General features: G+C 39.2%; 17 protein-coding genes and 1 long non-coding RNA gene across 49 annotated transcripts; 5 read left to right on the top strand and 13 right to left on the bottom strand.

The window, feature by feature from the left end:
• Positions 1 to 41,079: 41,079 nt before the first annotated feature.
• GATM (glycine amidinotransferase) lies at positions 41,080 to 53,712 on the bottom strand. The gene is made up of 9 exons (XM_062000004.1): positions 53,644 to 53,712; positions 52,967 to 53,182; positions 47,527 to 47,722; positions 46,171 to 46,361; positions 44,774 to 44,911; positions 44,333 to 44,497; positions 42,356 to 42,419; positions 42,142 to 42,258; positions 41,080 to 41,192 (listed from the first exon to the last, which is right to left on the bottom strand). The coding sequence occupies exons 1-9, from the start codon at positions 53,710 to 53,712 to the stop codon at positions 41,080 to 41,082; spliced, it is 1,269 nt and encodes a 422-aa protein (XP_061855988.1).
• A 13,183-nt stretch (positions 53,713 to 66,895) lies between these two features.
• On the top strand, positions 66,896 to 82,424 carry SLC27A2 (solute carrier family 27 member 2). 2 transcript variants are annotated; one of them, XM_061999838.1, is made up of 10 exons: positions 66,896 to 67,373; positions 70,288 to 70,497; positions 71,687 to 71,845; positions 72,339 to 72,463; positions 75,267 to 75,461; positions 75,803 to 75,893; positions 77,442 to 77,640; positions 78,245 to 78,342; positions 81,034 to 81,164; positions 82,235 to 82,424. In XM_061999838.1, exons 1-10 carry the CDS (start codon positions 66,896 to 66,898, stop codon positions 82,409 to 82,411), a joined length of 1,863 nt encoding a protein of 620 aa, XP_061855822.1. In that variant the 3' UTR covers positions 82,412 to 82,424. The 2 variants fall into 2 exon arrangements, with proteins under 2 accessions (XP_061855822.1, XP_061855823.1); XM_061999839.1 differs by lacking the exon at positions 71,687 to 71,845.
• Positions 82,425 to 84,041: 1,617 nt separating this feature from the next.
• HDC (histidine decarboxylase) lies at positions 84,042 to 94,270 on the bottom strand. The gene is made up of 11 exons (XM_062000437.1): positions 94,022 to 94,270; positions 92,877 to 92,990; positions 91,397 to 91,519; positions 90,440 to 90,574; positions 89,343 to 89,486; positions 89,023 to 89,089; positions 87,375 to 87,537; positions 87,180 to 87,270; positions 85,905 to 86,003; positions 85,117 to 85,218; positions 84,042 to 84,937 (listed from the first exon to the last, which is right to left on the bottom strand). Exons 1-11 carry the CDS (start codon positions 94,268 to 94,270, stop codon positions 84,173 to 84,175), a joined length of 2,052 nt encoding a protein of 683 aa, XP_061856421.1. The 3' UTR covers positions 84,042 to 84,172.
• Positions 94,271 to 97,803: 3,533 nt separating this feature from the next.
• On the bottom strand, positions 97,804 to 120,435 carry GABPB1 (GA binding protein transcription factor subunit beta 1). 6 transcript variants are annotated; one of them, XM_061999937.1, is made up of 11 exons: positions 120,011 to 120,435; positions 119,813 to 119,920; positions 118,277 to 118,445; positions 110,022 to 110,129; positions 109,105 to 109,272; positions 108,457 to 108,651; positions 108,028 to 108,139; positions 107,536 to 107,649; positions 105,514 to 105,699; positions 104,099 to 104,214; positions 97,804 to 99,611 (listed from the first exon to the last, which is right to left on the bottom strand). In XM_061999937.1, the coding sequence occupies exons 3-11, from the start codon at positions 118,292 to 118,294 to the stop codon at positions 99,459 to 99,461; spliced, it is 1,170 nt and encodes a 389-aa protein (XP_061855921.1). In that variant the 5' UTR covers positions 118,295 to 118,445; positions 119,813 to 119,920; positions 120,011 to 120,435; the 3' UTR covers positions 97,804 to 99,458. The 6 variants fall into 6 exon arrangements, with proteins under 6 accessions (XP_061855921.1, XP_061855922.1, XP_061855923.1 ...); XM_061999938.1 differs by adding an exon at positions 118,860 to 119,185 and having other exon boundaries at positions 119,813 to 120,435; XM_061999939.1 differs by lacking the exons at positions 118,277 to 118,445; positions 119,813 to 119,920; positions 120,011 to 120,435 and adding an exon at positions 117,063 to 117,103.
• Positions 120,436 to 120,527: 92 nt separating this feature from the next.
• USP8 (ubiquitin specific peptidase 8) lies at positions 120,528 to 141,993 on the top strand. Of its 3 annotated transcripts, none has more exons than XM_061999933.1 (20): positions 120,528 to 120,617; positions 125,187 to 125,357; positions 126,008 to 126,152; positions 126,625 to 126,710; positions 129,202 to 129,346; positions 129,945 to 130,002; positions 130,712 to 130,871; positions 131,151 to 131,313; positions 132,546 to 132,690; positions 132,877 to 133,097; positions 134,200 to 134,778; positions 136,009 to 136,098; positions 136,706 to 136,786; positions 137,186 to 137,448; positions 138,001 to 138,213; positions 138,933 to 139,143; positions 139,442 to 139,678; positions 140,197 to 140,339; positions 140,733 to 140,865; positions 141,041 to 141,993. In XM_061999933.1, the coding sequence occupies exons 2-20, from the start codon at positions 125,254 to 125,256 to the stop codon at positions 141,224 to 141,226; spliced, it is 3,363 nt and encodes a 1,120-aa protein (XP_061855917.1). In that variant the 5' UTR covers positions 120,528 to 120,617; positions 125,187 to 125,253; the 3' UTR covers positions 141,227 to 141,993. The 3 variants fall into 3 exon arrangements, with proteins under 3 accessions (XP_061855917.1, XP_061855918.1, XP_061855920.1); XM_061999934.1 differs by having other exon boundaries at positions 130,727 to 130,871; XM_061999936.1 differs by lacking the exon at positions 136,009 to 136,098.
• Positions 141,994 to 143,795: 1,802 nt separating this feature from the next.
• USP50 (ubiquitin specific peptidase 50) lies at positions 143,796 to 149,057 on the bottom strand. The gene is given in 8 exon segments (XM_062000438.1): positions 143,796 to 143,954; positions 144,408 to 144,499; positions 144,502 to 144,659; positions 145,786 to 145,928; positions 146,414 to 146,605; positions 147,186 to 147,381; positions 147,795 to 147,998; positions 149,020 to 149,057. Coding segments are annotated over 8 exon segments (1,182 nt in total).
• Positions 149,058 to 156,411: 7,354 nt separating this feature from the next.
• Positions 156,412 to 213,369, bottom strand: TRPM7 (transient receptor potential cation channel subfamily M member 7). Of its 3 annotated transcripts, XM_061999034.1 has the most exons (40): positions 213,292 to 213,369; positions 192,601 to 192,680; positions 190,062 to 190,100; positions 189,417 to 189,615; positions 187,541 to 187,754; positions 186,869 to 186,993; positions 186,152 to 186,323; positions 185,162 to 185,336; positions 183,251 to 183,374; positions 182,641 to 182,713; positions 182,279 to 182,379; positions 181,254 to 181,388; positions 179,888 to 179,941; positions 179,282 to 179,422; positions 178,741 to 178,875; positions 177,850 to 178,130; positions 177,139 to 177,367; positions 175,785 to 175,940; positions 175,498 to 175,641; positions 174,713 to 174,841; positions 173,472 to 173,756; positions 172,195 to 172,369; positions 171,523 to 171,655; positions 170,536 to 170,720; positions 169,750 to 169,882; positions 168,568 to 169,283; positions 166,431 to 166,507; positions 165,463 to 165,522; positions 164,004 to 164,085; positions 163,563 to 163,633; positions 163,044 to 163,081; positions 162,342 to 162,367; positions 161,943 to 161,993; positions 161,789 to 161,854; positions 160,944 to 161,227; positions 160,602 to 160,684; positions 160,097 to 160,302; positions 158,997 to 159,048; positions 158,799 to 158,905; positions 156,412 to 157,961 (listed from the first exon to the last, which is right to left on the bottom strand). In XM_061999034.1, the coding sequence occupies exons 1-40, from the start codon at positions 213,292 to 213,294 to the stop codon at positions 157,831 to 157,833; spliced, it is 5,670 nt and encodes a 1,889-aa protein (XP_061855018.1). In that variant the 5' UTR covers positions 213,295 to 213,369; the 3' UTR covers positions 156,412 to 157,830. The 3 variants fall into 3 exon arrangements, with proteins under 3 accessions (XP_061855018.1, XP_061855019.1, XP_061855020.1); XM_061999035.1 differs by lacking the exon at positions 174,713 to 174,841; XM_061999036.1 differs by lacking the exons at positions 156,412 to 157,961; positions 158,799 to 158,905; positions 158,997 to 159,048; ... (9 more) ...; positions 165,463 to 165,522; positions 166,431 to 166,507 and adding an exon at positions 168,237 to 168,398.
• A 10,227-nt stretch (positions 213,370 to 223,596) lies between these two features.
• On the bottom strand, positions 223,597 to 249,721 carry SPPL2A (signal peptide peptidase like 2A). 3 transcript variants are annotated; one of them, XM_061999509.1, is made up of 17 exons: positions 249,382 to 249,721; positions 245,717 to 245,836; positions 244,347 to 244,529; positions 243,482 to 243,571; positions 240,203 to 240,336; positions 237,966 to 238,117; positions 235,796 to 235,892; positions 234,365 to 234,466; positions 233,638 to 233,719; positions 233,283 to 233,357; positions 232,584 to 232,640; positions 232,373 to 232,426; positions 231,868 to 231,967; positions 230,982 to 231,059; positions 230,467 to 230,627; positions 228,379 to 228,412; positions 223,597 to 223,922 (listed from the first exon to the last, which is right to left on the bottom strand). In XM_061999509.1, the coding sequence occupies exons 1-17, from the start codon at positions 249,433 to 249,435 to the stop codon at positions 223,891 to 223,893; spliced, it is 1,605 nt and encodes a 534-aa protein (XP_061855493.1). In that variant the 5' UTR covers positions 249,436 to 249,721; the 3' UTR covers positions 223,597 to 223,890. The 3 variants fall into 3 exon arrangements, with proteins under 3 accessions (XP_061855493.1, XP_061855492.1, XP_061855494.1); XM_061999508.1 differs by lacking the exon at positions 228,379 to 228,412 and having other exon boundaries at positions 249,382 to 249,719; XM_061999510.1 differs by lacking the exons at positions 228,379 to 228,412; positions 232,373 to 232,426 and having other exon boundaries at positions 249,382 to 249,718.
• Positions 249,383 to 254,356, top strand: LOC133625722 (uncharacterized). The gene is made up of 5 exons (XR_009819034.1): positions 249,383 to 249,948; positions 250,680 to 250,840; positions 252,578 to 252,709; positions 253,286 to 253,355; positions 254,009 to 254,356. It is a non-coding gene; the product is annotated as an uncharacterized LOC133625722 (long non-coding RNA).
• A 3,463-nt stretch (positions 254,357 to 257,819) lies between these two features.
• On the bottom strand, positions 257,820 to 263,440 carry LOC104562330 (CDC42 small effector protein 2-B-like). 3 transcript variants are annotated; one of them, XM_061999583.1, is made up of 6 exons: positions 263,364 to 263,426; positions 263,056 to 263,295; positions 261,941 to 262,011; positions 261,348 to 261,543; positions 260,836 to 260,937; positions 257,820 to 260,328 (listed from the first exon to the last, which is right to left on the bottom strand). In XM_061999583.1, the coding sequence occupies exons 4-6, from the start codon at positions 261,399 to 261,401 to the stop codon at positions 260,254 to 260,256; spliced, it is 231 nt and encodes a 76-aa protein (XP_061855567.1). In that variant the 5' UTR covers positions 261,402 to 261,543; positions 261,941 to 262,011; positions 263,056 to 263,295; positions 263,364 to 263,426; the 3' UTR covers positions 257,820 to 260,253. The 3 variants fall into 3 exon arrangements, with proteins under 3 accessions (XP_061855567.1, XP_061855566.1, XP_010206680.1); XM_061999582.1 differs by having other exon boundaries at positions 263,056 to 263,440; XM_010208378.2 differs by lacking the exon at positions 261,941 to 262,011 and having other exon boundaries at positions 261,348 to 261,474; positions 263,056 to 263,440.
• Positions 263,441 to 266,205: 2,765 nt separating this feature from the next.
• LOC104560875 (nicotinamide riboside kinase 2-like) lies at positions 266,206 to 269,248 on the top strand. The gene is made up of 8 exons (XM_062000361.1): positions 266,206 to 266,524; positions 266,744 to 266,834; positions 267,303 to 267,348; positions 267,493 to 267,679; positions 267,894 to 267,965; positions 268,575 to 268,681; positions 268,887 to 268,978; positions 269,089 to 269,248. Exons 1-8 carry the CDS (start codon positions 266,499 to 266,501, stop codon positions 269,092 to 269,094), a joined length of 627 nt encoding a protein of 208 aa, XP_061856345.1. The 5' UTR covers positions 266,206 to 266,498; the 3' UTR covers positions 269,095 to 269,248.
• Positions 269,249 to 269,541: 293 nt separating this feature from the next.
• SQOR (sulfide quinone oxidoreductase) lies at positions 269,542 to 288,747 on the bottom strand. 5 transcript variants are annotated; one of them, XM_062000360.1, is made up of 10 exons: positions 288,662 to 288,747; positions 277,289 to 277,537; positions 276,584 to 276,754; positions 276,048 to 276,101; positions 274,032 to 274,226; positions 272,910 to 273,119; positions 272,248 to 272,431; positions 271,362 to 271,429; positions 270,352 to 270,530; positions 269,542 to 269,991 (listed from the first exon to the last, which is right to left on the bottom strand). In XM_062000360.1, the coding sequence occupies exons 2-10, from the start codon at positions 277,517 to 277,519 to the stop codon at positions 269,934 to 269,936; spliced, it is 1,350 nt and encodes a 449-aa protein (XP_061856344.1). In that variant the 5' UTR covers positions 277,520 to 277,537; positions 288,662 to 288,747; the 3' UTR covers positions 269,542 to 269,933. The 5 variants fall into 5 exon arrangements, with proteins under 5 accessions (XP_061856344.1, XP_061856339.1, XP_061856340.1 ...); XM_062000355.1 differs by lacking the exon at positions 288,662 to 288,747 and adding an exon at positions 283,683 to 284,199; XM_062000356.1 differs by lacking the exon at positions 288,662 to 288,747 and adding an exon at positions 281,564 to 281,695.
• On the bottom strand, positions 285,041 to 291,685 carry BLOC1S6 (biogenesis of lysosomal organelles complex 1 subunit 6). Its single transcript, XM_062000362.1, has 5 exons — positions 291,358 to 291,685; positions 290,457 to 290,601; positions 289,339 to 289,426; positions 288,662 to 288,748; positions 285,041 to 287,949 (listed from the first exon to the last, which is right to left on the bottom strand). Exons 1-5 carry the CDS (start codon positions 291,413 to 291,415, stop codon positions 287,830 to 287,832), a joined length of 498 nt encoding a protein of 165 aa, XP_061856346.1. The 5' UTR covers positions 291,416 to 291,685; the 3' UTR covers positions 285,041 to 287,829.
• Positions 291,686 to 297,160: 5,475 nt separating this feature from the next.
• SLC30A4 (solute carrier family 30 member 4) lies at positions 297,161 to 312,547 on the top strand. Of its 2 annotated transcripts, XM_010195556.2 has the most exons (7): positions 297,161 to 297,754; positions 302,486 to 302,632; positions 308,257 to 308,410; positions 308,667 to 308,880; positions 309,131 to 309,236; positions 311,530 to 311,664; positions 312,307 to 312,547. In XM_010195556.2, exons 1-7 carry the CDS (start codon positions 297,364 to 297,366, stop codon positions 312,459 to 312,461), a joined length of 1,302 nt encoding a protein of 433 aa, XP_010193858.2. In that variant the 5' UTR covers positions 297,161 to 297,363; the 3' UTR covers positions 312,462 to 312,547. The 2 variants fall into 2 exon arrangements, with proteins under 2 accessions (XP_010193858.2, XP_061855461.1); XM_061999477.1 differs by lacking the exon at positions 302,486 to 302,632.
• Positions 299,311 to 329,904, bottom strand: C7H15orf48 (chromosome 7 C15orf48 homolog). 6 transcript variants are annotated; one of them, XR_009819033.1, is made up of 7 exons: positions 329,790 to 329,904; positions 329,639 to 329,699; positions 329,255 to 329,343; positions 328,425 to 328,485; positions 327,711 to 327,802; positions 326,506 to 326,583; positions 299,311 to 303,060 (listed from the first exon to the last, which is right to left on the bottom strand). XR_009819033.1 is itself a non-coding variant. In XM_061999484.1 (6 exons), the coding sequence occupies exons 2-5, from the start codon at positions 329,678 to 329,680 to the stop codon at positions 327,734 to 327,736; spliced, it is 261 nt and encodes an 86-aa protein (XP_061855468.1). In that variant the 5' UTR covers positions 329,681 to 329,699; positions 329,790 to 329,904; the 3' UTR covers positions 299,311 to 303,060; positions 327,711 to 327,733. The 6 variants fall into 6 exon arrangements, 5 of the variants coding, with proteins under 5 accessions (XP_061855468.1, XP_061855467.1, XP_061855466.1 ...); XM_061999484.1 differs by lacking the exon at positions 326,506 to 326,583; XM_061999483.1 differs by lacking the exons at positions 299,311 to 303,060; positions 326,506 to 326,583 and adding an exon at positions 324,768 to 326,384.
• Positions 329,905 to 331,441: 1,537 nt separating this feature from the next.
• Positions 331,442 to 341,248, bottom strand: AFG2B (AFG2 AAA ATPase homolog B). Of its 2 annotated transcripts, XM_062000271.1 has the most exons (8): positions 339,877 to 341,248; positions 338,648 to 338,833; positions 337,263 to 337,421; positions 335,469 to 335,678; positions 334,842 to 335,069; positions 333,990 to 334,124; positions 332,538 to 332,663; positions 331,442 to 331,914 (listed from the first exon to the last, which is right to left on the bottom strand). In XM_062000271.1, exons 1-8 carry the CDS (start codon positions 340,969 to 340,971, stop codon positions 331,762 to 331,764), a joined length of 2,292 nt encoding a protein of 763 aa, XP_061856255.1. In that variant the 5' UTR covers positions 340,972 to 341,248; the 3' UTR covers positions 331,442 to 331,761. The 2 variants fall into 2 exon arrangements, with proteins under 2 accessions (XP_061856255.1, XP_061856256.1); XM_062000272.1 differs by lacking the exons at positions 331,442 to 331,914; positions 332,538 to 332,663 and having other exon boundaries at positions 334,009 to 334,120.
• Positions 341,249 to 441,508: 100,260 nt separating this feature from the next.
• DTWD1 (DTW domain containing 1) lies at positions 441,509 to 456,980 on the bottom strand. Of its 5 annotated transcripts, none has more exons than XM_062000223.1 (7): positions 456,903 to 456,980; positions 456,376 to 456,464; positions 454,449 to 454,730; positions 453,233 to 453,376; positions 451,792 to 452,068; positions 446,713 to 446,957; positions 441,509 to 444,203 (listed from the first exon to the last, which is right to left on the bottom strand). In XM_062000223.1, the coding sequence occupies exons 3-6, from the start codon at positions 454,722 to 454,724 to the stop codon at positions 446,728 to 446,730; spliced, it is 927 nt and encodes a 308-aa protein (XP_061856207.1). In that variant the 5' UTR covers positions 454,725 to 454,730; positions 456,376 to 456,464; positions 456,903 to 456,980; the 3' UTR covers positions 441,509 to 444,203; positions 446,713 to 446,727. The 5 variants fall into 5 exon arrangements, with proteins under 5 accessions (XP_061856207.1, XP_061856206.1, XP_061856208.1 ...); XM_062000222.1 differs by having other exon boundaries at positions 456,376 to 456,590; XM_062000224.1 differs by lacking the exon at positions 456,376 to 456,464.
• A 19,887-nt stretch (positions 456,981 to 476,867) lies between these two features.
• FGF7 (fibroblast growth factor 7) lies at positions 476,868 to 505,701 on the bottom strand. 3 transcript variants are annotated; one of them, XM_062000073.1, is made up of 4 exons: positions 505,528 to 505,701; positions 504,445 to 504,639; positions 477,642 to 477,745; positions 476,868 to 477,304 (listed from the first exon to the last, which is right to left on the bottom strand). In XM_062000073.1, the coding sequence occupies exons 1-4, from the start codon at positions 505,565 to 505,567 to the stop codon at positions 477,110 to 477,112; spliced, it is 534 nt and encodes a 177-aa protein (XP_061856057.1). In that variant the 5' UTR covers positions 505,568 to 505,701; the 3' UTR covers positions 476,868 to 477,109. The 3 variants fall into 3 exon arrangements, with proteins under 3 accessions (XP_061856057.1, XP_061856056.1, XP_061856055.1); XM_062000072.1 differs by having other exon boundaries at positions 504,445 to 505,014; XM_062000071.1 differs by having other exon boundaries at positions 504,445 to 505,029.
• Between the last annotated feature and the right edge of the window lie 22,356 nt (positions 505,702 to 528,057).

Consider the following 528,057-nt stretch of genomic DNA (forward strand, 5'->3'; position numbering starts at 1 on the left):
GTGCAAAAGAGCAGAGGAAGAATAGGAGTGTAGACACTGGCAGATTAGGGCTGTGGGGGAAGTGCAAGGTCAGCACAGAGTCAGTGAGTGAGAGGTCAGAAAAGAACTAGCTCTAGGAGACAGCTGGGGAATGAGAAAGGTTATTTATGGAGAATAAGGTTGAATTTCACGCAGGACTGCAGGATAAGGAAGGAAGGCTAGGAAAAAGCTTGGAATTATTATCAGCTTGGTCTGTAGACAAGTGGGTGCTGTGGAAGATCAAAGTATTTAGAGAACAAATACATCTGCTTAAAATTTCAAAAAGACTGAAAATGACAGTATTCAGCCACTTCCCCGTTCATTTCATTGACAAATCACATCAGATCCTGCAGTTTTTGACAAAAGACTGAACAACACGCTGACTCTCAGATCTCCCCCACTCCTGCCCATGTCTGCTATCTCCCCCTAAATTTCTATAAGCAAAAGCACTTCCTCTTGATGTTTTGGCAGTATGCATCCATTTCATACAGCCGTCAACCATTTCCTATTGCACATTATAAGAGTTAATGCATGAGCACTGGGACAATTCACCCCTGTCCAGTTACACAGAAATGCATATGAAGGCCCCAAGAAAAAGCTTGGTGCCAAAATCCAATTCTGATAATATTTCAGTGCCCAAGACACTGACATGCAGACTTATGCAAAAGAAATAATGGACTAACACCTGCATGAATAACAGATACAAGTGGGTTTTGAAAACAATTTTGTTCAGTGATGGCAGAGCAAGCGCGCCTGCAGTCCGGTGAGCATAAGGCAGCAATCTTGATGTGAGATCACTGTATGTGGTTTTATTCAAAAGACATATAGATGAAGTACTGAGGGATATGGTTTAGTTTAGTGATGGGCTTGGCAGCATGAGGTTAGTGGTTGGACTTGATGATCTTAGAGGTCTTTTACAACCGTAATGATTCTATGATTTGCTTCCCCCCACAAGTCAGCCGTATGTTCCAACTGTGTCTTTTGGCCTTCTAAAAAGTTAGGCAATCCTGCTGGTGTCTAGGCCAGCAAAGGAAGCAGTGGGGAGGAGGAGGTGAAACTGTGGAGAATGTGCCAGCACACACACAGCTGAATGGACACTACTATCTACTGAAACACAAGCTGCGACAGAGCTTGTCTTTTCTGCCCCAAGGTATTCCATGGGAGAAAACAGGGACCATATTCTGCCTTAGCCAGAAGTTAGAATCAGCATTACACCAATGAGCAGGCCAGGGTCCATCTGCTTGTTTGTTTGTGTGTAAGCGACAGGTATCCTGGAACCAGGCAATTTCAGGTGACACGAGTGTAAAATTTGTCATGAGACAGACCATTCCCAGCTCCTGGAAGTACAGAAGTTCAACGGGTTTGTTTTCTGCATCACTTTCCTGATGTCCTGAAAAACCCCAAAGCAATCGACAAAAGCAGGGCTCCAAAGGCCTGGCAGGCTGTCTGGCTTGCTGTTGTTGCATAATTGCAATTGCAGAACACAGACAATTGTGTGTACCACTTGGAAATCAGGGCCTCCAAGACAGTTTAAGTCAGCAACTTTTTCAACCCTAGCACCAAAACCATTTGAGTCTAAAGCTCAGATACTTCATGTATGTACAAACTTCATCATCATAACTGGTGCCAAAATGTTTATTATAGCTGTAGTTTACACTTCATACTCACTGCAGCTTATCAGGATAGACACACTGTTTCTGGGAGAAACACACAGACCCGCTTCTCTGCTGTAGCTCTTTTACACTTTGCCCTCTTTGCTGTCTCACAATATGGAAATCTCTATCTGATATTTCTTAATCCTTTTCTGGTGTTTCCTAGTTTCTCCTGCTTCTTTCTACCTTTTCCTCAGATGCTTCTGTTTCCTCCTCCAAGTACCCCATTTGTCATATGCTTTTTCCTGCCATTTCCTCTATCAGATCAAAATCCTCCTCCCAGCCCCAAAGCCATTCTCACGTCTATGAGCTTAGTCAGTCTCCTTAAATCTCCCGTAAAAGCCCCCCCATTTTTTCTGGTTGCATAATTGTCTATCTGTCCAACACTTCTCAAGTGTCCTCCAGCATTATACTGTCACTACTTTGGTTTTGATAGGCTCTCCCCAGATTGTCCAGGAGCTGCACCTGCTTGCATAGCAAATGCAGAGTGAAGGTGACCAGATCTCTCTGCCACACAACTTTAACAACTGGGCATGGGGCTTCTGGCACTGCTGGCTTACAGCAGGCTTAGCTGAAGCCTGACTTCAGTGGAACAAGGCATACACAGGGAAAATGGGTGAGAGTATAGTCTTCCCGAATCTCATTCTGGCCCAGAGGAATCTGACTGTGGGTCTGGGGGCAGCTGAGACTGATGCCTACAGCATTGCTGATCTCTCTAGGCACCATCGGTACAGATCCTTGGACTGATCCAAGGCCAAGGCAGATTACAGAGACCTCACCACTATCTTAAATTCTCACAGGTTTTCCACTCCCTCCCTAATCCTCACTTCCCAAGCACCTAAGCCCCCACCACCAAGAGGACACCACAACCTAAGCCTTGTCTTCCAGGCTCTGAACGTGGGAGCCCTGTGCACGCTGGGGAAATGGAGCGCCCATGGGCTGCACTGTAACATCCCCCTGCTCCAGCAGTGCCAGCCCCAGAGCTCAGCGAGAAGGAAGAGTGCTCTGGGAGCTGCTGCTGCCAAAGCAGCCTCCAACAGCTCCCACCGCCTGGCCTTGCCCCGAGTCAGCCAAAAATTTGCGGGGAAGGGAGGAACAAAGCACTGTCGTCTCCACCCACTCCCCTATAATTATCCTGTGCTACACAAGCAGGATTATCTATCTGGATACACAGAGCCATGCCGCCAGCTGTGACCATAGGGAATTAGCTGTTCCCCTCTCAGAGAACTTTCCTTTCTCTCTTCCTAAGTATTTTTAAGCTAACTTACATTCATTTAGTATGCAACTCTTGCAGTTTGTGGTTTACTAAACCAAGGATGAGAACTGATCCTCCTGCTAGAAAATTTATCCCACTTAGATGAAGTGGTATAACCCAATTCTAACACCCTGCAGGCCTTGATGCTTACTGTCTCTCTGCTTCCCAGGGGTATTGGATCCCTCCTCTTAGCAAGCCAGACTCTGGTCCAGCCCAAGCATGACCCCAGCCTCAGGACCCTTCAGACTCATAAATTAGTTCCTGATGTCATAACCTCTATATCACACTGTGGTCTGCCTGTATCCAGTAAGAGAAAGCAAAAGAAAATCAGTAACAGAAACAAGCAACCCAGCTCTTCCATCAGTAGGCCAGTTTTCATTGGTTATCAAAGCCAGGATGATAAGGTCTTAGTCTTTGTCAGCCTACCTCAGCAGCTGAAAGATCAGTTCAGGCTTATGAGGGAAGGCTTAGTCAAGACAGCCTTTCAAAGTCACAGACTTTCTCTCCCTGACTCTTTCTTCATCTCCTCTCCCAGATTCCCACTGCCTCCTGCCCACCAGCCACTTTCTTACTTGCTCCTGGTTAAATTAACCAGCAATGCTAGCGGTACTCCCTTCCTGGGCCAGCATTCTTACCCCTTCTCAGAGACAGACAAAGTAAGAGCAGCAAAGAGAACAACAAAATATAGAGTTAGAAACTCATCCCTGCAGTATGGCAGCAATACGAGCTGAAAAACTCTCTAAAATGAGTTTTTAAGACAGGCTGTCTACCTGCAAAATAGACGACTTTCACGGCTGCTGAATTTATTATTTAAGAAGCAGATCCTTCATCCACGGTCGTACTGAGCAGTAATTTATTATATATGCACAATAGCAATAAATCCCAGGTACTGGCTGGGAGATTTATGTTCCAAGATCACTCAAACGTCTGAAAAATTCATTGTACAAACATATCTGAATATAAGGCAGGGAACTGTACCTCATCTGAATACTTAACAACTGTTAACTGTATTCTTAAGCACATTTCCGTTCCTTGGGCCAAACCAACACTTTTAAATACACTCAGTCATATCCAGCTACGTACAATCCTTCCCTGGGGTTAGGTCTCTCTGTGGAGCAAGGCAGTATCCTTTCATACACAAGAAGCTGAAATCTTAACCAAGACATGCATACCCTACCATCAAACAGATAACCCACAGACAGTTGTGCAATTTATTACTCTCTCCAAATGTACCCCTTTTTCCAGGAATGCTTCACAGTGAGTTCTTACGTTGCAATCGGGCTCTGTGAGTAATGTTTCATTCACAATTCACGCTATTTTTCCAACTATATTCTTGTTTCTGTAAGCTCCCACCAGGAAAGTTGCCTTCCCTGCTACTTGCCTGCCTACAGCTCTGCATGCAGACAGCTGTAAGGAGGAATGTACAAGAATCCGACCTCTGCAGTGCCATGGCCCAGTGCTCATAGATCATGAGCCCTGTAAACTCCATTTTACAGCTGTCTGCACATGCAACTGAGCAGCAGGAAAAGCAACACCACAAGAACTGCAGAAGGAGATGACAACTTGGGGGAGCGATAAGGAGAAACCACACTGAGGGCAGGTGGAGAAATCAGACCATGTGAGTTTTCTGGGGACAGCTATTTAAAAGAGACTGAGGATGTGTCAAGGAGATAAATCTTCAGAGTTTTTGAAAAGGGGAAGGCAGCTCTTGCTGGCTCGCTCACCGCAGCCCTAACAAACATAAATCTTACCCACATGGGCACCATCCTTCCCAAGACGCTCACCAGGGCTGGCTGTAGCACCGCTCTCACGGAAGGATCTGTCATATTAAGCAGAACAGCACTTGGCAGTTCCTGTGACTTACGGTTCCAGCCAGCACAGCTGGGTGCTGCAGGAGTTGACAGGCTCTGTAACACAGTCACAATAGCAAGCGCTATGAAAAGAAAATCACCAAAATGGTTATGAAATGGAGCTGAAAGATAGTTTGAAAACATGTCCTTTAAACTCCTGAGAGACTTCCAAACAGATGAGGCTGGGGGTGATCTGATGAACTGGGGGAGGTTGATCTCATGGTTTATTTTCACCTTGGCAACACCTCCTTCGTCTGCACTTACTCTGCCCACATTGGTGGGCTCTTCATGCTTCAATACAGCGGCTTTTTAATCTCGTCTCGCTTGAAATAAGCTGTGGTGCCATCTCTTCATCTACCTTATATACTTCCAGGGCAAAGTTCTCTACTTCCTATCCCTTTGCAGAAATGAGACCTCACACTTTGGTGTCCACAGATAACCAAGAACCATGTCACTCTTTCCCTTATCTCTCACATGCCCCAAGTGCTAAAAACACCTTTTCCCACAGCCCTAATCTGGTTTCCACTTCTGGTTTGGGGGAGTTTCGAGGGAAACCAGTACACACATTGGCCTTACAAAGAATTAAAATAACCAAGCCAGAACAACCAGTCTTAAATTCACTGCCACAGCAAGTACATCAAACTGGACAACTCAGTTACACATTTGTTTATCGCCTTGCTTGCTCAGGAGTTCATTAGGCAAGCATCAGTGTCATTTGAGAAGGTCAGGGTCATCCCATGCACATGACATCTCTTCAGACCCCTGTGCAGACCCCATCTCTCTCACTTAGCTAGTGTAAACACTCAAAATTCACAACCTTGGGCACCAAAAGAAATAACTAATTTTTCAAGAAAAGCTCTGAGTTCTGAGGACTTCAGAATCTAATTTAAAGCAATTATCCTTTTAAAAGGAAACTCAAGTAGTAACTGTCCATTTCACAGATTCATATGGGAATGTCTTTTGAGAGAGAGAGGTAAAGTGAGAAGGAAAAAAATCATGTTTACTGAAATGCTTGAAAGAACCGCACTACAAAAGCTTTCTCCAAACACAGCCATGGTTGTGTTCAACAGGAACAGCAAATCCCAGCAAAATCAGTTTTCCACTGGCGAGAAACACAGGTATTTAAGAAAAACACTACAAGAGATAACAATCTAAATTTAGCCTACTCTCAGCAGGTTGAGAGTGCACACAGAATTGTGCTGCACAGAGGCAGGCAGTGAATGCAGCTGTGTGGCACTCAGAGCTCCAGCTGTTACTGGTCATCCAGAGACTCATGACCATCATGGGTGTTATTCCCCACTTACTGCACCCAGAGTTGCTGTCTTCCTTGCTGACTTTTCCTTCGGTGTCTTGACTAGCCCACACATCAGGCATAAGGGCCTTAACTCATAGCTGGTATTGACTAAGCAAGGCACCTTTCAGATCCTACCAAATTCCCCATGGAGATGGAGAGAGGAGAGCCATAACAGGTCTCCTACAGCCACAATTAATTCAGTATCTAGGCAGGAGCCCAGGCCTGCTTTTCTTTCTACCTTGGATCTGCAGCAATGAGAAGATGCAGGACTAGGCTCCATTCCCAAACAGTATTTCACTTTGGATTTTTAGAACACTTGTTCATTTACCAAAAAAAGCTGGAGGCATGTCACAGCTGAAGCTATGCATCCAGCTGAGAGGTATTTTTCTGATTATGTAACAGATGATAGAAAAGAAAAAAACAAAGTAAAGAAGAAAAAAGCATTCTAGTAAATTTGATCAGTCCTAGCCTTTCCATTCAAGTTTTCATTAATATTATAAACCAAATAACAGGAAAAAAAAGTTAGTATTAAGTTCTGTGCTTGGAGAGAGTCTGTAGGTGTACGTGTTAAGTGTAACACAGCAATTTCTTTCACGTAGATGCTGTTTTTACAAAACAAACCACAGAAAGGCAATCTTTTCCCAACTGGCAGTGCAAGTTGTTGCACATTAAAGACTCTAAAAAAGGCACTAACCTATAGTGATAGTTAGAGATATCCATCACAGTACAAATTACCTGCAACATTAGACACTCAGAAATCTCTGACACACAGGCTCAGAGAAGAGGGAGCAGATCCTTTGATTGTATGTGCTTTGTAAAACACTTCATTTTTTCCTTTCCTGGCTGTGTTGGCTGTTCCTTACAGTGTGGAAGAGAGAAATGAAGTATCACCAAAAGGTTACTCTGGGACTGAAAAGCTCCTGAGAAATGACAGGCTCTGTGCTGCAGCAGGGCAAGGGCTCCCAGGGCACCCTGGGCATAGTGGGCAGCTACACTGGGAGTAACTCACTGCTTCTCCTGATAGCACCATGGCATGACCTCACTGCAGCCCCTAATAGCTTGTTGATTCAAGCTTCAGTCATAGGCTTTTCCTTCAGGTCAAACAGGAGATATTTTTTCACCACAAGATTGTTTTTCGATAAAATCCAGACTTTTACATCCCTGCTGATTTCATGTGTCCAATGCAGTGAGGTTAGTACTCAGGATGCCTCTTAAAGGTCTCTTTCACAGTCAGAACATGGCAAACTGAGAATTTTTAATCAGCTTTGCCTTTCTTTATTTGGCTATTTATTGTAGTGTTGCATTTTCATTAGTACAGAGGACTCCATTAGACCATCCGCCTGCACTTTTGCTCACTGCCTTTAGTTTCAGTTTCTTGTACATTAGCACAATGCTGAAACACTCAACACAGCATTAGCCACATTTTTAAAAGCTTCCTGTTAGTCCTAAAAATTTACCTATTAGAGGAAGAGATGGATGTGCTAAGTGTCCCAAAACCATTTAGGACAATCTGCTAGGGATATAGTCTTGGAAATTATACTTCAGTGTCATTGCTGACGGTAACGTAGTTTAGCTATTTCTACGCAACCAAGCTGCCTGTAGATCTTGCTCTTGACATCATTACAACCTCCAGCCTGCAGCAGAAGCATTCTTTGAATTCCTCTTCTTCTCTGTCACACCTTAATTTTTGTCAATGCCACTAATTCATGTTCAAGGGTCGATCACAGCAAGACCCTGTTGGATTGCACGGCTGTACCGCTCCAGTACCAAGCAGAATAGACTGTGTGCTCTCACAGCAACTCCTAGGGAAGCCTCAACACACTCAGCCATCCCAAAGCATGCCAAGTAACTCCTCAAGCTCACGTCTCAGAAGTATTAAGCTATTTATAAGAAATATTTTGTAAGCACTTTCCCACATGTACCTGTGAGGAGTATATAAACATGCAACCATGAGGGCTGCTGACTTTCTCTCTTTTTAGGATTTTTACTTTCATCTTCTTTTTTTTTTTAACCTTTTCTCACCATTTTGCCACATGGCAATATTTTTATTATCTTAATATAGTAACCTGTTGATAACATCAACATATTAAGAATTACAGTTATCTTTTCCCGAGGCATTTATCTAACACCGCTATTCGAGCTGCCCTAATTAGGACAGACTGATCCCACATTTATCCCAGCACAGCATTTTGTTTGATCCTTGTACTTGCAGAGAGTTGTGCTGGCAGTGCCTGGGCTTCCCCAGCCTGCCCAGAGACTCTGGGGACAAAGTATAGCAACTTTTCCCTTTGGATCTTCTGAATTTGCTGTGCCTGGTCCCATGCAATGAACTTCACAAAGAAATGAAGCAGACATGAAGACTGTGAAAATTTTAAGAGGGAAAGAAAGTAAATTTAAAGCAAGGACTGTACAAACAGAGGCTGAAGCAGGGATAAAAATTCTTTGTAGTTCTGTAGATGTCAGACAAAACCTAAATACCCAAACCAGCTTCCTGTCAGAGTATAAACTGCACGTACTTTGGCCATTTTCTCCTCAGTTTAAAGCCAGCATCATATTTGTTACAATGACAGCATATTTACTAATGAAAGCACTCTCAAAGAGATTTTGGGAACAGAAACACAATTTCATCCAGCTAAATTCACATTGCACAGACACTGGTCTTTAAATACAGATGTTTGCGTCCCCTGTATCATTGAAATAGATCTGAGGTAGCTCCCATACCACATCCTTAAAAAAGGCAGGAATTACCCAACTCATCCTCCACTTGAGGGGAATGTGAACTTCTGATAAAAAGTTTACTTTTGTTGCTCTGCCAAGTGCTAGGCCCAGAACTTGGGAGGATTAATACCAGGAATGGGCTGGAGACATGTGATCTAGCTAGCCTTGTTTGCAGTTCGGCTCCTTTGCAAGGTACAGTCTGACCTTAGGTGACTGTGGCTAAAAGGAACAATTATGGAGCTCGGCAGTGGAAAAAAAAATTAAAACAAAAACAGACAGACAGGAGCCACATAACTGGAAGAATTTGAAGTGTTCAGCTAAATTATGCACATTAGAATACACTACATACAAGCTTTGTTAACCACTTCAGTGAAACAAGAACTTCAGAAGAGATTACAGAAACCTCAGATTGCTTCTCGAACGGTTGCTACACTGCTTTCTTTTATCTCTTGAGCAGTTAAGTAAAAGTCAGCTTTCATTTATCTGAAGCTATATGCCCTATCACAGACATATTGGAACAAATCATTAATATTGGTTGATGTATGATTCTGATTCCTTACAGATGGGAAAACATAAATTGAATGACTTGCCCCGAGTCACTTAGGAAGTATTTGTCATTGCCTGGAAGTAAGGCTGTAATCTGACCCCTTTGCCACAGTATCCACCTTTTGAAACTTTGGTGGTTTCTGCAAAATCATATAGTCAAGATAGTTAATATAGCCAAGTAAAATTCTATATTTTTAAATTACTTCTATCATAACTTATGATTCTGCAGTAAAGCTCTGCCTCTCCTAAAGTTAGCACATCTTGGTCAGCACCAGCAAAAATTGCTTGATGTCAACAATGCACTTGAACTGTCTAATGACCATCTAAAAGGCTTTAAACACAAACCCTTCCTGATGGGTCATTATGTCATGAAAATGCTAGTAGTGGTAGTAGTGAGATGGGATTTAGTGTAGCAGGTTTACCCCAGCTTTCTCAGGAATGGGAACCACTGCAGAAGAAGAAGCTGGGACACTGGAGACGTGCAGTGAGTTTACTCAGTTTCTAACTTGTACGTGGAGAATAACGTGACACTTTGGAGGAAGCTCAGAAACCCACAGAGAACCTCTCTGGAGTTCCCATCTCTATTTTCTTAACTCTGCCGGTTGAAAAGACTTCCTAACTCTCGATGGAGCACGGAACTGCTGGCATTTTCTGTGAACAGCTGGATTCCTGTTCACAAAGGACTTGGAGAGCAGCATTTCTGGCGAGAGGAGCAGCAGGCACGGAGGTGTGCTGGCATGCTCCTTCCCAGGCTGCTTATGGCTCTCTGAAGCCAAATTGCCTGGAGTGCTTGGGTGCTGGTACCCAGACAAGGAGCTCTAGGATCAGAAGCAACTCCTCTGAAGCCACTCGGAATTATTTTGGTCCCCTATGCGATACCTTTTAAATGTTGTTTGTGGGCACAGAAAAACGCCAGAGGCATGTCTTTGGGATATAGTCATCAAAACACAGGCATCTCGGGTCGCTCACAAATGCCTGCTGCAAGCCACAGAACACAGGCCTGCTGCCTGCTGATTTGACTTGGAGAAAATTGCTAGGGCTGAGGGAATTCATTCTGTGCTGTACTTCAAGGGCCTCCTGTGGCCAGACAGATGGGACGGGTGCAGCTGGAGCACTCCCTCCCCTTCCTGGGATGGCTTGTTGCCTTTCAGGGGGACAATTCCCAACTCTTCCACATCCCTGCCAGCCAGTCAGGGAACTGGTATCTGACATCCACAGCCATTACACTCCTCTTGCTACTCCTTTTTAGACCTCTCTTAAAGTGTGTTTTCCGGGTATTCAGTTGTATGAGTTTACAACTGGGCTTAACTAGCCATAGTGGATGGACCCTGACAAAGAGCTTGGAAGCCTCCTCTGTGTAAACACCTGGTATTTTAGGGGAGCATGTTAGAACATGACAATAGCTCCTTGCACTAGTACAACAGGTTACTGACTGTAATTCTCAACAAAGACAATAGATTCATGTAACCACAAAATTTAACACATTTATAAGAAGATTTAGTGCTACCTGCAAAGACAAGGCAATGCTGTGTATTAACTGGGATCCTGATTTCGCTGGTACATGGCTCCCTCCTCACATAACCGGCTGTGGTGGAGGTCAGCTCATCCTCTTGGACATCCATGCTGTCCCAGCCAGACAAGCGAGTACCGTGACCTGATCAGCCCACCAAGCACTGACGCCAAACAGGAGATACGAGGCAAAGGGCTTCCATATAAGGGGAGAAAAGAGCCAGGAGAATTTAGAAGAAAAAGAAGGATCAAAAGGAAAGTTTGTAGTGCTATTCAACTTTCATCAACACAGCCTGCACAGTGCTGCTTTTGGCCCGTTATCCCATACTACAAGGACAAAACTAGATCCAAAAAGACAATTAAAAGGAATCCATACTATCTGGATAAGACATCTCTTCTTATGACCAACCTTTAGAAACAACAACAATTTATCATTGAAGTAAAAAGTACAGTGAAACCCCAAGAACAGATGAAACAGGAGCGGCCTCTGGCAGATGTACTGGCTGCAGAAAAGCATTCAAGCCATGTACAGTAGATGGTCAGTGTCTGGACACATTTTTTTTTAATATAGGTAGTATTTTCAACAAAAAACGAAAACCCTGTGAGATGATGCTTGAGTGGCCATTGAAGTGTGCCCTGAGACAGCTCTGTGAACCATGCAAAGCAGGAATCACCACAGTTTTAGGGAATCCGTTAGTAAATTGGAACAAGCAAGGTTATGGAGCAGAATAGTCTATGAGCTCAGGATCTTTTCATAGGAAACGAGCTCTTTTTTACTGTGAATAGTGTGATGCTTGTCTGAGCAGTGGCTTACTGCAGAGCGCTGTCTCGTTAGCTCACCTCTGGACATAACAGGTAGTTGTCACTTGCATGGAAACGAAAACAGAAGTTAATGAACTAATTAATTCACTCAGTGTTTAAAAAGCCCTCCTTCCTATCCTCCCTTGCCCATGACTCCTAAGTAAACTATGTAGAACGCAGTCTGATTCCCCTGTGTCTCTGACTTTGAGTATATACACAGTGCTGCTTCTTCATACGGTTATCTTTGATGCAAAGCCACTGTGTGCTGGCTACTAACTCTACCTAAAGCCATTATAGGCATCCTTTGTATAATATGCACCTTGCTTTAGCATGCAAAACATTTGGTTCCCAAAAACATGATAGGATGGCTAGAGTAACCACTAACCAGACATACTGGAATGCCTGAAAGTGTCCAAGATTAGTCATTTGGCAGCAGTCCTGGGGAAATGGAGCCTTACATATCCCACTCTGGACAGAAAGGCTTAGTGCTTGGGGCCTTCTGGCAGGTCTGAACTTGACTCCTTCCCTTGCAGTGTGCAGCGTAGCTTATATCAGCCATGACTATGACAGGTAGTGCTGGGATATAATTGCCATGAAAACCCAGATCATTCACTTTGTCAAATCTGTCTCCAGCATATTCTTTTCTTCACTAGAAAAAGAAACCCAAACCAAACCAACACTTTCTTATACTTGTCCTTGATATTTATTCTTTTTGGATAATTTCAACTTCTGTGTTTGTCAACTGAAAGGAAAATGCAAATGTTGCATAGCTATTGATCAGAAATCTGGTGGGTGTTTGTATGTTATACAAGAGGTCAAAGGTTGGAGAAATTTGATACTAATTTGAGGCCAATGAAACAAGGTCACTGAAGAGCAGCACACGTGCTTGTCAGCTATACCATTCAAGGCAAAAGTAAGATCACATTTAGGTGCTACAGAACTGACAGGACTGAGAAGTAGTAACACTTCCTTGGTTACTGAAGCTTGATGTGGGACTTGCATGGATACATAAGAAGTGCACCTCACTGCACTTTTAACAAGAGATCCAGTCACCTACATGTAACAACCTATTGCTTACGCCACATACACCCCCGACTCTAAGATGTACACAGCCTGGGCTATCACCATTGCTTTGAGCAAGCTAGCACATCCAAACCAGCAGCTGAGTGCTGAACACAGATAGCTCAGGAAGCAGCATAGCTGGAGCAGTGTGGCCTGGCTCCTGACCCTCAAAAGGACCAGTTTGCTTGAACTTAGTGCTGAACTGAGGTGGAATTAGTTACAGTGATTCAGTAGCTGGCATGCTCACCATGAGACTATGGACCTGGTCACCACACTGTTGTGTGGGGCTGCTGAGCCTCAGCATTTCTGCTCAGAGCTGCAGAAAAGAAACTAGTTAAAACATGCAGAAGCTGGCAGCTGTCTTCATGTTTTTCACATATTAAGCTGCAGAACTGGTGCCAAGTACTCCCGCACTCAGGGCTGCACAGATGATATTGCTCCTTCAGTGTATGACATTCATGTAGCATTCCAACGGCGAAAGAAACAAGCACAACCAAATGGATGAATGGAAAAACAAATTGCTTCAAGTTGATTTAAAGGAGATATTTAGTCATGCATGGGAAGGAAAAAAGAGAATAGGTGACCAAAATAGAATGAAGCAATTGGAAATAGCTGACGTTTGATGAAAAGAAAGATATTTTCTGGGGTGAGAAATTTAAAAGCCTTGAGTATTTCGAAAGGGCAAATTATGCATCGCTTTTTAATCCTTTAAATGGTGCCAAGTTATCCAGAAGCCACTCCAGAAAGGTTTCCAAATCAGTTTATTCTAGAACTAAGCCAAAACCTTCAGCCAACTCTGGAAAATCTTATTTAGAGTAAGACTAACATTTTGTGAGCTTATGTCAATGTTGGAAACTTGCTCCAGCTGAAAGCACAAGGGAATAATTTTGCAAAGGAACCCCTAAGTTTTTGACTGATTTTATGATTTGCAATAAAGAAGAAAAAGGAAATTAAAATCCTTGACAGAAGAAAAAAAAATAGAAGAACTGAGTTACATTTTTTGACAGAGCTGTTGTTGTCTTTCCACTTCACAAAGGGGGGGACAAGTTTCATGGTGTACTGGAGGCACAGGGCTTTCCTTTACATGAGCTTTACATTAGCACAGTTATACAGAGGTGGACAACGTTTCACAGAATCACAGAATCTTCAGGGTTGAAGGGACCTCGAAACATCATCTAGTCCAAACCCCCTGCCAGAGCAGGACCACCTAGAGTAGGTCACACAGGAACTCGTCTAGAGGGGTTTTGAATGTCTCCAAGAGGGAGACCCAAGAACCCATCTGTGCAGCCGATTCCAGTGTTCTCTCACAGGGAAGAAGTTTTTCCTTATGTTTCTTTGGAATCTCTTTTGTTCCAGCTTGTACTCACTGCTCCTTGTCCTATTACTGAACATCATTGAAAAGAGCCTGGCTCCATCCTCTTGACACCTGCCCTTTATGTATTTGTAAACATTAATGAGATCACCCCTCAGTCTCTTCTTCTCCAAGCTAAAGGGCCTCAGCTCCCTCAGCCTTTCATCATAAGGGAGATGCTCCACTCCTTTCATTGTCTTTGTGGCCCTGTGCTGAACTCTCTCCAGCTGCTCCCTGTCCTTCTTGAGCTGAGGGGCCCAGAACTTGACACAATATTCCAGATGTGGTCTCACAAGGGCAGAGTAGATGAGGAGGAGAACCTCTCTCAATGTACTGCCCACAGCCCTTCTAATACACCCCAGGATGCCATTGGCCACCTTGGTCACGAGGGCATGTTGCTGGCTCATGCTCATCCTGCTGTCTACCAAGATCCCCAGGTCCCTTTCCCCTTTATTACTCTCTAAGAGTTCATTCCCAACCTGGACTGGTACATGGGGTGATTCTTTCCCAGATGCAAGACTTTACAATTGCCCTTGTTGAATTTCATTAGATTTCTCGCCACTCAACTCTCCAGCCTGTCCAGGTCTCGTTGAATGGCAGCACAGCCTTCTGGTGTGTCAGCCACTCCCCCCAGTTTAGTATCATAAGCAAACTTGCTGACAGTGCCTCTGTTCCCTCATCAAGGTCATTAATGAATATATTGAACAGTACCGGTCCCAGCACCGACCCCTGAGGGACTCCACTAGACACAGGCCTCCAACTACACCTTGCCCCATTGATCACAATTCTCTGACTTCTTCCCTTCAACCAGTTAACAATCCACCTCACTACCTGATCATCCAGCCCACACTTCCTCAGTTTTGCTGCAAAGATGCTGGGGGAGACAGTGTCAAATGCTTTACTGAAATTGAGATAAATCACATCCACTGCATTACCACCATGTATCCACCTGGTCATGTCTTCACAGAAGGCTATCAGGTTGGTCAAACATGACTTCCCTCTGATAAAACCATATTGACTGCTCCCAGTGACAGTCTTGTCCTTTAAATGCCTGAAGACAGTGCCCAAGATAAGTTGTTCCATCACTTGCACAGGGATGGAGGTGAGGCTGACCAGTTTGTAGTTACCCAGCTCTTCCTTCTTGCCCTTTTTGAAGACTGGAGTGACATTTGCTCTCCTCCAGTCCTCAGGCACCTCTCCTGTTCTCCATGACTTACTGAAGATGATGGAGAGTGGTTTAGCAATGACTTCCACCAGCTCTCTCAGCTGGGCCCATGGATTTATGTACATCCAGATTGCTCAACCAATCCCAGTCCTCATCAACCAAACAAAACTCCTGCCCACAACACCTCATGACTATAAATGTGACAAACTCAGTTTTATTGCTCCAGCCTGCATCTAAATGAGCATTAAAAATCTCTGACAAAATACTCAGACAGTGCAGTCACCCCCAACCAGTAGGAATTCAGGTGTCAGCTGAGTGACACTGTTGTGAGCACCAACAAATTACTTTCCCAACATAACCTATTTTTAGGCTTTGTGTAAACTGTTGGGCACATTCAAGTCTGAGGCATCCTAGTTGATGTTTCTCTTTATATGCTATCAGGCTTTTTTTTAAACCTTTCTCCTTTTGTTTTTTTAACCTGGCCAAAAAAGTTAGTGGGCAAATGACAGATACTACCTTGTACCCTTAATAAATCACTGGCAGACATGGATCAGCATTTTGAGTTGTAGGGACATAAGCAGGAAGCCAACCGGATAATATATTACTACTCTTCATTACTAGTACTGATGTTTTGCTTCCATGAGTGTCCACACCTTTAAGTCACAAATAAGAAGTGTGCAGTAATAAGCAAATACAAAGTCAGACACTTGTGGTTATATAAAGCTATATGGAAGAAGAAAAGAGGAGCTATGTGGAATCCATGACATCTGGGAAACACTTTGTATATGCAGTCTGAAGACAGTATACATTGCCAGCCTGGCAGAGAGGACATAGATATCCCAAACAGAACCCTAAGAAAATAGAAAATCAATAAGTCTTAAGTTAAATAGAGTTAAATTAATTAAATGCAGTTTGTGGGGGACCAGATCTATTTGAGATGTCAAGCCAGATTTGGAAAATTATTGTGAACACAGACAAAACTTCAAGACATAAATGTATAGCATATTCAAATATGCTTTGAGCAGAGGGGTTGGACTAGATGATCTCCAGAGCTCCCTTCCAACCTCAACTATTCTGTGATTCTGTGAAATGTTTTGCTTTGGTATTTTCTAAATGAAATGGTTTGGGCTTGATTTTTTCTTTTCCAAAATGAAAGGGGACAAAAATAAACAGCTTATAAAGCAACACCAGGCATTCTGTTTGGGATTGAATAAAAACATTTTGCAAAATGTAAGACTCTTCTTCCTAAACCCCCTCAATTTTCTCTAAAGGTATCTCTGCTTTTAGTTTCATTAGATCTGTGTTTATTTGAGGGGAAGGGATCAGATAACAAAGTGAAAAACTCACCATTCATCCAGCTCTGCTCCCAAACCTTATTTTCTTATTTCACAGGGGGAAAACTGCAAAAATGATAAACCCTTTCAGATGTACCCCAGCTTCTTCAGGGACGAAGGTGCAGAGCAGGCGCCTCTGAAGCCAACAATAATAAACACTAACACCAACTTTATGCGTTTCCATGGCCATGGTACCCGAGAGACCTCCTCTTTCATCTACATGCTCCTCCCCTCCAAGGCCACCTTGTCACCGTCTCTCTGAAGTTGGAGGAGAGACAGTTCTGATACACCCATTTCCCAAGGGATTTTCTTCCAAGGGGGAAGAAGAGTGGAGGGGAAGTGTTCCTGCTCTTTCATTCTTTCCCCACCTTTCTTTTTTCCTCAGGTCTATTTACCCATCCCATGTGGTTACTGGTAGAAAAGAAACTACTGGGTTAGAGAGCAGAGAGAAGTAGCACAGGGAGCACAGTTGCACAATCAGCAACCACCAGGATCAAGCTAGTGTCCCCAGGGCTGCACGGGCAAAGCAGAGCAATATTTTCCTATAAACACTAAAACCACTTGCAGTTAAGCCTTGTGCTTGGGCTGGCGTGGGAGTACATGACACTGGCAGATCACCTACACCACAGACCAACTCAAGTCCATTTAGGGTCAATGACAGCTTCAGCCAAATACATGCTCGTGGTCAGCCCAGAAAAAGGTGCTACAGAGGTTGGTGGGACTGACAGGATGAGGAAGGGACGTCCCCAGGAACATCCTAGGAGCAGAGGAAGAGGGGTCTGAGCACCTGCAGCCTTCCTGGCAGCTGGGTGTTCTCTCCATGCCACATGCCCACCTATATTCGCTGGTACACAGTCCCCTAACTGTGCCTGGGGTCCCAGCAAGATGAACCCCACAATGCACAGTAGACCTGCTCCACTATAGAACAGTTCTTGCCAAGGTAGGCAGGGCCCAGGAGACCATTTTCCTCTTTTACTACTAAGGGTCTTAGATTTATCAGCTAAACCTCTGTCTCCTTGTAATATTTCAGTCTGTAATAGAGCTGGTCAAAACATTTCCATCCAGCAAATTTTTCTGAAGAAAAATAGTATTATTAGGGCTTTTACTACTCTTATTAAGAAAATGACTGTCCTGTCAATCCTGTCCAACGATTCAGAACAAGTAAACTTCAAAATACCAAATTCTGGTTTGCTTTTGGTTGGTTGGTTATTTATTTTTCACCTCTTAGCTCCATTATCCCACTCTCTTCACCTTTCCTTTGCTACTGTCAGGAAAGAAAAGGAAAAGCAAGTGTGTGGAGGAGGGAATAGAGCCCACAAAGTCACCTTCTGTTCCTTCGACAAGCTGTTCCTGGCACTGCAGCATGTTACTGCACCACTGTGCATTCTTCCAAAGGTCCTTATTGTAGTCATGCAAGAATTAGCCCATTCACCTCTGAGGCTATGATCACTAGTTTCCTAGTGCCCATTTAGTCTACAAATAAAAGCAAGCCAGGTTCTGGCGATGTGCCCTGAGAAAAGGTATATCTGGAGAATTGCTTTCACTTCACCATGATGTGGTCAACTCAAATCCTCCACATACTCTATTTGTTTTAAGGAATACATGGTTAGGCCTGTGATCAGTGCCTGCTACAAGCTATGGGAGTCAATTTGCAGCACGATTCTCAGGACGTGGGCTCGTGCATGCATCAGCGTAAAACATCAAACCCCCATCACACTCAGATCCGTGCTGCTGGTAAATACCAGGGCCATCCGTTTGCGCAATACCACTGCTTCACCTCTTCTGTTAAATCCAAAACATCTCTGACCTCTGCTGCAAACGTGAAGGAGCTTCATCACATCTAGGAGGGAGGTTGTGACTGGTACAAATGGCAGAAGCAGCCAGGAGTGAGAAAAATGCCAGCCGTAGGGAGGGGAGGCAGTGGAACCCACCTCACCCTATTAGCACTTGTTTGCTCACACAGCAACACTTCAGCACAAAGAAAACCAAATCTCCATTATAACTTCCCATTTTTGGACTAGGCTCCTGCATATTGATTGACAAGTGGAACAGCACACTTTGATCATCTCGTTAATCAGGTATTCTTGCAGCAACACGGAGTGCAGTTTAAATAAGCCAGGTTAAGTCCTTGTGTACACAAGGAAGCTATTATAAGGAAAGGCAATGATGAAACTACTTTTTGAAAGACGTAAGCAGAGATTGAATGCCTTATATGCCTTGGAAAATTTCACTTCATTTACATCACTTTTCATGACCTTCTGTTTAGTGTGACATGGCATTGTGCCCCCATCCACAACCAGTCTGGCTTGAAAGCTCTAAGCTTGCAGGGACCTTGGTACCTTCATTTTGAGAGGGCATCTCCTTTGTATAGTATGCGTTGGTCATTCAAAATACCAAATAGTCTTGAGGCTATTGCTTAGATGCACAGCAGTTCTTAGCAGACAGGATTGCTGAGCTACCATGGCCCTGTAGCACGCTTCTGAGAAAAAGGTCTTTCCTCCCTGAGGTACCAAAGAAGCAAATCCCTGCACTGCCACAGAGGAAGAGCACCGGTACCAAAGGCTCAGCCCCAGACAGGCACCCCTCTGTGTGACTGGCCCCATTGTTCCACATCTTAACAGAAGTACCTTTGCAAAAGCATCTGATTTGCAGAAATACCTATCAGCCCCAGCTCCTACTGATACCAGTAAAAACTATGAACACCAGCAAACTAAAAAAATCAAAGCAGTATCACCAGCCCATGCCTTTCTCTCCCCCATTTATGAGTATGGCTCAGCCTCTTAGGGACCATAACTGAGTCTTTATGAAGTCCTTGGATGGCTTTTACTGCAAAACAAACCTATGAATGAACATGGACGATTACACCAGGACAATAGCCTAAACTTAACAATCCTTTCCTGTAATTGTCTGAGGCATCTCATGATAAATCTTCGTTGGTCATTTACCATCATTAATCTACATTGTCAGAATGAATTAGGCGCAGAGGAGCATGTTAATTAATTACAATGTGGATGACACTCTATCTTTAATTACCTTGACTTCAAAGTAAACGGTGTCAGTTAATCAACCTCAATCACCACAAATATTTGTTGGAGGAAAGCACTGTTCAGCTGCCCCTACTGATGCCCACCTTGCAGGGTTTGCAGTTACAAGGCTGGCATTATACCATTACTTTTCCAAATTGTGCTCTATTTCTATCCACATTAGTCAGGTCTATGGGATGCTTTTTCCACTGCCTATGACGTGCCTTAAATTAGGGGTGACCGATTTTGTCAATATGTAACAACCTAGCTTTATTTATAGAACACTTCAGATTAAACAGCAAAAGCTCCCACTGTCCTTCTATGCCTTTTCACTTTGCATTTAACAGCTACTTATTCATTTTACTTACCAACTAAGGCTATGTTTTTATAGCTTGTGGTTCCCATTTCAATATTATGTTATGCCATTTTCTGGAGGGCTGGGATTATGGAGTAAACCTAAACACCTGGACACTTTGTAAGGCACTGGGAGAGCAGCTAGCAGCCTTGCAAAAGGCCCCAAATGCCATCAGACAAATGTAGCTCTTTTTGTTCTTTTAGGACCCAAGATAAAAACTCTCAAACCCTTTCAGATGCCTCCTGAGATTCTCCATGTGAACCACAGCAGGCAGGCTGACCGGTCTCTCTGGCTGTTATCAGCATTAGGTTCCTGCAGAAGAGAACAGATAAAGTTGTTCTCAATGTCTCCTGCAGGACAAGAAGAGGTGGGCTCCCATAGCATGGAGACAGCATGGCAGGAAGAAACACTCTGATGCTAAAGCTAGAAAAGCAAGGGAGTGAGCTGCCCAGCGAGGCTGTGGGGTCTCCAGTAGCAGAGGCTTTAAGAAGCCAAAGTATCAGGGCCCAGGGCTCACAGAGTGCGGGGCCTCACTCCAGGGCATTTCTTCTTCCTTGATCCACCTTGTGGGAAAAAAAACACAAAGCAATTTTTCCCAAAACTGGTGTTCAAAATGCAAAAGCCTGAGCATATACAAGTAGCCTGTGAAATGTCCTCCTTTGCCCTCTCAAGGAGAGCAAACCAAGGGAATAAATAGAATAAAGTAAAATTAAGGTGGGGAATTTAATCACTCGGGAGACAGGAAATTCAAGGCTATGGTACCCATGGCAACTACTGTTTGTCCACAGTGTATGGAAGGTTAACCTTAACTCCATCAGCAGAAACAACTATGGGACATATCAGATACAAATGCATATTTCATGCAGAGGGTACCCTGCGAGGGCTGCTGGGGAAATAATCATTCCATTTCCCGACTGCAAAGCAGGTATGTTCATGCACAAGCAGCTCTTCCGAGACACGAGCTAATGTCCCCAGACAGAGCTTCCAGTTCAGGCAGGGAAGATTCAAGGTCTCAGATTGGTCATAGTAACTTGTCCTGCCTTAGACGCTTCTGGCTGCTGTTCAGAGTTTGTTTTGAAAATTGCCATCTGTTGATTTGGGGAATGTTGTGATGTTTCTTTCAGTTGTTGGGTCAACAAGAATTTTGCATTTTTTGTATGTTTGCCTTTTAAGCAACTGCAGCAACATTCACCATTCAACAAGGCAGAAGTCCAGTTCCTGCTGGGTGATCAGTTTATTTGAATGTGAGAACCAGATTATTGCTGAGTTAGACAACAAACAAGTTATCAAAACCTGAGAGTGCTTTGCGCTTGGCTTGAGCTGAATTTTAACCCCAGGCTGTGTGCTGAGGAGTCAGATTACTTACAGAAAGAGCCAAAACCAAAGCCAGTCGGATAGACAGTAATCTGTGGATGGAATTGTTGTCCTTAAAGTTTCAGTTTTTACATGATCTTGGACAATTGCTGACTGATACGTCTATTTTTGCTAAAATTTGGCAGAGAACCACAATGACTATAGAAACTCATTGCAGACATATTACAGCTGAGAAGACTAATTGCAGTTGGAGGGGTGACAGCTACTTAAACAAAGAATTGGTTTGATAAAAATTACTTCTATCTTTTGGCACTGCCATGGGACACAGAAGCAGGCACTCTGCTTGGTTATGACCCCTCCCCAGGCTGACTTTGGAGGTACCCTGGGCCGGAGGCAAGTTGAGGGGAGGCAGAGACCCCTCAGGAAGCCTGCAAGGAAAGGAGGTGTCTGTCAGCCATAGCTTCACTGCTCCCTAACTCAGCCCTGCCACACACCTTGCTGGGTGAAACACGTGGCTTTAGGCAGAAATGGGCATGAGCAGGGATTTGAGCATGCCTTAGGAGAAACTCATGTCAAAGGCAGCACACGGAGTACCCGTGGTTGCAGGCAGCCAAACCCAACGCCCAGCACCCACCACATCAAATTTTTCAGCAGGAGTGGGGCCAGACTCTAACCCAGCCCATCACTCTTAATAACGTGATTTAACACATCCATGGCACCAACCAGTGCAGCTCAGCTCTGACCTCTGTCACCATCTCATAGGTTGATAGGACAAGGCCAAAATCCAGCCATGCGCTGAGAGGGGCTGATGGAGACAATGGAGCAGCAGCTTGCTCCTGGGCAGGCCTTGACACTGCGTGTGTGGGGTGGTGGGTGCCTGTGCTGATTCCCTGTCCCCTTCAGTCCCATACCACATGGGAGGTTTGGGCAGCTCTACGTGACCGCAGCCGGTGGGCTGTTTGCTCAGATGGGGCTCCCTGCAGAGGCAAGGAGGGGAGCAGCATGAAACACAATAAAACTCTTCTCCAGGAGCAGCAGCATCCTTGTGCAGTACTGTGCCAGAGGGCTTCCATCCAGTAGTTTTGGACATATTTTACCCAGTCAAGGCCACATTTATCTAGCAGCAATTCAAAACGAAGAGATTTCCCACTGCGGAGAAGGTTGCTGTTTCTTTCACCTGCACTTCAAATTAAGAGTGCTCATATGAAATCCCTCTGCCAAAAAAACATCCCAGGGCTGTCTTAGCCTGTGGTCAACAGGCAAAGCCACGCTGAAGGTACAGCTGAGCTAGGCAGTCCAAGCAGATCCTGCGCAACCTGGTTTACACATGTAACCTGGAGATGAGGTCAGAAGAAAACAGTGATGCTTCTCCATGGCTGACTTACAGGTCAGACTTGCCTCAGAGGCCCGCACCGTGCCCTTTGGGCCACGCACCACTCAGACATGTGCTAGTCCTCATTCTTCCCAACCTCCTCTTCCTTGCTGAAGCCTCTGAAAACCTCAAAGTCAGCTCCAAAACTGATGGCCCCTCACCGGTAATAGCCAGCTCACAGGCTTGAAACTCCCCACAGAACCATAAAAGCCAGAAATATATCATTTTACTTGAATGAAAAACCCATGACGCAGGCTTCTTGCAAACATCCACTGAGGGAGACACGAGAGAGGCGCTGGGGTCATACCAGGTGATTAAGAGCTATGTCGTAACACCAGCACCCTTCACATGACATCCAACTGCAGGGAAGGGGAGGGACCCCAACAGCAGTGCTGCCCTTTGCTCCCTGAGACACTGGCATTCTCCTCCAGCAGTTTGCCATCTCTAGTGCAAATCCCAGGCCAGGCTCACAAGGGCCAGGCTGAAAATGACCGACCTCATTTCCAAAGAGCTGTTACTAACCTTGGACGCTTCTCACTGTAAGCGTCTTAAATATGAGCTATTCCTCATCAGGGAGAAATCAGGATTTGATATTGCACAGCAATGAACAGCTGAACAAGCCAAATCTTAAAAATGTCTCTGCATATGTTTTCAGAGAAGCCATGGCAGATTCAGGAATTAATCTGGCCAGCCACCACCGCAATATCTATGTTACCCTGAGTTAAGGCAGGTTTGAACACTGCTGAAAAATCCCAGCCTTCAAATTATTTCCATTTCTGAGTCTCTGACCTGATGTTTATGGAAAGAGAAAGAAGTGCAGTGATGAGGTAAATGTGTTTATGAATACATTACTGTTACCTTTCTACTCTAACAGCTTACGGTAATGACTTTACTACCCATATTTATTGCTAATCAAAACCAGCACTGGGGGAGGAAGAGGAATTGCTTCTTCTTAGTTTGTGCTAAGTCAGGACACCTGACTGACTGACTTTTTATCACCTGAAACACATAGCCCAGACGGTCTTATTTGCAGCCTAAAAGTATCCCTTTAATAGGAATTTGCTCTTACTTCTTACAAGTGCTCACATTTTACCTGCCACCTCTTCTGCAGGGCAGCAAAGGCAAAGCATTCAAGCAAGCTCCACTGAACTGGAGTTGGAAGAGTTTCCTCAAAAGCAGCACCAGCACCTTTGCCAGCTAATCTTTCCAGCCTGCAGCTACAGAGCAAAGCGTAGCTGTGGACCTGTGTCAAAGGTACATTTGTTAACACACCTTCCCCGGAGTGCTAATTAACATTTACATCAAGTACTAGGAGGGTGAAAAAGCTTCAACACGAACACAGTGCAGGGAAATGCAAGGAGCACGCTCTCTCTCTCTCCCCCCATATGCAGTGTACTGTTTGCCCTTCAGGACCTGGTGAAAATCCAGTTTGTTTTGTAATCTTGTGTTCTCTAAAATCAGATATTTCTGCAAGTTAATAACTAACCAGCTTCTTTTTATTTAAAAACCTGCAAGTGCATTTAAAATTCTCTGAAAGCGAGGCCCTGCTGGCAGCAGCGCCAGGCAGCCCGTGTGCGACTCCCCGCCACGGCTCCGCTGGCACTCCCCAGGCTAAGGACACAAACCAACAAGACTTTATGATTTTGTAATAAACATAAATAAAAGAACATCAACACACTTTCACTTGCATCTTGAAACAAGATTGAACCCTCTCTAACTAAACACAACGATAGGGAACACAAGCACAAGTATTTGTAGCCTGGCTCTTCAATTGCCACAATTTGGGATGCAGACAAGGAGGTTCTAATGGGTAACACTTGTACCAACATTTGTACACAATAAGATGCAGACAAAGTTACTTGAAAACACAAATTTGCACTTGAAAAAAATGCAAAGGCTGTTGCTGAATGGCTGGTTAATGAGCTATTCTCAATTTTTATCGAGAAAAAAAATGTGCTACCACTTTGAAGCCAAATTTTAAAGACTGCAATCACTATGACTAACATATGGCTGAACAAATCTAGATTTTTCCTGGGGGGTTAAAAAATGTTTTATCCTGTGTTTAAACAAAAAAAAAAACCCTTCTGTAAACGCAGGTTTACACAAGGAAAATCATATTCTCTAAGTCATGAAACAGTAGTATGTAAAACTTCATCCATTCTGTGAACCATTAGGCCATGAGAGAGTGCTTAATATTATTCAATATATTCTCTCCTGCCACAGTCACATATCGTGTCCCGGCTCCCACAAACACAAATCTCAGGGTCTAAATATTCTTGAAACAAGGCATGCTTGCAGATGTAGAAAAAGTGGACCAAGCAAAGGGTACAGCTGCATGCTACTTCCAGAAATCAGTTTCTAACTCTCCCCCTCCACAGAAATCAGGATCGGAGATGAGTAACATATACTAAGAAAACACAGACGTTTTGATTGCAAACCGGTCTAGAGTTCTGTGAACATATTTTGTTATTGTTGCCTACTTGCCAAATATTTGGAGTGAATAATTTTCAGCCTCAGTGTTTACAAACTGCTGTCATTGTTTTGTCTTTTCTTTTTTGTCTTTTTTCTTCGAGCATTGCTTGCTTCTGCCCTTTAACTGGATATCCAACTGTGTAAACAAGAAAACAAAAATAGCAAACAGCAAATGCAACAGTGCTGCATGTTTTTGTTGGAGATACTCAAGTGAAGGACAATAATGAGAACGACTGGCTGGGCAGTACCATGGGAGATGCACCAAGCAATCAATGCTGAGCAGATGTTCCAACAGGACAAGGTGATTGTGTTTCTTTCGCTTGACCAACTCTTGAGACCAAACATGTTTTTATTAGATACACACATTTCTGTATTCATCATAATGTTCCTTAACAAGTAGCAAACACTTGGATATTTTTAGAATGCCAGTTTCCTAAGTTATCTCTCTTAATTTCCAGTAACTCCTAACAAGAAAAGGCAATTCTGAGCTAAAATCTAAACTGGCACGTTCCTGACTCATCTCTCGGAAAGTCTTTGCCCAAAGTATGAATGTCTGGACTGAAATCCTGGCCTCAGCACATGCAATAGCAAAACTTCCACCAGTCCTCTCCAAAACTTGTAAAGACAAAACCCGGTATTTTTGGAGAACCCAAAATGGAGATAAAATGTCCAGCTCCCTAAATACTAATCTTTTAATTTGATGTAACAGGATGAGATTAATATAAACATGCTAACCTGTCCAAATTGGAAATCTTTCAAATTTCAAGCACGGGAAACAACAAGGGTTTTTTTTTCAGACAGGATGTCAGAGTTACCCCTGTGGTTATATGTGAGCTGAGGACAATGTTGTTACATGAGATCAAATTACAAACACAAGCAAACAGAAAACAATCTCTGAACGTCACTGTTTGGGGTTTGACAAGAAGCACAGTTGACCCATTAGTGAGGTTAAACGCTCTCGAGTGAGCTCTGGAAGAATACAAGTAGTTTGCTGCTGGACATTGAGTTCCATGCAGTTAAATCATCGATTTGTTTGCCCAAGTTAATGCTTATCTTACCCTACACTTGCTGTGGTTTTACTAAACACGTTTGACCAGCAAATCTTAAAGCTGTGGCTTTGCTAAAATTGTAAGAAGTTTCTGGATTTTCCAGGCACCTAAGAAAACTATTTTGGTAGTTTCCACAGCACAGAAACCTGTAGTTACTCAGATATTTGAAACTTCCAGTGAGGTGGATGACAGTTGCTTAAACCACACACATTACCATTTCATTTCTATTTCCAATGTTTAGCACAACCTTGCTCTAAGGAATTGCTGAAGTTGTTTACAAAGGCTGATGCAGAGGTTGTGTTCAGTCTGGTCCAAGGGCAATGGTTTAGTGAAGTCACTTGTAAACAGCAGAAAAAGATTATATTGTCTGTAATTAGGGAAAAAATGAAATTAAAAATCCTCACCTTGCACCAAGGGCCATTAGAGACAGGGCTGGTTTCCAAAATATCTGCTCCTTCATTTTCTTCCATGTCTGATTAGTTGCAAAACTTTGGTTTCAAATGAAACACATTAAATCAGCCTCTGACGAAAACCAAACCAAACCATGCAGGCTCTGGTATCCCAGTTTGCGAAACCCCTGCAGCGAGCCACACGTCAGTTTTACAGGTCTAATCCAAGCTTGCAGATCCCTGTTCCTCGATGGATTTCACAGAGCCTGGCCTTTCTTTTAAGTCTTGATAGCTCCTCTTGACAGGCATTTATCTCCCTCAAACCTTCTTTCGAGATTTCCACATAACAAGTGACAAATGTTTACAGCTTCCCAGGAAAACTGAGAACCTCCGATCATCTCAGAAGAAGCCTAACAACGTAACGTGCAATATGTGGCCACACCTCTCTGCTGCCAGAGCTGGCCTAGACCATAAAATCAGAAGCAAGGTCACCCAGCAACCAACCATTCCACGTCACTACAGTAATAAAGCCAACTTACATTCAACTTACTGCTTGAGTAGATAAATATTTTTATTAGATGAAAGGAAACCAGAAAAGATGGCAGAGAGATGAGTGTTCTGAGCTCAGATACATTCATTTTGGTTGATGCAAAGCTCTCAGCAAACATGTGTAGGTCACATACAAAACCACAAAGCTCTGTTTGTAAATCCCATTGGGGTCAAACTTCTAAGCACATCTCTCTAAGAACGAGCAGATCGATGAGCCCCAGCAGGCTGGGTGGGTGAACTCCCATTCAGGTGCCAGCAAGACTTCCATCTGCTACATGCTCAGCTTTAGAGTTCCATTCTCAAAAGTCAGCATGGAACAGGGAAGAACTTAGAAAATAGCTCTCAGTTCCCTGTCAGTCTGTAAAAATCAAGCTATACCAGAAAGCTGTCTAAGGAAGTTTTCTCGAGCAAAAGCACTCTTTCTCAGGGTGCAGAGTAACCATGTCCCTAAGGGAGCATGCTCAGTTTAGAAAGTGGTATTTCTCTCCAAACACACTGTATATGTTAGAGGGGAGCTGCAATAGATACAAATAAAAGCAGGTAACAAAAGAGCGATCCTCTTTGTTCTGTTTACACTGCATATCAGGCAGCGCCACTGCAGATAACTCGGGCTCCAAGATTTCAAAACCATCAGTGATCCAGGCATCTGTTTCAAAACACATGGATTCATCTTCACTGCAGATCCTTGCCCCACTTGGGAAAGGCCTCTCTTTAAGAATCCCCAAAAGAGAGGAGTCCAGTGTAACTGTCTTCTCTGGAAAAGCAAGGCCCCTTTTTTCCTCTCTGTAATCCGCAGCCCTCCTTGCTGCACAATTCCTCAGAAATATCTCTGTGGTGGGAGACTTTTTTTCCCCAGTATCAATTATGCAGAAATAGTCAAGTTAATTCTGTCAAAATATGCAATATTTTAATCAAATGTTCATAATGGCAGCATCATTAAAAAATTACCAATACAGGGATCTGATTCTTAGACCTCTTTCTGTCACTGAAGCACAAAGTGCAGGAGTGATTTGCTCAAGACTACGTGCTCAGTTACATACTCTTCACTAATCAAATTGGATTTCATGAGATTTTTCTCAGCAGTGTAATTAAAATTGCTCTTTAGGAGTTTGAGATTACATTACAAAATCATCAGTTACTACAAGTATCTATCTAGGCTATGATATGAATAGTTACAGGCTCTCAGTGTCAGCAGCATATGTCTGTGAGCCAGGTGTATGCATTGCTGATTACATATTTATTTCCAAGAAGTGAAGTAAAATGTGACAAATGAAATAAGCAAGAAGTGTTAGGGTACAGATGTTTCTTTATGGAGTGACAGCAAAGTGAAGGATAAAAGTGTGGATTTGAAAACCAGAAACCTAGTCTGGTTTTGCCATTGATTCTGTAATTTTAAGAGGAAAATCAAAAGTTCAGTGCCTCAGTTTCCCTATCCGGGGTACCAGCCTAGCAATACTCTGTGTTACTATCTCACAAAAACAGTTGGCTATGCACTGAAGGTATTCAAGGTCTTCACCAAACTTGCGTCTCTGTCCACTGACACATAGACTCCTATGATTGGCCTACACAAGTCCAAGGAAAAGCAAAGCTGACTTATCTCTGCAGAGTTTGGGCACAAGTCTGACACCATCCCAGCCTTCACCCAGCACAAGCCCATGGTCCTGAAGGTCCTGGGCACATCCTCATTCCACTGTGGCAGCATCTTTAAGCAAGTTTTGCCTACTTTGAAATAATCTGAGGCTCCCATGAACACACTATCCAAACCAGTGGGTAACCAGCCAAGGTACTTCCTTCCCAGCTGGAAGATTCTGCTACACACAGGCTGCTTCTACAAATATTTACCAGGTTTAAATCTCGCTTACTGTGATTTCATATGCCTGGGTCATTTTCCAAGAGCCAAGGTGCTTTCACAGAGCTTTCACTGAGTCTGACCCTGGCTCAATGTTGCAGCCCTCGCGGCGCTGCCCAGCCAGGAGCCAGCGCAGCACAGGCAGGCTGGAAGGCAGAGAACAGAAGGGAGAACTGTGCCAATCTTTGCCCCAGTTATTCACATGGGATGTTTATTACAGCATCTTCGAGGACTCTGTTTTCCACCATTCCTTTTACTCTCTTGGGCAAAAATCTCTGATCACTCTTTGCCTGATGAATTTTAAGAGAGGAGGCAAGAGGCCTGCCTGAAATATCAAGTTGCTTTGCATTTTGTTTTTTCTCTGGTTTCTCTTTACAGGTCACCCATTTAGTGACACATTAGCTATGTCCCAGAGCAGGCAAAGGCAGCCTTTTGAAGTTTGCTTGCATTAAATACCAAGCAAAAGTGCTGTATCTCATTATCCACGTAGGTGTCCGTGCTGTCTTCTCCTTTGATGGCATTCTGTGGTAGTGACTTTCATAATGTTTTTGGGTTTGAATTGACCATTTCCTAATTTAAGCCAGAGCAATCAAACGAAACACTTTCCTCAGACACAGCATAACATAAGATAAACTTTCCTATGGCTGCTGTGGAGAAAGCAAACTCATATGGTTTTCGGTTTTAACCTTTAGTGTAAACCAGACATCTGTTCCGAGTTGTGTCAGATCACAGGAAGGATAGCCCACAGCTTGGTTTACTCTAGACTAATTTAGGAAATCAGGACTCTCCCCATGGATTAGTCACTAACTTGGGCAATGACAGGCCTGATACATTCGTTTCTGCAGCTCAGTGGTTTTCCCCTGTAAAACAAGGGTGACGGCTCTTCCCCATGTCAGAGGTGACTTGTGGCTGGAGGATCTATCTCCAATATCAAGCCAGAAACTAAACATTTCAACCCATTTGTACATCTGCAGTCCTGATGTCAAAGTCCACCAGGAAAGGAAAGAAGAGGAAAAAGAAAAGGGAAAGTGCAGACGGATCTAAAGATGGCTTTGAAGTACAGCCCAGAAGTGGAGATCAGGAAGTGAAAGCTGTAATTGCAGCTGGGTATCAGTTTACTTTTTTATTTCAGGAGAGCCCACAGCATGGTGCAGCTTCTCTCCCTCAGAAAGCAGGCAGGAACAACAGTGACTTCTGCAGAACAGAAGGAGCACTTAGAATGGAAGTGGCCATAGAAACAAAATAACTCTTTGCATTCCTAATGCAGAGGCAAAGAAAAAGCATCATGAACATGTCTAAAATGACTGTTATTTCTTCTGGAGCAGCAGGGAAAGAGGAAAACTATTTCTCATTTTGTTTCCTAAGAAAATTGCACTGCATTACTTGCAGTCTTTGCCTGAGATCCTTGTGATAGGGCCAGATTTAAGCAAACTAAAGAGGTTCATGAAAAGAGGTCTTGCAAATACCACGCAGAGAGAAAGGCTCCCAGCCGAGCTCACGCCATCAAGAAAACCTACATGAGAAGGCACACCAGAGGGAAGCTGCCAGTGCTACAGAGATGGCACATTTGACTGCAGGCTGGGAGTAACTCAGACCTCAGATCCTCCAGGCCTTTGCCCTGAGCACTGATAAGGCTGCCCGTTACGGAGGCTGCTCTGGCCTGTCGGTTACAAGCTGCTGCCACAAGCAAACGCGTCACAACAGGTTATTTGACATCCCACTGTAACTTCAATGCTATTAGTCAACACTAAATAAAGGTTTAAGGTTTTTTTTCCTTCTTGAGATAAGCTGCAAGACAGGGATCAGGACTGCTGGGAGAAAACATGGACTCTTGTCCAAATAAACCTGTTTGTTCCAGTTAGAAAAGGTCTGTGAGCTGAACTCAGGGGCCAAGTTATCACAGAAATCACCATCTTGAAGACCACTGCAAAGGGTTTAAGTGTTGGTATTTGCTAGGCATACCTCAAATGTTTGGCCATTATAAATCTTGCCATGTTTAGGAAAGAAACTCATTTTGCATCATACTGTGCTTATCTTTTAGTAAAAGCGGGGGCAGGATCTGAATATGCCAGTGTTTGCAGACAGCAGTGGTGCAGTACAGCCTGTCTCTTAGCTTCACAATGAAGAAAATGAGCTACAATTGTGAAATCATTGCTTAACAATTGATAAGGACAACAACTGCAATCCTCTTCCCTGCCTCTTCTTGGCCTGTGTCCCATTTATCACACATTACTGGATATGTAGAAAAGAGAACAGCAATGTGATTAAGGTACAAGCCACGCATATTTATACCCACCTCTTGTCTGATTTCCTCCTTCACCGTGGCCAAGTAACTCAGTCTTTGCAAATCATTTTTTCTCCTTTTGTGATTGCATTTGCCATCCTTCTGACTGCCCTTGAGTTCTCCCAAGGAACAGAGCTTTGTAAATAGGGTTGGGGGGGAAGGAGCTAGAGAGACTGATCTTTCAAAACAAAGCTACCCCAGGTACATGGAACAAGGTGCTGCAGGAGACTCTTTTAGCAGGCCTTTGCTTTGCAGAAGAAGGAGGTTTCTCCTTGCTTTGTTTCAAATCAAGACACCTCCATTTCACCTTTTCAGGAACTCTCTATGGCACCACAAATGCTTTGCACCATTACATGCCAGCTCCTAATGTCAGCCATCCCAAGAAAAGCCCAGGCCACTACAAGACCAAAGAAATTTGTTTCAGACTTTCTCGCGCAGAGGGGTAGGGTGGAGGTATCATAGAATGGTAGGGGTTGGAAGGGACCTTTAGAGATCATCTAGTCCAACCCCCCTGCAGAAGCAGGGTCACTCAGATCAGGTCACATAGGAACATGTCCAGGCAGGTCTTGAAGACCTCCAAGGAAGGAGACTCCACAACCCCTCTGGGCAGCCTGTGCCAGGGCTCCCTCACCTGAACAGTGAAAGAGTTTTTTCTTATGTTTAAATGGAACTTTTGTGCTCCAGCCTCATCCCATTACCCCTTGTCCTGTTACTGTCTACTATAGAAAAAAAGGATGTCCCAGCCTCCTGACATTCACCCTTTAGATATTGATAAATGTTAATAAGATCTCCCCTCAATCTCCTCTTCCCCAGACTAAACAGCCCCAGCTCCCGCAGCCTTTCCTTGTATGAAAGATGTTCCATTCCTCTGATCATCTTGGTGGCCCTGCACTGGACTCTCTCCAGCAGTTCCCTGTCCTTCTTGAGCTGAGGAGCCCAGAACTGGACACAGGACTCCAGATGAGGCCTCACCAGGGCAGAGTAGAGGGGGAGAAGAACCTCCCTCAACGTACATAGAACCTCCCTTGATGTATATAGTTCCTTAGTCTTCAAAATGTGTTACTCTTGGGAACAGCAACTCCATACACCCCAGAAAAGCCACTGTTGCTACTACCATTCTGAAGGATGCAATGACCATTTTTCCCCATGTGAGAAAAGCCTGCAGTAAACCAAACACTTGATTGTTTTAAGTGTTAGATAAATATTGATATCACAAAGTGTTAAGTAATGGTAGTTTTAACATTTTTTTTAAACATGTTATTACTTCCTATTCTACATGGATGTCACACACTCAGGAGCAATCATATTGCTGACTAGTCAACTGTAGGAAAAAACCTAACAGTTGTGATATAATTTTTACGAGCTGTGTAACAGAACCTGGGTCACTGAACTGTAGCTCCCTTGAACACAGTTCAGTATTACAGCTAGCTAGGGCCAAACTCTACCCAACAGCCCTTTAAACATCGAGCAAGTTGCCTAACAGTTATTTCAGTGCCTTGCTGACTCAGAAGGAATATAGAGAAAAGAGTAAAGAGGGTAGATTGTGTTTGAACTTAAATTTGCTGTTCCAATGTACATCAGTGATGTACTACCAAGATGAGATTTCAATTTGCAGAAGAAATAATGTGCAATTCATAAGCAATTGCTGCTTCTGGAGAAACTTAAATTGTATTTTGTCCTAATGACTTGGAATTCCTTATGGGTAATTTGAATAAATTCAAGATCATCTTAACTTCTGGTTCTTCCAAATACATTTTATATCTCTAAGAGCAAGCAGTATGTTTTTATTAACAGAAGGAAATATTCTGAACAGTGGTAACCTGAGGGAACAGGAACTGCTGAAATAAATCACATCACCCACAGAAATCTCACCTATATCACAGCTCAACAAAAAGCCAGCATTTGGTCTCAATTCCTGTAGAGAGAGAGGCATAACTGATCCCCAAGGAAGGATTTAAGAGAATAGGGAATGACTCTATAAATGTGTGGCTTTTGGGGCAGAGTATTAAAATTACAATACATTTTTTTTGTGGTGCTCAGAACATGAGGGAGGTTTCAAAAAGCAGAGATCAATCCTCGTTTGTCCCTAATGCAATTTCTGACACTCTATGCAAGCCTAAACAATACAGAAGGCCCTTAAGGAAATGGCTGACTGTGTCCTTGCACTCCATGGCAATTGCTTTCACATATATACATACACACTTTTTTAAGATGAGATATAGTACTTTATGTATGATAAAACGAATGATTCCCATAGGTGAAGAACATTTTTAAGTGTTTTCACTGGCTCTGACCGAAACATCAACAGGAAAAAGATGAATAAACACGGACTGTTGTGAAACATCCCTTCGGGTAGACTGGAGGAAAGCTACTGGCATCGCATCAGCACCCTCTAGTGCTGCTGTCGTCGGGATTTGCCACCACTTCCTAGGTAAAATTCGACATTTGGTGTCAGGATGCAACTTCTCTTGTTCTACAGTGGTCAACGCCTCAGGTCTCCACTGGCCAACATCTGGCATCCAGGGTGCTGACTGTTGAGAGTCTTGCACTCATCACATGCCAAAGAGGTCCAGGCCTTGGCTGGGTGGAATCCACCATGGATTGACAAGTGAGCATTAGTCCCCTTTACTCTGTGCACACTGCCAAACTCATTGGAGGACTGTGGTTCTGGGAAGGGGTTTCAACAAGGCATTCCCTGTCCTACACCTCCCTTACTTCATGGGAACAAGGCTTACTCTATGAGTAAGTGCTAAAAGTTATCTAACAGCAAGTGCTTTTTAGGGTATGTGCCTCCACAAAGGTTTTGATGACACAGCTCACAATAAAGGCAGAATGTCAATGTCACCTTGTGGACAAAATGAGATACGTATGATTAAGAAAACAAATCCATCCAACAAATGTTAGGAATAAAGAGCATTGGAAAGACAGAGATTGTTTTCTGATTGTTCAGTGGAAAATAAATGAGATTGCTCCCACAGATTTCAAACAATGTCGAGATGCAACCCCAAAAGTAACTACTGTCAGTCACAACACAGTAAGTGCAGCTAAAAATTCATCTGCCACAGTGGTGAACATACAATCAAAAGAGGGAGGCAAGACAGAGTACATAAAACAGGGTGGGTGAGATACTGTACTTTAGAAGGGGAAAGTTAGGTATGACTTTTTAAAAAAATCACATTTACTGCTCTCCTGAAGTCATGGAGCAGCTGGCTCAGGAGGAATTAATGTTACTTTAAGTGCTATAAACAGATCCACTCATCTGAAGCCAGTAAGAACCCAGCCATCACCCTCTCACATTGCTATGAATTATTCTTTTGCCTGGGAAGGACAGAGGAAAGATCCTACTAGATCAGACAGAAAGAAGTACCAGGCAATGGTGAAACATCTGCATCTGAGCTCAGTCATGCTCAGAACCAACTGGATCTTATGGTCAGAGCTGTAGCAGGAGTAGAGCAAGACATCACCACATCCACTACACTGTTTCTGCCATGCTGTCCAAGATGTGAGTGCACAGAAGTCCCCTAAGACGCTTCTGTCTTTAACTACAGCTCTATCTTTTGATACAGGTATAGTACACATCAGGAAACAACACAAATGAGTTCTACATGAGAACCCTCAGAAGCACAGTTCAGTTTATCAAGTCCTTAAGCTGTTGTCCATATATAGAAAACATATAGATCAACATACCTGAGGGGGTTGCTTTAGTCTCTGACAGTTTCTGCTCTTCCCTCTTAGCCCTGCTGGCTGGAATCACCTTCATGCTATCCTGTCTGGGTCTCAGCCAAATAGCTTGTCCCTCAGTCTTGTCCTTCAAGACACAGAGGGAGCAAGGAGATGGTGTAAAATGTTACAGAGCATGCGTTGGATTTGTTGATCTAATTTTTGTTGTGGGGCTGCTCACTTCATCACACTACCAAGCTTATGAAAATAACATAGTGGTAAGAAACTGTCTGGAAGGTTCTGTGTCTCATTCACACACCTGACTTCATAAGTTGTGACAATTTGCTGTAGACTAATGAATGAACCAACAACTTGGGACGTGGTTCACTATCATAAAGCTAATTTCCTGCCTGCTTAATTAAGCTCTGGGAACATGCTAGCAGAAGGAAAGCAGAAGCAGACCCTCTTGGGAAGTGGTAAATGCCAGAGGCTGAGGGGCATCCTGATGGTTTCCACAGAGCTAAACACAGTGAGTTCTTTCCCTAGCAGGAATTAAGAACCTTGGCCAGCCTAGGAGGCTGGAACAGCGAACTCAACTCTAGTAACATCTTTGACTAGCAGAACTATAAATGGATCCAACAATCTAATTTCCACCAGCACTGCATAAAACCAGAGGATTTTTTTTTCTGCAATAGGCCTAATTTTTTATCTAAAAGCCAAGAATAATTTTAAACACAGGTACATATTCACCTACCCTTCTTAAGCACTAACATAGCAGTTGCAAAACTGTCCACCAAGCTTTGCAGTTTGAGTTATGAACCACATGGATGTCAAAAAATGAAGCCAAAACAGAGAATTTTAAACTAGACAGCAGAAACATTCAAGAGAATGTCTGCTAGCACAGACATAGTCCAAAGCAACTGACTAGAGAAAACCATTCTTTCTTTTCTGCTCACTAAGTAGGGGAAAAAGTGCCTTCCTCTTCCCCTACTATGCATCACATCAGCACTTAGTGTTCCCAACCACAAACTACAGATATACAGCAGGAGACTATCCCCGCCTCAGAGACTTTACCTTCTTTCCAGATCCACTCCAGTTTGGTGTTGGTACTTAAGAATTGTGTCTTATCAAAAAACCAGACATGAAGAATCTTCACTATAGCCATCTTTGCAATTGCACATTCCTTTTCATAACCAGTGAGCTTACTACAGCCAAGTCTCGGGAGCAAAATGGAAGGTAAATCCCATCTCCCCAGAGCCTTGCTAAGGAGTGGCTACCTAATTCCCTGCAGCTGAGATGAACCTGCCCTGAAAACCTTCTGTAGAGGAGGAAACTGATTTATCACCTTTGCTCACTGCCCTAGCTGATGCAGTGTTTCAGGTTTCCTAGTCAGGTCTGTGTTTCTGCTTCTTCTTTTGATGGTGCTATTTTGAAAGCTGGAGCTGACCTTCTGCCAAGCAATAGTAAGTATCTCAGGCCTTTTCATAGAATCATAGAATGGTAGGGATTGGAAGGGACCTTTAGAGATCATCTAGTCCAACCCCCCTGCAGAAGCAGGGTCACCTAGATCAGGTTGCATAGGAACATGTCCAGGTGGGTCTTGAAGACCTCCAAGGAAGGAGACTCCACAACCCCTCTGGGCAGCCTGTGCCAGGGCTCCCTCACCTCAACAGGGAAATAGTTTTTTCTTGTATTTAAATGGATCTTTTTGTGTTCCAGCTTCATCCCATCACCCCTTGTCCTGTTGCTAGCTACTATAGAAAAAGGGGATGTCCCAACCTCCTGACACCCACCATTTAGGTATTTGTAAATGTTAATAAGATCTCCCCTCAATCTCCCCTTCTCTAGACTAAACAGCCTCAATTCCCACAGCCTTTCCTCATATGAAAGATGTTCCAGTCTCAGTCTTCTCAGCCAGTGAAAAACAAATTATAGGGAATTCATGTCCAGCCCACTTTTAATTTGCTTTATTTACACAAAACACAGCAGGCTGCAACAGCAGGCATGGTCAAACGCCACCACTCCTGCTTCCTCTGGCCAATAGTATCCTGTTGCCCGCATGTAATTTGGTCTCAAAAATTTGCTTATAATTAGATATCAAAGCAGAAACCAAGCCCTTCTGTTTCTCACTGTAGATTCCTATTTTCATGGTCTTGTCTAACCAAAGCAACTGTGACACAGGCTGACCTCCCTCTCCACAAGAATAAAAATAACTCAGAAGATTCTATGTATCAGTACTACGTGGTGGCATCCACCATAACAATATTATGTATGATGCTCCCTTCATCATTCCTATAAAGGTTTTGCTGTTTCAGTATTACTCCCTCTTGAATGGGTAACTGGGGAAAATGTTACTTATCAGCAGTTTTCAAGTCTTTCCACTATAAACAAAGCCCACTAGAGCTTGAAAATTTACCTTTGAACTTTATCATTGCATTGTCCTCTTTTATAGATTCTCTCCTTTAGCAGCACAATCAAAGCTCCAAATAACACTGATAGGACAGAAGAAATTGTAAGACATGGTTATTTTACATTTGATGATACAGATATGCATATCCACCCCAAGGACATTAGTAAACATATCTGTGAATAAACTCTCATATTCCTTGCACTGCTAGGAAAATATTGTAGTTGTAGGAGAGGTACAAACTTCGTCCTCCTTGGTCCTATGCTTGAGGATACTTAAACAGGATCCCACAGGGTCCCCAAATAGTCTTCAGTGCTTTAGTAGGCTGGAGCAGTTTCCAGGCACTTATGGTTTAACCATCACTTTACCTCATGGAGTACCCAAGTGTAGTTCCTTTCTCAGTGGAAAGAGATTGGCTAACTGAGCAATTTAAGGTCAGTGGAGGAGTCAGGTCTGAAAAGGTCTTAAAATATTCACCCCATCAGATCCTGTCCCAAAACATTAGTATGAATGCTTCCTCATGTCAGTGCATTTCTGCTAGTCTGTCTCTCCAACCTGTATCCTGATGCTACTACTGAAGTTGAATAGAAAGCTTCTGCTCATTCTGCCTTCTCTGGTGAAGGAAAGCTGACTTGAGAGACTAGTCTATTCTCAAACCAGTGGAAACCTCCATGGATTAGATAACATAACATATTAGTGGCAGAAAGAAAAAACCCAAACAACTTCAGAAGCATATTGCTGGTTTCCAGGCTGAAAGGCTGGTACTGTGTCCACAGTTTAAGATTAAAAAAGAGCATTTGATAAGGAACAAGTAAAAAAGGTGGGGAAAGGCTTAAATGTTTCTAAAGCCAGAGTGAGACAGACCTGCTGTAAAGGCAGCTTTGTGCTATCATTAGAGCTTATGTATTTGTCATCAAAGTAATAACTACTGCTTTTTCTTTAAAACCCTAGAAAACCACATAAGTGTTGAAGACATTCAAAGAGTACATGATTCCATGCAAGTGCATCACGTGCCTAAAAAGAAACAGCCCCCAAGAGACAAAGCCTGAGAATCACAGAGGTGAAAGAAAAGGCTAAAAAAGCATCCTTGTATTCCTCCTCTCAAACTGAAAACAAAAGAATTTAACACTAAGGGTGAATTACAGTCCTTGCTGGATGTTTTGCCATTGGCTGCTTGCATTTCTCCAAGATTAGTATAAACAACTACCCAAAGGTTCTTTAAAACCTTTCAGTCATGTTCTGCATTGGCTACCCAAGCCTCCCAAGCCTCAGTCCAACGCTACAAATGAGAATAGTGTGTGAATGGCTTGAGCATTTGCTGAGAAATAAACTCTAATGCCAAAGCTGAATGCATCTTGAATGTTTCCCTGTGATGTCAAAATCTCCATTTTATGCTATTTTGAAAGACTACAATGCCATTACCAGAATAAACATGGAGACATCCCCACCAATATTTTCTCTCCTCCTGCTCAGAGGAACAAGAAAGAAATAATGGATCACATTAGAGCAGGCGGCAGAATGTTTTCCAGATAAAAGGAACAGTAAGGTCATAGCACATGCAGCACTTTCACTACCAGGGGTCAAACATATTCATTTAAGAGGAAAAAGTGTGATGGTTTTATACCACAATCACTTCACAGAATCATAGAAGGGTAGGAGTTGGAAGGGATGTTAATAAGATCCCCCCTCAGCCTCCTCTAGACTAAACAGCCCCACTTTCCACAGCCTTTCTTTGTATGAAAGATGTTCCAGTCCCCTGATGATCTTGGTGGCCCTGTGCTGGCCTCTCTCAGAAGAGTACATGAAGATGAAGTCAGAGCATCTCTTCTCTATAGTGATGAATGATAAGACACAAGGAAATGGGCTTAAGTTGTGCCAAGGGAGGTTTAGATTACACATTAGGAAGAACTTTTTTACCCTTGGGATTGTTAAGCATTGGAATGGGCTGCTCAGGCAGGTTGTGGAGTCGCCATCTCTGGAGCTATTCAAAAGATGAACAGATGAAGTATCAAGGGACATGGTTTAGTTTAGTGATGGCCATGGCAGTGTGAGGTTAGTGGTTGGACTTGATGATCTTAAAGGTGTTTTCCAACCATAACAACTCTGTGATTAATTTGTAATGTTCATATAAAGTACCACTGCCCTGACAAGGTGGGGTGTCATCTATAACACGATGTGAAAACATAGTCTTCTTAATCCTGGAGGTATCAGGAGGTGTACATGTCCTGCTGCTGATCTACCTTTGGCCCAAGTTTTTAGCAGTTTTAGTAGCTTGGAATGCCTCACGCCAAGTACAGAGACAGCATGCAGAACAACAGGAACAAGGACCTGCTTGTGCATACTCATCTCTGCACTTGTCCAGCTCACTATTGCAAAGCAAAGCTTGGTTACAGGAAGACTGATAAATGTCCATTGTCTGAAGAGCCTTGGTTTTAAAGGAAAAAGAAGCACCATTTTTATGTAGTCAAATGGTGGCAACTCTCTCATCAGCTCTTCCAGTCTGGCATATCTTAAAGCATTCTAGATTGTTGACACAGAACCTGTTGAGTCCTAACTTTGCGTAAGTTGTGGCTAGAGATCAGGCATAACATACTCATAGAGAAGCTGTCTTTTCTGTCAAGGTGCATTGCCTTGTCTGAATCTGCAGAATCCTCCACACTCCAATAAGAAACACCATGTTTTCCCCCACCGGTCACACTTTTGTGCAGAACAAAACCAGAATCTTACTATATGAATATAGTACAAAGGGTTTCTGCATTGTACAAGTGCCTAAGATATAAACAGTTTTACAGAAAAATATCTATGTCTATTTTGTACTTCCACCTGTATTCTACAAACTTGTACCCATGAACAGATGTTTCATGCTTACTCATTTTCAGAAGGGCAACAAATTGAGGATGCAAAAAACTTTATTAGCATAAAGTACATATTCTGTAATCAATACTCAAATTCCTTCAAAGCATCTAGCATGTTTGATGCATCTTTCTGTACTTGCTCCAGTTGGAGGAAGAAGACATTTTAAGATGTCAGAGAAGGCTTGTTGGTAGGATTTGTTTTGTGCTTTAAGTTATGTAAACAGTTGAGAGTGAAACCTGCACAAGTAGAATATTAGCTATCATTTGTACATTTAGAAGTTAAATATAAACCAATTTCAGCAATACAAAAAGCAATATAAAAAACCCCTATCTATATGCATGACACATCAGAAGAAAATGTAGAAGGACATGGCAAGTAACTGAACATGCCTTAAAAGTTAGAGCATACTGGAAATTCTCTGTAAATACCTGTATGGTTCAACATGAAAAACATTCTAAAGTTACTTGGTTCCATAAGAGATCTGTACAGTCACATCTACTTTAACTTCATTAAACACAAATATATTAGAATAGACTCATTAAAAGGAATAAGAAAAGTTTACTCAAGTTCAACATTTCAAGCTGCCTATTTGACAGTGTAACTAGCCAGAGGTAGATGTCCAATATTAGTGGCCAAGCTATTCTAGCAAGACCTTTTAGCTATTTTGTCAGTTTTCTACATTCAAGGCCAACGTGAAAAGGCTTCACAAATGAAGCATGTCTTTCAGGAAGACAGCCAGAATACCGGTGTTGCTGATGGAAGTAGTTTCAAATACACTGCTGAAAGCAAAGAGTAAGTAAGAACAAATCATTTACCAGACCACTGAAAGGACACCACTGATCAAGCACTAGAGCTCATGCTGTTGTTGTTTTAACAAAAGTGAAATTAATTTGTTTGTTTCCTATGCTTACTTTAGAAACTGAACCATTGCAATCTGGCTCAAAACTACTCAAAATAAGATTGCAGGGTACCACGGCGGCGAACATCACATGTCCAGCAATGGAAACCACCTCCCAAGGAATTGGCGTGGCGAATATTCACTTTAATTGTAGAAATGCCTGCAAGAAACACATTGCATACTTTAAAATGAAAATAAAGTCACGTGATAAGCTTTGATCAGAACATTAGACAATGCTTTACCAGACCATATGCCTAGATGCAAGTACAGAAATTGGAGCCCAGGCAGTATTTGATGTGTTAGGACATGCCAGTAACAAGGGAAAATTCAGTTTTTGCACTATATGAAGACTTAGCTGAAATTGTGCTACAGTATATGACCAGGGCACTCTTACATAAACCTTTGTAAGTATTTATGTCTCAGACACCAAATGTGCTCTTCCAAGTGCCTTTCAAGAAAAGTAGCATTTAAAGTACCGAGCCTCTCTTTCTCTGAAAGGGGAAAGACGATGTTATACTTACTACCTAGATTAAGCTTCCTCCCACTTCTTTTCAGCTCTGATAGCTCAGCTTATACAAAGTCCTGACAGATGGACTAGGATCAGAAGACTTCTCTGTTACAAAGTTTGCCTTTTTGCTTTTTGGTACTTTCAGGAGCTCAGCAGCAGCTCAGTAGAGTCCATCATCTAGGTCAGCAATAGCTTTCCTTCCAGTAGGCCCATCTCAGTCCTAGGAACTTATTGACTACAGGAGTCTATTTAGAACTCACATAGACTGTGAGGTTCAAGTGTGAAAGGTGTCATATGCCATTTTGGCCTTCAAACTGAACACTTTTACAGTAAAAAAGAAAAAAGCTCAAAGTCATGCTAGCAGTAGCTTTAATTGCTATTCATACCTTCGTTTGCAGCAAGCTGTAGGGGGCACGAGGTAAGAAGCTTATAGTCAAGCATTCTGGAGAGAAATTACTGAATAATTCTTACTTGCTAATCCAATTGTTTGCATGCCTTTGAGTGCTGGCTGCTTTGATTAGTTTGAGACCTTTGTTCATCCAGATGTGCATTGCTGGTATCACAATCATTTTGGTTTATGTTGAAATATGTTAGGACATACCCAAGTTTTCGAACATCTTCTGAATTGATGTCTCATTGGCATCCACCATCACACGTTTCTCATCCAGCATTAGGACATTCATGGACAGCCATTTAGAAGACATCCATAGTGGGTGATCTAAACACATGAGAATGAACTTTCTACTGTACCCATGTTGCCTCATATTAATACCCTTAAGAATACTCTTGGAATTCTTAGAAAAGAGTGAATATACCATCTGGGATGAGTGGCACTGGGGGGCGAACCACGGTCCAGCCTGCTTTCTTGAAGAGCTCAATCTGAAAGAGTAATTTAATTCAATTCTAAACCGAGTTCTTAAGTATGACACTATTTCTTCCACCCTATGCCACATTTGCTCAGGCTATTTCAATATACATGACATCCCCTTCCATGTGTTCACTACTCTTGCCCTCACTCAAGTTCCATCTACAAACCCAGTTTTCATAGAAGCACTTTAAAATCCTTTTCAGATCTTGCATACCACTAGTATTTGTTTCTACTGGGGGGTGTTTATGTGCAAGGTATACTAAGATATGATAAAGACAAAAGATAACACAAACAGTGTGGAGTCCGTGAATTAAAGATAATCATAACAGCACAAAAGTCTTAAGTTAGATTTGGTATTATTTCTTCCCATGACTGTAAAAGCCATTCATACAAATTACACTGATATTTTCAGAAACAAAACCACCAAAAATAGCACATTAAGTTACTTTTGTGTCACGCTTCATGAGAAACTTCATATGCAGTTTATTTAACAAAGGGAATAGAATAAAGACATCTTAGGGAATAACTTGTCTTTAAGAATGATACAATTAAGTTTAAAATAAGAGGAAGGTAAATTGGCTAGGTTGACCTGTTTCTGCAGGGGGGTTGGACTAGATGATCTCTAAAGGTCCCTTCCAACCCTATCATTCTATGATTCTAAGGAGAATTGACTTTCAACTTCACGGTGTGAATACGTGGAAGAGCTCTCTCAGCAAGTGCTACCACGAGGTGGAGCTCCAGTATTGAACACTCAACCACCAGCCTGGCCTGGCCTGCCCCCTTTCCACTCACCCAGATCTGTCAAATCAGTTTTTACAAAACAAAACTTCAGCTAACTTTTCTATCTACACACACAGCAGTTTTCCATGGAAAAAAAAAAAAAAAAGAGCCTCAGAACATGGTTCTAACACATGGAGACCAAGAGCCTCCTCTTGCAAGTAAGAGTATGAAAAACAGAGGAATGGAAAGGGTGAGAAAAACTGTATAAAATTACATTCTCAGAACTAATATTACAATAGGCAGTAATTCAACAGGACCATTTGCACTGACGACACTTGCTGAGAAGAGATTAATACTGCTGCTAAGAGCTATGCTGTATATATGGTTCCGTAATCTCTGTGGCACACAGCTCTCCCATTCATTCAGTATTGGCTCTTCTATTCCCATGATGTTTTACAGCTGCTGCAATCATGGGGATCCTCACAAAAATCCTCAAATGCTGACAGTACTGGTAATATGTCTATAGTAAAGATGAGTTCTTACTTTCTGGAAGGCTTTCTGATCCGATTGCACTGTCAGACAATATTAGGGGTTTTGTCAGAGTGAAATAACAGGTTTTACATTCTGAACCATCTCTCTCCTCTTTCCTGCTCTTCAAAAAACTCTCTTAGTTGTTCAAAACTGAATGCCTGAGTAGGCAGCAGCCTCCTCTCATTGGCAGAGTTCGCAATACCATGGGAGAGGCTTCCAAAATAGGAATAAGAAGGGAGATTACTGATCTGAGCACGACAAAACCCTCAATCTCTCCTTGGAGACAATAAATATATGTAAGTAGTGGAACTGTTCAGAGAAACTCTATATTGTGTGTCCTTGCTTGGATACTATATTATCATGAAGTAGTTTGCTTCCACCATGTTTAAATCACGTGCACAGGAAGAAACACATATCTGTCTAGTCTCACAATAAGCACAAACAGGAGTAGCAGAAAACTAGGGGAGAACAATGGTCATTGCACTGTGAGAAAGTTCCAGAGTCAGGATACAAAAACATCTGTAAATTCCTGGAGTGCTGTTTCAAATCAATAATTTAATATTATTCAAGTGTGTACAAAATGAATGTGTAGACTAGCAATTCTTCATCAGGGACCTAATCTAGATGGGTCATTTCTAAACACAAAATGCTTTCTCTTCTTCTACGCTCTCACCTGATGGCAGGGACGGTCTGGGTTAGAGAGTACAAGACCAGGTCCAATGATATTAAAAGTGGCATCAATGTGCATAGGGTTGGGATCCTTAAAGGATATTATATGCACTCTATAGTCTGGTGCAAGATGTCGCCTCATCCATTCAATGCCCATGTAGTTTGTAACCTGTAAACAGGACAAAGTAAGTTTCACTAGGTTAGAATATAAACTGCATCCAAGCTTAGTTTGCGTAAGTTTTTATTTAAATAAATACCTAAACACAAAGTAATAGGAGTTTGTGTCTTTAGTTAACTTCTTAGCTGTAGAACAGTCTCATCCTGTATATCAGACATTCTACAAACAGCAATTTCTTTTGTCAACACTCTAAATTTAAGGAGACATAATTACAAGTATTAATCATTAGCACAGATACCAAAGCCATTGGACGGAGCCTTTGTTTACCTGGCTCCTTTGCACAAAGATATCTCTTCCAGCTCTAATGAAGTCAGCAGCATCAAAGCAGGGCTCAAATTCAGTAGTTACAAATTTTCCCTGAGCAGCCAGTTTATGCCTGTCTTCCACAGAACGGATTGGATAATCCTAGTTAGAGAAAATAAGAGTAACAACTTTAGGTTGGAGATGGTAAGGGAAAGCTTTCAAGCTATCTGCTACTGAGGAGTATTTTGTAATTAAGAAAATACATTTATATCAACAGCTAGGATATTCCTTGGAGGTGCTTTTATTTACTTGTTACTAGAATGAAAAAAAAGAAGACATAAATGTGGAAGTTTAAGTGGAAGGTTTTAAGTATATTCAAATATAGGTGATAAGAGATGATAGTTAAAACAAGAAGTTGATTGCTCTTTAGAATCACTGTCTATAATATTCTGGCTCCTGGACTGAAAGTACTCATTATCAGTAGAATTCGACTATTAGTTCAACAAACCACTGCACAGTGAGAGAAATACTGGTATGCAAACTGTTTCCTAAGAAAGGTAGACTCCCTTTTTCCACATTTTAGAATGGAGAAGAACTCCAAACTTGAAGACAGACCTTCAGGAATTTAAGTAAGATTTTAGAGTGAAACAATGCAATTAAGAACAAATGAAACACGCAAAACAGCACAAACAAAAACTACAGGATGAGTTGTTTCTATGCTTTAGAACAGGCTCTGATTTTTTTTTAATACTGACAGATTAAGATAATTTTGTTTAAGAGACTTCTTTGCATTGTTGATATCATTGTTCCCAGAAAGTTATAATCATTCTACAGATTTTACTGCACTTGTATATGCCTTTAGCAAGGTCTTAATGAATTTTGGGGGCCTATGGGAGACTACCAAAATTGTCTCAAGTTATTACAAAAGAAAAAAAATCACTTAATTGGAAGGAATCACAGCTTAGATCCTCCACTATTTAATTTATGTAACTTTCAAAATACTACTCATGATACAAAACAAGGATTATATGTATTTTTGCTACACAAACCTCATTCTTTCCCACTTTCCTGATGTACTCAGGTCAGAGGGACATTTTCAAGGAAACTTAATTCTTCAAAGTAATCTTTGTGATGTCTTTCTAGCATTCCTTCCTCTTTAGTAATGCAAAGTTACAACCAGTAATCAAAAAAGTTCAAAGCAGACTTGAATTCAATAGACACAACTTCTTGTCTCTTATTTCCCAATTGCACACACTCAGTTTCAGCTAGAAAGGTTGCAGAACATTTGCCCTCACTAGAAATAGAACACATTTCCAGAATTGTTTTGTGTGTGTGTCCTAGTTTTATGAAACCCAGGTATTGGGTTGAAACTATCGAAAATTCTGGATAACTAAAGTTCTGAAGCAAAATGAGACTAGTACCTGATCATAGAGTTCATCTGCCATTGTGGGTTTGGGGGCAGTTGTCCACTTAGCACCAGAGTTGAAATAATCTTTGATTATTCGTCTGTAGGCTCTGTACTCGAAGAACCGAGCACGCCAAGCCATAGGCGCTTCGATAATTTCATTTCCCACCACCAGCAGGATATCTCTTGGCATGGCACCATACATACCTGAAAGGAAAAAAAAGTCATTAATTTATGAGACAAATATGCTTTTCTCAGCTCTTTCAGCTTATTCTCTTCTCACTCTCCTTTTTAGCACTACACCTATCCAAAAGAATGGTAAAGATATCTTGAGCAAAGTCCAGAGACCAGTGCATAATTTGAGGTCCTTTTCTTCAGTGAGTTTTCAAAGTGACATTTTTTGTTCCAAATACATGCAACTTCTGCTACAAAGCCTCATTCACAATATGTTCATGGCTAGGTGAAAGCCATCCACTTCATAATTTGGCTGATGGAAATTAACTAGACAAATGCTGATGACATTAAAAGGTGATGATGGGTAGCAAGTTTTCCAAGAACCTCATTTCTTCACATGCCACCCTCTTAAAAATTAGTAGCACAGAAAAATAATTTTGATGCAACATAGAACTACTGCAGGGAGTAGTCCCATTAGACTTTTCATTACTATTATCTGTTCCCTAATGAATTTAAATTCCATTGTAAGTTAAGAACACATTTAATATTAAAGGAGCCTGGAGGCTATGCTCAATGCGAAGCTAAGTATCAGACAGTGTGCTCTGACTGCAAATACAAGGAGCAATGTGACCACTAGTTCGACACACATTCCCACTTCCTTGATACTAGTGAGTATCCTCCTGGAAAACTGTTTCCAGTTTTGGCCTCCGTGGTTGAAGATGGATCCAACTCTAGAATTCAACTAAGGGCTGTCAAGACAGTCAGGGAGGCCTTACAGCACATGATCTGGAAGAAGAAGTGGAGAGACCTCAGCTTATTTCATGTGGCAAGTGGGAACAAAGCAATAACAGACTACAGCTACTTTCAGGATCATTAAACAAGACAGTTGAACACTTCAGTGGTGGCACTGACAATACAGAAAGGGAATCTGGCAACAGCTGCTGTTGCGGGAAGTTCAGGTTAAGTATTAGGAAAACACCTTTCATGAGGGAATCCATTCAGCACTGGAACAGGTCAGCAAACCAGGTGGTAGAATCTCCATCCCTGGAGATTTTCCAAGTCATACCTACATAAAGCCATCACTGACCTCATCCAGCACTGGCAATAATCCTGCTCCAAGTAAGAAAGTAAACTAGATGACATCAAAATGTCTTGGATAAGAGCTAAACAAAGTCTTCAATAATTAAATAATATTTACCTGTAGACTCAAAATCAGGCGTTTTATACTTCACAGACCAGTCAATTGGATCAGGCCTCTTGACAATCACACCTTCTCTTTTCAAGATATTGCACATCTCTTCAATTTCAGCAATAGCTTTTTTTAAATGGTCTTTGGGGAAGCTCTGGCCTCCAAATTTCTGATAAAATCCCCAATACTTTTCATATGTGTTGGCCTAAAACAGAAGGACAGGTAAGTGACAAAGAATAAGAATCAGTTATGATGCTGGTACAGTGAAACAGATGCAGAAGACAATTCTTAATGTTCAAAGTTCCTTGTTCTTCTTTTACTGACTTCCCATTGTTTTGTATGTGTTATGATCCTAACAGGTCATAGTGTACCTTATATTTGATTCCTGCAATATTTTGAAGAGTTGTTAAGAATTGTTAATGTACAGCTGATTCTTCTAAAATTAAAGCTGTTAGAGAGGAGGGAGGAAAAAAGGAAGAGAAAAGCATTAATGCACATGTCCATTGAATGAACTTGCATCCATGCAGGTGTTAGACTAGTAATGAATGGCTGATATATATTCACAAATACATATGGCAACAAAGTTAAGTTTCAGCTCCATATGCTAAGTAGGATCATTGGACTAGCAGATAGCTTCAGTATTGATTGTACATGTGGCACAATGCATAAAAAGTCTTCTAAGAAGCAGGAGGGAAAAACAGAAAGCCATTCTGGAGTGTGGAGAAGTGCACATTTCATTCCCACTTGCAAGTTTAGTTTGACTTTTAGATGGAATTTTCAGGACATTTCATTTCCCTGTATTTTTGGATGTAGATTGAGCAGTAGTTTACACTATTTGTTTCTATTGCACGAAATACCATTATAAATAATGTAATAAATATTTCTAGGACTTTCTTCCCCTATTTAGCCATAGACCTATAGAAAGTCTTATTATTGTCAAATCACAGATGAAAACCAAAAGACTACATTACACTTCAGTTAGTATTTAGTAGCTAGTATTTCCAAGTGGCCATAAAAGATTTGGTCCTTCTTAAGCTTGACTTGTACAAACACACCAAACACAGGCAACGCTATAGACTCTGTTAACTAATAAGGCTTGCAGACATGTTTGTAAATTAAAACCATCTTGAGCTCATCTCCAAAAGGCATACATCTGCAGTCATCTTGCTAAAAATCTCACTTTGGTACTGTCACAGTGGTGGCACCACGAATTTTAAAGCCATCCCAAGTACAGGTAACACATCCTGTTGGCTAGAAGGAGCTACACTTCAGGTACAGCAGCAGTCTAGAAAATGCAAGATACTAAATTCACCTGTCAGGGATGGATTAAAGCAAGTACAGCATTTACAGGCCTAAATCCCCTGGTACTGAAATCCTGTGATAATCTGCTCAAATAAAAAGCTAATTCAAAATACCGTCTTAGTTCTTATGGTTAAGAAAATCCAAAGCAACTGATGTTGCTTTAGTTCAATGTATCTTTGAAAGTACTTTATTCAGATCTATAAGCTGCAAAACCAGCAGTTTTGTTGTGTCTCTGCTAAAGCTGACATGACAGAGGAACAAGTGTATATGAAGTCCTTCTGAAATAACAGCAGAAGGGATCAGGGATGGGTGAGAAAATGATCAGGCCTTCCTTCTACTAAACAGAGTCCTGCTCACTCAGGCAGCATGAGTGACAGCATGGGATGCAGAAAAACCTGGTCATCCAAACATGAGGTTATCTCCTGACAGTGACTCCTGATTGCCTTCCAGAAAGCAACGTTCTGGATGAAACGAACACAATAATGCTCCCTCCCTCTGTGCTAGTACTGTTAGTGAGCCCAATGCAGGCAAGGTCACTCATCTGAAGGCATACCTGATCTCCTTTAACAACTCAGGCTATACACTCTATTCTCTACTATTTCAAATTAGAGAGGCAGGACAGAAGGAAAAGAATATTCAACCTTTTAGACATCCTTAATATTTACACAGAGCCCACGCCAAGGTCTCAGCATGGCCATCTTGCTCCTCCAGTACTGAACCTTCTTTAGGAACTTACTCTTTTTCTCTAGATGAGGTCTTGGGTAATTTGATCACCTCAGACTTGCCAGCTGTTCAGAAGTCACATGCAGATCACATGAAGTGCATTCCTATGGAAACCTGTTCCGCTAATGAGACAAATTTGTCCTATGGAGAAAGCTAGTTATTTTCAGTCACCCATGATGTATCTGAATATCATTAATCCCCAAGAGGTGCAGCTCTACTCTTCACCAGGTGTCCTCTGGTACTGCTCCTTTCAAAAATGAGAAACACCACTTGTGTTGCCCTAATATGATGTCAGAATCTTAAAGTAATGACAGAGCTAACACTATAACACCAATCATATTCCATGCTTTTTGAATAACTGGGAAAAGGGTATTGGAGATCTATTTCATGCCAATTTGGCATTGAGATTTCAGAGCCTTTTGATCATATACAACAACTCATTTCAGACTACTCAAAAAAGTACCATGGTCAGGACACAGAGAAGAGCTTTAAATAATCTCCTCAATGCACCTTATAACCTTCTGTCTAAGATTACCTGAGAAACTGTATCAGCATTTAAGCAAAACTTTATTTTCAGAAGAAAAAAAACATTAAGAGCATGTTGTAAGGAAAAGATTGTTTTTAAGAAACAGCAGAATTACTCCTTATAGTTGCTACATATTTAGAACATCTGTTGTGGAAAAGAATTATTATTATCAATGTTAATGTTCTTGAGAGGTACCTTACAGTAAGTAATGACAGTTACTATATTTAGTACATCAAGACAGAAATTCAGATCAAACGCTTTTTGCCTGCTTCAGTAGTAAACACACACACTTTTCAGCTTCTCACTCAAGATATAATAATCTCCACAAAAAAAGTATTATTATTATTATTATATACTGAAAAACATTGCACAGTACAAAGCAGTAAAGCTCATTGGACTGTCAATTATTAACAATGTAGTTAATCTCCTACTTAAGATTTCCTATGATTCCCAATAGTGTATTTAGCCCATCTGAAGCTCCCCAAAGGATATGCACTAAAGTGTTAGCTCATTACTATTCCTCAGATATTTAGGGCTCACTATTCAATTCATTCCTTATTCCTTCTTATGCCAAGCATATCATTCCCACATCATGGCAAAAGACTTGTGTATACCAAAACCCTATCTGAAAGCACAAGAGAGTGCTGAATGCAGCCATACTTCTTGCATTTAGTTTATAAGTAAACGTGCATACAATCACAGAATCCCAGCTTTGTATTAGTTGTATTTCACAACTAATTTGTAATTATTATCATTTGAGATCGGTTTAGAGTCTCAGATCCAAAGCCTCAATTCTTCCTTATACAACACAAATTTGCTAGTTCTAAACTAAAGTTTTTACAACCATTGGCCCTCATTCATACTTAGCAGATGATATGATACATATCAACCCTAGTACTGCTACTTACAGGGACAGTAACAGGGATTTGTGGCTATTGTATTACACTGAAGCAACACACACATGCATGCCTTACCTTTCAGCCACATAGGGATTTGTACAACAATTGAATCTAATATCTTTCAGTATTGGGAAGGCAAGACTTGGGCTACTTTTTGGATTATTTAGCAACACCCCTAGGTAAAGTTACTGTTGTAGTACTTACAGCAAAATTTAAGACAAAAGCAGAGGAAACTAGATGAGCTGGCACACTCTGTTACTATTACCTCTTGCTGCTAATATATCCTTTAGACTTGGAAGTTTACATAAATCAAAGCTAAAGCTTGCTTTAACCTTAAATTGTAAGTATTTGAATTGCAGAGGTAATCCTACGCTTTGACATTCCTCACTGAGCTTTTGATACTGCATGTAACAAAGTGAAGTTCTGACTTCATATGATTAGTTATTGCTTAGTAGGCAGTAGAACCAGGCTAGCTGTATAGCATGACACTCTTCAGCAAGTTATACATTTGAAAAAGTATTTTCTCCAACATTAAAGCTAGTCCTTGGACACTACTTGAGAACAGAATTTGGCCTCATTTAATGTTACTATGTAAAAAAAAAGAGACACATGTTTTTTTCCTTATTCTTTCTGTACATTTTTTTATGGCAGTTTTAAATACATAAATGCACATATATACACTTATATATTAGTTACCAATCCTCATTTGCTTCTTTCTGAAGCTGCTAGAATATCTTTGGAGTATCTGAAACAAGATTCCAGAGGTTGGTAATTTAGCTTCAGCTTTCAAGGAGCAAACATGAGTCGTAAAGAGGTCATTGGTAAAGGTTTCATTGCATTCACTGGGGCCAAGATATCATCTTAAATATCCCAATCTAAGTCAAACAATTACTCATCTGTCTGGGGATTTGAACTACCAAGCTACAATAATTCATTCACAGTCCTCCAAACACTTGCCCAGAATCATAGCCCAAATTCTAAAGAAAAATATGCAAACATAAAAGGGACTATGGGAAGAGAGTTTTCTCCACAAGTACATCCCAAACTGCCTCTAAACTACCATTTCCAACACTTTAAATATATTTTCTGTATCTTTGCCATTCCTTCAATGACAGATCTGAAGAATTCCTCTTTTTTTTTAAATGAGGTCTCATGGTCTACTTTGTCAGAAATACCCTTTAAAATTTTACTACGGTCTCCTCAGTAGCAGCAATGTGGCAGCTCATTTTGCTGTGATAGCCATGGATAGTTCTGCCTCTATGCTGCCTTGGAGGCAGAACTGTACTGTGACACTGTAAGAGAAAATTCAGGATCATCCTCATGAATGCAGGTAACAACATACACTTAGCAACTTTAAGTCCAGGTAAAGTACACACTAAAAACCTGGAGCAAGCCCATTGGCTGGGTGTTCCTGTTCTAAAACACAACATTTCATTAAAAAAAAAGAAGTGTGAAATTACTTAGGTTGCTGTTTTAGTTTTAGGCACAAAAAAACCCCTGAAAAACAGAGGATTATATTTTCATACAACGCTTACTGTAGCACATAAAAGTCACAGCAAACTACTTAAGAGCTACTTAAACAGAATGGTCCTGCTAGTCTATAGCTCTAGGACTCAATCTTTCTCAGACTATTAAGTAGAGAACGACACTTTTTCGTGTGGAAATCTTACTTAGTTTTGAGCCTAATTAAACCTTCATCAGTCCTATTGACTGCCTCAAAGCTAGAGCATGTACTTTGAGAGCATCAGGTCAATATTACTAAAGCAGACTCTATCACTGACTTCCATTAAAACAGCTTTCAGTTGAAAGTGGAAAGAAAAAGCATTATCTACCATCAACGTGGCTATGCTGTAAAATTTCACAGATGTAAACAACTACTTTGAAAGAAGAAAGAAGAAACTACACCTTGTGCACGGTAAAGCTTAAACAAATTGTACACATAAATACTGCATTATTTCCTGTTGAAGCTGTTTTGAGTTTGCTTATTTTTTTGATTTACCTTAACCTCCACAGAAAAAGGTGGGACACAAGCATTTTCAGCTCTTCCCACAATGACCTCTTCCAGTGGGTCCCATTCATTGTATGAGCAAACAGGACAGTCCTTAGGCACGGGGCTAGCGGCCTTGTCATCAGCAGCACAGTTGTTCTGGGAGGCTGTAGCTGCCTGGGTGCTCTGGAAAGATTGCTGCACCCATCCTGTAAAGACTGTTCCAAGCTTAAAATAAAAAGAAGAAGAAAAATTATGTTTCCTTTACAAAAGGCACACATACTCAAAAAAAATCCATTCACAAGTGCTCTGCACTGTAACCCCAAAGCAATGCCCATTATTTGGAGCATTAAAAGAAACACGGTCTCACAGCCATACAAATTTATTCACAGCCTACTACGTGCTTAAAAGACAGTCTGTTGAAATACACTCGGTTTAGTAAAGACTTGGGAGCACCGCACTGACAGAGGTGACGGGAGTCACTGAACTCCGCGCTGCTGAACTGAAAGGATGTATCAGCAAGTGTGAGAGGTCTGTAGCCGTCCCGCACCTGCTCACCAGCGGAGCACCCCCGCACGTCTGCCCCCGCCGGCGCGGAGGGGCCGCGCAGGACTACCTCCTCCTCCCAACGGAGCATCCTCAACCCCAGCCCATCCCCGAGCCCGGCGGCGGATCTGCGCGGCACCAACCCGCGAGCCGATGTAATGCGCCGCTTCGGCTCCGCGGCTCCCTCCGCGCAAGCACCGCACTCGCAGCATCCCTGCCAGCAGGACAGCGCAAGACGGCTCCGCGCCGCTCCGCGCCCGCCGCCTTTATAGCGGCCCGCCACGCCCCCGCCCCGGCCCCCGCCAACTGCCCCCGCCCCGGCAGCGCGGGGAGCGCGGCACGCGGCGGGAAGGCCGGCGGGATGGGAAGGGCCGGGCTCCGGCGGGGAAAGACCCTCCCGTCGGGGAAGGACCCCCCCCTAATCCACGAGATGCGGGGAGAACTGGGTGCTGCACGTCAGTCGGGGCGAGCGAGCAGCTGGAGCGACTGAGCCCCAGCGCCAGGCCCCGGGAGTCACAGTCCGGCTGAGTGAAGCAATCCCCGATGCTGACCGACGGCTCTTGCAACATATTTGGATTCCATTTCCACAAATGGATCTTTAGCAGCGATTGCACTTAGAAGATTTCCAGTCGGGTTTAAAATTTTTCTCTAGAAAGTAAACTGAAGTTCATCATTATTTACAGTCATCAAATATGCACTTTCTTCATTAAGCACGTAGCAGACAAATTCCATTTTACCCAAAATTCCAATAAGTGATATGTTAGGAATTCAGGTTTTTAGACTACAACCTCAAGATTTTGTGTTTAAGCTAAATATACTTTAATTATTTAATTCCTGAAGAGGCGTTTCAAGAATATCTGGCTTCTCCAAATGTATAATGTGATATGATGAAAAGTCATCTTCAAATGAAAAGTCAACTCGGTTCCCTCCTAATAGACATAAATACATTATTTTCCCACGTAGCATCTCTCCATGACAAAATCAACAGATCTTCAAAAATACTTCTATCTCAACAGAACTGCAGCCTACAAGAAACGTTTGCTACCAACATTGTAAGATCACAGGTAGTGCTAGTGAACTCAGCAGATAGGTCTGTAGCAGAAAGAAGGCAAACATCAGTAGCAGTAACATATGTTAAAACATAAGCTATGGTTTTACTGCAAATCAGCTGCAGTTTTAACACACCTTACACACGACCAAGTTTTATTCTACCGGGTAATTAATCATTCATCAGTTGGCTTTTTGGCACAGGTAAACACTACAGCTTGCCAGGAGAAACTGGGTGGTGTGAGTTCTTTCCTCATTAATTTATATGCTTCTCAGAGAAAAGTTAGCTATTTTAGTTGGTATGATATCCAGCATACTTTACCCTGTTTCATATGACTGCAGAACTTTTTCATAACTCTTTTGAGTTTGTTAGGCCTCAACTGTGACATCGTTGCCTCAAGCACTGTTCTTGTATTGACAAGGATACAAGGACAGGGATTTTTTTGTTTCAAAAGGAATTTTCTCGATGCTACTGAATTCCTAATAACCAATTTTGTCATCTATTTAATGAAAAAAAAACCCAAATCCTAAATTCATGCTAGTTCTGCTCAAATACTTGCTATTTGATTCAGTTGATTTTGCTAAGGTCACTTTACTTACATTGACCTTCTAAAAAAATTAATGATTGGCTTGTGGCTAAATCCAAAGGTCTTGCTTCTTTTTCTGTCCTTTTCAACTTATCAGATAGTTTTGGACCTTTGGATCATTCTTTATCAACTCAGTTTACATAGTTTTTCTGGCTCTGCACAATACTTCTTACTTACTATATATATTTGATGCTTTATAGGATCCCTAAAATTGTCCTCACCATCACTGCAATGAGCTTTGTGTTAAGCACTCTAATATTTTTTTTTTTGCTGGACTGTATTTTTTGCTGCTCGCATTTTTTTCAGTGAAAACATTCTTTCCTGGATCTCAAAGGTCTGTTTCTTCCTTTCTTAGGGATAGTTCCTCCTGGACATAAGCCAATTCATTTAAGCACAATCAGCAGAAATTCTTTCCAATTCCCATCTGTTGCATTTATGGTCTGACCTTGAAACCTCTACTCATGGTAAATTATGAGTAAAATTGGGTAAAATTTCCTTCCAGCATTCATTGAGTACCAGTCACTTGATCCCCAAATTGCCCTAACATGTCTTGATACCTGCAATGGTAACAATGCACTAACCTTCTAAAATGCACTCTAGTGTGTCCCTACGCTTCTTTCATCACTTGCCCATCTTCTGGGTTGCTTGAAAAAAATCTCATTTGTCTCCTTAAAGCAGTCACTTACTTATGTTACTCTATTTACATCTTTTTATTCCTTAATACTCAATACAGACTTCATCCAGTTTGCATTCATGGTGTATGGAAGCGTCATTCTTCACAGTTCCCTCTTTGGAATCAAAATGAGAGTCCTCTTGCTTTTTGTATACTAGGTAGCTCTTTATATCTTCTTTCTCTTCTACAAGAAGGGCTTGATCTACCAATGTGCATTTGAATAGTGTCATAAATCATGGAGCACAACCCCAGTAATGATTATTCAAATATAAATAAAGTCAAGTTCATTCATTCAAATACAAGTTACTTAAACATGTGGTTGATTAAGCAGGTGCTGAGCTCTTTGAGTCAAAAATCTTACAAAGATCACATGACTAACGTTATTACACACAAGTGCTAGAATTATAACACTTGAAAGCTCAGAACTTTACTCAAAACCTTGCCAATTATTTTCAAAATTATGTGCTGCTCTAGTAAAAATATCTTCTTCCACAGCAAACATCACCTCAATATGGAATTGGAATTTGAAACAGAAACAGGAGCTTCCCGTTGTTATTGCTGAGATCTAGCCTATAAAGGTTATCTAGCAATTTGTTTGGGTTTGGGTTTGGTTTTTTTAATGTGGCTCCATGTATTTTTTGTAATATTCTATCCATCATTTGTGAATGACATAAGGTGCCTTGCAGGCTTATATCAAACCTTATTCTGATAACTAGGTAATCCATTTAAAGCAAGGTAGTTCCAGCTAGAAAATAAGATAGTAATTAGTAAAATTCCAGTTTAAAAACACAGAAAAAGTAACAGAAGACATGCAGTAGAGAGAAGTTATCCTCAGCAACAAGACCAATGTCAGTGAAGATCAGAGCTTAAACTCAGCTCTGTTTTAGGACAGTATCTGGTCTCAGCCTCACATATCTTTAACACATACCTATTGGAGAAACAGAAATCTCAAGGGATTATACTACTCTTGGAACGTGAATTTCCATCTGTCCAGGAACTGAGGTCCCACCTTTCAGACCATACACTGTTGTTTGCGCTTGTAGTGTGGTGAAGCAACATGAAACACCTGAGAGATATGATGTTTAAGGCTAAGGGACAGCTTACCCTTTCTTACCAGTATTTCTGCTACACTGTTAACTAAAATGATTTGGTGTAAGATAGTGTAAGCTGGTCTTCATATTTACATATATTCAACAGTTTTTACTTACTTTTACTTTACTCACAGAAATTACAAATGTGAGAGACTTCAGTTCCTTCTAGTGCCTTATCAAGGATACTGCTTGCCAAATTCCAACAGACTACACCCACAAGAAGAGAATTTGGCACAGCAAATCTTATCTGTAGCTATCAGGAACAACACAGAACTCAGTATGCTTCTTAAAAAGCAAGTTTCCAACTTCCTGAAGTTCAGAAGCCTGAACTGTTCCAGTTGGGAAGAATCAATGCACCTCAAAGTACTAAAATAATGTGTGTGGGGGTTCTCCTTTAAGCTCATAATTTTGTAGTCAACTCTGAACTCTTAAAACAATTTAAACAATTTTTTTAAATTTTAAAAAAATCACTTTAACTTGTGACCTATAATAAGAGATGAAAATCAATGCACTATCTTCAAAGTCCTTTGAAAGATACTTCAATTTTAAATATATGTCTTGCTTTATCACTCTTCACACTCAATAGAAAGATATCATTAGATTTAATCCCTTATCCAACCAAACAAGCTACAAAAGTAAAATATGTAAAATTCTTTCTCCTTTATCCAAGCTGCACCAAATCAAACCCTGTCTTGAAACTTGCTAACAAACTCTGCATGCCTTCTGACTATTTTACCTTACAGTTCTTGAAAGACAAATCCTGTACTTTTCCCCAAATCCTAATTCTGGGTACTTCTTGGAGGATTATCTGTTCTTCCTTGTCAGGACATCTTTACTGTGTTATGTGCTGAAGTGACAAATTCTCCATCAAACTAAAAGCAATCTGCTACAATGGAGTTTTGACTACAGAACAGAATGCTTACTCCTATGAGTTCAAGAACTAAGTAAACCTTCTTCTTTTTTATGTAAATTATATGCTAAATGATAAATCAGAACCATAATGGTATCTACCATAATCAGAGATTATACTTTATGAAGAACCTGGATTGTGTGGATACACTGGTATCTAATAGCTCTGCAACCTTTTTACTAGTTGAGGGACCTTAAGGGGTCTTTTTACTCCTATCCAGCTAGCTATTTGCATGAAACTCATAGGAACTGAATACCATTAAGACCTATGACCCTTTCTCAAATTTGTCTGAAAGCAGCCAACAGGTTCAAGTTACAGGGAGGGGAAGGAGAGAACAGTTACAGACATATACACACATACACAGCCCACAGTCATATAACCTTATGTTATTAGGAAGCAAGACTAAAACCTTCCTTGTCTTTCCTTTCCTTGTCTTTAAGAGCTAAAAAGATGAAAAAAATTCTCCTGATTACATAGATGTTTTCTATATGAAACTTAGGTGGCAACAGATCAGAATTTAGGAAGATTGCTGGCACACTGGCATGGCTCAATTCTTAGTGTATTCTTTTATTTACGCAAACATTGTGCTTTATACCTTTCTCTTGAAATATCTTTAACATTTCATTGCAAAATGCAATCAAATCATATAGACAATCATATTTCATTTTAACACATAGAATGCAAAATAACATATCATTATTATGTGCACATTAAATTTCAAGCATGTCTGATAATTTAGGAAATAATTTAACTTCTTTTTTGGCAATCAGGTAACTGGAATACCAAAACATATGTAGAGAAAGTTAGTTATGTATCCCCACCCAAAACAAGGCTCAATAACTAAGCAAAGTGAGTACAAGTAGTAGAGGTGCATATATGTAAGGGCAAGACATTGGCCAGCAAGGAGGTAGAAGCTGCAACTGAAATAGCAAACTCAATGACAGAGCTATGGTGAGATAACAGTTAGATAAAACCTTTGGCTTAAAAGTAGTCAAAAAAACCCTGTTGTAACTTCATGCAAATAAAATAGTCCTTGTTGACTGAATCCATTTGATTTCAGGAAGAAAGGACTTTCCACTGTCCTTCTGGCAACTCACAAATCATGTTACATCATAGAAATGACTGATTCAATAATTAATTTCCTCTCCTAATAGAGCTTGCAGAAATACACATTCTGACTAGTTGTACTAGTGCAGTATGTGCACGTAAACATGAGTATCAACATACATTTAAATAACTGTTCCAATTTTAGATGTCACGTTTCTATTATAGAAAGGTGACAGAGCTGAAGAAAGTTCTATGAAGGCAAAGGATTTGGTGACCATAATCCATGACATTTTACACTCCGTCATTTCCAGAGGCAGTGCAGTGCTGACTACTGAAAAGTGCAGGAGGTTCATGCAGCAAAAGGCACATCACTTGCTGGGATAGATTTCATTCAGCCCAGTATTTCCATGTATATAGTAACATGATCTGCCAACATTTTCTAGGGTCAAGACTGTGACAATACTTTCTATGAGGGCTGCCAAGTGAACTCCATGGCTCTAGGACACGTGAAATCTCTTGAATCTCAAATACATAGTCTTGCAACATAGCCCTGCTGTACGTGAGCATTTAAAATTTGAAAGCTGCTTTGCATCTTTCTTGAAGAATATTTATAGACATTATTAATATAACTTTGCCATGTCCCTGAAATAACAGCTGCATGCAGTTTTGTTCTCACTCCCACTGGAGTAAAAATGGCAGCCATATCACTTTATACATCTGAACAACAGCTTCAAAAAGTCTAGTTCCTTTAGCCATTTTGAGTGGCAATTGCAAGTAAGCTACTGGCCTCCTAGTGTGAAAGGGTTTTGCATAATTTTTGTGGCAATACTTAGCATTTGTTCCACTTGTTTTCTTTCTTGGAATAGACAGGAAGCCTTGGCTCTCCAGTAACGTCTTATCCACTGCAAGCTTCCAGAGGAGGATAGCCCAAAGCATCAGTTATTAGATCTCCATTTACTTTGGGAACAATGCAACAAAAAAGAGCTTTCTTCTGCTTCCCCTTTCTACATTGAACCTCAGAATGCCTTGAAGAGACTCCCCGACAAGAGTAATAAGCTACAGAACCTCAGTCACTCTATGCAGTTTCTTGGGCTTTTGAATATTTGCTTTGACTAACAAGCAATTCATTAGTGTTTTCTAGCACATGCTGTTTATTCAGGTGAAAGAGGTTGGAGTGCCCTTAGTCTAAACTAGATGGCAGATCTTGTCTGTTCAGTTTGCTCAGTAAATAAGGCTGTGAGAATAAAACCCTTTCCCCCTCGCTCCCTTTTTCTGAGAAAACACCGTTCTTTGATAAGCACATTCCATCACTCTCATTGGCAGGGTCTGTGAATGTTGCTTATACTAGAATGCCTCAGAAAATTTTACTGAGTATATGCTTGCCTTGATGGTAGCATAACAACAAATTATATAACTAGTGTTTGATTTGAGTGTCTCAAAAGATTTCATAAAGTCACTGTGAGCTTTATGCTGAATCTGATCCAAGCCTAAAGTTGGTAGTTAAAAAACAATACTGGATTTGGACACATGGATGTCATTGACTCTTCTATCACAAACAAAACAAATGGCAAAGTCAAAATTTGGTGGAGAGGAATACTTTTAAATTCTCTTGAGGTCAAGGCTTAGCTAAATTTTCTGCATAATCCTTGCCCTTTCATCTCCCCTTGACCACTTCAGTTCTTGACAGATAACAAGGACCGAGCAGAAAGGAGAGCACAAGTAGCTTGCTTGCAATGGCTGAGATGCTTGTACTAAGCCAACTATCGGCTGGCAGAGCTCTGGAAGGAGTCTGTTTCATTATCTGTAATGAAACAACAGAATTTTAAATCTGTTTATGGGATGGAAACATTTTCTCAACTCCATGAAAGAGAATTGAGCAAGGCCTTCTTTGGAGTTTCTGTATTAGGTGATGAAATAATTCCTGAGCTTTGACACGACTCTTTCTTGATCGTAAAGAGCACATCTGTTCTGATGAATCCCAACCATGTCCATTCAAGGAAGATGAGGATGGGCTCAGTGCCAAGAATCTAGTTACCATCCAGCACTAGTAATCTCTGACATGTTACTATAGAATACTACAGTTTTATTCTTAGGATTTCATACCAGTTGCTTCTAACACCTCCGGAACAGAAAAATGAGTCTCACTCTAATACACATAGCTTCACCTAGAATTTCTTTAGGCAGTCATAAATGAACAGAGAGCTAAGCTCAATACAAAGTTGTTTTTAACTTCAGTATCTTAGAAACAAAAGTGGTATTGTAAGGAGATCCACTGGGCAATTTTCTAGCAAAACAAGTTCTAAGTTGCAAAACACCGATGTTCCCTTTCCTTCCTCCACTTTCTGCTCCAGTTTTCCCCAGAGGCTGCTGGGAAGACGGGCACAGTCTGCTGTGAGTGCTACATGTATGCTACAAGCCTTCAGGCTTTGCAGTAAAATAAATCTCCAACTAGAGCTACTAGAAGACTTTGAAGATCAGGTTTCCTCTAAAGATACCATATGTGTTTCTAACTGGTGGGTTAAACTGCTACATCATGATATACAGGACGGGGTAGCTAAGATGCATAGTTATTAATTGCATACATAGTATTAGTATTGTCATTTCATGCTACCCTAACACACCTCTCCTCTTCCTGTGGAGTGTAGCAGATCTCCTGTATGTCTACACTATTACACATCTATGTGTGTGGCATAAATCTGGACTATTGGATGGTTTTGTCTCAAGAGCCATGGCATATTTATTCACAACCAGGTTGTACCTTTTCCATCTTTTAAAAGCAATGCATTAAGATAAAGGAACATAAAAGAGCCCGTGGCAACAAAGTAAAGGCAGCCAAAACTTTCTTGGAAATTCCAGGATCACAGGAGCAGTACATTCACTTTGTAGGAGACTTTTTTGGAGGTTGGTGATTGCAAAGTATTTCAGTGAGCAGAGGTGCCAAATCAGTTGCAGACTGGACCAGCAAGTCAACTGACCTAGCTGACCTACTAGAAATCCTGATGCATTACAAATTTGTAAACATAACCTCTCAGAAGTAGGGAAAGATCTGGAAAAATAGCAATAAACTGCTGATGTTAGCACAGTTTAAGTGGTGCCAGAGCATGTATTTCGCTGACCTTCATCTCCTGAATCTCTGCCAGACAGGGAGGACCAAAATGGAATGGCTCAAACTCTGCCTTAAGTCAGTTCAGCAATTTATCTCTCCATAGACTATGAACTCGGCTCTTAGATTTACAAAAACTGTTTTATTTGGTTAACAGACACATTGCACCTCTTCCCCAGTGTGAAGGGAACAGGAGAATTTGAGATGTAGTGTGTGGGGAAGGGAGATCAAGCTGATGCTTATTATCTTCTCATTCCTCCCTTTGCATTAGTCTTAATATTGATACTGACTCCTTGATGAGCCAGTTCTGCTCAGTGAGTCAGCAGAGAACTCACCCTGCAAAATATACAGTTTTCTGCAGGCTTAGTGAGATTGATCCATCATTGATGTGTCACAACAGCACCAAAGCTGGAGCAAGGAAGGCAGTGGAGCTAGGAGGCCACATGGGGAGAGAGAAACAGAACTATCCCTTTTGGCAGCACAGATTAATTAGATCAGGTGAACCTGTTTCACTTGATTCGCAACCATAGAGAAGCATGTGGCAATGGTGCAAATAAACCTTTAATAGCAACTGTGGTAGCTGTGAATTTGAAAATGGGACAGAAAGGCATTTGAAACTAGAAGCTAAAGCTTGAAGACTTTAGTTTAGCAATCCTGAAAAACATCCAGTTGGGGCTTTCCATGAGGAGAGTCAGGTCAAACAGGTAAGAAAATAACAAACCCATATGAACTGTTGTGCAGGTTCACTGCAGCCACAAGACATCCACTCTCAATACCATCACTCTGCCATTCATAAGTAATTAAGTTTTGTTTTGTGATATGATTACTGTCACTTGAGCTAGCTAGAATGGAGGATGTTGCTGTGCACCACTGCAGTGAGGTTTCCAATCAAACCATATAAAGATAGAAAACAGAAAAGAGAGGGCTGTCTGCACAGGAAATGCTGCAGCCTGGGGAGCATCCTACAGATAGCCAGTGTAAGGAGTGCTGGGCTTTCCTGAGCTCCCTGTCCACCTTCCTTCTCCTTAACTAACAGTACAGTGAGCATGAATCCCAATGTAGTACAAACTTCCAGTTACTTGTTACACTCTGGGGACATCTTGTGGATCAGAGCAAGATACCTCTGCCTGCTGGCAAACCCTGCAATACCTCAAGTGTTGAAACCAGAGGAGTGGAAGTCTCTTTCCTGAGTCTAAGGAGCTCTGTAACATCTGATATAGTAGCAGAGCACAGAAACTGGGAAAAGAGTTGAGCAGTGAATAAATTCCATGAACTGTATTTCCTAATAATAAACTAGATTCCAGTGCCTAAAGCTGAGCATAGGCAAATGTTGAGCAAATATGGTTTCATACCTGGAGTCAAGGGGAACCTATGTACTGCTTGCGACAGTGGCAAGTGACAGTCAGCAACATGTAATAATAGCTCATCATACCCTGCAAATATTAAGCAACTAGCCCTTTGCATGATTCACAGGGGCTGGAACTAAAGACTCGTCTCAGATTCAAGCTGCAATAGTAAGAAATGGAAAAGTTAATGGAACTTTCCTAAAAATAGTAATTGATTTTGGAGCCTCCATTTCTAAATACATAGGTGTTTGTTACATAAGTCACAGTTATATGTTTGTTATATAGAACTTAATTACATAAGTTTAAATTATAGCCTCATAATGTAGGGAAAAAAGTACTTCTACATAACAAGAAATTCAGTCCCTTGTGATCTCTGCAGGTGCATTGAAATCTGATCCATTCCCAATGGAGGATATTGATGCAGAGAAAACAAGTTCCATGAACATCAGCTGTCATAGAGCTATGGTAGAAAGCTATCTGGTCTTTGAGTGCTTTCACAAAGCATGAGGAGACTGAAAGCTGGAAATAAGATTACAGAAACAAAGCATACGTGGGAAGTCATAAACTCATTAACTGAACACCCACTTGAAACCACAAGGAGAAGCTGAGAGCAGCATCTTTTTGCTCCACAGCCTATGGCTGTGCTGGCCCTGAAGGGATGCTCGGGCAGCAACAAACACCAGCCAAAAGGCCTTCTGCAAAGCCAGCTCCCATGGGCAACAGCCAGCACAGGACAGCACCACCGACTGCCCATGGTGGGCCAAGCCCTTGAACAGTTTCCAGCAGGTGCTCAAGTACACATGCCTCTTGTAATGCTGAACAAGGGTCAACCTGTCATAGGAAGCTCCATCAGCTCTCTTACAGTACCTAATCAGGGGGAAAAAAATGCAAGAGAAGGTATTAAATACTGTTTACTGAACTATAAAACCTAGCAAAAAAACTATGTCAACAAAAAAGTACTTGTCCCTAGGCTAACAATATTTAAATTGATATTTGGTTCAGCCAAAAATACTGAAACTTACATACTGCAGTTTATAGACAAAGTGACAGCTGTCTGAACAAAATACCAACATGCACTATGGCAGTCCAAAGCATTAGTCAAACACAAAACAAGCTGCCTAGATTAATAATACTGTCAGAAAAATAACTCACAAAATAGGAAAGCACCAGCCAAATTCACAGCAATTGATTACCTAGTACAACTGCTATGGTAATGAGAAATACCTGAACAAACAGAACTGTGGTCATCTTTTCTCCTTAGGATTACTGAAGAGAAACAGACTCATTGTGCAGTGAAGATTAATTCCTAACAGGGCTTTGCTTTGCATAGTTTTAGAGAACAAAACATTTAGTGCTAAACCCAAAGTATGAGGAGGAACACTATAGACAGAGTTGATAGGGCTTGGTAAATTTCAGAGAAAATAACAGGAACTCAAGAATTGTAGTTTGTTCCAAATTTGGAGGCTATCCAAATGCTTACTAATGCTGACACAATTACTGTTTAAACTTTTGAATTCTAGCTGCCATTGCTAGGTTAAGCACCAGTAAATATTGCCTCTGAAATGTACCTGTCCCAGCAAGCTACCTAGCTGATGAATGAAATCTTTGTAGAGCTGAAAACCTTTACAAGAAGGCTGTAATTTGAGGAAAAGTAGAAAAGACTTATCTCAAGGAATAGCATAGAAGAACAATGTATTGTGAAAAACCTGGCCAACAAACCAAGTATTTAAATAGTCCTGAATAAATAAGGCAGATAAAGGTCCTTCAAAATGTCACTGGGGCATATTCATGATAGATGCTGCTGATTACAGTTCCCTACTAAAGTTACAGAACTAATGCCACCACCCATGCAAGAAAGTTAGAGATGTAACTGAAGAAAAGGTTGCACAGGAGAACACTTCTTCAGAAAACCCACTGCAGGACACCAGCACAACTCCAGCAAGAGGCTGGAATTAGTTACAGTAGTTCAGCAACACTTTGGCTGTGAAGCCAGCTAATAGAGTGCACTGATTTCTCGTGCTTCTCCCAGCAGTTACCATCAGATAAAGAAGCTTTCAAAAATATGTAGCTTTTACAGCTGTGAGGTTAACTCTTTAAAAAATACCCGAGGCATCAGTTTGAAACAGTAGCTGTTACAGAAGGACTGTAAAATAGTCCTCTAAGTTAACTGAATACTAAATCCTAATGATACAAAAATTTTAGCCTAGACATAAACCAGTTAATTTTCACCTGTGCTAGCTTCCTGAACCAGCTCCTCACTCAGTCCCTGGAGTTCTAACACTGGCTCGAGGGGAGGAGTATGTGAGCAGGCAAGGCAACATTGGCCGTTGGCCACTTGCAATCCACCGTGTCCAGTTAAAACTGGAGAAGCTGCCTGGGAGGTCTGACCACAGCTAAACAGCTCTGCTCCCTCCCACCCAGCTTGAACATCCAGTGCGTGTGTTGCATTATGGCTAGCTAGAGCTCACCTAACACCAGGGTGAATTTATCTCCCAGGGTAAACAGAGTCTGCAGTGAAGAAAAAAAGTTTCCTGGCAGATCAATGATCTGAATCAATTCCTCTTGTGTCGAGAAGTATCAGATTTGACATAAAAGCAGAGCAGAAAACTGTGAATGAGAGCCCAGAAACTGTCCCCTCGGTGGCACTTAACAAAATACACAAATATTTCTTTAAAAAGAAAGAAAAAGTAGTCCTTATTCACAGTGATGGCTGCTTAAATTTCACCAAGAAAACCGCTGAGTTCTGGTCACTGGGTCCAGCCAAAAGGGTGAAATTCCTGGAGTTTGCTTTAAGGTTGTCTGAGTAACTAATGTGTCTCAGCCACAGACAAGTGCAGACAGACATCAACTGTAAATTCCTTTTGAGCATCCAGAATAACAATAAATGCAGTGGCTCTTAATTGCAAAAACATTAAGTCACACCTCAGATTTTCAGTTGGCTCAGCTACTATTTACCACCCAGTGAGGAACAGCACCAGGGCTGGTGCAAGAGGAGGGTAGGAGCATATTCCCCTGGGTAGCTCACCACTTAATCTGCCAGGAAGCCTCATCCTGAATTTCTCCAGGTGTGAGCCTTGACTAGGCTTGGCTGCCTCTGCCACCGGTGACTGTGGCTTCAGAAGGGGCTGTGCATACGGCCCAGATCCCATGCAGGACGCATTCAGCCTCCGGGAGAGGCACCAGCCCTGACTGCAATGCACGATGCCAACCTTCTGCCCTCCATCCGAGCGCCAATCCTGCTGCACGGGCCTGACACGGTGTGTGGGCAGGGAACCCGCGAGCACCTGCAAGGACGCAGTTTCCCCTTAGCACGTACCACCGGCCGCGCTCCAATTCATCAGGCAGGCCTTCTGATTGCGGCTGGGAGCCACTGCCATCAAACGACACAGCTCTCCTGGGAGCATCGGCGCCTGGGACGAAGGGCAGCTCGCGGGACCCGGGCAGCACCCGACCGGGCGCGGCACGCGGGCGCTGTGAGGGGGCGCGCGCGGGACTCGCGCGGCGCGAGGCGCGGCCGTTGGTCGTTCCGCCTCTCCGGCGCGAGGCACGGAACGGAACGGGGCGGGAAGGAACAGCGGCAGCGGCGGCGTCATGCTGCCCGCCCTGTGCTCCGCGCTGGCGGGGCTGCTGCTCCTGCCGCTGCTGCTCTGCGGCTTTTGCCCCTACTTCTTCCAAGACCTACGTTTCGTCTTCACGATGGCGCGGCTGGTGAGGCGGGCGCGGAGAGCCGGTGCCCGCCGTCCCGTAAGCACGCTCCTGGACGTCTTCGAGCGGCGGGCGCGGCGGACCCCGCACAAGCCGCTGCTGGTGTTCGGCGACGAGGTCTTCACTTACGAGGAGGTGGAGCGGCTGAGTAGCCAGGCGGCGCGGGCCCTGCGCGACGCCGCGGGGCTGCGGGAGGGCGGCTGCCTGGCCCTCTTCATGGGCAACCGTCCTGCCTACGTCTGGGTCTGGCTGGGCTGTGCCAAGCTGGGCTGCGCCGTGGCTTGCCTCAACTCTAACATCAGGGGCGCGTCCTTGCTGCGCAGCTTCCAGAGCAGCGGGGCCACCGTGCTGCTGGCGGCCCCAGGTGAGGAAAGCACCGGCCCTGGCCGGAGGGGAGCGGAGCCGGCGGTACGGAGGGAGCGGGTTTCTCGGTTGCCCCCCGCGCTGAAGGGGCTTCTCGCTGTGCTTGTCGGGGCGCAGGGGCGGCGGGGAGGGAGCGCCGCGTGCGCGCCTCGGGCCTCTCGCGGGGGGCGCCGGGGGTGGGCTGGAGCGGAGGGACACTCTTCTGGTGGCGTCCCGTCCTCTAAAGCTGAGCTCGGGGATTGGGAAAGTTGCTCCGGACCAGATGAAAAGACGACGTTTCCAAGTAGTTTGTACAGTGTTTTCATTTTCAGCTCACGTCCAAGATGTGAACACTGAACTCAGACCTTGTCAGCTGTTTGGTAAGGGTAACGAAGAACTAGAAATAAAATAGCTCTCAATCATGAAATCAGGATGAATTCATAGTTACGTTCACACAACATCCCAATGAATAACACGGTAATGCAGAAGAATCCGTTTGCTGCAGCTGGACAGCGACTTGAGGTGGTTGTGGTCCGTAGAAAAACTTTGTTAGGCTTCAGTTCAAAGAAAAGGCATGAAGCCACATGCACAGACCATATTCCTTTTCTGTAGAAAAGACTTTGACATATTAGTATGCTTTAAATAGATAACTGCATTCAGTTCCATACAGAGCAGAGACCTCATCTCATGTCCAGTCCTTTACATATATTTGTACGTGTATGCACATACACAGTATGAATGACTGACTATAGGGGAAGTCAAAGATACTCTTTATCTGCCTAGAGTTAACTTATACATGAATATATATTCCGTTTCAGCTTAGATAGTTGAACCTATTTGTCTATTGTATGTAACTGGAGTATTTTTTATGTCCCAAAACTATAGTTCAAATTAAAATTTCTCCTTTTGTGACAAATTTCTGCCTGAGAATAAATTCTATGCAATCTCTGAACTTCCGATATCAATTAGTATTTGAGTTACTAGCATGTGTGAAAAAAGCTATTGTGTAGGATAGGGAATGTTTTTTTCTTCCTTCTGTAACACACTTGCCTTAAATTTAGAGCCTTCAGCTCTAAGGAAAAAAAACAAAGTGAAATGAAAAATAGAGCCTTATTAATGAAAAATTACTACATGCTTGGTTCCACTAGTGATTGCTGGACATCAGGTGAGGAAAGAAGTTGAAGCCTTTTCTGTTGGACCTTGATTCTCTCTGTTCTTATTAAGTTTCATGCTTTATTATCTTGCTGCTCCATGCAGAAGACATATTGTCTTACTAGTACTTACCATCACGTGATGGTCTGTCAGTGTATGCTTGCACAAATAGGTGTCTGAAGAGAAATAGGCAGTATTCATAATTATAGTTTATAGGTCATTAAAGTAGCTCACACCTACAATAAACTAAGGATTTCAAAGTTTATTGGAGGGTTATTTATCTTAAGGAAAGTTTATTGAGGGTTATTTATCTTTAAGGTACCAGCTCATTAAATACTTGCATAAAAGGCCTTATTTTATCTCCTTCATGCCTGATAATGTCTAAGGAGCAGAACCCTCCTCCCACTCAGCTTTACTGTTTGTGTTGTCCAGCCTGTGTGCAGTGCTGGAGAGTGTAGGACAAAGGGAGACAGACCAGACTGTGCCAGTGTTTTGAGGTTTCCCTACCTGTTCACTAAAAGAAGCACACATTGGATTTTTCATGAGTAGCTTGGTGGCTAAAGGCCACCCATGGTAGTCCCAGGATGGTTTTTTGGCCAAAGCTACTACAGAAGTACAGAATTGTTTGCTGGGGAATTCCAGAGTCTGCAAAACTTGTAAAGGTAATGTGTTTACTAAGGTTACTGCTTTTGTGCACTTGAGCCAAACTTTTGATGTGGATCTTGCCTTTATCTAGTCAATTAGTGTGGAGATATAATTTCTAGTAGCAAATTTAGTTTTCAGTATTAAATTGTCTCAGAGATTTGTTGATTTAATAATATTTAATTTATTCTTTGCTTTGAAATAAACTAAAAGTGGTAAAAAATTATGGAAAGTTTTATATTATGGTTTCAGTGAAATTGGTGTTGAGGATTCATTTTAAGTTTTGTGGGATTATCTAGTCAAGTGAAAGTGCCTGTGAGTTGGAAGGCTTTTAGCCTGGATTCCTAAAGACACAAGGTATATACAATTGCAGTAGCTGTCTGGTCATCTTCATTTCATTCCATTATCCAGTTTCTTGAGGGAATAAAAATCTCAGGGATGACTACATTCTTCCCAACTTGGTTGAAACTGGTAGTGGGTAGAGGAGAGAGACCTGCATTACTGCTTCAATAAGAGAAAGGCAGACAGAATTTGATCATGCAAGGAGTTAGCCTAGTCATTGCACGTAAATTAAATAATGTGTTCTTGGCTGGGGATACCAGGGGGAACATGAGGAGAACTGGGGATTAATCAAGATGTGTAGGAGATGGGCATAGGGAGAGACAGAACACAACTATCTAGGAGTCCAGTCTTCAGTGGTACCACTACTTACTAAGTCACTCTTCATTCTGGGTGGGTTTTTTTGCATTGAGGTATTTTAAAGATGAGACTCCTCTGTGGATCACAGTGGTGATTTAAACAACACCTAACTCTGTGTAGGCACTTGCAAGGTGAGGCATTTCCCCACAGTGGACAGGGAAGGGAGCAACCTGGAGCTGGTGGTGCCAGGTGTATGTAGAGTCTCACAGAGTGGAAGCATGCTTGGGTTCCTCCTCTGCAATTCTGTTCTTGCTGCAGAAAATAAGATAAAATCAAATCACTCCATTCCTGTTCAGTCATTTTGCTGTATTCTCAAGTGACTTAAACATTAATTTCTCCAACAGCAGCTAAACATGAAAGCAGCCAAGCTGAAGTTGATGCACCAATAATATAGTTCACAGAAAAATACTGAATTTTCTTGTAATACTTTTCTTCTCTTTAAGAACTGAAGGAAGCTGTTGAAGAAATACTGCCATTGTTGAAGGAAGAAAATGTTCAAGTTTATTATTTAAGCAAGACATCTGCTACAGAAGGAGTTGAGAGCTTTCTTGATAAAGTAGATGCTGCATCAGATGAGCCTACTCCCTTGTCTTGGAGATCAAATATAACTTTTAAAACTCCTGCCATTTACATTTATACTTCTGGTACTACAGGTAATGTAAATTCACAAAAACAGGTCACATATTCCTGCTGACATTGTGACTTTTTTAGTAAGGAAAGAGAATCTGTAACTTCACTTTAATTCCTCTTGTAATTCATTCCCCCTCAGGAAACTGGGGGTTTGATATATATATTTAAAAATGAAAAGCATGTGGAATATAGGCTGACTTTAAGCACTAAACCTGGGAGGAGAGAGTGAAGTACAAGCCAATGAAACATACAGGTTTTATGCCACTAAGGTCATTAGACATCTGCTATCTGCTGTCCCTGGAGACACTCTGGCCTAGCTATGTGTCATGGCACCCACCTTATTACCTCTAGATCAGGAACTCTAAATGCTAGACGTTAAATTTTTGGGTGTCAGAATACCAAAAATAGTGAGGGCAGCACAAAATAGGTCTACTCATGGCCACTGTGTAGAACTGCAGCTGTATAGGAGCTACAACCTGCTGTACATAAAGGCATCTAGCACTGAGAGCAGTTAGCCACAGCAGAACTGGGTGACAAAGATGAAACAATGCCTGAAGGTCCTCAAACCTATAGCTCCACACTAGCTCAGTCTTTGATCTTCTTAGGGCAGAAGCTCCCCTGAAAGGGAGTGTAAATTTGAATCCTCTTTGGGCTGCAGAGGGCAATTAACTCAGATGTCTTTAATCTTTGTTAATGGCTCTGACATCCTGTTCTTATAGAATAGACAAGTGCTACCATAATTTTGTCTTTAGCATCTGTTTCAGCAAGTAACCAGTTCAACTGTTCCTGATGGGAAACCACCAAGAAATTTTGCAGTATGAATTCCAGTTTTCATCAAGGCTCATTCAGAGCTGCAAGCAGATATCTAATTCCAGGACAGATACAAGATCTGAGTTTAACTTCTGTTATAGCATATCCATTCCCTTGGCTAGCATGCTAGATTCTGCAAATTCCCTTTCCTCATTGTCTGTGTTCTTGTTATTCCTAGGTACAATAGCACTGGGAATTTGGTCAGTTAACTGGGTAATCACCTAAAAGCTGCATATGGGAAGACAGGCTAAATGCTGGTGTGTTTTGGAGACACAAGCTGCATACTTCCCTGAACTTGCATCAGTGCATGAAAGAAAATCTTAAGCCCTTGTGAAACCAACTGGTCTTAACTGTGCTATTGCTCAAGTGAAGTTACACACCTTTTGGCTTGACTTCAAACAGGTCTTCCCAAAGCTGCGGTGATTAACCATGAACGCATACTGCTAGCCTGTGGTTTGTTTGATGCTGGCAATGTTACCTCAGAAGATGTTGTGTATACTGCTCTGCCACTCTATCATAGCTCTGCCCTCCTCGTTGGAGTCCATGGATGTATCATGAGAGGTACCGTGCACTCAACTGATAGGAATGAACGTTACTGTGCAGAAGCCATGTGCAGATATGAGCACAGATACAGTAAGCCTTTCCCTAGCTAACAAACTTTTGAGGTGAAGTATTTTGAAGTACCATTATTACCAAAAACCCTAAGTCAAGTGACATTCTTTTTTCTCTGACTTGCACAGATCTTCACCCTGTACAAATTGTATTTCATCTCCTGGACAAACAGGGTATATCCCGTCTTACATGACAGCTCTTTGCAGTTATAGGGTAAATTAGTGTGGAGTTTCATCCACAACAATAGCCTTTCACTTCTGATGAAAGGAAACACAGATTAAAGAAATTATTCAGCATGGATTCAATACATTTTAGGAAGAGTTCTTCTAAAAGCTATATAACCCTAGTTCTACAATTTTTCTACAATGTTGTGCTATGAAATTCTGTACGTCTTTATAATGGGAATTGCTCTCAAGTTTTTGTTTTACTTCTTTCTACACAGGTGCAACTATTGTTTTATGTGCCAGATTTTCAGCAAGCCAGTTCTGGGATGATTGCAGAAAATACGACGTGACAGTGATACAGTATATTGGGGAAGTGCTTCGGTATCTATGCAACACACCAGAGGTAACAGGAACTGCCTTTCTTTTTTGGCTGAATAAATTACTGGGAATATTTGTTACATTATGCTTAAAATCAAACTGTAACGGGAGGTGGAAGAAAAGCCCAACAAAAAACCTTCACCTAGCAAGGTCTGCAATCCCATTGCATACTAACATTAACTTTTTTAAAGATAAAAATAAAAGAGCTTTTGTCATGAATGAATCCTTTTCTGTTATGAACAATGGTAATCCGTTAACTGACATTGTTAAAATAGATAGAGAAAACACCTTATATGAGCACTCCAGCTATAAACCAAAAATGGGAGGTTCTGTAGGAACCAGTGGACCTATGTTTTGGGCAACATGAGTTTTGAGGGTTTTGTAGGTAAGATGTCCTAAGCCCGGACAGTCAGGTGATCCCCAGGTAAAAGTGTTAATGTAATTATTTAAAGAGTGCCCCCTCTGAAGATGCACTTAATGTACTGTCTTCGTAGGCACTTTACCACTGAGATCCCTGCGATCATGTTAGTTAATCCTTCATTTCAAAAATGTATTTGTATAAAATGACTTTCACAAAGGCAGGCTAAGTGAACTGCCCTTAGAATATAATAAGAACAAAGGTGATAACAATCAAGTCTTCCTTGCACCACTTGGTAATTGTAAGCCAGAACGCTGTTTAGGAAAACAAGTTTAAAGAATGAGCTAATATACTAGTTTTTTATAGAGTTGTGCTTCTTGAGAGTCTACATACATGCACAAATACATCTGAGTCATGAGCACACTCTGTAAATTCATAAATTCAACTGGTATCTCAAAGAAGTGTACAGCTGCCAGCCAAGTTTAAATTAGTTCCCAAATGGGGTGAGTTTGTTAATAGCCACACAGAGACATTTAGCTTAACCATTAAAGTGACCTGTTAATCAAAAATGACATGAATGACTGAACCAAAAGCCTACTAAATGATACAGCTGAGTAGCAGTTGAGGTTGTCTTACAGATCACACTCATTACTGGTGGCTGCTTACCTGCAAAGATCACATTGTAAGACAGACACAGATTACTTAGCTCTCATTATGTAATTTCTTACTCAATATGTAGAATTCAATACCAATGGTGAAAACACATGGAAAACACCTTTACATAAGCAAGGTTAATCGGCTTAATGTCTGATCCTAGGTACTCATATGCATGTTATTTTGAGTGCACAAGACTCCCTGAAAGATGGAATTAACATGTTAAGAATGCAACAACTTGACAGAATAGATATTATTACTTAAACTGTCATGGTGCCAAGAGCCTGTTCTTGCAGAAGTAACAGAGAGACAGACTTTTCCATGAGGAACTTGCAGAATGAGCAAGACCCACATTGATGTATGGTGTCATGTCTTAACTAATGCCAGTTCATTATTGAACTTATTATGCTAGTAACTTTTATCTATACTATAATTTCTTTCCTTTACATACCCACAGAAGAAAAAAACTCAGTATGTGCCACAGTTTTATTTCTGATTGTATTTCCAGCTAACTTATGTAGTCATCTCATAACAAATAATTTAACAGTCCAAGTAAGATAGAAATCATTAAGTCTCTCCTTCCTCCTTTCATTAACTGTGGTTAATTAATGGCTAGATAATAAATTTTCTCCATCTGACAAAGCAAATGGGGAAAAAAGACTGAAAATACAGACTTAAGAACAACAAAAGATGAGGCACAACATGGGTACAAGCAGCATCCTTTGAATCCAGTGAATCATTTAAAAATAAAGTGTAAAGCCCAAGTGTATAAATGCCCAATTATTGTAATTTCATTGAGCTTTTTGTTTGTTTGGTTGTTTCTGGGAATAGGACACTAGAAGGCCAATCCATGTTTGTCTTAATGGCCAGATTTCTTTCTTCAATCACCCCTTGAAAGAGCATTTTGCAATTCAAGTTCCATGCTCATGTTCTACCATCTACTGCATTGCCCTCTGCACTGTATTTCCTGAAAGACATAAACCTACTTATTCTGCAAATACACATTCCAGTGTGGTGCTGATAGAATAGTCTTATTCTTTCAACAAAGTAGTACATGTTAAGAAGCAAAAAAAAGAGTATTCATGCTTTAAAATACTGTTAAAATATGTAATAAAAGAAACGGTTGGAGAAAAAGGCAGGAAGTGGAACAAAGGAACCTCTTCATATTTTGCTACAGTTCTATCAGACTGTTGTTACTCATTAGCACATTAAATACGTTTATGAATTAAAGTGTCTGACCCAGCTCAGTACTTCCTATTGTTGAAGATAAACATCTAAGAGAAGACATAAATGGACTGTCATCCTCACTATGTGTTTATCACTTTCCTGTATAAACAGAAAGGTCTAATAGCATTGTTAAAAGTGATGTGAAATGTGGTAATACAATTTTTAGCAGGCTCAGTACTGCATTTAGAATGGCAAAAGGTGTTTCTTTTTCACCCAAGCACCTTTTGAAATCCTGCAGACATTTTGCAGCATTCAGGGTAAATTACTGTCTTCTGCAGATAGCCACCACAAGGTTTACAAACAAAATAGTTCAGCGTGGTGCCTGAGTTTCATTCTGTCTTTCAGCATAATTATTTGTTCCTGTCTTCATGCAAATAATTTAGTAGCTACAGTTAGATCTGTAGCCTAACTTGCTCAGTAATTTCTCTTCCTTTTTCACATCAAAATCGTGAGCTTAACTGTAGTGATGTTTGCACATGTTTTGCTTCAGATTTCAAAAATTTAACAGTTTCCTTCAGAGTTTTCCAGAAGTAGAAGTTCTGCTTTCACTCAGCAGAAATGGGAATTCATGACTTTTTCTTGTTTGTAGAGACACAATGATAAGAATCACAGAGTCAGACTGGCCATAGGAAATGGAATAAGGGCTGATGTTTGGAGCGAGTTCATCCGAAGATTTGGAAATATTAACATTTTGGAGTTTTACGCATCGACTGAAGGAAACATTTCTTTTGTTAATTACACTGGAAGAATTGGCGCAGTGGGAAGAGTAAACTTCCTGCACAAGGTAAGAATAACAGCAAAACCTGGCGATTTGTCCTTCTTGGTGAAGTTTGGTGTATTGCCAGGGGTGTATACCAGGCCACTTGTATAACAAGTTGGGAAGAACCCAAGGCTCAGTTACCAATTTGTTTAGAGAGCAGATTCTCCCCAAGTACAGTCTATAGCTGCCCACGCTAGGTGTCACAGATATCTCTTGCCAGTTCAGGTAAAAGAAACATTTAGATTCAACACATCCAGATGAAATGTAATGAATTTGGCTGTTAAATAGAAAGTTGACTATGTTATGAAAGTCTTTTTCAAAGAGTGCATATTCATGTGTGTATACATTTTGCAAATTTTCACTAGAAAATCTTACGCTATGAACTGATTAAATATGACGTAGAGAAAGATGAACCAGTCCGAGATGAAAATGGATACTGCATTAAAGTTCCCAAAGGTAAAAACTCCTTTAAAAATTACAGAAAGGTATTTACTTCTTCAAATTACATCTCTTTGCATCACTTCTGTCTGGAAAGATACTGAGAATTGCCAATGAGTAAGCCAGGTTTTTTAATACAAGTTAGAATATATGTAACAAATCACATACTGTTACAGCAAAGCTTAACAGAAAGGTAAAGGGAGTGCAGCATCTGTACACTTATATTCTGATAACTTGTCTAGTTTGAGTAATGGACATGCTAACATTTTTGAGTATAGGTCTTGACTTTCAACAGGAGCTATTTAATTCTTCTCAGACTTTGTACTTAACGTGCCACTAAAGAAATATTTGCAAAATAGAAAGTTTTCTTTTCCAGCAGTGGCTGAAACTTTTTGCCATTGGCAACAGAGAAAGTATACATGAAAATACATTTTAATAGTATATCTTAATATCAGTTTTCATAGGAAAGGTTTACACATATTGGCCCAGGCAAACTTCTGTTTAACCCAGATACTTGTGACATTTTTTTATTTGGTTGCACTGTTACATATATTATCATCACTGTGAGTGAGAACAGAAATGCTTACCTTCTCTGTGCAAGGGAACAGCTGGACAGGTTACCATCTGTGTTAGACTCTCACTGCTGAGGAATATACTAGTTGTGCTAAGAGTGCCTGCCCCATTGGCATGCTCTCCTATGACAACTCTCCCCATGCAGACTCTTGGGTTGGGATGAGGAGGGATGTGCACACATAGATTCCATATTTTTATTTAAATGCACACGTTTAAGTTGCTGAACTGCAGAAGTATCAAAAATACTTACAATGTAAGAGAGAAACCATAAAAAATGTAAAATGCCAGGCTTGATGGGGACAGTCTGTGATTGATTTTGTATAGAGACAAAGTTCACTCCAGTGTGTGACATCCAAGCAAAGCTCTACATAGTGTGAAGCTGACTTCCAATTTGCAAAACTTACAGGTTTTCCTCCTCCCTTCATAAATCCCTCCAGCTGTAGCACTTGAAAGACTAAAGAACATACTAAGCAGCATTTTGGTCTATTTTGCATTCAAAGTAAGCAAGCTGAACCCCAATATTTGGTTCCTGAATCCAACTGAATCTTTTGGTTGAGTGGTAAGGCTGCCCCACACCGAGTCATGTGCAAGTAACCCATCCCAACGGTCACCTTCTGGAGACTTGCCTTATGTCATGTGCCTGATGTCATGTGTAAGTCCCATTTGTAGACACAGCTCCTGTTGAGTTAGGTGTTTTAAACTGAGGTTTATGAAGCTGTCTAGAAAAACCGAGCAACTGTTTTCCACTTGCTAGATGAGACATTTGAGATTCTGTTCTGCAGCACTGCAGGTGACAAATTGTATCATCTGTTGGCATTTTTGAGGACGAGCAAATTGAGAGGACAAGGTGAAACTCATTCTGTACCTCTGATGATGATCATATAAAATGCTCAAATGAATCCATAACATCTGCAGGCTCCACTGATGTAATGAAAATTAGTTATTTTTTGGCAACTTACACTGTGTTTTTTAGGCAAATTTTTTTCTTTATAGGCAAACCTGGACTACTGATCTGCAAAATCACCCAATATGCACCATTTAGTGGCTATGCAGGAGCACAACAGCAAACAGAGAAGAAGCAATTAAGAAATGTCTTTGAAAAAGGAGATTTGTATTTTAACAGCGGTGACCTTTTAGTGATGGACAACGACAACTTCATTTATTTCCACGATCGAACTGGAGACACATTCCGGTCAGTTTATTTATTTAAGTGCTTGTCACAAGAAAAAATTCTGGCTCATTCTCAGATTTGAATTCATAGCCAGTGTTTCCTACTGACTGATGGAGAGGAATTTCTCTGACTTCAGCCAGAAGGACTCCAAATCACCTGTACTGCTGTGTTTTACCAGTTGTATTCATAGTTACATATAGAGCCTGCAAGAGACTCAGCTTAGGGTGGTGAATGAATGTATTTGGAACAGTCTGAAACCAATCATTTATATAACAAAACCATTGTGGTTTCACATGCACTATATTTTTAAAACTAAGAAAACATACAGTCTAGGATGGAATCTAAGGTAAAGTCATATTTTTGGATTTTGTGTGATTAGAGCTCTTTTAAGCACCATTAAACCAAGTGTATGAAATTCTTCTGAGATTTGAATAATGTGGAATGCATTGCTGAATTTTGTGAGGTGTTTTACTCTACTTTTGATAAAAGGTCCTTGTTCCTTGCAAAAGTGTGTCCTGATGTCAAGCTCAGGGCTCAACCTATTATATAGTCAGACATGAAAACACTGGAGATCACTGTGTTCAGTACACATAGAAATCATGACTATTGACTGCTTATTTTCCAGGTGGAAAGGGGAAAATGTTTCTACAACAGAAGTTGCAGATATTTTAGGACTGCTTGACTGCATTCAAGAAGCTGTTGTATATGGAGTATCTGTCCCAGGTATGAATTAAATACTTGAAGCAGTTCAACAAAGTGATTTTTTAGTATGTTAACAAGATATGCATATGTTGAACTGTAGAGTAAGGTAACTCTACTTTAGCTTCTTTTGTGTAAGCTACATTTGAGAAATTCCATCATTTAAATGTATGCAATATTAATTCCCTAAAAAACATAGCAAAAGCTTATATTAACATAGTATGGACATACTAACATAGTATGACAGGAGCAGGAGAATGTAGGAACATTTGTGATTATGTGTCCTAGATATAGACATAGTTGCATGTTCTACAGGAATATAGCTTCATTTCTAGAACAAGAACATCACTAATAAAATTGATTATTTCTCCCTTTGTTCAGCTTTCTTTATAAATTCTGACACATTTCCAGCCTTTTTTCTCCTGCTCTAAAATCTGTGAAACCTTTAAGTGCTTATGGCAGCTTTTTTTTTTAAAGACTTGAGACACACTGCTGCTAAAGTAAAGGCAGATTCCCAGTGATGCTGGAAGGCAAAAGAGCTTTATTCTACTTACTTGTCCCCTATATTTTGGAGATACCTTCTTGTCCATGTTTCTAACTTACCCAAGATCTACAGGAGTCCCATCAGGCTCCTCGTTGCATTTGGGTTGTGATGGACAGTTCAGATTCTTACAGTGTAATGCAGGGATCTGAAATCAAACAAACAAGTTTGGATTTAATTGAAATCCCAAGTATTGCATAGTACAAGGGATGTGGATTAGGTGGCACAATATGGTGCATGCCCTTAGAGTAGGTTAAGAAGCCCCTATTAAATAAGTTAACAGGTTAATTATTAATTCATTAACACTATTAATTAACAGGTGTCACCCTTTTCCAGAAAGGCTTCCAGACTCTTGTAAACCATAATGTAGCTCACATGAATGACAATTTAGTATTTTTCAATTGAAATTGTGTTACTCTTCCTACATCTACCATTTCCTTCCATCATATATTCAACATGTGATAGATTCTCAATTAACATCACTCAGATTGGATCACAGAATCTCAAGGGCTTGAAGGGACCTCAAAAGATAATCTGGTGCCAGAACAGGACCACCTAGGTCAAGACTCAACAGCCCATCTGAGCCGCCTGTTCCAGGGCTCCCTCACCCTCACACTGAAGAAATTCTTCCTTATGTGTTTCTTTGGAACCTCTTATGTTCCAGCCTTTGGACCTTTTGCCCATTGTCCTATCATTGGACATCATGGAGAAGAGTCTGGCTCCATCCTCCTGAGACTCACCCTTTATGTATTTGTAAACATTCATGAGATCATCCCTGAGTCTTTCCAATTGCTGTTTCCTCTACTAAAACTGGAAAACATGAGAGTAGAAATGCACAGTGTTTCTGAGGCTAGAATAACATGGCCGTTTATAAACTGAGAGGATATATTAGAGCAGTGAATTTAATTCAAATAAATAAACTTTTTATTAATCACGTATGTCTCCAATACACCTACTGACCTAAAATTAAAGCCCCTCTCTTTAAATCACTCTTGTTTTCAGCTGCTTTGTGATAAACACACAGCTGCCACAGGAGACATTTCAAAAGAAAGCTCACAAATGGAGGTTTTTATATGTTTCTTAGATTACACTCCAAGTGACAAAGGAAGATATCACTCTCATATTCAATGCTTTTGTCAAACCATGTAGAGGAGGTGTTAACACCTAATTATGGAACAACTTTATGGACAAAAAGTATTGTTCAAACCAGTTCTCACCTTACATTTGTGTAAGAACTGGGTGAATTGTTTGGGCTGTTCTTCTGTTTTACATGGCACAGAAATATTTGTACTTTTATAATGTAGCTGGGGGTCACAGTATACATCACCCAAGAACTTATTAATTCAACAGGCTAGATTTTGAATAAACAAATTGGAATGCCAGCTGTCAGCACAACATGGTGTTAAACAGAAACAAGACTCAAAACTAAAGCACAACTCAAATAAGCATATGCTTGCGCTCTACTTTTTATTTTAAGCGTTAATGCTGTTTTTTGCTTTCATTTTCTACTTTACACAACTCTGTAAAGCATGCATGTGGTTCTAACATGAAACTTTGTATAAGAATATTGCCTCCTTCTTCTTGCATTACCTGTAATCCCAGAAAACAGAGGGAATACCAAAAGGTTTGTGTTTAAATTGTGTCCATGAGCCACCAAAAGGTGAGGCAGGAAGCCATCACGGTACATAGTTAAAACAGTAAATAATCTGAAGTGCTTGATTTTTGCAGCACTTGATGAATCATTAAACAATGTTAAACTGGATTTTATTCCTTTCTGTCCTCTTTCTGCATGGATGAGCTTGTCAGCACAAGTTACAGGCCTATTTACCATGATTTATTGTAAAGTAAATTAACCCTCATAATTAAAAATGCTGCTGCAGGCAGAGCTGCTTCAGAGTACTGAGCTGATTTTCCAAAGTCCCTCTAAAGACCTTTGAAAGAAGGATGATTTTGAAAATGTCTGCCATCTCTCATTCTGATGCTAGGTCTTCAAAAGAGTTTGGCATGTAGCCTGCTGAAGCCTTAGGAAAATCTAATCACTTAGACATCTAAAAGGAAATATGTTAGTTTTAAAGTGGCTTAGAAGGAAGAGTACACTTAAAGGAGAGAAAAAAGTCAGCATGAAGTTTGAATTATAGAGAAGCTACAGGTATTTTCTGTCATTATCCCTTCAGGTTATGAGGGCAGAACAGGAATGGCATGTATTCGACTAAAGGAGACCTCTGAATTTAATGGAGAAAGTGTCTACAGGCACGTTAACACTCAACTTCCAAACTATGCAAGACCTCGTTTTATAAGGATTAAGGTAAATCAGTGTTCCTAAGTGGCTTTTGTGATCTGTGTTGTGCATTCTCTCTTTTCTGTGAGGACTATGGACTTACTAGTTAGACTAGCAATTCTCAGAAAGGCTGCTTTTGTCTCTCACTTGCTCTTGTCATTTACCCATATGAAAGTAGAACGTGTGCCCACGTGTTTCAGTTCAGCCTGCAAAAAAACAAGTTGCAGGAGCAGTTGCAGGATATCTGGCACATTTGAACACAATAAAAAAAATCAAGATTTCTCGATGGAAAACGCATCAGCACAGTAACACAGCTGTATTCTCAGTTAGTGTAGCTCCCTCTACAGACTGTTCTGTGCAAAATAAAGATCCCCACACAAACAGAAGCTTGGAAGAGCAGACATAGACTTTTATCTCACTTGTGGTGAATAAATAGCCAAATTCTAAACTAAAGTTTAACTTGTACTATAAATGGTGCAAGAATGTGACTCTTACCGTACTTTTCAAGTTATTTAAAATAAACATGGCTTCTTTGAGAAGGGTTGTGTATGCACTGAAATGATTCAATAGGACTAACACAGAGATAACTGCAATGCCTAATTATTTAATCAATCTTTAAGCTTTTGAGTTATACAAACAAAAGAGGTGACCAGTCAAGGTACTGGTTTGTCTTACCCTCCCCAGTAAAGTACAATGAGTCTTTCCCAGGCTCCAACGGCCATTTTCATTGCTCTTCTGAGAAAAATCCTGCTGGTTTTTGATCCAAAACCACAAATAATTTTCTGGATTAAACTCTTGATTCTTTCTAAAATCTGAAAGCCCGTGTTTTCCTGCATCACTTAAACAGTAAGGTAAAGTTTTCAATAATGTTTCTGTGGCCCCAGCACTTCTGACATTCAGTGTAATAACTGGCTTCCATACTCTGCAGTCCGGTTATGATCTGATGAATGTGGGTACTTTAGGCCTCTGTTGGTAAGCTTTTGACTTCTGTGCTGTATGGATTTACTTTTTTTCAACTATAATACCAAATTTAAGAAATCTAATTCTCACAGTTAGATGCTGAGACTGATAAGTAAATATGTACTGTTGTTTTCTAGAGTGACATTGAACTTACAGCAACTTTTAAGTATCGTAAAGTACAGCTAGTGGAGGAGGGTTTCAATCCAGCAGTCATCAAAGATCCTCTGTATTTCCTGGATGATAAAGAAAACCGATATGTACCAATGACCCAGGACATTTATAACTCCATAAAAACACGTGACTTCAAGTTGTGAGCTTGTCAAAAAAAATCTGTGTTTTGTAATACTCATTTTTCAAAGCATGTTCCTCTAACCTGGCTAGGAAAACCTATTTATTAATATTAGCAAATATGGTTCTCTGAAACAAATTGTGAACGTGAGTTTGTTTTAATAAAGCAGAACCTTTCCAACTCTTACTTTTATCTTAGCCTGATTTCTCCATACTTTGAATCATATCTCCCTTCCTGCTGTGTATGGGCATGTGATTAATGCTGGGATGTTAATAATGTGCACCTAAGCATGTGAAAGTGGGTACAATGTAAAACTTTTTGCAGATGTATTTATATTCATATTAAAGGATGATCCACTGCATTAATAAAAAACACATCCCTGAGTCAAAATGCAAAACTCATTAAAAAGACCATTAAAATTACGGTTGTCTCAAGTTAACTAAACAAAAAAGTCTATATTAAATGCTTACATTAACTTTTATCCATTACAGCAGAGATGTCCTCTTACTTTTCATGCACCAAATAAGATATACACAGAATGAAAGCAATTTATAAGAACTAAGATGTATTTTCCTTCAGGTACAAATAGAATAATGGCAGGCCAGACACTTCATAATGAAGTGTGGTTTAGATTTCCTCAGGATTTAAAGAAGAGGTAAATAGTATGACAGAATGGAATAAATCTGTTCTCACTAGAAAGCGTTAGCAGGCCAGATTTTCCTGCTCTTTGTAATACATGCCTCAACATATATCCCACTGTGAGTTTAGCTGGAGCATGTTCTGATTAACCAGACTCATTGCTTGTATAACTTGAGAATCAGTGTACTGGGCCAGACTGAAGATCAACCAGGGTGAGTACGCTGCTTTCAAGGTGGATCACAGCATAGAACTTTGCATGCATACAGCAGTGTTTTCCCAGAAAACCTCCTAGCAATCATCATCCTGACTCAGCAGTATCTCTGAATTTAAAGCTGCCGTCAATACATTCTTCTTCTCCCAAATTTTTAAGTTATTCTTGAAAAATAGGTAATTCATTGGCCTCTTGTGGCAGCAAGTTTACTGCATCAAGACCCTTTCTTCTGTACTGCCTCTGTGTACTTCTGTTACGAGAAAGGGTGAAATATCATTCCTACTCTCTTTCCTCATGCACTAGTGATTTATAGACCTTAGGTAATGCTGGGAAGTGCCACAGGTGCCTAGCAAGGGCAAGTCCCTTACAACACAGTTGCACAAAGCCTCCTGTAACAGCTCAGCACAGAGGGAATGGCAGGGCTGTGGTGTTTTTAAACTCGTGGAGGTTTTGAATTGCCTTAATACAGCAAAATCTCTTGGGTTACACCCATCTTGCACAGTTCAGAATTGATGTTGCCACTGTCTGCACATGCAGATCCTCAGGCAATCCAGAGGGCTTAAGTCAAGGTATTAAAAATCAATAGTGCAAATAAAGGGCTATTTTTTTTCCCACTCACTGAGGCCAGCATTTTGTGAAGATGGTTCTAGGCCACCATCTAGAAACTGTCCATTACCAGGACCAATAAGGCAGATGCAGGCATTTTCTTTACCACAGTCTACAAACCAGAGAGTTTCATGTTATATGTCTGCAAGATTTATTTGACATTTTAAGCTATAAATACACAAGGTTTTCACCAGTAGAAGCACAGGAGTTCTCTCAGTGGTCATTGCCACTGCTTACATATTGAACAAAATAACATGTAGTATTGCATATGAATAAGCAAACTTTGGTTCTCTACCTGGAGTGGTCTTAAGGACCAATCTCTTTTACTTGTTAAACAATGGCTTGCAGAGGACAACAAGGCAGCTGAAGGCCACACTGAATGCTACACTCTGGAAAGCTTGGGACACTGTAGAACTTAATTAGTTTTTTGAAGGCACTTTTTTTGAACATCATCATCTCTTCAGGGAGCCTGGAAAGAATTCTGGCATTTGTGTGTGACTCCTTCTTGTCAGTGGCTGCAGCTTTGGGGTTGCATTGCTCAAGACTTCCAGTCATTGGCACACTGTTGCAGCTAAGGGAACGTGCTGTCTTTTTCTTGCCTTGGACAGATAAGTAACTGAATAAAAAAGAAGTTAACTTGTGTTTGGTAACATCTTGGACATCTTCTGGAAAACAGTCATCTAGAGGATCCACCTGACCCTTCTTCACTTGATGACTAATCACACACATACTGGCACTTGCTGCTAACTTTTGAGGCTGAACTACTATTTTTCTTGAAGGTGTTTTGTATTTTTCCCCATCTAGACAAGGCTGAGAAGCATTACCAATGGCATCAGAACTAGGCTGAACTATCATCTCAGGGATCCTTGCCTCATCACCAGAATTGCTGCAGTGCAGCCCATAATTCTGGCTAACAATTTGGGCTGCAGTGTGTTGAATGATGTTCCAGTCTTGCAGAATATCTTCCCTGGTTGTGAACTGAGACGTTACAGTAAAGCGAATGATGAACTGGTCACGAATGGTTGCTGGAATAAGGAAGAGCCTGCCAGAACTGCTTAGTTCTTTGAGGAGTTTTTCTGTCAGCCAGTTGGGACCCTGTTTTAAATAGGAATTTAAAAAAATAAATTACTATAGTTAAGAGTTTCCAGTGACATCCAAACGTCTCTGTAAGAATTCCAGCAACGGGAAAGTTTATTCACAGTTCCTGATGTCTGGTGAGAGACCAGCTCTGGTCAGTTCATTCTAATGAGACACACACAAAGCCCAAACTTTACCTTTAGACGAAATACAACCAGTCCGAGATGTCTCTTGGCAGGAATTTCAAAGAGTGGATCACTTTTAACCAAGGATTCAAAGAACTTGGCTGTTTCAGTACCCTATAGTTAAGGGAAAAGCAGTTATGTATTGATTTGTCACAAACCTTCTGTAAGACACTGAATTAAGTAGCTAGAAATAATTTCTTTCCTTACTAAAACACATAATCCCAATGGATGAATGGTGGCAAACAGAAGAATGACAACAAAGCTAAGAGTTTTTAAATCTGCCTCTGTTTGCCCAGACCCTTGATGATGAACAAGAATAACTGACTATATCTAGGAACTTTCTAGAGAAAGTCTGAAAACAGAATGTTCCTTGTCAGATAAGAGCCCTTTTGAGGCAACCATTGATCTACAATTTGATCCCTTGTGTTTATACTGCATCAAAGACTTAAGCCTGTAAATTTTCATAGCAATGGGTTCAGCCATCCATCACAAGTCTGCCTCCCAAACAGCTGCCACTTTGGCCTCAAAGAAAGCTTCTACAGATTAGCAGTCAGTAATGTGCAAGAAGGCACTGACATATCGAGTTGCCTTCCATTGCCTGTTGCTTCCAAGAAGGGTACAGGAAATGTTTTGTCTACACAGGCAATCTTTACAGATTACTTCAGAGTAAAATGGGCACGCACTTAGGGTTCACATGCAAGAGGATTTCTGGAACTCCTCTTTGCTTCACTGAATGTATTGAACTCAGCTACCAATAAATGAACACAATGCATTTCTGCTTGCACTGTTAATTCACATACATGTCGGACGTGAGCTTGAAGCTTTTTCACCCCAAAGGAACGAATCACAAACCACAGCTTCAAAGAACGGAATCGACGACTCAGTGGAATTTGCCAGTGCTGTGAAAACACAACAGTGTTATCAGTGACTGCCAAAATGACAGAAAGGAGTGTCCCCTTTCACCACTACCTCTGTTGCTTCAGTCTCTGGTCAGAAATCTCCATTGACACAAATAATTTCGTGTTACTGAAAATCTGCTGAGCCCAGGAGACAACCACCAAGGAAACACTATGTCTACATATTTCGCACTTATTTGCAAAAGTAAGATTTTGGCTGTTTCCCTTAACCTATGGCCTAGATATGCTTAGACTTCTTAAATTACCAGCTAATAACAGCACTTTTTTTGCACTGAAACAGCATTATCAATTTAAGATTTGTCCCTTTATAGCTTTAGGACTGCGAGGGCTCACTTCAAGTTCCTGTGATTTGCAGATCTAAATGCCATCCTGAACATCGTTCCAGATCAACTTTGGAACTTACACAGGGGTAGACCCTTCGAGAAGAAGTAACACTTACTGCATAGGAAAGGGACAGAGTGACAAACCTGTGAAGGAATACTGGCAGGGAGCTACACAGTCACGCGCAGGATGCTACTTAACCACAAGAGGGACTCATTGATGTGTTCTTCCCGCCCCTCTCTACACTCACACTAGTGAAAAGCACTATTGATTTCAGGAAAACAATTATCTTTTCAGTACTGGGGTGAGATCACAGCAGAAACAATTGGCAGTGAGTATTCTTTTGTTTTACTGTACCAAAATCTGCTGTAAGATGGGTCTAAAGTGAAATGCCTCTTAGCTCTGCTATGAATACCGTTATCTGATGGGAACAATCATTTGTTCTACTGCTGTTTCAGAGCATCATGTTTAATTGCTTACTCCTCTCTCTCTTTTATTACATATCAAAGAAAACCAGATAAAATGCTATCAGTAGGAATTACTTCAGCAAAACAATGCACAGAAATGACCTAACTAAAAAGGCAAGGCTGGATCCCTGTCTGTGTAAAAATCTGAAGTACTTCAATCTCTTTACCTGAATGCAATTTTGTATTTGCATAACCAAGGCTTACTTCAAAGTTTTATTATTTAATCTGCATTAGTATCTCTGAATAACTGCATTTATGCTTTTATGTATTAAGGCCAGCTGTAAGATAAGTATGCTCCAGAGAGTGAAGAATTTTGCAGTCTGTTTGAACATTTCATAGGCAATTTAAAACTCCAACTCGGATAACTTACCATGAAATCAACAGCAGCTCCTGAATTGGGATGTCTGAGGTAGATAGGGTTAACACTGAAGGTCTGATGTAACTTGTGTTTATCCTTAACCCTATAAATTGTAGAATTAACTGTATTTAGCAAAAAAAATGTGCAGAGAAAGACTTTGCAGTTTCCATGATATCCTTTTGGTGTTTGTGTTTTACCTTTACTCACCAAAATCCAGTGCAGTCAAAATGAACCATCATCCATTTAGAAGGGTTAAAAGTAAATGAATCTGCATATTCAATTCCATCCAAGAACAATCGAAATTCAGGACATACAAATGCTGTTCCTGCATATGCAGCATCAATATGAAGCCAGAGTCCCTCAGCATCACCTGTTGGAATTGAAATTGTTGTTATAAGGGACATAAGCAATCAAAGTACATGTTTAATCTCTCCTCTTTGAAAACCAGGTGCGTGTTTTGGCAGGAGGTGGACAGGCTGACAACAAAATAGCAAGCAAGATAAACAATTGACAATCTAGTTTTATTCTAAAGCCCTGGATAAAGAACCTCAAAATATAGAATATTGCTGAAATTAGATGGAATAGTAATGGTTTCTATAGGGTCCATATTTCATATAAGTGAGGCTTTTTAATGTTTGATTTCTCTCACCTGCTGTTTTTACTCAGTGAAATCCCCCAATACAATTCAGTTGCACAAAGCCAGAATAGAGACACGGTAGCAAGCAAAAAGGGACCCAGAGATAGAAGCCACACTCTGACTGATAGGGGAATGCTGCAGTTCTTTATCAGCTACATGTCAGAATTGATGCTGGAATAGAATCTGCAACCGTATCAAATTTACCTATTTAACTGTTGGCTACTAAAGATGTCCTACCAAACATTACCTTGAAAACTCCTTTGGTAAGTTAAATATTTATGTACCCATCCTGCAACAGTACTGTAATCTGTCCTGTACAGTCTGCAGTCCTGAATAACCACATTAAAGATTTATCAGTTGGAAAATTTCATCCATCTTGAATAGAATGGTTTTTAGCATCCTAATCTAAATCATGGAATCACAAAATGGTCTGGGTTGGAAGGGACTTTAAAGATCATCTTCCACTTCCCCTGCCATGGGCAGGGACACCTCCCACTAGACCAGGTTGCTCAAAGCACCATCCAACCTGCTCCTGAACACTGCCAGGGATGGGGCATCCACAGCCTCTTCTGGGCAACCTGTACCAGTGCCTCACTGCTCTCACACTAAAGAACTTCTTCCTAATATCTAATCTAGGTCTCCTCGATTTCAATCTTAACTCTGATTCTCTCAGCCTGTTTTCACAGCAAAGGTGCTCCAGCCCTCTCATCATCTTCAGGGCCTCTGCACTGATACCCCCTGACAGATGCATGTCCTTGTTATGTTGGGGGCCCCAGAGCTGGACACAGCACTATAGGGGGGTCTCACTAGAGCAGAACAGAGAGGAGAATCCCCTCCCTCTACCTGCTGCCCACACTCCTTTGGATGCAGCACAGGATACAGTTGGCTTTCTGGGCTGCCAGCACACATTGATAGGTCATGTGGAGCTTCTCATGAACCAACATCCCCGAGATCTTCTCTGCAGAACTGCTCGCAACCCCTTCATTGCCCAGGCTGTGTCTGTGCTTGGGATTGCCCCCACCCATGTGCAGGACCTTGCACTTGGCCATACAAAAATCACTGCAGTCTTGCACTTACTCTACCAACCTTTGCAATACATCTGAAAATCTCAACTATAACCAATGAGTGTTTATAGTCTCCTTGGCTTTGGCATGGAAAGTTCTCATACTGTATTTTCTGTGCTATTGTGGTTTAAAATCAGGGAAAAAAGACACTTACAGATCGGACCCAGTTCTGAAAGATTGTCAAAAGCACAGACACCAGTTGTACCCAAAGTTGCACAAACCTAGAAGAAAACAAACATGTTAAGTTGGCATTTTTTTAAACAAATGGATGCAGCCCTTTAAAGGTGGAGAGGCTACCATAAACAGTTGAAATTGGATTAAATGTTTTGTTGTTCAGTAAAACAGAAATTCTTGTATACTTTTTAACCCTCAGTTGATATTTCAACACAATAAGAACTAGTTCTGAGGTAGTTTTACATTGACATAAAGAATACAACATTGTATCAATACCCTCAACCAGAAAGTTAAACCTACAAAGACTGGCACTAGGCCTTTCCTTCTGTCTTCTGCAATAGCTTTCTTCAAAGTTTCACCTCTGAGGGAAAAGTTCTCATCCACAGGCAGAAATTTCATCTTCACAAGAGAAATCAAGCCAGCCTTTTCTACAGAGGAATGTGCCTTGAAAAAAAGAAAAGCAGTAAGAAAGCTTTAAGGCTTAACAGCTGTGATAAGTTATGGCCTTATAAAAGACCATGGTTGCAAAAAAGGCAGAGGTAAGATTCTCATTATGATTCATGTCCATATATATATTTCAGGTCTAAAATTTTCTTCTTTGCAAGTAATTAAAAGAAATAATACACTAATTCCAAGGAATGCATATGCTCCATTTATTTGGGTACTGGTCTCTAAAATGTGATAATAGACATCCCCACCTTGTGTTTGGCTGCCCATTTGTCTGAACTCATATTTTAAAGGAGCACCTAGGAATAGATGAGCCTCAGCTTATTCTTTCCTCCTCACCACAAGAAGATAAAAACCCCTCAAGTGTGCCTACTTCTGGGTAGATGAAAACCCCTCACAAGAAAAAGCCCTTCCAGAGACCAAGAGGAGTGTCTCTCCTGTTGCAGCTTTCACAGAGGAAACGGTCGTTCAGCTCAGAAGTCAGAACAGGACAGAACAGGTCTGTGGGCAGAGACACAGGGCTGTGTAGATGCTTCCTCCAAGAACAAGCACAAAGGCCTAGAGTGGAGACCACAACCAGAAGCACCACTGAGATAACTCCCTGAGTGTGCCTGTTTCTGAGCGGAAGGAGGCTGAGAAGGAACAAGAGGCAAAGCAGCATGAGATCAGCACTTAGTTACTGGAGAAAGGCTTTGTGGAAGACAGGAAGGAAGTACAGAAATGAGTCATATGTAACCATCTCTTGAGGACTGCTGGGACCCTACAAAAACCTCATCTCATGCTGATTTTGTTTCCTCATCTGCAGAAAGCAACATCAGAGGGATTCATTCATGCTTGTGAGACATTCATATCTGTGTTTTTCTCTTGGTACAGAAATGCAAGTTCACAGTGTATGGCCTGGGTGAGACCACAGCAGCAAAGTTGTTTTCTTTGTAACTATAAGAACCTACTTGATCAGACGCATAAGCGACGAGGCGAGAATTGAGTGAGGATTCATCGGTGTCTGGCTCAGAAAGCTTCATCTCCAGGATTTTGTTTTTCCTTGCTGCTAGCAGTGCAACCAAAGTTGATTCACTCACGGTGCTCTGCAACGACATTGCTCATGTTCTGCATCATACTGCTACTTCATTGCTATTTTGTCAGGGATTTCTGAAGTCGTTGAAGCTCTCGTCTGCCCACCCCCTCTTCTTTCTGCTACCACTTTTCTGGGATGCACCAAGACATCACTACCTGATGAGCAGCTCTCTAGGCCAGCAACACAAAACAAAGCCTTCTAACTGCTGTATATTTTTAGCATGCAGGACTGAGTTGTCAGGGGTAAATAAATCACATTTTTCTTTTGTTTTTCTACAGTTAAAATGTAGTATCTCCCATAAAAGTTACAAACCTGAGCAAAGCTCCTTCTAACAACACAGCCTCAGCACTGACTCCAGGGAATATTTGCTTAGGCCTTATGAAAGGAGGGAAACATTCAGGCCTTGGTCTTGCAGCTTTCAGAGACACAAAGTAGACAAAAGGAAAAACAATGTCTTGTGTGGCTAAGGACTGCTGGTAGAAGGACAGTGACAAGGATTCCTTCTCCAATCATGTAAGAATCACATTAGTGAATATTTTGGTGATGAGAAACAGACTGAAGAAACCAAATCTGACTCTCATTTATCCTTAGTGAATCCACAAGTATACCTGCTCCTCACCCCTAACAAATTAAAAGCAATAGCAATTCCTGTTCTATAGTCTTCTATGCTTAATACCAAAATTTGGGAAAGTAATGTCAAATTGGGATTTGTCTCTATTCAGTCCCATAGAGCAAATCTTGTTGATTTTGCCTCCAGGAAAATTATCACCCAGAGGGAAATTCACTTGGGTGAAAATAAAATGTTGATAGGGCCCCCTCTGATCTCTCCTACCTGTAACACTCCTCCACCCACACTGTCAGGGTGGTGGTGCAGGAATTTATCCGGGAGGCCCAGCATTTTAGCCAACCAATCCATCACATTCATTTCCAGTTCTGTACAGGCTGGACTGGAGGCCTAGAAAAATAATAATTAAGAAAAAAGAAAGAGAGAGAGTGAGGCTATAATTCACCCTGCAAACACAGTAGGAGTATAACCCTTAAACTACATCTCATGTTTTAACTAATAGCTATCAATACTTTTTAATTGCCTTGGGAGACATCCCACCTAGATGCAACAAAGGCAGATGACAAGCCTTGCAGCTAACTGTAATGCTATGGTCCATACCTAGCAGAACACAATGCTAGTATCATAAAAATCACATTATTTGGCGAGTTCTGTCACATAGACCTCTGCGATGAGACTGCAGGTGAGGGTGAGCTCTGGGTACTTTACTCACAGTTACTCTCTTGGAACACCAAATACAGAGACCGTCACCAACCTTAAATGCTCTCTCCAGATTACATGCATCAACTCAGTGTTCAGGTTCTAAACTAGCAATTATTTCAGAGTCATTAGCAATCACAAAATGATCATCACAATGAGCAATCTGAGAGAACACAGTGGAACCGCAATTCACCACGCAAGTACAAGCCCTTGGTGCCTGAAGGGGAAAGGCAGCGATCCGTCCTACTGAGAGTTAAGGGAGGCTTTTGATGAGTGACAGAAGGAAGGCAAAAGCTGTTCTGCAGTGTTGTCTTTCCACTTAAGAATCAGTTTACATCACAGGCTACCTGAAATCTGTCCAAGCTGGACCAAGGGCATGGAAATAGATGTTTCTGTGTATGCAATGAGCTTATCTGAGAGAACTCTGAGAGACCATAATCAGCAGTTTCCTATAGGTTTATGAACTTCTAGTGCCTTCTTATATGGAGACAGACATCTAAAAATGTGGGCAACCTCAGCACTGGGGAAAACATTGGCTTCAGAAGGCTACTGAGGAATGTAGAATCACAATCAAGCAGGGCTGCTGCAGAAGGACACAGAATACTCAAATATTCCGAAACAAGCCACCAAACAATTATGTTCAGAAAAGGGAAAATAGGAAATGTGTTTTCTCAAAGGAGCAGAAGATCTGGAATGGAGCCCAACCCAGCCTGCAGTCGTGGATGGTGTCTGCTTTATTGCCCAGAGTGCTTGTATAACAGTCTTGGCACTGAGACTAGATGACAGGGAACAATGCTCACAGTGGCATATGTAAAGAATTAGCAAACAGACATTTCTAGCGGTATATTTTCTTCATTCACCTCTCACCACTAAGTAATGTTTACTCTTACATTTTTTTAAGTGATATTTTTCATTTATGAAAACAACATACAATTAGTTGAAGTAAACAATTATACTGACTCACAGAACAAGAAAGAACGACCATGACCTGCTCCAGCATAAGAGACACAGAACATAAGCATCTAAAATAACAACCAAAAAAATTTACCCATGTGAATCCCAAGCAGTTAATTGCATCAGCCAACATATCTCCAAGGAGTGAAGGCCAGGAAGTCAGAGCTGGAAAGTAGGCATGCATGTGTGGACTTTGCCAGTGGACTACCTAGAACAAAATTGTTTAGAAGTTAAGTGTGAAAACATCACAAAATTCTGCATGAGATGTAGTGATTAACATCTGGTTAATAGTGATGGAGAAGGATCACAGCAACATAGTATGTGTAATTATAGATCTCTTAGCAGAAAACTACAGAGATAATATCAACAGGAGTGCAGTACCAGCAAATGATAACACTGTGTCGTTATTAGATAAATCCCAAATTACAGCAAAAGCATTTATCTGAATTCAACAGGCAGACAAAGATTCTGAACAGGAAAGAATGGCCTTTTGAATGTTGCACAAGACAGAAATATTTCTTGAAATATTTCTCTTTCTAAGGGGAATCCTTGCAACAAAGTTGCTCTTGCTCATTTTGTCAAAAACCAGTTTGCCTTCAGCTACACACAGCGATGTGCAATACACCTGAAGGAGCTTGCATGGCACACAGCAGTGTGAGCACATTTAATGTCACTACCTCTCCATCAGAGCAAGTCTCTGCAAACATCTATAAAGACAATTTTTAAACAGACTTTGAAATAGCTTGTGACACATAACTTTTAAATAGGTAATATGAACTCCCTTAGCAGAATTTGCTGTATTTGTGTGCAGAAGGAAGGAGAACTTTTTATCCAAACAGCAGGAGACAAGTCTTACATGCACACGACCTTGGGCAAGAGGTGTTTCACCTTGCTGGGCCCGAGTGTCCACATCTCTGAAACTGAGATGATGCAGTTCAGCAGCTAGAGCTCTTGTGACACTAAAAACACCAGTGTTGAAAAATCATTGCTTTCCTCTAAGCAAACATGAGTTATTCTTAATGTGTCAAATACTTGAAAAATATCTTGTCTGTCCCCTACAGTTGTAGTTAGGAGCACGACAGTAACCTCCCAAATCCTTCTACAGATATAACGTCTACAAGACTTGTTCTACGTACTGATTTAGATAACTGTTCAGCAGAACCCGCGAATTCCCAGGATGTGGTGTTCACCCCAGGTAGAAATGGCTTTTTCCTATCATGATTACACTTTATTTCTTACCCCAGGCATAATAATCTTCTCTATATCTCCAAAGATGTTGTCCCAGCTATCTGGATCCACTGGGGCAGAATCTGGCAACTGGGCTCTCATGTAACCCGGCTGTACATCAGGAGTCACCCGTCTCTCTCTCACATTGCTCAGGTAATGGCAAATGTAATCCACCAACTCTTTCCCTGGAAGAGGAAAACCAGTGCTTTGAGTTTTGATTGGAGGAATACTAATTAGTAGCACTAGTACACTTAGCGCCATCTCTCATTAGAATTGGACAGAGCTTGGAATAATGCTCCCAGGATAACCACAGGAACTAAGCTTCCTCCTACAGCCTATTTGTCTCACCTAATACTGTAAGGACACAGTTTCTACAGCAGACTTCACAGAGACAGAACAGACTGACAGGGCTATTGCAGTATCATCATTGAACAGTTCAGATGTACCTTTAAAACATAATCATGGCACATGTACAGTTGGCTTGACTGAGAAGATATTCTTGCCCACTAATTAACTGAAACTGCATTTTGTGGAAATCAAGTTTTCATAATGGCCCATGTTTCTCTGGCATTACAGTATACTCCCCTGTGCATCCTCTGAGAACAGCTGCACAGCTCCATAACACACCTTCTCGCCACTTTTCAGGCAATCTCCTCCAGCCCTGGCTCCAAAGTTTGCTCCTTGTCTCCAGAATTGTGCCAGAATCCTTAAGTTTCACCCCTTGACTCTAAATCAACTAATTTAAACTCAGCTCTGAGACACATTTTTGTCTCAGCCTCAGCAGATCCAAGTCTCAAGGATGTGTGTGCAAATAGAGATTATAGCCCATGGTAATTTCGGGTACCACTCCCAGCCCTGCACAGGTTGATCTCTATGAGCAAACGTTACCTATTTCCAAGAGCAGAGAATCACTCACCTCTCTGTCTGTACTCCTCAGGCTCCATACTGATTCCTTCTAAAAGCACCTCTTCAAACCCGGGCCAGGACCTTTCAGGAGCTGCAAACAGTTTGGTCTGGTGCCCTGCTAGCTGCTGCTTCACCCTTTATAGCTGCCTTTATCTCTCAGACTCACGCATTCTGGAAAAGGTTTCACGCAGGCAGGTTATTGGTGGGTGTTTATCTAACTCCTCCCAACCAAGGGCTTTTACAGTCAATCCTATGTTCTCATCTGTGCTCTTTTGATGTGTAAGATAGTGTATCTCTAAGAGGAGCTGCCCTGGGCTAACCCTTTCCCATTTCCAAACAGTCTTTCAGAAGTCTCACAGTAATCCCAATCATGAATATAAAACACACTAATATCAGACTTGTGGGAATAAAAACAACTCAGGAGTTTCCAAACCCAAATAAAAGCAGCCATATTACTCTAGCACACTGAAATACTGCACTAGCAGTAGTCATTAAAACTAGGCACCAGCACATAACCTTGACACTGCAGCCAGGCACTTCTTCCTTTTCCTTACAAGGCAGCATTTCCCAAGAAGAGAGTACATCTGCATTTCCACAATGCATTTCCACATTTCCTATACTATCAGTCCCTTGCTGCTAGAAGGCATTAAAAATTGCTAACAGTCCAGAACAGTACAAAGCACCGCTGACCCTCTTTGGGGATTTCCTGCCTTTCCCAATCAGACCAGGTTACACTGTAGGGTGATGTTCCTCCTCCACTGATATCACCCTAGACTGCTGAGCTGGAAAAAATCCCTATTCCCCCACTGCACTTGCTTTTCACACATATGATATGCATAAGCACTGGGATTTGGTCTTGTATCTCCAGAATTCCTCCAAGCCCTCCCCTTAGATTGCTCTCCGCTTGGAATTACAGCCATACAGGTTCTCCCCGTTCCAGTCTTAGGACCTGACAACACATCCTGACCTATCTTTGGCAGCACAACCTTTGAAATTGAACTCAATATTGAGTACTTCTCATCTTCACCAGAAGGAACTCCCTTGCTCTACAGAGATACCCCTGGGAACAGAGAGGTAGGACCTAGGGACTAAGCACCAGAGAAATTATTACATAGTACAACATATGCTTGCTCTAGTTTTGCTATACCCTAGGCTCCTGCTTTGGCCTGGCCTTGTTGGAGACAGGATACCAGATTAGTCAGACCCTTCAGCTGATGCATGACAGCAGTTTTTCTTCTCTCATCATATAAAGAAAATTGCTTGTCAGAGCAACTTTGATTTTCTGTCTCCTGTACTGAAGTGTGGCCTAAATGTTTCCATTATTCTAGAAAGTGATGTCTTTCTCCACATCATACTTTCTACAGAACAGTGTGAAAAACCTTTCCTAGTTTCTGCTGCGATTAGATACTTGAGAAAACTGTGTCACAGATATGACAGGCCGGCTCAGATACACACACATCAGATTAATATGTTGACTTTTTAAATAACTGATAAAAAGGCACTGAAAGAAGTGCATAAAAAAATACTATATGTATAATCATCTGCTTTATCTCACATTTCTCTGGAAACATTAGGAAAAAATTACAAGTTGCCCACACACTTAATATCAATTGACGAACTTCTCCCGGCTTTTCTGTAAATGCTGCCATAAAGTGGAAACAAAGATGGTGAGAAGGGACTAGCATCGAGCACAGGACCAACTCAAAAAGAGCTCAGAGTTCTCAAAAACTGATTACAGTCCACTGCAAGTAACTAATACAGTGATACACGGACTCTTGTTCAAAGAAAAGTGGTAGCTAATTACATTTATGATTTCCATTTGGAACAGCAAATAAGGAGCAATACTTGTAACAATGTTTTCAGAGCTAAAGGATACAATAAATACTCCATGTGACATAGACCCTGCACCTCTGCTCAAAGGTGATAGTTGCATCAGGTTGGTTTCTCATTCTGTGCAGAAGAGAACAAACAGCAGGTCCTGTTTGGAACTGGAATAACAACAGGTGATAATGAACTGCAGGAAGGGTAAATATTGCTGGCGGTAAATAAAGTTTTGCTATAGCTACCCTGCACTTGGAAGGATTTTGTTACAGACAAGGAGGAATAGAATATTTGCTCACAGGAAGCAGAATGAATGGAAAAGGTTCTTTCCATTGTTTGCTACTGAGGTCTGTGCCGTCAAAAGCGTGGGAAATTCTCCATTTGGATGTGAACGTTGCCGCTATCACCCCTCTGAGCAACGCCGAAGCTCTTATCGGCAGTAAGAGCTCGCACAGATTAAACTGTAGTTAAGTCTGTGGGATGGGAGGACACAAATATTATTTTGGTCATAGAACAATTCAATTGGAGCAATGCCTAATCTGCACATTTAACTTGAATAATTGGCTCCTGCATTTGCTAGTGACATAATGGAGAGTTTCTGAAAAAACCTCTAAAATCTAGCAATGGCCGGTTAGTCCCTGCACAAGGCTTGCTTCAAGACCTAGTGCCAGCTGAGCATGACCAGAGCCTTGAAAATAACAAAAGTACAAATAAATGAAATTAAAAAATGAGGAAAAAAACCCCACCACCAGAGATTTTCCATTTGTCTCTTATCTTTTGATTATTTTGCCAACTAGGGATGAATTTGCCAAATTTATATCAATGCTAAAGAAATCTAGCATTTGTCCTAACTTCCAGTAGAAATTCAAGAGTAAGTTTGAAGAAGGAAGATTTTACTTGGTATTGTATAATGTAATTCTTTCCCCACTCCTCCCTCCTACTTTTAAAGGCCATTCTAAGCCTAAAAATGTTTTTTTCATTCTTTTCTCAACGCTTAACACAGCACAGCTGTGACCTTTTAATGCACATACAACACAAGAGAAATGCAATTGATTCTACACTACATATATGTGGAAAAGATATTTAATTGTAAAATAGAAAAAGTAGGCCAGAGTACAGTTTTAAGGGTAATTCTTTTGTGTACAGTATAGGTAAACTAGACTTTTTGCTTACGTTTATATAAACAATTTCATAAAAGCAGTGAAACATGGAACAACAAAGCAAAGCACAGTTTTATCTTACAAAAAAAAAAGAATCTGCACAGTAGTTCAAAATTTAATGTAGCACAGCACTGAACAGTCTTAAGGCAGCTCAGTCTAAGCACAGGACTAGAAGCCAGGAACTCCTGAGATCTATTCCCACGACTACCACAGATTCATGTGGTCTTGGGCCAGTCATTTAACACTCCCTGTGTTGCAGCTATACCAGTTATAAAATTGAGACAACAACACTCACTCACCTGCCTCAGGCAGTACAGTAAGGGTTCTTTAAAAGATTTTACAATGTTCTGAAGATATAATGTGTTATATAAATCCTAAGCATAATAGATCACTGCACAGACGCACACAAACACAGTATCACAGTGAAGAACAATGATGCTAGGTAAGGACAGCATCACTACAACAGAAAAGAAATCTTGTCCAATTGCATAATTAAAATGTGAAAGTCCATTCAGAAAAAAATGTATCACTGAAATAATTTCAAGGCTCTTGGGGAAAAGAGATGAACAGGTATATTCTAAAAGAACTACTGTTTGTGTTCCAGTGGAGACATTCCTTTCTATTCCATTACTGAACTTTAAAATGTTTGTACAGGAAAAGTGTAAGACAAGCATAGTGAAGTTTCAATGCCTCCACTGCCAAATTTTAAATTGCCTCTAGTATGTAAATTAAGCTTTTTTTTTTTCCTTTTTAATTACAAATCACATTCTTCCAAGAAATATACCATCCACAATAAAACTGGCTGCTAGCTTACTTCAAATGACCTAAAGGCTAAACATCTTTGTCATAATTTTCTCATCTTTGCTGAAAAAAAACCCCCAAACTATGCAAGATGTAGGTGTAGAAATTATAAAAACATGCAGCATATGTACAAACTGAAAAGTTTAAAAAATATTAGCTTCATATACATGTAAATCTACTTGGATATATCTGAAATTAAATATAAAAATTTCGCCACCTAAAATAAAAAAAAAAAAATAACCAAAAATGGTTTTCAGAGAATCTGAGACAACTACTTAAAGCTGTACAAAGATTTCCACCTGGAAATGTCTTATTCAGAGAAGTTTTAGTTGTTACCATGTAGAAATAACTGTTAATTCATTTTGTCACGTAATTAATTTTCAAGTTGTCGGCTTAAATCAACAACATCACCCTTAAAACTGTTCTGATTTTCAGAAGTTAGATTCATACTAAAATCAAAAATTTCACAAAAACATTGGCTTCTCATGTTTCTGGATCCCTTCAAAAAGATTTATCAACTCATTTTGAAACTGTAAAAAAACCAACTATTTACAGTATTTAATTTTAAATACTTTTCACAATTTCTTAATTCAGAGTTTTTATGTTACAAGAAATTAATCAGAGCTCACGGCTTAAGTCCAGTTAACTTGAAGCATCTTCTCTATCATGTGATCTTGTGTCTGCACCTATATAGTGTACAGTTCAAGATTGTACTGCAGGTTTTTGAAAGTAACAGGCTTTGCAGTATGTTCATGTTTTTATTAAACAGCTTCTTTATTAGTCTGGAGGCGGTTCATTGCCTCTAACTTCTGCCGATAAGCCTCTGCTTCTTGTTCCTTCTTTAAAAGCTGCTGACGGTATTTTTGTGCTTCTCTGTTTGCCTCATCCAGCTGTTTCTGAAGAGTTTCTCTTTCCTATTAGAAACAAAATCAGCAATGTTTTGTCAAATATGTATCAAATACAAGTTCAAATGACAAATACTTTTCCTTTACATGCAGCTCAAGTGTTAGGCTATGGTGTAGAAACTGTTCAACTCTTACTCTGGCAGACCTCAATGAATGCTGCTGTGTAAGTTAGACACAAACTATCACACCACACAACTCCCCACAATAAAGCCTGAACTATAAATATAGCAAACTAAGCACAGTAAATAGAGTAAAAGTTTCTGTAGCTGCAAAAGCAAGTCTTTATGGAAAAAGTGAAACAAACCAGAAGCTCGGTGATCAACTATTAACACAATACATTAGCGTTTCTCCAATGACTCAATTCCCTTTGCTACTTGTTTTATAACTGAAATCCAATCTAACAGGATTGTCTCTTTCTGTTGTACTTTTAATTAGACACTATAATGAAAAACTGTTATCCAGCAGCAGTTTGCACTATAAAGCAACAGCTGCCCAGTAACTGAAATATATATACAACTGGTTTCTAAATTAAGCAATCTGAAGTGATTGATACTATGCAATCCAGACGTGTAATTACATCCCTAAGGGCACCCTACTGTTAGCTAGCTAAATGCCTGTTAATTCATAAGCTTTTTCAATTCAAAAGGAGTAATTTAAGGCTCCTTGCTGCACACAAGTTTGCTGGGGATGGCTAAAAAATGAATTTGAAAAATGCCACTTCCTATGAAGCTGCCTTAGGAACGAAGGAGAATGCACTTCTATCTCCAGTGACACAGGTACTGACATTTTGTTTGATATTGCACTGAGTCCAATTGAAAAAGCAATTTGCTTGGAAAATAATTTTGTTTTGATCTTTGACCAAAGACTGTTTCATTGAAGTGCATTACACTTTTATGAGTAAGGCAGTATTTGACTTCAAATCATCCTTTCCGCTGCAGTTGTTAAGTTGCTGCAGCATGGAAATTGTCAGAGAAGCAAACTATCTCCCAGAAAAACAAAACTCTTACAAAAAGCTGAGGTCCACTGAAAATAAGTTGTCTTGTCCTTATTCCCATCCCAACAGCTCCATATCACATTCACATTTAATACCTCAAACAGTCGTTAGAAGTTTCTCACCCCACACCCCCGTAACAGCATCCCTACTCCTCATCTCTTTGATGCACTCACATATTTTCATGGTCAGAGCCTGAAAATACAAAATACTCTGCCTCCCTTCTACTTGCTACTGTTTTCAGTACTTGTCACAGTCACATTTAGCAGTCACGTGCTGTGCTGAATGCGCTGAAATATCATGACAGGTGATCAGATCATTGCTAACAGCAGCATCTGTACAGCAATAACAACAGGGGAAGGAGAGAGGTTGTTAACAAGTTATAAACACTAGCTATAAAACAGAAAAAAACTCCATTAAAGTGCAACTTCATTTTACACAGGGCTTTAAAAGCTTAAGGAAGGGCTAGCTAGGGCTTGCTTAATTTGCAGCATATGCTAATAAAATACAAGCTTATCTGATCTTGCTTACTCATTTGAAAAGGAAGTTCAGCTTCCATTACTGAAAATCTGCAGTCTGCTTTTTAAGCAACTTCATGAATGGCCAATCCACGTAGCAACTAAACTGACAAATGTTAAATGAACATTAGAGCCTACATCTCAAAGGATCTGAGATACCCCAGTACGTTTCAACACCAGTCCAACCAAAACACACTGCTACTTCTGTAAGTGATCTATACAGTATAAAGGACGACAACAGCTTAGATAAAACAGCTTCCTGGAGTAGAAAGTCAGTAAAAAGAGCTACAAGACAATTATCAGTGAAACAGCCAAAACAGTTGATGCTGCTACATGTGGAAATCAACCCTTACCTCTTCAGGACACTGAGGTCTGGGATATAGTGAGCTAGACATTACCTGTATCATGAATTTCCCATATAGAACATCAGAAATCTAATATTGGCAAGTAGCAAAGCTGTTTTACCTACTGTGCTGCAGAAGAATAAGAACAACCAGTAGCTCACTAGCCAGCAGTCCTGCAGTGCATTTCGAAAAGCAAGGCACTATCACTACCATAAAATGTGCACAAACTGAAAGCTCTTGAGGGTGGAAAGGTTCTCGGATCCCACCTTACAAGCATTTCTCAGAGAAGAGAGCGAGCCATGTACTCATTAGGTGTATATAGTACATTAAGGACTAACAATTCAAAGCAAGTATATTAGTCCAGCAACTAATAGGTGGAGTTTTTAGACAGTCACAGTCCTACTGCAAGCAGAGTTAATGACCCAAGGCCAAGTACATTGTCTAACCAGGCAGTGAAAAGAAACTGATGCTTCCGAAGAAGCAATGCAGATCTATAGCAGACTGAACAGTGGAAACAGGTTCCTTAACTTTGACATCTAGAATAGGGAGAACTATATCTGGTCTATTAATTTAATCAAATTCAGAAAATGTTCTTTGGACACTCTTTACAAGACAACTGAGAGTGTTCTAATTATCTAAAGTTCTTTTGTGTCAGTGTAAAACTCCACCCACACAAAAAAGGCACTCAGGATCCTCTAATTTGATTAAGAAACCTCCCATTTTATCAGGCAGTTTTCTTCACTACATGCAGCTTCTAAGAAAAGTCTATTGACAATAGAGACACCCATAACTAAATAACCAAACTGTTTCACAACAGAAAAAAAATATGGATAAGAATTCACTAATCTAATTACTTTACAGTTATGATTAGTTTAGTCTAATGAAATGATTGTCCTGGTTCTAATGCATGTTCACTTTTCAAACATGCAAAGAACAGGTAGATTCAAGAATAAAAATTAAAATCACTATATGTTAATGAATTATGCATGAAAAATGAAAAACAGTTTCTTTTGTTGCCATCTTATGCTTAAAACATCAAATTGGTTAGGAAAATTGCTCTCACTCTTGAAAATGAGCTGAAGTGTTTTAACTTAACAGACCCAGAAAAGAAAAAATAAAACACATCCCTACAGCTTTGGCTGTTTGCAACACTTTCACAGAAAAGTTTGTCACCTCACGTGAACAGGAGGATGTTCAATTTACGGACTTTGACAATATAGTTAACTACTCATAAATTTAAGACAGCTAAGAAAGCACTCCAGTGCATTTCTAGTTGTACAGGCAGGGACAGTGTCAGTCATCAAAGCCTGCACTTAAAAATATCAGACAAAGTAACTCATTTAAATCAGCTTCTTCCAATATTTGAGAAATGTGCTTAAAATACATAATCGAAGCTGATTATCCCCTTACAAGAATTATTTGCATTGTTACACCATCTGTAATTAGGAAGAGATCAATTTACTCCTTTTTTCCTTGACTTGAGAGAATTATTAAAGTACTTAAGGAAAAGTAATTTCCTTTATGAATAACTCAGGCAGATGTTTAAAAGTGTGAACGAAAGAAATGTTTTTATTGTAACTGTCATACATTTGAAAAAAATGCAGCAAGAAAACGTCAACTGTCATGATAATTTGTAATGACCACAAAGCTGCAAAGGCCAAAAGTATTTGATGTGACAACTTAAGAGACTGGGAAAGCAACTGATGAAAGGTGGTAATTATTGTTATTAGACATGGGTAACATATAGCACATACTGTACAATAAAAGGTATTAGATTAGGCACAATTCAATCAAATTAACAAAAGTTGGAGAATACAACCTTTGATAAATGTAGTGACACAGAGTTGACAAAAATTAGAACTTACAGCCTGGTCAAGGCAGACTGCAATTTTCATAACCTTTTGACCAAAACTGGTCAGCACAGTTAGAAGTAACAGAAGGAGGAATGAGATAGTTGACCTATTGTGGCTAAGAAAAAACCATACAACTTAAAACTGAACAGCTATGCCTGTCATATATTAAAAACAGAAGCTCAATGTGTTCCACACAGTAATTAAAACCCCTGGATGGTGCAAAGATGTGTAACAGTAAACTGTTCCAGAATTTTAGAAAATAAAATAAATTCTTAAAAAAGGGAGACACACATAGATAAAAAATGACAAACACAGAATCTTACTGTTTCACATTTCCATTAACAGTTATCTAGATATCATGAATGGAAAGGAAATACTGCTAAAAATATGATCTTACAATCAGGACAAGCATGTGGTCATAACAGAAAGATGAGGGTACAGTACTCTCATTCACTCCTCATGGAAAGAGTTACTCAATATGTCAGTACCTAGTTTTAACACTACCTAGTGATCTCAAAGGAAAAACAAAAAAATCAAGTTATCATGTACTTAAACAAGCGTCACTTTTACGTGCACAGTCAGAAGAAGCAAACAGCCCTCCTATGTTCTTTCTGTAATAACTTTGTAAGAGATTAATTACAGTAACAGGGGAGACTGAACAACTTATTGTTTTACCCATTTCATTCTGTGGTAATACAGGCATTAAACTCTAGAACACCACAAAAAACCACAATCAGATACCCAGTGCTGGACACTGTGGTTAACACATATCATGTAACATGCTCCTTACTTCTATGTCTGCAGACTCCACGCGATTTTCAACAATCTCAATGCATTGTCTCTTCACTGGAGGTTCTTCACTTATCACAGTTTCTTCAGCAATGTCTGTCGCTGGAACTGTTAATACTAAAAACATATTTGTACATATAAATAACATTTACTTCAAACAATATTAGCAGTATCTAAAACCTATACAATTAAGTAATTATTATTTGCCAAAAATGGAGAGACTTTCCTTATTGAAAACACAATTATATAATCAAGTGCCTTATAAAGTCGGCATAAAGAAAATGTACTAACAAGTCTGACTGCTTGTATGCTACTAAAGAATTCTTAAATTCTTTGTTCCTTAGGTTTACAACAGTTAGTTGTCACTCTGGAGCATCACTGCCATTTTTCACAGATTAAACAGACACAGAAGTGATTGCAGCAGAGTTAAAAGTTGGTCAATTCTTTGACTTGTAGCAGATCATATTTATCGTGTTTCTTAAGCAAATACTAAACCCAAAATTGGCTTTTGATTTTCATTAATTAGAACACCTTAGGTAATCTGAAAATCTAGTAGTTATTTACCTTGAAGGAAAAATAAACTGGGAATCTAAAGAAACTCATACTGAATTTACTCATGCAACCATCAGGCAAATAAATGTAACTGTCCTTTCAACTACTACCTACACCCATCCATGCTTTCTGATAACTAGCTGTACTTGTTCAGACAGATTGAGAACCAAATAATTTGTCTCCAGTGTACAGCTCCACACTGAGAGCCCTCACAAGGAAAACAGAGAGGGAATCATTTTTGTCTAAATAGTAGTGGCAGAGCATCTTTAAAAGAAACCACCTGAAATACACACATCACAATATAGCACTTACTACGCTAGCACCTTCCACAAAGTACATATGGCCCAACAGGGCGATTTGTGTCACCCTGGCTTCACTGGTTCTGCCATTGCTCCTCCAAAACCTCAAGCACGTATGACTTGGCTCCTGTCCTGTTAAAATACACTCCATAGGACCTGCATAGTTTGCTTTGTGCATGAGATTTCTAAGTCTCACTTCCCCACAACACTTCCAGTAGGGCAACAGAATAAGTACTGGAAGAAGGCTTTTGTTTTATTCCAACTTCGTAAGTTTACAAGAATCAAACTTATTGAAGGTAAGCAATTATTTATCACTTTTCCTTTAAAGGTCTCCTTCCACTTCCACACAGTCTAATAATTCTTCCATTCTTTCTCCTAATCTAGAGACTCAGATGATGTGTTAACTCACTGAACTGCAGTATCTCACATGTCTGAGTCTTTTGCAGTACAAGAATTGAAAGACATATTTAAATCAATAACACAAAATTTTTGCAGGTAACAATTCATTATTATTACTACAACTAAAACAGTTCCTCAACCTTAAAGCATAGAAGTTTCCACTCACCTTGCTGTCCATCTGGCATGGTCACAATGATTGGTTGTCCTATTCCACTGGTTGGAATTGAATGCAGATTACCAAGCTGAATGCCATCTGTAACTATAGTAATAACTTGCTGACCTCCAGAACTGACCACTTGCTGAATAGCACCATCCACAGATTCTGCAGTCACAACTTCTTCTGTGGCCACAACTATCAACAGATTAGTAAAGGAATTAAGTCAGTGTATAAATCAAACTTTACCATTTCAAATGCATTTTGGTACAGCTGAGAAAAAAAATTCTTCCATGTCTTTTAAATTCAATCCCTTACCACCAACCACCCCCCAAATTAATGCATTACTATCTATTATATTGTTGACAGAAGTCTTCCAGTAAGTCAATATAAAGCATTATCACATTGAAATACAAATGTAACTGTCCTAGTTTACTTTTCTTCATAGAGTACTTTTTTTAAGTCTAATATGTTTCCTAATAGATATACCCTGCTCAAAACTGATGTTTCGGGTTCAGTGTTAAGATGGCAGTAAGAACAGGAGCTGTTTTTAAGAACAATAATATAAAAATTAACTTTGGCAGTGTATACAATCTGCACTCTTACACTAACCAGAATTAATTAAAAAAATACCAGCTTGCAAGTATTCTTCAACCAGTGCCTTGCCCAGTGAACCATAGGACCCAGTCCTGATTTGTCTCCTTACCATAATGACCTTCAAGATAGTAACAGACTGAAGGACCTCTGGAGAATCTTAAAATCTTATCTGTACTACATGAGTACTTCAAACACAATCACAAATCTATTTACTGCACAAATTATGAAACAGGACTACAGGAAAAGTTCTGCAAAGCTGACATTTTTACATCTTCGAAGGAGAAATATAAAGCTTAAAAAGAAAATAAACATTATACTTATCTAATTGTATAGGGAAATATAAAAAGATAAAATGCCAGCTCAAGTAAATATTTCAAATGAATGATTCAATAATGAGTATACATTTGTATGAGAGTAAGGAACTCTCACAGTTTTATATTACATCTATAAACCAAAGATAAGGGAAAGACTGCATTCTAGACTACAGGACATAACCACAGCTTGCACTGTAGACACTAACTGGGGTCTCACACCACAACCCTTATTTTTTAAAGCAAGATACTGAGACAAAAAGCAAGATCACTGGTAGCATAATAAAAGAATTTCAAGCACACTAACTCTATATTTTATTTTCAATTTGTCAGGGTAAAAGCAAAGCCTTTGATTCAAGTAACAGATATTGCAGTGCTTTCTATCTACAGAGATGAAATTAAAACCCTATAGACTGTGTTGTGATTCTCAAGATGAGAGAAGGTAGATAAAACCCTGAGGCTTTCATCTTTAAGTTAATTACAATATAATACACAAACCACTCTGTAGTTCAAATAATGACTGCAGTCATTGTTTTCTGAAGAACTTTATGTTCAGAGAGTACTGTCCTATATCACTGCTTAAAGGCTCACAGAGTGTGTATTCAGTAAACCAAAACAGTAAGTCCTATATCAAGTGGTGTTGTATTGAACTTGACTTGGCTTCCAAGTACAGGCTCAGCAGTAAGAAAGACCACTGTCCCAAAGAATTCCAAGTTACTCTTGTGCCTTTTGAGTGAAAGATAAAACCACTGACAAAGTATATGCAAACAACATAAGAGGTCATTTCTCAACATTTAACAGAAAAGCATTCAAAGAAAACATTCTTGCAGCAAATTCAACTAAACTGTACGTAGACACAGATGCAAATACAGTCTCCTGAATTACCCTTGCTTTCAGCAAGATGAATCCTTCTCAAATTAGTCTCAGAAACACCAGTTGGAGTCAGAAATCTTATTAAGAAGAAAAAAAAAAGTATATATGAATCTGACAACTTTCCCAGTCAAAGGAAAGGAACAATTTTGTTCATGCTGGAAAAAGGAAGGAAGACTGTCATCTCATCTCTGTATGAACTCTAGCTCCGAAAGTGCCAGTTAGTACAGTTTGTTAAATGACTTAGCTTTCTAACCTGGTGTTTCTGAAGAATTAGACAGTGGAGCTGATGCTTCTGCTAAAGCTGCCAACGTGGCTAATACTGATGTCGATGAATTTCCAAACTGTACAGCAGACACTCCTGTTTCATCTAGTAGGATGAAAAAAAAAAGCCAGTGACAAAAACCATTAAAGTCCCTTTTCTATTATTATTGAACCAAAGCTTCTAACACACTCTGTTCCCAGCAACATTCTGCTGAACCCAAGTATTATTCTGAAGGCAAGTTTGTGAATCAAATACTACGTCTTCTAATTATCTCTGTGAAGACTCTTGTTTTAAGTATCTAAATATTTACAATACATAAGAAACACTGAAGAAGAACACAGTTACTGTTCTATTCTTATCACTGTTTTTCCTCAAGTCTTTTCACTAAATGGTGAAAATCAATTGAAGTATAAAATCCCAGTAGCTATCCTCTAGGCATGCAGCTATCTGTTCCATTTGATATATCTGCAGAAGATACCAGACCTGTTAAGTTCACCACCCCTCCCGGTCCGATGATGAACTGTGGTGTTGCTGCATGTATCGTCACAGTGTCCGGACTCTCTGGATTTGTATTGATTTGGTTCTGCATTGCAATCTAGGAGACAAAGGTAATAGTATCATCCCAATTGCAGGTATAAAGAAGTTATTTACCTTTTAAGAACTAGAATTATTGAATGTTCCTCTCAAACAGAACCTCCCTCGCTATACTCATGCAATATACACACATCAGTTCACATTTTGTGCTCTGCATAAGCATGAGAATGTTTTTTTGTTGAAATCTAAGGACAAAAAGTCTGTTGAAGTGAAAAAGAATAACATACCTCTACTTCTCCTTACCATTTACTGTGAACAAAGAGGACCAAATCAAGACAAGACCCTTTTGTAGGTATGCAAGCTCACGTATCAAGTTACCTGTAATATTTCTGCAAGGTCTTCACTTCCATTGTCTACCGCAATATCTAATGCCGTTTTGCAAAATTTACTCTGAGCATGAACATCTGCTCCATACTTTATTAGCAGTTCTACAACTTCTTGGTGGTTATGTTCAGTAGCCCAGTGAAGCGCGGTCATTTTGAGCATGTCCTTTGCATTGACGTCAGCACCATGCTGCAAATAAGATCATCACAGAAACTATGTCATGAATTAAATAATGCTGGTCACTGAACAAAGCCCAAAACTGTCTTTCTCCATCAGTAACGTCCTGTTATCTTACATTTACAGATTTAATAAAAGTACTTAAATCTAACCACCAAATAAATTGTTTACCCCAAAGGATTAAAGGCTCCCTAAAACATAACATGTCTTGGTTTTAAAAGCTGTTAGTCACACAATGTCAAATTAGGAAGCTGTCTTACTTCGAAACAGCAATAAATAATTCACCTGAAATCACGATGATTTTAATGCTAAAATAAATTACAGTTTAATAAGAAAGCAAAGACCCCAATGCACACAGTATAAACATTCGTATCATTTCCATGTTGTTTTCATGATGAAAGGGAAATTGCAAATCATAAACCATTGTAATACCCCCACCTCAGATCTTGTTTCAGAGGTTTTTACCTTAAGTAAGACTTCTACTATGCTAGCATGGCCTTCTGATGCTGCCATATGTAATGGAGTTCTATCCACTTTGGTTCTGGCATCCCGACTTACACCTGCTCGCAGCAACACTTCTGTTGTCGAGTAGTGTCCATACTGTGCTGCTAGATGAAGCGGAGATGTTCCCAACTGTAACAGAAAAAGTATAGTTTTAACAATGTCACTATGAGGTTGTGTTGCTTTTTGGTTTGTTCCCCCTACCCCCCATAATCACAACACACTAAAAGCCCACTGGAAGCATCTTTTTCAGGTCTGTGCTTTTTTGCTGGTTTTGAGGTGAAATGTTTTGAGGAGTCTATCCATTTTTTTTGTGTTGGTCAATATGCCATATCAACAGTGGAAGAGATCTCTGGAAGTCACTTAAGTCCAATCTCCCACTCAAAACAAAGTCAACTTGGAAGCTAGGTCACTAAGTAGATTAAGGCTCTTAAGGGCTTGTCAATATCTTAGAATTTTAGATACCTGATTTCCCTATACAAACTATTCAAAAATAGGCACCTCCAAAAGACACCTCAGAGCCCCTATGTCAGGGAACTCTCAGCTGTACATATTAGGTAGTTGGGACTGCTTCCTTAATTCGGACCAATTCGCATAAATACAATAACTGGGAGGGTGATTGCTGCTTTCTCCCATTAACTATTTCAAAGCTCATTTTCAAAGCCACTCAAATGAGCTCATTCAGTCTGTTACTAAAATCAGTAATGTCACATGAAGAAATAATTTTAATCTTCAATTAGACATTAGATGACATGACTGCAGAATTCCAAGAAGAAACTCCCAAGGCCTGCATTACAAATGCTTAATTGTAATAATCCTACTTTCTTCTTCAGGTGAGAGAAGGCAGACAATGTACCGAACATTACATTAAATTTCATTACCCAATCTGTGGTAAAAGGTGCTCCATTTGCCATCAAAATGCGAACTTCATCATCTTGACCTGCTCTAGCAGCTTCTAAAAGTTTCTTCCCCAAATCTACTAGTGACATCTAGTGAAGGACATAAAGGAATATAAAGAAAAAAATATCAACTTTAGTGTTATTTTAAATACACAAATGTCCCTGTTGTTTTTAAAATTATTAACTACTCTGAAAAGTTCAAAAACTGGAGTTGGTATTTTAGCCACGAGAACAGACTTTATTGATTCCAATAAGCAGCTTGCTTTTAGAATTACTTTGACAGCTAAACAGAACTGACACTGAAGTAAAGATTTCAGTATTACAATGCCATAACCATAGCAGCTGTGAAATTATAGCAAACTCAATTTAAATTGAACACACATTTCTTATAGCAGAAAGTGGTTTAGAAGCTCTCACCTGATACTGCAACCTTCTGCAGCTTTGTCCAGCTTTCGAATGATACTACACCACAGTTGCTGTGTCTCACAGGCACCACATTAAGTTATCCAAAATGTTTACACGTATTTAAGAGGTACCACTATGTAAATACATTTAGATAGATCTGAAACACAACACCTTTCTGACACCTTGTCTATCACTATCAATTCATTTTGTTCACCTTAAAATGTAACTTCTGTATCCCTAGCTACAAAATGATGGAATAAGCATAGAAAACCAAACCCTACTACCTGCTTCAACTGTCTAGTTACTGAAAACATGAAGTGCAAAATTTTAATCAAGACATGATGGAGATGCTACCTCAAAAACTTCCACATCATCTTAGATAATCTCCCTTTTACAGCATATAACTGTTCCACATAACACAAAGTGTGCAAATCTGTATGTAGACAAGTGTTTCATTTTGTGTTTCATCAAAGATTTCGTAGTATAACATCTTTTTTTTTAAAATCACTCTATTTTTGTACATGCCATTAAATTTCTTCAGTAAAATGAAAATTTGGAATTTAACTCACACTACTAACCAAAACATATCATTAACATCTTAGTCCCTGTACCTATGTTTTGCACTACCACAATGCTGAGAATGGAATTTCATTGGTGTAGTTTTCAGCCACAAGCAGTTGCAAGGCCACGCAGTCAATTTCCCACTCAAAGTTAGAGTGTATTCGTTCAGAAAGAAAACCCATTAAACACACACTTCTATCACAAAGTCAACACATTGAGAAAGTTCTCTGCACATGGCTCAGCTGGCAAAATCTGTGTGGTATATTGCTCAATAAGATGAAAGCTACCGACTTTGGGAGAAATTAGAAAGATGGAAATACTGCAAAGGCAGAACTCTAACACGCATCAGCAGAGCAGATTGTCTCTTAGGCCACACAACTAAGTGCAGGCAGCAATATCTCCTTCACCAAAATAATACTTCATTTATGCCCACCCTTCTAGTACATGTGGACATGTCAATTTGTCTCCAGCCAGAAGAGGGAAGAGGAGCAGAACAGGAAAAATACTGACATTGGGAAAAGGAAGAAAAAAAGGAGCACGGTCAGATGAAGAAGAACGGACAACAGCTGACTATTGAAAGTGCAAAAGAGAAACAGGAATGAGAGAAAATCTACTATCCCTGTAAAGTAAGATGCTAGTAGTAACGACATAAAACAATAGGACAGAGAGGGCATTTGGTATAGGTAACAGTGAAATGAAGTGATATAACACTCAATCTAAATGGCATCTTGGTTTTTTTTTGGCAGGGAGTGCAATTTAAGAAGAAAAAGAGAACACAGACACACACTTGCAACAGGAAAGCTGGAAGTTCATGGTCCTACTGAAGTTAGGAAATAATTCAGAAAGACAACAATTTGTTTTCCCTGTATTTCTGTTTTAAGTACCAAGCAAAGGAACTAATAAAGTCTCCTTCTGGAATTTGGAGGGCACCTCTCTGGGTCACCTAGTTCAGCCTCCCACTCAGACCTGGCCCCTGGTCAGGCTGTACAGGGAATGTGTCTGTGGATGAACATCCCACCACTTCAGCCTCCCCCTAGTGTCCAGTTTCCCTTATGCTAAGCCCTGCCTTTTGTGTATTACCTGTCTCTCTCAACTAACCAAAAAGAGAGTCTTGATAACAAGCTTATACTTAATGTTGTTGGACAACAAAAACAAGGTGAGTTAAATTACAGTCTGTTTACTTAAAAACTACACCTATTCAGAAGCCACTAAACACATCTATACTGGTGAGATAAATTGCAAAGTTGTTACATTATGCAGCAAAATCAAGCAGCAAAGAAAAACAGTTATGGTGGACAACAAAATGAAAATCTCACTCCCAGGAGATGTTAGGGATAGACTCTGAAAAGCTGTTGATATCAGGCTGAAGTTTATCTGAACCATTGCTGTTGAATACACTATCAGTGACAGTACATGAGTTCTCATCTTGATGCAAAACTTTATACTACACTAAGAAATGTTCTAAGGAAGGAAAAAGAGGGACAAGGTAGATCATACACAACGTAACTGTTACCATATGTATTACTTACAAACACTCTCTTGTGTCTGTATTTTAAACAGGCACAAAGCACCACAGTAGTTGACATGTTTCATGATGCAGAATTTCCACTTCAGTTAAAACAGCGTAAATTTTAGTGATTAAGTTTCAGTTCTCACAGGGTACTTGAAAGCATGCTTGGGCCATCTAGTGGCAGTTAAAAACCCAGCAAAATTACATTGTTGAATTTGAAAGTAAAAATTACATTATATGTCACTAAAGTACTAGAAAGAGCAACTGAAGAGGCCTGTCCAACAAAACTCATGCACGTTTAGTCACTCATAACCAACAAATACTAGTACTCACAAAATTCCAAGAGTAGTCAATCCAAAGATGATTTCTACTCAGCAGATCATTCCAAGGACCAGTACAGTAAGGTCAGGAAACCCTTGAGCAATAACTTACCCCATGTCTCCCCTCAAATTCTTTGACTGCTAGTACTGGGACATACTGAGAAGGGTCCACAGTGTCACAATTTCCCTTTCCTTTCCAGAAATATTTTGAGCTGTTCTCTTGATATCATCTAGTAACACTACAATAAGCCAAGTGATACTATGAAAAGCAAAGTTCGACATATAGTACAATAAAATATATTTTAAATTGCAATGAGATTTGCATTTCAAAGCAGCACCCTTAATTAAGTACTCCTTGCAGTATTGCAAATCAGCTCTACTGAACTGTGTTAGCAGCATCATCTCCTTCAAGCTTGGGTAGCACAACTGGGTAATGCTTTATGAGATGACTCTTTCAGACAATAAAAACATCATTGGCTCTGAAATGAAGTCTTGAGACTGTTACAGCTATTCTTATGGCAATCTGCATAGGTTTTCAGACTTATAATAGCTCCTACACAACTGTGTGAACAGAGGGTTTTGTCTACAAATGGGTAAATAGGGAAGAGCTTCTGATGGGTTTGGACTTCACCGCATTCATTAACCACCCCCTGAACTTCCATATTTCATTACTGCAATGCCTTCTTTACAGTATCATTAGCCAGATGACATCATTAACTTGTAAAGAAAACTTACATCAGATTACTATTGCCATTTTACTTCTGTTCAATAGGAAATCACTGTGCTTTTTTGCATTTAAGTTTTTGTACAGTCTATAAAACTGTGAACATCAGGGTGTTCCGAGATGGGAATACAACTGTACTTCATTACAGTTTTGGTGGAACTGTGAGAAACGGGCTCAGTGTAGAGGGAGAAGAATGGGGAAAATGCAGAGTTTGGGAAGCCTGGGGTACCCTACCACAGTCTACAGACAACAGAGCAGCAGACTGTGCAGTCTAAAGGCAGTGAAGTTAGGCTTAAAATATCACAGCACCTTTCAGACTGGTGTCCTGCCCCAAGAATGCTGTGCCCTGCCTTATTCCCCTACTACCACTGCAGTGATGAACATCAGCTGGTCAAAATCCACAAGCACAAAACAGTTGTCGCAGAACATCTGCTAACACGGAGATCTCACAGCCACTAGTGTTACTTCTACCAAGGCACACTCCTAGGAGAAACATACTTGCACTAGAGGAGTGTGGGCTGCAGCAGCGCTATTTACTGAAAGGCAAACTGAGTCAACATATACCTTATTGATGATCGAGGTTTGCAATCAATCCTAAAAATTCTAATTAAATGAGTTTCCCTACTGAAGTGACAGGCAGAATTGTACTTGGAAGACAGCTTGAGGCTCATCCTCTCTCTCACCATTACACCTGGAAGGAGAATGACCTTTCCAGAACATCTTGTTCTTTCCGCTATTTAAAAATCAAAACAAAACAATGTGCTTCCTTGGCCCCTCTTCAGAAATGCTGTCACCCTACTGCTTCCAACACTGCACACTAGCACTAGAAACTTTGAACAGCAATTTCTGACTAATTTTACACATCTATCCATACCAGGGGCAGATATACTTTGAAGTACAGGTAGTTAGCAGTAACTCCTTAAATCAAGCATTCAGTTTGGATCATGATGATAATTCAAATAATACCATCAGCCTGCCTAATTTATGGTTTTTTGCTATCCTGACATAACAGCACAATACTTCAGTTCAGAACTCTTGAAAAAGTCTTTAATTACCATCTTGTAACTCTGAAAGAACTGGAATGTTTGCTTTAAATCCAGGTGTATTTCCATGTGCTAGCAGCTCTTAACGCAAGCTTTAGTATAATTTTAGCATACATATCACTTCATAGTGGTCATAGCAGCTTACATGGGATAAATTCCAAAAAGTTTCTGTGGTTTCCCAAGGGAATCATAACTTTCTAAATGTACTTGGCAATAATTTCATGTGTCATACTTCAAATCTTACTATAAACATGATAGGCTTAGAGCATCCACACTTTTATGGTGATAATGAAAATTGCACTGATAACATTAATAGCACTCATGTTTCATTCCAGTGCTTTCAGTTTTCCTCCATGACTGTGTTGGGTTTGTAACTAAGTTCTCTGTAGTTTGTTTGAACAGCAACATGACCTTCATGTTGGACTATGTAAGCATCAGATGAAAAATGTCTGATCTAAGAAAAGGGATCAGAAAAGCAAATACATTATTGAACAGTTCAGTGGCTAAGAGAGTCGAGCCTGTGATTATGCAGGTCTTTCCAATTAGGTTCATCTATTAATTTAAATTAGTACCAATCATCAACATAACTCCATTAAAGATGGTAGAAAAGTCTTGTCCTTAAAAAGAACACAGATTTGGCCACTAACTGCAACAAAATGCAACATCTACAAAAATACTATTATGCAATATAGGTGAACCATTGGCAGCAACCAAGATTTGGATTGGCCCTGCCAACAAGCTACAAAGCTTTCAGGGGTTAAGTTTGGCACTAGATACCAAACAGGTTACGTTGTTACAGCAGCTATGACTGACATGAAGAATCTAAGCCTTGTGAACTGTCCTACAGCCTTAAGAGTATGTCTCAGATACACTGAAACTTGTAAATATCCTCAAACAAAAATCACCAGCCACTCTAATTAAAGCATCCATTTTATGAGGAACCTTCCTTGACAGTTTGTCTGACGCAGATCTAAAAAAAAACTAGCGAAAAAACCTGTTTTCACCAAAGAAAGTGGGTAACAAACAAGAGTTCATACCTAGTGTATGCTGATCCGCCACGCATACTCTTAACCTTATTTACAGCACATTTCTGTACCCTTACAAGTAATTTTCTGTGCACACACGCTTCAGCTAAAATGCTTGGTCCTACCAATGCTTCAGAAGTCATAAGTAATTCTAAAAAAAACCCACTAAATGTGTACATTTCTATTTTTTTACATATTTAACTCTATATTAGCAGCATTTGGCACTAATTAAAAGCTACCTTAGGGAGCAGGCTAAAGGACAACATACAACTGCTTTAAGTTAAAAACTCTTGAGCACAATAGACTTCCTATACGGAAGTTCACCAACGTGCTACCAGTGTTCTCACCAACACAAACTACTTTGACCCAACAAAACCAGTCCGAACTAACACACCTTACCCCATGTTTGTGATCCCATCATACGCTTTATTAAGAGCCCAAAGCAAGAGTTACAGATTCTAGGCAAAAGGCACTGCAGAGGACGGACGCCCTCCCCTCCCACCGGAGCTGCCTCTCCTCAGGGCACCTCTGGCGCCAAGCTCCGGCACGCAGCTCAGCCACCCTCGGGGTGCAGTCCGCGAGTGGAACCGGCCAACTCGCTCCACGCGAGTCTCGAGATCGTCTCCACGTGGCCCTCACCGGGCTGCCCGGAGGGGGAAAGACGCGGGACGAGTCGGACCCCGCTCTACCCCTCAGAGCCCGGGCCCCTCGCCGGCCGCGCCGCGCTCGCGCGGGCCTGCGCGGCAGCCGCGGCCACGGGAAGAGGGGCCGCCGCGGGCAGGCGCGGTCACTCGGGCCCCCAGGCGCCCCGTCCCCCAGCCCCGCCAGCCGCGCGGCGGCCCCCGACTCCGGCGCGGCCCCCTGCCCCACAGGGCCGCGCCCGGCGCCCCGTGGGCCGCCCAGGCCGCCGCCGCGGCCCAGGCCGCCATCGCCGCTGCCCGCGCCCCCCGCGCGGCGGGGTCCCCGGAAGGCCGGCCAGAGCGCCCGCTCTCCCCAACAGGAAATCCTGGCTGGGCTGGGCGCTGCGGAGGGAGCCGCGGCGCCGGGTTCCGGGGGAAGTGGAATTATTTTTTACCAGCGAAGAGATCAACTTCCACATCCGGTAACAGGGCCCTATACAAAGGCGCAGACTGACCTGGAAAAGCTTGGCCGGCCCGGGGGGGGTGAGGGAGAGACGGGGCGCGGGGTTGGGGCCTTACCGTGCTGCCGGCCCGGCCGCCGCCGCCGCGACAACAACCAGGGGCGCCGGAGGCCGCCGCTCATCGGCGCCCAAAAGCCCCACACAAAAGTCCCCGCTGCGCCTGGCGGAGGGACACGGCGAACGGAGGGGAGGGGCGCCGTGCCGCGCCGCGCTGTCCCGCCGCCAGCGCGCGCCCGGGCGGGAGGCGGCGCGGGCCGGCCGCGGGCAGCTGCTCGAGGGGCGCCCGGCACTTACCATGGGGCGCAGGTATTATCTTATTACACAAATATCCCCGACAAAAGGGGCTCGGCGGAGGGATACGGCCTCTGCGCCGCCTGGCGCGCATGCGCGGCGGCGCGGGGAAAGGCGGGGAAGCGGGGACTGGAGGGGCCCGCCATGTTCCGTCCCGTTTCCCGCCCGGCGGGGGAGGGGGAGGGCAGGGCAGGGCAGGGCGCTGCCCGTCCGCTGCCCTCATCCGGCCTCCCTACGAAGCAGCGTAAGGAATGAGAGACGGGGTCCTCATCCCGCACGCCGGCCTTCGTGGGGATTCTCTTTGCCACGGGGCGGCGGGGAGTGCTCTTCGCGCCTCGTGGCTGATGGGGCTCTGATTGCCCTCCCAGGCGGGGCTGCCCCGTCAGAGAAAGGACTTTGCTGCCTTGCCTTCCCTAGGTAGGGCTCTAGCTACACCTTGGGATCGCAGAGATAGGATTTTATAAGGATGACAGCTCTGAAAGGATCCCAAGGCCTTGCTGCACTGTCAGAGAGCTCTGGCCATAAGTCCCAAACTGTCATTGGACCTGATGTCTCAGGCCCTGGAGTATGTCTCCTGGTTTCTCTCAACAATGCAAAATTGTCTCACTCAGGTTCCTCTCAAAGCTATTCTAAGTCATAAATCTTCTGATGCCACTGTAAAGCATAAATACCATTAATCTACATCCTTCAGAAAAATGGTATCAGTCAAAAAATTCCACTTTTATTTTGGAAATCGTAATAATACATGCTAATCAATCAGAGTAATACTTGTAACAATATTGTTTCTACAGATTCGTTGCCCTTGATCTGCCTCTAACATAGCTTTGAATACATACAAATAACTGTATTCCAAAGAGCAAACGCTACCTGACGGATACCACGGAGCTGAATCCTCAAGTCACTGCTGAAATAGACCTGCATAGTCCAGGAGAGAAAATTGCATTTTCCACACTTGTCAGAACAGCCCTCCTGGCTGAACGTGGTGACAGGGTTCACACCACCCTGACTGACAGGACTGTCTCCAGTATTTCTTTGAGTTAGGCTGCAGAGAGGAATTCTCCATGGACTTTTTGGAAAGCCTATTAATTTTTCTTTAGATGTTGTCTCCTGGTTTGGGGATCTGTTGGCATTTTTGTAGGAGTGATCAGCCAGAAGGCGGCACTAGAGAACAAGCCCAGACATCTCGAGACTGTCACTTGTCACCAGGGTATACAAACCTTACATTCAGCCTTCATCACATCTCTTTTCTGTTGTTGGTAAGTGTCCGTGTCTTTCAACAGTCATTTAGCTTGCCATATTATGGGTTTTCGTTTACACAATAGAAGTAGATGCAGAAAATGTGCCGGTGTCCTCGTAGGCCTGCGCCTGTGGTGGTTACCTGTAGTGCTACAGAAAATCAAAGCATTCATTACTGAAAGTCTTTTATGGAGGTGAAGAATGCAGTCTGCATCTAGTCCATTAGCAATATATGTGAGTTTTCATTATTAACGATCACAACTGCCATCTTTAAAATAATGATGTCTAATGTTAGGGGTTTTGATGGATTTCACCAGAAATACATTTAAGAGAGCTATTTGATGTCTGATGCAGGCAAGTGAAAGCACATTTCACATCTCTAAAGTACCTGGTTTCTTTTCCTGTATTTTCTCTGCCTTATAAGGTAGCAATTTATAGTTTTTATTAAATATTGGAATGCATTTTATTAAAAAGTACAGTGATTTCTACAGTTTAAATTTCCCTTTATTTATTCAGTACTGCTACACAGTAACATACATGCCAATAGGAAAAATGTAGTTTTACCTAAGGCAACATCACAGCGTGTTATAACACAATCAACATACTAACACGTCTTCACAAGTTCTTGAATATGGTAAAGCTAATTGTACAGCCAGCTCCCTCCTCAACACCTTTCTATGGGTGGAGTTTGTCTGTACAAGTAAGACGAAAAGATATTATGACACAGTTTCTTTATATAAGAGAAACAAAGGGATGCTGTGAGCTCAGTTTGGAGAGCAGCGAGTAATTTTGCACATAGATCCCAAGCTTTGGCATCAGAGGACTTATTCCTTTCATTTCGCCACAACTGTCTAGTATGATTCATCTTGGCTAAAACAAATGGAGCAGTTCTGAAAAAGGCACAAGAGCATCGTGTATTAATATTATTCAGTTTGGTGCAACAATGTTAGAGTATGTCAACATTTATAGAGTATATCAGCATTTATGTCTCTGCTTGCATAATATAAAACACATAGAGCTGTACTCATTTCTCCCAGAACCTTTCACGTATCGGATTACTTATATGCACTGCCAGTTAGGGAGGGGGGATAGTGTTTGAGCCTTTCATGTACCCAAAACCAACCAATGTTCCTTTACCACTAAGTACTGTGATACAATTAAGCTATCTAGGCAATGACTCAGTAGTAGTTTGTATGAAGATAGGCATCCTTCTCATTTTGGCTTCAGGACCTCTCTGTTTCCCAAAGCGGCTGAGGGAAACTACTCCCATTTCCAAGACCATTTCCACTCAGAAAATGGAACAGTAGGTTTAAGTATCATGACTGAATCCCCCACCTTGACACTGTTAGGGAACAGACTGGGACTGTAGCAGGACAGAACATCTTTCCATTTATATGAGGTCTCAATAGCATGACCTGCCTCACCAACTGACTGGAAACAGGCTCAGCACCAACCTCACCCCCCCTCTCCCAGTGTTTTAAATGCCAGCATGACTACACTGGCATGACAGCACATACCTGCCATCCCTGAAGTATGGTGCTTGTAGTAGCACCACAAGCTGCACAGAAAACACAGCCATCAACAAAAAAAGACCCGAACCATGTCCCCAGTCAACACAGTTTTCCCTAGGGAAAAAAAAAAAAAAAGAGATATTTTTGGCTTGCTTTGTGACACCAGACCTCCCAGTGCAGCAGAAGGGCCAGTTTAACATTCACACAAGCGCTCGATGTCCCACAAAACGTGACAGATCTCCGAGCCCGCTTCTTGTGGCGTTGCCTCGGTGACAAAGTACGCAGTAACGAAACGAGGTGCCAGGCCCACGGGGCAGGCCACGGCAGTCTCGGCGCTGCGGCGCGCTCTGGTGTCGGCCGCAGCGGTCCGGGGCTGTGGGTAACGCCACGCTCCCTGCGGCCGCTCTCTAGGCCCGACCCTGAGGAGCCCGCGCGGGCGGCACTGATCCGAGGTGACCTGCCGCTCCCTTCCTCCTTCGCACCGCTCCCAGAGCCGCCCCCGGCTCCGAGGGAGCTTCCCGGCGGGAGCGAGTCCCCGCCCGACCCGGCCGCGCCCCACAGAACCCGCAGGACAGAGGCTCAGCGCCAGGCTCGCACCGCGGCCCGAGCCCGGCCCCGCGGCCCGGATAGGACGGCGGAGAGTCCCCGCCCCCGCGGGGGAGCGGAGGTCCGGGAGGAAGGGAGAGAGGGAGGGAGGAACACCGTCGAGTTCCGCCTCAGCAGCCATGGTAGCGTAGCGTCTTCTCAGGAGCTGCGCTCGGACATGGGCCTCCCTCGGGCCGGCGGGCTGAGGCAGCGAGTCCCCGCCGCGGTGAGTACGCAGCTGGGGCCGCCGCGCCGGCCGGAGGCGCCCGGGCCGGTGAGGGAGCGAGCCCTGCTGGGCAGGCGGACGCGGCTCACGCCCTCCCCTCGGCCGCGGCAGGAGGGGGCGAGCGCCCTTGGAGGGGGAGCCCCGGGCCCGGCCCCGCAGGGCGGGAGGTTGAGGAGTGGCGGAGACGGCCCCCGAGGGGCAGCGGAGGGCGAGAGGAGCCGGGCCGGGCTGTGCGGGGGGAATCGGGCCTGGCCCGGCCCGGCCCAGCGGAGAGCCGGCAGCCGTCCGGCCCGGCGCCGGCGGTGTGACCTTGGGCAGCCCGCAGTCCCCCGCAGCCGCAGCCCGGCTGGAGGTGACGCGTGAGCGGGCTCGGGCGAAGGCAGCCTGGAGCTCGAAAGCGGCCGAAGGTGTCACGGCAGTGGCGCTTCCCAGAGTGCACTCCTGCGGCCGGAGCCGGCGAGCTGCGGTGTCATGGAGACTCCCACCGGCAGCACCGGCTGGCCCAAGGCACCAGGGTCCCGGGCCCGCATCCAGCTGCCGCGGGGTTTTTAACAACCTAGTTTTGAATTTGGAGGAGTTTTCAGCCTCTCTGTCACCTCCTCGGCTTCTTATCACCCGTCCTGTTTGTGTATGCTTTGCAGATTCTCATTTCTTTAAATAAGAGGTGAAACTATTCTTCCTTAAACTGAATCACTTTCAAGCATCCCGTATAAAATCCAACTAAAGCAGCTTAACTTTGTAGTGTCTTCCCTCCCATCACTTTCAGTTAAACTGTTGGATGAGCCAGCTGTCAGGAAGGATATTGTCACTGTGCAAAAAGAGTGATTCCCAAGCTTGATGATGCTGGTGGTTTCAGCATGGTATATGGCCAAAGACAGACCCGCTGTTTGTTACTGCTTTGATGACTGGTGGTACCCAGCAAAATGATAGAAGTTTGGGTACTCTGTGTGAACATAATGACCTTGCTGTAAGAAGCCCCAATGGTTATTATCAGCCTATTCACATAATACTTTATTACATACCTGAATTGATGATGTAGGGTATGTAACACATCAGTTTATTTCAGACTGTGTTAGCGCATGCTGCTTGCAAGGTAACTGCTTCTGTGTGTTGTTCTTGCTATGGTCATTCCACTTAAAGCTTACTCATAGCCTTAGTAGAACAGGCACGATAACCAGATGTTGAAAAACCTGTTACCAACAGGTATGTTTCCCTGTCAGTGTAAAACTATCCACTCTAATTATTTTAAATGCACATCAACATCCAAGCATGACGTCCTTTATATTTTTTTGGACATTGGCCTGGTTTTCATCACTCTTAAGTATGAAAAAGGAGTCTGAGATAATACTTAAGCTGTGGACAGAAAAGATACACAAGTTTGAGCTTAATTTTTAAGAAAAAAGTTGACAAACTTGAAATGCGTTGTTTCCTCTTCCTCACACAATTGACTAATAGTAAATTTAGCTGTTACAGCTTCTTCAGTCCCTTGTATTCATGGCTGTATGATTCAGTTCCCTTTTCTTGCTGGGAGACAAGATGCCTGTCATCCTGAGAGACATGTGAAAGGTCCACATACGCAATTGGAAGGGTTCATTGATCCCTAAGTGTTGCCGTTGTATTGATATGATGATTGTTAAGTGTGGAGGGAAATGGAATGCTTGGCAAAAGTGGACATAAGCCAGTCAACACAGCCTGGAACAGCAAGAGTTTATCCTTATAAAATGGATGTGATTCTGATAAGAATGTACAGTTCATTGCAGCTCCTGCAATGGAAGCAAATACTGACCTTGTACAGAAGTTCAGTAGCTGGTCTGTCTCCATGCATTTCACTGCTGTGCATTAACTACTCCTGAAGGTCTTTATTTGTGCAACTTATTTTGCTGATTCCTCTACCTAGACCAGGCTAGTCAGGAATCAGATATCTGCTAAAACTTGTGTCCAAAATCAGCTAGTTACATATGAAGGAGATCATTTGGATTCTGAAATAATAATCTTCCCAAAGTCTACTCAAAGAACTAAAAAACAAAACCCACAAAAAACCTTGTGCATTTGAACGTAAGGGAAAATCAAGGTACAAGCACACCTTAACATTTAGTGGAAGCTTAAGGAGTTTAAGGGTTCTTATGAGCTAAGACTGAGCAGTCAACTGGCAAGTAATGGTCAGTTTGTAGACCACTACTGACCAAAATCCAGTGAGGGAATTTTTGATGTATGAACATGAAAATGGTAGTTATAGTTCCATAATTAAGGTTCTCTATAAAAGAATGAATTAGAACCTGCAACTGAAATCTCATCTCCACTAACAACATATACACTGTAATTCCATCAAGTAGCTGTTGAGACAGCATTGAACTTGTCTGGGAATTTAAAGACCTGCAGTTACAATTTAGTAACCATAGCAGGAAAGTATGGAAAGCTATTTTTTTTGTTCTGGCCCAAAACTCAACTTTGGCTGTTGTCCACCCATTCTGCCTTTTTTATAGATGAGGTTCCAGAAGAGTTGCCCATACCAAGGTGTGTCACAGCCAGACTTGAGAATTGACTCGCATCTTTTGCCTTCCATTAAATGGTTTATCTTCCACAGAATCTCTTTTTTTCCCCCCTCACACAGACACAGTAATGTTATATTAATGTCTCTTTTAGACTACATATTTAGTTACAATATTCTGTCAGAACACATCCAAATGCTGCCACTTAAGATTAAGAAAATACTGGTTATATAACAGAGCAAACATTGAAGATATATTTGGAAAGGACTTAAAGCTTCAAAGAAAAAGTCTATTTACAGTTCCAAGGCGGGGGGAAGCCAGGTAAAGACATGCTCTGAAGGTAGGATTAGACAAGCAATGCTCAAATCTTCAAGAGTGAAGCCTTTCTTTGTAGTTCTATGAGGTTGTAAAAAGTATGTCTTTCTTTTAGGCAAAAAGGCTTTTTGATTGAAAAGGTCTTTTGCTTTGGGACAGGATGTATGTCTGTTGTTTCTGCTGAATGCAGTTCTTCTAATGAATTTGCTGCCTTGTTTTTAGCACCTTAGTATCTGCCTGAAAGTTAAAGTCGAACAAAAGACATATAGTGAAGACAATGTTTTAAGATAAGTGGAGTATGGGATATATTTTTAATTTCATGTATTAAAATGAATATTTGAGGACTTATTTACTTTCTAGAATTATCTGGTAGGATTTTCTACAAGTTTATCAACTTTGAAAAGTTGCTGTGCAATTGGGAATTAGCAAGTACACCATCTGTATTCAAGCAGTAAGTTACCTGGCTAGATATTGATTAGTCTGATGTTGGCATGCCAGTACCTAAAACAAATGAATCATTAGACACAGATCTTATTTTTGCATTTATTTTCAAGATGGACTTGTCAGAGGTTTGGATTAACTGAGAATGTTTATTTGATAACCAGTTCCTAGATGAAGGACAGTTAACCTAGTGATACTATTTGCAGTGATACTTCAAAGGCTAGAACAAAGACTGCTCTGCTTGCACATGCTGTGTAGCCTTTCTGCCTCCTTTGGCAAGCTGAATTGGCTCAACAAGAGGTTGGATAAGCACTAGACCAGCATGAGAGAGGGAGGGAAATCCAGCTCATTTGAGGGCAGTAAGCTACAGATCCATTCAGTTGGGTGAAACTTCACTCTGAGGTCACTGGCTGTTGGTTTTTTGGTCGCACTTGTCATGCTGATCATCACCTTGAGGGTGGAAGGGAAATGCCCTACCTTCATCTTGTCAAAAGCTGTGTGGGTTTTCACTACTAGGATATTGTTTATTTGAGCATCTTTCTTCTAATTAGTTCTCCTTTATTTTCTCAGTATTGCTAGGACCTTAGTGTCTCACCACTTGATAGGGAGCTCAATTCCTCCCCTGCCACCTCCAAGAGCTAAAACAGCTTACAGGGTATTAGATTGAAAGATTTTTAGTTAGACTATCTGTGTGAGACTTAATGGACTGCTCTATGCAGAATGTCTGATGAGATGATGTAATAGTCCCTTCTGACCAAACTCCGCTTAACTATTTCATGGCTACCTGGAGAATACTTCCAAATGAAAGCAGAAGGACAATGGTACCTAGGAATTTAAGACCCACAGCATGTCCAAGAAGTTTCAAGTTGACTTTAACAGTAGCACTTGTCTTTTTCTCAGCTTATCTCCTACCAGTACATTAGAAATCACCTTTCCAAGGGTGTAGGACGTATTTGCAGAAGCTTGTGCTAAGCTAATGATAAAATAATTCTGCACTACAAATTCAGAGTACAGAGAAGTCAGGTAATATTTTTATAATAAACTACTTGTATTCATAAGTTTTCTGGATGATTTTGAACATTAAGTCAGCATTTCTTGTTTTTGTTAGTAACATATTGCTAACATTCTTGCTAAATTGCCTAGAGTGGTTTAAAATATTTCTGTCACTTGGGGAGTATCGATTTATACTGTTAACTGCTCCCCCAGTCTGTTTTCATCTAGTGCTAGTTCACATAAGGTAAGATAACCCCATACAGGTAACTGTAACTATATTCAAAGTCAGTGGAATATAATTCAACTCTCTCTACCATTTTATCCCCCCCAGAAAAATACTGACAGAGACTTCTGAAAAGCGGTACCATCCTAGAAAGGACATAAGTAACAACATTAACATGCCTGCTGTGGCATCTGTACCTAAGGAGCTATATCTCTGTACTTCATTGAAAGATCTCAACAAGAAGACAGAAATAAAACCTGAAAAGACAAGTACAAAGAGGTATATATATTTTAATTGGGTTTGGATTCATACTAGAAGTGTTAGTGCAACTCTTCTGAGCAGGTTCCAGAACAACTGTGTTGTGGCTCTAATTTCCTCAATTATTTCCGTTAGCTATAGAATCTTTGATAGTTCAGAGATTTATTCATAAGACTGTCACACTGATTATGCTTCCTGCCTACAGAAGTACATGCTGCTAAAACATGACTTGGACAGAGCATAATGCCCATGAAAATTTGCATGCTACATAAATGTAAATTCTTATAAACTACAAAAAAGTTTAGTGAATGTGTGAACAGGAAATATTTTTGCTTGTAACTTTTTTAGATGATCAACCATTTCATTTTGGCTTACTTTGAGTTGTTGTTTTTTTCTCAAAAGCCTTATTTTTAGAAGGGAAATGTATTTTTTCCCATATCTCAAGATGCTATTTAATGATGGAAGATTTTAAATAGGGCTAGTAAACAAGCTAGCAAAGAGAACCATTATTTGGAGTAGCATGACTGTAATTCATATTTAATGAAAGCCTTATATTGAGATGGTAAAACTAAATGCTTAATATATGAGCAGAGGCTGTGAACACTTAAAATGTAATGAAATGATGTTTAGGGGCAAGTCAACAATCACATGCTTTACTCCTTTTATTTCAGTTATGTGCAGAGTGCCCTTAAGATTTTCAAGGCAGCAGAGGAAAGCAGATTGGACCGAGATGAAGAAAAGGCTTACATCCTTTATATGAAATATGTGACCGTTTATAACTTTATTAAAAAGAGGCCTGATTTTAAGCAGCAGCAGGTATAAAAGCTTTCTGACTTTTTCTGCAGTACTAGAGGTATTAGAAGTACAGAAAATTGCACAAATGAACATTCAGAGGATTACACTGGTATGAAGTAAACTGCCTCACTTGTGATAATATTTTTTCCTTCTTATTTTTGACAAGTCTGTTGTTAACTGCTTGTACAGTTTGCCTTTAATATACATCAGGTATATACACTTTCAGATCTGTGAATATTTTTTTTTCAGGGAAAGCTATTCCTATCATCTTTCTCATTCAAACATTTTTGGTGCACTTGCCTAGTCTTTACTTACTAGTGCTATAGAATCATTTTACTTAAAATATCTTTCTCTCAAACATGAATTAGATTGAAAATAGTTCCTTTTTGTTGGCATTAATGTCATAACACCAATTTGCTGTACATTGATATGCACAGAAGTAGGCATTATTAAGCTGTACTGTTAATATGTGGGGTGATGCTTGTAATTTTAGGATTATTTTCATTCAATTCTTGGACCTACAAATTTAAAAAAAGCTATTGAAGAAGCTGAAAGACTGTCAGACAGCCTTAAACTCAGGTAGGTAAACACAGTTAATAGGTAAGATATTGTTAATAATACCTGAAGCCTGTACATGTGCAATTGCAGGTTTGCATGCTATTTCTAGTAAGGGATTGCACTTGAGTAGACTTTAGATACCTGAAACTCTTGAGACCTTAAATTGTTTATCCACACAAGTCAGAGGTAATTTTCATCATCACACACTCCAATAACTTGCCATTTTATATGTTCTCTTTTAATTCTTGGTAACTGATTTGTTGATATTTGTTTCTTGGTTTTATTTAATGACTAAAAAAAGGAAGACACAAGATAAGAAGCGATCAAGATCTATTTCCTCCTTACCCTTTCATCATAAGGTCGTCTGAAACCACAAATACTAGCAAATGTTCCCAGTATTTACAGATGTTGAAAAGTCTTCCTAGTGTGGATTTAGTTTAGAGTAATAAGACACATTTTTTGATTCTTTAACTAGCTGCTCTGTCTTCCCCATATCTTCCCCAAGTTAAGTTACATGACTTTGTGCCATAAACCATGAAATTGTATTGGTAAGAAGTTATAAGGTAAAATCTGTCTTTAGGTGGTATTTAGTGCAGTATGTCTGTATCTGTTTCTTGAATCCCCAGGGACTATCTTTCTTGCCCCTTTCTCACTCTTTTAACTCTTTCCCTTCAGCTAGGCACATTTCCCTCCCTATGCCCTCCTCCCCACCAATAGTATTGCAAAAGCACATTCTATACCCTTCAAAGCGATTGATCCATTAAGTTAGTTTAGGTGAACAAGGAAATCAGAGTGTAGTTACATGTATATGAAAAGAGACTTTCCAAAGACGTCTCATGATACTCTGTACCAAACAATTTCCTAGGTTTTCCTTGGTTTTATTTGAGTCTTAGAATTCAACACAGCTACAAATTCACCATAGAAGCAAACACTGATAGCAAAATTATTCAGAGATTAGCTGTTTGGTAACTTGTGGCTTTTAATGAAGGGAATAGAGTTTTGAAAGTTGGCACAATTAATAACTTTCATCTACTCTGGGGAAAAATGTGTGTGTGTATATATATATATAAAGGGAATACAAATGAAACATGACTCCTGTGTAACTACAGAAGTGGTTTCAGGGATATTATTTGTGTAGTTTCTTCTCCAGGCAGTAGGCCAGCAAATAGTTTGAATGTTAATTGTTAACTAAAAGTGGAACTGCCAAAACATTGTTTGTATAGGAGCAGAAATACCTACATCAATGACCTGCTAAGAGCTTCAAAGGCATAAATGGGAAATTGATGGGTAAATATTCCATATTGACTGAATTAAACTAAAATCTGGAATATGTTTTAGTGCCATTAACTCCAAGTGAGAACAAATTGCTCGGTTCTGACTTAGGATGCCTCTGCCAAATCAAGAAGTGTGTTTAATAAATAGAATTACAGACTTGCAGCCTCCTTCCTATTAGGGGCCTATTAGTGGAGTAGGCTTGGAGGCAGAATTTGATTTAATGATCTAGTTTATTAAGACAGTAATTTTGATATAAAATACAGCTGTATTGTTGGCAATTTAATCGTGGTCAGGCAACATCTGATTAAAATGAGCAATTACTAATAAAGTTCACTCTTCATGTTTGACTGCCTGCTTCAGTCATCAAAATTGTTAGTTCAAAACGTTTTTGGTTTATGGGTCATTAGTAATTTTTAAGCTTCTCAGTTATATTAAAAGAGTGCTATTTAACAGTGATGTGACTATACAAACCTGCAGATACCTGGTGATCTAAAAGCTGTAGATTGGAAGTCACTGGTTTATAATATTGTGATTGCCCTTACAATGGCAAAAGGCTGGGAGTTAATTTTAAAGTGTAAGGCTTCTGAAAAGGACAGCTGGATATAAGACTTAGATCCACCGAAATTGACTTCACTGTAACCCCAGTGTCTGGGAACAAAAAATCCCAAAACAAACAAAACCATCAGGGACACAGGTAAGGACGTAACAGTATTATAAAGTGAACTTACATTCTGAAGGTGACTGCTACCACTTAAGTACTTCTGATACAATTTCTCAGAAAATTTAGATGGCTGAGCTAATTTAATCTGTTGTTATTGTTAGCTCTGTTGCAAAACCAAGATTGTTAAATTAAAGTTTACCTGAAGTCACAAATACTTACTCTTTCCTCTACAAAAGTAAAAGCCTCTTACATTTATTGACACCATAGTTAAACATGACCCCAGGTTCAGAGGAAAAAAGTTAGCCTTAAGAGCAGTAGCTATGACATAGAACCCAAAGCAGGATTTAAGAGAAACAAAACCAACCCAAGAAAAGGAGCAATAATATGCAGTCATGGAGGAAAATGGGATTTACTGGAAAATACAAACACTGACAATACTTTAACTCTTTTTTTTTTCATCTTTATCTACTTTCTTTTTTCTTCCTGAAGACTTGTTGGTTCTGATAGTAGTTATCTAAAGGCAGCCAATAATGGAATACTGAAAAAAAAGGCTGCTTTTTATTTTTCCCCCAATAGATATGAGGAAGCTGAAGTTCGGAAAAAACTTGAAGAGAGGGACAGACAAGAGCTGCAGAAAAAGCAAGAACCAAAAGATGATGGAAAGAATTCAGCCAAAAACTCCACAGAAAGTGCTGTGGATTCCAAAGGAAAAAGCCAAAGGGTAACTGAAGATGTTTACAAACTCTAATTCAGTCTAAACGTGTAGTTTTTATCTAACATTTGATCTTGATTAGTAGCTGTTTCCAGTTCAGAATCATGGTTGGGTTTGGGTTACACTTCCTGTAACCCTTCTCTGACATTTCTTTGGAAGATGTTGAGTCCTGCCAACCTCCAAGTCTTGCATAAGATTGACTAGGGTTTTCTTGTAAAGTCAAATTCTATTTCATAATAGAACTAGCCTAAGGTAATGGTAATAAGCTGATGTTAAGGATAATGTCGTCTCTTAAAGGGAGAGCTGACTTTTCACCTATGGTGTAGAAAGTGATTTCTCCAAAAATACTTCACAAATTCATCTAACAGATGACCCTGTCAAAAGGGGCATTGCCTTTTTAACTGGTTTGTCTAGACAGACCACAACCTTGGTATCTTGCTAGTACATTTGTCAATGCATCTTTAGAAGAAGTTTCCTTTTTCTAGGTTTCTTCCTGTAGCCTGCAGTCTGAGCCCTTTCCTTCAAGCTCTGTGAGTGTCAAATGTCTGTTGGCTGCCTTGGTTCTGATATTAAAAACCAACTTTTTTTTTTTTTTGCTTCAACATAGATTAATGGTGAGAGGAAGCACTCACTGGAAAGAAAGGATCAGTCTGACAGTCTGAGTGGTAAGAGATGCAATGTTCACCCAGATGTGAAAAAGGTCTCTGTATAACCTATCACATAAGTAGCTCCAATTCTTTTAAGGAGTTATTTCCTAGACAGTATTTTGATTAAGTTCTAGCATTCTGCATTTCAGTAACAGCAAGTTAGTAATTAATTAAGCTCTATTATTGCAGTATCCATCATTTCTTTTCAGTTTAGAAAGCTGTATGTAGTTTTGCAACAGTTCAGTAACTAAAGCTGAACTAGACCTAAAGTGGTCAAGTTAGAAAATGTCTCCTCAAATGGTAAGAAATACAGGCAAGGCTGAAATGTGTCAACTTTCTCATTTAAAGAAAAGTTCTCCTTTCTGCTCACAACCTTTGGGTTTTTGTTCCTGTAATTAATATGACAAAATGTCCTCTAGAGTTCTTGACTGAAGAACACCTGCAGCATGTAGTTTACAAGTGCTTGCCCATATTGCTTGATTTAAATGAGACTTTAACAGTTGAACCAGTATATCACTGAAGTGTCCAATAGTCTCTAATGCAGCAAGTCAGGTGCTGGTCACTACAGTAGTGGGAGCAAAAGGTCCAATATGTTTATTCTGTAGTGTCTCACCTCCATGACTTTGTGGGACTTTTCTGTTCTCTTTCGTGTTTGCAGTCTCGATTGCACCAGTCATGTATCGTCACACATAGCTCCATCTATAATGTAGCTTTTTACATCTAATAGCTTCTTTATTTCAAGGGGCAGTCACAGCTGAGAAACTGTTTGCAATGATGTCAGATAAAAACATTGAACTGATTATAATGGATGCTCGAAGACTGAAGGATTATCAGGAATCCTGTATTCCAAGATCTGTCAGTGTCCCCGAAGAAGCTATCACTCCAGGGTATGGAATCATGTTAAATGACAGCAAAATAGTTAACTAATTAATTTTATCAGTTTATAAATTGACTTGGGAAAAAAAGTGCTTTTAAAGCTTGTACATTTGGTTTCAGAAACCCTGATATGTATCAGTGGGTGAGATGTTTTGGACAGCTCTGTTCTCACACGTGCTGATCTCAAGCCAGAGCGTATTTATTTTATCCAAGCACATAAACATATGTGGATTGTGTCTTGTTGGATGTTACTTGTACATTTGTCTTTAATGCATGTTAATACATTTCAGAGTTACTGCTAATTGGATTGAAGCTAGACTCCCAGAGGATTCTAGAGAACCATGGAAGAGGAGAGGACACTTTGACTATGTTATACTGCTAGATTGGTCTAGTTCTGTAGAAGACGTAAAGCTAGGAACAACTCTGCAGAGCCTGAAAGATGCACTTTTTAAGGTTGGCAAGTTTCACATTTTATCTAATTCATCTCAATAAATAAGAAGGTCTTAAAGCACCTATAATTACAAATTATTTGAAAGACTTAGTAACACTTTAGGCAAAGATCTTGGTTCAGTTCTCAAAGACTGCTTATTTTGGTAGCAGAAGTTTAGTCTGAAGTTTCCCATTCCCCTGCATGTGCTGTAGTAGAGGACAGTAGAATCTATTAAACAGGTGAAACACCAGAATGATTCAACTCCCCTTTTCAACAAGTAGCTCAAAGAAACTTAAGAGTTCTTGGCTGACAGGAGTTATTTGGGAAAGTAGTTGGTACTGTTAGCCAGAAACGTTGTCACCCTCTTTCCTGTAGTGGCAACTTTAATTCCTTATTCATGGGAGCTGGCTGCCCACCTGCATAGGCAGGCCAAAGGCAGCTTCTCTGCAGTCCTGTCAGCCAGGCACTTCCTAGAATGGAAGGGGCTTGGTGAAGGAGATCAGAAATATTTTGAGTATGGTTAACCTCTTTGCATCATTGAATATAACTTTTAGAGGAACATTATCTTAAATTTGAGCTTCATCAGTGCAGGGAGCTTATAGACTCAAAATTCAGCAGATGCTCAACTTTTTCAAGTCATATCTCTGGCTCCAGCTGTGTAGTCCTTACCTACTTTTTATCTTGGTGGCTCTTACAAAACAATGCACACCTTTCTGTCACCTAAACATCCAAGACTGGGATTCAGAGACAGTTCAGACAAATCTGTTAATTGCAGAATATTCTCTGAGCCTCTGTACCGAGTTTGTGTTCTGATACCAAGGCCTTCAGGCAGAGAGCAGGCTGCAGCCTGAACAATCAAGGGTGTTTCAGAAAGTCCATGTTCCATTTTCCAAAGCCAATGTCCCTCATGTCCCAAACTTTATCAGATAAGAAACTGAAGCAAATATTAAAATACTTTTCTGGGTGGAGGATTGTAACCTGCAGCAGTAAACAGTGGTTCTTTCTGTATTGAAAAAAATCCAGACTCTGTTTTAGGTAGAGCCAGGAGCCTAACTGCATTGAGTATTTTCCCAGCACAAAAAGGATCTCTGTTCCCCAAAGGGTTTTTGCAGCCTGTTTAAGGTTATCTTTGAGATTTTCAAATAAGAATGTCTCAACGTAAGGTCTAGACAGAGAAATTTCAACTACACTGGGAAGATGCAAAGGTTTCTTTGTGCTTATTAAATCATTTCATTTAAAACCTTTTTTCTTACAGTGGGAAAGCAAAACTATACTGAAGAATGAACCTTTAATTCTAGAAGGAGGTTATGAAAACTGGCTCCTTTGTTTTCCCCAGTACACAACCAATGCTAAAGTAACTCCACCCCAACATAGCAGGAACGAGGCAGTGACTGTTTCTTGTGAGTATAAAGGATTACCCTCCCAGTGTTTAGAATTACTGGACATATCTTTAATTCATACAGATATGTTTGGAAGTCTTGTTCTGGCTAAATCTAAATTTTGGGGGTGGTACATTCAGGTTATTTTGCTTCTGTGGTTTTGCTTTAAGAGCTCTCCTTCATGCTTCCCTCTTCTCTCTCTTCAAGTGAATTTTACATATCCATCTCTGGAAGAGCCAGCTCCTGTTCCACCTGTTGTTGCTATAGAGCCATCTTCAACAGAAGTGGTTGAAAATGAGGAAACAGGAGATAATTTGGAAGAGAGACTAAAATCACTTCACAGACCAAACATACGGGATGCTGCTGTTCCAAAGTCTGACAGTTCACTTGTGGTTAATCCGGTATCAGTTACCAGAACTATCCCTGAGGTAAGCTCTTCACTCTTTTTTTCAGAGTTAGTATGTAGTTCATCTGTTAGAGACCCACCACATGCAGAAGCCCAAATCCACAAGGAAACATGCTATTTGTTTAAGCCTTGCACACAAGTGTATTGGTACAGATACTATTAAAGGTTTGCAAAGCCATGGTAGCTAATGCACAGACTTTATGAAACTGCAGATACTTAACATAATTGCAGAGCTATTCATTAATATTTTCATATGTGCACCTGAGAAATTGAAGGTGAACAATTGATTGGTTCAGAAAGTCTATAAACAAACTTTTTGTACTCCAAACACATCAGGTGAAATAGAGGGAGGGCGGTTAGGCCATGGCTTACCTTGGCTGTTCTGAAGGTCTGGTTTCCAGCAACTGTATCTTCCTTCAAATAATAAAACATGTAGGTGGTTGGTCACTCTTGACCCAATAGTGAAAGTAAAGGGATTTGTAACTTCCTTCCATAGGGATAAAAGTTTGTAAGGATACCTCTTGTAGGGTCTTTACACTAAGATAACCTTTTTCTTCAAAGACAAGGCAGAAGTCAAACTCTTCACTTTCATACTTCTAGATGCTGCCTTTAATACAGATTGCAGCTGGAGAACTGTAAACTGCAACCTCATTTCTGTTTTCCCTGACCAGCTTTTATTTCTTCAGAGCTTCAGCATCAAAACCACCTTGCTCTCCTGGATCTGAGCATGAGCCATTCCTAAATACCCCTTCCCACCCAGCAGAGCTGCCTTAATCGTATGCTCTGTCACATGATTGAGAGAGCCAAGCCCAAATTAGGCTCCCTGATTGCCCTGAAACATTCACATTTGAAAGCTTGAAAATTAAGAGTTGTAGTGATGGGTGCTTAATGCTGCTCTGGTGGGTCTCTAGTGCTTGTTGATTCTTGTCAGGTTTAAGTGAAAACCTGACTTTACAAACAAGCAATTTTAACTACCAGATTTAATGAAACTGAAAGTTCCCTATCTTACTGGCAGAAGTCAACTTTATATCATCTTGATTCTCTCATAAATATCCCTTAGAAAAGCTTAGCTAACAGAGCAGTAATAGCTGTAGTGAATTGCCCTTCTACACTTTGTGTTACAGGTTGATCGTACTAAAAAGCCTTCACTAAAAATCCCTGAGGACAACAGACCAAAATCTCAAAGTACAGTCAGTGACACTCAGACTGTCGAGAATGGACGGATAGTTCCAGACAGGTCCACAAAGCCATTGTGTGAGGCAAAGAGCGTTCTGACAGAAGAGGAAAAAAGTCGGGTACATGCTGAAACTGCTGCTCTGTTAGAGAAAAACAGGCGAGAAAAAGAGCTTCGGGAGAGGCAACAAGAGGAGCAGAGAGAGAGACTCAAGAGAGAAAAAGAAGAACAAAAAGCAAAAGAGGAACAGAAAGAAAAGGAACACAAAGAAAAGCCACAGCAGTCCAAAGAGGACAGAGAACAGGAGAGGGATGAACAAATGAAGAGAGAACAGGAGGAAAAGGAACAAGAAAGAGCACGCAAAGAGGCAATGGAAGCAAAAAAGCAAACCAAAAATGAACTAGAAAGCATTGGTGCAAAAAGGACTGAGATTGACAAAATAGCCGTGGAAGAGAGAGAAAAGGGAACTCGAACACCAGAAATGCAGAGACGGGCACTGGGTGAAGCATCTCAGGGTGTTCCAGGCAAGGTTAGTGAAAAAGAGAAAATGAGTTCAGGATGATTTGTGAGTGAATGCTCTAGTAGCAATCTGGACATTTTAAACACATCTATTTAGGCCAGTTTTACGTAAATGTAGAGAAGAAAGTTAAAGCCAAGACACAAACAGATAACTTTTTTTTTGCAAGACAGCCTCAATTTCTTGCTTGTAGATGGGCAGCATGGAATCCCCAGAGGATAATAAAACTTCCCACAGACAAGGAGCTAGAAGGGAGGGTTCATAGGCTGCAGGCCTCTGTTTTAAAAAGAGAGGCATGATGACATTTTTCTCTTGTACCAGGCCAGTTCTACGTATTGTACTGTTGTGACTCGCATGAGGAACAGAATTGTGCTATCACAGCAAACTCTTTAGTGCCCCCAGCTGCATAAATACTGATATAACAGGGTTTTATTGACTGACACAGAGAGCAAATCTGTACCCTAAGCCAGTATTTTTGCTGAAAACAGTTCTGTTTCCTCTCCAGAGGAGAGCTCACAGTTCCTCCTTCCCTCAGATTCTTGAAAAAAACTGAAATGCGAGAGCATAAAAATCATCTGATCACAGAAGAGGAGCCATTTGTGAAGCTGAGTTGTAACAGACCAGATGTCTTTAAAACCATTTCTCAAGAGATGCATTAGGATATTTTTCTCTTTCTTTGCAGTTGCAATTTTAATTGACCAAACTTAGGTACTTGTGTGATGCAAGTGCACAAGGAAGCCAAAATAAACCTTCCTGGGCAGCTTTAGCACTGCCATTTTTGAGCTTGTAACTGACAGAGCAACTTCATGTAATCCCAGAGTGACTGCCTACCATCAAATAAACTCATAGTGTCAGCTTCACAGTTAGCCTTTCTCATGAAGAGGCTTTGTCAAAGTAAGAAGTAAAAAGGGGAAAAGTCTTTCATTTAAAATCAGACTGTCAAACCCACAGCATTGAGGGGGGGAGAACAGTGTAGGTGGAACTTCTGCAGGTTGTTTCTGAGCTCTTCAAACCGCAGAACAGGCTGTCTTATGTAACACAGCATTCAGCTGCAAAGGCTATTCCAGCAAATCACCTGTAGTGTAGACCAGGAAGAATAACTGTAACCACTTCTTTGTGGCATGTGCATTTAACAACAACAAAAGAGAATATTACTTTGCTTTTTCACAGTTTTGCTTTATCAGCATTCTTTCCTGACATTCCAGATGAAAACTGAAAGCCTTCTCTCAAAATATTTTACAGCAAACTGGGGTTAAAGGACAACCAGAGAGTGGAACTCAAAAGCCAGGACCCATTAGAGAGGATTCTGAACAAGATACTGAAAGACTTAAAGTAAATAACAGTGTGTTGTATGTGGCCAAACCTGATCAAGCTCAGATGCTTTATGGCTGTTACGTTAAATTCCACCACATTTCCATTTTTAAAGTCATCAGCCTTAAAAGAAAACTATGCCATGTTTGCAGCTGTTTGCCTGCTTTTGTCATTTGCCATATTCATCTGAACAAAATACTTGGGGCTTTCCCTAGAAGTCTTTGTGTGTCTCTGATGGCATTAACAAGCATTCCCTGTTCATTCGTCATTTCATGCATAATTCCTTCGCGTGTTGCTTTGAAAGGGAGAAAAGATCATCCCTGAGTGTTTAACACAAGCACCTATCACTAATAAAGTAGCTTCTTTAGGGAAGAAGTTGAGTATTCAGACTTCCTTGAGACTGAATTGTCTTTGTTTCTGAAGTTTGTCAGCAAATGGGGTTTGTTTAGGTTGAGTGATGGAAAACAGTAGTATGTTACCCTTACAAGAACGTGCATTTCCAGCTATAATCAAGAGTTTCTTACTGAACTGTTTTGCACTGAGTCACGTAGCTATAGAGGGAAGGCACAGGCTCTGCTGCTCTGCAGAAGCAACTGTGCCCACCTTACATCTCTTGTTTATTTTTCAGTCTCAGAGGGAGCCATTAATAAGGGCACGAAGTGAAGAAATGGGAAGGATAATACCAGGGCTGCCTGCAGGCTGGGCAAAGGTAACTTTCTGTTCTGTTGTTACAAATTGCCTTGTGCAGTTTTGGAATATACTTCAGTTATGTCTTATGTCCAAGTTTGCTCTTGTTTGATTGGGTTTTTAATTATCTTTTCCTCTTAAACTTGCACATGGTTATTTTCTGAGTTTTGACATTAATTGTAGTGAGACTAGGAGAGGTCACCTGCTGTTTCTGGTACTGAGCAAGCAGTTGCTCTTCAGTATGCATTTTGGTGAAAGTGATGCCTTGCAGTAAATGTAATCCATTAAGTATTGTGGCCAGTCACAACATCTCAGTGTCTGAAAAACTCATGCACTGTTCTTACAGTAATTTAAAAATAGGTAAGTAAGTTAATGGTGGATTTTTACTTGGTTTTGAAACAATTTGTTTTCTTTCCCCAAGTTTCTGGATCCAATCACTGGAACCTTTCGTTACTATCACTCGCCAACAAATACTGTTCATATGTATCCACCAGAAATGGCTCCTTCATCCACTCCTCCATCAACCCCTCCAACTCATAAGCCCAAGCCACAGGTGACTGTTGAACGAGAAAGAGAACACTCCAAACTGAAGCGCTCCTACTCTTCCCCAGATATAACCCAAGCCATTCAGGAGGAAGAGAAGAAAAGAATTCCTGTAACTCCTACAGTCAATCGTGACAACAAGTACGTTTGAGAAGCTGTACCACAACTCATGCAATGTGATAGCATGTTGGGCTGTCTTTGTGTTTAACCAACTCAAGTTCAGTAATAGGAAAGGATGCAAGAGGGATAGACTTAAATTTCATTGCTGAAAGCTCAATGTAGAGGCCAGTTATCTTTTGTGAATTGATGTTATATATTGTCATGAATTTCAGAAGCCACAGTGTAATTAGACAATAGTTGCTTTTTAAGGTGTGGTATTTGAGTTACATTAAATGCCACTCTACTGACAACTTAGGACACGCAGAGTTGTCACTTAAATCACTAGTTAATTCTTCATCTGCAAGTTAAAACAACAAAGCAAAACCGACTGCTGGAGCCTATAACTTGGGCTCATTATAGGCCAGTGTGTGTGGATTGCTCACTGTTGCATTGGCTGGTTTTGAATCCCTGAAATGATGGCATGTGGCATCTTGTGCAAGGGTATTTCATTCCCTGTGAAGGAGGATGGTTCTGTTGGCTTATGCACATGGCCTTGTCAAGTCAGACTCCTAAAAAGGAACTTCTTTCTTCCAGACCAGTCTGCTACACTAAGGCAGAAATTTCCAGACTCTCAGCATCACAGATTCGGAATCTTAACCCTGTGTTTGGGGGGTCAGGACCAGCTCTGACCGGGCTTCGCAACCTGGGGAACACGTGCTACATGAATTCCATACTGCAGTGTCTGTGCAATGCACCTCACCTGGCTGATTATTTTAACAGAAACTTGTATCAAGATGATATTAACAGGTAACAATCACTTATTTTCACTCTTTAATTTACAACTGAAGTGAAAAAACTCTGCTTCTACAATTGTTAATTCAGACTAAGGGTTGAGATAAGAACAGTGTAATAACTAAAATAAAGCAATAATAAAACATAACAATAATTGCAATGAATGGGAATACAACAAAAGGAGAGAAACAAAACCCAAGACAGACAAGTGCTGCACAATGCAGTTGCTCAGCACCCTGAGCAGCGAGCCACACGTCCCCGCCACCTCTCCCACTTTATATCCTGGGCATGACATCCTGTGCTATGGAACGTCCTTTTGGCTAGTTGGGCTCAGCTGTCCTGGCCGTGCTCCCTCCCAGCTCCTTGTGCACCTCCTTGGTGGCAGAGCACGGGAAACTGAAAAGTGCTTTGCTTAGGGATAAGCACTACTTAGCAACAACTAAAACATCCTGTGTTATCAACAATGTTCTCACTCTAAATCCAAACCACAGCACCCCACCAGCTACCAGGGAGAAAATTAACTCTGGCCCAGGACAAGTGCCAAAGACAAAAATTTTAACTCAGTCCAAGAGCCAGTTCTTCTTTCCAGGTCCCTTCCAGCCCTTGAGATTCTGTGATTCTGTAAAGAAATTCCTTTGAAATAATGGGATAAAGTTTTGAACTATTGATAACGTTTTTAAATGTTCCCTGAAGGGCTTACTGTTTTCATATTTTCTGTCTGTTTAATTGTACAGGTCCAATTTCCTGGGGCATAAAGGTGAAGTGGCTGAAGAGTTTGGTGTAATAATGAAAGCTTTATGGACAGGACAGTATAAATATATCAGTCCAAAAGACTTTAAAATTACAATTGGGAAGATCAATGACCAATTTGCAGGATACAGCCAACAAGACTCCCAAGAATTGCTTCTCTTCCTAATGGATGGCTTGCATGAAGACCTAAATAAAGTAAGCAATACGCTTGTAGTAGGTGATGTATCTGTCAGATCATCAGGGGAAACTTTTAAAATAAGATTGTGTGACAGGAGCTTGTATAGAAGGACGTGCCAGCATTCAGAACTAAAGTAGGAATTCCATTTGAAACAGTTTAAGGGGGTAAGGGAAGAAGCCTAATTAGGTAAGCAATGGGTGGCTACACTGACGTGTTGAAACGTCCTTGTGAGTGTTCAGTATTACACTTGCCTATAGATGAGACTCTTTGTATATGTGACTGTGTGGCTGTGGTATTGAACCCTCTGTTATTCAGGCTGACAACAGGAAAAGACACAAGGAAGAAAACAACGATCATCTGGATGACTTCAGAGCAGCAGAACTAGCCTGGTACAAGCACAAACAGCTCAATGAATCCATCATTGTGGCCCTCTTTCAAGGCCAGTTCAAATCTACAGTGCAGTGTCTCACATGTCACAAGAAGTCCCGAACCTTTGAGGCTTTCATGTACTTGTCATTGCCGCTTGCGTCCACGAGTAAATGTACCCTGCAGGTATGGCCACCTACAGAAACTGTTCTTCAAGTAAAGGTTCTTCTCTGTGACTTGATTATAATGTTGCTCCAGCTCAGCCTGTTGTTGAAGGGATCAATGTTAAGCTTGTCAGTATTCCAGCTTAAATTACACTAATCTGAAACATCAACAGATGCAAGTCTTCGTTGTTTTTAATTCTTCTGAAATTTAAAAACCCAGGTGACTCCAGAACAGTTTTAAAATACAAGCAGGATGGAAATATTGAAGCTGTAGTAGCAGAGAAGGGATGTATAGCATTTGCTTTTGTAGGTCACAGTATCAATATTTGATGGCTTTAAACAAAGTATTGTCAGCATAGCTGGAAAAACCAAGGAGTATATGCAGCAATATTTGCTTTCACATCTGGATTTACCTCGCTTCTCCTCATTTTAATGAAGCAAAGCATGCAGATAACTGAGCAACCCAATAGGAAACAAACATTTTTGCTATGTTTTCGTAAACACCTGCCCTTTGCAATGTGTGTTTGTGTTTCGTTCTAGGAATGCCTTAGACTGTTCTCCAAAGAAGAGAAGCTCACTGATAACAATAGGTTTTACTGTAGCCATTGCAAAACTCGAAGGGATTCTTTGAAAAAAATAGAGATTTGGAAATTACCACCTGTACTTCTGGTGCACTTGAAACGGTAAGGGAAAGGGGGATTGCTGAAAAGGCTTGCTCCACCTCGATTCAGGCTTTGGTGGAGATTGATTGGTCCAGTGCAATCGATAACCATTTTTAATTAGAGCAATTTCCACATGTATTTCCGGTAGTAACGGTGCAAGAATTGTGGTTTCATCTGATGCCACTTCTATTAGGCTGTAGTCACAAAGCACTCTTGCAAGTAATCTCTTTCCGTTTGTGCTGAGGATGTGCTGAGGATGTGTGCAAGCATTTGTGCAAGCATTCACAAATTGGGGGCCAAATACTTTAATTGAGGTCACGTCCTGGTTAAGAAGAGAGGAAACAAACATGTTTTCTATTCTTAAATAGCTTGTGAACAGCCTGTAACTTCTGATGATGCTTCTTAATTCTCTAGATTTTCCTATGATGGAAGATGGAAGCAAAAGCTTCAGACCTCTGTAGATTTCCCATTGGAAACTCTTGACCTTTCACAGTATGTTATTGGTCCAAAGAATAACTTGAAGAGATACAATCTGTTCTCAGTATCAGTAAGTAACCAAGTCAGGCTTCAAAGTCCAGCTGATCCCTATGCCTGTGTGATTCATCTGCCTACCTGCTTGCAGATAATTATTGCTAATTAGCAAAAACCTCACCTTCTAGTTTATTCCCCCAGTCAGGAAGCAGCTTTTGAGGCCTTTAATTCTATTCTCCTTGTGTTTGCAGAATCACTATGGTGGGCTGGATGGAGGGCACTACACAGCCTACTGCAAAAACGCCTCCAAGCAGCGCTGGTTTAAGTTTGACGACCATGAGGTGTCTGAGATCTCAGCATCATCTGTGAAATCCTCAGCTGCATATATTCTCTTTTACACTTCTTACGAGCAGCGAGCGGTGGATCTGGCCACATAAAGCAGTATGGGTTAAGAAAACTGGCTTTCTTTTTGTAAGAGCTAAGTAGGTATGGGAATGCATAAATAAATATGCAAAACTGTGCCCAGCAGTCCCTCGTGGATCTGGGAGGGGTTGCAGCAGCTGTTCTGCAAGCAAGTGAGCTCTGCCTGGTCAGTGCTTGAAGTGCAGAAGACTGATTAGCGATGCTTGTGGCAATACTGCCACCCGTGAAACCATTAACGAGCATACTCACCCCACCATTTATTTAAAAAGCTCCTCTATTTTTAGTCTGCTCCAAAATTAAAACCTAGCTTAGTCATCTGAAATCTATTAACAAGTAGTTGAAAATGTCTTAAAATCCCGAGGCATATCTTGATTTTTTGTTTCTTTCACTGTTATGGCCTTTTCACATTTCTAACCTTACGCTTGATTCTACTGTGAATACTCTAGGACGATGTAAACAGTTAGGAATGTAAGTGTACATATGGATTGCATACTTGCACATCAGAACTATGTATATAGTAAAATGTTGTCCTTTTTGTGAGAATCTCTACAACTCAGAGGATTGCGTTTAGTTGCCAGCTCTAAGTAACTGCAACACTACTTACTAAGAAAAGCAGAGCTGTATTTTTGTTGTTAGCTTTTGTCAATATTTGTGCACTTCAGAGTTATTCTAAACAAACCAGATTTTCCTTTTTAATTTTTTAATATAAATTTTCATGTACACAACATGCATTAAAAACCTTAATGAAGAAATGATTTAAAAATATAACCTGTTCAATGTATGTTTGGCTTTGGTGGTTTCATTCTCGACGCGTTGTGTAATGGTCAAGATGCTCCATGGCTGAAGGACATTCACACCTTTTACAGGTTCTTCAGATGAAAAAAATACTACTGGATGTAGAACTGATTAATTTAGAAACTGTTGCAGTTGCATCTTCTGCATTTACCACACACAGGAGTCCTGTGTCCAGTTCTGGGCTCCTCAGCTCAGAGGAGAGAGTCCAGTGCGGGGCCATCAAGATATCAGGGGTATGGAACATCTTTCATAAGAAGAAAGGCTGCGGGAACTGGGACTGTTTAGTCTGGAGAAGAGGAGACTGAGGGGTGATCTTATTTATAAATATCTAAAGGGTGAGTGTCAGGAGTTTGGGACATCCCTCTTTTCTATAGTAGCTAGCAACAGGACAAGGGGTGATGGGATGAAGCTGGAACACAAAAAGTTCCACTTATAAGAAGAAACTCTTTCACTGTTCAGGTGAGGGAGCCCTGGCACAGGCTGCCCAGAGGGATTGTGGAGTCTCCTTCCTTGGAGGTCTTCAAGACCCGCCTGGACATGTTCCTACGCGACCTGATCTAGGTGACCCTGCTTCTGCAGGGGAGTTGGACTGGATGATCTCTAAAGGTCCCTTCCAACCCCACCATTCTATGATACCCCTTCTTCACTTGGGTTATTTTTCCCTCTGATTTGGTGGCATTCAAAAAATCTTAAATCCTACATTGTGAGCTTCTGTCTGTCTCCGTGCTCGTGTCTTGCAGGTGGAATTAAGACCAGGACTGATTCTTTGCCAGAAGCTGACAAGTGGCCCAAGTTAGCAGGGTTAGGGGGACAGAAAGGGCAGTGCTAGAATAACGCCTTTTGCTTTCTGTTCTCTTGGTGGTCACATTGCCTCCTGTCTTCTGGAACACTTGCCCTGTCATAGAATGGTAGGGGTTGGAAGGGACCTTTAGCCCTCCATAGTCTGTTACTATGCTTTCACTTTAGTACCCTGCTGTCAGAGTTTCTGAAAGGCAGCTCAGAAGAGCACGGCTCTGTACTTAACCAACAGAGCGACAGGGCCTGTCTGGTCAGCACAGCTGTACGAGGGACTAGGGCGTTGTGTTTCTCCTGGAAGAAACTTCCCAGCTCCAAGCTGGAACCAATCAGCAACATGGTAGCACCTCTGCAATAATATATTTAAGAAGGAGGGAAAAAAGCTGGAGCAGGGGAGGAGTGGGAGGAGTTCTCCCCCTGAAGGGGAAGGAACAGAGAAGTAACGTGATAAACTGCAACCTCCATTCCCTGTCTCCCTGTGCTGGGGGGTGGGAGAGGAGGTATTCAGGAGCATAGTTAAGCCCTGGAAAAAAGGAGGAGTGGGGAAAGGTGCTTAAAGAACTGGTTTTATTTCTCATCTTATTCTGACAACCCCCACCCCTGAGCTGAGTCTGTCCTGCTCATAACTGTAACTGGCGAGTGATCCCTCCCTGTCCTTGTCTTGATTCTTGAGCCTTTCATTGTATTTTCTCCCCATCCCCACCACAGGAGCAGGCATGTGGTGCTCAGTTGCCAGCTGGGCCTGAACCACAGCTATGTGCTGTTGTGGATGTATGAGGTTTGTCATGGACAGCCCCCGTCAGACCTTGTACACGTGAGGCAGGTGCACGTTCCTCGAAGCTGTAACACCTAGAAATTACTTCCTGAAAGACCACAGCAGGTGATCAGTAATGGAAATGCTCTACTTTATTAATGAAACTAATTAATTCTAATTCCTGGGCTACTCACTGTTGGCTTTCCATGGCTAGCAGATTTGTAATGGGCACAGAGAAGTCACTGCCTGATATAGAAGAGGAGATAAGCTGCGCTCGTCTGCACTGAGGAGGGTGGGATCTCAGTGATCCGTGTGTCATCAAAGTTGTACCAGTTCCTGGTGATGGAGTTCTTGCAGAAGGCCGTGTAGTGGCCATCATCCAGAAACCCAGAGTGGTTCTGCAACAAACACCAGTCTGTTACAACAGAGGTTTCTTCTTTCCCCTGACAGGCAAAGCTAGGAAGTGGCAATCATATTTTGTTTGCATGTGGAGAAGAGGAGAGAGGAGCTTCTAGCCCCACCCCCTCCTTTGGCCTTGTGTTTCTCTTTTGCAGTATTAAATTGACAACCCAGCTCCTGGCTCTGATGTGGGTCACTACAGGCAGGTCCCACTTGCAGTGAGTGATGGAAAACCAGACCATTTAGTCCTCATTTATAAACAACAGGATCCATGCAGGATCAACTTGCAAGGTTATGCTGGAAAGGCTGGGGAGGCTCCAGCCAGGTGTTCTGGGCAGGACCATATGCTTTTTAGAACTGTGGTGAAGGAGGAGAGAGAAGCAGTAACTGCTGTTTCCTTTGGTCACATACTGTTACTGGATGATGTCCCATGGCAGGTAAAACAAACAAACAAAGGTACTAGAAACATATCTATAAAATATATAAATGATGTCTATCAAATCCAAACTAACACAGGCTTCATCTGCTCCCTGAGGAAGGGCATCACAAAAGCAGGAAAGGCAAAACTCACCACTACAGCACACAAACTGTACTCCACATCCTTGGAGCAAAGCTGGGAAGTGTAAGCAGAGAGATCCAGGTTGCTGAGGGGGTAGCAGATGTCAGTTGAGAGTTTGCCTTTGTTTTTGCCTTGCCATTCAAACCTGAAATCAAATTTGGAACCATTTTAAATAACACTTATTTCTGGCATCATGGTGGCTGCTTAACTGACTCTCCTAGGGGAAGGGAAAAACAACAAATGGCTACTCATCATTTTTTGAGAAATATCTGTATTATTACAGCTAAACTGACAGGAAACACACTAAAACCCACAAGAGATGTCCAGCAAGAAATCCAAAGCTCCTGCTTCCTGATCCTTCTGTCTATTAGAAATGGACACAGGTGCCAAGAGCAGCCAGAAGTCGAATCTCTGCATCACTGTCACTGTGTCCTAAACATTTTGGATTGCAGTGGTTTGTCAGCTCTTCTTCCATGCCAGGCTCCATCCCTCTATCCTCTGTAACATTTAGTACAACACCCTACTTTTAAACACTGTAACGTCGCCAAGAGCTGCAGCTGGAGAGCGCCAGTTCCCTTGAGCACGTTCCTTTGAGCGCAGCAGATGCTGAACGGGAAAGTAAATAACTCCATCACATAGGTCTGGGAAGCCACATCATCCTGGAGTGATTTTCTTTGTAGGTGGGAACTTGTTCAGAATAAGTTATTAAGAGTAAATTTAGCATCTGGCCACGTGTAGCTAGTAAAGCCTTCTCATGGGGGAGCTCTTACACTGATGTGCCTTTCTCTCTAGAGGAGTCAGTTGTTCAGACATGCTTTAGTTAAGGGATCAAACAAAAATACAGTGCCTCAGCTGCAGTAGTAACAAGCAAAATGCCCTCTTTCAGTCCTGCACTTAGAACCCAAGTCACAAGCACTCCCACTTGCCACAGCAGCGATGCCTGACCACACCAACTGCTGTACCAATCTGTACTCAGCCACTTCTTGGGTGAGTTTTTCTCCCCCTTGGAGAAGAGATGGCAAATGTAGTGAGTGAAATCTGGTGAGCTACAGTACAGAGAAAGGCAGAACACTTTGTGATTTCAGGAGCCAAGCATGTTTGACAGGAACATTTCTCCAACTGCACATTTAGCTTCCAGATATCAAAAGTACTTTAAAAAGCTCGTTTGTGGTGATGTATTTTCCCCTTTTACACAACTGCAAGTGACTGTCCTTCAGTCTCATCTCACAAATCTCAGGACACGGTCATGTCCTTCTCCATTCAGACTGTACCTTTTCAGGTGAAAAACAATGACCTGTGGTGCCTTGGTTATGGTGGCCTTCACTGCAGCATCTTTTGTTGTTCCACACCGATAGCAGTAGACTTGGTTGTTGGAAGTCAGTGTATCCTGCTGGAAGAAGCAGTTGAGACAGTCCTGTCCAAAGGGAAAAAAAATAAATAGCTAATCAATTATATGTCCACCTTTGAAGATCCTAAGCAAGGTAAAAGAAAGGTCTGCCACATGTTGGAGCTTTCTTCCTAATCCAAGTGTGACGTAGCAAGGCTGACATTGCAAACACACTTGGAACACAAAGCAGCCAACATTGGCTTTCTTTTTCCCTCCCAAATGAGGAAATGCTTGAAGGAGTGAAAGAAACTCTCACAGTTGCTATTGAATGATCTTAATGTCCCCCATCCCAAAGCAGCTCAGCAGCATCAGTCCCATCACCTCACAACAGCCTCTGTGATCCAGAGGCCAGTGCGGATACCCGGCTTCTCTTAGGACCAGGTCACAGACTACCCATTAGTACCCGGGAAACCAAAGTAACTCAAAACCTGCATCTTTTTTATAACAGGTATTCATCTAAGCCACCTATTCACACATGCAGCAGAAAGCAGCAGGAATGTCACAGGTGGTACCTGCAGGGAGCAGGCGTCCTTTGAAGGGATGGGCAGGGACAGAACGGTGAAGCTCTCGGATCTGTCGGTGGTGGTCTCACAGTCCAGACAGACGATACGGTAACGGAGCTGCCCCTCAAATAACTCTGTGATCACAGATGTTTTACTCCCTCCACTTGCTCCTGCATTAATTGCACATCTTCTTTTGCATGACTTAACAGGAGACAAAAATAAATACATTCAAGTGTGGGCAACCAATTGTGGCAGAGGTGCCTTCACTAGGTTTTCACCATTGGTGCCCACTGCCCGTGTAGGCTGGTAGTCTTGGCACAAAATGTGGCTCTAAAATGCTACTTGGTGTTTTATATATGCAGAGTAAGTTAAATGCCTTTTCTGAAAGACATTAAACAAAACTATAACCTTCTAGACATTAGATGGGAGGGATTGAAATGCTAGACAAGCTCTCTGTGGATTTGAAGAGAAAGGTAGACACGGGGGCATGGCAGACACAAAGCTTTCAGGCAGATGAAAAAGGGGAAGAATGTAAAGTGAGGGAGAAGTAAGGGGAGGGAGTTGAGGATAAAGGAGCTGTAGCATTCAGATAGAGACTGCAATTTGATGCAGAAAAGAAGCAAATGAATTATTGTGTGTACATGGGTATGAAACAAAATGACAGGTTTTATCAGTCACATCATGTAGTGTGAGGACAGGCAATTACTGCATCTCATGATTGAGCATTCCATGTAAAGAGGAAATCACTAGAGTCCTCACACCATCACAGCTGGGTTCTTACCTTCTTGAGAGCCTCATGGAGCTCATTCAGCACACAGAGCAGAAACTCCTGTGCGTCCTGCTGAGTCTTTTCACCAAAGGTGGAGTACCGCTTCCGAAAGACTGAGTAAAACAGGTGTGGGGAAACACAGTCGAGCTCTCCAAACCACATATCGTACATCAAACAGCCAAAGGCATTCACAGACTCATCATTCTCCCTTGGGAAAAAAAAAAGACAAACATAGGTTTCAGGTAAATGATGAAAAGATGGTGGCTCCATCTTCAACTGGGGGCACAAGAGGTAAGCTTAGAAAATATACACAGGTACAGTTTGGCTCTGACACCTCTCGTCCGGTTTGAGGGACTCTACTAGAAAGTAATAGAATCTTCATTGAGACAGCAATGACAGTCACTGGTATTACCATCATAACAACCCAAAAAAAGTATCATCCTTAGGTTATCCAGCAAGGAAACCACTCAGAGTCTTGGAGGAAGGAGGGGGAAATGGCTGGTGGCCAATTTGACTGGTGGGCAGCTGGTAGGTGGCTGCCTTGGACATTCACGGGGCAACATGAATCCTTTGGAAGGAAGACAGCAGGGAAATATGCACAGCATGAGTAACTCATCTTACTTGTCTAGGTCTGCTTTGTAATCTTCTGAGAGGAAATAGCCCATAAGTGGTGGCACACTGCAGAGGCACTGCAAAATCGTGTTCATGTAGCAGGTGTTGCCCAGATTCTTCAGGCCGGTGAGCCCTGGGCTGGGGCTCTTCATCTCCTCCATCAGCTCCTTGCAAGAATGCTTATTTTCCAAGCAAATGTACTCATGCTCCCACCTACAGGGAAAAAACCCAACGGTACAAATCTTAAATGCTACAGTGCCTTTTGTATTATGGTTTTTAGAAAGTGGTACTGTCTTCAGTTGTTGTTTCCAGCTACTTCAGGATCTGTATAAGTTACATTCACGTGTACTTTCATCAAGCTAATACGGTGGTAAAGACTCTTATCTCCCACACTAAGCTCTTCCCAGTAGGGTGAGGTACATCATTACAGGCTATTATTTAAAGACCTGAGGTTTTAGAGTTATTCCTAAAATTCCACTCAGTCTCTGACTCCAGACACAATTACTCCAAAACTCTAACCAGCAATCTTTAGCATCTCTCCCTACAGAGTGCATATTTCATTTCATTTCCTCAGCAATCTGGTGCTCACATATTTTCTAAACCCATAGGCTGCAGTCCAGGTGCTACTATAAACAGGTTGCTCTTTAGACTTTTGCCATAAAACTTTAATTCACATTAAGAAGATGTTAGCAGGTTTGTTTTCTTGCTGCACAAATTTGTCTTGGGCCAAACTGTCCCCCCCATCAATTAGGCAGATGAGAGACCTGAACATTGCCCTGCACAATGCAGATGTACTCACTAATCTTGCCATTCTTGAATCTTCTCAAGCCTAGTATTTTATTTGGATGCAGGGAAAGAAAAATTCTGAAACCTCAACAATATTTGTAGAACAAGAAAAGCCATTTCTGTCCTTTCAGCTGAGCAACAGCTGCCCAGGTTCCTGTTTCTGGAGATCTCACAGACCAATGACCACTTTTTAACCTGGTAACTGTTACACAACAACTACAAAACTGTTTCCTTTTTAAATGTCAGTAACAGCACAGCCAACATTTCCAAGTGGTTCTACCTGCAGGCGAGTCTCCTATGGAAACATTTAAGGCTCTTTTTTAAAGCCATCTCCAAGAGACACCAACTCGAAGAAGACAAGTCGAGGCCATCAGCTCTGCCAGCCTTGCAGGGAGCCTGTGTTTATTCCAGCACAGAGAGGAAACTTTGGGTCTTCTTCACCCCTCACCTCCTCTCCCAAGGCACAGCTTGCTGGCCTTGTCCCATTCCCCAGGCAACGCCGGGAGCCCTCACCCAGTGCCTTGTGATGTCACTCTGTGCCCTCGGTTCCCGTGCAGGGGAACATGTCTCTGTCTCCAGCATCCACAGAGGAGGCCAGGAAGCCCTTAAAAAAAAGAAATCCCCAATTATCTTGTTAAGCTTCAAGCAAAGGGTGCCTGCCAGCACTCTGGTTATCTGCTATCACTGCTATCAGCCTCCCAAACCCTGATCTGCAAACTGAGATGTAAAAGGAACACACACACAAACACAGCTCCCCCCACTGCTACTTAAAATCTGAGCTACATTTCTGCCAATGAACTGTAAAACTGGCCTCTCTTTACCAAGGGTTTCAAACAGCTTTCAAACAACCTAAATCACAATCCCACAGGATAAATTTAAGTGTACAAGGTCCTGAATATGTCCCAATGTGTAAGTATACTCACGGGGGGGTCTGCCCTGAAGTATTTGTTTAAACTTCTATTGATGAATCTCAAGTAGTTGGAATTCAATCCTGTCTCTTTCTGCAAGTTTATTCAAATATATAAAACAGGAGATTGTACTGAAATGCATTTTCCCCCATGGGGTGGTGCCTGTTCCTCCATGGAGGTACTTTGCCAGAGGGCTGTAGGGAAAACACAGAGGCAAGAGCATGCTGCAGGTTTATCAAGAGGCCTGTTGCAGAGCAATGGCTGTTGACTTCCTTCACTTTGGATAATTGACATGCACCAGACATTTTCATTACACATGCAGGGTATTTATGCACTCTCTTTTTCTTTGTGTAGGTAAACACTGAAGTCTGTAATACATCTGTAGTTGGTACAGAAGTATGGGACTTGGAAAATACTCTGGAAGCCTGTTTTGATGGATGCTCCCTTCCCATTTCTATGAGAGGATCTCCAACATCTCTGTGATCCCAAGGCCCCTTGCTCACTCCTGCTGCCCTTCAGGGGAAAAAGTATCAACAAACTTCTAATAACATACACTAATACAGAAACAGAACTCCAACACAAATTAGTACAGCTGCAACTTTAGAGAAAGTATCAAGAAAGGACAAGAAGAGTAAGGAATGACAGACACATTGTAGTCAAAGGGATGACTCTCCATATTTTCCTGATTGTACTTTCTTTTTCATAGAATGGTTTGGGTTAGAAGGGACTTTAAAGATCACCTCGTTCCACTTCCCCTGCCATGGGCAGGGACACCTCCCACTAGACCAAGGTGCTCAAAGCACCATCCAACCTGCTCTTGAACACTGCCAGGGATGGGGCATCCACAGCCTCTCTGGGCAACCTGTACCAGTGCCTCACTGCTCTCACACTAAAGAACTTCTTCCTAATGTCTAACCTAGGTCTCCTCAATCTCAATATGAAGTCATCAAACCTGTCCTATCACTACCTGCCCTTGTACAAAATTCCTTCCACAGCTTTCTTGTAGGCCCCTTTAGGCCCTGGAAGGCTCCTACAAGGCCTCTCCAGAGCCTTCACTTCTCCAGGCAGAACAACTCCAATTCTCTCAGCCTGTTTTCACAGCAAAGGTGCTCCAGCCCTCTCATCACCTTCATGGCCTCTGCCCTGACACCCCCTGACAGATGCATGTCCTTGTTATGTTGGGGGCCCCAGAGCTGGACACAGCACTATAGGGGGGTCTCACTAGAGCAGAACAGAGAGGAGAATCCCCTCCCTCTACCTGCTGCCCACACTCCTTTGGATGCAGCACAGGATACAGTTGGCTTTCTGGGCTGCCAGCACACATTGATAGGTCATGTGGAGCTTCTCATGAACCCCCAGGATCTTCTCTGCAGAACTGCTCTCAAGCCCTTCATTGCCCAGGCTGTGTCTGTGCTTGGGATTGCCCCCACCATGTGCAGGACCTTGCACTTGGCCTTCTTAAACTTCATGAGGTTCACATAGGCCTCTCTCAAGCCTGTCAAGGTCCCTCTGGCCAGCTTCCCTTCCCTCCAGTGTGTTCACAACATCTCACAGCTTGGTGTGGTCAGCAAACTTGCTGAGGGTGCACGCTATCCTCTCGAGCCTGGAGGAGCTCATCCTTGAATATTAACCACCTTTCTTGGTCTCTCCTTCCCTCCAGGCTTTTTCCCATGGCACTCTGTACTAGCCAGATCCCTGAAGAGGCCAAAGTCTGCTCTCCTGAAGTCCAAGGTAGGGAGTTTGCTGTGCATCCCTGTTGCTGCTGTGAGATCTTGAACTCCACCATTTCAGGGTCCCTGCAGCCAAGCTTGTCCTGCTCCTCTCTGCCTATAGAGGGCTTCATCTGCTCAGTCTTCCCAGCTGGGTGGCCTGTAATGGTGTCCCATCCCTACTCCCCTCTAATACTGAGCCATAAACTGTTGGTGGCCCCTCATCTGCCCTCAGGCAGAGCTCCCTGTGCTCAGCTGGGAGCTGACAGAGAGGCTGATAACCCCTTTCCTAGAGAGCCTGTGTCCTTCCATTCCAACACTTCAGTCACAGCGATAATCTCACCACATATGACCATGGCCCCGTGCACATCTCCAACTCCTCAGGTTTTTTCCCCATGCTGTGGCATTTGCACAGAGGCCTTCAAGTTGGGCCCCCCACGAAGCTGACTTACAGCTTTGGATTTTGACAACACCAGTCATGGCAAGTATCTGTTCCTAGCTTGGAACACGGTGCAGCACTGCCAGCAGCTCGCCACCTTCTACCAGTTAATGATTTTTTGATGCTTTATATGATTTTTCTCAGTGTCCCCTTTATTTTAGCAGTTCTTTAGGTCTAATAAAAACAACCAGCCAAGAAAAGTCAAAATCAAACCTGTAATGTTTTGATGATGGGATGCAGCTTCACCTTTTGTTAGGGTAACAAGGGGCTAACAAGGCTTTCTGGCTTGGTGTCACTAGCTTACCTGTCATACAGTTATAAGTATCCCTTCAAACAAAGATGACCAATAATTTATTCTTCTGTCTTTTGATGAACAATGTAGGTGTTTCCAACTCCTGTCTGTCCATGTTCCTGGTTGCCCACGGCATCTCCTCCCTACCCCTGCTCTCTCCCAGGACAGGCAGACTTGATTCACTCGCCACATCCCAGTTCCTGCTCTCCCCTGCTGCTCCCTTCCCATTACCTTTTGGGGCTTGGGGGATGTCCCTCCTCAGTCCCCACACATGAGGGGAACAGGAGCCAGATGATGTTAGTTTTTAAGTCTTACTTAGAACAAATACTGTATTTTCTACCATGGACTTAACAGAAGGATGTGTTAACTAGGGGGGATAGAGGGAATCAGATGTTTGATGTGAACTTAGGGACAGGCTGAGCTCATGGCAGAGGTTGAGGAATGGCAAACACTTGACTTGAAACAGAAATCCTAGCAAATGTCTACAACAGCTCTGCTCAGTTGCAGAAAGGGCTTGAAGGATAAGGAAGCTTCCTCCTGCTAGTATCAGCTTCCAAGGGCAGCTTTTGTTCACAGTTAATCACATTTGTGTGGAAACAAGACGAGAGAAGGCTGCTGCTGGCTGCAATGTTCGTTACATCTTCTGAAAAGGGAAAACCTGGTGTTTCCATCTCAGAAAATAATCATCTCACCAGTTTTCTTGGCTTCAAAGCTCCCTGCAACAAAGAGGTTTTTGTGTATCATTCTAAAAACTGTTTGTTCTAATCCTCTTCTTCCTTCTCTGCAATTGCTGGGGTTGTTTCTACCTCTATGGCTATTTATCTCACTAGCTGCATCTTCTACTTAGCACAAAACCAACGATACAGCAGCAAGGCACAAACGTGGAAACCCATTGCCTGGAATGATTGACTTTTTTAATAGCTTCTGGTGCAGTGCAACACCACCTGCTGACATGTCTTCAGCCTTCTACATGGTTAAACAGTACTGAGATACATTTCACTGTTACTACTTAAAAAGTCATTAGCCCCATACCTCCTTAGGCACATCTTACCTTTCACACTCACTACATCTGGAATTTCTACGTCAGGAGCTTGTTCCTGGTTTTTTTGCAAGCTCCTGTTACTGTACTAAATATTCTCATCATCCACTCTAAAAAAGCAAATCACAGAAACTCAAGGGCTGGAAGGGACCTCAAAAGATCTAATCCAAACTTCTGCCAGAGCAGGACCACCTATAGTAGGTCACACAGGAACTCATCCAGGTGGGTTTGAATGTCTCCAGAGAAGGAGACTCCACAGCCCATCTGGGCAGCCCCTTCCAGTGCTCCCTCACCCTCACAGGGAAGAAATTTTTTCTTGTGTTTCTTCGGAACCTCTTTACGTTCCAGCTTGTACCCTCTGCCCCTTTTCCTATCACTAGACATCACTGAGAACAGCCTGGCTCCATCCTCCTCCATTTATAAACATTAATGAGATCACTCCTCAGTCTCCTCCAAGCTAAAGAGCCTCAGCTCCCTCAGCTTTCATCATAAGGGAGATGCTCCACTCCCTGCATCATCTTTGTGGCCCTGCACTGAACTCTCCAGCAGCTCCCTGTCCTTCTTGAACTGAGGGGCCCTGAACTGGACACAATATTCCAGATGCAGTCCCATGAGTGCAGAGTAGAAGGGGAGGAGAACCTCTCTCAACCTACTGCCCACAGCCCTTCTAACACACCCCAGGATGCCATTGGTACAAAAGTAGATTACAACCCCCAAAGTCTCATTAGCAACGAATGATTCACAAGCCTTATGTGATGTGCCAGTGCACACAACCACAATATTTTCAAGAGTAATTTGATATGTTTAAGTTCTGGCCCTACTGTAGCTGATATGAAGGAATTGTACCTTGATTTTACTCCATTAATGACAAGCATGAGCACAAGCATTTATTTACAGTGAGAGCACCAAGTAAAATTGTGGTGTAAAATATAATGAGAACACTAGACAGAAGGAAGGAACTAAGTAATTTTCCTTTCATAGGACAGGGAACAATGACACTGTAAACTATTTAGCAGTTGGCATCATTAACAAGGGCTGTTTCAACTTTCACTAAGTCTTAAAAATGTTCTTACCAACAGTTAAGAGTCCTTGCCTTCCTACAGAGGGGAAGGAACATATTGAAAAGCAAGTATTATGTTCATACATAGGCTCATGGCAACATGAAAAAGCACTTTTTGAAACCATTCTCACAAAACAGTAAGTGAAATTCCACCTACAGTAGTTGTCAGGCAGGAAGAATGAAGTTTGTGTTGAAAAGAAATCACTGAAATCATTAAATACATGGTACTGTTAGAATAGTATAAATCCATATAGCTGCATTTCGCTCTCAGCACTAAAATCAGCAATGACAACATCCATCATTCAAGAAGGCAGAAGCACGTGCTTATTCCTACTCTTTGCAGAATCCAAATCAAGACCTTGATTTGCTGTTTTAGCATCACACGATACACAAATCCACATCAGCTCTACCTACTTCAAGCTCAGGAGCTGAGAATTAACTTACCATGCCTCTCACCACAACATGGATTACTTGCAAGGAAAAGTGTTAATTTGAAAAAGAAAGGTTAAATAATCAGAAGTGTTCTCAGAAGCTCTGTTTTACTTTCCCTCCTCACCCAAAACTGCCACTTTAGCAACATTCAGCGTCAACTCTTACTACCAAGTTTTATCAGTAGTCTTTTATCCTTCCCAATTCCTGCAGCTTTAAGTGTTAAAGGAGATGCAATCACAAAAAATGTAAAGCATAGGAAATCACTGCCACAGTCTTGTAAACCAAGTCCTTCCTCTCCCCAGTCACACGGCTGCTGAGCAGCAGCAAGGAAAACAGCTCCCCAGGAGACTCACCTCAGTGTGTTTTGCCACAATGTTTCTGTCATTGGTTTTCTCTGAAGTGTTTCAGCACCAAAATGCTGCAAGAAAGCAGTCACCAATGCCCACTTTATGGGATTGATTAGAAGACTAAATCAGCACACTCATATATGTGAGGTTTTGGGGTAAAGAAGTACCGACGCTGGAGGTAAAATGGATTTTAAGGCAGAAGTTACACAAGCAACCGACACTAGTCTACAAGTACATAACCTTTGGTTTGATCTCTTTATTCAGTGGTTTTTCCTTTAATGAAAAATCCAGAGGATGGTGGTAGGGAATCAAAATTATCTGCCCAGGAAAAATAATGTGGCTTACCTATTTCCCTATGTGAGAGGCATCCTTTAAATACATTCTTAGTAGGAAAGTCACTGAACCATTTGAGATTTTCACTAAAAATATAGATGATTTGAATTATATTCCTGTATTTTAAACGTAGGTTTTAACAATATATGCTGGAACTTTGGCTTTGGATAGTTAACAGAAGCTCCAGGACTGCTTCTACTTTCCTCCTCTTCAGTAATCAAAAGGACATTTAAAAGCTAACAGAACACAACTCTTCTCTATTCATAGAGCACTTCAAGACTGATGAGATTTCAGCAGCAGAGTGACACTTGATGTTCCCAACCAAACTAAATGACATGGGATAATCTTCACATTCATACAGCCTGACATCAATAGGACATGGTACTTTCCCAAAAGTCAGGCTACTTCTTCAACTTATTTTCTTTGCCATCACACTTTCCCAATGCCTTCCCTGAAGGAGAAGATAATTTGTGAAAGTTGTGAGTCTCTGTCCCCAATTTAGACACACAATGTTCTTACAATTCAAGCTTTAAATCTCACAGGAAGATGTACAGAGATATGTACAGTGATAATTGCTCCAAGTCTTATATTCCCCGATCCTCTTGTCCTTGGAAAGGCTTCAGACTTCAGACACTGCATCAGTGAGCAGAGAGAACTGTCCCAAGTGTCACACACATCCCATCACACAAAAGTCACATCTGTTTATTTTGTTAAGAAATGAGTCAAAACTACTGAAAACAGACATCATCATTGTACAAACTGGCTGTGTGTTGCTAAGTATTTGTCAGGAAACAAGAAGTTCCCTTTTGCTTACAATCTTCTCAAAACGGTTTTCCTATTTCATATACTGACTTGGGTCACACTCAGGTCACACCACCTCAGGCTTCTCTGGAAATACTTCTCAACTTGAAGAGTCAGCCTCACAGATTAACTGTTGCTGCTACTTGGCTAAGAATACAGCATTAAAAAGGTGAATCTTGAGTAACCGCCCACTACCTCACAGCAACAGAAGGGGATGTGGTCAGGCATCCAAGCACCAGTTCCTACTTCAAGACCAACTCTAAAGAGCTTTAAGATACTTGTCTCATTTACTCATTAGCCCCAGCCCTCGTTTGTCTAGTAAGAGTTTTCTTTTTCACCCTCTAGTTTCTGGTGGTAGCCAAAGTTGAAATACCTCAGCGGTGGGCAACTGCTTTGATCCAGCATGGCAAACTGTAACTTTCCACATGAGCTACTTAAATTCACCCAAACAACCTTTCAGAATAAGATGGACAGCAGAAGTCTGTAAACAAGAATAAATTTATTTTAGATTCTTTAAAGATTTAATGATATACAAAATGTATACAGTATTATATCCTTAGAACATTTTACCTTTCCCCCTCTCAAACATAAAACACCATTTAAACAGCTATTGTGTTCGTGCCTTAGGTCTGTATCTATAAGATACACTACTGAATAAAAAATTTATAGAGCTATATACTGCCCTTTGAATTAAAAATTACAAATTAGTACCTATGTAACAAAAAGAAAAACAATAATAAATCGCAGCATGAAACTTCAGTTGGACAATAGGGTTTTTTTTCCTTGCTCAACAATATTTGGGACAGTTAAATTACACTTTATTGGCATGAAGGTGCATTGCAATCTCCCGTACTTTACATTATGCTAATCCAACTCTAGTCTCTCTTAAATAAGTACCACACAAATAACATAACATTAAAGATGTTTTCTACACAATTTTAAATACATGTAAAAGTGATGTGTACATTCGGTTTCGATATACTGGTTTTAGGAGATCTTTGGAAGGCATCAGAACTTCTGAAGCAGTCACTATGTACGAGGAAAAGCACTTCCAACCTGTGTTCTTACAAGGCAACTTATTTGGACCAGCACATACTATTTCTTCTATTAAATATGATTATACCAGTCTATCGTGGCTTCGTTACTATTTGACGGTGACTTGATAAAATTGAAATGTATAAAAGAAGAAATTTCATTATGCACAATTAGGGCTCTAATCCACAAAATAGAAAACCCCACCTCGATAAACCTCACCTTACAGCCATGGAGCTGAATGTTGACTCAGGAGACCCTCTCTCTCTCTCTTTTTTGGAACAGTCCCTACCTTCAACCTCAGTCTACTGGCATCATATATACACCTCGCTTGGCTCTGTCCTCTTCAAAAGGCCAGATTAAAAGACATCTGGTGAGAAAATATTAGTGGAACACTTCCAAAAGCTCTCAAAGAAGACTCTGGCGTTACAGAGGTAGGTGCTTTCTCCTGTCTTTTGCTGACAGCATGACAGCTGCCACACAGACAAATGCTCTGCCTTAAAACGTCAGCTACCAAAATCCTTTTGGTTGAAGGCATATTGCACGCCAGGGGACCACAGAGAGAAAATCCTCCATTAAACAGAAACAAAATTAAAAATAATCTTTCTGCTAAAAAGCCCCTGTAAAAACATCTCCCAAACATTTGTCACTGTTCCACCTTTAAAACGACCAGCCGCCGAGCTGGTCTCTGCAGATGGTTATCACAAGCTGTTAGGTCCTCAGATTACGGACCAGTCAAAATTCCACTTCTAAGACAGCAACCCTCGTTTTGACACATCTTTCTCTTAATTACAGTGAAGGAAAGATAAGTGACAACTTTGTGACATTCCGTGAAGTTTGGATGAAGCCACTGATTTGGTCACATCATTAGAGCATGAGACGAATAGAATTAGCTGAATCAGATTCTTTGGTGCAGCTTCCAGGCTGAATTGTCAATTCAGGGGAATCGTCCTGAGGAAATAGGATCTTGTCAGGTGTGTAATCATTCCTCTTCAGATCTGCACAAACAAAATGAAGACCTGTTGGTTACTATTTCTTCAGCTAGTAGAATTAATGGGGTGTAAGTCCTTCAAAGAATGGGGCATGCACCTGTACTTATAAGGAATTCCTCAATATGCATTGTGTCAAAAAGGATGTTTCGATCACATGTGTAACTAGAAGCCTAAAGTTCTCCTTTAAAGCTACTGAGTCAACCTTCCATGGAAGCTGGATCCTTCCATGATCTATTTTGACGTCACCAGGATTTAAAACTCGAATTTAAAATAAGTGACCCTCCCTTTTATGTGAGAAAACCTGCAAGTGTGAAACAGGCATGTTGCTATGTCATTCTGCTGGAGTACGGCCTGATACAGAGAGACAATTTCAAGGTCTGAGATCAAAGTAGGAATCCATGCAGCAAAGCTTACTTTCTGCAGGCCTAGACGTGTCTTTAAAGACAAACAAAACCAAACATGACAAATGATTAAAAACCCCACAAAAACCTCAAACGAAACACAAACACCATTTTGTTTACAAAGCCTGAAGCTTTGGAATGGACCTGCTTGTTCTACTTTTTCTAGGAAACTTTATCATTCATTTACTGTACCTTCTTAAGTCTTGATCAATCTGGTCTGCCTTCCTCAAGTACTGAGCATACAGACACGGAACAGAAAGATGTTCTTCACTGCTTCATCTGGGACTTTATCTTAAAATGGTCTATCTCTTAAAAGTAACATTTTTTTAACTGCTCTTTTTCACTTATTCCACTTTCACAGCATGATGTAACTGTTGCATTATGCACCACACAATATTTCATGACATGAGCATGGTAAAAAAAGAAATAAAGCAACTCTTACCAGGAAGTTTAAGTTTCCTGCAGCAGGAATTACAGTGATGCTTTGCTCTGAAGTTTTTTATTGCATCCTCTCCCAAATTGGCTGGACCAAACACCATATCGTATGACCTTAGAAACAAAGTGCACAGAAGCATGGGTTGCATGTGTTCTCTGATCAAAAGTTTGAAACACTTCTCTTTAAATCTTATCTTAAGTTTACCTTTTTTCTCCAGCTTTTATCACAGAGGGATCTGTCAAATTTTCACCAACACCTTCAGACAGCACATGAAGAAAAAGTTAAATCTGACACATTACATAAATGTATTAATGTTGAAATACCTTGGCATCCTTAGCTATGACTTCTCAGCTTTGCCAAGAACAAAACCAGAAAAATCCAACATAGTAAACACTCAAATGATATGTGATACTCTACCCTTGCAAAAACTGCTTCTTAGCAAGCACTTGTTACTTCTCAGATTTCTTCCACCTATTTTTACCCCTGACTGCAATTCATGACTTTAGTTTTCACCCACAAGAAAGAAGTTTCCTAATTCTCATAGTCAGAACACCTGACACATAATTCAGGACAAGGGCAGCTTACTATATTGGCACTACACAAGAGTGTCAAGTAATACAATTCTGTAATGGTGCATTTCATTAGGAAAATATGTATATTTGAATAATTCCTCCTGTGTTGCTGTAAGATGAATGTTGTATTAGAGCAATAAAGCTGGCAAAGGCTCTCGAGCACAAGTCTTATGAGAAGCATCTGAGGGAACTGGGGATGTTTAGTTTGGAGAAGAGGAATCTCCAAGGAGATCCTTCTTGTTCTCTGCTGCTGCCTTAAAGGAGGTTGCAGCAAGGTAGGGGTTGGTCTCTTCTCCAAAGTAGCAAGTGACTGGATGAGACAAAATGGCCTCAAGCTGCACCAGGGCAGGTTTAGACTGGATATTAGGAAAAGTTTCTTCACCAAAAGGATTGTCAAGCATTGGAATAGGATGCCCAGGAAGGACAGTAGAGTCGCCATCCCTAGAGGTATTTAAAAGACGTATAGGTGAGTTGCTGAGGGACACAGTTTGTGGTGGGCTTGGCAGCGTGAGGTGAGGGGTTGGACTCAGTGATCTTAAAGGGCCTTTCCAGCCTAAATGAGTCTATGATTAAATGAGACAACTATAGATTCAGATTAACTAAACCAAGATGCCCTAAATAATGCCTGTTATTTATTACAGGCAGATTAATTTCTAATAAAATGTTATCACAAGAGCAAAACCCAATACATCTGTCTTGGCCCCAACCCCAATGCCAAAATGAGGACATTACCTTGCAGATCTAGTACCAACAATTCCCCTCTTGTATACTCATATGTCCAATGGCTGAAAGCTAGCATAACCTCCTCTAGCATGTTAGTTGGAATTATTTCATCACCATTATTGTTGTTGTATTTTCTAAACTCTCCAGTCATGCACTCTTCAACTGCAAACCACTGGCCAGCAGAGTGGCAATATAGCAGGAAAACTTCCAGGAACCTAGTAAAAGGCACACTTAATGAGTATATTTCCAAATCAAACAGCAAAGATATCATTACCACTGGATTTTTTACTTACTAATAATTTAAATAATTTGAAACTATTATACAAAGTCCTTTATATTGTCACACTAGGCTAGAATTGGTGCAAAAAGTATCATACACTGATACACTCATAGTAATGTTTTGAGACATCTATCCACATATCAGGACCTTAACATATTTGATCTGTCTTACAACCCTGTGAGCATTCTTCTGTGTCAAAAGCAGGTAACAGAATGGAAGTTTAAACACACTCACCTTGGAGAGTATGGAATGGATTTGGGCTTCATTTGATTGAAAGCAAAAGTGAGCTTTTGTGCTGCTCTCTGCTGCTGGATCTCCTGCAATTCAAAGCCCATACTTCATTAGCTGCATTATAAGGCAGGGAATGCAAGGGAGCCAAAAAGGCAGCTGGAACAGTAAGTGCCTATTCTCCCAAGATGGTGTAACAAGCCACCTGCTTCAAGTCACGTTCACATACTAAGAGTTTGAGCTCTGATTAAATAAACCACACTGGAGCACAGTGTTTAACCCTTTAGCTCATACAGGACCCCAAACTAATTTCTTTCTTCCTGGTTTTAATAGGCAAATAAAACTTACTCTCAAGCACAAGTGCAACACGGTGTCCTCCTTATAAATGCTTGACCAAGTATTCACAACTTCAGGAAGAAAAGACTTGATGATATAAAGATGTCCTGACTTCAGGATATCATATTCTGACCATGTGCACACTACTTTCAGAGCTCGACGTAACCCTCCTCCCATCTCCTCTTTACTTAAGAATTCAATTTTAGCACAGAGTCCAAGTTGTGACCAAGAAGACATGCTGTTGTTCAAGATGCTGGGAGAACTTTCTTCGAGGCGATACACAGTGACTGGCTCACCTACGTTATAACATAAAAGGCAATTACTGCATTTCACCTTCCAAGTTTAAGATAAAAAGCACTGAAACCCCACAGCTTCTTAGATTTCAACATGCTGCAACACTAACTTGTTACTAACATCCTGACTTAACAAAGAAATTTCAACTATCCAGTGGGAAGACCCCTCTCCAACTTCTTTCCTGCAGCAGTAAAGTTTCGCCCTCCTCCTTAGAACCACCAATGACACTGTTCAAACAGCACTGAGAACACTGAATAAATGTTTGTTTAAACTTTATACAAATCAAGATAACTTAAAAGTAAACTTTCCCACGTAGTTTGTTATAAAAACTGTTAGGACAATACCATCCTCACTGTATCAACATTTCTGAGGACAACTACAATTAAATCTAGATTTCACCCTAGAAAAGGTGTCATACTCATTTACTGCAACACAGACACTAGAATTTTTTTAGTTCACTAAGACTTCAGTTTCATACTTGATCCTTCCAAATTAGGAGGAATCTGTACAGGGTTCACAGTTGTTTTCTTCCCTCGAAGACCACAGTGAAGTACAATTCTTACCTCGTGGAGGCACAGGAGTGAATGGAATGCTCTGTGATAATCTCATCAAGTTATTTCTTTCTACAGCTAGAAGAAATTTACAGCATTTATTAAAGTTTAAGGATCTAATAAGAGCCATTAAAAACAAGAACATTATTTCTTAAGAAGGACTAACCTGAGTAATAGTAATTGATATCCATGATAGGCTTGAAAGGCGAAGCAATGCCTGAAAGAGATTTAAAAAAACAGAAACAAAACCCCACCAAAACATACTACCTGTTACTTGCATTGTATATTAAAATACCACATGCAAAGAACACTTGCCAAGGAACTGGAGTTTGAAGAAGATCTGCTGTGCAGATAATTAAACACTCTCTTTAGCTCTTCTGTGCCCCAGGAAGGAGGAAAAATTGAACTGTTGTGCTCAATGGTAGGCTAGTTGGTTTTTTATTAAAAAGTCACACTATTATGTGTCTATTACATTTTAATTTCTCATTAAATACACTCTTATACAGGCACCAACTGTTTGTTACGTGAAACACTCCCAGCTTGTTTAAAGCAGAAAGAAACTTACCATTCAATGCATCTTCTTCAGACGGCCTGTGAAATGCCACAAAACCAACAGTCACTGCTTGTGAAAAACCTACACATCATCCTAGGTGACCTTGTTAACCTCACAGTACTGCTTTTATCCTACTTTTCAAGGGCAGTCCAGGTTTCTTAATTACAAAACAGTAACGGAAGGCTGTTAAGTAATCTCATGGTTTTAGAGCTACCTTTTAAACACCACCAAGTCACGCACAACATTATGTAAAGTTTGCATCATGAGAGCTTGTTCCCACAGAGGTGCTTTTAATTAAAACTTGTACACAACAGCTTACCCTTCTGTTATCAGATTAATAAGGTAATGGCTTTAACAGTTAACTCAGGGGATAATTGTTAACAAGAGCAATGTCTGCACAATTTCAGAGAAGGTCTACCATTTGAAAGGTTGGGTAAAGTCCTTTCCCAGGAAGCTAGATCCTTAATAAGTGTCAACACAGTCATTTTCATTTAAGGACATGCTTTGCCCTCTGACATGTGACCCCATTAACCTAAATAAAACCTGTCAAAGTATTCCATTGAATACATTCAGTTATTTATAGAAACAAAAAACCCCTTAAACCTTGTTTTTTCATTAAATGCAACTGAATATCACTATAGCCAAAGACAAGAACCAGAAATCAAAATCAAATCAACCGCAGAGTAATTGCTCAGTTGGTAGAACGTTACTTACAATTGACTGCTATTTGATGGTCTACCTTGTAACCAGTCCTTTAAAATGAGAGGAAAAACAAAGAAGGTTTCAGTTTTGTAAGGAAAATGTAGTAGATTTAATTGCAGATAGGGTGGAACGGTATTTTAAGCTCTTGCAGCACAGCCTGTTCATTGGAAATACTTCACCAGGCTTTACTACACTGCCATGGAACAAAGACTCAAATACAACCAATAATAATATATAAGGCTATATAGTCACTACTGGCTTATAGATTATTTGAACAATTCTTTTCCTAAACAAAAAGCTGTGGATTTTTTTCCACAAACAGGAAGGAGCACGTTTTCATAGTGAGAACATGCACAATACATAGTAGAGAATATGCACAACTTCTTCCCTCAGCCGAAACAGGTCATGTTCTGTGCCTCCTTGAACATGAGTCCAGAAAGCAGCATTAATTTTTACACCACCTGTTTCTTCTCCTTTCTCTGTTCAGTTTCTAGTTCTGCTTAACAACAACAAAAAAAGGCAGATACAAACCGTCAGTAAGGCTGCTTTAGAGTCTACTTGCTGAGTGTCTTCACTCGATGCTCTTCTACTCTTGCTGTAGACTATGAATGAAAGAGATTCATAACTGGACAAAGAATGGCATATGTCACTGTCATTCACTTATTTCCCAAGAGAGTGAGCAGCTAAACAGTTTAACGTGGTTCTTGTAAAGAAAGCCTGATTCACAGCTATCTGATCTTTACAAGTTTCCAGCCCACTCCTGGCTTTTCACTTAGCTCTTCCTGACTCTTCGTGACTCCAGCTATCTGTGGCAAACACAAGGTAAAAGAATTAAGCTGGCACGACTGGAACCACAATGAGATACAGGAAGAGATTCAATCAGCACCAATCATTAAAAAAAAAATGTTTTCTTTGTAACTTCTTAGAATATGCATTACCAACACCATTTAGAGATAAAATTAGGTCACTTACGTTGTTCTGAGTGGACGGCTAGAGGGTCAATAAACCCACTGCAAGAGCTAGATTGCCTTAGACCACAGTCAGTTTTAAGGCCCTACAGAAAAAAAACCCCAAACATATAATTAGTCATCATTATCATTGCTTGCAACTACTGCTGTTTGGGCATACAATGTGCTCAGTTTTCTAGGACTATCTAGGATTTAAAAAAAAATAAATCAATTTAAAGGCCTCACTGCACAAAAAAACACAAGTTGTGTGCATAACTCAGTTAAAATGCTCTTCACAGCAACCATCAGCTCTAACATATCCAGGTGCCCAATTTAAGACTACTGACACATACTGAAGGAATTCTTTCAAAGAGAATGTTACAATAGGATACCACTACAGAAAGTTCAGCTATTCTGCTACGTGCCTTCTTAAGCTATCAAATCTCATTTAAGAAAGTGGCTCTGGCAGAAATCAAAATTCAGTTTGAGCCCACTGAAAAGAAGGACTTTCATAGATTCTGTTCCACCACATAAAAACCTACACTTTATGACTGGAATTTCCTCATGGAAGTATTTCTTAGCAATGATGACATACTTTGTGGGTACCTACTGAGGTGGTCAGCTTTTGCTGACGAAATACTTTGCAAAAGAAGAGAAAGTCAGTTTCATCACAAACTAGAACAACCTGTAGACTGGCACAGGGCTGGAACATTCCTCACAACCAGCCTATTAATTCCAGTGGTTACCTGAATAAAATGTAAAAGTTCAAGGTTTTGAAGAAAAAAAATTCTCTAAACTTGGAATGCTATACCCTGCTTTTGATTCCAAGACTTTTAACAGTTAGGAAATTGTTACAACCCTTTTTTACTCTTCTCTCTCAAGTAATACACCCACATGCACCTAAATACATACACACGTGTATCTACACATGTTTGTACATCTACACATAAACATGTGTGTGTAAGTGTGTCTATACACTTGAGGAAGACCACTTAACATTTCTAAGCATAAAGTACTTCACTGGAATGTCACACACAGAGAATGCACCTACTGAAATTGTCTTCTGAAGACCTGTTTTTAGGCTGATATGCGTTTCAGTGTTCAGCATACATCTTCAACATCTTACAAACAATGGCTGTAGCACCTCTGTGGAAGGTAAGGAATCAAACCAATCCCACCAGTTAAGATGGGACAACACTATTACTAAGCATCTACGAACAACAGTACTGTCTGGAAATGCTACTGGAGTTTGCATCCCAATAGTCCCAAACATTAGAACTATCTAGACCTACACCTCAAGAGGACATGGAGTTGTATCTGTACAAAGCTTCAACTGCATTGCTTTTTCTATTTTTAAATCACAACCAGGGCTTGCTTACACATAATGATATAAGAAAACAGAGTTCCCCATCTTCTCTGCAAAACATACACTTGGTATCTGGTGAAAATAACACCTCTAAGAGATTAAAGCCATCTTTACTTACTTGAAATCTGGTTGTCTCTATGCCCTCCAGTATAGCTTTTTTGAAGTCTTCCTGTTGTTCCTATTAAAAAAACAAAAACAACCAAAGCAAATTGCAAATATTGTTACTGAAAAGGTCATGCCAAAAATACACACACAGAAGGCTTTTGGTCACATTTTATACTTATCAAAGTTCCAGGAAGAGAACACTGACACAGCAAACGGAACTGAACTCAGAAACACTGACACAGCAAACACTCAAGACAGTCTCCTCTAAATGAGGGTTAACTGCAAATGGTAACTTACATTTACTAACTTATCTTAATAACTACAGTGAGAAAACTAGCTTTTTTTGCACTTGGAGTTGTTATGATTAATCACTTTCCACTTAGTTATTTTTGTCATTGTTGAAGAAAACAGAAATTATACATCCTTTTAGTTTATTACAAGTGTATAGAAAGGCCTTTGCTTGGAAGGATAATGAACAATTTTTGTCACCTTGTAGAAACATATACACTATCATTTCACTCTATAAAATCTAATGAAATTCACTGAAATCTTCCTAAATGCTGATTTTAAAATTTGTGAGTGTAAAACGTTTCATTAAACACTAATTATGAGATACATCATTTTATCTTAATTCACAGTTATAGTCAGCTTTCATAACCTCAGATCTTGTTTAATATTTCATTAGTATCATATTATGAAGCAACACTACTTGATGAGTAGTTAAAGCTGCATGAATTTTCATTAGATTTTTGTTTTAAATCTTTATAAACAGATGCAAAATGCGGCCTGGAATGAATGAGTTCTTTGATTATATTTGCCCTTAGACTTGTCCAAAACATATTAGCATAGAATGGTAGGGGTTGGAAGGGACCTTTAGAGATCATCTAGTCCAACTCCCCTGCAGAAGCAGGTTCACCGAGATCAGAAGGTAGGAAAAAAATTATCCCCATGAACATGTTTGACAAAGCCTTCCATGCTTACCTCAATATCAGCACTTCTTTCTTTAATCTTGCTTGCTGCCTCTTTAAACCGCTGTAACTCCATGCTGTCTCTGTGACCTTTGACACAGTGAATTCAAAAAGAGTATTCAAAATCAAAGGCAACCTCTGACGTTCTGACCATGCCAATAGTTTGCATCACCACAGCAAAGGGTTACAAACCATCTAAGTTTTGTGTGCCTGTTTGCACTGAAGACTTTCCAAACAAACTAAAGTGAAAATCAGGGTAACAAAGTATTAAGATGAATCTGTTGCTTTTCCCACATTAAGGTGTGGATGACCACAATTCAAAAAGTAACACTAAAAATTAAATGTTGCATTCAAGTAGATGTTCCTGAGGTGAAAGGAACAGGGCAGTTTGAATTACAGTATTTTTGTGTACTTATGGCAAATGAAGGAAAAGCAGACAGTTTTCTTGACATAGCTTTTACAATATACCCTTCATTCTCCCAGCTGCAAGAAATACTTCCCAGAATTTTACATGAATGAAAATCTACTTGGCTTCACAATGGAAAGCTGCACTGTATCACAAGTTCATAACATGTGGACACGAAGAATGAAGAGTATACTCTAAATGCTAGAGACATCAGAGGACCATACACTAAAACTCTGGATCCAGTAAAATAAGTATAGTTAGTATTCAAAGTTATTAGTGGTGAAGCACATTTATAGATTAGCAAAGAGTTATATAAACAAAGCCATTATTTCTGTTTAGCCTTGCTTTACAAATTAAAAAAAAAGGTTTCCTGGTTTTAAACAATAAAGGAATTATGAACAATACCCAGAGAGTGTACAAACGTGTAGATGTTCTTCCTACACATACACAAACCTAGACATGCTAGTGCATGCAGGTAACTTCTTAGAACTCCAAGCTTCACAGCAGCAGAACAAACTCTTGTCTAAAGATATAAATTTTTACATCCTCAACAAGCATTTGGAATACAGAGACAACTCTGAACAACTGGGTCAAGACAACAGCTCTGCAGGCAACCTGACAGCTGCAGATTGTGATCTTCTGCTGTACATTAAGCATACTTCAAGCGTTATCTATTGACAGAAATCAGTTAGTAAACCCACACCTTTGTTTTGTAATGAATCTGCCACTGTTTTACCATTCAAACACGTAGGTAACTAACCAAAAGCATGCAGGCTTTTACTGTTAAGTAAAACTTGAGGTGAGGCATAACGCTGTATTTAATAAAAGGACTTTGGAAGCTTCCAAAACAACTGCCCAAAGATACGTTAATCTAGGCAACAGTGGAAGATCCCAGTTAAACTAGTGTTTAGAAACATAGTATAGGAGGTTCCCTCAGCTTGACACAGACACCACAAAGATATTTGTCCAAGATTCCATCAGCCTAAGAAGTCTTCCATAATTATGTCAAGAAATAGACAATATTTTTGGTTTATGCAACGAGAAGGTAGGAGCTCGATAATGAGTCACCAAAGGTTTGTCTACAAAGTTGCCCGTACAAGGTCGTAGAGCTGCTAATTGCAGTTGCTATGCTCAACAACTGGCTCATGTTTTTCAGAAAAATATTGTCTATGTGACAGGATTAAAAGGAATTAAGTAAAAAAATTCAAGCAACACAGGGAAATTAGAGATGTTAAAAGCAAAAAAGCAGAGCAAAATGGTAGTGTAAAGTCACCTGCAACCGGAATACACCCAAAACACTTATACAATTCTTGATAAGTCAAACCTTGTGGCTTAGATTTGGTCCACAGTTTATGAAGTAGTCCCATAAGGATGTTAGAACATAACTCTTGGTTTTGTAGTTCCATTGCATGGACATGCTTTCTTTTGGAAAGTTCATCTTTAATATTCAATTTTCTATGCGAGCCGCCACGGTTGACTGGTGATGTCAAGTTGCCAGTTGAAAAAGAGAACTTCTTTTGGGGGTTGTTCTTCGATAAGTTGACAGACTGGTGGTCACATTTGTCAACTCTGCAGCTGTAGTTATCATTAGTGTCACTCTCATCATGAATAAAACCACAATTAACGTATCCTCCATTTTCAACACAGGGTTGCGTGAAAGCAAGGCAAGCAGAGCCAGAAGCAAGAGGATAAGAGCAGCTAACAATGACTTCAGGACATTCAGAATCTACTTTGTTATACTTACCCACAAATGCACCAAATTCTACATTATTATCTCCTTCTGTAGCCTTAGAGAAAACAGTCTCTTCATGCTTTGCTGAAGAATCCAGCTGACTTTTGCAACTGGGCCGAGATGGAGTGCTAACAAAAAATTTAGCTGTTGGGGATGTTACATGTGGCATGCTGTTGGATGAATTGCCTAATTTTTTACTTTTACTAATAGATTTTGAGATCTCTGCAGCCTGTATTCGTTGACGGAGTTCTGGAGGGGAAACAGCACTTGAAAATAAGGCACTGCCTGAGGAACCTGCCTCTTGAAAGTTTATTTCTTCTCTTCGGGGAACTGGAGCTAACTCCTGACCAATTGTCTTATGCTGGACTTCTTTTTCATCACGTATAGCAATGTTGCAGAGTAAAGCATTATTATTTTCAAGGCCTCCTTGAGGAAAAGAACCAAAGACATTTCCAATGCTGTGCTTTTTCCACACAGAAGATCTTAGAGTGCCATCCTCAATGAGGTTCTGTGCCAAATGTTTGGAAATGCTCAGCTCCCGTGTGATTTCATTGTGAACCTTGCTAGCTTCTGAAGCTTTCTGTGCAGTCAGTGTTTTCAGGGTATCCACTGTTAAAGCAGACAGGTCCTGTAAGTGGCCAATCTGTGAGTCTAAAGACTGCAATGACCGTTTGATGTAGTTGACACGATCACCAACTTCCTTTATCTGAATGCACATCTGTTCCACCCTGAGAAAGAAACATGAAGCCGTTATGGAAGACGTTTTTCTCAACACGCAAAAGCAACATCTTTGAAATCCTCTCAGTCCCTTCAATAAGGGAAAAAATCCTCTGAAACTTGAAGATGGCATGCACTATAGTATTGGACTGTTATGCAATGCAACATTGGTACACACTTCTGTATCACAGAATTTACATACACGTCAATAGAGGGCCCATGGCACCTTTTACAACTTGTCAGTTTATTGAGACATGAGAAAATAAATAGTAAACTGAGGCAATCACGTCCAGTGCCACTACAGATCAGCAAGCATCAATCATACAATTATGTTTCTTCATAGCACTGGAAAGACGTCATCTAAAGTTTGCATAAATACTTATCTTCTTGAGCAGCATTTTACTCCCCTTAAAGTACACTTTAAAAACCTGCAAAACTTCTTCTCTTTTTTAGGAATTTTGTTTGGAAATGCTCTACCGTTCAAAGGTGACACGAATCCGCTCCTCGCTTCCAGAATGAAATTTATCATCCTTTTCATTGAAATACATCTCAACGCACAGCTCTTCGAAATCATGAAGTTTCTTTTGATCTTCTTCTGTCAGGAAGAGTTCTAAAGAGAGATTCAAAAGTTAAGGAAATGCATACGTTGTGATGTAGCACAGCTGCTGGAAACTAATAGTCACAACTTTATAAAGGTGTTAAAACTAAAACCACAAAACCAATGAAAAACCACAGTGCCACCCAAGACCCTTCCTCTCTCCTTGCTAGAAACAACAGCTCAAAGACTTCTGCTGAAATAAAAGTCAAAATAGCAACTGTGTTTGGATTTGTGCACAATTACGCTCCTATCATCCAAATCCTTTTTCTTTGAGGCAGAAACTAAGACTTCTTAGCTGGATTTTAGCATCTGTGGTACTTTTTTTTCCCCCCACACAGTTTACAATAAGACTGGAAGTTTTCCAGTAAGAAAAAAAAAAGTCTTCCTCCACTAATAGTAACAAGTAATCGAACCTCAGGGATCGTTGTGTTTAGTGCCGTCATAAATTAGTCTGACTAGAGATTTCTGGGAGCTGTGCATTATATCCCTCACAAAAGCATTGGGATTTTGAACAGAATTAGAGTCTTAATATTAAAAACACAGAAAGTTATGACTAACTTTTTTGAGAACATGCATTATAACCAAGAACACAGCACTTTACTGAGTTGACTTTAATCATATCCAAAATGTCACTGCAATTTCTTTTGGAAAATAACTGTTCATACTTGGCCCATCTGAAGTCTTGTCTGTCTTTCTTCTTTTACATATACAACAGAACAGGGAAGCCATGTGGCTAAGAATGATAAGTGGTGGAGGCAGAACTGGTTTTTCGTGGTATGCCATAATGAAATGATAGCGTTGATACTTCCACACAATATTTGAAATTGCCTTGACTTGTAAATACACGTTGCTGAAAGGGAATAGACAAACGTTAACACATCAAGGTGGTTTTTGAGGTGGTGGGAAGGTGGAGGGTTGGTGTTCAGGAGGTTTTTGGTTTTGGCTTTTTCTTAACACTTTGATAGCAATTCTGATGCTTAGGGAGAGAAAAGCACATACTTGTTTTATAGTGCAAAATTATTTTAGTGGAAGTTAGAAACATTCAAGAAAACATCATGATCCAAAGCAAGGAGAAGGTTAAAAAAAATGATGCCATCTGGTAACGTCTTTGCACCTTGGCTCAGAAATACATTACTCTCAGATCAAACATCAAGTTTGCCAAACAAAAATTTAAACACATGTTTTTTCTTCAGACCACATTAATTCTGCAGTCTGACATACTTCAGTGTTAGGGAGCTGCTTACTCCCATAAATCAAGCACTTGCAGTGAACAGGAAAAGACAATTTACTATGGTTCAACTCAATTGACTAGAGAATCTTAAATGAATTTAGGAACAGCAGGCAATAAACAGATGACAATTTGGTTTGTTTTCTGACAGAAAGAAGTTTTAAAATGCTTTCAAATTCTCTTAAGCCTCCAATTCCCCTGGCCTCATAGCTGTGATACATACCAGTCACATAACACACTTCCCTTACTTCTTCACAAGCTTGCAGTGACGAGTACACAAAACCAGCTTTAGAATCTGAAAACACTTCCAGCAAATGGGATTGCTTGGGACTGGCATCAGTTGTTCTTATCCCATCATTTTATTGCAGTGAAATAGAAACTTATCACGTGATTAGCAAGATTTAACAATTACTCATGTACTTACTTGAAAAATGCAATGAGGAGATTAACCATAATTATGTACTGTACAAAGAGGTAGACAGCTTGAAGAAACGGGGTCAACCATGTTCCTGGGCCACAGAGATGAGCAACTTTTTCATCTGAATTATTTGCACACACTGTTGGGAAAAAAAAAAAAGATACATAAAAAAGAAATATAACTTTTAGAACTGCCAGCAGGTATAGGCAGGGTAAAAATGATGACTTAAGTAAAGACTGCAACTAATATGCACTGATTCTGCAATTCAAAATGTCTTCATGCATTTAGGAACATGGCAGAAAAATACAGAAGATAAAGTTTCTGGCTAATGCTATGGTAAATCATAGTATCAGGTTAAAAAAGCATCATACACTACCCTTAGCCAAAATTTTGACATGACAGCTGTGGGGAAAAATTACAAACTGTTACTAGAAATAGGCTTGTGAGAAATTGTGATGAGTTTTCATTCTAAGCCATTCAAGCTTTATAAAAGATAATGAAAAAGTCAAGTCAAGAAGTTAGGTGCAATCTACAAAGAGGAGATAATGCAATAAATGGAATCAATGTCAACAGTGCCAGTCATTTCATATCTTATAATTAAAGAGTTTCATAAGGTCTCGAGAAGATCTTAACAGAATAAGTTTTCTCCTTACATGCTTCAAAATTGCAGTATCTTACCATCAATTTCATAGGCATACACTTCACCAAAAATCATCCAGTATGGATGAAACACAATATCTCTAGCAAGAGTCCAAGATGGTGCCTCGTCAGGATACAGTATTGCCTTCCTGGGAACACCAAAACTAAGTAGTACAAGTGCCATAATCACCACAATGTAAAACATGTTGGCCACCTATTAACACAGAAAGAGTCAGTTAACCCACAAGGTCATAATGACAATTTCACAGCTTTAAGTACTTCTACAGTGACAGTGTAAGCTTGCATAATGTTATGCATTATATAAGGAACATAATTTAGGACACTTGTATTTCAGTCAGAAAACTTTGTTCAATAACTCTGTAAAAAAGTTCTGTTTTTTCCCCTGCATTTTTAGTAAGCTTGGTCAAAAGCAACAGAACATTTCCTTTATCAGCTGCTACTCATCCATGTAGTTTGAGTTACAAGGAGAAACATTTCTTCCTAAACACGCTCAATAGCTGCACAGATCACAGAGGCAGTTCTTCCCATGGGCTGATACACAGAACCTACTCCTCTTGCAAAAAAATCTAAGTCAGAAATAAACAACTTGATGCCATCATTTTTAATGAATTGACAGGATTCAACTTTGTTGGAACCATTTTATAGTCAGATGAAAAACAAAACATCCCTCCCATAGTCATATATACACCGTTCTCAAGCCTTAACATCTTTTTTCCATTGAGTAACTCACTGATGATAAAGCCAAGTTATTTATTTTTAATATTTTTGTATCAGAGAAGATAAGAACAGAGACAAAATCTATTTCCTGGTTTTCATAGTACAAAATGTTGTGTGTCCTAAAGCACCATCATAAGTTAAAGTCTTGCATTACACACCACAAAAGCAAGAAAACCAAGACTATAAATACAGTCTCAGACACAAAAGGGAAGGAATGCTAGATGAATCAAGAAAAAGCCATCATGATATGCGTTCAAATCTCAAGTCTCTGGGACTTGAATCTAAAAACAGAACAAGCCAGAGAAGGAAGATATGCCATCTTAACAATCTCTTCCAACCTAAATGATTCTATATGTGGCAGAGAAGTCCCATAATGAAAGGAAACTTAATCAGTTATTGTTATGAAACACATTAAGTTACATTCCAGCTAGCTAACCCTGTACACCAAATTGTCGACACATTACATGTGGATCAACAACTTTTTTTCTATAGAAAACTTTGAGAAAAGTTGCAAAGGGAGGCAACAAGAAAAACATATTTCTATTGAGAAAAACAGCAGTAACAAAAGTAGTACTTACCATTTTCCCAATCATCATAACATAAGGGCCAGCCTGTTGATTTACAGCTAGAAAATCCAGCAATCGCACATACCAGAAGATTATATTGAGACAGTATGTTATTCTTCCAGCAACAAAGACATAATTTTCTCTGTAGGTATTTTCACCAAAATTCCCCTTTGCTCCAAATCTTAATGCAAATCCAATGAAGAAAGTGACAATGGCAACCGTGTCACTGATATTGAAGTAATCACTGAACCACACTTTAACCTTCTGATTAATCTTCCCAGCCTCTGACATGAAAATCTGCAATAAAAATACAAGTCAAATCTGGTCAGATGAATTGCACACAGACCAACACTGAAATATATTAATCCCATTTTTATACTTGCAAAAATGAAATGTCCGTTCAAATAGGTAAATGTTTTATACTGAGGAATCCAAACCAGTGTTCAACCATGTCAGCTTTAAGGACAAGGAGTATGTATGTTTCCTTCTACCTGAACAACTTAGGAAGGAATTTGGGTTTGGAGTTTGTTTACTGTTAAGATTTCTTCTTTTGAGGTGGTTACTTTTATGGGAACGAGCCCTACTTTCTGCACCTCTGGTTGGGCCTCAACTACTAAGTTATCAAACTAACTTTCCCTCTCTCATTTAAAAATTCTTATAAAAAAGTCTCTTACTGACCAGCATACTTGTAGTTGAGAGCTATTCTGTGTCTCCATAACGCTTTTTTTTGTCATCTCAGTCACAGCACAGTGATAGAGTTTAAATGACACTAATAAATACAAACACATTTCACCCTTCAAAAAAGTAAGGTTGTTTATTTCATAACAACTTGTAGAAAGTGAGTTAGATACTAAAAAAATCCAACCCAAATCACCACACACAAAATACCCAACCCATCAAACAACAAAAATGCAGCCATCACCAGCTCCTGGTGGGGAGAAGTTTAACAAAACCAAACAAACCAAAAGAAATCAGACTAACGTGTCATTGTCAGTTCTTTGACATTCAGAAAAAAAACCCACCTCCTTTTAATAGACAGCCATCTCTTCCCCACTGGAGAAAAGAAAAAAAGCAAGCTAAGACCAAGTCTAGAAGCCCTGGTATTGAAACTAGCAGCCAATACCAAAGTCTAAGATAGAGGTATTACATCGTGTACTCTGATGCATGGAGGTTCTCTTGTTTATAAACACAGTTTAAGGCATACTGTGTTAATTGAGAAAGAAAACCTAAATCCCAGATGGTTACAGGCATACCTCACGAATTTTCTCAACTGCTGATGTGAAAATGTAAGCAATAACAATCCACTCTTGAACGGACGGCAACTCTTCCATTTTTACAAGAACCACAAATGTGTAGAGCATGAGGAATCCTAAGTATGCCAACTAAAAAAAGCAATGAAAATTACACACATAATTACCAAAGGGTTCTTTATAGATGTGCGTGGAATCTTTTGATGTGGTATAGAATGAGAGCTTCAAGTAAGATTACAGTACTATACTTACCCTTTAAGTATACATGTTATTATTTAGAAAGGGATACAAAGATTTTCTTCTTAGAAGAAAAATAGCTGTAATAAGCTATTTATTATTAGCAATGCTTTGTTCTTATTACAGCTATTTTTCCTTTCATACAAATTTCAGAGTTTCTATTACAGTAATTTAAACAAAGCTGTGCAGGAAGACTTTCGGCTAGTAAATGATTGCAGAATTCCTGCTAGCAACTGATGAAATTAATTACTCACACCAGAATAAAAATGATCATTCTAATTACTCACTTGAACAACAACCACCAAAAAAAATCTCAAAGCCAATACCATGAACTTAACAAAAGCCACCCAAACCACAGAGTACTGCATGTACCTATGCAGTTTTTCAAAATCAAGTACCTCTCCTTCCCATTTTGGTTGGTTGGTTGGTTTGTTGGGTTTTTTTAAAGTGATTAAACTTTTATTTGGGTCAGAGCTACACCTTGGGCAAAGAACCCAGAAATTTACATCACATTTCCAAACAAAATACACATTACACAGAGGAAAACTCACCGTGTTAAACCAAAACTTCACAATTGGTGCATGATAAAATGCATAAAACTTTTGTGTGATTGGAAGCCTCTTAGGTTTTGCTGGAGTCTCCATATCATGCTTTTCTAAAGTACTGTCCAAGATCCTTACTTCTTTAAACACCTCCTAAAGTGAAAGGACTGTTAACTTCACATTCAGAAATATATGCTTTTGGACACTCATCTCAACTCTTGCTTTGATTTAACCACGTAGCTGTTTATTTTAAGTTGGAAATACTAGGCTTAATATCTCCCTCTGCCCCATATTACCATAGGTATTTCATCGGCTGCATTCTGGAAGTTGTTTTCACTGTCATCCATTGTCATTTGATGAGCATCTTGGGATTGAGGAATATGGGACATTTCAGCCTTGGTCTTATATTCCAACAGCAGTATAGCAGGAGGGAGTAAAATGCTCAGTATCACCTGGAAAAGATGAAGACTAAGTGCCTACAGTTCACAACTACGTTAAAGTATCAGAATACACCAATATACAGAATGTCTTCTGAAAACATACTATCCAAATTTCACTTGTTTGTTATTAAGCAAAAAAAGGTAGACAATAATTAGTTATTACTTATATAAACACCCAAGAGGCTAAGCTCACATATGTAGAGCATTATTTGACTTGAAGATATAGGAAAGGGGAAGAATCAATAAATTCCCAAACTAAAAGCCACTAGAAAGCACGTACTCCAAGCCTCAAGATCCAGAGAGATTCTGTTCACGCTCTGTTCTTTAATCCACTCCCAGAAACTCTGGCACTGTGTACTGTCATGGTGTATTTCAAAAGTACATACAAGTGGAGGTGGTGGTTTTGTTTTGGGGTGTGTTTTGTTTGTTTGGGTTGGTTGGAGGTTTTTTTTAAGGTAGAAAAATAAGCTAAAGTAAGGATGAAGAGAATAAGTGAAAGCTATTTCTTGTCATTAGCCTGTTACAAAGCAAGCAAGAAAATAGTTAATCGGTTATCAAAGAGGATTTTAGTAGGTCACAAGTTAAAAGAGTCCTGTAGATATTTTGTAGGAAAGTTTTATTTCATTACAGTCCTAGCAACAATTAGGTTTTGGTACATCATCTGAAAGAAATAAGAAACTCCCACTTTGGTTCAACTGATTTGTATCACAAAGGGCACCACTGAAAAATCTATTCCCAATTTGCCTCCCGCTTTGTTTTGCACGGTGCCCTGCTTTTGATGAGTTTCTTCCTCCAAAATAGGTTATACACAAAGCTTTTCTACATCAAGTCTTATGTGCTGCCTGTAAAAAGCCAAAAATGCATGAAACTATATTCTTACAGAGTGTTTTCTGTCTGTTAAGAATTTTTACTACTTTGTTTTTAGTAGTGGATTAGTATTCACATGATCTCTTTAAGCCTCTGATTAAAGGCTACTTGCCTGGTTTTTGCCTTCTATATTTCTGTACCTTATTTGAAAAGATAATAGAGTGTCAGAAGAAGAGTTTACAATAAATGTTTCCAGTTTTGGTTATGTTATTGGAGACTGTTTTACAGGATTTATTAACATAAGTTATAGAAAGCTTTATACTAATAGCATTTGAACACATGCTTCCATTTGTTTAAATTATGTTGCTATTTTTTTACACCAATAAACTGTGACAATGCTTACTTTGTACCATGAATTCTTCCTCATGTTCAGCCTTCCCATCCACATATCCGACAACAACATCTGTGTACAAGTATGTGCCACAAATGGACGAAGCCTTGATGACACTGCTAGCTTCAGACAAGTCGAGTTGCTCCAATTTTTAAGCTCATAGGTTAGTAATTTCATTGCCATAGTTTCATCTTGTCGGAAGGATTGTTCCAACAGCTCAACTGCTAGTTGACCAAACTCACTAGAATGAAGAAAAACCAACAAGCTTCAATTTAGTATCTGTATAGCTCACCTTGAGTTTCAGTTGATATTTCTCATACAATCATATTCCCAGTAGCACAACTCAAAGGGACTATTATGTGTCCCTTCTGTACAGACATACTGTACAGTAGTTTGTAACTACAACATGTGAATCTTTGAATACTATTAAAAACAAAAGCAGGCTACAAACAGTTATTAAAACATGCAAGGTAATTTCATGGAAGTAAATGGCACATTCAGGGTCATTTTAATTTACTTATAAATCACGACTTGTAAAAGCCCTCAAGAGAGAGCAGTCTCTAACATAAAAGTTCTTCTAGAGTGCTACTTAATCCTTTTTTTTGCAAAAAGGAATTGTCTTCAAGGGTGCTGATAGCACAGTTTGGGTTTTGTTCATACACAGCTCACTACTTCTACTGTAAATGTAAAGAAGATATCTTTAATGACATAGAGGTAATTTACTTGGAATACTCTTTCAGTTCTTCTGAAGTGTCATCAACAAGGTCACTTTGCTTTGCTTCATATGCCATCGAACGATACACTTTGCAAGCAACTAAGGCTTTGGCCATGGACTCCTCCCCATGCTGCCAGAAGAAGAGGGCCATCTTCTGCCTCTTCATCAACACTGCCCAGAGTAACAGCTCGTTGAGAGGATAAGCAAAACGTCTCGTTTCAGGATCATCAATGTCTACTATTTCATCTTTGGTTCTTTTCTTTCTTCCCTCTTCTGCACCAGTGTCAATCTTTAAAATAAAAATCAGAAAGTTACATTTTATATCTCTAAACTTGGTCATTACATAACTTGCAACCAAATGCCAAGTCACACAATATAAAATTATATATCATTATAGAAAGAAAAAGGAATTTCTGAAGACTTGAAAAGCAGCTGGAACTTGTGTTCAAAACCTTCACTTGAGTCCAATTCATCACAGCAACCAAGAGACTGAATTAATTTGATTCATAGATCAAAAGAAAAGCAGCAACTAATGTATCTATATCTAAAAGAGGCAACTCATGGAGAGTACTTACAGAAACACATGGTCAAATCTTGTTTGATCTACAAAGTCATGTGAACCCCTCCCCCTCCATTGCTAGAATAGTGCCAAACATAGGCTTGTGTCTCCCTATCATACAAAAGCTTAGCCAGGAGACTACTATACAGAATGATAATCACTCTTTACAGAATCCTGTATGCATGCTAGATAGTCTATAAATAAGTACAAAAGCAAGGCTGAAATCCCAGGTTTTCTAAAGTTAGTAAAACTGCTGCTACTCACACTTGGATTTTAAACAGGTTCTCTGCCCTTAACTACTTCAGATAAATCTCACCATGTTCCCTTCCCCGATCTGTACCTTTGGTTTGTATGGCTGCGCTGTTTTGATGAAGTGATTATGGCGCATCTTTTCCTTCTTGTCTGCTCTGTTACCAAAAGACTCATGGCTTTTACATATCTGAGGAGTAGTATTTGAAGGATTTCGTCCAGATCGCTGTAACAAGAATAAGATGAATGAGGGTTTGGTTTCTTTACTCTTTCCTACTAGGCATTATAAGTAGTTATGCTGTTTTACAACAAGTTACAATATCTGTATCCCAAGTCTTGATGAATCTGCATGTTTAGTGCTCATTCCTTCCCTAGGAGTAGGAAAAAAGACAGTAACAGAGAAGGAATTTAGATGTTCTAGAATGAAGAGGAGGAGAACAAAACCTTTTGTTTATCCTCAGTCAAAAAAATAGCTGCCAGCTACTCTCATAAGCCTTTCTAATGCCTTTAAAATAACCAGTTCACTGACAAGAACAAAGCAATATGGATCCAATTTTTCTCCAAAAGACATAGGAGTCTTTTTAAATGAGAACGTATCAATTGGTGTGTCCTGTTCTCCAGCTGCTACGTACCCGATTGTTCCCGCTCAGACTATTGTATATCGCTCTGAAGCGTTTTCTTGTATAGGTGCATCTATAGGTTCCTCCCATCAGATATTCAATAACCAGCCCCACATCAATCAGGTTGATTTTGTATCCTGGAGGAAGATTTCCCTAGGAATACAAAAAAATAGTCTTTTAGTTTTTTCAAGTGGTAACCTTAATCTTGCTCAGAGTGTTCCTATCACAGCTCATAATATATAACAAATGAAACTTTTAATGATTAACAAAAATATATCAAACAAAACCAACAAAAAATCTACATGGCTTAATATTTATTGATTTTAAAAGACAAGGTTATAGCTTCTTTTATGTATGATCTCCCTAGCAGGGTAGAAGTTCATTCTGTTGGGGAGAGGGGAGGCATTGCTTTTTTGCCTTTTAACAGCCAAAATTATTCCTAGTTGGGAGTATCAGCTTTCAATTCCCCCGAGAAAGAAAACCATCAGATATACTCATCAGGTTTAACATCCTGTCAAACATAGGAATCACAGAATGGTAGGGGTTGGAAAGGACCGTCTATAAGTCATCAACAACCTAACATTACTAGCTTGAGAGATTGTTACATTTAGAACATACCTGCTTGACATCCCGAACAAGATGAAAGAGTGTTGGGTTAGTTGGGCCTTGTTTCTTTATTTAAAGAAAAAGAAAAGGGACGGGGGAGAAATTTGGAGTAAGAAATTAGAGTGCAATGACAACATGAGAAGATAACAGAAGAAGTCAAAGATTTTTTGCATGCTGGCTCACAAGCAAAACAAAAAGCTAGTTTTTAAACAAAATGTAGCCATCAAATAAATGCAAATATTTCAATCTACCACATTAGCTATAGACCATTTCCCTTTTTGTTGCACCCTACTTCTGTTTTCATTCAGGACATAATTAAAACACACAGAATTTGTCTAAAACATGGGTGAAAAAAAAATCAAACAAACTAGAAAGCAAAGAACAGCATTATGGGCTTTTTATATTATTGAAATACAGTATTATTACAGAAACAAGTTTTAACAAATAAACACTTTACAGGAACACAGACTGATATTCACGTTTACAGTATTGCAGGATTCACAGTAAGAACTGCCTTACTTTCTAAATTTTAAGTCTGAACGTGCACTCTTTTTTGCAATGTGGATTTTAATTCTTTCTCTGATTTCCTGTGAGTGCATCTACTATTACACTTTAAGACATATAGTGACCCCAGCTCCCATCCAGAACTGAATCAAAAGTACATCAAGTGTGTAAAAGCAACATCACAAAAGATTTCTAAAAATCCAAACAACACAATCTCATTGTGCTCTTTTACAAAGGCTTACCAGCCTTTTCCTTTAACCTTTTTTTTTTTTGTCAAAGCAGATAATGACAATGTCAATATATGCCTAAGTCATATTTATGTACTGCTCAAATTAGCTACTTTCTGGTGGGAGGTTTTTTGTTTTGTCCTGTTAAGTGTTATACAAAACTACCTAAATCAGCAAATACAACAGTTACAAGTAATATTTATATGCAGGTTCACAAAATAAGCTATTTTTACAACTACAATGTTAATATTAACTGCCACAGTCAAAATTCATCCTATAAAGCCATAAAAATACTTTTGATAAACCTCATAGTTGATGCACGAGTTTCATCCACCTGACTCTCTCTTCCCCACTGTGGTTTACACATTTCCTATGTTTCACAACAAGGCTGCAATTTTCCCTTTAGTATCTATCCCCAACATCAGACAGATGAACACCCTCCTGACAAACTGCTTCTGGAATGATTTCTGGAGAGCCAAAAAGAGTTGTGGAGCTACAAAGCAGTCAGACAGCATGTACTTCTCAACTCTAACCTCATGCAAGGAAGCCCTCCCTACCAGTGTCTTATGGCCTTCACACTTGTGCACATGACCCAGTATACAAACACACTGAGCTAAAAGTAGTTTAAAAAGGAATCATTCACTTACCGTGTTATAAAGTTCTTCCAGCCTAGGAATTGTAAGAAACTTGTGCATGCTTACTCCATTTTCAATCAGAAGTTTCACAAATGCAACTCTATCCATCACAAGGGCATCTAACATAGCCTGTTCCAAAGAGCCAACCTACAACAAGTAACAAGACAGAGCTTGGAGAGAACCCGTAAAATGAGATATCACAAAAGTAAATACCCCTAAGATTACACATCAACATCATTCATGTACAGGGATGAGGAATTCTTATATATCTGCAAATACAAAGATGTCAGGCTTGGTTCAGAAAATCCCCTGAACTTCACACAACTCCAGGAAGCGAGAATATTCTGAAGACTTAATCCTACCAACACACTACATGGCACTAAGTCAACAATTATTTTAACATAGTTCAGCTGCTCTCATAGATTGATATTGGACAAAACAGAGACATAAAACATTTTAAGCACAATTTGCTTCAAAGTCAAATGTTCAGAACCACCACTGCTTTACCACGAACAAGCCTTACAGTAAATACTCGTGACTGCACACTCATGTAAGACTGTGGTTTATTTTTACACTAATATGGGGAAAAGGCAAGATACAAAGTACAATTTTCAAACTAACTTGCAGACTACAAGAAACAGGCCTTTTGTCCTCTTCCTCAAAAAACATTGCAGTGCTGCTAAGAGTGCATTTTACTAGCTGCTTCTTAACAACTTTCAATGATCATGAAACTTTAAGGAAGAATGGGCATCTGACTAATACAAATTCAACTTCCACTTTTGCAATGTCTTCTCTCCCTTAGTTATTTCAGTTATTTCACTTAGCACATTGCTAAAATTTTTGATCCATTTTCAACCACACAATAACAAAACAGCTGTAAGACTATGTGTGCAGTATGCAAAAATTACTGTCCTCAAAATAATGTGTCAGTATTCTACAGTCTCCCTCTACAAAAGTCAAAAGATTCATTCTTTACAGTAAGTTGAGTTGTTCTGTTTCAGAAAAATTAATTCTGCTTAATACAGATCATTACATACCAGCCATTGTTGCCCATAAACAAAAACATGATTTTTGGCTATGTCAACTCTATCCCACGCAAGTGTAAGAACAAGTTGGTCAAATGCAGATGCATTCGTGCCTTAAGAAGCAAAAACAAATGACAAAAAAAGAAAATTAATTAAAGTACACATTCTCACTTCCCAAGAAGCTCAAATCAAATCATGTACACCACAGTTATACAGAATATTTCATCATTTATGATAACGTTATGGTATTACACAATGAGAACACAGAGCAGATAATTATTTGCTTAAAAACTAAAAATGCCTACAAATTATAGTATCTTATAAATAATCCATCATATAAAGACTAAACAACAATAGCTGGGGAAAAGACTCACCTTTTAACAATGCTGTAAGTATTGCAACGTCAATATCCTGATGTTCATCTGACCCAATATGAAAAACTGTAATCTGTCCAAAAGGGTAAAATGGGTAAAACAAATTTTAAAGTTATTTTCAGGCAAAAGTGATTAGCTCCAATGTTTTTTTATGTCAGGAATTGGAATACAATAAAAGTCACCTATCTTAGATGCAATTTAAGACTATGCTTGATTTAAACTCAACTTTAATGTGCACTCACTCTTGTTTGTTTTCCTGAGTGCCACATAAGACAATCCTTTATGAGAAAAATCATGGCAGAAACCCTGGGCACTCTTCAATCAATGTATACACGCTATAACCAAACCAGAATCCTGTCATGTGAAAATAAATAGGTTTGGAAACAACAAACTCTGATTACTAGAAATAAACACAGGAATCAAGTCTCTCTTGGCCATGAGATAAAGCAGACATGAAACCGTATTTGGCTGTCAAAGACCTACTATGACCAGGAAAGATATCTGAATGACTCTTGATCATATGCAACCTTGAGATACAATTTAATATTAGATGCATAATTGCATGCACCTTGCAAAACAAAAACTCACAAGAACCGCAAGATCTACTTACAAGTTCTTTTTTTTTCATGCATTCCAACAGTGTCTGAAACAAATGAACTGCTTCACTTTGACCAAAGTTAAATGTCTTTTTGATGGTTGAAATGATTTCAGGCTCAGCACCCTCAGGAACATTCCTGAGATTGAAACAAACAAACAAAAAAAGACATTGTCATACATGAACAGCAAAAACAACAATGCATTTAATTAGTTTCAACATGTCCATTCAACATCCTGCTATCTATACACTTATTAGTGTTTCAGTGGCAAAATCTTGGGTAACTTTTAGAAAGAAGTTTTGGTTGCTTAATCTACAACTTTCTACTACTACCTCACAAAAGTAACTCAGCTTCTTTTCCTTCTTTCCCATACCCTCCTTCTTTTCTTTCCTATACTCTTAACTAGAAGTTTTTGACACAATATACTAAGGACTCTTTCCTCTGAGTAAGACCTGGTTCTGATTTTACTATGCACAAAACTGTTTGGTTTATTGCTACATTAGGATCCCTGCCTCCTGATTCTGAGGTGGTGCTTGGTTAAAGATTTATGCAAGTCTGACAACTAATTAGATTTCACTAAGCATTGTGGAGCCCAGGCACATCCCTTTTATTATTTGAAACTAACTTAAAACAGAAGTTTCTACACTAAGCATTAGAGTAAAAAGTTCAGGTTTAAAACTGAAGAAACAATATAGAAACTCTATCTGATCCTGTGCTGGCTCTGGCTAGTATTGCATTAATTTTCTTCACAATAGTTAGTATGGGACTAGGTTTGGATTTGTGCTTAACACAGCACAGCTGATAACACAGGGAAGTTTTCATTATTCGTGAGCACTGCTTACACAGTGTCAAGCCCCTTTCTACTCCTCCCACCACCCTACCAGCTGGGGATGCACAAGGAGCTGGGAGGTCACACAGCTAGGACAGCTGATCCCAACTGACCAAGGGGATATTTCATAGCAGATGATGTCATGCTCAGCATATAAAGTTGGGGGAAAGAGGGGTCATGTTCAGAGTGATGGTGTTTGTCTTTCCAAGTAATGATTACACATGATGGAGCCCTGCTTTCCTGGAGATGGCTGAGCAACTGCCTGCTGATGGGAAGTAGGGAATGAACTCCTTGTTTTGCTTTGCTTGTGTGTGTGGCTTTTGCTTTACCTATTAAACTATCATTATCTCAATCCATAAGTTTTCTCACTTTATCTTTCTATTTCACTTCCCCATCCCACTGTGGGCTGAGGGAGCAAGTGGCTGAGTGTGCTAGGGTTAAACCACAACAGATCCCTTTTAAGAAAAGTTACTACTATGCAACAGCTAATGGCATGAAAATATCTTCATTCAGTGGAGTCAAGTGATAATTTTTCAAGCAGATTGGTAATGTACTATTCCCTGTTTTTCTCACACCTCTGGAAGGTCTGGTCAGCTCTGATTTCTGCTGAGCAAAACCCTATTGTGCACACTTCAGAACAGTCACGTGTATCAATTTATGGTGGCTTAATTAAAGCTTGAAGTAAACAGAGCATTTAAACTGAGAGTTGAGTCCTCTAGTTACAATGATGTAACAAGATTCCCACACATAATTGAAATGCCATTCAAGATGTTTCCCCTAGTTTAAAGCACAGGTTTGTACACTTCTCCTATACTTTCTGTAAGTATTGCTAAAGCATGTATACACCACAGAATTTGGTACAACTGGTAAAAGGCATGTAGGAGCAACCTAGGACTAGAAAGAAAGTCTTAATCTTCAACCAGATGTATCATTCCAGCCAATCCAGAAAGCTGCACCACAGACACGATAACATTCTCCTCTTTTAGCCTTTGTCTTTCCACTTGAAAAAAACCCCTCTTGTATAAATTGATTATGGAGTGGTCTCAAAACCCATCAGTGCATGCCTGATAATTTTGCTAGCGTTGCTGGGACTTACCCTCCCTCCTCTGTCTGCTTGTGAACATACGCCAGTATGTCTGCAGCTCTACCAGTTCCTTCACATACCACCACCGGCACAGGAGGACTTTCTTGAAGGAAGTCTAAAACTGTAAGTATGACGTTGGGGCCACCTTCGAATACAAGTGCCACCACAGGCACACCTTGGCCAATTCCTATAATGTTGCAAATAAATAATAAAAACCAGATAATGCTGTGTGGTAGTTTGACCCTGGATGTAAGTCTGTAAGGAATGCCAAGATTGCTTTTACATATTTAACAAATCAACTATGTCCCTTCTGTTGAGTAAACCTAAAAAAGCTGCCTGCCAGATATTTTAACAGCTTCGAGCACTGCTTATAATTTGGGATGAGGGGAAAGCACTGTAAATAAGCTGACAAATTCAATGGAATACAGTCTACAAACCAAAAGAGATTATTCACAGAAATATTTATAAACTAATGCAGATTTTTTTTTCTTCAGGGATTTCACCCAAAATAAGTTTCCCAAGATGACGACACATCCACAATTTGAATATAGTTACGTGAAACCCCTCAACAGACAGAGTATTGCAGAAGCATTCCTAGAAAACACATGCAGGTGTTGCTCCATAATTGGAAAACACCTAAAGAAGTCACGGCTTCTTTTACAAACTCAGTTGCTCCACTGTGAAACTGCAAGTGATCAGTAACATAACCATGACTCAGACTAGTAAGGCCTAACAACACATTAACAACTCGTGACATACATTTGCTTTACCAAAGCAAAACCGACAAATTCAATCGTAAGAACCCACTTCTGTGGTCCCAAAGAAATCCTAACTCTTACAGCAATATCTAGAGCCCAAAACAGCAGCTCAAATTTGCAAAAATGATAATTTAGACTTGAAACATAAAAAAGGACAAGCTTTCTATTTTGTTATTTGTATATTTGGTGGCAGTATCTTTTGTTAAAGCACAGTAACAGTACCTTAGGCATCAGAATTACTTACTTGCATGGATACGTTGCAAATTAATAGTTTTTTCCAGTTCTCGACGCAATTTAACTTCTGCTCCATACTTTCCAACTGTTCCATCATCCACCAGAATGAAATGGGAATGGAGATTATTTAGGACGTTTAGTTTGCTTAATGGGTTTAACAGGGTTTGATATGGAGCAACCACCTAAATATAAGCACACAACGGCATCTTTTACTGGCAAAAATTCACATTTGTTTATAAGAAACTTAACTTTTTGTCTAGACACAAGAATCACTGTCTCAGCAAGAAGCACGGATATATATAAGCATGCCTTGGATCAGAATACCCCAACAGCTGTAGCTCTTAACTTTATGTAGGAAAGCAGATAAGTACATCGCAAAACAAATCTGTTCTTTAGGGAAAACTTGTGACTGCTCTGGCAAACAGCAGCAAAATTTTTCAACTTGTCATCCTTTGTAAATGTGAATTCTCTGCATCACTTGAGCATTTTTGTTACTCAGTTCAGTAAGGGGAAGAAAAAGGATTAAGTAATTGAGCACAAGCTCCTACATTTCCATTTTGCAACTTGTTTACACTAATGATCTTGCACAAGTCACAGGTGTCAATGCCTCTTCACAGTAAAGCAACTATTCCAATGATGCAGAACAACTTAAAAAACATGCTTGAGCAGATTCATCAAAAAAGTAAGTCAAGAAAATCATTCTTTCAATCAGGTCGTTTATCCTTACATCTCTTCCAACAAGGTCATTTCTGTTTTCAATCACTCCCCATGGAGCAATCCCAATAGTGCAAATCTTTCGAGATGATCTGGAGGCATGTTCTCTTAGAGCATCACCAACATGTTTTGCAACACCTGTTTGTGCACAAAAAGATTTCAGTGTATTGAATGCCACACTATGAAATGCAACTGTTAGCTAGCTGGGCCTGAGGATCTGAGAACTTATTTGAAACAACATCAAAGAAAAAGCACTAGAATACATCTAGTAGAGGAAACAAAGTAGCGAATATAGGTAATTCAACAAAGTAAATATTAGCCTAGCAAGAACTAAAGAGTTTCCAGTACATTACTATACTTGTTTTAATCCCATTCATTTTTTCCTCTTGCAGTTTCAAAACTAAAACAAAACAAAGAATCTAAATCCAAATGAAACAAAAAAGAAAGTGTCTCCCAAAACCCCCACTTGTGTGTTGCTTCTCTTTGCCAGGCAAAGCAGCAGCCTGCTTCTAACTACAATCATACATAACTACACACATCAAATAATACACATTATTTTTAATTCACTTGACCAAACTCACTCAAATTTACTTTGCTTTAAGATGAAACTATGCAGCCTTTAAACCTTCTGGCTCTTACAAACCTCAATCCAGTTAACTGTGCACATTCATTGGCATTTCTTTACCTGTGTTGACTCCTCCAGTTATAATCCAGGCTCCTGTTGTTACTGCAGCTTTAATGAGACCTTTGCCAAGCAACTGTTTGATGCGTGGGTGAAGTTCAAATTTCTGCATGCCCCCATGTACAGATATAACAAGCTTCGGCAACTCCATCTGCCATTCTTTAAGCATAAGTTGCAGAATAGCTTCAGGTTTAGTGTCATATGACAATCGCACATACTGCAGGCACAAGGAGAGAGTTGAAAGGCTCTTAAACCATCACAGAATCAATGTGTAAAACAAAGAACCAGGATGTATTTCAGGATATGTTATCCTATTCCTGGCTAATGACAAAACATCATTCACTTTCTGGAAAGACTGTAGATGCAATAATTGAACAAGCTTACGTTATGTTCTCTGTAAGTAGACACAAGATCCCTAACAGTTTTGAAAGCAAATTTTAGAAGGGGAATGACTACAGGAAGATTATGTTATTGCTTTCTCTTGGCACAGTAATCCAGAGAAATGAGTCCTTATGAAAGCATTGGATGATCCCTGAATTAGATGACAGTTATAAAAGTTCTGCCACCTACTGGGGAGAGGTTTGCATGTTCCCTACCCAAAGCTCTACAGAAAGACAATTGGTTGCTTTCTCTTCCTTTCTTTCTGTTCCTGGTGGGACAGAAAGTTACATTCCTTCACAGAAAACTTCAAAACTAGCAGCTTTTTAACTTACTATGTTTGACAGCGTAAGATTAAGTAGATGGCTGACCAGCTACAAATACTGTTGTATCCTTAATATGAGCTATTCAAGAGAGGAGGGAGACATTATGCAGAAACTAAAGCTCTACTTGAATCAAGTTCTAACTAAAAAACACACCACAATTACAATAAACTGGTTTTAGCAACCCTGCTCTAAGTACACACAGAAATAAGCATGGGCAGCTTGCTATTTCTGTACTCCTAGAAAAGGACTTGCAGCAATTTGAAGCATATAAAGGAATGAAATTATAGACCTCTGCTAAAATCCTTTCTCTCCTCATAGATACGTCCTAGAGAGCTGGGCTCTCTTTGAGGGCTCTGCTGGCTGCACAAAGAATACAGCTCCCTCATCCAAGCACTCCAGTTTGGCCAAAGGTGCCACACTGTATCAGCACTACTTGCAGCCCAGCTGCAGAGGCATTACATGATTTATACCACAACTAAAAACTTATACAAAATGGTGGTGGAGAATATGTCAGAATTTCCAGTTTTCTAGCTTTTCCACTACATGTGCACTTGTGAATTAAGAGGTGCTTTCCAAAATTCAGTTTAGTGGTATGCTTGTGTTTAATTAATCCTCTTCCCTCAAAAACTTAATTATTCTTATCGGTACCATTTTGCTTTAATTTACATTTTGAAGAAATCTACTAAAAGAGCACATTCCACATTTGTCCATATTTCTAAATGATTTTTCAGAGTGTGAAAACTATGAATGGAGGGCTCAAACAGCAGATGTTACTGAATAGATCTTATAAAAGTTTAACAGCAGTGAGTAAGCAAGCAGCGTGGATGACTAAGTCTGAAGCACTCACACTGAATTTTGAATATACTGATTTGCTGGAGTGATAATGAATTCTTATCACCAATTGCAATGTGAAGGTAAGCCTATACTTTAATACAACCAATCCTGATAGATCTGAGCAACCTTTGTTATTGAAAATAACTCCAGAAAAAAGGGAAACAGAAATAATTCAGATCACAATAAAAAAACCCAAGCACTACAATAACAGAAGGCACAGCTTTGTCACAATATAGGTGACAAATCGTTTTCAACCTTCAATTTCAAAAGGTATATGAAGCAAGCATCTTCCAGCTCTATCAACATGTTTAGATTGAGAACAAGAAAAATATCATACATGCCTTAGCCCTGTAAGAATGAGAGCCACCTTGAAAATTGATGACACCATAAGCATCAGTAGAGGTCTGTTCGGTATGTTTTTCCACTGACCAGTCTTCTGTTTCCTGATTATAGTTTTCACCCAGCTTCACATCGGAGTATTTCATAGCAAGACTTGCAGTAAAACAAGCATGTTGTCTGACCAAGCGGCCACAACAGCACCTGCACCCAACCATATAATTTAGAATACGTGAGTAAATACTATTATTGGAAGACAAGAGAGAAGAGAGAAATCAGATTTAGAAAGCAAAGACTCTAAATTATGTAAACCTCTTTTCCAGAGCAAGCCATGTTGTTGTAAATACTTCTAGCAAGAATTAATTTCAATGCATAATTGTTATGCAAAATATTGAAGCTTACCGAGATAGCGAGTTGGACACCAGAAGAAACTGATTCTTTGAAGCCAAATAATTGATATAACATTCAGAAATCTGAGATCTATGTATTCCAGCCAATTCTTTACTCATTACTTATATTTGTTTTGTATCTAACCTTTCATCGGCTTGTCATTTGCAATATTGATCAAAACTTTTTAAAACCCTATTATGAAAGTGCTTATTTAATGCAAAAAAATAGTCATAAATATTGTAATTATGAAGAACTCTTACCTGACAAGTTGCTGACAAATCTGACATCCTGGAAGGCATCTATAAGAAATATTTCAAGATACGAGTAAACATCAGCTTCAGTGAGCAAGAGTGGACACTGTCTACTCACACCACTTCATGTGCTTATAGAAAGATTAATGAACAAAAGAAATCTCCAATAAATGCAAAACATGCTGCCCAAATTTGCCCATTTTTAACTTAGTAATTTGTCTCGTCTTTATTTTCTGTGACTGTAGTACACTCGGCAAGTGAAAATGCGTAAACATGCAAAGGCTTCATTGGTGGGTGTCAGGAGGTTGGGGCATCCCTTTTTTCTATAGTAGCTAGCAACAGGACAAGGGGTAATGGGATGAAGCTGGAACACAAAAAGCTCCATTTAAATATAAGAAAAAACTATTTCACTGAGTGGGTGATGGAGCCCTGGCACAGGCTGCCCAGGGGGGCTGTGGAGTCTCCTTCCTTGGAGGTCTTCAAGACCCACCTGGACATGTTCCTATGCGACCTGATCTAGGTTGACCTGCTTCTGCAGGGGTGTTGGACTAGATGATTTCTAAAGGTCCTTTCTAAGCCCTACCATTCTATGATTCTATGATTAAGACTACAGACAGGTTTTCAGGCTCTGAAGCACCAATATCTGAAGTCCAGGAATATTCCAGACTGCAGTACTCAAACAGAAACATTTTGCTAGATGCTGATAAGAAATGCTGACCAGCACTTTCTTGGGCTCATTCTAACTAGATATTGTGGTACCTGTTCTACAAATTAATCCTTCCAATATATATACGAGTTGAACTGCCTGTGTGAGAAGGTTATTTAATCATTTCTGAGTTGGATGTACAGAACAAGATGTATTCAAACAAACTTTATCATACTGTATTGACATAAAGTTTAGATAATGAATATATAATAATTTATATAATAATTTCTACCCTGTCCCATCTTAAATGTCTTCTGTCTTCCTGCTAACAGCTTGCTTAAAATTTAAAATTAGCAAAGCAGATAAATTTATACCGCTGCTTTCCATAATTTTCATAAGCAGCTGTTAACCAATTATGGTTAAGGGCTACTATGTAAAAGCATTCAAATACTGATGCTACTATAGAGTAGTCTTAAATTGCTTCCAGACTTTGAGCATAAGCAATTTAATTTTGTCCTCTGGAAAAGTTACACTGTTATTAATCATCTACATTTTTAATACCAAACTACAGCTTCAGATCTTCTTTAAGTGATTAAATTATAATTATCTATACTAAAAAGTACAGATCAACAAAACATACCAAATACTCCCGTCTACATTTGATTCACTTAGGCAGCCAACAGGACAAAATCCAATGGGAAAGTTTTAAAGTCCATTGTGTATTACAACTGGGTTAAACTAAAAGGGCAAGTGTTGATGATCACTTTGTTCCTTGTGAAATGCTCTGGAAATTTTAACAGCTTCCTAATTACTCTGTTTGCATTTGTAAATTTTCCATGTGCTACAATCACGGCTATAAATTCTAACAGCTTCTCATGTCACATGGTTTCAAGGAATGTGGTGAATTATTTACAATTACTTAAAAATTCTACAGCGTCTGCTTTGATTCTTTTCTAAAAACAAAGCTCTTAAAAGAAAAATAATACTCTGCCCCAGCAGAACAAGAGATATAAAACTGCTTTTTAATGGAAAAGACTGAAAAGTTTTCTGAAGTTCATAAGATAATGTTTCTCAGCTCTTCTCAAATATATGAAGCTGAAAAAAAAGCTGCTCTGAAATCCATAATGATAATAGTGAGCATTATAGGAAGACAAATCTGCCTTAAAATATTGATCTTTAATTTATTTTCAATTTGCCTTGATTTAATCAGTGGCAGAGATGTCATGACTATGCACATCAAATTCCATCACTGTAGGAACTTCATTAGTCTCCTCTCTAGAAATATGTTTTTCAGACTCATTTTTTTCCTTACAAAACTGAAGAATGAAAAATTACTAGATAACATACGAAATCTTTCGATAATCAAACTGTTCTTGTGTTATGTGTCTTCCCTGGAAGCAAATATTTTTCAGTCCTTGCTTTGTAATCTTTTTCCTTGCCTCTATTCTTGTTTTTCTTTACACTTCTATTAATGCTTCATCCCTTTTCCCTGCACTGTCAGGTTTATTTTTACACTTCACCCTACACTCAGACTGCTGTTCTTTAAATTCCAAGAGAACATCTCCATGAGACATTCTGACTTCAGAACTAGGATATAAAAAATAAAAGTAATAAAAATTACAACACAACCTCCACCACTCAGTGTAGATGCACCAACAGACATCAAAAATACCACATACACGAAGCAGAGACTATTTCTGCAATGCCAAAGTGCTTCCAGAAAAAGAAAATCCAAGCTAGATACAAAGAGTGATAATGCCATGTCATAAAAGAGCAAACTAAAGACAGTATTTTACACAGATAAAGTAGTTAGTAAAAAAATCTCATTATATGCTCTCTCTAAAATACTGATTTTTTTACTTTCAAGAGCAGCAATGAGTTCTTGCATCACTTCTCACTTACCTGTGAGGGTCTTTTGAACTCGGTATGATATACACACACTCCCTCTTCGTGAAAGTATTTTCTATCCAGGATTTCTGGGACTGAAAAATAAAATTCGTAACAGTATTATAAAATACAATAGTTTAACTTTGCAATGAAAGGTGTTTTTTGAGGATATGTGAACTAGAATATGGGGGATGTATTTAAAGGTTAAGGAAGGAATTGTCCTACACAAAGAAGTTAAATTGTCATTTAATGTTTCGGTGTCTCTCTCTCAAAAAAATTAAACCATACGTGACTTTATAAAAACATCTCACACTGCTCAAAAGTTGAGATAACCAGAATCATTACAGAACTTGTTTTATACAAAAATCTCTTAAAATCCAAAGTAATCTTTTTCAAAGCTAACATTTAAATAGCAAGAACTTCCTGTAGGTAAATAAAGATTTACCAAACTTCCCAATTTCAAAATATACTGTTTACTTACCTTGCTAAGAAAAAATACCCCATATAATGAGTTAAAATTTTTTAACAAATTAACTACACTACACAGACATAACAGTAATTTCCTCAGTTTTTCTCTAGTAAAGCAAAATTTTCATCTTGAAGTTACAGGTTTTCTAACAACATAGGCCATCTTTTCTAGAAGCAGTAAACAGGTCACAATGTTTTCTCTTCATTAAAAGACTTTTAATTTCAACAAACAAATTTAATTAGTATATCTAAGATGTGTCTTGAGATTAAACTTGAAAAGATGTTCAGAACTATAAAATTAAGGATATTTACCTCTCCAAATGCTTACCTATTCAAATAGCTGGACATAATTTCATTTCATTTGCTTTAAACAGACATGTAACATATCTTACATAATTATCTCAGGATTACACACTAAATAATATTCATAACGTCCATCGTCTACAGCATGTTTCAGTAATACATTGGAAAAGAAACTCAGACAACATATTTTGTCAACTAAAAACAAGAATAAAATATCTTGGGATACAAATTTGCACCTTAGAAAACACAGCTTTAATTACAATTTCACCATTGCTAACAGCAAGCTCCGTTGTTCTTCAAAAAGACTGACGTATATTAGTCACAGGTATCTAAACAGACGTCTGTGGAAGCTATGAAGAACTTGAGAATATTTTTTCAGATTATAAAACAATATCCAGTAAAGATGGAGGGTTTTTCACTCACCACGGTTTCAAGATTAGTTTAAGATAATACAGAGAAATTATTGTAAGAATGTACCAGGCCCCTGGAAAACTGTTCCTCAAATGCCCACCCTCTTTCAAAACATTTCTCAGGCTCAGCAGATCTTTCCCACATTATTCATCATGATCTCCTTCCAATGTTTTGTCTTGAACTATGAATCTGTCAAGACAGCAACAAACTGCTGCTCTAGTTCCTGTCTTCACAGTAAGAAGGCCACTAGTCTGCTCCAGGGAGAATGTGAAGTTGCAGACTACAGGTACTTCCCAAGACAGAAAGAAGGGCAGGAGAAAGGCAGCTGCACAATCCCCAGGGAAGAATCATGATGAGGATGAAGAGCTGTAAGTAACTGAACACTCACACCATTTTTTTTTTAGCATTATTAAGCCTTAGCCTTTGTGATATGAATCCCTGTTCTGGAAGCTGCTTTCTGCTGAGTGTCTCTACAGGTTTGTATAGATCATTACACTAACAGTTCAGTAGTTTAAGCTTACATATGAACCCTGCAGACCCCCCCGAACATAAAAAGATAAAGAAGAGTAATTTAATACTTAAATGTTTTAGCCAGCTGGCTAAAACCACACCTTGACACAAGCCATCACAAGCATAAGGTGCTAGATATTGAAATCTGAAGTACAAAAACCACAAGGAATTACACCAATTGCTCCATGCAGTATTGTTCTAGTATTAAGCCGTGATCAAAGCTAGGGAGCAGGAACACTGGCTCACAACGTGCAGAATCATTTCTCATAATTAGCAGCTCTGATTTATTTTTTTTAAATAGTGATTTTTATCTTATAGAAATGTGGCATTTGAAACAATGACTTCTCTCTGTTCTTCAGTTGTGGAAGTACTTTTTCAGTAAAGCATAGGTACATCTATGCTGTTGACATATGCATATGTGCCTATGCATATAGGGAGGCTCTGTAACGTTATTAAAACACACTTAGAACTTTTTCTTTGCTAAAATTAGACTGTCTCCAGATGCACTCCTGTATGCTGACTAATCTTTATTGCAAGGTATTTTATACACAACTTGCTAATTATAGACCCTTGCTTTCAGTTGAGAAGAGGGGAAAAGAAAAGAAAGCAAACTAACAAGAGAAGAAAGAGACATTTCCCATAAGCAGATAAAGACTGCATTTAAAATGTAGGAAGACTTGACACACAATATTGCCTTCCCTGTAAGTAAGAACTAATATTACATAATGTTCCTCTCATGACCAGAAAAGGGAAGAAGACATGAGGAGAAGGGAAGATAAACCAATTGCAGCAATTACCTCTAAGAAATCATTCCTTATCAGCTAAAGATCAAGTTAAAATAGGTGATCAAGTCACTAGCCAAAAATCAACATGCAAGTTACCAGACTGTTTTAGAAAAACTGCCTACTCTTATTAAAGCTTTTTAATCATCTAACTACACCTCTTTGTAATAGGGTAACTTCTGCTGATTGGAGCGATCTCTTTTGTTAGTGTATTTTAGGAGGTGTACCTTACATGACAGTTATGGCAACATGGGTCAGGACCTTTCAATACAGTGACATCTATTCAAGAAAGAGGAAAAAAAAAAAAGGCAGGCAAAGGAACTATGAATCCTTCCCCAAAAACATATAATCAGATTTTAGCAAAAAGAACAAATAATATCAACACACATTGAAACGCTTTTCAAGTATTTGTTTTCTTTCCTTTCAAACTTGCATCTTGAGGGGAAAAAATGCAGCTTTCCAGATTCTCTTCTGTGCATTTAAAATCTCTGAAATATAAATTAAAAGATTTTCAAGAAAACTGTTAATATAATTAATTTTGCTCCAGTAGTACCTTAACTATCTTTTTGCTAGTTATCCATGACAATTTCACTACAGTAAGAACAATGTTAGCAGGAAGTCATTTGCACTCTGAAAAACCTAACTTACTCTTTGGAAGATACGTTACAGTAACTACTAAATCCTAGTCCTCAAGTAGACAAGGCTCTTGCTCGCTCTTTTTGCAAAATACCTCGTTGCAGTTGTACTGATTTCTGAGCAGACAACCATGTTCACTATGCCTTTCAGTACTTCTGAAAGAACTTCAAGAAAGAAAAAGCACATAAATTCGATGCAATAGGCTAGAAGAAGAGATATACCCACCCTGGGATCGTGATTAAAGGAAATACCTCCAATAAACAAGTCCTTTCTTAATAGTTTCATAAGTGCTGAAGTAATTATAGTTACTATTTGAAACAAAACCTACACAAGTATTTACTGAACTACAAGCTCAAAGAGAATGTGCCCAACCACATTACTTCCAACTTCAAGAAGTATTGAAATGCCAAAATAATCCCAGAGCCTTTTACAACAGGTGGAAGTTTTACCATAGCTGTTTTAGTACTAGCTACTTTTGACTCAGCCATAGCATTAGTATGCCAAAGTACCAACAAAAGAAATTATTTAAGTGAACCTCTTTGCTCATGATGCAAGGAATTCCTTATGTTAACTTCACTGAAATTCATGATGGATATTTTTAGCAAGTCTCCTTGTAGACTTAAACTTTTAACAGAAATTTTACCGTAATTTAAGGTTTTGTATATAGCAGGCTACAAATGAAAAGAAACAAAGTACACTATTACATCAGATCTAAGGAAGAAACAAAACAAAAAGTCTTACCACTCTCTCTCCTTCACACTTCAGTGTTTGTAAGAGCCTCTTATTCAACACACTAAGATAATAAGACAGCTAAGTCACAGCAGCACAGCAATTGATGCACAACACCACTGCAAAGGCATATCAAACTAATGTGAAATTCTCCAAGTTCACCCAAGAAGTTTTTTCAGAATTATTTTCTGTATAAAAAGTAAACCTTCTTGTTTATGTCTCAAAATAACTTGCATGGCTTTCAAGAAATACTAATATGGCAGGTATTAATATACTGTAGAACTGACAGTCACGTATTTAATCATGTACGAAAGGACTCCAGTTTATTCTTTCGATGCTGTGTACTGTTGGAGGTTTGTAATTACACAGAATATTTGTTACAAAACTAAAACTAAATTTATCCTAAATATATGGCTCTCAAACCTGCAATGCCGTGTACCAACCCAGCAGTTCTGCTGACAATTGTTCTACAAAGCTGACCCACTGAATTGGGAAGCTGACTTTGATTTAAAAAAAAAAATATATATTCCCAACTCTGACTTCTGTGGAAGGTTGATGAAAAGATTTAAATCACTGATTGCACACACCTCCATTTCAAATTTAGAAGTCATATCACTTTCCATGGCATCTCATATTTCATCTCGCACATCATTGTTTACACCATATGGCAGTTCAAGCTATGTACCAGATTTTAAAGAAATATATCTTCCAATTGTATTTGTCTTTTATTTAAAGAATTAAAAATAAATAGACTCTCTAGTCTTTCCTCAGTGCCTCCAGTTTTCCAAAAACGTAAGGTTCTATTTGGGGGAAAAAAGAAAACCCAAAAATCCCAAAACACGGAAAGTTCTAGCAAAAAAAGCCTGGAAACAAGAAAATACAGTGAAAACTGCAGCAGAAATACTCATGTTAGCACTGCCATACAGCAGTCCTATCTGTCTAGGTCACTTTTAACCAACATGATAAATTTCAAAACATTTCTAAGAGACACTCTGTACTATGACTGTCCTTTAGCTTGTCTAGTCAAGTTACTGCTTCTTATGTAACTATACATACTGCACACACTCTTTTTATGATTTACAGCAGGATCTCTTATCTAAGAAACCCACTCCATTAGCCAAACACGTGCTATACCATGGGACTGAACTGTGATCCCTGCTCAGTCGACTAACCCCTGAGTACTGGGCTCCTGAGATATAGCTATGAGGCAGAAATTACAAACAAGTCCTCATCTTACTGCTTTTATACTCAATGAGTCAAACAAAACCAAATGGAAACAAGCCACCAGGATGAACATGATATCAAATTAGGTTAATGCATATCAAGTAGTTTAGACTCATAAAAGTTATTGTGAGAAGAGGTGCCATAAAGAAAACGCACACTAGCTCTCCCTGGAAAGACTTCCAGAAGAGGCTTCAAAACCCGTAAGGCAGTAAGAATCTTGCCCTAAGCAAAGTACTTGACTTGTTCTCAAGTTAACTGAATGATGCTGGAAATGTGTATGCCAGGATGAGTTATACCACTGTTTATGGAGAGTTACCTGAAAGGCAGTTACACCTACCTTTCCCAGAGAAAATACCTTACATTCTGTATTAAAAATGCTAGCACAACACAACTCAGTTCCCCAATGGAACATTTATTATTTGAGGAAAGTCTTCAGAATATCAACCAACATTACGTAAATAAGTAGATGGGAGGAAAAAGTTAGGCAGCTTGATGACATACATTTGCTAATGTTTGTTTTAAACTCTTGCGTCTAACAAAGCCCAGACATTTAATTTACTTGCTTTCTTTGCAGTTTAAAATTACATACCTCTGTAATTACTGTTTGGGGGGTTGTGGCTTTTTGTTTGCTTGTTTGTTTTTCTTGTTCTTCTTTGTTCTTGGGGGGGGGGGAACATAGCATTTAGCCAATTAGTATTAGGAACTATATTTAAAATATTCTCTTCTGAGAAATAACAGTGCTGTCTGCCCAGAGAACACACATCACACACAAGAAGTCTACAAAATTAGTTCCTGAATGAGTAACTAGAATAACAGTCAATCCCAACCTTTTTTTTTTAGTAACTTCTACAGAAAGTATGGATGCAATTCTAGATCCTAGCAGGATAAAAAGGCCCAAACATTATCACAATGCCACATGATGTTTCTATAAAGTGCTTCAATGTATCACTGTGAAGTAGGTCACTCTAAATGAGAAGGAATGTGCATTCATTTTAAATCACCGTTTAATCCACTACAAATAAAAACTTTCGCAAGGACATTTTACCTGCAGTCCACATCAGGATTATTTCATTGTTATTCTGAAACAATTACAGCTTCATCTACAGAAAAAGAGTTGTTTCATAAACCCACCGAGGCACCTCTTGTCACAGAACCTGACTGGCTCAAGCACTGATAGACCCTTTGTGCATGAAAGGTGTTTCTGTTATGCTGAAGATCCTGTTCTGAGTACAACAGTTCACCTTGCTTCACTTGACTCCTAAGAAACCCAACAGCTCTAGTTTTCTGGGTTAAAAGACTTCTCTAATAAAAATACTGCTCAGTCCTGAAAATACATTACTCAGCTTCAGAAAAAAAATACCGGTTTTAACTAAAAACTCTTGAGGAAGCAGGGAAGGAAAAAGGGCTTGTCCAAGAAAGCCCTCTCTACTCTCCTGCACACTGCATTCAGAAGCAGAACTCACATGAGTCATCAAGCAAAAGATATGAATCTTCACATCAATGGCTCCCTTAGTGCCGAAAGCAAACCTTCAACAATCCTCTTCTTTATTAAACAGTTCAGGAGATTTACTCTGAACAGTTTCAACGGCAATCCAGGTCTCTAACACAGTAGCTATTGTTTCATCAAGTTGTTCTCTGACGTAATACAGTTGCCACAGGACTCACCAAATCCACATGCAGTTTCAGACGCAAAGAATACTTGGGATTTGTCAAAAGGGATTTTTACAGCTCTCTCAAACTCAACAAATATTATTCTGATGTGCCAGAATAAACTACACAGATCTAATATTTTAGAACATTTTTACTGCATTCAAACTCAATCCATTTAACCTATATTATTGAGAAAGTTAATTTCTAACTGCCATACAGGTCTTTCAGTGGAGAATTCAGAGCAAATCCAGCATATTCTTTTAAATGCTGGTTTGACACCCATGTGAAGGTTCACACTGTTTTTGCATTTTGATCAGTCATAAAATAACTCTTCCTTTTCAGAAAGTATTACATCTTAAAATGCACACACTATCCATACAAGGCATAACTGAAAATAGTAAAATACACCTAGCAACTATTTCACAATTGATTCTACAGTATGGGATATCTCGGGTCACCATGGTGTGATTCTGAAATGGCTTTTTCTCAGCTGAGATAACAATAAACACCTTCAGAGTTAATGGCCATTTATAGCAGATACAGTAATTAAATAAGCTTGCCAAAGCTAGAGACTCTACAAAACTGTGTCAGCACAGCAGATGGTAAGCTGTTCCTGAACATGCTCCAGAAAAGCAAGAGTACTGGGGGCAGGAGTTAGGGGTGAGAAATGTGCTTTGATTTTTATTTTTCAACTTTCTTCAACAGAATTTGGAATGTTGGTAGGAAAAGGGAAACACAGCAGAAAGTAAAGCAGTTTCACTGCTGTAAACTGGAGTCAGTAAATTGATTTCAAAATAGTTTACATTTGCAATCCTCCCAAGTAATAAAATAGCAAGTAAAAAAAATTTGCCTCTTTTAATGAATCTACAAATGACTTTGTGAGCTCCCAGATCGATCACAGTTCAATGTATTTCATAAAGTACTTTAAAACATATACCAAAGCTATGATCTAGAAGCAATGAACCACTCAGTTTTCAAGGGAGATTAAAATAATTCTTTACCCCCTAAAACTTACTTCCTTTTCTTTCATTCGTGGCTATAAAGGGAGCATATGGTAGTAACTGCAAGGAAAATATAGCCACATTTTTTTTTCAGCCAGCATTTTTAACTCCAATACCCACTTTGTTCAAATGATAGATTCCAAAAAAGCACATGGCAACAGCACATAGGAATGTTTTCAAACCTGTCATACAGTGCCTACGTCTTTTTGATCAAGTCCATCCTTCAAAATCCATTTTTGGGTCATCCATGTAAACCAATCCCAAATCTCTTTCATTTTTAAACACAGAGTCTGTTTCTCTTTCCTCATCTCCACTGATATCTTCTTCACCTCTCAACACCAACAATTTAGCTGAAGTCTGAAGTCATTCTAATCTTACCGTTGATGCAGATTGCAAGTCTACACACTCTCTTAAATAAGACCAGGGGGAAGACAGATTCAGTATATCTACTCACCAACACCCAACAAAAACGATGCCAAACTTTTTCAAGTGGGTCATATAATTTCTGTATCAAGGATGGCCACTCTCCCTGGTCCTTCCACAGGGACCAATAGGTCACTGTGCATGGCTGCAAAAACCTCTGCACCTCTTGGCTCACCGGATTTACTCTACATGAAAAAATTAGTTTGGTTCATACTCCACATTTCTGGCAAGCGCTGGGCTTATCTTGCATGTGCCACACAGGATGTATGAACAGACAATCCTATAACCTCTGGGTTTATTTTTGGAAGGAATGAGGCTTGGGCATGCTTTCAGAAGGGAATCAATTCACATAGTCTGGATCCATTGGCTGTCCTCCCCAAGCAACTTCCAGTCCCTTCCTCACCACATAAGTAATACACATCACAAACATGAGAAAGATGTTAGTAGTGGCCACCTCTGGAAATAAAGTAGTAGTGAAAGGGCTCCTGTGACCAGCTGATCCTACCCTCTATTTGCTTTCAATTGAAAAAACCCTCAGCTCTGGCAGTTGCTATTCACAGACAGCAAGACCACTTCACCTAGTGCAAAAGATGTATTGTAGGGTTTTTTTGAGCTGCAGATTTAAAGAAATTCCTTCCTTTCTGGGTCATGAAGTGCACTGAACATCTGATTAGTGCATGTGCTGAAGCACATTACAACTACAAAAGCAAACTGGAAGGGTGGATGTTGTTGGTCTTGCTCTACCACTTTCTTAGCCTTACAGATCTGACATATTTTTTAATGTTGTACAAAGAAAAGTACTTCTCTATCATCACACCAAAGATTTTGGTGCCTGCTCACTTAACTAGGCTATTATTAACTCACTAGAGCAATGGAAACTTGTTATCACTAGGGGATTTTTAACATAGCTAGCCTCAGACAACCCTTTGAATACCTTAAAAAAACCCCACAAAATCAGGATGCCTTATGCCTGTGTTTAAATTATTACAGATCAATAATATTTCTCTGAATAGCATGAGTGAGGGGGAAGAGCAAGAGAACATACCAGTGGGCATGTGAAATAGATGATAGCACCAGACCAATGCTACAGATGACAAAATTTCACATAATTTATTTTCAGACATAGCACAGTATCAGGGAAGACCAATTTATTTTTATAATCAAAAGCAATAACATTAGGAAAGAGGCTCATCAGTAAAGATACAAAGAACTGCCTAAAACAGAAGTACCATTAAAAAACTCAATTAAAATAAAGATCACTCTGTGTAAGTTACACAAGTCACCTCAGAGGCACAGACCTGATGTCTTAGAGACAGATCAGTCATACAATCCCTGAACGGCCTTCACTTCCTTGGTAAGGGCATATGTGCATTACTCATGGACAGGACCATGGAGGTATGATGGAATACACAGTCTTAACTCCTATTCTCTATGTTCACCCTGCCTCTACACACATGCACATCAATGGGCCAGTATTTGCTAGCTACAAAAAGGAGGAAAAGCAAACGTTTTGGCCAGCTCTCTACAGTGACCAGAGTTCTTGGGAGATTAAATAGGATGGAGAAAGTGAGGTGAGTTGGCAGAAAAAAAAACAAGCCAAAACAAGAACTTGCTATAGTATAGTTCACCTACTGGAGAATTACAAAGACTTGTACATTTTTAAATTAATTTCAAAGAAAGCTACTGGATGCAGCACATTGTTGCTGCCTGTCAAGATTGAGAACTAGCGCTCATTACAGAGCTAGCTAGGTCCACAGTTGCTCAAGAGTCCAGGCTAACTACAGCTCTCATTTCAGGGCAGAAGTAGCCTGACAACATTCTAGAGACATCCATGTACCTCAGCTCTTATCAGAAGACAAAGTTCCCCACTAAAACTATTTAAGTAGTTTCTATTTACTCTAGAAAAGTGCAAATAAACTTAACAGGGTTTACTTAGGCAAATGTGAAAGTAGCTAATTACTGTCTGAAATAATCTACAATGCTTACTTGGGCACTTTTAAACATTTCCACCTTCTGTTTTTGAGGGGAACAAATAATTATTTGAGCTACTGTATCTTGAGTTCTTCACTAGGCTAGTCATATAAAAATCTGTCTCTCCATCAGAACCTCATACTGACTGCTTAAATATTCTTTTACACTGATTTTCCTGTTAGCATGCAACCATTTTATTATTAGCAGGTTTTGGAAGTCTCAACCACACTCTTGCATTCCTCTTCATGAACGTTTCTTTAAAGTATTATAGGCAGAAATGTAAAGCCTACACAATGTAATGTATTGCAAAAGAACTGAAAGTCACTCATTTTATATCCAAGTCAATACTTGGGCTGATTAAATGTACCATTTTACTGTATCACTTAAAAAAGCACCACACCATCCTTCACATGCACACAGCATTGTTAATTAAGATACAAGAAAACATATCCTAATGCTCATCTACTGATTTAAAATCTAGGTCTGACTAGGTCTAACGCAGAGGGAAATAGAAGAACAGCATTTGGTGTTTCTCTTATCCTAGTCTTAAAGGGCTGCTTTAGCAAGCTGAGTCCCCAAGCTGAGTATTCAGATGTCAAATCAAAAGCACAAAACTCTTTATCAAACCCCTGTATGGACTTCAAATACTCTGATTCATCAAGTTGGACAGTATAAAAGTAAAAAGCAGTACAATCTGTAGGGACAAAAATCTCCCTTTTTACTCTAGCAGGGAAAACTAAGTCTATTTCATAAAAGGAAGACAACTCAAGGGAAAAAAATGTTATCATTAAAAAACCAGATCTGTTACAAATGACTGTTCACTAACTGAAAGTATAATGAAGCAATGCAGGTAGTTCCTTAGGATGTACAATCTACTGTCTCAATCTTAGCTCTATTTTTTTGTCTATTGCACAGTGATATAGCCATCCTCTACTCAGTACGCTGAAGAAACTACAGTTTCTCAGATCTTTCACCAAATGTTGATGCAAAATTGCAGGTTACCCCTAGAACTGAAAAACCTGCAACATGTGTGTTAAAAACCACACACCTAAATAATCACTCAGAAATCAAACAGAATTCTGAGAAATTAAGCAACTTTGGGGAGGGGGTAATAACTAATTATATGATATTAAGAGACCGCAACACCGCTCGCGCTTTGAAAATGGTTCATGCTTATTGTAATTTCTTCCAGTAAAGCTCACCAAGGCCGAATGGTATGTGGCACAAATGCCTGCCTAAGCTGTCCTGCACTTACAGCTTAGCCTCCTCTCTGGCCTACTGGGGAAAGGAGTGAAGACATTGCGATTCTAGAGAAACAAAAGACAACAGTAAGGTGGTGAAGGTCCTGGCAACAGCAAAGCCAAGGTACATAGGGGAAATAATTGTTTTAGATGCAATTCTTCCAATTATACAGTGAGAGTGCAGAGAAGACGAGCTGAGCAAGTTACTGCCGTGCCCTCCCACCCGTTCTCTTACCATTTCCCTCCCACCCGTTATGCATTAGCCCTCTGGCAAGTTCACTGAGCTCCCGAAACCAGCACAACATTACTTCCAGGAAAAAAAAATGAGCAGGTACCTTTGATGTCAGGATGGATAAATTCAGATGCAAACTGGGCAGAAAACTAAGGCATATGAAAGGATGACTTGGCCACAATCAGGGTGGAAACAAGGGAAGTAGGACATCCACACTTTGGTAGCAGTAAGATACTGCATTACCAAAAAAGCTGAGCTGATCTAAACATACTGTCAAGGCACATCAAAATAATCCCCAAAAGTACATTTACTCTAGGCATCCAGGAAAAGACTACAGCTCTGTCATACAAAAAGGCTTTTTTTTTAGCACCTGTATCCTGATGCTCAGGAAGGAAATGAAGCTAAGACAGTATTTCTTTATTTCTTGGAGAACTGCCAGTGAAACAAGTACGTATTGCCTAAGGTCACATTTTAGGTGAGCAGATACCCTGGGTTTGAGAATAGCACCCGTTCTCATTTGGCACCAAGATGGTTTTTTTCCTAATTCATGGTATAATTAAAACCAACGTAATGCCTAATGCATTAATTACAAAAGGTTTTTCTTGTCCTACATGCAAAGAAACTGAGTAATGACATTCAAGAGGACAGTAAAAAAGACTAACCTTATTTTAGCAGTGCTAACTCTTCTCCATCCTCTCCGCAGAGAGAAAAGGACTGCTCTGGACTTCCTTCAGTCTCCACCGAGCAAGCCCAGGGATTCACTGCCCAATTAGCTTCAGTGAATAATCTTCCCTCTCTCTGCAAAGTCTACCTGTATTCTGCAGATCGTCTATATGCATGTGACCAGAAAACATTTTTCTACAACCCAAACCAGAATTCTTCTGGAAGCAGAAAAGCTTCAGTCTTGCATACTTTCTGCACCAGGAAGAAAGTGCAGCCCAAAGCTTACTGTATGATGTTGTCTGGCAAAGTACTATCATTATACTACTACCAAGTATTTTTCTCATAGGCTACAAAACACCAAGCACAACCAGATGATGTGTTCACACAATGACTCATTTGTTAGCTGCCTTCAACCCTGCAGAACATTCACCTGTAACACTAGCTGTCAGCCCAAACCAGGACAAGGACAATGAGAGTTCTCTGCCCCCTTTCCCTATATAAGTAACACAAAAAGACCACATTGTTTCACCAATGCATTTGAAACAATTACAAATAATTTAACAGTGAAGAGTTTGAGTTCTACATACAGCCGTAGGATTTACACAGAAAACTGCATGTATATCAACTATGTCTTTCCTACAGATGCAAACTTAAAAATAACTTTCTACATATGGTTTTTATAAGCAAAACCAAGACAGATGCATTGCCTAACGAAGCAAAGGCATAAATCCTAATCAAGACTGTCTTTGAAGTTGGCACAAATTAAAAGGACAAAGGTTAGTTAAGGAGATATTTCTGGTTTTCAACGCCTCCGGCTGCAAAGTCAGTTAGTGCCAGTTTAAGAGGTTAATGTCCATCCCAACCCTGACACCTTTGCTTAGTGTCCCTCACACAGGCCAAGGTAAGGGCTCACAAGGCTGCCCCACGGGCTACTCTGCAGTGTAACCCTGTGAACATGCCAAGCAGCACAATTAAGTCAGTAAACTATAGCTTGTGAAACTAGAAGGAAAGAGCCTCCTCCAACTAATTCTGCATCCAGAGGCATCACGACGTTGCCAGATGATTCTAAGTTCCTGGAAAGCTATCTCGGATATTTGTCAGCTATGGTATGCAGGATTCATTACTCTCTACCTAGTGTGAGATTACTACCATGATTAATCCAGATCAGTCACACTCAAACTTCTGGCCAGCACATCACCCTCAGCCATGCACTCTAATGCTTCAGTTGAAGTTCTGTTGAATTTTCCGTTTAACAGAATTGTGTAAACTACAGTTCAACACTACAGCCAACAAATAGAGGAGAAACTAGTAAGACACTGACATTCAAAACAGCATTAACTACACCTACTCTTGTAGATGAACTGATTTTTATAATTGAAGAGAAAGTTGATTAACAGTTCTGTAATTACACAACTAGTATTTTTAGTCTCCAATCATGTGTCACTTAAGAACATGCATAATTGATTCTATCCGAGTGACTGAAGATTTGCCTGACTAAACACTCGTCCAACCGCAGCAGCCATGGGGACAGGCTTTGAAAAGAAGCTGAGCTTTTTCAGCCTGGCTCTAGCCACAAACTAGTGTATAGCATCAAGGGATACATGAAGCCAACACACATGCAATTGTAACAATGCCGAGCAGCAGAGGGACCAGCTTTGAAACTGGCCACTTGGCTGCTGTGCTAAGCTCAATCAGATACATTAGTACAATGTAGCTTCACTCTTGTATCCCAAATTAACAGCTTGAGCTTCTTGAGACAGTTAAATCGAACGGAAATAGCAGTATAAAGCAAATAAGCATCTGGCTAAGAACATGGACTAAAACATCTAGCAATATTTTGTTACACAATACAAATTACCAGCAGTGGATCATCTGCTCACAGAATTAACTTGATGAAAGAGGTCAAACGCATCTTGATGCAGTTCAATTCACAGACTACAGTCCAGCACATGCAGTAAGAAAGTTATCTTGCATCTGGGAGCACACACTCAGGAAAGAAAGTGAAGAAAAACACCCTTTGCAAACAAAAAGTTAGATCCAAAAGTATTCAAGCATAGCTATTATGTGTCTGCAGTACAATTAAGACAAGGTCTGCAATGTAATTTGGTTTATAGTTTGAGGAGGCTACAGACGCTGACTTGTGATGGCACAGCCCTATCCATGCCTGCACACAAGGCTGCTAGACATAGAAAACTCACGTAGACCAAGTGATACACGGACTACCTGAACACTTAGTAATGTGATGGCGTAAGTCAACTCTCCAGCACCTCAGCAATCTTCCAAACCAACTTCACAGCTCACATCAAGTGTTGGGTGCCACAATCCCATCTTCCTAAGCCTCTGCACATGGTCACACCCTATCTCATATCACCACTGGCACTTGTGCAGTCACATGGAGACCAGATTCAGGGAAATAAACAGCAAAGTAATTCATGTTTTTTGAAAAAGTGATTAAGATGTTTATTCAATTCAGATCCCCAAAACGATGACTGAGCAATGGAGGCACGTACAAAGGGACAGGCAGAAGGGTGACAGCCAGGACTTAGATAAGTTTAGACTGGATTACAACCACACCTTCCAAAAGAGTTTTGACAGGCTTGGGAGTGGTTAGTAAAGATGCTATGGACTTCACCATCAGCCCTGCCCTGTATCCGAGATTACTGCCCTGTAATCACAGAATGGTAAGGGTTGGATGGGATCTCTAAAGATCATCTAGTCCAACCCCCCTGCTTAAAGCAGGTCTGCCTAGATCAGGTCACACAAGAATGTGTCCAGGCGGGTTTTGAAAACCTCCAGAGAAGGAGACTCCTCACGCTTCCTGGGCAGCCTGTGCAAGTGCTCCATCATCCTTACTGCAAAACAGTTTTTGCTTATGTTTGAGACTTTTTGTGTTCCAACTTTTGTCCATTACCCCTTGTAATATGCAAATCCACACCCTAAGCACTCTAGGTCAGCCTTGGGAATTATAATGTCAATGAAATGAGTAGCAGTGGGAAGATCCAGACTGCTAAGTAGTACTAGTTCAAAGCGCTCCAGGTCTAGAAATTTTTAGGCTTGTGAAATACAGTATTCCTAACAGAGCACTTAGAAATGCACTTGCAGAAGGCCTTAACGTAAATTTATCTATGTGTTACATTTAAATTTTAAAGGTCACACTTGTCCGCATTTCACAGAAGCCGATTATCACTTCATAGCATCAGGAGAAGAACTTTGCAGCTATTCTGGGAAGAACTGTCAGCCAGGGATATTTGCAAAATTCCAACTAGCACAAGCCAGGGAACTACAAAGTGAAAACATTGTTTCTGTTGTCTCTTAGCAAAGGTGACAAGAATCAAGTAGATAAGATTGAGAAAATAAGTACCTCTCTGGGTACAGGTAAGTGGGAACAATGCACAAAACAAAGGCTGGTATTCAATTGCGATAATCATTGTGCTAAGACTGACTGAACTGTAACAGACACTTTCCCAGGCTTTGAAGACTACAGTTATTTTATAGTGAAAGACTCAACACCTAGATTAAATTAATTTAGAGCTGTAAGCAGGAACACATTAGTGTGCAACAACAAAAATATCCTGTGGTCATCACCCAAAAGGCTGTCAGGAAAAAATAAAAGCAAAAACATTAAAAAAATAAGCAAATCAGAACTCAAGAAAAACGTGCCAATCCTCAGATCTCACAGTTTCATTTTCAAAAATGCCATTTGATTAGTAGCAGTAACAATTAAAAGCAGACTCCAGTAGCACTGAGAGTTATCCATATCAGCCTTCGGGATCCATGAGTAGGAAGCAAAAAGCCTAATCAGGCTGCCACAGACCTTGAAACAGCTCCAAAGCTCTCAAAATCAGAAAGAAGTCTCCCCAAAATGTTGCTATTATAATTAGTATGTTGGTAAGATTCACATATGCATAGTTGTCAGATGCAGACAAACAATATGCATATCTCTACCTCTGTTATTTGAAACTGTGTATTAGCCAGTTGCATGGTCTTTGCAAAACACGGGACTTGCATTTAAACAAAATAAACATTTCACATATCTGAGTGCAAACTAACGATCTCCATGGACAAGTTAGAGTTGGATTAGCAATAAAGCTTCACAGAGGGTTTACAGCAGTCATGTCCTAAAGTTGGATGATTTTCTGAAAAAATTACTTGTGAAACAACACAGGGCAGAGAACTACCCCCCTATTACTGAATCAGTCTCTAAAATTCCAATTTTGCAGTTGTGGGAAATCAACAGATACGCTAACAGAAGAAAGGTTTAATCCAAGTCTACCACCCCAGTAACAATTGAACTTTGCTTTAGTTAAGTTGAAAAAAAATGCAAAAAACCAAGTTCAGCCCACTCTAATGTGCTGTCAGTTTATTGCAATACTTTAAGCTCTCCTTGGCAATCAACCACCACATTTATCTTTCAGACTATTCCTGAAAAATTCTCATACCATATGTCATCAGATCATTTTCCACAGTTAAATTCTAGTCCTTTCACAAGGTGGCTTTTCAGAACTATTAGCATAACATTCAGCACAATTACTTTTCTCCCTATATTTCCCATACATTTAGAACACTTTTCACCCGATTCTTGTGGAGAACAAAAAAAGACAGGTACACTTAAGGATCACAATGTTATTTATTCTAGTTTTTTCTCTTAGGGTTTTTTTTTTTGTATTTTGTTATCCTACCAGAAGTTCACTTGTCTTTCCTTCTTGGAAATAACAGAGGGATAAGAAATTTCTGCTTACCCAACAGTGATTAGACAACCTGCATTGTCCTTAGTTCCACTCTAGAATTATAGCAGCTGCGGAGAAAACCAAACTCCAGCTGTACTGTGCTTCCAGCGCCCCTACTTTAGAACAGCTCACATGCACTTTCCATACTAGGTAAAATACAGGTGTAAAAAAGGCTGAGAAATCTCACTGCTCCTAAGGGAAAAAAAAACCCAACCAAGCAATCTTTCCATTAGTACATAAGCTGTGATGGAGACTGGTCTCCAAAACACTGCTGCTGCTCGGGTCTGTCCTGTTAGAAGGAACGGTGATGCACGCTGGGCGATGTCACTTTTATCACTGGCTCCTACCAAAATGACAAGTCACCTCCTGTGCATCCAATCTCCTCTCTCATGCAGCAGTGCTGATGCTCAGCTAATCCTGTACCAAGCCAAGCTTGCCAACACAAAGGTTTTGGGGGGTTTACTTTTTCTCTTATTTCGTTAGATTACTTGAAATATAAAATCATCTACAATTCAAGCAAAATGAAAGCTACGCTCAAAGTAATGAAAGTAACAGAAATAATTTTCAGTATAGGCTATATCACAATATATAAAAGTAACGTCTCGTTGGGCATTAGTATTATCCCATAACTCAAACCAGCCCTAAAATGTGGCACTGCAAAACCAGGCAGCATCAGGGCGGTGGGAAGCGGGCACACTCGGGGCACCCAAGTAATGAGTGACAGGACATATGGAAATGCACCAGGGAAGGTTTAGCTTGGAGACAGGGAAGAACTTTTTCACTGAGAGAGTTGTTAGACACTGGCACAGGCTGCCCAGGGAGATGGTGGAATCTCCATCCCTGGAGATACTGAAAAGCCATGTAGCTGAGTCGAAAGCCATGTCAAGATTCATTTGAGCTTTTGCTGCTAGTCGTGCTTCAAAGACCTCAAAGACAAAACTTCAGTTCTGGGAAACGGACACATTGATTTTACTGTCTGTTTACCTTTTTAAAAGTGGGGCACACACCAAAAAAAAGTAGAACTAATGTTACTTGTTTCAGCAAATGAACGTGGCACGCGGGTATTGCAGCCAAAGTAGACACAGTTAAAGGAAATGAAAGATTCCAAAAGAAATAAATATCTGTTTTAAAAAAAAGACAAAGGTACATTTTTCAAGTTAAGTATATTGGCATGAAAAGTATCATTTCACAGTCTTGACTTTTCCAAGCATAAGGCACAATTTCAAAATTCAACCTTAAGTCTTTAGAGACAGGTACTTCAAATCTGGGCTTGTTTTGAGCAATATGCTGACAGCATCAAGAAGTCCAGTAAAAGCACCACTGCTAGGAGAGCTACATATTCATATTCAACTCTTAATTAGGCTAATTGGGGACTTTCTTGGGAAGAAAATTAAGTTTACTATGAAAAATCCTGTAAAGCACAAAAATTGTAGACTAAAAGCATCTCCCTTCCTTCATGCAGAGTTTTTGACAAGTCCTCTTTGAGATTTATTTGCAACACTGCTGGTGTAAAATGACAAACCAATATGGCCCAATCGCATTGTGTCAGCATCAATTATTTAAGATCAGAACAATATTGGTTTGTTTATTAAATACTCATCTGTCGTGACACAAAGTGTGAACAGTTAATAGAAACGTAACTCATGAAGGGACATGACAGAAGCAGGAAAAGTTTGGGTGTTGGTACAAAGCTTCCAGGAAAGGGAAGCACAGCAAGTGGTAAAGATAACTATGAGAAAAAGAGAGGAGTTTGGATGCTGCAGTCTATCAGCAGCAGCCCACTGAAAGCAGGGCTGATATGATAAGAGAAAAAGGTATGGCAGCAAGAGTAGAGTTACAAAGAGCCTCAAGGGAAAAGAAGGAAAGTTTAAAACATAATAGAGTACCTCTCTCCAAGATAATTCTCATGGGGAGAGAGAAGATCTGATAGACTATCTTTAAATACAAGGGAGATAACTGTTAAATGCAAGGTAATGTTTCAAGGTACCTTTGTATGACAAGTGAAAATTCCACTTCCACTCCTGAGCTCAAGCAAGCAAACAAAATACCAAAGGAAAACATCAGGAAACTAAGGTACAAAACAGTCCATATTCAGCATCAACAGTTCCACATGCATAAAGGGTTTTTTTTCCCCACTTTAAATAGCAAAGTCAAGAATGGCTTCATACCAGAAGGTAGGAAGGATTATCTAGCAGACAGTTATCTCACCCACACAGACATTAAAAAAAAAACCAAAAAAGACTGAACTATCAGAATTGCCATACTGAATAACTCACCCTTTAGAATAATTTCTGATTTAATGTTGGACACTGTCCAGCACTTATTCAAAATTGCTAAGCAGTCATGGAGCAGCAGAGAAATTTTGTAGCAAAAGGAACTTGAATAAAATGCCCTGTATTCAACTCGGGAAAAACACCTGCTGAACAGCAGTTTCAAAATATTTGATAAACACATAAGCATAAAACATTGCAAGTATATTATATTGCCACAAGAACTGCTAAACCATGATCACCTTACCAATCTAGAATTTATCTAGAAACCAATTTATACATTTCTGGGCTACATCAGCATCAGATAAATACAAAAAACCCCAAAACAACAAAAAAGAATAAAAAAAACAAAACCAAAACAACACTTCAACAAGTACCACACAAGACTCCAAGTTATTCTTTCAAGTCAGAACCGATGGCTGCACTTTCAGCTTCTTCCTAGAAGAGTGCTAGATTTGCAGATTCTAGAAAAAGACACACCACATTTCAACACAGTTCACAGATCTGGTCAGGAATGGAAGATTCGTATGTGTGCATCCCTCTGGTTTTGAACAACATACTGAGAAATAAGCCACCTTTATTAAAAGGAAATATGGTATTCCACTAACAGGTCAATCAGACTCCACACCTGGATTTTCAAAATTATTTGAAAGAACTTGATGGGACGACTTGCTCTCAACTCCTTAAACATCAATTAAAGAATAAACTTCTAGGGATAAAGAATCGATTACCAGAAGAAGAAAGAGCAGGAACTGAAACTGTTTTGGAGAAGCTTATACACCTCTATGTAAGAGTTTATGAACTCCCTCGCATAGGACAACGTGCAGAAACTGCAAACGTTAAATGAGTAGAAGGGAAAATGATTAGAAAGGAAAAACGGCTGCATGCCACAGAATTACACAGTCCACCATCTAAATTCGGGTATTAGACAAAACCATCATGAAGGATTAGGGCAGTACTCCAAGAGCACTGAATGACAAGTCGCGTCTCTGGACACTGAAGCCGCCTCCGCCGTGGGACCCGCTTCCCAGAGGTTGCTGAGGCGCGGAGGAGTGCCAAGGGCAGCGGCCACCGCTCCGCGGGGCCGGCGGCCGCAGGGCTGAGCCCGACGCCCCCGCGGGCACCACGCGAGGAGCCTCCATAAACGCCGGGCGGCGGCGGGAGCCTCGCCCGGGGGGCCCGCGAGCTCCGGCGGGAAGGGCCCGCTGGGACAGCAGGGTCGTGGGCAGGCGGCCCGCGCCGCGAGGGGCCAGCGCACGGCCCGCGGACGGGCCCGGGGCGCCCGCGCCTCCCCTTCCGCCTCGGTGTGACAGCCCGGCGAGGTCCCGCCGCCCGGCCACGGGGCGGCCCGCGGCAGCCGGGACCTGCGGCAGCCGGCCGGGACAGGTCTGATCCGGCGGCCGGCACCCCCGTCCCTTACCATCCCTCCCCACCGGGGCGAGACGGGTCCCGCCGCCGCCCTCACCATTCTCCTCAGGGCCGGGCTGGGTCTCGGCGCCGACTCTGGCTCTCCTCGCGCCGGGCAGCTCCTGCTCGTGGTTCGGCGTCGGCGGTGGCGGGGCCTGTCTCCATCTATCGGGGCTGAGCTCGGCAGCAGCGGAGGGCTGGGTGGGGAAAAGCCGGGCGAGGACAACGCTCCGGGGACGAAGAGAAGAGCGTGGAGGGGGAGACGGCGGTGGTTCGACTCCGCACCGAGACCCAGCGCTGGCGGCGGCCTCGGCCCGGCGGCTCTTTCTCATAATTGTGCGACTCAGCCGGCAGAGAGCCGCGGCGCTGCCGCGTCAGCGCGCACCGCCCCCGGGAGGAGGGGGACGCCGAGGCGCTGCCCGCCCGCCCACCGCCCCCTCAGGGCCGAGGCGGGGAAAGGCCGCACAGCATCACACCGCGCAGTCTGCAGCGTCCCCAGACACCCCAAAAAGGCGTAAATGGCAGCCAGCGGGGAGGCGGCCGTCCGCCCTCTGTGCTGGTGATGAGGTAAAGGGCGAAAAGACGTTAAAGACTGAGCTTTCCGAGACACAAACCGGTGTGACGAGAAGCGCGCGGCTCAGAGGGAAGCTCCGCTCCTCAAACCCCCATCTCCGCTCCTCAAACCCCCATCTCCGCAGTACCCGAGTGCGGGCATCGGCCGTCACGGCCCGCCCTTGGCCGTCCCCTCAGCGCAGGTCGGAGCGCACCCGGCGCTGGTCACGCGAGAACGTAACGGGCCGTTATTCATCGCCGTAACAACGTGATGGGAAACGGCATGAGTCAAGATTTTTTTGGAGCACTTGTCGCCAGTCGTGCTTGTGCGTGCAAATGCCGCCATGACCCTGCATCGAACACATTTTGTATCTCGGTCCGAGGAAAACTGCAGGAAAGTTCATTCCAGAAGGAAAAACTGCATGCTAGAATAAGTGGCATTTATAAGGTATGAGAAAGAGACATTGAGTTTGGGTCAAATTATTTGTGTTCCCTAAATATGAAAAAAGTGTCCTAGAGAGATGCTCGTACCAGCCTGTGCATCACAGGGTAAGCATTCTGCACGTACAGCCGAAACCTAGTGAGCCTCGGCATGATACAAACTGCCTCCCAAGAGTCTGAAGCTCAGTCCGCTACCACATTACAACCACCAAAAAAAAAAGGTGGGGGAGGGAGGAATTGGGAGCTGAAAGTTTAAACTGAAGGGTAGATAAGAGGAAACAAAAGGTCCTCGCATTAACAGCCATTTAGCAGGGCAAGTCCTGTAGTAAATACTGGTAGCAGAACCCATTTGCTGCAAAGAATAGGTGTAAATTTGAGAAGAGGCAGGGGACTGCTGCGGGCATTCAGCTCCACATTTAGGGTGTTGCTATGGGAGTTCCTCAGCTGCAGGGTTGCTCCTAATGCTTGTCTTCAGAAGAATTTGTGCTATCTTACATAGGCATGAAAATTTGGTCCGTAGGACTCTTCATTTGCACAGAAATAAAGGCGTTTCAAGGGAAAACGTAAATTAGTTCTGAGTACAAGGTGTCATAACTAACAGGCAAAATTCATTCACTGCAGGACTCCCCCCAAGCCTGCTGATCCCCAGCTCCTTGTTCTTGCCCGGATTCCCATGTGCTAGTTCTTGGCTTATGGGAACAGAAACAGAAAGAGCTGGAGAAGCCTGGCGTTTTTTTCTGGAGATGGTTCAAGAACTTTCCAGAGGAAAGCAGACAAAATGGGGGATTTCTGAATTCTTCATCTAAGACTATAAAAATTTCTGACAAACTACCACATTCCTGCTTCCTCTCTTCCTCTTTCACTTTCTAATTAATTAATTTAAACCTCCCACATGAAGTTAATGAGTAAGTTCTTCTATGACTAGATCCTTCATCTCCTCTCACAGCAGTATTTGGACTATACTGGCTTGATTCTCATGGTTATCATGTTGACTTCCAGTGTTTGTAAATCCACAAGCTAGAAGAGCAAGGAAATTAGGAAAAAAGTAGCTGGAGCCCAGCCTGGACATGAAAATGGACTTTTGGGGGTTTTTTTTGCTGTTGGTCCTGCAAAACTCTAGAGATTGACGTCAAATTGGGAGTTTAAATGATTGCGATAAGCTTAGCTGGAGAGACAGCACATTGTTTCACTGGAACAGCTTGTGAAGAAAATGAAGGGAAAATGAGTCATCAACATCCTCTGCCTCACTTTCTCTGAGAGAGCATCAGCGTTGGGGGGCGGGGCTTGTCAGGACACAGCACCACCGTGAAACGCATCCCTGTGACTCCGGAGTGATGGCTTATGGCACTAGGAAGTCACTTTACAACCTTCTATTATGTTGATCAGCAGCCTTAGTCATCCAAAGAGTGAATTCAGATGTTAAATCGCAGAACCTCAACCTCTGAGGGCTAAGCTGTAGGATAAATATTTGCTACTTGTCACCCCAAGTGTTACCTTCCAACCACACCAATAGAAAACTCAGAATTCCTCTCGTATCTCCTCCCAAATTGACAAATTAGAAGGAAGTAATGAAGTATCATTTTATACTTTCATGCATTTCAGGACATTTAACCCGAAGCAGGCTTCTGTTACCTAAAATGGAATGTAACTGGTTTAAACAAAACTCCTTTTGCTGTGTGTGTCCCTTTATGCTGAGTTTGTTACATAATCATCACCAGAACTAGTAAAAACTGTGATGTCAACCTTAAGATGTTTTACATCACATAAAACCATCTGCAACTTGATTTACTGCCTTGACTGCTAAAGGACTCCCAGAAACCTCTCTAAGGAAGCCCTTATTTCCGTATTGCAAGATCCAGCAGCCAGGATGAGGGTGGTTGGTTGCTCACACACCCTCATGTAGATGAAATTGTGACTTGTGCACAGAAAGCAAAAAGGAAAATACAGCATTCCTCTGTATGAGAAATGAGTTCATTAAATAAAAGTAATCTGGCTTTTATTTTTTTGTTTATGTCTGTATAAAGTTTTCCCAGAGATATGCTCCATTGTCCTGTATTTGTTCTTCTGAAGTTGTTCAAAATGAGTGCTGGGGTTCATGTGGTTAGATCAGATGCAAATGCCAGCTGATAAGAAGACCTAGTTAATACCCTACTCAAGGTCAGATTCTGTGTAGAAACCATTTTTGTCCCTTACTAAAGTCATCTGTAGCAGAAAAGCAGTATTATTGATTCACTTTTCTTACTCTTTTCATTCTCTTAACAAGGGTGAATTCTCCCAAACCCTTTTTGGGGTTGTTTTTTGGCCACAGGTTTCTCCATTTTGATACATCTATGTTGATCAGCTGTTTAGCTATAGCTAAAGTGCCAGCTGTAGCTGTAAACTGGTGAGTTTACATTTTGACTGCTACTGCTGAGCACTGAAGATACTTATTTTTTCAACATGAAAGTTTAAAATTTGACAGGTGGAGCACAAAGGCACGTGGTGACACAGGTGTAATGGGATCTATAAGTTCCCTCCATTACTTGTAAAGGGTTTTTCTGCTGCTAGAGTTGCCAAGTTCTTATGAAAATCTTTACCTCTTGCTAATTCACCAAATAGCATTGCAAACACACCTATCACAAGGAGGAGGCTTGTTTCCATTGAAGACAGAGAAAATAAAACTCAAAAATTGTGCAACTTCACAGCTGTTTAAACTGATTAGAAATTTTGGTTATTTTGTTGGTGTCTGGTATGCTCCAGAGTGAAACATCTTCTTCTGAAGAGGTCCCAAAGGTTTAGTTGTCTTTTTGCACCATACCAAAGTTCTTCAAAACCCAGAAGTAATTAGTCTGAGCAATATGTTAGCTTTAACAGCTGAGGAGATGCATTCCCTCAAAGGAAACGAGTGCTTTAGCTGTACATTCAAAGGTCATAACATCTAGGGGGAATTCAAGATATATCAGGAGGAAAAGAGTAAGTATGTATTTAAATTAGAGAACTGCTCATGTAGTGGCCGTGGGCAAAACAGCAGCAGCAGCTTCTGTGCAAAGTAGCTTTAAAAGGGGAACGGGGAGGTAACCCGAAGAGATTGCCCGAAGGCCAACAGTGCAGCTCGGCTCCCCTCTGACCCTGAGACACATCACAACAGCATGAGGGTGTTTTTACCACCCTTTAGTGTTATCATTATACAAAGTCAAGCATCTACATTGCAACCCAGATTCAGAGGAAGCTACGTGAAGCTTCTCAGTTTCCCAGAGCTTCTCCTTTTTCTGGGACTGGCCAATTGCCACCACAGCTCAGAAAGGATTGCAGAGTGGTTTTCTGATGGCAGTGCAAAGGGCCCGAGGACCTAACACACCAAGCTCAGAGTACAAAACACATTAACTCAAGTTTGGCTTCACCATATGGCTTGTCACATCCAAATTGGGAAAACAAGAGTGTGGGTTTTCCAGCATTAAAGAGACTCCGTCTTAATTGGAAGCGATCGAGTTAATGAGCCAATTGAACACAGCAGTAGTTCTGAATGTGCTATTTTTCCTTTGACATGCTCGATCAGCGTACAACAGAGATGTTACCCAACCCATCCTCTAAAGTATAACATAAGCATATGCTGTGTTTGGGAATGGGATACATTATTTACTGCTCAGAACCCCGTGTGTGAGAGCATAGCCAAAGCAGGCCGAAGTCTTGCCCAGCGCTGCCAAGGGTGTGCCTCCGCATGGCTCTATTCCCATGTGTAAAGCAGGTAGCTGCCAGGAACAGGATGCAGACATTCACATCGTAATGGTGACCCTTTGCAAGATTTCATCAGTGCCTGTCTTTAAAAATTAACTACAATGACTTGATGTCACTTTTGTTCCTTTTGAACTTTCTCCACTCATAACTTATATAGGATTTTTAAAGCTGCCCTGTGAAATTGTTCCCGCTGCAATCTTTGGGCTTACAAATTACTGAGTTTTTGCTTGTGAAGAGCTGAGGTGGTGCTTGGCAGACAGGCACTGAGGTGGCCTTTGCTCAGGGACACTCCATGTGCAAGAAGCAGAGGGGCAGCACCTCGCTGTGTGAGGGGAGCCAGCAGCACTGCTTCTCCAGTGTCCGCAGAGCACAGGATCCTCAACTGCTTTGCTAAGACAGGTCAAACCAACTGCTTCCCAAATTCTAGAAACCAGAGATGAGTTCATGAATATCTCTACAGGCAGATGTTTCTTGATTTTTTTTTTCCTTTTTCTTTTTTAACCAGAGATAGGTGCCTCACAAGCAAAAGGTACCATTTTAAGTGAGCTGATACAGGACTGTTCTTAATTTACCAACTATGATTTTTTGTTTGACAGTGACTGACAAGTGTCACTTTGTCCTGCAGGGGTCTAGTGTTCTATTTCGTAGAGAAAAGGGGAGAAAAGGGTACCAGTGAGCAAAAATTTGCTCTTTTTTTTCATTGTTCCTATGATGTAAATTACTTCTAAAATGTATTTTTTTACATCGGCTACTACAGAAACACCTACCAGAGAAAAACCTGTTTGATAACTTTCTCCAGTTAGTTGCCTTAAATCTATTTCCCAGAATAGTCTCTGTTACCTTTTGAAAGAAATGCCAATTAAAAAGACCCCACTTTTCCTGTAGCTTTGATAGAGACATGTCACAACAAAGCATGAAATTAAAGTAAAAGTTATATTGAACTTTTAAATGTACCAAGACCCATTGTATTTCCTTGTGTTCCAAGCATATACAAATACACAAGCTGATATATTCCCAGTCACCCTTCTGCAAAAGGCAGGGAGGGCCAGCATGAGCGCATTTCAGCCTCTGATAAATGTCAAGAACTTCCTCTACTCTTTTTGGTTTTCAAATCTAAGCCAGACTGTTGCAGCAACATTAAAGCAACCCTGGAAAATCAGCAGGACCATAACATACAGATGTGCAGAAGACCGTCTGCTTTTACAAGTTACTGTTACTAGTGGGTTGAGTTGGTGGGTTTGACTGCTGCATTTGTTTTAAAGGAGTCCAGAATATTAAATCCTCTCAGTAATGCTGGTTTCTGTACTGGAACAGAGGCAAATATTACTGTCCAAGACAAAATAATGTGCAAAGACACTTTAAAACATGCTGGCATTTCCCCAAATAGAAAAAGAGGGGGAAACAACAATATGCACATGAGCAAGGAGAGGGGACAGAAAACCAGACCACAAAATACCTTTGAGCACACTCTGAGGAAAAGGCTGAAAGGGAACTCTTTGATCTAACTTCTTTCTTGGTTAAAAGGTCTTTCAGCTGCAAGCAAAAAACCTATTCTCAGCTATTTGATGTCCCTTGTGTTCTGGGAAACAGGATCTTGCACATTCTTTAAAAATAAGAGGGATTCCAGAGATACCTGAGTCTCCATCACCAGCCTCTCTCAAGAACAAAACACCTTGAACTTTGATCACTGACTTCTGAGCAAAGGGATAACAGTCTGAGTTGCTCTCCTCCTCCTTTCCTCAAAAAAGAAAAAAAAGATAAATCATTCACACAGTAAAATGTGCCATTAGGCTACTTGAAAACCAAATTGTGCCTTAGCTTCTGAGAGGATTATAAATCCAAATGCACCTTTTAAATATGCTTAACAGTTTAGATTCCAAGTGCATGATTCCAAATTATTCCAAGTGAAAATTAAACCCATGTTGTGGCAATAAAAATTGAGGTTTTCTATGAAGAAAAAAAAACCCCTAACCCAACCATTTGCAGATTATTAAAGCTGGGAAGCAAAAATGCCTTAATAATCTGAGCAGTAGAGCTGGAATACTCCTCTATAGAGTGCCTAGTCCAGATCCATGCTAAGAGCAGGCTCCCAGCCTTGTGTCCACTTCTATTTTCAGCATCAACAAGGATGGAGACTCCACAGCCTTTCTGGACAACCTGCTCCAGTGTTTGAACCCACTCACAATGTAAAAGCTCTTTCCTTTGTCTATATGGAATTTCATTGTAAAGATTGGGCCAATCTAAACAGGCAAGCACCAGTTAACTAATGATGGTAATGCTCTTCCTTAGAATAAAATGCCTTTCTTCTGTTTGCAATTTTGAAGCCTTGGAGATTTGCAGTTTTGTTAAAGTGTCAAATGCACTGACCTTAACAACAGAATGCACGGAGAACAGACAGTGCAAAACAAGTTTGCTGATTGCAGCTGTGTCTGTTCTTCCTAACTTCTCTACTTTTAAAAATAAGTACATTCAAGGAGCCTTTTGGTGACTTTTGTCCCCATTAGGTACTTGTAACTCAGTGCTACTGGAACCTCCAGCATATAAGCAGAAGAGGCTTAAAATAAAACCATGTTAAATACAAACACGCTATCACAAGGTTCTAGAGATGTCTCATGAATCACATACCAGGTGTATTCAGGTTCAGTGTTTTTATGGGTTTTTTCCTTGCCAATATTTCCAAGCCAGGCTGGGTTTCAAGACTGAAGCTTGGCTTTTTCTTGCCCTTTATGTCTAAGGCTAAGTACATTCAGTTGAACAATGCTTCTACAGCACTATTTCCCAGGCCAAGTGCAAATAAACTTGTTACCATCAAGAGGTTTGGACATGTTAAATTTCTAACTCACAGTTTGTCAGGTGTACTTTCAGTGAGCTCCACGATCAACACCTGAACAACCAACATTTACTCAGTTAGACCAGTAAACATGCTGTAGCTCAGCTCCCAGACTTCAGCTCTCCTCTGGCCCTGCAAAGAAGAAAAAACAACAACAAAGAAACCCAACCAACTAACCAACCAACCAACAAACACTTCACAAAAACTACCACATAGATGTTTACAAACAGAATCCTAACTTTGGATAAAGCTGCAACTACACATTTATGGACATGTATCATGAAGTTTTAATTTACTTGGTATTCTGAAGTGTTAAGTGTTTTGCCATGAATGTTTACAGTAAGAAAAAAATGAGTCAGAACAAAGCAATGACTCAACTTTTTTTTTCCAAAGTAACATTTATTAATAACTTTCTTAAAATGATAACTTAAGAGTCACGAGGAAGGGGGCTGTTATCAGTAAACACACAATGGAAAGGTAGTAAGATTTTTATATTAAAGTATGACCCAAAAAGACTTTTAACATAGTGTTTAGCCCAACCAAATTTAATATTACAAACATTCAAAATTGCTAAGAGTTGCAATCAGTTCTATTGAACTTACAAAAAACTAATTTCAGTAGTCAATACTAATCTATTATTGATATAAAATTTTTTAACTCCATTCTTAATTTTTGTAAACAAAGCACCTAAGCATTTGAAAGAAAAAAGTTAGTTTACATCCCATCAAACTGCAGCACATGTGTGTGAAACCTCAGGCATGATCAGGCATGGAGGATAATTAGGCACAGAACAAGACAGTTTCCACAGCCAGCTGCTGAATAACACTTATGTTGCCAAAGCACTTCCTTATTTATATTAATTCCATTATCATTTACAGCTGAAAATTTACTAAATCCTCCATGCAGAAGATTTCAAAGAGAAAAAGGAGTCATATTACATAGATATGTGAAGCTTCAGAGGGCTTTGAGTAGTGCATGACTTCTTTATCTCAGTAATTTTCAGAAACTTCATGACCACTTTGGCAGATACTGGGCTTGTCAAAGAGCACGACAATACATCAGAAGACCAGTTTTCAATCTGCTCTTGGAACACTGAGGTATGCTGTAATTATTAAATGCCAGTAAAATAAAAACTGAAGATGGTGTGCAAAGTCATTGTATTCTGAGGCTGTCAGTTCAAGCTTAGGTCAAGAAAGTCAAGAGGGGTAACTACTAACATATGAAAACTGTTTGCAACTTCCCTAAGAAAACAGAAATTCCAAGGTGGTTACCTTACCCGTATCAACTGGCACTGGCTATGTGACTGGCAACACCTGACACCCAGGCTGTAAGTTTTTCTACCCCCAACTCTTGTGAACAAAGGTTTAAAGTTGATATAAATCATGTATAGCAACAAATTTGCAGTAAGCCTTTTTAAGTGCCAATATACTGTCTCAGTTACATACTTTCAAAGTAAATCTAGCTTTACTACATTAAATCTGGGTGAGTTTTCCTGAACTAACTGTGAATGTCTAGAAGTGACCTTCAGAAAAACACTGAGGCACTTAAGTGAGGCACTGCAGGACAACCTGCATCGTTTTAGCCCAGTAGGTGCTTACTCAGTTGTTTTCTCCAGGGTACCTGAACTTGTACTGACTATAGGAATAACATTCATTTAAAGAATAGGACATTTTTTTTAATGACTACCTGACATTAGCTCTAAGTGAACTCAGTGGTTTCCTGGTGTTGCCTTCTCCAATTTTCTTTGGTGTAAAGTGTTAGCATTACAGCTATACAAATTTTCTATGCCTAATCTCCCTCAATTTGCAGTTTCCAAAAAACAGAAGTGTCAAACAAACTCAAACTTTTATAAACGCAAACTAATGATTCAAACTAGTTCTCCTTTTCCAAGTCTCTGAAAGCTAAAACAAATGAAGATGTTAAACAAGTTAAACACATGCATTGGCCTTAACTAACGTAGGCACTACTAGCACTATTCAAACCTGTGGTTTTGTCTATCAATTGCAAAGAATTTTCAAAAATAGCTTAAAAAAAATACGGTGTAGATCACAGAATCACAGAATCTTAAGGGTTGGAAGGGACCTCGAAAGATCATCCAGTCCAAACCCCCTGCCAGAGCAGGGCCACCTGGGGTAGATGCAAAAGTTAAAAAAAAGAATTAAAAATTCTGTCTTCCACCATCCCTTTCAACTGATCCACAGCCAAATGAGGCCCACAAACATAGGCTTAGTCTCCATGGGTAGGAGAAGAGTCAGACCAGAATTCACATTTCACTCCACCTCCTCAAATAGCACTTTGTGAGCAAAAACTCTCTTGCATTTCACACCATCTTGTTTGTCAGCTATTCCAGGAGCTGCATCTAAGTTTCCAGGACCACTGTAGGTATCTCCCTCTTTAATTTTTTTGAAACAGTAGGAGATGTATATAATCCAAAGACTTGCATCAAGGCTGAACAATTTTTCCAATTAAGGCAAAAGCCAATGATACTACAGGGGATGAAAAATAAAAAAGGAGAGCTCACAACCCCAAGCTAAATTTCCTTTGTTACTTATTTTATGGCTTCCAATGCACACAGACTAACATACACGCTGTTTCTTCAACCACTTGTATTAATGCAACCATCTTTTCCTTCTTCAGTTGCTATAGTTACATTACTAGCAAACTTTGCATACACAATCTGGAAAGAAATCCTATGAAAGGTACTGTACTTCTTTCCAGTGAAACTTGACTGATCTTAATAAAAACCAAGAAAACATTTCATGCATCAAACTGATATGGGCAAAGAACTTTTATAAAAATATACTGTATAGAAACACGTTTGGAAAATTGCATAGAAAATACCTTTTTATTTAAATGGAAATAAGGCACGGTTTTACCAGCTATGGTTTGGCTGTAAAAATGCAAGTCTGATTTGATTACTTTTATGTCATTAACAACATTTTCCATAAAAATATAGGTGTGGGAGTAAAAAACCCTTTTACACAGAGTAGGAAATACTCCATTGTAAAACTTCACCAAGTTGACTGTAATTTATATGTAGAAAATTTGAATACTATTTTGAATCAGGATCCTACATGTTACTGTCCTCCAGGCTGTTCACTGGCTGATGCTATGCTTTCTTCATTTCCTGCATAGTCCAGGTGTTCCATCATCTAAATGTAGAAAGAAAAAAAAAAAGAAGAGGTGGCTTTTTATAAAGAAATACTGCTCTTTCCCCTTTGTTAGCTAAGAGAAACATAACTAAACATGTTAAGAGTGCATTTTAGCAGCATACAGATAGGAAATCCTCTACAGATCAGAAAAGAATTCAAGCCAAATAATCCTCTCCTCTCTTAGCTACCTCTTTCCACTACAAATGCATTTTCCAATGGAGGATTCAAGCTTTCTACAATAAATTAAACTTACGAGTCAAAAGTGTCTCAAATATTAAATACAGAGAACAACGACAAAAAAATCCCTATTGCAGTTAAGCAAATTCTTCAAAGACATGGTTTGCAGAACTGGAAACAGACCCTAAGATCGTATCTATCATTTCCAGGTAGCAAGCAACAGCTGGAATAGAAAAGACTAGTTTTCTCTTTTCATGGCTGTAAAGGCTAGCTAATATGATGTTAGGAAACATTAACTATATTGGCAACATTCCTTGGTAAATTTTCCTTTTATTTTAAAAAGGATAAAAGGAATGTCCTACAACAGAAGAAAATCTAAACCAGATTATATAAAGTGATTATACTTTCCAATTAATGTAACTGATTAGGTCACCTGAGCGAGACAAAAAACATACTTCTGACTAAAAAGCAGCCTGTTCCCTGTCCACTGCTCATTGCTAGAGGACAGCGAAGGCTCTGGTTCCCTGCCTGGGACAAGGCATTGAAGGAACTAGAAGTAATACACACATTTGTTAGTGGGACAAACTGAGACCCATCAGTTTGAGGAGTTCAGAATTAAGCATAATTAACAAGAGGCCAAGGACTGGAGGTTCTGACAGCTGACAGACAGAGACAGAAGATGCGGAAGCAGTAAAACTAACGCTGAAAAAGAACATGTCAAGGAGCTCATATGCCTGGCATGACAGGATTATTAGGACAATGGCATAATGTTTTCAGCATCAAAAGGGAGAAAATACTACATACATTCTTGTGTTGTGGCATATCCTGCTTAGTACTTAAAAAGGCTGCCTGTCCTTCTGTAAGAGCGCTGCTCACTGCATGGGCTCGAAGCTGAGTGGATCTCCACACCACGAGGACACAATGACTTAGTCTTATTAGCACCCACTGGAGGAGCCTTGGCAAGACAAAGCCAAGCTCTGACACTGTTGTGTCATACACACTTTAGCATGGTAAAATTCTATATTGAGGGCAAATAAAGTAGTTCCATTAACTTTTCTTCTCTAGCCATGACCCATTTTTGTGCCAATAGAATTGTTTCACTGTTAGGTACATGAACATACCTTTTTAAAAGCAACAAGCTGTTTCCCAATCCAGACACACCAACATGCTCTGCGTAAGTTGGGAAGACAGTTCAAAGGCAAAATCAAGTCACTGAGACTTGGGTAAGACTTAGGAGAGGCCTAGTGGCCACAGTACCAATCTGACTAAAACCAAAAAAGGTCTTTCACATCCCTCCCTTTGTCGGTCAGAATTTAGACAGTAAGAATTAGGGCAGGCACTAGTGTTTCCAATACACTGAGGCACTGGGTTGTGGCAGTAGCACACACTCCAGCAGTGAATACCTAGCCTTTTTGCTAATGACAGTCTTGCATTCACTTCAGCATGTCTAGCACTTTCATCCTGCACTGTTACCAAAAACCCACATCAAAAGTCACCCAAAGCAAAACACTCCCTACAATTACAGAAGTCAAATCATCAATTTGCATGAGGAAAGAAGTATTTGCTTCCAGGAAAAAACAACAACAAAAAAACCCCACACCATACCACAGCACATCAAGTAATGCCATGTACATCCTTCATCCTCCTAACAGCTGGCACAGAGAAGGTAGTTTTGGCAAGCATTTTGTTAAATGCTTTCCTATTAAGTTAACAAGATCCTTCCAGGAGGAAGAGTTAGCACTATTTGCAACAATTCAGGGTATCCCAAAATCAAAGATTCTTCTTTTAATCCTACAACAAGGTAAATAGCACAAAACATATTTATGCTGGAGATAAAACCTGCATTTACATTTTAAAGTCTCTGCTTAATAAATCAGATTTTAAAGTTAACTTTAAAACCAAAACAGCTAATAGAGCATAAAGGGTGTTTGGGTTTGGTTTTTTAGATACCTAAATGTTACACTAAAATGAAAAAAGCCACCTCATTTCTAATCTCTCCACCATGTAGAAGAAGGAGAACCCACAACCTGGATCACAAACAACAGATACCTTTCTCAAAGCGTGGCTGCATTAAGCAGCTTTTTTCACAAATCTGTCTCAGCTATAGGATCTCTCAGGACAACCCCATCCTCAAAGCCTCAGCAGAATCTGCAGGAATCTTTATGACATCCAGCAGCAAGATAAGGGCACCATGCTAAAATCCTGGACAAAGCTATTGTTTCAAGCCTTGAAAGTGCCAAAGCAACCAGACTGTACATTCTGGAGAGCTGATGAATGTTTTTAAAGTGGAAGTGACTCAGAAGTGTCTCTCCCACCTCTGAATTTCTGACAGTTTTTAAGGGGGGAGTGGTCTCAAGACAGGTTAAATATAAATTTTAGTTACAAAGCCATCACCTTATATGGTGAACTATTAAAAATCTAAAGAAACCAACCAAATCCAAACACAAGATAAATTATAAATGGCAATACAAACTCCTGCCTGTAAAAGAATACATGGTGCCTATGTACCACTGGCCTGCAAGATTCACTGATGTTGCATTCACTTACTTCTTAACAACTTATAGCTATGATTAATTTGCAAGTATCTAAAAATGTGATTTAAAATTACAGTACTAAACAGCAGGTGCAGGCTGTGTAACATGCCAATGACAAATCTGTTGATCATTTCAGAGAGACAAGAAAACTTGCTAAACACTTCAAATTGACAAGCTTTTAAAAGTCCTAAGACTGTCCTATCTAGAAGACTTCTAATCTGCATTAGTCCACTAGATTTGTCATGATATCTCTAAAATGAATTCATACATTGTACTGATATAAATACAAATATCTTTAAACTAAATCACTGCAAAGTATCAAATTAGTGTATCAGGCAGCCATGCATGAAGAATATAATCCAGAAACCCTAGAAAAACCTTTATTATAAACTGCACAGCAGCAACACTGCTCATTCAGTGCTAGAAACATAGGTATGTTACACTCCAAATAAACCACTGCACTTCAGTGAACAGTTAAAATGCTTTCCTGTGCAGTAACTCTTTACAGCTCAAGACTACTCCACAAAAAAGCCACACACAACATAGCTAGAGTTTAAGACTGCATCATTATGCAGAAACAGAAATACTCTCAGCTAAGAATTACAGGACCTCAGAGCTATCTTAGGGAGTTAAGCATTTCACAGATGTATGAAGTAGAAACTGAAAAATTGATTTTAACAGTCCTATCCAAGAACTTGAGGGCTCACAGCAGGACAGAAGAATTTGAAGTTATAAAAATACAGTCTGGCCATCTGATTTTGATTTGCACTCAACCCTTCCCACCTCCTAACCTCTTCTTGGATTCGTATCTAATTTCTTTACTATTAAGGCTTTTTAATGATACTCACATTGTTTAAGTACTCTTTATTGGAGGAGGCTAATGAGAAGAGTACTTAGTTCTGAATTTAAGGCACAGTCAGGCAGAGTTCATAATCTCAAATTGTCTTCAGTGATAGGGCAGACAAGCTACTCTTTATAAACAGATGTTACTGTTACATGGCCATCTAGAATTCAAGATTATATTTAAACATTGAAATTCTGCAAGAAGTTGAAATTTGAAAGCTTGCATTGCCTTCTACATTCTGTGCTTGAGATAGCAGTTAAATACCATCAGCATTAGCAGTCATGAGCTTAACCTAGAGAAAGGTTAAGCCTTGTCATTGCAGTCCAGCAACCAGATCAGAAAGCTGGTCCAGGTCCTTGCTCCCTATCGCTATCCAGGCACTGCAGACAACATGGGATAAAGCATGTTGTTGAGTAATAAGGTGATAGAGGGGTTGCAGACGTGATTACTAAAGAGAAATTATAACATTGAACACTAAAACAGAGGACAACAAAATTTTGCTTAGCACTAAGCAGGTGGCACAGAAAAATTAGGTGAAGGACTTCCATATAGGTAACAGCAGAGGAATGCCAGTTCTATATATTTGAGGGCAGTCCTAGGGACTTGGGAAATTATAGAGGCATACAAAGACTGCCTTCAGGCTTAGGTATTGTGCCTCCATTGGCACTTGATATAAAATTTTCCTATATTCCTTCAAAGAAAGAAAAAAAATCAAATCTAACCTCCTAAGCTTAAAACCAGCTGTATAGCTTGTCTCCACTTCTACCCTCCTCTGTTGAATTACTCAGAAAAATTAAAAAGAAGATAGATGCAAAAAATAATTAAAACAGGAAGCAGAGGGGAAAAAAAGAAACCATAAAATGATTAATACAGTTGCATTAAAAGAAGGCCATAATCACACCTTGTAGCAAAGGCGTCCTGGAGCAGTCCAATACCTAAATAAAATTCATTCCATTATTAAAATCATATACAACAAAAATCAGAAAAACCCAAAACTAAAGAAGAAAGCTACCTAATAGACTATAAACAAACAGCAGCATCCATGAAGTTTAGTCACCTGATACACTGCACATGCTCCTGTACCCTTATTCTTAGGACATGTTGCTCTGGCAAGTCTGTAAGGTTTCTCTGTTCCCACGAGGACAAAGCAAACCTCTACAGAAGTCTAGTCACCCTCATCAGTAGTGCAGATCTGCTCTGGTCCAAAGCATTACTGTGTTAGCAAAAAATAGTCTTATGTCACCTTTCTACATCTTTCCTCCTCAGAATGAGCCCAAAAAGCTGGAGATTTCAGCTCTGAGGTGGTATGGTTTGTTGTCTGGGGTTTTCCCTTGTGTGTGTTTTTTCATAAGTTCAGGAAATGCAGTTCAGAATGTAATTTTATGTGAGGGGGATAACATAAGAGAAAGATCAACACTGTAGCATTCTGAGGCTGCAACTTGAATAATGCCCCCTAGAAAAAAATATAGAAACTTCAGAAAGTGACAGAAAAATAGGAGTTAATAAAGTTACACAGAGGTGTTCCAACAGACACAGGTCTAACTCAAGAGCGGAGTGGGAGTGGAAATCAACATTTTCATTTGTGCCAGAAATGAAATCATCTGACCTCAAAACAAGCTGAAGTTCAGAGCAGTTTTAATCCTTCAAGAAATCAGTTGAAAGGACATGAAAAAAAAACTACTATGGCAACATAATTCTTCAAAGTATGAGTTTTGCTATAGCAGTGCAAGAAATTTTTGTTACTGAAGAGAGCTGCCAGATTTACTTAGGCCAATCTTACTCAGAACTCAGGAAAATAAATTGCAAAGCTTTTATTCCTCCTCAACAGATCCAGAGTTACTGGGCTTCATATATGCAGGACTGTTTTAAAATAGCAAACAGTCACCAATTTATATACAAGTATATGCTAAGCCAAGTTCATTCTGACCTAAAGAGAAACATTTCTTTTCACTGGCCTTCACAGAAAGGAAGAAAGTCATTTTTGTAGACAAAAAAGACAGGATATCTACTTACAGCTGAAGAGCTCCCAAGTAATTTTATACCTAGCCAACCTCCAGCTGAAGCAGGTGTAGAAAATTCATTAGGTCAACAAAAGATAGTGTTTAGCTGATAATACTATAGGAGCTGGATGGCTGCAGTTTTACAAGAATGACCACCCCCTTGACTTCTACTGATCCACTTAAACCTTGAAACCCAGAGTTGAAATAGCAGAAGCTGCTTCTTTCTGCCATCAGCTTCACATCACCCACCCAGCCACCTCCCCCACACAACAGACTATCCGTTCTCTGAGATGAGTTCAACATTTGTATCACCTGGATTCAGGTGATAGTTTCAGAATTCAAACAGTATTGGACTTAAGATCTCAAACAAGACACACCAGTCTTGAGATCACTCTAGATTTTGTGATATACACCAGCTCACAAGTGCTACTGGCACACTTTGTCACTACACGAAGCCACACCAGGGGGAGTGTGTACAGTGTGTGCTGCAGTAGAAAACACTAACATGCCCACCCAGATATTTTGACTCTGAATGCTCCACAGAACTCTGACAATGCAGGATACCAGCAATGCATGAAAAATTTCTGACGTTCTAATTGAGCAACCTTTTTTTTAAACTGTCTTTTAATACAGGACTAGTGCAGATTGCAATCTGGATGCTTATTTCAGTGACTCATGATTTACCACATCAAGATGACAAATGAGGAATGTTAAAACATGAAAAAACATTTCTAAGAAAATAAACCAAAACAAATGATTTTTCCCCCCATGAGTACTGAACTAGCTATTTCATCTCTCTTAAGCTTTGTTCTGACGTGTCAACTGCTAGACCAAGATTTTCTAAGAGTAAAGACTATTTTTCCATATTAGTTCCAGAAGATAACACGAAAACTAGCAATAACTGGATTGTGGGTGATATATTTCTAAGTACTTAGAGATGTATATATTCAAAGGAATTAACAACAAAATCCTCAGGGCATCCAGCCTACCTGGTAATTGCTTCCTTTCCAAAACTTCTTCATCTCTTTGCGCCTCCAAGCAACAAGAGAGCTAGTAATGAGTGTGCATGGTACAAGATAGAGAAGGGCAGGTTGTCCCATCTTTGTTAATGCCAAAACAATGAAAGTCAGCACCATACCGATGGCATAAGCTATAAAAAGACATTGACATGTACAAAATCAACAACAGGTGAATTTTTAAGTTAAGTCACTAATTTTGTAAATCAGATTTTTTTTAAAGTAATATCTTCTTGGATAATAGAATTGAAGATAAGACAGACAGTAGGTTGCTTTATATTTGCCAGCTTTCTCAAAGCAACTGACTACCATGAAGAATATGCACCTTAAATAAAGAGTATGCACCTTAAATACAGGCAGGCACGTTAAGAAGTTGATAGAGAAATTCTTGACAACACTGAACCTTTACCTGAAGAAAACTATCTAGTTCTGCCATTTAAAAACAGGTAACATGAAGATTAACTCTGCTGAAATATCACATAATTTACCTATTGTACAGGAAATGTAGTACACAGAGGATGAACTTGTTTGAACATCAAATCTTCGACAATAGGCAACCAGAAGCCCTTGAAAGAATTAAAAGAAGAGAAACATTTAATCTTTTTTTTTCTTCTCCAATACTCCAAATGAGGAAAAAAAAAGTAACACTTGTCATTATTGTATATTATCTTATTCCCATTTACTTCTGGAAAGCCAAGAACCAGTTTAAGAAATCCTACAGTAATTATTGAAGATCAAATGCATAGTGGAACTATGACCCAAATGAACTTGGTATTAAAAGGGTTTGGTTTGTTTGTTTTGTTTTTTTTAAAGTAAGTTAACTACGTCTGGTATCTTCAATTTTCTAATACAGAAGAGTAATAACCTAGTTTTGATACGTTTATTCAGTAGGATTTTAATGCTTGCTCTTATCAGCAATTTTGTCTGCACGCTGTGCACGAGATGGTGCTTTGTGCCTGAATTAAGTTGCTCAAGACTGCAACTATGGGAAAATTCAGCTCTTTAGAGAAAGGTGGAAAAACCTGATCATACATTTTCCGTTACCTCACCTTTAGTTATGTAGTCTAGGATACGAAAATACTACTAAGGCACGGAATACTTGCTTTCTGTGAGATTTCAATGAGATTTAATTAATACTGACAACTGGATTTATCTGTGGTATTTCTATTTACACAATACAGTGCAATTCAAAAAGCTGTGTGACATACTAAGCTGCCTTATGTTGTGGCTTTTGCTGTATTCTGCCCTGAAGGAGACCAATTGCTGCATTTGATTCAGTAACTACTTTGTAGAATAAACTCTAATATAAGCCAGTTGAGAATTAAGCCCAAAATATTTAATCATAAATTACAATTGCCAAAAACACTTGCTCACCTGGGACAATAATGTCTCCAAAACCCAGCAATGAAAATGGCATGTCACACAGTGTCGATGCAGAGTATTCAAGTCTAGGCACTCTAATAACCACAGGTAACTGTAAAACAGTATTTCAGAAGCCCACATAAATCTAATCTGGTTGTTTGTGGCTTATTTTAATAAACAGTTTAAACATAATTAATTTATTGTTAATGCAGAACTTCAAAATAGGTAGCACCTAAAGTAAAAACCAGAAACCAACATGGAGAATAGATAAACTTTAAGCTACTTCAGGAATAAGGAATTTCAGGTTTACAAGTAATATACACACACACACATACACAAAGTTTAAATAGCAATTATATAATGGGAATAACAAGTCTGGATTATTAACCTAACTATAGAGTACTGATCAATGATATCCAGGCCCTGAAGAAAAATTTGGACAGTCAGATTTTCCCCAAAAGAATAGTCTTTCAGAGGGAATCATTTAAAAATCCAGTATCTGAAATACAATCCTTACTTTCTCATGGGGAGCTGAGCGTTCAGTAGGGACTTCCACCAAGTTTCCATCATTCTAGGATCAAACCCAAGTCAACAGGTATTTAATACTTTAAAGAAAATAGCAGAAGCTGGCTGTATTTTGTGAGAAAGTTATGCCGAAAAGCACACTATGAATTAGCTACGCAGTGTCAGTATTTTTGTGTTGCACGTATTAAATCCACTGTTCATACCTTTTCACTGTTTCCAAAAGGACCAGCTGCAACTTCAACCATTATACTTGCCCCATTCTGAAAGAAAGGTTATTTTTCAAAGGTCAGTGGTTTAATATACCAAAAATCCATACTACACTTACAAAAACTGCTCGTGCCTCATCTCGTAACTCAAGATTGGAGACTAATACTGTAGGGTTTTATACAGTATTGTTTAGCATTAAAAGCATGTAGCCTGGCCTAAAATAACTGTTTTAAAAACAACAAATCTACCAGCTGTAGCTGGAAGTTTAGATAAAAACATGTCAGCTTTTTCTGCCACGAGCTTTCTGTTTTGAAATAAAAGAAGTCACACTTGCATACAGTTGATACTGCACTGCAAATGAGCACTGCAGAAAGTACCAGAGCAGGTTCCAATACACGAGGGCTAACACTAAAGGACAGTAATTTGTCATCATCACGCAGTCACAAAACTGGGAACAGCTTACTTTTGGCCATGTGACTGCTTTTAGCAAAATTTCTGGTCCTTACACAAGCATTACACTCTACAGCCCATATAAGAGAAACATTTAGGCCACTGCTGTCTTAAAAGCAGAAAAACAAAAGGAATTCAGCCCTTCTGCATCAAGAATACTGAAAACATTAATCCCTTTGACAAAAATACTGCCTCAAGGATCAGAAAACACTTTTTGTTTTCTTTTTTTAAATTCACAGACTTACCTTTGTGATAAATGGTGTGATGAAGACAAAAAACACATCGTATAGAAGGAGAAGGCCTAGAAGTATCACACAGGACTGGCAAAAAGAAGAAGAAAATATTATCATAGGTATTCAAGGACTGCATAGCTAGGTTCTGGTACTGTTACTATATCACTAGCTTCAAAAAAAAACCAAAAGAGAAGTCTACATCCCTTTGTTTTTATTGTGGCATAACAGGTAGAATGAGATTAAGTTATTTTAATAGTTATTTTAAATAGATGGTATTTTATTGGAGTGTAGAAAACCTACTTCCTGGCACTACACTTACAGATTCACAGCATTAGAATGCTCTCTTAGGTTAAGCAACTTACAGTACCTTAAAGTTGGGCATTTTCAGTGTTTTAATAAAGTTTAGGCAGAAAGCAACTCCCAAAATATCTTGCAAAATCCAAGCCCACCTAAAAAATAAGAAGACATTTTTACACATTGTTCAAACTACTCCTGGAATCTAAATGCAATGACGATTTTAGATTTGGCTGGAAACAGAAAGATCACAAAATGGATTGGAAAGCATGAAAATTAGTTAGGAAGCATTGCTACCAAAACCACAAAAATACTAGTTTCAAGATGGTCAGTTTACACCAGCCTCTGATCATCAGCCTACTACAGAGAAAATGAGTTAAATGGAGGCTGTAACAGGGTTTGGTGTTCACTTGTATGGTTGTTCTTGACTGGAAGTCTTGCTAAACATCCAGCTCAAGATACTACTTAGGATTCTACTGTAGTATTTGTAGCCCTGTGCTACCAATGGGACACAAGGTCCTATGGTACCTATGTTATTTTTGCACTTTTTTTTCTTGTGAGGCAATCATTAGCAATCAAGCTAGTTCTTCCTCATCTTCAGAATTTGTTGTAACTTCAAATTACGACACAGTTCATTTGTATAGCTTTGTTCTCTATTATTCCCATGCTTGTTAAGCTTCATAAATACTTTCAAGACGGTTTTTAAATCGGGAGTGCTACACTTCAGGATTAGTTATATGATGGGAAGTTCATTAATGGCAATTACTCATTACTCTTTTAAGTCAGAATGCATCACTTACCTATCTTCATTTCGAAACACTGCCCAGACAACAGCTGCTGCTATGCAGAATGCAGCAAGGAAAATAAGCCTCACTTCAATGTTTTTCTTGCAACATGCAATCCTAAAATAAAATAATGAAATTTATAAAGAGTCTTGCAACAGCCAAAGCACATGCTTGTGCTATCACAGGTCGTTAAGCTGTCAAGGTGTTCTCATCCTGTCAGCATCTCTTTTGCCCATTTGTTCTGTCCAGACTCAGGTGGCATTGTTCCTGCAACTGCAGTACCAGTCCTTCTCTGGGATGTATTAGAAACATGCCCACAGACCATAAGCCAAGTTGGGCTTTGATGGTTAGTCCTTGTTTTAGCAAGCACATCTAGGCAAGGTAGCAAGCAGGTGAATTTATTTAATCATCCATTTCTGTCATGTAACAATTATGCCAAGAGGACTATGTCAGTATTCCAGAAAGGATGGGAGGGGGGTGGGAGGATGTGAAAAATCAACTGTAGGACAAATACAAGATTAAAAATTGAAAACTATGTCTTGCAGAATTGTGAGCCAGTATCTGTTTCCTCTACCTACTGAATTATCTGGGATAGTTCTTGAACTGGTGTTAACTGACAGACGGAATACCTGTCCTGCAGCTTACACAAAATCTGCCATCTTTTCTACCTCCTCTTTAACTTTGATGAGCTACTGGGTCATCTGGCACTAATATCCTGTACTAAGTAAAAGGCAAACATAATCTTAAGTCTTCCAAGCTTATGAGCATTGCTCTTTGTGGGGGAAAGAAAATTTGCATTAGGGTTTTTTATAGTGAAAATACAGGGGAGGAAGACAGGGATGGACATTCCCATACTCACAAACACTTGCAGGATATTTAATTCAGAGTAGTAACAGAGGCTACCTGTATAGTGACAGAACACTACCTGAGTTAGGACTATAACTGCTAATTTCTAACTCAGAGGACATGAGTTTCTTGCTCAAGAAAATGTTAAAATTTGGTCTGTCATCAGTACAGTACAGATGAATGAGAGGAAAAAACCCACCTCTATTGCCTACAGTACAGTACTTGCTCAAAATAGGAGTAAATATGCAGGACCCCCCTATTCAGAGCTCCTTGATGAACAAAGTGAGCATCCCCTACAGGCAATCAGAATTTCATAAGAGCAAGCTCACACAGCCAAGCAAAGCCTTTCAGGTTTGATTACAGCAATGCTTTCAAACAAAAGTAACTCAGCAAACCTCCCACAACACTATTTTAACTGTTGATTATGCTTTGGATACCTTTAGTATCTATTCCAGGAGCTTGTAATTTTCTTTAACAATCCCACATACCAAACCACACAGGAAACAATTAGTCACACTCTTCCCATATTTCATGCTACCTGGAGTAGCAGCAAGGAAATACCCAAAAGAAACCTTACAAGTAACTGAAGGTGTACAATACCTGCACTGCCCAAAAGGTATTTCTCCTATCAATGCTGCAAGACAGTTGTACAGACTCATTGCAGATGCCAAGCAGAAGACCGATATTATAACATACACTAGATAATAAGAGTGGAAGATGGGAATCAGTGACAAAATACAATAGAAAATAATAGCAAACAGGAATCAAATATAATGATGTACTTTCCATAGAAACTGTTGACTGTACCAAGCAGTGCTGTAACTGTTATTACAGACTACAGTCAGCTGAATACAGAAAGTGCTGAGTTTTAAGTCCCTGCCACGACAAGAATTCTCATCAAGCACAAAGATGAGGTTTCAAATTTTTTAACTGAAAACTTTCTTTGAAAAAACAAAATATTTTCCCCCCTTTTCTTGAAGAGGAAATGTGTGATCACTTACTGCTTTCACATACTTTTATTTGGTTATGGCTGACTTTTTTTACAACTTTTTTACAACCACCAGCTTTCTCAGTTTCTGGTAATATTCCTCACTTTCAAATTTTCCCTTTAATCACTTTGCTTATGCATAAAAATTTCAGCATCCCCAGGATCTGACTGATAACTGAGGCAGCATTTATGATTCTATGATTCTAAGATACTAAACTCTACCCTTTCCAAAAGTTTATATAGAGTTAGGAACCACCTCATTCAGAATTAACTCTGTATTTCATGTTCTAACTTACAGTATATTGTATATTTTAACTTAAGATAAGCACGTTGAAATGTGGGCAAATAAAACTAGATGCTTGCTAGCTCGGGTTTGGTTTTTGGGTTGGGGCAGGGGTTGGTAGTAAAGGACTGGCTAGGAAGCAATTCTGATACCTATGAGGAGACTACTGAAGAAAAACAGGCAAAAAAGGTGGATTTTATACTTGTAACTAAGACTGGGCACCATTATGATCTGTTAAGCCTCCAATAGGCAAAACAAGAAGTTTTGCACAACAGGTTACTCTGAAGCCAGTAAAAAAAACCAACAAAAAACCAGTTGTTTAAGGAATCTCAAATTTTGAGGCAACAATGCCAAATTAATAATGCCTTAATACTTACAAAAAGAGATGCAGAGGCATTATAGAGATAAGCTTTGCAACGGGCTTTGTTCTACAAACATTCCCTCCCTAGTAGTTTAGTTTTGGAATTGATCTTAACTTCAGGTACTGATATTAGAACTTACATTCACACATTATGGTAGTAACAGCGGTTAACAGCTTCTTTACCTTCAAGAAATTTCATATATGCCTGCTCCAAAGTGCACAGAAATGAGGTTTCTTAGCAAAAAGCTATTGTGTATTTTCTTTGAAGCATTCACATTTCTTCCTCCCCCTAATTAATGTTATTCCTCTCCCTTTTTCTTTTAAGAGGCTTCTTTGCACCTGAAACATCTCAAATGAAAGAGGACATTTTTAACCTAAACCTCTTCATCACATGAAAAGGTTCATCAGTCTTTTAGTGGGGCAAGTTTAGTACAGGTGGCATTGCTTGTAGTCAAGATAATGAAGCTAAACAAAGTCAGGATGGTGACGTTTCTTTTGTGGAAGCAGAAGGTTAACCAGTCACAAATTCTGAGAAAGGGTGAATTTAGGAAGCTTTCAGAAGGAAAGTTACATTGTTCATACTACAAAGTGTGATTTATAACAGCATACATTTTCTGGTTACATGATTTGAGGGCAGAAAAATAAAACATCCAAACAACAGTTTGGAAAGTATATTTTACTGGAATTGCATAATTCATGAGCTTAGCTTAATGTTTGAATTTATTCTACCATGGTTAATGCCATTTCACCTGGTACTTTATTTAGGGCACTGCAACCACAAACTCAAGTGTTAGTGGAGCAATACCAAGCAAAAGCTTTCACTCTGAATACTACTACACTGCCATCCTCCCAAGAATGTCGACATACATCACAGACTTCTTTTTTTACTAGTTGCTAGTCACCTTTCCTCCACATTACTTCATTCAGAAGAAGCACTGTCAAGGCAGCCTCTGAGGAAAGCTTCTCTCTTTTTTTTCCAAGAGGCAACTACATCTTTTTAGCACTCAAATCATAGACAGGGACGACAATTAATAAAAATTACCTTACTTTTAGTTTAGAAACATAGCTTTTCAGACTGTGACACCTAATAAGATCATGAAGAAAAGTAAGCCAAATGAGATTATCCATTGTTTCTTACCTAACCATTTGTAGAAGAAATAAAGTAAGACCAGCATGACACAACAGATGACAACAAACAAGATGACTGTTATAGGGGTGAAAGTAACATTTTCTTCCTTCTTCCGTCTTGTTTCTCTCATCTCAGGACTTGCCACTGCTTTCAAATTCTCACTGTTTTAAGGAAATGACAAACATAGTTACCTCAGAGGACAGACTATTGAAGTGGTTTACTATGACCAGAGTTTTCGTAAAGGTTGTAAAGCATTTAGATAGACAGCATGTCCATCTAATCCTTCATACCATTATTAGACTTAAAAATTCTGAAAAAGAAGTTGCTTACTGTTTAAGTTTCCATTTTTTAACAGAAATATGCACTTCTAGCATAGAGCACAAGGAAAAGATTCTTAACTGCTTTCCTTTCCAATTGTTTGGCAGTTGCCCACTTTAAGGAGTACCTCCACCCAAAACCCTGACCTTCATGAGGAGAAGTAGTCCAATATCAGATTTCTAAAACTCCTTTTTGGGATGCATGAACTCAACTCCATTAGCATGTCACTTCTGACTACAAAATTTCTTGGGCTAAATGCAGTCAATCTGATAAATATGTCTATGATAAGTCAAAATCACGAGTATTATACAGTGTTTAAAAAAATCTCAGCTACAGGTATTGTCTGCAAAATCCATCTATGTTAGCAGAATGAAGCCAGCTAAGCACTAGTTCTTTTACCCTTACACCTGATAATTACAGAGTAAGTGAAAGAGAGGGGATGTTAATGGGGCTTAAGATTTCTGTGCATGTATACTCCATGTTTAGACTTCACTATGCAAAAGAAGGAGACTTAAATTGTGATGTTTGTTGTTTGAGCAGATAGCCCTACTACTGTTTAGTACAGATGCTAGTGCAGCCTGCCCTACTACTGTTTAGTACAGATGCTAGTGCAGCCTGCCCAGATAGCATGTTCCAGACGAATCCTAGCACCTACCTACAAAATGCTGAATTCACCACTGAAACAGCTACCTTCAAAAGACAAAAACCCACAGGAGTAAGGCACTTAGATGAATCACCTTCTCAGAGGACATGCTTTGAATAAGCAGCTTTAAAAAAAAAAAGCTCACCCTAGATTTATGAAGGTGCACTTCAACAAGTTTAATATAATTACATCTAGGTATTTTTCCATGTGAGAGACTGCATCACATTTGTTATTTTAGCATCCAGGGCAGCCACACCCTAGAGTACTGCAGGGTATAAAAGCAGCATAATCAGAACAAACCTTTAAAAAAAGAAATGTCATCCCCTCTCCTTTTACATCTTTAATCTCTTTTAAAATCACTAGATTTGCATAACTACTGGGAAAGAGGAAGCTGTTGTTATCACATACAATCCACTCCCTGTTGTTCTAGGGAGCAAAGCACTAGAAGGCGACTGAGAAGGGGAAGCCTTGGGTAGCAATGCACACTGGCCCGTTCAGCACATGCAGACACCCAAGAAATGCTGCAGAATCAAGCCATGCTCTGAAGGGCCACCTATATCCAGTTTAACCCCAAACTAAAACCAGTTCTGTGCATTGAGTGTGTTTCACTTCACTGAACAAAGCTGCACATTTCTCAATCACAGTGCAAAAAACCCCTACCACTCCCCATTTCCCTGTATTTGCCACATTCTACACTTCCACCCCCTCCCTTTCCCTGCTCAGGGACTGCTGCTGCTTCCTTGCCCTGCCTAGAGCTGCTATTGCCTCTGGCTTTATTTCTACATCAGCTAAAATACAACACTGAAGTAGATAAGCCTGGTTGGACTTTAACTGTCCAGAACCACCCTGACACAACCCTTTGAGCAGACAGCCTTCAGAGTGCAGTGCTCTGGGGGACAGGAGTTTGGAGCAGAGATGTCCCAGAGAGTGCTGCACAGCCAACTGGGATGAGGCAGTTGCACAGACACTACATACAACCACTGGATCACTGGATTGTAACAGTGTCAGTAAAATATCTACTTTCTATCATAGATATTGGAACACTATGATGCTAGTTATAGAATATTTGGCAATTTGTCCAAATGTTAACTCATTCCTCCTCCCAAGAGCTGCATTATCCCTCAGGAACTTTTACTACTACTCAAGGTTCCAAAGACCAATGGTGATTTTTAAAAGGTTGCAGTGTTCAAGCACTAAAAGAAAATAACGTCTCAGTGATTATAGTGTCAGTTTTCACAAAACCTGCAGTCCATGTAATTTAAGCAGTTCCATTGAACAAACTCACAATTCTGCTACTCCGCTCCAATAGCCTCCCAGTGCCACTGTGAACACAGCGATGAAGAAGATGACAACCATACTGCAGTCAAACTCTGGCAAAGGTGGTGAATACAGAGTCACGTTAACTTCATTCCCAAGGGTCTGAAAAATAACATAAAAGTTGGTTCATAAGAACAACAAAGCAACTATATTGCTTATTTTCCAACAAGAGGCACGCCAGGATTTCCTGTTCTTAATCTCCACAATGCCGAGCAAGTTTTCAACTTACTACCTATGTATTTGCCTTGGTCATTGTAAAGAGGCAAATGTTTTCTATGCTACCTTTCAGGATGGTCAGGTTTGAAAACAACTCTACTACTATTACTGCTGTGGAAATGTAAGGATATCACAAGGCAAAATGGTGCTTCTTTGCTTTGTTTCAACACTTCTCAAAAGCTGTGTCTCTAGCCAAAATGCTTTTTATCCCTCAAATATACTAAGTACTACCAAAGATGAGTGCTCTGCAGGAAAGTATATCTGAATCAACCCACTTGAAAGAGAAACTCACAGAGCCACTGAGATATCAGCAGAGGTTCACCTCTAGCTCCTGAAACCACAAAACTCAGCTCGGATGCAGGCATGATGCTTCAGACAGGACACGGTGAAAACTCAAGGTAGAAGAAAGTTAGTAAATAACAACTTTACATAAACGTGATTGGAGATGGATTCAAAAGAAAACAAAGCAATTTCACAGTACTTAAAAAAATAAGATCAAAGTAAAATAAAAAGGGGATGCAGTTGAAAGATAACCTTAAAAGTAAAACCAAGATGCTTCCATCTGACTGAAAGATGATATTTAAGAAACAAAGGATGATAATTTGACAGGAAATGGAAGGTGGTAGGAAAGAAGGTTGTAGTCAAAGTAAGCCAAGGCATATGAAGTAATCCTGTAGTGAAAACAGACTTCAGAGATGCAGCAGAAAAACAGATTTGTTAACAGCCTGCATGTGGGAAAAAAAGCAGCAGAAGATGAACATGCCAGGCAGGTTTGGCTACAGGAAGATCAAACTGGCAGTGAAGAAACTGAATGGGAAGCCAAGTAGTGTAGTGGAATATACTGGCCATATGTGAAGAAAGCAAAATCATTTCAGCATCCAAATTATCCAATTACAGATATTAACCTTACTTCAGGCTATGCAAGTCAGGATCACTCCTTTGCCTGAAGTTATGGAAGTTCAGAAAACAAGAAAGAAAACTGGATTCTAGTGAAACACTGCAGTTGTATGAAGTGAGACATATGATAAAGGCAAGAAAAATCCTACTCAAATTAGATCATCTTGTACATAAAAAAACTGAAACAAACCCCCAAACCAACTGGAACAGAGGCAAAAAAAAAAGTCCAAAACCCCCAAGAAACCTAAAGGCTTATAGACTTTCAGTATTTGATTCCAACACATCATAATCCAGTTTTTAAGTTTCATAAATCTTATGAAGTGTAATTCACATTAGAATCCATAGAGATTGTTTACTTTTGTTCCTATTGTTCTGCACTTCACTAAAAACTTTAAAAGTCTCAGCTTCCATCACAGGGAGCACTAGAATCAAACAGATCTCATCAGATAAAAACTGTGCAAGAGTGCTATCAAGACTCATAATATACCTGACTTGAATGGTGAAAGGTAACAGAGATGAAGCCTTCTAAGACAAAGTCAAAAGAACGCTTATATGAACTAGCTACCTTCAGACTGGTGCTGTCTCTCCTAAATAAAATGGGTAAGTCAGAAGCCTTGAAATGAGTTAAAACAGAAATACAACTGTAGGAGGGAGAGTACAACGGCTGCCAGCTTCTAAGCAGCACACATCATTCAAAGCAACACATGCCAGTAATATGACAGAAATCTTTGGCAAAAACTACATCAGAACTAGGAAAGGTTCACTTGTAGTCTAGGCTGTGCTCCTCACAACTTCTACTAAGTCAGTCTCATTATAACACAAAACTGAATTCTGTGATTCAACAGCAGGATGAGAGATTATCTGGCACACTAATCTACTAGCAAAGTTACTTTGGTGAATTACTACAGCTATATAGAAGTGATTGACATGACACCATCCTAAGCAACACTAGGCAATAAAGTGTTGAGAACAAATCAAGGACTTAACCTTGCCGTACTTCCCTTTCCATGTCAGTAGGGCATATCATAAAACCACACAACTAAGCAAACAACACTTGTCTTGAGGGAAGAAATTTGAAGACAGAGGACAACCTGAACTAAAATACAGTATTCACAAAGACTATGGCTGACTGAAGACAGTAATGATCAGCCTTCAGTCATTTCAGTGCTTGGCAAGAACCAATCTGTAATGGGAACGGACAGTAAACAACCAGTCCTATACATCTAGGTAGGATTTCAGTTTGCGTACTTACCTAAAACAACCTCCCATGACAGCTCTGAAGATTAAGAGCAGAAAGGGTGACATAAGCTTGCAAATTCAGTCCAAGAAGCTAAGACTATACAGGTTTGTGCTAGTCTCTTCTATTCATAGAAAAAACACAAGCAGTGAACTCCTGCCTAGCAACGCTATTTAACACTCAATCAAAACCGAAACAACAGCAAAATAACAAGAGAAAAAGCCTCACTGAAGGAAAGATACTGTTGTGTTTTGGTTTTTTAAAATCCTCTGCAATGCTCTGTATCCTATTATTACATGTCAAGGAAAACAAACTCCAAATACCCTCAAAACAAACTCCTCTGCTAATAAAGCTTAGGAGATACCACAACTGCCACATTTTAATGACATACGCTTGGCATCTCATGGTGAACTCATAGGCAGAAACTCAGACTATACTGCCTAACTGCTCTGTAACAGATGCTGTCATGCTATAGACAGAGATCATCTGGCAAAGCCAAAAAAGCCCTTACACCTTCCTCAAGATCCAACCTGATGAAGTATTGCTTGTCTGAGAGATATCACACTAGTAGATACAAGCTTCCCTGTTCCAGCTTCTGTGCTAAAAGAACAGGCCTCTGAAGCTATAGCTCTTGACATATATCAGGCATCTGCAGTTGTATACAAGTCTATTGGAAAGCTGCTTATCTTGATATGCAGCAAGACTTCTAAGTTTACCCTCCCTCCAGCCAGGTATTATGTTTCCCAGTCTTAGCATTCTAATTAATCATTCTCTCGAATGAACCTGAATGAGGAAGACTAGTGCTTCCATGACTTCATAGCCAATCTGAAATTATTTATTTGTTCAAAAACCTAAGTTCATACAAACCAGAACACATGCTGAAGTTATATTACTTACCAGCTGCATATCTACTATGTCACTATATCTTATAAGAGCAACTGGAAGAGTCACATCTTCAAAATCAGTCTTGTTATCTGAAAAAGGAGACTAAAGGAGACAGTGTCAGTGGTATGTTAAGCCTATTTGCAAAGCTGGTTGGATCCCTAAAAGAGATTATCCTTTTGCATTTCAGTGTATTTGTAGGGAAAAGAAAGTGCGTATTCATCACCTTTTGAAAAAGGTTAGTGAAGACAGATGTACTTAAAACAAAACAGGTGGTAACTACCAACACATCTGGATTCACAAAGTTCTTGTGCTTTCATAATATTACAAGTGACAATCAGAACTCCAGGTTTATTCTCTGTGCTTTTAAAACAAGATTAGGTTTGCTTGATAATCACACAACCACACAAACTGCAAATATTCAGGCAGACATGTTACAGCTGTAACAGAGAACAAAAAATGCAACAGAAGTATCTGCAAAGACCTCAAAACATCTTTATCTAGTTCCAATTTTGGATTATGTTCTCCTAGTTCGTTTTTGTCACATGTCTAAAACTATCACCCAAGGTTACAGGGAGCTCAGAGTACACTAAAGTTATGGAATGATAAGGACAAACCTTTGCATTCAGAAACACAATTAAAGATACAAGGAAGAGATTAAAATACAGTTCGGCTATAGATGTTTTAGCTGAGGTAACACAGTGTTGCACAGAGCTAACTCAGAATGACCCTCTTGGCCTCAGTGAGGAAGGATAGTGATTCATGCTGGAATCCTACACACTGACTGAATCCTCTGGTTTTGGGGCTTCTCTCAGCTAATGCTGTCAGACCAAACAGATCAGATGCTATTTCAGTATGGAAGAAAACAGTTGTAACTTACCAGCCTAGACTTGCTCGCAATCAACAGCATTTTAGCACCCAAACTTTGCGCAATTCTTGCTTTCTCCAAAGAAGTGCAGTTTCCTTTCATCACCACAACTGCTTTGTCTTTAATTGTGCCAGGAGGAACATCAGAAGGACTGCAGAGTACTGTGGAAGTCAGGTTTTCCAGAGTCCTGAAAGTCTGCAGAAAGGGAGAAGAGGAACATAATGAAAGAAGGAAATTTGATACTGCAAACTAATCCAGAAGGCTACATCGCTACACTCCCTAATTTGTGGTTTGCCAGAAAGAGGTGTAACAGAAAGGAGTCATTAATTCAGCAATATAAAACCAGAGCAGCAGATTTTGCAGCTTGCAATATTAAAGGATCTTTAGAGCAGCATATAGGTGAAATCTGGCTGTTTCTACATGTGATTTCACAGCAGCTGCTGTAATTTCAATCTAAAAAAACGATTATGTATTAAAAAACAAAAGATATCACTGCTTGTAGTTCTGAGGAATCCAGTGAACCAACACTCTGGGATATTTCCAGGCTTCACAAGCCCAAAGAGCACTGATATATACAGTATAACCCGAGTTCTGATACATAATACTTGTTTAAAAAACAGCTGGCAAGCAAGATAACATATTGCAAAAGAATTTTTTTAGAAGAAATATCCTTATTTCAACTTTCAGTTTCATATTGACAATCGCTTAAAAGTTACTGTCAGCTTTCTTCAGTTAGTTAAGACATCCCAGAGGCCAAAGTAGGACAGCAAAGATGTCTGGGGCAGACAAATGATTTTTACTCTGTTTTCCACTGAGTTAACCCACTAACAAATGACAGGGGGGATGGAAGAGTGCCTTGATCACTTCCAAACACAAAGCATTTTTTTCTGAAGAAAATTTGGTTTTGCCTCACATCCTAGTTCGGCTCAATGAAATGCACTCAGAAAATACTGTATAATGATACATTCCAGAGAATCTACTATTCCACCACATGTTTTGAAGGCAATTAAACAGATCAAACTGATGAACCAATATAAGAAAGCTGTTTCACAACATGTTTGAAAACAAATAACCAGTGTTACTCCCAAATCTGAAACTTAAAACATACCGATAATACCTGAAAAAAATAACTGTATCAGATGAATATGTAAATATATTTAAAACCTGTTCCAAGCAGAGAGAGTAGGAACTGACATTTTAGAGCACTGAAATGTTCACTACAGATTGGGGAGGGCAAGTAGGGGATGAGAAACACACAACCCAAAAAGGTAAACATTCAGTGCAGCACCTATTTAATCCAAAATTTTCAAGACTGCTTATAGCTGACCCAAATTCATATTGCATTTTACTTTTCTTAGGGAGCATGGTTATAAACTACTTACAGCATTGTCCAGGCTCTTTGGAAGAGATATCCAACTAGAATTGTAAATTGTGCAGTAATCCTTTGTTGCTGGAGGTACACCGCTCCCAGAAGCACGCAGGATCCCCTCATCTGCACTTACCTGCAAGAAAGCAGGGTGTTCTGAATTAAACAAAGTTCAGAGTACCAGCAAACAGGCATTTTTATCCTAAAAAAGCTGTTATGAAGAGGAAGAGCTGATAGGAAAAAAGGAACATATTCAACCGATTATTTTATGTAGCAATTGATTCCATGACAGGTGGGTAGCTTGAGAGCAAGATGGGGAACTGGTAAGAATCTAGCCACTGTATAATGCTGCTTATCCTCATTTCAAATGTAATGTATTTGTTACACATACAGTTCATAGCACCAAGTAGAACACCATCACGAAGCACAGGCAAATCGTTTCAGATTCTGTATCCTGTACTTGCCAAACAGTGTAAAATTCACATAGAAAGCAATGAAAACCACACATGGAAAAGGGGATTAAAGTCTTTCTCTCCTTGCAGGCTCTAGAATTTCCATCACTAATAAAGGTATTATATGACAATTCTTAGGATATTTTTTATCAAATACCTAAACACAGAGAGATCAATTAGGCTACTTTAAGAAGACTTTGTGTGGTTAAGGGAATATTGGTGTCCCTTAAGACTACTCTCAGAGTCCCTCACGTAATACAACTGCTATTATTTGCCAATACACAGGAATTTTAAAGCTTCTGATAAATTCTAGGGATATGTACTTCTCCCCAAGTTAATATACTCATAAAGATCATGCCTCTAAGTGGATAAATGAACAGACTAGGGATTAGGTGTAGCTACAGCTGCAAAGCAGTGAAAACAAGTAAGCACCAGTCCTACCCCAAAGAAGTGTCAGCTTAAGAAAACTGGTTTTTTTGAGTGAGAAACTGACCTCAATATCAGGCAGTATCAATAGATTTAAAAATGTATATAATTAAATCCTGTTATAAATTCCATGTTTGTCTTAAAGAACACAGGTAATAAGCAAGAAGTTGCCACGGATAAGGGGGTAAAGCCCAAATACTTGTCAGATGTACAATGCTGATCATTAACAGTGCTAGAGAGGCATTTCTCTTCAGGCTAGTGTATCAGTATTCTGCAGCAAGGGAGATCTGCAGTGAAAAGACAAACATGTGGTGATACTGTTTCAGAGGTTTACCTCTGCCTGGCTTGAATCACAAAAAATCTACTTTGGAGGAATCCATTCTATTGGCCACAGCGAAGGAACATCTGCTGGGAGAACTGTGTCAAAGAGCTTGAACACATTAACTGTTGAACATACAACAGGTCCTCAGTTGTCAGCTAAAATAAGTTGTTCCATGATTTATGATCAACACAAAACTGATGAAGCTTCCCTCTTAACTGTGCTCACCTACAACTACAAATTAATGGCTAATTAAAAGCAATAAAGTCTTCCAACAGGCGCAAACCCCGGATGTTTCTATCCATTACAAACTCTTTCTGCTTCGTGAAGTAGAAATAAGGGGTTTTTGGGTTCCAGGAAACAAGTATTAATGCCACACAAGCGTGTAGTCTACCTAGAAGGAGCAATTACTTGCTTGATACGCGTTTTGTTTGGCAAGCTTCCCTTCTCTGGGGATCAATCAGGGAACACAATTCTTCCTCATGAGGTGTGGGAGTGAGGCCCAGAGCATGATATTTACCATCACATATTCACTGCTGAGCTCTAAAGACAACATTTAGAAGTTAAAAATTATGAGAAAGGATACATGCTACACCTCTCTTTGGAAAATCACCACTGAAACCCCATTGAATCCAGATGAACTTTTACTGTTTTCTAATTGCTTTATTATCCTTATTTCACATGAGACAAAAATACTAGTTTGGGTTTGTGGCCTTGCAGTCAGCTGTGACACTAAACAGTACAAAATCAATCTTACTTTCAGCATACGTGCAAAGTTAAGATTTCTTACTAAGCACATCTCGAATCCTGTTACATAAGTAGAAGACTTGGTCTTTCCACAAAAAAGATTAACCTGCTTCCATAGGCTGACTTGCTGCAGCATAAAAAGGTTCCCACACGGAGCAGAGGTGCAACAGCTGTCCTTACCTTCAGGTTTAGGCAATTCCCAACAGCCCCTCACCTTCAAACAAATTTCTTCCTATTGTGGACAGCTAGTTCCCTTATCATATTTCCTTTCTTTAGCACCTTTAAACTTTTCCTGCATAATTCTTTATGCAAGAAGACATCTCATGCCATCTCTGAATCCTTATTTTCCCTAACGCATCCCTCTCACTGCAGGGATATAAGCTCAAGCTGACTGTTGAGGTCTGGAGTGCATCAGTAACCTCACCACACAGAATACTGGAACTTATGTGAACTGGTGGTCACAGAGACCAGCCAAGGCTGTATTTACAATACACAATTAGCACCCAGATAAAGCACACCAGAAACTCAACGGTATGGAACAGAGAAAAGGTATTTTGTACGTAGTCAGTAACAACATAAACCTCACAGAAGCATTAAAAAGTTAAGAAAAAAAATAGCCATGAACAGAGGAGGTACCATTTCCCCCTTCTTCCAACAGCCTTGTGATACACAAACTGTCTCTCCTTCCCTTCCTCCAGGTATTGTGACCCAAGGGAACCCGTGCCCATGCTCTGCGAGCAGCAGTGGTCCTTTCCCAAACACCTCCTGCCTTCCCAAGTGCTGACTCCCCATGCTGGCAGTCTCTAGGATGCTGTTCTTGAGGTAGAATGACCCAGTCTAATGCTCACCGCTGCTCCAACTGCGTTTGTAGCGCAAAGGAGGAGGCAGAACACAGGGCCTGCAGTCTTACAGGAGGGCAGAAGCCCCTTCCCTTGTCAGCAGCAGCAAACCACTGGGTCAAGGAGCAAAGCCAGCACGACAAAACCCCAGCACAACTCATGACAGCTACGAGAGACTCACTAACTGCAAGGGAGCACTTCACAGAGGGAGCATTTAAGCAGATTACAGAGGTTTTTGTCTTCCTCATTTCCTACTCCATTAGGCAGAAAGCAATCTGCCACATTTCCATGGCAATGCACCTGCGTGCAGGAAGAAGCTGCAAAGACTGCCCTTACAGGAACTAAAGTGGCACTTGAGATGACCGAGCCAAAAGCCTGGACACACTGACACACCATGAGCTTCACCGCCTTCCCCAGCACCCTAATTTAAACACCTCTAGAAACAACATCAGCTTTTATCTGTGCAGGCATCTGGGAGACGTTGTTCCAACCCACGAACGCGTGGCGGGTGCCCGGGAGAGAGGGCAGGAGCTAGAGGAAGGTGGGAGACACCGAGAAGCCTCGCCGAGGCAGGCCTGAAACCACCCCGGGACACTGCGGGCGCTCGGAGGCGGGAGCACGCACCGGCCCGGCCCGGCCCGACAGATACGCGGACCGGCCGCGCCCGCGGCGCTCGGGGTCCTCCTGGGAACGGGTCCCGACGGAGAAGGCGGATAGAGGCAGCCGCTAGGCAGGCTGAGGGGCAGAAGCGGGGGGCGGCCCGGCCGGCCCCGCCCCCACCCGCGGCCCAACCGCCGCCCCCTCTCGCCCGGGCCGCCCCAAGCGGCGCGGCGCGGCCCAGGCCGGCCCGACAGCCGGGCCCCGCGCGTCCCGCGGTGCGGGAAGCGCAGCCGCTTACCGGCGAGAGCAGCAGCCCCCACAGCGCGGCCCACAGCAGCGCGACGGCACTCATCTTCCTCCGCCGCCGCTCGCCACGGGCCTCGGCTGCGCTCGGGCTCCCCGCGCCGCCGCCGGCTCACGGGCAGGCGCCACTTCCTCTTCCGCCCGACGGGGGCGGTTGCTGCCGCCGCCGCCGCCAGGCCGGGCCCAGCCGAGGGGCGAAGGGGGCTGTGGCGAGGAGGGTCAGGATGGCCTACGCGTGTTCCCGCTGACGGCCGGGGCTGGCACCAGCCCCAAGCCCGCCACAGAGGACACCTTGTTGATGTTCTGGGAGGTCAACAGATGTCGGGCTTCCACCCAGCAGCTCCAGGAGGGGAAATGGTCGGGTTTGCCCCACACACGTCTAAGTGTTTTACGTCTGTTTGTCTTTCCAGGTCATCAGGCGCACACACATAAGCCACGGGAGAGGGGTAGTGGTGAGGGCAGTGCTACGTCTTCAGCGAGAGCAACGAGAAACAGCAAAACGTGATCCGTAACAAAAAGTTGAGGGAGCTGCATTGTTTGCACTTAAAAGAGCATCTCAGAGGTACCTTCTAAGCTTTGAAAGCATTAAAAGGTCTGTGAGGCGCCAGGAATGATTTGTGGGAAGGAGATAGAGTGAAACAGCTGTGTGATTTACCAGCTGAGGAAGTTGTGCAACATCTATTGCTGGAGGTTTTCAAGCACTGGTTTAGCTGTCCCCTCCTGCCTCTTCCTCAGGGGCTGAGGCCTGCCTCAGGGCCAGCAGTGCAGTGAAGCAGATACATAAGGTTATTGGAGAAAGGAGACAATGTGGCCATGAGCAAGATGGCAGAGGCACGAGGGGAAAGGATCAAGCAAGAGGATGAGAGTCGAGCCGCAGCCCAGCGTTAAAAAATCAAAGCCTTAAGTGGGTTTCTCATTTGAGTTGCTCACAAAGCAGTTACTAGTTATTCCTACTGAGGAAGGAGGTTCCTGCATTCATGGTTTTCCCTCTGTATTTTAAGGACAAAACTATGTCAAAAGTCTCCAGAGAACATTCCCCACTGCATTATGGTTGTAGGGTGTTTTTTCAGTAAGCTGTTCTGTTGCTGTAAAAATCTGAATAACTTTTACATACTTGTAAATAAGGTGTGTTTTGAACAATACAGATGTTTTGGTGATAGCAGGCAATTTTTTTTCCCAGTGATAACATGCAATCCATCTTTCTGTCAGCAACAGAACAGGCTTAGGTGTCTCATGGATTTGCTAAGCTGCAAAAGCATGTCTTAACAATTTAATGTGCTTGAACTGTGACAGATAACTGCACACCGTGACATAGCTACTAATTCATATCCCATGGAGAACTGGTATTCAAAAAAAACCCTACTCCTGCATGGTCCATCTGCATTGTTTCTATTTTGGTGCTGTTGTCAGAGTAACCATGACACTTTACGACAACTTCTTCTGAATCTAGCAAGGTTTGTATGACAAATTAAAATAGATTAAACTTCAATAAATCTACAGGTTCTGTGATCAGTAAATAACTAAGGTTATGTCCATGACAGTGTATTTTGGGCACAGAAGTGCTTCATTTGAATTGCCAGTGTGTAGCTGCTCACAGGATCAGATTCCGTGGGGCCCTGTCCTGCCCTACCAAATCCTAATCCCTCTCCTTGCGTTCCCCTGGAAAGCAAAGCAGGTTTTATTCTGTCTGCAGATGAAAAAAAAATGGGTCAAGAATACTAGGAGTGTATTTCATTTTATTTAAAGGAAATTGCTCTCCAAAAAGTGTATGTTGGGTTTGATCTCCCATGCCTTGGTGCATGCTTAAAGATACTTGTGTAAACATCTCTTACATTAAACACATTCCCCCCAGTCCTGTGGGACTGTGCAGGTTAGAAATACCTGCACTGAAGAGCCCTAATGTTAGCTCAGAGCATGGGCAGCTCACATTCAGGACATCAATAAAAACTTATTCACAACTTAAGTAGCCCCTGATTTTTACCTTTAGCTTGAATGTGTAATAAATACTAACCACAGGTGAATTAGTCTCAAATTTCAGCACTATGAGAAAAAGTAGGTTATTTCCAGTCCCAAGCAGAAGAAAACTAGATTATAGAGATCTCCAGAGCCTGAAGGAGGACTTCAAAGCCTTCCTCCTTTTTCTTTTCCCAGTTTTAAACTTAAAATTCTTTATTTGGAATGAACAATATAGCTTCTACCCATAGTCAGTGTAAGATACTAAAAATCTTCACCAAGAATTGCATCCTTTCTGTACCACCATAATTACTTCCATCAGAGAAAAGAAGAGCAACAACACACTCAGAAACATCCCTTTTCCAACCAAAACATCCACGTGAAATAATGTCTGTGACTTAGCTCAGGCATTCCTTGAGTGTTAAGGACCAGAGATGTTTAATGTAGGCTTTGGGCACATTAGTTAGAAAGTGGAAACTGAAGCTAAATAACCATTAGCACAGAAAGTAAACTGCTTGAATAATTTCAAATACTGAAACCCCTTTCAAAGGGATAACAAAATTATCCTTTCCTTCCCCTGCCTGTTTTCTACCACATATGCACACTTCTAAACACAGATAATTTGGCTCATAAGGAAAGACATCCGACACATCTTCCATTCCAAAGTCATTCCCCTGGCTCTCTCATTGCTTTAAATGCTACTTTATGGTTTGGTGTTTTTTTCAAGTTTATCAGCCTCTCAGCTTTTCAATAAACTTACCTCAACCAATCTGCCTTTTGCTGTTCCCTTCCCTGCATTTCCTTATGCAATTAAGTGTGCTCTTCCATTAAACTTTGAATTACTGTCATACTCTGTTAACTTTGCATAGAATACCGTAAGTGGAAAATAGTTGCTGTGTTAGGTAGGCAGATGTGGAAGGGTGGCTGTCAGCATTAGGTATTTAAGAGAATACATATTGCATGATTTTTAAAGAACTAAGATTGTAAAAGGGACTAGATCCTGCTCATTAAACACTCACAGCATACAAAAATCAGTAAAGAGGGAATTCATTAGTCAATACATAAGCTTCAGAGGGATGAAGGAATTGTTAATTTGTTGGATTAATTTCTAAGAACTGACCCAAACATTGCAAGTAAATATATTTCTAAGAAATTTAGTAGATGGTAGAAGAATAGGTCAGGATAAAGCAAGTGACAAAGAAAGAAAGTGGCTTAACCAAATAAACTATCTCTTTCAGTGCTTCATATTTTCATGGCATTTTGGCTGAAGCCTGGACCAAGACAGCACTGTGAAACAAACCTATTGATTAAAGTGATACAGGGAACATTGTTACTGAACCTGCTGTCTCTGCAAGACACACATGGCAAAGGTAAGGACACGTGCAACAGCCTGATGGGACCTCTCTCTGCTGGTGAGAAACGTAGACTGGTGTTTAAGAATAGTTTATTAAAACCAACACATGTCTATCAGCTTTCCTCAAGTACTAACAAGCTTATCTGAACACCAGTAGATACCAATCTATGCCAGCCAGAGAGACCTTAGTGCATGGGGTATTATGCAACAGAGAGAATAACCAATTCAAATGCATTTTCAAAAGTGAAGTTTAAAGTAGTTGAAAGAAACCAGTAAAGGCCTTCCTCATATGCCATTATGCAGCAAGGTCACATTAGCATGCATTAATGAAGGACTGTCAATCTTACTTTTGAATTATATTTTTAAGCTTGTATCACACCTTCAAAAGTCTTGAGTCAGGTTTTAATATTTCCAGGTAGTAAAGGCTGCCAAGGTAAATGTGAGTAACTGCATTTACAAGTATATTACTTTCACCATTAATATGCAGCTTCAGCTCATGTTGGGACTGGACTTTCAGACTTGCATATAAAAATGGATTTCTGTCTCCAGTAAGTGCCATTGTTTTGCCTGATGCACAAATCATTAATTTCAGACAGATCACTGTGAAGAGATTAATTACTGGTTATCAGTGTAGTCTTCATTCATCTTTAGAATCAGCTCAGGTGAGTTATGTAAAATGTACATGTCTGTCTCAAGCACCAGCAAGATCAGATGCATGTAAATACACTATTTTTTATATATAATATAAATAAACCTGTAACCCAACACTTTTTCTAGCTCTTTGATGAAGAAACTGAAATTAGTTAGTCATCCACTTGTTCAGGGCAATGTCAACTTTAAAAGCACACCAAATTCTTTCTCAGTAGTTTAAATGAAGATTTTAAGTCTTTTTTAAACTTACAGTAAGCCAGAGCAATCATACTAATTTCAGCTTAAAAGAATGGATTATTTACTTCTACAGTACTTAAGATGAAGATCTAAATATATACATATATATTAAAACATACATATTAAAACAACAGAGAACATAATTGAATCTTTTTTTGCCCCTGAATTAGGGTGGGCCCTTAGTAATAAAAACCTTGATTTTGTTCATTTGGATTTCTATGCAAATATCAGAGGAAACTTAAAATTTGTTATGAAGAGAACACTCTTTCCATTTTCATTGTTTTAATAACAAGAAACATTTGAAAGGTTCACTGAGTAAGAGTTTCAATATAGATTTGTGGCCTTGATTTCACGAGTAATTTACCGTAGAGCTCTCAACACATACCTTGTAGTTGTTGTTCCTGTCCATCTGTTTTCCTCTATACAGGATTAAAACTGTGTTAAGAGAACTCCCTTCCAATGGAACTACAGTTTTGTGTAGCATTTTAGGATTTTGGTCATGCTAAGGAGATGCACAGAAACACAACGTATGGACAGACAGGCAACAAAGCTGGTGAAGGAATTGGGGCGTAAATCTGGTGAGAAGCAGCTGAGGCACCTGGGGCTGTTTAGCCTGAAGAAGAGCTGGCTGAGAGGAGACATGGTCACTCTCTACAACTACCTGAAAGGAGCTTGTAGTGAGGTGGGAGTTGGTCTCTTTTCCCAGGTAACGAGAGGAAATGGCCTCAAGTTACACCAGAAGAGGTTTAAATTGGGTATTAGGAAGAACTTTGCCATCAAGGGGGTTGTTAGACATGGGCACAGGCTGCCCAGGGAGGTTGTGGAGTCACCCTCTCTGGTCCTTTTTAAAAGCCCTGTAAAGGAGGTGCTGAGGGCCATGGTTTCTTTGTGGGCTGGGCAGTGTGAGGTTAGTGGTTGGACTTGATGACCTTAAAGTTCTTTTCCAACCAAAATGATTATATGATCATATGACAACCACAAGGCATTGGGGAGCCACATTGCAATGCTCGGTGTGCCAGTTTGAGCTAGGTTTAGGTGATGCAGAAGCCAAAGCATATTGTGCCACAGGTGCCCTTGTACACCCTACACTTCCTTGAAAGGACAAAGTTTGTTATAACTGGAGTTTGCTCATCTAAAAGTTCCCAGGTGAAGACAGCAGCCCTAGTTCACTATTATCAAGCACCTCAGTTTGGGAGCTTTTTTGGCACACGAACACACACTGGTAGTGTCTGTGCTTTTTCAAAGTGCTTTAACTATTTTTTTCCCTCACGTTTCCTTTCTCTACATAGCACTGGTAGAAAAAGTCTTGGTGGAAATCAGGTGTAGTTGTGGTGACCTCCTGACATTTCAGGCACAAGGAATTCTCCATGACCTTCTACCTCCAACCCATCCATTCTCTCCCAACACCTAGAAGCTAAATACCGGATGCATGTGGTTCATTTCCCTGAAGTTGTGGCAGCATAGTGGACTGAAGGCAAATATCCTTTTACTACTGCTATTTTGTATTAATTCTAACTTTTTCTCTGCATGTTCTATTGAGAAAAATGCTGCTATTCATTGGTGTGGGGGGTAAAACCCAACAAAAAGTGCTGTCTTGTCTCCCAAACATCTATGTGCCGTCAGTCTGCAACTGCTGAGAGCAAAGCTAGCTGTCTGGGTGGCTCCAGACTTTCTGAACACAGCTTTGTAAGCCACTGCAGGAAGAGCATACTGCCATCCATTAAAGTCACGTTGGCAATCTGTGTCTCAAAGTCCCAGCTTAGTCATACATTTAAGTGCCCAGTTTCCTCCATATACCAATTACACACATATTATGAGTATTTTCCAATTGATAAACAAAGCTGTCCTCTGCATTGCAGATAACAAATGTTGACATGCACATGTTCTGGTCCCTGCTTCTTCCTTTTAAACACATTCCACATTGACTCTTCATGGCTTCTAAACCTGTCTCACTTATGCATCTCGTTTTTCCCTAGCTCTCTGTCAACCCATCAGCCTCTCTGACCACCTTTCCTGGAGTATAAAGAATTAAGCTACAAACAAGGAGACTTTATACTTCCACTTAGCAAGTACAAAGCTCACTCAGAGTTGCTTGTGGTGATAAGTTTCAGCAGCTCCACAGCTCAAGGCTCTGTTCAGGAAACCAACTGTCCAACAGGCCAGGCTCTAGAGAGAACCTGTTTGGTACAGGCAACCTTTTACATACACACTATAACCACATGAATATCAGCAGGAAAACTACTGACATAAGAAACTTGGGCCTTGTGTGCCAGGTAAATAACTGTATATGAAGAAAGAGCAGTTTGTCTGCAGAAGCCCAAGCACCAACCACTTAGAGCATCTCTGCAGGCACACTGGGAATTGAGCTGTAGAGGTAAGCGTCTACAACTTTGAATTTCAAGCATTAACTGCTCCTTTAGGTCTAAACTCTGTTGATCCAGCCCATGTATTAAGACAGAAAGGTACATGGTAAGAGTAGTACTACAATTGCAAGAAGTTAAAAATACAAGTCTCTGGCTTTAAAAAGAAATGAATATTTGTTCTGAGCTTTTAGAAAAAGCAGGCTATTTATGATTAGTTTTTGGGTTTTGTCCTGAAGCCAATCTGAAATCTAATGAACCAGATTATTTATTTGTTTATTTCAGGACTCCACATCTTTGACTTTAACACTTAAGAGTGTTATTCATTGTCTATAGATTTTAGAATTGCAAGTTTACCTTCGGGAGCCATGAACTAGAAGCGTAATCTAGTGAATCAGAGAACTGCAGGTACTCCTTTCAGAAGTGCTATTCTTGTGGAGAATTTGGGCACATTCAAAAAGACTGCACCAAAGTGAAATGCTGTAGGTGTGGTGGAATTGGCCATGTAGCCATCAACTGCAGCAAGACCAGCAAAGTCAACTGCTACTGCTACGGTGAGTCAGGGCACCTTGCACGGGAATGCACAATTGAAGCTACAGCCTCATTATTTTCCTTTGTCACCCCTTTTCTGCTCATCTGCAGAGAGGATACAAAGGGTAGGAAGATGCAGCTTCTACCTCCTATTCCCTGCCTGCCTAACTTTATCTGAATGATTTCACAGTACAGTGCTTTAAACAACTGCCCAAAATTCTTGACTAACCAAGTTTGCAAAACCATGAAGCATCTGGAAGCCTTAGAGGAACCCACTCACCAGAGGAGATCTTTGTGATACCTCTGTAACACAGCACTGTTTTCTTCCTGTAATTCATCTAGTTTATCTCCACAGTGATTGTGAAAGACAGACAAGATCCTTCTTATCTTGAACTGGTGGGCTTTTAGAGCAGTGTTACGGTGTTGATAGCAAAGTAAATCCAAACACAAATCAAGGGCAGCCATGAAATCCTCTTTCACTGCCAGGTTTGATTTTTTTGTTCCACTGTTACTGTATTTTGTCCCATTGAATGAATTTCATAAACATATCCCCATGGAATTTGTGCTTATTCTTGCTGGCACAGTAGGACTAAAGGTACCTGTTAATCTCTCAGACACGGAGGGGGGTTTTGTCTATATGGAATGAAAACTACAGAAGCACGTGATAGTACAATATGACAAGGCTGTACAAAGGAATAGTTCTGCAAATTATTGTATTACAGGCTAACTTGGAACAGAGTATGACAACACAGAATTGTTTTCAAACTGCTCCACAGGAGGTCAAAAGGCATATTAGGTTGTGAAAAAAGAGAAATAACTTTTCTATATAGTGAGGGCAGGTTGATGCAGCATTATGGAACAGTCAGTAAAGCCTAGCAGCAATGTCAGGGGTTATGACAGACAGTATTTTAAATAACAGTTACTCCCACACACCCCAGCTGTTTGGGTTTAAAAAAAAAAATGGAAGCAAACATATACAGTGCTGAGACTCTGCTGAACTACAAATAAAAGACCTGATGTGAGGTCTTCATGGCCTACAACATAGATTATTTGATCCTTTGGTCTTATTTGATGCATTTTATTCCAGTCAAGCTCCAAAGCCACCAACCCACCAAACCCCCTCCACAATGGAGTAACAGTTTGCACGGAGCAGAAAAGACTTGGTGGAAAATTGTGCTCTCTAGTGGAGAAATGTGATTTTATGCAATAGAAGTTCAAGCCGTGCTGATCCATCCAGTTGACCACCAGGTTTTCAGTGCAGAGAAAAGAAAGACTTTCCACACTATGAAAAGAGTGCAAGTGCCTAGTTCAACAGATTTATTATAACCAAGAAAGGTTTATACTGAGTTAGATGGGAGATTACAGCTAGGTAAGGTTGCTAAATAAACAACAAAGTCCCAAGATATGCTTTGATGCTTGTTTAGATTTTAAAAGTAATGTCAGCCTTAATGCAAGAGCAAAACATTTCCTTTTAATGATGTGACACTTTAATATGCTCCTACATAATACTGTATAGTGTCTGATGAAAACTGGTTAATTTTACACCAGATAGTGCTACTTGGTTTGCATAATGAAAAACTGGGATTTATTCTATAAATAAGGGTTTAATAAAAAATTCTCAGGTAATTTAGAGAGAAGAACTGATATTATCACCAGCTCCTTTATTTCTGGTTACACTTACACCACTAATCTTAAACATAGTGAATGAGTCTTCAAGAAACACTAATTTCTGGTCCATTTGTTTTCTTAGTGGTAAGAAAATGCATCCCATTTTCTTCATGGCAGCTCCCTAGCACTAGTCTTTCTGGGCAGGTGGGGAGCAGTGAGTACATGAAGTCAATGTGACAGCAGATGAATTGAAATCTATTCTTTAAAAACTTCTATGATCTGGCCCCTTTATGCTTTCTCAACAGGATTTAGTGTCTTTGACCTCTCCATCTTAACTAGGATGTTGAAATACAACTGGAGTTAGAAGACAGCAACGTGAAAGACTTGAAAAAGTTAAGTGTACAACCAACATACTAATTTCAACATATATTAAAGTTTGGCATGCATTCTAATTAAAGAGTAAGGATTTAGTAAGACATAGATATCAGATTTCTCTTAGGTGGTAGCACAATGTTATGATCAGCTGTTGACCGTTACAAGCAGTAACATTCTCTCTTCCTCTTTAGCCCTTAAAGATGAAGTATGGGGAGGAGGAGGAGTTGGGTTTTCAATGCATAGAGAAACACAAAGCTAACTTTCATGTTTTAAGTCTCCAGGGATACTCAGAAAAGGCAGCCCAACAATCTAGCAAAGGCAAAAATCTGGATTTGAAAAGTATCACAAGCCACAAACAGAATCATACGTTAAAAGATGTGCCAGCTAGGTGGAGGTTTTTGAACTGAGAAAAAACAAGAAGGGTTCCTAATTGATCTCAGGCCTGGGGCAAGAAAAAGAGAGTTCCACTGACTTCCAGCATAACTGGTGCTGATATGGCAGCAATTTCAGTGCTTGTATTTACTTAATCTCATGACAGCAAGCAGACTTCCCGTCTCTGCACTGGCAGTCATTCAGAATTTTGAGCTGGAGGGCAGTTGTCAGTGATTTGGTAAAGGAAAAGTCTAGCTCCACTTCAGCAGCTTTGCCATATCACCTAATAGAAAGGTGCATATGAACTAAAGAAACTGTAGATTGGGTATGGCTAAATATATATGGCTATTTTATTAAGCGCTGGAACTCTGTAAGACATTGTTCTCATTTAATATTCCCCTGAAAGTTTTCACAATCTTCTTTAAGTTTGTGCCCACAGGGCTCTCTGACTTAAGGCACACTTTTTATTTAAACCATATGCATTAAAAAAAATCAGTTAATTTTTAAAAAGACAGCCTCAAAATTAAGGAGCCAGAAAGACAAGTGATACATCCCTTGAAGTCCTGTGTAGTTACTGTTACAGATGGGTAATAGAGTGGTCTTAATTGTTAGTTTAGAATTCAATACTAGCCATGCAAAATTAACACACAGTTGTGAGCATATCATAGCATCACTTAAAATTAACTGGTACATACTATTAGCTCTGTTGCAGTAATGCCTGTCAGTCACACTAGTGCATGTATGGAAGGCAGACAGCCCAGGAACTGAGAGAAATGGCTGTTTTCCCAAGCCTGACTCGAGAGCAGGTATGTTTGCACACCCTCCATTTTTGGCTACAAAAGCATTATCACAGCAAGGCAGAAGTTTCACTGGGTTTTGCAGACTCAGATAACTACACTGTGTTACAGTTCACTCACCATCAAAGGACGTGAAAAAATGCCAAAGCACAGCTCAGCAGTTTCATGCATTACATTGTAAGCCATCTAAAAACCAGGCCCAAAGTTATATTACAAGATATAAGATTATACTTGGCAATTCAGTTTATCCCACATAAAAAGTGCAAACATCTCTCAAATAAAACAAGTTGTGCATTTCTTGAGGGGAGAAAAGACAGACCAGAACCCCTGACAATTCATACTGACATCCAATCCCATCGTACAAGACACCTTTGTGAGGTTTTTGGGACACAGCTAGGACATCATCTAAAGTGGAAAATTACAGATGCTACTACAACACTACCACGACAGACCATTTTAATGATAATGCTCCTTCATAAGCTGTGATGCTAAGACCACGCAAACTTGCACTGATCTATTTATAATTCAAGTCTTCTCTCTATTCCATGATAAAGAGGTCTTAGAGAATGAAAGCACAGTCCAGAGAGTCCTTCTGAGAGCACAGAGCAGATTTCAGCCTTCTCCATTTCCTATATCTCAACAGCTGCAGAAGTGCCATTTGTGTAGCCACCTTTAGACTTCATGTGGTCCTGAATTGTTACAGCCTGGAAAAAAGTTGATTAGAACATGCATCTTATAAAGTCTGGTTGCCAGAGCAATTATTAAAAGCATCAATTTAAAGAGGCAGGTGAGCCTTATGTTTACAATGCTGGGTCCCAATGGTACTAGGGAGAAGTAGTAACTAAACCCAGGATTGTTAAGTGCTGTTTTAAGTCAGCTCATGAGGTGGGTCTTGCCATCCAAAATCCACTTATTTTCACATCCCTCACCCTGGCACAACTTTGATTTCAAAGTGATGTATTATCAGGACCTAGTATCAAGCACATCCACACAGTCCTTATGCAAAAGGTTCCTATTGTATGTAAAGACACTGCTGGCCAAATATATCTGGCCCACTATCTTACATTTACAAGCCAAAGGACGTTTCTGTTCTGATGCTGTTCTATTGATGAAAAATCTCTCTCTCTTAAAATGATCTAGTACTTTATTAGCTACCTGTTCTACGTGTTACTGAGTGGAGATTCCTGCTTATCCAAGAAGTGCACACTTACTGATGAATAGCCACTACTCATCTCTCCTGCCCCAACATGTGCAGTGTGTACAAAGTTCATTGGTTCTCCTATCATGTTCCGGTCCAGTCTCCGACGCCTCTTCTGTAAGAGAGAGGATCTCTTAGCTCTCTATTCAGAAAGCACAAGCAGCTTTCAGACAGAAACAAACAGCCAAAATATATAAACAACCACAGTTGGTACTGACTCAGCCAGTCTAAGTTTCAGACTGTTTTCAGTAAGATAGGGTCAAAGTCACTTTTATTCCTGCTAATTGAATTTTAGCAAAAGGCTTCTTTAATGGTGGAAAGTCAGAGCCTGACGGTTGCAAACAGTCATACAGACAAAGTTACTGTCGAAACACACATAGTTTAAACATTTAAACAGCTCCAGTTTTAGCTTTAGCATTATTTAGCCCAAACTAATCAAAGCAACATGACACAAAAGTGTTTTCCACATAATTGAAAGACAAAGTTTCAAATCTGATAAAGGATGACAGTTGTGCCTCTACCTACCGGCTGGGGCTGTTCACCATTGCACCAGTTAAAGCAAACCAGGAATTCAGTCATTATCTTTTTCAGTAGGTAGTAAGGTCTTGTTAAGTGTAATTATTTCTCCAGTAGGAGGACCAAGATCCAGTTCCTAAATGAAGTTTAGGAAGGAATGATTTGTGCAGATTGACTGGTAAAGATCACAGAAAGTAGCTGATACCTGCAAAGAGATTATTATTTAAATTTGTACCAAAAATCTACCAAAGTCTTGAGCAATAGACATTTCAGAAGATTAAAGACAAAGACTGTAACATTCTAAAACACACCTGGACAGAACAGTAGCATCAATTTCAAATCAACGTGTTTACTTCAGAAATCAGGGTTAAGAACCCTCCATGTTTACTCTAGACAGATAGTTTAAGAGGTTTCTTTACAGAGGCGTAGTAAAAGCAATGCTGGAAGTGAGCCAGGCCTCGTTTAACAGTCTGTGATCTGGTTGTAAGCAGACCTAGCCAATGCTTATGAACTATTTAGTATTTTGAAATAAAATAGCTTTGAGGCTCAACTGATCAAATGCTTAACATTTGCACACCAGTGTGGAAGAGTTTCCTTCTTACCTCTGTTACAGTTACTCTTCTTAGACATAGAAAAGCTGAAAAGAAAGGGTATTCTGCAACTGCAATAACCCCTTGAAAGGAAAAAAAAAAGAAAAAGCTTTGTACACCAGCAATAGAAACTGAACACGAGATCCTGGAGCTTCCCAGAATGTATTGACTATTAATTAAAACCATTATCACAGCACTCCTGAACTGGAGACACAACCAAGAAACTCACTGACCTGTAATAAAAAAGGACTTTTTAGGGGTTACTGACTTTTTTTTTAAAAGTATCTTCATTCAAATCAAAGCCAAGACTACACAGTAACCTTTCAGATAACTTTTTCTCCACTGCCCAAATCATTAAAACAATATTCTAACATGTATATTTGTAAAGAATGGGGTGTTTTAAGACCTTACAGCTTAACAGAAGTTACAGCTTCATCAATTCACTCTTCCCAAACCCCTGCTGAAGTCTTCACAACCACTAAGCTTCTGCCTTCCCAGGCATTTCTTATGTAGTCCCACAATTATGTAATTAACACATCTACTTCTTCCACCTTTGTGGTTTTCTTACACTTCATCACTTTTCACACTTCCAGCAGATTTTTGGAGTTTCTGCCATTTAGGTTTCTAAGCATTTTTTACATGTGCCTTTCAGCTGTAGGTGGCCTGTAGGGTACATTAGCACAGACTGTGTCACATATTATTCCATTTTATCCTATGTGGTTTTAATATAATACATTATCTGGCTCAATTACAATTTTTCACCTCACTTTATCTTCTCACAATGTTTTTTTTTTTGCCACTGATGCCTTATTTGGGTGCAGCAAAGAAAGGACAGTGGCCCACACAACCATAACGAAGTGCAGAAGTTGAAGCTTTAGCCTATACTTCACATTAATTGCAGATTTTGGGGATTGATTGCATATTAAGGAGACTGTATCACAGCTAAGATTTTCTTAAAAATCATAAAGTGTGTCAGTGTACTAACAGCCCATTTTGAAAGCAGACTGAGACAGGCATTGAATGAGATAAACATCCCCACCCCAAAGTAAATGCCTACTCTCCTCCCGCCATACCCCACAGCATTTGGCCACCTCCCCACCTCTGCTTCATGAGTACCTGGCTCTTACCTGCTGCTCCCAGGGAGTCCTGATGGGATGCTATGTCCTCATTCAGGCACTGGCACTCAGCCAGCTCCCGTCTTGGCAACTCAGTACATTTGCAGTTGGTATTCCTGGGTTATAATTAATCTGGGTTGCTAAGAATGCAATGTGATCGTTCCTCCAGTCTGTAAGGTGCTGCAGAAGTCTGTTGAGCAGTTCACACTTACCTACAGGTGTCAGAAAAGAACAGAAACCAAAAACAGTGCCCTAGTTTGGTGTCAGATTTGTGCAGCCCTGCAGTGTTCTCAGCACTACCCATACAGCCCGTGGCTCACTTCCACCCCTGCGGCAGCTCTGCAGGTGTCCCTCTGGCACACAGCAGTACTGGACCTCTTCCTGTTGTGTTTTACAACAGAACTCTTCTTTTCCTCTGCATGAGTCAGAGTGTCATCCTCCAGGACAGGAATGACTGTACCAGGGCATGGGACACCACCTTCCTCCCAGAGGCTCAGGGTTTCCACACTAACTGGAAGAATTTCAAAAACATCTTAATGTGTTCAGGCTCGCCCAGGACTAATAAAATGCCAATAGGAGTCTCCAAACTGAGAAGAAAACATCATTTTGTCACTGCTGGCACACAGACCAGGACTGGACAATATCCTGTTGTTCTTTCGCTCTATTTTTCACCATAGCAGCAGTATCATCGAGGAGAGAGAGACAAAGGGCCAGGGAAATGGCTAGCACACGCAGACACAGACGTCAAATGTGATGGGCAGGATGTACAGCCCTGCTGCAGTTCCCAGCCTTCAAGCTCCTGTGAGCTTCATGAATGTTTAGATACACATTATTGAGCATAGCATTCTGCTTGTTCTACCATTGCTGTACAATAAAAAGTATTCAAAATATTCTTATATTTTACTTACAAAATACTAGTCCTGTAGGAAGGGAAAATGTCTGAAAGGAACCAAAAGAATGCTCCCTTCCCCTAGGCGTGAGTGAGAGGTGGGTCCTAATCTTGATAAATAACATCACTCAACATATCTGTTCCTGACAATGGCCTTAAGACTCAAGGTCAGATGGTGACAAACCCTTGAGCTGCTAGGGAAAAACAATGAGCCTAAAGTTCTCACATCACACATCAGAACCATCACCCCACCCCAATCAAACTGTCAGATTGCAGTAACTGCATCCAGTCCTTGTCGGTTTTTGTTCCAGCTCTTTCAGTACTGGATTGGTGTGAGAAGCATATTTCTGCCCAATTGCCTCTTTAAAAGTCACTGTGCTTCTAATCTGTTCATTGTACTTTGCTCTTTAGATATTTATGTCATGTTTAAATCCTGAAACAGTTGTACATTTACACATGTGCACGGTGAGGCAGGGTAAAAAGCAGTGAAGATTTTATTTCTAGGTCAAAAATTAGTTTTGAGCATGAAACTCGAGAAGCACATCTTGCTTGGTGAAAAGTGAACCCCATAAATTACCAAGACTTTGCAAGAACCTTGGAGCCAAATGGCTGAAATCGTGTGGCAGTGAATTTAACTGCATGGAAAAAGCACTATTAATTCACAGATTAAGTTCAGTTTGAGATGTAGTCCTCAAACTACATTATTATGTAGCATATGGTTATATATTTAGGTTCTGCCATCCTGAAGCTTCATGGAAAGCTGAGATTAGGGTTTTATCTAAGATCTCCATTAGGTGTGTTGGTAATGTTAATCTAAGGAATTTGGGTGTAGTCTGAGGAGATTTGAAAAACAAAACAAAACACAAACCTCAAAACAACACAGAAAGCACCAAGGCAGCTCCTCTATTTCCAAGTGTAAATGGGCTCAGTCACAACACGGGGGAGGGGAAGAAAACCGTAGTTTTAACTGTTTGTCCATTACCCTCATCAATGAACAAAAGCCAAGAGATTATATGTATTCTGTTTGAAGGATAAAAATAACTGAGAAAAATCATGTGAGATTTGGTTGGAGTCTTATCAGAACAAAACTAGCAAAGATGAGGAAGAGATGAGGAACAAGCTGAAAGGTTGGCAACAAGTACTGAGTTACTCGTTTGTCAGTGATGGAATTGAACGTTAACAAAAAGAAACCGATTATTGTTTTAAAGGCTTTGACCATAGGCTTTCTTCATAGAAGAGAAAAAGTCTTTAAAATCAGGGGTGAGGCAGTTTGCTGGGACCAAACAACTGCCAAGGAAATGCAGGAGCGGGGAACTGGCAACTGCAGGACACAAACCCTCCACTCCACATTTCCCACTCCAATTCCTTACACGCCTATGAAAACTCCCTACTTCATATGCCAAAAGACACACATTGACCTCGAAGGCAGGTGTCCGCACAAGGGAACACTGCGGGGGTGCAGTGCCGCCGAGCGGAGCGCATCGCCGCCGGGATTTCGTGCCCCTTCGCTCGCCCCGAGCGGCCCTGCCGAGCTGAGACCCGCCGCAGAGGAGGCGACGTCCCGGTGCCTCTGCTCGTCCCTCCGGGCTGCCGGGGACCGCGGCACACCGGCGGCGTCTGGCTGGGAGCCAGGCCGCTCTCTGCAGCGGGGTGCCGAGGCTCCCTGAGGCCTGTGGGATGGGGTTATTACTAAGGGCTCATAGGCGAGCAGCCGCCGCAGCGAAGCGCAGGCGCCTGCCCGCCGCTGCCGCCGGAGCCCCTACAGCGGCCCCGGGCACAAACAGCAGAACCGACACCCGCTCCGCCCTCCTCGGGGCGCGCAGCGCGGCCCCGCCGCCCTTGGCGCACTCCCGGTCACCGGCCACCGGCCCCTCGCTGCCAGAGCGAAGCAGCGCAGAGGGCGGCGGCTCAGAAGCCAGTCCCGCCGGGGGGCGCCGCGGCGCCGATCGCTGCCGATTGTTGCCGATCGCTGCCGATTGTTGCCGATCGCTGCCGCAGCGCCGGCGCCGCCCGCAACGCGCGGCCTCAAGGAGCCTCACAGCGCGCGCGCCACGGCCCCGCCCCACCACGGGCGCGACGCTCCTGCCATTGGCGCAGCTGCCGCCCCCAGCGCGCCAGCCAATGAGCGCCGCCGAGCGGCCGCGCTGCGAGCCTATCGGGTGTGAGTGAGCGCGCTCTACCCAATAGCGGTACAACGTCCGCGTTGCGCGCTCTCCATTGGCCGCAGCGGCCGCTGCTGCCACCCAATGGGCGCGCAGGAGCGTGAGGGGAAGCCCTATGCAGCGGGTAGCGGCCTCCCTTTGCGGACCGCTCTGGTGCGGCGCGGACCAGCTCTGCTGCTGCTCCCTCTTTCTCCGACCATGGCGTTGTCCAGCAGTTGACGTTGGGTTTCTTCCCCCTTCTACCTTCTCCTCTTTCTCCAGTCCCTTTCTTCCCCCCTTCCCCGAGTCCCGGCTCAGGCACGTAGGCGGCCGGTACCGGAGACGCCGGGTCCCCATCCTCCCGCCCCCCCCCTCCCCTCAGGAGCACGCTGTAGGAGTCGGGCCGGGCAGCTGCCACAGACACCATGAACATCATTATCGGCATCGGCGGGTGAGAGCTGCGGGCCGGCCCGGGGGAGGGGGAGCGGGGCCCGGGCGCGGGGCCCTCCCCCCCGCGGCCCTTCTCCGCGTGCCGCTGCCGCGGTGGCCAGCCCGGAGCGGGGATAGGGGATGGGGGATTGGGGGGGGGGGGGTGATGGAGGGAGAGGGGACGGGGCAGCGCGCGCACGTGCCCCGCGGCGCTTCCCCACGGCCGCGCGCTCCCCCTCAGGGTCACCAATGGCGGCAAGACCACCCTCACCCGCAAGCTGATGCAGGCCCTGCCCAACTGCAGCGTGGTGCACCAGGATGACTTCTTCAAGGTGAGGCGGGCGGCCGCCCTCTCTCCGCAGTGCGAGGGAAGAAGAGGGGTGACCCCCCGCGTGCTTCCGCCCTCCCTTCCTGGCGCCCTGCCCGCCTCATGCGCCGGCCTGCCCGCGCTTCCCAGCTCCCCTGGGTTCCCTGGACCGTCCGCGGCGGCTCCTCGTCACTGCTTGGCTGGGGTGACGGTGCGGCTGCGGGATAGGCCTGCGCTGTAGTATGCCCCAGTGACTTTCCATTTTCTCTGAGTGCCGTACGGTATGCTTGTGCTGGTGGGGTGATAACGGAGCAGGCTACTTTATCTTAGCCTCGTTACTAATGCTTTTTATCTGCATGCAAAGAAACCTGGTGGAGGGTTAAGATTCCTCTTTGTAGCTTCGGGGTTCAGGCCTTGAATGTTGCTTTGAAAGAAATATCAAGCTTTCCAGTAGCTGTGCTGACCAAGCAGTTTTTTCTTACTGCTGTTTCAGCCCCAAGATGAAATAGAAGTTGAAGATGGATTTAAACAGTATGATGGTAAGGCTTTGCTACAGTGTTATCAAAGTCTAACTCATAAGTTTACTTTGTTTTTTCTCTTTTTTATGTTGCTTTTTTTGGTACCAACTCCTAGTAGATAGTACTTAATTCCTGCTTAATGATAGTTGTCTGTTTTATGTTTAGTGATTAGTGCATTGGATATGGAAGCTATGATGAGTACCATAAATGCTTGGATAAAAAACCCAGTCAAGTTTGAACGTTCTCATGGGATCAACAACACACTGGATGCCCAGATCATAGAAGATAAGGAAGGAGGAGATGAAACAATCCATATTCTTATTGTTGAAGGCTTCCTGCTTTACACTTACAGGTAATCAAGTGTGACTTCGATTTTTACACAATTTTACATGCCAGGTAAACCTTTAAGGGAATAAAAAGACCTGTTCTAAACCAAGAGTTAGCAGCTAATATTAATGGTGGTCACAACTCTGAAGATAGCTCTAGATGCAGCAAATGGATGCAGTTTTACCTTTCCGACTACTAATCAAACAGTCTAGCAGTAACCAAACGTGGATCTTTTTCAGGCCACTGATTGATGTATTCCACCATCGATACTTTCTTTCTATTCCATATGAAGAGTGTAAAAGGAGAAGAAGGTATGTTTATAAGTTCTCTTCTTAGCCCAGTAACATCTTGCTCTGTTCAAGACTTTTAGATAAGAAAGGATAGATTTTGGGTTACGCCTCACCAAACCAACCCCAAAGTTTCCTAACAAACTGCTTTGTGTTCGAGACTAATGCTCAGTGCCAGCACAAACCTTTCACTAGGCTTTCTCCTCTTCTGAGTTTTTTTTAATGGCATGGTTCTCAGGTCTTAAACTATCCTGGGCTTTTATATTTGGCTGTATTGTTGTACACATATACACTGTGCTTAATGCAAATGGAAGATGTTAGACTTGAAAAAACTCAGGTTTTAGAGGCATAAGCAGACACTACCTGAGTTCTGCTAAAGCTTTCAGAGAAAGCTATTTATCAATGTTTAAATCTGTTTTAGGAATCATTTTTGCATCTTGAACACTTTAAATGCACACATCAAACTCAGCTTTTAGAGTATGCTTGCAGCTTATGCTCAATACCAACTTTTTGATAATTTCAGAGACTGCATGGGAGACAATGGGCTCAGGCTCGTGTGTATAGGAACTGAATCAACTGTTATTTCCACAGACTAATTAGGCTACTATTGAATAACAATGTCTTAATTTATAGTTCAAGGAATTACACCGTACCAGATCCACCTGGATTGTTTGATGGCCATGTTTGGCCTATGTATGTAAAGCACAGGAAGATAATGGAAGATCTTGGAGTTGATGTGGGTAAGTCTTTACTAACATGAGGCTCTCTGAAAGACTGCTTTATAAGAATGCTTTTCAAACCTGGGATATACATATTGCTCAAGTGCATGAGACAAGTCAAAGAAAGTGGGTGGAGTCTAGTTCTCAGTTCATCCTCACTCTTCAAATGAGGATGACAGGCTTACAGGAACACTCAGTTATAGCTCTCTTACTTTCTTACTTTAAGTGCACTTGAATGGAACAAAATCGAAGGAGGAGCTGTTTAATGATGTGTATGGACAGATCCAGAATAAGATTGAAGAAATACTTAACATGCAGGTACATCTTTATGCCTACAATGGCAACTCAGGACAACCCTTTTAAAGGGCTATGCTGCAAAAGCATGATGCTATCACTTGAAATATGTTCATGTATATCTTTCTGTTTAGAAATAAGCTGCTGCTGATTCTTTTGAGTGAAGAAGACTCCTGTTTGCCCTACGCTGTTTGCCACTAAAAGTTCCAGCTTCTGTGAAGACTCAACTCTTAAATCTGACTTTGTTCATATGGTCATAATTAAAAAGCACTTCTCCCTTGTCTGTCATCTTAATTTGTGCTTCAGCCTAGTGTCTGGCCTCAGATGATCTCAGTTTTCTCCCATCTCCAGTCTATTATGAATTCTCTTCACAAAGCTCTTAGCCTGTGAGAGTAAAACACTAGATCAGAATGGATGTAAACTGTCACAGCTGTTCTGGGAATGTGTGTATATATATATATATATTTACACACCTGTACTTGGAGTAGTGTAGCCTTGCAGTATCCTGCATGAATTTCTACAGTCCATCTAATGAGGCAGCAAGTATGCTTCTTGATGTTTGCTCCTCAAAAAATGAGAACAATCAGTGGTTTTCAGGTCATTTTACTAGCTTTGAATTCTGTTAAATCCAGTGCACACATTGCTCTCCAATGCAGACATTCAGTTTAGAGTCAGGGAGAAAATTTCACATACACAACAGCTTTAGATTTAGTGACTGCTGTGGAAGATTTCAGCAGCACTCTGTAGCTTAATGCAAGTTCCAACTCCAGTGCATGTACCTGAAGTAGCTTAAAGCTTAAAGAAGGAGTGTAGGAAGGCTTAAGCCTGAGAAAGGGTTAAAGTGAAATTAGGATGAAAACTTGATTTAAGGAAAAAAATCAGTCTACAAGGTGGGCCAAGAGGGGAGAGAGGTATTGATCCAGTGAGAGACGACTCCTTTTTTCTTCACGAGAAGTTTGACAACACCAAGAACCAACAGTTACTTCAAGCCCAAATGCATTAGTTTTCTGATAGGAGCTGGTCCTCCCCAGTATCCCCTAGAAATGGAAAAAGGTGTTTTATCAGCTTTTACACCTAGACTACTGAAGTAGGGGTTGAGGGTACAGCTGCTGTTTTACACTGATAAAATGCCACACTTGCTAAGGGGTGGGGGTTGTTTTGGAGAATCATCTTGGCTTTAGTGAGGTTTTTCAGCAGGGCAAGAGCAGTCCTGCATACTTTAACACCCAGTTCATAGTGCAGTGGCCAGAATCCTCAAAGTTGAGGTCTTGGTCATGACTACAGATGCACTTTATTTCCTTCTGCTCATTAAGGAACTAAACCAGAACAGGGGGCTCTGCCTGGCTTTTTTCCAAATGATCTAAGCAGCTGTGCCTGCTCAGAAGTGACATACTTACTTCAGTAGTGCATTCCAATAGAGAAAAGGCATCATATCAGCTTTCATGTGGTACATGGTTACTCTCTCCTTACTCTGGTCAATGGGAAAGGTCTCCAAAGGCTGAGCATCATAGTCAAATTCTGCTAGAATCACCTTGTTGTAGCCTGTTACTAGCGGGCAGGAAGTGTATCCATCGTACTGCAATGAAGAATGCCTCCTTATTGTTAACCCGAGTGAGGTCTAAATGCTGAGGTATTATAAGCCATACAGTAACCCTATTTCCAACTAAGTCACAGATTTCTGCATTTATAGCATTAATACTAAGCCACTGTATTTCCAATGTAGACTTGCTTAATGACAGTGCTTAAAATAGAAAAAAAACCAGAAGAATAGTGCTTTGTGTCACTAATTGCTGGTTATTACTGTAACCAGCACAGGAGAAGAGCTGGTGCTGCCTTTAACAGACAGTACATCAGTGGGTACTTGGGTCACAGTAGTATGGGTGATGACATTCAGGTTAGTACCCCAAGGAATATTAATTGAGAAACCATATGTAATATGAAAGCCAACTCTCAGAAATTTGAATGGAGTTCTAGGCTTAACAGCTGTAGTACAACCCTTATTCTTTAACTCCTTAAATGAACACATTCTGTACAGGGGATGCAATTGCAACAAGATACAGATGTGTCAAGGTTGCAAGGGTTGGCCTGGAGCAGGGAGTATACCAGTCAGCAGGTTTAGTCTACAGTCACTTGTATTGGTGAAGAACTCCAACTAATCAGCCTTTACACTTTCAACTCAGAAGTCAGGACGTTAAATAGATAATATTCTTAACATTAGTATTCAGAATATAAATTGTACAAGTGGATCACTATTATGACATGCAGCATTTAGCCCTTAGCACCCCAACTGCTGCTGCAAAGCCCGCCCTGCCTTCCAGTTCATGCGGCTCAGCCGCTTGCAAGACTTCCTGTGTAAGAACAGAAATAACACTCAAGAACATCTCCCTAACACAAGATCAGTAGGTACCTTTTTAGTTGGCAACTGGTTCTTCATTACCAGGGAAATAGTTTTATCAAGCACTCCAGACTGGGCAGCTACAGAGGAAAGAAAAAAAGCATTCAGGTGTTGCATGCAGCACCTATTCACAGAGCAAGCACTAGTCAGGCATTTCTTTGGACAATTTGGCTGTAATTGAACTAACATATCAAAACAGTTTGGGAAGTTTACAGTCCCAGAAAAAAAACAATCCAACAACCAAAAAGGAATAGTGCTGTGGCTTCACTTTCCAACACACAAAAGCTGAATGAAACTTGAGCTGTATGTTTTTAGCCTACGCATATTCTCCCATGCTAAATTATACCTGCACCCTTCCCAAGTAAACTTAAGATTCTGGCACAGTGAAGGTTTGTTTCCAGTGCTCAAAGGGAAGTATGCTAGACCCATTTACTGGAATAGTTGACTTCAAGTTACATCCTGCAAGTTACACCAATAACATACTGTAGAGCCTGACTTCTTTTTCTGTTGTGAGTCTGTATATCAGAAGTGGTTTTATATTGGACCCCGTGGCTACAAGTACAGAACATGTGATCCTTCAGTGGTGACTTATCAGTTAGCTGACACATGAGCATGAGCTGCTGAGATAGAGCAGCAAGTTTGTTACTGAATAGTGATGAAACACAAGGGTAACACACTCATGTCATTCTGTGAACACTGAAAATAGAGCTATCTGTGAGGTGTTTGGATCAAGAGAACTGAGGTTTAATGGCATCAGCATAGCCTGTAGCTAATAAGTTGGCCCAGGAGACATAGGTCTTTGAAAGCTGGAAACAACTGAAATCACACCTCAGGAGTAACAAACTAAACAGAAAGCTTACTGTCACTCCCATACTTCTCATTACATACACAACTTTACCTACGGCTGCAGCAGTTTTTGATGTTGGAAGGTTGGTGCAGTCTCCAATACCAAATACATTAGGATACTTTTTGTGTTGCAGAGTTTCTTTATCTACATCCACCCAGCCAATTCCATCCGAGACAGGACTGTTGATCAGTACATCAGGTGGCCCCATCGGAGGTGTGACATGAAGCATTTCATACTAGACAGAAAGAAAAGGCACTCAACAGCTAGTTTATCTAAACAAATTATACTTGTGTTGATATAGGCAAAACAAGCCCGGTGTGGAGAGGAGTCTTCTTGGTTGGTGTTTTTTAAAGACACAAGTATATGGAAGGAAAATTCGCTATCAAATTTGAAGTTCAGGCTTCTGCTAACATGAGCCTTATCAGGCAACTCCATTTAGATTGCTGTAACAGGAATTTGTGCTCCTCCATATACCCTGTAAACATTCCCAAGTTACACCAAGACATACAGGGCTCCAGGCATGGTTAATGAAATATTTTTTTCTTCTCTCCACTTTAAACTTTTATATCTCCTGCTAAAGTTGGAGATGGTACTCTCAGGAGGAAACAGCAGTAAACAATCAAGCAGACGTTATGTTATTACAGTGTGGCAGTTATGTTACAGTATACAAGGAAAAGAAATAGAACCAAAGAAGAGGTCTGAGAACTCCTGACCTGGTGAACTTCAGTCACTCCGGGTTTGTCCAAGTTTTCAAACACAGCTTCCTGCTTGTCTGCTCGAACTTCTACGAGGTTGTGTTTGTAGTTAACAGCAATATTCCTCTCCTTTATTATTTCCAGCAATGCATCAGCGTACTTCTTAACACCAAAAATGACACCAAGTGAAGTGTTGAACATTATGTTTGCTTTGGAGCGTTTTCCTGTCTGCACAGAGAGATCAAATTAGCCTTTTCTATTAAGAAACCGTGACAGGCTACCAGAGACAAAAGAACTATGTTGCACTAACAAAGGGCTGATAGAACTATTAATGCAGTTCAATTATTAATGAGATATTATTAGAACTCTTGGGATACAGCTATTTCCCACCATGTCAGAAGCTAGACAGGATAATCTTTGCCCTTTCTGAGTGAGACACTGAAAACATCCCACACACATTAAGAGTGAGACGAGGTGGATTCAACTCCTGGAGGAGCTGCCGTATACAGGTTAAGCACTTGTAGCAGTTTGGCATTATATAGCTATCCAAAACCTTCACTTGTATGCATTTCAGATAACTTGTCAAGTAGATAACTCATGAAACTTAAACACATGTGAAGCCTGGCACTTTCACTTAAATTTATCTTTTGTTTCCACTAAGCTTGCTCTGCCAGTGTGGCTAAGACTCCTGATGCCAAGACAATGTCCCACAAGGAGCAAGCATAGCCACTTTTCAGACTACCAGAAAGACAAATGGGAAGAGGCATTAAGTACTTAAAGTCACAAAAATGACTTTATTCCAGACAGTGTTGTTATAGTGCACCACCTGAAGTTAGAAATTAGGCTGAGCACAGTTGTATCTGTAGCTCACCAAAAGCAGAGTAAGTAGTTATTTCCTTATGGATTCCAAGTTCTACAAGCTTCTCCAGTACTAAGTATATGCTAAATATTTATGTATGATGCAGTTACCTTCTTTATTACACATTAACACCAGATAAAGCAACTCAGTCACTTTAATAATCCCGAGTCACATTCCTCTTGTGTGGTTTTCAGTTGTTTTAAAGAGAATACGAACCCCTTAGAACAAGCCTTCCTTCCAACTGTGGGAACAAGCAATGGCAGAGAGAGTAAAATACTTACTTTCCTCCAGTAGGCCTCTGATAAATACATGATCTTCTGAGGAGCCCCTGCACACTTCACTGGAGTATTTGGAAAAGTGAAGATGGCATTTCCTTCCTTGAAATCTTGTAAAGCTTTCCATGTTTTCTCTACTGTATGAACTGAATAATTTGAACCTATTTTAGGGTGATGAAAACCTTCAGGCAAGCCTTTGATCTAAGAGAATGAAATTAAAGTTTCAAGTACAGATGACAAAAAATTTCACATCATTACCAAGTATTAAAGGCAGACTTGAGAAAAAACATGTAAGAAGTCTCCAGCAAAAAGAAAACACATACATGCTTGTTATTTGTCATAATGAAAGTAAGCCTAGCAATCAAACAGATTATTTCCATTAGCATTTCGTGGATTAATTAGTAGATATACCATTTACTGCAATAACTCTGGTCTGCAACAGCTGTAGCATTCAGTGTTCAGTGCAAACCCAGACTCAAGTGCATGAAATTCAGAGTAAGAATATATAAAGTCATTGCCACCTCAAAGTAAGTACAAATCATGTAAAAGAAAAAAACCCACAGGCAGTATGAGAATTTATAAGCTGAATGAAACTTTTCAGTGGTCAGTTGCAATAATTATTTTCCCACTACTCCTACTATGCCTGAGCATCTGCTTGTGAGAAAGGAAGCTGCTCCCATTTCAACACAATGGATTGCAGAAATTCACTGAGAAAATCAGTCATTTTACATGCACTACAATGTGTTTGGGACAGTACAGTCTATACCAGGAAGTATGCTGCTGTTGGTGAAGGCAAATAAGAGAAACTAACCCTCTTTTTAAACTGTCTTCTTTCATTTTAGAGCCATATAAATCTGTTACTATGGATTTTATTCACTACACAGTAATAGTGAATTAATGTATTACATAGTTTCTACCTAAATACTGAATTTATCTGGTTGTGCTGAAGAGATACATATGAAGACTGAGAGGGTCACTGAACACAATACAGCTCCTTATTCCACTACGCTAATCACCAGAATTCATCAGGCTAGCTCCTGCTTTGTGTATGCCTTGGAAGCTTTTCAAAGAGACACTCAAATACATTCTTAGGTACTACATCATATTCAGATCAGGTTAAACCCACAAGAGTCAAACTGCTCAAACATTTTGCCTTTGTGTTTTCCTCCTCCTTCATATCACTGGTCACCACCTACAGTGGCATTATCACCTTCCTCCAAGTGCCACTGTAGAAAGCCTACAGGAAAGCCAAGGATGAGAAAGCCCCAGGGCCTGTTTAAACATACTTGTGGCAACTCAGTGGGTTCCTTTAGAAGCACATCCTTTAAGAAAGGTGAGGGTGGGTCAAATTAATTCTGCAGGGCAGATTTTACTGACTGTTGTGTGTTCCTTGCTTCTATGTTGTTGTTGTGAAGGCAGTAATCACTCAAAGACGTAGAGGGTCTAAGTAATGCACGTGCAGAGACGTACAGGGGCAACGTAGTACAACCACCAGAGCTGACTTGAAGCCACCCTTCCTTTGCTAGCTACCTCCTTATATGCTGCTTCTGCCCATGAGATCACCCAGGGCCCAATTGATTAACTTGCAGCACCTGTTTCTGAAGTAGCATGCCAGCTGCATTAACTTATCCCTACCATCTTTATTCAAGCTGGCTGGTCCAAGCTATGTCTGTGCCTACACTTCTATGCACATCAAAGATGATTTGGACTACAGTCAGCACACATTATTGCATTATTATAGACTGATGGTAAATTCTACATTTAACTTGCTTCCCCATCTGCTGACATTGCCATGTAATGCAACAAAGCCTTAAAAGACCTTGACAAGGGTAATTGGTGTTATTACGTAGAGATCTGTGGAAGGAGTAGTCATTAGGCTGTCTTCTGTCTCTTTAATTCATATTTAGTGTTCAACATCTTGCAGTAAAAAAAGTGTACTGAAAAGCCATTTACTTTAGTGAATCATATGGGTATGTAGTGCAAATATAACCAGTAAGAACTTGATTAGTGTAAAACAAATACCTTTTCATAATGCAGGCTAATCCCAAGGGCAATTATCAGATATTTATAAGATACCTGTTGCGTAAGAGGGAAAAAAAGTATTTTAGATGAAACCTCAAACATTACCTTCATGCAAACTGAAGTTATCTGACAGCAACACTCATAGATAAAGGAGATATAGGGAGCATTAGTAATGCAAATGTTAAGCTCTAAGGACATTTTCTAGTTAAAATGCTAACTGCATTAGGAGTTATACACAGGGCCTTTGCTATACACAAACCCAAGTGTTTGGAGCAAAATATTCCCTTGTGTTCAATTCACTATAAACTGGGAAAAGACTTATGATAATGACATTTTAAGTTGATGTCACATAGTTATCTATAATGAATTTAACAGAAAAAGATTTTAGGATCAAGTACTTGTCATAAGACCGAGTATGCTGGAGGAAGGTCCTTACTCAATAGGCAGTTCCAAGCAGATGTACAGAAGGTGGACAGACAACCCATGACATAGAATAAGAGACCAATGTATGGAGGGGTTTTTTATTAAATCATGACCTTGGTATCGTTCTCCAGCCAGATGCAGTTCTTCTCTGGATCCAATGCTGTAACTCGAGATTTGATCCACTCGACACCTTTAGGCATTACACTTCCCGTTGGTCGTGCAGATGCTGCCAGCTGCTTTGCACCACCGCCAACCAGGGTCCACAGTGGCTGATAGTAATGAGTCTGAAAGAAATGTTCAAAAGGACATTTTAGAAGTGTTTAAAGGGACTTTCAGATGAAGGCACATCATTCCAAAGAGGAAGCAAGGTGCTCCTAACATTGTGTTATTCTCCACAAAGGAAGCTGTATAAATAACCAAGACTTTTGTGTGAATAAGCTAGAGGGATGCATGCTGTGGAGCAATACATTTCATGCAAAACCTTCTAAAAGACAGACACATGGCTTCCTCTCCACAGGTAAAAACATGAGGTTGTAGAGGGATGAGAACCAGACCAATCTGGTCATATATCACAAAATCACAGAATCATAAGGGCTGGAAGGGACCTTGAAAATCATCCAGTCCAAACCCCCTGCCAGAGCAGGACAACCTAGAGTAGATCACACAGGAACTCATCCAGGTGAGTTTTTAATGTCTCCAAAGAAGGAGATTAAACAACCCATTTGGGCAGCCTGTTCCAGTGCTCCCTCACCCTCACACCGAAGAAGTCATGTTCAAGGCTTACTCTGGTCAATGTTTTAGAGCAGAGGAAGACGTACCGTACTCGGCTCAACAACAGCCACATTTCCTGCTCCCACTTTCCTCTTCATCCGAGCACTCATGGTGATTCCACCAGCGCCTCCACCCAAAACAAGTACTTCATAGTAATCCTTGGCAGCACACCTGGCTGCTGTATGTAAGCCGAAGGAGTTCATTTGCTGCATCCCTGGTTTCAGCCACTTTACACCAGGACGGAGACTGGAACAGGAGACCACTCCAATTGCTGACATTTTTCAGTAAGTGCGGAGCTACAAGATAAGCGAAGGCACCATTAACAATTGCAGAAGGTAGAATTTACATTTACTGATATGCCTGGATGAGTCTTTGAGTCAAGTTCAAAATCATTGTTGCAGCAAAAGGACTGATTTGCAAATGGATTGTAATAAATTTGAGGAAGAAAAAAAGGAAAAATAAAAGGTCAATCATGACCTCTGCCAGGACACCGAAATGTCATACAAGTAAATGAATTCTAACAAAGCCTAAGAACGTGCTCTGGTTCTTGTGTCAGGAAAGCACATCTGATCCTACAGTGCAGGTGATGCATCTGCTGTAACTTCAGCTGTAATGTGGAGTTGTAATGTTACAGTCCCCAAGAGACAAGTGCTGCAAAAAGGAAAGAGAATACTGAAGAAGGTAGCTGTGCAAACATACCAAGTGCCATTCCACCATCAGCCAACCACATCTTTACATTTGTATTTAAATGTTAGGATGTACCAGCATCCACACACCTCAGACGTGCCCCTTCTCACTTCCCTTGAGCAGTGCAAGCCAAGTAAACGTAAACGTGCCAAGTTCCATGGCGCAAGAGCATGTGATTAGTCTGTTCTTGCAGAAGTAGTGAGCCCTAAGCTTGACAGGAAAACAAAGTTCAATGAAACATGAGTTTACTCTTTCCTGGATCTGAGATCATTGAGTACACACACAATACTTCATTCTCCAACCACAGCCACCTCTTAGCTTTTGAATCAGCAAAGCAGCTGGAAAAGAAAGGCTGGATAGCCATCCTTATCCTTGCTATTGCTGCACCCTGTCACCTGAGAAGCGAAAGCCAGAACCTTAAAGCATGATATAGCCTGACAATTGTAGCACTTGGATATGCAATTGCGTTACCTAGAAGACCATCAAGGTTAACCCACATTTCCCTCCCTCTGCTAGACTGAACAAGAGCTTTTGTTCTAAAGCCATTGTTTGCACACGTTGAATATCAGTTTTTAGCTTTTTAGTGATAAAACAGGTATAAAGTCATTTTAATTCAGTTCCTTATTGCCACATTGCCAATAAAGAATGAATAAGCACTGTAATCTGAAAAGCAACTTATGACAAGACTTTCCTGTGTTCTACAGCTGCTCCCTTTTGTTTAGTTTCTTGAGTAACCAGGCAAGAATTCCAGCTTTTTCACTTTAAAAGGGTAGAACTCATTTATGGTATTTAGAGACAGGAGTCTGAAAACTAAACTAGAAACCTCCAGTATTTTAAAGGAAATCTTTCAAGGTCAGCTTCAAAAAAATTTTCCACTATGCTGGATGTAGTTGAGCAACCAATTTTGCACTTTCATGTGCTGTCTTAACATCCCCCATCTCCATGTACCCCGAATCCTTTATGAAATACCATTACTAATCCTTATAGTACAATTAATTAGAGATAAAGGAAAAATCTCAGAGGTTTCCACTGTATTTTAGTCATTTTGTTTTACAGGAAGTTTCCAGCAGAGCTCTTCTTCTCCTTCCCCTCCTCATTCAAAATAAAAACCCGTTAGTTTCACTTTAGAAAGCCCTTTCATCGCCTGTGTAGTGCAGGCACTTACTTAAAGATGTGGACAGAATGTTCAAACAAGGGGAGGAAAATGTTCAGGCCCTAGAAATAAAAGTTACCTGGTGGAGATGTGTTCTACTTTCTCCAAGTCTGAGAGGGATGAATGGTGAAGAGTACATTTTGCAACTTCCGTTTGAGAGAGGGTTTGCAGAGGGACACCCTGCTTCCAGAAGCTCAGAGTGCAGGACTGTGTTTGGGGTTTTATTAAACACACAGTGCCTGCTGGTTAACAACACACAGCATTTCCTAACCGAGAGAACAAGACTTCATTTTTGTCATGGTAACTAATGAATCATCCTCTCTCACCATATAGATTCTGAAGGGTGCTTATGAGCACACACAGGATGTACCTTAACCAATGGCAGCCTCATTGCTGAGAATGCAGTAGTGTGTTGCTTGTAAGTTGTTTCAGAGTAAACAGAAACAATTTGATGTGCCATTTGTAGACAGCTGTTTAAAAACCCAATGAAATCCTTCATATTAAACTCTCAACTTAGCAGCTGTATGATGAAGTCAGCCCTTTACTTTGGACACCAGAGATAAAGCAACAGGAGAACTACAGAACAAAAACCATTGTAAAGGGGAAAATTCGTAGTGAGCCTACTGAACTGGGATGAAATTTTAGGCTTTTGCAAGATCATTTTAACACAGCACACTTATCTGTCATCCTCTAAACCACACACAGCAAAACATGACAGTTGATATTAGCCTTACATAGCATGAAATCACATTCCTAATGAAGATTTGTACGCAAGTCTCACAGCAGTGCCTAGAGAAGTAAGGCCTCCAGTGCACTTCTCTGCCTTAGCAAGGGCTCTGCTTAACTGAGACAGTTCTGCTGTAGAAAACTAGTTCCATCAGCATGAGAGGTAAGGCTGGTCTTGAATGCTTCAAGGTTTGCCACAGCACCAGCTGCTTGTGTAACACTTCTGCAGCACAACTCACCTTGCACCACATAAAAAAATAGGGTGATGTGACTCATAGCCCACAAAAAAAAGCCACTTCTACCAGGACAGAGAGCATGTCAAACGTGGGACTTTTTTTCCCCTTCTTTAAAAACAGATTTATTTTTAAACAGACTTGGCTTGAAGCTACTCGGTGCCTTCACATTTCCAGCCATCACTCTCTTTTCCCTTTACTGTAAGGCTATTTTTGCTTGTGTGGTTTTAGAATAAGTCTGTTTCATATTGAAGAAAATGCACTTTAAATAAATCACAGTTAAGACTGGCCAGAAAAGCTTGGTATTATTTAGCATGTGAATGCCATTAAGCAGATTAAGGTAGTACAAATATAAAACTAGTGAGTTTTCAGTGAAAAAAACAATAGGAACTAGAAAACCTCAGACCCAAGGGACACACGCAGAATACCAAGTGTTACAAATCATTCTTGTGTCAGGTACATAGATTCATATCCATTAAATAAACCTTGACAGACACAAGCAGTGCCTAGACATGTAGAGATACTCATGACAACCACATTTTTTTCCTCTCTGGAATACTTATCATAGGCTTAGCTTCCAATGACTATTTAATTGAGCCAGGTTATTACAGAGAGTGAGAAGAGATGAAGTTAGAAAAGTGTTATTACCGAGAGTAAAGATCATTATGACTGTCCTCCAAATGGTTTGCCACAGATTAACAGTTCAAATATTCCACCCGGGCGCAAATACTCCGCAGCATCAGTGTGCTAGCACGGCAGGCAGCGGGTTTTCACCCCGTGACAAAGCATATCTGCTTTACCAATCAAGTTCACAACAGGGAACCGGTTACCAGTCCCTTCGCTAGCCACCCGGCAGGTCCACCTGCCTCTGCGGCTGCTGCCCGGGTCGGACATCTCGAGGTACCAATAGAAGCAACCACAGCCCTGGCAGGAGCTGCCTTTCGGTAAGCCCATCTCCACACCAAGGTGAGGTGCTGCACAACACAGAGGGTGCTGCTGCCGGGGACTCGACAGTTCTGAACAGCCGTGGCTGTGGGTACTGCAATGGAGGTACAGCCCTCCTTCTCGCCCGGCCCCGAGGCCAGAGGCACCCGGTCCTGCAGGAAGTCCAGAGCAGGGGCAGAGACCGAGGCCCGCAGACTGCCCCGCCGGGCCGGGCCGGGCCGGGCCGTCCTGCTCACGACCGAGGCCCGCCTTCCCCTTCGGCCCGCCCGCCTCGGGCTGTCTCGGCCCTTGCTCGCCACGGCGAACCCAGGACCACCGCTGTCCCTCTCGCCAGGACGGACCCGGAATTCCGCTCCCCAACAGCCCGGCCAGCCACCGCTGCGCCATTCCCCACAGCGCACCGGGACCTCCGTTCCCTGACAGCACGGCCGCCCCCGCTGCCCCTCTCCCCACAGCGCACCCGGACCTCCGTTCCCTGACAGCACGGCCGCCCCCGCTGCCCCTCTCCCCACAGCGCACCCGGACCTCCGTTCCGTGACAGCACGGCCGCCCCCGCTGCCCCTCTCCCCACAGCGCACCGGGAACTCCTCTCCCTCACGGCCAGGCTGAGCCCTCGGCCTCGGCCGCCGGGCCGTGCCCCTGCCGTCTCCCGTCAGGCCAAGGCGGGCGGGACGGCCCCGAGCTGCGGTCCGGCGGCGGCGGTGCCCCGCACTTACCCGCCCGTGCCGGGGAGCGGGGCGGGGGAAGGACTGCGCGCAGGGGGCGGCGGGTGCCGCCAGGAGCGGCGGGGCGGAGCTGGCGGGGCAGAGGCTGCCCGGGCCGCGGGCAAAGGCCGGGTCCGGCCGGGAGCCAGGGGGCCCGGCCTGGGCGGCGGTCGTGCAGGCTGTTGGGCGCTGCGCCTCGGCGACATGCTGTGCCTGTCGGCAGCCCGGACCGCCAACTATCGGTCAGGTAAAGGTCCAAACTCCGTTAGCCGACCTGCCAGCGCTGAAAGTTGAACAGGTTGCAGTGTCACAGCAGCTTTGCCTGTGGGTTTGGGTTAAATCTTTTTTTTCCCCCTGAATGTCATCAAACCAATTGCTCTTCCAGCTCACCATGTCAAAAAACAGACTTCAGCCTGGAATCCCACCATATTAAAAAAATACATGAAAAATTAAGATACAAAACTATGTCAAACTGTTAAGAGCCCTAAGCTGAAATCAGGGTCTAACTCACCTGGATGCACAGAGAAAAAAGATCCTTTCAGCTGAAGTAGGAGCAGAGAGCAGGGCTGCCATCTGTTTCTATTCAGCTAACTGCAATCCTCTGCTGGGACAAGCTTTACAGTATTTTCCAAAAAAACTTTAGAGGGCCTTTGATTTATGGCATGGTAACAGTGTGAAACAATAACTTCTGTTAATCCACTAAGTCATATTTGTCAAGCCAAAAAAAAGTCATGTGAAGATTAGTGCTGAGAGTAACACACACACACACACAGACAACATTACTTATGCCAGCTCCTAGGCATCAAGCAACCGACAGATCCAAATGATGTGTCAGGCCATTTCCTTCTCAGGCTCAACTTTCCCCTCTTCACACAAAGTTTCTGCACAGGTAAAACTGCTCAGCTGCTATAATCAATTGTGGAAAGCTATGAAGATTGTGGGAAAGATGTTAAGGAGTTAGATGGAAAGATACCATGAGGTTGTTCCACTGACCACACGTTGAGAGGGGACTGAGACATTCTGCGGGGTGTCCCTTTGAAAAGGGGTACATGTGTCAGTCCCCAGGTGCATCAGGCACACATTGCCATCATTCTTCCAAACAAGAATGGTTTCTCTGTCCCAGCTCCACAGTTGTCACTTGTTCAGCACAACTGCACTGCCACTCTTGATGGCCAGACAGCAGCAAACTGGCTAACAAATACTCTCAGCTTGCTTGTGCTGCTTGTCTTACACTCTGTGTTATTTTGTGCTTCTATTTGTAGAACAGAAGCTTCAGTTGCTTTTCTCAACTTATGGCTGAAGGCCAGTAGTCATAAAGTCAAGTCTGACAATTCACCTCTGTTCTGGCATACACTCCCTGCCAGGTACAGAGGTTGTTTGAGACGAGGCCACAGCACTGAACACCTGAATAACACCACGTTCTGCCTGCTTGCAAAACCCAGTGCTATCATTCCCCCTGGATGGCTGATCTCACAAAAATACACAAAGCAAGAAGCAGGTTTAGGCAAAATATATCAATCTGACAGGTTCTGTTACCCTTTCAAAGCAACCCTGCAGTATTTAGTAGTTCCATACAGGTATGTCACGTTTCTGTAATGCCTTCCACAGCTATGTAGAAGCAGCTACAGCAGGCTGAAATATGTAAACATAATAAAAGAAAGCCCAAAGTCAAGAGGCCTCTGAAACAAAAAAGAGTATTTTTTTTCCTGTTGCTTGTGTAAGACTTGGCACATCTAACACTAGCTCCATGGAAGACCTGCACGACATTATTCTACTCAAAAGCACTGTCACCTAGATGAACCTTTCCAGTTTTAGTCTAGTGCCTTCCCTTTTCTTAATCCTGAGAGGGTTTGGTTTTCAGATGTAAACACATGTGCTTCTCTAAGTTTTGAAACAAACCTTAACTCCAATGTTAAATCTGGATCCCTGCTGCACATTCAGCTGGCACTGGCCTGTAAGTCCCACCTAGATCTACTTAGCACAGGTCACTCACCTCACAACCACTACAGCAGCTGTAACCTAGTCAGCACTGATATTTCGACATCTGAACTTCATCAGGTTACCTCATAAGCAGCAACCCCAAATCTTAATCTAGCTGTCCTTTTCTGTGGACAGAAAAATGGAAAAATAATTACATTTGCATTAGAAAAAAACCCAAGACACTTACTAGATTAATACTAATAAATGACATTTGATAACAGTGCATTCCCTTGTAGAGGCAAAGGCTCATTTTTGAAAGCTGTTAGACATTTCCATTTCCATGGGCTCTACTAGACTATAAAATGTACCAAGAAAAGACAGTATCCTTAAAATCCCTCTGATCTGAACTCTGACCCTCTGATCAGACTGCAGCCTTTTTTCCACATTTTTTGTTCTAAAAGGTTGATCCTCATTTCTGTCCCTGAAAAAAAAAGTATTTTATGACTTTTTTAATGTGTATCTTTAGGATTGATTCAAAACACTAAAATATCTTCTTTATGCTCTCATGTCCAACTGACTCCTTACAGACATGGCCTGCGGTTTATTAAAGAAATTACTTAAATGAGTACCTTAAAACGCAGAAAGTAAACATCAAAGAAGCACTTAGCAGCAGCACAGAACCCTCCCGCAGCTGGAGGGCTCACTGCCTGACCCTCCTACAAAGCCCAGGTGGGAGGAGAGGGCGGGAGCTGCAGTGGGAGGGCTGGCACACACCTCCTCAGGGCCAGCAGCCCCTGGTGGCTGCAGGAGCAGTCAATGGGTAACACTCCCTGCTCACCAGGCCCTCCTGGGAAGCCCAGAATGCACGTGTCCTTGCCCATTCCTTATCTGGACCCTTCCACCGGACATATCTGTGTGGGCTTACATGGGGATTATTCTTCTGTAGGAAGTGTCTATCTGATAGTGAGCAAAATCTCAAATGAATTCTAGTAACACTGCACAATGCAGAAGAAGAGCAGTAATTTTCTCACATCATGAATGCTTTTTTCTTGGGAGATATTTCTTCTAGTATACCCCTAAATGACAGCATCTGTAAGGCTGACAAAAACCAAGCAACACAAAAAAAAAAGCAGAAGCAAAACAGCGTAAGATAGTTCTGCTCAATTTTGAAGACTGGAAACCTAGCAACTTCAGCTCACAACTAATCCAACAAAGATCAAATAACCAGTTAGACTGAATGAGGTTTATAAAAAAATTGACCCTTGTAAGGTGAGGCATTAAAGTGCCAAGTTCAGAATGAAAATCAAGATCAGCCAGCAGAGATGCAAGCAGGAGGTGGCAGAAAGGGTCTGCTGAAGCATCATTTGGAATAAATCAGCCAGAGAACTCTCTCAGCTGCTAGAACCCCAAAACAACAGCTACAGAAACAACTTTTATGTTATTATTATTCATGCTATGATCACAGCACACAGAATAAAACCAAAGAAAATATTCTGTAGCCATTTTCCAAAAGGCTTATGAACATGGCAGAGCTACCACCATTAGTGACAGAGCCAGATTTCACCAGATTAAAAACTGGCTCACGTAAAACCGTACAGCTATGGGTGGGGGAACCCAAATGAAGCAATCAGGTTAACAACAGCAAAGATGAAAGCACAGGAAACCAAGACTCCTCACTTAGCAGTGGTCATTCCTCAACTTGCAGAACCTTACAGAATAAAAATTCAAAGGGTTACTGCACAGTTAGCTATCTCCTGCTGCCGTGGCTTGACAGCTTAAAAAACAGCAAGGACACAGGGTATGAAACAATGCTGAAAAACCCACCTGTTTTAAAGCTGTCATTTTACCTGTTTCTAAGAAGGATGCAGCCAGCTGCGTCTCCTCATGTGGATGGAACAGTAAGTTAGTAAGGAAATGTCTAATGTGGCATTTACTTTTTACACTTTAAGACACAAGAAGAGCATTTGGAAGAACATCCTCCTATGGAGATAATGCACTGTAGCTCTGATTGAAATAATTTAAGAGCTCATTCATAAAAGAACTTATGTAAACCGACCAAACTTCCTCCTATACACGTTAATTCATATTTCCCCCCTTTATTACAGAAAGGTCATTTAGTAAAATTAGTTCCTTAGTCATACAAAACCCAGATTTTACTACAATTCTATGGGAAAAGTTATTTTTATGTGTGTGTACACGATTCCTCAGGCAAGTCCTGCAAGCTTTTATTCCTTTGTTCAGAAATTAATCCAAAGAGACACTGAAATAAGCAACTGCAAAAGCATCAGTTTCTATGCTTAGGCTTCTATATTTTCACTAACAGTAGCCACGGTTTGTGAAACAAGCACAAAAAATGCCTGCAGTTCTTTGGAAAAAAAACCCACAGTTCTTCAAAGAGTGCAAACACAATTCCAAACTGTAGTTGGATTCTAGATAAGGGAACACAAATCAAGAAACACCACCGGAATTTAACCCCAGTTTGGATAGCGAGGCACCTGGTTTCATGTTATACTTTAATAAGAAAGGTTTAACTTCCCAGCATCTAATTTTGAAATTACAATACAAAATAAAATATTTAATCAGCACTCACTTATGTACATTCTGCTCCAAAAAAGGACTGTGGAAATTCTTTACATTTCTTTTAGAAATTCATACAAAGCACAGCACGGTCAATAATCCACTGGCAATTAATAGACACAATTCAGCTTAAAGGAAAAACACCCATGGAAAGTTTTAATCTATTATGCTTCAGTAACAGTGTTTCAGTGTCTCTTCAGAGTACTTTGAAGTAGTTTGCTCTCCTTGCCACAAAACATGATCTCAGTTTACCTTGCATGTTGGAGGATTACTCGTTAAGAGCATGTCTTTCACAAAAAAGACACATACTACGAACAGGAAACTGGGAGTTCACAAGAGTCCAGGTAGGTGTACACTGAGTAAATCATCTAAAAAGGATAAAAAGGGAAATTTATTGTGCCCCTCTGATACCTCACTGTACGTATTTCATGGAAAACTTTACATAGCTTACCCTTCATCTTAGTGCAAAACACACCACTTATATTACTACCTAAAACCAACACAAATAGAAAGTAACTAGTTTGTTAGACTGTAGGAACAAATAGTTTAAAGCTCTTTTGCCAGTCTAGACAACATGTACATTCATTTGAATGCAAGTTCACACCAAGTGCTGCAAGAAAGCAATTACATTCAGGGAAATGCAGATCAACCTCCATTCCACACATCATCAGCATACACTAATGAGCATCAATTTGGCTGAGGCCAGAATAATAAAATTCTCTTACACAGCCCCAAGATGCAAACAAATACTTTGTTAAGGAAAAAAAAAAGCCTACCTGCAGCAGCTTTTCCTACTGGTAACTGAATTTCACATCAAGTGGAAGTTGTTTAGTTTTGGTTCTGTTTTGTCACACAAAATAGAGATACTACACTTCTAATCACACAAACAATTGCTTAGGCCACATAGTCTTCCTGTTGAACCATTAGGGAAGCAACAGTGCCCTGCTTTGACTCAGAAGTTTGTGGAAGTACAAATTCATTAATCTCTGCATTGTGTACAGATCCATGTTGATAACTTTTAGTGCTCTGCTCCTCACACACAATTCAAATGGGAACTTACTCAGAAGTTATTTTAAAGCTGTTTTTAAGTTACCTGATACCCAAAAGCCTGCTGTAATACAATTAGTTTATAGGCAAAGACAATGGAAGTTTCTTCAGTTTGTTAGAGATGGACCAAACCAAGGCTGCACAAAAAGTCAATATTTATGAACCAGGGAACCAAAGAGTGATCCCAGCTGCTCAAATCAAAGCAGTTTCAGTGAAATAGGCAGTGAGTGAAGTCTGATGATGACAACTGAAATTTAACTAGTATATTGTTTGAAAAACACGTATGCCAGTCACCAAATAACTCTCAGAATTCTACCAGCACAAGAACAAATGAAAAGTATTCAATACTGTGATGCCTAAGTTCTCCTATATACATATATATAAATTAACTTATAATAATATCAAACTGCATAGCATTACAAAGGAAGGCAACTTCAATGGCTGAAATGACAAAATCTGAATGTTACCAAGTCTATTATTACAATTCTGGAATTTATAATATAGACTGTTGCTAGTAACAGCTATAGGCCAGGCTAAGCAAAGTCTGCCTTAATTTCAGAGAATGCAGAAATGATTATTTCAGCAGACAAGTTGTTTCACGTCCTTCTAGCAGGTTTTGCTGTTAACTGCTTCTCTCTTTCAAGTTCCTTCTCACGTTGCTGTTCTCGTTCTAGTTCCTCCTTCTGCCTCTTTTGTTGCAGCTTAAGTGCTCTTTTCTAAAGAGACAATAATTGTAAGTTTTATAGCTGTATTTAAATTGGAGCTACAAACAAAATCCCTCCCCTTCTCTGAACATTGCTTTCTCCAACCCAACCCTGCTTATGACTGAACACTGAATGAATTGATCCTTTTTGCTTCCTCCCTCCCACTTCCATCTGAATGTTCAGAAACGACAAGTCTGTGACCTACACAGGAAAACACAAGCTGGATTTCCTCCAGTCTCACGTGTACTGTGCAATTTGTTGTGTCCAAGAGAAAATCCTCCTGTTGAATACGGAGGACTGAAGGACTAATCTTGCCAGAATGTAACCAGAGACTGTCTATATAGCATGAAGTCAGTGAACTTATGTCACTGTTAGTATTACATTAACTAGAAGGAGAAATTATTACAACAATCAAGTTTTCATTAAAAAAGGCACAGAAATTGAAATAATCAAGAGAACTAGCTGGGATGGAGCAGATTAGGTGACAGAACAAAGCATGATGATGACACTGAGACTGACTGGTAGTTCAGATGCATAAGTTGCTCAAACAGAGGTAGGAGTAAATGAAAGTTTAAAAATATAACTGGTTTGGCAGTACTGAGAACAGCCACTTTACATAACACCTGAAGGTTCTATTAGCATGCACCCAAAATACAAGTTGGAAGTCAATAATACATAATTAAATATCTCTGTGTTGGAAAATGAAAATACATATCCTACTCACTTTTAACTTTGATGTCTTCTCATGGAGCATCATCATTTCATTTCTAATGTTCACTAATTTGTTGTGGTAGTGTTTAGCTTCTGAAAACTTAAAAACCGTAACTGTTAAAAGCAGTGAGTGTTAAGCTGGGATACTTGTTTTATAAAGCTACACAGCAAAACAGCAATTCAAACCACAGTGATTACCAGAACAGTTTGATAATGAATTAAACATGTGCAAGTTTTTATGTAAAGCTTACATATTCCATGTATTAATAGAGAGAACTACCACACGTATACCCAGCTATCCCCTGAAATGAGACTCATTAAACAGAATGAAAATATTGCCATTTTATGCACCATATATCAATGTTTCAGGCACCATGAGCACAGAGCTCGTGTTAGGGCCTCAGTCCTACTGAAAAACAGCACACATTTGTTTCAGCCACTGATTCTGAGCAACTAGACTTACTATCACTGGCTGAGTGAGCCCGCTCTTTCTCCCCAGCACTCTTCCTGTTTAAAGGAAATAGGCTGGTTCCACACTCCCTCCAGCAACAATTTGTCCCAAATATCTGAACTGGTTGGTTCTCTAACTCTAGATCGTTAAGAGGGAGGAAAACACACACTTTTGCTATTGATGCTTCAGCAAGAAAATCTACCCTATCAGAGCTTTAGGAAAGCATTAACAGCACTTACCAAAACGTTGATATCAAGAATGGAGTTACACTCTTTGAATTTGGAGATTTCTTGTTCTAATGTTTCTAGTAATACCACTTGATTCTGCCTGAAATACAAAAAGATGCATAAAACCAAAGTAGCACATTTGATTTTCAATCAGCCCTTTAAATACTTTTGATCATAATGATATAAATACACGCTTCTTGATGTCAGATTCCTCCGATGCATCACTATGTGATTCCAGTTACAAGTATATGGTTTCAAAAAAATGCCAGCTGAGTACAAACAAATTCAGCTGGCATCATACAGCATGGGTATCCAGGATGTACATCCAAAACTCTCAGCAACACTCTGGAGGTTGCAGTGAGCAAACACCCCGGGCTGGATGATGGGAAAAACAATTAGCCCTTGACTTTACAGTCAGGTGTTTCTGCATCATGCTGCAGGACTAAGTTATTTCTGTATAGAACTTAGGTAGATCCTTCATCCCAAACAAATCAGTTAAGGTCTTTCCAGACACTGTCTGTCCTTGGCTGCAGCATGATCACACCATGAAACCTAAACCAATGTGCCCTGCAAAACATGAGATGGGTGGATCTGTGTAAAGCCCTTTCCAGTATCTCTGTGTCCCATGGCAGATCCAGCCTACATTTGAAATAAACTTTTCTCAGTTATCAGTGAGATGTCAACATTAAAAAAAACAATCTTAACAGTTTACCTCCTTAATTTTATTTTCCAAGTGTATCTTTTGCAATACTGGACAAAAAACAATATGCCACACTACAAGCTGTCCTGACTATGAGCTACATCTTTGCAAGTAAAATAAATCCAGGTTTCAGCAGATTTCCCACTACAGGAGTGAACAAGTATTTAAGAAATCTACATGTCTTCTGCCATACCTGGCTTTGGGGATTTTAGTGTTCTAGCATTATACATTCTTCAAAGTTCTGCTAGGTTACACTGCAGCCTATATGTCCTCTGGTACTTCTGCAGATCACTTAATTATTCAGGATGTCATAGTCAGAACATAAAAATTCTACACCAAGCTACATTAGAGTTAAGGGTTGCTAGAACATTACATTGAAAAAAGTGGCACAGTATGCATCTATAAGAAGTTGTTTTAAAAACTTGCTTACGTAAGTTCCTGTAGTGCTGATTTTGATCGCTGAAGATCAGGCAGATAATGAGAAATCAATCCTTCAGTTAGCTGCTCTACAGCTTTCTCATCTATTAAAGGCAGATCTTCTACTACTCCTTCATCTGGAGATGCATCACTAGGACCTACACCAAAGAACAACAAGGTTGAATGTGACAGATCAGCATGCACCTGAAGTTTCACCTAGAGCAATGATATTTTCCTGTTTTGAAATGAAAAGCTTTTAATTACTGAAGTTATAATTATTTGCACTTTATCAACTAAACTGATCTTTTTTTCCTCCCTCTCTTTATCTCTCCCTTATTCCCAGTCCTATATCACGAGCTTCCTGGTGAACAGTTTTATCTGAGGAGCAGCAGAGTTGAAAGAAAATGGGGAAATGTCAGTTCTGGCTACAAACCAACAATAACTCAATTTTTACACATTTCCCCACGCTTTGCTTTCACAGTTAGTGAATAAACCCAGGCCCACCAAATAAAGGTCTTAGCCTGTCACTCAAAATACATAAAGAAAGACTTCATTACAGCACCACACGCTGAACTCCAAAAGTTTGCAGGAAATAGCAAACAATTACTGTATATTTCGTACGGCCAAACTATGAGTTATCGGAATTCTCGGAAGACAAAAAACTTTATAGGGCCACACCTATGGATTTCCCACCACAAGGGAGAGAACGATAACGGCACGAGTTTCATCCCGGAGTGAGCTCGGTCATGAGGCCTTTGACCACCTTCCCCAGGAGCGGCCGATGGAGCCAAAGCCCAGGCTGATGGCGCACGGCCGGCTCCCCGCAGGCGGCCCCGGCCCCGGCCCCGGCCCCGGCCCCAGCCCCTCTGAGGGCCGCCTCGCACCCGCTCCCGGCCCGTCCGCCCCTCACGTACCCAGCGAGCGCCTGCGGCTGGCCGCGGCCGTCTCCTCAGGCCGCTCCGCCACGCTCATGGCTGCCGCGACGTCCGTCTCGCGGGGCAGGAGGCCGCCCGGGCGGAGGCTGCGGCGGAGGGCAGCGGGGGCACGGGGCCCGGCGGGGCCGCGCGGGTCCGTCTGCCCTCACCCAACGCCCGGCGCCTCACCATAGAGTCTGCTCGGGGCGCACCTGGCGGGAGAGGCCGCCGGCCCGCATGCGGAAATGACGTCAAATGACGATCAGCGCCCGGCAGCCGGGGTGGCGGCGGCGGCCCCGCGGCGCCCCTCAGGCAGCGCGGGCGGCGCGACCGGCCGCGTGTTGCTGCGCCGAGCCGCTGCGGGCGGGAGCGCGGCCCGGAGCCGCCGGCGGGCGCTGGCGTCACGCGTACGGGTGTGCTGGGGCGGCAGCGGGCGCTGGTGTCACGCCTATGGGTGTGCTGGGAGGGCAGCGGGCGCTGGTGTCACGCGTACGGGTGTGCTGGGAGGGCAGCGGGCGCTGGTGTCACGCCTATGGGTGTGCTGGGAGGGCAGCGGGCGCTGGTGTCACGCGTACGGGTGTGCTGGGAGGGCAGCGGGCGCTGGTGTCACGCCTATGGGTGTGCTGGGGAGACAGCGGGCGCTGGTGTCACACGTACGGGTGTGCTGGGGCGGCAGCGGGCGCTGGTGTCACACGTACGCGTGTGCTGGGAGGGCAGCAGACGCTAATGTCACACGTACAGGTGTGCTGGGAGGGCAGCAGGCCCCGGTATCAGATGTACAGGTGTGCTGGGGGGACAGCAGACGCTAATGTCACATGTACAGGTGTGCTGGGAGGGCAGCAGGCGATGCACGGAATCTGTTTGTGGAGGCCATGTCGAGTTGGCGGTGTGTCACCCTTAGAACTCCCTGTACCACCGCAGGCATGCTTCTGGGAGTGGCTGTGCCTGCTAGTGATTCCTTACCTTTTAGGAATACAGGCAGTGGGCCTGACAAGGAGGGAAGCGTGAGGTGCCAGAGATGGGCAACAAAGTTAGTGAAGGGTCTGGAGCACAAGTCTGATGAGGAGTGGCTGAGGGAACTGGGGGTGTTTGGCCTGGAGAAGAGGAGGCTGAGGGGAGACATGATCCCCCTCTACAACTACCTGAAAGGAGTTCACAGCAGGGTGAGGGTCGGCCTCATCTCCCAGTAATGAATGACAGGTCAAGTGGAAATGGCCTCAAGATGCACCAGGGGAGGCTTAGATTGGAGATGATGAAGGACTTGTTTATCAAGAGGGGTGTTTGCCATTGGAACATTGCCCAGGGAAGGAGTGGGGTCACCATCCCTGGAGATATTTAAAAGATGCATAGCTGAAGTGCTGAGGGACATGGTTTAGTGTTGGGCTTGGAAGTGTGAGGTGAGTGGTTGGACTTGATCATAATGGCCTTTTCCAACTGAAATGACTCTATGAAAAGTGACAGAGAGTAACTCAGCAGCAGCCAGTGCATTCCCCTGGCTGTGAGCAACTGTGCTCAAGCAGAGTACGCACAGCAGAATGCAGGCAGTTCTGCTTCCAAGGGACTAAACCAACTAAAATCACTGCAAGGTGCCCCTTCTTTGGGGCATACTTTCCCCTGTATTTAATAAATCTGTATTTTATTCTCCAGAAATCACGTAGATTATTCAGCTTTTAGCTTTTGTTTGTTAGGAAATAAGATTCTGAGAGCTGTTCTTTGTGTACGTATCTGTCTCTGCATCTCCCTCAAACAGTCTACAAGAATAAGAATAAGTTGCAAGTTTTTTTGGGTGGTCTTTTTTGAAAAAAACACTTGTATGATTTATATTTGTTTTCTCTTCTATCTATAGAGGTCTTGTCAGGAAAGGCAGGCACAGCTATGGTAAGAAACCAGTGAAGGAACCACTCAGAAAGTGTTGGAATGCCAAATTTCTATAAAATCCCAAACCTTGAAGATAAATTCAGGTAGTTCCATTAATGCTTTTCAGAAATGGAGGCAAAAAAATTGGACTTCTTAGATGATCTGTCACCTCTAAAATGGACATTTTTATAACAAGATTGTTGCAAATTAGTTTATATTTTTCTCCACATATGTATTTTAATTAACTGTTGATCACAATTATGTTACTGTCCTGTCATCAGTTTAAAAACTTTCCTGTTTTTGTTTCTTTTTCTGCCTTTGCTTTAAAAAAGAAGCCTGGTCTGAAGCCAGACTGCAAGAATAGGAACTTGTCAATTAACTTAAACACTTTGAATCAAATTCTCATTTACAACTGGTTAGTAATTTTACTTAAAAGTTTCTTAGAGTGGGAAACATTTTTGGGGGGGAAAGTTTCACTGGGAAAGACTTCTCAGCTTCCAGATGTAATTTCTAGTAAGAACAAGTGAGATAATCGCTCTGAAATAGTCTCACTTGAGATGTGGGAGTTTCAGATTTCTGTTCCTGCTTTGCCTGTTCCAGGCCCTCCCACATCTTGCAGAAATAGACTAAGGACTGGAATATAAAATTGGTATCTGTTTTTCTAGGCAAGTTAAAATTTAACTATTTATCAACTCAAACGCTCAAAAAAAAAGAGATTGATAGGAAGTGTCTCTTGTTCTTTTTTCTCTACAAAATGTTCTTTGTTTCACAGTAGCTATTTCCCAAGTGCATTACCAAGTTAATTATCCTGTGAAGGATTAGGTAAGGTTTTATTCTAAAAGAAAAAAGATGTTTGAAAAGAAAGTTAAGTGAAGGCTGTAATAAGGAACATAAAACATTTTGTTTAACAAAAAGCACAGTTACCTGCTAGTCTAACTAATTTCAAGGATGTGTGCAATATCAGTACTAACATTACTATTGTTCTATAGTAACAAGATACCGTGCAACAACAACCTGTATAACACACGGGGCCATACAATGAAGCAGCTTTAATTAATTGTAAAGAAAGTCATGCTGAGGACACCTCAGTATAATAGCTGAATTGGATTTATAGTCCCTACATGTCAATGGAGCTCTCCAAAGAAGACTGTGAAGAACATAGACTGTTCAGCTGACAGATCTTCTACGCATCCATGGGCAGCAATGTTTCATATGCTCCTACGCTTCCTGCCTTTCCCTCCTGTTCTACAATTTTCGGTTGTATTCCTGCACTTATTTGCTACTCATCTCATAATCCTCCACACTTACTCTCCAAGTGATTGTCCACAGTGTGTACACAACTTTCTAGCTTTCTTGCTGAGGTCTTATACTCCCAGCGAGACTGCAGACTCACGCTGGAAAGTTGTTCATTTTCAAACTCCTGGCAAGACAAATGCCTATGCATGTGACACTAACAGCAAACAATCACATTTCCTTTTGACTTTATATTGCAGCAACGCTGTTTGGAAACTTTCAGTGGCACCTGCACATTCTGGATTTTATTGCTGTAACTGATTTAAGCAGTTGTATACATAGCACCTACCCTGGCCTTAGAAATCTGGGTAAAAATAGAATGTTGGTTTGAATTGTGTAGCAAAAAGTATGTTTTGAACGATCAGCTTTGAACTTGCTGGATGATTTCAAATATGATGTATGAAAAGGAGATATTTCACATTAATAGGTAATTTCTTATAGATTCTGTACTTCTTAAGTAAACACAACTACAGAGAGGGCACACCCTTGGCTGTCATAATAAAGAAATGAACAGGCTGTTTCAAAAGGCTCCGTTCAACAAAGGTTCATCTTGACAATGCATGACTTGGATCTTGACAACACTTCAGAAAATGTGGTCTTAGTTACTCAATAAAAGGCAAGATGGCAAACCTTGGTGTTTGGGGTGTTAGGTCCCCTCAACTTACCATCCCTCCTCAACACTAGAAGCTTCTGTTCCTGTAGAAGGGGCCTCAAGATGGAGCATGAGCCTATTCCTCAATTCACCGGTGCGAAGCCCAACATTTTAAGACAGTTTTATAAGCAGTTGTTTTGCCAGCTCCTACCCTGCCAGTCATTCATGCATGTGTGTCCTCACTGACTTGTACTGGTATAAGTGGTGAAATGGGTGAAATGTGGAGTGAGTTAAATCACCCAGAGAGAACACAAACATTAACAATGGCTGTGCTGGAACACAGCCGAGAATGCTGCTTTATGCAGCAGCACTGCTGTAACAGGGTCCCAGTCCCCACTGCTCATTCTAACTCCCACAGAGTTCACTGCCCCCTCCGTTGTCACATGGGTATCTGTAAGAGTTGTGATCATGGAAGCAATTTCAGTTACACACACAAATATACCCCAACCCTTTCCAATATGTATTTTTTTAACTCTGGCCCATTTCAGGGTCCCAGTTCATCAGCTGGTAATCCTGCTGGGGAAAGTATGAGGTGAGTGAAAGGGCTGTGGATGGCACCTCTTTCAACACCTGAGGAGGAATAACTTGAGATCGCAGGAAAATGGCCACATTGGCAAGGGAGCTCAGACAAAGCACGGTACTGTTTACTTCTTGACATCATTAAGAACAACAATAAGCAATCCTCATCCAAGGCCAGTTTACCACACATGACTTGCCTCCCGCAGGGCCTGTTCCAAGGAGAGTCTCACTCCCATCCTGCAGCACCGCTCTGATGCGTGCCAGAATCTGCTATCAGTCCTTGACCAGACAGGGAGTGTCTTTCTCCAAAATCTTGGAGTTCTATTCAACTGTCCAGACTTCGTAACTTCCTTCAACCAGGTCGAAAAACAGGATACGTACTTTCCCTCTGGGAGGCGTGTTTTTCCAGAAGTGTTTATGACTTGGGGAACTGATTGACACAGAAACAAAAGTGGGCCATGGGTACGCATAGGCTGGCAAGAAAACCTCCAGCACTCCGATGAGTGAGGAGAGAGAATCACCTCTCAACAGAACTAATAATGTCAAAAATCTAATTACATTGACGTTAGAGCATGGTTATGAAAGGAATGATAAGACAGCAGTGTCTCTGAGGTTCGTTCCTGCCTACATCCTTTAACGAACGATTAGAAAGGCGCATGTGACTTCCTACCACACGGCGCTGCCCCGATGGGAGTTACTGGAAACGGTGCAAAGAGCCTTGCCTTTGCCAGGGACGCAACGAAAAACGGCTACACAATGCAAACTTGTGACTTTTACAATTTGAAGCGTGGCAGGATGCGATTCAGGCTTCCAGTGTACACGAAAACAGTTGCTTGTCTATCAACGGTTTTACGGCTTTTACAGTTAAAAGTCTCTGCCTCGCGTGACATTTATCCACGGAACACAAATGCACGTGGAGAGGGGTCACCACGGGGAAGGCGCGGGTGCCGCAAGGCCGCGCGCTGCTGACGGCCACTGCACGGGGCGACCACTGCGCGGTCAGCGCTGGGCGCGGCGAGGCGGCGGGAGCGGGGCCCGAACCTGCAGCCGCCCGGTGCACGCGGCGCAGGCGCAGTGCCGGCGGGGGCCGCGGCGGTCTGTGGGCGCGCAGGGGTGCCGGCTCCCGTCTGCCGGCCCGGCCCCGCCGCGCCCGCCGCCGCCGCCCTGCGCGGGGCCGACCCGGGAGCGCGTAGGGGTTTCGGCCGAGGCGCGTTCGCCGCCCACGGCGGTGCCCGGGGCGCGGCTCTGATGGCTGTGACGCGCGCGGCGGCGGCGCTCCCCCTGCGCCGGCAGGGACGCGGCTCTGCGCCCGGCGCCGCCTGCCCGGCCGCACCGTGACCGGGGCTGCGCCGGCGAGCGCGGCGGGGCAGACGGGCTCCGCGAGGCGGCCCAGGGCTCCGGGGGCGGACGGCGGCCGCGGCGCCTCGCAGCTGTGCGCTCGGGGCGCGGAGCGGCGTGGGGGGGCGGCGCGAGTGCCGGGGGGGCGGCGGTGGGGGGATCGGGAGTGCCGGGGCGCTCCGCGGCAGAGCCCCGCGTCGCGTTCCGGCCGGCCTGCGCAGGGCCCGGCGCGGCGATGTAGGGGACATACCCTGACGGGACGGCGGACGGACGGGCGCTGCCTGCGAGGAGGAAGCTAAGCCAGAGGAGCCGGCCGCGGCCGGGGAGGCTCCCGGTGCGCCGCCGCTATGGCCGGGCCCGGCCTCTGGGCGAGCATCAAGTCCCTGCTGCGGAGGAGCGAGGACCCCTTGTTCCTGAACGACTCCAGTGCCTTTGACTTCTCGGACGAGGTGGGGGACGAGGACTTCCCCAGGTTTAACAAGCTGCGAGTGGTGGTGTCGGACGACGCCTCAGAGGTGGCCCCCGAGACGCCAGTGAACGGGGCGCCCCTGGGCCTGCCCTCCGACGACGACTCCCTGCTGGACCGGGACATCGCCCTGCGCAGCGCCCGGCCCGGCCGGCCGGACCCCTGCAGCGGCTGCAGCAGCCGGCGGGAGCGCTCCCGGCTGCGGAAGGTGAAGAAGCGGCTGACGCTCGCTGCTCTCCTCTACCTCCTCTTCATGACGGGGGAGCTTGTAGGTGAGTCGGTTGGGTTTTTTTGCCGTCTCTCCGGCGCAGGTGCCTCGCAGCCTCTTGTGCTGCTCCGGCCTCGGTTTTAAATATTTACTAAGAGAAACCATCTGTCATTTAGAGAGATTAGCAGCAAGTTCAGAGAGTGAGGAGCAAAGTCCACCTGTATTTTCCGTGCAGGAGGAATTTGCAACTTCCCTTATTCGAATCTCGGCCATACCCCGAAATGGCACAAAATAAGATGTTTTTTGCACGTCTGAGGAGCTTTTATGTCTCCTTGTGAGTTTTTCTTACAAGTTTGTAAGGTGTTTTAAGTGAGGGAGAAATGGCATTTGATTACAGACATAAGTGAAAGAAGATGAGTAATTTAACCCTCAGTATTTTTACTTACTGCCATAAAATCCTGCTGTTTGCAAGTGTGACATTAACCATAGTAACAAAGCTACTACTGCGGGGGTATTTGTCCTTACTCACCCTACACAGCAATACACTGTTACAACTGAAAAGACCAGTCCTGAACTATCCTTGCAGTCCTGTGAAGGGGCCAGGCACTTGACAATTTCCCCATGCCCTGCTGTGCTCTGCACTAGACTTACATTCCATCCAGACATAAACCATATGAGCAAAGTCAATTACAATAATAGGTGTTTTAATGCTTTCCATTACAGTGCATAAGAACAGTTTGATTAAATTATTTGTGGTTTTTGTTTGTTAGTCCTTGGCAGAAGGATGATAGGTTTTTACGTGGGATTTCGTTCCCGTGTAAAGCACCTGATTGTTGTTTGCCTGAAGAATGATTCTGGTGCTGTGGTTCAGCTTTTATGGCTCTCTCCTAAAGGCTGTCGTTTTCTCTTTAGGTTGGAGAGACCCCGAGCATCATGCAGCAGTCTGTACAAACAGACTGTGCTTTATTTAACGGGCTACAGCAGCCTAGGCTTGAAATGAAATCTGAAGGTCCCTTGGATGCACAGATGAGCTATTAGATGTTATGCCTTTGCTATTGCTAGATATTTTTTACAAAGTAAAGTATTTATCTTTGAATCTCTGATTGCTTATCAAGGTCAGCATCCTCTTACCTTCTGAATACATCCCTGCCATTTGCTGCATGTGTCTGGTACTGCTCAGCTCCTGAAGAATGCTGAGACACTCTCCTCCACATCCCCCTGATTTGGAGTAGCAGGGAGCATTACACATTACATTGAGGTGTATGTGGGGCTAAGTCTTGCTAGTAACTATAACAGCTAACTGCTTTTAAATTGCTTTTATTTTAACATACAAGTGTAGATCACAGCTCATCAGAGGAATTACTGGCCATAATTCACTGAAAAAAAAAATCAAGTAACAAAAACTTTCTTGAAGTAAGGAACAGAGATACCTCAGGCTCAGTAACATGGCACCTACATGCTCCTCCTCACCTATGTGAGTTTGGTCAGTAATGACTGAAGGTCTGACATCTGCTCATGTGAAGTGAGCTCTCACTGTTGGATCACTTGTCCTAGGACAGCTGTGAATTGTATGTTTAAGACAGAAGCTTCTACGAAGTGGATAGGGAGTGAAATCCTTACTCGAGTGTAAATAACAGTTTATTCCACAAATGTGGGACAAAAATCCTGAGGAGAAATGGTGCATTTTTCATAGAAAGACCAGAATACTGACTGTACCTACACCAGTTTTATTTGTGGCCTTATTTCAGGAACGTGTGTTAATGGAAAAAAGTGAGTTTGTCCTTCAACATCTCCAAGCTTGTAGTTAGTCATTAATAACACTGCCACAGCATATCACTGGGTCATAGATAAGACACTTTGCATCAAAGCTCTTGCAGACTGAATGCCTCCATTTGTCCCCATGGCTCCATTTTTTCCTCTGGCTGAGATTTTGTTTCAGCATGAACTCAGGTACATTTGATAAGCTGCATAATGTTGTAGGTCTGACATAGTAATCCTTACTCATACATTGAACTCGGTACATCTGAAGGACCTCTTATTACTGAATAATACGTCTGAGCCGTTGCCAGCTTGGTGCTGAAGTCACTAAGGGTGACTGTTAGGGACTTTGGATCCAATTCATTATGTTGTGGACTTCTCCATACCTAGAGTGCAGGCAGAACTCTAGAAATAATAGATGTAGAGAGTGAAAACTCTCTTTTCATCACTGGCATATCATCTGTGTTTTCTCCCTTCCAGCCAGGACTTGTACAGCTTCATATCAAGCGGCAGATTTGTCTGTCCAAAGTGTTAGTGCTGTGGTGTGGGCATGTCCCCCCAAGGTATGCTATTACCAGCCCTATTTCATTATTTGGGCACTGAGGCAGACAGCACTAAGGGCCAGACCCATAAAATATTCAGGCATCCAGCTTCCCTAGAGAATAAATAGAGGACTTGGGAATCTCAGTATTTTTGTAGATCTTGACCTGAGTGACTGAATGATAAGGGACGACAGCAGCAGCGGAATGGGTAATGATGGAGCCCTCAAGTCTTGGGTCAGTGCCTTATGTATTTAATGTATTGCACTCCAGCCCTCTGTCGTGTGCTGACTGGTTGGTTTCAAATTTTGAAACTTTTGGAATTGATCTGTAGCTCAGTTTGATCATAAAGGTCATTTTAGTGCTCTCTTTTTCTTTGACAGATTTGACAGATCTTTGACAGATTTGAGTTTCTAAGAAAAAGACTCTATCAGACAATTAATTTGTTGAGGAATTTGTTGCTGTCTGTTACTGATGACAAGATGAAGGAAATCTTATTTCAGAAGTTTCTTTGCAAAATCTTGATTGGCATATTGTTTTGCAAAGTGCAGCCAAGCCTGTTCCCCCAGCCCACCTCAGTGTTTGCTGTTTAATTTGCTGAACAGTCATTGTAAAAGCCAGATAAAAACTTACACTTTGCATCAAGAAATGAAAAAAAGATATTGCAAGTCCTAGTTAGCTTTTCTAACAGGGTTTTGACGTTTTCAGCTGTGTTTAGAGATTTCTCATTGATCATCCCTGAGGACTGCTGTCCTTCACAGGTCACTGAAAACAGTGGTGGGGCATCGAGCAATTTGTAAGGGTTATAGATGTCTTCTTTTGTTCCAAGTGTTTTAAACAGCCTTTAGGTAGTACCTTTAACCAAGTAAGGAACCTTTGGAAACAGACCTTTGCTTTAGATTTACATAAATCTCTGTTACGTTGTCTTAATCCACATGCTGCATTATGATTAGCTTCAGTACCTGAATTCCTTCTTTAACATTTGATTTTCAAAGTCTTTAAAGGTGAGATGGTAGCTGAAGCAGGATTGACTCATCTTGGACTGAAGTGATTGTAAAAACTAACACATGTGGATGAACATACACACTTCAAATGGTCGTACATATCAACCACCAAATGTAATGTGGGAGGTAGAAATTATGGTTTGTTCTGGTTTGACTAAGAAAGAGGTTGAGTTACTCAGTATCTCAACCTCTCAACTCCATATAATTTTTAAAAAATCGTGTGAGAACAGTAATTGACAAAGGAAAGGCACAACTCATTTTACTCAAAAAGCTGCAGAATTGCTAAATCTCAAAAACTCACCATTTTTTCCAAAGGCCCCCCAGTGAGAGCCTTTGGAAAATTTCAGTCTCAGAAGAATTTGACTTAGAAACTTATGAACAACTGAAGAAAGGGGGATGGAAGAAGGAGCTGTTTGAAATGCGATGTAACTGGTAGTTACCCACAGCACAAGCAATACCACAGTACCAGCCACGTTGCTTGTGTTTGGCTAGGGAAGAAAGTGCAGCTCTGCAGGTGTACATGTACACACATCCACAGCCAGACCTTTGCTATGTCCTCATGGTCAGCCTCTTCACTGAGACAGTTGTAATTGTGTATGAAGATACCTTTACTCAAAATGTTGGAGCTAAATGGCACACCAGCTGCATGCTTTGTGCAGTAAACTTTACAGGAGGAATGACAATCTCAAGGTAAAAAGAGAAACTAAGCTGACACTAAAGATGTCATCTTCTCTGAGCAAATCATCCTGCCTTCGTGCATGTGGAAGAAAACACAGCTTGTCCTTGATTCCCCTTTAGATAACGGATGTTTAAGAGAGGCACATTGTTTAAATCTCTCACCCATCCAGTAGAAGCATTAGCAATTGAATTGGAACAAAGATATTAACCTTTGATCTGAGGTTATTTGTCTCAATCCAGCTGATAATTATGAGAAAAAAATATGGTAATAAATAACAATGAAAAGCGCCGTGCAAGTGAAAGTCATTGTCTGTAATATGCATTGGCAGAACTTAAACATCTCTGCCGGGACAAGGAATAATGAAGGTTAAAAGATAATGTAATGAAAATAAAACAAGGACAGAGTAAATTTGGTTGCCATTGAGTCACTGGACTTCTGTCCCTGTTCCCTAATGTCAAAATATTTAACAGATGTGACTGAAAAAGAGAATTAGCAGGTTACACACATATGTGATAACATGAAGGGAAAAGATACAAAACTATTTTGGGCCTGATCTGAGAAATGTTATGATGCAAGTAGCCTCTATGAGAAGAACAGGGGTGAATCCTGTCTGTGTTAATAGTAAGCACACTTCACAGCACTTGTAACTATGGTAGCTTTGTTACAGCGTGGCATCTTGATTGTAATGGGAAAAAGAAGGGCTCTCATACACTTAACACACTGTTCTGAAAATACATAACTATGAGAAATGCCAAGGGGATGTTATGTAGAATCATTAATGTTATACATCCTGACTTTTCCAACTTTGTTTCCAGGTGGATATGTTGCTAACAGTCTAGCAATTATGACAGATGCACTTCATATGTTAACTGACCTTAGCGGTATTATTTTGACCCTGCTTGCTCTCTGGCTGTCTGCAAAATCTCCCACAAAGAGGTTCACTTTTGGATTTCATCGCTTAGGTATGTAGATACCAGTTTTTGCTGTTAACAGAGTATGTTAAGCAACAACTGTAAAGATCACCTAATTCTAGAACAGGTAACTTCAAAGAAGTAGCAACAAACCTAGAAGTTGCTTTACGTTTAACACTCTGACTCTAACGTCCTTTCACTGGCCATTGTGGATCCATTACATAGGTTGTATTGCCACAAGGGAATAGACAATAAAATCCCCAATTTACAAGAAATTAAATGTCAGCCAAAGGTGAAGTTTATGGCAGAGTTTCACTCACGAGGAGCAGGAAGTGTCTCTCCATCTCTGTGGAACTGAGACTTAGCAGATCCGTAGTTAATTCTGAATGCTTGATTCATCTTCCATCTTAAGGACGAAGACTGGGGAACTGGATATGCTGTGACGTGGTGCATTTGACTTCCTACAAACGAACCGTGACCTAAAAAGTTTAAAAAAGGGTTCAGAGGAGGGAAGCTGTCCCCAGCAAGAACAAGAGTGGATATGCAGCTGTGTTTTACAGTCCATCTGTAATTACTGGGCTGTTGCATTAGCTCAGGCCCCTGTGCACCTTTGTGCTTCAGAACTGAGGCTGTTGAGCAAAACAGGGGAACGTTCTTTCGTCACTCACTGTTGTACCACTGTCACTGTTGGTGTGACACACTGAGGATCTGTACATGTCAATCTGTTCACAACAGATGATTGCCAGTGCCCAGGATTTATGATGTCCCATTGATTTCAGTAGAATTATGACACTGGAATGTCATAATGTGAAAAATGACACCTTAATCCAGGACTGAAGAGTTCTGTAGATAGTATTATCAGAGAGCTGTGCTCTGCCAGAAGCTGCATAAAGCAGTATTCCTATTGCAGTCCCCAAACCACACCAAGCAATGGTCAAAATGTCTCATGGTTCTCAATACTGTAAGCTAACCTCTGCCCTTTTTTAGGTGTCTGTAAAAAAGAAGTATAAACAGAATTACATACTAAACCTTGGAAGGGTATTTTCAGGATTCATTACTTCATGTTTGGAAATGTAATGATGATCAAGGATGTTTTCAAGTGGTTGCTAACTGAATATAATAATGCATAATATACAGGTGCAGGTCTTGTAGGCAAGCCAAAAAGCTTCAACCTTTATTTTTCATGAAACAGATAATTTCTAGTGTCACAGTGTGCTCTATACATTCTGTAGTGTATATTTTTTCAAGGAATTTCAGTGTCTTGTGTAGTCATTATTTGCAATTCTTATTTTGGCTGCTAGAACAGCAATAGAATTCGACAACTCCATCACTCCTAGTCATTTGTCATCAGTTAGTCACTAGTGCATGAATGCATAACTCTGTGTGCTAGCAAAGATCTTTAGGGCTTTAGCAAGAAAGCATTAACAATGCCAGCATTTCCCATTACAAACTTTTCTTTCAAGAAGTTTTAATTTTGCAATGAGAGATCACCTAATACTGAAACCTGACCTTGCAGGTATGCCCCTGGCATTTGCTCATAGTCCCTAGAGGATGTTTGCTAGCATTTATACATACTTTAACCTATGTAAAAATCATTTGAGTAGTGTATGTAGTTGTAACTTCTCTAAAATCAAATAGTACATACATTGAACATGCCACAGCCTTGCTTAAAACAGGAGTTAATCTTAGAAAATAAACTTATTTAACCATTAAAATCTTACTCAGTTCTGTACATTTTCACTGATTTTTTTTCAAATAATTGGAGGGCTCTGCAGCACTTTGCAAACACAAATCCCTGAGGATTCCTGCCATCTCACTTTCAGGGCTTTTTTTTGTTTGTTTGCTTGTGGTTTTTTTCCATTTTACTACCCAGAAAAAAACTGATCAGACTGATTCAGTGGTGGCCCATGGGCTGGATCTGGCCCATAGAATTAGTCCATACTCTCCCTGGGAGAAGTTACAGAGAGCAGCAATGACTGCTACTTTGCTGCTGCCCAGTGCCAGCAGGTGGCCAAACACTAGAACATGTTGCAGAGTCTCCACAGTTGGAAATACTCAAAACTGAGTTCAGCCTTGAGCAACCTGCTGTGGTTAATCCTGCTTTATCAGGGCTACACTGCTTCCAAGGGTTCCTTTCTACTGAGTAGCAGCAGTGCAGCTGTCTCTGTAGTAGGACAGCTGGAGCCTGGAGGTGTGGGGAGAAGAGTGTCTGTGGCTGCACTGAGGAAGAGGATTGGGTAATGACAGAATGACAGAATCTTAAGGGTTGGAAGGGACCTTGAAGATCATCTAGTTCACTCCCTGTACCAGAGCAGGACCACCTAGAGTAGGTCACACAGGAACTCATCCAGGGGGGTTTTGAATGTCTCCAGAGAAGGCGACTCCACAACCCATCTGGACAGCCTGTGCCAGTGTTCCCTCACAGGGAAGAAGTTTTTCCTTATGTTTCTTTGGAACCTCTTATGTTCCAGCTTGTACCTGTTGCCCCTTGTCCTATCACTGGACATCACTGAGAACAGCCTGGCTCCATCCTCCTGACACCTGCCCTTTACATATTTGTAAACATTAATGAGGTCACCCCTCAGCCTCCTGCAAGCTAAAGAGCCCCAGCTCCCTCAGCTTTCATCATAAGGGAGATGCTCCACTCCCTGCAGGAGACCCCTAAACCTTGACCTAGGTTCTGCAAGTTCAGAATATTCATTTTTTTAAAAAAGTTCCATTTATGACACTTATTTGCCTGATCTTAGGTGCCCAGTCTGAATGCTGTGGCCTGTGGGTCCAGTTTCACACAGCAGTGAATGATGGCAATGGAACAAAGCTGATCCTAGGATATATCCTCATTGTGACACATTTTTCCAGATAACCTATGTGTAAGAAGCTTGCCAGCAAATAAAACAAGCTCAAGGATAGCTTGAATTTCATGAGAGGTGTTAAAACATCACAGAATTTTAAAAATGGGGTACAGATTGAGCATCTGTCACAGAAAAAATGGTGGAGTGTTTGTTTAAAGCTGGGAATTTGTGCAAGAACTACTTTGCATTAAGTTTTAAGATAATCTGTGTATACAGTAGGCATGAAAACATTCTAATGAACAATGTTTCTGGTGCTCATTACCACTTTTGTGTGCAGAACAGTGGATTTTCCAATGATTTCCCATAAACATTGCATTGTTTACAGACATTACAGACCTATTAGTTGTCCAGTCAGATTCCAGAAGGAAATTAGCCCTAGTTTTCATTTATTTGAATTATCTTTGAAGACATAGTATGTAGGCTCCACATTCAGTTTTATTTCCTTTTCAGTGGTTATAAGGAAGCTGACAGATTGAGGAATGGGTTAGAAAAGTAAAGACAAAATAATGGAAACTGCAGTAATGTCTAAAAAGGATTATATTCTTGAAGCCAAAAATAGCTCTGTTTCACCACCAACTGGAGATACCTCCTTCTCAGCAAGACACTGAGCAGATTTAAGCACAGATATGGAATCTGGCATTTTTCCATCGCTGCTGAGACAACGTTAGTAATGACAGAATCAGTCAGTCCACTGAGACAGTGCATAGCTCATTTCACAAGAAGTGAAAGATCTCAGCACAAATCTACAATGCCAACATGACGGTGACTCTGGGAAAGAAGCTGCCAGGGAAACACTGGTTTCAGCTGCAGAAAAAATGATTTTAGATTGTAAAAGTGCAGAATGTTATTTCTCTCTTAAATGCTCACGCTGTGGCTTCACAGATGTTTTTAAAAAAGCATTCTGGAAAACCTTCGAAGGAATGTGTTGTTTTTTGATTTTTTCTTTAAAGGCTGAGTAATCTGCCTGCTTCAGTAAAAGCCACTATCACTTGCATGGCTATTTCCAGGGTTTTCGTGTTCCTCTGAAATCATCTGAGATTGTGACAGTTGCCTCTCAGAGCCTTGTTAGTGCCTGGTAATGCTGGTACTGATCCAGGCATTGGCACATTATTGAACAGCTGAATGTGTTGGTGTCGAGTTTCTTCTCCTATAATGATGTTAAAAATTCAGTGTATGGACCAAGTGATTTTGGTGACATTAAAGTGCTTATATAGCTGCATAGTTTTTAGTGTAATATTCAGCAAACAAAATTAAGGCAGTTCTGTGTTAGAAATGACAACTTTTGCAGTAACCAAATTTGTACTAAGCACTGACAAAGTCAAACTGAGGGAGAAGTGTGGCAATTCTCAGATCAGTATTCTTAGAGCTATGATACAGCCAAGAACAGAATTTTGTCCCTACTGAGGAATAAATCAGGGCAACGTGTGGAACAAGGGGGAAGAACAACCATTAGAATTCCAAATAAATGAATTCCAACTCTGATCTTTGAATTCACAGAGGAAGGCTAAGATCCCAGTGATCCATCTGGCAAGTGACAGTAATGAGCATTATGCATAATGACTACAGATTACTCAGGCATGGCTGCAGATTTATATGCAATACAATGGAGCTAGCATTAAGGTTTTCCCAGTGCTTTTTGTAAAGCCTTGTGTTGCTTATAACAGAGAGTGTTTTAACTGGGCCAGTGTTTTCTGTCAGGTATTTTATGCTATTCCTCCCCCCTCCCCCCCCTTTTTTTCCCCCCAGTTTCAGCTCAGTTTTCAGAATATGAAGCTATAGGGTAAAAGTATGTTTATGTTCAAAGGCATCTACTGACCCATTTGGAAAAACCTAGATTCTTTATAGAAGGGCCTTAAAAAAAGTGTGGACTCATCCTTCTCAGGTTTATGTATGCTATTACAAGCCCAATTTCATGACCTGGGTACGGAGGCAGACAGCACTAAGGTCTCAACGGATGAAATATTGAGGCCTGTTTACCTCACATCAAATAGGAGGAACCTTGGAAAGAGCTGTAACCATCTTCCACAGATGTAAGCATCAGTGGAAGGTGCAAAACAATGAAATATTAGGAGTTTTTATTACCTTTCTAATTTTCTCTTTAGATATATGTGCCCTTCTGAAAGTCTCTGCTGATCAGATAAAATTCCTACACCAAAATGTTGGTCATAGCATTCTGACTTTTGTGAAATATAAGTATTGGGTAAACATTAGATCATGTTAAAATGTTAAAGCAGCATATTACAACAATACAGAAACTTATATTAAGCAATCCTTCATAGCTGAAATCTGCAATAACTAACATGCATGTACACATATGTCGAGAAGCTTAAGAGCAGTATGTCTGACAAGTCTGTACTGTTCACTTTGGTAATCTTTACAGTTTTTTTCAATCCTAAATACAAAAGGATATACATAACTCACTTCCAAATCCAGATTAATACTGTGGGAACTTGAAATCAAGCTTTTCTCTTATTTGTAGGTGAGCTGGTGACACTTGAGGTCACGTATCTTTCTCTGCCCTGGAGAGGGACTTTGCCTACAACTTCTCAGGCAGAAGTTCTGAAGAAGTCACAGTTATAACTAGTGAAGTTTTCATAGAAAACATAACTTGAGAGTACTGATAGTGACAAGAAAATGTGAAGGAGTTGACTAGAACAAACTCCATTTGTTAATCCTGTTTTACAAGTTTTCTTTACCACACAACTTGTTAGTTGTGCACTAGGGTTCTAATACATATAAGACAGTCTCTGTCCACATTCTAATTTGGAAATGGGAATAGATCTGAGACTCACTTTTGTAATGTTGTTTCCTTTCTGTTTGCAGAAGTGTTGTCAGCCATCATTAGTGTATTGCTGGTCTATATCCTTATGGCATTCCTCTTGTATGAAGCTGTTCAGAGAACTATCCATATGGACTATGAAATAAATGGCGATATCATGCTGATTACAGCAGCTGTTGGCGTCGCAGTTAACTTGATGTAAGATCTCCCTTTCTCTTACACTCATAAATGTATTTCTGAATAAGCTGCTAATTCATTCATGATCTGTACCTGGGATATAATTTTGCTGGATTTCTTCATTTTCATAAATAAGACAAGGAATGATGCAGAGTATTACTTTTAATGTTCAGTGGTTTAAAAGGAAAGGAAAAAAAGCACAAAAGCCCGTCCTCCACCCCCCCTCCAAAAACCCTAAAGCTTGTTTCTTGGACTGTTTTTCTTCTTTCACTTTCAGAATGGGTTTTTTGCTGAATCAATCTGGCCACCTTCATTCCCACTCCCATTCCCACCCTCACTCCCACGTACCTCAGTCGAACTCTCCCAACACAGCCCCCAGCGGAAGCCACGGGCACAGCAGCCTTGCCGTCAGAGCCGCGTTTGTACATGCTCTTGGGGACCTGGTGCAGAGCATTGGTGTGCTCGTGGCTGCGTACATCATACGCTTTAAGGTAAGGAATTTCAGCTCTGGTGTTTAAATAGAAGTTTTGGTAAGCTTTTAAAAGATGTGATATTCTATTAGAAGCGTCATGCATCCATGTGAAATGAGCAAAGGCTGTGTTATGTATTTGGTAACTATTCAAACAAAAAAAGAAACATTCATGAATGTTGGAGCTAGAACTAGCTGCATTTTCTGAGTCACATTTTTTAGAGTGAGCTTATTTTCATGCATCCTTTAACACTTTGGAACTTGCCTTACAGCCAGAATACAAGATTGCTGATCCTATATGTACATATGTATTCTCCATACTGGTGGTTTTGACAACAGTTCGTATTCTGTGTGATACAGGAGTTATTATTCTGGAAGGTAAGATCTGTACACAGCCTGCAGTACTTTACATGTCAAATACCAGTGAGCACTGCCACTTTTTTTGACAATCACCATCACTATGTGTCTGGAGACCTATTTATCCTACAGCTGCTTTAATCTGCTGGTTCTTGATGGCTGTCTAAGCCACAGCAGTCTTTAGGTATCTATGACCTCTGCCAGAATGACACAGATCTCAGCTTTGCTCACATTTACCATCAGGACACGGTCAAGGGAAATGTAAAGAATTCCTTGTGTGTCTGCAGTGGCTGTCAGCTGAACTAAGTGAACAGTTGCCTAGACTCAGTTCAACACTTGCACTTCAGTTACTTTTGGGAAGTTAAAGTGAATGCATGTAAAAGGAGGAAGCAAGCTTAGGCCAAATGGCTGGACAAATGGTTCACACCTATCCCGTCTTCCCCTTTTCCACAAAGAGTATTGTATTACTTGTGTGCTTCTACTCTTACCACAGGGGAAGCTACAGGTAAAGAGTGGTGTAAAAAGGAAGGCAAAACAGAAAAAAAAGAGAAAAAGCTGAACATTGAAGAATCTTACTTCATGTAGTCACTTAGAGGGAAAGATAGCAGCAATATTCTTCACATCATAGTAAACATGCCAACCCAACATGCCTGATCTAGTACTATTACCTTATGAAAGTGAAAATGTTAGGGATGGGAGAAAAACCCTGGGCTTTACTTGTACCTTCTTTGCTGTCTCATGGGAGCTATTACTGACTTTGATTACAATCTCAAGTGAAATCAAAGACCTCAGAATCTTCCAGTGTCAGATACTTCTGCTGTCGTTTAGGAGGAGAAAACAAATCTGAAGTGGAAGTTCACAAAGAAGGCAAAAATGGTGACATTTGCTTAAGAAATCTCAATTAGCTCCAAGGCAATAGCTAAGATTTAGCTGAAGAAAACAGATAAGACAAACTAATAGTGTATCAGATTCCAGATGGTTTGAGCTGTAGCTGTTTACATAGGTAACCCAGTTGCCATAAAACTCTCCAAATTCACGATGTTATGACGAGAGGTAGACGGGCTTTATGTATGCTAGGGAATTCTTTCAACTGAAATTCGCATCTCCAGAGATTAGACTTGCATTTATATTGAGACTACAGCCACAACATCAAGGTCCTTGGAGTTGTATCAGCTTTCAGTGTTACTTTCAAACTGAAGTTTCATCATTATAGTAGGAATGCTCAGTTTAAAACTTGAATGACTACCTAATACAAGTAATGAGATTGTAGCTTTTACTATAGATTTATAAGGTAGCATGAAAATCTATGAACAGCATGTTGTGAGATGCTGAAATTGAAGTCCATGTTTCCCAGAAAAAGAAAGCTGTAGAAATAATACCAGGCAGTTATATAGTTACTGCTCAGGTAAATAATTTTCAATGGTCTTCAATGGAAGGAAAATGTTGTTTAATATGAGACAATCCTAGACAACTGAACTTTCAAAAGAGATAGTATTGGAACTAATGTAATTTAGAAGACATTAAGACATCAGGTTCAGAAACCCTGAAGAAATTTGAGTAGCAAGTGGCTGAACTCCTCATAGTGTGTGTATATACATATATAATCAAAGTCCATGAAACTGGAAGATGAACAGTAAAAAACTATGATAGAAACAAAACTGTTCAGAAACAGAGTTCAGCATTTTTGTACTAGTTTTTGACCCATGTTGACAATCTAAAATTTTGATTCTGCCCTTTGTACAGCTAAATGGTGAAGTGGGGAAGATGTCGAGGTGCTATAGCTGCTCAAAATATTATCTCCAAAAGGAGTTGGTCAGTGCCATCATTGATTTGCAAAGATAAAAGTAATATGTATTAACTGCTGTACACAGATTACTATGAGTGTCTGACAATGATACCAGTTACCTGAAGAGAGCAGTTTCAGGAGACAGCAGGAGACAGGCCCTAGCATATTTTTTTTCTTAGATCCTGACCTTAGAGTCTGGTCTAAGCAGTTGCTAGGGGTTAGAAGCTGCTGTAGAGCTGTACACACAGTAGATCCAAAGGATCTAATGTTGGCTACTGCTAGAGAGAGGATTCTGGACAGGACAAATTACATTTGAGGCATCACTGCAATTCCTGTACAACTGCTGTATCTATACTGGACTTGATGTGATAATTTCCATATTATTCCCTATTGATAACTTAGAAGTTATTAATTCCAACAGCACAAATTATAAACTCTTTTTGACATTGACATTTGTCACAACATTTTAAAGGCCACTGAGAGTTTTCAGAAGGCAGAATTAATTTTATCTCGTGTTTGGTATCACAGGAGTTCCAAGGCACTTAAATGTGGATCGCATTAAGGAGGACTTGATGAAAATTGAAGATGTTTATTCTGTAGAAGATTTAAATGTTTGGTCTCTCACTGCAGGAAAAACAGCTGCCATAGTCCACTTGCAACTAGGTAAGCTGCTGTGTAGCATCATTCTAAAATCAATCTAGGTGTAGAAAAAATCCTTATTTAAGTTAAACCAAGAAATATCATTCTGGGAAAAACACAGGTACTAACTGTGGTTTTTACAGCGAGGTATAGAAGCCATCGGTCCAGAACGACACAGTGTAAATGAAAACTGGGCCAAGAAAATATATTTGTACAGAAACAACCAATACAGATTCTTTGTGTAGAAGGGAAGAAAAAAATTCTGCTCATAATTTGCCTTATTTTGTCCAGGGAAAGGCAGGGTGAAGTTCTAATGTAGAACAATCTGTAAGTATAAGAACAATAAGTGTGTTTTGCCAACACGTGCTGATTTAGACACCTAACAGTACCGGGAATATTAATTTTTAGTAAGAAAGAACAGTCTTTTGGGGTGAGGGGTAGTGTCTAAAACACATACTTTCATCATGGTGTTGATTCTAGTTAGAAGATTTAGACCTAAAGGTGTAAAAGAATATACAGAGAGTACACAGGGACCACAGAACAATATTAAACTGAGCTTGAACAAAGATTACTGTAGTTAGTAACCATGAGATAAATTTGACAACAGCTGGATTGTCCAGGTTTCTTGATGAGTGAATTCTGTTAATTATTTTCTTCATTTTCTAGTACCTGGTAGTTCATCTAAGTGGGAGGAAGTTCAGTCCAAGGCCCGACAACTGCTGCTGAACACTTTTGGAATGTACAAGTGCTCTGTCCAGCTTCAGAGTTACAAACAGGAAATAAGCAAAACCTGCGCAAGTTGTCAGAGTTCCAGTGCCTAATTTCGTATGTTTTGGGAACTGCTGCCTTATTCTTTATCTTGTAGTCAAAGACTGAGAGCAATAAATGCAAAATGAAAGTGATCAAACAGAGACCATTAATATGTGGATTTGTACTACGTAACGTGCAGCTGGGAGAACTGGTGCTGCAAAAAGTGCAGTTGTTGCCCTTCAGAACGTGTATTTCGCTTTCTCCCTTGTACTGGTTTTTCAACTTATGATTTTGAGACAAAGCTGTTTTCAGATTATTGTTTACACACTGCAACGTGGCTCTGCAGATACCTCACAAATTACAGTCCAATCTTGTCCGTTAATAACTATCTACCACAAAGTACCTGCACTCCAAAGGGAGCACCAAGTATTCAGTATTCCAATTGAAGTCTCAATGCTGATCATGCCAGGGTTCCATAATATGTCACGATCCCTGAGTTCATTATACAGTATTTTTGCAATAGTGATTTTCATACAGAATCTTGAACTATAATACACTGCTAGTTGAGTTCTTTTGAAAACCATCTCTTTGGAGACACTGCAAAATACAGAATTTACTGTACCTAGACCAGAAATTTAGCTTTAATCTGGGCTTTCAGAGATCCAGACAGGATGATCTTTGCCCAGACTTCTGGTATTTAACTAGAGACCCAACACTGGACCCAAAGTGTTTTAAGTGACCAGTTATCTTAAATGTATTTTAGAATAGGGTTTATACATTAGAAACAGGTTATTTATTTTACAAAGTTTTGACTTGTAAGATGAATTCCAGTGGAAGGTGTCCCTGCCCATAGCAGGGGGGTTGGAACTAGATGATCTTTAAGGTCCTCTCCAACCCAAACCATTTTATGATTCTATGAATTTCTTAAGAATAATCTTGAATGTCTAAACCAGCATTTGATTCACACTAAAGGGCCAGTTGATTAGCATGCATTCAGAGTGTAATTAATAGGTGTCCTGTAATTGATCATTTTTCCATGATTGTTTTGTTTTAAAGAAAAGTGAAATGATAGAAACTATGCTTGATGTGGACATACTCTCAAACACAATCTACAGACATGCAAAATACATGCATCTACAGGAAAGCGGGTAGTAGAAGTTTTAGGTATGTACTATACCCTCGGTCACAGATCTCTGACCTTTTCATCTTTGCTTTGAGCACAGGACAGCAGTATCCTGATGGGAATCCTACTGCAATAGCAGTCTCCACTACTTAGCTTTAGGATTAAAGCAAAATCCAAGGCAGCTCGGTGACCTAATGTCATGGTATTGTGTCAGACAACAATATCATAGCAAGCTACAGTGGCAGAAAGGCCTTTTCTCATTTATATAGGGATGAGGAAATTCAAAAAGTTTCTTTATTCACCCGGACACCTCAAGTCCCCAGAACCGAATTGCTTAGCTTCATGGTGGAGGCCCTGTACTTGGAATGTATACAGGAGAGTAAGACCTGACACTAAGCTATCATACACCTTCAAGCTCAGATTTATGCCTGCTTTTGAAGAAGCTAAGTGCAACAAGAATACGACCTGAAAAGTTCAGAAGATGGGGAGAACTTGGCTTCAGATATTTTTTCTTATTTTGTACTTTGATCTTTATGCAGAACTTATACTGACGTCAAAAGTGGTTCTCTGTGTGGATCTGAGAGGTAATTTTTTGCCCAGTAATAGATATTGTGACATTCAGCTGTGGATACTTAGGCTGTTGTCTGTGTTGAAGCTTACTAGGGTTTCACATATCCATCAGGCTGATCCATACCTGCAATTGCTGGCAACGATCTTGGCTTCTTTTCTCCACTTTTCTGAGGTAGGGGGTCACACGATGAACTTTTATTGGTGAAAACTGACAGCACAGTATTAATTGTTCTAACTAATACTGTGCATTAACACTGGATTATGTTTGTTCTGGCAAGAAATGGAAACACCTGAGTACAGCATGGGAGCATATACAGCTCAGAGGCAAAGTAGCACTGTACTTGGGAAGTTAATGCTTCAATGCAAACACTGTAATCAATTAAGCCATATCATAATTCATGAAAAAGATGCATCCCATCCTTACAAACTTACTGGAAAAAAAATTACCACAAAAAACCAACAGGTATTTTGCACATACTAATACTCAAGTAGGTTTTAATTAAACTGGGGTTTGCAGTTGATGTAATTAGAAGTTGAAGTACAGTAGACATGTATTGTATTTGGAGTTTTTTAATAATTTACTACATGTTTAATTGAAGAAAAAAGCAGAAGTGTGTTGCTTTATTGTGGGTTTTATTAAATCAATTATTAAACTTCACATTGTTGTCTTATAAAATGTTTCTTTGTATTGCTGTCTCTTGTCATCATCTTTTGATTCTCATAGCAGCTGTTTTTTGAAATGTCTGAACACTCAAATACCACTTTGCAGATGCTATATATAAAGTTAATCATGTCTCCCTCATAAGAGTAGTTTAAGTCTTGTTACCTCCTGTGCAATTATTGCACTTTGGAAAATACAAGGTTACAAAATATGGTGAAGCATCAGCCATAAAGCAACTGGCAAAATCATCTTGAAACGCTACATTCACCTTTGAAGGGCCCTTGTTATCAAGGTCTATGTATTGGAAGGAGTTCAGAGAAAAAGCAACAAGAAGAAATGAGACTAAAAGAATCAATGCTCGAGGAGACTCTGAAGCATACATTCTTTGTTTTAAGGTCTAACTAAACTCACATAGAAATTTCTATGTGTGTGGCCTACCTCTAATCCGTTTCTTGTGCTTTATGAATTATTCAGGGCACAGGTTCTCAGGCAATCCAGTATTCTGAATCTGCTATTAATGAACAGCAAAAGGAGTGACCCTATTATCACTTGAAATACTCCAAGTGACGGGAAAAGTGAGCACAACAAGTATAATAAGTTAGAAATAATTAGTACAATTACTTAGAAGGATAGAGAAATGTTCAGAAAATAACATCGATTTGCAAACAAACTATGAGGAATTTATGATCTAATACACAATAACAGTACTTTGGGAGCATTATTGCCTATAAAAGAAGACAAGTTATTTTTATAGACATTACAAGGTCATTTTCAGTTTCAGCTGAAAGGGGCCTTAGTATAAATAAGGTCTAATGTCTTTCCAAGCAGCTCTCCAGCACATACAGATTATATCATGTGGCTAAGATAACTCACACACTGTTAAGACTGTTGTTTTCCTTCTACAAAATCCTCTGCTTGAAATTAAAATGCACTTAATGGGATTTCTGTCTAACCAAGAGACTCATGAGATTGAGCAGGTTTCCATGGTTAGTTTCCCTGCTTTGCAGAGCTGTGCTGGAACAGCTCTTGCTGATTGAACAGCTGAAATCCCATGAAAATTCTTCCACATTTGGAATCCTTTCATAATCTGTGATTGTCACCCATCCTTTCCTAAAGCATGGATACAGCTTTGATGACAACCTACTCATATGAGTCCAAAAAGCATCCTTATATTGAGTACACTGCAAACCCTTGTATCCCCCTCTGCTACTCTTGAAATGTTCCTATCCTAGAAAGAAAATGAACAGAAACCTATTTTGTTTCTGGAGGTTTTCCTTGCTTAATTCTGTGTGTGTTTGTGGGTCTTTTTAAATTGTACTTACATTTAGTTTTTCCAATATCAGCACCATTTCTTTCTATACCAAAATTACCATTTAACATGTCATACCTGAGTTTGGTCTTCAGTTATTTTACTACTGAACATATCTGCTGTTTCTTGTAGAATCACTCCCAGTTGGTAGAATGACTAAGAAAAGCTGTAGGCTAATATTTAAAAGTAGTTCTCTGATACAAAAGCAAAAAAACCCAAGACACCCACCAACTGAAGAGTGGGAAGTAAGTCTTTCCTTCGGGTATTATTTAGCAGAATCTTATGAGGACACTGCACTGACGCTGCACAGAGCAGAGCTGTTATTTCTCTATATAGATACTACAAGAATATAATAAATTAAGACAAATTACTGGGTAATCAGACAGGATATGTACTGCAGCAGCTTCTGAGACTCCAATCAGCTAGTTCCCTACCAGAGAAGTTCCCTTGAGATCTCAAAGGCAGGGGACAACCCACTGCAAACACCCATCTCATTTCCCTCTATCCATCCAAAATGGCATTGCCAAGACCTTTTTTTTTGCTGGTTGCTCCATTCAGTTGTTCTAGGAGTTTGCACACCTCGCTCAAATGTCATGCTTCATAATCATTTTATATCATGCCACTGCTCTCTGCTTCTATCCCTTTGTTTTCTTGCAACAGTCTACCTTCTCCACAGTTCCACTAATAATGTCTGGCTTGCTCCCTGTGCACCTGCTGCTTACATGGTCACTAGGAGCTTCTCACACAACACTACGTGTGAAACAACTTGCAAGGCCTTTTCTATTCAAATACATACCCTTTAGATGAAAAAAAATTTCCAGGCACCAAGTTGCTAAATCACAAGGAAGACCTAATCTGAGAGCCTCCAGATTCTCTTCATACCTTAAAAAAACCCCAAATGCTCTCCACCTTCCTCACTCTTAAATCCCTTTACAGCCTCACCACACCTTCCTCCTCTTTGTAACAAATGATGCTGGGCACTAACTCGTCCTCTGGAGCTTGCAAGTTCACTGTTTTACTCTTCTCATTCCATTTTCCATGGCTGAATGCTTTGGGAAGGACCATACATACTCTTTCGTTCCATGAAATACCTGCCCCAACTTTGGAAGCTGCTAGCATAAACATTGATCCTTTCTATTTGCAGCTATCCAGCTATCACAGAAATCTGCTCTTACAATACATGCACAGTTGCCTTGAATGTTTACAGCTGTAAAATAACAGCAAACTTTTTTTTCCTCCTTTATCTCTATTTTCCTTTTCTCCTTTTTGTTACATTTTTTTCCTCTCAGTATCACACAGCTTGAAAACAACCAGTGCCAAATGCACAGGACAAAATAACTTAATCGGTTTTACTACAATTATTTACACATCATATGTGTAGATTCTGCTTTTATGGCCCCAATTTCTGTAGTAAAAAGCACCATTTCATAAACACAAACATAATTCTATTCATATGACTGCTTTACCATTTCTTTATTATCCTACCTGGTGAAAAGATAAGCTGCTTTACCAGGACTGTGACTGGCAAGTATACACACCACTAGTTAATGCTGTCTGTCCAGAATGTTTCATGTTTAACTCAGTGCTGATAAATACAGGGATTTTTTGATAGAAGCAGACACATGGGCAAGCAGACAAGAAAAACTGGTTTTGTCTTAGACACATTAGGAGCATTGAAGTCCCCGCACCCTTCCTATTTACTCTTCCCAAAACACACAAAGAAATGATCAGACTAATGGAATCCCCATATAAATTGATGAGATGCAAACATGTAGCTGTTTACTAACTGGCCTTCTCAATTCAAATAGAAAATTTGATAAAAACACCATAAACAAACATTTTCATAGTTAAGATGATGCTGCATGTTTCAATCCAGAATACAATTACTCTTGATTTTGTGTTTATTTCACCTGGTCCTCTTTCCAAGCCCACTGTAAGAACAAACCCGAGACAGAACTACTGACAAATCTCCTCTCTGAACCGTCAACTTTCAAGGCCTTTCCCCAGTTTACCAGAAGATGGTGCACTAGCCCCAGCTTTAATAAAAAGAGTTGCGCGCTGAGTATAACTATTGAGACATCTTTGAGTCCAAGGAATGCATTTTGTTACAACTTTTAAAAAGGTCTTATTAGTATGTAAAAAAAGGGTCTTATTTTTCCCTAAGGATAACCCAGGGGATTTAACTTTATCATGGATGCAATAAGGAAATGCACAAACCTACCACAGATTTTCTAGGCTGTTACTGGGAAGGTTTTAAGACACTTCTTAAAGGCATGTAGAGGTAAATATAATGGAATACAACACTCAAATGCCTCCCTCCACTTCCATATATGTAACAGAAAAAATGAAATGACTGGAAACTAGTTGTGTATCTGAACTGCAAATGATATTTGTTAAGTTATCAGTTATTTGTTATTTGTTATTTCTTTTTTTTCCTATGAAAATAAATATTGCTTCTTTGGGGTGCTGTATTCATGTTTCCAGGACAACATATACTTCCATCTGAAACATCCTTGACTGTCTGCTTTTTTATAGAGGATCTGGTGATACTTTCAATAAAAAATATACACCAAGCAAAGCAAGATACTAGAGTATCATTGTGTTCACACTGCAGCAAGTGCTTAGTATAATGCCATCTTTTGGTTGAGTTGAACTGGCTTACAGAGAGAAAATACACAGATGCCAAAGAGCTCAGAACCACAACTTCCTTCCAGTAAAATCTTCTGTCATTTCTTCAAGCTATTAAGCAATTCTGTACTTTTTAAGCTTCTGCAAAAGACACACACCTTCAATTAGTAATGGAGATTGCCCAACACGTTACACACACTGGTTTCTTTCTGCTTAAGTATTTGCTTGAAATGTAACATAGATGGAACAAATTATGATGGTTTTCAGGCAATCTAGTTGCCTTGCAACAAAGGAAAGCTCAACTCACATCGCAGAAAATGTAAAAGAAAGTAACTCTGTGTATAAAAAGTAAAAGGGCCATGTGCAGTAAGCTGTAAACAAAGGTCTGTTTTAGGTACACATACTTGTGGATAGCTATGCAGGATATCAACGTTATATTAGATCTAGTAACTGACTTTGTAAGGCAGCAATGAAGATAGAATATTATTCTTCCACAGTCAGACTTATGACATTTGAAGTTGTTCTGGAGGAAGGATCGAGGGAAGAGGCAGTCCCTAGTTCTAGCTGTGCAAGCTAAACAGTAGAGTAGGAGTAATAACACAATTAAATCTTACTAACAGGCCTAACAACTGCTAAGTAAGGATATTCATACAGCAGTGTTTTTTTTCAAGAGTTCAGATCTTACTGATGAGAGAAGGTATGTTTGTGTACAAAAAGAGGAAGGAGTGAAGAAGATAAAGCCAGATCACATAGGTACTGCAGACAGGACCTGGAAAGCATGAGTTGCCATTACATTGCCATGCAGCCAGCTATGGAGCAACCCAATATTTCTGGACTGAATTGTGGTGGTGACAAATGAAGTCAGTACCATTTTCCTTTACAGAATGCAGCACTGGTTGATCTGTTGTGTAGTTCAACTAGGATGTCTGATGACTGGTTTTACAGTCATTTTTCTCTTAAGCAAGGTATGTTTTACCCATCTAGCCCGTATCACACATATTCATTACTGATGCTAAAAAAAGAAAGACTGGAGCACTGCCCCCATCTCCCTTCTTTGCTGGGTTCCTGTATTTTCTTTTAGCTCTTTAGTGAAGAAAGGAGGAAGTTCTCTTAGCTTTTTTTTTTTCATAACTCTGATTACACATTGCTTCAACAAATGCTCATCTCTAGCTACATTAATACCTTTGTGCTTAACGTTGCTTCTTGAGGAACATATATTACATCTATGGCACAGCCAAACAGACACTGGGAGGATTTATAAAAACAGATAGGAAGGTCAAACATTTTCATTCTTTGAGTGAATCTATCTTGAATTATAGGGGCAATTTTGTTTCTGTAAAACACTTGCCCACAGAGGGTGTATACCTTTGTCCTTCACACCTATCAAGAAGCAATACACTCAATACATACCTCAAATAGAAACTTCCATGCACCACCCTGTTTTGCATGCTACAAAAGCTTCCTCTTTGAACTAACACACATACAGGAAAGTGAGCAAAGCCATGCCTGACTCTTAAGTACTTTTATTTCTCTTCAAAAGAGAAAATTTTCAAAACTGACATACTAGTACATATACACAAGCACTACAAGTTTTGTTACATTAACTTCTCTCTGAAATCAGTAAAAAAACATTCCCATAACTTCAAACTAGTTTTCTTTTACATCTTATTTGTATGACATGATATTGTAACACTAAAATTATGTCTAAGAGTTTGGCAATGAGGCAACGAACAGAACTTCAAGTCATTATGACCAGGATTTTCCTGTGCGTTTCTGCTTTGGAGGTTAAGGTGGATAATGCAGTCTTTAAGCCAAATTCTGTTCTCTAAGCATAGCATTTTTCATTCAAAGTATTTCACAAGAGGAAAAATAAACAGAGTACAGGCAGTATAATGTTAATAGCCATTAAAAAAAATATTCTGGCCTCACTGAATTATAAAAAGAGTTACACAGCAGGAAGGGGAGATGCATCAATAAATGAAATATTCTTAACAGCTTTTATAGAAAAACAGCTTTCCCTTTGTTTTGATGTAGTAAATCAGTGATTTATTACAAGTAGATGACTTTGCTTTTCTTTGGCAAGCTGATAAGATTTTCCTGTTACTACCAAGGATTACAACTGATCTGGGTTTTCTGCATTTACTTCCTTGTTCGTTCAGCAGCAGCAGCAGCAAGTCTGGTAAAGGATGGTGTTTACTAGTTACCTGCCTACTGCAAATATATTTATTTCAATTAAAGAAATGGCACACAACAGGAAATCAGGAATGAGAAAGTTTTACTGAAGTTAAAAGCTTAAACACATCTACTTACAGTTAAGAAATTTTTCAAACTTGTGTGGCTTTGTGACTTCTCAGCTAATCTGTATCCACAGCTACCCCCATTTGCCCTCTGTGTCACACGATGTGGAAATAAACTGCATCTGTTCATGCATCATGTTCACCTTACATGAATTTTTGCAATTAAAAATGCACATATTCTACAGTACTGAAACAGGAAGACAAACAACTCTAGCTTTGCTTACACCTCACAACACACATCAGTCCTTTCAAAGATGAAATACAGTTCTGTGCAAGTGGCTGATGAAGCAGTTGAACCCACAGTCACTCAAAAGTCCACCTCTGGTCTACCAGAACAGATTGGTCTTACGACAAATACCATACAATAGAGTAAAATGACAGAAGGTAGCTTGAAAACCAAAGAGTTTTAGAGAAGAGCTGTAAAGACAAGGTGGACACAGACAGCTCTGCCTTGTGACTGCATCATCTAATGCACCTTCCTCTAGGCAATGCTGACTGCAATGCTACTGAGCTCTGGTCCCCATAGTCTGCTTTTGCTACTATATCTTATTGACTTGTTCCTCTAGAGTCTGTAGACCCTCAGTTTACCCCATCTGGTAATAACAGTGTCTGTGCAGAATTCCCACCCACTTCAGAGGGAATTCTGCTTTTAAAATAAATTGCTGTGATAAAGTCCAAAGTTTAGGAGCTATCATCTCCTGCCTCTGCCTCAGCAACACTTGGGGTCAGTGAAGTCAGCAAGTCTGGCTGAGTGAGGGATAAATGAGCTTGAACTTCAAGGAATTATGTTTTCCAATTTTCTCAAAAACAAAATACACAAATGAAAAAGCTGTTTCACAGCAGTTGCCTGGGCTGCCATTATCATGCTCTGCAAGACTACAGGAATCCCAATGATTTATAGTGCTTAGGATTAAAAAGTGATAGACTGCTTTGAATTTGGAGTTACAGAACATGAACAAGTTATTTTGCCATTTTCTTGTCAGGAAACAACCAGGTGTATCAAATTTCATTAAGAGAACGTCTCTTACTCAGAGTAAAGGATATTTTAACAGGAGTAGGTAAGGAACAGACAGTCTACCATAACATTAGCAGACATGGCTTTTATTTTTCTGCAGTTGCATAACTAAGAGACAGCTTTCAGTGAAACAGACCCTACTTACCATCATAATATTAATGTGTTAACAAATGTAAAGGAAAACTGCAAGTGTTTTTATGTGCAACTGTTGAAAGACTTGAATTTCTATTAATTTTTTTCAAATTGCAAAGACACTTCAGTATTTACTGTTATTTATGCATGTAGTGAAAATCTACAGACTTCTGCTTGAAGAGTTTATGAACTATGCAGCTCTACTGTTATTAATAAGTCTTATCTTTTTTAACAAATTACCCCTATGGTGCATTTATTACAATGCCATCAGCATAAATAAGCAAAGTGGAGTAGGGGAGAAGGAAAACGTAGACAAACTTTGCAAACAGAGCCTTCTTTTCTTAGTTTCTCAGTTTAAGACAACAGCCTACTTGTATTCTGATCTACTCATTTTAAATGTGTGACTTTCTAGAACACAGTGCATGTGTACTAATAAACAGTGGTAACAGCAGAAGTAAATTAGGGCAAGAAAATGTTAAGTTTCTCTGATGTGTTTATTTTGGTGGGTGAGAGAGATTTGGCAAGATGTGTCAGCAAGGGAAAGAAGGAAGGAGTCTCAATAGAAAATAGGGAGGAGGAGGAGGTGAGAGACAGAAAGCAAGTAATACCCAAGTCTTGTATAATCCAGATCAAATGTTTCAACTTGAGACTGCTTTTTCTGCTGCTTGACAGCTAATAAAAATGGAAGCACGTTTATCTGAATTGTAACAGATGTGCAGAAGCACTTTCTGACCTTGTTTCTGTGACGTTTAAAGAGACGAGTAGCTTTATCTTAAAAATATTGCACCATGAAGTCTACACTATTCATACAGAGCACTTTTTAGGGAATGCTACACGTGGTCAAACTTTGTCCAAGAGCAGCAGAAATGATATTGTCACCCAGGACAGGTGCATGCCTGCAGGCCCAGCACTGGAGGCCCAGCACCACACGTGGCCTGGCTCTGGCCCTTGCCGTCACCGGCTGCTACGCAACCCGGATGGTTCATCAGGAACCACAAACCACACACACACAAGCCACACCACCTGTCTGACTCATCCCAGACACTACAGATATGTAGCCTCAAGAGCTGAGGCCTGCTATGAGTGAGGGAAGATTCAGCACCATCCGAACTGGAGGGAAAGGCCATAGCCCACAGCACCTACGTGACACCGTGGGCCAAACCTTGTTAAGTTTTAAACAAAGAGAAAACTCAAATAGAAACCTTTGTGCATACTCCTATTGCTAGCAGATGAGGTTGGTTTTAGATTCAATGATTTTCTAGACTGTCAGTATCGGCCAGTACAGAGCCTGCATCCTGAAGTCCAGACAAATGTTTGATATGAGACTCGCTAATGTAACTCCACACCAATTAGAGCTCTGCCATCCCCTGGCATCTGAGTTACACTTTCCTTACAACTCCCTCATTTGCCACACAGACACATCCTTTACCTTGCATGTTGACAAACACCTACGCAGTGCACTACTAAAGAAGGAGCTCAGCTCCTCTAATCCTGCACCTGCAAACTGGACATTGACACAAAATCCAGACTGGGAGGTTTGCTTTGTCTCTACCTGCTTTGTTGGCAAGGGAGAGGTCTTCTCCCGGCTGTAATAATCAGTGCTGGTGAAGCTCATGGGCTTTAGGGGTGCCAGAGGTGATGTAGCGGTGATGCCCGGCGCAGCTCGCACCCCTCGGCTGCCAGAACCTGGGGGTTGATGCGTCCGCCGCTCGCCTCAGTGGCGGTCGGCGGGAAAAACGTGGTGATGGGCTGAGAAACAACCCGCAGCCCGCCCCGGCGGCCCGCCAGCCAGAGGCCGCGGAGGGACACGGCAGCGGCGGGAGAGGCCGGAACCCGTGTCCCTCATGGCTCCGGGCCGTGGCGGGGAGGGCAGCGGGAACAGCTTTGCATGCACAATCGCTTCAGGTGGCACGAGACACGTGCTGCCACGTTCTATGAGGGGCTCTCTGAGGGATCAAACGTCCCTTGTGAGACCTGCAAGACGAATGCTGCATCCCCATTTAACAGCTCTGGCCAGAACATAACGCGTGACAGAGTTATCTAAAAGTAAAAGCTAATTAAACCAAAACCCTTTGGTTATCAGGTCAAGGTGCAGCATAAACAGGGTTGGTACGGCTTCCATGAAGTGTGCTTTAAAGGTGTGTGATCCTTGATTGGGGTGAGGCCCGCCAGAGAAGGGCTCTTTGGACTGGGTGTCTGCTTGCTCTTTGGACTTCCTTTGAAGGGTACAATTAGTGGTGATGGCTGTTTTATGATGGAAGATAGCTTTCACCAAATAATCTGCCTGCTCTCTGTTCACATCAGCACCTAAAGGTCAATAGTTACTTAGTCCAACTGCAAATGTCTGAGTTCATGTCCTTGCTAACACTTCTATTTCCATTTCAGTTACACTTTTAGGTGATCTCGTTATCTTGTGTGCTCCCCATATGGCAGGGATGTGCTGTACAGCACAGATTTCAGACAGCAAATTAAAACCATGCTGAGTAGTGTGGCCATGTTTGTTTAATCTGAAAGCTTTTTTGGGAAATGTCCAACACCAAATACCGGCCAGATCCAGTGAACCATCCCCATTAGTCTTGTTTGTTTTCTACAGCTAGTCCTAGGGACAACTACCTCATGCACAGAGTGAGACAGATGACAACTGCAGGATGAATAATTTCCTTTAATGATTACATCAGACCCTTCTGTAAGTTACTATTTTCTGCAGAAACCACATGTGCCAATGAAGTAACTAGGTAGTATAGTACTAGTAATATCATCCTGTGGTAGAGAAATGCAGGAGGTAGGGACATCAGACAGAGAAATGCCGACACTGGGGCTATCATGTGCAAGGAAAACCAAATGAAAAGATTCAACACAGCTCTTGGATAAGCAAAATGACACAAAATCTGTGGTTAAGGCCTTTAAGTACTATTGTAATAACAAAAGTTAGTAATTCATTAATAATTGCACGAATGCTGCAGAAAACACATTTTTATTCTTACAGAAAGCTATTTACAAATAGACTACTTAAGAGCCACCTGCAGTTAGAAAAGCATGACCATAGATTCTAATGCTCATCAGAACCATTAAAATGTATTTCTAATGGTTTCCAATCTATATTTGAAAAGCTACCAACCCAGCCAGGTTTTTAATGAAACTTTGTCATTAATGTGGAAGTTGGAAGTGCACAGTTCCATGGAAAAGTCCAAGACAGGGTGAGCAAAGACAGCAATTGTTTAAAAAGAAAAAAAAACAAAAAAACCCTCCAAACCCAAAACCAGAATGGAATAGGAAACAAAATGGAAAGAACTGAATGGAGAGATGGAAGAAAGTTGTTAAATTATTTCAACGGCTTATAAATTTTCCATGGAATGAAAGGTCATGGGTTTGCATAACACAGGACATGGAAGTCTTATTGTTCTCATAAAGGTCAGGCAATTAAATCTCTACTGTCTTAACTCTGATGTTAGTAGAACAAGGAAATAATTTGTATATTGCTTTGTAGATTTATATTGAGTGGCTGGAGGGGAGATCCAGTTAATTGCTCTTGGTATGCTCTACTTTAGAAGAAAAAAAATCCCTCATCTATGTAGCAGAAAGAATAGTTTGGAGCAATCTGAGAATTGACAAAATTGTCCAACGAACTTAAAGAATACTCATAATCTTTTTGAAGAAAAGTATTTTGATTTCTCCCCTAATGCAAAAACCCTCCCCACAAATCTATATTAAAAAAAAAGATGAGTAGCTAACAAAGCAAAACATTCTATTACTGTAGCTGTTAATTCTATTACTGTAGCTACTATGCTTCAAGACACTACTGAAAAGTACAAAGAAGAACAAAAGTTATGTAAAAATGACTTACACTTATTTCCCTAATGTTGACAGATTCTTAGGTCATAGACCATACAAGTGACTTACAAAAGAACAAACTCATCTACTTTATGCAGCTGAGAGCACAAGACTTTTTGTTTTGTTTAATACAGGCAGGTAAAAATATGGAAATACAGAATAACTCACAAAAACGTTTAAAACATTTCTCTATTAAAATACTTCACACTTTTACTCCTCAGAGTACTGGATTTTTGTGGTTATATGCTATCCAATCATCTTGTAATAGTACTTAAAATGAAAGCAAAGGATATATTCTGGAGTCTTGTGATTCCTCTCAAACTTAAATGCTGCTGAGTCATCCTTACTTGATAAACAAGCATTCACACTGCATCTGCACACAAGTACGTAATATTTTGACTTCTTTTTTTTCCCCAGCAGCAATAAATCTGAAAAAACCCACAAAGCTTCTGAAGCCAAGCTACCTTAAAATTCAGCAGACAGCTTTATTAACTTCCCATTTTGTCTTTGCCACAGCAGAGGAACCTTAAGCACTTCACTATTACTCACTTAGGAGGACTTTTTCCAGTTAGCAGTTGTTTCACTTTTGCTTTCTTCTTCACTGAAAGTAACATGTATTCTGAGAATCTGTTGTAAAAAAAACCCCTGTGCAATATATTGTGAAACAGCTTGGAAGGGGACATACAGAAAATATCTACAGAAGGGCTGTTCTACTGTTAGATGTATATATAGACTCTTTAATTTACTGAGCATCTGGCCATTACATTCTATCCCTGGCCAGCCTCTAATAAAACAGAGAGATCCTTGAAGAGGAACTGTCTCTTTATAGAATCATTCCTAATTTTAATCTGTTATTTTCTCTTTATTAAAGCAGATGTCCCTCATAGCACCTCATCTAGAAATACCTAAAAATACTGTTAACTGTACATTTGAACTTGCACATGAGCCACTTTGCACAAAAAAGATGACATTGTGTAACTAGTTTTGGATAATGCAAGTTTCCTCATTCCATTAACTTTTTGTAGATTTAAACATGAACAATATTCAAATACAATAGAGATTATCTCATTCCCTTTTAGCAATGCTTAATTCTTATGTTCTAATCCTCCAATCTTGAATAGACCTCTTGTACTCCTCTAGTGAGCACATGTTTAAGTTTTAGTATTAGCAGTAGAACACCCATTTTGACTTAAATTTTCTTCACATCTAACATAGAAAAGTAATGCAAGTATACTTTATGAGCATGTATGTTGCCATAGAATGATGTCTCCTGGCTATTGATGGGGTTGGACTAGATGATCTCTAAAGGTCCCTTCCAACCCCTACCATTCTATCACTCTATGATCTACGATTTGGTTTATATACAGCATTGAAATAATATACAGAGAGGGAGCAGACCAGGAATCCCAATTTATCGGGGCTTTTGGGTAATGTCAATTTGTGGAATTTACATGGAATATTGTAAATAATTTAAATATTTTAATAAAAAAGAATGTATTTTGATAAAAATAAGTTAAAGAAGAAAAGTTAAAGGCTTTTTCAATGCATAACTGCCATTTGAATATTCAACATTTGACATCAAGTGCCTACAGAAACTGCATATTTGAGACAGATTTTTGGACTATATGGATGAAACTCCTCATCTAGAGTCCAAAAAATGTAGGGAGACCCTAAAAACGTAGCAGAAGCATTTCCGCACACTGATTTCGTAGTCAAGTTTGTGCAGAAGTGATTCCACTAGATTCATAGGGTACCTTTTTGAGGCAACAGAAACTTGTCACTTCGTCAGCTTTCTGACATCTTCCAGCTCTTCTATAGGTTTCCATTTCTGATTGACTGTTAATAGCTGGAAGAAATTCAAAGGAAAATATGAAGGAAGTTAGCAAAATCCCAGGGAGTATTTAAGTCACACCTAACCCCCTATGTCAGTGAAGAAGCATTTCTAGTAGCTTTATCTTCTCCTTTCAGAAGCAAAAATAGCAACTGATGACATATTTAATCATTTGTTGAACAAAATCACTTGGATATTAAAGAAGTAATAATGCCAAATGCTTTTGGTTTTCCTTGTCCTAGATGCTCTGCTAAACTAAGATTTGCTTTCCTTCAGGCTGCAATACTCCAAAACATTCATAGTCAATTTTGTAATTCAGGAACGAGGCAAAGGTAAACAGCATTTCTTCTATGCTCTGAATTTCCACTGTTTACCAATGGGAACACCAACTAGAAGTCCACTCTAAATTCCAGATCATAGCTAGAATGTCACATCTGAATCCCTGTTATTAAGTAACACAGCAAAATACTTTACATGAAGTAATAAATTAAGCAGTTAGTTCCATTTCTAAATAGATACACATCAGCTTCACATTTATTTCCTCATTAGTATTTTGCTAGTTCTTACACATTTAAATAAAGTTATTGTGTTGGAAATAGATGCTATTTGTACTAACTGTATTATTTGTACAAATTACCTTCTGTGGCTTGGTAGGATCAACAGTTTCCCATGGTTCTGGATTGCCACTCTTGTTAATGCTTTAAGGGAAGATAAAACAAAACAGATACTAGGTTTTAGGGTGTGATCTTGCATACATTTTTTTAATATGAGTAGGCTATCATCAGGTAAAAATATTCATGTAAGTTTGTAGTTCCCTGAAACACAAGTTTACAGGTTTAGGCATTTCCATTTTAAATTCTGGGTAGATATCAATGATGGCATACTTTATTTGCAGCTTCCAAAGCACCAAACAGGTCAACATTGTTCAAGTGTAACATGTAATCGTAAGGGAGGCAAAATAAAAAATGGAATCTGAAGAAAAAGTAAGGGGATTCCTACCCTCACTACTGAAATGCCTACTCCAATCCCTTCAAAGTAAATCAGAGCTTAAAAAGTACAGGACTTAGCTCCAATTATTACCCAAGCCATTAAAGTCTTAACTTACTGTAAGTTCACATTGTCAAATACTGTTCTGTGTATACAAGTCAGTAGCCTGGTTGCAACCTATCTGCATGCCATCTACCTATCTGATTATTTGGTATTCTTCATGAGAACATTTAAAACCTATTACACCAAAAGCAAAGCAAAGCAAAAAGTTAAATCACAATTTAGGACATCACTTGGACAATGCTTTAAATTAACTTCTTCAGCATTTACAATCTGCAGATATCTGAGTTGTTATTAGTAGCCTGGAACACCCATATAGATTCTTGAACATTTATTTTTGGTGCAAAATGTGATGGTCACATACTTCTGTTGGACAAAAAAAGGTTAGAGTAAACTCCAAGCAATGCGTATTTTGCTTACATGACATCGGATTTGCTGAACAGGGAATAGACAGAAAAAGAGAATGCCCCAACTGCTGCGAAGGACAGTACTCCAACCAGGGGAATGAGCTGAAAGACATAAAATGGAGAAGGGAGGTGAACCGGTGTCCTGGCTACAGAGACATGAATAGAAGCGAGGGTCACACCGAGCTAAGGTGTGATTACCTGGTTAAGGTATACTACCTCTGTATTACTGTTTGCACCACCTTTCAATGCTCGAATTCCAACTTACACCCGTCCCATGCTGTCACCCTTTCCTCGATAAGGTGCTCATGGTTATAGAGGAACCCCGTGCACCTGCTAGAGCCAGCCGGCATCCCCTCACTGAAAAGGGTTGGCGCAGAACCATCTCTGACAAACTTACTTCTTTTTTTGCTTTAAGTATCTGGAAGAAACCTGCGTTCATCCTTGCTGCGGCTATGCACCTGAAACAAAGGCTCCCGGTTACTGTACGCCGGGCCGGGACTCCCCGCTTGCAGGATCCCCCGGGGCAATGGGCACGATGCCTGCGTTACCTGGCACAGCAGAGAAACACGGGCAGCGCTGCCGAAGGGCACCAGCGCCGGGAACCGCGCTCCCCGCCTTATATCCGCCCGTCAGCCCGGGCAGTGCCCCACGGCACGTAGGCGGCAGGTCCCCCCGCCCGCCCCGCAGCGCCCGCCCGCAGCGCCCGCCCGCAGCCACCTGCGCAGGGCGCCCCCCAGCGGCCGCCACCCACGGGCGGGCAGCGCCGCCCTGCGGCCCGCGGCGGCCAGCGCAGAGCAGCGCACGGAGATGTTGCGGGGGATGCGGGGGATGCGGGCTGCGCTCGCCTCGCCGCTCCTCCTCGCTCCCTTGCTACATCACTCAACCTTGCTTCTCTATTTCCCCTTTGTCTTCTTTGTCCCCTTCTCCAGGCAGTTGCCTAAAGAAGAGCAAACCTTGGCCACTGCTTTTCCCAGCTTGGAAAGGTGTATATAGTGACCAAAACAAGAGCCCTCATTAGTGTCCCTTATCACTTCCCAATACACCCCTCTGAGAAAAAAAACATCTTCAGAGGCAGGCTGGAGGTGTGTGGTAGCAGCAGATGGCTCCTGTAAGTCTTTTTCTTCTCCCTCATGCCTGCTGGAAAGCAGTGAGAGGAAGAAGAGGCTGCCTTTACCGCACGCTGTGCTGGCTTGCTGTAGCAAAGATGGGACACAACAGGGCAGAATTAGCTGTTGGTCCTGCAGGACACCAAGTACAGAAGATAAGCAGTAGCATCTTTGACATGGAGGAGCTGACAGTATGTTGCTGTCCTAACAACTTTCAGGTCTGGCAGTTTTAAAGGAACACACTCCAACAATGGAAGGTAAGAGTTGCACTGCAGGTTTTCATACTTGGTTTCCATGACTGCTGCTGAGAAAACTTTCGGTGTTTAGGAAGTTCACCGGTGCTGGCATAATTGTGGCCAGCAATAAAGCATCAGGAGAGTCCTTCCTCAGGAAATTGTAATCAAAGCCACCAAGTTTAGGAAACTAGTTTATATGTGAACCCTTTCCTAAGTTACAGCAGCTTCTACTACCACCCATGGCCATTTTCAGTCACTAACTGCCTTTGGAACTTCCTTTTGTGACATACCTCACTGTGAAGTGCACTGCAGTGCAGTTCCCAGTGTCCCTGTTATGGGACCTCAGCTGAAACAAGACACTAGCTTTGATACTGAAGTATTTCATTCAGAAGCATTTTCATGGTGAAAAGGAAAAAAATAATTAAAACCTTCCTACTCTGGTAAATTAAAATACATATATATGTATCCTTTGATATATCTTTGTATTTTAGAAGACTACCTGCAAAAACATATTGACAAAGAACGGTTGTGTGGGAAAAAGAATCCTGAAGAAACTGCTAAAGCAAACTCCCTTAAGGAGAAATTATGATAGTTTGACTTGATTACAGACTTACTTAGTATGTGCTTACTCAATCCTGTTTGTACAGTAGGCAGTAACTGATCTAACAGTATTAAAAAAACCCAGATTCCCTGACAACCCATTCACTGACAACCTTTTTACTGCCACTGCATTTTGGAATGTGTTTGTAAGGAACCAATTTTCACCTTTTTTATAGTATGGGATTAATTTCCTCCTATTTGACATTTGGAAAGCTTTCCTATTTCTTAAATATTCACTGTCCTTTAGGACACCACACATTTAAAATTAAATACCCTTTATTACGTCAGTGTTTGTACTGAAAAGTTGGGAACCTACAGTAACATCAGGCTGTGCCACAGTGTTTTATCTAAGTATCTCAATTAGTTGTTTCATCAGATGGAAACCTAGCCAAGGCAAACAAGATTAATTTATTCTCCATTACTGAAGTCACAGACTTTTCACAAGTGAAATTTTACTGTATTTCATACACACTGAAAACTACAGTAAATAAAGCAGGAAAAAGCAGGAAAGATGTATTGTATTGCAAAGTCTTTGTAATATGTTTTAAAATACCTATCCAACATCACTGTGTCTTGATTCAAGAGGCTAATTTTTGATTGTAAAAATTTTCATAAAATTCCAAGTCTTTTATGCTTAAGGATGGTTTTACAGTCCTCAATGATTTTACAAAATGCTTGTGTTGTACAGCAGTTGCTTCAAGCCCATTCTCTTGCAATGCCAACAAAGCAGCCTTTAAAAGAAAAAGAAAAAACATGATAAGCACTTCAAGGTGTAAACTGCAAAGAAGTTCCTGAAAGTATTCTAAAGTATTTTACATGAAAAAAAAATTGTAAAGCATCTGAAAACAGCATTGTGTAATTGATGGTTATTTAACAACAGATAAGTGTCATGAGAGATTACTGTAAATTTTTCATTTGCTTTTTCATCTGGATTAGATGATATATCCTCCATCACTTACATATTTGGGTTTTCTTCCTAGTCTCTCTTGTACAATTTATCTCAAATACTTACAGATTTCTCAATTATTTTCTCTCTAGCATTGACAGTACATGCTAATTTCAGCTAAAAATGCTGCAGTTGCTTGCAGTACACAGAATACGATTCATGTAGATGAGAGCTTGGATTAGAAAGGGCCACAAGAAACAAAAGGTAGTACAGCTCCTTAACCTCCAGTAAACTACCACAGGAAGCCTTTGTTCTTATTTGTATGTTTATTTCAAGAATTAACCTTTGTTCAATTCAGTGAAAGAATCCCTACTACAGATGGCGTGGTAATATCTATGAGTTAGCTCTCTTTTTTCATTGAAGGGTTTCACTCAGATGATTTCAAAGATTAACACGAATACTTCTTACCTCCCTGCACAGATTTTCAAGATCAGCTCCAGAGAAGAGGTCTGTTAGCACTGCCACATCTTGTAAGGACACATCAGTATCTAATGGAATTTTTTCTGTGCAGATTTTCAAAATGGAAAGCCTTCCCTGTAAGTTGGTGCATTTGTACAAGAAAGCAAAAACAAACCAACCAACAGTTAATCCCTCTCCAAAGCAGTAACAATTTTTAAATTACAACTACAGAAAATCCAGAAGAGTACCAAATCCAAACCAATGTGTTTTTGGTGGAAGAGTGAATGAAATGCTATTAATATGTGGTTAATGAATAATGAATATCAATAAATATTAATAATTAATGAATGAATATTAATAAGGAAGTGATAATAAATGAATTTGGTTAATGGATAATTAATAATTGATAAGTGGTTAATTAATAAAATGCTATTAATATCTGGAGTCCTGTGTCCAGTTCTGGGCTCCTCAGCTCAAGAGGGACAGGGAAGTGCTGGAGAGAGGCCAGCACAGGGCCATCAAGATGATCAGGGGTATAGAACATCTTTCATATGAGGAAAGACTGCGGGAACTGGGGCTGCTTAGTCTGGAGAAGAGGAGACTGAGGGGAGATCTTATCAACATTTATAAATATTTAAAGGGTGGGTGTCAGGAGGTTGGGACATCCCTCTTTTCTATAGTAGCTAGCAACAGGACAAGGAGTAATGGGATGAAGCTGGAACACAAAAAGTTCCACTTAAACATAAGAAAAAACTATTTCACCGTGAGGGTGAGGGAGCCCTGGCACAGGCTGCCCAGAGGGGTTGTGGAGTCTCCTTCTTTGGAGGTCTTCAAGACCCGCCTGGACACGTTCCTATGCGACCTGATCTAGGTGACCCTGCTTCTGCAGGGGGGCTGGACTAGATGATCTCTAAAGGTCCCTTCCAACCCCTACCATTCTATGATTCTATCATAATTCTATGAATATGTGGTTATCACATATATTAAAATCTGTTACAGTTACTTATTACTTTAGAAAAACACCATATTTTAGACTGAAGAGTCTGCTTTAGGGTAGCTCTATTTCAGGAAGCTCAAGATAAAGAGCTACACTACTGTTGGGAACAGGGCACAAGAATTATTTGAAGCAAGGTCAGACAACCTCTTACAGTATTTCTCAAACTGCGGCTTGACTTTGTAAATAGAGAATTAGTCCAGATTTTGTCTATTTTCTATATGTAATAGTGTTAACTATATATGCCACTTAAAGTGTTACTGGTCTTTAAACTACAAATGTAATTATTCCTTTTTAAACTTCTTCATTGTACTTCAAGTTTGATGACTGATCTTCAGCGAATCATCCATGAGTGGTTAGATATATTACTATTTACATATATATTTGCCCCCTTTGCTCTAGAAGTAAAGCATGCTGGCAATTAGTATCTTTCCATTAAAACCATGTATGGATTTGTAATACATCACCTTCAGATCTGGAGGTGGAATATAGATCACTTTGTCTAGCCTTCCAGGACGCAGTAAGGCATCATCCAACATATCGGGTCTGTTTGTTGCAGCAATTACCATGAAATCTTTATTCAAAGTTTCCTGAAACTCTAGCTGAGTAAGAGATGATATAAAAAAAAATACTGTAACATGATTCAGATAACTAATAACTTTAGATAATACCTAACAATTGACGAGAGAACAGGAAGGGTAAAAAGACGATGTATCTTTACATGTAGTTGATTTCCTTTCGGTATTAGTATTTTATTTTTCTTGAGGTAAAAAGCCCTTGGTGGAGGCCAGATGAGATGACAAGGGAGAAACACAGTATCTACCTTGATGCTAAATACAGACTTTTCTTTGACTTTTTTCTTTGACTTTTTCTTGTAGAAAACGTATGTATGAGAAAGCACTGCAAGTGAAGTAAGGGGAAACGCTTACAAAAACTAAGTTCAGGAAGGAACGTGTATAATAGTCAAAATAACACAAGTCTAAACATAAACATAACATAGTCTAAAAGATTATCTTAGTGTCAAGCAAGAGACTTTTTGTGACCGAAGGTGAACACAAACTAGTAATGCTTATTAGCCTGTGTGGGTATTTTGTTAAAAGAAACTAAACATCATTGAGGAACAGTGTTATGTAAAAGGTTGGCAGCCTACATACAGTATTTTCTAACACCTAGGAATTGTGACAGAGTAGAAGAGCATCTTGCATATTTTTAAGTGTGAGGGTTTTAAGTTTTAAAAGTGTGAATGCCAACAACTAACATTTTTGGAACAACTGGACAGCATTTATCATTCTTCCTATAAAGAAATGGAACATAAATACCTGTCTTTCCGTGTCACTTTGTTCTTGACATTGACCCTCAAGCTGTAGTTTGCCTCCTCTTCTTTCTGTGACTTTCAGCCCAATACCATCCAACTCATTGAGAAGAACAGAAAGAACCCGCTCTGAGACACCATGGCTGGTTTTGCTATGGGACCGAGATCCCAAGATTGAATCAATCTCATCTAGGAATATTATTGCTGGAGTATTTGCTCTTGCTTGGCGAAAAACCTGGTTTTAAAATGTTAACAAAGTAAAAAATGAATGCATACATTCTATCAGGTAAGGTGAAAACATCTATTTACATATGCTCTGTATTTTACTTAACTTTAAAGATTCATTCATAAAGATTCACAAGAGCTGTTCTGGCTTCCTTTTACTACTGACAAATTCTGCTGCTTATTTAAATTCTTAAATGAACTGAAAACAAAAGGGTAGAAACCAGCTTAAAATTGGTATCATTTTAGGGCTATATTTTCAGTTTTATATACATGTGAATCTGTACACCATTTATATTTAAAAATCAGATGAGAGTTTTAACTATCTTATCAAGAAGAAAATGTTTGCAATTAGTTAGGCCTGAATTGAGCAAAGGTAAACTACAGATCTTACACAACTTAAAAACGGTACCTGAGACAGAATCTTCTCTGAATCTCCAACGTAAGGTGAGAAAAGGTCAGCACCACTTACAGAGAGAAAGGAACAGTGACAGCTGGTGGCCACAGCCTTTGCCAGTGTGGTTTTGGCACAGCCTGATGGCCCATAGAGAAGAATACCCTTTGGATGAGACAGGCCCATTCTAGCAAATGCCTGAGGAAATTTCATAGGCCACACAGTACTCTGTCAATACATAAAAAAGGGATGAACTTCTTAGTAACAAAATTAGAGTTCATAGACAATCAATAAAATGGCTGAGCACATTATTTCCTCTCCTTGGAACAAACAATTTAAAATCAGGGAATGCCAATATGGTTTTCCTTCATAAAATGTCTCCCTTCCTAAAGAATTTCTGTCTGAAACAAAACAAAAGGCAATCCTTCAGAGATGATTCTCATCTCTGGCTACAGCTTCAGAAATGGACAAATTATCTGCCTACAATTTAAGTGTTTTTCAGCTACTAAAAGCCATGCTCATTTTCCCATGATGGCACTCTTGGTGGTGACATCTTGTGACTTGAAGATTTGTAACTGACATTGTAATAACTCAATGTATTACAAACAAATGTTGTAAGTAAAATTTATGATCAGGTAACTTGCAAAAGAATTCATTTCCATAATGTAGCATACAGACTAACTCAGAGGACATGGTTATTCAAAAGGCAGTGTGGCTTGGATGCGTGGACAGTGAGGTGGATTGAGAGCTGGCTGAATGACAGAGCTCAGAGGGTGGTGATGAATGGCACAGAATCGAGTTGGAGGCTTGTGGCCAGTGGAGTTCCACAGGGATTGATTCTGGGGCCAGTCTTGTTCAACATCTTCATCAACGACCTGGATGAGGGCACAGAGTGTACCCTCACCAAGTTCCCTGATGGCACCAAACTGGGAGGACTGGCTGATTCCCCGAGGCTGTGCTGCCATTCAGCGGGATCTTGACTGGCTTGAGAGTTTGGCAGAGAGGAACCTCATGAGGTTCAACAAGGACAAGTGCAGAGTCCTGCATCTGGGAAGAACAACCCCATGCACCAGTACAGACTGGGGGTCAAAGTGCTGAAGAGCAGCTCTGCAGAGAGAGACCTGGGAGTCCTGATTGATAATAAACTAAATATGAGCCAGCAATGTGCCCTCCTGGCCAAGAAGGCCAATGGCATCCTGGGATGCATCAAGAATAGTGTGGCCAGCAGGTTGAGGGAGGTTCTTCTCCCCCTCTACTCTGCCCTGGTGAGGCCTCATCTGGAGTCCTGTGTCCAGTTCTGGGCTCCTCAGCTCAAGAGGGACAGGGAACTTCTGGAGAGAGTCCAGCACAGGGCCACCAAGATGATCAGGGTATAGAACATCTTTCATATGAGGAAAGACTGTGGGAACTGGGGCTGTTTAGTCTGGAGGAGATTGAGGGGTGATCTTATCAACATTTATAAATATTTAAAGGGTGGGTGTCAGGAGGTTGGGACATCCCTCTTTTCTATAGTAGCTAGCAACAGGACAAGGAGTAATGGGATGAAGCTGGAACACAAAAAGTTCCACTTAAACATAAGAAAAAACTGTTTCACTGTTCAGGTGAGGGGGCACAGGCTGCCCAGAGGGGTTGTGGAGTCTCCTTCCTTGGAGGTCTTCAAGACCTGCCTGGACATGTTTCTATGTGACCTTATCTAGGTGACCCTGCTTCTGCAGGGGGGTTGGACTAGATGATCTCTAAAGGTCCCTTCCAACCTCTACCATTCTAGGATTCTAAAACTAGCTGTTCCTTGAAATCCACTTTATACGTTACCTGCTTTAACTTTAATTTCACATCTTCAAGACCACCAATTTGCTCCCAAGTGACAGCTTTACACTCTGTTAGTCCAATTGCACTTCGGAAAGAGGATGGTTGAATTTTTTTAAAAGCTTCTTGGAAATCTGCCATGTTAATCACCGTTTCAGTTGAATCCTGGAGAAACCCAAATAAAGAATATTAACAATACTTTTCACGTAAAAACTTACAATGCTGCATTAGTCTGCAAAAAAATTCACAGAAGGCCAAATGCAACTAAAAGAAGCAAATTCCTGCCCTAACAAGCTTAAGTAACTGCAGACACAAAGATGTAACACAAATTAGAATACATCTCTTCGATGTCAAGTTTTTACACAGGGAAAAATGATTTTAACAGAACTGAATGTCTTGGAGAAAAATACTGTTTTTCCCTAACTTATAGCTCCACTACAAAGTCATCTGCTAAATCAAATGGTTGCTAGCTTCAGAGTTATATACACCAAAACCTAGAATCTCTTGAATACAAATAGAAATGTTCTAAAATCCATTTTCACGGCACACTGGAGAAAGTAAGGTCCTTTGTCTCAAATATGTTATAAAATACCATTATTAAACTATGGATGCAGTAAGAGAACTCAGATGTATTTTACAAAGCTGCTTGCAGTTCTCAAGGCAAACAGACCATCTACTTATTCATTATTTTGCTCACAGTATTCAATACTTGTATCTAGGAATATAATGAGGGGGTTTTTTTCTGCCCCTGAGGAAAGACCATGAGGGTTCTACCATTCTCCCCAGATCTTCTGACCCTGGAAATTTTGGAAATATGGCTTTAAATTTCCACAGTCACTCCACATGAAATACCACTGTAAGCACGGATCAGGATAGGAAGAGTATTAAGAAAAACTTATCATAGATATGGGATTAGAGAATTGCTAAGGAGTTAAATGTCTGCACACCAGGCAGTTGTATATCCTGTGTCTAGATTATATCCAGCCACACCACTCAAATGATCATGACTAGCAGTTATATATTCATGTCTCAACCTAAACTTTAATGTGCAACTGTTATTAAGAAGTAGAATTCCGAATTGTTGATAGCTTCAAAAGAAAGCATTGGTGGATATTATAGTTTAGTTTGCCAAAAAAGACTGAAGTCTCTGCTTTGCACAATCCTAAAAAGGATGAGGATAAAAATGTCAGTCAAAGCTTTTCACCCAGAAGCAGTCTTTTCAGTTGAGAACTGAAATGATTACTGAAATAGCATTTTTGTTTGTAACACACTTGGTGCTTTTCAGTACAAGTTCTTCAACTTATTGAGCTTTTCAAGTAAACCTGAGTATTAAGGGGAAGGAGGTTGTACATATCTTAATGACATTCTTCTTGACTAATTTGCAACCATACCAAAGAGCTGTGGAACACAGCCTGCATAGCAGCTTCTCTGCAGAGTGCTGTAAGGTCAGCTCCAACATACCCAGTTGTCATTTCTGCCAGCTTAATCAAATCAATGTCTGTAGAAATCGGCATATTAGATGTGAGCAACTGCAGGATGGATCTTCTTTGTGTAAGTGTTGGGGTTCCAATAATAACCTAAACCAAAGATAATAAACAAGTATGTTAAGTAGACATTTTGCTATATTCCTCTTATTTCATAGACCTAGGCAACCAACTTCATCTCTGCTTTATTCTTCTTACTGAAGATTTATACATCCTTATACTGCAACTAAAGAGTTTTGAAATGAACTTATTTCTAGCAGGATACAAATGACAAACATTTTAAGTATCCTTCAAATACACATACTTCCCAAGTGAACAGTGTGTGCATACACAGCTGTTCATAAGACCCTGTCCACCAAGTCCTATTTTATGGTAATTTCAACATAAGACGCAAAACTAAAGGAATAATTTCCTTGCCTCACAAGGACTGAATTAGATTAACCTGTCAGAAAGAATCCATTAGATGAACATTCATATATAATTAAAAACCATGTAAAACACAGCCATAAAATACCTCTCAACAATCTACAAATCCTGGAAAAAAAAGAAACTGGGAAAAGCATTGAAGAACTTGACTAAACTGAATGACCCAGGAGTGCATTTAGCCAGCAAAACAAACAATGCAAAGAAAAAGTATTGTGCACTGCATAACTGACTGCACACGTTCTTTCTTCACTTGATCATTAGACTAGCAGTTTTCCAGAGTATACCTAGTCCCTGTTACTGAAATCTGAACACGAGTTTTTGACACAACAGGTTGTTAGTTCTCTGTCACAGTAAAAGTTAAAGGACAGATGCGTAAATCTTCAACCTGGGATTGAGTTGAGAAAAATCTTAGTCTGTAATGCTAAGCGTCTGAAAGCAAGAGAAAACTCTCAAGAACAGGTCCATGTCTTTCTAATAAAGAAGCATAAAGACTCTCCTTGTCCATTTTCAATGATCTGGAGCTCCCCACCTTACCCCAGCTGTATCAAACTAAAGAAGGAGATGGGACACATCTCTGCCTGTAGAAGTCCACTATGAAACATGACTCATAGACATTAAAAACAAACAATTAAAATTACTTTAACTGTCCCTTGCTCCCTCTCAGGAAAGGATGAAAAAAGGACAGCATATGAGTAACAGGGTTTGCTTACCTCTCTGTCCAATCTGCCAGGTCTTCTCAGTGCAGGGTCTAAGGCATCAGGCCTGTTTGTGGCTGCTATGACGACCATCTTACCCTCACTACCTACACCATCCAGTAGTGTCAGCAACTGAGCAACAATACGATCTTCAGGAGCATTGCTGGAACTTCCTCGCTTTGGGCATAAAGAGTCAACTTCATCAATGAAGAGAATGGTTGGGCCTTCGCATGACATTTCTCTGCCCTTTTCAAAGACGCTTCGCAAATTCTCTTCACCTTCTCCAGGTCTTGAACCGTAGAGAGCTGGGCCACTGATGCAAATCAGATATGCACCCACTTCTTTTGCTACTGCCTTTACCATAAGAGTTTTCCCTACACCTGGGGGCCCTATTAACAGCACTCCATTAGGGACAGAAAGCCCTAGCTTCTTAAAAGTTTTTGGAAAGCGGAAAGGCAGCTCAATGATTTCTTTCAAAGACTTTCCTACATCATCTAGCCCCGCAACTGAAGTTTTTGCAGCACCTTCCGATAAATGTCTGTACCATTCAAAAGTGACCACCTCTTTAATTTTTATGCTTGTTTGGGGGGTTATCAGTCCAGCTTCATCCATCAAAGAGTCTACAGACAGTATTTCAATATACACCACAGGATTTTCAAGATTTGGGGCAACAGTAACAACATAATCAAGTGAAACGTAAACATTTCTTAGCAGTTCTCTGATAGTCTCCTGCAACACTACTCTGGGAGTCGACTTTTTCAGGGCAGAGCTCTTAAGAACCACTTTCACAGCTGCTTTTTTTAACCGGCGATAGGTCAGAAGCTTCAGCTGGCCGACATTCAGCGTGAGGCCCTTCAAGTCCCTCCCTGTTACACCCGCGGTTCTACAGGTCAGATCAACCTGCAGGTACCCATCGGCCAAATCGTGCCTGGGCCACGCCGTGCACAAACAACAGCCGGTAGGCAGAGAAATCTTCAGCGGGGCACCGATCCTGGCTCCCAAAGAGGAGAGGGTGGCAGGTCCCATCCTGCACCTTTGTGTGCCTTCATCTCCCGGGTCCAGGGGAAGCAGCTTTAAGGTTGGCGCCTCCATCGCGGACTCGTGCAGCATTCCCTCCGCGAGAGAGGTCAACAACCCTCCTGCTCTGTGCTGGCCCCCACCAGCTCCTTACTCACTCCGCCTCTCCCTGCCGCGAGCCTCCCGCTCGGCCAAAGCCAGGCCGGCGAGGTGGCCAGTGGCTGCGCGCCGCCCCCGCGCCCAACTCGCCACAGAGCTCCCGCACAACCGCCACACCGCGCTGACAGCAGCCGCGCCTCCCGCGCATGCGCCACGGCCGCGCACGCGCACGAGGCGAGAGAGCGCGCAGCGGGGCGGGGCACCGCCGCCCCTCCCCTCACGCGCCCGCCCTCCCTCACGCGCCCGCCTCCCCTCACGCGCCCGCCTCCCCTCACGCGCCCACCTCCCCTCACGCCCCCGCCTCCCCTCACGCGCCCGCCCTCCCTCACGCCCCCGCCTCCCCTCACGCGCCCGCCCTCCCTCACGCGCCCGCCTCCCCTCACGCGCCCGCCTCCCCTCACGCGCCCGCCTCGCCTCACGCCCCCGCCTCGCCTCACGCGCCCGCCTCGCCTCACGCGCCCGCCTCGCCTCACGCGCCCGCCTCCCCTCACGCGCCCGCCCTCCCTCACGCGCCCGCCTCCCCTCACGCACCCGCCTCACCTCACGCGCCCGCCCCCTCCAGCGCCGAGGGCGTTCGGGTTGGGGTTTTTGTGGAACCGCTGTGGGTGAGGCGTGCGCTGTGTCCTGGTGACAGCGTGCGCAGGTGTTAACGGTCTCTAGCCTTGTGCCCTTTTCCCACAGTCGAAATGGGTTGACCTCCTTACTCATTGCCATTCGGCTTATTCTCCCCAGAACTTCTCGCTCGCCTCCCCCATTTCATCTCTTCAGCACCTCCCGCTTGTCGAGTTGGCACTTTTTAAACATATTCCTAGAAGTTTGGCTTCCCCTTTTCAGTGTTCCCTGTCAGTTCCCTTATCTCAGGGTAGCACCTTTTGCAAGAGCGATTGGGATTGAGTCAAGTGTAGGTTCTGATTAAGAAAAACAAGCAGGGAGCCCCACAACTGACTTGAGAAGCTGCTGCTAAAAGTAATGAGGACACATATTTCTTCCAACAATTGGTAAAACTGTAGTAATATCTTGCTCTGAGAAATAATTAGTCAGCATTTAGGAAAAATTAATTGTATAACTTTTTGGCCCAGTGCGTTCTTAGATTTCTGCTGCTTTCTTAAATTGTGCCTTGAATTACACAGTACTTTTATAAAAAACTTCCAGGAGATCTGTCAGTATTGTGGGATACAAGACAAAATCATTATCTATAAAATTTCTAAATACATGAAGGAAAAGATGGTTACCAGGAGGAGTGTACCAAGGGGAAATCCTGCTTGACCAACCTGATAGCCTTCTGTGGTGCCATGACTGGCTGCCTAGATGAGTGGAGAGCAATAGATGTCATACACCTTGACTTCAGCAAAGCCTTTGACACTGTGTCCCATAACATCCTCATAGGAAAGCTCAGGCAGTGTGGGTTGGATGAGTGGACAGTGAAGTGGATTGAGAACTGGCTGAATGACAGAGCCCAGAGAGTGGTTATCAATGGAGCCTAGAGGCCTGTGGCCATTGGGGTTCCACAAGGGTTGGTTGTGGGGCTGTTCTCATTCAACATCAACAACCTAGATGAAGGGATAGTTTACCCTCAGCAGGTTTGCTGATGACACCAAACTTGGAGGACTGGCTGATTCCCCAGAAGGCTGTGCTGCCATTCAGTGGGTTCTTGACCAGCTTGAGTGTTGGGCAGAGAAGAACCCCTTGAGGATCATGACCTGATCTAGGTGGACCTACTTTAGCAGGGGGGTCGAACCAGATGATCTCCAGGGTTCCTTTCCAACCCCTACCATTCTGTGATTCTGTGATTCTGTAATTTAGTATGTGTGTAATTGTCTTCTTGTAAGTAGCTTCATTGTAAATAAAGTTACACATACTGAGTACATCCAGACTTCATTTGAGACCACATACATACAAGAACTGGGATCTCAAATAGTTGACGTAGTTATGTTCATAGAAAATGAGGAAAGGATGGTTTACAGCACAACTAAGAACTCTCCAGCATGTATTTTGGAGGCCTCTGGAGAGGAAGCACAAGGCAATATTTTTGATGGTGTCCTGGTTAATCACATTCCATGCTGAACTATGGGCTGAACACAAAATGTTTTATTAAGCCATATGAACAAAAGCAGACAGTGTTAAAAGAGCCAGTTCAGCTAATTTTAGAAGCTGGGCAGGAACTCAGGAGAAAGTTGTAGGGCTGAGCAATGTGAAAACCAGCAAGCCTTCTTTTTATGAGTAATTGTGTATGTGTAATTGTAATTGTGCAAAAATGTTCTATTTCCTTTTAATTCATGACCAGTTTTTCTCCTTTCAGTGCTTATTTTCTGTTCCTTCTACTGGATATCTATTTTAAGTTTATTTTCATAGCACATTTTTATACTGCATATGTATGCAAATGCTTATATGGAATATGCAGACTTAGGTATTTAGTGTGCAACAGACTAATGTCTGTCCAGAGAATATACAGACAAAAGATTATAAGGATCTTTTATTCCAAGAAGAAGAATATATTTTCAAGCCAATGTCTTATAAACACATTATCTTGTTTTATTTCTTTCCATCAAAGGTTCTCATAAACACGAGTGCCCTCAAGTACAAACTCGATTAAACAAAAAACATGCTCTGTTTAAAATGGCAGATTTGTGTTTCAGAGTTCCAAACTGTAAGTGGTAGACTCTGCTTGATTTTAAAAAGTTATATTTAGCAGAGAAAAGTATGGAAAAGTACATAGTTGAAACGAGCTCTGTGGTTTATATTGACAGAGATTTGTTCTTTGTAACAGACTTATTGTAACATCTGGAAAATCTGATTTCTTACGTGAAGGAAAACACCTGCAAATCTAATCTTGAGTGACAAAAAAATTCCAAATAATAGTTGTTAGAATTATTGATTTGAGCTTCTGTTGGCCTTAGTGAGGACAACTTTAGGTCTTGCTGATTATTTTTTTAATGACAAATGCATGGAAGAGATGTTTTGCAAGTATACATTCCAACTTAAAGTTTATTTTGATACAGATTTGCATAAATGTAACTGGATAAATAGCACAGCAACAATCTCTTTTCCTTCCTGCCTTTTGTTTATCACAGTTCCATGATGACAGCTTCATTATATATTTCCTGTCCTTCCTTTTAATAAGAAAAGCATCAGTATGGCAAAGATGATGAGCTTGTTTGAGGTAGCACTATTTTTTTTCTTGGTGAGCTAGTTAACTGACACAAAATCTTTATTTTAGGCATTGCAGTGCTATGCAAATGCTTGTGCACTGCAAAGACTGACTTGAAATGGGCAGCTGGAGGGCTGTGACCTCTTTTGGTGGCAGTTCTAGCTTGTGTCATCACTTTGATTGTGCAAATGCAGAAAATGGTTTAGGGGAAAAACAAGACAAAGGCTCCAGCCTGCTTGGCAGGTATCTATCAGCAATAATTTCTGACATATGAATGTAATACCTCTTGCTTCACAAAAATACTAACACTAAAAATACTAAAGAAGTACTAATTCAAGAGGCACAGTAGTCTTACATAAGAATGGTTCATTTGACAGTGTAGGTGCACACTGCTAATATATCTGATTTTATTTGAATTATCTATAAATTAGTTACTAAACGTAAAACATATACAACAGTAACATGATTGGTGTCCAAAATAAAAACTGTGGTCTTGATTGGTGAGGCCATCTCAGTCAATTTTAAATTAAACTTCTTTGATTTTTAACTGTAGTCTGCTGTTGTAATACTGAATATTTTACTTTATGACACTAGTAGTTCAATTCTTGTTAGAAAAATGAAGTGGAGCCCAAAAACCTGCTAATATGACTTTCTGAGAGTGCACAGGATTGGCTTTTTCTCAAGCAAACTGTGGGATCAAGACCTTATTTATAAATGTCAATAGCAAACATTGCTCAGTGACATTGGAATGCATACATTTTAATAGCCATGCTCCTGAATAATTTACAGACCCCAAAATTAACGGTGACAAAACAACAAAAAAAGCTTCCTCCAAGAATGTAGTTTAACCTGTCAAAAAAAAAGAGTTTTAAACAGTTTTCTTACCATTCACTAGATGGCAGCTGATCTTCAAGAATGGCTGTTATTTCTCCTTTCAGATCCAATAATTTGAAGGGAGTAATTGCCAATTTTTGGAGAAATCAAATATTGTCCAGCATTGTCTTCACTCCCTTTCTAATATGAAACTGAAAAACCAGCACAGTGAGTGTTCAGATAATTTTCAGCTTCATTACTGTTTCAACTTTTTCATGTTTGATGCTGTTTATTTCTGGTAAAGAATGTTCCTTTATTCTTTGCTTTCATATTTAGTGGACCACATTAACTTCTTTTTGAGGACAATGTACAATACTCTAACAATATTCTAAAAAGAAGGAATAATATTTCTGGTTTTATTTTGTATATACATATTGGGTTTTTTTGGTAGAATAAAAGAATGTTCCAAAATCCCAATTATTGTAACACAAAATTAAAATAACTGTATCTTGTTACAATAATCCCTTGCATACAAAGTGGGGAAGGTATTAAGATGATTCTAATTTTGGTTAAGTTTGAGTGTATCTAGGATCAGAACCGAAATTTTTATTTAAAACTGTCAAATTAACAGTGTCTTTAACATAGTCTTTTTAATGGTAAATGGATTTGAAACGTAGCTAAGATTGGCTGTTAGTCAAATGACTAACAGGATTTTAGTATTTGTGGAGGTTCTGTGATTGAGTATAAATGCTGTATTGTACTTCTGCTAGATATTGCGCATTTCAAACACCAAACTTCATAGATAAATTGTAAAGACATGCTTAGAAAAGGAGTGGAAAGAGCTTTTTTGTGTCTGCATGTCTTTATGGGAGGGCCACCCTCAATGCATTTAGTTAATTTTCTAATGACCATTCATTTTTTCATATGGGGAGAGTTCCCATTGCAGTTAGCAGGAATTTTGGATGTGCAAGGCATGTGATGTTAGGCCTTGCATTTTTCAAAGAGTGTGGAAAACCTCTGCATGCTGCCAGAAGGCTATGGTGAAGTTGCTGCACCTTAGGTAATTATGCTGTATCTGTGCTGGAAGTTATTGCTGTCACTGCAGATACATCGGAAAAAAAGTGTATGCCTGCACCAGAAGTCTTCCAATTGAAAGTCATTTGCCTTATCTTAAGCTGCCAAGGAAACAACTTGATGCTGAGTTTCCGGGAAGTGGCATAAGGCACAATGGCCAATCTCTTGGCTGTTCTTTAGGGTAGTAGCCTTTCCAAGAATGGAAAAATGATGCAGCAGATAATTTAAGAAGACACATTTATCGATTTGTCAACATTTAGCACCTTTCAGTTACTGCTTGGTTACCTGTTTCAGCATAATATAAAATCTAATGATTCACCAGATCTTATCTTGGGTATGGAATAGTGAGATCCTTGTGTAGTATTCAATTAGGAATGAGAGCAGACTGTGGAGAATTACATGAGGACCATGCAAGACTGAGGGACTTAGTAGTAAAATGTCAGGCAAAATTCAGTATAGATAAACGTAAACTGATACACAAAGGGAAGAATGGTCAAAGATGAGGGTCACTTTTACAGCATCAGGATAGATGATTCTATAAAAATGTCAACTCATTGTGTGATGTGCAAAAAACAAATAAAATGTTGTCACTCACCAACAAAGGAAGAGAGAACAGAACAAAAACCATCTCAGTCCCACTGTGTAAGTTTATATTTCACCTGTACATTAGATATTGTGTGTAGTATTGTGATCTTCTCTCCCTGAAAATCTAGTAGAACTGGGAAAGTTTCAGAGAGGGCATCAAGAATGACTGAAGGTAAGGAATGGCTTCAGTGCAAGGAATGACTAAAAGTGTCTTATTAACATAGAAAGAAAACTTCAAAGTGGCTGTGGAAGAAAATTGCAGTTTTGATTTGGGTAGGAAAGGCCTGTTTCAAGACTCTCTTTCAATTCCAGAACAACTGATGCTACTCAGACCTGTGTTCAAAACAGTCACGCTATGGATAGTAGCACATCTGTAGAACTTGACTGAAGGATGCTGTGGATGCAAAATTGTATGTAGGTGCAAGGAGAGACAGGACCAGTACTTAGAAAAGGTTGCTGTTCACGAGAGTTTTCAGGATTGAGGATGTCTGGATGAGAACTCATAGTGGTTGCTGAAGAGCCCCAATCCTGTTGGTGTCAGAAACTCCTGCAAGCTGAAATCATTGGAAACTGAGAGTGTATGAGCGAGGAAGTTTAATTGTCATATATGCTCATATATATGTCATATATTTCTGATCACTGTTCTCAGTTTCCTGTTTTTTAAGGCACATTCTTAGTGTCACGTGCTTGTTGCTTAAATTGTGCAAAGAATTCTATAAAATAATTGTCTTCAGGCAGACAAAATGTTAGGTACATGCTTTGTATTCACATTTTTCCTCTTAGATGATCCCACATAGCAGTTATACAGATGAGTGTATAGTTTATAGAGAATTGTCTTGCAGCTTGCTAGGGATTTTTCCAGCACTTTCCAAGAACTTTCCCAAATGCTTTCAAGGATTTCCCACTGTAGTTTCTAGAAATTTCCCTTTTGAAGAATTTTCAAGAAGTCTTTTTAGACTTAAGAGGAATTTTCCTGGTGGAAGTTTTCTTTCCTTACTTTGTAGGGATTTCTGCCAGTACTTTCCAAGAATGTTCTGATTTCTCTTCTGGTTGCTATTTATCTTTAGCACCTTTCAGTTACTGCTAAGTAATGCTTGGTTTTCTGTTTAAGTATAGTATAAAATCTAATGGTTCACCAGATTTTATATTATGCTGAACCTGTGTTGGTGATCTGTCACATTCCCCATGCTTTCTCAGAATTTTACAGGTGAGTCCAGGAATTCTCTCAGTGCTTTGTATGAACATTCCTACATTCTGGAACTCACCAGAAGCATCTAAGAATTCTCCCCAAGCCATCTTAGAATACTTGACATTCTGCTTCGAAGAGCTGATTGAGCTGGAGCAAAATGTAAAAGTACTTGGATATGAAGCCTGTTGTTCAGTAGATCTGTTTTCCCACCCAGAACTTGGCTTGAAAAATGTTTAAGAAGACTTTTTCTTAGACTTGTCTTCCTCTATGCCACAGCTATGTTTTGTACTTTTTTATCTTTTTTCCCTCTAGTTCAGATAGATTTTTTTTCCTGTTTCAGGTTTTATGATAAGGTCATATTGCTTTATCATAGAATGGTAGGGGTTGGAAGAGACTTTTAGAGATCATCTAGTCCAACCGCCTTACAGAAGCAGGTCCACCTAGATCGGGTTGCACAGGAATGCATCCAGGCGGGTCTTGAAGACCTCCAAGGAAGGAGATTCGAGACCCTCCTTGAGCAGCCTGTGCAAGGGCTCTGTCACCATCACAGTAAAATAATTTTTTCTTATGATTAAATGGAACTTTTTGTGTTCCAGCTTCATCCCATTACCCCTTGTCCTGTTGCTAGCTACTATAGAAAAAAGAGGGATGCCCCGACCTCCTGACACTCACCATTTATATACTTATAAATATTAATGAGATCCCCCCTCAGCCTCCTCTTTTCTAGACTAAACAGCCCCAGTTCCTGCAGCCTTTCCTTGTATGAAAGATGTTCCAGTCCCCTGATCATCTTGGTAGCCCTGAGCTGGACTCTCTCCAGAAGTTCTCTGTCCCTCTTGAGCTGAGGAGCCCAGAACTGAACACAGTGCTCCAGATGAGGCCTCACCAGGGCAGAGTAGAGGGGGAGAAGAACCTCCCTTGACCTGCTGGCCACACTATTCTTGAGGCATCCCAGAATACCATTGGCCTTCTTGGCCACGAGGGCACATTGCTGGCTCATGTTTAGTTTATTGTCGACCAGGGCTCCGAGGTCTCTCTCTGCAGAGCTGCTCTTCAGCCATTCGACCCCTAGCCTGTACTGGTGCATGGGGTTGTTCCTCCCCAGATATAGGACTCTGCACTTGTCCTTGTTGAACCTCATGAGGTTCCTCTGTGCCCAACTCTCAAGCCAGTCAAGATCCCGCTGAATGGCAGCACAGCCTCTGGGGAATCAGCCAGTGCTCCCAGTTTGGTGTCATCGGGGAACTTGCTGAGGGTACACTCTGTGCCCTCATCCAGGTCGTTGATGAAGATGTTGAACAAGACTGGCCACAGAACTGATACCTGTGGAATTCCACTGGCCACAGGCCTCCAACTCTATTCTGTGCCATTGATCACCACCCTTTGGGCTCTGTCATTCAGCCAGCTCTCGATTCACCTCATCATCCATTCATCCAAGCCACAACTTCTTCATCTATCAGAACAACTAGATCGCTTCTTTATATGTTCACAGACTATTCATGTCAGATGCTCATTTAGATGAGTTTTTTCGGTTCAATGCTGTAAGAAAAACAACCTTTTAGTCCTTATTTGAAGCATTTTTATCCAATTTGAAATAGATTTTCTTTGGGCACAGTGGAATTAGATAATGCATTAGCAATGAATCCAATTGTGTTAGCATGTTTTTGGGAAGGGAAGCTGAGGGGCTAATTATGTTAGAAAGGCTTTGATGGGTCAGTTTCTGTTTCCTTTTGTTTCCTCTTTTTTTGGTTCCTAAACCCCCGTCTCTCCTTGGGCCTCCACCAACACTCCTCCCCAGGCGCCTGGAGGTCAATGTAAACCCAGGTCTGCACCTTTATTCTGTGATGGCCTGACCTATGAGGTGGATGTGCTTGTCTTCAGAGCCAGCTGTGGATGTAGCTACCTTGTTGTCTGGGACTGACTTTCTGGCTTAGCCATGGACTTGTCTTTTTGCCACAGATACAGCTGATGACCTGAACCAGATTCTAAGTAATTTTTCTGCTGTCTTTTGGTGGATAAACCCTGTTAAGTTATAGTAATGCACAATGGTATATACTGAGCTCTTCTCACTCTCTAGTCTCATGTTTACTGCTGATCATTGCTGACATTGTGAAGCACTGAGGCCTGAGCAACAGGCCTTGAACCAAAGTTGATCTCTGTATACGGTATATAACAGCAGTAGTTGATCACTAGTGAAGTATGCATGAGCATTAGCAAATGATGTAGCTTAGACAAAAGTTAATTCTTGACAAGGATAAAGTTTCTGATTGTTAGTGAAAGATGTAGCTAAAAATGTCTATGAGAATGTATTTATTGCTTTGATGTATCTGTTCCTGTGTGTATTGGGGCTGGTGTTCAAGGTTGAGAAACCAGATATTCGGCTTTGGTTACAAGTACATGAAGAAAAATCAAGAAGATGAAGAAACTCTCTTGGTTCCTTCTGGGGCCTTGGCCAAGCTTCAGGTGGTATCTCACCAGAGAGTGAAAACAGGTGTTCTGCTGATGAAGTTATGTAAGATTGTTTACTCAACAATATAAAAAGCTGTACCCACCTGCAATGAATTTGGAGACCTTACCTATGAGTGGATGTATTGTGTAGGACCTCTCAATTGCTGGGACAAGCTCTTCAAAGCCTCGTTGCAACCAGGGCTCTCCGGTGACTGTGGGTCTGGAAGATGGTAAAGTATTGGGGCAATGGGTTATATATCTTTTTTAATCACTATTGCTGTTCTCCTGTAGTAATGATTAGGTGCATTACCTTGCTTATTCTCTTTGCTACTTAGAAATAAGAGTGTTATAAGCTTATTGTTGTAACTGAATGCTTTATTTTATTTTCTGTAACATTTTGAAGTATACAGTGAAGTGAAATAAATCTTTCCATTGGTATCTGTGTCCTTTTTGTTTCCTCCCATCATTTGGCAAAACACCTTGGAACAGCTGTTTTTGTCTCTTAATTTATTCATTTAGTATTAAAAAGTTTTCTCTACATTTTAAGTTAATTCTTTTGTGTCTGTCTTGTATTTCTTATCAGAGGTGATAACTTTGGAACTAGAAGTTTAAACAGAAGTTCTTTATCCCAGGATGATCTTCTTGAAGAATAACCATGAGCAATGTTCCCTTAAAACTGGCTGAAAATGGGAAGGAATCTACAAATATGTGTAGCAACTTTGACAACTAATAATGAAATGAAACAAATTTTAAAGAAAATCTAAAGGCTGTGACAAATTATTGTCATTCTGTCTTCTGTAAAAAAATACTTCTAAAAAATAATTCACAATATGTATAAACAGTGCGATGCACAAATAGTTATTAAAATATGTAAAATATTGAATTTTGTTTATCAAAGAAAAAGATAATTGTAAAGAGTGAGATCGTTGACAGAATATAGTGAAAATAAGAGAAAAATAATCTAATACAATTATGAACATGAGTTAAACTTCATTTGGATTGCTAAAGGCTGGTCCCTGTAATTACTCTTCATCACCTTCCCCTTCCTGTTCTCTTTGATTTTTGCATAAGTAGCCTGTGAAGCTTCTCATCTTTCACTGCCATAAGGAGCAAGGATATGAACCATAAATTATCTTTTTGTTATTTTTCTTTCAGCTATCTGAAGAAGTACTTAAATAGTAAGCAATAGTTTCATGAGATGAGCTGATTTGAGCTTAATAGCTTTCCATTGCTGTTACATTGCTGGTCTTGTTTCCATCTGGATTCTCCCATTGCTTCCTTTGGTCAGTCCTAACACTTGTTCAACTCCTTTGTCACTTGATTTGACATACAAAACTGACAGAGAGTTTTTCTTTAACTTTCTTTATTGTGTGTGGTGCTGATGATGAATTGGCTCACTAAAGAGCGAGGTCAGTGCACAGGGGAAAGCTGGGAGGTGAGAAAAGCATAATTGCTCCTTTTAGTAGCAGTGAGCTGTTGGACTGCTTTAGCTACTCACTGGACAGTAGGAGAGAACCTGAATGAGTCTCTCTTCCTCAGTTTTTTCGTTCCTTCTCTTTTTGCTTTGGATAGCTCAATATTTTGAGTGGGGAAAAGCAAGTGGAACTGACTGAAGCATGCTGAGTAAGTGAAAAACGGCTTCATTTTGTTGCAACTCCTGAAGTTTAAGTAGAACACATTAAAAAAATAGCTTTCTTATAGGAGAATATTAAAAGTTGCAGCTCAGGAAAGATAAGCACGAACCTTGGGCTCCCCTGTTCCAGATGTTTATTGCTTGATATTCTGTCTGTATGTCTGTTTCCCTTTCTAAAACTGCCTGGGAACAGTTTTGTGAAAAACTGCTTTTCATCGAATACTTTCAATTCAGTAAACATATTTTTTGTAGCAATGTCTGACCATGTCTTTTTATGGTTTCTATAAAAGAAGCTTTTAACTCAGTTGTCTAAGTGGAGAATGTATTTATTTAAACTGTAGTATTAACAGTGAGTTTTGTTACTTCCTTGCATGCTTGGGAACAGTAGCCTTTCCAGTACTACTTATATATAATTCTTTTAGTGCTTGACAGAGAAACAGCTTCGAAAAGCAAGAGAGTGATAGTTTCTGATTGCAAGTAATTGATTTAGTTACCTTATTGAACAGAATGCAGAATATTTTATTCTGTTTTTAAAGTAAGGAAACCAATATGCTCTTAATACTACTTGTGATAAAGGTTATTTTAACTTTCATTGGAGTTGCACTGAAATTTGTGTGGGTTTCCTAATGTATGGTGTCCTTACAAAGCATGTTAATATTGTCATGGCAATCCTTTAGTGTTTTATTTATCTTTTAATAAAAAAGTTTAGGAAAAGTACAAGAAGCAAAGCATTAATACAATAATCCTTCTCTTGGGAAAGAGTGTTATTGTGTGAAGGACATAATGAGTAGTTGCATTTAGATCATCATTTTGATTCAACCCTGAATGGGACTGTTCTTTACAAATTAGCCATTTATCTTTGTATTGCTTTATTATAGTTTTTGGTCTCTACAAGTTCTAGATCTTGGGCAAGTTCTGTGCTCATGTGTGTAACAGTGTTTATTTATTTATTTTTTTTACTTTTTGAATTTGGCTGCATGTGAAGTTCTACAGAATTTTTTCCACTACTCTTTTCAAGTTCTCTGTTGCCAAATAATTAACTCTGAATAAATTTTAGAAAATATTAAAACATCAATTTAATAGTATAAATACAGTAATAGTATTAAAATGATTATTACATGTCAAACATTATAGGTCAGCTTAAGGTTCCTAAAGTCTGAACTTTTTTTGGGAAGATATTTCATTGTCCGAAATTCTGAAGCAGAACAGTGGTACTACATTCCATTACTTAGTACTTTTTCTAAGGGCTTTGTTTGTCATGTATGCAGGTTATTAGGGTTGGCTTCTTTGAAAACTAACATGATGCAATAAACCCTTGTAAAGAAGAAATATTTAGGCTAATTCTCTCCAATGAGTGATTTTTGTATAGTGTGTGCAAATACTGCGTCTCTAGTTTCAGTTACTGGATGGTAAGCAGTTGGTCTTTTGCTGATATATAGTTGCATCAAGTATGGATAAGCTGGTTTGTTTTATAAAACAATATACTGGCTGCGAATGCTAATGTAGATTCTGTTCAGTTTAAGGATCATTGTATCACAGAAATGTACTGCTGGAAAAAATATTCATTCATTCTGTCATTGCTTCAAAATTCAGTTATAAATTACTTCCCTCATTCTTGTTTTGGTGGTTCATACAGGAACATATTACAACATCTGTTAGAATAGTTCTAAACTGAATAAGATTAAACAGAACTTTCTTCATATGTTTTCCTCTTTTTTTCTTGTAAAAGGAGGAGGAGGACAGGATTTCTAGGAGAGGTAATACTTTTGTTTAGTTTTATAAATATTGATTTTTGTATTAGGTATACTTGGTCACAAGCATCGTTGATTAAAGGTAGTTACATTAATTCACAGCTTCCAATAGCCTATTACTGAAAGAGTTGAAAATGATACTTTTTTTTAGGCTGGCATTGCTGCCATGTATAATTATCATGCAAATGAGGAGGCCATAGTTGATCACGGCAGGAAGAGAGTTAAGCACGCTCTTTAATAAGAAATACAAAACAGAAAAATACAAGCAGCCTATTTGTGGGAGGTAAACTAGTACCTTCAACTTCTTGTGACAGCTGAGGTCTTGGCGCTACCTAAGAAATGCTGATTATATTGGAAAATCTGACTTCAACTTAGTACCAGTAATTTGATACAGATATACCCCATGCAGTGGTAAATCTTGAATTCTGTTAGTGAAGCTATTGTGTTCTGAGCTGAGTACAATGTATTTGGTTTTTCTGCTATACCAATTGTCTTTCAGGCATCAAATACACTACGGTATTAATAGAAGTCATCTGTGTTCCTTTAGAGGAACAAATGGCAGTCAAAGTAGAAATGGACCAAGACAGCAAAGAAAGGTCAAGAATCTTGGAATACATTTCACAAGCATCATATGAAGTAGGAAACACTGTATGAAGGAAAAACCAGGAGTTCTTTGAACAAAAACCTGCAAATCTTCTGTCTTTAGTGATGCATACGTTATTAATAGGAGTGTGAATGTTTCCACAGATGTTATCAGGTGGTTATAGCAGATAGACTCATGTACTTACAGGAGAGAAGAAACAGTGCTAAAACGAAATGTTAGCTGTTAATCATTGAAAAAGAATTTGTTGTGGTAAGTAATTGCTCAACCTCAGAGTAACTTTGCGTGGTGTACCTACCCAAGGGGAGATCCTGGCATGCAGTGTGATGCTGTGTAGGAGAGTTCAACAGGCCTTGGTCTGTCCACTAAGTCCATTAAGTAAGATGATTGACTTAGTCATATTTGCATACCAGTAGTATGCCTGAATCACTGTCCAGACAGCCCTTGGCTACCATCTTGCTCTCTATCCCCAAAGTCCAGAGTAAACTGGATGCAGCCATCACTAACCCCACTGGTGATTATGCCTTAAGCAGGGGAGGGGGGTGGGCAGCAGGCAGTGGCACGTCACCACAGCTGTCTGTCAGAGTAACCGTGAATGCTTTATCCACATTTGTGCACATCCCTTGTGATTTAGCTGAAGGGAAATTTTTCAAACTCTTTGGAGAGACATTGAATCCAACTTGTGGTAGGAGCAATTGTCCTTGAGTAGTCTAATAGTTCTACCCTCTGCCTTTGATAGGAGTCTTATGCCTTCAGCATTCCTCTTTCCTAGAACAAAGTTCTTGTAACATAGTCATGCCCAACTATCAATATTTTTTTCCCTTGTCATCATCCCTTGAAAATAATATTGTAGACTTCTATGAATTTTCGCTTCTGTCTGCTTTTTTGCCATTCTGATTTCAACTTGCATTATTTTCTTATTGCTGTTTGAAAAAAAATCAATGCTTCTGGAGTCACCTTTTCTGCTTCTCATCCTAACCTTTGATTACCAAGCTTACTTATGTGAAGCTATTGTGACATAAAGTGGGAATGATTTCAGTGCTGTCAGATGAATTCCATATCTCAAAATATTACAATACAAACTATTTCAGAGTATGAAATAGTGTTTGAAAAACACACTGCCAGTAAGTAATGTCATCTGAGTGCTGTAATGAACAGTAGCAGAAGAAGACCATAGCAAGAATTTTCAGTGACTGACTGACTTAGTTGCTGCTAGACCTGACTACAGAAGTTGGGAGATATAGTTTTTATAAAAGATGATATTGAAGATTCATACAGAAATACTGACTAGATTTTTAGGTGTAATGTAAAGCTCAATAGACTGAGCCTGAAAGGAAAGTGGTTAAATTATTGCTCGTTCTGCTCCATCTTTAATGTCTTTGTTTCCATTTGTCCTTTTAGCACTTGTTTCCAGCTGTGTAGGTGGATCTATGTATGATGAAATTTTCCTTGATTTGCTTTTCCACTTTAAGGTCAGACACCAAATAGCAGTAATTTGAATATTTCCTATTTGCTTTTCTTACTGAAGTTGGTATAATTTGTGCTGTTTCCTTAGTGTTTCAAACGAGCATTATTGCTGTTCCATCACAAAATATACTTGCTATAAAAGATTTAAAGTATGAATATGGGCAGATGCTGAAATAATCCATCTGACTTAATTCACCTATGGTGAGCTATTTGAAATGGTTAGTTGTAGTAATGATTCCCAGGTACTCACTGTCCGAGAAGCAGAGATCCATTACTGTTTGAGTACAAGAAAGGGTTTCAAGTCAAAGATAGCAAACTAAACAACAACCCAAACCTCAGGATAGTCTCTCTATAGTTTTGATTTGATCCAAAACAAGAGATCACTTGAGAAATTCAGTGTTAAATCTTGAGATGTTCAAAGCTAGGATTTGAATACTCTTATGAAGTCATTACATTCCTGTCTAATAGAATTCCTTCTACTGAAAAATAAACCAACAGTCTCAGTTACAAACTTTGTATGTTTTTTCTTGTTTTAAAAACACTTTGTATGGGCTCCAAGGGACTGAATCTCTGGCTGGGATGTTATCTACAAAACAAGTTAAACTGCAAATTGAAAATCATCATTTATAGCTTTCCTACTGTTTAGTACATCGTTGTGGGGACACAATGCAGTATGTTCAAACAGTCATATAGTATCTGTGGTTGATATTTCAGAAAACATTGTTTTATGACAAGTTATGTTATTCTTTTATATGTTGTTTGAACAGAGCACTGCAGAAAAATGAACTGGGTAAGATAAGTAGTGTCTGTATGCTGCATTTCTAAAAATTTATTTAAATTATCAGTCTCTTGATGAAAGTCATGTTTGGTTTCTTAAATTGTATAGTACATTTGTCTTGAATGTTCTTCTCTTTCGAAGAAAGCATCTGTTGCTTGCTATACTGTGTTTCCTCCTATATAACATTTGGGGATGTGAAAACAAATTTTGCAAACATCATTACGTCTAGCGAAAGTCAATTAGTATATATGAGCTTTTGCTTAGAAGAAGCTGGGTATCAGTATTCATTTGGAAAAAGGATAGAACTGTATATAAAGGGTGAAGTGGCAGTACCAGGAAAAATCAATTTCCAAAATCTACAGTAATTTTCTTTAAAATTTCCCTGTGAAAACTGAGGGTTAGGCAGATGCTTGTTGATGACAGGACAGCTTATACACTGTTATAAATAACAAGTCCAGATGTACTGCTCTGTTGTTTCAAAATATAGCTATTAGTTAGATTTACACATTACTTTGGGTTAGAACTGGGTAGTGCTTGGATGTGCTTTTTGTTTACTTACAAAGAGCCCATAGCTATTTTTCTGAATGCAGATGGAGTCTAATATTTAGAGAGTTCATAACAGAGTTAGTATATAAGAGGCAGAGCTTTTGGATTTTCTTGAAACTACACAAGAAACTCTTACTGTGTAGTGACATCCCTCAAGAAACCTGGCACACTGTGTATTAGGAATCATTTGATTTCATGAGCAGCCTACCCTTACCTTTTTTTTTTTTTTTGGGTAGGAATCATTACTTAATTGTCTCTTACAGTAACCTTAACTGAAAGGCAGTGGCTGGACCTCTGCCAAACCTAGTCCAGTCTAATCTAGGTTCAGTGTAACCTTTCATTACCTTTCACGGTGAATTAGTGTCACTCGGATTTTGTAGGTAAAATGATGTATTTTCCTTGTAAAATGGCATTATTTTCTCTGCATCTATAGTGCTCTAGTTCTGTCAACTGCAGATATACAGTACAGCGTACAGCACCTATTAAAACAAAGTGCCTTGTTTATTCACATTATGTTGCCTTAAGGTGATAATTCAAACTCTTCCTTTGAAACAAATCTACACATAGAATAAATTTTCAAAGTGCAAATATGATGTTACATATAATAACTGTTTTTGCATCTGATGTAATGTTCTTACTTATTGAATGTCTAGCTATTGGATCAATAGTAGATGTAACAAAATACTGAAGTGCATAAATTACAATTGGCTGATATCCTTTAAGGAGTATCAACTTTGCCAAGATGCTTGGGTATCTTGCTTAAAGTTGTCTGTTCTTTAGCATTGTGGAAACTGAGTCAAATTTTTAGCTACCAAATAAATGGAAACAGATGTTTAGATTGGTAAATCAATATCATCATTGAATATATAAAAGTATGTAAGGCATTGAGAATAACCTGAAATATGTGTGTATGTTTCTGTGGCCTTTGAGAGACCAAATCTGTACTTGGAGAGAGACATTTCCAAGAATAAAAGAGCAATTGCCTGTATTAATAATTTAGAGATGTTGATCATTGTAAGGGATCAGGTATGCAATTATTTGAATTTACATCAGCTTTCAGGTGTTAACAAGACCACTCCTATTTATTTGTAAGTAATGTTGTTGTGTCTTATTTTGAAAAATTGATGCCGGGATCTCTTTTTTTTTTTTTAATGGAGTGTTTTTTTGCTTTGATAATTTTTCTTGATGGAAGAATTACAGTTTTATCCTGTCTAAAATGAGATTAACTTAGTACTGTGTTTGAAATGTAATAATTTGACTTTGATCTTAAGGTTAAGAGCTTTTTCACTTATGTAACTAAGAAACATTCTACTATTATTGTCTATTTTAAGACCTTGCCTAGTCTTTTAAAGGTGCTTGAGGGAGGTAGCTAACTAAACCTTTACAGAAGAGGATTTGATTCAGATGTTGTTCTGAAAATTCTATCTAACTATGTATTCAAGTAGGAATGGAGTGAAAAAGGGAAGGTCTAGAAGTATTTTCAACAAATACCTTTTTCTTCAAAGGCTTTCTTCTCTTCTGTGCAATGGATAATCCCATTGAGGTGGAAAGTCAGAAGCATATTTTTCCAAATTCATGTGACATAAATACATACTATAGCAGTCATTGGCAGTGAAAATAATGTGTACTACTTGTGCTTTGGTTAGCAGCCCAAAGAAAACAAAAACAGCAGAGAAGAGAAGGAGGGTTGATTTTTTGTGTTTGAACCTATGAAGCCTAGGCATTGTTTATTATATCATACAAATTGCTATTGCAATGTGAAAAACATCAGAAATGTCAGTAGCCTGAAGGGAATATTGTATTTCCAGAATCTCTCCCCAAGGAGATTTCTGTCAAGTATAGTTTCAATTGTAGTTGAAAATGATGTTAAAGTCCATGAAAGATTGAAGTGCATAATTAAAAACTAATAAAGTAACTTGTCAAGTATAATCTTGGTAATGGTAAACAATTGTTTATTGTTGTGGTGAAATACGATCTCTGAAGCAACATCAGTGAAATAATTAACCAGCAGGTCTGATTATGACTTCAAATGTGCTTGTATTTGATGGTTAGCAGAGTATGAATATATCCTTTTCTCAATGCAGTTGGTTAAAACTTGCAGTTCTTTATTTAATAAAGATGTAGCATTAAAAGCAGAATTATTAAATTTGCAATGCGTTAATAAAAACTTCTTAGCTTTGCTGTCCATCTCTGCTCTCTTGAATAAGAGGTTCTTTAGCTAGGAAATTCTTGTCAGTCTCTACCTTTCAAAGAAAGAAACTAAATTAATCTCAAAGGAGACTTTTTTTGTTTTTGTTTTTTTCCAGGGAATTCTACAAACTGAGGACTTCTGAGATAAATAACTTAGAAATTAAATTTCTTTCACATGATCCACAGTTTAGAGTTCAGAATGGTAATCTGGTGACACGAATTGGTATATTCCCACATGGCTGAGTATACTGTTAGTAAAATATTTTTTAGTGAAGATACTCAGAATCCTTAAAGCACAGTCATGTAAATCGTGACTAGGGAGTGACACTCATGAGACTTAAATGATGGTTCTCTCCTATAGATTGAAAAGACTGAAAATGACTATTGATTAAATAGCACTGGAGATTAATTCTTTCTGAAGATTAATTCTTTTACTCTGAGTGTTCTAGGTAGATCTTCTTCTTGATTATGAATGAATTTGTTCAAGAACCACATTTACCTAGAACACTCGTAGTAAAAGAATTGATCTTCAGGAAGAATACATATATATAAATAAAGATTCTTTTCTTCTTTTTCCTGTCTCTCATGAAATGAAAGATCTCAGTAGAAATACTTTTCCTTAGAACATACGGTGTATGAGTGGTACCCACTTGATGCTTTTTTTGACTTTATCAGCCTCTTTCAAAGCTTTTTGAGGCTGTGCTATTCTTGCTATGATCTTCATTTTCACTTAAGAAAACTGCTAGGCTCTGCCATACCTCTTCCAAGTTCTAAATTCATTTAATTGAACTCCCAGGTTGGATGAGCCATAGTTGCTTCCTACAAGTTTAATTAAAAAAATGAGTAGTGGCTTACATGTTGATCTGAACCAGCCAATTGGCTGTATTACCTTCACCACACCTGCCAAGAGGTTGAGAGTTAAGATTCAAATTGGTAGAATTTGGTTTGCTCTGTTGCTTATAGGCAACTTTTTTACAATAGAAACAACAGTAAGCATTCAGTTATTTCCGAGCAAATTACTTTGAAAAAGCCAACCAGCTTTAATGGGAGTTGGACATAGGCCTGGCAGCCAATCTAGGAAAAATGCTTACTTAGCACAGAACAGAATATAACCATTCAAAGCATATTTGTATAAAGCTTGTGGAGTCCAACTATGGAAGCAGTTGTGGAAAAATTATTGTATGCATTTGCTTCTCAAATTAATGTCTGCTGATTAAATTATTTTTCGCTTTAAGAATAATTTTTTTAGCTATTTGCCCTGCTAAAGTCTCTGTTTTAGACTTTGAGCTCTGAAAGCTAAAATACTTCCCACTTGTGAAGTCACTGGTACTCATGATTTTTTATTTGATCCTCCCTTTCTTGGTTAACTTTTTTTCATTTGAAATATTGCCTTTATAGTTACAAAAGGAGAAGGAAAGAATCTTGAAAAATGTGAAAACAAAGAGGTTTAAGTGATTGAAATATTTTCACATATGGAGCTGAGGACCTGCTCCATTAATCATGTGATATCTATTAGATATCTAATGTTGTAAGAATACCTACTCATATATCCTTATGGTTTTTACTATATCCCAGGTTTGGTATAGAGTGAGCAGCTGTGCATGCTCAAAGCTTCAGATTCTCTTATATCTCTCAATTATTGATTGAAAAAATACACCTCTGCTAAAAAAAAATGAAACATTTTTCAGAGTACTTTAAGCACTTTTTTCCTGCTTCTTCGTATGATGAATTTCATTATTTGAGGCTAATTTAAAACAGATCTTTACTAGCATAACTTTCTATAAAAATATCTTACAATAGAGATTAAAGAGCAGTATTGAAAAATGCCAACTATAGTTGACTTCTAGAAATAAATGTCTTTGAAATGGGAGCACTCTGAAGTTTTAGAAGTGACAGAATATTTCATAGAATCATAGAATGGTTTGGCTTAGATGGGACCTTGATGATCATCTAATTCCAACTCCGTGCCATGGGCAGGGACGCCTTCTACTAGACAAGGTTGCTCAAAGCCCCATCCAAGCTGGCCTTGAACACTGCTAGGGATAGGACAGCCACAGCCTCTCTGGACAACCTCTGCCAGGGCCTCACTTGTCTCACAGGGAAGAGCTTCTTCCTTACAGCTCATCTAAATCTACCCTCATTTTGAGCCATGTTCTGACTTTCAGCAGCTCTTCTGACAAGTTATTTTCACATCAGGTAACTTGTCCTTGTTAGCCCTGTAAAGAAGCCTTTTCTCCTCTCATATACTGTCTCAGTTTTGTTTTTTTTTTTTGGTGGTGTTAGTACCTCTGCATGTCTCATCAATATGTTTGTGCAACTTTACTGTTTCTTTTAGCCTTAAGGATCAGGTGGAATAATGTGCAAATACAACTTTATGCATGTGAACCTATCTCAGAATCCTTTATGCAACAGGTATGGAATAAAAAAAGTGTTCTAAAGCCTGTGGAGTTTAACAAAGGAAAGTCACCATGTGAAAATGATCCACAAAATATTCCTGCACCTGGGGAGGAACAACCTCATGCACCGGGACAGGCTGTGGCTTGGGCTGTTGGAGAAAAACTCTGAGGAGAGGGACTTGGGAGTCCTGGTTGATAATAAACTAAACATGAGCCAGCAATGTGCTGTTGTGGCCAAGAAGGCCAATGGCATTCTAGGGTGCATCAAGAACAGTGTGGCCAACAGGCTGAGTGAGATTCTTCTCTTTTTCCTCTGCCCTGGTGACATCTCATCTGGAGTACTGTGTCCAGCTTTGGTCTTCCCAACTTGGCAGAGACAGGGAACTTCCAGAGAGAGTCCAGTGGAGCGCTACAAAGATGATCAGGGGCCTGGAACATTTCTCTTCCAATGAAAGGCTGCAAACCTGGAACTGTTTAGCCTGGAGAAGAAAAGACTGAGAGGGGACCTCATCAACACTTAAAAGTACAGAGAGGTTGTGTGTCCAGAGGTTGGGACCAGTATTTTTCTGTAGCACCTAGTGTCAGGACAAGGAGTGATGAGCACAAGCTGTAACACAGGACATTCCACTTGAACTTGAGGCAAAACTTCTTTCCTGTGAGGGTGAGAGAGGCCTGTTACAGGCTGCTCAGAAGTTGTGGAGACTCCTCTGGATGTTTCCAAACCTGCCTGGATGTGTCCCTATGTGACCTGATCTAGATGTGACCTGCTTTAGCAGGGGGCTTGGACTAGGTGAAGTCTAGAGGTCCCTTGCAATCCTTATCATTCTGTGAAAATATGATCTAGTAGCTCAGAACCAGACACATTCAAGTCTCCTGAGCCCAAAATACAGAGGATACAGGGAAATGTGTGGTGGTAAAACACAAGGAGAGTGTAAAATTTTTTCAGGGCTTCTGTGTCTCATGCCCTTTTCATAGCGACAGCTTGGATGATTCTTTTGTATGTTGTAATAGACACAGTTTTTTAAGTATTAGAAAAGCACAACTTTGAGATCAACTTTTTTGTTTGTCTCTAATACTGTAAAAGGATTTGTGAACTTACTGAGATCTTGTCAAAAGAAATCAAAAGGGTTTTTTTTGTGGAAAAATACAATAAAATCTCAGTAGTGAGAATAATGTCTAGTGGAAGAGTAAAACAGAGCTAATTCACGTTCTGAAAGGAAACTGATCCCCTGCAGCAGCTTCGCCGAAGCGGCCTGGTCAGGGCAACCGCCTGCCAGCGGCCTCGCAGCGACACCTGCGGGCAGGAGCTTACAACTGCCGACGAGGAAGGCGAGTTAAAGAGAGTTTATGTAGTCTTTTTGATGATAAGGGGTAGGTAATTCTGAGCATCCAATACTGAGATATATATATTTAATCTGAAACTCAAATCACTTAGGATTGCAGTTGTTGCTTTCTTAGCTACAGCCATATATATTGTTGCTGTGCTAAGGAATAATTACAAAAGACCTTTAATCCTAAACTTGTGGCTTAAAATATTTTAACTGCCACACTGATGTATTATCCAGCAACAGGGCTAGGTGTAATAAACATAAGCTGAAACACAAAAAGTTTCACTTAAATAGAAAGTAAAACTTTTTACTGTGAGAGTGAGGGAGCACTGGCACAGGCTGCCCAGGGAGAGTGTGAAATCTCCTTTTCTTTTGGTTTTCAAAACCTGACTGTGTGAGGTTTTTGTGTGATCTAATCAAGTTAAACCTGCTTTAACAGGGGGTTGGACTAGATCATCTCTAGTGGTCCCTTCCAACCCCTACCATTCTATAATTCTGCATCTTCTCTTTCAATTTTACAGTTGATACCCAACTCCATTTTATTTCTAAAATTTATTTTGATATTTTCCTTTCTGAATAAATTTTGATCTATGTTTTATATCTATGTTAACACCATAGATTAAAAAAAACGAGTAGAAATGCTTCTGTTTTCATGATATATAGGCATTCAAAGGTAGCTTATAGATGACTGAATACATAATGAGTCTTTCTGGTACGTGGTGGTGCTTGTGCCAAGTTAACAGTGAAAATAGTAGAGGTCATGTAGAGGAGCAACTGCATTTTATTTTAGGATAATTGCAGAAGTAAAGAATGCCATGTTTGGTAGTTGGGCAGTGTATAGAGCTGGAGATAGGACAAGAAGTTAAAAATGGTCCCTGTCCTCAATTAACCCAAAGAAATGAAAACAATATGATAAACATTTAATAGAGTATTTTCAAGGAGAAATTGTTATGGAACATAATAAAGTAAATACTTCATGACATTATTTTTAATAATGTTGTGAAAATAATTTGAACATGCATACTTTCACTCAAAAAGTGTTCCAAATATTTTTTTCTACCTGGTAATGAGATAGATGGATAGTTTATCTTATGGGTGATAACTAAGAACTGTAGGTTTGAATTATTCAGTATTTCAGGGCAGCCATGCGCTAGTTGCATGATTTAGCCCCATTACTTGAACTTCACTTGAACTGCTTGAAGGTCTCATGTGTCTCAAGAACCACAAACTGGCTATGTCTGTGTTACATGATCATAACGGAGCTTTCTGGACTTTATATAAACAGATAACTCTAATTTGCTCCAATTCTTGAAAAAGCTTGAGCTTGCTTTCCCCTTGTTTCCCCTTGAATGCTTCTGAAAAGTAGTAAAATATGTAACAAAACACAGCAACATGTAAGACAAGACAAACAGAAATTAGAGGTAAGAAAAAACCAATTTCTGTCCATTCTCCCACATTTATGGAGAGTTTGTACTTTCTCTTCCATGCAGGCAAATCTGTCATGTCCATGGTGACAGACAAAGTAATTACTTTTGGCAGCAATACAATTAGTTAGGAGTTGAGGTCGCAAAGGTGTAGTGTGAACAAACTTGAGCTACTTTTAATCTTAGACGAAATATGTGAAAGAAGCAGTTTGTCAGCATAGGGCTTGGTGGAGTGATGTTTATTCAGAAAATAGGCTTATAGCCTGAATAATTGCAGAATTTGACCCTTTAGCCTATAACTGGTTAATCAGTTAATAACTGGCTGCTTAATGAGTGGAAAACTGCTGCTGAGAAATGTCAAAAGGTTTTTAAGTAATGGTGGTAAATGAGTTTGAAAAATATGTGAAATAGGTACATTTTTCATAGAAAATTTAAGAGGTGTTCAAAATACTTTGTAAATTGGGGTCATGATTCAGAACATTAGAAATATTGAAGAAAGTATAAACTTGTTCTTCTTAAAGTATAGACTTATACAGTTAATTAACATTTTTTAGTTGGAAACTAAATGAAGAACTGCAAACTACTAACCCTAATTGGACATACATTGAACTAGTGCAAGCTGCAGCAGCATTCCTTAGACTGGTGTCAGACTTAGATGTTGGGAACAGTAACTTGAATTTTTAATGTTAAATCAAATCAAATATGTTTTTTAATGATCTGAAAAATGCAATATAATTTTATTAGAATACTTAATGCCTTTAGATTTATACTCAGAAGTTCATCTCAAGTGATAGGATTTTTTGGCAAGATGGTTTCTTTAATGGAAGTGCTATACATTCCTTGAATATTTTGCTGATGCTCACTTCACATTGTCAGTTATTCACCTGGTTATCACTTTTACAGCAAAACTGCAACATTTAACACAATGTGAAGTGTTCATTGGTGACAAGTAAAAAAATATTGCAGATGGCTTAATTTTTAACTATGAGAATATTTTATCAAGGTCTAATAACTGCTTTTTTCCTCAGTTTTACTTTTGAACAAGTTTAAAAAAAAAAGTGTGCTGAGAACTAACGACATGATTACATTTCAAGAACTTTTAGTTTAGTCAATTGTTTCTGTATGGCAGTACTACTATTGAACATAGGGGTTAAGGCAACACTCAACATCATTGTGTACTGATATAATCCTGTACAGTTTTTTTTTCTGTGTTGTTTGTATTGCCCTACCTCATTCTCTTCTAAATCATACTGGTTTTGTTTAGTTTAGACAGCAATGTAGCTGTTGGTGCTTGGCTTTCCAAGGTTAATACTCCTTTAATATAACTTTATTAGGCAATTAATAAATTCCTACAAAAATGAGAATTGCAAACAGATGTGTATGATACAATATCCACCTTATCAAGTATAATGTAGCAGTAAAACCAAATAAATGAGATTGCATTTGGAAAGGTGTGAGTTCTTATCTTGCTGCTTCTGTGATGATCCTCCTCTAACAAAACACTTTATATGTGTATCTATGGAAATTTTACTGGAAGTGGGGTAAAATGTCCAATGGTTAGTACTGTAACGTGGAAGTTGTTCGTAAATGAACCTTACCTGGTTCAGTTTCCTATTCTGCTACAGATTTTTTGCACTGTCTGAGCAAGTTAGGTGGATATTGATATTATATCATGATAACACGGATTGTTCTGAATGAAAGACTACATAGAATCTTATACAAAGATCACTGCAATTGTGAACTGTAGCTAATTAATTTACTTTGTTTTCAATTACTATATTGAAAATCCTTAAACTGCATTAAAACTAAAGGTTTGAAAATTCTGGAATCTATATGAATATCTCTATTTTTGTTAAAGCACAATCACCTGGTTAATTTCCTATTTGTTTTCCTTTTCTTTTTAAACCAAACTAGGTAAAAATGCATGGAAACTCCTTTATAAAAGTAACTTTTTAATAAAGTGTAACTTTTAAAAGGATAACACTGTATTCCACTAAAATAACAAGATTGCTGCTAACCTCAAGAGAGTTTCTTTTCTTTCCTTTTATTTCTTTTCTTACATAGTGTTAGGTAGAGAAAATATGATCCCAAGCTATTTCTATCTGCCCTTTTTAAAGAAAAAATTATGGGACATTCTTGATCTCCTTGGTTGTGCCATTTCATACCTTGTTATGTGTAGAAATCACTGCAGTAGAGCTACTCAAACTCAAGTATGGTCTAAAGGAGGAACTCTTAGAAGCTGTGCAGCAAACTTCTTGAAAGAAATCATCTCACCAGTCGTTTTTCAGGTGCTCTTAATTCTTAGTGACTTATGTCCATTACTGAGTGTTAGTGCTTTCTGAAAGATTCAATAAACACTTATATTAGCTGTCATATTTATCTATATGTACATTAAAAAAAGACCAAACTCACAGGATTGCAATGCTAACTATGCACTATTAAATTTGTAGTCAGCAAAGTATTTTTATTTCTTAACTGAGATATCAAAATAAAACATATCCCAACTTAAGTGGTATTTAAGTAGCCTGGAATTAAACATAAACTGAAACTCCTGCCTTTGTCTTGCTGTTTAAGTGAAACCAAGTTTCCAAAGAGAATTCACAGAAGTGTATTAGTGAGTAGAATTTGAAAGTGCTATTGAGATGACCGAGTTGCTGAAGCAGACTAAAATTTGGCCTTTTAGTTACTTGATAGTATCTGTTGTATGGCCAAAGCAGATGGACTGCTTGATGCTCAGCCTTTTTTCCGTGTCCTGTCTGATGTCTTGCCCTTAATCTTTCACCACTTGTGCACCACATGCACCAGACAAAGCATCTGTCAATGCAGTTAGTCATAACCAGATAAGTGAGATCAAAATTCCTGACTTCAATTCTACTCTATTTGCAAAATTTTTGCTTATAAACAGATGCTAGTAGTTCTCATTCAAATCTTCTCTGAAAATGTCTTTGCATAGCACACCATATTGAAATCATGCTGCTATTATTACTGACACATGTAAGTCACACACAGAGCAGTAATGAATAGCAGTCCAATCACTTTTGAATTTTGTGTGCTGTCATATTTACAGTTATATCTTTTGCATCATATAAGTGAAATCTGAATAGATGGGATCCTTACTGGGAACAATATTATAGGCTGTTTCTATTCTTGTGCTTTTCTTTCTTTTTGAGTGTTCCTCAAACATCTCTTCTAACAGATTTGACAAAAATGGCAACACATTCACTTTTTCATTAGTAACAGATTCCATTATTAAGTGTTTGAAAACTGAATAACAGAGAGCTTAGATCCAGTCTCCTTATATAGTAAATGATGTGAGTAGTCCTCAGGCTTCAAAAGCAGTTCTATATTTGAATATCTGTCCGTATACATTTATGTCTTAAGTACATCTGCCCAGACATTCAAGACAGAATTTCTTTCCTTTTTAACACTCTTCCTTCTCATTCAGTGCATGAAGAGAGTTGTGCTGTCTTGTTTAATTTCTACCATCTCGTACAGGCAGATTATTCCCTTGTTCAAATAAAAAATACTGCTGCTTTTCCTTTCGTATTCTAGGCATGGAAACTTGGAAAGATTGTGTAAATGTCTGAGCCATCTCATGCATTTGATTGAGTTCTCTTTTCCTGTTCTTGTTATGACTGAGAATATATGCTGTATACCAGGGTGATTCTCCTTGTCTGGGACTTTCCAGGTTATTTTTTCCTTCCAAACTCAGAAGTATGGTATTAAGTTTGAGTCTTAGGTAATTTTTTAATTTGTAAGATAAACAAGTGATTTCTGGAATGATGAGGTACCTTTCCAGTTGTGAAGGCAGTGAAAATGTTACCTTTTATAAGGTTTCATCTTAATTCTAATATTTAACATAGTTGTTTAATCTCTTGTAGAAAATACTGTAACGTTTGTACACTTCTACAAAATTCAGCTGTTGGAAAACTCTGGGAGAGGCAATTGTGTTGTATAATGGGAAAGTACCATGTAACAGAGGTGTATGCTACTATTGGGCTTCATAGCCAGCAAAAATATCATGTAGAGTCTTGAAACTGCATGGAAGTAAGCAACAGAGTTAGTGCACAGACCAACTCTATGTTACTAATGAGAAGGTAAAACCTTAACGTCTACCCTAACCTTGTTATCTCCAGTAGTTCACTTCAGCTGTTGAAGTGATTACATCTTATTCCATGTCAAACAGTTCCATTTACATTGGCTTCTGACTCTTGTTTAACCTACCAGGACACAAATCCCCTCTTTTAGTAATAAATGCTTTGGATTTGATGCTTAGTAGTTTGAGATTGCTCTGTGCACATTCATTTGAGGGACTTCCTTCCTGGTAAGACTGTTCTTGGTGAGAGAAGAAAGTCACCAATTTACTTGGATTTCTCCTTCTGAATAGCACCCAGTTATTATGATAGTGCAGAGGATTATGCTAAATATGTGATAATCTGAGATTGAGACTCATGTATTTCTGTTTTATTCAGAAAGAACCAAAGCAGAATTGAGGATGTTTTATATTGCCAATTCTCCAGTCTCTCAGCAGACACTTTATATATGTCAACAAGATGACTGATCATGGACTTACAGCAATAGTGCCTCAATTTGCACAATGAAATTTAAACAATTTTTGGCTTCATAAAAAGGGAATAGATTAATAATTCTTGATTTTCAGGATTCATGTCTCTAGGTAATCTTTAGTTTTAATTCTGAATGTCTTTACAATGGCCTGGAAAGATTACCAGAACAAAGTACATTCCTTGGAGAACAAATAAACCTTGTGAGGTTATTAAGTTTCAGTTCATTCAGACATTAGAGTTCACATGAAATATCTGGAATTGATGTGAGAGTTTACTGCTACAAGACTGTTCAGACCATCAGGTGCCTCAAACACCGATCATCATAGTCTTTCTGTTTCATTCAGTGATTGGATCAAAATCTGTCTTGTGACCATGAGATCCTCTGTGATCAGAATGCAATCAAGCAAATAAAGCTGTGTCTTTGACATTACCAAAGAAACTGTGTGTGCATTCTTTACACCTGAAGAGGCTGCCTGAGCTCATGAACATTTTCCTGAGGCATCATAATAGCAGAGATGTGCAGAAATAGTTTTGTGTTTGGAAAAGTGGTTCAGCACTTTCTGTTCACATGGAGGACTCAATACAACCTAAGATAATTTTGGTTGCTTGCTAAGGTAAGTGCTTCTCTTTTCATGATCAAAGTTTGTTTTTGTTGATCTTGGTTTATGTTTTTGTTGTACTTTTTAATCTGTATGTAAAACCTCTGGGAAACGCTTACAAATGAAGCATGTAATTTATTATGGAAGTAATGTCTAAATGGTTTTTGGTGGACTTCATCCTAATAGGTCGAAAATTAAGTTACAGAAGTATATTAACACAGTTATCAGAACAACAGTATGTTTTGCATATTATTTTCACAATAAATGCTATATATAAAGGGCAGAGCTAGATCCTACCAGAAAGGTATAATGCCAAAAGTATATCTAGGAAAGGCAATGGGAAAATTTGCTACCTTTTCTGCATTCAAAATTTTATACTGTAGGCTACCTGTGGAGGGTTAATATCATTTGGATATAGAGGTACAGCAGCAAATGCTTATTGACTGAGAAATTTTGCACTACTGGATGTCACTTGTGCATATTGATGATGTCTGACATCATTGTTACACTTAAGGGATAAGAGGATGGTCTCTGTATGGCACAGCAACTTCCTACTGTTTTATTTTTCCCTTGTGTTCTGCTCATAGTGGAATATACAGTAGCTTAATACCTGCAGTTCTTTTCCTTACAAACATCCTTCCTCAGCCTCACACCTTACCCAATGAACAAATCAATTTTACACGACTATGAGTTCCTCGAGTTCTTTTCAGAAAAGTAGCTTCCTTTGGGTTTGCCTAACAATATCCATACTGAAGGCATATGTTGAATGAAGGGTTAGTCATATTGATTTGCTCAAATATTTCATGTTTTTAAAAAAATCTGAATTAAACTATAAATATTTTAAAAGAGAGTTTAAATGTATATTTATTTGTTTGTTTATTTTGTCATGGATTTCTCTCAGTTGTCTAAAATATAAAAGGGTTTTGCAATTTGTGAAGACATTTGCTAGCATTTAATCTTTTTTTTATTGCAAAAATAAAATCTTTCATGGCATAATGGAAAATTGTCACCCTTTATTTGTATTAAAATCTTTTCTCCAAAAGTAAGTAATTTTGGACAGTTTTGGTTAGATTTCTTTAATCGCCTCCCATGGCTTTTCTGTTGTGCTGTGAGTAATTTATTGTGGAGTTATTTTGTCTTGAAACACAAATATTCTAAATATGTAGATCACACATTTCTGACTTGAAAAGTATGTTCAAAAAAGGAAAGTTGAAGCAATGTCCTCTTGATGATCTCAAAGCCAGAAACCTTGTAGAATGCCTGTTAAAGGGCATCTGGCACGGACGAGGAGTGAAGAAAGGTAAGAGGATTCAGTCTGGAATTGATTACTGAGCTGGCAAAAGTTAAATTGTATTTTGAAGTATTTTATTCCATTTATGATATTTTATTATTCATCTATTTTTTTTCATGTCTCAAAAATGACCATTTGCAGATCTTTTGAGTGCTGTGTTCTTTGGCACTTGGTGCATACAGAATAGGTTCTCTTGTACTAGTACCAGATGCCAATACTTTCCTGACTTGTCCCCTTTCAAACTAAAATGTCTGAAGTTATTCAGCTGCCTTTAAGTATTCCTATTCTGCAAAAACCACTACATTCCTAGCTGTTGTATGACTAGGACCTGGATGCCTGGTAACACCACTCAATTTTTTACTGGCATTTGGAGAGTAAGCCAGTTGATTTGGCTTAAGTTTTTTTGCATAGCTTAAAGTTTATTGCCGTGGTTTTTTTTTTCTATATGACTGTAGAGAAGATTGTGGTTTGGGAAAAACAGAGTAATTGTACAAATCTGCTTGGTACACAGGATGGAGTGTAGGGGGCAGATCTCCAGCTGAGGATCTGCTCACAGGAATCTTGATGATATACAGACAACTTTGCTGATACTTTTTGGTTCTCTTTGATCCAAATTCTTAGCTCATGAGACATCAACGCTTATTTTCATTTTCACATCAACTGTTATGTTTTCACTCCAACTCCCTGACAGCCTTAGACTGTCTGGTCTTGCTATAGGAGGAATGAAAAGAACAGCTTTATCATGGACAGATATCGCTGGTACTGTTTCCTACTGCTTTTCCTGTTTCTTTTGGAATAGAGGACCTGTTTTAATGGTTTGTAGGAGGTTGACGGGCCCCAGATATCTCTTGGGAATTAATAATAAAACTGAAAATATAGCCTGTCCTGGAAACTTGGGAGAAAACTTTTGTCTTACGAAAGTGACGCTTTCTCTTGTAAATTTGAATCCTGCTTCCTTGCTGTATTAGAGTAGGTTTGTTCAAAGCAATGGGAGGAATTGTATTCGTAATGTGAATGAAAATAGACCCATATAAAATGCATGAAGCCTTTTATTTTTTACCAGAAAAGGAATAAAAGATTATTCTGCATCCTTTTAATTTTCAGACCATTTAGAGAGTGGAACATTGTAATTTTATAAGCATTCATGAAGCTGTATTCTGTATATCGTTACTTTTTAGAAGAATCTTGGCTGGAAGAAATACTAGTGTGATTGGGGCAATAAACAGATGAAAGATTTAAGAATTGATCTGCTGCATATATTTAATGTACATGCAGCTAGTTAAAAACTATGAAACTATTGGAATGCATCAGGTGTTTGTTATAGAACTTTCAAGTTTCATTTATTTGAACAGATTCTATAAGCCCTGGGGACAGGTAAGTGCTTATAGTCAGTTGTGATTCCATTCCTTTAGGAATGGAGCAGAATGACAAGAATCTAATAAAGGAAAAATTATTTTTAGTTTTACTATGATTAAAAGTCTTTAATCAGAGGTCCCAGTATTTAGGTCAACTTCTAAAGTCTTGTTTAGAATTCCTATCTGTGGATCTCCAGTATACATGTACATTCCTTAATGATTTAAAGGAACATGGTTTAAAACAATGTTTACTGAAAATACACTTGCTTACAAAGAATTTGAAGTGACGGTAGATGTAAAGGAACTTTTGAAGCTTTGAAAGTTATGCTAGATGGAGGAAATGAGACTTTGGATTCTCTAATGAGGGGTATCTGTACATAGTACAGTATGGCTAGGCCAACCAGCCAGGGTAGGTCATTCCAGTAATTCAGCTTCTTGTGGGTCAAAACATTAGCAGTTATCTCTACTTAGAACTGTATTGTGCAAAGTAATGGATGCTTTGTGTTGGAACTATGAATGTCTTATTCAAGAGCCTATTAATTTCCTACATGGAAAAGCTCAAAGTATTTGGTTTTCCATATGTACGAATACGGATTTTTCATTTACTTAACTCCTGTGTCTGATTCTATTCTCAGTCAATGTGGATGCTTTAGTAATGCAGTTCTTTCCAAGCAGACTCTTCTGTGGAGTTTTGTTATAAAGGAAAAATAAGATGGTATGAAATGAGTTTAATAATAAACTTCAGACTTGGATTTTTTTCCTGTTGAAACCACATATTTACAAACAATTTCCTCATTAGCAAAAATTGAATGTATGAATACTTGCTTGGTGCCTACCTTGCAATTCTTTCCTCATCCCTGCCAGACTTGCTGCAGATATTATTTAGGTGACTTCTGACAAATGTATGTGTAGATGGGAAAGAGCAGAAAAGTAATGGTCTAGGCAACTGTTTCTACAGAATGGGCCAAGTCCAGGCTTGCTCATTTCCACACAAATGTTTGCATCTTCAAAAGAAGACTTCCAAAGATGCTAGACAATTAGATTTGTCAGCTAGAGAGACTAAAGATGGGAGGTTCTTTAGAATACTGCATAGAAGCATACTGTTAAAGCTTAATATTTGGTTCAGAGATGTAAGTTTCTTTTTTAATTGATGCATAAAATAAATCAATATTTTCTTTATAAAGCCACTGTAGTTAACATTGCTTAATTTTGTACAACTAAAATGAATGTACAAACATCCAAACACATGTACAGAAGCGCATACTTTTTCATGTGAACTTATGGTATATGGCATTGCTACACAATATACTTGTGTAAATAAAAGCGTGTTTGTTTTATAAAAGTGAGTTTTGCACTTTGAAACTTGTGGTCTGAGAGGACATAATTTCCACATCAGGAGAGGAGATTACTTACTTCTTGAGTAAGCATGATTTTGGTTGTAAAAGCAAACTTGTGCACGTAACTGCTTAATCTTGATTCCTTCTACTCTTGCTAATTTACAAGGTCTTGAAAGAGAAAGCTCTTTTTCATAGATGGAAAGTCACAGTAAAAAGTTTTAGCATTGTGTCTCCTTACAGAAGGGTTAGATTGATCTACTGGTACGTTTAAAGTTACTTTTTCATCTTCCTTAAGACAGACTCTTCAGAGACCAACAGCAAGGCTTTGCAGATCACAGTGATGCGTTACTACTTGCAAAACATAATCTTGTGAAGCCAGACATTGTTTCGTTTCTTAAGAGCTGTCTCTCATCTTCCATAAGAAAATAATTTGAGTACCAAATACAGATAGCTAGCAGGTAGTTTTTAGTAGTGCTCATAGGTTTCTTTTGAATGTTGCCTGTCAAGTTTTGCACTGACTTGTTACTTCTAGAGAAGGCAGTTTACAATTCAATGCGCCTTCACACTGATTAACTGGAACATGATTGTACTTAATTTTTGTATTGTGCTCAGCTTAGTAGCAAAGCTCTTGTTGAGACTACTCTTTAATTGTTGATTTCTTACTTAACAGATAAACAGTAGATTGTCTAGGAAGTGTCATTTAGATAGGAGCGAACTAAGACATATAGCATTTGTTTGAGGTATAAAACTGAAGACTGTGGATCTAAGATTCCATTTAGATTGCTAGTAAAGATTAAAACTTCCATCTTGATCAACTTCTATCTTGACCTAAGCTTTGTTCTAATAATTATTTGGAGAAATAATACTGAAAAAAATTACATTTCCTACAGCTGTTTTCTTTAAAGATTATCCAAATGCATTAGCACACCTGTAAAACTAAATAAAATTAAGTTAAATATGCTGCAACTAATATACATTTCCTCACTTAAGATAAAGTACAGAAGACAATAGAAATGGAAAACTAGTGCATTCTGGCTCTAGATGAAAATGCTGCTATTGAACTCTGTCCAGGACAACATGTACTTGGATCAGTATTAAAGGGAAGTATTGTGCATGTCTAAGCCAAATGACCCAGTACATTGATAGTGCAGAGCATATTTCACAGTTACACAAATACCTAAACTGTTTTTTCAGTCTATAAAACAAGTAAATGAGAATTTAAGCTGAAAGCAAAGCAAACCTGTCTGCCTGAAGTATTTTTGTTCTGAAATTGACTCCAGTAGCTCAGTACTGCTATATTACTTACAGAGAAGCACTTGATTAACTCTTCATGATTTCAGGAAACAAGATATGTGCCATGCTCCTCTATTTGACGTTAAAGAATACCTCAAAGCTGCATTGTTAAACTCACTGTGCCTTCAGGTAAAAATGTTAGTAGGCTTCCACTTCAGTTCTTCAAGTTAAAGTAAAATTTATCAATGAACAGCTCTTTTTCCTCCATTCTAATGAATACCAATATAGAAGATCATTGCAAACGCTGGCATCAGGAAATACTGCTCAAGGAAATGAAAAAGAGCCTATTGTCCCATTTCTGCTTTCATTTCATTTATCTACATCTTTCACATTGGTTTGCTTGTTTTCATTTCCTTTCTCTGTCAGCTGCTATTTTTGCTCCATACTCATTCATGCAGTGGTTTGTCAAAGACTGTTTTAGTCTGTATGAATCACAGAGGAATCTTGTGGAAGAAGTTAAATGCTTATGTCACCAATAAAACAAACCCTGAAATTTCATACTTCCTTTTAAAGAGGTTTGTTAATAAATGAGCACACCCTCAGTCTTCAGTAGATGACCTTGAGCATCCATTTTCTATTTTAGTGCCAAAATTATTGTATTACTGTAAGTTTAATAATCTATAACTTAAAAATGCTCTTGTGATTTTCTTTCACATAGGTTACAGAATGAAAAATGGATGGATGTAAGAGTTGGTGATATCATTATACTTCAATATATGTATGTTTTGTAGGGCTTGTGACAAAAAAGACATTGTGATCAAACACCTGTATGATTTGGATAAAATTTGGAGTTCTCCAGTTTAAAGTGATACATGGATGTATAGAAAATTTGCTACTTTGTGCGGATCTGCCTTAAGAAGATTATGAAGACTGCAAGTCTCCTTACAAACATAGCTTTGTGTTAAAGCAACCTTATTTATTAATACAACACCTCACAACATCAGGGAGTCTTAGTAAATAGGTATCATTAATGCCAGTTTTTCACTACATCTTTACATTAGGCAAGTTGTCAGCTCAACCTTAATTTTCTTTCCTTTCCTGTTTGTTTTCCATCTGGTTTGTTTTGATTTTTTTTATTTGGAATGAAGGGATAAATTATTCTAAACATTAGAAACCACTTTCTGATTGCAAAGATTAAGAATTATTGGTTGAGAAGACTGCTGAAGAAATAACGTTCTTATTAAAATACTTTTGTTAATGCTTTGTCCTTTTCCCTGTTATATTTCCTAACCTTTTGCAAAGAAACAGTAAAAACAAGAAATCATGAATTTGTAGTGAAGTTTAAAGTTTTGGAATGTCTCAGAAGTCTAGGTTATAGTCTTGCATTTGTTGTTTGTGTTATGTTTTCTTGAAACTGCTTTTTGGAATATTTTGGAATACTTCACTATACAAATTTTTAACACAAGTAATATTACTCAAATTTGGAATGTTTTTAACTCTAAAGAGAAAAAAAAATTCTTAGATCAAAGTAGTAGATGTCAATTTTGTAACTGGTATTTTATCTTTTTTCCCCACAGAAGATGTGACACTTCCAGTATTTTCCAAACCATACTAATGGTCCAGAAAATAATACTAATTTTATATAAATGGATTGCATGATACTGGAGTACAGTTATAGTACAGTCCTCTGTAGTTTAACTGCAAAACTTTATCACTTCTACAAGAAATATTTTATGTATCTTGTCTGTAAAAATGTGTATTTTTTTCAGGTAGGATCAAAATACTTGGTCAGGAGGTTATACTTTGATTGAAAGAACCATCGGATTCTTATGCTGATCTGTTACACAAACTCATGATGCTATAAATTTATACATTATGCATCCATATTTGCCAGGAACATATACCTCAGTTAACCCTTAACAAATTAAACCCAATCTATCTGTGTTGGTACAACACTTACATCATGTACTTGTAACAAAAAGCAAGGTTGTATTAGTTGAGTAGAGAATGACTGTTTTAATATTCAGACTCTTGTACAAAGTTCTACAATGTATCACTCTGTGGGACGTTGATTTTTTTTTTCTAGATTTCTTTAATAGCTTGAAATTTAATTCTCTGAGGCCAGAAAAGGATGTAATATAACTCCTATTGTTCAATTCTAACTTTAAAATGTTCCTAGTTCCATTTATGGCTCTTGAACCACTACTTGGTCCATGGAAAATATTTGCTAGACTCTCCTACAACACTACTCTGAAATATGTCTACTTGTAACTGTGAAATGCAAAAGGTAGACTTAAATTTTTTATTGGCTGGTAGTTTTCTTCATGTCTCTTACTAGTATTCCTGTTAAGTTTCCTGATTACTTATTTACACTTGGGCTATACTGCAAATTCTTTAACTTACAAAATACATTTTTGTAAGTTAAAGGCAGAAAAAATGAAGTAGATAAATGATAACTAAAAACCTGGTTATTTCTTGAATATCATAACCTAAAAATTATTGTATCACTTTCTGTACTGACTTTTGACCAATTTGGGTCATAATATAACGGTTTATTTTGAAGATCCAACAATAAACCTAACTTTTTTGAAGGCCAATATCCTCTTAAAGATTGCTTTTAGTAGTTGCTGCCAAATAAAAGCTGTTCTGGAAGAAGTTAAGGAAAAGGTCAGGAGAAAGCTGGTGTGATATGTGGCTGGATAGATGAGATAGTAGATAGTATTGATGACGTGGTAGAAAGGTCATAATGCAAATATATTCTGGATGGACAGGTTAAGGTAGTTGGTAAGTAAGGGTCTGAGAGTATCAGAAACTTACTTCCTGATGTGGAGGCCTTGGCTAGAATACCAAATCGGCTGCTCTGAAGGAGTGGGCAAAGTCAAGATACCTATTAGGGTTGAGGAACGATTGAGGGTTGACTTCCTTGGAGGCAAATTCTGCAGAGTGCTTAGAAATAGTAACTTGTTAATATCTAGTTGTTTTTATATATAGTAAATTTCTACCCAAGTCTTTAGGAGTCTCACTTCTTTTGATAAGACTTTCCCTTTTGCTTGTAGGGTATAGATTTTCTTCTTTTAAGACACTAAGTAATCACTTGTTGAGGGAGGGAGGATCAGGTGATTTTCCTTCACAATAAACTGGAATTTACATATTGGGTTTTTTCTTTCCCATTTCATATGAAGAGTTTTGCTGTTAATATAAGTAACTTAATGCCTAACACTGTTAAAAATGGAATGTGATATTTCTAGATCTGAAGCTGAGTTAATGCTTGCTCTAACAGAAGTTGTACCAATGGGAGAAGAGATTGGATTTTCACAAACGTGTTTGGTAGTGCCTTGTTCCTTTAGAAGATAAAGAGAATTTCTGTGAAATCCATTAAAATGAACAGACTGAATCTGTTTAGGCTTTAAACAGTCTACTTGGAGTTATGACATGGATTTAAGAAGCTACTTACATTAAAGTGTAATAAAATAGTGAAATGCTGCTTTAATCTGTGTTTATTTTCATTCACAAGTCATTTTAATAAACAGAGTTTGTTACATTTTAATAAGCAGTCAAGAGGAGTGTAGCAGAACAGTGTGGCATAGGTGAGTTCTAACTTCATTTGAAAGATTATGGTAATTCATTACATATTTATTATAAATATAAGGACTTGATTTGACTTGTGTGTTTAAATTTTACACTATCAATAGATAGCAGCAAATATAGTTTTTAATTACTTTTGTTTCACTATGTTGAGGATACTTGGAGCTTGAATGAAACATTGTTTTCCCGTGTTTTAGTCAAAGTTTGATGTCAATTTTTTAGGGAATGTTATATAATTTCTTGGAATATAGAAAAGGATTTATTAAGACTCTGTTTATACAGTATATTACACATTTCTAAACTTATGCATGACTTCACAAACAAGTTTTGTGGAAGAATATTAAATTATTAGTCCTCAAAACTTTTAGCTTTGTTTTCAGGACTTAAACAGAGGCTATGCTGGACAGCACAGAGAGTCCTTTTGTAATGGTATATTTACAAGCTTTTAATAACAGTCAAAATATGAGCTTGATTTCTTGAATAATCTTATTCTTAGGTCTACCATACAAAAAAGAGTAGTTTTGCCTAAATTTATACAATTGTTTAACTTATGTAGTGACTTTAACACAAACATTTATACTGAACTGGGGTTCATTTCTGTAGTATTGTGTTAGAATTTTATAGGCATTATGATAGTTGCAAGTGAGGGTAATCTAAAAACATCAGAAACTGCACATATTTTGGTCTTATTTCTGGGTGGAAGTACAGAATATGCCATTTTGCTTTTAATGGAGTCTTGCCTAGCAGTCTGATTTTTTGACTCTGTTGTGATCTGTTTTATGTAACTTATGGCAAGTTTACATATTTTCATGTCTGTTAATACTAAATTCTGTACTAGTAAAAGGCTTAGGAGTCCTTTTCAAGGAAACATCAATACTATGTGGTAATTTTGACAACTTAACATGAAATGGAAAAGGGGAAAAATATCTGTTTAGCAAAATATCCATATTTTAGTACTTAGTTCTCCAGATTGCATACAGGACTAGAAGTGCATTTATGTTTATCTTAATTTAAAACAGTTCACAAAATGGAGAGCTGAAATCATAGACTTCAGACACAGATCCTTATTTTTAGAAGCGAAACCATAGGGTACCCAAACTCAAGTGTGGAATTAGCAAGGAATTAGTCATAAATCCCACTACTCTGTCATTGTCCCTGCCCCATTATCATCAATCACCGTGGTGTTTTGTGCTCTTTTAAGTGACATGGGTGAGACTGAAAAAACTATACTTTGTGTTAACATTGCACTCCCTAAACTGCAGGAGTTCTAGCTTCTTGTGCAATGTCTTTTGGGCTATAAACCAGTAGAACCATTTTATTAGTGAATAATCTAGAGTAAAATAAAATGGTAAAGTTAGTACTATAACACTTATGAGGAACAGCGATCAAATTCAGGAATTGTAGCTTGCAGTTATCCCCAGGGAGCTGTGAACAGACCCCATTCCATTTCTTCTACTGTACTACAGGATCTTTTAGTGTTGAGATCTTGAATTATTTGTTTTCACATAACACTAATTAGTGTTGCTGAGGAGTCACGTGCTCAGCCTTATCCAAGAGCAGCTCCATGAAGTCTTTAAAGACTTTTGGTTTGATTTTTACTGTAAGTAGCCAATGTAAATTGAAATATGTGCGAGAAATACAGTGATATGTTAACAGATTGACTAGCACAGCCAAATAGGTAAATGATAGTCCAAGCAAGTACATCAAGGGAGAATGTTCATCTTAGTCAACTTCAGTTTGTTTCCAGGGATTACTTTTATGGTAAAAAAAAAATCAAAAGGGGTATTCAGTGCACATAGGTTAAGCAACATCCCTGAATGTAGTTCTCTAGAAGAATTTTGTTGACTGTGAAAAGATGGAGATGTTAAAGGTGGGAATATTACAGGCCAATTAAGCCAGCCAGTGCAGATGTCTAAAACGAAATGGTGTGGCATAGAGCCTAAAACTAAAGCTCTAAAGCTGGTGTTTTTTATTCAGATTTGACTGTGGTAAGTGTGGAATATGTAGACTGTAACAATCATATAGACTCAATAAGGAATTAAATTTAATCAATCAGATCATCCTGCTAAATGTTCTTATAATTTTTTTCTGGAATATTTACTTGCCAGTTATTTTGTGTGAATTATGTATATACTAGTCTAAGTATCAGCCTAAGATTTTTATGATCAGCATTAAAACATTGAAAATAGTAATGAAGAAAATAAGTAACCACTGATGTACAATATAACACAAAACATATAGCTCATAATAGAGGATTTTTGTCTAAGTGAAAACAAAATCTGCCAGGAAAAGAAATGTTTATGTGACATATTGCAGTCTGATGGGAGATCTTTGATGACATCTCTGGTAACAATTTTAATATGAAAGTACTTATTTCTGTCAAAACTAAAACCATACTTTTTTGAGAGGTGAAACCAAATGTGCTTTAGACTGCATAACAGGCAATTACTGTACATTGCATTGAGCTAAACAATTTAGTGAACTTATATTAACCAATGTAATTCAGTTTTGAGGTTTTATATTGCACTTTACTCTTAATCTGCAGGGTATGTGAATTAAACACAAATGCTTTGTTAATTTGGAACCAGTGACCAAACTTAGGGCACTTCATATCACCTCTATACACATGGGTGGCCTGTGATTTCACTCTCAGCTTTCTGTTCCTGCAAGCTGTAGGTTGCCATCTCTGTTGTCGCTGTAGAAGAATTGTTTCCAGTTGGCTGATACCAGTATTTGCTTTTGTCTTGCATCACATGATGTCCAAGATGCCGTTAAAGGAATCTCTTTAGAATATCTTGCCATCTGCTGCACAGTGCTGTATGTTTGCTGGTTTTTCCAAATTTGAGCATTGCCTAATTAAGACCATGGAAAAAATTAAACAAAAGTTGAGGGGGGAAAAGTAATAGGACAGCTGAAAAGAATCACTGGCATTCCAATACACTCTTTAAATAAACACAAGCTGTGTTCCATGGTTAAACATGCACAGTACTTGTCTTGAGCCTCAGTTTTCTGTCTGCGGTATACAGCTTTTAGCCAAAGGATCATTTCTATTTTTGCCAAAACATTCAGAGAAATAAAAAGCGTGTTCTATCACAATGCCACTGAAGTTGCAGCCTGACTTTATAGCATAACAGAATTAGGAGCTCAATTGCAAACAGAATACTAGAAATGTGAATTTTTCACTCCTCCCTGTCTGTTTTCTTGAAAATCTAAATATTTGACTATGAAAATGTTATTGTGATGGCTTTTTTCTTGATAGGGAAAAACAATTATCAGGTGAATCTGGAAACTGAGCTCTGAAGAGTAATGAGACAGGTTCTTTACAATGTGGAATCTTTGTTTAAAAGCAAAGATTTTTCACTTTCTAAGTATTTTAAAAATTATTCTTTTTTGATTTAATTAGAATTCTTTATTTGTAGTATGTAAGGTAGTCTTACTTCTCTGAGACAATCAATGTAAGGAGCCTAGGAGGTAGTCACATGAGTCAAATTTAGTACCTGATGTGATCTGCAAAAGCTAAGCTGGGAAGTCTCCTCAATTTCTTCCTGGAGTCAGTAGAGCTAAATTTTAAGATGCTTTAACAGGTGATGCAGAGATGACTCACATGTCTGCTGGCTTCTTTTATTGACCATAACTGGAGCTTAGAAAACCTGTCTGACAAATTCAGATGCCTAAAGGTATTACAAATATTTCTTTTTCTCTTCCCTTCTCTCATTCCTAAATATGAACCTCCAACAGCTGACATGGAGTGCCACAGGACAGTAAGATAACTACTTCATACCATAAGATTAATGTCGATATTGCTTCCTTCTTTCATGCCAGGCAATCTAAAGTTTTGATATAGCTCATCTTGGCAGCACTTGTGCGACATCAGCAACAACTTCTTCCTTTTACCTTTTGTTGATGTGCTTCATCTCCTCATTGTGTATTTGGACTGCTGAATTTCTCACAGCGTCTTTAGAAAACGCCTGCCTGTCAGTACAAGCACTATGAAAATAAATTTAGTAATTGTATTTGTATGTACTGAATACTACTTCATAAGTTTTAGTCAAACTTGATTTGTATGATATGGAAAGGTCGGATTGTCTTCTGCTCAGAGAAAAGAATGCTCTTCTACAGTGTAAAAAAGAATAAAAATTACACCCAGCCCTTATTAGAAGTTAGTCCAAAGAATTCTCTGTCAATTTTTAGGTTTTGTTTTTCATAGGAAGTTGCTAGGGAAACTTCTAAAAATGAGTTAGGTAGATTCATAGGACTTCTCCTTTGGGAAGTTAGGTAGTACTTGGAATAACAAAAATATGTTATCTCAAGGTTGTGTGTTGAAACACACACTTTTTGGGATAGTTGTTTTCACATGTTGAAGAGAACACTCCTGCCATTCTCAAACTGCTCTTTGATTTCTGGTCAATATTTTACATCCTCACATATGCATGTCTTTTATGACTGTGTAACAGCTGTGTGTCACCCGTTCTGTGCCTCAGAGCAGAGGATAAGTGGTATTAGTGGTGCAGGTACCTAGCTTGGTGAGCATGCATGAATTTTTGAAGGTAGACCTTCTGATAGTTCAGGCTTCTACACAAAGTCAAATCAGTGGATAGAATCCCGTGGTTAATCAAAGATATAAACTCCAGAAGGTGTGTTACTCTTGCTACCCCAGTACTGAAATAATTGTCCATTTAGGATCTGCTTTTTTTAGTATTTGATTATATTTTGATTACATCATCTCAATTTGCTGCAAGGAGGTTTGAAATAAGAATGAAGAAATGCTAATCCTGTGGATTGCAATTGACATTCTTGTTCTGTTTACACTATTTATTCTAAACTCTGAAGTGCAAATACAGATTCTATAAGCTTGATGATTTTTTAAAATCTTTTTTAAGGTTTTTGAAGAACTTTTGTCTAATTTTGAGCATCCAAATTTACTTGTCTTGATCACAGTTGCGTCATAAATTTGGAATGTCAAAGATATTACAGCAGAAAAGGCAAAACCTGCTGAAGTTTTATGAGTCTCAATGAAGAACTGGGGCACTCTTGAATATATTTTCTAACCCAAAAGAAAAACTCTCATTAAAAATGCCATGACACTAGTGATCAATTGATGTGAAAATACCTAGCAAATTAAGCAGTGTTTCTGATTTACCAGCTGTTTCACAACTAGGATTGTGTGTATAATTGTGCTGTTGAATTTTAGTTGTTCTTTTAATCTTGTTGGAAACAAATTACAGTGATTCAAGAAAAAAATGTTTAATCTCTGTCAACAGAAAAAAGAGAAGAGAAAGAGGAATATAGGAAAAGTAGGGTAGAAATAATCAAGAAAGGAAACAACACTTTTGAAAGCAAGGTTTGTAGAGAAATGAAGATGTCTCATTATTTTATTTGAAAGTGAAGTATGCTTAAGCTAAAGCTGAGTTCTTGAACTTGAGATTGAAGGCCCAGGATCATTAAAAGATTAGCTGTTATTTGTAACTTGTGAAATTATGACCCAAAATATGGATAACTTTGTTAGACTGTATACTTTTAATGAAACTTTGAAACAAATAAGATGGACTGAGAACTGCATCTGTAAGTGAAACTGGGCTGGAAGTTTCACTCCATGTTGCACAAACTTTCTCCTGCTGAAATAACGTTTTTCATAATGATGTCTTCTGATCCTTTCAGAAATATATTAAGACTATTTCTATGTATCAGCTATTATATTGGTATACACAATATAACTGTAATTAGACCTGGGAAATCAAACAATGATTTCAAAAAATTAGACACAAACCCATTTTTTGTTTTAAATTCTTGTCATCTTTTTCAGTTAGAAATCCACCTGATCAGATAAAGCTTTACTGAAAAAGAGCACGTACCATTGTATTTAAACAGCTTCATCAATCCAGTGGAGTACTAATGGCTTCGATATCCAATTATCTTGGTTTGAAGTCTTCTCTGTGAGATATTAATTTAGAAACCACTTTAAATAGTCAACATATTCAATTTAGAAGTTTAAAAATATATTATTTGAATATTCTTCTTAGTGTAAAAATATGCCGTAATGCTGGAGGACCTCCTGAATCAGGACTAGAATGCTTTCTTGCTGCAAAGCTAGCCAAATGTTCTGAGTATTTTCTGTTCCCAGAGCTGATTAGAGCTAGTTAAATAATAAGGGTTCTGAGGTTTTATGCTAATATTTAAAATACTTAGAATATTTACATCGTGCAAGTTATCCCTATCAGAATTCTTAGTTTGAGATCAGTGCAAGTCTATGAATGTGAATACAAATGACCCAGTTTCAGGTTATTTTTTAGAAGTATGCTCTCTGTTTTCAGAGATCTCCCATAATGTGAACTTAAAGGAAAACTGAATAAAGTGCTCATTTATTTCTTTAAGAATTCATTTTCTCTGTAAGTGGTCATGCTTAATACAAACCATTCCATGATGTTTTAAAATATGCTGTGACATTACTAAACCATCAGAACCTATACTTAATATGGGTTGCAAACATAACTATTGTTTTCCTCTCTGTAATAGAGCTTTCTTGGCTTTCTTCTAATCTTTTCCAGAAGGCCAACATGTTTTATATGAAAGCAAATCTGGAATCATAAGCATCTGATCTTTTCTACAGTTCCTTAGGTTTCCATACTTCTTCTGTAAGGTTAAGAAGAGTCTGTATATTTGTGTGTGTGGCCAGGGTACGGCTGCCATCTGGATAAGGGAACCTTGTAGTGGTATGACTGAATGCACAGTGTATTGTACAGCATGCATACACTGAATTAGATGATGGTGGCTGACAAGACCTGTTCCTTTAATTTCTCTGTCAGCTTGCACCTGTGTCTTCATAGTCATTCTCCTTTCCCTTTTTTTGTCTCTTCCCATCATCCTGCCTTCCACTCTCTCCCCCACACACCTGCAAATGTTTTCCTTGAACAAGCCTGTTCAGGGTGAAAAACACTCACTGGCGTACTCTTGCTGTTTAACAATGAAACTGCTCATGATCTTTGCACTTCAAAGTCATTTACTCACTGAATTTTTTTTATAAATAATGTAGTGTATTTTCATAGAATCACAGAATGGTAGAGGGTGGAGGGAACTTAAGAGATCATCTAGTCTAATCACCCTGCCAAAGCAAGTCTGCCTAGATCAGGTCACATGGGAATGCATCCAGGTGGGTTTTGACCTCAGAGAGGGAGACTTTTTTGTGTTCCAGCTTCTTTCCATTACCCCTTGCCCTGTCACTTTGTACAATAGAAAAAAGTGGTGCCCGAGACTCCTGACATCCACCATTTAGATATTTGTAAATATTAATGAGATTCCCCTGGTCTCCTCTTCTCTAGACTAAACAGCCCCAGGTACCACAGCCTTTCCTCACAAGGAAGATGCTCCAGTCTCCTTGATCACCTTGGTGGCCCTGCACTGGACTCTCTCCAGAAGGTCACTGCTGCTCTTGAGCTTGGCATCCCAAAACTGGACACTAGTCCAGATGAGGCCTCAACAGGACAGAGTAGAGGGGGAGCAGAATCTCCCTCGTCCTGCTGGCCACACTCTTCTTGGTGCATCTCAGAATGCCATTGGCCTTCTTGGTCACAACGGCACATTGCTGGCTCATGTTTAGTTTATTATCAACCAGGACTCCCAGGTCTCTCTCTGCAGAGCTGAATCATTTTGCTGGCTAACAATGTTTCTTGGGCAGAAGAATACAGTAAAAGTACAAGTTTTGAATACTATCACATGCATGGTAACATTGATATTCATGAAATCGGGTATCTGTGGATCTGGAGTCCAGTAGTCTGTCTTAGGACTTTCCCCAATGCAGTTGTAAAGGGCGTTGGTCTTTAGAATGCCAACATGAAGGATAAAAATCATAATCACATCTGTGTCGTAGTTTACTTAGAAGTGTTGCAATTGTGGGGTAAAATACATGTATCTATCTGTACTGGCCAATATTTACTTAATTATATCCTTATTTTCCTAAGTGTTAACTTAAGCTCATAATGGTCTTGTGGGTTATTGTGTGACAAAGAAGATTCACTCATCCATGAAACAGTAATGTGGAAAGTTTCTAATTGCAGATTTTTCTGTCTTTTCCAAACATTTGGTATGATATCTTGTAGTTCTAATACTTAAGGGTTTAGACATCAGACTTATTTTGATTGATGATGATACTAGATTAAAATTTCTCCTTTTCACTTATATTGTAGCAACAATTTATCAGTTTTCAAAGTTAATATTTCTTCCATAGAACAGTTATGATGCACTTCAAGTAAATAGAAACTGCTTCCTTGATCATTGTTGTAACATGCATTATTGTAGTGTAGTTTGATTAAACTGTGCTGTCTCATGCTTTGTGTAGGTGTCTTTGGATAAAGGTAACAATAAATGGTTTGACTGACAAGCATGTGTAATGCTTGCTGAAGCTATTTGTCTATGCTTTTGGGAGGTTGAGTTCTCTGTATATGATTGTAATCTGTCTTTAGAGAATACATATGATATTTTAAGGTGAGATTTAATGGGACAGTACATTTCTTTAGGCAATTTGAATATTACTACAATTTTTGTGGTTTATATTCTCTGGATATACAGTAAAAATTCTTGAAACTCATATTCTAAATGTAATATTAATCCTTAATTACAAGCCCTAAATCTCTAAACTGAGAGAATTATGCCATTTATTGTAAGACTGATTCCGTAGACTTATTTTGTGGTTTGAGGAGTACTGTGTGACAAAACAGTGTGTTCTGTGATAAAAATGGAGCTTGTGATGTCCCCATACAGGACTATATAATCACAGTTATTCCTTTGGTTTTCATTTTTCCTTAATGACTTTCTTGCTGCTTCTGTGCTTTGATTTATGTATTTAGACTGAAAATTCTTTAAGCATTCCTAAGAGCATCTTTAATCTTAAAATATTTGTGAAATGATGTAACTGTTTTGGACAATTTAATGTCATGATAATGAAATATTGTTGGAATGATCTATTAGTGAAATTAAGTCACTTGAATTGTCGTCTCATTAAAATTACTTTAAGATCTCTCAAACTGCCATGAATGTCAGTTACTCTCATCATTTGCTGACAGGTGTGATGAAGAAGGCTTTCATAACAACTGGTCACATAGTGATGAAGTTCTTGAAAAACTTTGGTAAATATGTAAGAGCGATGCTTTTTCTGTCCTTCCAGACCACGTATTTCAGATGAGTTCCTTTTATTTAAGACAAAATATTTCCTTTCAGTAAGAGTCTGTTAGTTTTGTCAGTTGAACTAGAACTATACAAACTTGGTTTTTCGTGTTTTACTTTGTAGAGAAGATTTCCTTTTTAAATACATGAAAAAAACTCCACGCTCATTGACGTGTCTTGAGGTCCAAGGGTTTGGTTGTTTGCCAGTCTTCTAATTGTGTTAAAAGGATGCTATTAATGATATGAAGATAGCTTCAAGAAATGTGAGCCTTTGTCATTGCCTAATCAGTGTGAGATCTACCTTTTTCTGAATACAATATTGAATTACTTTTCTACAACTTTTTGTTCGTAAGATGTTTAAATTACTAATTTTGAAGGATAGGACTTTCAAAATGGAATTGTGGCTTTTTCATACGTTATGCTTTTATCTCCAGAGATGCACTTCACTTACTGCAAAAGAAGAAAGAAATAAGAGGAGTGGTTAAGCCTTTTTTGTAACTTCCTTAACATAAATGATGCTGAGATACTATAGTAAGTAATAAATGATCAAAAACTCTAAACCATGAAATGGAGCACATGGTTTTCAGACTAATTCAGTGATTTTACTTGTATGTTGACTGCTTCACTGTCCGCAGGTATTGCCACTGGCTGTCCTACGGTGGTTTAGATAAGGTTCTTACATTTGCATTTCCATTAACTGACTTTCTCTTGACCATCAGAATGAGTGTAAGTTGCTGTCAGGCCATATAATAAAGATAGTCTCATCTTTTTTAGTCCACTTTAGGTCTGAGGAAAATAATATTTCAGGAAAAGTGCACCTCTTCCTTGACTAGAACTCAAGAAGTCTGTGTAATTGCTATAGCTGCTCTCTGGTCATGCTTGGACCCTACATACTACTAGCTAGTCTAACTGTATGTGTAGGGAGGCAGACTTAGTCTTGTAGCATGTATGAAGTAGATGCTGTCTATGTATGTCACAGTGTGCATTTGCAGTTGTCTACTGAGGCCACTTGCTAACTATTTTAAAATGTTTTAAAACAAAATTGCACTCATTTTCTCTTTGGAGATAGTGTGTGAGCTTTGTCATAAGTGCAGATGATGACATGTGAAAAGTGACTAGTGTTAACAACAAAGATTCCTAGACATTGTAATATTCAGCTTTACCATTCTGAACACTCCAGCAGCCTCCTAACAGCCCACCATGCATGCACAAAGAACTTTTCAATGTCTAAAGATGTTGATAACAGAATCTTGAACTCCAGTTATATACTATATGCTATAAATTTAAAAATGGGAAATACATGCTTGCAAGACTTACTCTTCCATTTCTGCCTGTCATGTTTATGTGGCATTGGTGATCCATATTATATCAGACCTTATAATTTAGACAAAAATCAGTTTTGCTAATTCACATTTATTGTTTCATATTCATTTGAAATAGTTGGACAAGCAGATGCAAAATACAGAAGGAAAATACAGCATGAATACTTATCATGGAGGATTAGGACTTGAGAGGCCATTGACAGAATGAGATAAGAGCAGTATAAGTACATTCATTTTCTCTTGTAAATATGTTAGTGTAAGAGAAGTTAACAGGGAAAAAATAGATATTGCAATCTTTTCCTCTACATGATACAGACCTGAATGTTAGTGCTGCATATTATAGCAAGTAACATGATGAGGTTTAACAGTGATAAATAGGAAACTTTAAAATCATTGGTTGTCAATGCTATGACTGGGTATTTTAATCCACCTGAATGACAACATTCCTCTGAATTAATCTGTAATCATGCAAGTGAACCTGCTTTACATTTCAGTCCTCTTTGGAATGAACAACTTTTCAAGAAAAATGAAAAGGACTAAAAAAAGGAAAGTAAGAAAAATTACTCTTCACTAAATTTAAGAGCTGAATTAGGAAAGAAACCCATAAGTCATCCTAGTTAATTCTGAGGAATAATTTAGGCATTTTGTGTATTACTGAGACTTAAATGTTTAGAATCACTCAGGATGAAGCAATGTTACAGTGAATGAGCAGACAAATGAATTTTAACTTAATTCCCTTCCTTATTTCATTCACTGTGAAAATTTTAATAGTGTCTTTGCAATATTGTAGTAATTTCCACTGTTAGAGTTGTTGTAAGGACTTTTATGTAGACGGAAAAGTCCATCTTAAGCTTGTTATCAGTGAACGTATGTGTTCCTTGGATGTGAAATTACTGAGTTAAGTAACTTTTACTACAATATTCTTTCTTATTCAACATTGGAAGTATGTGCTGATTTTAAAATGTATCTTTCTTCTTTAGCTAATAGCTTTGTGTCACTCCTGTGTCTGAGTGCACACCTGACTGTTTCAGAGATCAATCTTTGTTTCCCTCAGCACCCTGTCTGTGTCTCTGGGGTGATGCAGCAGGAGCCCATTGCTTCCCGCTCATCATGTCTCCCAAGCCCGATAGTTGGGTTGACTGGCCATTTTACCTTATGGCAACATCAGGCCTTGCAAGCATGCACTGAATAATGTTTTTGATGGAAAGTTGACAAGTTTCCTGTGAAAACTGACAAGAAAATGCTCACCTCTGCCTACCAGTGTTTGAGTTTTCTTAACAACTGTTGCTATCATTACTGCTGTTGCTGTTGACTGCTGCTGTTACTCTTGATACTGCCTATTCTTGTCCAAGCTTTGAACTGGTAACTGAGCAGCCTTTGAGAAATGTACATACATTTTTTGGAACAGAGCATCAGGACACGATCTATGAAGACTGGATCTATTTTCTGGCCATTTTTAGAATTCAGATATGCTGAGACTAGTTTCCTTTGTTTATATTATTAAAATTCAAGAAAGTAAGCTGAGTAAATTCGAAAACAAAATAACTGAAACTTAATAATAAATATCTCTATCAACATATTATTCCAATATTAACAATTAGTGAAAGCACAAAAAAGGAAAAATAAGATGACAATTTAATAAAGATCTCTATTCATGAGAGATGATCACTCAGATGTGCCCTACTACTACAGTATTCTACCAATTAATTATCTATATAGTAGGTCAGCTAGCATGTGTCAGGTCAAAACATTCCTAAATCAATTTTATACCATAGGAATAAGACACTTATAAAATACTTGGAACATACCTAGGGAGGTGTTTTTATCTGTAATAGATTCCCTTCCAAGAAGAGCTTCTAAATAACACTTTAATTTGCAGCTATATCAGGATGATTATGTAGAACAAATTGCCAATAAAAGTTTCCTTGCTGTTGAAAAAAAAAAATTCATTTGTCTGGGGAAAAAAGCAAGTGATCCAGTAGACTCAGAAGGATGTTGAGTAAGCTCATTTGACCCCTTGGTGGTTCTATAGTCTTTATTACAACTTACTCCTGTCATGTTCCTTTTCTACTTGTAGAGCATCATGGTATATTTGTACAACAAATATCCTAGCAATTAAATTAACTTTTGGTTTTAATAAATTTCTACTAAACAGTATTATCTTGCCCACAAATCTAAGCTTACACAGAGCATTCAGAAAGCAAAACCAAAAGGAATTCCAGGCAAAAAAAGAATTCTAATACTAAAATAAAGAAGTTATTTTAAAGCTGGGAAAGAAGTGTAGACAGACTCTGGTGACGCCTCTGAGCCATTGCCAGGTGGTCATATTCCCCCCCCCTTTTTTTTTTTTTAAAGGAAGCAAAAGAATATCTATTTGGACAAAAATTAAAAAAATAAGCTTTTTTTTTTCCCACTCTCTGGAAAAAATGCAAAGCCAAACCAGGGCTCATTCTGGGACAAATATGTTCTTGGTAGTCAATGAACACCTTAGTAGTTAATGGTCATAGCCTGGTAAGTAGATTTATAATGTTTTATCCTTTCATTCCCACCTCAACTATATATGTATTCTGTTTCCAGAACTATTCCAACCTTAAAAAAACCAACCAAACCACATAGATTGTTTCAAAAAACAACAAAATGAGTGTTCTGTACAGGTTTTTAAACCAAATGTTACTGGGATGGCTTCTAGTAAAAAATATTTCACACGATCTTACCCATTCTTAATTGAAATATACCATTGCTGCTATTAAGTGCTTGTGTGGGAGTAGCAGCAGAGGACCACTGCCAATTAACTGAAATGCAAATAAACAGATGCAGTACAACTGTTTTTTTCCTCATTTTGCTTAAGAGCACAACTTGACCTTAAAATAATTACTACATCAAATTAATGTCAGTAAGTCACCTCCAGTGGATTTTCTTAAATATCAGCATTTTATGGGAATGTCAAAACAATTTGCTTTGATTAGAAAATCTGGTTCCTGTCATAAGAACAAGCTTGTGTTACTTTTCTATACAGAGTTTCAACTCTTGAACTAAAATAAAATATTTTAAATTTACCAATTTAATAGAGTTTCAGGCTTCATTCATGAGGATGTCGCTGCTTTAGAAGATAAAGTCTAGTCTTCACCTGTTCTTCTGATTTGCCTGGAGTTTGCAATACAAGTTTTTCTTATTCTGTGCATCTTTCCTTATATTTCACTGCCATATCCTGTAATCTATAGCACTCCAAAACTGCAGAAAGATTTTCTTTACATTATATTTTAATGTGACAGTTTTCACAATAAAGTATATCCTATGATAGATATGCAGATGCTACAGGATTTTTTGTTCCTGGCTGCATTCCCTGTGGATTTATCTGTAGTATTAAATATAAATCCAAAAGAGAAGTGTTTGAGAGTATGGCTGAACATTAGGTAATGATAGTTGCAAAAGTTAAAAACGAGGATGTTCTTCCAAGTACTGAATCAGAGAAACGCAAATTCCTGTACTAAATGCCTATTGCATTGATAGTTCAATTTAGTGAGTCTTTTTGTTTACTCTTTAATCCTCCCAATGTTAGCTGGAAAGTTGTTTTTCCTCAAGTAGCAAATTTTAAGGAATTATCTTCTTTGAGTGTTTAGTGAGTAAAAGTGAAATCACAAAGTTTTTGCAAGAAAATGTGTTTTATAGTCTTATTCTGTGTCCTGACATTATATATGTGTTTATACACACAAGGAAGGAATGAGGTTTTCTACTAAGTATTTCAGTTTCTTAAAATGTCTTTGACTGCTACAGAGTATACTCATTAAATGAAAGGAGTGACCAACATCATATTGTCTTATAATAGCAATGAAACAGCTGTCTTACCAGAAGTTTTCAGACTCTTACTATTGAAGATTACTTGGAGAAAATTCTTGGAACTTGACTGTATGTATAAAACCAGGATTTGATGTTGAGTCACTCCTACTAAAACCGGTGTGGATTGGGAAACAGGAAGGCAGTCACGCTGGCAGTAGGAGATGGAGCTAATGACATCAGCATGATCAAAAGGGGAAATTTAGAATTTAAAGGTCAATAAAAATTATGGCTTATTCACGAATTTGTACTTAAAGCAGGCCCATTACTTAGACATTTTTATTTGGAGAAGTGATTTGCCTTTTATGTAAACAATAAAACCTTTATACCATTGTTTGGCACTTGAAAGGAACTATGATGAAGAAATAAATTAGTTTGCGTGGGGTGAGCTTGTACTGAGTCAGACCAAGTATCTGTCTAATCCAAGGTCTTATCTTTACCAGTGACCAAGAGCAGACACCTAGGAAAGAGCAAAAGAACAGGGCAACAATTCACAGTTGCTTCTGCAGCTTCCTTCACTCTTTGTGTCTCAAGAATATGTGTTTTCTTTGTGTTTACTAGATTCTTGATTTTTTTTTTTTGGCCTATAACTTTAGTCATCTTTTAAATATGTAGGAAATTATAGCTTCCACAATACCTTCCAAATGGTGGTTATTTTCCTAAAATCCCAGGTTGCTGTTAGTTACAAATGTTTGCATTATGTTAACATTAAACATAGGTAATTCAATATGGCTGAGTTGTTCAAATTGGCTGTGCTTCTCAAACAAGGAGCCTGGTAGCTATTATTATCATCCGTTTTTTAAATGACCCATTGGTTAGACATGCAGCCAATGTAGCAACTGTGAGTATTAGTAGAATTCTTATTCTTTGCCTGCCATTATGGACTTCCATTTCATTTAAGGCTTTTACTAAATACCCCATTGAGTCCTCTTAACTGCCATCCTGAAAGCTCACCTTTTTTGCTGCTTTAAGCAGAGTTTTTGAAAAGCAAACAGTGCATCTTCTGCTGTTAGTGGAAGCTTTTCATTCATTGTTTCAATATGTTCATAACTGTGTTTTTGGAATAAAAGTAACCCAAATCTGTTGCACAAAATGTAGTTATTTTACCCACTCAGAGCTGAGCTGCCAAATCCTGGACCTGATAGAACTCCTACTATATTACTGTTGAGAGGCACCATGAGCCCCAGAATGCAGTAGAGGATATCCACGTTTGTGTGTCATTTAATTGCATGCAGGCATCTGTATAAGAATGAATGTTTCAAGAAAGTAGAAAATGATTGTATTAAACATTAGGTTTTGATAGCCTGTAAAATTTCCCAACTGACTGATGTTCCTGTTAGGAATGCAATGTGGTGGGATCACAACATCAGACACTACTAAGTGTAAGAAATGCTTTATAGTTAATATTAGTAACTGCTCTGTTTATTTTACTGTCAGATTCTTGGAAGCCTCTTTTACAGTATAATGGCTAAGTGAGACTATACAGTAAATATGTAACTTTCCTGTTTTCCTGTTGCCATCTAAACCTGGAAAGGGTTATAGAGTTAAGTTGCACTTGCTTGTCTCTTTTGATGTGAAGAATTTGGAAATGGTCTTCCAGAGGCAACAATTGAAAGGGGAAGAATTAAAGAGGATGTGGAAGGACAAAGAAGAAGAATAGATAAGAATCATAATCATAATAAAAATTAGCTTGCATAGATGTAACAGAAAAATAGTTTGCACAGGTTACTGTTTAAGATCCTGGAATGGCAGGGACTGTTTCAGTGAGTAATGAAAGCAAGTGTTGATTTGAGACCATTGCTCCTTTGATAAACACTTTTAGCTCTTATTTCAAATTTCCTGTAGTTTAGGATAATGTTTTCCGTTGACAGTAATTATATCTTTTGACTGAAACTGTTTATGTGATAGCTCAAGCTGACATCTGTTTTTCAGCTGTTTAGTAAAAGTAAGTTTCCTCTCTCTTTTCTTGCAGGTGCACACACAGGAGTTGCCATCGGTGGCCAGAAATGGAAGCAGTCTTGGCCAGTGACTCTTTGCCCAGTTCAAGTATCTTCAGAGGCTCTTGCAGATTCATGGCAAGCACTCTTGATTCAGACTGGTTTCTGCTTTGTTTTTTGTGTCTTCGCTCCTCAGATTTGTTTCTGTTTTATAAATGTACAAAACAGTGGCTTGAACTGCTTACCTAGGTGTGCAGGAAGTCAGATGAATGAGTTAGGGAATCTAAGTATTAGAGTACAATTGTTTTGGAAGGTAAATAAGAGTATTATTTCTTTTTCTAATTTGAAAACATAAACATATTTGACTATAGTTATCACACTTAATGATCATCTTCATTTTCCAAGTTTAAGATTTTCCGTTTTCATATGTTATACAAGTCTGCCTTATACTTAGAAGTAAAAGAGAACCGTGTGTTCTGCTTTAATGGTAAATCCCAGAGCTTATCTGGGTGGCTGTAAGAAGTCTATAGATTGAGGCAGTCATTTCATCATGGCTTAACTAAACTACATCCACTACAAAAGATGACCAGTAAGCAATTTTACGAAGGTAAAGATCTGCTTAGAATTTAATTTAATTTTTTTAGACACAACATAGATTTCCTACCTCTTTTTCTTTCTACTGCTTGCTCTGGGAGCATTTTTCATCAGAAAGCGTTGATGATTTAAGAAACATTGAAGGAGACAGAATGGAGCTCTTGCAAGCTAAACATCATGTTTTAAAAATCATTAATAAATTAAACTGAGTTTATGAGAGACTATTTGGAGAACATTTCAACAGAATTTGGAGACTATTTAAACAAGATCCTAAATTTTGTCTCCTGAGCATTTCAAATGCATTTTGTGAGAATGAAGATTCAACATCCCTGTTTTCAAATTTCTTCATTTAGTGATGTTATATATCCAAAAAGGAAAAAAAGTTTTAATTCAGTACTTAATAGAGAGACACTTAATAGAGAGACACTTAATAGAGAGACACTTAATAGAGAGACACTTAATAGAGAGACACTTAATAGAGAGACACTTAATAGAGAGACACTTAATAGAGAGATACTTGAACTTAAAAATGTGTGTGTTAGATTCCATAGATTCTAAGCAGACTTTTGATCTGTCTCTTATAAATTCTTTGGTGCTCAGGATATTCCACCTGTGTTTAGAAGTTTTTACGAGACCTTAAAAATAACTATACTCGTCATATCAATAACCTTGTTTTGTCAGAAGCCTGTTTTTCAAATCTCCAAAAGCAAATAGCTAAAGAGTACAAAACTGAGGCAAACACTTACTGATACTTTTTCATGTTAATTTCCTAGCTTCCAACAACCTGCAGCTGAAAGACTTTCTGCACCAAAGGTAGTGCTCTGTTTAATGTGTCAAAGCTTTTGACTCCGAGCATTTACTACTTACAGCACTAAGTTCTACATCTTAAGATGCTTTTCCCTGTTGTATCCTCTGTCTACTACTTTCATTTAATACCCTGTAGTCCTTTCCATTGAATTTGTCATTCGTTTTTATAGATTTCTTTTCTCTATACTTGTTCACCTCTTTTCTTGCTGAAAAGTCCTAGTCTACTTATCTAGTGTCTGATGAATCAAATGATGATTGGAATATGCTCTCGTGAGATACAAAAAAGTAATTAGGTAACAAATAGGTAGCTTTGGTTATTAAGGTGTGTTGATCTAACAGGGAGAAAGAATGAAAAAAGAAATGTTGTCTTTGAATACCTCCAAGCATACTTTTTTTCTGACCATGTGTAACTCCTGAAACCAGATGGACTAATTGGGGCAAAATTCTGAACTGCAGCTGCAATGTATGTTCCAGAAGTCATACAGACGTAACTTTAGAAGAGGAAACCACTCCTAATGCTACTGGCATGGCTCCAGAAAAGAATCTCAGATTGTGTGAATGCATGAATAATTGTGAAAATATGTTACTGTTCTGAGTCCCGGGAAATAACCTTTCTATGCCTCTACAAGGAGGTATTTTTCAACACTTGTAGCAAATAAACATTTGATTACAATTTCTAGAATTACATGGTATTGCAAAGCTTTTGATGAACACTGGAACAACCAGTATGCTTCCTGTGAGGTTTTTTTCTGTGTTGTCTCACCTTAGTAAATGTAATACACACGTTTTTATTGTTGAGTTTGGTGGTGTTGTTGTGGTTTTTTGTTTTGTTTTTCACAGGAGGATTAAAAACCACCCACAGATTAAATTTAGTATCTATATGATTTGTGACTACATCTCTTTTCTAGACTTTTGGTGTGATTAAAATTTGAAGATAATTTCACACTTGTTTTAACTCTCTGCCTTTCCATCAGTCTTTCACATTTTTATAAATGAGCTGTGCTTAGTGTCATATAAAAAAGACATAGTGTTTGTTGAAAGTGAAAGGACTTTGAATTTAGGCTAAAAATAGAGATTTAGATGTAGACTTTAGAACAAATGCTATGGATATTTTCTTATGTGCTCATTCAGAAAATGGAAGTCTGTAAAATAGGATGAAGAGAAATATTTAGTATATAATCTAATTAACTGGCAACATGCTTAAAATCCTTCAGTCTTGTTACAACATAAATCTAGCACTGAAGCTTTCGTATTCAGGAAGCTGGTACGTGTGTGTCATTGCTTGATTCAATTAAGGAATTTATGAATCTGTTTTGGATCTATTAAGATTTAAAGAAAAATTATTATATAACATTACTATTGACCTTTGCAGTAGAAGACTTATGTGAACAACATCTCATGAATATCCATTTCTGGTGAGAGACAGTTTGGAAGTTTCTAAATCCATAACTTTAAGCTTCGCAGCTCATTTTCAGGGCATTATTTGTAAAATATGATATTGTATTTTTTTTCATGAGAAGGTTTAATAAATCCAATGCAATCACTCTGTGCTGAACAAGATATGTTACTTCATCTAGCAGCTACATTTTAGTGTATTCTTTCCCTAAAGATCTAAATTGGATGTCCTATAATCTCAGCATATTTTCTGAACATGCTTTCTAATAAAATCAGAATTTCAGTTTGACTTTGCAACATTAAACAAAAGCTAGTAATTCCTCAATAGGATTATATGAAGGATACAGTTATCCTTTATAGCTGTTGTAATTATCTATTAATAACCTTATCCTGCATAGCTTGCACTTTAGATTCCTGATGCCCATTTTGAAGCCTTGATAGACTTTGTGCTGTACAGCTTCAGTTGTCCGTAGTTAGACAAATAATTATCCCTTTCTGCAGTTTAAAATTGTCATAAAAATTAATGTGACTTTACAAAATGCTTAAATTCTTTCCTGATAAAGTTTTTTGGATACATTTGATTATTAATTACTTACTTGCACTTTTAATATAGCCCTCCATAACAAACTGCTTCTGTTTTGTAAAGCAGCTGCTCAGGATTAATGTCACGTCGACGTTTCAGGCTCCAGAAAAAGGACAGATGAGTAAAGCTCAACCTCAAATGTCAGTGAGCTCTTTGTTTTTACAATAGACATTTTTTTTGCAAGGGATCAAAACAGCTCTGTCGAGTTAGGCAAAGAAAAAAATCAATATCTTGAACATTATACTGCTTCACCAGTGGCTTTGTATTTTTTAATGTAAATATCTTGTCATAATGACGCATTAAGATTAATTGATTAGGAATGACTTGCAATTGATTGCAATAGAGAGAATTGATCACTGCATGGCTGAACATCTTTTTCTGACACTTAATCTGGCTCATTGAGAGTAAATTAAATTTTCTTGCTCTAGACTGCCATATGCAAGAGACATGCAAACAATCAACTTGACAGCAAAATGTATCTGTACTGAGATTTTACGTTACTGCCTGGTAATGAATTATTCAAGACTTCTACAGTATCCATTGGAAACTTTTTGGAAGGCTAGTTAAGGCATGGAAGACTAGAGGAAGGAAAAAACAGTGCCTGTCTTTTGCAAGGGAGAAAAAACAGGTACAATATTATAAACAAGTTAACTTTGACTCAAAAAGAAATATTAACAGAAACAACCAAAGTATTTGTGAAAAAGTGAAAACCAGGATAATTAACAGTAAGAATGAATTTGTCACGGGGAAATTGTATCACACTAGTTTATTTTCTGTCTGCCAGAGTGCTAGCAGGCCTTGTGGTTAGAGGAGAAACAGTTTGACATATATCTTGCTTTTGAGGTTCTTGTTGCATTCTTGTATCCAGGCTGATAAAATAGTCTTGATGCATCTACCATAAGGTCGGTACTAGTCTGTTTTGCAGAAGTGTTTGGAGATATGAATGCTTTTCTCTCAAAATGGAAAGTTAAATTCCAAGTAGGGTCTGATGGGAGTCAGTCTTTGATCAGACATTACTTAATATGTTCATTAATGATCTGGATGATGAAATATAAGTCTTACTGAATTTGCATTTGAGATGAAACTGGAGGACAATGAGGGCTTATTCTAGGATTTAAATGGCAAGTTGTCTTTGCAAACTGGGAGGCACTGAGCATGTGACAGGGATGACAGCAAGCACTTAGAGTTTAGGAGAGATCTGCCTAAAGGTGATGATGGCAACAACTGGGTAACAGTTTTGTAGAAAAAGATCTTGGTGTTACAGTGTGCAAAGATTCAATTTGGGTTGACAGTGCTGCAAAGTTATAAGCAAGGGAGCTGTCTTACAGGATACATCATGATGGTGACAACCTGCATAAAGTGATTAGGATAGTTATGGCCTCAACGTTAGCATGGTCGGTTTTGGTTGTCACATTTAAAGGAAGATGTGGACCAATTGAAGAGAATTCTTCACCAAGAATTCTTCACCAAGGTGAAGAATAAGAATGATTAAGTGTTCAGGAAATATGACTTGGGCTTTCTTCACTTAGAAAGTTAACTATTATATCAGCCCTTCAATATGTAAAGGCAGTTGCAAACAAAAAATCTGTGTATGTCTCTTGTGAATAAAATGTATAAATGCAGCTAAATTAAATATGATACTTAGTAAATTAAGATAGAGGAGAAGAGAATATGTTTCCTGAGATGGTGGAATATCTATTGTTCTGACATTTCCAGAAATTTCTTAGCTAGCCTTTATACTACTTTAGGGCAGCAGATGGCCTAGACAATGTCTTGAATCTTTCCAAGTCCTAAGGTTTCATGAAAACAGTTTTATTTATTTACTAATTGATTTTATTGGTTAACATTTGGTTTTAATCTTGAGTGTGATTTTGTCAGAAAAGCTGTTTCATATGGAGAAGTTTGATGCTTACATGTCCTGGGGCAAGAAACACCTGTAGTGATGATGATTTATTAGCAATTTAGGTTGCTAGGTCAGTGAAAGTACATTTAAATTGGAGTGGTGTGCATACATACATAGCTGTATGATATATTGGTATACACCTGGATAAGATCTGGGGTGCCTGCTAAAATGAAATACAGATGAACTGTTATGTTTTTCACTACCTCAGAAAGAAAAAACATTTACATCAAGAGATGGAAGTAAATGGAAGCAAAGAAATTGAGAATGAGGAAAAAATGTTACTTACAGAAACATGAAGAAGTAGACCTTCTTAATGTGTTCACAATCCTGTAATCTTGCTATGTCTCAAACTGCTTCTATGTGTCAAGTTAACATCTTTACCCAAAAGCTGTTTATAAATTAGGATAAAGTACTTTAAAAATAATTACATAATCTGTGTCATTTGAACACTGCTTCATATAATGTATTGGGAGGTAATTAATCCCATGCACTATTTTGTCATTTTGCTTTAAATCAAATTTCTCATTGTATTTGTAATAAGTAAGAAGGCAAGTTAACTTTTTTTTTTGGTTTGTTTTAGCATGGCTATTTCATTCCAATGTTGACAGGAAAGGTGACACCTTTGCTATGAAATGTGTATATTAATTTGTATACATAATCTATATACTTAAAATACTCTGAAAGGCTAAATTATTTGTGGAATAAATAAAAAAATCAACTTTCTACACTTAATTCTCATGAAATACATCAATGACAACTCAGAAGTTGGAGTTTACAATATACAGGATGTGGTGATGTTGTAACAAGGCATTATTCATTAGTCTTGGGAAAGTCTGAGAACAAGTCTTACCCAATGGAATAATAATTAAAAAGAAAAGCAGCCAAAAACCCCAAAACCTGAAACACAACTGTCTTTTACTTCATAGGTCAAGAGGTCCATTTTTTTTTTTGCTGCAAAGCAGATTGATTTCAGTGGATTTCATTTTTCAATGTCTGAGTAATGTTCTGTAAAGATGAATGCTTAAGAATTTTCCTTCAAAAATCATTCTTTTAATGTATTTCTGGTAGTTGTTACGAAAAAATTGTTCTCCAAAGAAATTGCTTTCACAGTATTGTTGACGTGCTCAGAGATGATACGATTTTTTTGGGAAGTGAGGGTGCAATATAGATGCTGTGTTAACACTTTAGAAAGTTATGAGATTTTATGTCTGGACATTTGTAAGTCTTGTATTTGCAAATTACTTGTTCTTTCAAATGAACAATATAGAATAGTGTGGGGTTGTTTTTCTCTTGTTATTGTTCAGTGTGTCATTCCCTTTTTTTGCAGATGATTATCCTCACTGTGTCCCTCCAAATAATTGGTCTCTTACTAAAAAAAAATGTCTGAGACAGGGCAGCTGAAACACTTTGTGAAAATGCCTCTTTCTTTCTGACTCTGCAGGAAGTAATCTAATGTAGTTCAGGCTGTGCATCTAAAAGTTAGATGACTAGAAATAGTTAAAACGAATCCTACTCAGAGGTGCCTCAGACTGAGCACCTAGAAAATGGGAAACTTGCACACTGTGAGAAGGCAATTTTTTTCAGTCTTTAATGTCAATAAATGATTTAATATAATGTGGAGATCAATTGACTCTTTACTGATGATGCAGACTTACAAATAGGCCGGAGAGCCACAGCAGTAGCAGTAACGTGATGGTAAGGCAATTTGACAGGACAGTCCTACCCAGCAATAGGACACTTCAAGTATGTGAGTGAAAGGGCAAGGATAGCACTAAAGTTACAAAGGAAATAGCAACAGCAATGCAGAAAAATGTACTTTATTTGCTTAAATATCACAGTCATGTAACTGCCAGTACGAAGGTAAAAATAATTCTTCCCATATGAGGACCGAACCAAATCTTGGGGTAAATTGTTTGTTATACTGGCTGAAGATTGTTTGCCTACGTTGTCTTGTTTGTTTCCCAAAATCTGAATATTCCACTGAAGGAGGAAATCAGTCTTTTAGGTTTTTGAATCAGCCTATAGAGGCATTTTCTCTTTAACTTCATTTGAAGGATGCTGCCTACAGAAAAATGATGATCAGGAGAACAAGATGATCAGGGGGCTGGAGCATCTTCCTTATGAGGAAAGGCTGCAGGAACTGGAGCTGTTTAGTCTAGAGAAAAGGAGACTGAGGGGGGATCTCATTAATATTTATAAGTATATAAATAGTGGATGTCAGGAGGTCAGGGCATCCCTTTTTGCTATTGTATCTAACAATAGGACATGGGGTAATGGAAAGAAACTGGAATACAAAAAGTTGCACTTGAACATAAGAAAAAACTATTTCACTGTTGAGGTGAGGGAGCCCTGGCCCAGGCTGCCCAGAGAGGTTGTGCAATCTCCTTCCTTGGAGGTCTTCAGGACCTCCCTGAACATGTTCCTGTGTAACCTGATCTAGGTGAACCTACTTCTGCAAGGGAGTTGGACTAGATGATCTCTAAAGGTCTCTTCCAACCCCTACCATTCTATGATTCTATGAAAATGTGCTAGTGTTTGGCAGTGGAACACAGCAAATTCACAAGTGTGCTGAGAAAGCTCAGGCTAATTGTGCATCTCTTCAGAAGGAAAATGTGGACAGAGTTTACTCTATATGTAAATAATGATGCACGTTGCCTTTAACACTTGTGTATGTGATTCCAGAATATCGTCTTAGGGTATATTGAGCTGAAATAATTCTGACACCACTTTTTCATTGTGATGCCAATAGGGAGAGGATAGGATCATGTATGTCTGTTTTCCAGATATCACAGTACCTACTGAGGAAAAATGTGTCTGCTAGCAGGTAAAATAGGCATTTGGCCACTGTAACAGCTATAACTGGGACATAATCTTGTGCATAAGACAAGATTGGGAGTCCTCTACAGTGACATTACACTATCTTTTTCAATCCTTTCTTCAATTGTATTATTTACTCTTTGTCTGAAGCTTTTTTTCTGCATTACTTTGTTGCCACTGTGATAATGACAGTCTTTCCTGCACTGTGAACTGAAGTATTGTGTCTTTCTCAACTACAAATGCATTGCTACAAAGTTCCAACCATGATTTTTGTAATTAAACTCTGTTTCAAGTTTACTTTACTTTGCTTACATTATCTGGTTAGGCAATCATTGCTTGGAACATAATAAAATAATCTAAATTACTCTTCTTTTAAGAATAAACCAAACAATAATTAATATGCCATTGCTTCCTTAGGGACATTCTTTGAACATTTCAATGAAAAACTTGAGAAAAGTGAAGAGAAATTAATAGAATGTGGAAATCCATAAAGGAGTATTTGAACAGTATATTTCATTCAAAATGCTTAGAGAATGTTCAAGAACTAAATAAAATGTAAACCCTAAAAGATCTGTGTTTTTTTAATGACAGGAAGCCTTTAAGGCAAAATGCAATGAATCTTGTGGGGAATATTGCTCAAGCGCAGTTCCTGTTCTTAAAATCAAGTAAGCTAGACCTTTAAAAGACTCTGCTGTTAAGAGTGTGTGGTTTGGTGTACACATGTGTGTGTGCAACTTTTCTGTTCAGCCTACTTTTGCATAGCTAAACTAGATTAACCTAGCAAATGTACTGAAAGGTATCAGCAGCATTTCTTACTGTAATCTCTGGTAGCCTTTCAAAAGGCTGAGTAAATATACAAGCAAGGCTCACCACTTTGGATTGACACATGCTACTAACTGATCTTGAGCTGGGCACTTTAAAGCCAGCTGTGTGAGTAGTTGAAAGTAGATTTCTAGATGTTTTTCTTAATGTCTGCTACCTTAACTTCTGTTCCTAAATGAGGCCTTAAGTCTATTCCCATACAAATAATGACCCCCACACCAAATAAAACTAAATCCAAGAGCAACAGATGTGTTAACCCTTCTCTAAAGCAGAGGCAAAAAGCATTTCATACTTTCCTCCTGAAAGCAATGGCAAAAGCCCAGAGACTATCTTGGTAAGCTGTTGAATGACAGTGTTCAGGCAGAATGAAAATGTGCCTTAAAAATACCTTATTTTTTTTAACTTCACAAATCTTTAATTGACTTGCCTGTTTCTTGGACCATGAACTTTACAATGAAGGGCTGCCTTTTCCTGAATTCCTGGAAAACTGTTAGTATATTCTGTGAACAGCTATGGACAAACAACACAGTAAGTGGCAAACCCTGAAGAGCTACTATTTTTTAACAGATCTTAAGGCATACTCCAGAAAATATTGCCTTAGCCAATAAACTTGGGCCTGGAGTATGTGTGTATTATAATTTTTTTTTCAGTTTTGTCCTAAACTAAACTGTTGGAATTCCATTAGAATGTAAGAAAACATAAGGATGTGGTTTAAGTTGCTGCCAACTATATCCAGATTGAGAAGAGCTGTGGAAAATGTTAATTTTCTGGAGGAGATTTGACTTGGATGCATCCAATACTTGTTGCAAAGGGATTTTAAACCTTTAAGTGTCTGACAGATTAATTATGTCAGAAAGGAAGAGTGATAAATTATTAGAATGAATGCATGATCTACTATCTGTGTGGAATGAAATAATGAAACTAGTGAAGTTATTACTAGGAGAGTGAATGTAAATGTAGAGAGCAAAATCTACTAAAAACGAATGTCCAAGTCAACAGGATGTTGAATCATATGAGGGGATCCTACTACATAGAGAAAGCTAAAGAAGACTTTAGAACAAAAGAATGATACAAATGTTTTTCAGTGATTGCACTTACCTGTCTTTTCTTTCCTAATGGAAGGACACAACACTTGTGTGTACAACAAAGATGTGTAACTAATGAATTACTGACCTACTGAAAGCAGCGTGATTGTAACTGATCTTGTACACTGGCTCTTACCTTAATGAGGTTGTAAATCTGCTTTAGGGCATGATGCTTGATTATTCGAAACTATTTATATTACTAGAAGGTCCTAGGAAATTCAGGAATATTTCTGTGGTTTTGCTTGTGGCACCTAAAAATGTAATTAACCTACCTCATATGCCTCCTAGCTAAAACAGTAAAATAAATCAAAGCATCTGAATTCTTCAAATGCAGTAGCAAAGTTTCCCATTATCATTCTTTCTGCTATACAAATGGAGGACTAAAATTTACCCTATGCTAACATTAATTATCTATCTATTAATTATCTATTATTATTTAGAGCAAGCACTCTGAATTCTTGCATGTTAGTTTCTGTAAGTTTATTCACCAATTTACTGTCTGCAGTCAATTGTATTGTACACAATAATACACAATATATCTTGGACCATTTGGTAAGATGTGCTCAAAGGAAAGTCAGGCCTGAAATAGGTAGAGTTTGCAAGTGAAGACATTATTCATGGGAGCCCATGCTGCTCCAGATCTATGGCAATTCTGTGTCTCATTAGCACAAATTTGAAATGAATCATTAGCTTGGCAAATAAAGAGGTGTGTAAGAAAAAGAAGTGACATTCATCTCCAGATCCCATTCTAGTTTGATTATAGCCTGTATTTAGGATTAAAACTGTTGTTTGGGGTTTTTTTTGTGGTTGGTTCATGCTGCTGAAGAATTATTTTTTCCATTTGGTGAACAGTTATAGTAATGAGCTTTGAAATGTATGAAAGTTTAGGCTGAGAATACAGGTGTTCCAACAACCAGTTTACCAGAGGGGAGAAGTATGAGTCTGAATGTATCTGTTTCACAGGCTTGCTCACAAGCTAAACTCTGCCAGTTTTCAGAGAAATCTGATGGGGGTTTGGATCCTGTTGATTCTAGGGTTGCCAGAGCTGTTACTGGTTTTGCATGCAGAGAGGTAATAAAAAGATTATTTCCTTTTTCCCAAAAGTGACTGTGGGAAGAGTTGTGTTAACAGAAATAGTAGGTTTGAATCCTTTATATCGATGCAGTCTATACTGCACAAACTCTTAGAATAATATTTTACTTTATGGTAATAGTCATCCTGGTTGCTTGCATGACACTGAGGCAGTGACAAGGTTCAGGCTTTTCAAATTTGGTGTATAAATGAAAATACCATTTCCAGTATAAAACTTGAATCTAAATGTCAAAGAACAGATGCTGGTCTGTAGCACTGTCATAACATCAAAGAATGGAAGTTAATATAGATGACTTACAGAATTGACTTCAGATTGAAGGCTGGTGCTGAAAACGAATTCTTTGTATATTGTGCAGCCAGTTTGCAAAGTATTAGAATGTTCTTAGAGAAAAAGAAAAAAAAGACAATAATGTGTTTCAGTGTGACCTTAGAATAATTTAGGATACAAAAATTACTGTGGGTTAAATCTTTTGTTTCTTATATTCGTATAATTCCATTAGCCATATGGGGTAGAACAGGATATAGGTTAAGCATTTCCAGAACCCATTTTTGTTTCTCCTTTGGATTACTTAGATCTCGCATCAGAGCTATTCTGTGCTTATTTCCTTCCTTCCTAGAGTAAATGGGCAGGGATTAGTGGGAGATTTTGATTTACTTTACCTGCTACTCATTAACCAAACATCTGAGATACTGCAAGTGCATTGTGTATAGTAATTGCTGATAGTGGTGAATTACTGCCTTCCTCCCAAAGGACAAGGAAGAGCTATTAATCTGAAGAGCCTATTTGAGGCATATTTTCTTTCCTTATCAGGGTTGGTTGTGTGTTGTCCCGGGATTGTAACAGAAAACTTTTATTTTCTGTAGCACTTCATATACAAAGATTTTCCTCTTTAATGGAAAACAATATTTTTGAAAAGAAGTTTTTACCTTAATAGCCTGAAAATATCGTGTACACATGTGAGGAGAGAACTGAGATAGTTCCAGTGAACTCGTTGTGACACTTTGCTTTCTTGAATTATAAATACTGACAGATATTTCCTCGGTGTCAATTAAAGCTCTTATAGTTGTTCCCAGCTTTTCTCTAATGCCATGTGTATATCTTTAAAGCAAAATGTGCTCTATACTAAATAGCTTTGTTTAGAGTGTTTCTAATAGAAATGTCCCTGCCACATGTATCTGCTTGGTCTGTGTAATCTCTTGTAGAATGTTTTCTGGCATTGAGCTGACAGCGTATGTTTAAGCAAGTATGCTTCAGTCTTTGTATCTCTGCTAGAAATTAATGGATTGCTTGGGATATCCCCAGTTAATTATGAGGACAACCAAGTTTTAATGAGATGTGTGCAATCCTATAGTTGTGTATAATATTGAAAAAAAACATTTGCAGAAAAACTTCTGTGAAACAATGTGGTTATGGGTGTGGTGAAACATTTGATTCCCTTTTTAAACTGGTCTATTTTGGAACCACTTATCGGGTCTACCCAATATTTGTGAGAACATTCCTTTTGAATTGGACAGGAACAGTGCTTGGATGAATCTGATTCATCTTTCAAGGCATCTCTCTGTTTCTCTGTGCGTACTACTTTAACAGACAGCATTAGGTTTTGACAGTATCCTGGAGAATCAAGCCACAAGGGTAAATCTAAATGGTTTAGGGAAGCAGTGTGTAGCTCTTCTAAAACTCTGTTTTGCAAGTCCAGACAGGATGCAGGTGATAATCTAGGCCTTGAACCCATGCTTGGCATAGAGTGTAATGCTTAGAAATCCAGTTTCCCTGAAGTCCATGAAAATCTTCCACTGCCTGCAAGGGATAGTGAACTAGGAGTATAATAATCTATGACTTCACTCTTCTGTGAATCATCATAATTAGTCTGGATATGTGTGTACAGTCAGGCATATATATATTTTTATACATATAAAAAATGTACATGCATATATGTGTTAAGGGGGAAGCAAGATGTTCTGTAGTCTGCTTCACAAAATGACTTCATTTTTATTATTAACAAAACATGGTTTATTCATGCACAAGCCAGGAAAAACAAAGTGTCCTTTCCTAATGCTGCAGTTTTGTTATTGGTTTTCCCACCTCATGTGTGAGTGAAATTGAGGTTGTCACCTCATTGTGGTCAGTCCCACACCTTTTTCAGGGTAAACAGCATGCAAACTTGTGTAAGCAGCCCTTGAGCCAAGGCCCATTTATAAACCAAACTTTAATTTGTTATTGTTTTGGCATCTATGAATGTGTTTGAGACCATGTGGGCTGGCTGTGGAAGGCACACTATAAAAACTAACTGTGAAATGTTCATCTGGAGATGTTCTGTGATATTTATAAAAGCTTGGGGCCCAATCCTGCCACCTTCTCTCACGCTAGCCATCCCACTAAGGCCAGGCAGTGACTATACTTCCTCAAGGATGACTTATGCACGTAAAACTCTACTGGATTTGATAAATATGGCTGGAATTTTCAAACTTCATGAGAGAATTAGATAAACCGTGTCAGCTGACATTCACTGGAGATGGAAATGCAGTCTATGGCTTTGGAATTAAATAAAAACTAAGTTGATATGAACTAGGGGGCAAAACATCTTTATTTAGTAGTATCTTTTATTTTATAGGTATTGACTGTAAGAACCTGGTTGTGGGAGTTACCAAAGAAACATAGAGATGAGAGGTGGGTTGCAGACTCTCCTACTGGTGGTCATTCTTTATGTAAAACAAGGATTAAGAGTGCAAGTGGAACATAAAGCTGACAAAGAAGTTCTGTGCTGAGATGGAGCAAGCTGGAATGTGAAAACTGTATTTGGTTCATATCTTGTTTTAAAGGTAAATTTGTCATTTGATGTGAATAATGTAATTGCATTTATCCTTGATGCCCAAAGTTTCTTTTCATATTCTTACCAAATTAGTTAAATTACCTGTAGTATAAAATCATTTAGCAAGCAGAGGTAGCTTATATATTTGCGGTAATGGATGGAATATTTTGTATGCCAGTGCTGTAAACTGCTGTTAAATTTATTTCACGTTAGAGAAGTTCCCCAGACCATTCTATTAGTGCAGTCTTTAGCCAGATAAGTCACCTGCCTGACTGATGCAATTCTAGTCACCATGAAAATGAATTTAGTCTATTTCTGTTTACTGTTGCTGATCCTAGAGCCTCAGTCCTACACCAAAATCTGTTACATCTGTATTTAGAATAGGGACACATTGAGATCATAGTAGCTGGCAGGGCAATGGAACTCCATACTATTGTTTAAACCTGAATCTTAAATTAGACTTAATACTAGCTTAAATTATTATTAGTAGTGTGTTTAATTAAATAAGAATGGTATGTTTTCTGTCCAAGCTTTAACGAGGATCTAGGAGTGATAAAGAAACTTTGCTTAAGAAAAATGCAACACTTGTCAGCCTCACCTATGCAGCTCCAAACCCAGTCCTCCTGACAGACTTACTGAATGCAAAGATATAGTTCTAGCAGTGCCCTTAGCATGATGGTCAACATCTGCAAAGTACTACCAGACAATAACATTAGTGCATTACTATTCATAGAATCATAGAATTGTTTGGTTGAAAAAGACCTTTAAGATCATCAACCATAAGATTGTCATCATAGTCCAACCATTAATCTCACACTGCCAAGCCCACCATTAAACCATGTCCATAAGCACCTCATCTATGTGTCTTTTAAATATCTTGGAGGATGCTGACTCCACTGCCTCCCATTGCAGCCCATCCCAGCGTCTAACAACCTTCTCAGTGAAGTATTTCTTCCCAATCTTCAATCTAAACCTCTCCTGGCACAACTTGAGGCTATTTCATCTTGTCTTATCACTTTTTTCCTTTGAGAAGAGACGGCCTGCCACTTTGCTACAACCTCCTTTCTGGTAGTTGTGTGGAGTGATCATGTGTCCCCTCAGGCACCTCTTCTCCAGATGACCTTTCGAGGTCCCTTCTAACCCTTAAGATTCTGTGGTTCTGTGGCTCAACAACCTCTGTTCCCTCAGCTACTCCTCATCAGACTTCTGCTCCATACCCTTCACCAGCTTCATTGTCCATCTCTGGACATGCTCCAGCACCTTAATGTCCCTCTTCTAGTGAGGAGTCCAACACTGAACACAGTACTCGAGGTGCAGCCTCACCAGTGACAAGTGTAGGAGCGTAATCAGTTCCCTGGTGCTGCTCATCACACTACTTCTGATACAAGCCAGGATGCCATTGGTCTTCTTGGCCTCCTGAGCACACTGCTAGCTCGTGTTCCATGACTTTTCCCCAGGTCCTTTTCCTCCAGACAGATTTCCAGCCACACATTCTCAAGCCTATAATTCTGAGTGGGGTTGTTGTGGCCCAAGCGCAAGATTCGACCCTTGGCTTTGTCAAATATCATGCAATTGGCCTCAACCCATCACTCCATCCTGTCCAGGTCCCTCTGAAGAGCTTTCCTACCCTCAAGCAGGTCTACACATCTGCTCAGCTTGGTGTCATCAACAAACTTGCTGAGGGTGCGCTTGTCCAGATCACTGATAAAGGTGTTAAACAGATCCTTCCCCAACACTGAGCCCTGGGAAAGACCACTAGAGATCAACCATTTTTCTTTCATGCCGTGTTATGTTGGATTATTTTTTCCTGCTGGTGGGCTTTACCACACAGGTAGAATGTTCTCAGAAGGGAGACTAGAGCAATACTGGCAGTTTCCAGATGGGCGCTGGGAGAGAAGCCAGCTGAAATACTGTCTACATGAAGCAAAACCAGAGCTACCAAAAGATGGTTTTCTTCACCAGTCAGGGCATGCAGCACAGCCCACATTAGGGAGTGGAAAAAGAGATGAATTAACCCAATCTTTCTTATCTAAAGTTGATGTCACTTTTAGAAAACACAACAATTTTAGCTTTAGGGATGCTCTCTTGTTTTCTCACTTTTTCTTTACACAAGTAGTCCTAAAGAAATGCTTTAGACAGCTTTACAGCAAGGTTGAAATTTTCTTCTTTTGGGGCTCATGTATCCCAGTTTGATGTTTTTTCTGCTGCTTAAAAATTGCTCTTTCTTTTTGTAAAATACACTATATGTGTCCATTCTATGAACAATAGCTATTATAGGTATAAAACACAACTTATTTTAGTAAATCCATTGAGACATATGGTAAGAAATTCCATTGACAGCATGATAAATGTGTCTTATATTTGGCATAGCTTTAACATACCACTTTTTATTATTTTTCCATGATAATCCTTCACATAAGTAGGAGTGTAACATGAGATTATTTGCAGAGGGAAGTGTGAAGTGATCACAACATACAAACAGGATTGTCTTCAGCTTGCAGCAGAACCTGTAATATTGTCTTTGAAGCCACCATATTTGTTTTGAGGCTTGACCCTGGGGACAGTGTGAACTGGGTAAAAGAATTTGTTACCTTTCCTAAACTTGCAGCCTCTGACAATCAAAGGTGCAAACTTCTCCCTGCTTGTTTTGAACATTGGCTCCCCATGTAGGTATCACTTGCATTAGTGGCCAAACAGTCAAACCAGTCATCATGCAGTATAAGACACATTTTGAAATGATTCAGCTTTGGAAGTGATTTCAAAGCAATTTAGATTTCTATAAGGAATTTAAAAAGAAACCCACAAACAACTAGTTTAAATACTGAACCAATTATTTATGTACATAGGCTACATATTGAAATAGTTTAAGATTTGAACCAGTTCATCTCAAGCAGAATCAATTTGGTAAAGATATCAAACACATATAAGTGCTTCATTGAACAAGGCATTTTCCCTACCACTTGATGCCTTGTCACTGATACTTTCTTCAGAAATCATCTGAAAACAGTTTTTCATATCACTGCCTGTGATATCATAACATTCCATTGTGAAGGTACAGAGTGAATGCAGTCCTCTGTTTTCCACATCATGCATAACATGCTGTAGCAAAGTAATTTTATGCATTTCTTTTCTGCTCTCTGTATATCCAAAGAAGTTAAGTGCTCTTAAAAAGGATGTTTAGGTCCATCCCTGAGCCATTCCCTCTTGCGTGTTTAACATATCACATGCAAAAGATAAAAAACCTCTTTCCTGGTGTCTTTATTTCTGCAAAACTTATCCAGGACTCATTTACATATAAGTGTCTTCAGAACCAGTCAACAATGAGCTTCACTTTCAGTTAAAAAAAGAAACAACCCTTTTTTTTTGTAAGACTTTCTTTAAATCTTGACTCATTCTAAGAACAAGGAACACTTGGCCTGATGTACTCAGAGGCTATTGCCTTTATCATAGTCTAACAAAACAGCAATGAGACATGTAGGGAGTGAAGGTCATTCAAAATGTAAGTAATTTGCTTTCTTTGCATCTGAAAAACAATTCAAGCCAAGATCTCATGTTGCTTTGTAGGATACTCATTTAGGAAAAAGACTTGGCATTAACTGTAGTTTGCAGAGCACCTATTTGTCCTCCCTTCTTTTTCCTACTGGAGGTGAACACTAAGCTGCAATTGAAGTAAGAGATCTGATTCACTCTTGATACATGTGTTTGTATGCTGTTACTCCTTGGAATGCCCTCTAAGTGCTTGAGGTCACATCAGCTTTCCCCCAAATCCTGCCTCAATTCCATTATAAGTGTGATGTCATGTGTGTGTTTATGCCCTGTGCCATGTACATGCAAGCTTAGATTTGCAATGAGAAAGGAAGTAAGAGAAATTCACTCTTCCACCATATTCTGTTTCCCACTTTAATGCCACAGTGCTGTCACCACTGGTTTCCAAGGACATTCAGTTGTTGTTTCTCTCTTCTCAACCTCATGTTGTACACTGATGGACCTAGAATTATATTGAGATGTTGTTTTAAGAATGTGGCAGTTAAAAATGTGTAGTTAATATTATTATAACTTTAATTAATACATGTTAATATCATTAATACGGTATTAATTAAGAGTTCATATCTTGTGATGGCTATAAATATGTCCCCATATGTCTGGAGACACGGAACAAGACTTTATCTTGTACCTATCATGGAAAAAAATGATCTGCTTTTCTTCCTAACTAAGTGTAGTATTTAATCTAACTTCAGTAAGGTTTGGCTTGGATCAGATATGAAGAAAGACCTTCATCCACAGCATTATAGTTCAGTGGGTTTGCTCCTTCATTTGTATCTCTGTAAGGAAATTACGACTATGACCTCACACTTCAAATTGCCTTTAATAGGAACATTTTCTGCTTAACTTTTCCAAAGCCAAATTATGTTTATGGTGGAGATTATGCACAGCATTTGCAAGTGAGGGACACTGGATTTAGATTGGGCCCTTCGGTTGCATCATTTTATCTTATTAAAAGAGATATCTTTCTCTTTTATTACAGAAGGAGATGAAGATAAACAAATCACTTTACATGAAGTGAGCCACAGTGAAGTTAAGGGGGAAAAAATTACAAGCCGTGATAATGTCAGCAGTCAATATTGTTTCTCTTTACAGAACCATAAACAAAATCATGAAACAAGTCTCTAAAAGGTCTCGACGACAGCAATCTGGCTACAAAGATGAATGGTATTTTACTGTTGCACATTCTTTCTCTCTCTCTGTCTCTGAAGCTATTTAAATCTAATTAACCTAGTGTCAAACTCTCTGATTTCCCTCCAATGTTCTAACAGAGACCTAAACAATGTTGAATTTTTTTTATACCGACTTCTCTTAGAATATTTGTTTTTAAAATGTATCCTTTTATTTGCCTGTGTACCAAAAGAAATGATTACCTTGGGATTGTATGGCTGTGACACTGAAGCAGATGGTACCCACAGAATAAAAACAGTTTTTTGACTAATACAGAAAGCATGTGTATACAATGAGTGTCTTGCCCTGGCTCAGCTTGGATATTAGCAATTCTCATTTTTGCCAGCCTTTCATTTCCTTCCACTGGGTGAAATCCCACTTCAGTGATACCAGTAGAAATTCTACCACTAACTTCACTCTCTATTAAATGCAAAAAGACTACGTATCTTACCCTATGGTACTGACAATGGATTGATCTCTCTGCCATCTGTATCCAAGGAGATGGGAGAGTTACACTGAATAGATGCAACATGCTGCTTCAGTATTTAGACCACTGATATTCAATTAGGTTTATATTTATTACCCTTTTAGGATGAGGATTCCTATGCCCAGCTTAGTTTTATTTTAAGCTTTGAAAGAAGAAGAAAAAGCTCTTAAGTAAGGAAATTATAAGGATGGAAAAAGAGTTTTCAAATTGTACATTATTGCTAAGTAAAACATTGGAGTTGCTTGACCTTTTGGCCAAATACTGTAAAGCATTGAGAAAACCATACTTAACTGGCCTGAAAATCTTTCATTAACAAGTCTAAAACAACAGCAATATCCCTTCAAATTACTGTATGCCTGCAGCATTTCTGAAGAAATTAGTAGTTCTTTCCTTAATTCCCTGTAAGTATTAGATGTTACTAACAAAAAATCCTGCTGTAACAAAGATTTTTTTCCAGTGTGGTCCATACAGCTACAAAATAATGCAAGACAGGATATTAGTGAATATCTTTGGACCACCTCCTATTCTCCAAATGAAGAATAAGGATTTGACTTTTGAACAACAGTTTATTGAGAGAGGTAAGGTGTACTGGAAAGCTCAAGCAGCATGTAACTGTGAGTTCAGCTTATATGTTTCAAACATACTTCCTTTTGAAGGTAACTGAAAGGTTTGCCCTATTTTCCAGTTCATGTAAAGTTTACATAATCATCAACTGGTTAGTTTAGCAAGGGAATCTGTGTTGTAAATTCCTGGAATAGCTATGAGCAGCCCTGTGCACTGTCCACATTTTGTGGGAGTGGGATGACAGTCAAGTGTAGGCATGTCAGCTGATCCACACAATGAAAAATAAACAATTATAATATTGCAGTTGCAAGAAGCACTTTTATGCTATGAGTCACCACCTTTGGTATGCATTATTCTCCCAGCATTTTTCCTCCATCAAACACTTAATTTTCAAGCCACTGGTATAAATTGGAATGACATTTAAACATACTGTTTCAGAATTCACTGCTTTAAGTTGTCCATTGTGCTATTGTTGTTATGAGGCTTCTATTAGTTATCTGATTTATTTGCTTTTTGTATTTGTCTCAAGAGGTTTTGGCTCTGCTTCTGTAATTTGTATACTGACATCTGAACTGTAGGGAGTGTAATATTTCACGGCATAATGTTGGATGTTTTCTCATCTGAGGGTGTCACTATCTATCTATAATGTTTTCTGTTTACATGTTGTAGGTACAAACCAGTAGTGCTGGCATCTAATCATTTTAGGTAGGGATTGTACTGGTCAGGTAATGGCAGCAGGGCAAGTTTCTCATGAAGGTACAATTGTTACAACTGGTATGTACACAGTAAAATTTTGTACTGGAAAGCTAGACTACTAGTGTAGTTCAGTTCTCTCATGTGACCTTTTCAAGAGCTTTATAAGTGATAGCTAATGGCTTTTGCTTGCTTGTGATTTTATGTGGGTTTGCCATGTTGTACTGGCTTTAGACATTTGACCCATCCTGTATAAGTTGATTTAACTGCATTTGAGCATTTCTGAAGGCAAAATTTTGTTGATATGAATATTTTAAGACTTCTCCAAGGAGTCAGGGTTGAATTGTTCACAGAACGGTCCCAAAAGAATGTTGTACTCGATCTGCTCCTGTGTGGCAGGACACCCACATCAAGGAGCCTTTCTGTCTGTTCTCACCTGCCTTAATGCAGTTCAACCAAGGGCAACTGAAGTTTGTAGGTAAATGTATTATGTTTGTTTTAGCTCTGCCTTGGGTTTTTCATTTCTTTTTTGGCAAATGCTTCATCAATTGCAATTACTTTAAGTGTAAAAATACATTAAATCATATCATACTTTAGATGGACACTCACTGTTTTTTTGAAGGATCTTAACACAGTCTGTTTCTTTCATTCTGAGACTAAACTCTGCCTTCTGATACCCATTTCAGTGTCCCTGTAAGAATTCATATCTGAGAATAACTGTAGTAGCTGGACAAATAGGGTTGGCATCCTTTGGTATCAAAGTTTGAGTTAAGGACTCCGTCTGTGGAACAGAAAATGTGTCTCTAGTAATTCTTTGTTTCACTTTTTCCCCCCTTTAAGTTATTTCTGTCTAATTTCCTACATATGGCACCTTTTGTATGGAAGACCACCTGCACCTATAGCCTAAACCAGTGGTTTATGTTGTATTGTTGAAGTAATGTTTATGGGTGTTTTACTTCCATGAAGCACTTTAGGTTGTTGGCCTCTGATGCTCTTTAATGTCCAAGTGCTTTTGAAGATAAGGCATATTGAAGACACAGCATGTGATGGAATAAGTGAACATAGAATGCACTTTACTATCTGTTTGATCTCTCTAGGTGCTGATAATTGGTGGTGGCATTGCTGGGCTGGCTGCAGCAGGAGCTGCCAAAGCAATAGGAGTTACTGTCAGGTGATTTGATACCAGGTAGGGTAAGAAAATATGGCTTAGAATCTAGAACACTGCTTAACACTTTATACAACATTTGGGTGGAAATTCTGTTCTGCTCTGCTTTTCACTGAAGGATGTCTTTCAAAAGCAATCTCCCAGATTTCTTTGTCAAGGACAAAAAGTCTTAACTTGCAGCATTTTTACTTAATTTATTGCTAATTAACACACACTTCAAATCACTATTTGCTATTCAGAAAAAGAGAACAATTTTAAAAAGTCCACTAAAACATGATTGTTCCCTAATTCCTAGGCCCAGTTTAACCCAGATATAATCTTCTTATTCCCCCCTTCCTAGTTTTAACTTTTATTCTTTGCCCTGCACATTACAATCAGTCCCCTTTGAGAGTAGGGTTGTGTGCAACTGTTGAACCACCTCTCACAGCTGCCTCTACCCCAGCATGGATCATCCCTGAGCTCCTGTCCTTCAGATACAGAATTCCCTCTGGTATAGAATGCCCTTTTCCAAGAGGGGCTCACTAGTTGCCTGTCTCCTTGGTACTCCGTGTGTCTCTGTGCATCTCTTCACGTCTCCTACCTTAGTTAGCAGCTACTGCTCACATGTGTGAACAAGGGTGTCATGTGCCTGGGAGTTTTTGGTGTATGAGGGTGTTTACATGGGTTTTGGAGACAGCTGGAACTGGATGACAGAGGGCAGCTCATGGCTGCCTTCTGTTCAGCTCACCCCTGCCACCAAACCTTGCAATTTATGCCCACTGCAGTGCTCACACATGAACTGATTAGGCACTCATGCGTGTACCAATTGGGTGTTCATGGGTAAATGAATTGTGTGCTCATGTGTTAACACTGCAATTTATTCAGGATGCCAGTGGCCTTTGCCACAAGGGCACATTGCTGGCTCATGGTCAATGTGATGTGCATAAAGACTCCAGATCTTTTTCTACAAAGCTGCTTTCCAATCATTGGTCCTAAGCTTTTACTAGTACATGATGTTATTCCTTCCCAGGTGCAGGTAAAGAGAATACAAGTAAGCAGACTTTGAGCTGGCATTCTCCTATAGATCCTATATTCCTATCAGTTAAATTGCTTCATATTAAAACTCTAAAAGAATGGAAAACAAATAAGAATTTTGAATAGAAAACCTTGTTATGTCATTAAATCAATTTCTCTGCAAGTGTAATCCATGAATTACAGTTGCTTTTTGACTAGCCAAACTTGTTCCAAGAAATTTAACTTCTGTGGTTTATCTCCTATCCATTTGGAATCTATTTACTTGTAGTCAGGAAATTCAGATGATTATGTAGATGTGATTAGGCTCTGATTCTATACTGAAGTCTAGGAATAGTTCACCTGACCCCTATCAAAACCAAATGGGAATCTGCACAAGAGAATTGTTCCTCTACATGTGTGAGATTGAGTTGGGACCTTGGTATTGTAGCAATAAGTAGTGTTGCAGTCCTAAACATGTCTTCATGATTATAGTAGAATTATGAGCTACTTACTGCAGTATCTAGAGGAGAAAAATGAAAGCAGTGCAAAAACTCCTTGGTAAACCATATAATTATCACATGCTTTAGCTCAAAACAGAGAAAATGTGTTATTTAATTGCTGCAAAACTTTCCAGAAGTGGCTCATCCAAGGGAACAGCGATCCTCATTACTAAGAAGGCAGGTAGTTTTTTCCAATGAAGTTATTAAATTGTATGCTTGGACACATGTTAGGGACAGATACTTTGAGCAGTGACTACTTGGCAAAATAAACTTCCTTTTTTTAGTTTGAAGAAACTAACTTCAGCTTTTCTTTAGTAAAATAGACATCTAGGTAAATGCTTTCACACGTTTGAAACTAATTTTAGCGATCAATTTCTTTTTGAAATGTTTGTTTGAAATAAAAAGTTTAGAAGCTGCTGAGGGAAAGCTGATAAATAATGTAGCACAGACTGATTTGCCTAGTGTTTATGAAAAACTGACTCTTGTCTCTTTTTGAACAGATCTAGTTATGATGAGAGAGCTTGTTAACTGCTGCTGTCTTGTATCTGTTAACATTGCAATATAAAAATAGAAAACAATGTAGTTCTATGTCTGTCATCTCCATTATTTGGAGATTATTTTCGGGTCTCCAGCACTGGGATATCTTACATTCCTTGTATCAGAACCTAAGAAGGAGCTGGGGGAGGAGTTTTAAGATTTGGCTATAGTTCTCATTTTCCCTGCTCTTTTCTGATTGACTATTAATAAATCAGCCCGTTTCTCCCCAAGTTGAGTCTGTTTTGCCCATGATACTGATTGCTGAGTGATCTCCATGTTCTTATCTTGAATTTACAAACCTCTTGTTATATTTTTCTCTCCCCTGTCCAGTTTAGGAAGAGGAGTGATAGAATGACTTAGTGTGAATCTGTCATGCAGCCAGGGCTAAACCACCACAGTATAACACGCTTAGTGAAATATGCATGTATCTAGATATGTACTAAAAACTTTTAATGGGTAAAGGCTTCAGGATTAGGTTTTAGTTAGTTTTTATTCAATGGTTTAGTGTTTCCATCTATTTGTTAATGGTTTCCTAGTGATTTTGAATTCAGGCTCAATGTGATCAATATTTTATACCTGCTCACGAAAGCACCTTTATGTATTACATATCTCCCCATTAATCTTCTTCATTTCTAATAGGAATTATTAAACTTGTTTGACTTCCTTTTTAAAACCTGAAATTGGGGAAGAAAGCTCCAATTCTAATCATGTAAGAGCATGACAGAGTCAATAAAAGACTGATAAGTAATTATGGAGCTGAGGCCGGAGGTAAAATAGAAATGATGCATCCTGCAGAACTTTTTTTAATGTGTGTAGATAAAAATAATGTCAGTGTTGCTCTAACAAATGAACAAGTAAGAGAAGTTATAGTAATGAAGACTCTCTTTCCTTGAAGCCACTGCAAGTCTGTTAAGAATTCTTACCAACATGTTGTGGGGTAATAAAGCAAAGTCTTTCATAAGTAACGAAACCACAAATTGGAATATTATCCAGACACCATTCCATCTTTGAATGTTTTATGCATTGTGACTTTTATAAGCATGGTAACATCATTTTTAACAATGCTGTCCATAAATGCTATTAAATTAATCCCTAGAGCTTTATTAACAGGAATTTTGAGTGTCCAATTCCATATATAGAGAAAGAAAAAAAGAAATTTAGATATTTATTTACTTTCAACATTAAAAAGTGTTTTGCCCTACAAATTGTAGATTATAAGAGATTACCATTAGGAGGATTACCATTTTTAGATAAGACTAAGTTCAGATGTGATCTGGAAAAGAAATGTCACTGTCCTGCTTTTTGTCAGTATATAATGATAAGATGATACAGAGGTGCAATTATTTGTCTACCATCAGAGCATATATGAGTACTGTCTAAACAGTTCAAGTTTACTGGTTGACTGGTTTGGGTTCTTTTGTTATTTTGGGGGTTTTGTGTGTGTTTTAGTGTTACTTTGTTTATTGTTTTGGTTTTGTTTTGTTCTTGAGTTTTATTTGTTGGGACTTTTTAAGGAACAGTGCAGTTCCCAAGTGGCCTAAGAAGATGGGAGACCATTTTCAAAATGTGAGAAAGGTGTAACCAATCTTAAACTTATTCTTTCTCTTCAAGGGTCAAGTTTCCAACATACTTCTTTAATTAGAAGGATTTTTTTAAAATGAAAAACTATTTTTGTGTTATTATTATCTAGATCTAGCAGTTAAAAATCAAAGACAGACATCATAAAACTGATGCTACCAAGTGTTTGTAGCCTTGCTGGCCTACACTGTTCTAGGAAGGCCTATCTTTTATCTCTTGATATTTTGCATCTCCAGCTATGTGTTAAATTGGTTATCTAAACAATTTTAAATTTGTAATGTTTGAGCCTGATTGAAGATAGTCAGGTTTGTATAATTCTCAACTCTCCTTTTAGGAGACAACGAAATTTGCTATAATTATCTTCTCTTAATGGAAATTTCCAGTTATGCCATTTTCTCTGGGAGAAAGAAATTGGATTTGAAATACTTAGTTTTGATGTAGATCTTGCAAATTTCACAGAATGACAGGGTTTGGAAGGGACTTCTGGAGGTCATCTGATCCATCCACCTGCTAAAGCAGGTTCCTCTCAATCAATTTACCCAGGATCCAGTCTGGGTTGGAAACCTCCAGAGAATGAGACTCCACATTCTCCCTGGGCAGCCTGTGCCAGGGCTCTGTCACCCTCACAGTAAAGTAGTTCTTCCTGATGTTCAAGTGGAACTTCCTAGTTCCAGTTTGTGCCCATTGCCCCTTGTCCTGACACTGGCCATTACAGAAAAACAGAGTCACCTCAACCTCTTGACACTTATTCTTTAGGCACTTATAAGTGTTGATAATGTTCCCCCATCAGTCTCCTCCAGACTAAACAGATCTCACAGTCTTTCCTTGTAAGAGAGATGTTTCAGTCTCCTCATCATCTTGGTGGCCTTGTGCTGGACTCTCCCCAGAAGTTCCCTGTCCATCTTGAGCTGGGAAGCCCAAAACTGGACAAAGTACTCCAGATGAGGCCTCACCAAGGCAAAATCAATGTCTATAATAGATTACTATAAATGTCTTCCAACCTGCTGCCAACACTATTCTTGATGCACTGCAGGATGCCATTGGCCTTCTTGGCCATGAGGGCACATAGCTGGCTCATATTTAGTTTGCTGTCAACCAAAACTCCCAGGTCCCTCTCCAAACTTGCTGAGGGTACACTCTGTCCCCTCATCCAGGTCGTAGATGAAGATGTTGAATAAGACTAGCCCCAGAACCAATTGCTATGGAACCCCACTGGCCACAGGCCTCCAACTTTACTTGGCTCTGTTGATCCACCACCCTTTGGGCTCTGTCATTCAGTCAATTCTCAGTTCCCCTCACCATCCACTCATTGATCCCACACTGCCTGAGCTTTCATATGAGAATGTTATGGGAGATGGTGTCAAAAGCCTTGCTGAAGCCAAGGTAGATGACTGCTCTCCCGTCATCTACCCAGCCAGTCATGCCACCATAGCAGGCCCTCAGGTCGGTCAAGCAGGATTTCCCCTTGGTGAGTCCATGTTGACTCCTCCTGATAACCGTGTTTTCCTTCATGTATTTGGAGATGCCATCCAGGATGAGCTGCTGCATCACCTTTCCAGGGACAGAGGTGAGGCTGACTAGCCTGTAGCTTCCCACGTCCTCCTTCTTGCCCTTTTTGAAGGCTGGAGTGACACTGGCCTTCCTCCAGTCCTCAGGCACCCCACCTGTCCTCCATGGTTGTTAAAAAATGATGGGAGAGTGGCTTAGCAGTAACATTAGTAGCTTCCTCAGCACTTGTCGGTGCATCCCATCTGGACTCATGGATCTGTGAGTGTCTAGCTTGCCTAGTAGATCCTTAAGAGTATTTAGACACTCTTACTGAACCATTTCCAAGTATTTTCTTCTGGGTCAGATTGCATGGGCTTGAGCTGATCTAGTGTCATATATAACCAACAGTTTGGGTATTGATTGCCTCTCCTCCACACATTTTCCACCTAGATTGCATGTCCTCTATTGCACTAAGTTTGTGTTGGAGCAGTGTTGGGCTTTAGGCTCACAGAAGTCCTGCATGTAAGCCATTGGGCTCAAAGTTTCATTCAATCTATTAATTTAAATACCCAGCTTACATAGTGAAAAAGTTATGCAAGCTTTGAGAGTGTGAAAACAGTGCAGGAGAAAAATCCACTATGCACCTGTTACTCCCTACCTTGCTTTCTTCAGTGATAACTATAATACTGCATGTCCCCCTCTTTTTTCTTGTACTGTTGTTAGTTTTCCTTTGTAAAGACTCATTTTTAAAAGCAATTCAAGATGCTGTCATTTCAGTATGTGGGAATTCACCTGAGGCAGAAAAGCCTTTAATCAGGAACCATCTTGGTAAGTGAACTATAAAACAATGGCAGAATACTTGCAGCTTTCACTGTCCTTCAGGTAGTAGATACATATATTGGTCTGCTCTGGACAGCTAGGCTTAAAGAGCAGTCCAGCTGAAAGTATTTCATTTTTACCTTGTATTGACTTCTTCTGTGGCTGTCATACTTGACTATCATGTCATAACTTACTGCAGGATGTGTATAGAAGCCAACATGTGTGGCTGCATATGGGATGAACTGGCAACTGCAATGTCCAGATGGCTATCTTGGAATGATGCAATGAAAGAAAGAAACAATTATTTAGGGTATAGTGTTCAAGATCAGAATTCAATATAAGTTGTTTTCAGAGCGTGGCATTAGAATTTTTTTGTGGCTTTTTGATGTTCTGTATTACTAATAATATGAAGGGATGTTGAAGAAACATGATCTTAATCCAGATGTACTTGCAAAGAATTTAAGTTTTGAAGGTATCTCTATCTTCTTCCTTAGGACTGACTGGAGTGCAATTAATCTGTGAAACACTTTGTGCAATGTGATTCTTATCAGACCATCATGAGGTGTTTTTGAATTTGAAATAGTAGTTGATTTCTTAGTCTCAAAAATAAGCACCATATGGTTTTGTAACCAGTTCCCTGACCGGCCTCCCAGCTCATTTAGTCTCTGGATTCCTTACAGAATTGCTGACTTTCTTTGGTCATGCATCAGAGTAAGCTATTAGTTTTAAACAGAATCCTTAACTTGTAAAAGAAAGCTTTAATAACTCATGTCTGCAGTAATATGCAAATTTGACTTGCTAGCATGTATAAAACAGGCATCAGATCTGTGGAGAACATGTGAAAAGTTTCCAATACATGAAAGCTTTGACAACTATTTATTTTTCTTTCTCATCAGGGTGTGGTGAAGACTGGTTACGAAGACTTGCCAAGTAGAATGGCTACTCAAGCCAGTAGCCTTTATTCCAATAACATCTTGAAATTATTAAAGCTTTTTCTCCTGAGAAAGAATATTTTTCACTTTGAACAAAAGAATGATTTAGATTTTGGAGCTATTGATCATATCATTAGAGGAATTTTGGTAATGAAGGTGAATTTCAACACCACTGAAATATTTTTGATAAAAACATATGAAATGATTTGCAGGAAAGCAGTCATTTTGTTAGTGAGTTTAGTCATTCCAAGGAAACATTAGCATTCACTGTCTACATGATAATGTGTTGAAGGCAATTTCTTGCATGTTTCAAGCTCTAAAATATGGGGCAAAAGATTTTGATACTGTAAAATTACTGTTGTACTTTAAACTCATGCTTTTAAACAACGTGTTACTCTGTGCTACTCAACTATAAGCAGTATGACCTGAAGTGACAGATAGTTCATGGACTTAAATGAGAATATATTGAACAGAGGTGCTGACAAGTAAGAATAGGTGAGCTGTTTGTGATACTCAAAAGGATTTCAAGTAGTGCAAATAGTTCAAAGGTCAAATGGTTTGATGACACTTACTACATCTTTGTGCCAAGGTCAGGAGAGGTGGAGCATTGTTGATCATTAAAGATACGGTCATTTTCTGCTGAAACATGCAAGGATTTGGCCTCAGAATATGAAACTTATTTCAACCCTGATATGACATCATTAGGCTATATTCTGTGCAGTCTCAATCATAATAACAATAGCCCTCATACCTTCCTACATCCTTTGTCCACTTATTCTGGTAGGAGAACAGGAGCTGGGATACGCAGTTAAATCAGGAGGCAGCCTTAAGATCTGTGAAATGCTGGCTGCAGTTTACTGTATGCAAGATGTCTCTTGAGATAGATTGATTCTTTTTCAGATAAGTTTATTTTGGATGTAGTAAAGAGAAGGCTTCATTTCTGTAGTCATGATGAGTTGAAGATTGATAGAAATCCATATTTGCCTGCAGGTAGCATTAAACCAAAGTACACTCATGCTAAACATTTCAATACTGGCAGTCTGGAAATTCTGTTTGGCTAAGAAAGTGTTTGTGAAGAGAAGTGTATTATTCATGTTCAGCTTTTAAGGAATGTAGTCTAAAAGTTAGGTAGATTTTCTTGTTTAATGTTTGTTTTCTGGACTTTTTTTGTGTGTGTTCTGAGTTTTTTTGTTTGTTCCACCCTCCCCCCGACCTTCCCCAGTGTCAAGTGTATTACCTCTGAAATGTATCAAGCCAGATTTGGTGCAGTAAGAACACAAAGATGGTTTTTACAAGTGACTGAATTTGATGTTCAGTGCTACTTTAGAGACTATGGGTTATCTTAATCAATATAAGATAAAGGCCAAATGCCACTCTATTTGAGTGAGTAATCCCACTAATTTCAGAAGGACGAATAAGTAGCCATGGTAAAACTTTGCCTTGAAGGGGCAATCCATAACATAATAAAAGGCAAGATGCAATAGGAATCTATTACAATGATAGTTTCCTTCTGCAGCAGGAAGGTGTAAAGTGTTATTTCAATAACCTTTGCCAAGAACAGCATCCCTTTCTATCAACCCCTTCCCCCCCCAGCCCCCAAAACAGGAACTGAAAGAACCATACTCTTATAATCTGGGAAAACGATGACCACAGCTGGAATTTATATAAAAGGTACAAAGGAATTAATGTATCTAGATTTCTTGTTGTCAATTTGGCATTTATATGCTAATCCATGCTAGGAATGATTATGCAAAAATAAAATGAGCTATTGAAAGGTAGCGTGGTATTAGCAGTGAAATGCAGCAGGCAGTGGAAGTCAGGGTTGCTAACATATCATGGTGCTTTCCAGTTGAATGAAAGGCTGAAAATTCAACTTTTCAGTATCCTTGGTGAATCATTGTATACCTTCTTGTTACCAAGAAACTTCTTCTGATATTAATTATGTATGAAATAAAGAGACAATATGGTATAGGTTAGGGACCTAATCCAGGGCCAATTGAAATTAACGTAGACTATTGTCAAAAGCTTTTGGATCAGGGCCTGTATATACTGCATAACTCCAGATGTCATTATCTGTGTTGAAATATATGTATGAAATAGAAAATGAATCATATAGCAAGGTTTTGATTATGTTGAAGAATATTGTCCTCATAAACAAGATTGTCATGCTCTTTGCATTAACTCTATTTGAAAATAACGATAGAATGAAACAAATAATACTGCAAACAATAAGAGAAAAGGATACATATAGCACACCTTTACAAGGGTTCACTACCTTCAAAGCTCCTTTCAGGGTTAATGAGTAACAGTAGAAGTAGCTGCCAATTGCAGGAAAGCAATTTTTAGTGTTGCAGAAAGTTGATTTTAGAGGAAGCAAATAGAAGAAGTCCATTTCCCTTAGTGAACCATTCCATAACCAAGCTTGGTACAGCATCTGAAAGACCTTCCTTACTGCCTCCTCCCAGCATCACTAACTTAAAATGTTTTGTCCAGAGTATCATCCTTGTTTGAAGATCTATTTGATTAACGTTGAGTAATTTGTCTGCACGTTTTAAAGTTGTTATTAAAAGCTTCCTAAAATAATAATGCAGCTGAAAATGAAACTCCTGTGATCTCTAGAGCAAGATTGCAGTATCTTTCTACACTGAACTCTGTCTTAGTCAGAGAAATTCATACTGTACATTGACTTGCTCAGAGCTTACTTGGGTATATTTAACAAAACATTGTGCAAGTGATGACAAAATATGTCTCCAAGTAAAATATCATATTATCTGGGATTAATGAAATGATCTAGTCTTTTCCTAAAGAGGGAAAAACATTTCCTTAAACCACCAACACATATGGTCAAAAGACTAGTACTGGGAGCAATAATATTTTCTCCCAAGGAAGTATTGTTGAGCTCTTTGTGTGGTCTCCATCTCTTAACAATGTTCAGATGCTACATTGTGGTCTGTATTCTTACTAAAGCAGTAAAGGTTGTGAGAATTGGGATATTTAGGACATCTTTAATTTTGGTTTTTGATGAAGTATTTCTCCATATTTGCCCAAGTGCAATAATCTTTTATTTAAGACATTTGGGTTGGCAGTCTTGTGTCCTGGGATCTTCATCCTCAGGTTGACAAAGATTCTATTACTCCAAAATTAGTTTTCTGGCAAAAACAATGTATACAAAATTATTCATGTAAGAGCATGTGCAGAAAATGCCTTCTGCTGACACGGGTGTCAGTGACACAGCTTCAGTGGAAGCAGGGTTTGTGTCATATGCCTGTTTTTATTTTATGATTAATAAATAAAAGTGCTTTTTTGTTCTTTTCAGTGCACGTTTCTTTTCTTTATAGGTTCGGCAGGTTTTTTATGACTGAGCCTTGTTTCTCCTAATCCTTCTTTCTCTCAAATGGTGACCAGATTTGTTCTTGCATGGAGCAGTGGTTATCACACTCCCCAGGGAGTCACACCTGGCCTCTATTTGCCTCTCATACCAAAAATTGTATTTCTTATTACTAGGTTTACTGTCTGCTGCTTTCTTCTCTTGTATGCCTAATTATCAGAGGTTTGCATTCCATTTCATTAGGAGGGACCTGCAGGAAGTCAAAACAATGTTAATGACTTACTCCAAGTGAATTACAAATGGGATTAGAAATTGAGTTCCTGCCTCAAAACTTTTACTCCAGGCACTAAACAATGCTGTTTTCATCTTTACTTAGATCCAAGAGGCATATTTGTGCACAGAAGTTTTACTGGCAACCAAAGGATTGTATAAGGATCGTTGCTTGTAAATATAGGAATGCCAACATAAATGTTATATTTACATTTATACCCATTGTCTCTACAGCAAATATAAATATTTGTGAGTAATAAGATGACTGAAGGAGAAAATGTTTAACAGAATTACTGAGAATAGTGAGAAGATGTGATGAGAAAAATTTGATGTCACCTCATGTTTGTGTGTGTCTGTATGTGTGTGAGTGTGTGTCTATATCCTTTGCTTTTTCATCTGCATAGGACTAACTTCCTTCTGTATGGTCTTGTCCAAAAAGGAAGATGTCTCAAAAAGAGGAGAATGTTTCTTCACTTGATGAAACTACAAGGCTAATTCTTTCAACGATGATGAGTACACAAGTAGGTAGGTTACTTTGCCTAATTGAGATACTACATGCATTTGCCCTGATATAGAAGTACAAAGCTACACGTGGGAATTTACAGCCTGAATAATCCCAACTCTCTCAGCCTTTCCTCACAGATAATGTGTTGCAGCCCCCTGATCATTTTTGGGACCATCCACTGGGCCCATTTCTTTCCTGTGCTGAGGACTCCAGAGCTGGAAGCAGTGTTCCAGGTAGGGTCTCATCAGATCAGAGTAAATGGGCAAAATCACCTCCCTGAGCCTCTGGCCTCACCTCTTGTTATGCACTCCAGGATACAGTTGGCTTTCTGGGTTGTGAGCACACATTACTGCCTCATGTCCCATATTACATCTACTGCCAGGTCCTTTTCCACAGGGTTGCTCTCAATCCCTTCACCCTCCAGCCTGTACTTGTACCAGGGGGTGTCCTGACCCAGGTGCAGGACCTTTTCCTGGAGAATTTGTTTCTCAGTTGTTTCAATCAGTGGGTTTATAATTTATTAAGACTTCAGAGTAATTTGTCTGTGGGTGCAGATGTAGCAGACCTTATAAGCTATCTAGCCAGTTTCTGAGTTCTGAGAGGTCGTCTGTGGCCTACCAATGATGGGATAAAGGTGGAAGAGACTCTAGAATCACAATTCTTTCCTTTTTTAAAGTGATTAAAGACAAGAATCTTCATGCTAGCATTTTTGTTTTTTCCTTTGAATAGATAGAGCTTACAACAAAAGATAGGTCCTGGCTAATGGAGGATGAAAGACCTATGTAAAAGATTATAGAACAGTGTTTAAAACAAGAGGCTGGGAAAAGCAGATAAATTAGATAACATAATCTAGAATGAAGTTCTGTAACTATCAAAGAAAAAAACAAAGGTAGAGACTGATAAAATTAACTTTAAAAAGTTCCTTCTAAGTCCCCCAAAACCTCTCCAAACCTAAGCAAACTTACCCTGTGTAGTACTATATCCATGCTAGAAGTTTAGGAAATAAGATGGAGAAAGAAAGCCCAACATGAAGAGATAACAAAGAATCCATTTTTAAAAAGCACATATAGTTAATAAAATTGAAAGTGCTCCTACTAAAAGGAAAATCAGGTGATGTCTGACATCATATGGGAACTGAATTTGCAACTGGAATAAGCTGAAGTTACACCAGTTTTAACATAAAGAGATGAGGAAAGAAAATGTACTCACGGGAGTTTTTACTTGCTCATTCTTACCAGGAAAATTTATATTTCTGAAAAGGGGTTTTTTAATTACACAGAACACTGGATATATTCAAGAGACCTGCTCCAGAATACAGTTATCTCTGCCTTCTCCCTAAAGCAGTGTTTATAAGAGGATATGATACTTCTCCACATCATCGGACGTTACATTGAACAGGTTACTCAATACAAAGTTTTCTTCTAGTAGTTAAGTAAGCCAAAACTAGGAGGGTGGTCTTGGCTAACAAAGTTACTCATACAAGCAAGCAAAGAGCCTGATTCTGCCTGAAACATTAATGCCACAAGCAGTGAGGAATGAGGGGTATGCACAGAATCAGGCCCTCCAGGAAAACTGTTCACTTATATGGTCAAGTATTTGCCATCCCTCTTCATTAGATCATGGAATCTGTTATCCCTAGGGTCAGGGAAACAATTTATAGCCTTTTTGTTTTCTACTGTCCTTATTTGAGCATATTCCTTTCACTGTGCTATGTTTCATTCAAGAGAAAAGAGTTTTGTATTTCCAGTTCCATCATGTTCAGTCAGTTGCAAAGTAGCAGAACAATTCACCAAAAACCTTAATTCATTTGCAGAAGCACCAATCTGTATCTAGTGTGTAAGTACATCAAGAGAGATATACTTCTATTTGCTATTTTTGAATCCACCTCCAGAGGCATGTGTTATTCAAAGCTTATTAAAGCTGAGCTATTTCTCATTAGAGGTAGCATCTAATTCACAGTTATCTTTCCTAAAGACAAAGAAAGGAAATACGTTAGGAAGAAAGCATTCTGACAGTAATCAGACCTGAATTGGTTCTCTTACCTGCCCTTAAGGCTTCCTACATCCTACAAAAGTGCTAAATCTGGAAGAAATGAGGTGTCAGATTTCATTAATTCTTTCAATTTTTTCAAACAATACCATCACTGGAGAGAAATCTGATGGATGTCCTGGAACTTATCAGAAGATTAGATGACAGTCAATATACATAGCAACAAAGCTTATTTTCAAAATGGTACCTTCACAGTCAGCTTTAGTTTGGAAACTCATTCTTTGGTATGATATTAACATACTGGAATTGCTCATGTGTGTATTGAAAGAGTGAAGTAAAACGTTTCCTCTGTGCTATAATACATCAAAGGAATAGATCTGTAAGACCTTAAAAGTAACAAATGTTTCAAAGACTGAGAACTCAAACTGAACTGGAAGCAGTAGCAGATATTTTCAGTTTATATGCTGCATAAAGATAAAAGAAGTTCTTACACTCAGATTTTGACCTGGTTCATTGTGAGAACTGGGTTAATAATTAGATAAACACTAGATCAAAATTATATGCTACATTGTTGCTTCTTAAAGATAAGGTGTAACATCACTGACGCTAGTAATTTTCCAATTATCATACAAATGAGTACTTGGGATGTGTCCTGGGAAGTTTATGTTGCTTCTTGCTTCTTGTTATGTTGTGTCTTTTCCACAAGCCATATCAACACAGTCATATAGCTGTTCTCTTTCACCCCAAATCTCCTCAGGATATAATATCTATAAACTTGCTCCATCTTGGCATTGATAATATCCTTATATGACAGGTTTCCTTCTGTTAGACTGAAGCCTTTGAACTTAGACTTCTGAGAAGCCCATAAATATTTCTTGAAGAGACCAGCAAACACATAGTCTTGGCTTTTCTGAATGGTCTAAGAATGTTGTAGAATGACTACATTTGGCTGTTAGTTATGGTTTTGAGCATCATGGATTTTTCTGACTATAGGATGTTGGACCACAATTTCAACTCATCCAGTGACACAGGTTAAAAGACAACTTATCATGTAAAATCAAGTCACCACATGCTTTTTAAATCTTAGAAGGAATGCCACATGTTTACTACATGAGTAGGAATTTCAGAGCATTTCTGAATATCAGAACATTTAAAACTAAAACATGAATCAGATCTCTGTATATGCCTCGAGTGGCTCCAACAGTTCTCAATTTGTCCAGTGAAGTGCAAACCTAGCAAAGGTGTAACATCTTTCAGCTTGAACTAATGTGATAAATATTTTTCTCTTGAGAGAAACGAGCCTGAAAACAATAAAGAATAAGGCAGTAATTGGGGCATTGTAGGCTAATATTAGAAAACAATACAGCAGTGTTGATGATAATTGAAAACATGTACTCAAATTTATGTCAATGGATCCTGAAACCGAGTTGCTGGGATGCTAATTAGTTCCTTGGTGGCTTTGGTGTTCAGGAAATATGGAAATTGGAAAATGGGAAAGCAGGAATGTGCCAAAGTGTAATAATCAGAAATGGATATTCACTCACATTAATAAAGAAGGAATCTTTCTCATCTTTAAAGACAAACTGTTGGTTCTCAGTTCTCCTGGAGATTTTAAAAGCCTTTCAATGCCTTTATTATCCTTTACAAAGAGTAAAGTTTGAAGTACATTGATGCTACGTGTGCTTTTTTTTCTTTCTTTGCCTTTCAGATAAGGTATTTCAGCTCATTTGTGTGTTGTGCAGGAGTGCTGACAGGATTATATAGTGAGATCCCTTCTGGATATGGGAATGCTTTTGGTATGACTGGAGCATCTGAGGTTTAGGAGCAAGCAGTAAGAGCACTGAAATCCTCACCAGTAGTGCTTGCAGATATCTATAGGCATGGCTCTGGGTGGCTCAATGGTTATGTACACTTCTTACACAGTGTATGTGCTCAATTCAAAGTATCCTTCTTTGAGAGGGTAGGAAAATATGAAAGTATGTGAGTTCCTAAAGGAATTCTCTTAACTAAGGGGGGAATATAAGTTGGGGTGAAGCATCTTAACTGTTGATAAAAACCTTAAGCTTTACTGAAGTGGAATGTTCTGAAATTGGAGTTTCAAAGAGCATTGAAATTGTTAGATGGTTTTAGAACTTCCCATTTACTTTCTTAATGGAAACAATTTTTGTGTTATAATTCTACTAACTGCCTCAGTTGATCTCAATTAGAATTTATAAACTTGTGGTAAAAGAAATATTTGAGCAATGAAATTAAGTTTTAATGCTGGCTGTCTGAGATAAATTTATATCTGATACTATGGAAGCAAATAGAAATTCTCAAAGTTTGATGTTGAAACTTGGTAAAGGGAGAAGAGGGGAAGGTGCTACCTTTTTTTATCCAGATTGTCACTTAAATTATGGCAGTCTTCTACTGCATCCAGAGCCATTTTGCCTCGATTCTCTGTAGTCAAAATGCATTCAGAAACTCTGGTGAACATTCACACAACTCTCTCCCATGTATAAGAAGCAGTGGCTTCAAAAGAGCTGTTCTGACTTGTTTTTCCTCACAAACAGTCATCCCAAAATGTTCTAGCACTGTATTTTTGGAAAAGACTTAAGTTGCATTTAAATTTCCTATAACTATTATATTTCTATGTCATTGTACAAAAAGGAAAACACCATTAAAAAGCCAACAGTCTTCTCTTGCTCAATAGTCTGTTTGTGCTTTTTAATATCTTATTTTGAATCTAAATAATTTAATTTTGCAAGCCTTACATTTGCAAAATGAACTGGAATCTCTGACCTTGCTCAGCTTGTAGCTGCATTTCACAGTCTGATTGGCTTGGCAGTAGCAGCCCCATCATGTATTGCCAAGCATGTGATTGAACATCTACACCTTGATGTTCACTCACCTGCCATGGTTCTCAAAATTGTGCTGTCTCTGGGCACTGCATTGGGGTGTAGCTTTCAGTGCATCTTTAGTGACCTATGGGAAACTGCTGGGGGTACTCTTTACTTTAGACTGTCATATGAAATTTAGGATGAAGTTCACTACAGGGCCTCCTTTGTTTTCCTGAAAATACAGTTGAATCATAGGAGGAGTTGAGGGCTAATTCTCTCAGTTATGTGATGGGGAGGGAAGTAGCCTTATACAACTTCGCTTAACAAATTTGGCAGGACAGGAACACAAGGAGAAGTTTTTTGTGATGCTGATGTGAGTCTCCAGATTTTCTTTTGCTGGTTTTGGTGAAGAGTCTGACTTAGATTTCATAAAGCATTACTCCTAAGATTCTGATGTGAACAATTAGTGGCTAGAAGAATTACAGTAAGAGCCCTTTTAGGTCTGTATTATCAACTAATTCCTGCTGAGATGATATACAGCTATTGAAGCTTTGTGTTCTCAATTATTACCATGTCCCATTTGCTGCTGCAAAATAATCATTTTTCAAACTGCTTTTACTCTCTCATAATTGACAAGACTGAAATAAGAGTCATGGAGTATGACAGGAGTTGGAGCACTTCCATTTCTGAGAATTCCTTCCAAAAGAATTCCTAAGCTCTTGTCTTGTGTCTGCAATAGGTGGATCCTTCTTCCAGTTAAATTAATTTCCTAGGTTCTGGTACTTTTATTGTGTATCTGTAGTCTGTCTTAAATTCTAGTGCTTTAGCATTAAAAATACTTTAGTGCTGAAGCCAATTCTACGTTAGAGCAGCCACACTTGCTTCCTGGTTTGCTGAACTCAACACCAGTTCTACTTGGGCCCCACTGGTTGAATGCTGACTTGCTGATAGCCTCCTTGCTGATAGTATGACAATTTTTACATTGGATCCAAGCTACACTCCTGAATTAGTGTGCAGTCTTGGTGTTACTCCTCAATTATGGTAACAGTATCAAGAGAGTAATTCTTGAACCTCTTCATTGCAAATAAATATGAGGGTTTTGGACACAAATCCAGCACTTACTGAATGTTGGCCACAACGCAGACTTGCATGTTAGCTGAAAAATTTGGCATGTATTATTGAGGAACCAACAAAGCACTCTGCATAATGTTTATCTATCCTTATAGAAATTCTGTAATAAGTCTGCAAGACCTTGCAGGATAAGACCTTGCAGGATGTCACAAACCACACTGCAGAGATTCAAAACTGCTTAGCCAGCAACAGTGCTGTAAAATAAGCTGGGGATGTTTATGTAGTCCGGTATATGTATAATCCAAGCCATTGCTGTAACTGTGGACTAGTTTGGGAAAGAAAGAAGAGAATAAGAGTTTTGTCCTGCAAAATAACACATGATATTAACTTCTATTATGCAAGCATGATCTTTCAGCAAAAATTCGAAAGTTGCATCCCTTTATGTGACCAAACCCAAAACTGATCATAGAATCCTCTTCTAACTGGGTGCTGGAATGAACTTTTATTTGATTTTGTTTCACTTATTTAATATTTTGTGAATTATGTCATTTCTTGAAATATTAATTTCATATTTCTTTCTCTTATGTGGTGTTACTAAACTGCAGGGACTAACACTGACAGATGTAGGTGGAGCAGATATGTCTGTTACCAAAATACCAAACAGGTACTCTTGCTAAGCCCTGTGTGCTGAAGGATTTCTTCTTGACAACAGTCTTGACAGTTGTGGGTCCCTTGGATGGTTCCTCTGGATGAAGCTGCCTTGTGTTTGATAGAAAATATCACTAGTTTGTCCCCTTTTCTGTGTGATACAACCAGGGCATCTACTCTGGAAACTTTTGGAAATAATATGTTGCAGGAGATGTGATGACTGGTCTGGCTCCCTGACAGAATTTTGCTCATAATGGTAATAAATAATGAAAAGTTACGTCAACTGCATAGATGTCTGGTGGGTTTTCTGGAGTTAGAATTTGGGAAATGAACCCCTTAAATGCCAGGGACAGCAAAGAAATCAGACTGTGTCTGGGTGGCGTGATGCAGAGCTGTACAGAGCTATTCAGTCAACTCAAGGATTGGAAGCAGTATATATGTGCTAGGAGAGCCTTTCCTCTCTGCCCTGCTGTTTTAGTCGCTCCTTTAGCCTTAGCTCAAGCAATTCCACCTGGCTCTTCACTGAACAGTGCAAACTTGGTAATGATTAAATTCCAGCTAGTCACAGGTATAACGGACTTGGCTTGACTGGCACCCACATATTGGCATGGATGTTACAGTACTGGCCTTCGGAGAGTTGATTCCCTCCCTTCAGATTAGAGTGGTGGTCTTACACCATAAGAGAATTTGCATAGCTTAGCCCGAGTTCTAGCCATGCTGTATGTAAACACTTCCTAGTACACTAAGTCTGGCAACTGAACTTTCAAAACAACTAGGAAAGGCAACAACAGCAAAGTGATTTTCTCATAAAACCAACTATGTAAGATAATATTTTATAAGACAGTGAATGGCCTTCACTGAAGGATCTCACCCAGCAACCGGCTTTGAGGAAACGGGAAATGTGCTGTTTCATAACAACCAAGATGGGACATGTTATTTAAACAAAGAACATCTTTGTTTTTCTAGGGAAAAAATGTTAAGATAGTTGAGGAAGGAGAAGAAAAAAATGTTTAAAAATGACCGAAAAACAAGGTTTTCTCAAAGGCACATCTGAAAATCTGTTTGAAATGTGTGATTTTTTTATGCCAAGTGGGATGCTGAAGCTTTCAAAATCCGTTCCTCATTTCAAAACCCATTCCTCTATCAGCTTCACAGCTTGTTAAAGTAAACTTTGATGAGCTGAAGAATAATGCAGTCTGCCTTCCCAAACAAACTACATGGGATTTTATAGCAAATTAACTATTTCTTTTGGGATTCTTTTAACGGACTTGGAACCGTTGCTTTGAACAATACTCCTTTAATACATTCACATTTAGGCCAAATGTCGTTTTCGGGTGCTCATGGCACAGCACTTGCATCAGGAAGGAAACCTGTGGGAATTGTTGGAACTTGTACTGAAGCTGTGTTAAACCAAGACCAATTGAAACTATAAAGGAGTCTAATTCTGTCCTTACCCTGGATGAGAGTTCAGATATTTGTTGTTGAATTACTCAATAATAGGTTTTTTTAAGCTACCTCGAGTCTTGCATAACATTCTGCACATTGCATGTTCACTGTCACTTTAATTATGTCAAACTCTTGTTTCTGCTTTCCATGCTTGGAAATATTAAATATCCAAATGTTAAAAGTATTAAATACCACTTCTCTCCTTACGTGCCACCTGTGTCACATCTGACGTCAGCAGCCATGGCTGCCTGGGCTTTGCCCATGAATAAAGACCTCTGCAATCATTAATCTACGTAATTCCTAATGTCTTCTGTTCCTGTGTTTCCTCTGAAGCTGAACTGTCCTGAGCTTTGCAACAGAGTACGTTTTTCTTTACCTTGAAATCTGTTCTGAAAGTGCAAGCCTGCTGAGTCATTTACTAGCAGACTATCTGAGTGCGTGCCCAGCTTCACCTTCATGGCTCTGCTCTTCTGCCTTTGATGCTAACTTTTATCCCTGATTTTAAGTTTTTCAGGGCACAATCTGTTTTCTTGTGTGTTGCAGACTACTAATAAGTATTATTTTAGTGATACAGAAAAATGCAGACTTGGAAATTTGAATTACAGACATTAAAAATACAATAGAAGCTAACAAGGGGGATTATAACAAATGTTTGATCACAAAATACAGGGCTGAATTTCTTATATCCTATGTTTGCAGTGAGACCTTTTGTTCAGATATATTCAAACAGTACAACACTTTTTGGGACTTGGTGGCTACTTTTTACCAGTAAACCAATTTAATACAGTGTCCTGGATGTCTGTGACATGAGTAAATGCTGGATGCTTCTTGATGTAGTGAATTACAGCCACAATTAATGTTATAGCTTTAATGAAAAATGTTGGTTAGCTAGAAGTTTCACACTTGATAATACAGATACATCTTGCCTGTATAGTACAGTCCTCATCCTTTTGTAGTGATAAAGAATAGGGCAGAAAGGGTACATCAAGGCCTTAGACTCAGGACTAAACTAAGACTTAATTTCACCAGATTTACACCATTTGTCATACCCTGGAGTTCTGAGGGTTAACTACTGGTGTGTATTCTAACTACAATGACAGTTAGACCTGCTCTTTATGATTAGACCTTGATGAACAATGGCCTGATGAGGCCTCATCTGGAGTCCTGTGTCCAGTTCTGGGCTCCTCAGCTCAAGAGAGACAGGGAACTGCTGGAGAGAGTCCGGTGCAGGGCTGCCAAGATGATCAGGGGACTGGAACATCTTTCATACGAGGAAAGGCTGCGGGAACTGGGGCTGTTTAGTCTGGAGAAGAGGAGACTGAGGGGACATCTTATTAACATTTACAAATATCTAAAGGGTGAGTGTCAGGAGGTTGGGACATCCCTTTTTTCTATAGTAGATAGTAACAGGACAAGGGGTAATGGGATGAAGCTGGAACACAAAAAGTTCCACTTAAACATAAGAAAAAACTCTTTCACTGTTGAGGTGAGGGAGCCCTGGCACAGGCTGCCCAGAGGGGTTGTGGAGTCTCCTTCCTTGGAGATCTTCAAGACCTGCCTGGACACGTTCCTATGCGACCTGATCTAGGTGACCCTGCTTCTGTGGGGGGGGGTTGGACTAGATGATCTCTAAAGGTCCCTTCCAACCCCTACCATTCTATGATTCTATGAACAATATCTCATATCTGTGAGTTTCATATCTGTGAACTCTGCTGGGAGTGTTTCTCATATGAAAAAATAAGGAAGGCTTCTAGTGTGGAGCTGAGGACAGTGGAAATACAAAGAATTTGGGCACAAACCTTAAATTAATTCATTTTTTTTTTACCCTTTGAATGGTGCTGGTTTATAGCAGAGAAATATGAGATGAAGTCACTGAAGTTACTTCCCTGGGCCTCCCTCTTGATGTTAATTCTCATAAAACAAAAAAGCGCTTGCTTTTCCTAAGAATGGGTAACTCAGTACTGCCAAGATTTATATAGAGTAATCAACTGTTCAGTCTGAGATTTCTCTAAGAATGGCAAGCTTTGGTCAATGTTCACTCTCAATTTGCAACAATAAAAAGTTTATGGCATGATACTTTAGGAGAGTTTCATTTCTGTAGGATAACTGTACACGGAAAAGTATTTAACAGAGATCAGGAAACATTCTGTTTTCACACATCCCAACTATTTGAGCCGGCATATCCACTGACTTGAAAGGTGACAGCTAATCTGTTTCATTATAACAAATGATGCAAAAAGTTATAGCATTTTATGAATGCATGTGAACAAAAGACTATGGTCTTTTCAGGAGAAACCCTGAAATAACTTATTTTTAAGCACTGGATTGCCTGGAGCTATTGAGCACTTGCTGTGTAGCTGGTTCATGTGTTTTGCACCTCTGCTGAAACACGAGGTGAAGCCTAGCTCGTCTCTCCCCCAGGTTATGGACATTGGAAGCATCGCATATACCTCCAGTTGTAATCAAGCAGACTTCTCCAGCTGACCCAAGAATACAGTTGGCTTCTTTCAGATGCAGCTGCATGCAGCCCTTAGCCAAATGGATGGGTCATGATGATGAGGGGCCTCTGAAAGGAGAGGGATATGGAAAAAACGGAAGGGAACTGCCAAAGTGCCTCCCCCAGCAAAGCGGCTGCTGTAGAGAGTAACGTTAAGTGCTGTTGGTTTTGTATAATGACATTTAAAAATCCAACAGAAAACACTCAAAGTCCTAGAAATCTATTATTAGTCAAGATGTTTATATACCCTTCCTCTGAAGATTAAAGAAATAATTTTTAAAAGGGTCAGAGGCTTTATTTTCAATAAAATGGTGAATTCCAAATAGAATGCTGCAGTGTTAAAAACAGAGACACGCACAAAAAAATCAATGTTCGGAGTGTTAATGATTTGTGGGTTTAATTTTCACTCACTTAATTGTCTGGTTTGATTTTTTTGATCTATTTTAAGTCCTAAGGTTGTGAGGATGGCAAATCTTTCCTAATATATTCCACACCACGTAAGGAAGGCCATAAGGCCATAACAGCCCGTGATCATCTCTCTGGAGATGACCTGTAGCCTCAGGAAGAGTGGCAAGAACAGCTCTATGCTGCCTCTAAGCCTTCTCCCTCCTTCTGAGGCTGCCAACTATGAAACCAGAGACTATGTAGGCCACTGACAGGTGGGATCTGGTAGTTTCAACAGCACCTTTTCAGATCTTTGTATCACCTTGCACTGGCCATATTTCCTTCACATAAGAATTCTTCACTGCTTTATATGCTCAAGAGCTGCTTTGCATCACTGGACCCATCTTAACGTATGGGAGTCAAACGGTACAGTTTTGTTCCAAGCAACCATTCAGGTGACAGCTCATATAGGAAGGTTTATGAGCTAAATTTAGTACAACAGAACCTTGAATTTACTGCCTCTGAGAAGACTTCTTGTCAAATCTTTTCAGCTGACAATCTCAAAATCAATCTTAATGTTTGTGACTCACTATCCTACAAATTCCCTCTAGAAGTAGGGTATCTACTTTTCATAGAAGTCTGAAATAGGTGTAGCTTTGTCACTGTAAATGAGACATTTGCTGGCATTGTTGTATCTGCTGTTGTAAGTCTGTCAATGTTGTCTTTGTGTGCATTATAGGAACTTAGACATTTCTGTATTAGACTGCTTTTATTCCATTCTTCGCTCAAAGCAGACCTATGGTTGTCTTACACCTGGAGGCTGTTCTCCATGTAACAGAACACTAAATTCCTTTGGCTCATGCATCTCAGTCACTTGGAGGGCTGTTGTAGAAGATATAAAAATGGGACTGCCAGAATATCCTTGCCTTCTCTGGTTGCCAGGCTCTTGGGAGGCATGGCCAGCCCTGTGGTTAAAAAGGTTAGGAGGAATGAAAGCTGGAATGTGATGCTGATTTTATTAAGGACTCTAGGAGACTGAACAGATGTACAAACCATTAAGCATGACTTTACTGGGCAAACTGTGAACAACTTTAAACACAAAAAACCCTGAAGGAAAAGAAAAGGAACTGGTAGGCACGTGGGTAAGCATGTTTTGCAGAGGAATCACTGGTGGTTTTGCAGATGTCACATTTCACAAGCCCATTAAGAGTTCCTTGAAGGACTTGATGAGCACAAGGGTGATGTAGCTGACACTGCTGGTGCTACAGCTCTAAACTAAAGACCCATTTCTTTATCAGTAGAGTTGCTCTAGGAATGTGCCATTTCTGAGCACTGTGGCTAGAAGGTTTTAGGAATCATTAGAATTTTTTAAAGCTGTGTTCTGCCACCTTAACCCAAGCTGTGAAATGTTTTAGTCTCCTAAAATGTTAATTCCTGGACCTACAATAGATTATGTGCAAATGTGCTTCTTGCACGCAGAGCCACTGAGCTGAGGAACTGCACAGAGCACAGACTGTAGATTTGGAGTGTGAGTGAGTAGTGTTGAAATAAACTACGCAGTGTAACATAATGGACGTCATCCTCAGATTCCACATATGTGCTCTATTTAGTGACCTCACAAGGCCCTTGCGTAAGACTGACTCTTAAATCTTAGCAGTATTTATTTTCATGAGATCTTGCACAGAGAATGCACAAAATTTTTTAATAGCTTTCATTAGCACATGTAACTGCCAAGATTCGACTCTAGGTTTGAACACCAACAGATGGACCGAATAGTTTTCATTCTGATGAAACAACAAACTGTCATCATTTATTGTATGCTTGATTAATGTGCTTTGGTGTTGTCTTGATAACTCGAAGCAGTGGCTTTTCCTTTCATAATAACACATTTTGTAACAGATTTCCCTTTTGTCTCAGATACAGACTTGGCTCTGGTCATTGGTGCAAATGACACAGTAAACTCATCAGCACAGGAAGATCCCAATTCTATCATCACTGGCATGCCAATGCTGCAACTGTGGGAAGGGAAAAAAGGTACCAAAAACCCAAACAGGGAGTTCAGCAGAGTTCTTCTCACGAGAAGAGCACCAACATATGGAGAGACAATCAAGAAATGTCATTTCTGAACTGATGCCTCACAAGATGAATATACATACGTATGTGTTTAACTGAAAATGGCCACTGTCTGTATTACACAGAGGGCAGAACTTTGCAGGGGCCTAGAAAAGGAAATCCTGCCCATTTCCATACATTGGAACAGCTAGAGCACAGCACCTTACCTTGCTTGCTTCTACTGTGTTAGTTTTCATGGACTTCAAAAGACTCAGGATTTGTTTCTTACCTCCTTGTGTTTTTTTCCAGTATATTCTCCTTTTAGAATGAGTGCAATCAGCTAGGCTATGCCTGTGTTTGACATTAGTCTGCATTTCAAGGTTTGGCCTTATAGATTTGTTGGCAAATTCCTTGGCAGCTGCTTCAGGCATTCATTTTCAAACCGGTTCCCCAGATAAAGTAAGCCATATTCAAGGAAAAGAGGAAGCTTTTGGCAATGTAAAGGTTTTTATGTTACATTTTTTGCCAACACTGCCACGATATTAAAGGAATGCAAGCATTTTTGTACTCCTAAGTGACATAGGTATGCAGAATGAAGCCAGTATTCTTGACACACTTAGACATGTGTGAGACTGGAAGAGGAAGTAGCATGATCCAACAGAAGTAGACTTAGGTGCTTTACATGATGTTTCTGAATATTGAAGCTGTATCAAGTTGCTTACTTGTCTACTGTAAATATGAAAAAACCCAACTCTGTAGCATTGATTTGTCCCAAAGGAAGCCTGTGAGCAGAGAAAGCTAGATCAGAGTGTTTCACTTGCACAGACTAATCATAGAAAATGCAGGTCTGGGGCAGCTGGAATTCCTGCTGCATTTGGTAAACAACTTGTAAACCTGAAGCCCCAAGAATAATTTTTGAAGGGAAATAAAACATTTATGAAGTTATTGAAATACAGAGTTTTTATGTAGCATTTGTAGCAACATTTGAAATGAAGTCTGCAGCTTCAGACTGAGCAAACTTTTTTGATGGAACCCAAACTATTGTTCTTCTGTGGAAAAGACACTAAGGATACTTTATTCGGACTTACAATGAGTCGGATTCTATTCACCAGCATCTGTCTCCAAAGCAAATAGTTTCAGAAGCTGTACCAAAGCAGACCTTTGGGCTGTGAGGGTGGCATTCAAATATAGCTTTAAAAACCCCTCACAGATTTATGAGACACTTCAGAGTGGAGCACATCCCAGGAATGTTTTCTATAATTACATTTTTAATTGAGCAGAAGTTAGGTTTTCCATATGGAAACCAGGCTAAGTCTTTATGGCAAAAGCCTGAAGGCTCCTAAAGTATGTTTAAACCCAGGACTTGTAGACATTAACAGATATAGACATTAATATGGCTAGATTTTATATCCTATCATTGGTGATAGCATGTCTGCTGAAGATGATACTGAGCCATAACATGCTGCAAAAAAAAAGCCCATGTTATTTACTTCAGAGACAATCTGTTTTATTAAAGGTACACGTTATTCCAGATCATATGCAGAAACAAGAATCCTCACAAAGGTCAGGTTTTCTCTCAGTTTGGGACAGAAGGTATGTTATAAAACTTACAGTTACATTAATACATCTTTACCTACTGCTGTTTGTAATAAAATTACATTGAAATAGAGCAAATACTGGCATAAACCAAGGAATTTATAAACTTCATTGCATATTACCAATAAACCCCCAAACCATCAGAGAAACACTAACTCGGGTTTGATTACATTTTTTCTCCAGTAAGTAATCAAATGACAGCAAAGAAAACCCCACATTGCATTACACATACTATGAATCTTCCATGAGGGGTCACACAGTTACACGTTCAATGTCAGGTGATCATGCCCACAGCTACTGGAGGCAAATGCATTCCTCAGTACCAGGGTGGGTGGGCTCTTGCTCCTTTCTCCTCTGCTAAACAAATGGAGCACGATCCCTGTCATTTCTCCTGTGCAGGTCAGTCAGAACCTAGAGCGGTTTTTTAATGAATCTACTACTTCAGTGCTGCTTGGACATGCAAAGAAGATGTGGTGCTTTGTGAGACAAAGAGTAAGGAACCACTCTAGACTCAGTAGCAGTGAGATCATAGAATCACAGAATGGTGCACAACAGGGAAAAGGTATGAAATATAGTTTTTCCAGTGTATTGTTTGGAAGGATAACCCAGCACTTGTGCTCCATACTGCATCTGAGCTTAACAAATGAATTCTTAGTCAAACAACTCCTCTGTGCACATTAACAGGCTCAGCTATACCTCTGTATCTAGAGTATACATTTGCCCTGTACACGTAACAGTTTATTCTCTAACTTTGTAAGCTCTGATAACACACTTTGATTTTGTCTTTCTGTTCCCTAAGACAAACAGCACAGCAGAAGATCTTTGGTTTGTGTCCTAATGTATTTATCACTAGGAGGGAGGTATAGATTTATTGATATTTACACACGTACACATACTTCTGTATAGTTCTAGCCCTGCTGGCAGAAAATTCTACCATCACTGAAGTAATAATACACAGCTCTTAGATTTCATGCTGAGTTCTACTGCCTTATAGGCACAGCTTCATACTCAGACACTTGTTACTCAGAGGCAGAAATTAACTTTACAGGTAAGGGAAACAAAGTGCACAGGATCACAGGGCGAGTAGGGCTCCATCTTGGGTATCCTGGTGTGGAGCATTCTCTTCTGTTCACTCTTCTGTGGTATGTTTCTAAACATCCTATTGCAACACCAGTAGTCTGGAAAACCAGTAGTATTGCTCAAGTTAGACAAGAATTTCCATTTTCAGCGAGGTGAAATGACAAAGTATGTTTTGCATTAGAGAAATAGTTCCTACCTCTCGCTGTGGCGCTTCAGAACTACCACTATTGGTGCTTTTAATGTGATACACTGCTTTCGAAATTCTACAGCATCTGATTTCTCTTTAGAATCCATAAAATGGCAGCAACGTGTCATCTTTCCCAACAAGGGAACAGGAAAAAGGTTGTAAATTTTTCATAGAAACACTTACTGTGAATGTTGGTATCACAGTCACCAGTCCAAATCAACATTTTTACTGAGGACATCACAGAGATAGATGTGAAGATGTCAAGACAAGAGATAACAGCTCAGGGATTGTCTTGAGTTGTTCAGTACCTTAATGGGTGACGTCATATTCTGGAATCAACAGATCGGTGTCTTAATGCTACAGGACCTTTTCATCTCGGTGGGAAAGCTTTCCTGTTTTAATATTGCTGCAGTCACTGTTATGTTCTGTGTTGCAGAACAAGTTTGAATTCAGCAAATGTGCAGCTTTTCAGAATACACAAGTTAATGGTACCTGGGAGTGTATTAACTGCACTAGAGTAAATGATGAGGAACTAACGAGAAGCTTTTCCCTCTCCTTATTTTGGTATTTTCAGAGATAGGTGGAATGGATTTTCATATCATGTTACATTTTCTATAAGTAAATCCATAATTTATGACAATAAACTGAAATACTGAAACTCAGTGCAAGAGGAAAAAGCAAAACCAGGTTGTACATTACTCTGCAATTGGGCCTGAAGAAGCCTGTGTGGAAAACCAGATGGGCTAAAACTGAAAAAACATTGCACGAAGCAGTAGCAAAGGATTTAAATCAGGTGAGATTACAAGTGCTTTGGAAGGTTCTGCTGTAGATTCCAAGTTCCACCTCTCTTCAGTCTCAGTGTATCTTTACCCCATGCACTGACACGACCCTTTACTCAGCCGAGGCTTGGATGATATTTGTGCTACCTTTCGGGAAAGGAATTGTGTTTTGCAGCTCTCTCTCCTATTCATTTTGAAAAAAGGATTAAATGCTCCTTCGGACCAAGCATAGAGGCATGCTACAGTGAAGCCACTTCATGCTCCTGGCCAAAGAAAGAACAAAAATACCTACAATAAGCAAAAGCAGATGGCTTCAGTGGCAGGAAATGAATGAGCCAGACTGCAGGTAAAATGGCCCTCTGAACACATCGCGGAGGTTTGTCATGACAGGTTCTTTGTTATCTGGGGCCTCCTCACAGGAGGCCAGATGTCTTCTGTTGTGAAAGGAGATAGATAGAGATGCTCTTCCTTTTCCTCCCCCTTTAACTTATGGCTGTTTAAGTTACTGCTAATGGAAGCAGAAGCCTGTTTTCCCCCTTGCTCTCTGATGTTTCTGGAAACAGAGGAGATAGTTAGTGAATGGGTATTCTGGTATGAAAGAAAAGGCCCAGAACTGGCCTTTACCTCCCCATGACCCTCCATTTAAAGAACAGGGAGGTCAGTGCTGCTAATTGCACTTGAAAGGATTAACCACTTGATCGCTTTCATTTGGTGGAACAAAACCATTCTTTAGGCTCAAAGCCGGAAAAACGTATCAGCGGTACTGAGACACTATCAGTGCAAGGTGGATGACTTGATTGGTTTGGCTGCTTGTGCCAGTACTGAAATTAAACATAGGATTTAAATATTTTTGCAGAGGGGAGAGCAGGAGATGGGAGAGAAGGGGGAACACTACATCTGCTGTCTCTGTTGCTTGGTATAAGAACGACTCTTGCGTTACAGTGAGGTTGCACTGGAAGAAAAAGAATCTGAAGCCAATTCCTGGACACAGTGTTCCAGATTTAAAATCTTTTCTGTACATCGATTTCACCTGAGAATTAAAAGTAATTTACTTTTGGAATAGAGTCTTAATTCCCATCGCTCAAATAAAGTGAGGTACACAAAACTTAAATTTGGAAACCATTTTTAACCTTGTGAAACTGTTTTCCAAAAGTAACAAAGAACAGCTTATACAAGCTTTTATCTGACCTCTGCTTCTTAAATAAAAAAACATGTTTTCAGGGAAATGTGTCTTGGAAGTAACTCCCCTCCCCCCCTGCCATTTTTCCCTCTGGTTCTTGTAAAACATTAGGTCAGTGGGTTCATTTTATTTTTGTTTGTTTAAAGTGGGTGAAAGTTTCCTTCTCGAGCTATTATCTTTGTGTGATTGAAAAAAAAAATATTACAACAATCTTTGTTTAAGAAATACAAGCACAGATGGAAATGTCAGAAGACTATCAAAATTAATACCAAAGGAAATAGCATTAATCATTGTAAAAGGCCAAAATAACCTCTCAATAGCAATAAGAACCAAATGAGTACGAAATGTGTTTCAATGGTACTGAGACATGACTGCTGATTTTCCTCCTTGCCTGGCACAGGAACTCAATATATATACATATTTAAAGACCACTGTTCTCATTCTGACTTCAAGCCTGTGTTTCTCCTGGTGCTGTTACACGTCATGCACATTTCACGTGCACTCAGGTAACTCACCGAGCACTTTGCAAATAGAGCTGTGGTTTGGTTGTCCATGGAAATGCATTTCTGTATGCATACAAACCTGATGATAACTATGATTTGCACAGAGTGTAATGGTATCTTGTGTTTTGAGTAATAGTAACATTGATTTCTGTATCTTGAAGCATTAAAAACCAAAGTACAAACCAGCTGTTTGAGCCTGTATGGATTGCTGTGTAAACGTAAAAAGATCCTAAGTATAAAAAGATTTTCTTGGTGTATTTTTCAGGGCACTGTTTCTATGTTCACCAGGCTGTGAGAATTCCCTCCTGGGGACGATGCTACAGGTGAGAACACAACAAAAACTTTGGAATTTGTTTAAAAAATCCTCTATTACAATTTTTCAATCTGTATGAACGAGATTTAGGGGTTTTCTGAAGTAACACACTTCTGAGAAATTCTGAAATATTTGTCCACCTTTTACCGTACCTGTAATAAAACACTTTGATCTACCTTAAGACTACAATTTTTCCCCAGTATCTAGAACATCCTAGTATGAGAGAAATATATTTCTATAACTCTGCTTGTAAAGATATAGCTTAAGTCTACTACTTCTGCCAGCATTAGCTGTACTGCTATAGCTTGGCAAAGTCACACTTGTATAATTACATTCACATGTGATGACTCTGCCAGCACTGCTACACATACCAGTAAAAATTTCATCAGCATAGACAAAATCTTATTTATGCTGTTCCAATTTGCTCCATTACTGCAAAAGAAAAAACACAGCAGAGTTGTAGTCTGACTAATTTAGGGAAGTCTTGTCAGAAAACTTGTGTTCGGAACCACCATCTTTCCTGTTTCTTGTCTCTGCAAATTACTTTGTCTTCTCCCAGCCCCCCTCTGCATGACACACCATCCTAATAATTTCAGTAAAGCTGAAAATTAAATCTGGTAAGCTTCTGATGTCAAGAAAATGAAATCAGTGTTACTGGGCAAAACAAAAAGAAACAACCTGATGCAAAGAATTATTATTAATAACACTAGCAACTAGCAAGCTAATTCCTTTTTACAGTTGGAGAGATCGCTTCTTATAGCAAGAGAAGCCAAGTCCTCCTATCCCAGCCTCTGGAAATACTCTCACTGTGATGAGTTTATCAGGCCTGCAGATTCAGACACAGCAATATTTAGCAAAGTTTACCTGTTCTCAAATAAGTAATACTAATCAGACTGCATTATCTGAGTAGTTTTACAACCTCAAAGTGTGCAGGATGTGAGCTCTTCAGTTTATCTTTGGACAGACATTGTAGACATCTATTTCCAGATTTCAGTTAGACAAAAATAGTTATGTTTGTGCAGTTTATCATTACTAAAGAACCAAACCAAAATGTACTGTTACTTACCTATATACAGATGTCTTACTCTTTTCCTGCACAACACTTGGCATTTTTAATCAATGTGTACATAAACGAAAAGAAAAAAAGCAGATTATCATATTGTCCTTTGTAGTTCTCTTTCAAAATCTCCTGATGATAGTCCACAAGGAAATAATAAATTGCTTCTATTGTGGAAAGGTATGTATCTGGTTTTCCCTTCTGATGACGCCAAAAACAAGTTTTCCTTGTCTTCAACTCAATTTGCAGCAACCCTGTCAAGAAAATGACGACTTAAATTAGACGATGTGGATAAGTGGATGGGAGGGCAAACAAGTCTTTAGTCTTGTTTTCTGACTTTGCTGCTAGATGTTTGCATGCAAGTCATTTTTCTTCCTGTACTTCCTTTTCTCATCTACAAAAAGGAGGCAATAATTTTACCCTCCTTTGTGGACCATTTTGAAAGTGATCAAAAAGTGCTGTAAGTTCTAGGTTACAATCCTCATGTTTGCAATTAATCTTACAGGTTATTCTTTCATTCACACAGCCTCACAGCCCTCAGTAAACTGCAGCATCTCTTCAGATAGGAAGAGTGAAACTCACACAGACCCATTGCTGCTCATAAAATGATTAACAAACTTCATCTCTTGCGAAGCTAATGTCTTGCAAGTGTAAAACAGAATCCCTCAGACTGTTAGTTTTGCTGAACTGAACCAGACACTTTTCCTTTACGCTTGTGAAGTAACAGAAATCTCACTTGGATTACTGAGGAGTAACTGTGGCAGAGTCTGGTCATTAATTTTACTAGAAACTAAAAGCATTCCCACTTAAGATGAAAGAAAAAAAATGTGGTCTCTGTATAATTCATGAAAGTCTTTATCTACTGTAGTCTCTGTAACTTTTATCTTCCAGATTAAACATGGATCTTGTTTTTTATGTTCCTTAGGGTGAACAAACTACTCAAAATTAAAACCACCTTAATGTCTAATCACTTTGTAAACAGGATGGATGGTTGGATTCTAAAGAATAGCACATACACCTGTCAATAGTACCAGGATCAAGCTGTAAAATGTTAGAATCAGGTGCTACGTGTGTGTCATGGGATGGTTTAGCATAAGAAATTGTATAAATAACAATATGGTTTCAGAATTGCTGGGAAGTTATGGACAGAGAAATCTAGCCACAGAAGTTTAGGAAAGGTCCAAACTGAAGAACACAAACTGGCCCAGCACTTGTAGTTCTATATTTTTTTATCTTCAAGATGCATCTAACTCTTTCTAGTGGAGCTGCAAGATAGATTTATCTGTTTGTTTTGCACTTAGTCACGTATGATATCTTGCATTGTAAAAAATCTCTCCTACAGCAATTGTTTTAAAAAATGAACAAGAGGGAGGTTCCATCACTGAATTTAAATGTTATTTCTGGTGTTTTGGAACCAGAAATTCCAAGCATCGTAGACTATTACCTCTAATAATCCTACACATATGTATTCAAAAGAGTAATAGGAAACTGCATGAAGCTTGTTTCCCTCAGGAAGTTACAACACTTTAATTCTCAGCCCTAACCAAAGTGAAAATTTCCAAATTCAGCAATGTTTCCACTTTAACAGCAGTGGGGGATGATTCGTCCAGTATAAACTCTCTCCCATTTGTGTTTAGAATACAAACAAAAGTTCATTGAAGGCAAGACCACTGATGCTACTGAGCTCACCACAACCACTGACACTACTGTGCTTACCACAAATGCAGGAGCAGTTAATTTCAAGAATAGAACTTTAGGAGTCTTTTAACAAAAAAATAAATAGAGGAGGTGAAGGGTTACAGTTTACTGAGCACGTTGCTACCATCTGTACTGTATCTGTACAGCCCAAGGCAGTGTTTTATTACAAATACCGATTGTTCCTCTGAATGCCTACAGTACTGAGGAAATCAACATGTTGGGTTTGCTTTTTTAGCATCCAGATACTTTGAGCTCATTAGAAATAAACATTTCTATGGATCTGAGATCAAGCAAAATGGAAGTACATGTACCTTTAAACCTGCTTAGGTAACATAACCAAACTTCCTTTACAGTAGTTCTTTTCCTGCATATGTGGCAGACAATATGTTTCCTTGACATCTTTCACTTTTCCCTAAGCCTCCACTTTTAACTGATATGCTACAATCTATTATCACAGCACAGTCCCTGTGCTCCCTCCACTACAAGCTCAGCTCTGTGGGATCCTATATTAATCATGTTTGGTCACTGATGTTACTTTTAAGAGACATTCTTTGTTCTTATCAACAAAATACATGCAAACTGTAAAGTTCACATGCTGAAGCCTGTTGCTTACTCTGAGCCTTTATCACCTCTTTGTCCCTACAGTTTGTTCAGTGAAGTGAGAAGTCACTACTTCAAGAAATACCAGTGCTGAAACTTTGAAGTAATGAGTACCTATGGTTTGTACCTATGGCAGCTAAAGTGCCTATTGTTATTTTAATTATACTGTTAATTTCCTGAAGAGGTAGAAGCTTGAAAATGCCATTTCAGGCAGGAATTCTGCTCCTTTCCTGATTTTTTAGATTTCCCAAGGTTTACGAGTAACTTCAGGATTTTAGGCTGAGGAGGATTTTACACACCTTGGATTCACCTTGCCCCTGCTCTGTAGCCCTGAATCATGCCAGCAGCATACATTATTTCAGAAAGAATGTGGAAACTCATAACAAAACTCCCACTCTTTCTTTGCATCACACCCTCAAGTGATTTTGAGGGATGATAAAAGATGAAAATATGAGAAGATGACAAGGAACTTGTCAGAAAAAGAGGATGAGGGGAGTTTATGTGAGAGAACATCAGTTTCCTGCACTCCAATACCCCAGCTCTGCACAGGCACAGGCTACTCTTTTCTTGCAGAAATTAAAGCAAGCACAGAAACTTTAGAAATAAAACAAACAAAACCAACAAAATCCCCCAACTAAAGCAGCTGTACAATTCAGCCCTGTACTAGAGAATGTACATGCTAATAAAACAAGACATTTGGCTAATACAAAGAGGATCAAACTTACAGGAAAAAACACCAAAGCAATCCATTTCTTTTAACAATTATGTTGATGCTGCCAATAAGCTTCATCACTCATATGAGAAAGTAATCATTAACATGAGATGCAACTGTTTCCTTTCTGATCTGGTGATCACTTTTAGTGAAGTAATCAATCCTAGACATTACCAGCTTTCAAGTATTTCCTGTCTTTAATACAACTGATTTAGTTTTGCTTTCTAAAGATGTATTACACTGCTTTTCCAAGAAGATATCAAGGTAATTTTTTTGGCCTAAGTTTTCCAGGCTTTTGTTTTTTCAGATCGATGCACTCATTTGCTTTCTTTTGCAGTACAATTAACTAGATTTATGCTCTATATAAATGCAGGCTCACAAAACATAAGGCTTTTCTTTACATTTTCTTGGCTTCATCAGTGTTTCCATCCAGTATTTTGTGTGACAATCTTTCTAAGTAAGTACAGCAATTACTTTTTATTTGGAATTACAAACACTCCTTTTTAAACTTTAATACCTGAGCAATATTTTATTGGATGATGACTTTATTTGCCATTGAACTGAAAAATTACAACAGTTCTCTAGTTTTCATGTGTGTGCAACATAAAAATGTCATCGGTTTATGCTTAAGGAAACTCTGCCCCATTCATCTCGGAAGTAAAAACTGCAGCCTCTAAAAGCAATATTAATGCACCTTGTGTCCTTTGTGACAGGTACTAAGGAAAGCAATGAATGGACGGGTTTTGCACGTTGTCACATCTGCTGTATGAAGTGTAACACTCTTCCCTGGGCATGGATAAGGGAGACTGACTTGCATCACACTAGTCACCTCTTACAGCAGCCCTGAAAACTGCTTATGGAAACAGGGCTTGAATGCAGCTGGAGCAGAAATGAAGTTCTGGAAAGGAGGGGAGAGTCCACCAGATCAGCCTTCAGATGAGGTAAGCGAAAACCCTTCTTTAAGAGTTCTGAAGTAACACCAGTCACGGATGTTTTGACTGATACACTGCATAAGCTTCCACAGAAATCTCTAATTCCCTGAGCTGCCCGTTATGTTTCTTAAATTAATCCTTTTAAAATAAGTTCCAACACAATTACTCTAATCTTTACAGTAATACTTCATTTTTTTTGATAAATTTTGTTTTAAACTAAATACTTACAATTTCAATTAGCCAATAGATTATACTAACGTGACATTCTTTAATAAACTGACTAGACAGCAAGGTAACATTCATCTAGCATGTGACAAGTCTGTGAAATTCCTTCTAGGACCAGTGCAAAGCAGGCACTAGAAAGCAGCTAGAAATATATATGACATATAAACTTGATAGTCTGCCTCCCAGCTAAGTACACCTTTTTCACTAATGAAAGTATTTTCAAACTCCTATTTCACTCAAAGGAAGTGGAATGTTATTGTTAAATTGCTTTATCTTTTCTGGTTTTATTTATTTAAACTTCTTGCAATGAATCTAAGAGCAAAAGAACCCCATAGATTACAATTTTTTGTTCTCAGAAAAGGGAGGGTGGGGAGTTCCCTTTTTGTCTGGACAGTAAAGGGCTCATTGAAATTATCATGAAACAAAGAACTTTACTAGAAAAAGAAACCAAGCCATGACATACTTGTGCTGTATCTCCTAGATCTCTCCTTCACCTTCTAGTGGCCTGTCTGCCCCTGGTGTGTACAAAATCATTCCCTTGGGGCACCTGAAAAAGCAGATAGCCACCTGCAAAGGAAATCGTCCTAGCTTCCTTCAGAGGTCATTCAAAATGCTGTTCCTCTACCATCTCACACAGCAGCTTCCATTCTGTGAGACTGAGGAAATTTCTTCCAATAGAGAAGTGGAAGAAATAAGTGTAACTGCTTTCTAAATACTAACACCAAATCACATGACGTGAAAATCAGTGGAGTTTTTGGCTCAGGATATCTTCTACAGCACTGAAACAGGCCGTTAATTCTTTCTTGTATACTGTGCCACAGGGTTAGGTGTACACTTATGCTCAGGTCTGCTATGCAGACCTATATTTCCCTTCATCATTTCAGTAGCAATAACACCTCAGTATCAACTGTTTTTTTTTACCTTGAAGTCGTTCATCAGTTATTATTTTGTTAGTTTGATTCCACGTGCTGTCAATAAATATTATTTTCTTCAGTCTGGTGCCTTCACTCCTGTTGCCTGAGATGCATTCCTTTAGATTTTTTTCTTCTTCTTTAGGTTCTATTTTTGCTTGCTTGAGAAGTGGCTCTCTGGAACAGTCACCATCACCATCACAAACACTTTTCTTAGTGTACTTTTGGAGATGGAAAGCAATATCTTTTACTGAAACTGAATTGGGGCCAGGAAATATAAGTGCTATCTAAACAAAGAAAAGAAACAAATCTGAGTGTCAACAAAATCTAATTAAACACATCAGGAATTGTTTCATTAAAGAATTGGCAGACACTTAAGGCAGGACAAGATGAAAAACTCTCTCTTAAAAAATATTCTATTGTCTAAAAGGATAAAAGACTGTGTTAAAAGAGATTTTTAATTAAATGTCACCTCTGCCTCTGCTACCAACTCCAACACTTTTGTACAAAAAAAGAGCTTTTTCAGCCAAGACAATGGCATCAGCCCCGAGGAAGTTAAAATTTCACTTGTCATTGCAGTATATGGCATAGAAAGGCTATAAAGAGTAGTTTCTAATTTCATTCACAAATTTTAGGTGAGAAAAAATAATCTCTTCTGCCCCTGAGCCTGCTACAGGTCCCACAAGTATCCTACATGAAAAATATCAGTGATGACCTTGATATTTCTTCAGTAGCTTACTGCAGCATTAAGAATCTGTGACTTGGAAAGTCTGGACAATACAAAGTCACTGCAACTTCTTCCCACTTCTGCCTGCCTTCTCCATTGCTCTGCTTTTTCTCAGCTTCCTGCCTCTTTGCCACCTATGCTTTTCTTCATGCTTATTCCTTGAAGAAAATAACCTCTCTTTCGGATATGTATATCATTCTAAAGTAGTCAAACAACGACGAAAGTGTTAATTATGACATCAAAAGTGTAAACATTAGACTTCAGATTAATCACACTTTCTAAATGAGCAGATCAATCCAAGTTCATAGCTCACTTTTTTCAGGCTCTGTGCTATGACAGACAATAGTTCACATTTTAGTAGGTCTTCTCTGTAACAGTGAACGTTAAACATTTTAAGGAACTTTAAATATTGTAGCCGCTTAACACGATGAGCACAAGCCTAACTGCTGTTTAACTTGCTGTAAATTCAATACTTTCATGTGTCTGGGCAAAATATTTCAGGCACACAATGAACCAAATTACAGTGCCACAGTTTTTCTAAGCTTTGGAGGATCACTGTACCTTTGTAGGCCCAAGCTTTGGGAGAGACCAAAAGGGAGTGGACTGGACTCATAGAATAGCGCTCTCCTCCCCTCCCTCAGAGGATAGAATGCAGGTGGAAAGACAGAGGTATCCTCTGCATCTCCCCAGCACAAAGCCCAGCTATCTTTATACAATCTCTTACTTCATGTCTTTTTTCTTCATATTCTGGAATGCAAGGGTATTTATAAATTGTAACATCATCAGGTGCCAGGAGCTTAGCATGCACAGCAGTGCTTTTGCCATCTGTTTCGTTTGGGTGTTTAATGATGTCAATCTTCAAAGGTAACTATAGGAAGAAAGAAAAGAAGAAGGAATAACCAATATTTACTACCATACATATATGTATAAACATTTGTGCAAAATCCAGCAGAATGCTCTATGGACATTTATAATTACTATGTAATTAAGACATACTTGACTTTTTTGTCACTGTTTTTGTTTTAATAGGTTTAGAACTAGAGATAAGTGACAAGAAGAACCTGTTACATTCTCTCAGTTCATGTAAATACCTAAGTATGCAGTGAATGCAATGTGTAATGCTACAGTAGTTGTGTGGCAAAATCTCTGCAAACAGTTTCAACCAAGTACACAAGAGGTGGTCTTGATTTGAGCAATATAATGGTCCTAACTATTAATGCTTATCTGTATTAGGTATTCACTCTATTGCAAAAATGGTCTTTTCCATGAAAATACACCTAAATCCACTGGGTCAAATTTCCAAAGTACTTCTAAACTATTTTCAAGATGCTTTCAAACTACAGTGTCTTCAAACTGCATTTTAGTTCCTAGGTGGCTTTACAAAGTGCCTCAGCCCTCTGATGGTTTCTCCAAGTACTTTAGATAAAAGGCGTTACGCTCTTATTCTTTATTTATAAGAGTGGTTATCTGAGCTACACAACCATGACACTTAGGAATGCCTTTTAGCTCACAAATTATGTAAAATTCACTCTTGGTTATGGACAACTCATATTTTTGGTTCAGAGTATACTCTCTTCTGGCCAGAGTTCTTAGAAACTGAAGAATGAAGGTAAGAGCACTGCAAAGAAACTTCTAAGAACTATGTGAAAACACAGTCCTTTGAATGAGAAGCTGAGTGACTTCAGCTTATCCTCTCATCTAGTGTATGTACAAATGTTTATGTGAGGACTGGTACATTGTCAGTGTTTGTGCATATGAATTCTCAAATAAGAACAATAATTTTATCTAACTGTAGTTTATTCATACTTATAGTTGTGTTAAAGATGAACATCTATAAAGAACAAATGAGAAAAGAAATGGCCACAGACTGACTGTTCTCCATCCCCGTGACCAAAAGAGGCACAAGAATGTTATAAACAAAATCCACAAGAAATATTAACCTTCACAGTTGGAATGTCTTTGGTAGGGACAGTTTCAACAGGAACAAAGCATGTATAACAATAAAACATCCTTGAACTGCTGCATCGGGGGCATTTTGATCTCCCACTCTTTTTGGCTTTTTCCAGCACCTCCTGTGAAGCCAACTGTAACTGTTGAAGTGGGTTATCTTGAAATGATGATGGAGTCTGCAATTCTAGACTTTCCAAACATTTGGTGTTTCTTTTTGATTCTTGAGAGTTTTCTTCATTTGTAAGTGTAGATGAATTTAAAGACATAGTTAGCTGAAAGACAATATGTTGTAGCTGTTAAATAAAAATCCTACACATTGTGAACTGATTTATTGGAAATGATTTCACATGACCCTCTTTAGCAAAAAAGTACTCATCAAAGATGGTATCTCTTGCAACAGAAAGAATAATAGAAACATCTTGTTCAGTGGTTATAGCACCAAGAACCTCAAACAGATTTCAGGAGGGCATGAGTTACACAGCTAGAAAGAACTTGTGGTTTGTATCCTTAATGCACATATATACACATTCATCATCTTACTAAGATAAGTTATCCCACTCACTTAACTCTTGCAGAAGTATATATATTTTCTATTGGTAGGATCAGTGTCTAAAAGCTTGTGAAAGCACTGGTAGACACTTATTTACCTGGATAAGTAGTCTCATTAGTCTTCAGCATGATTGTTGACAAAGAATGAAATGTCTACAGGACAGAAATCCATTAAAAGTTAATTGTATGAATTTAGATCTCTATCCTGAAATTTGTGTGTGGGCAAACCAAACTACTCAAATGAAATCCCTGTTCACAGAACTTTGTGAGATAAATCTTCCAGGAGTAAAGCTTGAGGCTGAAGAATTAATTCTCAAGAGCTAAAACACAGCTTTGGTGCTCCATGTAGCAGAAGCACTGACCTGCACAGCTTGCAGTAGTTACAAACTGCCTTTTGCACTCTGTGCTGTATCACTTCAAATGAAAAAAGTGATTCTCCATATTTACTTTAAGCTAATTTAGGTTTACTTTTTAATGTCAGGGATCACACTGGTGAAATGATGTAACAAAAGAGTCATGTTGAACAAAAACAAACAAACAATAGTTCCTGAGATGCAATCCAAAATTGTGTTTAAATAAAACCAAGTGTCATTAGTTGAGAAATAACAAAACCAAAACACTCTGATAACTTTTCAATAAAAATTGAAAATCCCAGAAAAAAAAGAGTTGTTATTTTCTAGTAAGATTACATACTCATGCTCTCCTCCCACATCAACAGGCTCTAACTTCTGCAAAGTCAGGGATGTCCACTCAAATAAACACAAAATCTAACATGCACACAAATTTTATTGTGCAATTTGCCTTCAGGTATCTCTGAGATAAAGCAAATATACCCTACATCTCAGAGTAACCCACACTATTATCAAATTTCCTCAAAAAGCAAAGAGGGTGAGAGGCCCTGTAATTTGACATGCATTCCCAGGCTGCAAACTGATTCTTCTCAGTGTAATGTCTTATGGCACTGTGGTGTTCAACTATGGCACCCTGAAGCACTTTCTTTATTGATACTGACAAGAGATATGCTGCTGTAATGGCACAGGAAAACCTTTGTGCTCTCAAAACAGTGTCTGTTCACAAAAGTATAGCAGTATGCATACAGTACACATGCATAAAGGCCAGCAAGAGAGTTTACACAAGATCCAAATCTCAGTTCAGACACAGAACTTTTAAGGCTGTAAATAACAACTCTTATCTGCACCTTATCTCCAAATCCCAGATAAATCACTGCCACTGGTGGGTACCCTCCACATTCCAACTGCAATTCTAAGACAACCTAAAATTCCTCTCAGCATATTGGGGTTTTGTGTGAAGTTCTCGGAGTGCTTGGAAGCGCTGGGCGCTCACCTCAGCTGCTGTATGCTCACTCACCGGTGCTCACTGTTGCTGAGCCATGCAGAACGAACACGATTAGGTCTCAGCTTCTGAGGACCCAGCAGCCATCCTCAACCGTCAGCACTCTGGCAATTTAAAGGAGTGAGACGTTCCGTCCCGGGGCAGCATACAGCAGACCGTAGGAAACGCAGCAGAAGTCCCGAGAGACACAGAGCTTTGCTGTTATGTATTGTTGTTGTGAAGCCGTTCTCCTACCCGGGAGTGACAGAACGGCCCGTGCCACCGCACGGACACGGGGGCCCCTTAGGGCGGAAAGCGGCCCGGCCTAGCGGGCGCTCCAGAGCCGCTGCCCAGCGTGGGGAGCGCTGCCGAGCCCCGCGCACGGCCCCGAGGCCCCGCCACCCGCGCCTGTCCCTCACGGGCCCAGGTGCGGCCGGCGACGCGCGGCCTCCGCGCCGTGTTCCTTCCCCCTACCCCCGCGGCCTCGACGCCCTCGCGGCACGGCGGTGACAGCTCCGCTCCGCACTGCTCCGTGCCTCGCCGTCGCAAGCCCCGCTCCTCACCCGCTCCCTTCGCTCCAGCCCCTCCGCGGGCCGGCACTCGCCGCCCAGGGCCACCCGGCTCTTCCGCGGCCTTCACAAAGCCCCGGAACCAAAGCGTCGGGCTCTGTGTCCGCGGGGAGAGGAGGAGGCCGGAAGAGCGTGCCCGGGAGAGTGCATTTCGGCGGGAAATGGTTGCCGGGGCCCCTGGAGGTCGCCCACGGGGACCGGAGACGGGTGGGCTGAGGGGCGTCCTGAGGGCTACCGGGCCGCAGCGCAGCCCTCTCCTCCCCGCACACCTCTGCGGCCACCTGCCTGGCGGTGGCTCGGAGTTACCCCGTGCTATCGAAGAGGATTACTGAGAGCAGCCCAAGGTGGAGAGTGGCTCCCAATGGGTCACCTCCAACCTGAGTCTGTATGTTCGTATGAGAGCCTCCCACCCCGAACCGGCTTTTCCACGTTTTGTGTCACCAAAACCTCAACAGAAACCCATGGGGGGTTTCTGCGGGGCAGAAACGTGCTCTGTGCAGCTGGTTTCTGTGCCAGGTTTTCCCAGCCAGTGCCAAAGTGTCCCCTGTGCTTCGCTCTCCTGGAGTTGTTTCCCTCCCGTGGTCGTGGCACTGCTGCTCCGTAGAAGGACTTGGAAGCTTTTGCGATGGGAGGCTGAAAAGTTTTGGTTCACTGTCTTGTTAGCTCCAGGAAACCTTGATCACTCTGGTAACAGAGGAAAAAAAACCCCTCTTTTATTTTTTTTACCTTTTTCCCCCCACCTAGTAGCAGTGAACTTAGTGCACACTTATGGTTGACACCAAGGGCTGGAAGAACTGTGTTGCTCTATTCCCTTCTTGTTTTGCATCTCTCTAAATAGGACATGGGATCTTTTCTGTGGAATTCCTTGGCCTGGTTGAGGATGCTGCTCTACAGTAGCATTTACCCAGTATTTAATGTTCGGTAATAGCATTTTTAGGTTGAAGTGACTAAACTAAAACAGCAATTTTGGTACAGAGTATTTCCCTCAAGTCAATGAAATAAAAATCTGTGATGTATTAGTTGTAATAGCCTTAGGGGAAAAGCTGACAGTGTAGGCAGATTTTATGCCAAATTTTGGTCTCAGTTACACCCCAAAAACCTCACTGACTTCAGTGGTATTACATTTAGGGGCAGAGGATTTTTTGCCAGCATTCTATTGTTGTTTGTTTTGTTTTGTTTTGATCTGTTTTTCCTGTTAGCAGTATGTAATACATTGCAGTAGTAGGGAAAAATGGCTGTGTTTCATCATAGTTATTTTGTAATCTCCTCATGCTGTGACAATGCATCTTGATGTGCAGTAATTAATTATATCAAATTAACAAAATGTCTATAGGACATAAAGATGACTTTTCTAACATTTTCTAAAGTTCTTGCTGAACTTAATTACAGTAGCTTTTACTAAGCATACTGTCTTTTACTTGGATTGAATGATTTCTTTGGGTGTTTAATCCAGAACTTGTTGTTTGGTAACAAACAGAGCGTGCTCATTATTTAAAGGCAGGCTCTGAAATCTGAATTACTCCTTTGTATACTTTAATTCTGTCCAGTTATTTGCACAAAAATGGTGATATTAACAGAACAATTTTTAGGAATGGTTGCTGTGTGATTTTAGTTTTGAGTTTTTAACTTCACAATTTACTAAAAAGAGAATTTTTTTCCAAATCAATATTTCTCACTGCTCAGATGTAACAGTCTAAAGTTTGAGGTTTTAATGATACAGAACTCAGAAGACACCAGCTGATTGTTTTCAGCAAGACTTCTGCTAGCGTGCAACTCTTGCATTTCTTCCAGCTTCTGAACAAAACCGGAGGATGTAAGAACAGGGCAGATTTGCAAGGTGATTGGGCATTCACTTTTTCTTCAATATGTCTTTTAGAAGTGTAGTAATAGTAGTAGAAAGGTTTTGTGTGGAGGTACTGAGAAGAAGATGGAAGTTCTACCTTTATGATTTAGTGTCCTTACAGAATGTTTACATTTTTAGCATGTTTCTCGACATCTCAGAATGTGTAGTATTACTCTGTTCATTGGAAGAAGTTACAGTGAACGTGCTCTATGTGAGCTATAACCATAGCTTTGACTGTCAGTTTTAGTTATCTAAAGTTTAGATATTTGCTTGTATTTACTGTCCTTTGGGTTTTTTAAGGCATTCTGGTGAGAACAATTCTTACTATATGTCAACAGAAAAAGCCTCCTTTTACTTTTGAATTCTTGCAGTCTCAAGATTTGGTGAGTCCAGCTGCTTATTATTTTAACTACCCATGTGTATGGTAAAGTGAACGTGCAAGATTCAGGTCTTGAGCAAAGCCATGTGAATGTAAATATTGGGAATTGAGTTTGAGCATAGATTGTATTTCCAAGACCCTCAGGCACTTGGAAACTAAGAGGTGCATAGAAATGGCTGACTTTGAAGAGAGCAGCCTCTCTGTTGTTAACTTTTTTCCCTCAAAGCTAAATATTGGAGGAAAGTTTTTGTCTGCTGTACAGCAATGTTCTATTGTTGGAAGCATGCTTGAGTGATGACACTGAATCAAGTTTTGTTTAAAATATTTGATCAGTCCATGGCATTACTATCATAACAGAAAGTCCTGAACCCTGAGGCGAAAAGTTCTGTTGAGTACGAAAAGAGCTAGTTTTGCTTTTTAATGAACTTGCTTTCTTTTCTTGTACTGATAAGACTGCTAGGGAAATTTTTGAATATGCCTTTGTATTTTGTTAAAGAATTTAATATAATGTGGTTACCAGTGATTCATTGAAATTACATTCTTTGGAGGAAACAGGACATTCCTTTTGACCTGCCTACATTATGTGCAAGTATTGATTCACTCAAAGCCTTTAAGTACAGAACTATGAGAAAAATGGCTCTTTTGCTTTGAACCAGAACTTTCTCTCACAGGAACAAAGGAAAAAAAAAACCCCTGTCTAAAAGTTTTTTGATGGGTAGAATGTTTCATTTTAAAATTGATTTTTTCTTTAAAAGGTGTATTTTTAAGAGGAGCAGTCTGACAGACAAATGGAAACTTTTACATTTCAGATAATATCAAACCAAAATATTAATATGATTTAATGTTCATTTTGTTTTTATTAATATTTTTTAAATGAACATGTATGTATTAAGAGTTTGCATAGTTTTATTTTTTAAATAAAGAAATAATTTGTCTTGCTGTCCTGCTTTTAAGATAGAACATGTCAGTGTCTTTCAGCTAGACTAGAGGGTTTAAAAACATATTTATTAATCTATATGAACACTTAACTAAGTAAATTCAGGATAGTGACTAGTTTGGTTATCAACTTTAAATGTCTACCGTTGGTTTTAATGATTTGCTCAAGTATTTAAGCTGCTAGTTTAAATCCTTTGCTAGATCAAGGAATAGAGTTTCCTGCTATGCTTCCAAGGCTGTTCTTAACAGATGGAAGGCGTTACTGTCCTTTTCCAGGACTTGCACATTTTTTTCTTTATCTCTCTAGAAACATAGTAACCCTCTTTTCTTTTTCTTTCTTAAGTTATCTCGTTCTCTGACTCCTCATCAGAAAGCTCAGGTGGTGTGGCTTAGATGAGTGGACAGTGAGGTGGATCGACAGCTGGCTGAATGCCAGAGCCCAGAGGGTGGTGATGAATGGCACAGAGTCGAGTTGGAGGCCTGTGGCCAGTGGAGTTCCACAGGGATTGATTCTGGGGCCAGTCTTGTTCAACATCTTCATCAATGACCTCGATGAGGGGACAGAGTGTACCCTCAGCAAGTTCCCTGATAACACCAAACTTGGAGGACCGGCTGATTCCCCAGAGGCTGTGCTGCCATTCAGCGGGATCTCGACCGGCTTGAGAGTTGGGCAGAGAGGAACCTCATGAGGTTCAACAAGGACAAGTGCAGAGTCCTGCATCTGGGAAGGAACAGCCCCATTCACCAGTACAGGCTGGGGGTGGAACTGCTGAGGAGCAGCTCTGCAGAGAGAGACCTGGGAGTCCTGATTGATAATAAACTAAATATGAGCCAGCAATGTGCCCTCGTGGCCAAGAAGGCCAATGGCATCCTGGGATGCATCAAGAAGAGTGTGGCCAGCAGGTCAAGGGAGGTTCTTCTCCCCCTCTACTCTGCCCTGATGAGGCCTCTTCTGGAGTCCTGTGTCCAGTTCTGGGCTCCTCAGCTCAAGAGGGACAGGGAACTTCTGGAGAGAGTCCAGCTCAGGGCCACCAAGATGATCAAGGGTATGGAACATCTTTCATATGAGGAAAGGCTGCGGGAACTGGGACTGTTTAGTCTGGAGGAGATTGAGGGGTGACCTTATTAATATTTATAAATATCTAAAGGGTGAGTGTCAGGAGGTTGGGACATCCCTCTTTTCTAGAGTAGATAGTAACAGGACAAGGGGTAATGGGATGAAGCTGGAACACAAAAAGTTCCACTTAAACATAAGAAAAAACTATTTCACCGTGAGAGTGACGGAGCCCTGGCACAGGCTGCCCAGAGGGGTTGTGGAGTCTCCTTCCTTGGAGGTCTTCAAGACCTGCCTGGACGTGTTTCATATTTCTTCACCTTATCTAGGCGAAGCTGCTTCTGCAGGGGGGTTGGACTAGATGATCTCTAAAGGTCCCTTCCAACCCCTACCATTCTATGATTCTAAAAAGTTATACCCTTTTTAATGACTCTGTCTATGCTGTAATGGGCCACCTTGGCCTATTGCTGGTTTTCTGTCTTTTTGAAATGCATGGGAGAGCAGGTAACAATGTGGTAACAACGGTGCCAAAATTACAGATTCTTAGAACATATATGTAAAATGCATTTATGCTGCTATAACAATTCTTTACAGGAAATAAAGTTCACGGATTATCTAATTTAATCTTTGCTTTTGTATCATTATCACAAGTAATTATTTTACTCTGTACCAATAGCAGGAGGAGTGGCCAAGTTGTATCTTTCTCAATGAGCCTCTTTGGGGGGATAAGTTAGAAAAAGGTTGTTCCTTCAATGCTATTTGTAAATATCTGTATGAACATGTTCCATGCCTATCAGCCCAAGAGAATAAACACATGTGTCGCTGAACTAAGGAAATATGCTGAAAAAATACTTTCATTACAATGTGGACCTGTTTCTAGAGAAACATCTTACTGCCCTTGAACAGAGTAACTGGTAGACATTGGCCCAGAGAAGTGTTTACAGCTTTTCCTCAGTTTGTAAGTGTGCAATGTCAAGTTTATAATTTAAAAAATTCTAGTAAAGTCCCAGTTCTACCTTGGTTTTAGGAACATTTTGTTTCAGGCCTAAACAAAGTGCAGGCACAAGTCTATGCAAACATTTTATTCTCCACAGGTCTTGGTGTTTTAAGGGGAACGTGAGATGTGTAAAAAAGACTAAAATGGTGATTTTAAAACCTTCCAATCATACCAGTGCTGCAGTAGGTCTATACAGTGTGTTAAGTTTTGTGTGCATACATATTGAGATATAGATGTAAATGTATAAAAAGTCTTTGAGTCTTTGCCTGATTAGATATTTTAATCAATAAAATCATCAATCCAGACTGTATTTCTAGACAAACATTGCTATTTTTTTTTAAAGACATTGCTACTTACCAGATTGGTGCAGAGGAACTTCTGGCTCAGACAAGTGAGATGGTGAAAGCAAATGTGTATTACTTAATTGGAATTCTTTTTATGGATTAGACAAGAAAGACCAAATGTTCAAGTATTTTCCTTGGATCAAGAAATGGGATTACACCTGTCTCTGGATGTTGGGGGGGAAAGAAAAGACATCACTTGAAAAAGTACGTGTTTTTTTACTATCTCCAAAGGTTTTTTGCAGTCACCTAAAGTCTCTATTTTAGACCATTGCTGCTTATCTGAAGTACCTTCATAGTTCATTGTATGAAGTGGCTATTGTTTATATTGTTGTGTGAAATAGCATGAATTATGAATTAAGTATTTAATAGCTTTTCAGGTTTCCGGATACATTGTTGGGGAGTCAAAGAGTACAAATTTTAGAGGTGTACATGTAAAAAAGGACACAGCATTCTGTTTTGTGAATATGCTTTGAATTGGAAGTCAAAGAAGTACCAAACCAAGGGAAAGAAAAACTTTGAGGTTCACACATTCAAGAGTGAGTCAATTTTTCTAAGACTCTGTGAATTTAGATATATTGGCTAATGTAAGTCCCAAATACAGTGTAAATATGATGGTTAGTTTTATTAATTGGGCATATTATAGTCAAGTCTTTGGAGCTTATAGTCTTATAGTCAAGACTGAGACTTTCCAGTGTGCTAGATCTGGGACTTGAAGGAGAAGAAAAGTGTCTCTGGTACTTTGGAATGTCTTGATCCTGATGTTTTATGGATGTTGGTTGGCCTTCAGGCATAACCAAGCATGAGCAGGGACTGTGAATACTGCCAAATCTGGGCCTTAAATGATTAATAGCCCATGGAGTTAATACATTAAATGACTTTTTAAAAAACATAATACCATATCATTGTTGTAATTTGTCTTTTTGAAGGTCAATCATTGTTTTAATTGAAGAAAATATTGAGATATGTAAAAATAGCAAATCCCTCGTTAGCTCTGTAGCAAGTGTGTTAGATTTTTCAGCAAGTCTGCAAAACACTTGAATGCTGTTATGCACATGGATTTCAAATTAATTTCTTCTGTGGGTGATTACTCACTTTTACTTGACAGCTGGGAAGCATGAACCTCAAGGCTGTGAAACTGATCTTGTAGCAGCAGTATGTACATACTCAAGTACATACTCAAACTTCTCACCTGAGGGTGTAAAAAGTGAAGACATTCCTTATTTCTTTCATGTGACCAACAGCAGCAAAATGAAGCTCTTAGAGTGTCCAGCTGCTTCTATGTGTAGTAGCTGACAGATCTTTTTGTCAGCCAAGGCAAGATTTGATGATGTGCTAATTTCCCCAGAGTGGAGGCACCCATCTTTTACATAATAGCTGTAGAGTTCTAGTATATAATTATATGTAAAGATAAAGCTTTGACTGAATTAGCCACAAGAATTATGAATGACAATTTAGTTTTGTTGCAACCCTAAACTTTCTGGTTTAATTTCTTTTTTTACTCCCTTAAGCAGGCATTAGCTATGGCTTTAAATACTTTAGCAGACAAACAGAATGTCATATTCTTTCCCTGTGAAATCGGTGTTTTAAGCAACAGTTGAAAAGGTGGGGTTAATTTAGAGCTTTTCTCTCCTGTCTTTATGATCTGCTGGAGGCAGTGATCCCTATTCCTGTGGCCACTCAGTTGACTGGTTAATCAGGATAACTTTCTCCTTGGGAAAGTCGGTTTCGGGCAGAGTCAGAATTCATGTCACCCATAAACTAGAGGAGGTTTAGATTGGAGATGAGGAAGAACTTTTTCACCAAGAGGGTTGTTAACACTGGCACAGGCTGCCCAGGGAGGGTGTGGAGTCACCATCCCTGGAGATATTCAAAAGATGCATAGATGAGGTGCGAAGGGACATGGTTTAGTGGTTGATTTGGCAGTGTGAGGTTAGTGGTTGGACTCAGTGATTTTAAAGGTCTTTTCCAGACAAAATGACTCTATGATTGATTTAAAATTCAGGTTGTTGAACACTCTTGATAAACTCTATGTCTAAATAGTGACCTGTTGATAGTACTTGCTGCAAAACATATGTGTGCACAAATGTAACATTTTTGAGAAAAAGTGTTAAATACAAACAGAACATAAAAGCAAGCAAGTTAATCCAGTGTCTTTATCTGCTTTGTTGTTGTGGATATTTACAATATTTCTGATTTTGCTGTGTTGTTGTGTTCTGTACAATATTTCTGTTCTTCCATATTGTTTAATTATGTATTAAATTTAATGCACTTAAAGTCATGTTTGATGTGACTTACTGTCTTACTATCTCTCTTTAAAAGAAGAGCAAGAAGTTGAGAGACTTGTAGGTATCTGGCAAATGCAGATAGGTCCCTGTATTTTGACAACCTAATGCTGAGGTAGCCAAAGAAGCTGATTTTGTTCTCAGTAAAAGCTAAGCATTTCCCCTGATTTTTCTTTTCCCCTTCAGTGTTTCTGCACACTTAAGTTCCTGTTTTCCTGTGGATTGTGTTCCAAATGAAAATCCTTGTACCTTCTACCTTTGAACAGTTTTGTTTTGTAGCTTAGTATTTTTAAATCATAGAATCATAGAATGGTAGGGTTGGAAGGGACCTTTAGTGATCATCTAGTCCAATCCCACTGCAGAAGCAGGTCAATAAATCTCTACATTCAGTGTAATGATATTTAACTGTTGTTTTGGCAGAAAAAAATGTTCTCAAAGTTTGGAGAAATTTGTTTCTTCCAAAATCATCTACTGCAGTATTTCAGAGTTGGTTTTGGTGGCTGTTGCTCCAAAACATTAATGTATAAATTAATTTCAAGTATCCTTAGATCTGTTATTATCAAACAAATAAGCTGCACAGTCCACAAGTACAAAAATGCAAATGTTTTACTCATTAAGCTCAACTGCATGAACTGTAGGCCAAAGACTAACTCTTCCTGTAAATTTAAGGAACAATATTTGAACACATGAAGAGCTACTTTAGTTAGCAGGTGAAAAAGCTTTAGATCAAATTTCTTTTGTAGCATTCTTTTAGATACAATGTTATTCTTATTTTGGCAGGTATATTCCAGTTCTTTTTCACACGTTTTCACAATGTTGCTTTCTGTGAAACATTTCCTGAATCTATTACATGTTTTGATGATGATAAAGGATAGATTGGTAGACTTATTTTTTCAGTGACTATCATAAAGTCAGGGTTTTTTCCTTTTGTCTGAGACCTATATTATCCAGACCACAAAGTCTGCAATAGTGAGAGTCTATTGCATTTTATCCCCCTAGTAATTATATACACACACATATATACACACATAGAAAACTCAGTACTAGAAATACTATTGTCAAAGCTGTATTTCTCTGCTTAGTAATAATGATGATATCTTAATTCTCATTGTTGGTATGTAAATATAGATAAATAGTTTAAAACGTTAGCCTGGGAAGGAGACAAAGAATCTTGAGCTGACTATCCATGGCATTAATTCTCTTCAAGGAGGAACAGAACTGATTTGGACATTTTAAAATGTTTTTTGGCAAATCATGTCAAGCAAAATATATATCCTGCTTTATTTGTTAACCATACTGTCTAAATCTGTCCTGGCAAAGCTGTTCAGTATCCCACAGCTGAGACAGTTGAAGCATACTGCATTCTTTGTGTGGCAAAATTAGCTGGATGGGAACTCCCAGTGTTCAAGAATGATAAAGTCTTTCTGCAAAACTGTGAGACATTACTGATAACCTACTTGTGTTTCTATCTTTCTATCATGATACGTGTTTGAGGGAGTTTTGGCAGTGTTCCTATGTAAGATGACTGAGGATGAAGCTAGATTGACATTTTCCAGTTGAATTTAATGAAAGTTTTTCTCCGTTAAATTAAGTTCTGTTGTCATGCAATGTATAAAAGCTTAGATGTCTCAAAGTTTGAGTGGATAGGAACTCATAATCTCTTTAGGTATCAGGATGATCCTGAAAAGAAAGTGATGTCTGTGAAGGTTATATATGGGTTTTAACCGAGTGCAATCGTTGCCTTATTGCAGTGACTCTGTTCTGTAGTAGCCCTTTTAGCTGTAAAATTCTCAACTATTGCAGAATGAGCCAGCAAGGATGTAATCATACCTAGAGATATAACTTACAATGGAACTGATCAATGCAGTTTTCATATCACTGTTTGCTGTGTGCTACTTTGTGGAAGTATCTGGAAGAATCCATAGTAAGCATGTCAATGCAGTAAGGAAGGAAGCCTTAACATTCAAGCCCTAAGCAAAACTATACTCATTCCTGGAAAAGCTGCTGAACACAGTGAGGATATTTTTGTTTTGATAAAATAGAAAACTAGGAAACCTTTCCCTGTAGGTGTTTGCAGGTGGCCTTGAAGGTGTCTCTACAAAATGGCCACTTTGTTTAAATGTTCTTACAGGATTCGGACTGTACCTGCCTTAGAAGTTTCTATTGGAAGTAGTATTATGTTACCATTAAATATCTGCATGTTTTAGCAGTAACAGTTTATGATTTTTGATTGTATATGTAATTTAATATCCATTCCAAAACTTAGATTTACTGCAGATTTCTATCTGTAGTGCCTATTTATTTAGATTTCACGACAATGTGGATTTCATTATCTTGTATGCTGAAGCTGATTGACGAATGCAATAGAAATATGATTTGAAGTAGATACAAAGCACAGAGATATTTTTTCAAAACCTTTCTCAGTGTCAGTCACTATTTGTTGGGCAGAATTTTCTTTCTGGTGACAGAGAAAATTTTACATAGAAAAAAATCACCCTGAAAAATTTAATTTAGAAGGCTTGAAAGCTGTATATGCACCAAACTCCAAATGGGTCTTTAATTTGGAAGAGCTGGGTAAACCCACAGTTTACTGTGTAATGTGTAACCACTATAAATAAATAATGGATAGAATTAACTGAAATTTAGTCAGACCAGAAAAAAATACCAAGAAACTCTGAGACCACTGCTATAGCATAGATTCTGTATCTGCATAAAACTTACAGTGTGAGAGTTATGCAAAAATTGGAATGAATGCTGAAAACCACTGAATAAAGTAAATTATGTATTGCTGCCAAAAAAAAAAATGCAACCTCAACAAAACATATGCAAATGTATTAAATTACCAGAATTGGAACAACCACGAAGTGAGGATATTCACCCTTGGACAAAATCAAGCAGAAGCAAAGGGCAGTAGCAAAAACTGTCCTGGTTGACTTTAAGTATATGCATCTTAATGTATCAGTTAACTGCCTTGGATTCCAAGCCTAAAGTTGACCATGAACATAGAAATTTGCACACTGGAGGCAGGAAATAAAACCAACCCTATCATTCTGTGATTCTGCAATTCTGTGATAATTTTAACTTCATTTGGGACTATTCACAGACTGACTATCAAAATTAACAAAAACACTTTTCTAAATTACATTTTTGATTTTCAGGTCTAAAGCCAAGGAAATGTGTACAGAAGAAATGGTGTTTTGAAAGCTTTAAGGTTGCCACAGCAAATCATACTGGTAAAGATGCAACTGCTAGCATACAGGCTGGTGCATCTGCCAGTTCTACAGCAGCCAGTAAGTCTTGTAAATATTTGCAACCACATAATGCATGTTAATTCCTGAAATTGGAATGAAACTTCCAGTACACTGCAAAATGCAGTTGTCAACATAAATTACTAGCAATATTTTCTGTTTCTTTTGCACAAACACTTACATTAAAATTGAGTTGGGGATTTTTATCAACTTTGCACATATATCCTCCCAATATGCTGATACTTCCATTTGATTAAGCTGTAAACAATATTACAAGGTATTTAATGAATCTGCTGATGCTCCATTTAGTAAGATCTGATGGGTTTGATTTGTAAGTACTTCTGATACTAGTAACAGCTACTCTTTTTTCTACTCCTTTCTCTGGCACCAAGCTCCCATATTCGGTATGTCTTATATTCTAGACTCTACTGCTACCCCTTTGTCTTCTCTTTCCTAATGGTTTAAATCCTGACTTTTATTCCTTCATACTACCCTGCTGTTCTTTCTCATTGTTGCTATTTTGGTTCATCTTTTCACAAGCTTTTTGTGCTTTTGTTACTTCTGACTTGCTCCCTTTCTGAACATTATCCAACATTTTGTTTCTTGAAGCTAGCCAGCTTCTTGTCTCTTCCCGTGCCTGAAATTACTCATTTCCTTTTAACAGCTATAGCCATCATTTCATGCTACTCATCTTTTCTTACTCCTTTTTATATTTCTTCCAGCCTTACCATAACTAAACAACTTTTCCTGCTCTTGTCTTTTTTTCCCTCCATGGGGCTACATGATTTTCTTTTATTGATATCATTCCCTAGTCACCAACGTAAGGAAACCTTATTTTTGTTACAAAATAATTCCAAAGAAAAAATCTGGGAGAAAACTCATACACTTGTAGCACAGGTGTCAGATAAGGCAGTGAAGTCTGTGATTCTTTGATTTTCCATTCCCTGGTGTGTAATTTGCTGTATAAGATGAGGATATTCATTGCCAGTCTTAAGTTGAAGAATGATTTTAGAAATTCTTTAATGATGGAATCTACCTGAATGGGAAAAAAATACCTCCTTGCAAATGTTCAGGAATACTCACCCTGTTCTGTTGATAAGAAGCTTTCCCACTCCCCAGCCCCTACCATCTTTAATTATATCGTTCTGACACATTTTCTCTACTGTTATGTTAAATGCTTAGGAGAAGATAGAGGATTGTATCTTGTACCCGTTAATGTTAAGGAGACAAGGTTTGGAACATGCTGTACTCAGGAAATCCTGAATTAGTGAAGTACTGCAGACATGTCAGAGGATGGGAAATGTTCTGGCATGTGCCATGATTCCCACAAAGCTTTCTCTTGTAATGGAGATGCAAGAAAACTGTGTGGGTTTTTCCCAGTGGAACAGCCTAAGAAAAGAGGAGAATTGCTCTCAAGACCTAGCTGAAGGATTTGGTCTCTACAAATGAATACAGCTTTGTAGATTCTTTGTATGGATTGGCTATGCACATCTGTGGCTTAAGGAAGTATCTTCCTGTCCTTGGGTACTGCCTGTTAGCTTTCCTAAATAAGTTTCATTTCTTTAGTATTTCTTTTCGAGTACAATTAAAATTATGTGTGGTTTCTTTAAAGTTGAAAGTCAGTGTTACTCTCATCAAGTTACATTCTTGAAAGGAACTTCTTGTTTACAGAATCAATTTTTTTTGTGTTATTCAGTTTGCAGTACGGTTTTTAGAACCAGCAATGTTTCTATGTTTTTGAACGAAGGAACATTTGGATTGAAAAGATAATATGCTTTTACAAAAACTAAAACCAGTGGAAACATTCACATGATTTTTATAAATGCCAATGGTTTTGTTCTGTTATAATCATATTTCCTTTTGGATCCTAGTCATTTTAGTACTTTACTAGCATATGAAAACAAGAATAAGAAAATGAGTAGAAAGTGATTATTTCACCTAAGGGAGTCTATTTTAATGACAGTAATTTTTGAAGTCACTGAAGCTATAACACTATTGTTATCTTGATGTTTCTCTCTGAGACTTGTTTTTTTGCTATGACATTAAAATATAAAGGAGAAGCCTTACTGGTTTAGCTTTTCCTGTTGATATCCAGTGGGTCTGGCTCAAAGCTGGGGAGAGTTTCGGGCAACTTCATACAGGAGCCAACTTTACAGCCCCTTCACCCTTACCAGAAGAGGCTGTCATGTCAAACCATGACAGTAATCTACCTTATTGCTTTAGGCTTGCAGTCTGCTTAAAGTTGTTCAAAGTTTTGTCCAATTATCACTTGTTCTGTATGAGAAGTTAATTTCCTGTCCATATCTATTTTGTGCCTAGTTTTTGCTGAAATCAATAGGAGTAGGATGTATAAGCAAGTTAGCTGTCATATCATGTCATATCTTACACAACATGTCATATCTTACACAAAAATTGAGAGTCCATGGTTTCCAAATTGTCTCTTTCCTTTAAAGGTCTCATCTGGTGTTCCTGTACTGTGCAATAGTATCACAGCAACTCATATAGGCATGAACAAACTAACCTTGTTTGCTAGCTTGAACAGAGAGAACAAGTTGCTACACACGTGGGTAGAAACAGCTACATCTCCTCTGCCAATCTGCACCCTGCTGGGATCATTCTGGTAATTTTAAGCTAGTGTGGGTGTGTGTTTAATATTTTAGCAGTACCAGACTCAAACTTCTCTTAATTACTAAATGGGAGATTGATGACTTGTTTAAAGTTATGTAAGATATCTGTTGCAGAACCAGGTTTCAAAGGCCAGCAGATGAACTGTGAAAACTGAGCAGTCACTAGCCAATGACTTGATTCTTGTCCATCAAAACCGGTGCTGTCCAAGGTAATAGTAAATTGTGGGTTTGCTTAGACAGTTGTAAAGGGAGTCAGTTCTGAATTCTTATTAAAATTATACCACATAACATTATTATAATAAAAACCTTTTTCTTTTTTAGTCACAATAGAGACATCACTGACTTAGGTGAAAGAATAGAGAAGTGGTTCTTCCTCTCAGCACTGGTGATGCCACACTTGGAGTACTGTGTTTAGTTCTGGGCTCCTTAGGAAGAAATGTGGACATAATGGAGACAGTCCAATGAAAGGCCATGAAGATGACTAAAAGACTGGTGCATCTGTCCCATGATGACAGGCTGAGATAGCTGAGACTGTTTAGCTTGCAGAAGAGAAGGCTCAGGGGGGATCTTATCCATGTGTATAAATACCTAAAGGAAGGGTGTAAAGAGAACTGAGCCAGGATCTTTCCAGTGATGCCCAGTGACAGGACAAACAGCAATGGGCACCAGCTGAAAGACAAAAGGTTCCATCTGAATGACAGGAAACACTTTTTTTACTGTGTAACACATTTTTACTTACTGAGCACTGTCATAGGTTATGCAGAGAGGTTGTAGAGTCTCTGTCAATGGTGATATTAAAAAACCACTGAAACATGATCTTGGGCAATTGGCTCTGGGTGGCCCTGCTTGAGCAAAGGGACTGGACCTGAAGAGGTCCCTTCCAACCTCAGCCATTCTATGATTGTGTGAATAAAGTGAGACAAAGATTCTTTTACATAAAGCTGGGACAATGAAACATCTTCAGCTGGGGTTTGGCAAGAGGGATATAGGGTAGAAGTAGTGCCTTTGCTGCTGTATAAAGCCAAAAATATAGAAATAGAACATTACAGAAGGATTTACATGAATTGTTCAGTTATCACACCGCAGATAATGTCAGTCCATTGTCGGCATCTAGTCAGAAAACAGTGGTGCAAACCAATGAAGACTGGTCTGTAGAATGAGCTGTTTACCTTGCAAAGCTAGAAAGAGATTTCTTGTGTTTCAGTCTTAGAAAATTCTGAACATCCAAGTGACACAAATGCTTCCTAATTTCACAGACTCCATAAAGACCTTAGTCTGCAGAAGAATGAGCCCTTAAAATTGAGCAATCTATCTCCTCAAAGATGGGCAAGCTGTTAATATATGTAACATGATCTTGTAATGGGTTTGACAATGCTGTCTGGGTATTCAGAGGGGCAGATAACTACTTTCCTCCTGTCGATGAGCATTAGATATCTACTTCCTATTGAAATCTGTTGCACTTTGGCAGCCCATTTAACTTGCCACCTTCAACCTCTCACTGGGTAGCAATACCTACCTTTTAGATACCTGGCATCCTTTAAGATTTATAATTCATTGGAGAATGCTCAGTGTTCAGATCTTTAGCCATCTTCACTAAAAAACTATTTTAGAAGTGATCTGAAAAGTAAGGATTCTTATTTGATGTTGGACTTCAGTCTGAAAACACTGCAATGTTTATGTGACAAGTTTATGCATCTTCATTTTAATTCCTCTGCTCTTCTGGTTAGCACTGAAAGAAAACAGTTTATTCTCACGAGGCAGTAATTTCTTCTGAATTTAGTTATTTTTTTTTTCCTCTCTGTGTTAAAAGTCAGTTTTTTAATTGTCAGTTGAGTTTTTTAAAGTCAGTTCCAGACCTTTAAAAAAAAGAGTTTTCATAAGGAAACAACCAATCTTGGTAAGTTAGGATCTGCCTTCCAAACAGAATTGGAGAAAATCTTACTCTTTAGGTCTGGAATGCAAGCAGTTAACAGAATTTCAGGGTCAGGCATGCTTGAGATTTACAAGCTAGCTTTACTCAGCCAGGTGTTGTGAAGTCATTTACAGAGCTCAAGTTTTAACACTTAGTAGTTTTAATACTATTTGATTTACTTCTCCTCCCCCCTAAATTTTCATAATTGAACTGTGCAGTTGTATTTTACTTAAGACCATGAATTTAAGTGTATGGTGTTAAAAAGACTTTTTTGCTGTGTCAATATCATTAAAGTTAATATAAAGTCATGTTAAAAACCTCGTGCAACTCCTTGATTATTTTCCCATCTGAGTTCCTGCTTTCAAGGCAGTCCTTATCTTCTAAAGTATTCTAACAGCATGGAGAAGTTAGTGGGTTTTTCTGCTAATAAATTCACCTTCTCCTCTGTTTTAAGTCAATATGTGATTTAAGCAACTGTTGCCTTTTAAAACTCATCCTGTGCTGTAAACACATATGTTATTACATGTTAGTTTAAAAGAAGTGTCATATTAGTTCCAAGTATAGATCTCAACTCTGATGATGACAGTTTCCCTAATTTGAGGAAAGTCATCTAACTTGTTACTTTCATTACTTTATTTTTCTTCACATTAAATATTAAATATTGTTAAATTATTATGGATTTTTTGGAGTTGGCATTGAGGAGTTACATTGCATAGACTTATAGACTACTCAGATAGTGGTCGTTGAGTGCAGTGAAATACAGTTGTTCGCTTATTACTTTATTGATTTAATGTTAATTTACATCCTTTATTCAAAAAGTAATTTAAAACACAGGTGTATTTTAATAATGAATCAACTGATTAATCATTTAGTAACCCAGTTATTACAGATCCTATGCACAGTGGTGTTTTAAAGTACTTGCAACAGAACTAAAAGCGAGACCATATTGTACCATATCATGTCTTTTAAAGGTCATGGAAATTATCCAATTGTCATATTTTATTGTGTTATGGAATGTGTTTACACCATTTTGCATACCTTTAATGACATACATGTTGTTATAGATAAACTATGAGGCAAATATGTAATTATCTCCCTAACATGGAAACTATGGTTTGTATAGTCGATCAAAGAGATTGCCCCGCACTCTAAATAGCTGTTTTAAGAAAATTAACCTTCATATGGAATAACAGACTTGTTTGGACTGGGAGATCTCCAATCTTCTGCTTAAAATAGGGCTTGCATTGATTTTAGACAAATTTGCATAGGGCTTTGTCCAGTCAGGCCTTGAAAACCTCCAAGAATGGAGATTCTGCAGTCTTCTATGAGATTTCTCAGATGAGATTAGGTCATTTCTGTGTCACAGAATATTTATCTTCTCTGGTACAAAAGATAAGTAAGTAAACAGAACCTTGTTAATTAAATTGAAAGAGCCTATGTAATGGAGCAGTGTCTGGGAACTGTTAATGGTTATTGAAGGTGGCTAAATAGAATGGCTGTTTAAACCACAGGAGGTCATATTTCAGTTCTAAACTACACTCTATTTGCACTCTGTAATATATATGGTAAACAAACAAGCAAACTAGCTGAAAGCCAATCCATCTGAAGGAAAAAGAAATTACACTTGAGAGTGGCTTTTGTAGCCCACTTTGTTTGGGTTTTCTTCACCTTTAGTATGATAAATGTTAGTAATGAGCCATATCCAGATAGGTATATCTGTTTCTTTTCTTACAAACAAGTTTTCCTGCATGATATATTGCCTGATTGATGTTAGGATTGGATTGGTGTGTGCTTGATAGCAAAGGCTTTGAGAAGATTTCTGGCATTTATTTGAATACCTGTTAAAATCTTATAGAATGTCTTTTTTTTTCATTTTTTAAAGACTATTCCTCCTTTGATGGTTTGCTACTGTAGATCATCACTGTACATTTTCTGGTTTTAATACTAAACTGATTTTTTTTGGAAACAGATGAAAAGAAATATAATTTATTTCAGAAGAGATTTTCTAAGTTAAAAATTCATTGAAAATTACTCAACTGGATTGATCTGAATTTGCTTTTCTCTTCACCTTTTCCATTATGTGCTAGAACAGAACAACCCTGTATATATTCTAACCTTTAAGACTGTTTGGCTACTCAAATGCCAGAAGAAATGGAAGAGAAAGCATAAAAGGAAGGAAAAATACTGATTTTTCTCAAATACAATCCCTCCTGTGCTACATCAACATAAGAAAGGCATTGCAATATGTAACTGCCATATGACTGTACTATGGAAGGATTACATAATTTGTACTCAGGTGTATTTTTGTGAATCATTCATTCATAAGATGCATTTCAGGTCTGATGGCTGTAAAACTTAAAGCACACTTGCCTTAAATTATAATGATGGTGATACAGTGATTCATTAGATAGAGCACAGAGCAGTAAGGGCTAATTACCACTGAGGTTCAGAAGTTGTTTGACGATATTCCTGTATTTTTGAATTACATAATCAAAGATCTTTAGAAGAGCTTGTCTGTATCTGGATTTAATTATAAGCTTATTTGATATATACATATATTAGTGTTCATATTGACATTTTAATTAAAAATTCAGTAGAGCTTTCCCAAATCCTAATTAGATTTTGTTCTTCTAAATTTTATTTCAAAGCTTCAGCTAACCTAGTTTAGCTATAGAAACTTCTGCTAGTATGTTAATGCTGATCATGTCTGTGAACATTGTTTCAGTGTTTATATGTTTATACAAAATAGTGCAGTTATCAGCAAAAGAAAAAGTGGTTTTGATAGTCTGTTATGTTCCGTGAACGTCGTAGATAAACTTGCAAAAGCACAGTGAAAGTTTACTGACCAACAGCTGTATTGACAAATTATTCCACATAGACCGATTTCTATCTACACTTTGATTTTAGCAAACCAAAAATCATAAATTATTTCCAATTTACAGTGTTTGTTAAGCAGATATTTTTTAAAAAAGATATATTTGTTAAAGAGAATTGTTGCTGTTTTCTGTGAGGGCTGTTATAAAGAAAGTGTCTCGTAGGAAAAAACGGTTGATTCTTGCCCCTTGTAATGCAAAGAACAGCATATAAGACTGTTATATGCTGTTTCATTTAATTCTTTTATGACCTTTATCTAAGTGCAATTATCATAATACTGAGAAAAATTGTAGTCAAATTGAAGAGAATGAAATTAGATCGTGCAGTAAGTCTTGTAGGGCTTAGTTGAACACTTTAATAGCTAGAAAACTAAGATCTATTTGCTTCATCAGGTCACATTGATTTTAGTTGATGTTTCAAACTCAAGCTCTTCCATATTTCTGTGAGTACCATCTGAGGATTAGCTCCAATACCTGCTGGAACTGTAACCTCCTTTCACCTGATGAAACTCAGAGCGTGCTAGCAATGCAGTCAGCAAGAGTATGTGGCAAAGATTTTTTACATTTTTGCATTGTTTCCTTTGAGATTTCCATTGTGTGATTTGCTGCGGGCTGTCATTTTTGTCTGCCATCCAATGTATGTTGGCAAGAGGGTTGTGTACTAGTCTTTGTGTCTGGTCACAGAAAAAAATTCATGCGTCTCAGCCAGACCATTTTGTTATTCCTTTAGAATTAAAAGCATATGAAACAGATGCAGCTTAATAAGGTGGGTTTTTCTTTTATATAAATAACATTTAAATAACTTAGAACAATAAAGTTCAAATACAACTTAAAATAAAGTTTAATGCTGTAACAACAGAAAAAGCATGTATAAGGATGGAAAAACAATATTGAAAGCTGTATGCCCTAACAGAAATGATACAAAAGATAGGATATATAACGTAAAAAACCTTAATATGTCTGAATTTTTGCTTCATCGTTATATAAAATGTTAATTTGTGAAAAGTGAGATGAAGTACATTATTTATTCCTATTCTTATTTTACATACACTATTTGAAACATCTTTTAGAGCAGCATTAGGTATTTGTTTCATTAATAGATAGGAACATTTTGTAGTAGAGGAAACTTAATTTCTCCAAACTAAGTCTTTTATCTGAATACAACAATAAACATTTACAAGATTATATTTTTTTTTCTGATCATATAGTTTATGTATAGGATATCAGTTTCTCGGGGGAAGTATTTAAAATACTGCTCAGCCTCCACATTTACTATTGACTTGATAATCTGACAACTCATTCCAGCAGCCTTAAAGTCTGACATATTTTACACAACATTATCATCTGCTTATTATTATTATAGCAGCCATATTTAAGAAGCAGATAGGTTTTTTTTTTAAATAAAATATTATCAGATAATCAAGTAATGACTTATGGGTAAATTAATTTAAGAAACTACCCAGTTACAATGACTAAGATAATGATTGTACAACTCTTTAGAATTTTTTACAACTTTTAGTTAGTAAATCTGATTTTGTGTATATTTTCAAATCTTTTTCACGTAGTCTTTTAAAAATAAACATAAATGCGCAAGTCCAGCTTGTTCAGTTTCTCAGTAGTATTCCAGCCTCTCTTGAAATCTTGTCGAATAGTCTTCTTAAAAATAATCTTCCTGCTGGAACTAGTTCTTTATAGATCATTTGTGATTAGGATATTGCCAGAGGAAGAAAGTGGGATGCTCTGTGTTCTTTCTTTGTTTTTTTACCTTTCATCGGGACCCCTTTGTGATTTAATGTTACAAACATCTCCTTTCCTTTATGTGTCCATTTTGCAGAAGCATATGTGTTATAATGGTTTTCTTCAATCAGTTCTATGAAGTTGCAGTCCTCATTACATACTTTCTGTTGAGAGTAAATAAAAGAGTGAAATAAGTACAAGTGATTATTTATATACCTAGTTTAAGGAAGATAGGAGAAGAATAGGCATTATAAACCCCACATGTTATTGGTAATATTTTTAATAGATGAATTCAACTTTCAGAACCCGTGTGTTGAATATTTCAGCTTTGTCTATGCCCCCTTAGTATTCCACATTTTTTAGAAGTATGGAATATGTACAGGATACATTTGAATTTGTTAGGAATCTATTTTATACAAACTATAGAGATGCTACGTCTAAAAAGACATATCTTTAAGTTATACGTGATTGTTGTACACACAGAGAAGTTTGCATCCATACCTTTCCATAGAGTCTTCCTGACTTGTTCATTGCCAGAAAGTATTCACTTTCCACTCCTTTGATTGCCACTATTCCAACTGCCACTGTTCGGATTTCTAGAATACCTGCAAAGGCACACAGTAAGGGCTGTAAAATGGTTGGTTGTTCTTCAGTCGGTTTTGAAGGTTTAGTTGAATTAATATGGAGCAGTACTTCTGTGTTTATTGAAAGCCTGCAGCAAGTGTTCTTAGGAAACAGAAGAATGATGCATTTATTTATGTGAAGAAAGACTAGATGTGAAAAATTGACTGCATCTGATCATGTCTGCACATAGCCACTTAAAAAAACTTGTATGGTGATAATTTTTAAGTGTATACTGAAGTTGCAATGTTAGTATAAGAAGTTTTTCTGTTTTCAAAGAAACAGCACGTTATATAATTTATCAGGATCAGGGAGTCATTTGAAAGAATTATGTGTGTAGCCATCAAGGTTCACAGAATTTGTGTAAAGCCTTTATTTTGAAGACTTGTGTAGCAGTTATCATCTCCTTGAAAGGGTGTAAGCCTTAGAACTTGCGAGTGATAGAAAACAGACCACTGTGTCTTAAATAAGATAAAGTATTTGCTTGACCTTTGTGTGCTTTTATGACCGATCGTAGCAGTAAGGATACATGCATTTGAAAATCATTAAAACTGCTCTGAGAACTTATTTATTTACAACCAGAAAATATTTAGAGTTGTTTTCTATAAATTATTTTCATCTCACTGCCATGTATTTAAGTTACCTGCCACATAAAAAAATATTCTTATATTAATTAAAAAAACCCAGACTGAACAAAGGCAGGAGGATGGTGCAAGGTATTAAGGAATATCAGGTTGGTTCCAAGCTATATTATTATTACTGTTCTTTTAAGAAACAGTTTGGAGCTATACTTCTGAGTTTGAGCCGTTTTCTTCCATCAGTCACCTACAGAACCATGTGCAGTAGCATCTGTGCTGTGATTCGATATCCAAAATGGGCTGTTTCAAAGCCAGCCGACTCTAGGCAAATTCCAATAGCTAAGCAGGGGGGAGACAAGTGAGGACAGGGGTGGAGAGAGAGACTTGTGTTAGAGTCTCACCTGAAATATGACCTTGCTCTATGACAAAGTTTCCTTTTATTCTCTTTCAAGTTTGTATTGACTCTACACCGCCACCACATGTTATAATAAACTTTCATTAATTAGTTTTTTTAGGAAGGCATTAAGTATCTATATATCTCCTTCCCTTTACTTTTTAAATATCCTGATGTTTTTTCCTTTCTTTAATGTTCTGTTTTGCTTTCTTCCTTGATATTACTGATGTATCAGTCCTTGCCTGCATTGCTTGCTTTTTTCCTCCTATTTTCCATGCCAATAGATCAGTTAGCTCTTGTGCTGTGTGCCCCGCTGAGCATTCATCTCTGAACACTTGTAATGCTAAGCCAACATTAAGTAAAGCTTTTAGAATTCTTTGACAAGTTCCACTCTGCTGTAGGCCCAGCAACAGTTCTTACAAAGGATAATTTCTAACTGAAACTTCCAAAAATTATGTTAACTTTCATTTAAATTTCACTGTAGAAAAACCACAGTGAGGCTGGAAAACAGATGAACATCTGCATCTAGCCAAACAAAGACCATAACAGTGGAAGGGATCTCTGGGTCATCAAGTCCAGTGCTCTGCTAGCCTGGGAATTGCATCAGATAATTCTCTTTTCATAAACTTTGCCAATGCTAAATTGGAGTTGTTATTTCTTTGCCCCTCGCATTTCCGCCAAAGGCTGTTCCAGAGTTTGATTTATTTTAATGGCTAGAGACTCTGTACTAATTTGCAATCTGCGTTTCTTCAGTGACAGCTTATATCCATTTGTTCTTTTGCATGTGCTGGCCATTAATTGAAGGAGAGGTTTTTTAAGAAAATCTATGCTTGAGTTTTCTGTTTTTACAGAATTTCTAAAATGAAAGATTCAAAATTACCTTTTAAAGCAAGTCATGAAAGGAGGAACGGAGATTTCCTTGAGTAAGCTGATGTTGGCTGAAGTTACAGTAGTAAGAAATGCTACTACTTTGAAAAAGGAAATGCCAAAAGCAATATTATTATTATTAGAATTTGTACATTATTTTTTAGCTTTTCATTTGTTTTTTTTGTCCTGAAGTAGATGGTGATATTCATACTAATTTGTAGGAATTCTTTTCATTTTGGCTACTTGTTTATTCTCAGTTGAGATATAAAACCTTTTCATGTGAAAAGTTTGCACTATCCATGTAGAATTTGGTATAGGATAGAAATTAGGAATGTAAAAATATTTTGTAAGCCTCCTGGGTAAAAAATATGAACTGCAAATTAAAAAATTATCCTTCAACCTTGTGTCCTACTCATGATTTACCAGGTATGTATATGTGGGGTATATTTATTTTATTCAGACTTTTACATGTTTTGGTGATCTTATTTGGTAAAATCCCACTGTGGATAAAAAGCAATCCATTTTAATTAAAGACAGATCATTTGGGATTAGTAAGTTGTTATGCATATTCAGTTCCAGTTGCTATATATTATATGCTTTTCACAATTCAAAGCAATTACATGCCCTCAGAATTAGGGCTGGCTCTTGACATCCTGGCTCAGAGGTCCTGCAAAATCCAAGGAACGTTTTACGTCTTTGAATGGAATTTTCCTAAAGATACTCTGTCTGTCCATCTCTCTATAAGTTTAATGAGGGAACACCACATGAACTCTCCAACGTCACATTTAAAATATTGTAAAATATTAACAATGTTAAAGAGAGAGAAAAAGCATCATAGAGAGTTCAATAGCAGCAGAGTTTGGGTGCCCTGGATTCTTTGCTCAGAGTATGTCTATCTCAGAAGTAAATGGCTTGTCATAAGCTGCATATGCTCTTTTTTTCTGTTCCCAGTTCTAGATCGTGTCTTATCTCTCCTGATATGTCTTAACATATCCTTGAAGGAGAAATAAAACATGTTTTTTTCCCTTTTCGGCAAAACATGAATGTGATTTAGTTCTCTGAGGCAGCATCTCACATGTACTTTTGTATTTGACACTGACTTTCTCTATTTTAAAGCATATGACACGAGTTCCTTCAGCAATAAGACAGCACACTGTAAACTCCCTTTTCTTCTTCTGGAGGCTGTGCATCAGTAATTCTTTGTTCATTTCAGAAATGTAGTATTGCTGCAGTTCATTGCATGTTTTTTCTTTAAATATATTATGTAGGAAATGGAAACATGATTTTTAGCAAAGTAGGAAATTAAGACTTCAGTGTACAGTTAGAGCTATGATAGGTGATTTTAGCTGAGAATTTGATTCATCATCTTTCAGTATCTAGTCTTTTGTGTGGAACTTGCTTGATTACAAAATGTCACACATGTACATGAATTTAAAATTCCTTCCTTTATGTACAGAAACTATGTAAGGAGACTAATAAGGTTGAGAAGTCATACTGAAGGTTTATTACTTTTATCACTGTCAAGGTTGAAGTTGTATCACACGCTTAAGTTTAAAATCCAATAGCAGAGGTCTCTCACATACTAGGAAGAATGATTTTTGAGTGGTATTCAATTTAATACAGACAGAGATTTCAGTGCTTTAACTGTTTTACAAGGTGCTTCTGAACATAAAAGATTTATAAGGTGACCAGGTTTTTCCTGCACACCTGTTACATGCTGCATAATTCTCAAAGCAGTTCTTTGATGAACTAGTTAATGGAATCTCTGATACTCATAAACAACATAATCTCACTGTGTTTTAGGTGTGAAAACACCTAAACTACTTTTTCTATTCTATTTTTAATACTCGACTTGATAAATGAATGCTCAATATAACCTTTGAGGTTAGAGAGACAAGTGGGTAATGGAATCAGTGTTTCTTCCAAGTATGTTTTTATAACATATTTAAACATAAAAATGAGCTTTTATATTGTATCAGAATTATAGTACCAAAGCAGGAAAGTCCTAAAGGATATACCAAATAATACAATAATAAATCTCTAAAGTAGAGAAAATAAGTTGGTTTTTTTTCCCTCTTTGTTTTGTTTCCTTTCAGTGTCTTTATTAACTCAAGACATCACATTACACTGTATGACATTATAGTCCTATCAGTCTGTTTTAATTTTGTATATGTTCCTAGTACTCAATCACTGTAAGAGAAATTACATACTGGTAAACAGACACTAGGATGTGTGGGTGCAGATAGGAACCTAATCCATCAATAGGTGTCAAGAGGTTATAAAATTGATCAATCAGAATGTTGGCCAACTGCAGCTATTTCTTGTAACTTCTGCAATCATCTGTTGCTTCTGTAATCATCTGCTACCAGCAATTCTTGCCAACAGGGATAAATTAAATTTGGATCTGAGTTGATATAATTGTCCTTGTGATCCTAATGTATATGGTTTGTTACACAGTTGTGATAGTTACATTCAGCCAAGTCTGTAAATGTGATCTTTTTAGTTAGGTGTTTGTTTGTTTGGGTTCTTTAAAACCCTCTTTTCTCTTCTCTTTTGTTTTGAAATTCTGCTTTATTACAACGTCTTTAATAAGCCAGGAACAACATTTGGTGTACTGGAAAGTAACCAAAGAAGCTAACTTTTTGTAAATGCAGGAAGAGCTTTGCTTCTGAGTAATTTATGGTATTAAAATCAACAACAAAACAGCAATATACTCGAAAGATTCGCTTTACAGGGATGGTAACCTGAGTTAAGCAAAACTTGCCAAAGCTAAAGAGTGTTTTTTCTAGTGTTCCATTTTTGACTGCCTTTAAGACATGAATTGAATTTAAATGTATTAGTTTCGTTTCTTCTCTACCATGAATGTAAGTGCAGCTGAGCTTCACTGTTCATGCTAATTCTTGTTAGCTAGTTCATTGGAAGGAGGTAAATCTCTATGTCTGTAGAAAATGGTAACAGAAGTAAACCTACGATGTTGTGTTATGTTTGTAAGCCATTTATACATAAAGGCAAAAATTCTGTCCTCATTTAAATGAATAGTAAGATTTTAGCTACCTCAGTGGAGCCAGGATTTTATCCCTGAGGTACTTCTGTCAGTGAGGCAGGAGAGGTCTAATAAGTTAAAATCTTTTAAGAAAAAAAACCCCACAAAGAAACAGAGAAAAATACTGAAGGGGTACAAATTTGTGATTTTTCTGTGCCATTTTCTAAGTGTAAGTTTATGTAGCACCAGATGCTTCAGAGAAAATACAAAGAACTAAAATCTACAGGCAGAAAGTCTACTAAAGAGCACCTCTTGCCTTCAATCTAATAGTATACCCTTCCTTGTCTTAGCAAGTCAGTTTTTATATGTATCTAATCCTTTCAATCTCTGTTCTTAAAAAGAAGTCACCAACATAGGATGGGAAAGAGAAAAATTCTTATAGGACGATGGTTTCATTTAAATACTATTTTAGTACTCTAATAACCAAAATTACTTTAAAGATATGCTTAAAATGGTAATCTCAGAAAGCCAAGCTTGAACAATGTCTTAAATATTTGTGATTTAAAACTGAAAATGTAAACTCTTTTTGTCAGTTACTTTATCTGGAGCATCCACATAAAAGTTGAGAAGAGGTTAAAGAGAAGACTTGAATATACCACAAAGTAACTTGGGAAAGAAATCAGATTAAAGCCAGAAAGAGAAAAAACCCTCTTGAAAATATGCATACAAAATTGAAAACAACTTGAATTTCTATAAAATAAGCGTGAAATTCCAAACAATTTTATATGGTTACGTGGTCAGTGTATTAAATGTGTCTGAAAATTCCAGTAGTGAATGAAGTTCCTACAGACTTTAAATTCTGCCCAATGTATGTAAAAGATACTCAGCTGAGATGGGCTGGAGTTCTCTTTAGCAGAATACGACTGTGGATGGTGGCAATAGTGTTTTTAACAACTTGGTCCAAATTAAGTGACAGACACTTGATATTAAATCCAGGAGGGAGAAAAAAGGCAAACCAGCCCTTTATGTTGACAAAAAAAGCTTTTTTAGAGACCATTTGCATAATAAATGAGGTGAATTTCCTGGCAATTTGGTCTAGAATGACCTTTGTTCAGTACTTTACAAGTACTTTACACTTTTATGTCTTGACTTTTCCATGACTGTGGCCTGGAAGGCAGGCCAGTACTTTGGGCTGGAAATTAACATAGAAAAAACAGCATTTACCTACATAATTGGTACCAAATTGATCATTCTCATGTGAGAAAACTCTTTCCTGGCATTTAATATTTGATAATTTTGGTTTATAACCATTAGATATTAAGTATCCTTTTTTTTGATTTAATTAATATCTTCACATTCACACTTTCATCTTTTTATTTGTTTAACTTGTTTGCTTTTACAACATAATACTGTGACATTTGATTTGTTTTTAAAATCTCTGCTTTTCTTGCAACACAATGCTTACAGATGATATTAAACCTATTTCTAACTATATGCAGCCATAGTTGAATAGGCAGTTTCTCTGTGTTTGCCTGTAGTGTCCTTAAATAACGGTATCCTATCTATAACAAAGTAGTGAGAGCCTTATCAAAAGTGGGGCATTTTGTCTTTAATAACTTTGCAGCCAAGAGGCTGAAAGAGCAACTGCAATTATTGCTTCTGAGAGCTGTCAGAAACCAGTAAGTACAGCACATTACTGAAAATCCAGCAGGTGGTAACCACCTGTCCAACAGGTCTTTGGAAGAGAAGAGTGAGCAGAACTGCTGAAGTAGATCTCTTTTCACAGGCTAGGGGACTGGCCCAGCTTGTCAGGTGGTAAAATGATTCAGGAAGATTTCAGAAGAGGTTTCAAAGTATGTATTGTATTCAGTCTGTTATCAGCTGTCTCTTTTTCTAAACACTTAACACGTTGCTGATATCCCCTCAATACCTATCACATAAAGTTTCTGGTCACTGCTCCTTGATTTGTTAGTATAAAAGTTTCTGTAGACATTAATTCAAAGGGAAATTTTGGTGTCTATTACATTTTCAGTAAGTCTGACAGCAATTTGATGCTAGAATTTCTCTGTTCTGTCAGGTATATATGAGAAAATATTTAAGGGTAAGCTGGAAACTCCTCAGAAGACTTCTGTAGTCTTCTGCTGCTGGAAAGAAGGAAACAAGAAGAAAGTGAAAAGTACAGTTTTTAAGGAAAGCAAAGCAAAACGGAATGGCCAGAAGCTACTTATTTTACATTCTTATTATTTCCTCTTCCAGAAACTCCTCTTATAGATAATATATCTAATGTTGATTTAAAAAATATTCTAAATGCTTTACAGTCCCAAGTTTTGCATGATATTTACAGCACTTATTTCTTCTGCCCCTTCTGTACACTGAAGTTGAAAAAAAGTCTGCTGCTGACTTTAAGGTGTAGGAAGGCTGCCAGTGACAGTTCAGCACTTGTGAGGAACGTATTTGTGCAAGACCCTTTCTTAGGCAGTACTTTCTTAAAGTATGGGGAGTATCAACTGGGGAAAGAGGGGCAGAAAAGACTTGGATGAAGAGTGAGTCAAAATAAAATGAAACTTCTAAATTTAACTAACTTGTTCTTCCAGTTAAATAAATTTGGAGCACATATTTATGAATTCAAGAGAACTTTGCATAATGTTCAAGGGTAACGCTCTCATCACTGCATACATGACGCTGTTTATGGTATTTAATGTGATTTAGTTTTTTTGTTCTGGGATGTAATAAGTTAATGTTCGAGCCTCAAAGCAGGAAAACACAATTCATGATGTTTAATCATACAATATTCTGGAGAGTGTTCATGGTGTTAGTGCATGCCTGCCTTTGGTGAGCCAGCACAGTAAATACATTCACTAGCTGACATATTACACTTGAAATGTTTTTCCAAAGGATCCTATCAGTATTTGTTTTCTGAAAGTAAATGAATATTTTCATTGGATAGCTTTATAAACCATTGGATTCAGGAAACATTATGTCTTTCTATCTCTTTTTCAAAAAGGGTGTATATTGGGAAGTGTTTGTTCCGAAGTTATTTTGGTTCTTAATTTAAAAATGGATTTTTAAATGGGCGTATCTTAAAGTTTATTTGTTGGTAGAGCTGTTTTTATACCCAGTCTCACTTGAATATAAAATCTAATGATAAAAATAAAGATATTTAAGAGACATTTTTTAACCCTTCCCCATTGTTAAATTACAAGTGATAGAAAGTAGAATTTGCATTTGTTTTTTATACCTTTCTCAGCAAGAAAGTGAAAGGGTTTCTCAGATGGTACCTCAAAGAACTTATGTTCATAAGCTTTCTAAGTAGAAATAGATGTACAAGTATGTATTATTATGGTTCTAAAAACAAAGATGTGATTGTGTCCACCTCAGCAATTTTCTATCCATAGATATGATTTTAATAAACAAGGAATGACGATAACAGAAAACAAGCTGGTACATAAATTCACTATCACTTTCTTTTTTTCAATGTCATATTTGCTTCTCCTTCTGATGCTCACAATTTGGATTTATGGCATAAGTGCATGTAAAATATGTTATTTACAGCATAGATCAATATGAAAGACTAAAAACATATTTTATTTAGAGGCTTTGTGCTGTATCCATGTGTGCATTTGCTGTGCATGTGTAGACCAAAGCACTTTAGAGATGAATATGAATGTAAAATTGATCTGCACATAAACAATGGATCTATCAAGGGTTCTCAGTAGACCAGTTGAAGCTACTGCTTCAGTGAGGTGCCAGACATCTGGATATCATGGACATCTGGATATTCAAAGCACCCAAAACTCCTGTTTTTGTTCTGTGTGTAATTTCCAGCAGGAAAAATTGTCGTTGTCTCAGGAAACGTGATTAACGATAGAGAGATGTTCCTTGAGGGCCTGATGCAGCATGTTGTTCAAGCAGCCCCAAGCAGCAGAATTTCCTTACAAGTTTTAGTCCATGTGCAGAACATGTTTGATTAAGCATAAGAAGCTGATGTTTTATTACATTTTACAAGTCATTAGGTACAAAAACAGTAGCTATACCGTATTACAACATCTAAACAGAAGTCTGTCAAAGTATTTTTTGTACGTTGGTGGGTTTTCATTTATTGATCATTTTAAAGATTCCTTACGTTATCCATAAAATTCTCACTGTTTGCCAGTCCTACAAATGAATTAATACATGCATTGCTAGACAAAACAACTTCATAATTAACAGTTGTCCTGATGGTATTCAACTGTTGGCAGTTAATTACGTAATTTGAATTGTGACAAGGTTTCTGAAAGAAACTACTGACTTGATAACTGGGAAGACAGTATAAAAACGTAAGATGAGAAGCAAATAGAAGAGAGAAGATACAATGGGGAATGAAAAAGATTGTTTAGAAATGCTTTTGTTTAACTTACAGTAACTGTTCTTTGCATGTGTACTTGGATTTGTGTGTGTTTACCTTTAGGACAGAAAAGGAAGGAGTAAGATGAGTTCTTACTCTGCATTGTTCAAAGTATTTACACAGTTTCACACATATCATCAAATCTATAATCTGGTCTTCTGAATATATGTTATTGGTACCACAGCATGAAAAGTAGAGTTTGATTTGAACTTCCAGATTGGCGTTTAGGAAATACACCTTCCTTTTAAATGATAAACTTACCACATTTGTTCTGTGGTGGGAAATATTAAAACTCATAACACTTTTTCTAGGGTTTTTTTTTTTTAAAGTGAATAAATGTAAAGCAGTGCTTATGAGTTTACAACACTTAGTACAGATTACCTTCACTCATTACTGTAGTAAGGATTTCAGTGATCATATTGCAATTAACCATTGCTGAAGAGAAATACCTTAGAATTTCTGAGTATTTTTTCCTTACTGTACAACCTATTTGGCATGTGTTTTATATTAAATCCATGCTAATATTGGTGAATTAGATTTGTAAAGCAAATGCTTCACTCTTCATTGAAAATGGTAGGCTAATAAGAATTGCTCTAGGATATCTGACTCTTAATTGCCATCTGTCCTTCTTCGTATGTCTTTTAGGAAAGTTAGGACTGTGGACTACTGTCTAATATTTCTCTAGATTTGCTCTTTAAAACCAAAAGGGTGTGTCATTTTTCACTGAAGTAGATTGTAAAACTCTGTAACTTTTTGATTTCAGTCTGCCTTGTGCACAGCAGATTGCCACAGGCAGTCATTCACTTGTGAACGTCTCATTAAACTTATTAGAATCCTTCACTTTGCTAATCTCCACTGTGCATTTCATAGAAATATTTTCTTGATCAGCCTCTTATACAGCACATAGTGGTTTTGCTTTTTTTGCAGGAAACTTCATTTCCCTCCAATAAAAATTACCTTGGAGCTAAACATATGGTTATAATGAAAAATCATATTATTTTTTAGAATTAATAATGTCATGTAAAACCCAAGTCTTAATCTTCACTCTGAAAAAGTACTCTCTTATTACAGCATTAATAATTGACTGATGTTAAAAATGGAAGAAGGCGTTGGGATAACTGCTTACAAAATATAATTGTTTCCAAGCAGTAAGAAAATTAATGATTTAATAGTTTAGGCCTAAACTTGTACAACAAATACTTTCCCTACAGCTCAGATGAAGGATGTTTCAGGTATTTAAATCTTTTGTGCCAATTTCAGAGGTCTAGAATCTTGCTTCAAAATAGCAAAAGTAGATGTAAAACACTGTTAATTAACCTTTTCACAGCAAAATTAGACACGTCCATTGACTGGTGTAAAAATTCCCAAATTTAGAGTTCAAGTGCCTACAGCTATTTTGATTATCTGAAACTTGGAAAACTCCATACAGGACCAGAGTTGTGTCAGGAGTGCATATTCATACACTCTTCCACGTACAAGTAATTGAATGAATTATCTGAATTGAATAAATTGCATCATTATCTGAAGAACTTCAATTCCAGGTTCATTTCATGTGCCAGGCAGTTGCAAAAATGGCATAAAAATAACATGGCACTGTGTGTGGGACTTAGTCAAAGGGGAGAAAAATACATCTAAGACAGAATCTGTTCATTTATATAAAGTATTCTCTCACCTTCAAGGTCTAGTTGTTTTGTTGTGCATTTTGTACTGCCTCCAGCTCTTTCTATGGCAGCTTTTTAGGTCCCTGAATCAGACTTGACAGAAGGAATAGAAGAACTGTATTCTGGGGACAAACTAATCCTTAGAGCTGCCTTCGTGTTCCCACAGGATGATTTAGAGCTATATGTTGTTGACAAACATTACCAGAAGCTATTATTACATGTTGATGGAGTGATCATAATGACATCCTTGGTTCTGAAAACTCTGTTATCGGTTTAAATATCAAGTAAAATGCATTTTTAAGCATGAAAATGTTGCCAGATGTAGCTAACAACCAAATTCTTTTAAATATTCAAATACAGAAAGTGGACAGATAAGAAAGAAAGTGGCTGCACTATGCCAGAGCTTGAATGTATGCTTAGGGGCTTCTGTCAGAGAACCAAATTGTTTGAAAGAGTTTGAAATTTTAGGCAGTAAAATTTTTTTCCCCATAGTTAAGAGAGCATTTCATTCATAAACACTTCAATCTATTGCACGAGACAGACATCTTTTCCCACCCTAAGTAAATATGTAGAATGTAGGGCAAGCACTACCCAGCTGAATATGTTTTAGTTCAAGTTCCAAATCAGATCTGCCACTTGGTGCAGAAACAGTTGAAGCCGGACATCTAAGTATATCAATTACTGCATCTACAAGAACACAAGCAGGCAGAACATAATTCCTTTCAAGGTACAAAATGCAAGAAGCTGCTAAGAAAATCACACTAACCCCTTGCTGCATCCCAGAGTGGGAATTGATATAAACCATCTGGTTCACTCTTTCTGCCTTCAAAGCACTATTGGACATGTATTCCTATGATATGGTCTCTCAAATTGTCATGGTTTACTGACAACAAATAATTTAGTTAGATGAAGTATCGAAACCTGTATTACACCAAACACTGAAATGTAAACTAAAGGAACAAATAAATTAAAATAACCTCAAAATCAAACCCAATGTAATAATACAATCAAATCCTGTTGGATTTTTGTACCTGTTGTTTCTCCTGCCTTACTCAAAATATGGATCAAAATGTGCATCAATTATCCATCAAACTTTAAACTTTTCCTTTTTTTAAAAAGCTTAATAATTCTGTGTCTAACATCATTAATTCTAGTTGCATGCTGTTTTTACCAGTCTAAAAATCTTGTCTAAAATGAAAGCCTGACTTTAGAGAAATTAATAGAATATTTGTTATTCCACACAGGCAGCACTTTGAAACCTCTCTCTTTGTTTACATAATCAGATATTTATAACTCTGTTACTCTCATCCAGTTCATCTTTAGTTGTTTTCTAGCTTTAGCATTCTATATAAAAACTGAGAAAAACAGCAGCATCAGCAGCTGTGGAAAAAACTGTTCCTCTGATTCAGGAGAATTGCTATTAGCAAAGCAAATGGGAGCAGTAGCTAAGTTTATCTTTTATTTTCTATTTATTTGTGTCATTTTTAATCTGTCTTTTTTAATTCAGCTGAGTTATCCAGCTTGAAAATCATCAGGATTTGTTCAGTTTTGACTTCGAATGCTAGGATGTAGAGGAAATCAGGTGGCAGCAATTTTGAGTTTGATGATACAAATATTTGTGCACAAACTTTTCTTTTATCCAAGTGCATAATAGCAGGAAGTCAGTGAGAAAATTATGGTGACTAATCTAATGTAAATATTTTCTACAGTCCACAGCCTTTCTGTGCTTTGCTTTTCTCAAGGTTTACATAGAACTAGTATCCTAGATTTTTAGTGAAAGTTACTTTTACCCTAAAAGTAGAAAGTAGGACTCTGGAACTAAGGGCTGCACACGTCCTAATGTGTTATGATAGAATAGTACAACGTTATCTTCTGGAGAGAAGTTATCTGTCATAGCTAAAATGTAAAAACTCATGGAATAAAGATGACAGTTAGCAAAGCATTGGATTAGCCAAATTATATGAAAAGTTTATTTTAGCTTTTTTAATTAGCTTTTAACATATTTTTGTTATATGTTATTGGTTTGTGTGCAACCCAGCTTCCCAATGCTTTTAATTTTCATATCCCCATGGGTGAATGAGTGCAGTTATGTTAATTTCAGTGAAATTATCATTGTTTATTTCAGCTAAAGATATATAAAGGGGACACAGACAAGGGAAAGTATGAAGTTAGAAGTCTGCCTGAGGCTGTAATCCACCGTTCCTTTGTGTTATCACCAATAACCCAAAGTAGAGTTTCGTTTAAAAGGAGGATTTTCACATGTGTCTTGTACATGTCTAATGCTGCTTCACACCACCTTTAGTTACTGAAACATTCCTAAAAACCTAGCCCTTAGTGACTTAGAAGATCAAGTCTCTTAAACAGATTCTTTAAACTTTTTGACAGAAATTGCCCTACAAACATTAGATTAAATTTTAAAACGTTAGTAAAATCAGTATTTCAAAACAGTTATCTCTCAATTGACTAAGGGAAAGTCCTTAATGTAGAATAGAAACTATGTTTTCTTTACCAACTAATGGAAGTTTCTTGTATCCCTGAACTGCACAAGGAAGGACGTGAGTTCTTTTGTGCCTGTAAACTGCAGTAGTTAATTTTCTTGGCTCTTGGAGCACACAGTTACTACTATATCTCTATATGATGACTGCTTACAATAAAGTTACCTGTGACCAATCTGTTAAAGGATTTAATACAGGATCTGTTAAAGGATTCAATTCAGATCCATCCTGGCAGCCATATTATTATTTTATTGGAAGAATTCCAAATTTCCATCTCTGACAATGATTGAACAGCCTTTTTGATAGCCTACAGTGCTGTCCATAGGCCAAGTATCAAGGTATACTTTTCTCTTGATCTTGAGACAAATGGAAGAGTTTGCACCACTCAAATGTTTGATGACACCTTCAGACAGAGGCCTTTGGGAATGCTTCACTTTTCAATTTCTCTGCTACAACTTGCATAATTCTTGTTTTGCTTTTATATGTACTGATGTCACGAAGTTTTGATGAGCTCCATAGAAGTAATACAGAAGTAATCTGTTGCAGAATATATGGACCCCTTTACAATTTCAAAACCAGCTGGTCTATGATTTATAGATGTTTGAAAACAGCCATTTCAGTTAATGAGCTTGAACAAAGACCTTGTTCAAGCAGGGAAGAGTAAAATGCTCTCTTCAAGGAAGCAGAGTATCATGATGGAGATTGCTTCCATAGATTCATATAGCTAGAGGATTCTAGAGGAAAGGTTAGTGTGTATTTAATAATAAGTGGGTTTTTAATAATTAGCTATGGGCTGGGTAGCAGAAGCTAGATGGGCAAATTAAGCTTGTGTAATTTTGTGATTGGTAGACCCAGTTTGCAGGCCTTTTTTGATTCTGCATTGTATTTATGACCATTCCTACTTCTTACCGTATCATTCTCTCCTAGTGTTTGTAACACAGGAGTAAAAGAAAAGTTACTGTGCAACCCTGAACTCAGCAGGGAAATTCTAGAACTGCCTTGAAGACCATGAAGTTGAAACAGCACAGAGCTTGGCTGTACCCATAATGGTACTGTCTAAAATATATATAAAAAACCCTATTCTTGGCAAAAAAATTGCTATGCTTTTTGCTCTCACTGAAACAGTTATGGCTATTCCAAGCACTTAAACTGGTGAAGAAACCTTTTCTTTCTTTATGTAAAATATTTATGACTTCAGCTGTATTGAAACAAGGAGATGGAGAGAACATATCAAACCTGACTGAGAATACAGCTACTTCATACCAAACAGAATGAAACAAAGTGCTTCTGCTATTCTTAGCCTAGTCTTTTTGTGCCACTTGAATTCCTCAATGATTATCAATGTATTCTTTATTCACAGGTGAATGAAAATGTTATATGGTAAGAAAAGGTTTACAAAATTAGGTTTTGTTTCTAATATTAAATGTATATGGAGTATAAATAATCCAATCACTTTCTACTCAGTATAGGGATTTGGATCTGTAGTTTCAATATAGCTCCAAAACCTTCCATTTATATCTTTCATAAGAAATATACATTTGCAAATATAGTTGAAAAGTAACAGCTAACTACTTTTCAAGTTGAATATCCTGAATTGGGTATATTCTTGTCTGTTGTACTTGTAAGCCTACGTCTCGAGTACAATAGAGATATGCCTAGTCTGTATTACCAATGTTATGAAACCATATCTTAAAGTAAAAGCACATGGATTTGCAGAAGCAATAGTTATTATGGTTATTATCTGGCATCTTGTTAAATTAACTCCTCAGGCCATTGATAGGGATCAGCAACAAAACTCACTGATTTCAGGAAAGCCAGACTTTTACAAACTGTCTCTTTCCTAATATGGGTCTTCAACTCTTGAGCAAACTTTTCCTAATGAATCACAGGGTTAGATAGCTTTTCATCTAGTCAGTAACTTAACTCCTCCACAGCTGTGCAGTATTTTTTACTTTCAAGAGCAACTATTTAGACTATTAGTGATAGTTCTCAATAGTTCATCAGTAAGTTAATATGAACAGAACAGTGTTTTGACTGTATGTTGAAGAGGGGGCTAGTGCTGTACTTCTCAAGGATTATGTTCTCATGTTGATTACATGAGACTGTGTTTCAATCCTCTGCACACAGAGGAGCAATTTTTTTTTCATGTAGAAATCTGTGTTAATGATATAAATATGACATGGTCTGACAGGGCTCAAATCACAATATTCTGTACAATACCACCTGTGAGGTAAATTGCAGCACATGTGATTACAATAGATGATCTATATAGAATTCTTCAGGGATCCACTAATAGAGGCTAGTTTAGGGTGCAGCTGCCAGATGGCTGTTAAGAGGAAAAAAAAAAGAAGAAACCAGGCCACTGTCATGGATCTGGAGCTGGAAAAATAAACTTAGGAACTGGGAGCTCTTACTAGCAATTCTACTTTGCTAAGCCGACTTCAACTGAAAGTACCCAAAGCCGACTTCAACTGAAAGCACCCAAAACTGCATTGCTGAAGTATGAATGTGAAGACAATATAAAAAGTTGTGATTCAAAATCTCCAGTATTTATAGTGCTGTATAGAGACAGAAATATCTTGATTTTCCTGCATCACCTACAAAGAGGTGATCACCTTCATCCTAGTTTTTGAATTCACTTAGTTACTTGTTCGGGGAAACAAACATAGTTACTTTCATGTGCAATTTGTACAGAACTAATGTGTGTTAAAGTTTGTCATAGATGGAAAAGGATGCTCCAGACAAAATGTTATCTCACAGAGAAAAATAAATGAACAAGAATATGAAGAGGGAGAAAGGGGAAAAAGGTTTTTTGTAATAGTCATAGATTTTGATTACCCCAGCAGGAAAAGAAAAAAGTGTATCTGATGAATACAAGATGATCAATTGCAAGTGATTAGGAGAAAGTCAGGCAATATGGATTCTATTATTTATTTTGTTTCACACAGTTGCACAACAGTGGCTGCTTTCACAGTTTTGAACCTAATCATCTGAAGTGATTTAGAAATGTAAGCACTAGATATATGCCACAGGGTTTGGGCTTAAGTACTGTTTTTTGAAATGTAATTTGAAATGTGCCTTGCGTGCTCATCAGCACTTCTAGGAAACTGGGATGTCCATAGAACCTATCTCCAAGGGACAATGAAGAGAATTTTTACTTGTGTTTATGAAATATTTCGTTATATAGGAAGAAAAGGCGTGATTAGCATTTAGTCTTATTTTGACAAAGATGGGTAACTACATTCTAAATGTTAAACAATTCTGAATAATTCCTCCAATAATTTCTCACATTGATTATGATAAATGTATCTTCTATCACTAGATCATTTCCTGCTTAAGTTATGTAGCTATTGGAACTCAGCACATTCTCTTACACAATGTGGTTGGATCAGAGCTAGGCTGTTCACTGCCTTACTGTATTAGGGGGTTTCTGCCTCATGTTATAAATCACTTGAAAAATTCTGCTTTTGGTCTAGTTTGATCTAAGGCTAGTTCTATGATTTTGGCATAGACTAGTTTTTCCTGCCAATGCTCCTTCTGGATAAAAGTTCAGTTAGAAATTCACATTAAATCATTCAAGAGGTGTCCTAGAACAATATAATTAAAGAGATTCAAATTCAAAACACCGGATTACTCAGCGAAAAAAGTCAACAGACCATGATTTCCTCAAAAGATGTGCTAATAGTTTCCTTGAAAGATGTGGTAGTCTTTTTTTTTTTCCCTTTAATTTTGTGGTATGACAGCTATGTTTAGTCATATAGGTTGTATTTCCCAAGTCACCAAAGATGCAGTCAGAAATGAAGGCATATTAAGTAATTTTAGTTTGGTATTTATAATCAAGAAACTTGAGCCTTAGTTTGCGAAACTGAACCTTCTGATTGAAGTTGCTGTATAAGGATTTAAAAGAATGGATTTATTAATAGTTGTATTATTTTCATTGCTCAATTGGAGGTAATTAAAGGGACAAATGAAGGTGGCCTAGGACTCTTGCCATTTACCTTATAATTTTATCAGGCTCTCCTAAGGCTACTCTTGAAATTCATGTCACATTTGGTTTCCTTTGAACTAATAAGTATTAACTACATATTCCAACATCAATTCACCTGACTGTTAGTAAGGTACAAAACCATGCCAGGCTGTTTGTCTTTTAGAGTCTCAATAAGAAAACTTCCTGACTCAGATAGAATACTCAGCACACTAAACAGAGTACTAGCACTATAGGAGTGGCAGGATATAAATGAGAGCAAGAGGTTCAAAACACCTGTGTTATTGATTACATGAGTATGTGGAAGGAAGGGAAGCACAGCTAGCTCTTTGTAGTTGGCTAACAACAAGGAAGGAATATTTCTTACAGAGAAGAGGTCCTCCACGTGTTTTCCACTGTGGTTTTTGTCACTTTCCTTATGTTGTCCCTTACTCAATAAGGTAGGTAGTAGTACTTTATTCCTGAGTTAATTAATTATGGTTTTGGAATCATATTTTGGACATAAGATATAACAAAGTTTCTTTTTCTGACTAGTATGTGGTGTTTTAGAGTGTTCTAAACAATAGTTTGCTTACCCTGGAAATGGTATCCTTTATTTGGTTTTGGTTTTCAGTCCTTGCTAGAAATATTGACCAGGATCTCCATGCTCATTAAAAAAAATGGTAAAAGATTCAGTTAGAAGAAAGGAATTTAATTGGAAGAATGGCTTTTCCTCACCAGTTAGTTTGAAAATAGTTCCTTGAAGTTGTATTTAGATTTTGATTAGTAACAACATTTGGAGACAGAGTACTGTTTGAGTATTTGTCATGTTTGCAGTTCCTATGGTGTCAGAGATGTGTTTTGTGCAGAGCTTGTATTTGTCCCTGTCCTTATGTAAAGGTAGTATTACAATTTCTTGCTGTAGCATTGGAAGTAGTTTGGCTATGATGACTTCTCAGGTGCAGTTTCCTCACATAAATAGACATAAAGGACTGTTTGTTGTACTTTGCTGTGAGAAAGGGCAAAACATCTGTCTCTTGTTGCAAAGGGGCCCTAGCAAGCAAGCCTCATTGTTTGTGTCATTATGTGCTGGATTTACATAGCTAGTTCCCTAAATCCTTAGAAAAACTTACCAATAAGCACTCAAGAACCGCTTGGATTTCTTTGTATCATCTTGCACATTATGTGTAGTCCCTAAAATGCATGGACTATTCCAAGGGAAATAAATTAGTATGGTGGTATTGAAGTTGCTTTTGCTGGTGAAAGTTGCACTTTCCACTTGTACCAGTACTTACTGCACTCTCTGACATTCAGTTATCCTCTCTATTTTACTTCAGCATTTCTGCTGGGGAGTGCAGCCCTTGTTTGCACAAAGGCTTTACTGCAGAAGCTACACAAGCACTGGATTAAATCAATACATTCCCCACTCTGTTGCCTTCTTTTTCTGGTTCCACATTTTCTCCCAAATCGATTTGCTTAGTGTCTGGCTATAGATTCTGACCATTGTTGCCCTTAGAGTTCATATAAAGTGCTCAAAGGGAAATTCTATTATCATAATGCAATGTTTTATCAGAAGCCAGAAAGCTCTTGTAGTGAGCATTTCTCTGACAATCATCTAAAATTTCACATTTGCCACTACATAGCAACTACAAACAGCCCACAGAACTATGGCACTAAATTCACCTGAGTGGCTCTGGAACTCCAGCACAGATTCACATGCAACAGTTTCAAAACGTGATATTGATTGTGTTGTAGAGTGGTTTTTTTCCCCCTAATATATTCAGCTCTAGAGAATATCTGTGTTCATTTATAATACTTTCTGTCTTTAAAAACAATTTATTTAATCTTTTTTTCCTGTAAACAGTCATTTTTCATTGAAATATCAAATCCCACTTGACATTTAAAGGTCAAAATAAAAAAAAATGTGTAAAATTAGCACAGGTTATTAATGAAAATAGGCTGCCTCTTAGGAGATGGGGGTTTTGTCTGTTTTGAAATATATTACCTTCTAGTTTGATGAATATCAAAATTCCAGGGCATCCAAATGGCCAAGGATGAGTCTGATCAGCTTCTTTTTATAGTCTATAGCACCTCCCAGTGACTATTAACACGTTGGAAAGCAAGCAAACCAGCTTACCAAAAATGGAAGTACAACAAGGTACATTGGCTATCAAAAGTTGAAGTGCTAATGCTAGGAAACTTTTTCAGAAAATCCCATAGCTAATGAGAGTGGTCAAAAAGTGTTTTTGAAGTGATGGAGATGAGGGGTGTTTATTTCTTGTTGAAGGTGTTGTGGTTATAAATGCTATGAAATTGCTGTATTTTTGTTTATAGTGTTGCATTGATTTGTCAACGTTCTGACATTGCTTAATTTTAAAACATTGCACACTGAAAGAGAACTTCAATGTTTTTAGCAGAATATCTAGACTCTTTAATCTTTTTATCTTGGTTTTTAGTTGTCAGATTGCCACCATAGCTTTAAAAAAGCAAGTGCTCAATAAATTGACATAGTTTTGCTGACGTTAACTGGGATTTACCTGTGTGATTCAGCCTGTTTAGGATATTGTAGTCTTTTGTTGGTAAACTCTGCAGGTACTAAATTCATGTCATAGGCAATGTGTGAATACTGTGAAACAAAATCCCTTTGCAATTTAATCCTCCTTTTGTTCTTTGTTTCAAAAGCTAAATAATAGTCAAGAGAGTGTATTGATTGCATTGGTGTTTTTATTGCTATTTTTTGGTGTGTTTTTATCCAGTCATGGGCCCCATCTGTGAACATATACTTCTAACTTTTCAACACCAATTGTTTCAAAGATTTTTTTTTTTCCATTTGTATAAATGATGTCATGTGTTATGAAAGTTTTCAAGTGTGACAGTTCAGGGCTGTGATTGCTAACCTCTATTATATTATTGCCATAGGAATTTTTACTGTTAACTTTTCCTTAATAACGTTTCTAAATTACATACACCAGAAGGCTAACTTGACCTTTCTGTCAGCTCATGTCCAGTATTAAAAATTAAAAATAAAGTCAAAGGTCAGAAAAGACAATTGAAAAACAGTTGCCAAATATAGTCATAGACGCTCAATTATGCAATGAAAGCAGCGTGCCACCCAAGAAGAGTACCAGCCTTCATTTGCCTAAACTTATTCTATTTTGATGAGGCAAGTGTTCCAAAATATGCTACTAATTGATACATCTTGTAGTATGAAACAGCATAATGATGTGCTTTAGGGTGTCTTAGTCTTCCTGAGTTGTAATTAAGACAGAGAGGAGAATCGGGTTTGTTCTGTAATTCCAAGATCCTTGATATCTAAAAACAAAATCACTTTCAGATACACAAGCAGTTCAGAAAGACAGAAGCTGTGAAGGGAGGTAGCTGGATTTTGGTGGTGTTTTGCAAGAATGACTGTAAAAGGAATTAAATTTGCTACCAATATTTGCCTGTATGGAAAATTGTTTCCCTGAGATTCATCTGAGCTCTGTGGTTTGCTGAATAGCTACAGACTCCAGTTATTACATTTCTATTAGTTAATATTCTGTAATAAAAGTATTACCTATAATATTAGCACACAATTATTTAGTAAATTTGGAAGTTTTTCACTCATAATTCTTTTTTTTATAGAGGCACAGAGAGTTTCAAGAATTTTCCCAAAGTCTGCGAGCAAATTGCTTAAAAGTTTGGATTAGCCTCAAGTCTCTTGAGTCTCAGGTCAAGGCCACTTCAGCACATTTTCTTCAGGATGGAGCAATAACATTCTTGATGATACAATACTGAATTTTTTGTACATTCAGAAATTGTAAACAATGGGGAAGAAAGCTGTAGGGGAGAAGGGGCTGTAATTTATCTTTTTAAATGGATCGTGTGACTGCTTTTGCAGTTGGCTGCGAAACCTAACTGAGAGTTCCATGAAACTGTAACATTTCTCATTTCTGATAGATCTTGATATTGAGAGATTTGGAAAAACTCCCAAGACACGACTGAATTACAAAGATGTATCACGTTCAAATGAATCAGTTGAAGCACAATGTATGTAGGTTCAGCTTAGATGTTTTTCACTGCCCATACATACTGACTTTAGCTCATAGCCCAGTTTTGAAGAACGCGTAGGCAGGCGTAGCCTTGTTGGTGTATGTTAGCTTGTGAAACTGCTGCCTGTGTCTGAGCATGGAGGTTTGAGTCTCCCTCACAGAGCTTATGCAATCATTTTGTGTTCAGAGCGAGAAGAAAGTGAGTATAAATTGCTACTGGAGGAAAATCCAGAAAGGATGAAGATTTCTATACTGTGTCATTCATTTGAGCACTGATCTGGTCGGTGATATGTGAGATCTGAAGAATCTTTTTGCAACATTTCAAGACTTTACTCCCTCCTTTCTTCTCCTCAATTCCCCCAAAGGATACTCTTATCGAAAAAGTCAATAGAAGCTATAAGACAGGCGTAACTCAGCTGCTTCTGTTATCTGCATCTTTGCTAAAACCCATCTTCATCAGCAGGTGATGGTGAAAAGCTGGGATTTGAACTAAAGTATAAGCATAAAGTTTCTTCTGCTGGATGAAACTTGAGGGGTAGTCTCAACCATCACTGCTAGACAAAGAGCTAGAGAGAAAGCAGGGAGTTCTGTTATATTTAGATCTGATTAATCGCTGTAGGAGAGAAAGTCTTCCTTGGCATTGTAGGCTAAGTTTTGAGAGATTAAACGTGTATTGGCATTTGAGATAAATCTTTCTGTTATAATTGGGAAGACTAGCAGAGTGCTAATGTGAAGCAAATGCACTTTCACATTAGTGAAGGTTTGTATTCTCCCGACACCAGTGTATTGGTTGAACCAGAAACCTCTTGAAAATCAAGAATGCAGCTGCAAAGGCAGCCTTTCTGTTTGGTTGCAACACACAACCCTTAACTGACTCTGGTACATGAATACCTGCCTGATTTTCAGATCAGATTTTCAGATACTGAATCTTCCTGTAGTATGCTTTCTGTAGTATGTATTGAAGCAACAGAAATAACATTTACACAGTGGCACAGCAGCCAGACATATGATGATCTGATTTATCATAAGAAGCATATATAAAATGCTATTAGAAATTGATTTCTAAGCAGCTTTGAGTATTTAACCACTAAAATGTATATGAAGTGTACTTTGCCATCACTTGGTGTTTAGGTCTGAACAAAACTGAGTTAGAGTTCATTTAATGTTGCTGAAGACTATGATTTGTTGGATCTTGATCAAAATGAAAGTTTTTTTGAAGCTCAACATTTTAAGCAAGATTCCAGCCATTTAGTCTAAACGGTGCAATTTGGCACAATCTTTTTAACTTTTTTTTTGGTTGGCTTTATCCACTGAAGAGAAGAGGAAATAGGCACTTTCTGGGTTTAGAGCACACATGGAATATGATAGGATCAGACATCTTAGGATTCAGGTTCCGGGAAGGCTTTTCTAGTCACTAAGAGACCCTTTGAAGTCTTTAAAATGAGATTCCAGAGGCAACAGAGCATGGAAAGACCTAAAGCATCATCCAGTTGTAGTTGTAAATCCTCTTGGATAGATTCAAAATAAACTCTGGTTTTTGCTGTCATTTTTTTTTTCAGAACAAAACTAAAATTTGGTGAAATTCATAAACACAAACTGAAATGGAAGGGGGGAGTAAGAGATAACGAAGCATTTATCTTCTAATCAAAGATAGAGTTAACAAATTGCCACATATCTCCAAGATTTGTTCAGTCACTGTCACTTTTTACAATCATGAATTCAAAAAGTCTGGCTTGTGTGTGCCCACTTATTTTACATGAACAAAGTACAGCATTTATTTTTTCTCCTAAAAAGCATATAGTTTAGGCTTAGGCAAGGCATAATAAGGAGTCATAGAATGGTAGGGGTTGGAATAGCCTAAGAGAAAAATATTGGGAATAGTGACAGATATGTGTGTGTGACATCATCTTTTGGCTGCTTCATAAGTCTTGCTTTAGGTTTTTCAGTGTGAGACTCTCAGTTCTCACTCTGCCTTTTGGTTTTCAGAATGGAAGCAAAGCTGTCAGGTGCAAAATGATTTCCTCTGCGTAATGGGGATCACTGTTCTCTGATTTGCTTAGTTTACTCTTATCACCTTTATGTCCAGCAGAAGGCTCTACTGCTTTCTCAAATGTACAGAGAATAATATTCTTTGGCTACCTAGGAAGGTCATCACTGTTGTAAACAGGATTCAACAACTTGCTTTCATAAAAAACAGTGCTCGTGATTGATAAGTAGAGGCTAATTACAATTGGTGAGTGAAGATTTGGTTCAGTATTTAATTTTATCATGGACTTTCAATCCACATAATTCTCATACAGTGGCCTTTGAATTAAAATTGTAACACTTTCATTATTTTTGCTGTCACCCTCATAGGATGTGCATATATGTATTACTCTGCCACTTACTAGAGAAGCTTGAAATACACAGACCCTAATTCATCACCATCTTCGCATTCTTACACTTTTTAATCTCAACTGATAAGAAAAGTTTGTGAATTTTGGCACTTGCCAAAGTTCTGATGAAGTTATTCTACAGATATTTCTTAGGGTGAAGGTTGCTCTTCCCATTATTCATGAGCTGAAAACAAGTAGTTGGTTCTGTCTGAAAAACTGTCAATGCATCTTCCTTTATGAAACTAACTTATATAGTTAAAAATGGGATTTTTTTTCCCCCTGTTTTCATTTTAGCATGTTAGTGATTCAAAAGGGAAAAAGTCTTCTTTTATTTATTATTAAAATGGAAAATTAGGATAGGACAATGCTTCTCTGAACAATGCTTTTTACACCCATTGATTGATTCTGCAACTCTTTAGGGATTCCATCCTGAGGTGTCTTACTAACTTTCAGAAGTGGACATCGTGCAACAAGAGTATTTGAACACCCAGATTAATGCATCTATCTGATGGGTATGATTCCATTATTTTTTTTTCAGAGACTTCAGGTAAAAAAGGGCTGTTTGGTCTTCTAACATTAACATTTTTGTTTTGGGAAAGTACATTTGCTATATATATATAGTCCAGGTGGGGGGATTTGGGGGTTTTGTTTTGAGTGTTTTTTTCTTTCCCTCCCTCATATCATAGAATTCTCTTACTGAGTATTTCAGCAGGGAGCCATAAGCACACCTTCTTACATAGTCTGTTGAATACAGGGTATGACAAAAAGAAGTTTTTCACAATACTATTTTTTTTTTAGTTTCTTGGAAAATCAAAATTATTAGAGTTCACACTTTTCCAGTCCTGTCCATATTTCCTTATTCTACTTGTCCAACAGAAGCATTTGGATATTATTGACGAGTATACAATAGATAAATTACAGCAAGAGATTAAAGTGTATGCCTTGCCACATGCTTTAGTTAAGTTTAGCAGAGAGAGTTGACCATCAGTTACCAGATAAGCCATTCAAGTATTAAATGCTTTTTCTCCTGATACTCCTTGCATTTACTAGAAAAAGAATTAAAACATTTCTTTTTTCACTGCAATATAAACGTAAAGGCTTAACAATGCATGGTTGCCTCTGTGTCATCTGTAATAGTCACCATCACTAAATGCTCAGGAAGTGTTCAGAAAGCAACAAGAAAATGGAATGCCTGTAGCACAAAATGATCTGATATTCTCTAATGGCATCACTACAGAAGGTTTCAGGGTGTCATTAAGTCTGCTTCAGCAGCATGGGATAGTGCAGAGTTTGAGAACCTTTTACTTGAGTTTGGAATAATTATAAGTGACTAACAGAGGTTTTACTTAAGCACTGTGGAACTAAAAAAGTGCAAATGCATGTAATTATTCAGCTCTGTGCGCTGTCATGATGTCCCTAAAGTGTCTGTAAATAATAACAGGAAAAAAAATGGGTACTGTGGCTATTCACTTATCTGCAAAAGTTTAAAAGAAAGTGTTTCGACAGTCAGTACAGTTTCTTCCAGTGGTTTTTTTTTTGTTGTTTTGCATTTGTTTGGGTTTTTTTATGAGAGCAACATTTCACTTCAAAACTAGCCCTATGTATCACCATTGTAGCAATATCCTCCTGAGACTCAATGGGAGTCATCTTGAATATGGAGCAAATAATTTATTTGGCTCCTGGCCATGTGTTGTCTTTCAGAAGAATATGGTTATTCACTACGTAATAGTGTAGGAAGAAAGGAGACATATGGAAACACATTTTAAAAGAAACAGGAACATTAGTCAATGAAGTTTAAGCCATGCAAGTTGCCAAGCACTTAATGTAGTCATGAAGTAAAGAAATAAATTATGAAGCCTGCCAGCCAGGTGCTTATCCTGAAAAAGTGCTGCTCTTATAAAAAACAAGCAGTCAGCTTCAGCTGAGATCTGGATCTAACAGTTCTTGAAGCTTGACTTAGTGATTTCATTTGCTGCTGCTATTATAAAAAGCTCATTAATAATATGTACAACCTACATTAAAACTGTATTCAATAGCATCCTTGGAAATCTATTCATCCTTTCAGTTGACTGTAAATACCAGACCAGCATGAGTCTGGCCCTTTCTCCCTAGCTTTGTTTTTTTGAAATCTGCAATACATTCCTATGTGTTTTCTGTTGCATCTTAAGAATGTCTTTTCAAATAGATGTTACGTTTTTCTAAATAAACAAGGTATTTGTCACAACACGGAAGCCAAAGTGGCAAAAATAGTGACGATAAAATCGATGCCTTCAAGTGTAAATGGAATTCATATAGGTATTTGTGTGACAGAGACCAGTACAGCAATTCTTTTGCCAGTTCAAAAGTTGTATTTGGTACAGCTTTGCAAAATATTATATGTCCATTCTCTCTAGATGACTCATGTTTTTGGAAGAAAGGGGAGAGAATATTTTTTTTTCAGCATCATGATCATTGAAATAATGAACTGCAGAAACTATAATAGATTTTGTTCCTGGCTTGGCAAACTATCTAAAAGATTTTGCAAGAGCGTTTACATAATTCTTTCCATTGAACTTTCTAGTATTGCATATATTTTAATTGTTAACTCAAATATGCCAGACATTTAGGTAGTTTGTGGACTACACAAATGTGTATTAATGTTTCAAAGTATTTTATGAGCGGAATTTGTGGTTATAGATTTTCATACTTACAACCTTAATTCACTTGTTAAAATAGGCTCTCTGTTTGCTAATAGTTACCAGCTGCAACTAATATATTAGCAGATCGACAATGCAGTGTTTAAAATGACGCATTTCAAAATCAATAGCAAATGTCTCGCTATAGGGTTAATTGGAAAACTTGTCGTGTGCAATAGTACACTGTACAAAATTCTTATGAAATCATGGTAAACTAATAGGAAACAATAATGTACACATTTCTGAAAACTTAGAAGAAGCAAAAATGTTACTTACTGTAGTTGTTGTTTGCTTCTCTTGTCCCTTTTACTTTGCCTCGCTTATCAATCCTCATATACCACTGAGTTCGACAGAAAAGTCTTCTCACTCTTACATCTCCCCCTTCCATATAATCATAGCTTCTGGTATGTCGCTCAGGGCTGGAACAGTTCATACTTGTAGCCATTTGCTCTGGAGTCATGTCATTGCAAGCTAAAGATATAGTGCCCATTAGAAAGACAATGTAAAAGTATGATCTGTAGAGCAAAATTGGCAGGATCCATGTCAGCATCCATTTGTGCATTATAGTGCAGTGTTCTGGGTGTTCATGAACAACATAATGAAAATTAAATCTCAAGTAGACTGTTGCTCTTAGGTCACCGACCTGCCTTCTGTCTTTACGAGTTACAGATTCATTTAAATGTGATTGTTCCCTCTTCTAGAATTCTGATCGTTATTCCTTAATAGTTAATGGCGAAATAGAAGAGCTTCTTAAATATCTCTTCAGTCAGAATATCCTTTAAAGACACCAGTTATAAAAACCTTTGTTGTTGTGACCTTCTGTACTACTTGAATTTGCTGCTTGCACTGAAAGTAAAAGATCTGTGAGAAAAGGTGCACGTATAAGTCTTAGTACTCAGTTGTTACAAACATACAAGGATACATTTTGCTACTGAAAAGTATTAAACAAATGTCTGACATGCTGATTTTTAAAAAACATGCAAATATATATACAATAGATATCTCTCACACAACCATTTACACAAACATTTAAGCTGATAGTAAACATAGTTCTGTCCTCAGTTTTAAGTCCTTCCAAAAATCCCCTATTGATTCAGTTGAACTACTTTCTCGTGCATGGCAAAATTCTGGTGATTATTTCATACCTATATATTCACTATTAGCACAACCTATTAGATAACTCTAGTTCACATTTCAAAATAGACCTCACAATCTCAGATCTGTATTTTTACCCCTATCCTTTTCAATTTATTAATAGAAATAGTTTTCTTAATGCTTTTTTTAGCCTTGAGCATATACAAATGAAGACATTAGCTGTTAGCAACTGCTGAATGTTTATGCAAAGGACAGATAACTTACTTGTTCCTGTTGATAAGAGCTGGATACCCAAGTACTCCATTTCTGTTGTCTGTTTTTTGCAACATGAGACTCTCTACTGTAGCTACAAACTTTCTCAGCTCAGAAAGGCTCCACCAGAGTTATAATTGTTTCCATAAATCAACACGCTGGAGAGATGATGTGTATGTGCTTATGCGTGCGCGTGCTTGTGTGTGTTGAGCCTGTTGTTCAGTCCTTTTCGATAAATACCTTTGCTGACCTCACTTGGAAGCAATTAGAATTTAACCAGTCAGCTGTCAGTTGAATGCACGAACAAAAATAAAAGGAGCCTTGCATTGTATCGTGTCCAATGGTCATCAGAGGGAGCTATGTACATAGTTTATACTTTGAATCTCCAAGAATCTACTCTGTAAAAACATATATTCCGTGCTATATGGGTAGAAACGCTTCGCACACTGACTGGTGTTTTGGTGCTTTGATTTAGGTCAGTGTTTTTCTGTCTTGAAAAAAATCTGTCCTTCTCTCTTTTGTACTCACACCCTTATCTCAGTTTGCTTTCAGATCTCTTCTGCGCTTTGGTAGAGTCATAGTCTGCTTACCCCCTTTTTGATGGATATATGAAACACGTGAGTCCATTAGGTACTGTGGGGAAGCGTTTACTGTGGCCATTATAGATCATGCAGTATATTTTTATATCATGGACTTAAAAACAAGAACAGCTGCACTGAAATTTTTATTTGATCGACCACTAGGTGAAAATGGGAATGTATATTTGGATGTTTCAAAGTCTGACATTTGAACACAGCATGAAGGAAAAATTACTACTAGGGTACAGCTTTCCTTAGCTTATCCAATTATTGGTTCTTAAAATTCCCAACAGGAGAGTAGTAAGTGGAGGCAGTGCAAAAAAACCCCCCCTTACACTGCATAGCAACCAATGGGTGACCAGCAGGCTTAAAATACAGAGAATCAAAATAATGGGTAGATATTCCTGGTTTTCTGCTTCTATATACTGATTTCCTTCTTTGGCACTAGTCTGCTATCCAAAGTCCATATTCCATTTCCACTCGTAAATTCTTTGAGCTTCAGATTAATGTATCTTTAAAATACATTGAAGCTAAGGTTTTGATAGTTTAGTTTCCACATTGTTGATATGAATCCACCTCAGATCCTTTAGTAAATAATAGCAACAAGGAAATATTGGAATTAATCCACATATTAACAGTAGTTTCCTTTAGTTGTCTGTATTTGATAACATAGTGCATTTTTTCATTCCCTGCTTTTGTTTATTTTCTGCTCCCCTCTCTTCTTTCTGTAGAAATGAATAACAGCCACTTCTTTAAAATGAAGCAAACTATAGAGGTAGTTAAAATTCATGGAGAGTACATATGTGCCACCTTGTGGTGAGGGGGACATAAGTAAATAGGGGTTTTTCACTGGAGTGATCCAAAATGAGCAATAAAGGTGTATGGCAGCAGGCAACCTTGTATTACTCAGCCTTTCCTATACGCAAACACAGAGAATGAGTCATTTCCTCCGTTAAACTCCTCAGATTCCTTTTCAGGCTCACTCGGATTAATTTCATTTGTCACTCAGTTTGCCTTTCTTTTTTTTAACCACTTTCACTTAAAGTCCAAAACTGATCATCTTGTCGTGTCGTTATCTCCATTTCAGGCTGTGTTGCATATTCTGTGGCTCAGCCTCTTGTTCCTGGTTGAGCAAAAGGCTCGATATAGCCACCTTTACAATATGAAAGGTATGGTGCTTTGGGCTTTCAAAGACTGAATGCCAGCTCTAGATACTCAAAGAAGTGGCTTTCACTGAGTTCACCCTTGTAAACTGTGATTACAGCTATTTCCAGTTTGACTTGTATCTTGCCAACCCGTGACCACCGGTCTAACAAGTGGGGACTGAAGTGATTTATCCCAGTTGTGCTTTTGCCAGTGCGTTTGCTGGATTTATATCAGTATGTTGTCTGATCCATTCCACAGGCTGAAGCCAGAATGATAGCAATGAAAAAAATGTGTGGTATTCAAAAGGCTTATCTGTTGTGTATTATAAAGCAAGCAATCAAGGATAAAAGGTAATCTGTGTTTTGCTCAGCAAAGCAAGATGCAATTACAGAAGTTTTTGTAAATATTTTGGACCTTTTATGTGTAACAACAACTTTCACTTTTGGATACATATTGGTTTTAATTTTTCTTTTTAATTGCTAACATACTGTTTCTGACAGTTAGGAGAAAAAACATACATACCTGAGGTTTTGGTTCCAGAAAGCTGGAGCTACTCCTGGTCTAGGCATACGCATGTATTTCTCTTGGCTCTGAAAAAATAAATCACTTGCTCTGAGTGTGGTTTTTTATGTGGTGCTTCAGACCTTCACGGAGTTTTGTATTTGGAATAAATGAAAATCAGTTTAAATAAGGCACTAGCTCTAAATTTAGTCAGTGAGCAATGAAATTAATCTTTAATTACTGCTGATAACATTCATACCCTCACAGTTTCTAATTGTAGACTAAGGGATTTTTTTCTATAATGCTTTAAGTCTAGTTTTATTTACACGGGTTTAAGTCTTGCTATACAAGTACAACTGTGTATTTTTTAATGAAAGGTTGCCATCTTGATCTGCGAAGGCAATTCGACATTCTTTGCATAAACCTCTGATCCCTTGAATTATTCAACCCATTTTAAGCCAAGCATCACTAATATCTCTCTCCAGTTGAATTGGTTGCATTTTATGAAAAGTTTAGCTTGACTGGCACTTACAAGCATTGTCTTCTTACAAGCATTCTTGCCCAAGGCTTTGCAAATCCAATCCCAAGCAAGTCTTTAATGATATATAGAAATTACCAAATTGAAAGCTAATGATTTTGCATTTCTTTGGTGAGATTGTATTTGAAGAAATGTGTTAAGGTATCAGTACCCCATAAAACATGAAAATGTACCAAATACACATGCTGAAAGCTATCTCTTAATATTTCAACCTGCTCCTTTTCCATTAACCCATGCATTGTTTCCTGCTTCCTTGTGATAAAAGGAAGCAGGATAAAAATCTATGCGTCAGACTTCAAACCTAAGATGCTGGGTTTTAATGCCCTGTGGCAGTAGTTGAAATGAGATTGGAAGGTCCTATGGAAAAAATTCCACAGATGTGAAGGTGCTGAATTTTCTCAAGGTTAAACCCTTATCCTTAGTTCCCTGATGTCAGAAATCAGGATTAGATCAAGGTTGACTTTTGCTACACGCAAATGGTACAAGAAAAGTGCCACTATTTGTGCAAATCTTTAATCAATGTTGAGACCTGAAAAACACTGCAACGTGCATGCAAAAGAAACTCATTTAACAAGGCAGTAGAAAGGGAGATGAGGAATGTGGCACTTTGAATTTATCTCTTCAGGTTGTAAACTTAAGGGTAAATTTAAGATTAAAATCTATATTACTGATCTTTTGCCTCCTTGGCAAAAGACTATGGAAATGTCTGTGGTTTTGGTAGAGATTATTAAAATCATCTTGAAAAGACAACAATACATTTTTCCTCACAATTTTCAAAATGAATCCCTAAAATGTTGTTTGTTTCTTTGTTTTCTCCTATTCACCAAGATCATATTGAATTTAAATCTACAGGAAAATTGGAATGGGATGCAGTTGATACTAAAAACCAGAAACAAACTGACAAAACCTCCCAATTATCAAATAATTGACAACTATCAAACAAATTCCTTTTTTTTTTTTCCTTATTAGCTACAGCACTTTTATTATTTATATACCTGATTTTAAGGAAAACAAAGCTGTGACTACCTTACCTCTGTCAGTAATATACTTAAAAGAAAAAGCTATGCAGGATATTTCACTAGGACAATGGAGTATCATGATACGAACTTCTGAAGGAGATTATAACTAAAAAAAATAGGATGGCAGTCAGATGAATCCTTCCTTTCTGAATGGAATTTGCACAGTGTACAGTTATGATAAGTCTCCTTGTTATTCATAGCTCAATAACCCTCAACTGCATGGAATCCTACTTGTGATGACATCAGGACAGTCATAGACTGTGATTGTCATAACCTAAAATGTTGTCATAGGGCTGGATTGTAACAGTGCACTTTTGGTGGACATACAAAAAGAAAGTGGAACTGATGAACTATCCTAGTAAAAATATTCTGTTTTCTTATTTGCCAGGTATGAAGTTCAGAGGTCTCTCTTTCTGAAGTGATCTGTACATCTGTGCTCAAACTTTACTTTTATCAGAACACCACGCAGTGATTTCTTTTCAATGTTTTCTTTTGAAAGAAGAGAAAAATGTAGCCTTTTTTAATATACACAGATGGCTGGTTAAGAATCAACTTTGAGAAATTTTTGCTGAAATAGCTTAAAGACTTGCAGAAATGTATAGTTCCTATGACTTTACATGTAATCATTACATTTTACATTAGAAGCCATACATATAAAATGAGGTATTCACACTGAGCTGTTAACTCAGATTGTAGCTATGCACAGGTATGAATACTGCAGATAATTCAAGACTGGATTATGCAAATTAATTCTGTGTGTTTTTCTTTTTAAGTGGTCAAACAAGCAAGCCATTTCTAATCCTTCATATCGCTCCATATATAACACAACTACTACTGTAAATTACTTGGTGGTTACATGTTTTGTGGACCATACAAAATAATTGATAAATAACATTTGAAGCAAGAATTAATCCTTGTTGCCATGATATTATATATCCATTATTATCCTGTCTATCTGCTGCTCTTTTAATCTTGGAAAATCATTTCAGTTCATTCTAATTGGATGTCATCAGAAGGCAGCAGATTTTTAGCCCATCTTTTAATATAGTTTTGAAACTGTCGCTTTGTTGGTCTTCTAATACTATCTATATATTTCATGGAACAAAGGTTGGTTGAGAATGAGAGTGGAAAGTCATCCTTTCATTGAAAAAATTCTTTATCTCTCTAATTAAAATCTGGTCATGGGAAAAGAGCTAGATTTGTGCAAATCAGAGTACCATACAATTTGCACACAAGTTGCACTCCTTGATTAAACCACAATAAAGCCAAAATTATTAGTAACCTTCTAGTAACTATCATTTGGCATCTAGTTAGGTGGCAGTGCACTTAGCACTACGTTTTCTGATATTAACTGGTAGCATCTTTACATCAGAAAGAAGAAACTGTTAAAAGTATTAGGAAAAGTGGACAGCAAGTACAATGGCACGTGACTTAACATCTTAGATATATGTCTGTACATAATGAAAGGACTTGCAGTATCACTCAGTTGTAGATAACTTTACACGTGTGTATGTAGGATATTCTGTTACTCATATGAAAGTGAACTGGCTGTGCAATGAGAAGAGGTAGTGATTGATCAGAATTTGGAGGAAAATACTTTTGATGGGAGAGCACTAAGATATGATTAGGACATTGGGGTTGGGCACTCCCAGGAGTGTACAGAGAAAGAGGGAGGCTGACCCTGAAGGCAGAAAGTTCAAAAGGGAACTGGAGAAAGTTTGAGACAGACACTGAAGTATCAGGATTGTGACTCAGTAGACAAGGAAAATAGGAATATTTCTAAAGTCATCAAGTCAAATGAAGCTTTAAAGAGAAGCAATTTCTTCAGCTGCATATGGGCCTACAATGCAATAGTCTTTCCTGGCTCAAAATATTAGGTGTTTCTGTGCAGCTGCATTCTACAGCTGCAAGTTTCTCAAGTCAAATAGACATGATAGATAAAACACATACTTCCCCTATTGCATATTTTAGGTGCAAAGATGCTCCTGTGATGGAATTCTAAAAACCTAGGCTTGCACATCTACACACTCTATATTGAAACGTTGTTAATGCTGTGAAGTAAAATGCTGAAAAGACACAAAATGCTAGTTGTCCATCTCATGCATTAAATCAGGAAAGGAAATCATGAAGAAAAGGATGATAAAAACTGAAGTCTGTATCACAGAACATACTCACACATTCAACCAAACCAATGTTATTAAAGTAAGCTCTTGGCATCTCCATGGACTTCAGCAAGTCCAGGATTTCACCTGAGTTTCAACATGAATTGCTTCTTTATGATTCTTTTTATATGCAAATGTGTCAAGTCTTGAGATTTAATGGGATGTTTTTCAGTGGCTTGATCTTTTCTGTACAAAGTAAGTGATAAAGTAGGTTGGTATAGTGAGTGCAAAAAAATGCAAAAAAAACCCCAAATGTGAGACTGTGTGGGACAGAAATGGTACTGGATTAATGATGTGTATTTTAACATTTATTTTAGGAAACAGATGGAGTAAGAGCTTACCTAACCCTCAGATAATTCTATGGCCTATTCTTGTATATGCTCTAAAACCAAACTAATGTAAGGGAAAAGTGACCTGTTCTCTCCTGCAAATCTCTGCTGTTGGCAGAGTTAAAAACTCACCAGTAGATTCAGAACAAAGAGCAATTTGCTGTGATGATTGCAGTATTTATTACCCATCTGTCAGACACAGGTACACTACTTAGGTACCAAAAAGTAAGTTGTTCCAGCTGTTTACCATTCAAATGGTAGATAAACATTTGATGAACTGAGGGAATATAATAAAAGAGTGTCTTCATTAGAAAATCTGTATTGGTAATTGATTTACAGAGTGAGCTCCACCACGTTTCCTCACCTTTCCATTTACTCACTTACTGATAACGAAATCCATGATGTCTTACTAAATTTGTGTAAATTCAGCCCAGGACAGTACTTTGATAATCTACTATGGATGTGAAAGGGCATAAAGTGCTGGGGATCTGAATGCAGTTCACCTATGAAGTACAGAGTTAGAACAGCCACGTTGTGGGCATGGACTGGTGAGCCAGTTTTTCTAATTATAAAAAGAAAAGTATCAAAATACCTTTGCATTCAGAGTAGCAGAACAAATTGAGACTGTCAAAAGTGCAAGTTTTTTGAGCTTCCACAAGAGAGTAAGGAAAGATGGGATACTATTGATTTCTAACTGATGGTAATTTAGAGATGCCTAGATTGAGGATTACCAGATAGTTTGTGCTGCAAGTAAACAGCACCATCCTGCTCCCTCTGTACATGTGGTTGTGTAGATTGAAGGAGTGATATATATTTGTGAACAGCTGTGCTTCCAAGAGTTTAAATGTCTCCTGCTGCAGCTGTTGCTCTGTTAGATGGTTATTTGCCTGGCTTGTGGCATCAGCAAGGATTGAATTTTGTCAGCAACTCATGAAGGTCAGGCTTGGAAACAGATCTTAATCAGAATTGATGGTGTTCTGGGCTGCCTTTTTACTCCTGGCTTACATTGTTTATCATAACTATCACATTACTAAAATCATTTCTACTCTTTTAACATTAATTCCAGTTGCCAGTTTTTCACACTTACTCCCAACAAAGGCTTTCCATTATTGTTATGTGAAGCTGGAATGCAGAACATTGGAGAGAGAGAGAGAGAGGAGAAAAAAAGCTAGGACTAAGGGATCTGTGTATTCCCTTCACTCCCATGGCAGACAAGTTTTTAATCCTATAAAAGAGGAAGGAATTTGTCTAGTGTAGTGGTAACTTCTCCTTATCAACTTTTTAAGATATTGGGTTGAGTGCATCTGCAGCATCTGTGTAGTTTGTACCTCTTGCATCTCTGTTGACTCTGCTGTGCTTCACAGTGTATTACTGCAACTAGGGCCTTTTCTGTAGTCGAAAACTTTCTGACCTGTACAACTCCAACCCTTTTGCTTCAAGGACTTAAATAGTACAGATTGCCTTGCCCTGTACACAGTGAGTGAAAAACTGTGGTGTATGTGTGAGAAGCAATTTTGAGGAATAGCTGTTCCTGAAAATGCTAGTTATTCACATAGACAGTACAAATAATGTGGTTTTGGAGGCTACTGACTACAAGTAGTAAGTCCATAAACTGATTCATAAATAACCAATACCCCTAAAATTGCTCTTCATATCTATTTCATAAATGTACATACACTAAGCTGACTTTTCCAGATATTTTCTAAATGAAACGAAAAACCCCACAACCCAACAAGAAACCCAACCTCCTTTTTTTTTTCCTCAGAAACAAAAGGGTTTGTGAATCTTTTTTTCACAATGAGTAGACGTATCAGATCCAGTACTCAAGTGTGCTGAGCTACATCATGCTGAGGTACAGAACATGGCACTCTTGACATGGCAGTCAACTGAAAACCACAGAATAACAAAATACATGTATTTAAGAAAAGTTACTGAAAAGCTTTGTAAAAAGAATTTTGACAAGCAGTTTTTTGTTAGTTAACCACATTTCAATACAATGCCTGTCTGAAGATCATGCCGTTGTGTGTTAGTTTGTTTCATAGCATTGTTAGACATGAACAATATGTTGGCAGTGCCTGGTGTGAATTCTTGGTCTCTAAAAAGTCACTGCTGAATAGTTTATCAAATTTAACATGCATTCTATAATGTTGTTACAGTTTAGATGTTATATTCAAGTGAATGGGCTGTGTCCTTCCTGATTGTTCCTGTTGGTGGCTAAAACTTCGTATGCCTTTTCTTGATTGAGAAGCTTGTGGAAGAAAAGACAGTTCTCTGAAATTATCCTAAATCTGTGGCTTTGTTGTAGTTCTTTAACTCTTTTAAGAGGATTATGAGGTTTTATCAGTGGTCCTCAGTACCAACATTGTTCTGATATTTTCTTATTGCTGTTGAAATAATGGCTATCTTTTATAGGAACCTCTCGTTGTAGAACTGTGGAAAAAATGAGAAAATGCAAAGAGAAATCATGTCTGTGCACACAGAAGTTTAACTAAGGTTACATGAACAAGGATAATTCTGGCATTTCCCAAATTTTCTTCTGGTATTGGTGTAGTTGACTGTTACAATTGTTAATTTACACAGTTCATAGTGTGAGGAGGAGGAATTGTAGGATCACACAACTTTTAGAAAAAAATCAGAATGGCCATTTATTCCATTACAAATTCTTTATTCCCTGGAAATATTATTTCTTCTGTCTACAGAGGGATGTTTGCAATATCAAGTCAAGGTGCTTCTGTCTCTTTCTTCAGTGCATGGAGCAAATACTCTTCTATCTGTGTAACAGTTACAGGCACCAGTATCTCAAACACGGCAGAAGATGTGATCCAATACCATTCATTCAACAGCTACAAATATCGTTTCTCATACAGTTTATTGTCTGAATACACAAGCTGGATAAACTTTTGCATGTGAGCAGTGATTTGTATCCTTAAGTATCCCAAAGGGCCTGTTAATGTACAAGCAGGTGTTGGCATGTGGAAGAGAATAGAGAACCAGCTATGGGAAGAGGAAAATCAGGAGCATTAAAAAAGTAGAAGAGAAGAAATAATGGAAAAAAGCTTGCAGAACTCCCAGGAAGAGGGAAAGAGAGTGAGACCTGGGGACAAACAGAGGAAAGTAATGAGCTCCTGACATATGCAGTATGTCAGAAAAAATAGGATATAAAAACTAGGGAACCTCTGGAGATAAACTCTAGTATCCTTGGGTCATTTTAACAAGGTGCAGGGAGGGATCGAGGGATTTACCTTATAAATCTCATCTGTTGTCTGATGATATCTAAGAGAAATAACATAATTTGGCAAATCAAATCTGTGTTAGGCTGTACTGCATGAAATCTTTTATTTCTGTAAAAATATATTTAACATTCAATGTATTTGGCTTTTGTAATCCAAACGACTTCTAGAGATGGAGTAATTACCACATGGTGACGAAGCAAAAAATGATATACACATGCACAAAAGTGTTCATGAAAACTGGAAATAAGTTCTCTCTTTTGCTTTTATTTGGTGTACTATTTCAAGTCAAGCTTTTCAGGCCTGATGTGTGGCCTATGCTTTTCCTGCTGGAAGCAGCAAAACGACCTGGTGAACTGGGATGGTAGTCATTAGAGTTGGTCCTGAGCAGAGCCAACTCTACCTCTCCTGAAATTAAGGCAGATAACTAAGAATAGCTTTCCTCTTTTTTTATTTACTTAAGAAGATTGTTGTTACTTTTTCTACCCAAGCAAAGAAATCCGTTCTTCTCCACGCTTTTCAAAGGAGATTGTCGCTTTCTTCTGTGGTTTCTAGCTCCTGGCCTAGATGTGAAGGTGCAGGGGCAAACCATATGCCTTCAGTAGGCCCACATTGATACCTGCTGTAGAAGCCTTGGCATTGAGGATTCATGCTGTACTTTTCTTTGTGATTGCTGTTCCTTTGTGATAGAAACATTGCTCTTTTCTAATACATGTGGAGAGAGAGCTGAACTACTCTGGGAAACAATACCATTAAGTTATACTCAGTGTTCAAGACTGCAGATACTGGCCTGCATTTAACAGAAAAACAGCTCTCATCAGGATTAGCGTGAAGATAAAGCACCCATTTAGTGGCTCTCTGGAGCTGTAGATAGATAATTTTTTTAGAACTTTCATGTCATACTTTCAGTCCAGTAAACCAAAGTGGTATTTCTGTAAAACACTGAGGTCTGAATGTAAATTAGGCTTTTTTCCTATTAGCTTTATTTCTTGTGGATTTACGAGCAAAACTGAAAATACTGATTTTTCTTTGTTTTAGTGTTGGCTGGTGCATACAATTTTAAGATAATGATGCATTGGAGTATAATCAAAATAGGTGTCTGAAGAACTACATTGTTTCATGTTTCTTAAGGATTTTTGTGCAAGAGGACAGTTCTGATCTATTGAGTGTTTTTCAGTTCCTACCCCACCCTTCTAAAAGATACATACGCTCTCCCTCTTCAGCTTTGAGAAACACCCTCAGGGCATCCTTTTTTATTTGAATTGATTTTCTGTTGTTTATCTTTTTCAATCTGGTCATGAAAAGCACATCTGGTTCCTATTTTAATCAGTATTCCAGTGGGACTAACATCATATTATAGAAGGCTAACAATGCTAAAATAATAATCCATAATGATGCAACTTCTGGTAATTTAAAACTGTTTTATCCACTGTTTGTAGAAGTGTGTTAATGATGATGGCCAACTGATCTCTTTACAGATTAAACTCACCCTGGGTCCTAATAACAGAGATAGCTGACACACACATAGGTGAACCCTTCAAACTGTCAGGAATTCCATTTTCTTCTGAAGTGTCTGAACATTTTAGTACTTAGGGAAAGTGCAAAACCGATAGCTATGGACACTAAAGCAATCAGTTGACAAAGAGTTTGGATCAAGCAGCCCCAGCACTAGTTTATGTATAAATTCCTTCTGTTTTTCATTTGATTCAGTTCTGTGTCTAGGGGTGATAGGGTTGGAGGTCTTTGTCTTGTTTTCTTTTACTTTGTTAGTTAACTTGGTACTTGGCATATACGTAAGACTGACAGAAAGTGACAGTGGTTATTTTATTACAAAACTGTGTGCTAGCAGCTAAACTGAGGCTTGCCATTTCAAATAGCTTGCCAACCAACCTTCAAGGGGTAGGACTTGTTTTCTATGTTTCCTGTCTTTGGTTTGGGAAGCAACGAAGAAGCAAGGCTGCTATCATTTCCCTGACCAACACAAACACACGTACTTCAGCAATTACGTAAAACTGAAACACGATACCTCTGCAATTTTCACATGAGTTTGCAAGAATCCAGCAAAACAGCAGTATGCAAAACCTTGTATGACAAGGCAAGGCTTTGTTGAATTGTGGACCTGTCTCAGTTACGTTCAGATTTATGCTGCCACTTATTTTAAAGTCTATTCATTTTGATACAGTCTCCAGACTAGGCTGTGACAATATTGCAGAGTCACTTGCAGAAACTCTCCTTTAGAGGTAACTTGAAGAGATGGAGACAAGGTATTCTTACTTATTGACAGAATTCTGGTAACAGAGTATTTTCTCTGAATCTTTCATTCAGGCTTAAAATTATTTCTTGGAACTATCACTTCAATATATACCTGCTTCTCCCTTGACTCTGGTTCAGCAACGTTGCTCATTAAAGCAGTGTGTAGCATATTTTAAAGTGGAAGGTCAAATTTAATATTGGTATGATCAAATTAGGAGTGACATTCTTGGCAGGACAGCAGTGTTATACACTATTTGTTTTAGAGACTAAATTTCCAGGTGAAAGTTGGAGTTCATGACCTCTACTTCTTACTGCTCTAGCCTGGTTTTAGGAAAGGCAAAAGCCTAAAAGAAAAATTGAAATGATATAAGTCAAGTTTTTAGACAGGAATGGTTATGTTTTAGAGCACTGCAACTGCAGTCACCATTAGTGGAATTCTAAAAGTCTGTGCTGTTGGCAGGAAAGCATGAAGAAGGTATGGAAATTAAACTTGGTAGTATGTTTCTCTAGTTCTCTAAGAAGTGCTCTTCATTTGTTTTATGAGGTTACTTTCTAATCTCGAGACAATTGACTAATTGATTAATATCTTAGCACTTCCATGATTTCATTCTTTGGTGCAAATTAAGCTGTTTTTCTCAAGGCTCTAAATGAGCAAATTGTGTAAAAAGTCAGAGCAAAGCAAGGCAAATCTTAGAGGAAATAAGCTTTTGAAACGCTATATCTGAACTTCTGTAAATAATCTTTGCTTCAGGTCAGTGTATGAGGTCAGAGATATCCAATTACTTCATATCATGTAGTCATTGTGGCATAGTAGATATTGTGGCAGGGGAGCCACATTATCTCTCATCACTGAAGTTCCTTTCCATTTTTGAGTAAACCAGGAGCAAGTGCAGGGTGTACAATCTCAGCCCTATGTTGGCAGAACAAATCTCTTGAACACCTTTGTTCCATCATCTTGAAACATGGAATTAAACTGGTGAAATGTTGCATTTCATTTATCTCCATGAGAAGCTATTAATTTAAATTAATGTTATGTCTCTGGTAGAGATGGACAGGTTTCAGTGGCAGGCAAATAGAAACACTGCTAGTTACTGTGTGTAAAATGCTGTGGAACACTCAGCATATTGTGAAGCTGTGATGTTTCTCTGCTAGGTTTTAGAAATACTTAAGGGGGAATTAGAGAATTGAAAAGAAAACAAAGGGGGAAGATTTTCTTGAGAGTTACTTTGGTGAACTGGACTTTATTGTTGTTTTTACTTTTATTCCTATTTTGACACCAAGTAATTTTAGAATTTCAGGTGTGAATTAGAAACTGTTCTCATCTCTAGAATGTCCCATTTTAAAAGGACTCTAAGTCAAAATATTTTTGTTGCTACTGAAGAAGTGGGTAGAGAATCACTCTACTGTCCATCTGGCACTTCTAGATGTCCGTGGCAGCCCCTTTCAAGCTGTGGGTACTGAAACAAGTTTCTAATCTGGGATGCTTTTTAAGAAATGATAGTGACTAATGACATTGGCTAATATTTCTGATATTGAGGTTATACCCTGAATATAAGCCATATTTGTCTTTCAAAATCTTTGCTTTAATTTCTCTATCCTTGAGATCTAACTTCAAGTGCCTTCCTCTAGTATTTTTGTCCTGTGTTTCTCATGATTTAACATAAATGCTTTCAGGATACTTGAGCATAACTGTGTAAATAATAAAATAGCTTTCCAGTGTGTAAATGTATGATTGCTGAAACCTGGGAGTTTTCTTCAGAAAAAAAAAGCTTACCAAGTTCATGCCAAGTAGCATGTGCAAGCAACAGTCTTTCTCAAGAAAGATCTTGTAAACTGGGATCATGGGTGGGCAAAGTGAAATGCAAAGTTGCACATTTTCTAAGGCTATGAAATGAGGAAGCTGTATTGCTCAGAGTAAAGTTCAGGTGGCCTCGCTGTAACAGCTTTCAGAATGAGAGCAATCACACAGGCTGTTTCTTGGAGTGTGCTTTTTGCTTTCTAGTTTTCCCCTTTTCTGTTTCATTTTTATACAGTTATACGTCATTAACATTTTTTCGCTTTCTCACTACAAGTAAGATGATACTGGCTCATACCATCAGAAAACCCACCTGACTTCAATGATTTCTTTTAAGAAAAAACCCACAAAAACTGATGGCATGATAAAGTCATTCTATTTACCATCCAAATGTATAAGATAACAATATTAAGAGCAGCTTTACTGTACAAAATGAAAGCAGATAAATTCTCTGCTTTATCAAAGCTTTACACGTTCTAGAAACAGATGCCTTTTCAAACCAATACAAAATTCCTAGATATTAACTTTTCAAACGCTAACAGCTGTCAGAAATCAATCCCTTTTGATTGAAATGTTCTTGGAGGAGGCTAGATTTGTTTTAAAATTAAACAGTATCACAGAATGAGTTTCAAAAAAATCAATGTATTGTTTTCATGCTTAATCCAAAGCAACTCAGTTCAGGATTCATTGTATGTTTCTTCACCTATTTCATAATCTGGGAAATCTTTTGAAACACGAGTTAAAATGTTGCTTGTTGATTTTGCTCACAGTTTAATGACTGTACAGTTCAGTATTTCTAGCTATTTTGTTTCTGGTTGTTTTAATCTATTCACAAGAGTGACAAATGAGTTAGAGTTGGTATGGATTCAGTCAGCTCTTTTGCTTGCCAAGATAAATTATTCTGTCACCTTCTTGAAGAGATGAGTCAGTTTGGGAGTTTGACATAGTTTGGGGTTTGGTTGGTTTTTTTTAATTGAAAACAGATAAATGTGTGAATTAAATATTTGTAGATAAAGTTTCAAATTGTGGGAAAGTGCCTGATGTCATAGAGCTGGACTCCTGCTAGAGCTGCCACATGCCTCTATACTCATGCAATTCCCTGCCCAACTGCACCTGTTCAAGTTTTTTGCTATTCTGAGAATACATTTATGTGTGGCAAGTAGTCTGCATTTTAAATAGAGATGCATTTCTTGTGCCTTCTGGGCAACAGCCACCAATGTATTCAGAGGCTCAGATAGCATGGTGCTTTCCTAGTTGTGACTAAATTTTAAACAGTCAATAACTTCTTTCCTTTACTGCAATTTTAGTCTAAAAGGTTTTGAGAATTCAGATGTTTTTGTCTAGAAATTGATGTCACAGTTAAGTGAGCAGTGCTAGAGATAAGGAGCAAAGTGTAAATGATTCCTCATTCATAACCTTCATTTGAGACATTACTTCTTATTACCTAAAAGCAGCTTTCTGTATTTTAGGTGATAAAGCAAAATGCAGTTTTACATGCAAAAAGGGTGATCTCTGGTTTATTTTCCATCTTTGTAAGAAATGCAGTTCTATCTTTCTACTCCCCTTAGAAGGAACAATAACTGCATAACACACTAATGAAGCTGTTAATTGTCACAGCCAGAGATACTGTCATTTGCAGGAATGTAAAACATTGCTGATTTATCTTTTATCACTGAAGACAAGTACAGTCAATATTAACACTTAATACTGTTTTCAAGCAGGAGACTCAGTAATATAGACACAGAAGTACCTGTTATTTTTGCTCATGTTGATTTCTGTATTCAAGAATTAATTACATATGAACTGAAGTGTAAGACCCTCAAAACAGTATTAATACACTTACAGAATTCAACATGGGTGCATCCTAAGAGTGCATGAACTCTTCTTCTGATGGTGATATTCTAAAAGCACTCAGACTGCTGTGTAAGTGGTGATAATTAATGAAGGATTAAGAATGGTATCTTCTGGTGTTCAAACAGGGAGAAAAAAGCACAGGCTTTCCAATACTGTGAGAGGAAAATTATATACAAGACCAAATTTTCCAGACTCACATAAAACAATTTTAGGTATTTACACTAAGAAAAACAGACATCAAAGGTTTGAGTTCCACCTACAGCACCAGTTCTTTTCTGCTTCCATCTCCAAAAATCAAGGAAGGTATTAAAGTGCTACCATGTCCTCATCACCTGGTAGCTGTTCATTCAAAATTACCGTAATAATCAGAACCAGAAACTTGGCTCCTTCCTCTTTCTAAGCCTCAAATAGCCTCAGAGAATAGAAAGGCCTTGGAGTGTTTTTATCATTTATTGAAAAAAATGGAAGCAAGCTGAATTTCTAAAGCCTCTTGGAAGCTGGTCTTTCAATCAAAAATAGCTTGAAAGCTGAATGGCAGTAATGGGGAACAGAGTTTCTATACCTGTTTTGGGGGGGTATGGTTTTATTTGTGTGCATAGTCGTATCTTGGTCATCAAAATAACTGTTTTCCAAGACACATGCATAAAAAAAAGCATCGTTTTTTTTCTTGCCAATACTGTTCTTGATGTTACTCACAAGATTATATGCATTATTTCATCAGAAAGAAAGCAAATGCATTTTTCTACCCTTCTAATTCTTCAATCGTGCAAGAATGTGCAAAATTACTTATATAGATTGTTAGCTAATAAGAAAGAGCAAATTTATTTCCATTGTGGACTGAGTTTGCTTCTTTGCCCTGTAATCTACTGCTTTACATTATTGAAATATTTTGCTAATATCTCCCTAGCTGAAAATAGAAAGGTTTTTTTTCTTCCAGCATGCACATACTGCTCAGAAAGGTTCTGGAAGCATTTGTCCACCGTGTAATCTCTCTGACAGTGCACACACTACTAGTGGAATCTCCTAGATATGCATGCAAGAGTCCTTTGCCTTATCTCATAAAAGGAAGAGCGAGGAGGCAGAACCCATCAAAATTGTCATACTTCTTTGACTGGGTAATTATAAATAAAGCTTCCCTTTCAGTTGTTAATAATTCTTCATCTCTTACTTTCACTTCTGGGTATTTCATAGCATGCTACACTGATAGTCTAGATACTGTTTTTAAGGTCATAATAATAATAAACCATTTTTAAAGAGTTAAAAGCTTTCATTTAAGCTGGAAAAAACCCAGCATAGTGAAAGCTTATATAATACAACTTGTGCATGATACTAGAGCAGACTCAGAGTTCGTTCTAAGTTTCTGCACACTAAGCATCTTCTGAAATCAATGGCAGCTGCACATGAAGGGGTACTGCAGAACCCATTAACAGCTTAATGATTACTAAATAGTAAAGATGAGATAATCTGACCCTACTTCATTTTAACTGAGAAAATTTAGACACAGAGTTTGGGATAAAATTGTACCTAGACTTCCCTATGAGTTTATACAGTCTCAATTTACTTCTGAGTACAACCTGTATAACCTGATTAGGTACTCAACTTGAACAGTTTGCTCATGTGGCTTTTCCTCTACACACATTCGATTTATAACTCTATTTTCTAACTCAGCTCTTTGTAGATAAAAGATATTTTCAACAAATTCCTCTGAAAATTTATTGTAGCAAATGTGATATTGTTTCCAGCTGTTTCTACCCAGAACTGATATTAAATACTGGAAGACAACGCAACCAGATCACTTTCTCTATCAGACTTTGACACTAGGTCATGGGAATTAATAATACTTGAAATGTATCTCAGATTCAAGCTGGAAAAGCTAGTCAGAGATCTCAACCAGCAGCAGATGTTAAAGCCAAACTCTGATCCAATTATTACCTTGCACTGCAAAAGATGAAAAATATTCTGGAGGCCTGTCATGACGTTTGGTCTTTCTGGGTGGCCTCCTTGTCTTCTCTTCAACTGATCTATTCTGAATATTACTCAAGACACTTTAAAGTCATCCACTTTGCAACACATTTCATTCCTTCCCACCACACATTAAGATATTGGTGAGATAAGATGTGGAGAAGATACCGGAAGATCTTATCTGAGCTAATACAGTGATATTTGGTTCAAGTTCTTACTGTTACTTCCGTCTATTTTAGGACATAATACAGATGTTTGGCAAGCTTCTATGGTGCTTCCTAATTGTGTATGAGAGAGAACAGTAAAGGTGATTTAAAAATAATAGTACTGAAAGCACATTAAGTACCAATCACTTGCTCACCAGAAGCAGCAGATTCAAAGTACTAAATGCTAATTACAATCTTTATGTGCACATCTAGTTACTGCTGATATTTCTGGTGTGGTGAAAGCACTGACAGCCACTAATATGTGTCTACTTAGGCATTCATTCATGGGATAAGGAGTGTATATTGCTCATGTGATATAATTTTCATATAGAGCTCAGTTCCTGAAATCACACTAAAATAAGCTGGTGTGAAAGAGTTCCTGTACTTGCTGGGGGGCAGAACTTTTTTGAGGTGATCACTTAACTCTGAGTGGTTTTTATGACTTCATTGTGTCTTGCACAGTACAACTTGCCTTCTAATAAAGTAATCAAGATGGAGAGTGGGAGGGAAAAAGGGAATGAGTCCTACTGATAGCAACAATATTGGTTCTGTGGAACCAGAAGTCTGAGCAGCAGTGCTCTAAGCAAGATGAGATTGTATTGTAGTAGCTGGCTTGCACCAGAAAATTGTCATGTTATTTGACTGCTAGTTGAGTGATGTTACCTGGATGCCAAGTAGCACATTAATCATGCCTGTGCACCTTGGACAACAGACTAGTTTGTCAGTCCATAAAGTGGCCCTTGAGTCATAGAATTGTTTGGAAAAGACCTTTAAAACCCCCCAGTCCAAACGCTATCCTCACACTGCCAAGCCCACCACTGAACCATGTCCCTCCACACCTCATTTACACATCTTTCAAATATTTGCAGGGATGGTGACACCACCACTGCCCTGGACAGGCAGTACCAGAATCTAACAACCCTCTCAGTGAAAAACTTCTTCCTCATCTCCATTCTAAACCTCCCCTGGTACAACTTGTGGCCATTTCCTCTTGTCTCATTACTTGTGAGAACAGACCAGCTCCCATCTCTCTACAACATCCTTTCAGGTGGTGTAGAGAGTGATCATGTGTCCCCTCAGCCTCCTCTTCTCCAGACTAAACAGTTCCAGTTCCCTCAGCCACTCATCATTAGACTTCTTCTCTAGACCGTTCACCAGCTTTATTGGCCATCTCTGGACACAATTCAAGATGATGCATTTGTCTTCAGTGTGATGCATTTCTGTGTAATTTATTCTCTACTTTTCTTAGACAGAGCTGTGAATATCCAACATTTTGATGGAAGATCATCTGCAGAAAGCTAGCAATTCCAGTAAAGGAATAATTGGAATCCTGAAAAATGATTGTGGATTAGAGCTGCATTGCTCTTCTGAGCCGGTTTATTTGCTTTTTCTGTCTCTTCCTCCAGCCTGGGCTGCTGGGAAGAGTAGAATTTAAGTCGCTCTATACTGACAGTGCCTCAGAGTGAATAGCTACTGCTTACTTTCAAAATGTCTAGGCAAACTTTATAGCTCTTTAAGGTCTAAGCTATTTGTTTTGCTTGAAGACTGAGATGGTGAGGAGGGATAGCTCTATTTAAGGACTGAGATAATTGAGCTGCACTTTAACAATTATGCCTCTTAGTATCTTGGTCTGCAGAAAGCTAATTTTTATAGTGTTTAATCAAAAGATAGGGACAACAGCTGATCTTCGTCTGCCATGGGTACTGTAACATCATCTGTCAAAAAAAGATTAGACTGACATAAAAATATTTGACAAAAGTGCCATTAAATGTTTTGGTTTGAGTGTAAGAACTTGCAAATATTGAATACAGAAAATAGAAATTCTTATCCAGTAGTTTGGGAATATTAAATGAGCAGAATTGGGAAGAGGAACCTCAGTTCCTTCTGCTAGAGGATATTTTGGGAGAAGATACTTCTGTTTGACAGATACATTAATATACAAAAGTCTTCAGATTTCTATTGCAATATTTTATGTTATGAGAAGTTCTCAGGTTATTTCCTGATTTAAAAGCAAATGAGTCTATCATGATATTAAATGAAATAAAATAGAAATGGCTCTTCATACACTATTGTTAAGCACCAAAAGAGATTAGATACTAAATTTTTTGAAGCTTCAGAGTTCACTGAACTAGTTAGAAAAAAAACTCATGTGGAGCTATAAAATAGAGTGACTACCTCTGGTTTCTGAGCCACAAAATACTTGTGGCCAAAAGAGATTTCTGTGGAAATATCACTATGTGCTTGCCATGTTCTTAGTCTTCCTTAGGCATCTGATGTTGGTCAGAGCTGGAAATTGGATACCACGCTCTGTGTACCTTTGGTTTGACCGAGTACGACTATTCTTGTGTTCTTCTGTCACAACAGGAAACAATTCGGATGTGTCTCATTTTTTTTTCTCCTGAGAGAAGTCAGATTTTCAAGTATAGTAAAACAAATGCAGCTTTTAGCTCTCTGGTGGCTTGTAGTTGCAGAGTCTTGATATGCTCGTTTTGATTTTTCAGGTTTTTTCATACATTGATGAGCAGAAAACGTGAACTATAAATTCTACATTTAAAGAGGAAGAAACCACTAGCAAATATTGATTGATTGATTCAAATAATCTCATTTCACTCTTACTCAGGGCTTGTACACTTTAGCCCCACAGACTTGTGGCCAAATTTTTAGCTTTTTTTGTTTTCTCAAAATTTTGGGAAGGTTCAGAGGAATTAAGTGGTATGTGATGGTTGTCAAAGCTCTTCTTTTGCATTGGTGTTGGAGTGATGTATTGGTCACATTTTGAAATATCCTTCTATTACTGATGTCTTGAACCAGCAATTTTGAATGTCCAGCCTTGGACTGACATTTTTTTTGTTTACTTATACTGCATTTAATCCCATCAGTACTGAATGTTTTTGCTTTCTTCTTCCTTGGGTCACTAATTTTCACTACTTTTAACAAATTCAGATTCTGAACACCAAAAGGATGCAAATACTTAACATGGCAAGAATGGCTGAAAACTTCCAAAGTTACTTTTAAAGTCTGCTTTTTAAGAAATGCTCTGAAAAGCAGTGGTTGGTGGCTTCACTTGTTGTTTAGTCTATTAGATACCAGGATAGGTCTATTAGGTATCTGTTTGAGACTGATGCAGGACACTTGAAAGTTGACCTTTTGTAATTTTTTGCTTTCTTTTCAGAATGACTTTTGTTATCCTAAAGAGAACTTAGTAACACATTTCACCAAGTAAGCCAGCTTTTCTTTCTTTCACTCCACTTCTTTCTCCTTCTAAGGAACTGAGTCCTGTTGAAGAGAAGGCACCAATCCCTTAGCAGAAAGGGAGAAATCAGATGAAAGGAAAGTCTATGAGTCTTTTCTCTGTAGGATGATGTGCTGCAAAAATACAACTGTATTCTGAAAAGTGACTGTAGAGATGGCATCTTGGAGTGAGTGGGGGAAGGTTATGTTTATTATCTGTTAATGACTTCCAGATCAAGTTTGCTCAGTTTGCAAGAAAAAAAACAGCCCTTTTTTAACTGCCTTCTCTGCAGACTCAATTTGGGATTTAAAAATCATGCTGTGCTAATTCTAAACCAAGTATTACTGTCAGCAATAAAAAGGTTTCTGGGGGTATGTTGTGCCTTTAGTCTGTCAGTGGATTGTAAATAAATGTTAATTTTGATGATGAGAAGTTTCTCAAAATCAGGATTTTTCAAGTCCTGGTTGTTCCTGGTTAAGTCTTTCTTAATTCTTATTAACTTTTTAAATACCTGCATCTGTTCAAATGTTTTCTGACCTTATCTACTGTGGAGGAATGTAAGAGGAATAAACCTCAGAGCTATTATTTTTCTCTTCGCTCGTAATGATTGATGGGTGAGGTCATAGGAGTTATAAAAGAAGGACTGTTGACACATTGACCATCGTGTTAAGTTTAAATTTTCCAAGCATTTGACTATCTAGCCTTCATATGTAACACAAATGAGAGAAGTTTGTGAGAAGAAGCAGTATTTGAATTAAACTAAATGAGGTAATTTGGAAAATGCCAGCTTTCAGATGTGCAGGTCCTTCTTTAGATCCAGTTACAATCATAATGTTATCAGAGACAGAGCTGGTGATTCAGGGAATACTGAAATGCATTTGGACTGACAGTGCCACTGAGCTTGGTGATTACAGCAAAGGGAAAAGAAATACCAGAGGTCACCCTGCACTCCTTCCTCTTTCTGACAGATATTCAGTAACTCAAGCTGGATTCAAATCACAGTAATGAAGACCTCATTACTGACTTGTCAAGCTGCAGGGCACAGCAATGGTATGAGATGTGATTTTTCCTCTGCTTTTCTCACTAGTCTGGCAAAGTAGGCTCCTTAGCCTGGGACATGGGGATCCTTTGGGGATCAAGGTGGGAAGAGAAAGTGTTCATGTTCCTTGGCATCCTTTTCTATTTTTTTCCTGTCTGATTGTCTGGCATTGTCTTTGACAATAGATCTTTTTTAGCCTCATCTTGTTAGTTAGCAAATCTGTTCCACTCTATCTGCTTATTCTTTCCAGGGAGAACACTACTGCATGGCAGGAGAGCACCACAGGGCTTTGAGATGACTCCTGGTTTTAATATACAATATAATTGCTGCCCATAGTACCCCATCAGAGTTGCTCTCCATCTTCTCTGTTCCTGGTGTGAAAGTGTTTCCTGCTCAGAAGTACCTTGCATCAGTGACATCTAAATTGGTTACTTCTTTCTATTGCTCAGCCTTTCAAGCCCTTGTCTGCCCATTTGCTGCTGCACCTTTCTGTGGAGGTATTTTTTTTAACATCTCTCATCTGTGCATGCAGTGGGACATTTTCATGCAGCGCACAAATGTTGTTATTCCCAGATAACATGGCTCTGAACACCATGTCATGAACAAGCTTAGAATGTAACTCAGTTTGAGTTGGGACACTATCCATTTTCTCTCCTAAATTCACATCTTAGGGCTAAAATATTTCTGAACTCAGCGCT

The sequence above is a fragment of the Colius striatus genome, chromosome 7 (genome assembly GCF_028858725.1).
Source record: "Colius striatus isolate bColStr4 chromosome 7, bColStr4.1.hap1, whole genome shotgun sequence".
NCBI classification, from domain to species: domain Eukaryota; kingdom Metazoa; phylum Chordata; class Aves; order Coliiformes; family Coliidae; genus Colius; species Colius striatus.

Bases quoted from the DNA above. Each gene is read 5' to 3' on its own strand.
- GATM (XM_062000004.1), bottom strand. From the start codon at position 53,712: ATGCTGCGAGTGCGGTGCTTGCGCGGAGGGAGCCGCGGAGCCGAAGCG. The intron at 47,723-52,966 runs GTAAATCAAAAA...CTTCTGTTTTAG, and splicing joins CTTTTTCTGTGGAGGTTAAG to GCCAACACATATGAAAAGTA. The intron at 46,362-47,526 runs GTAAATATTATT...TTTTCCTTTCAG, and splicing joins GCCTGATTTTGAGTCTACAG to GTATGTATGGTGCCATGCCA.
- SLC27A2 (XM_061999838.1), top strand. From the start codon at position 66,896: ATGCTGCCCGCCCTGTGCTCCGCGCTGGCGGGGCTGCTGCTCCTGCCG. The intron at 67,374-70,287 runs GTGAGGAAAGCA...CTTCTCTTTAAG, and splicing joins CGTGCTGCTGGCGGCCCCAG to AACTGAAGGAAGCTGTTGAA. The intron at 77,641-78,244 runs GTCAGTTTATTT...CTTATTTTCCAG, and splicing joins CGAACTGGAGACACATTCCG to GTGGAAAGGGGAAAATGTTT.
- HDC (XM_062000437.1), bottom strand. From the start codon at position 94,270: ATGGCGCTAAGTGTACTAGTGCTACTAATTAGTATTCCTCCAATCAAA. The intron at 87,538-89,022 runs GTAAGTGTCTTT...CAATTCCAACAG, and splicing joins TTCAGAACTGGGTCCGATCT to GTGATGCTGAGGGACTCTGG. The intron at 84,938-85,116 runs GTAAAGTTTGGG...TATTTAAAACAG, and splicing joins TGGTTGTATTTCGTCTAAAG to GGTCCCAACTGGCTGACAGA.
- GABPB1 (XM_061999937.1), bottom strand. The intron at 109,273-110,021 runs GTAATGAAATTT...TTTCTGTTACAG, and splicing joins CACCTTTTACCACAGATTGG to TTGGGAACATCTCCGCTTCA. The intron at 107,650-108,027 runs GTCTGGTATCTT...TCATCCTACTAG, and splicing joins AGGGGTGGTGAACTTAACAG to ATGAAACAGGAGTGTCTGCT.
- USP8 (XM_061999933.1), top strand. From the start codon at position 125,254: ATGCCTGCTGTGGCATCTGTACCTAAGGAGCTATATCTCTGTACTTCA. The intron at 132,691-132,876 runs GTGAGTATAAAG...TCTCTCTTCAAG, and splicing joins CGAGGCAGTGACTGTTTCTT to TGAATTTTACATATCCATCT. The intron at 133,098-134,199 runs GTAAGCTCTTCA...TTTGTGTTACAG, and splicing joins TTACCAGAACTATCCCTGAG to GTTGATCGTACTAAAAAGCC.
- TRPM7 (XM_061999034.1), bottom strand. The intron at 183,375-185,161 runs GTAAGTCCCAGC...TTTCAATCTCAG, and splicing joins AAGCAGACAGAGGAGGGAGG to GAATGTTCCTGAGGGTGCTG. The intron at 172,370-173,471 runs GTAAGTACTACT...CTGTGTTAATAG, and splicing joins TTATGATGATTGGGAAAATG to GTGGCCAACATGTTTTACAT.
- SPPL2A (XM_061999508.1), bottom strand. From the start codon at position 249,435: ATGAGTGCCGTCGCGCTGCTGTGGGCCGCGCTGTGGGGGCTGCTGCTC. The intron at 243,572-244,346 runs GTAAGTTACAAC...TGTCTCCTTTAG, and splicing joins TTGCGAGCAAGTCTAGGCTG to TCTCCTTTTTCAGATAACAA. The intron at 232,641-233,282 runs GTAAGTCTGTGA...CCTTTCTTTCAG, and splicing joins TCACACCATTTATCACAAAG to AATGGGGCAAGTATAATGGT.
- LOC104562330 (XM_010208378.2), bottom strand. From the start codon at position 261,401: ATGACTGAATTCCTGGTTTGCTTTAACTGGTGCAATGGTGAACAGCCC. The intron at 260,938-261,347 runs GTAGGTAGAGGC...TCTCTCTTACAG, and splicing joins ATGGTGAACAGCCCCAGCCG to AAGAGGCGTCGGAGACTGGA. The intron at 260,329-260,835 runs GTAAGTGTGCAC...ACTTTTTTCCAG, and splicing joins TGAGTAGTGGCTATTCATCA to GCTGTAACAATTCAGGACCA.
- LOC104560875 (XM_062000361.1), top strand. From the start codon at position 266,499: ATGAACATCATTATCGGCATCGGCGG. The intron at 266,525-266,743 runs GTGAGAGCTGCG...GCTCCCCCTCAG, and splicing joins ATCATTATCGGCATCGGCGG to GGTCACCAATGGCGGCAAGA. The intron at 267,349-267,492 runs GTAAGGCTTTGC...TTTTATGTTTAG, and splicing joins TGGATTTAAACAGTATGATG to TGATTAGTGCATTGGATATG.
- SQOR (XM_062000360.1), bottom strand. From the start codon at position 277,519: ATGTCAGCAATTGGAGTGGTCTCCTGTTCCAGTCTCCGTCCTGGTGTA. The intron at 271,430-272,247 runs GTAAAGTTGTGT...TTTCCTCTGTAG, and splicing joins AAAAACTGCTGCAGCCGTAG to CTGCCCAGTCTGGAGTGCTT. The intron at 270,531-271,361 runs GTACCTACTGAT...TCTTCATTGCAG, and splicing joins ACCAGTTGCCAACTAAAAAG to TACGATGGATACACTTCCTG.
- BLOC1S6 (XM_062000362.1), bottom strand. From the start codon at position 291,415: ATGAGCGTGGCGGAGCGGCCTGAGGAGACGGCCGCGGCCAGCCGCAGG. The intron at 290,602-291,357 runs GTACGTGAGGGG...TCTTTGGTGTAG, and splicing joins CAGCCGCAGGCGCTCGCTGG to GTCCTAGTGATGCATCTCCA. The intron at 288,749-289,338 runs GTAAGTGCTGTT...ACGGTTTTTAAG, and splicing joins TTCTTGATATCAACGTTTTG to TTTTCAGAAGCTAAACACTA.
- SLC30A4 (XM_010195556.2), top strand. From the start codon at position 297,364: ATGGCCGGGCCCGGCCTCTGGGCGAGCATCAAGTCCCTGCTGCGGAGG. The intron at 308,411-308,666 runs GTAAGATCTCCC...TTTCACTTTCAG, and splicing joins GGCGTCGCAGTTAACTTGAT to AATGGGTTTTTTGCTGAATC. The intron at 311,665-312,306 runs GTAAGCTGCTGT...TTCATTTTCTAG, and splicing joins CATAGTCCACTTGCAACTAG to TACCTGGTAGTTCATCTAAG.
- C7H15orf48 (XM_061999484.1), bottom strand. From the start codon at position 329,680: ATGAACGCAGGTTTCTTCCAGATACTTAAAGCAAAAAAAGAA. The intron at 329,344-329,638 runs GTAAGTTTGTCA...TATGTCTTTCAG, and splicing joins TACTTAAAGCAAAAAAAGAA to CTCATTCCCCTGGTTGGAGT. The intron at 328,486-329,254 runs GTAAGCAAAATA...CTTCCCTTAAAG, and splicing joins TTCAGCAAATCCGATGTCAT to CATTAACAAGAGTGGCAATC.
- AFG2B (XM_062000271.1), bottom strand. From the start codon at position 340,971: ATGCTGCACGAGTCCGCGATGGAGGCGCCAACCTTAAAGCTGCTTCCC. The intron at 334,125-334,841 runs GTATTTATGTTC...TCTCTTACTCAG, and splicing joins AAAGTGACACGGAAAGACAG to CTAGAGTTTCAGGAAACTTT. The intron at 332,664-333,989 runs GTGATGTATTAC...ACCAACTTACAG, and splicing joins TTCCACCTCCAGATCTGAAG to GGAAGGCTTTCCATTTTGAA.
- DTWD1 (XM_062000224.1), bottom strand. From the start codon at position 454,724: ATGTCTTTAAATTCATCTACACTTACAAATGAAGAAAACTCTCAAGAA. The intron at 452,069-453,232 runs GTAAGAGATTGT...TTCTTTGTTTAG, and splicing joins ATGAAGAAAAAAGACATGAA to ATAGCACTTATATTTCCTGG. The intron at 446,958-451,791 runs GTAAAAAAAAAC...TTTTCTTGACAG, and splicing joins AACTGATGAACGACTTCAAG to GGTTGCTGCAAATTGAGTTG.
- FGF7 (XM_062000072.1), bottom strand. From the start codon at position 504,730: ATGCACAAATGGATGCTGACATGGATCCTGCCAATTTTGCTCTACAGA. The intron at 477,746-504,444 runs GTAAGTAACATT...GTGCCTTTGCAG, and splicing joins AGAAGCAAACAACAACTACA to GTATTCTAGAAATCCGAACA. The intron at 477,305-477,641 runs GTATGGATGCAA...TACTCTCAACAG, and splicing joins CAGGAAGACTCTATGGAAAG to AAAGTATGTAATGAGGACTG.